We start from the raw sequence: 576,716 nt of genomic DNA on the forward strand, positions 1-576,716 counted from the left end.
CTGCTGGTGGAAAAATAAGTTGATATAGCCACTGTGGAAAACAGTATGGAGGTTCCTCAAAAAATTAAAAATCAAACTATAATAGGATCCAGCAACCTCACTTCTGGGTATAGAGCCAAAGGAAACACAAATAGGATATTAAAAATATATCTGCACTCCCATGTTCACTGAAGCATTATCTGCAATAGCAAAGATACAGAAACAACCTAAGAGTCTGTAAATGAATGAAGGGATAAAGACTGGTGTACATATACACACCACAAAATTATTCAGCCATGAAAAAGCAGGAAATCTGCATTTGCAACATCATGGATAAAACATAAGGCAATGTGCTAAGTCAGAGAGAGAAAGACAAATAATGTATGGTGTCCTTTATATGGGGAATCTAAAAAAGCCAAACTCATAGAAAGAGTAGAATGTTAGTTTCCAGGGGCCGGGGGTTGGGGGAATCAAAGAAATGTTATTAAGGGGTACATATCTGCAACTAGAAGATGAATGAGTTCTGGAGATATAATGCTCAGTAATGTGATTATAGTCAATGATAACGTGTTATTAACTTTAAAGTTGCATGTAAAGTTGCAAAGAGACTAAATCTTAACTGTTCTCACAACAGCAAAAAAGAAGTGATAATTATGTGAAACGATGGAGGTGTTAAAGCCACAGTGGTAATCATATTTCAATATATAAATGTATCAAATTAACACACAATTTTATATGTCATTTATATCTCAATTAAAAATCAATTGTGGGGAGATCACATGTGGCTCAGAATGTAAAGCAATAATGTAGACTAAAGGTTTTTTGAATAGTGATTTCTTTGTGATTTTGATAGAATCTATGGCACTTGCTCTTGAAAACAGATTCATGTAAAACATTCTATATATTGACCTTGGTACTTCATCCAATGCAAGTCATCTGGGAGGTAAACCTCTAAGGCAGAAAGAGTTCAAGTGACATGGCTGGTGAGTGGAAAAACCAGGACTAGTATTGCGGATTCTTAATTTCTCGACCAGCCTTGTCACTTTTACTAACTGGATGGTCTTTGGCAGATCACTTAACCTCTGCTGGCTTTAGTTTTCAATTCTCTACAACACCTACTTTGGGAAGGTCATAAAAATTAGAAATAGAATGTACAGTGCCTGGTACCTAAAAGGGGCTCAGTAAGTGGAAGATGCTATTACTACATTGTTTTGGAGCACAGAAAGTTCAGGATGCCACACGCCTTGTGAAGAGGAAAGGGCCAGAATGCTACCACGTCCTTACGCAAAAGCATCTCTGGATCCTATTCCGTTACAGCCTAGAGCTCGCTGATGAAGACACTGAAGACAGAGACAGGGAGCGAATTGATCAGGGTCACACTGCAAATTCGTGACAGAATCAGGACAAAATTCTAGGTAAGTCTGTAAAGGCTCAGCTTAAGCTCCTTCTGCATTCAGCAGTCACTCAGAGGCCTTGGTTCTGCTCTGACCTGCCGTTATTGCACTCCGCTGTGACAATTTACACTCCTCTTTTGCACCCGGGGTATCCCCTCATGATGAGCAAGAGAAAGAGCAGGTGAGATGTGTTTTTAGTGGTGACCAGGCCTGCACCTGGATTCCCGTCGCCATGGCAACCCATTTTGGTCGGGGAGGACCCGCTCCTCCGGCGCCCCCTCCCATTCACGTAGCGGACGTGACACGTGCGGCGGGGTCACGTGTTGTTGTTGGGCCGGGAAAGCTGCTTCCGGGTCAATGCAGGACACTGGGCTCTGGCGGCTGGAGTTGGGGACCAGGTGAAGCGGAGCCGGTCCAGGGCTGGCCGGGAGCAGGCCGGAGGCTGAGCGGCGGCCACGGCAGCGGCAGCCGGGAGGGGGGAGGAGAGGCGCAGCCCGAGGAGCCGCCGCTGCGGCTCCCCCGCCTCCCGGGCTGAGGGGTGAGTGGAGCCCGGGCCTGCCGGCTCCGCCGGCTTCTCAATCCCCAAGGGTCTCCCCTCCGGAACCGGGGCGCCATGCGAGGAAACAGCGGGAAGAACTCGGAGCGGGACGCGGCCTGCCTGGGCGAAGGGGGGGATGGGACACCTGCCCGGGCCGGAGGGAGGATGGGGCCGGGCCTGGGCCGGGGCGGAGCGGGGAGGGCCTGAGCTGAGAGAGGGAGACGCGGCCCGGGTTGGAGGCGGCCACCTGGGTGGTGGTGGGGTGCTGCCTGAGTTCCTGGGGGAATCTGGGATTCTCACTGTGCCCGGGGCGTGGGGGTGGGGAAACGCCTCCTGGCTGGTAGGAGACGAGTCTGGGGCTGCTGGGGAAATAGGAAACTTGCCTCTGAACCACTGAATCAAAAAAGGGAAAGAAAAAAAAAAAAAAAAAAGAGGGAGGTTTGGTGAGTCAAGGAGCGGGGCGGGCATTCCCAGGGACACCAGGCCTGCTCAATCCACGGGCTGGTAAAGGCTGTTAAAAGGCTGTGAAAGTTGAATAAGGGCTTTTGGAAGAATCGTTTTGCCCCCAAGATACTGACTGAGGCGATTGGGGTAAGATAGGGCTAGGGAGGAGGGTGCTTGTCCTGGGAACTGGAAGCGGGGGAGGGGAAGGATCTGTGAGGAGCTGCTTTCTCTGCTGAGAATGGGGAGTGCTGAGTTTGAGGTCCGCTTCTAGGAAGACCTTTTGGGAATTGGTGAAGCAAGAAGGAGATTTCATGCTGTCTTCTCTTGGGGCACAGTGATTTTAGAAGTTGTAGTTGAGGAAAGTTGGTTGGAAGAGTAGAACTGTTTAGTCAGTGGGGGGAGGAGGAGCTCTACTCCGAAGGTTGCTAAGCTACCAGAAGCGTGGAGGCACCACCTAGGGCTGCGGTTTGGAGAAGTTAGCAATTCTTTGAAGTCCAAATACAGGCTTAGTTGAGGCTTGTCCCCATTCTTTTTATGCTGCCCTGGAGCTCTTAAATTGGTTTCCAAGAGTCCATCTGGGTAGAAGATCTTTGGGTCCTGAGGTATTTGACCTAGACCTCTAGGGTAGGCGCTTCCAACATTTTTTATTTTTTTTAATCTTGTTCAATAGTAAGAAGTACGTTTTACATCATGATCTAGTACTTACCCACCTAGGATTTACCCTTATTGCTAATGATGCATACTGATCATTGCTGTTATATTTCATTCATTTTCATTAAAAAACCTGTTGACTGCAATCCACTAAATTGATTTATAAGTCACAGTTGCTGTTTGAAAAACACTTGTTTCCAAGGCAGATTTCTTTGGCATTAGTGTCCTCATGTTGTATGTTTCTAGAGAGCAAAGATGATTATAAGGAGCGGAATGAGGGCCAAGGAGGAAAGTAGGACCAAGCTGGTGCAATTGATTGCTTCATTTGTTTACGTATTTATAATGTGTAGCATATTGTACCCCAGTCTTAATCTTTGGTATCTTAATATTGCCTGATCATTTGATGAAATTTTTGAAATAAGCGTGTACTTTAATTTTCTCTTTTACTGTTCTGAGAAATGAGAGGCTTATTAGTTCCATATAGTTGATTTATCCCTACAACATCTTTAAGGTAATTTTATTTTAATGTGACAATGTTATAAATACACAATATACTGATTTGTTTTTCTGCTGTTTAAAAAAAATCCCATGTTGAAACCCATACTCTTATTACTCCAGTTATTAATGTACAGTATACCTTTTCTGTATGATTAAAGGTGGAGGTTCATGACTTAAGTAATTTAATCATAAGCTTAAGTATAACTTTGAGTCTGTTAACGTCTTAATTACCCCCATGAAAATGATGTTTTCGTCTGTTTATAAAATAGGTGAGGTCCTTTTTGCGAAGTGTTATTATAAACGTTAATTGAGTGTTAAGGAACAAGGTGAGAGGCCTTCATGTGTTTCCATGTTTAAAGTCCATTTAAAAGTTGTCACACAGCCAGTTGTTCCAGGGTGGTGAATGTCAAATACTGTTGCCTGATTTATAGGGTATATGTTTAAGACCAGTTACTGGTCTGGTTATTAACTATTAAGTGTAAATTTTTGTTGAAGATACCTTCATATTAATTGGAACATGAAGTTCAAAGGCACATTCATGAGGAAAAGTCGCCCAGGTTAAAGTTCACCACTGGGGCCACATTCTTTTTTTTTTTTGCTTTTTAGGGCTGCACACAAGGCATCCTTTAAACATAGCCCCTCTCTCATGAGTAATCAAGACATGGTCAACAAATAGTTAAAGGTAAGAAAGATATATTTTATAACACACAAAGTTTGAAGATAATAAGAATGCTTTCATATGATATCTAATCAAGAATGTAGCCTCAGGGTTCCCATCGTGCTCAGTGATCAACGAATCCTACTAGGAACCATGAGGTTGCAGGTTCTATCCCTGGGCTCGCTCAGTAGGTTAAGGATCTGGCATTGCCATGAGCTGTGGTGTAGGTTGCAGACACAGCTCGGATCCTGCATTGCTGTGGTTGTGGTGTAGGCCGGCAGCTGTAGCTCAGATTCGATGCCTAGCCTAGGAACCTCCATAGACCTTGGGTGCAGCCCTAAAAAAACCCCAAAAAACAAAGGCAAAAAAAATTATCTTTTAATTAACTAAATATTTGTTTTAAAATATTTAGCTTTAAAGAATGTTTAAAGGTTTTCTTTTTGTGGTAGGTATTTGGGACTTTAAGGAAGATTCTCATTAATTTTGTTTTTCTGGGACTCGTGTGTATTTTTCAATAAACAGTTGTGGAGAATTTACCCTGAGTGATTGTGTGTGCTTTTTTTTATGGTTTTCATTTCTTGAACCTGAGACCCTTAAATATTTCCATTTAGAGCAGGCTCTTTTTCCCTTCTCATTTTTGCTTCCAAACTGCTGTGGATTTGGAAATTAGATGCTTTCCATTGTTAGAATTTTGTGTAAGATAAGATTGTGTAGCTCTGAATAATGTTCTTTCATTTATATATATTAAATATTAAATGTTTTATATATATCAATACTTTTTTTTTTTAGTATAAGAACTGTGTGACATGTATTTTGGCTGCTCAGAGGCCTGTTTCATGACCTCTTAGCTCTGTTATTTTTAAGCAAGTGAATTCTACATATTTTGCGCCTAGTTAGCTATATAAGAAAAAGTAAAAAGTAACATGGAACTCGCAGTAATACAATTTAGACTTAAGGGATGAAGAAATCATTTAGCTGTGATTGTTGCCTTTGCCCTACATGCAATTGTTAAGAGATACCATTCTTTTTTAGCTTTTCCACTACTGTATTCTAGCTTTTATTTCTTTGAGATTGGAATGCTGACAGCCTTGGCTATTTCCGTTGTTCTCAATCTGCTTGATCCTGCATAGCTTCATCAGAGTACCCTTCCAAAGAATATTTCTGTAAGTTACCATTTCCCTCCTCAAAAACCATTAGCCATTTCCCACCTTCCCACTGAATAAAGCCCATAGTATTTAGGTTGGCCCTGAGCACATTCTATAGCCTCTGCTATTGACTGACATTATTTTCCATCCCTAAATGCAGATCCCCTGTTCCTGCCATGTTGTCTACTCACCATACCTTCCTTTGTATGTAACATTATTCCTGAAAGTGCAGGAAATGTGTTCCCTTTCTTCATGAAATCCTTGTCATCTTCATTTCATTACAGATGACCCTTCTTCCTTGAAGTCTTCCTGTATTGCTTTGTATACGCTGTTTGTGTATCTTGTTTTTACCCCTTTTAGATTGTAAACTCATGGAGATAGGAGGCTCAAATATACTTGAATCTCTAGGACACCTAGCTCAGGGTTTACCAGAGTATATATAGTTCATGGACCAAGTGAATCAGAATTGATTGGACTTATAGTTAAATTTGCAGATCTCTGGAAATTCCACCCTAGACTTACCAGAATGTAGGAATTTGCCTAGGTAGTTCTAATATACAGTAAAATTTGAGACTCACTGACCTAGCATGATGCTTTAAAGTACAGTAGGTACACACACAGTTTTTGAGCAAATGATGTAAATGAACAGAGTGGTGTCAGTTCAGCAGATTGGTTTAATTTTAGGCCCTTGGAGTCAAGCAGCTGCAATATGAATCTTTTACTCACTGACTAAACGTTCTTTTTGCTTTAGTTTTTCCATCTGTAAGCGGGAGTAAATTAAGTAGTATTTCTTATAAAGGTGTTGTGAGAATTGAACGATAACACATATAAAACAACATAGTACAAGGCACATAGTGAACGTAGATGTTATCTGCTCTTGTCACAGTGGTCAGTGTGATTGGTAACAAGGGTCATTGAAGTAATGAAACGAGAATAGGTTCCATTGTCAGTCATTGTTGATAGGCAAATTGCTCATGTTTTTAAGAATTCGGGCTTAAAATTTATTTTCCATTTTAGATGTAACAGATGGTGGATCTTTATAGGATTTAAAGTCATAAAGGTGTTTTGCCTTTTCTAGAAGGATTGGTATCAAATTAACGTGTTAGATTCCCCCCACTGCCCTTCATCTCCCTGAAGGGTGAAGTACAGACTTTTAAACAGAGGCCCTTGGTCCCTTGCCATCTGGTCTGGCCAGCCCATCTTCATCTTCCAGCCGTCCTCCCTCTCACTCCACACCAGTCACACTGCATCTCTCACTTTTACTTTGCTTTTCCTCCTTATTTTTCACCTAGGAATTCCTGGGGCTCTCTTTTAAGACTCAGGTTTATATGTGACTGACCTCCTTGAAGAGAGTCAATTCCTTGGTATTCACAAAATGCTTTGTCCATATATATGTATTACCTTTGCCCACGCTGGTCTTATTTTGGAGGGAAAAGGATTTAGTCCTGTATATGTTCCCAATACATCATATATAATTAGTCTCTCTGTTTAGAGGCAGAAGATGCTTGGGGGTTATTTGACTCATAAGCTCTCCCATTTGTCTGGACTTTCCCACTCTCAGCTTTCATCATAATAACTATGATTTTTTGACTACTTACTACAAGCCAGGCACAACTAGATACTTTAAAAACTTTTTTTTTTTTCATTTAAACTTCACAATGACTGAAATAGCTGTTAATAGTTCTGTTTTACAAAGAAGAAATCAGGCATAAAGATACCAATAACTTGCTCACATTTCAGTGCATATTCATGATTGAACTCAGATCGAACAGGAGGGTTAAACAGATGACACACTTCCAAAACTCAGAACTGTGGCTACGTGAGATGACCACTAATTATTCATTAATGGTCCTTAGGAGTGTGATCTACTGTTAGTACTGTTAGGAAAAGGATTAAACTAAAATCCTTCGATTAATGCTTTTATGGTGATTCTCAATATTTCCTAGCATCTGTCACTCTTCTCATTGGTGTTCTTGATTTTCATCTGCCAGAAGATACTACTTCATGTTTATTCAAAATAAAAATTGCTTTTTTAATTTATCCAATAAATATTTGTTGCTGTGTGTGCAGACACTGCTCTCCTTTCAGCACTGGACTGGACTGACACATCCCTGCTGTTGTGGGACTTTGGTTCTGGTGAAGTTTATCACTAAGCCAACCGATAGTGATAAGTGCTGTAAAGAATGAAAGAGTGAAGTGATTAAGTGATGGCTGGTGGCACTGGTGCCATTTTTAGTAGGTTGGTCAGAGAAGGTAACATTTGTGTTTAAATTTATTTGAAGCTTAAATCCTGAGTTGAAGCCTGCTAAACCAAGAGCCAGGGAAAAGGCATTCCTGTGAAAGCCTTAAGAGGGGGAATCAGCTTGGCAGGTTTGAGGAGTAGAAAAGAAGTCTCTCTGGTTGAAATGCAGTGGGCTAGGAAAAGTGTGGGGAGTGCTAAGGTTAGAGAGGTAAGCACTGAACAGATGGAATGAAGCCCTGAAGACGATGATAAAGATTGGATTTTATTCTGAGTGGAGAGTTTAAAGGATGTGAGTTGACTTAAATTTTTTTTTTTTTTTTTGGTCTTTTTAGGGCCATACCTGCGGCGCATGAAAGTTCCCAGGCTAGGCGTGGAATCAGAGCTGTAGCCACCAGCCCAGCCACAGCTACAGTAACGTCAGGTCCAAGCCACGCCTGTGACCTGCACTGCAGCTCATGGCAGTGTCGGGTCGGCAACACCAGATCATTTAACCCACTGAGCGAGGCCATGGATCGGACCTGCGTCCTCATGGATACTAGTCAGGTTCAGTACCGCTGTGCCATGATGGCAACTCCATGACTTAAATTTTGAAGAGATCACTTGTATGATCTTGGAGAATGAATTACACAGTTATGAGAGACCAAGGAAGGAAGCTCTCACAGGAGTGCTAGCAAGGGGTTGATTGGGAGCTCAAACCAGAGAAAAGTAAAGGAAATGGAAAAACTTGGGCAGAATTAGGGTCTTTTGGAGGTTAATTACAGGAAGTGTGAGAGGAAGAGAACAATCAAATATAACCCTTGGAATAGGGACTGGTGGAGGAGGAGCATGTTTGAGGAAGGAATGAACAATTGTGTTTTTGCCTCCTGTGTGCTTGATTTACACCCCCACCCTCCAAGATTCCACAATTCTGAACCTTGTGTTTATTACTTTCTGTCTTTTTTTTACATTTACCGTCTTCACATGTAACCCTAAATATATGAGGATTAATTTTGTGTTTTTAAATTTTAAGTGGGATTGTACTGTATATATTCTTGTGATTAGTTGTTTTGTCCATTTAGCAGTGTTTTAAAAATTCGTTCATATGATAAGGAAGTAGTCATAGCAAACAATCAGTTATTGATTTCCATTGCTGTGTAAACATTTCAACTTAGTGAATGTAGTGTACTTTATCCAATTGCTTATTCTTGAATGTAAGGGCATTTTTTTTTTCACCAAGATTTTTGTAATTTCCATCAATACTTTTGTTGTGGACATTCTTATACTTTTCTCCTGAGGCATATTTCAAGTTCCTGTAGTGTTGATACTGAGAAGTAGAAAGGCTATGTCACAGGGAATGTGCATTTTTAATTTCACTAGCCAAGGATGGATTGTTTTCAAAGGTATTTGTACTCCCACTAGCAGTGGAAGAGTTCCTATTCTTCCACATTTTCTCCAACACTTGGTATTGTAAGTGGTTTTAAGTTTTGTTGATTTGTATAAAATGGTAGTTCATTGAGATTTTAATGTCTTTTTCTGAATATTATTGAATCTTTTACTTACATTTATTAGTCTTTTGAATTTTATCTTCTGTTAAATACTTGTTCACGTCTTTGTCTATTTTTCTGTTGGGTTGTTTGCCTTTTTCTTACTGTTTTTAGTTACACATGTGGCAAGTATCTTTTTCCAGTTCCTGGCTTGTCTTTTTACATGTTCAGTGTCCTTTGATGATCAAAAGTTTTTCATTTTCCTTTATGGATCTTTTTGTGTTTTGATAATGAAATAGCTACCTAAATCAAAATGTTAGAGCTCTTTCCTAATTAAAAAAATTAACTGTTTTCTTTTCATAGGCATAAACTTTGCTGTCCATGTTTTATCTGGATTAAGTTTTTCTATGTTGTGAGATGAGGGTTCCTTTCCATTTTACCCAGATTTATATTCATTTGTCCCAGAACAGTTCTTGTATAGGTCAGCTTTTTTCTACTGATCTCTATGCTGCTCATAGCCATGTTTACATGGGCCTATTTCCAGACTCTCTTTTCAGTTCCATTGCTCTATTTTTTTTCTTACAGAATTTTCTTTAACGAAGTACAGCCGATTCTTGTTATTCGTGGTACTTCTGTAAAGTTGCTGTGAACACCAAATTAGTGGATATGGACATTGCTCTCAGGGGAAATAAGGTTAGGGTCCTGCCGGCCTCTGCTCACAGAATTTTTGTCAAGTGATCAACACATAATCTTGTTTTATATGTGTTTCTGTCTAAAGACACCTTATTGAATATATATTGTTGCTTCATTAACTTTGGAGTCATAGTGAACAGCACTATAGTTCATGCCTGAGTGAATCCTAAGATCTGTTTTCTCCATAAGGCATATCACATCCTTCTTGTGCTTAGGGTCATAACATTGCACCGAGAGCCCTTTTTCAATTAAAAAAAAAAAAAAAGCATAATAATATGAAAAACCTGGCACTGAATAGTTGGTGAAAAGAATTCTTGTTTTCATTATGAGAGCTGAAACAGGAAGGCAGAGTGATGCCTTGTTCTAGCTCACCTGGAGACATACACATCTACCTGGTGACTTGAATTTTTTCTTGTTCTGAGAGTATCTGCAGATGACTGAAAAATGTTGTACGTATTGATTTGGGGGTTACAAATGAATTTGAGTGAGTAGGTGAATTTGCAAGTAAGGTATTTGCTAATAATGAGGCTCAACTGCATTATGAAGCCTGGGGAGACAGTTTTTCAGGAAACCATTAACTTTAGCACTTTCACTTCCTGTTTATGCTTACACTTATAATATTTTATTTTAAAAGAAAGATTTACTGCAGTGAATCTCAAATACTAAGTTCTGATCGATAGATGCCATTACCTCAAGGAAGAGCCTTCATTTTTGAGAATATTTTTATTTATAATCATGGTATTACTATTTGGTTCATAGGTAAATGAATAAAGACGTTTAGGAAAGGATTGTGATTCTTAAAATGTTGGAAACAAGTCTAGATTATTAAACCTTTATTATTGTGACTTATATGAGCATGACATATTTTCTCATAGATACTATCAGGTACCTTCAGGCATACATTTTATAAAGGCAAGTCCCTTTGGAGAGTGTAATTTAAATGTTAACTCTATTAATCTCTCATCTATTAGTGACATTTTCCCTCATGAACATTGGTAGAAGAGTCCAAGTAAAAGATAAGGTTGTATACATTATAAATCAAATCTCCCACAAAATGCATTTATTGAGACTTGGCTGATTTATCCTTCATTCATTGTTTAAGATCCTTAAGTGAATTGTTGACATTCATTTGGTTAAGTGTGCTAAGAGAGTAAGAATCAGACATTTTAGACTTGACCTATATTCTTTATATATATATATTTTTTAGCATAGCATGTATTTTATTTATTCTCTAATTTTTTGAAGTGGTTTTTTGTTTGTTTGTTTTTGTTTTTTGTTTTTGTTTTTTTTAAAGGCCACATACAAGGCATATGGAAGTTCTCAGACAAGGGGCTGAATCTAAGCTGCAGCTGTGACCTTTGCCACAGCTGCAGCAAAGTTGGATCTTTTAACCCGTTGCGCTGGGTCAAGGACTGAACCTGTGACCATACAGTGACCTGAGCCACTGCAGTTGTATTCTTAACCCACTGCACCACAGTGGGAACTCCAAAATATATTTTTATTTTAGTAAAATACATATAAAATGTACCATTTTAAGCATTTTTAAGTGTACAGAGCAGTGGCATTAAGTATATTCACCTTGTCGTACACCTGTCACCACCATCCATCCCCAGAACTTTTCCATGCTCCCAAGCTGAAACTCTGTACCCAGTAATCAATAGTAACTCCCCATCCCCTGCTGTCCCCACACCCTAGCAATCATCCTTCTGCTTTCTGTCTCTGAATGTGACTACTCTAGATACCTCGTGTAAGTAGAATCATATAGTATATGTCCATCTGTATTTGGCTTATTTCACTTAGCATTATGTCTTCCAGGTTTATCTATGCTGTATCGTTTGTAATAATTGCCTTCCTTTTCAAAGCTGAATAATATTCCATTGTACATACATACTACATTTGCTTATCCATGCAGCTATGGATGTTTGGATTGTTTCCATCTTTTGACTATTGTGAATTATGCTGCTGTGAATACTGGTGTACAAATATCTACTCCAATCTCTGCTTTCAGATCTTTTGTATATACCCAGAAAAGGGATTGCTGGGTCATAAGGTAATTCTGTGTTTCATTTTTTGTTACACTGTTTTCTTTTTTTTAGTGTTTTATTTTTTAAAATTTTTAATGGTTTATTTAAAAAATTTTTTTAATTTATTTTTTTTACAGAATAAAATACATATATTTAAACACAATTACATTATTATATCATAATTACATTATTATATCATGGATCTTAAGAAACAGATTAAGTGACTCCCTCTGGAGAAGTGGAATGGAAAATATGCTGAGACAAATAGGAAATTTATTCTATACTTTATCCCATTTTGTATGGCTTTCATCTTTACTATTTAGTATTATCTATTACATTTCAATTTTCTTTAAATATTAGCATTATATTAAAGAAAGCCTTATATACCATTAAATATTTTATATAGCATAATAAAAAGAATAACTTAACTGGTAAGAATAACAAAAATAATACACCCTCTGAAAATAAGTAAAATATAAAATGCATAAATTGGTTTAAAAACAGTGTAACTATATAAATGTTCTCACAATTTGTTACATCTTATTGATTCTTCAATATAGGCATTACACCATTCTAGGTGATGTGATAAACAAGACATTATAGACCTTACATTGTGCCATGGAGAGAAATGGTTATTAATAATACAATTGTAGAAGTATATTATTTAATTGTACAGTTGCATTATTTAATTATAGTTACCATAAATTCTTTGATGGAGAGGAAATCAGAATCACATCTAAGAAGACTTCAGCATTCCAAGAATGATGTCAAATGACCCTCTTCATGGTGGATTATGCACTTATTTACTATGAGATATATTTCTTCTCCAGAGATTCCTTGTTTGTGTATCAATTGTAGATTTTTGGTTTGCAGTTACTCTGAAGTTTTGATATGAGTCTATATGTATATGAGATTGTTTTAAGTTGTTGTTCTCTTAATTACAAGTTCATCTCCAGTGTCCTGCATTTGTACCCACCTCTTCTCATGATTTCTGATTTTGGTGGTATAATTGTGCATGGATGATTTCATGTCTTTGCTGTATATATACCATTACTGGTGAGCCTTGTCATTTGTGGAATTTTTGTTTCCTGTTGCTGTGTTTTCTTTTCTGCATAGAGAAGTTCCTTTAGTATTTGTTGTAAGGCTGGTTTAGTGTTGCTGAATTCCCTCAGTTTTTGCTTATCTGTGAAGGTTTTGCTTTCTCCTTCAAATCTGACCGAGAGCCTTGCTGGGTAAAGTAGTCTTGGTTGGAGGTTTTTTCCTTTCATCACGTTAAGTGTATGGTGCCCCTCCTTTCTGGCCTGCAGAGTTTCTGCTGAAAAATCTGTGGATAACCTTATTGGGGTTCCCTTGTATGTTACTTGTTTCTTTTTCCTAGCTGCTTTTAAAAAGATATTCTCTTTGTCTTTCATTTTGGTCAGTTTGATTCCTTTGTGTCTCAGTGTATTCCTCCTTGGGTTTATTTTATATGGTACTCGTTGTGCTTGCTGGATTTGAGTGAGTGGCTCGTTTCCCATGTTAGGGAAATTTTCGGCTGTTATCTCTCGGAATACTTCTTCTGTCCCCCTCTCTCTCTCTTCTCCCTCTGGCACCCTTATAATGTGGATGTTGGTGTGTTTAACGTTGTCCCAGCGTTCTCTGAGACTCTTCATTTCTTTTCAATCTTTTTTCTCTTTTCTGTTCTGCATCTGTAATTTCCACTAATCTGTCCTCCACCTCGCTTATTCGTTCTTCTGCCTCCTGTATTCCGCTGTTAGCTGCTTCTAACAGTGAATTTTTTATTCCAGTTATTGTATTTTGCATCTCTTCTTGTTTAAGTTTTATATCTTGTATCTCTTTGGTCAGTGTTTCCTGTAAGTTATCCATCTTTGCCTCCAGTTTATTTCCAGTGTTTTGCGTCATCTTCAGCATCAACAGTCTAACTAAAGTCTTTTTCCTGGAGGCTGGGACTCTCCTCATCGCTTAGCTGATCTTCTGGGATTTTTCCTTTCTCCTGCATCTGAGTTATAGTTGTCTGTCTTTTCCTTGTTATAGGTTTTTGGTGTGGTGACCTTTTTGCAGATAATAGAGTTGTAGCCTCTGTTGCTTCTGGTGTCTGCCCCCCTTGTGGCTGAAGTTGGTAGGGGTGGAGCTTGCTGTAGGCTTCCTGATGAGAGGGGCTGATGCCTGCCCACTGGTAGGTGGAGCTGATTCTCATCCCTCTCTGGATGGGATTAGAGGCAGCTGTGTGCCTGAGGGGTCTTTAGGCAGCCTGTCTCCTGAGGGGTGGGGCTGTGATCCCCCCTGGATTGTTGTTTGCCCTGGGGCTTCTCAGGGCTGAGTGAGGGGTGGGGCCAGATTTTCCCAGAATGGCCACCTCCAGAGAAAGGCAGCTGCTGGAATATTCCCGAGAGCTTTGCCTTCAATGTCCTTCCCTCACAACAAGCCACATTCACCTCTGTTTTCCCAGGATGTCCTCTAAGAACTGCAGTCGGGTCTGACCCAGATTCCTATGGAGACCTCGCTCTGCCCTGGGACCCAGTGCACGTGAGAGTCTGTGTGCACCTTTTAAGAATGGGGTCTCTGTTTCCCCCAGTCCCGTGGAGCTCCTGCGCACAAGCCCCACTGGCCTTCAATGCCAGAAGCTCCAGGGTCTCTTTCTCCCAGTGCCGGATCCCTGCACGTGGGATTTTGATGTGGGGCTCAGAACTCTCCCTCCTGTAGGTGAGTCTCTGTGAACCAGTTATTTTCCAGTCTGTGGGGCCTCCCACCCAGGAGGTATGGGGTTGTGTATATCACGAAATTGCCCCTCCTACCTCTTGATGTGGCCTCCTCTTTTTCTTCTGGAGTAGGGTATCTTTTTTAAGGTTTCCGGTCCATTTGGTTGGAGAATGCTCAGGCTTTAGTTGTGAATTTTGTTATTTTTAGGGGAGAAGTTGAGCTCCAGTCCTTCTCTTCCTGCCATCTTAATTCGGAATGTTATACTGTTTTCTACAGCAACTATACCATTTTACATTCCCAGCAGAGCACATATATTCATCTTCAGTTACTAAACTGTGCCTGTTGTTCTGAAGTATGGCATAAATTATTAACTCTTACATGTGAAATGTATAGTATAGTATGGATCCCCAAATCACATATTCAGTGTTGAATCTATTGTGACTAGCTTATGCTAGGAAGCAAGTTTTTCTGACTCTGCTACTGATTCATTGCTCTATCAGGTGATCTCTTATTTTTGAAAACCCCATGGAGAAGTAGATGCAATTATGTATTTCAGTGGTAGCTATGAAGAATTTCTGTTCATTTCTTCTCTGATCTGAGCTTGTTAATACAGCTGCTTTTCATATTTTCTAAAATACATTAGATGTGCATAATCAGAAGTGATTGGAAAATTCATTGATTAGAATATTTACCAGGTGCCAATTATGTACACAGTCTAGTCCATGATAGAAAGAAGCATTATGATATGGTTCTTACCCTCACGAGCTATGTAGTTATAGGGTATAAGACATAAACACATGAAAATCCCAGCACTATGCATGAGTTAATAATGGGACAAAAATGAATCCATGCAAATATGGGGTTAATTGCCCACTGAATATTCTAGGCAATAGATACCATGAGCTTAGCTCAAAGGAAACAGCTCATTATGGCAGGAGGTATCTGAAAAGACTTCATCTCCAAAGTATATTCTGAGTAAGGCCTTGAAGGATACATAAAATTTAGACAGGTGGAGAGAAGGGAAGATCTCTTTGAGGAGGAATGACATTATAAATGTCAGACATTTTACTGCCTGAATCATTAATTGACATTAATTATCATGGGCCTAGGGCCAAAAAAATGAGATCAAATCGATATAACAAAAACTGTAAGTCCCCTAGCCCAACATTAATGCTGCCATGCTCACTGGGTGGTGATGGGAGTAGTAATAGGGGTAGCAGTTGCAATAGAAGCAGTAGTGAGCCAATACTTACTGAGTGCTCTCCATGTGCCAGGCACTGTGCTAAATACCCGTATTTATTCATTCAGCAACCCTGTGAGCTAGGAGTGAGGGGCTATCTGTTACCAATTTTATGAATGAGGCAATGGAGACCTAGAAACCAAAACAGCTTACCTACAGTCAGAGTCATAGAGTCAGTCATGATTTATATCCAGGCAGTTTGGTTCTGGAACCAGCTGTTATTACCACTAGGCAATATCACAATAGGGCAATACTACTGCAGCATGAAATGTGGAAGGGGCTAGTGATTTTTTTTTTTTTTTAAATAGTACCTGTAAACTTTAACGACCTCTCTACTCGTGGCTGATGTTTACTCTTCATTATAAGCCAGAATGGTTTGTAAGCTCTAGAGGGCTGCAGAGTGATGAACTAGTGTAGCCTCTGTAGGTGCTCACAAGCAGTGATGATGGGATAATTGGATCTATAACCATCTGAGTCCTGACCTTAAACTTGTGTATTCACAGCTGAAAGACAGCATGCATACACAATTTTCTTCTGATGAAGGCTAAGCCGTTCAAGAAACTAATACTCACTGCTTTTTGGCAGGAAGAGAAAGCTGAAAATCTTTTTTCCCTTCTTTGGTGACTAGATCAATCAGTACTGCTACAGAGTTTTGTGGTTTGGTTACTTTGATGTAGTTAGAAGAGGTATCTTGGCTGTAATGATTTTCAGTCATTTTAATAAGTTGTATTTCTGTGATTTGTGCATGATGCCATTACTGTTGACACGAATTATTTATTTATTTATTTATTTTGGTGAAGACAGCGTGGCTCAACAGATTAGAGATACAGGAAGTATGACTTAGCATGCTGGTTGGGCCGCAGAAACCTGCTCAAGTCACCTCAGTGTTGTGTCCTGTAAATAGAGATAAGTGTCAGTTTGTCTGTTTTAGATGGTGGTTGTGGAAAATTACTGGGCTTTAAAAGTGATTTTTAATCTCAGTGTGGCACACTCGGCTTTAAGGGAGCATGAACGCAAGAGTCAATGTTTCTACTACTGAATTTTGAGTAAGTACAGCATAAAAGCCATGAGATTGTCCCAGATTGAATGTGGACCATATGGAAAGGTAGCGGAGGATGCAAGGTTTGTTTGCGAAGAAGTGGGGAAGGGGGATAAGGGTGGAACTCTCCTTGGAATTTGTTGAAGTAAGGGGTATGGGGAATGTTAAACTTTTATGTTGTTCTTGTCATTGCTGGAGGTTTATGGCAAGTTCTCTTAGGGATTTCAAAATACCTAATTTAGTAGGGGTATAGACAATTGGCGTAAACCAACATTTCTGGACAGTTAGAAGCAATGGGAGTCAAGAAAGAAGTTCTTAGAAACATTTTCATGCAAAGAAGTACTTAAAGCTTAAATAGCAGTATTTTCTTAAATTTTTTCCTTTCAAATTCTTATCAAAATAATAAAATTCTTGGCCTTCTGCATTTGGATCAGAAATTTTCAGTACTTCACTTATATAGAGTAGACCACTTATATAGAGTAGCATGAGAGTCAGTCCTGTTAGCTAATATGTATGCAATTGTAGGTGAGAAAACTTTGTTTTTTGTTCAAAATCAAATATGCTTTGTATATAGTATAGTTCTTATAGTAAAAATATAGTCAGCGCTGAGGCTCTACGCAACTGATAATATAGTCACAGTTTTAGATGTCTTTGGTGTCCCTGATAGAATGAAATAAAGAATTTGGGCTAGATATTTTAATATCTGTGGCACTTTTAAGGAGAAGCATAATGCAGTGATAAGTGAAGAGGGTAGCAGTGCCCTACTAATAGCCTGACTCAAGGACTGAGCAGGAGTCTGAATTCACATTTCATTTGGCAGTGTTGGATTTTTTTTTTTTTTTTTTAAATCTACCAAGAAAAGTTGATGGACCACAGTATTACACTTGAAAGTAGTTTAGCACACAGTTGAGGAGGAGACTTTGAGAAACAGGGTGGTTCATCACAGGGTGTGAAGTCATGATAATGGACTTATCAGCCATGCTCAAGTTTTGCACTTGGTGTGCTCAGAGTCAATTTGTGAATTGGTAAACTGTAATTCTACAGAAGAGTTCTGAAAGGTTATTAGAATTAGTTTGTTTTCCTTACTTTTCATCCCAAGAACTCATTTATTTTGGTATATGACTTAACAGGGGAGGTAAGCGAGATAGAATTGAAGGCATATGTATTTTATGATAAATGAAAGTGGAAGTGCCATACAGAATGAGACTGTCTAACCTGATTATGCTGACTTGGACAGGGTCTCTAATGTGTTTTTATGGGAGATATAGCTGTCATTCATGAGTTCAGCTGCAAGAACTTGTTAATGGAATACCTCCCCGACCTTAAAAATTATTCTATAGATAAATATTTATGAATATGGAACTTTTCATGAGCTATTAAGTGAAAAGGAAGCTTTCAGAGCTAATCTTTTTGTAAAAGCATATGTCTGCATAGCACGGAAAAAAAATGGTCTGGAGAAACATACACCTAAGATGCAGCCTCAGGTTTAATCTACTTGCTAAATCTGTCAACCAAAGCTTCCTGGTATGGCTGGAGCTCTAAATATGCTTCAGATTAGAAGAGCTTTGGGAAACACTTATTTTCATGTTTAGCTTAGCTAATAAAAAGTAAAACTACATCTACATGGGGCTATAGGTTTTTGTTTATTTTCAATCAATAATTTTTAAAAGTTCAGAATGTTTGTCACTAATACTTTTTAAGCAATTATTTAGGAAAAAGTTTATTAACAGACCTTTCTATGTTCATTATTTTATCTTTTCTAGAGGTAAAAATATATAACATACTCATATACTTTGCCAGAGTAATTATTTTTGATTGGGGTGCACTTATGTTGAGGATCAGAAAGATTCAGAAAACAAAACAACAAATTAAAGTCCCAGTTATGTAAACTATCTAAGAATCTGGCAGGGATTGTGTATTGTGGGGCTCTTGCAGAAAAGGAAGCTTTCCGAGGATGAGGTTAGGAGTCCACAAAGTAAAAGTTAAATGAGCTTTAAAAAGCAAAAACAAAAATAACCCCTCTGAACAAAACACAACAAAAAAACTTGCAAAACTTGAGCAAGCTAGTCATCCTAAGAAATTCTTTGATGCTATCCAGATTTTGCTCCTTAGCTTTGTTTTCGTAGTTATTTTGACCTCCTCTGTGTCCCTACCCTCCCAGACTTAGCCTATAAATTCCTCTTTTGTTCTTTTCAAAAGAGAACTAGATATAACAGCTTTTTCTCTCCCTTTCTGAACACTTGCTTTTTTTCTTCATTAACTGCCCCGTCTCATCTATTTTCGTCTAAGCGTCTCAAAGGCATGCTCTATACTTATTGTTTTCACTTACTTATTTCCTGTGGTTTCTACTCCTTGTCTGTGCTGGAAAGCGCTTCCATTACAGTGAACAAGCTCCTAATCCCAGGACTTTAGGAATTTAAAATTTATCATCATTTTTGACTGCTTGGTATTCTACATAAAGTCAGTAACCGCCGTCCTTGCACTCTAGTCACAAGGATCTACCAGACGTTTTCTTTTCTGTCTATACGATAAAGTCAAACCTGAGCAAGGGCAGCCATGAGCTGACCACTGTCCACCTTTCAGTGGACTCTCCTGCTCCCCTACTCCCCCACATGTATTTTATGTTGCGGCAATGCTCCTTAATGCCTTTTGTGCCTGTTAATGGAGGTATTTTCTGTGCCTGGAATGCTCCTGTCCATCTGTTCCCAATCTTCAGCATCTTTCAAAATGGCTCAGGATTCACTTCCTACTTCCTTGATCCTACTTCCAAAAGTGAATTGCTATTTGTGTTTGAATTCGCTATTTCTGGGTGGCTTATTTCAGGAAGGTCTCTGGGTCTTTTCCTTCTAGGCTGTGGATGCGCTGAGAGCAGAGTCTGGATTTTATTCATTCTCACTGTCTTTAGTATTTAGCACTGTGCCGGGCACAGATTCAGTGTCTGCCTCGTGTGTGTTGAATGGAACTACACGAGACTGTAAGCTCTGTGAGGATACACATTTTATGCATAAATGGATGGGCAAATAAGCCTAATTGGAACCACATGATAAGGTACTAAAAAGAACAGAGAAAACTAGACATACTTGGTTGTCTCTATTTTTACTAAACAAGTGGTAAAGAGATTTTTATTCTTAGACTGTCTGGTAAAATAAGCACCTGAGAGGAAAAAAATGCCTGGAATGAAATGTCATTTGACCAGAGGAACCTAAAGGAGAAAATGTGGAGCCTTTGACCAAAATGTTTATACTAAGTTTTGTTTTTGCATATTTGGTAGCAAAATATTGGCAGGTATCTTCTAGAGTGTTTTTTTCTGCCTTTCCCTGATGAATAGATAAGATTGGCTAGTCGTATATAAATAGGTCCATGTCAAATGACTAAAAATTTTAAGCTACTTAGGAGTGTTTCCCTCTTCTCCATTATTATTTTATTATTTTTGTCTTTTTTGTGGGGGCTACATCCGTGGCGTGTGGAGGTTCCCAGGCTAGGGGTTGAATCGGAGCTGCAGCTGCCGGCCTGCACCACAGTCACAGCAACACCAGATTCAAGCTGCATCTGCAACTTAAGACCTACGCTGCAGCTCATGGCAACGCTGGATCCTTTAATCCACTGTCTCATCTCCACTATTTTTAAGCTATGAAAACTCTTCTTGGATGTTTAGCCTCATCATACACTAAGGCATATATTCAGTTATTGCAGTTTAGTTTTTAGAACTGTAAATCAGTTTCCAACTTTATTATTCCAGTAATTTGAATCCTGCAGACTTAGCTTCCTGCTGTAGGAAGCCCCACAGTTTTGTTAGTCTGCACAGCAGAGGTAACTATGAGGCCTGAAGTTCTGAAGGTCCTTAGGCTATGGCTTTGTAACCTCTGCCTCCTGGAGCTTGTGTGGTTCTCAAGTCACAATAGTTTGGATACCCTTTGTGTGATTTGAATGAAATATTTGGGTAACTTATTATTAACACATTTAACTTGGCTAGCAAATAAAATGACCCTGCAGACCTGGGGGTGTTCTTCCCACCCCTCTGTACACTTCACAGTGAGTGGAGCTTTGACCTTGTTAAAGCCATGGCAAGAGCTGCAAGAGTACCATGATGTGCATGGTCATTTTACCCCCTTCTCAGTCTTGCCTCTCATTTTGATTGCAGTTTAGTTCTGAGGCTCAGATGTGTTTTGTTCTGCTTTCTTTTTCTTTCCTGGTGCTCATTTATGAAAGTATCTATTTCTTTTTTACCACCCATTTTATTTCTCTTTCTTCCTCATTTCCTAATCCCTTGAAAAATTATTAGTAATATTATATATTGTGTGTGGTCCTTTTGGATTTTTTTTCGTAGATAATTGATAATAATGACTAAAAAACACTTTGACACATTATTAGATCTCTCCCAGATATATCACTTAAAATGTTTTATGTTTTAAAAAGATTATGGGAAAAAATGTCATGTGTGCTTGTGGTGAGTTCAGGCGGTTCGCATGGGTGAACAGTGTAAAGCAAATCTCCTTGTCACTGTATTCCTCCTTTCCTCTCTTTGGAGTCAACCACAGGTGTTAATTTTACTAATTTCTATTTTATCCTTCTGGAGGGGTAGTTTATACATATACAAACAAATACATATGTATCTGTTTATATATACATATATAGGCAGATAAAACCTATTTTTATAAGATTTAAAATGTGTATTTGGGGACTCCATGGGGTAATATTTATATTTTTTGCAAGTTGTAAGTGAGACTGGTGGTATTCCCACTTAATGAAGTGTGGTAACCTACCGTAAAGTTTTTTGGTGGAGTAAATATTGATCTTGCATATCAGCATAAGGCTATAGCTTGCATATCTTCCATTCTTAGTGCTCAGACATGGCCTCTTTTCTGTAACAAGTTATGTTAAGTTTCATACTAACTTCAACCTGACCCTCTGGGAACATAAAGTACAAATTGTTTGACAGCGATTGAGGATACTTAGGTGACTGGGTGTTCTGTTCTGATACTAATCTTTTTGGCAGAAGTGTACTGAGCATCTTATCCTCCAACTTGCCCTTTCACCAAGCACTTTATAAGAGCATATTATAGTCAGGATTTGCGGCACAAAGGAGTTGAGATTGTCACAGGCACACTCCATGATTTGGTAAGGAAACCAAGCAGCATCACTCCAGATTCCTGGCTCCCTGGCTTTATTCACCAATTCTGAACATTTGTACAAATGTATTAGAACTCAGCCAACTGTAGAAGGTAGTCATATGTAATTTGACACCTGTTCTTTCCAGAAAGTCATAGATTACCCCCACCACCCCCAAAAAAACCTTTTTTTAAAAGGCTCCAGTTAAAGATCTTTTTCCATCCTGTATTTCCTCATTTTTCAATGTGTTTGGTTTTTAGTTTTCCTTTCCCACCTACTTACTATTCTTCCTCCAACTGCCCCAGCAGATTTTGAGTAGATTTATGTTACTGATCCATTCTGCAGTCTCAAAGTTTTTATTCAAAGCCCATGTATTAATATGTATACTATCTGCATTCCTGGAAAGCTGTTCCAATAGAGTATCTTGGAAAATGACCAATGAAGGGGCCTGTCATTGCTTTTTACGTCTTTAGAAAGAGAAAAAAGAAAAATTTTAGAAAGACTAGACTATTTGGAAGAATTGTTAAAGCATTGGACCAAGTGAAATAACTTTAGGTTCCCATGATTGTTCGCTTACTAGCATTTACTTTAACTTGTGTTATGTTTCTAACCTTACGTCTCTTATATCAATTTTAATGATATGATAGCCAGTTATTTAACCAGCAAAAGCCGGTTTATTTGGGACTAGCCAGAGGATTTGTAACTTGAGATACGCAAACTATGGCAGAACATAAGGCAAATCCAGAGAACAAAGAAGGGAAACTTGCTTTTATAGGGAAAGGGTGGGGGTGGGGGGTGGCATTCCATTGAAGGAAGCTGGAAGTCCCAAGTATGGAAGTTGGTTGGGCTGCTACAGTCTCTGATTGGCTGGGCTGCCCTTGGGCAGAGAGAAGTTTTCTTCTTCCTGCTAGATAGTAAAGTAGACAATATCTTCCTGTCAGAGATGTAGGCCTGCATTTTTTTCCTGTTTGGAGTAATTAATGTTTCATGTTAGAATTGAGAGCTCTGCCTATAGGCCTGTCCAGACTCCATTTGTAGCAAGCTTTCTTTAATTCCCCTCTCAATCTGTCTCATTTAAATTGTGTATAAGATTATTGCCCTTGAATCGAAGAGGTTTGAGTTTGAGTGATTCTGAAACTTCCAGTTAAAAGATGCTTGGTGACTATTATTTTGACACTGACAGTTCAGCACCCTCCCATATACTTTTTATTATTTTAAACTGCCAATTGTATAGATGATAGCAGTGTGACTTCTTTGACTTTTTGTTAGATGTTGCTGAAAATTCTGTTGGCATTCTGCTTGAAACAGGTCTTTGATAACTGTGGTGCCTGTCACTGATGGCATAGCACTTGCTCTGTTGGTGATGAGTTTACATTGAAAAAGAACCTTTCCACCTGAGGGTTCCTGGAGGCCTAGCGGAACACCCACAGTCCAGTTTTGACACAGTCAGGGCTGGGATAGATGACAGTAGCATATACTTCTCACTCTGTGTGGACAGAACAGACTGTCTTGTACTAAAACAGGCTCTGTCCTTAAAATCATAATGACAGTCCTGACCGTAGGCAGCCCCGTATTTTCCAGGTGACTTGTGATGGACTCATCATGAAGCATATTCCATAGTCTCAACTTTGGTAAATTGTATAGGTAAAACTTTTGAACATGTGCTTGGTGAGTGTATAGTAGACACAGTCCTGGTAGTAATTTAGAAAATGGGCCAAATTTTAAAGGCCACTTTTATATTCATGTCTTCTCCAAATTCTTATTACAAATCCAAGATAACTAGCTTATGTTTTATGCAGCCAGTAAATGTCAGAGCCTGTTTTCTATGTTTATGTGCTTTCTACCATACTGCAGATTCCTCTTATAATTACTAACCTTTGTGTAATTTAGAGCTTTACAACAGCCCTATAATTTTGATAGTGCACTCGTATATTTTAGAGGTCCACAGTAACCCAGAAACCCAAATAGTAAGGATATTAATATCTTATTTACAGGACAAGACATTCAAGTCCTAGAGAAACACAGTGTCTTCCCTGATGGCACAAAACTAGAACTGGGAGGGACCTAGCCTACTCGCACTTCTGAATCCTCTGCTCCTTCAACTCAGCATGCTGGAGCCTAGTGATTTTAGTACTTAGCAACACTTATTGAACCCTTACTATGTGTAGTGTCCTGTGCCAGATGCTATGAATCAATACTGAAGAAATAGAATTGCATGCATTGCTCCCCTTTGTAATGTAATGATGGAGTTAGGACAATCACATGAGAAAAATACCTAACACTCAGTGTAATTAAACTGTATAAGCAGAAGTAAACCAGTGCAGCATAGTGAAGTAAATATGTCACCACTGATGGTAAACGATTTGGAGTATTAATGTGGCTAGTACCAGTCAGCCCTCTAGAAGTTTGTCCATGCTCATTCCTGCTGATTTCTTCTAGGGCCATGTACCAGTAGTCATTTTCAGCTTTTCTAGCTCAACCTGCTGCTTCTCCATAATCTATAACCACATTCAGTTCTCTCATATTTTAAGAGGAAAAAACCTTGGCAACTGCCCCCAATTCCTGCTCTCTCCTGCTCCTGCCTGACTTAGGAGCCCGTCTTCCTCTTCCCCTTCTCATCAAAACTTCTCAAACTGTGGGTATGCACGCCACTCCTCCTTTCGTTTCCTTCCTGACTCTGCTACCTCTGCCTGTACCTTAAATATCAGTGACCCCTAGAGTTCTGTTGCCCTCTGTTCTCAATCATGATATTTCCTGATGACATCCCAATCTTCACCTCCAGTTCACATTTCTCACCCAACTTCAGACTGTTTCCCTGGATATTCCACAGATGCCTCCGATTGAAAATGTATAAAACAGAATTCATCATTTTCCTCCTTAAAACTAGATTTCTCCATATTTTCTTTTTATTTAGTGGTATCACCAGTCTTCTAGTCACCTGTGCTAGAAATATGTGGCTCAGACTTGACTCCACCTTCCTCTCAGCCCCTATAACTCCTGGAAAGTTGGCTTTCTAATTTGATCTTGAATCTCTTTGTACCACCACTGTATCACTATGGGCCCGCATCATCTCTCCCCTGTATTCTTGCAGCTTCTAACTCTTCTCTCTGCCATCAGTCTTGTTTCCCTCATATTCATAAGCTACTTAATTGCCAGGGTGAGTTTTTGAAAAAATTCTGATTTTCGCATTCTTTTCTTTAAAGGCTTTTAGTTTCTTCCTATTTTGTTCAGAATAAAGTCCAGCCTCTTCAGGCAATGTGCACGATCTCCTCTGAGCTTCCTATTTAGATACTCCTGATGCTTCTTGCCATGAGATCCCTTGCAGATAGTCATTCCTCTACCTTTTTAATAATACCCCCCTTCTTTGAGGATGCTTTATCTTCCTTCATTTTTCTGATTATTTAATAAAAAGCCTTATATGTAACTAGTTAGAGCTATAGAAGACAAGTAGTTGCCTGTATTTTGATTTATATTTAATATAGATCAAAGGCCAGTTTCTTAAGAAAATATGTTAGCAGGCTGCTAGAAGTTACCATGTTGTTTAATATCACTTTTTTCTTATTAAATTTATTTTATTTTTTTATTACTCAAATGAATTTATCATATCTGTAGTTGTATAATGGTAATAACAATCTGGTTTCACAGGATTTCCATCCCATAGCCCAAGCATATCCCCCCATCTCCCAAACTGTCTCCTCCAGAGACCATAAGTTTTTCAGTGTCTGTGAGTCAGCATCTGTTCTGCAAAGAAGTTCAGTCTGTCCTTTTTTCAGATTCCACATGTCAGTGAAAGCATTTGATGTTGGTGTCTCATTGTATGGCTGACTTCACTTAACATGATAACTTCTAGGTCTATCCATGTTGCTAAAAATGCTAGTATTTCGTTCTTTTTCATGGCTGAGTAACATTCCATTGTGTATATGTACCACATCTTCTTGATCCACTCCTCTGTGGATGGACATTTAGGTTGTTTCCATGTCTTGGGTATTGAAAAGAGTGCTGCGATGAACATTGGACTACATGTGTCTTTGCGAGTCGTGGTTTTCTCTGGATAGATGCCCAGGAGTGGGATTGCTGGACCAGATGGTAGTTCTATTTTTAGTTTTCTGAGGAATCTCCATACTGTTTTCCACAGTGGTTGCCCCGATTTACATTCTCACCAACAGTGTACTAGGGTTCCTTTTTCTCCACACCCTCTCCAACACTTATTGTTGGTAGACGTTTGAATGATGGCCATTCTGGCTGGTATAAGGTGGTACCTCAGAGTGGTTTTGATTTGCATTTCTCTAATGATGAGCAATGTTGAACATTTTTTCATGTATTTTCTGGCCATCTGCATGTCTTCTTTGGAGAACTGTCTGTCTAGATCTTCTGCCCATTTTTTGATGGGGTTGTTTGTTTTTTTGGTATGGAGCTGCAGAAGTTGTTTCTAAATTTTGGAGATTAATCCCTTGTCAGTTGATTCACTTGCAAAGATTTTCTCCTATTCTGTGGGTTGTCTTTTCGTTTTGTTTAGGGTTTCCTTGCTGTGCAGAAACATTGAAGTTTGATTAGGTCCCATGTGTTTGTTTTTGTTTTTATCGTCAGTACTCTAAGAGGTGGATCTGAGAAGATGTTGCTGTCATTTATGTCAGAGAGTGTTTGGTCTATGTTTTCCTCTAAGAGTTTTATAGTGTCTGGTCTTATATCTAGGTCTTTAATCCATTTGGAGTTTCTTTTTGTGTATGGTGTTAGGGAGTGTTCTAATTTGATTCTTTTCCATGTGGCTGTCCAGTTTTCTCAGCACCATTTACTGAACAAGCTGTCCTTTCTCCATTGTATATTCTTGCCTCCTTTGTCATAGATGAGTTGGCTGTAGGTGCATGGGTTGAATTCTGGGCTTTCTGTCCTGTTCCACTGATCTATATTTCTGTCTTTGTGCCAGTACCATACGGTTTTGATGACTCTTGCTTTGTAGTATAGTCTGAAGTCCGGGAGCCTGATTCCTCCCGCTCCATTTTTCTTTCTCAGGATGCCTTTGGCTATTCTGGGTCTTTTGTGCTTCCAAGCAAACTTTAAAATATTTCGTTTGAGGTCTGTGAAAAATGTCCTTGGTAATTTGATAGGGATTGCACTGAATCTGTAGATTGCCTTAGGTAGTGTAGTCGTTTTGATAATATTAACGCTTCCAATCCATGGGCATGGTATATCTTTCCATCTATTTGTGTCCTCTTTGATTTCTTTCACCAGTGTCTTATAGTTTTCAGAGTACAGGTCTTTTGTCTCTTGAGGTAGGTTTACTCCTAGGTATTTTATTCTTTTGGATGCAATGGTAAAAGGGGATTGCTTCCTTAATTTCTCTTTCTGCTCTTTGATTGTTAGTGTATAGAAATGCCATCGATCTCTGTGTATTAATTTTGTATCCTGCGACTTTGCCAAATTCACGGATGAGCTCTAACAGTTTTCTGGTATAGTATCATGTCATCTGCAAACAGTGATGGTTTTACTTCTTCCTTTCCAATTTGGATTCTGTTTATTTCTGTTACTTCTCTGATTGCCGTGGCTAGGACTTCCAAAACTATGTTCAAGCATAGTGGCGAGAGCGGACATCCTTGTCTTGTTTCTGATCTCAGCGGGAATTCTGTCAGCTTTTCACCATTGAGACTGATGTTCGCTGTGGGTTTGTCATATATGGCCTTTATCATGTTGAGGAAGGTTCCCTCTATGCCCACTTTCTGAAGGGTTTTTATCAGAAATGGGTGTTGGATTTTGTCAAAGGCTTTTTCTTCATCTATTGAGAGGACCATATGGTTTGTATTCTTCAGTTTGTTCATGTGGTGTATCACACTGATGGATTTGCAGATATTGAAGAACCCTTGCATCCCTGGGATAAATCCCACTTGATCATGATGTACAATCCTTTCAATGTATTGTTGGATGCAGTTTGCTAGTATTTTGTTGAGGATTTTTGCATCAGTGTTCATCAGTGAAATAGGCCCGTAGTTTTCTTTTTTTGTGGTATCTTTGTCTGATTTTGGTATCAGGGTGATGGTAGCCTCATAGCCTGAGTTTGGGAGTATCCCTTCCTCTGCAATTTTTTGAAATAGTTTCAGAAGGAGAGGTGTTAGCTCTCCTCTAAAGGTTTGATAGAATTCGCCTGTGACGCCATCTGGTCCTGGACTTTTGTTTGTTGGAAGTTTTGTAATCACAGTTTCCATTTCAGTTCTTGTGATTGGTCCGTTCGTCTTTTCTATTTCATCTTGGTTCTGTCTTGGAAGATCATACTTTTCTAAGAATTTGTCCATTTCTTCTAAGTTTTCCGTTTTATTGGCGTATAGTTGCATATGGTGGTCTCTTATGATCCTTTGTATTTCTCTGATGTCCGTTGTTACTTCTCCTTTTTCATTTCTAATTTTATTGATTTGAGTCCTCTCTCTTTTTTTCTTGATAAGTATGGCTAGGGGTTTATCAATTTTGTTGATCTTTCCAAAGAACCGGCTTTTTGTTTCATCGATCTTCTCTATGGTTTTCTGTGTTTCTATTTCATTGATTTCTGCTCTGATCTTTATGATTTCTTTCCTTCTACGAACTTTAGGTCTTGTCTGTTCTTCTCTCTCGAGCTGCTTTAGATGTAAAGTTAGCTTGTTTATTTGAGCTTTTTCTTGTGTCCTGAGGTGGGCTTGTATTGCTATAAACTTTCCTCTTAGAACGGCTTTTGCTGCATCCCATAGGTTTTGGAGTGTCGTGTCTTTGTTGTCATTTGCTTCTAGGTATTTTTTAATTTCCTCTTTGATTTCTTCAGTGATCCATTGGCTGTTTAGTAGCACGTTGTTGAGTCTCCACGTGTTTGTGTTTTTTTGCAGTTTTTTTCTTGTTGTTGATTTCCAGTTGTATAGCGTTGTGGTCGGAAAAGATGCTTGGTATGATTTCAGTTTTCTTAAAGTTACCGAGGTTGGATTTGTAGCCCAGGATGCAGTCAGTCTTAGAGAATGTTCCATGTGCACTTGAGAAGCATGTGTATTCTGTTGCTTTTGGATGGAATGTCCTATAAATATCTATTAAGTCCATCTGGTTTAATGCATCATTCAGGGCCTGTGTTTCCTTATTGATTTTTCTGTCTGGTTGATCTGTCCGTTGCTGTAAGTGGGGTGTTAAAGTCCCCCCACTATTATTGTGTATTGTCGATTTGTCCTTTTAAGGTTGTAAGCAGTTGCTTTGTATGTCGTGGTGAACCTGTGTTGGGTGTGTAGGTATTGAAAATTGTTACATCTTCTTCTTGGATTGATCCTTTGATCATTATGTAATGACCTTCTTGTCCCTTAAAATATTCTTCATTTTAAAGTCTATTTTGTCTGATACGAGTATTGCTACTCCAGCTTCCTTTTGATCCCCGTTTGCATGAAATATTTTCTTCCATCCTCTCACTTTCAATTTGGATGTGTCCCTAGAAATGAAGTGGGTCTCTTGAAGACAGCATAGATGTGGGTCTTGTTTTTGTATCCATTCGGCCAGTCTATGTCTTTTGGTTGGGGCGTTTAGTCCATTCACATTTAAGGTAATTATTTATATGTATGTTCTTACTGCCATTTTATTAATTGTTTTGGATTTGTTTTTGTTGCTCATTTTTCTTTCCTTCTTCTCTTGTTCTTTTCTGCATAGAGAATTTCCTTTAGTATTTGTTGTAAGGCTGGTTTAGTAATGCTGAATTCCCTCAGTTTTTGCTTATCTGTGAAGGTTTTGCTTTCTCCTTCAAATCTGACCGAGAGCCTTGCTGGGTAAAGTAGTCTTGTTTGGAGGTTTTTTCCTTTCATCACGTTAAGTGTATGGTGCCCCTCCCTTCTGGCCTGCAGAGTTTCTGCTGAAAAATCTGCGGATAACCTTATTGGGGTTCCCTTGTATGTTACTTGTTTCTTTTTCCTAGCTGCTTTTAAAGATATTCTCTTTGTCTTTCATTTTGGTCAGTTTGATTCCTTTGTGTCTCAGTGTATTCCTCCTTGGGTTTATTTTATATGGTACTCGTTGTGCTTGCTGGATTTGAGTGAGTGGCTCGTTTCCCATGTTAGGGAAATTTTCGGCTGTTATCTCTCGGAATACTTTTTCTGTCCCCTTCTCTCTCTCTTCTCCTTCTGGCACCCCTATAATGTGGATGTTGGTGTGTTTAACGTTGTCCCAGCGTTCTCTGAGACTCTTCATTTCTTTTCAATCTTTTTTCTCTTTTCTGTTCTGCATCTGTAATTTCCACTAATCTGTCCTCCACCTCGCTTATTCATTCTTCTGCCTCCTGTATTCCGCTGTTAGCTGCTTCTAACAGTGAATTTTTTATTCCAGTTATTGTATTTTGCATCTCTTCTTGTTTAAGTTTTATATCTTGTATCTCTTTGGTCAGTGTTTCCTGTAAGTTATCCATCTTTGCCTCCAGTTTATTTCCAGTGTTTTGCGTCATCTTCAGCATCAACAGTCTAACTAAAGTCTTTTTCCTGGAGGCTGGGACTCTCCTCATCGCTTAGCTGATCTTCTGGGATTTTTCCTTTCTCCTGCATCTGAGTTATAGTTGTCTGTCTTTTCCTTGTTATAGGTTTTTGGTGTGGTGACCTTTTTGCAGATAATAGAGTTGTAGCCTCTGTTGCTTCTGGTGTCTGCCCCCCTTGTGGCTGAAGTTGGTAGGGGTGGAGCTTGCTGTAGGCTTCCTGATGAGAGGGGCTGATGCCTGCCCACTGGTAGGTGGAGCTGATTCTCATCCCTCTCTGGATGGGATTAGAGGCAGCTGTGTGCCTGAGGGGTCTTTAGGCAGCCTGTCTCCTGAGGGGTGGGGCTGTGATCCCCCCTGGATTGTTGTTTGCCCTGGGGCTTCTCAGGGCTGAGTGAGGGGTGGGGCCAGATTTTCCCAGAATGGCCACCTCCAGAGAAAGGCAGCTGCTGGAATATTCCCGAGAGCTTTGCCTTCAATGTCCTTCCCTCACAACAAGCCACATTCACCTCTGTTTTCCCAGGATGTCCTCTAAGAACTGCAGTCGGGTCTGACCCAGATTCCTATGGAGACCTCGCTCTGCCCTGGGACCCAGTGCACGTGAGAGTCTGTGTGCACCTTTTAAGAATGGGGTCTCTGTTTCCCCCAGTCCCGTGGAGCTCCTGCGCACAAGCCCCACTGGCCTTCAATGCCAGAAGCTCCAGGGTCTCTTTCTCCCAGTGCCGGATCCCTGCACGTGGGATTTTGATGTGGGGCTCAGAACTCTCCCTCCTGTAGGTGGGTCTCTGTGAACCAGTTATTTTCCAGTCTGTGGGGCCTCCCACCCAGGAGGTATGGGGTTGTGTATATCACGAAATTGCCCCTCCTACCTCTTGATGTGGCCTCCTCTTTTTCTTCTGGAGTAGGGTATCTTTTTTAAGGTTTCTGGTCCATTTGGTTGGAGAATGCTCAGGCTTTAGTTGTGAATTTTGTTATTTTTAGGAGAGAAGTTGAGCTCCAGTCCTTCTCTTCCCCCGTCTTGATCCTGTCCCAGTATCACTTTTTTTAACGTGTGCCGAAGTACTGAGAAGATGTTGGGGTTAACTATATGTTTGGACTCTTGGTTAGGGTCCATGCAAACTCAAAACCAAAAGAAATGGCATTCTGTTTTAGGATTAGGCTCACTTAGAAAATCTGAGAAGAACCATTGCGTAAATAAAACAGAAGGTCATTTTTCTTTCACTGAAATTTCTAGAGATACGTAGTCGGTACCAGGATGGGAGCTCAATTCCATGAAATCCTCGGGAACCCATGTCCTTTTCACCCTCACCTACCTTAGAATGTGTTTCTTGGCCTCGTAGTGTGAGGTGGTATCTGTTTTCTAGGCAGTGGAATTGAGGAAGGGACAAGGAAGGAGAGCAAAGAGAACATGGTAGCTGTCTTCTAAGGTTTATACCCAGAAGCCACCATAAATTTCTTTATTTTTATCCTATGAACTAGAAATGATATATGCATTCCTAAATAGAAGTAGCTCTGCCTTCAGTTATAAATTATTTTGTTATGGAAGAAAAAGAGAGAATTTTAAGGGACAAATATCAAAGGATTCACCTAAACTCTTTCATCTGATATTTAATCTATACCTTCCTTTTTAGTCTTTTTCCTATTACCATGTGAACCCTGTGCACTAGCGAAAGGTCTTCCTGTTACCCTTGGTTGAATATTGTTGCCTCCTCTTCTAAATCTTGTAGCACTTTTAATCTGTACTGTAAGTATCAGATACTGAACTGTATGGCTGTCATTTGTCTACATATGAAGCTTCCTTAAATCATAAGGCCTTGCCACAGTGTAAGTTCCTGGAGGCAGTGACTGTATCTTATATGTCTGCAGTGCCTAGCTCAGTACTTTATACATAATTGATTCTCAATAAATATTTCTTGTACGAGTAAATAAGTAATTTTGATGATTTCTTGGTTTCTTGTAGAGTTTTAGGAAAGGAAGATGGATCAACCTAGTGGAAGGAGTTTTATGCAAGTTTTATGTGAAAAATATAGTCCTGAAAACTTTCCTTACCGCCGTGGTCCTGGGATGGGAGTCCATGTCCCAGCCACACCTCAGGGCTCTCCTATGAAAGGTAAGAAAGATGAGACCTAAAACATTTATTTACTGGAGCTTATATAGGACATAAACCAGAATATTGCCTTATTTGCAAAGGATTCCCTTTATTTTGAATTGAGTCTTTTTTTTTGTCTTTTTATTTATTTTTATTTATTTTTTTTTGCCATTTTCTTGGGCTGCTCCCCCGGCACATGGAGGTTCCCAGGCTAGGGGTTGAATTGGAGCTGTAGCCACCGGCCTACACCACAGCCACAGCACCGAGGGCTCTGAGCTGCGTCTGCAACTTACACCACAGCTCAGGGCAACGCCGGATCCTTAACTCACTGAGCAAGGTCAGCGATTGAACCCGCAACCTCAAGGTTCCTAGTTGGATTCATTAACTGGGCCGCACCTGTAGCATATGGAGGTTCCCAGGCCAGGGGTCTAATTGGAGCTTTTGCTGCCAGCCTGCACTACAGCCACAGCAATGCCACATGCGAGCCACATCTGTGACCTATGCCATAACTCATGGCAATGCCAGATCCTTAACCCACTGAGCGAGGCCAGAGATTGAACCTGCAACCTCATGGTTCCTAGTCGGATTCATTTCCACTGCGTCACGATGGGAACTCCTGAATTATGAGTCTTTCTAATAGTCTTTCTCTCTTGCTATGATGTCAGTTTTTGAAAAATCGGAAAGGATTTGTTTTTTTTCCAGATTAGCCAAAAGGCATTTTAGGTGCACTCATAGGGCAAGAGCAATATTTGAGTGGTAACATTTCAGGGAACTTGGAGGGTGCAGAATAGTACAAGACCTGCCTGTGCCCTCAGTGACCTTACAGTCTCAGATGACAAGATATTCACATGTACAAAGATAAATAATAACATAGTGTTTATGTTGAGTCAAATGAACGGCACAGTGACTGGGAAAGAAATTTAGAGGAGTTAATATGATCAAGAAAGGGCTCAAAGATGTGAGATTTGAACTAACCCTTGAAGAACACAGAATTCGGGGAGTTCCTGTTTTGGCTCAGTGGGTTACCAACTCGACCAATATCCCTGAGGATGCAGGTTCAGTCCCTGGCCTCGCTTGATGGGTTAAGGATCCAGTGTTGCTGCAAGCCCCGCATAGGTCATAGGTCACAGATATGCTCGAATCTGGTGTTGCTGTGGCTGAAAGCTGCAGCTCCAGTTCAACCCCTAGCCTGGGAACTTCCATATGCCACAGGTGCAGCCCTAAACACCAAAAAAAAAAAAAAAAAGAAAAAAGAGAGAGAATGCAGAATTTGGTTAGGAGATAAAGACATTCTAAGAGGGGGATTATTATATGAGCAAAGATCTACAACTGGAAATGTGCGGTGTGTTTTTTTGGTTTTCATTTTAGCCTAATGTTGTAATTAACTGTTCTTGGAAGTAGTTCTTTCTAATTATGGGAGATTAATATTGAATAGAGTTCCTATGTCCAAATGTTACTGAGTGTTTATTGTTTCTCAATAAGACTATTATAATATCCACATGAGCTGGAATAGCAGAAGGAAGTGGACTTTTTACTTGGTTATTTTTGTTTTTAGGACTCGCTCCCATACCAAAAAATTTGTTTGTTTGTTTATTTATTCTTTTTACAGCTATACCTGGGGCATATGGAAGTTCCGGGCCAAGGGTTGAATCAGAGCTACAGCAGAGGCCTATGCTACAGCCACAGCAACACCATATCCTTAACCCACTGAGTGAGGCCAGAGATTGAACATGGATCCTCATGGAGACAACGTTGGGTCCTTAACCTGCTGAGCCACAATGGGAACTCTGTACTGAGAAATTTGATTCTTCAAAGTACTAAGTTGAAAAATCGTATTATTTGAGGCCTCTTTTAATAAAATATAATTTTGTGAGCCTTTTGTTTTATACTACCATAGGAAAAGAGTGGTTGAATTCTCATACTAATCCTTTTTATTAGAGATGAGAGTGATTTTATTGACATATTTTTGAACAAGCAATAGTTTGAATTCATTGAATAGTTTAAGACTGAAACATTTTCTCTCATTACAGTTATATATTTTTAAAAGTCTGATTTTTGTAAGGGACAAATTCTACATGGATATCAAAGGGAAATGATTGATGGACAAGTATGGGAGAAAAAGACACAGATTTTTAAATAGATCCATGTAAGCGAGACAGATTTCTCAAGTGATATGAACTTGAAGAATGGAAGTGGTTTACCTGAGAGACAAGCTAATGGGTTGAGATAATTTCCAAAGGCAACAAAAGTTGAAAATACATATCAGAGAGAAAAGAGCTATTCTGAGTGATACTTTTGAACTAGATTAAAAAAAGAAACAATCGAGGCCAGTGAGAAGACCGTGGTAGACCAGACTAATCACCTGAATCTAGTGCCACATGATGAGGCAGCAGCATGGACAATGGCTTTGTTGTGGTTGCTGAGATAAACCATCCTGCCAGGAAGTAAAGCCTCCAAGACTTTTTGGTGGTACTTACTGGTCCAATACTTCTGATCTCCTCCGGGGCCAAATTGGACTATCTCCTCTTAGAATTGAGTACCCTTGGATCCCATCATATCCTGTATTCTCCAGATCCTTGTGTAATTTCACACAATTTGAGTTTGGCTCCTGAAAGCTAAATGCATGCAGACAAGAATTAGGCTGACATAGAAAGTGCTTTGTTTCCCCCGTGATTCAGATCGCCTCAATCTCCCAAGTGTACTGGTGTTGAACAGCTGTGGAATAACCTGTGCAGGAGACGAAAAAGAAATTGCTGCCTTCTGTGCTCATGTGTCGGAACTAGATCTTTCTGACAACAAACTGGAAGACTGGCACGAGGTAAAGTTTTTATGTTGCTGCATTTTGGTGAAGTGCAGCAATAACTCTTCGTATCATTGTTCATGCTGTTTTGTATGCGGCTGATTTTGGGTTCTCACTTGAGATTCTTGCCTGTATGTCTCAAGATAACTAAATGGCTGCTTCAACTATTTCTATGGTGTTTTTTAAATTAACTTTGTTATTGCTTATTTGTTTTTCATTAATGTGAAATACCCTGAGGAACTTTATTGCAGGCATCAAGAGGTTAATAAGACCACAGAGGTTTAGACTGTGAACGATAAATTAAACTCTCTACTATTTGAATACTTTACACATCCTATATTCTTCGCTACTACCTCAACATTTATTTTACTATAAATTGTCATAAACATTGCTTGAGCTCAAAACTAAGATTATAAAAATATTTATTCTTGGTACTGAAATTTATTCCAAAAGTCTCTTTGGTGATTTGACATAACTGATGCCTTTGACTTCAGGGTAACTTTAAACCAAGTTGCACAAATAAAAGTATTATGACATCTCTCATACTATTCCATATTACATTAGTACCTACCTGATTATAGCATACCTGATTAAAACTTCTGTTAAGAATAGGGAAAAATAGTTCTTTTTTTTTTGCTTTTCAGTTCCTCACCTTTGGCATATGGAAGTTCCCAGGGTGGGGGTTAAATCAGAGCTACAGCTGCTGGCCCATGTCATAGTCATAGCCACAGCAAGGCGGGCTCCTTAACCCAATGAGCAGGGCGGGGGATCAAACCTGCATCCTTATGGATACTAGTCGTGCTCATAACCCGATGAGCCATAATAGGAACTCTGAAAAATAGGTCTTCATACTTGATTTCCTGCCTTAACTTAGGCTCTTATTTCTTGCTTGGACTGTTGGAAAAGTGTCCTAATGGGTTTTCCTGCCTCCGGTGTTACTCTGCTTCCTCTAAGCTATCTTCTACAGTGCTACCAGATGCCTTTTAATAAATGAAATGTGATTATGAAACTCTTCCGTTTCAAGTCCTTTAGCTGCTTTTCATTGCCTACAAACTAGGGTCTGAGCTCTCGAAGTGTGACCCTCCCTTATATAGACTTTTGCTATTTTTAGAGTTTTATCTCCATCTTTTTCCGTGTGCTTTTCTTGGAGCTCATGATAAATCTCGACATGAAAAGCGTCCTTGCTTTTGTTCATTCTGAATCTACTGCTCTCTTTCCCCCCTTGTCTACACAGTCACTTCCTATGTAGCTTTCAAGACTTGGCCCAAATTACCTTTCCTCTCTGAAACTTTCCCTGATTATCCCAACACCTGTATCATGCTGCTGTGAAAGGATTTATCACAGTGTAGTGCAATCACTTGTTTACTTGACAGTTTTCCTACTAGACTGTTCAAAGCTTTTTTTTAAAATCATCATCACTAACATTCTAGGCATTCAAATGTTTGCTGAATGCATTAGTGAATAAGTGATTGTATCTTAAGGTTTGCTCAAACCTACTTGCTCTAACGTTTCTTATGATCTTAAGAAACTCAATCCTTTAGTGCTTCAGTGTGCTCATCCATAAGACAAGGCTGCTGATAAAATTAATCATGAGGCACTTGGTAGATATTAAATACAATACAAATTCCAAGACAGCTTTCTTGTGTAAGAAACATCTATCTATAACCTAGTTTTCTTTAGCTTGTCTTATAGTCGTCTATTTTATAGTCTTGTTTAATCTAGAAACTGTGCTCCCAGTTATAGTTCCTATTTTTATTAAGATGTTTACCAAAATTCTTTGAGATGCATTTCTAAGTCATGTGTTATGATATGCAGATTTACTTGGGTGTTCCAAGAAACAGTCTTTATTTGTCCATGTATTATTTATTGATTTACTTATCCAAACAACTATTACAGGTCACTGTTCAACAAATTACACTCTGTGCTTTCTGGGTCCTTTGAGATGCTTAATTGACATGCATGGTCTGTCCACACTGCAGAGATGCAGGAAGAACTACCTTGTTAATCCTTCTTCTCCACAGATCCCTCAGTGGTTCTACTGCTGAACCTCTGGTGAGGTTTCTCATCTGCATGGGTGACAGGTCAGACCACATCTTCCCTTCAGTCATTTCATCTCCTATGTTCACAGCCTAATTCCCCTGAATGTGTTTCTTTGGGAATTAAAATTTCACAAAGGTTTTGTGCTTTAACCTAAACTTTGACCAGGTATCTAAGCTTTTGCTAACTGGTGGAAACAGTTAAATAGGGATGTAGTTGCTACCTCAGAAGAATGATTTATGTCAGCAGGAATTAGAACACAGAGTTTACACTGGGCAATTTAGCCTTTTCCCTGCTTAGACAAAGGTCTGCACTGAATATTTCCAGCCCACATTGACAGATACAGCCAGTCACTTGTTTATTTTCACTCTATTTGTGCTCAGTTTGTATATGCCTATAAATACTCTACAGTCTGTTTTCAGGCAGTTTTCAAATGAACATTTGTTGCTGCTACCCTCCAGGTTTTCATTTTTCAGTTTATTTTTGTTTCTATCATTCCTTTATATTTTGCCCTTTGCCTTAACCTTAGTTGATCCCAATCTTCCAGAGTATGTATCAGAACACTAAGAGATGGGAGAAATACTGAGAGTGAAAAAATATTGATTTTTAGGATTGATTAAACTCTTTGCCAAGCTGAAAAGTGCCTCACAGGTCGCAGTTTTAAGACATTACATTTCAACCCATTCCAACCATGTATTTGATTACCGAAAAGATCATTTGTCCCTGGCCATTAACTAAGTTTATTTCAGCCAGTGTTCGATACAGCAGTGTGGAATAAAATACTATAGTTCATTCTTTCTAGTGTTTTTGAATGATCACTAATGGTAAGAGTAACTTCTTTTGTAGTTTAAACCTCTGGCTGCTATATGTAGAAACTAATATAAATATGAGTGAGACGTGTAATACTTTGGGAGGAGGTAAAAATTTGTCTGTATCCTTCTAAAATTGGGCGTCTATGTGTAAGAAAAAAAATGCATTTAAAAAAAATTTTTTTTTTAGCTTTTGACTTGAATTTTTTGGCTAGGTAGATTGTTGTCTGACCTTTCCCAAGGTATCTCTTTTTTCCTCCTTTCCTTATCAAAACCATTTTATAAAAGAAATTAAACTAAGCACTTGAGAGGAGGGAGGAATTTGCCACTGTGGTAAGGTACAGAATAGCTGGGGTATAAATTACAGATTGTTATCTTCTGTCCCTTTCCCCATTTTTCTTAAAACTTTAGTTTCTTCCTTTTTAAAAGTCGGAGTAGAGGGTCCCCTATTAAATCATGGAGTTGTGTGGAGACCTGGGAGGTGATCTGAGTTCATCTCCATGTTTCTATACATGCGTGTCCTCAACTCACCCCAGCTAGAGGCGTCTTTTTTTTTATTTTTTAAATTAAAAAAAGAGGAGAAGTCAGTATTTTGCCCTAGACACTCACTGAATGTCAGCCTTTACTTATAAGGCATTTTTTGTCATAAATAAATTTACCTGTGTAATGAATAGAACATTTTCCAGAAGCTTATTGTTAATTTCAGGTTAGCCCCAAATCTTGTTTAATTTTAACCTTCTAAAGAAAATATTTTTCATAACAGATTGTTTTTCTTGCTTGCATCATTAAACTATTGTCCAATTTTATCTCTTTTAGGCTCTTCTAAGGCTAACAAGTCATTATTTTAAATCTTTATTCTCACTGAGCAGTAGTGTAGATGCAGACTATGAAGAAAATCACATCGCACGTCTGCTAGCCCTGCAAATTCTCTCAGAAATTGCTTTAAAAACTCTGATAATCCATTTTTGGGGGCGTTTTCTTCTTTACTATAAAAATAAGAGAGGTGGTGGTAAGCAAAGGGTTTGTGCTTTGTGTTTATTTATTGGGGGTTGTACTATAATTAGCAGTCATTCTTCATGCTACAGTTGGAGCACAATTCCTTTTCATCTTTTCCTGCCCTTAAAAGAGGTCAAGCATACTATCATCATCTTCTGTGTGAAAGTCCTTCCTATCGTCAGTATCCAGGTGGCAGGATGTAGTAAAGGATTGGTCCCTGGATGGACAGTCGAGGTGTGTTGTGGCCACACACTAAACTCCAAATCCTAGCCATAGATTTCACAAACGCTTGGTACCCTTTAATCACCAAAAGGATCAAATAGGAGAATATACGCAGACTGGTATGAGTCCCTTAAATTTTAAACTGAAGTCTAGTGTATTTTCTCTAAAAGATAGCTTAGTTATTCATTTATAAAGTGAAAATAAATATGGTACTACTTCAAAAGGTTGGTGTAAGAATAGATGAAATAGTGTGTCTCATGAAGACCATTCCCTCTGACAGACTTTTCCAAAACCTTGGAATTAATCTACTTCTCACTGATTTTAGAACTCCTGAACTATACAATACGCAGTACACAGATCTAATGTAAAGTGCAGGCTACCTTTTCTTTCTCCCCATAGTCCTTAACAGTAGATACCTTTTTGTCATTACCTGTGGAGCTCTGAAAAGAAAGAAGTATCCAGGAAGCTTGTCCCAACCATGAAGCTTATCCCACGTATGAAACTTCTGATTCAATAGTTGATGGTGGATCCTGAGAATTAGTATGCTTTTTTAAAATTCTACCAATGATTTTAAATATGGCCTATTTAAATAAATATGATATGACATAGCCAAGATTGAGATACTGGTTCATGCTGTAATATCCCATTAGTCATATTAGTACATTTCTTAAGTGGTTCTGTGCCATTAATTTAATCAACATTAAGTGCCCACTTTTCAGTAGTGAACTAGGTACGTACTGTACTATCTATCCCTGTTTTCATAGAGTTTACTTTCTCTTGGGGGGTAGGTAAGAAAATAAGCTTCTAAAAGATGTATCAGTCACTTGTAAGTGCTTTTACACATGTATCTCATTTAATCCTTCCAGTAACACTGTAAAATAGATGAGTACTGTTTTCTCTAGTTTACAAATAAGGAAATTGATATTTGGAAGAAAGGTTAAGTAACTTGTCAGACCATACAGCTAGGAAGTGTTGGAACGTGGTTTGAAACCTGGGTTTTCTGACTCTAAAACCAATCCTAACTAGTTTGTTCTTCTCTTTCTCATAACCTTTAGTTACCACATTGCCTGACTGTTTGATGCTTAATACATTTACTGGGTTCTAGCATTGATTTCATACTTGTTTAAACTAGCTCTTTTTTTTTTCGGTTATATTTATGAGTTTACTAGCTGTGGTATATTGGAAAGAACTATGGCTTTGTGGGGTTTTTTGTTTTTGTTTTTTGTTTTTTTTGGCTGTGCCCACAGCATGTGGAAATTCTCAAGCCAGGGATCAAACCCATACCACAAGCTGTAACCAGAGCCATACCAGTGACAATGCCAGATCCTTAACCCCCATACCACAAGGGAACTCCTGATTTTTAAATCCTAAATTTGGGTTTTGTGACTCTGAAACCTGACTCAAATTATTTAACATCTCCGAACCTCAGTTTCCACAATTATTAGAATAACATATTAGTTATCTTGCATGTTGTTTTGAGAATTTAGTGACATATCAAAGAAAATGGTCCCATGCAGAGCAAATAGTTAAGATGAGTAATCAGTAAGGCTCTTTTCTGTCTGCCAAGTTGCTAGCTAATCATTAAATTGATGATCACATTTGTAATACAATTACAGATGCTTTTTGTTTTTGAGTAAATATATTGCAAAGTTTGGTTCATCTTTGAACCAAGCTGGAACTGTTTTTTCAGTTATGTAATCAGTTTTGAATCAGTTTTGGTTTCCTGAGTTGTTACCATGTGGTCTTCAATAAGCCTTTGATTATCCTTAATATTGTACTGAGGATGGAAGGAAGGAGATATTCGAAGAGAATTACTGTACGTGACCCAATCTCAGCTCTTTAGAACTTGTAACCTAAAATGTCATCAAAATGATCTTTTCTCCAAAATATCATGTAGAGATAACAAAGAGAATATCATTTAGAGCAGAATCAAAAGTCTTGCCAAAGGCAACATGGAAAAATCTTTCTTTTATACCGTTAATTTTCAGTTATTCCACTATTTCATAGAAGGAAATTACATTATTTGCAAAGTTTTGTTCAAATTATTTATGCTCCTCTGTAAGTCCCATCACTTAATAGGACTTCTTAATGTATGGCCCTTTGCCTGGTGACCCATTCACTTAGGTTTTCTTGAGTAGGATTGCTATGTAAAAGCTCTGAATACTGCCTAACATGCTTTTCTTTTCTTTCTTTCTTTTTTTTTTTTCTTTCCTCCATAGGTCAGTAAAATTGTGTCAAATGTTCCCCAGTTGGAGTTTCTAAACCTGAGTTCCAACCCTCTGAATTTATCGGTTTTAGAAAGAACATGTGCTGGGTCCTTCTCTGGGGTTCGAAAACTTGTCCTCAACAACAGCAAAGCTTCCTGGGAGACAGTCCACACGATACTGCAGGAGTTACCAGAGTAAGCCCAGAGAGCATGATGGAGAGGGAGCTATGTGGCCATCTGTGTTAGTACATAGAGTTACTGCCGATCTCCCATCTCAGAAATACTAGAACTGCAGATTGAATGGAGAATGAGGTTAGAAAAATGAAGTAATTAAATGAGGGCGTGAGGGTAATCTAGTAGCATTTTCAGTGGAATACTTGTTCAGTGTTGAGTAGCACCAAGACATAGGATATGTCATCCTTTGGCTAGAAAATATCCCTGAGAAGCACTTATCATTTCAAGATCAACCTATTCTTTCTCCATTTTAATCTTCTGATTACGTGATTCCAGAATTTTGCCTTAGCCCTTTTCTTTGGGAGGAAAAAAAAAAAATCATAGTATCTCTAAAATATATTAATGTTCAGATGATTAAGTGCCTAGCTGGCGTGATGGGAAAATGGGTCTAGTATTCTTTTCAGTAATTTAAGCAGAAAATTATACTTTTGTTTGTCAGTTTAGAAATGCTCTGTTATGTTTTGTTTGTATCTATCTGTGTGTATTGCACATAAATATTCAAAGGAAGCAGTTTAAAGAAATATATGAAGCTGTAGTCTCCTTGAATGTCTAAATAAGGAAATTTCAGAATCTGGTCTCAACCCACTTATTCCATCTTAGTTTCTCACTCTCCCTCTAATGAGATTGGTTTTTTCACTGCATGCAACATCTAGCATGGCATAACATGAACGTTTATTTATTTTTTTATTTATGTCCTTTTAGGGCTGCTCCCATGGCATATGGAGGTTCCCAGCTGGGGTCAAATTGGAGCTACAGCTGCTGGCCTGTGCCGCAGACACAGCAACACAGGACCCGAGCTATGTCTGCGACCTACACCACAGTTCATGGCAGTGCCAGATCCTTAACCCTCTGAGTGAGGCTAGGGATTGAACCTGAGTCCTTATGGTTACAAGTCAGGTTCATTACCACTGAGCCACAGTGGAAACTCCAAAATGGGCTTTTAAATCCCAGTTCCACTTACTAACCATATGACCTTTGATAAGCGAGTTAATCTCTTTGAGCTGTTTCCTTATCTATAAAATGGGCATAATTGTCTATAAAATTGCAGAAATAGAAGTACAGTCTGTAAAGCACTGCATGGGCCTGACACAAGGTAGAGGTTCAATAAGTGATAGTTATTGTTTCTATTTCTAAACACTTGTTCGTGTTGTTTCTAGAATGTTCTTCTATCTCCTCTCACTTTACACAAGTCTACCCCTTCTTCAAGGCCATGCATCCTTTCCTGATCATTCCAACTACAATTTCAATTCCATTTCTAGATGAAGTACTGTTGTACAGCAGTTAGTGCTGCTTCATTTAGCACTTAGTTATTTAGGCACAAAATTAATTTAGTACTAGGTTATATCATTGTCTGCTGTTTTATGTATTTTAGATTTTCTCTTTTCAGCTATATTTTAAGCTATAGGAAAACATCTATATGTTTTCTCTACAACACCTAGCAGAGTCTCATACATGGTGGTCACTTATTTATTGAATGAATGAAAATAGGCACAAAATAGAAACTTAACTGCTTTAAACAATGAAATATTTCCTTTTTTTCTCCGCAGTTTGGAAGAGCTCTTCCTGTGCCTTAATGACTATGAAACAGTGTCTTGTCCTTCTATTCGCTGTCATTCTCTCAAGCTACTACATATAACAGACAATAACCTCCAAGACTGGACTGAAATACGCAAGTTAGGAGTTATGTTCCCTTCACTGGACACCCTCGTCCTGGCCAACAATCATTTGAATTCTATTGAGGAGCCCAATGATTCATTGGCCAGATTGTTTCCTAATCTGCGATCCATCAGCCTCCACAAGTCAGGTGAGGTACAGGCTTGTTCTCATTCTACATGCAAATTGATCTGAGCTTATGCATGAAATACAGTGAAAGTGTGTTTCTTTCCATCATAGCTCTTCCTCTTTACAGGAAGAATTTCAAGAGTTACATGCAGATGCCTATTGATTAGCTAAATTTAAGCCATTCATTTTCATAAATGCTCTGATAAATATCAGTACTTATCATATATTCATTTTGCATAACATCATTTTAGCTATTAATATTTTATATACTAAAGGCATGCTATGGAAGGAGTGAAATGAAATTGATGAATTGGATAGTAAAAGGCAGAATAAAGAGAGTGCAAAGAATTACAGACTAGACCATCTTGCCCTAGGTTTAGGTTAAGGCATCCCCAACCTGCAATCCCTTTCAAGTGCCCACTTTTCTTTCCTAGTAATTACATATTAATGGTTGCCAGGTTGTTGCCATCTGATTCTATATATCACAGGAATGAATATTTTACATATTCAAGCCTATTTTTACAAATTAATGAACTTTATTTTTTAGGGCAGTTTTAGATTCAGAGTAAAATCAAACAGAAAGTACACAGAGTTCCTGCATGCCTTCTGCCCTTACACACGCACACCCTCCCCCACTGTCAACATTCCCGCACCAAAGCGGCACACTTCAGTTGAACCTGCATTGACACATCATCACCCAAAGTCCATAGTTTACATTAGGGTTCACTCTTGGTGCTGTACATTCTGCGGGTTTAGACAAATGTGTGATGACACATATCTACCATTGCAGTATTGTACATAGTGATTTCTTGCCCTACCCATCCTCTGGGCCCTGCCTGTCCAAACTTCCCTATCCTCTAATTCCTGACAAGCACTTATCTTATGTCATACAGTTGGAATCATACAGTGTGTAGCTTTCTCAGACTGACGTCTTTCACTTAGTAGTATGCATTTGACTTTTCCTTCATTTTTTTTCTGTTTTTTTTTTGTTTTGTTTTCACGGCTTGATAGCTCATTTCTTTTTTTAGCACTAAATAATATTCATTGTCTGGATGTACCACAGTTTATTTGTCCACTCACAAACTGAAGGACTTCCTGGTTGCTTCCAAGTTTTGGCTTAATTAGTAAAGCTGCTATAAACCTCCATGTGCGGGTTTTTGTGTGGACATAAGTCTTCAGTTCATTTGGATGAATAATAGAGTGCGGTTGCTAGATCTTACTACACATACTTCTAAGAGTATGTGTAGTTTTGTAAGCAGCTGCCAAACCGTCTTCCAGTGTGGCTGTACCATTTCCCATTGTGCCAGCAATGAATGAGAGTTCCTGTTGCTCCATATCTTTATCAGCATTTGGTGCTGTGAGTGTTTTGGCTTTTGGCCATTCTTTTGGTGTGTAGTGGTATCTCATCTTAATTTGCATTTTCCTGATGCCCTATCATGTAGAACACATTTTCTATGCTTACTTGCCATCTATATATCTTCTTTGGCCAAGATATCTGTGCAGATTTTCTGCCCATATTTTAATTGGATTGTTCATTTTCTTATTGTTGAGTTTTAAGGGTTTTTTGTATATTTTGTTTAACAGTCCTTTATCACTTCACCTTTAGCAAATGTATTCTCCCAGTCTGTGACTTTTCTTCTCATTCTCTTGGCGCATTGTCTTTTAGCCTCTGTTTACAATAACTACACAAGTAAAAATAACTCTAACTGATAACTGAGAAAACCCAAGCAGTTTATTTCACCATAGAGGTTATAAGGGTGGGAATTAAGTTTTAAAAAACAATGATTTGCATAAGAAGGTGTTTATTTCACAACTTGATACCCCTCGAGCTAACTGTTCTTCCTTCTAGATGGCAATGCCATTCTGAAGGGAAAGGGACCGTAATGACTTGGGGTAGTCATGTACCAGAGTCCTCATAAATTGCTCCTCTGCCTTTACCTTTGCTGAAGGTTGACAGAAATAGGAAGAGACCACATCATTCTCTGCAGTGGATTTAATGTGTGTAAAACTGACCAGCTTCATTATTACAGGAATATTTTTCCTACCAGTGCCAGGTATTGACTTGGATGATACATCTGTTCATGCCATAAGAGGAGTTTCCTTTGAGGATTGAACAATCTTAACTTGTTACAGATTTTCCTACCCAAGTGTTCCGTTTTTTTGCTTTCTCTTTTGTTGTTTTAAATTTCGAATCTATTTTCCCTGTTGCCAGAACGAGGACAGTATGAAAGATACTTAGCTTCTCGTTCTACTGACCTTGCCCATTTTAGTATTTGTTAGGTAAAAATATAGTCTGGCTGCATCAACTCTGATCAATAGTTGTTTTCTATGAGTCTGTATTTGATGAAAGAGTTCGTCCCATCACTTTTTAAATTATGTAATCATGGCATCCATCATGCTTATTCAGCCACCAGTGGCCCCCTTCACCAGCCATTCAGGTGGAGAATCAGTAGATAAGTGGATATTGGAGGATAAAGAGAACCCCTGGCACAGGGACCACAGGGATAGGAGAAGCTATAGGGAAGTTTTCCTAGTGTTTTATTCCATTTGTTCCTTGGGTAAAGAAAAATTCCAGGATCTCTAACTAGCTTATGATCATTTTAACGTCTCAGAACCTATTGAAATAATTTTTTGGCTATGTTTATTTTCTCATCTGTGTGCTTTTCTGGATTTATTTAAACAATATATTTCTCTAAATTAGGTTTGCAGTCCTGGGAAGACATTGACAAACTAAACTCATTCCCTAAACTTGAAGAAGTGAGGTTGCTAGGAATTCCTCTTCTGCAGCCATATACCACCGAGGAGCGAAGAAAGTTGGTAATAGCCAGGTCTGTTGTCCTTATTATTCTGGCTTCTTTTCCTGGGGCTTTGTTGTTTCATTAAAGGGATAATGCACTATTTGGAGGTGGGGGGAATGCATCGTATGCTTATCCATCTCTAGAACAGACTGCTTAAAGGAGCTGCTTCTGTAGCTCCAAATTCTAAAAGAAAAGGAATGCAATAAGAAAAATGTGAAATGCAGTTGATTTGCCGAGACCACTGAAAAATTTCCTCACAAATCTGTTCTGTTTTTATACTTTGCCGTATTTACAATGCTTGACATCCTGCTTTGGATCATGAAGGAAAAGTAGGTATGATAGGAAATCAGTTCTGTTTTTGTTATCCTTATTTTCTATGCTAACAGTAGTCATTTAAAGTATAAATACCTGGAAATTGGGCTGTTTCATTAGTGTAAAACTTAAGAGAGCGGCATCTGTATTTTCATCTTCAGTTTAGATTGGCTTAAATGTTGACCCCCATGTTGTTATCTCTTTCTCCATCTTCCCTGCCTTTTGTATCTCAGCCTCTGCCTCTCCCTGACTACTGAAGCGTCCCATGAGTTTTTATTTCTGTATGTGCCTTTAGCAGCAATAACGTTTGACTAAGATGGGAAGGGTCACAGCTTTGATTTGTCCTCTTATGTACCCTACGTAGTTCCATAGCAGAGGAACAGTGGGCTTTAAGATTCCCTAAAGAGTTTTCTTGTGATGATGTAGGTTAAGAATCTGGTGTTGTCACTACCGTGGCTTGGGTGGTTGCTGTGGCACATGAGATCCCTGGCTCGGGGTGGGAGCAGCAAAACAAAGAAAAGATTCATGGCCCGGCAGAAACGAATCCGACTAGTAACTCTGTGGATGCAGGTTTGATCCCTGGCCTCGCTCAGTGGGTTAAGGATCGGTGTTGCCATGAGCTGTGGTGTAGGTTGTAGACGTGGCTTGGACCCTGTGTTGCTGTGGCATAGGCTGGCAGCTATAGCTCTGATTAGACTTCTAGCCTGGGAACTTCCATATGCCACAGGTGCGGATCTAAAAAAAAGAAAAAAAAATCCCTAGAAAAGAGTGGTTTTGATCTCTCTGACAGTTAATACCTGACAGATGGTTACTGCTTTCCGATTGTTAACATATACACTAGTGTATCACTGAAGAAACACAATTCGGCATGCTTTTCTTCTAAAAAGACTGAGTCCAGTGGTAATTCTTATACTTTATTTTCTTTACATAGTTCTTCAGTTAATATAATAAATGAATTCCTGAACTATGTGACCAGATTGTACTGACTGCTCTGTAGACCTGTCAGTCCAATATGGTACCATCAGCCATGTGTGACTTGTGAGTGCTTGAAATTATGGCTAGTCTGAATTAAAATGTGCTGTATGGGACTTCCCGTCGTGGCGCAGTGGTTAACGAATCCGACTAGGAACCATGAGGTTGCGGGTTCGGTCCCTGCCCTTGCTCAGTGGGTTAATGATCCGGCGTTGCCGTGAGCTGTGGTGTAAGTTGCAGATGCGGCTCGGATCCCGTGTTGCTGTGGCTCTGGCGTAGGCCGGTGGCTACAGCTCCGATTCGACCCCTGGCCTGGGAACCTCCATATGCCGCGGGAGCGGCCCAAAGAAATAGCAAAAAGACAAAAAAAAAAAAAAAGTGCTGTATGAAAAAAAAGCCACACTGGATCTCCAACACTTTATGTGAAAAAAAAAAAACATAAAGTATCTTAGTTATTTGCCCATATTGATTATATGTTGAAATGATTGTATCCTAGATATAATGGGTTAAATATATTATCAAAATTAGTCTCATCTGTTTAATTTTTACTTTTTAAAATATGGCTACCAGCGAATTTAAAATTACATGTATAGTTGCATTCTGTTTAAATCAGACAATGGGAATTCCCGTTGTGGCACAGCGGAAATGAATCTGACTAGGAACCATGAGGTTGCGGGTTCAATCCCTGGCCTCGCTCAGTGGGTTAAGGATCCGGTGTTGCCATGAGCTGTGGTGTAGGTCGCAGACAAAGCTGGGATCCTGTGTTGCTGTGGCTGTGATGTAGGCCGGCAGCTACAGCTCCAATTTGACCCCTAGCCTGGGAACCCCTCCATGTGCTGGGGGTGTGGCCCTAGAAAAGACAAAAAAAAAAAAAAATTGGACAACACTGCCTAGAATCTTTTTTTAAAAGGTGAAGTATGATTGTAAAAGGCCAATGTCCCATCCAAAAATAAAGTTTTAGATATTTTTGGTCCTTATGTTTTATACCATGTTCATGTCAGTCGCTGTACACGAGCAGGACTGTGTCAAATGTGCCCTTTCAAGAGCATAAGACTGGGTCTCAGCAATAATTTTATTCTAAAGCTAAATGTTTTTAAGTATCTTAAAATATCGCTATTTGTTTTTATTTATAGATTACCATCAGTTTCCAAACTTAATGGCAGTGTTGTCACTGATGGCGAGCGAGAGGATTCTGAGAGATTTTTTATCCGTTACTATGTGGATGTTCCACAGGAAGAAGTGCCATTCAGGTAAAAATCCCTCATTGGCTTTCTACACGTTAGCAAGTATCGAGACAACCTAAGATACATTGTTTGAGAGCAAAATTTAGTAAGTTGTTATTGGACCATCTTAGAGGATTTTGGTGATAGGTTAAAAAGTAAAGGAAGGAACACAAAAAGCAAACCTGTTTTATCTCATTTTCCACAGTGTATTTCTTCTAGCCTTGCACATGTATTAAGAATGGCTGGGTAAGTAAGTATTTGACTGCTTCCAGTAGTTCCCACTCCATATTCCATATCATAGATTCTGTTTCGATCCCCTTCTCCAGGAGCACATTGTCACCTATCCCCAAACTGGTCTCTTCTCTCCCATTGCATCTGTGCCTAGGATATACTACGTTCTGCACTTTGGAAGATTTAGCAAATGTGTACTAGCTTTAGGGAATATGGAACAAAAAATAGAAAATAGACTCCTGAGAAAATATTAAAGGAATTAAGCTGGTTGAGTATGAAGAGAACTGCTGAGGCCTAAATTAGCATCTTTAAGAATATGAAGAATTAATATATATTGTTTGGTGAGAAACTGCCTTTCATACTCTGTAAAGTCTAATACTCTGGAAATGTTATAGGTAAATATAAAAGAAAGAAAGAACTTCAAACAAGTTTCTGGGTGTTGGAAACTAGAATCAGTTACCCAAAAAGTTATATTATTTTCTTAATGACTTTATGAATAATATAAACTTTCACTTGACAAAAAGAGTTTCAGACTAACAAGATGCAGGTTAGAACTGAATGTGAGTCACATTGCATCCAGTTACAATTTTTTTTGTTCTTCTGGTTGTGAATTTCTGTGATTTGAATTCATTCTTACCGAATGTTATTTTTTTCCCAAAGTTCTCTTTTATTTACACACTTTAAGGGGTGTCGACATTATGTAAGGTTCAACCAGTGCTGTATGAAAAGATTTTGCGGTATTATCAGAAAAAGTTTAAGGTTTAAATATTTAAAAAGTAATAGGCAAATTAAGTAAGATTTTTGAAGCTAGTCTTTTAAAATTAGCTTGAAGCTAGGTAAGGAGAAATACTATTATGCCTTTTAACATAACCCAGAAATACTAGGTTAAAACACATGAAAATTTTTTTCTGTTAAAAAAAATGGTCAGGTAGCTATTGTTTCATTTGATTCAATCTAACTTATTAATAGAAGACATAAATATTCTTGCTTTGAGCATAATTCTGTTATTATGGTTTACTTAACTTCTAGTCTGCTGCAAGAAGCAGCACATATATAGGCAGTAAATTGTTTTCCGTCCCTGATGGCATAATTGTCCTAAGGCGCATTTATGCCTCTGTAGTAGTCCGTGTGCTTGAAAGCGTGTCATAGAAGTCATCTTTAATTGGGAGGAATTTATTGGAAGGATGTTGAGAAACTAAAAGAGTTGTTAGATGTGCTGGAGAACCTGGTTTAGACAGGAACTAAGGGAGGTGAGGATAGCCAAGGTTTCAACTTAGAGTCTGCTTTATATATTTCTCTTGGCACTGCAGTGCTGGACTCTGAGCACTGAACACTTGTACTCATGGCATGGACTTTTGATTTCACCATACAAGTTGAAAATAATCTCTCACTAACCTTTGCTTCATTTCCTAAGGGTCAAAATTGTCCATCTGACCAATTGATTGGCTATATTTAAGGCATGTGCCTACACTCTGCCTCCCAAGAGATAGGAAATTATCAGTTCCAGTGTGGCTTCTGCAACAAGAGGTTGCATTTTGCTTCCCCTGGTCTTGGGACTCCCCCCCGCCCCCATAGGAACAATTCAGCAAAGAAGAGCATCTACTATAGTTTGACACTTTAACTACTTAACTCCCCCCATATATATATATAAATGATTCTTACCTACCCTAATAGACTCCTTGAATAAATGAAAACACGCATTTCTCTCTCCATGAAATGAGATAACCTATTTTAATCCTACATAGACAGTGATCAATTAGCTACTGCAAAATATTTATATAGGGAGTTCTCATTGTGGCTCAGCAGAAATGAATCCGACTAGTATCCATGAGGACACAGGTTTGATCCCTGGCCTCCCTCAGTGGGTTAAGGATCCATTGTTGCTGTGAGCTGTGATGTAGGTCTCAGAGGTAGCTTGGATCTGGTGGTGATGTTACTGTGGCTGTGGTGTAGGCCAGTGGCTACAGCTCTGATTTGACCCCCAGCCTGGGAACCTCCATATGCCGCAGGTACGGCCCTAAAAAGACCAAAAAAAAAAAAAATTTTATATGATCAAGCCATTCTAATTACCACTCTGGTGTTGCTACCTATTTATGTACTTATGCCTGCTTTCTTACTTACTAGTAGTAATATGCCACTGCTTGGTCTCTTCCTTCTTTCCCGTTATTGAAATGGGCAACCTGATTTCAGTGTCTCCTACCAGCATCCCTGGCCTATAATGTTTTCCAAAGATGCGAGTGCTCTCCTCACTAATGTATTTTTCAAGGCCTTGGAGAGGGATGTGTCTCTGGGTCCTACTAGTGTTGATAGATGGAGTATGGGTGAAGGGATCATGTGGTGGCAGTCATTTCCATCATTCCTCTGTCCTAAAGTTTTTTAATTCCTCCTTCCACGTTATCCCAAAGAATTTGTGACAGCTCAGCTTCCTTTGGGCATAGACCACCATTGAGTCCAATTTCTAATCAGCCCAGTAGACAAAAATTTAGAACCACTTTCAATTGGTTCCAAACCACTGAAGCTAGCCACTGAGGCTAGGTTTTTGAATTCAGAACCTCTGGTAATAAGCCTACACAAAATCAGCTGGATGTAGAATTACTTTTCTTTGCTTGGTGAACACTCGTTTTCTGTATTTCCTGTATTTTTTTTTCTATGTTTGTCCATGTAATTGACCAGTCTTGTAAATATTTTGATGTTTTTGTAATTCACCCTTCAGACCATGTGATGCTCTGATGGTAGTGGACTAGAGTGGTTATGTGGAAGGATGAGACAATGGAGGATTACTTTACACTTGCAAGGTAATCCCCTGAGGCATTACCTTTTCGAGCAACAGAAGAACAATCTCCTGGACTCAGCTAGCAAGGGAGGGTGAGGGGTGGGGGGGTGGAGGTGGGGCTAAGTGAGGATTTAGGGATTCAGGATATTCCCAGATCCTCAGAATCCTCCTTTATACACCCAATCCAGTTTATTCTCTCTGTCTCTGTCCAACCAATCATAGCTTCAACTTCCATAGAACATTCCCAACATGGATGCAAAGTTAACTGACCTGTATTCAGCAACCTAGAGCATCAAATCTTGTGTATTTGTTTTTATAGCTACTGCAGTTGCTTTAAGGGAGAGAAAAGATTTTTTTTTTTTCTTTCAGTGCGTGCCTGAAGTCTAGTATATAGGAATCCAACCTTAATATTCTCTTTATGTAAGCTATCTTGTGCCCTTAGAATAGCAGATCTCTTACTTTGTAGTGTTGAATTCTTCATGCCCTTCATATTGTTGTATTTGTGGTAGCTCTCTCTCAATCTCCTAGAGCATCTCATGTGAACTCAAGTGAAAATTAGTTATTTCACCACTCCATGTCAAGGACTTGAGAATCCCTTCTATGAACACTAATATGATATTCACTGGCCTCTACTAGACCAGAAACTAATCCCAAAGTGCCCTTAATTACCTGAGGCACTATTGTCAGTAATCTACTCCCTGGAAGCAGGCTCTTAGTATACACAACAGAAATCAGCTCTGGCCAACTTATGTAGGATAGGAATTTAGTAAAATAGTAATAATAATAATAATAACAGTAATAATAAAAACCATGTAGCCCCCAGAATTGACAAAATTAGAGAATTAGGCTTGGGCAGGATTGGTGGGAAGCAAGGCACAGCCAAGATTTCTGTAGACCCCACTATTCAAGCATTATGCTTCTTACACTGGGTGCTGGACAGTCATCAGCAAGCAGCTAGACTTCATTGCCTTCAAATTTTTGGAACAGTGCCTTTGAATTCTTGACCCTTCTCTGTCTGCTGTGAATAATCTCTGTTATTTGTGTCCTTGAATCACATCTTAAGTAAAATTCCAGCTATAGTTGGACAGGTTTATGTTACCTTCCTATGTTCTAGCTTTTGGGAGGTGAAGAAAGAGGATATCTACTCCCCTTTAGCTTCTGTAGTGGGAAGTGGCTGCTGCTTCTCATCTGTTTTGGGTTTCCCTCAAATCAGAAGTGCATTCAGATGCTGGACAGCCAAAGTCGACATACATCCACTATTGTAAATGTTCTCTGGTAGTTTTCTTGTAAGACCCCTGGTGGAATGGTTTTTGAGCCACTCTGGTGTGCCAGGAAGTATGTAGACACTTTAAAAAGAACTGTAATAGTGTTCATACTGATGTAAGATGAAATGGCAAATAGGCACAGAGGAATTTATATTAAAATGCATTCACTATGAATTAAGAGTTATATATAAACAAGGGGTTAGTACTATACTTATCATCTCTTTAATTGTCTTACAAGTTATATGAGTAATTTCTCCCTCAAATGCCAATGAATAATGAATAGCACAGTGCATAGTTAGTAAAAGGTGAAGATTTGACTTGCTGGATAATTCAGTGTTTCATACAGAATCACATTGAGCTTTAGTTTCCTGGTAGGATTGAGGTATCCATTCATCTTGAAGAAAACATTCCTTTTTACTTGACTGTGGTTTTTTAAGATCAGTGTCTAACTTGATTTTCCTGTAATTTTAACTTCTGCAGCATCTTTCACCTGTTGTTAGGTTCCCTGAGCTTCTCCTCCTCCTATTTTTCTGTTTTGTGTCATTAAACACCAAATACCTCTGTTAAACTTAAGACACAAGTAAGAAAAGTTGGCCGAAATGTCCTTTGAGGGCATGAATAAAAAGTCATTATGATGGGTTCAGTATCCTTTATGGTAGCAAAGTTACTTTGTGAGTCAGTTGGATTATTCACACACATCTGTTTCCATGTGATTAGTCATTTTGGCAAGAGAAGACTTTACAGATGATCTCGAAATTTACATATTCTGTGTTCCTATCTCAGAATAAAATACAAGCTCCAGTTACGTGAATCATTTCAACTTGTTTATGATGAACAGAATAAAATGTTTAGAGGACAGAAGGGAGACATACTTTTTCAGAGTGTTATAATTTCTTACCAGTGCTCAGTTATCCTTTTTATTGCCTTCTACTGGTAGGTGGAGCTGGAAGTTCTGCCTCTCTGCTATAGCTGTTTATGGTGATAATGGACTAACACCAAAAGAAACCTTAAGAATCGCCCATATGTTTCATGTTTATTTACTTTGTGAAACAATAGAAAATGAAAAATCTCTGTTTTGTGATTTTTTGGCCTTTAAACATCACAGTGTTTGCTTTTCCAGTCAATAGACCCCTTCTTTTAGAGCCTTCATCTGTGCCTTGTCTCCTCAGGTCTTGTGTAGCAGTGGTGTGTGATTTCAAAATAAGTGCAGTGTGTGCTGCAGGTGGTTGAAAAGATGTCCTCACTGGGCTGATCATATTTCAATTATTGGCCTCTCATATTTGACCAGGAGAACTTCTAGGAAATAACTCTAGATTCTAGCTGGGTTTCAAAGGACAGTTTAATTTATTTACTGAATACCTGTGATGAACTAAGAGGCACTAAGCCAGAAGTTGAAGATAAAACAAAAAAAGTAGTGTCTTCTCTCAAGAAGCTTGCCATCTGGGCTAAGCTAGAGATATATTTCCTCTGCTGGAGCCTCCTCAGGTTCCCAACCTCTGAAAATCTATTTACCCAAGGATTTGATCCTTGTACCTCTTCATCCTCAGATTCTTGTATCCAGTCCTGTGGCTTTTGATACCTTTTATATTCAAATAATTGCCAAATTTATACCTTCAGCTCTGATCTGCCCCTCAGTTCCAGACTAGTATTTCTAGATACCCACATGACATCTCTACCTGAATGTTTAAATCTAATGTGTCCCAAAGTGAACTTTGGTCTCTCCTTAACCTTTGCCTGGCCCCTGGCCCCTGCCTCCCCTGCCTTATCTTCTGCTTTGCACATTTTTCTCTACCTCTCCAATTTCCCAGTTGCTCACAGTTACTAGTTGGGCATCATCCCTGATTTCCTTCTCCCATACCCCATGTCTAGTCATTTGGCTTTGTCTTGCTTTTTCAGTCTGCTTTCAAAAATGTATAGAATTTTACTATTTCTTACCATCATTTTAGTTCAAGCCTTCCTCATCTCTTACCTGTATTATTATAGTAGTCTTCTAATTGTGTTACCAAGTCCAAGCTTATACTGCTTGCCACACAACAGGCCAGTAAATCGAGAGATGAGTTGTTGGGGCAAGGAATAGAGACTTTATTTAGAAGCCAGCCTATGGAGAAGATGGTGGACTGGTGTCCCAAATAACCATCCTACTGGAGTTAGAATTCAGACTTCTTTTATACTAGTAAAAGGGGAGGTGGTGTGGTTGGTTTTTGCAAACTTCTTAGTGTCAGAATCCTTTGTTCTTGCAGCTATCCCATAAGTCAGGTCAAATGTTCCTGTAAACCTCCAACAAGACAGATGTTATTCTCTCTTCTGCAACTTTTTATCTCTCTGTGAATGAAAAGTATTGTACCTTTACAAGTCAGAGCCTTGAGAATGGGCCCTCCTGTGCATTTCGGGTTATCAGCAACATTCTTAACTTGTAGCAAGAGCAATACAATGGTTACAGTAAAAGTAACAAATTTAATATGATGTCAGATTTGTCCTTCCCTGGTACAATTGGCCTAGCTATACCCACCCTTGTCCCCATAGCTTTTTTTCCACAAGGCAGCCAGTTTATAGGAACTCAAGTATGTTTTTAGCTCCCCCCCCCACCACACACACACACTTACTTCCTTGCTGTTCCTCAAACATACCAAGCACACTTCCACCTCAGACCTCTGCTCTTTTTTTCTGATTGGAATCCCGAGTTAACTGCATGGCTCTCCCTCAGTGGTGCCTCATCTGAGATTCCCTCCCTGATCAACCTGTCTAAAATAGTACATCTCTGTCTGCTGTCAGTCTCTTAAGCCACTGTTATGTTTCTTATTCATCAACAGCAAACTTAGCATTTGTTATGTACTGTGGTCTCCCCTGCATCGTACTGTAAGCTCTGTAAAAGCAGGGACTTCTGATTTGTACTTTGCTCAAGCTTCAATCCCCAGAATAGTACCTAGCAATATAGCAACTCTTGAAGAAAAGGACTTAATCTTCAAATGTTGCCCTGGGAGCACAAAGGAGGGGTACTTAGCTCTGCTGGAAGCAGTGTGACTTCCTAGAAAATTACTGAGTTAATCTGGTGACAGTGAGGGGAGAATATTCCAGACAGAAGGGAGTACTTGGGGAGTTCAGGCACAGGGGTACCAGACTCTTTATATGTGGTGAGTGAACTACAGCAGTTTCGTTATGACTTAGTGAAAAGCAGTTAAGTGGAAAGTAGTGGCAGATAATGGTGGGGAGGAAGGTAAGAACCAGGGAGGCCATCCAAGACATTGGTATGTCATGCCGGAGACTAAGCCTGCAGCAGAAAATCACTGAAAGGCTTCAAGTGGGAAAGTTATGTGGGTAGATTTTGGATTATATCCAGAAGGAGAAGCTGAGAGAGACAAAGGGACCTCGTTAATAAGTGAGCCTTGAGTAAAGCAGGGTGTGTATACTGGAGGCCCTTTATGTCTTTTTACAAAGGTACACGTGTTAGGACTGAATTTCACTGCAGAGTAGTCCTAGGAAAACACTTTATGAAGTTCTACATGTTTACTGGTATTTATAGCCCTTACTTTTCTAGGGGTATAAACATTCTTTCCAGAGGAAGAAACCTCCAAGTTTATGTAGCCTGTACATGTTACAGTGTACATGCTTATTGTTTTTGCCTTGCCATTTACCAGCTGTCTGTCCACGTTGCCTATATTCATCACTTTTCCCTTTATTTTGTGTTTGGAATTTATCTCTTAATTTCCTCTTGAGAGAGTGAATCTAAATTCTTTATTTAGTACTCAACTAATACACAGTCCTCTTCTGTTTAGTTTTAAAGAGAAACAAAGAGAAAAAGAAAAACCGTGTAACTTTTCATTTTGAAATCAACATATCTTGTATCTTTCAGATTCCAACGGTTTCCTTTTGTTTTTGAGGACAGTCAAGGGAGATAAATTCATTGATCTGAGATGTCTCTTTTTTGCAGACTTTAAAGTTTTGTTTTTTTTTAAAGAGTTATGAGAGGCATATCGCCAGTGAATTTGATAGCAAGAAATTCTGTTGTCAGAGACAGAGCGGCAAAGCCAGAAATAAGTTTCCTTAAAGGCTTTTCTTTGCTTTTATTCTTTTAGTACCTCACTTTATCTTTGTCCCAAGGAGTCCCTAAACTATGCCCTGGGCAATCCTTGTTTATGATGTCAGGGATTAGAGTAGGCATTCCTCAAGTGCTTACTAGATTGTCATTAGTAGTAACTAGCTTTTTAAAATATGGAGAGTATGTTTTCTCCTGCTTCAGACTAATGTCTCTTCTAAATAGAGCTGATTGTATCTTCATGTTATTATGAGAGTAGGGTAGTGGCCTGTATTTGGACACCACCTTAATGAAGGCTTATTTTGTCTTGGATGCTGGAGAAATCCTAGTGTGCTGTGTCCGTTACCTCATATTCCTTCTAGACAGAGGACCTGCTGTTGTGAAGGAACATTCCTCCGTTGGACACGAGTCTCCTGGGGTTCCATACTGCCAGGCTCCATCATCCTCTGACAAGGGCCGTGACACAGCACTCCTCACATTCAGCTGAGAGTCTGATGAGAAACAAAAGGGGCTTTCTCCTTGGGCACCATGGAGAGCCTTGGAAATATTAGCTCTCCCTACTGCGTACAGCCTTTGTCATTCCAATTACCCTGGACTTGATTTTGACTTCTTGCCACTTTCCCAGACCAGCAGAAGATAGGCTACCTTCCTAATCTTGATTGGAGTTATGTATGAGAATTTGAATACAGCTGCAAAGGAGAGAAAGAATAAGAACCAGCCCTCCCAAATCATGGTCTTGGTAGAAATCATCTTTTGGAGTCTAAATTATTGTTTTGGCCGGGTTGGGGGGGGGGTGCAGTTTTATCTTTTTTGGTTTTATTTTTTAGAATTAAAAAAATATTGAGAATAATAAAACACTCATGTTCACAACTGTTTGTTGTTAATATTTTACTCTTACCTTCATTTGTATATCTTAATTGAAAGAAATAACATTACAGGTAAAATTAGAGTACCATTTTGCCTTTATTCTTAGTCCTGTTCCCTTACAAGAAGTAGCTAAGAATTTGATGTGTATCCTTGAGGTCTACTTACTATATTTTGCATAATCATTAAAATATAAAGTAGAATTTTATAATTCTTTGTCAATATCTATTGCAGTTTCTTCTCTGTAGCTTTTCAGTCTGATCTTTTCGCTTTGTATTGTGTTGAAAAGAAGTTTAAAAATTTAATATTACACATATTAATCCTTTTGGTTTTTTCTTATTCCATTTTATTTTAAGAAATCATTTCCAAAGATGACTGACGATCATCTCCTGGGTTTTTTTCTAAAAGTGTTTTCACATTTATGTCTTTGATCCACCTGGAATCTTTTTGTGTGTGTGTGTATAGTGTCAAATAGAGATCTAAGGGTTTGTTTTTTCTCCCATATGGATAATTGGTATTCACCATTATCTGTGCCACCTCTGTTATTTATCCAGTTTTTATATGTGTGCATGCATAGTTCTCTGACAGGGTGCTGTTCTGTTCCACTGTGTATTTGTCTGTTCCTATACTGTTAAGAAATTGCACAATTACATTGTTAAAATACAGTTGTCTGAATTCCCACAAAGGGTACATTTCCCCACCTAATTGTTCTTTTTCAGATTAATATTAGATTAGATTCAGATGAGACACTTCAGGTCCTTTTCCCTGTGGATTTTAGGACTGGCTTATCAAGTTTCTAATTCTCTCACAATGGCCCTGCATATCTGTTAAATTTATTTCTAGGCATCTTATACATTTTGTTGCTATTTTAAATGAAATCCTTTTTTTTGTCATTGCTCTTTTTTGCAATTGGTTGTTGCTGGTGCGTAAGAATACTATTTAGTTTTGTATGTTGATCAGGTATCTATTAGTCTTGCTGATGCATGATAGTTAATCTTTACTTTCTTTTAGATTTCTATGTAAACAGTCATATCTGCAAATATTTTTGTATCTTTTTTTGTTTCTTGGATATGACCTCCTCCAGTATAATTTTTTTTTGTCTTTTGTCTTTCGTCTTTTTTGTTGTTGTTGTTGTTGTTGTTGCTATTTCTTGGGCCGCTCCCGCGGCATATGGAGGTTCCCAGGCCAGGGGTTGAATCGGAGCTGTAGCCACCGGCCTACGCCAGAGCCACAGCAACTCGGGATCCGAGGCGTGTCTGCAACCTACACCACAGCTCACAGCAACGCCAGATCGTTAACCCACTGAGCAAGGGCAGGGACCGAACCCGCAACCTCATGGTTCCTAGTCGGATTCGTTAACCACTGCGCCACGACGGGAACTCCCAGTATAATATTTTAAATGAACTGTAAAAGAGATCCTTTTTCTCTATCTTTTTACTCACTTTAAAAAGACTACTTCCAAAGTTTCAATGTGAAGTGTTTTGATATGAAATAGGACTTACACTGTGGGTTTTTGATAGGTTCCCTTCATCAGATCAAGGTAGTTACTGTCTCTGTTTTTTAAGAACTTTTTTATGAATGAATATTGATTTTTTTTATAGACTGTTCCTTCTCTGTGAGATGAGCATATTATTTTCTGTTAATCTGAATTTTGTTTTATTTTCTGTTAATATAAATTTTAATGATAACTTTTCAGATATTGAACCATTTTTGCATTTCTGGAATTTTGAACTTGGTTGTAAAATATTAAGTGTTCTTTTTCAGCACTGCAGAATTTAATTTTATAATTTCATTTGGGATGTTTCCATCTATTTTCATAATTAAAATTAACCTGTCATTTTCTTTCCTACTGTTCTTTTCTGGGGTTTTTCTGTAAAGGCTATATTAGCTGCATAATATGAATTGTGTTGGTAATTTTCTTTTTTTCTTTTTTTATAATGATTTTTATTTTTTCTATTATAGTTGGTTAACAGTGTTCTGTCAATTTACTACTGTACAGCAAAGCGACCCAGTCACGTGTATATGTATACATTCTTTTTCTCACATTATCCTCCATCATGCTCCATCACAAGTGACTAGATATAATTCGAGTTCTATACAGCAGGATCTCATTGCTTGTCCACTCCAAATGCAATAGTTTACTTCTCTATTAACCCCAGATTTCCAATCCATCCCACTCCCTCCACCTCCCCCTTGGCAACCACAAGTCTGTTCTCCAAGTCCATGAATTTCTTTTCTGTGTCAAGGTTCATTTGTGCCATATATTAGGTTCCAGATATAAGTGATATCATAGGTTTTTTGGCTTTCTCTTTCTGACTTACTTCACTTAGTATGAGAGTCTCTAGTTCCACCCATGTTGCTGCAAATGGCATTATTTTGTTCTTTTTTATGGCTGAGTATTATTCCATTGTGTATATATACCACATCTTCTTAATCCATTTATCTGTGGATAGACATTTAGGTTGCTTCCATGTCTTGGCTATTGTGAATAGTGCTGCAGTCAATGTGTGGGTGCATGTGTCTTTTGCAAGGAAAGTTTTGTCTGGATATATGCCAAAGAGTAGGATTGTTGGGTCATATGGTAGTTCTATATTTAGTTTTCTGAGGTACCTCCATACTGTTTTCCATAGTGGTTGTACCAACTTACATTCCCACCAACAGAGTAGGAGGGTTTCCTTTTCTCCACACCCTCTCTGGAATTTGTTATTTGTGGACTTATTAATGATGGCCATTCTGATTGGTGTGAGGTGGTATCTCCTAGTAGTTTTGACTTGCATTTCTCTAATAATCAGTGATGTTGAGCATTTTTTCATGTGCTTGTTGGAGAAATGTTCATTCAGGTTTTTTGCCCATTTTTCAGTTGGGTTGTATAAATTGTTTGTATATTTTAGAGATTAAGCCCTTGTCAGTTGCATCGTTTGAAACTATTTTCTCCCTTTCTGTAGTCTGTCTTTTTTTTTTTTTTTTTTTTATGGTTTCCTTTGTTGTGCAAAAGCTCATCAGTTTGATTAGGTCCCATTGGTTTATTTTTGCTTTGGTTTCTGTTGCCTTTGGAGACTGACCTGAGAAAATATTTGTAAGGTTGATGTCACATGGGTTAGTAATTTTATATTTTATTAGATTAATTGTTTCATTTAAGTTTAAAAGTTTATAGTCATTCATAATGTTCTTATGATTTGTGGGTAGGTGTTTAAGCTTTAAATTATTTTCTTCTTTTTAATTCTCATTTGGACTAGGTAATAACTTCCATATAATACCTAATTGAAAAAAATTTAAGGGTATAGACAAAAGATCACATCTTCCCACTTTTATCCGTAGTAACCACTCTTGTGCTTGTCCCTAGGCAACTACTGATACTAGTTTCTTGATATAGTTCCCATTGCTATTCAGTACATATTTTTGTACATAAACTATCCAAAGCAATACACATACTGCCTTTTTTACTTATCAATAGATCTTCAGTATCATTCCATAATTAAATCACCATATTTGTGATTTAAAAATGTACTATATCAACATTCATCTCCTTTTTCATCCCTACTAATATTTATTTCCTCCTCTTTCTTCTTGATTTGTCCTGCTAAATGATAATCTTTTAGTAGTGTCCTTTGTTTAAAGTCAGGTTTACTGAGGTACAGTTGTCATAGACTTAGTGTTTACCCTTTTAGTATATATTTCTGAGTTTTGACAAACACTGCAGATATGTAGCCACCAACACAATTAGAATATGCAACAGTTCTATTATTCTCCGTCCCCTCCCCCAGATCTTGAATTCCACAGATCTTCCTCTGACTCCCAGTTTTTGGCAACCACTATCTGATTTCTATCCCCATAGTTTTGACTTTTCTGGAATGTCGTATAAATGGAATCATATAGTATGTAGCCTTTTTTATTTCAATTGAAGTTTCTGTTGAGATCAATTATAGATTCACATACAGTTGTAAGAAATAATACAGCCTGATCCTATATGGTCTTTACCCATTCCCCCAGTAGTAAAATTTTATAGAATGTAGTACAGTATCACAACTAGAATTTTAATATTAATAGAGTCCACTGATCGTATTCAGATTTCTCCAGTTTCCTTGTATATATTTGTGTATGTGTATGTGTGTTTAATTCTATACATTTTATTGCATGTGTAGGTTTATGTGTCTACCACCATTGTCAAGATACTGAACATGGCCATCGCCACAAGGATCTCTTAGGTTGCCCTTTTATAACCTTATATGCTCAACTCCCTGCCCACTCCCTCACTCCCATCCCTGTCTCCTAGCAACCACTAATCTTCTAAAATTTTACTGGCTCAAAAATGTTATTTAAAAGGAGGAGTTCCCTGGTGGTCTAGTGGTTAGGACTTGGCGCTTCCACTGCTGCAGCCCAGGTTCAATCCCTGGTCTGGGAATCAAGATCCCACATCAAGCCGCTGCACACCATGGCAGGCAGGCAGGCAGGAAGGAAGGGAAATGTTACATAAATGGAATCATATAATCTGTAACCTATGGAGATTTTTTTCCACTTAGCATAATTCCATAGTGATTCATCCAAATTGTTGTATATATCAATAGTTTGTGCCTTTTTATTGCTGAAGAATAATACAATTTTAAAACAAACACTAAAAAACTCCGTGGTGTGTGTGTACCACAGTTTATTTAACCATTCACCTGTTGAAGGACATCTAGATTGATTCCAGTTTGGGGTTATTACAAATAAAGTAATCTATGAATATTCTTTTGATAGTTTTCATTCCTCTGGGATAAATGCTCAGGAGTAGAATTGCTGAGTAGTATGGTAATTGCATGTTTAGTTGTATAAGAAACTGCTATACTGTTTTCTAGAAAGGCTGTATCGTTTTACATTCCCACCAGCAATAAATGAGTGATAAAGTTTCTCTGAATTCTTGCCAGCACTTAGTGTTGTCACTATTTTTATGTTAACCATTCTTATCGGTATATATCTCATAATTTTAATTTTCGTTTCCCTGATAGCCAAAGCTATTGAAAAGCTTTTCATGAACTTATTTGCCATTTGTAAAGGCTCTTCAGTGAGGTATCTCTTCATGATTTTTTGCTCATTTTTTGGCTGGATTGTTTCTTTCTTTACTTTTGAGTTTGAGAGCTCTTTGTATATTCTAGTTCTATGGTTTGTAAATATCTTCTGTTAGCCTGTAGCTTGTCTTTACATTTTCTTTACATGAGCTTTACAGCACAAAATTTTTAATTTTAATGAGGACCAATTGATCAATTTTTCCTTTTATCTACTGTGTTTTTAGTGTCAAGAACTCTTTGCCTAGCCGTAGATATTGAAGATTTTCTCTTTTGTTCCTTAAAGTTTTATAATTTTACATTGTACATTTAAATCCATGATCCATTTTGAGTTAATTTTTGTGCAAGGTTAGAGGTTTAGGTTGAAGTTCATTGTTTTTGGCCTGTGATTGTCCAGTTTTTCCAGCAGCATTTGTTGAAAAGACTGTCTTCCCCCATTGCATTGCTTTTGCAACTTTTTAACAAATTGAAAGAATGTATTTGTGTGGGTATATTTCTGGGTTTTCTGCTCTATTCCACTGATCTATGTCTCTGATCTATGTCCCACCAGTACCAATTACAGTAGCTATCTAAGTTTTGATATCACATTCTTCCCACTTTGTTCTTTAAGATTGTTTTAGCTATTCTAGGGCCTTAGCCTTTCTATGTAAATTTTATACTAAACTTGTATCCATTTACTAGTAATCTTGCTTGGATTTTGATAGGAATTTTATTAAACTTACAGGTCAATTTGGAGAAGATTGATATATTTAATATATTAGATCTTCCAGTGCATGAACACAGTATGTCTCTTCATTTATTTAGGCTTTTAAAAAAAATTTCTTTCATAAGCATTTTATAATTGTTAACATAGAAGTCGTGTAAATGTTTTGTTAGATTTACACTATTTCATGTCATTTGCAAGTATGAAAAATTTTATTTCTGATTTTCCAATCTGTATGACTATTTCTTTGTCTTGCCTAATTGCAGCGGCTAGAACTTCTAGTACTATGTTGCATCAGAGTGCTTTTCTCCCAATATTAGGGGAAAACATTCAGTCTTTTACCACTAAGTATAATGCTTTACAACTAAGGATAATGTTAGCTATAGGTTTTTTTGTAGATGTTATCAAGTAGTCCCCCTTTGATTCTAACATACTGAGAGTTTTTACCAAAAATGGATTTTTTTCAAGTGCTTTTCTGTATCATAAATATTATATGATTTTTCTTCTCTAGCCAATTGATGTGTGACCTATATTGATTGAGTTTTAAATGTTGAACCAGCCTTGCATACCTAGAATAAATTCTACTTGTGATAATGTATATTTCTTTCTATACATTGTTGTATTCAGTTTGCTGATATTTTGCTGAGGATTTTTGTGTTTAAGTTCTACTACTAATATGAGAGATACTAGTATGTAGTATTCTTTTTTTTTTTTTTTTTTGGTCCTTTTAGGGCCACACCTGCAGCATATAGAAGTTCCCGACTAGGGGTCAAATCAGAGCTACAGCTGCCAGCTGATGCCACAGACACAGAAACACTGGATCCGAGCCATGTCTGTGACCTACATCACAGCTCATGGTAACTCTGGATCCTTAACCCACTGAGCAAGGCTAGGGATCTAACGCACATCCTCATGGATACTAGTTGGGAGCCATGATGGGAACTCCTGTGTAGTAGTCTTCAAAACAAACAAACAAACAAACAAAAACTGTATTCCATGTGCTTTTGGCATCAGAGTAACCCTGGCTTAATAAAATGAGTTGGTAAATTTATCCTCCCTTCCTGGACAAGATTGTGTAAAATTGGCATTAATTCCCTTTTTTATCATTTAAAATAATTTAAAACTTTTTAATTACACTAAAATACATGACAAAATTTACCACCTTAACCATTAACTGTAATTCAGTAGTGTTAAGTACCTTTATACTGTTGTGCAACAAATCTCCAAAACATTTTTTTATCTTGCAAAACTGAAACTCTGTATCCATAAAGCATCAACGCTCCATCACCCTCTCCTTCCAGCTCCCTGCAACCACCAGACAACCATCATTCTATTTCTATCTCTATGAATTTGACTACTCTAGATTCTATATATATAAAAATAATCATAGAGTCTTTCTGTGACTAACTTATTTCATTTAGCATTAGCATAATATCTGTAAGGTTCATCCAAGTGTAGCATGTGGCAGGATTTCCTTCCCTTTTATGACTGAATATTATTACATTGAATCCATATAGCACATTTTGTTCACCCATTCATCCATCAGTGGACGTTTGGTTTGCCTCCACCTTTTGGCTATTAGGAATAATGCTGCCATGAAACATAGGTGTGCAGCTATCTCTTCAAGACCCAGCTTCAATTCTTTTGAATCCCAAAAGTAGAATTGTTGAATCATATAGTAATTCTCTGTTTAAATTTTAGAGAACCACCATATTGTTTTCCATAGTAGTTGTATCATTTTACAATTTCACAAGGAGTAACAAGGGTTCTAATTTCTCCACCAACCACCACTTATTTTGTGGTTTGATAATAGTATCCATCCTAATGGATGTGAAGTGGTATATCTCGTAATGGTTTTGATTTATATTTCTTTGATGACTTGTAATGTTGAACATCTTTTCATGTGCTTAGTGACCATTTGTATGTCATCTTTGGAGAAATGTCTGTTCAAGTCCTCTGCCCACTCTTAAACCTGACTTTTGTTGTTATTATTGAGTTGTATATGTATTTATTTATTTTATATTATGAATATTAACCCCTTAACAGATATATGATTTGCAAATATTTTCTCCTGTTCTGTAAGTTGCCTTTTAGCTCTGTTCTTTGTATCCTTTGATGTGCAAAAGTTTAAGTTTTATATAGTACCATATATCTATTTTTGCTTTTGTTATCTGTGTTTTTGGTGCGATGTCTAAGAAATCATTGCCAAATCCAATATCATGAAGTTTTGCCCCTATATTTTCTTCTAGGAGTTTTATAGTTTGGGATCTTACATTTGGATCTTTAATGCATTTTTAGTTAATTTTTGTATGTGGTATAAAATGAGAGCACAATTTCTTTTCTTTTTTGCATGTGGATATTCAGTTTTCCCAGAACCATTTGTTGAAGAAACTGTCTTTTCCCTATTAGTTGTCTTGGCACCTTTATTGAAGATCATTTGACCATGAATATGAGGTTTTATTGCTGCCCTCTCTAGTCCATTGGTCTGGAATATGTCAGTCTTATGTCCATATGTCTGTCTGTATGCCAGTTTCACACCGTTTTGATTACTGTAGCTTTGTAATATGTTTTGAAGTAAGTGAATGTGAATCCTCTGGTTATATTCTTCCTTTTCAAAATTGTTTTGACTAATTAGGATCATTTGAGATTCAGTATGAATTTGAGGGTGATTTTTTTTTTCTATTTTGGCAAAAACAATGCTATTGGGATTTTGATAGGGATTGCATTGAATCTGTATATTGCTTTGAGTACTATAATGTAGACATCTTAATAATATGACATATTCCAGTCCATGAACATGGAATGTCTTTCCATTTATTTGTGTCTTCATTAATTTCTTTTAGCAATGTTTTGTAATTTTTAGTGTTGTTTTCCTTTAAAAAAAAAAACACCACCATTGATTTCTGCTTATCCCCTTCCTTTTGCTTTTATTTGCTCTTCTTTTTTTAGTTTTTGAGGTAGGAAAATAGATTCTTAATTTGAGGATTTTACTAATAAACATTTCGTGCTATAAATTTTACTCTCAATACTGCTGGCACCCCATGTTTTGATGTGTTATATTTTAACTTTTATTCAATTCTATGGTATTTTTTATTTAAGTATAATTCATTTACTGCATTTCAGGAGTACAGCAAAGTAATTTGGTTTTATATATATATATACATATACACACATACACACATACATATATACCTTTTTTCAGGTTCTTTTATAAGTTATTACACAATATTGCGTATAGTTCGCTGTACAATGCAGTAGGTCTTTGTTGGTTATCTCTTTTATATGTAATAGTGCATATATGTTTATCTCAAACTCCTAATTTATCTCTCTCCCCCTTTACCATTTAGTAACCATATGTTTGTTTTCTGTGTCTGTGGTTCCATTTCTGGTTTGTATATAAGTTCTTCTGTATGATTTTTTTAAGATTCCACATATAAGCAATATCATATAATATTTGTCTTTCTCTGTCTAGCTTACATATCTCACATCTTCTTTATCCATTCATCTGTTGATGGACACTTAGGTTGCTTCCATGTCTTGGCTATTGTAAAGAATGCTGCTATGAACATTGGGTGCTTTTCTAATTAGAGTTTTCTCTGGATATAGGTCTAGGAGTGGGATCACAGGATCATATGGTAACCCTGTTTTTATTAGTCTTTTAAGGAACCTCCATACTGTTCTCCATCATGGCTGTCCCAAATTACATTCCCACCAACAGTGTAGGAGGGCTCCTCTTTCTCCACATCCTTTCCAGCATTTATTGTTGGTAGATATTTTATTTTATTTTATTTTTATTTTTATTTTATTTATTTTGTCTTTTCTAGGGCCGCATCTGTGGCATATGGAGGTTCCCAGGCCAGGGGTTGAATCGGAGCTGTAGCTGCTGGCCTATGCCATAGCCACAGTGACGCGGGATCCGAGCCGCGTCTGCAACCTACACCACAGCTCACGGCAACGCTGGATCCTTAACCCACCGAGCAAGGCCAGGGATCTAACGCACAACCTCTTGGTTCCTGGTCAGATTTGTTAACCATTGAGCCACAACAGGAACTCCAATTGTTGGTAGACATTTTAATAATGGCCGTTCTGACTGCTATGAGGTCATACCTCATTGTAGTTTTGATTTGCATTTCTCTAATAATTAGTGATATTGAGCATCTTTTGCCATCTGTATGTCTTCTTTAGAGAAATGACTATTTAGGTCTTCTACCCCTTTCCGATTGTTTTGTTTTCCTCTAGTAGTTTTAAGGTATCTGATCTTACATTTAGGCCTTTGATCCATTTTGGGTTTATTTTTGTATATGGTATTAGAGAGTGGTCTAATTTCTTTCTCTTACATGTAGCTGTCCAATTTTCTCATCACTGCTTATTGAAGAGACAGTTTTTTTCTCCATTATATATTCTTGCCTCCTTTGTCATAGATTGATTGACCATACTTCTGGGCTTTCTATCCTATTACATTTATCTGTATGCCTGCTTTTGTGCACATACCACCATACTGTTTTGATTACCATAGCTTTATAGTGTCTGAAATCAGGAAGCATGATTCCTCCAGCTCCATTTTTCTTTCTCAGGATTGGCTATTTGGGGTCTTTTGTGTTTCCATTCGAATTTAAAAATTTTTTGTTCTAGGGAGTTCCTGTTGTGGCTCAGTGGTAACAAAACCAACTAGTAACCATGAAGATGCAGATTCGATCTCTGGCCTCACTCAGTGGGTTAAGGATCTGGTGTTGCTGTGAGCTGTGGTGTAGGTTGCAGATGTGGCGCAGACCTGGCATTGCTGTGGCTGTGGCATAGGCCAGCAGCTGAAGCTCCAATTCGACCCCTAGCCTGGGAACTTTCATATGCCATGGGTGTGCCCCCCAAAAAAAGTTTTTTTTCTAGTTCTGTAAAAAATACCATTGGTAATTTAATAGAGATTGTATTGAATCTGTAGATTGCCTTGGGTAGTATGGTCATTTAACAGTATTAATTCTTCCATTCCAAGAATATAGTATATCTTTCCATCAGTATTGTGTTCAATTTCTTTCCTAAGTGTCTTAGAGTTTTTAAGCATAGGTCTTTTGCCTCCTTAGGAAGGCTTATTCCTAGGTATTTTATTCATTTTGATGTGATGATAAATGAGATCATTTCCTTGGTTTCCCTTTCTTGTATTTTGTTGTTAGTGCATAGAAATACAATGGATTTTGTATATTAATATATATAGCAATTTTATCAAATTCATTGATGAGCTCTAGTAGTTTTCTGATAGCATCTATGATTTTCTATGTATAGTATGTCATCTGTAAACAATGACAGTTTTACTTGTCTTCCAATTTGGATTTCTTTAATTTATTTTTCCTCTCTGATTTTTGTTACTAAGACTTCCAAAACTATGTTGAATAAAAGTGGCTAGAGTGGGCATCTGTCTTGTTCCTGATCTTAGAGGAAATGCTTTCAGCTTTTCACCATTGAGTGTGATGTTAACTGTGGATTTATCATAAATGGCCTTTTATGCTGAGGTATGTTCCCTCTGTGCCCACTTTTTGAAGAGTTTTTTTTTACTACAGATGGATGTTGAGTTTTATCAAAAGCTTTTTTTTTCTGCGTCTAATGAGGTATTCACATGTTTTTTATTCTTCAATTTATTAATGTCGTGTATTACATTGATTGATTTGCAGATATTTTAAAATCCTTGCATCCCTGGGATAAATTCCAGTTGATCACAGTGTATGATCCTTTTAATATCTTGTTAGATTCCATTTGCTAGTTCTTTGTTGAGGAGTTTTGCATCTATGTTCACTAGTGATATTTGCCTATAATTTTCCTTTTTGTAATAGCTTTGTTTCAGGATGATATCTTGGTATCAGGGTGATAGTGGCCTCATAGAATGAGTTTGGGGAGTATTCTTTTGGCTTAAGCTAAGTAAGAGAATGAGCTCTGTGATGAAAGATTCTAAAAAGAAAAGGGAAGAGAAGCTGGGAGTGAACTTTGAGGACAACCCAAGTGTAGATGACAAAAATAGGAATGGGAACCTGTAAAAAGTGATTGAAAGGGAGCATTTGAAATGTAGAAAGGGGAATGGAATTTCTTGAGCAGTATTCATTATAGCAGCAAACCATTAAGATGATGAGAATGAAGAAAGTGATGGCCTGAGAACTAGACCTGAGTTCTAATTTCTACCCTTCCATTCACTAGCTATTAGGCATGGGGCTAACAAGCTGGCCCTAAGTACTATATTTGTAAAATAAGTAATAGATGATTTCTATAGTCCTTTCTGCCTCTGAAATGTGATGTTTATATGTTTTAATAAATAAAATATTGGTGACCTTGAAGAAACTGTTTTAATAGAGTGTAAAATCCCAACTGTAGAATGCTAGGGAGATTTCTTTGATATGCCATGATACATACTATATCAAAATGAGAGAAATCTTACTGTACAAGAGAGGTTACATAACAGCAATCAGATGCTTGGAATATTTTTTGACTCCTCCTTAATGCCTTGTAAACAGAGTAAATTACATGAATGTTTTTCTTCTAGTTATATTTAATGATTTGGTTCAACTAAGTGAAACATGAGATTTTTCATGTTTTATTTGTTGCTTTCCTTAAAGAAAGAAATGTTTGTATTGGGGATTTATTTTGAAGTAAAATAGCTTTATTTAGAATGAAGACTCTAGTTGATTCAGTATGGGTCTGCATTTGAGAATCAGTAGATTGACAAAATTGTTAGCTTAAGACTGCTGTATAGCCCACCTAGGAGTACACCTCTACGTCGTTGTAAGAGATAAATAGAGCCTTTCTGGGGTACCCATAATCCCATTGTGGTATATGCACCTGCATAAAATGTAAATCCCATCATTTTTCTTAGGGTGCTCCTTGAGATTGTGAGCTACTGATTTTATGGATTTGGAGACATGAGGTCCAATGTGGAAGCTTTCTGCCACCTAAAAGCCTGTGGTTCTAGGCCTACTTTAGTTTTCGAGCTCCTTAAAAATTATGTAAAATATGATGTTCCCACTGTTGCGCAGTGCATTAATGATCTGGTTTGTCTCTGTAGCATTGATGGTTTGATCCCTGGCCTCAGAAGTTCTAGAATGCTGCAGGTGCGACCAAAAAAGGGAAACAAATTATGTGAAAATATTTAATGTTTGTATTATTTAGTTAGAATAGTTTATAAGACTACTCAGAGCTGAGAATGAGCTAACCTTTGTCTCCCTCCGTCTTTGGGTTATACGTTTTGTCATAAATGCATCCTCAGACTAAGGTTCATGGTAGGAACCTGCAGTTTTTTTCAAGTAGTGAGCCAGGTCTTTATTTATTCTAGAGTCATGGACCTGTGACTGAATTATGATTGAGGAGATGTTCCCATCTATCTTAGGAGTCAAGTGGGAAAATGGGCAATAAGGAGAAAGAGCATACCTCTTTCCACTTGACCATCATGCTACTAAAATCTGCTCGTGTGTCTGTCACATTAGGCAGGTGTGCTGTGGACCTGGAACCCCTGTGTGTGAAGGCTTGCTTCTGTGCACTGCGAGTGGAGCTGCCCTTCCCTAGCTCCACCAAGGATGGCTTCATTCTCTAGTTCCCTCTTTGTTAGTGCCACCTTCAACCCCACTTTACCAGTAGCCTGATTTCTAACTGCTTACTATTCAAAGACCCTTAAAGTTGAAAGAAGCTTTTCTCTTGGTGGGGTTTTTTACTTAATAGGAAGAAAAAAAAAACAAAGCACAGTGCCAGCTTGCCTGTGGGTAGTGTTCTTCACAAGGTTGCAGCTAGCATTTGGTTTCCATTTATCATTTTCGGTTGCCCATGTGGTCATGCTTGTCTTTATACTGTGTGTAGTAAATTTTGTTTCTCCTGTGATTGGTCATTTTCTGTTAGGAGATCATGGCAGAATGGTATTCAGAAATTATGAACACAGAACAAACACAACATGTATTACATTTTAGCATTTGTCTATTACAGTGCATCCTTGTCAGTGATATCTCCCAAGGTAGGCTTGTAGCATTTTGCCCACTTCAGAAATGAGATTTATAAATATTAAATACTTTTTGATAAACCAATAGAAATACTGACTGGTGGGCTATAAATTGATATCATTAGTTCGGAAGAATATTTGGTCATCAGAAATCATTTACCACTTAAAACTATAGCTTTGGGAAGAAAAAAGCCATTTACCTCTTAAGACTATAGCTTTGGGGCTGATGCTAAGAAGAGCTCATATAATACAGAATATGCCAATATAGTTCAGACATAGTTTAGATGGGCTTTTGAATAATGAATAAAATATCTAAGCTGGAAGACAGGAAAGAAATTGACTTTTTAAATTTACTGGGCATTTTATAAAATCATGATTTCTTATATCTACTGATTTGCCCTGCTTAAAGGTAATCCAAAATAGGATACTTGGGAGTAAACATATTATCTTGAAATCGTGGTTTTTACTTATGTAACTTTTGGGGGAACGTATTCAGTGTATGCAGTGAGTTATAGTGAGTCACAACTCTACTGCTTTATTTTTATAGAATAAGGAGTGAATATTTGTTATAGCCTGTGTCCAAATATTTATCCATATATAAAATCTTCTGGCTTTACCTGCAAATTAATAAAACAAACATTGATTTTAAGATTAAATGAGTGGCAAGCAGGTACAGGAAGTGGTAATGTTGATGGTACAAAATGCGTTTGCAGAGTTATGCAGGAACCCAGTCATGAAGGGACCTTTATAGTCAATGTATTGTTTTTCTACTACTACTGTAACTAATTCCCATAAACTGAGTGGCTTAAAACAGTTTCTGCTTATTAATGTTACAGTTTCTGTGTGTCAAAAGTGAGGGTACAGGATGGCTTAACTGTGTTTTCTGCTTAGGGTCTCAAAAGGCCAAAATCAAGTGGTCAGCAGGGCCATGTTCCTTATTGGAGGCTCTGGAGAAGAATCACCTTGCAGGCTCATTCAGGATAGTGGCAAAATTCTGTTCCTTCTTATGCTTTTCAAGTATCCCTCCTTATCTTCAAGCCAGCAGTAGTATGTTAGTCCATCTCTCTGAAGTCCTCTTCTACTGCTAGCTAGAAGAGTTTCCCTGCTTTCAGGGGCTCCTAGGATTAGATTAGACCCATCCAGTTAATCTCCCTATCTTAAGATGAACTGTGCCATATACCATGATATAATCTTGAGAATAACACCAGTGGATTGAGATAATTGGGTTAGCTGAAATTCTGCCCACCGTAGTCATATTAAAGAATTGGGTCTTTATTCTAATGAGTTTTATGTGATTTTAAGTAGAGAAGTCACGTGGTCAAATTTGTGTTGTAGAGCAATTGCTTTGGCTATAATACAGACAAGGGTTCTTTGGGGGCCCCCCCAAAAGTCATGGGAAACCATTTGAAGGAGTATCATTTGAGATTCAGTTACAGATAACAGAAGCTACACTAGTTATTTTAAGAAAGGGCTTTAATACAGTGAATGAGGTGCTTGCGAAATATTTAGAAGTGTTGCCTCCCTAAGATTACCTCTAGAGTGGTACCACAGAACTAGCCTTCCAAGGGCACATCTCCCTCTGCTCCCATTAGCTAAGCAGAGACTCAAAAAGTCGCTGTCCCTGGTGCTGGACCACACCACCATCGCTATGATCTGAGATGAGCAAGCTGCTACCAGGGGTGTTGACTCTAAGAACACGCTGGTGATTTGGAAGCCTCTACCCGAGGTGTTCCCTCCCCGTGTCTGTTTCATCCACTAGCAGAAAGTGAATGTGACTGATAGAAGTTAAATGTGATAAATGGAGCTTTCCCCTATGTAGTGCCGAAAGCATTCTAGAAGGTTGGAACAAATACTGAGGAAACTCATCCAGCTTATGCATCCAAATAAAGCTTTATCAGTCCAGGATATTAATGATAGTAGCTTGACTGTATAAGACAAGTGGACAAGAGAGATGCAGGTAGATTTATGAAATATTTAGAAATGGAATTAATAGGTCATGGCAGTTGATTTGAGTGGGAGAAGTGGAGAGGAGTGATGGAAAGGAATCAGGGTGACTCTTCATTTTATGGCTGGGATAATTAGATAGTTTCTGGTGCCCCCTTTACTGGATAAGAAAGATGAGATGAGAAGATGGTTGGGTAGTGGCAATGAATTATTTCTAGACATGCTGATTTTGAGAAAAGTGAAAGACTTTAGCTTGTCCTAATTTATACGTCATTGTAGATAGACTTGACCAGTCTATCTACTAGCAAATAGACTAGTTTCTGCACATTGATCATAATTTTGTATACAAATATGCTTATGCTTGAGATAAATTTAGTTGATATAGTGTCAAGAGTAAATAAGTCTAGGGTTATAGAATTATTATTTAAGTTTTAGTTTTATGTTTAAATAGATTCAGAGTTTACCACTAGTTCTTTAATTCCATTGTTGAGTAGTGTTTTTCTTTTTTCAGAAAGACTCATGGGTACCCTATTCCCTACATTTTTGTTTCAGAATATTTGCTTGTTAAATTTATTTCTGAAAACAAAACAAAACAAAACAAAAAAACAACCACCAAACTTGGTAAGGTATAATATTTCTGGGTCATGCTTTCAAATTTATTTGGTTGATAATGTGTTGTTTTGCTCCTCAATTTCTCTCACTGGTGCCGAAATCTCCCATTTCATCTCATTCTGTTTATCATTTGCCTTTGAGCTCTTGTTTTATTATATTCATGCAGTTATTAATTTCTAGGCCTTAAATGAGTCTAAGGGCATTTTCTTTTCATTCAGTTATGTTTTCTTTCGGATCGAGTTCTACCTCTGCAGACCTGTTCCTTTCTTTTATTCCTCTTGCTGTGGTATGTCCTTAGTTGCCACTTTGTCTTCTCTTCTTGCTTGTGCTGAAAAGTGGGCACCTCTCTCTAGATAGTCTCTTTTCTGAAACAGTACAAGTAAACTCCCTGACCTCTGCACCATTGTTTCTTTTGTTCCTCCTGGGCAGAGTTGGAGAGCCTGGGCTATTACAATTCTGTCTACTTTTCTGCAGTCTGAAGGGAAAACATCTCTAGACCTGGGTTCAGCTTTTATTTGACCCCTGGTTCTGCTGTCTTTTCCAAGGTTTTTTTTTTTTTTTTAGGTTATAACCTAGTTTCACTTACTGGAAGCCATATTCAGGGACTGGGTGCAGAAACCCTTGGACTTTGAATCCTTTTTTCAGTTCGAAGCCCTGGAGAATTTCAAGTCCTGGTGGTTTTGTTTTTTGTTTGTGTGGGTGGTCTTGTTTGCCATTGCTGAGACCCTGGCATCCCCATAGTGGGATGTCGATTCTGATAATCCCTGAGATGTTTCCTCAGCCTTCCTCCCAGCCAACTCCTTACGCCCTTGGCCCATTTGCTATAAGTTGGGAAGTATTGGTCAAGACATTCAGGATTTTGTTTCCTTACCTTCTTTCGCCACGATGGCTTCTGGGAGTTGAGTTAGGATCTCACAGAACCGCATAGTACAGGCTTTTGGTTCCTTTTCAAAGGTTTTGGCAATAAAGTTGTTCCCTCTTTTCCTGTGTCAGTTGCTGCTGGTAATATTTTACCCTTCTTAAAAAATTGCTATCTGGGGTTCAAGTCTTGGGAGAAGATTCTGTGATCTGTTTCATCCTATCACCACCTTTCCCAAGAAGTTCTTCCTAAATTGATTTCAATCATACATTTTCTAAGAGGAGGGGCCGCGTGTTCCAATAATGTAAGTTCCAGACAGCAGGGATATAATGTTAATGCTTTTTATTTGTCTGCAAACTTAGAATTTACAAAGTGCTTACTCATCTGTTATTTTAGGTAATTCTTATGACTGTCCTATGAGATAGGAAGGGCAGACTACTGTCCCAAACTTGCTAGTAAGGGATCGGAGATCTTAAAGGATTGAGTTGCCGAGTCACACAGATTATTCTAAGATGGATTCAAGATTGTGAAGTCAGATCTTCTGACTACAAGCCCAGTGCTATTTTACCATATCTTCTGCTCCTCTTTTTTTTTTTTTTTTTTTTTCTCTTGGGCCATATCTGCTGCATGCCGAAGTTTCTGGGCCAGGGATCGAATCCCCTCCACTGCAATGGCCCAAGCCACAACCTGCTACTCTTCTTGATGGAAATGACTACCTCTACCTGTGACCACAAACGTCTTCCTACATCTTCAGTGTTCCTGCCAACCTTATTATTATAACACTGATGAAACTGAGTTAAAGCCAAAAGTAAGATGGGGGATGTGGAGGAGTTATTTACAACCACTGTATCCTGATCCTGAATTAACCTCAGTGTGTCTTGTTTATAGTAAAGCTAATATCAGACCTCATCAGCATTTTTCCCTCTCTGGTTGGAGGGAAACCCCTCAGCTTTCTCAACAAAATCAGACCTAGGTCCTCCAAGGCTGGCAGTGGAGACAAGATTTTCCACATGGGATACCTGTCCTCATGGGCCCTACTCTCACCTCTGTCATCCACTTTCCTCTTGGTGTTTGGCTCTTTAATCCTGCCTTGATCAAGGAACTTGTGTTCCTCACTTACCACTTTTTTACAAGAATATATTCTATATACTCTTCCACAAACTCCTTTGTATTACAGTCAACTAGACTGGGCTGGAACATTCACACAAAGCATCACTGAAAATGCTGTTAAAAGTTAACGTACAACTGGATGCTTTTGTTTGCAAGTTCTGGCTTTTCCAGGCATCAGAAACTGCTGGCCTACATTCATGTTCCCATCTGTTACCAAGAACTGTGAGCTTAGATACCTGCTCTCCTTGATGATGACACCCAGGAAAGCAAGTTGTACAGAGTGGTTAGACTTCTCTCTATAACCTTTATAGTGTCTCCTTCTCCAGGTTCTCCTTGCCTCTCTAAGCCTGTTCATACACAAGGCTTTTAGCAGCAGGCATGACGGCCATCTTTAGGAGAATCACTTCCCCTGTCCACAAGGATGTGGACAACCATATAAGATCGCAGATGCTACAACAGTCACCCAAGAGGTACTTAGGGAAGTAGATAGAATATTGGACAAAAGTTGAGAGTAACAGTGTATTTACCTATAGTGCTGAAGAAGTCAATAGTTATGCACCAGTGGCTTAAGCTGTCACTGTTTTGTGTTTTGTTTTGTTTTGTTTTTTTTAATCCTTCTAGGTATCACGAGCTAATCACAAAATATGGGAAGTTGGAGCCTTTGGCAGAAGTGGACCTGAGACCCCAGAGCAGTGCGAAAGTAGAAGTCCACTATAACGACCAGGTGGAAGAAATGAGCATTCGTCTGGACCAAACAGTTGCAGAACTAAAGAAGCAATTAAAAGCTCTAGTGCAATTACCCACTAGCAACATGCTTCTCTACTATTTTGACCATGAAGCACCCTTTGGCCCAGAGGAAATGAAGTACAGCTCCCGGGCCTTGCATTCTTTTGGCATTAGGGATGGAGACAAAATTTTTGTGGAATCCAAGACGAAATAACCTCTGCCAGCCTTGTGAGAACACACACAGTAGGACTTGCAGGGCCTTTGTTCCCATGAGGTTTTCTTCAGGAGGGAGAAGCTTGGTTTGGTTTGGTTTGGTTTGGTTTGGTTTGTTTGTTTTCTTTAGATTTCAGGGGGGTTTTGTATATTTCCCCCTAGAATGGGTAGGGGGCTGTTTTCGGTATTTTCTACCACAGATTTCTTCGGCTCCGCCACCAGAATTGGCCACATCTTCTGTCCCCGTGCCCTCCCTCACGAGAGATGACTAAGCAACCACTGGCTTCTTACTGTGTCCACTGGAATCTGCCTACCACTTGGTCATCATGACCACTTAGGTGTACGTGTGACAATGGCATGAACAGTATATCCTCCCAAGAAGGGTATCTTGCACTTGAATCAGGAAACAAGGAGTCTTTCCAGGAAGAGCGAGCATTCTCTCTCCCAGTTCCTCCTTTTTCCCTCCCTCTCTCTCCTTTCCTTCTTTGGTCCAATTTTTCATTTTGACTGGTGTCTGCACATGTTTACCTAATGGTTTTATTCTGTCCACAATTAACTTCTTATTTCTCAACTTGGGTAATTTTTTTTCCTTCATTTCTCCGTTTTGAAATAATTTAATGTGTTCCGAACCTTTGTCAACCTGATTCTGATCTCAGGTACTCAGTTAGAACTAGTAGCTCCGTTAGGGTCTGGAAGAAGGGCCGATGAAGTGTTCAGACTCCGGGAAAACTGGCTCTTCTAGAAGCCCAGGCACAGCAGTCTGATCCCTTTGTATGTAACAATCTCAATTTTAATGTTCCTCACACAATATATCAACCATTACTGACATGAGATACGTCCAGTTCTTTGCTTTTGGCTTTTTGAATGTGTTTCTTCATACCTATCTATCTTTTTCATTACTTTAAAACTGTTGGGAATGGAGGCCTAACTTTATGAAGAATCCAATAGTGTGATGGATATACATGCCAGGAGAGCTAAGCGTTAGCTAGTAAACTATCTGGAGTGTGTGCGAGGGAGTCCAGTGGGGGGAGTGTGGGAGAAAGTATTGTGACTCTCCTGCCTGTCAGTGTTGGAAGCCTTTGCTCTTGCACTTTGGGTTAGAAGTGGGAAATTTTAGTCAAAGTGAGCTTTGACTCTGGTTCTTCCCTGGGACTTTGCAGTGTCATCACTGAACAATTCTTTTTGTTTTGCATTTCAGTTTAGTTGCTCCTACAGAAGAACAACTCTGACTAATCTATGAGTAAAGTCTAAGTGTCAAAACTTCAGATTTGCCTCCAAGTCATGTTTTTGGGTTTTTTTTTTTTTTTTTTCCAGAAACCTATATAAACACTTTCCTTTAAAAGGTAGTCCTTATCTGCTCTGAAATCTTTTAAATTATTCTTCTAGTCCTTTGTCAATCAATGTAATCTCCTTCTTTAATGTATGTCTTTCTGGATCCACCGTGTTTACAGATGGGAGACTTGAGAAAGACTTAGTGCAACTGGGGCAGAAAATGTGCGCATGAAGTATTTTTCAAAGAATGTAATTGTTACCTGCTTGTGTTTGACCTTTTGACCTTTGTTATATGATTCCGTCCCTCCTACAGCTTCTTTCATTTCTTATGAAATTTTTAGATGACTCTTGTAAACGCTTCACAGATGCGGAGTTGTGTTTATTATCGCTGCTCTTTAAATTGTCCTGTGCCCTGAGAGCAGATGATTATTCTCTTAATGCACTTCAGGTTCAGTATCTGTAAAGCCTTTGACCCAGGCCTCCGAGTCAAATCTACATTGACTGTAACACTGAAGGTGAAAACCAAAGGGTTTAAGGAAGATGAATGAGGCCTGTTCTTCTGCTGCAGGCTTTGTCTTTCAAAATCATAAAAATGAGCAATGGAGAGCCAGGCTGGGTATAGACAAGAATAATTATTTTGCAATCACATTTTCCTGACAGATTTTTGGAAGTGGGGAAAAAAGTGTGGCAACAGTGTCATGAAGATGAAAACTGTGGGTGTTCTGTGTACGTGCGCATGTGCAGATGAGTCTGAGAGAAGAAAAAGTGTCATTGAGCCCGTTGCTTTTGTCAGCCTGGAAAACAGATGCACTCTTATTTTTTTGAGGTTGTGTGACCCCTGAGTGTCCCACAGCAGAAAGCAGAGCGAACGCTTGTGTTACACTTTCTTCACCAGTGGAGTGGTCACAATTAATAAGATATTTTATATATGACAAAGTTTTATGAAATGCTTTTTTACTATTAAGAGACCCGTCCCTTCTGTTATTACAGGACACAGTGTCCGTCAACTGCAGGCATAATTCTTCAGTTACATAGTCGCACATCAGGGGAACTTCTCATTTAATTCAGTGGACGTGGGTGTTTTAGCCATTGTAATTGATTACTCATTGCTGGATAATTTTTGATTGAGACCAGATCTAATGCAATTACCCCTCTTTTAGAGATACAGAACACAAGTAAATGAGAAAAGCTACTTGAGCATGTGTACACGTAGATTTATTTCAGTGGCTGAGTAAAGATGCTGCTTTTGAAATAAAATTGGTGCTGTGTAGACACTTGTAACCAAATTATTTTTATAATAAGCCAAAAAGAAGGAGAGGAGAGACCATGGACTTTTGAGTCTACAAGTTATGCATAATTGATTGTAGCTTATCTCTATGTTCATACTGACTTCATCCAGACTCAGCGAGAGTGTATTGTTGACATTGATGAGGTAAAAGTCTGTCATAGCTGGTATTACAGATAAGCTGCTACAGGCACAGTGTATAGAACATCTCTTTTCTAAAATAGAATTTCTCTTCGGTTATGAAAAACGAAAGGAGTAATAAAAGAACGCCAAGTCAAAACCAAGGCATTCTTTTCACGTGGACATGTAGCTGCTGAAGCCACAGTGGAAATCAGTTTTTGAATTTGATTTGTTGAAACAGTCCAGATTGCTTTAAGGAAAAAAAAAAAAAAAGTTCAGGGTCATATGTCTTCTTTTATTATTGATAGTTTCTGTTGTTTCTACACCCTATTGCCATCATGGCCACAAAATATATAAGAAAGCAGCAGATCTTATATATAACCCTTGTTCTTTTAAGACCTTTGGGTGAAAAGAAGCCCAAAACATGAGCTGTGTGTAACAGAGCCGAATGTTATGATGCTAGGTTTTAAAAGTTTGTTTATTTAAAACAAGAAGTTCCGTTCTAACTAGATGTTTCAGCGACGTTGCCAAATCAGCAGTGTGGTGAACAGGCAACACTTGTCACACCATTTGAGGCTCAGCCTCCACCAGTGCAGGTGTGAGGGTGGCTTGTTCCATGGGAGGTGCTAAGCTCCAGGGTAAACAGACTGCAGAATGGTAGATTGTCTTCAGCAGTGTCATTTCTGTTTATGAATATGATTTTCCCCTCATTTCATGTTAGATTGAAAATGCAAACAAACTGCTTTCAAGAACACCCAGACGCTGTCTGTGTTACGGGGTGTGTTGTAAACACGAATTTTCATAGGTGCTTCCTTCAAATATACGTCCATCGTGGTGATGAAGAGGTACTGGACTCTCTCAGGCTCTTTCCTTGCCAGTTGTCTCCTGCAGTTAATGGAAATATATATTTTATTTTAGAATATAATTTAAACATGAAGGTCTATTCTTTGCACTTTTTATTAATATATATATATAGATAATCTTTAAAAAAAATTAAAAATTCAAGTCCACTTTCTCTTTGTGTTCTGATTTTTTTTTTCCTGGTGTTGTGGGATCAAGATACATGTCCATTTTTGTATAGCAAAAAATTGACAAGAGTGCTCTGGGTGAGTCCCCTGGGGAACTGGCCTAAGCTGGTAAGAGTTTGACTACTTTAACAAACTTAGTTGGAATTTTGCCACAGTTAGAAATTAAAACTGCAAAACAAAGATTCATAGGAAATAAAGCATTTGTGTTAGTAAAGTTTTATACTTCTAACATGTTCTTTTAAGGATAAAAACCTACCTTTGAGATATTTGCCATCTCCTTTTTTAGGTAAGAATCTCATTTTGATGAATTAAATATTTGAGACACTCAAGCAGACACTTCTTTCCTTTGAAGAAGAATATTCTATAAGAATTACGGTTTTGAACACAAACCATATCTGCTTATCAATAATTTCTTGGCAATCTGTTATGAATTAACCTTGTACCAAGAATTAATGTCTTAAGAAGTATGCTTTGTTTCTGTATTTAGAAGACAGGATTTATTAACTTCTTTCTCAATTCTTCAGAAGTGCGTAAATGGAGTTCCTCTTGTGGTTCAGTGGGTTACGAACCCAACTAGTATCCATGGGGATGTGGGTTTGATCCCTGGCTTCATTCCATGGCTTAAGGATCTGGCGTTGCCTCAAGCTGCAGCGTAGGTCACCTGTGCAGCTCGGATCCATCATTACTGCAGCTACAGCTCCAATTTGACCCCTAATCTGGGACCCTCCATTGTGCCCCAGGTGCAGCCCTAAAAAGACAAAAAAAAAAAAAGTGTTTAAGTATCGTGATCTGTTTACATTTAAGAATATTTGTACCTCTTATTCAGATTTCAAAAGAATTAGCATTTTAACCTCTGTGCTAAGTTCTATTTAGTACTTATTATGGACTTCTCTGAGTTCCTGCAAAGTAGACATTTGTCAATACCAATTGGACTGAAAAATTCTATAACTTTCACTAGTTATTAGAATGCATATAAAATAAGGCTAACCTTTGCAGTCACATTTCTCTTTCCAGCTCTTCTCTGGAAAAGAAGTTACCTGTGTTCTCCAACTTAAGACTTGAGGATTCAAATTTAGCTACATAACCTTAAAAACATATAGAGGTCATGATAGATATTAACATAAGTCAACTACTTTTAAGTTTTAAATGTAACTAAGATGTAGGAATTGAGTTAATCCGTGAAAGGAATAGCATACCATATTATATCTGCTTAAAGTGAATTTCTGAATCCTTTCCTTCAAAAATTTGAGAGTTAACACTAAAAATGTTTAGCTCTTTTTTTTTTTTCCCTTGTCTTTTTGGGGCCGCACCCACGGCCTATGAAAGTTCCTAGGCTAGGGGTCGAATTGGAGCCTTAGCCGCTGGCCTATGCCACAGCTCATAGCAACACTGGATCCTTAACCCACTGAGCAAGGCCAGGGATTGAACCTTCATCCTCATGGATACCAGTCGGGTTCGTTACCACTGAGCCACAATGGGAACTCCCGCTTTTTTGTATTTTTAAACATATATACTGACCTATGAAAATGTTCAAATAGATGTGTTTACCTAGATATGTGAATATAATACACGTGAAAATCTTATGCTTTTCTTCGGTGTGATTTAGGCACCTGAGCAGTTTGCTTGCATTCTCTAAGGCACACCTGTTAAGAGAGGAGTAACAAACTCAGAATCCAGGAGGGAGATGAGCCAGAAGCAGATGGAGTTGCTGATTGTGTGAATCAGTGCCAGAGATCCAGGCTTACAATTTTTATTCTCCAATTTCTTCTAAACACTGAGTACTAACAATGAGCATTTATTATCAGCCAGGACCCAATCTAGATGCTCTAACTGTATTAAACCCACTTGGTGTTCACGACATCCCTATGATCCAGCACTGTTCATTAGCCCCATCTTCTTACTTGTGAGGACATCTAGGCTAATTAACTTGCCAAAAGTCACACTGCTGGTAAACGACAGCAGAGTCAGGATTCAAGCCCAAGCAATTTAGCTACAGTTGACGGCTATGCTGTAGTACTTGCTGCTGAAATTCTCCTTCATAACCCTCCACCTCCACATATACTGTTAGTCTTTATTTTTTACTAAAACACCAAAATGCAGTGTTTCTCAATATTCATTTACTGAATTGATTCGCTCTATAGCAATCACTGGTATGACTGGTGGCTCTAAATCCAAATTGGAACTTGTCCTCATTGCCACTTCCAGAATGGTGACATTGTGGTTGGTATCTATTGCCCTCCCAGATCCTCTGAAATGCCATATAAGACACCTCTGATGGTGCTATTGACAAAAACAAATGAACCTGTAACGTGATGCTAAACACAGGTGATTTGCGTTTTCAACCTGAGGACATTCTGGAGCCTTAACACTTTGTTTCAGTGAACAACCAAAGATGAGACAGCTCACTCAGTTTTAACTCAGACTTTTATCGAGGAGGCATCCATGTTCAAGTGAACTTAAATTTGGTGTTTATAGAGGGAAAAAAAATAAGTTGATAATGTAATGGAGCCCATATCAAAGGTTTGGTTATGGGAGAGGACCTGCCTTTGTTCCTTTGTAAAATTCAAGAGAGAGCCTTGTGAAAAATAGAAATATTGCTTACAGGATGGAGGAGGCAGATTATCTATCATGGTCTGCGAGATTTAGATTGGCCCAAAAATCACAATTTCAATTTGCCGAGTCCACAGACTCTTTATACTTGAATGACTCTTTGTCACTGTAAGTCCACAATTAAAGGGGTTAAATAAATAAGAATGAGAATAAGGGGCAGACATTAAAGAATACAGACTAAAGAGAAAAAAATGCTTTCTGAACTACCTGATATATTTGAGGGCAAGTGTAAACTATTCCACTATTAGCGAATACAACTAGGACCTTGGGAATTGCTTTGGTTGTGTTAAAATTTCATTTGGTGTATGTTTCAGTTTGTTTGTAAAAAGACGTCTTTTAAAAACCATTTACATTTAATTTGAAATAGAATTCACATGATTAAAAAATCAAACAATCTAAAGAAGGTATACATTGGAAAATGCCACTCTAAGCCCTCCGCTCCATCTTTTATTGTTTCTTGTGTGTCTTTCCAGAATAAACACAAATAATAACAAATGAGGACACATATTCTTATCCCTTTTATAAAGCAAAGGTGACATATATCACACGCCTTGCTTTCTTCACTTATAATATATCTTGTAGATCTCTTTATAGCAATGCATACAAAATCACCTTACCCTTTGTTTATAGTATAATTATAGTATTCCATTTATGGATGCAATTTATGATTTATTTGACCAATACCTTACTGATAGACCTTTGAGGTTTTCTTCTCTCTCCCAATCTCTCTTTATTTTATTTTTTTTATTTTTTTCAGTTTGCTGTAGTAAAAAAGCATTTGTTCTTTTACATGTTTGAAATAAGTCTGTAGAATACATTCCCGAAAGTGGGATTGCTAGATCAAAAGGTCAGAGTGTTTGTAATTTTGGTAGATATTGCCAAATTTTTCTCCACTGGAGTTACATAAAAAGAACTTTTTTTTTTTAATCGTCATTTTATTTTTTCTTTTTGTCTTTTTTAGGGCATATGGAGGTTCCCAGGCTAGGGGTCCAATTGGAGCTGTAGCTGCTGGTCTACAGCACAGCTCACGGCAACACCAAATCCTTAACCCACTGCAAGGCCAGGGATTGAACCTGCAACCTCATGGTTCCTAGTTGGATTCGTTAACCACTGAGCCACAATGGGAACTCCTTTTTCTGGTTTTATTACTTGTCACAGCCCTGCAAAGTCAAAGACTTGACTGATCTTGGGCTTGATATGTAATTCCTGGTTAGTGCAACCGAGATGGCATTCTTCCCAATTAGGCATACAAATCTAGGCCCTTGAATTCAACACATAAAAGATTTGCATAAGCCTTGCATATCATCTAGCTCATAAGATCTTCCCTTGGAATTTGCAATTTTTAATTGTTGGTGAGTGAGATTTCACTTCTGCAGAGAAAATATGTGTATTATTTATCGTTAACAATGCATGAGCATTTGTTTCAGCTGAGTGCCCTTGAAAAGTGATAGACAAATTTGCCCTAAAACCTTTTGTTTATTGTTTTCCGTAGGCTTTAATCAGAGCTGCTTCTTGCCGTTCAGTGAAATTCTCCTAGAAGAAGTACTTGCTGCTTCTTGGTGAATAGGGAATATAGTGTATTTCCCCCCACCCTACCCCCCGCCCCTTTTCAACTTCATTGCTAATGTGCAAGGACTCACAGATATTTTCTGAAACATTAGATCTGGCATTGCTGTGGCTGCGGTGTAGGCCAGCAGCTGGAGCTCCAATTCGACCCCTAGCCTGGGAACTTCCATGTGCCTCAGGTGCGGCCCTAAAAAGCGAAAAAAAAAAAGAGTCCAAGTCCAGTGTCTACAATGAGTAAGATCAGCACAAAAAGAAATATTACTTAGAGACAAATATATTAATTCCTTGATAAGTTAGGTTCTAGAGCATTTGTGCTACAATATAAACTAATGCTTGCAGTTTGCCATTAAATGATTATTACCATGATACTAGTAAGTATGAAACATTTTAGAAATAATACATCAGGTTTTTAAAATGAGTGCTCTTAAGAATGAAAAACTAACAGACTGCACGATAACCCATTTTATAAATGTTAACCTGGGTTCCCAAGAATGAAAATTCCAAGGCAGTGAGAGAAGCGAACTTCCAGGTACTCTTGAGAACCTTTTCCTTGGGAACGTCTTTACTGTTTAGGAGGAGTCTTCAGGAGCATAATGGTGTTTTCTACATCGGTTCATCTACTTCAAGGCTTCTGCTATGCATAACTACTATTTTCAGGGAGAATGTAAGCATAACCTTAGATATACTCACCTTATCGAGCCAGATCTATCAGGGTGAACATCATTCAATCAGTGGATAAGTGGTAGAAACAACTGTATTACAGACAGAAGTATCTGGAATCTCCGTGGCAGATTAGACAACGAAGCAAAATGATCAGTTGTAAAGGGCTTGTATATTTATCCAAGACACCAATGTTGCAGATTCAGATGTCTGGGAAGCAGATGCTAAGGTGGAGCTAGGAGTGCAAAAGCTTTGTTGAAGAATAAGACCTGTGAAAGAAAAGAACAAGAAGGAGGATGGGGTGGGGGTGTGGAGGGTGGGCATCGTACCCTGCCGCAGAGCTGACAAGTCTGCAAGCCCAGGAAGATGCTCTGGAGCAAAGATTTCCTACTAGAGGAGTCCCATCTATTAGAGTAGTCCTTTCACCAAAGCTTTTCTCCGTCATTGATTGAGGAACCCAAGAAGAACATGACCTCAGGCTTGAACACTGATGCAGATAGCAAGGGAATCAACTTTTGTCAGATCTTGGCTAACTATACTCCTTGTAACTGGAAAGCAGTCTTTTCTTGCAAGTGGATCTGAGTGATGACCTTTGTATCTGCCACAGTCCAGCCCAAGCAATGTGTAGGTGGAAATTCTCCAACCCTGATCAGGGCCAGCTCCTCTGGGGCCCTGGCGGGCCTTACTTCCTGAGGGGAGTCTTAGAACAGGGAGGTTAGGGCGATGAACCACAACCCCGTCACTGCCGTTCTTCTATCACCTCTGCTGGTCTTGGTGGTTTACCTAGTGGTTTCTCCTGAGTGCAAACTCCTGGGGAGTGTGGTAATTCTCGAGGAGGCTGCTTAGACTTGGGTTGCTGCACTTGTCCATCACAGTCACAGTTGGGCAAGGGAGTATCAAGAGCCACCAAAATGGGTCATCTGAGTTCCACACATCTCAACACCTTGAACCTGTGGTACAGCTCTGCCTCTTCCTGCTCCTAAAGAGTCAGGGACTCCTGAAGAGATGGTGACTCAGTTTTCCTGATCAGGAGCCCAAGGGACCCGGGTGGCATCACAGCCATACCTTGTAGTGGAGTAAGACCTTGCCGTGTCCCCAGGTGAGAGTGTGCCTTCTTGAGAACCCGAATGTCAGACTCGGTGCAACCTAGAGACTAGGGGTTGGGAAGCCAAAGTCCCTCAGTCATCACTGGGAGTGATGGCAGGTGGGGCCACCCTTGCTTCCTCACCTCAGTCCCTGAACCCATGTTTACTTCCTACTGGAAATCTTCCATAGTCTTGGGCCTACACTCATATCCCCTTTGTTTGTAAAGTGGGTTCTTTAATCAGATGATCTTATGCGTAGAATTCTATGCCTGTGGATCAGGCCTTCTGCAAGCCTCTTACTAGCAGTGCTGGCTGAAACCCTGTGGGCAGGAACGACATACATGTATCCAGAATATAAGTCTATTCCTGTGATAAGGAACCAGTGGCCCTCTCAGGGTGAAAGTGGTCCGGTGTAGCCATTTTGCCACCAAGTGGCCAGTTGGCTTCCCTGAGAAACAGTGACAGATTTGGGGCTTGGCTTTGATCTCTCTTATCAGCAGGTTGAACCTTGAGAAGCCAGGGTAGCCAAGCCAGGCTTGCTAAGTGGGCATTCATGCTCTTGGGCCCCTGCCTAAGCTCCATCCTTGCTGCTGTGGCTACTTCATACATGTGCCTGTGGTGACAACACTGACAAAGGCTGCCTCACCTCCACTGGCCAAGCCAGGTTGTCTCCTCAGTTATTTCGTCCCTCTCCTGTGGTGAATGCTTTCTGGTGGGTGTTAGCAGAGGACACAAAGGTCTTCATAATTTGAGTCCATTCCTGTCTGTCTATCCACATGTCTCTACCTCGGGGCCTCCTTGCCACTGATTTTCCAAGCCTTTTCTTTCCAGGACCTTGTCCAGCAGGCTCTGTGATTCTCCACTGCCTACGAGTTTGTACATGTTCAGACCACTTCTCCTTTGACACAAAGTATAAGATATAATGTCCGCAATTCCATACATTGGGAAAATATCCTTCCATCATTTTCTTTCAGGGCCACACCTGAGTGAGGCTGTGACGTAGACGCTATATGCTTTAGGCTTGCATTCACGTACCAAGCCAATCCATCTGTACACCAGGCTTCAGCTTTCTCATCCTCCTTTAGCTTGTCGTGTGCAACGCCCACCTTGCCCTTCACTTATGACTGTATATGTGATCTTGGTTTGGGGGGACAGGGTAACTAATGCATTTCTGGAAGATGACATGGAGACTGGGCTACCTAGTCAGGCAGCTTGCCCACTGCCAGTCCAAGATATACCATCTCCATCTTAGGCTAGATTGCTACTGGGCCCCTGTGACTTTATGACTTGATGGATCCAACAGGGCCTGGTTCATAAAGGGAATTACTGGATACATGTATCTTGGTCAAATGTTCTATCACAGGGTTCATTTGCATACCAGGAGCTGATTTTCAGGAGGTGTGTGATTTTTTTTTTTTTTTTTTTTTTTTGCTGCTGATACCATGACCTGGTTCCAGAACTTCAGGGACCTGCATTGTGGTTCTCTCACTGGGGTTCGTCATGAACAGCACTTCCCATCTTTTTCTGCTGCTGACACCGCCAAGAGCAAAGCATCTCCTGAACATGTGACCCAAGTGGCAAGGTTGCTTGCATGACACTCTGGAGCTGCTGCAAAGTTCTTTTCATGCTCTCAATCCAAGGCAAAGCTGGCTGAATCCCATGTTCCCTGGGGGGAGGCGGGGGTTGCCCCAAGAAGAGTGCGCCTGAAGGAGCCCATAGCTGGAGGTTGTCGGCCAACTGCACTTTACACTGCATCATTTCAAGCTAGCCCAGACCTGACTGTCTCTTTCACAAAGATGTAAGAATCCTAAGAAAACAAAACCGACCAGCATATAAAGTTCATTTGACTTGTTTTTAGGGCTTCTATTTTTTTGTTTTGTCTCTGTTGCCTGAGCTGTCTTTCCTTCTGCCTAAAAAGCAGCATCGATTTATGCCATCTTTACAAAACACAAATTGTCTTGGGTTACTACCTTTAAGCCACACCTACTCCACTTTGGTCTAAATCTTGTCAAATCTTGGCTCGCTTTCTCCCTTCCACAAAATAAGCCTGCCAGCTGACATGGCAGAGAAAAAGAGCTCATGTCATATATTTTTTTCCCTCTGTGATTCCTGAATGTACACCCAGAATGCACACTTACTGACTGGATTCCCAGGCCGGCCAGCCATAAGCCAGACCAGTCTCCCCTGAAGCTCCTGGGCCTTGCTCACACCCAGATTCCCAAAGTCATTCTGACTCATTTATGCTGCCATCTTGTGCATCTGGCTATGCCCAGGTGGCTTTATCCCAGGAGCAGCCCCACACCAAGGAGGATGAAGCATTTCCTAGGGGTCAGAAGGCTGAGATATAAATTCTGTGAGCGCATTGAAGAAAGAAGACCAAAGCAATTATTATGCCACTAGCAGTTTTTAAAATAGAACCAACTGTTTTGCTTCACGACATTTAGGTTGACTACTGGGCTAAAACGGTAATAAAGACTGGGCACACAGAATGCTTTGTGAGGTGAGTCTTAGGATTTGAGTTTAATTTTATTTTGAACAGGCACCCCCTCAAAATCAGATTTTGTATTACATAAACATTGCCTTTTGGAGGAAGACAGTCATTTGACATTTGTAAGGCAGTGTATGTGGAGAATTCACAATACTGGTGAGAGAGTAATCTTAACGAGTAAAGCCTACCACAGGCTTTTGGAAAAATATTGACTAATTTAGACAAAAAAGTGAGTTCTCTGAACCTCTCATCTGTTTTAGGACAACTTACCCTAAACTTGAATTATGGTTTTTGATGCAATTGGTATTTAAATGTCTGATCAGATCAGAGAGCAATTTGGGGCAATCTTTAAATTCCCATGGATTTACAGAGGTTTTTTTTCCTGCTATGTTCAAATGCTTTCTTTTTTCTTTTCATTCTTTCTTTCTTTCTTTTTTTTTTTTTCTTTTAGCAAATCTTACTTTAAAATATTTTGGACAGTATACCTGGTTTCTGCTTTAGCCAATGTTTCTCATTCTGCATTGAACCCAACACGTTTTTACCTTGTTTGAAATTCTTACTGCACATTTTTTTCAGGAGGGGTCCATCTAACCCCCCACCGCCACCCCCCAGGACCCTCACTGGGCCTCTGTGGAGATTTCCAGAGCCCAGTTTGGTTTTTCCCTTGTGAAAATTCATGCCTCACTCTGGTTACCTCGGTCCCTGGCGCAGCCCCCTGCCCTGCGGTGTGTCAGAGGGAAAGGGCAGGCATAAAACCTAGGAAAGTCTGAGAAAGTTCCTTTAAATACTTCACGCTTACCTGTGAAAAAACAGAGTAGGGCCTATCTGTGGCAACTGTTCAAAACCAGAGAAACAAAAAAAAGACTTTAGTAGAAAACCAACTTCATTTAAATGTTGGAGGCAGCAGCTTTGTTTGGCGTTTGAATCCCATGCTGGTGGATGCTAATTCTGTAACACTATACAGTTGGCTTTTTTTTAGGCACAAAGGTAGAAGGGGGGTTTCTTTTGTGTTTTTCAGTGCAAAGTGATTCCGATCAGAAAGGCCCAAGGTTTCAGCTCCAAGTAACTGACATTTCCATCTGAATCTACTTTTTTTTTTGAAGGGGGTGGGGGCAAGGTCTAGTTTTTCAGGAAAAGAACCTCTCTACGCAATCCTGAAACTGATCTTTAGATTTACTTTTCCTTAATCAATAGAAAAAACTTGATTGCAACTCAACACTTATCTGACTCTAGCGCAAGACTAACTGAATTTTTGGTTTTAAGAGTAGGGGATTCAGACATCATTTCAGGAATCAGAAATAATTGGCAGCAAGTGGGGGAGAACTGACATGAATTCTTGTTTTACCTAATTTTTTCCTGGTTTACCAAGATTTGGCTTAATATTTCCGACTCAATTCCTCCAGTCTCTACAGAACAGGTTAGTGATATTTTTCATAAATACAAATATTTAAATGAATCCTCCTTCCTTGCTCTCTGAACTGTTTCCCTAAGGACTCCAATCTTAACCTTGCCTGGCATCTCCTTCTGCTAAAAGCTGTGTGTGAGCTCTGCTAAAGTCTCCGTCCCATTTTCAGCAAAACTGACTAATATTTATTATGTGCTTGAGATTTCAATGTGGATGCTTGACAACCGAAGATTTACAATAAAACTCACAGAGGCGGTTCACTGATTTTCCGTGGAAGTTTGGCTGGAGAATTGTGATAGCTTCAAAGAATAAGAAAAGGGTTTTTCTTTTTAAGAATACTGTGGGGAGCAAACTTCACGATCTATACTGGGTTCGGAGGCAGGTGTATGTATAACTTGGAGCTTGCATTTCGGCCTTACAGAGCAGCACAGACCGTCCAAGGATAAAGCCACCAATCGAACTAATTATAACTAAAATTAATGAGTAAAACAAGTTCACTTATGTGATGTTCTTTCTCTAGTGAATTTGCTGCAACTACGAACTTGCTTGTGTACTGGATTCTATTTTTATTGTCATTCCAAGGGACAAGTTTCTTTTTTAAAAAAAATTACATGTCTATTACTCATTTCACCTACGGAAAGTCAGTGGACGACAGTCTTATACTGCCATGGCTCTGGTCAGTTCTTCTAAATGATAGATCGGCTCCATACTTTAGAGAAGGTGATGGCTGACTCTAAATCTTCCTATCTGTAGGACCACATTGGGTTTTAATCGATTTTATTTGATCCTGAATGAGAACTGCTGTGAAAATTGGGAGGGCCTGTGGCGTTCCTGTTGTGGCTCAGTGGGTTAAGAACCCGACTATTATCCATGAGGATGCAGGTTCAACCCCTGGCCTCGCTCAGTGGGTTAGGGATCCTTCGTTGCCGCAAGCTGCGGTGTAGGTCACAGATGCCGCTCAGATCTGGTGTTGCCGTAGCTGTGGCGTAGGCCGGCAGCTGCAGCTCTGATTCTACCCCTAGCTCAAACCTCCGTATGCCCAGGGAAGGCCCTTAAAAAAAAGTAAAGAAAAAGAAGAAAGAAAGAAAAAGAATTTAAAAAAAGAAAATCAGGAGAGCCTGGTTTCATAGAGGATGGATGTCTGTTCTAGGGTCAGAACAGGCATCTTTAGATTCGGGTCCTGTTTTCCAGTGCTTTAGTAGCTCGAGAGTAGTTGCCTTTCCTTTTACTCATTGCCAAGCTTATTGATTTTATATAATTTCCTGACAATTTGAATAATCCTCCTACACCTCCAAGCGGCTTCTCATGGGGGAGTCTAATTTGTTCGTGAAGTGTTGAACTTAGGAGGCCCTGCCAGCAACCAGGACATTTCAGCCTGACTCAGAACTGTTGATGTTGTTATGTGAATGTTCCATGGCGGTTGTGATGTGTCTTGGGATTTGCTACCAAACACATCTGGTGTTCTGTTTACTCTGGCAAGCTAGGGATTTTTTTTTTCCTTTTTCTTTTTAAAATTCCAGGATGAATTATTCATCTTTACTTAAAATTTGGGTCTCTTTCATCTTCGCACTTGTACGGCACCAAGGTGAGTACTACAAAATTTCATAAAACTCTTGATTAGCATACTGTTGAATTTATACTGAGACATTTTTGTTGGAACTGTAATTTTCAGGGCAGGTGTACATGTGTCTACAGTTACAACAAGAAAAATGTAAATTAAATTCTGTTGTCAAGGGCAAAATACATTAACTTTGAATGATGTTCACTTGTGTTCCTACTTTTTCTTATTTAACTTCCAACACAATTTGTATATACCAGGTTAACAGAGTAGGTCTTTAAGATAATGCAGATTATTTTCATTAAAATTATACGTATAGGTGTTCATGCATCTCAGTTCTGATGATTGATTCCAATGAAGGCATTTCACTTAAGGCACAGTGAATACACTGTGCCATAATAATACACTTGTTTAAACCCAAATCAGGACATTCCAAAGGCATTGATGTCAGGAACTTAAATATCAGTGGCCATTTACAATGGCCCCAAATCTAAAACTGCAAGTGGAATAAGAACATTTTTTTTTTTTCTTCAGTGACTCTTTCTTTTTCTCTGTGTAGCATTCACCCCCGGTCAGTGCATTGTCATATACATTTCTTTCTGCTGTTTTTGAATTTTCAACAAGAAAGGTGGGAGCTCCATATGGATTTGAAATTTTTATGGCTAAAATTCTAAAGCCTCTTTCTTCGTTTTTTTGTTTGTTTGTTCAGTTCAGCTGACGCATGATTACAAGTCCGAGTAAACAGATCTATAAAGTATGGGGTCCCTCCCCTTTTCCTAGGGCTGGATACTTTTAAGCAGTTGCAGCATGCAAGCTATAGTGCAAAACCCGGCAATAATGATCCCACTGCCTCTAACCTCTTACTCCTGCTCTAAGAAAATATGTCTGGGAGTTCCCCTTGTGTCTCAGTGGTAATAGAGCCAACTAGTATCCATGAGGATGTGGGTTCAATCCCTGGCCTCGCTCAGTGGGTTAAGGATCCGGTGTTGCCGTGAGCTGTGGTGTAGGTCGCAGACACGGCTCAGGTCTGGCATTGCTGTGGGCTGTGGTGTAGGCCAGTAGCTGCAACTCTGATTTGACCCCTAGCCTGGGAACCTCCATGTACCTCAGGTACAGCCTTGAAAAGCGCAAAAAAAAAAAAAAAAAAAGTATATATGTGTGTATATATATATATATATATATATCTTATCTGATAGGGAAAGGTAAAGTTCTAGGAACATAGTTATGTTTATTGAGAAATCCCTGATCTCAACTCGGCATGGGTAAGGAGATTCTTTCTTTTATGAGCTCTGATTCTATAGACCTGACATGCTGTTGACAAGTTATAGTTCTGTAAGAGTAATGGCGTCTAAGGTAGAATTTACTACAGTTGAAACCCACTCCCTTTTATTAAGCGCCTTTTTTTTTTCATTCAACAAGTATTTGTTAAATATTTACAATATCAGATATCTTGATTATTTGTATTCTTAAAATTGAAAAAAAAAATGTCCATTCTTTCCTGTTCAAAAATCATAAACTAGTTAGAGTCATTCATGAAGAAATGAATCTTGCAAATTTGCATTACCTTCGGAGCAAAAGGAGAAGTTAGGGACAGCTCTTTGACCATGGTTTTCTGTCTTCTCCAGAAGGGGTATGGATTTTCCATTTCCTAGGCAGATTGGCCAGCACTGCTCCAAATACCAATTAATCCTTTCCATTAAAATGATTGTAATTCAGCTTGAATTTTGAGGCCTGATTTACACTTGGGCATCACTCCTATAAATTTCCCCCTGAAGGATAAATAAATCCATAACAAGATTTGATTTATTATTATTAATTTGAAAAACTCGATTACCCTTCAAGTTTAATAAGTACCTGTGTACAATATTGTGATAAGGATTATAAAGAGTTTTTTTTTTTTTAAGTTTTCTTCCTTTTAGGAATTTGGAATTAGTTACTCCTATGTAATTATGAATGTTAGAGAATCCTTTTTTGTCCACTGGTTGTGACATTAAATAAAGCATGCGGGCGGAGTGCTCCTGTGATTAAACTAACAGCACCTCCTAAAGGTTCACTTTGGGAGTTCCTTAATGATGGCATAGCGGGTTAAGGATCCGGTATTGTCTGGATCCCCTGACCATAGGAACTTCCACATGATGCAGATGCGACAAAAAAAAAAAAAAAAAAAGTTCACTTTGATGGGATTCCCAGAGACATCTGCAGGTTGGGGAACAATGCTATGCTATAAGCAATGACAGCTAGGCTAGTTTTCCCCCACTTTCCTCTAATTTTAGCCGTTGGAAACAGATGAGCTTTGCATCCAGGCAGACCTCCTCTCGTTCCCTGCTCCAGGAGGAGAGAAGCTGGCACTTGGCTGGGCACAGCTGAGCTGCTATCTGCTCACTAAAGGCTCCCAGAGGAGCAGGGCAGCCCTTGGCCAGTTGCTCACTGCCTATCGGTTCCATCAGCACAGAGCAGGGACTTTCCCAAGGAGAGGCCCGACCGGAGGATGGGGCATCTGTACCCGGGTTGCAGGTGCCTCCAGAACTGTCAGCAGAAGCCCCAGATGGATTTGCCACTGTCCCTGAAAACTAATAGTTTTTAAATTGGAAGAAAAGATGGTGTTCTTTTTCCACCCAAGAAACAAAAGGATCTGTCCTGGCAGAGAAAAATTCCATCGTAAGTGTAGATTATTTCATAGCTGCCATTGGGCCTGATCATCAGTAATGGGGGAACTGTGTCATTGCTCTCACTGGACTGGGCCAACCTGTGCAAGAGTGTGGATAAGAAACTTCTGAGAGACAAGCCAGGTGGCCAGGAGAGGTGGTGACTCGGTCACAGGAAGGGAGCTGTGTGGCTGTGTGATGATGCTCACCCATGACTAGGATGATAAGTGCGAGCCCAGAGTCTCCTTCCCAGGGAGTTCACAGAGGCCCACCCTCCCCTGCCGCGGGGGACCCCACGTTTGTCTTTGTGAACAGGAGCCGCGTAGAGAGACTTCTCCTAGGGCCGGAGCTCAGTCAAGGTTATTCACAGGCCAGTTACTACAAACCCTCTCCTCCCCTTCTTGTCCCAGATCCAACTATTGTTTGTCTCCTCCGGGATCTGGTATCTTCTCTTCTTGTGTAGCAAGAGGAAGGGGACTCCTTTCAGGAAAAAGCTTTGACAGTAGAGTTCTTGAGCTCGAGGGAGTTTCATAGCCACTGCCGTTAACACTCTCTGTATGTTGCCTTCTGATCAGGGACCCAGCCAGCCACGCCCAGCCAGACCCAGAGGCACCTCTCAGGGCTCTGAGAGCTCCAGGCAGGGCTGACTTCACAACCTTCCAGCCAGTTTTAACCACTGCTCTCGCCTAAGTGTATGGAAACATTGAAAGGAAGCATGATGGGATTTCCCGTGACTGTCATTCCACGCTCCCCTTTCCAGAGGCAGGAGAGGACGCACTGTGTCCAGCTGAGGTTTAGGGAAGATGAAAAGGCAGCCTGGCTAGCATTTCATTTGTAAGACTTACTGAAAGGAGCTGGCTTTTGTGGGTGGGAGGGGAGCCGCTTGCCGAACGAAAGAGGGACCTGCCATCCATCTAACCATCATCTCTCTTGACAGTTCAGCCCAGGGAGCTCATGTATCCATTTTGGCAGAATGACACCAAAACCCCTAAAGTAGACGATGGAAGCTCATCTGAGATTAAGTTGGCCATGCCCATTTTCTTCTTTGGCGTTCCTTACCGCACTGTCTATGTAAGTGGAGAAGCGGCCCGGCTGTTGCTCTATGGCTCCCCTTTGTTTGTCATTAAGGAAAATGATGTTAAATACCTTCTTCCAGGGCCCCGGGAATGGAGGATTTACTGACAGCCCAAAAGAGGAGTTCTGAGATTTCATGAGCTGATAGGCTTTATGATTAAGAAAGTCAAAGGTATACTTAATGGCTAATGTTCACAGCAGAGGAGTATACAGGGCAATAAATTGCTTCTGTGGGTGACTAAACACAGGAGTGAAACAGAGGCCCCAATGCCACAAACATTATTTCTGCCACTAGACAAGATAAAAAGATACAGTGAACCACAACAGGAGCAGTATCATTTTTCTCTCCCTTCTGGAGTTATGAAAACTTTAGGCGTCTGCCGTTCTTAGGCTCCCTACCAATCTGGAGCAGAGTCAGAGGAGAGTGGGGGGGGTGTTAATCAGCTATTATATAAAAGTCATTTGCTGCATGGGCCACCCTCATTGGGTCTGAGATATAGCTCACGGTCTCATTGTCACAGCTGCAGGAAGAAATGGTACCATTTGCCATCAGAGCTTTTCTGGGCACCTGTGTTCTCAGGTGATTTTTCATTTTTTGATTGTTGGGTTTATTACTAGTGAGATTACTGCACACTGGCAAGAAGGCTCAGAGCTACTGAATCTTGTCTTGATCTTTGGCCTTAAAGAATTAGGAGAAGCAATGGTAGGTAATATCACATCCCATTCTATGTTCTGCCCTGGAGGAAGAAATGGAACTCCAAGCACCTCCTTCCCTGGCCTGCATCTGGGACCTCTGTCTTCCCCCCAGCTTCTGATTTATAGCTCAGGGCTGACTCCTGTTAGAAAAGAGTTCCTTCTTCCATGATGTAACCCATGGTCCTTGAACCAGCAGCTTCAGTTGCACCTGGGCACTTGCTAAAAATGTCACTTCTCAGGCCCCACCCAAGACCAGAAACTCAGAGAGGGGGCCCAGCAATCTGTGTTCTAACAAGCCCTCTGGAGGATTCTGATGCCGGCAAAAGTTTGAGCACCACTGCTCTTAACCATAGAATATAATCAAAACACGTCTGAGTCATCACTACTTCAGCCAGTCTGTGTGTTTTAATGACACCATTATTCCCTAGAAAACACATTGCTCTGGCATCCTGATGTGTCTTTTAAGCTCTACTTGCAGTAGAGCCTCCTCAGCCTGTGACAGCTGATTGTAAGTTTCAGAATGTGTTGACCTGATTTTGGAAACACTGAGGGATGTACAGATTTGCATCTGGAAGCCTCGGTCTCCCAGATGGCTAGAACATGTGTATTTAGTAAAGCTCCTCTTTCTCCTCCGTTGTCCTATATGACATGGAGTCTGAATAATTCTTACCTTTGCGGAAGGAGGGTCCCTAATTTGGAGCAGGCTTATTTGAGGACACGTTGTTCCCTGGGTGTCCAGCACTTAGAGTTGTACAGTCCTATTCAAGCTTCTGGATTGTTTGCTGTTACTTTTAGACAATAGACTCTTAATGTCCTTGTAGGTGGGTCTCCAGCTTCCTTTCTAAACCCCACACCCTTGCTTCTAAAATAGGTTGACATACCAGGTACTGATAACTTACCTCTGGGATCTAGGTCCCTGTTAATGTCCATAATATAATGAATTAATATGAACCTAACAATTGAATATTTCTGTATCGAGGAATTTCAAGTATTCCCATTACAGACATTCCTGCTGTTGAAGCCGTATAAGTCCTAGGATTAAAACAGCTTTATCTACAAACATACAGAAATGCAGACACAGGCAGAGGCAAATTGTTTACAGGTCCTGTATTTGAATGTACGTATCGGCTTATTATTTACAATAAGATTTAGACATTTAATGAGTTTACTAAGCCATTTGCAAATCATGAGGAAATCACCATAAGATAGTCATTTACATTATACAATGGAAAGTATTCATGTCTCCATTTTCGTGCAGAGATTGTACAAAGAAACCATCAGACTACAAGAGCTGTCATGGAATTAGGCATCTGTAGGTTGTAACCTTGTTCTGGGCAGAGTGATTGTGACATCAGTGGAAATCCCCTAGATGTTTCATCCAGAGAGGAATATGGGTCATCCTGCAATCTGAGTTTGATGATGGTGTATTTGTTTTATCTTTTACTGACCCTCCTTTCATCATGTAATAGGAATCAAGGTCTCATATAGAGCACCTCAGCTTTTTAATTTAACTTTTTGCTTTCATGCTTTTTTGGTTTGTTTGTTTTCCTAGTTTGCGTCTGTAACTCTGGATTTTATTTATTGCCCACAGAAGCCACTGCTTAGCCCCCCCACACACACACAATCCAGTAGCGTTTGATAAGTGTAAATAAAAACAGGAACGAGAACATGAAAATGAGACTGATTATTAATAAGAAATGAATCTGACTACAAATTGAAAGTGAAAGGAAACCAATGAGTTTGTCTGGAAGTAAACAAACCTCCTGGTTGAGTAGTGGAAGCGCTGTCAGCAGGTTCTCACCCAGTGGCTTAAAAGTTGTTCCCATTCATGTGATTAGGCGAACGTCTGTCTTGGTTATGACTCTGACATTGTCGTGGCCTCAGATCCACTGTGCAAAACCTCTCTCCTTTTTGTAGGTCAATAACAACGGCGTTGTTTCCTTCAACGTGCTGGTGAGCCAGTTCACGCCCGAGTCCTTTCCCCTGACGGATGGGAGGGCCTTCATTGCCCCATTTTGGGCAGATGTGCACAATGGAATTCGAGGCGAGATCTATTACAGAGAGACCATGGACCCTGTCATCTTGAAAAGAGCCACCAAGGACATCAGGAAGTACTTCAAAGACATGGCAACCTTCTCTGCCACTTGGGTTTTCATTGTGACATGGGAGGAAGTCACGTTTTATGGAGGGAGCAGCACCACCCCTGTAATCATTCACATTTTCCGTTTTCCACTTCATACCCTGACACCTAATTCTTGTCCGTCTTCACTACTGTGAAGGAGTCTAATTGTTAGAGCTGAAGAATGTCAGTTTCCTTGAGTTAAACTGATGAGTCTTGCCACCCACTTCCCAGGAACCAGAGGCAGCTATCACACCTAAGCTGTCCAGTCAGCTGTAATATTTCAGAAGATCTGTCTTCCCCATCACGAATCATTACAAATGTCTAAAAAGAAGCCCTCCACAATTTCCTTACAATAGGTAACATCCCTATTTTGCAGGAGAGTGATTGAGGCACTGAGACCCATAGGATTAGTTACCCATCAGCAACCCAAAACTCCCCTTTTCTTGCCAAAGGCACAACTGCCTCTCTTCATCAACTCATTTCCTTTTTTTTTTTTTGGTCTTTTTTTGCTCAAAACTTGATAGGAAAGGAAAATAGGGTGCCAGTTTGGGGCCAAATGATCTGGCTCACTTTATTATGTTATGACCTTTTTGAAAATTGTGACCAGGGCTAGAATTATTCATCTTTGATGCTAATTGGAGTGGGCAGTTAAAGCGTTTCATGAATAAAGTTTCAACATCTGCTCAGAAATCCCAAATGAGCAATCAAATAAAAGTAAAATAAGAAAGATTATCACCAGCATTATGACAGAGATAATCAACTTTCCACATAAAGGGACAGAACAGAGTTTTTACGAAAGCTTGCAGTTTGTTTGGGTGACTTTAGCAAGGGAGAGTTTTGAAGCAGCAGATGCGTCTTCGATGTATAATTTCCAGTAGACAAAGACACTCAAAAATCTGCCCTCTGCTTTCTTAGGATTATTTCCAATCCCATCTGTTTTCCAATTTCCTTGGCAATGAGTCAGTTGTTTAAGGGTGGAACAGAAACTACCGATTTAGAGATAGAGGTGGAAAAGTGCTGGGCTTGCAACTCACTGAAAACACGGCCTCTTTGCATCTCCTGTCCAGAGCATCAAGCTGTACTTTATCGCTGAGAGGTTCTGGAGAGCAGAAAGACACAAGTTTAAACAGTGGATGCACTGGCTAGAAATAACCTCTAAAGAAGCATACATTTCCCTCTGTCATGTTATGGATTGCTAACGACTCCTCGGGTGATGTTTTATGTCCTTTACGCCTCATACCTTACAGCGTTAGAATGCAGGATGCCAGCGATCAATAAATTTTAGTGTCAGCAGGGAAAAAAAAGAGAAGAAATGCCCATCAAATGCTGACCGCCATTTTTTTCAAAAAAAACTTCCACGCGCCATAAAAATGGCAAGATAATTTAGATACTTTCTGGTTTGTACTTTGGAGTACATTTCTGGAGTAGGTGAGGGCTCTTTCCATGAGGATGAATGAGGTAACATCTAAGTGCTTTGAGCTCCTTGGAGAAAAACATGATAAAGTCCTCCAAGGCTATAGAAGTGTCCATCCACCCCTGTCTTTGAAATTGACCCCGTCTTTCATCTCCTGTTATCCCAGACCTTCCTCCCCTTCTCTAGGGGAACACATATGGACAGGCCGGCGAAACACTGAGCATGAGAGCTCTTTTAGAAGCAGGAGCCCAATCGAAAAGCATGGGGATGGGGGCATGTTTCCTTTAAGGAAGGAAAACTGCTATTTATTGAGGCAGACTGTGAGCCCAGTGCTGTGATAGGCTATCTTTACGAATCATTTAGTCCTTCCACAGATGTTCCCAAGTAAGCTCTCTCTCCACTTGAAAGGTGAGGGCATGCGCCCAGAGAGGTTAAATCACTTGCCCAAGTGGATAGAAAAAGGATATGACCTCATGTGTGGCAAAGCAGGATGCAAACCAAAGTGTCCTCTGAACCCTAAATGTTCTCCTCAGCTGCCTCCTCCAGGTAGGGTTGGAACTCCTCTGAAGCATAAAAGGGCTTTTCAAGAGCTGAAAATATGGTTTTAGGAAAAAAAGTCCAGAAGAGTCTTAAACTCACATTGAAGTGATATGTGTTTCTGGGTGGGGCGGCGGGGGGGCGGTGAGTGTAGGAGAATGTGCACGGGAGCGAGCCAGCTTCTGGAGTGTTCTTAGGACGGCTGGTTGGGTTTGAGGTGGCTTCTGGGATCAGGCATGGGTTGCTTTTAAGATCTGTTCGGACCAAAGAGACTTCGGACTTCATCTCAGAAGGAATTCACTTCCCGCTGGAGCATCCTGGACTGCAAGAGGCTTTAGCTTTGGTCCTTGGGTGACCTTGACTTTCTGCCTGTCTCTTGAACCTGACCCTGCATAGCTGACAGCTCAGTCCTCCCTGTGTCCCTCTTTGCACTTTTGTTGAGCAGGATAGCTGGGCGGCTCTATCATAAACACCATCAGCTGTGGCAAGCGCAGAGCTTGAGGAGAAAGTTGTCGTTTACAAAAAGGGCTTTTCTTCCCTTGTAGCTCACCCCCCTCCCTGGGACTGTCTAGGCTGGGAGATTTGGGGCTTCCAAGATCCTCTACCCCAGTTTGATTACACAGGATAAGGATGTGGGTCTTCCTTTGCTTCTGACAGAATGTTAATTGGGATGGTATCAGGCAGCTGGGGAAAATGCTAGGCTTGAATGGGGAAAGGTCAAAGCAGCCTCTCCCTTAACTATTTTTATTTGAATTTCCTGAAAACACTTATCAAGGGGTAGGGATTACCAAAGGGAAATAGTGAAGGACAAAATTTGCTACAGCTTATTTCTGGAAACTGTTTGTAAGACTGTTTTGAATTTATATAACATCTCTGTCCTGAAAAGCTTAAAATTAAGATGGTGTGTAATGACAGTGCACTGAGAGATTAAATTGGGAGCTCTGGTTCAAACCCCATTTTCTGTTGCTGGGTCATTGAAGAATTTCCAGCAATTCCTCTTCCTTAGCCCTCAGTTTTCTTAGCTCTAAGATGGGACTGGGCCAAAAAGTTGCCCATCTTAGCATTGCTCTGAGGCACAGATGGGGGTTGAGAATTTTGCAGATGTAAAGTGATGCACGACTGCTCCATTAGAGGAACAATTTCTCCCCACAAAGTGCTTTTAAAAAATCACTTTCCAACCTGCATTTAAGAGGGGGAGATATCTCACCAAGATTAGCGATGTTTTCCGGGAAGCGAGAGAGCATAGCTGGTGCCACCACTGGAGTCACACCGAGTGGCATTTGCGTGCTCTGCTCCCTAATCCCCACGCCCCACCCCCCACCCAGCCTGCTTGGGCGAACAGGTGCTTGAAGCTCTCTCTCTGCTTGACTGTCTCCTCTAGCTTATTCTCATGCTGCCATCTATAGGTACTCACATATTATCACACGCCGAGCTGAGACTGACTTTTCCTGTCTGGTACCAGTCAGAGATGTATGAGGGGCGCTGAGTCAGCCTCCAGGGTATTCTTGGGCAATTTCTCTTCTAGATGCACAGCCCTGCATGTCTGGCTTTTCCCACTGGAGGTGAGAACACATTTGGAAAGAAGGCAGAGCATGAGGGCTGCATCATGGAAGCAGCTCGGAGCCACTTGGGGGTGGGGAGGGGGCAGGGTAGAGGGAGCTGCTATTGGGGAGGGAGGGGTGTGAGTCATGAGACCACCCACCCATTCCCATCCTGTAGGTGAACACCTTCCAGGCCGTCCTGGTGTCTGATGGCTCCTATACATTCACGCTCTTCAATTATTATGAAATCAACTGGACCACTGGGACCGCGAGTGGTGGCGACCCCCTGACAGGTCTTGGGGGAGTGATGGCACAGGTCGGTGATTCTTGTGGGGTTATCCTCCTGCGTGTTTCTGAAGCACTCTGCTCTCTGCTTGTGCTCTCAGCATCTTGGGATGGGGGTGGGGGGTGGATCCTGCCTTGAACTGGAGACGTGTGTCTGTTCTTGCACGTGGCGTGAGAGGCTGGTCTTGCCCATCTCCGACACTTTGATCTGGGTGTGGCATGAACTGGCAGGCCTTTGTCACCTGGAATGGTGACCCCAGGGACATCAGGAAAAGGGGGGTCTCTTGATTTCAGGTGTGCTGGGTTCTGAAAATAAGATATTGGCGCTCTCCTGTGGCGCAGCAGGTTAAAGATCCAGTGTTGTCACTGCAATGGTTTGGGTTGCTGCTGTGGCATGGGTTCGATCCATGACTGGGGAATTTCCACACTCAGTGGTGCAGCCAAAAAAAAAAAAAAAAAACGATATTGGATAAGTAAGATAAAGGGGTCGGTGTGTGCTCAGAAGTCTGGTCTTCCTTTTGTTCTCTAGGCAGGATTTAATGGTGGAAACCTCACCAATTTCTTCAGCCTTCCGGGGTCAAGAACCCCTGATATTGTGAATATCCAAGAGACCACAAACGTCAACGTTCCAGGCCGCTGGGCATTTAAAATTGACGGGAAGGAAATTGACCCAGCCAATGGCTGCACCTCCAGAGGTAAAGGCATTTCCTCTTCTCTGAGGCAAAGCAGGGTTTGTTTAGTTTAGATTGACAGGCAGGCTTTTAAGCCACGGGGGTGGATTCATTGCCATTGCCTTACTCTTTTGACATCTCTCGGCTGGGTAATGGAGATCAAGGTAATTTTAGCATGCACATTCATCACTCCAGGAGCTGAAACCCTGCGCTTGCCACACTGCAGTCTCTGAAGTTCTTGCCTGGGGTGTGAACACCTCTTCGCTGTTCAGAACAGCTCCAGAGTGGACGAGGCTCTTGAATGATGTCTCAGCCAGAGGGACAGAAGGGAGCCCTCCTGTTTAACATTATTTTTGTTGTTGTTGTTGTTGCCATTTCATCCTTTAAATTTTCCTTCTCATCTTTGCTCCTGCCTTGCCATCTGCACTTTGTAGATCCACAGGAGTGGGCGAACTTGGAGCACTGCCAAGCCTCTATGAGAGTGAACCAGAACTTCCGAGCATGATTAGAAAGAAAGGAAAAAAAAAGTGTCATAGTCTTTAGGGTAGCTTCTCTTAAAATCCTCCAAGCACCAGCAAAACATGCAGGAATTTAGGGAGAATCAAAGCTGGCTTTCGGTCTGTATGAACAAGCTTTGGTGAACCTCGGTGGGTTTCCTTTACACTGGCATCCAAAGTTTGGAGCCTTCTCTGAAATATCAAAACCTCTTTGGATGTGCAAAACAGCCCAGGACTCTCACAGGAACATCCTGGTTTGTAGAGTTCTGCTTCTTATGTGTCTGAAAGTATTCAGAATATAGGATTCGTGTTCATATATCTGCTTCTAGGAGTGGAGCCCATAGCAACTAGAATTAGTCAATCATCCATCCATCTGCCCATCCATCCACCCACCCACCTACTATCTCCTATCAGCCATCCAGCCATTGCATCTTTCCAAGTGAGGCACTAGTCACTCTCTTAGGTGCCGAAGATGAGGGCTCTCTGGACTCCGTGATTCTCTCATGGCAGAGAAGACAGCCACAGAAACAGTGATGATACACTATATGATGAAATATGATAGACGCAAGTGAAGGGTGCTGTGTAAGCACAGAAGATGCTCCTGGGGAAAATGGATTCAGATGCCTAAGAAAGTGATGGGTGGGGATGAACATGTTTGGGGAGGCCTCTTGCCCTCCTCCCATTGAAAGCACAGCCTGGTGACCTGCATGTCTTGACAGGCCTGAGGGCTTCTATTTGTGCCATATCCACCTGGTCTGAAGTGCTCACCCCCTTTGCCCGCATCCCCTGTGCTGTGGTCACGCTTATCAAACCTCTGCCTTTGCTCCGAGGAAAGGTCATTTGTGATGATGACCTGCCTGGGCATCCCTGCCTCTGCGGACTCTGTAAAGTCCTCCACGTTCAGAATAGCAAATAAATGTTTTAGAGCCAAGTCAGTATTAAACTGGATAGAAAAGAATCTATCTCCAAAGCTCACCAGGATTTCAGAGACTGCTCCCTCCTCCCTCACAGAGTGTAGACACAGCTTCACCTAAGGTCTGCAAAAGATACCAACCAAACCAATACTCCGTTATCGCTCTCTCTCCTTTACAGTCTGGGCTGGGGACCTACCCAGTGCCTCTCCCCTTTGTCCAAGCGTCACGAAGCTGACTGGCTGTGGCCGAGCTGCCTAAGTGCCGGGTAACAGCCTCTCTCCGAGTCCCAGGAATGAAAAGCTGTGATAATGGAAAGCATTGGCTTGCAGAGCTGCGGGGTTGGTCAGATGCCAGCCGGGTACAAAGTCCTCACTTTGACTTCATTCTTTTCCTCCTGAGTTATGGCTTTGGGTTTCACATACAAGACAAATTCAATATCCTCATCCAGACTGCTGTGCATTTTAAATGTGCTACTGGACATATATCAATCTAATGAGATTGGGATTTGGCCCGGATGATAGCTGGGGAAGTGCTGCATAGAGCTGGTTTATTATATCATCATTTCGCAAACAAAATTATCTCAGAGAGTCCACCTTTTGGTCCAAACCTCCTCTATTCAAAGGCATTTTCCTCTCATTTATTGGAAGCCTGAAAACACAGAGACTGGAAATTATACCAAGTAGAGGCTGTTATAATATATGCAACCTGGGCTAATGCCAAAGAGTGTTGAGGTTCAAAGGGCCTATTTTCAGGGCTGACGCATATGACCTACTGGGTATGTGAAAAAAATCTATTATCTCATTCAAGGGCCCCGTCCTTAACAAGTCTGAAACATCACTGCCCCTTGAGATATAATTGTTCCTGTTGGACAGATATAGAAAGGAATGTCACTAAGGCAGCCGTGCCTTCCGCCTCGGTTAACCTTGTACCCTTGTGCCATTCATTAGGTATTCAGTTTTATAAAAACTTAAGACATCTTTTCAAACTACAGTTTCAAACTATAGCTGTTCCCTGTATGTGATATTGTTCACACTTCTTAATGTTGGAGCTTTGATACTCTCCTTTTCAGACATTCTCCATTTACAAATGCTTCTACCTATCCACCTGTGCCAAATTTTTATGGTGTCACTATTCCCAGAATGCAGGGATGGGAGAATAGCCTTGTCCACATTCTATAGGTTAGAACCGGGAGACCGATGGAAGTTAAGTTGGGAGTCTGGGAGGCCGATTGCAGAGTTGTGAGCGTCGCCCAGTTCTCTTGACTCTGACCCCCAACCCAGGCCTTGATCACAGCCTCCAGCCTAGGGATGCTCCCATTTCACTTGAAGGTTAATATGAAGAACTGGCAGATTGCAAAGGTTTTGGTGGGGAAAACCTTTCATTTAGGGAAATGGTTGTAAAGACCGAATGCCTACCAAATACATAGTAGTATTTTTAAAATTAGCAGTCCCTTAAAACCACTCCCCTGGCCACCTCATTCTCCTCCTGACCTAGATTCTACAAGAAGCTCTGTCCAGTGGATAAAGAGAGGGGAGTGTGGGACCTGGAGGCCTAGAGTGAGAGAGAAGACAACTTGTAAGGGTGTAAGTTCTGCCTCAGCAGCATTTACCAGATTTATGTGCCCGGGAAGGTGCCATGCCAGAAGTCAGCTCTTTCCAGAATTTTCCCAGGGAACCTGGGATGTAAATTTGTGCATTGGTTTCCTGATTCTTTTCTGGCACATACTGAGCACCCAATAACTGTTTGTTGGATGAGTGGAAGAGTGAAGGAAGGGGTGGGTGAACAGTGTTGCCAAGTTACCTGGGTGAGCTGGGCCTTTTTTCAGAACATGCTTCCTCTTACTGCCGAATGGAAGGGAATGACTTCCATGTGTCCTGGCCTCTCCCAGGGATGAAAACAATGCGTCTTTCCTTGAATGACAGTGTGCTCACCAGCAGTGGAGTCAGTAATGCCAAAGGCTTAGAGATTTCCCTGGGGGCCTTGCAGTTAAGCACTCGGTGTTGTCACTGCTGTGCCTCCGGTTTGATTCCTGGCCTGGGACCTTCAGCATGCCATGGGCACAGCTAAAAATAAAATAATTAAAAAAAAAAAAATAATGCCAGGGGCTTAGACTGTATTCAGACAGACCCAGCTTGGAATTCCTGGCTTCACCATTGAGTTGCTGAGTGATCTTGGAGGAATTACCCAACTTCCTTTAAGCCTCAGTTTCCTCACTTGACAAGGGAGGGGAGTATGTCATACCTAATAGGGTTCTTTTGTGGATGAAATGGGCTAAGGCCAGCCAAGTCTTTAGCCTGATGCCCAGCACAGAGGGTAAGCGTTCAATAAACATTGCCTCTACTGTTTTGACTCCCCAGGGCAGTTCCTTCGGCGAGGAGAGGTGTTCTGGGATGACCTGAACTGCACCATCAAGTGCCGCTGTCTGGATTTCAACAACGAGATCTACTGCCAGGAGGCCCTCTGCAGCCCCTATGAGGTGTGCGAGCCCAAAGGCAAATTCTTCTACTGTAGCCCGGTGGAGACCAGCACGTGCGTGGTGTTTGGAGAGCCGCACTACCACACGTTTGATGGCTTCCTCTTCCACTTCCAAGGCTCCTGTGCCTACCTGTTGGCCCGACAGTGTTTGCAGACTTCCAGCCTCCCCTTCTTCAGCGTGGAGGCCAAGAACGAGCACCGGGGGGGCTCAGCTGTCTCCTGGGTAAAGGAGCTCTTAGTGGAGGTGAATGGCTACAAGATCCTCATCCCCAAAGGAAGCTACGGAAAAGTCAAGGTAAGCCCCCCTCCCTCCTTCACAGGGAGAAGGAGAAGCTGGAGATTCTGCAGCCTGGGAAAGACTTTCCCAGATCTACTGATTCTGCTGTTTGCTATTGGTACCAAAGGGATGCGAGGTTCTTCCTGCCTTGCAAATGTCTTGTAAAATTCTTTACTAGGCTAAATTTTGTTTGTGCAAGAGCCAACCTAAGCTTTCTCTTTGACATGTCTATCTGCTGTTTATCTCAAAGTACATTTAAGTTCTTAGCGCGCGCACACACACACACACACACACACACACACACACACACACACACACACACCCCAGACGTCCGAGCTCAGAAGTAACTGGGAAGAGATCTAAATTCAGTTTCTCATGGACCTGGCATGCAGCAATGGTAGCCATATGGCCGTGCCCTGGAGACAGTGTAAACACAAAGTACAAACCCATAATTCAGTACAGTCTTTGATTAACAATCCTCACCCCCCCCAACCCCCCGCCCCACATACACACACAGTTCCTGTTTGCCCAAGAGCTGAGGCTTCATTCTCAGAGGAACCTCCACATTGTTTAGAATGTCCACAGAGGCTGCTTGTCCAGGCCCCTGGAGGAGCTTGGACACTTTTTAGGGAAGTCTTGGTGGGAAGTTCCCATGAAACCATGAAACCTTTGCCCAAACACCCCTTGAACCAAATCCACCCGCCTCCCCTCTGCCCCCTGCCCCCCTGCAACTCCTGCCTGGAATATGAGAGAACACAGGTCTCCGGTGGTCCGTTTAGCATATGCAAATGACTCCTGTCCCTGTCCACCTGGATTCCAGGCAGGGGCATCGACTAGAGGGAAAACAAAAAGCCACTAGCAATTACTCAATTTGCAGAGGCTCCAATTTTCATGATGTTAATGAAGACCTTGTGGCAACCGTGTATTTATTCAGGCAATAATAACCAAGACCGCAAGGGGTCGATTGCTGCAACCCCATGCAATCCTTAATCCCCAGCCCGGAGGTCATCACAGAGATTACAAACCAGAACTGGTGCCAATGCAGGGATCTCTTTCTTTCTTTCTTTCTTCTTTTTTTTTTAAAATACGTGTTTTGATTTTAATTGATGTAACATGTCCAACAAAAAGGCAGGACCAAGGAACTAATTCCACTTTTTCTGGCTCTGCCCTTCCTAGGTCTGTGCAGCTTATCAGTGTCCTAATTAGAAAAGTGGGCTATTACTGTGGCTGAAATGCCAATTTGCTTGTTATTGGGTTAGTCTCCCTAGAGACAGCTCTGTAAATCAAATAAAAGGTAAGCGTCTTCTGGGTGCAGAAGTTTGGAGGTTTTCCCTTTTACATCTATCTTGTGCTGTTGAGCACTACACTTGTCCTTGTAGATAGAAGCTAATATTTCAAGCTAGAAAAATGTTCGCAAGCTTGCCCCCACTTCCTGTGTTGTGGGGATGATGTGCATAATATCGGTTGTTGAAAAAAAGAAAGCTTCATGCTTTATTCCTACTTCCCATTTTGATTAAAATTCTTTTTCCCTCACAGTCAGACTCTTTTTTTTTTCTTTCTTTTTTTTTTTTTTTAGAAGGAAAGGGGCACCGTCATTGCTTTCAGGCCCAGCAGTTCTGCTAATTTTGCGTGGCTCTTTTCCATCGTCCAAGCATAGGGCATGGATTCCTCAATTTTCTGTAGCGACAGGGAGATGTGGATGTGAATGTAAATGTTTCAGAAAGAAAAGGTTATGTGATTCCAACTGCAAGCTAACAATGGCTCCCTTTTCCTTTTGCCAAATGGCTTCCAAGTGTCTCTGAATACACCTGCTCTGCTGGGGAGGGCGGCTCGATGGATGGCAGGGCACCCACCCAGGGTGAAGTGGGGACAGGCAAGGAGGGGGTGGGAGGCAAGAAGGAGCCCGATTTGCCTGCGAGGCAGCCGACTTCCAGACATGCTGGGCCAGGCCTTGCAAACAGATCTTATGAACAGATCGCCTTTCTCCATATGCCGGGGTTAGGCACTCGGTTCTGAATATGCATTTTCCCCCTTTGAAATGTTCTCTAAGTAACAAAATAAACAATTTAAGATGGTATATGCTAATAAGGGCCAAAGAAAGCCAGCTAAAATCCATATATAGTCAACGTCTCCTTCTAGCTAATACTTATCAGTTTCCACATTCCTTACCCGGTTAAACCTGAGTAGATCAGGGTGAGCCAGAGAAGAGTGCCAAGACCAAATTGCTTATGGTGACACAGAGCTCAGATGCTGGGGTCAGATCTGCTCAAGCCCCTGCCAGCTTCACTTCCTCCATCTGTAAGATGGGGTGATTGTGTTTAGGAGGCGAGGCTCTTGAATGTAGTTTGGGCCTGGCTACCTCTACTCAGCACTGGGCAGAGGCAGCAGGGAGCAGGGAGGGTCAGGACCTGTCATCCCCAAGTTCTGCAAGCCTTCATCTGAACCTCAGTGTCCTCATCTGCAAAAGGGGGAGATGATGAGGACCTTCTTTGTTTGTCACGAGGATAAAATCGGATGGCCACATGTGTGAGAGTACCAAGCCTGGCACCCAGTAGGCACTCAGTATATGCTCATTCCCACAAGGCCGTTGCCACTGACACCTCTTCTCATCCTCAGACCTGTGCTTCTCGGATGCTACTTCTCTCTCCTAACCTGGCCCCTGCCCGCTCCTGGGAGAGACACAGTCGAAGGGGGACCTGGCTTGGATATAGGGAGAAGGAAAGTGAATAGTGAACCCCATCAGTCATTGGCTACTCAGGAGTCGAGGACTAGGGCAGTAGGAAGGAAATAAGAAGTCATGCGCTGGGGGAGAGGCCCGGGAGCTCCCACTCCAAGCACAGTGGGGTACAAACACAGGACTCTGTAATGTGTGGTTTCAACTGAGACACGTGTGAGAGGGAAGGGGTGAAATGGCCACTTAAGCCAAGGAAAAAAGGGGTCCCCTGGGCAACGCCAGTGGTCAGCATAGGGACACAGTTGATCTGAGTGGGACAAAATTGGATGCAGAGAAACCGGGGGAATGGTTGCAACATCCTGAGACAGTCTCCCCCAGGGCTTCTGCTCGAGACGCAGTGACTGTCCTTTGTCAGCAGGAGCTGAGTGACAGGAGAGGTGAATACTCAGCAGTGGAGGTGTTTGGTCTTTACAGTTACACCACCTTGGAGAGGGTTTCACGTCCTACATCTCAGTGCAGAATGATGCATAATAATCACCCAGCGTGCCTACCAGCCATACTTCCCTAGAGCATGGCTTTTCTCCACCTTGTTGGCCAACCTACCACCTGGGAGATAAGTGACTCCGGGGTGTTTTTTCTATTTCTAACTCTTGTAGGACAGCTTACTTCTCACACCTGTTCTTTTGTCCTCTCTGCCTTAAGTTTTACTAATCTCTAAAGACAGAGAATTGCACATGGCTTTGGCCATGGTGAGCGTTGGCGGGGGAGGGAGTTGGGGAGGGTGATGCTTGGACAGTCTGTTATCTAAATTCCTGGACAACCCTACAGAGAGTAGCAGCAAGACAGGTAAAAAGACCCTTGATCTTTCCATGTGACAGAGATCAGTACAGGTCTAGGGCAGCCCGAATGCACACTTATGTCCGTCCACCTATGACTGTTCTGGGACCAGCTGTTCCATCCCACCCACAAAAGTGATGTCTGTAGGTGCTGGGCAAATTCAGTGTGAAAAAGAAGGAAACTAACTCTTGAAGGCTTATCAAGCCACATAAGTCAGCTAGATGCTTGGGACTCACTCTTGATGCTTCCCCCCCCCCCCGCCCCCGCCTGTCAATCCCCTCTGCCAAAAGCACCTGGCCCTGCTGAGTGTCCCCCACCCTGCCGAGTGTCCCTCATCCACGACTGTGTGCAGGTTAGACCCTCCTCCCTGTCGCCCCTGAACTCAAGCACCAGTTGCCAGATGGATTTCTCTGCTTCTAGTCACCACCTTCTTCAATAAGTCCTTCATGCTGGCCAGAACAGACCTTCCCAAGTGCTTAACACTTTTCGGAGCTCTTCCTATAGAAGGCAAATCCAAGGTGTTTTTGTTTGTATGGGGTTTTGTTTTAAAAACACGCTTCGGAAGCTCTCCAAGTCCTGTTCCCAGCACAGAAGCCAGAGTGGTGCTTTCAAAACGGAAGTCAGATCGTGTCGATCTTCTGCTCCAGACGCCCTCTTGGCTCTCGTTTCTCTCAGAGTCACGGCCAAAGTCTCCACTGTGGCTGACAAGGCCCTGCCTGTTCTGGTAGCTCTTATCTCTCTGACCTCACCATGGCCCTCTCCTTGCTCTCTGCTCCTACTACCTGGCCCGTGCCTTCCCCGAGCACCCGGCCAGTCCCTCTGCGGGAGCCACTCTCACCCCGGTGACGGCATGTCTCATCTCAAACGTCCCTTCCCACTGGGGTCATCCTCCACCATCCTGTCTTAAAATTAGAGACCCCTTCCCTAGCGCTTTTGCCCCATATTCCCTGCTTTATTTTTCTACAGATCACTTTTCTGACATTGTTACATATTTTATTTATTGCTTTGGTTAGTTGTGGTCTCCTCGGGGGAAACACAAATTCCATGAGACCAGCTTCCCCACCCCATGCTTTCTTGGGCCACTTCTGTTTATCTTTAAAGACCCAGGTCAGATACACTAGCCTCTAAAAAGCCAATATGACCCCCACTCCAGGCTGGACCAGAGCATCACCGCATCACCTATGAATGCATATTGAAAACCATATATTGTGAATGTCAACTTCTGTCCCTCTCCCTCAGTGGATCTAGAGCTCCTGAGAGGCAGGGACAGCTACTTTTTAGATCCTTTGCTCCTTAGCACCTAACATAGTGTGTGGTACCCAGTAGGTGTTCAAATTCTTTGGGTTAAATGGTGATGTGACACAGTGCTGGTGTTAGGAAGGGAGAGGCTGAAACACTCAAGAGATTAACACCGGGTCAGCCTCAAAGCCAGACTGTGGGGAAGAGTTTAGAGTCCACGTGCCAGCTGGGAGGAGGGGTCAGGGCAGTGAGGGATCATGGAAAGTATGTAACTTGAGCTGAGACTTTAAGAACGATTTCAAGGAGAAAAGAGGAAAAGCCAGGAAACTAGTCTTTCAAGAAAAGATGTGAAGTTGGCCGGAGAGCCAGCCAGGAAGGGTGGACAACCAACCATTTGGTCCCCAGAGGGGTCTAGAGTGGCACTGGCCATGCACGTTGGTCACAACCCGCCAGCCTGCTCTTGAGGGCTCTGGGGCCTCTGCCTTCTTGGGAGGCAAGCCCACCAGCACCTGAGCAGTTTGGGGGCCACTCTCTCTGGGGCACTGAGCTGCTCTTCCTCCCTTTCCTTACCCGGGTTGGACCCACTGCCCAGGCCCCCTGCTTACCTGCCTTTTTACTGTTACTGTTGTTGGCAGGTTAATGACCTAGTGGCTTCTTTGCCCATCACCTTAGACTTGGGGGCAGTGAAAATCTACCAGAGTGGCATGTCTACTGCCGTGGAGACGGATTTTGGGCTCTTAGTGACATTTGACGGCCAGCACTACGCCTCCATCTCCATCCCAGGCTCCTATATCAACTCCACGTGCGGGCTCTGTGGCAACTACAACAAAAACCCGCTGGATGACTTCCTCCGCCCTGACGGCAGGCCGGCCATGTCGGTCCTGGATCTGGGAGAGAGCTGGCGGGTCTACCACGCTGACTGGAAATGTGACTCAGGCTGCGTGGACAACTGCACCCAGTGTGACCCTGCCACCGAAGCCCTCTACTTTGGCTCCGACTACTGCGGCTTCCTCAACAAAACCGATGGCCCCCTGGGGGAATGTGGCACTGTCGTGGACCCCACGGCCTTTGTGCACAGCTGTGTGTATGATCTGTGCAGCGTGAGGGACAACGGGACACTCCTGTGTCAAGCCATCCAGGCCTACGCCCTCGTGTGCCAGGCCCTGGGCATTCCCATCGGAGACTGGCGAATCCAGACAGGGTGTGGTAAGCTGGCATCCTGTCCACCACGCGGAAGGCCGCTCTTGTGCAGGGGGGCAGGGAGAAGGGTTTCAGGGCTCCACAAAGAGCTCCTTGTTAAGACAAACTTCCCCAAAGTGATGGTAAGGTTGAAATATAGCACATTATAAAGAATCAACTATAGATGGATCTTGCCCTTTCTCCCCACCCAGCACTGTGGCCAGAAAACAGGAAGCCACTGATGGGCATATGTGGTCTGGAGACATGGACTGCATGACTAGAGGAAGGACCTTACCAGGGGTGGCTGGGCAGAGTTGAGTGGGGAGGTAGGGTTTTCTGAGCTGAAGGTGGCTGTCTCTGTGGCTGTTGGGGAAAGGCGGATGCGGGCCTGGGGAATCCAGACCAGCCTCTGGGAAGAGAATACACCTCCCAGATGGAGCCCACAGCGTTTCTGTCCTCGGCTCTTTCTTCTCCACCTTCGGTGCCTTCAGGTTCTATGACTCCTGCTCTGGAGCATTTCCAGTGGTCGGAGAAGGGGCTGCAGACAGGGCAGACAGCCAACCCCAAAAAAGGCCTTCTTCTAAAATGCTGGGTGGTGAGAAGAAGCCCAGAGAGCGTGGGAAATCCACTGCTGTGGAATGACACTTTTGGATCAAGCGTTTGGAACCATTTAGCTGTCTTGTTATGTTTTCCTTCTAGCCCACTTACATATCTCTTACTTCTCCTAGTTCTGTAAATGTTAAGAACAAGCAAACAAAAAACCAAGTTGCTTCTTGGAATTTTGTTCTTTCCTGGCCCTTGGTTTTCTCCATATGAGGAAACAGAAAATTGTATTCTATGCATGTGAGGGTGCTATGGAGGTGAGAGATTTGAAAGTTTCTTTCAGTTTCAAGGCCAAAGGGCAATGTTTTTCCTATTAGTATAGGTGGGAATAATGGATGTCATCATGGATCAGAATCAATTCTTAGGTAATTAATCAGACTGCTAAGTGACATTATATTTTTCGTATTTATTTATTATTTACTTTATTATTTGCTGTGCGACTGACCAGCCTCTATCGTGCCTGGAGTCTCCAAATCCTTGTTTGAGCTGAGGTTGAATATAATTTCCCTTTGGTCTTTGTAAAATCCAAGAGCATCCAATTGCCTCATTTTTTGCCTATGATGGCAATTTTGTTTTCTAGTCATACCACTTTCCTATCCTCCACATTCCCTCTCTCTGTCTCTCAGTTTAGCAGGATGATGTAGATGTAATTCAGAGAGCTAGTCTACCAGGCTCTTGAATCCCTGCCTGTTGGACTCAGGCAGACTTGAACCAGACTCAGATGTTCTTAAAATAAGAATTGAAGGTTTCTAAGGCAAGAAGGGCCTTCAGAAGGCTTCTAGTTCCAATCCTGTCTCCTGGAAGAACAGACAGTAGGTTCTTTTCAGAGAGCCAAGCTTCTTTCTTATTTTTAATATCCCAGAGAATACATTTTCATTTCTTTGGTCACTTTTAGGTATTTTAAGTACCTCCCTGTTTGAAAATTCACCTTTTCAAATTCCTAATCTAAGATACATTTTTCATTTCCCCTGCAAGTTGGATTGGATTTATTTCCTCCTAAGGCTGGGCCATGCTCTTTATAATCAGACCAATTTATATGCTCATCAGTTGAAGATCTTAAACCACCATCTTGATGCTTGAAGATGACCAAAAACTAAACCCATACTGAATAATCAGCTGAGTATAGTTAGAATAGTGACCTGAAGTTTAATTTCAGTTGGGATGATCAAATGAGAGTCAAACTTCCCATTCCATCACGTGGCTCAGTAGTTAATACCAAAGCAGTTGAGCTCCTTGCTACAGACCCAACCTCAAGTCTCCCCTCCCACAATGAGTGGCCGCTCTCAGCGCTCCCTCTAGGAGCTCACTGGTCCAGGAGGAGAGCTCTTCCTCCCCACCCCATGCCTGGTGGATCTGGCAGGTTAGCCCCCAGGTCATTTACCTGTTGTCACGCTCTCTCCTCTCCCCCACGTCAGTGTCCACCGTGCAGTGCCCAAACTTCAGCCACTACTCCGTGTGCACCAGCAGCTGCCCAGACACATGCTCGGACCTGACGGCCTCCCAGAACTGCGCCGTGCCGTGCACAGAGGGCTGCGAGTGCAACGAAGGCTTTGTCCTCAGCACCAGCCAGTGCGTCCCGCTGCACAAGTGCGGCTGTGACTTTGACGGCCACTACTACGCCATGGGCGAGTTCTTCTGGGCCACGGCCAACTGCACGGTGCAGTGCCTGTGCGAGGAGGGCGGCGACGTGTACTGCTTCAACAAGACCTGCCGCGGCGGGGAGGTGTGCGCTGTGGAGGACGGCTACCAGGGCTGCTTCCCCAAGCGGGAAACGGTGTGTCTGCTCAGCCAGAACCAGGTGCTGCACACTTTCGATGGCGCCGCCTACGCCTTCCCGGCTGAGTTCTCCTACACGCTCCTAAAGACCTGCCCCGAGGGGCCGGAGTACTTGGAAATCGACATCAACAAGAAGAAGCCTGACGCAGGGCCTGCTTGGCTGCGGGGTGTCCGGATCTTGGTGGCCGATCAGGAGGTCAAGATAGGAGGCCTCCGGGCTGCGGAGGTCAAGGTAAGGTCAAGCCGCCCTGGAGCGTTTTCCAAAGATTTCCGCCAAGCCAAGGAGCCTTATTCTTCAGGTTTGCCTGGCCGCCTCTGACCGTGAGCGGATTCTAGGGAGGCAATGACTCTGGAATGGGAAGCATTTTCTGTCAGCACCAAATAAAAATCTATCAGGTGGAGACATGGAGTAAAGCTGGAATTTCTAGAATTAGATAAAATAGAACTAGCTCGACAAAATAGCAAATATTTATAGGATGCTTACAACGTGCCAAGCACTATCCAAGCAGTATTGCATTCATCCTAGAAGGTAGATAATATCATTATTCTCCTTTCACAGATGAGAAAACTGAGACACAGAGAGGTTAAGTAACTTCCCCAAGGACACACAGCCATAAAGTGGGATTCAAGCCAGCTGGCTCCAAAGTCTGTACTCTTTACCCTGTACTACACTGTATCTCCTATGGTGGATGGGAATCCATGTGGAGCAGCACAACAGGTGCCTGCCCTGGGTGGGGCCTCCCACCCCTCTGACCTGGTCGAATGGCCGAGGGGTGACAGAGCTGGGGTGATGGAGGGTGGGGGAGGGGCAGATTCTCCCACCTCCCAGGACCACATGTATTGCATGATATCACATGATGTCTAATTTAGAAAACAAAAGTTAATAGAGTGAACGAAACACACTGCAAAGGGAAAGGGCTGTGTTTTCATTCCCATTGACACTCTGGCAGAAACGAATTCATTAAATAGTAAGAGATAAATGGATGGATAGCTAGATAGTTAGATGTACACTGTGTGCCCCTAAAGGGCTGGGACACAGGAAAAGTAAGTTTGAAGGGAGAGGAAGGAGGCAGAAAAGTGGGGAAGAAGGAAAGGAGATGTAGAATATGTAGCAGGAAGCCACTGATCCAAGGTCAGGGGCAGCAGGAAGCCACACTCTGCAATGACTGTTGCTCACACTTCAGTTGGTTTGGAGCTCTCTTAGGGTCTCACATACAAACAGCAAATATGTTGGATCAGAGGAGCCTGGAAAGAAAGAGCAAAGATGCCCATGAAAAAACAGTTGGTGTCTATGTGGTTTGCAGAGACTGTCAGCTTCTTGACATTTCTCCAAGGCTAGTTGTGGGGCAGAACCACGTCTTTATTCATAGCCTAGGAAATTGTGGGCACTTTGTGTCTATCTGGAATTGATGATAGTGATTTGATTTTTCAGTTGAATGGTCAGGAAGTGGAATTACCTTTTTTCCATCCTTCGGGGAGGCTGGAAATTTATCGAAACAAAAACAGCACGACGGTTGAATCCAAGGGTATTGTGACGGTGCAGTACTCAGACGTCGGTCTGCTGTACATCCGGCTCTCCACCGCCTATTTCAACTGCACAGGGGGCTTGTGCGGCTTCTTCAATGCAAATGCCAGTGATGAGTTCTGTCTCCCCAATGGCAAGTGCACAGACAACCTGGCCGTCTTCCTGGAAAGCTGGACCACTTTCGAGGAGATCTGCAACGGGGAGTGCGGGGACCTGCTGAAGGCCTGCAACAACGACTCGGAGCTGCTCAAGTTTTACCGCAGCCGCTCCAGGTGCGGCCTCATCAACGACCCCTCCAATAGCTCCTTCCTGGAGTGCCACAGCGTGGTCAATGTCACCGCCTACTACCGCACCTGCCTCTTCCGCCTGTGCCAGAGCGGGGGCAACGAGTCCGAGCTCTGTGACTCGGTGGCACGATACGCGAGCGCCTGCAAGAACGCCGACGTGGAGGTGGGGCCCTGGAGGACCCATGACTTCTGCCGTAAGTTGGGGTGACCTTATGGGGGAGACCAGCAGGGTTAGAGAAGGGGGCAATAGCTGAGACACTGGATCTTCTCTTCCTGGTGGAATTGTGCTCAAGGACAAGGGAATGACCGTGGGTCCCTTCCCTAGTCTGACGTGTCCTCTGGAAGGCCCATCACCCGAAACCAGACTATTTGTCACCTTTATTCTTATTTCTAATTACACAGTACCTCTTTGCTGTAGAGCAATCAGCCATCCTATTGATTGGTGGTTTTATCTAGCAGAACATACAAGTCATGTCAAAGGACCAGAAATCTTTGTGATGGCTCAGCAAGGGCCTTCTCTCTTGACAAGGTGGAACCCCCATGATTTCAGCAGGAGATGATCAGTCGGGGGGCCTTTCCCAGAGAAGAGGTGAGCCCTACTCCCCAGGGCAAACCTAACCATGATTATGAAGAGAGTTCCGTGTGGCTGGTTTTTCATTTTGTCCCCAAAGTATCTGACCATTCTCAGAAGGACTGGTAGTAATTAAAATAATTGCCCTCTTGGTTATGGAGGAGCCCAGAGGAAGGAGTAACTGGAAAGGTAGAAGGAGGAGTGGCTGAGGGGGTGGGACCCAGGCCTGGAGGCCCCATCTGGACCGCAGCTCCCATCCCTTCCCCACCAAGAAGCTAGGCCCTAACCAAGACCAGCGCCACCGCTGGGATTCCATCCTTTGTATCTGGTTAGCTCTCTTCCATTATATGAAATGTGGCACATAGAAGTTCCCAGGCTAGGGGTCGAATAGGAGCTACACCACAGCCGCAGCAACACCAGATCCGAGTGGTGTCTGTGACCTACACCACAGCTCACAGCAAAGCTGGATCCTTAACCCGCTGAGCGAGGCTGGAAATCAAACCCATGTCCTCATGGATACTAGTTGGGTTCATTACCACTGAGCCACAATGGGAACTCCCTCTTCCGTTATATTTTTTTAAAGCTTTTTACTTTGAAATAACTTTAAAGTTACAGAAAAGTGGCAAGAATATCTACATAACTTTTACCCAGATTAACCTGTCATTAGCATTTTGCCCCATTTGCTACGTCATTCTCTCTGCCTCTTGATTTGGAAGGAGGCTGCAGGCATGCCCCTTTGCCCTGAAATACTTAAATGTGTATTTCCTTAGAATCAGGACACTCATTTACACTACAGGGCGGTTATTGACCTTAAGAATTTAACATTGAGGCAATAACTTAACATTTGTATTTCAGTTTTGCCAGTGGACCTAGGAATATCCTTTATGGTTCCTCCCCCTCCCCACGACTGCCAAGACAGATCTAGTCTAGGACCACATGTGGCATTCAGTTGTTGTGTCTCTTTAGTCTCCCTTAATCTGGAATAATTCCTTAGCTTTCTTTGTCTTCTATGATATAGTCATTTTTAAAGAAAATAGTCTCGCCCCTTTTAAAATCGAATGACCCTCTGTTTGGGTTTGATGTGTCCCTGAGATGGTACATCCCCACCCAGCCTCCTGCATGGGCAATGTATGTTTTCCTCATGGTAATCACGTCGTGTGCTGGGACACGCTCTGTCCAGCCTCCTCTCAGTGGCGATGGGCACGTTGGTCCCCGGTGTTGTCAAATGTCTCCACTCTGTAGTCACTGTTTTTTCTCTGGTGACCAGTGAGCAACCTGTGGGGAGATTCTCGCCGACCATGCAGTATCCTGCCCGTTATCACAGTGCCCTGCTTGATGCAGTGCCCACTGATGGTGTTTGCCTGTATCAGTCTTCAGCCCGATGATGACAGGCTGACAGTTTGCAGCCCCTGTACTTTCTCCACTTGTACCCGACAGCAGGTGTGATTTTACTGTAAGCAAGAGCCCTCCCTTCTAATTTTTGTCTGCCTGTCACCTGCCTGTCATCTTTTCCATCCATCCATCTGTCCATCCATCTGTTTATCCATCCCAGCCATCTATCTATCTTATCAATATGGACACATGGAGTCCTACTTTTTTCAATGATCTATGTTTCATATTACATTTGTTAATTATTTTCATGTTGAAATTGTTCCACATTTGGCAGGTGGGAGCCCCTTCAAGTTGCCTCCCATGTCCTTTTGAAAAGGCTCTATCATTTTCTTACTTCCTGGATTAACAAGATACTCCATATCAACTCTTAAACCTCCCCTGCCCCAGACTGGAATTAGCCATTACTCCAAAAAGCCCTGATTCCTCTTGGCAGGGAATATTATTTGAATCTAGGTCTGGGAGTTCCCGCTGTGGCTCAGCAGTAACCCAACTAGTATCCATAAGGATTCAGGTTTGATCCCAGGCCCTGCTCAGTGGGTTAAGGATCCGGTGTTACTGTGAACTGTGGTATAGGTCTCAGACACAGCTCATATCCTGCATTGCTGTGGTGTAGTCTGGCAACTATAGCTCCGATTCAGCTCCTAGCCTAGGAACTTCCATATGCCATGGGTGCAGCCTAAAAAGCAAAAAAAAAAAAAAAAAAAAAAAAAAGTCAAGGTCTAGGTAAGGCTTATCTATTGCTATGGGAGTATCTTGACTTTTCCTCTAAGCCCTTTCAATTGAAACATCTTAGAGCTAAGAGCACACACACTTGTCTTTAAAGTAATACTCTGGTTTCTGAGCATTAGAAGTCCAAGGAACATGCATTGTCCTCTCAGAGATGGGCAGTTTTATCCCTGGTGACCTTATCTGTACTAGGGAGGGATTAATAGCAGATGCTGTGAATTCTGGGAGCATGCTCTTTTCATAAGGTCACCTTCAGGGTAGGAGGCTCCAGGATTTCTAGGGGCCACCACATCTAGTGGGACCTTAGAACCCTTTTCCAAAGCCTTCACTTTAGCTTACCCCCACATCTGCTTTTGTCCTCGCTCCGGCTTATCTAATAAGATCTCTGTCCCTTCTCCTGCCTCAGCTTTCCAGTTATAGTTCATTCATGTTATAGGATTTTGAAGTCTGCCCCATACCAAATTCACTCCATTGCTGGGCCATGTCTGTGCCATCGTTTTAGACTATGACCTCCTATAGGGCGGGAAGTGTTTCTGGATTATGCACGGAGCACGGTTTGGTGACATTGTTCACACAAAGTCAGTGCGGCGGGATGGTGACGATTCCCTCTCTTCCTGGGTGAGACAGCTGCAGAGAATAGCTTCTTCCCAACCCTGAGCTGGGCCTGCAGAGCTGGAGGAGCACTTGTCAGTGCCTTCCTTAGGTAGAGAGAGACACATGAACAGAAGCAGCCCCATGGGACTTGGCTTCCCCGGGTGGAGGACCAAGGCTCACACGTGAGAATGCCCCAGGATGTCTGCACCTGACCTTGCATAGGTGGGTCTGGCAAGAAGAACCGGAGTGGGCACACTTGATTAAGTCTCCAGGTAATAAGGGGTTAATCTGGCCAGGGTCCTGCAGAGTGGGGATCGGATTGGGCGACAGCTGCAAATCAGGAACACAATCTTCTTTGGACCTGAAGAGAGACAACCACTGCTGCTGTGTTCAGTTATTTTTAACCAGCTCTCTTTGGCAGAGCCAGGCTGCCCAATTAAGTAATTTCAGAGGCATTTCAGAGGCCAGGGGAAGTTTTATTACTTCATGTCTGTGTGATCCAGACATTCAGACAAATTCAGACAACACAATAAGTCATAAAACGAGAGCCATTTAAATAAGTCATGTTATTTGCTATCACCATAAACCTGCAGTCAGTGTTATAACATTCATAATTTAGGGACAAAATGTGAGAATCCCTCTATACAGACATATTTAATCAGTGCTGAACTAGCCTTCAACTAGTCAACAGAAGTGGAGACAGTCCTTTAGCCCAGAGGGGGGAAAAATTGGCTTTCAGCACACAGTGCCGAGCTGTTGAGTTGGTACTTATGGGCAGAGCTGTTATTGCCATGCAATTTATTTCTCTATAGTGTCCTTTGTGTCCTTGGATTATGAAACCCTCTTAAGGACTGATAGTATGTGTAAGAACTAAAGAAAGCCTTAAAGGCAAGAGCTTGAACTCCCAGGAGATGGCGGGGACCATCACAGATCTTCAGACGCCACAGACCTGTAGGTACATTTCTTCTGCGCACTTGGATTCGTCCCTGCTCATGTCAAATTTTGACAAACTAAAATCATAAAGAAAAATGGGACAGTCACATGGTAAGCAGCACGTGCTGTCGTTTTATGTGTTGTGCTTAGTGACTCACAGACTATCAAGGAAGGCTTCAGGGCGGAAGTGTGACTTGAAATGAAGCTTGGAGGGTGGGTAGGCTTGGCTTTGTGGGGGCTGCGCAGGGGGGTGGGGAGACCATGTACAGGAGTCACTGAGGAGGTGGGCGAGGTCAGAGGGCACCAGGGACAGAAGGATGAAAGACACAGGGAAAAGTCCAATCCATAGAGTTATAACACCTACATAAACTTACTGTAATGGAAGGAAGTGTAAGAGGGGATAAGGCATAGTATTTACTGAATCTCTAGTGTGGACTGGATGTATTAGGTTATTAATTCTTGGAACAGCAGTGCTAGCTAGGTAAGTATTGTCCTTATTTAATAAAAGGAGAAACTGAAGCCCAAAGATGGTACCTACAGATCTCTGCAGCCTCAAAGCCCTTGTTTTTTCCAGGACTCTCTCTCTCCAGAATTTTCAAGTCAGGAGCCTTAGAATTGGGAGATCCTGATTCTGATCCCCCTCTACTATCAGCTGAGTTAAGTCACTAAACTTCCATTTCATCACCTGTAAGACAGGCATGTTACAACTTTTCTTACTATCCAGGTTGTTGAGAAAATTACACTAAAACGCCTAGAACAGCGCCTGCTGTGTCTTAGGTGCTCAGTACAGGCTCACGGTCCGGAATCTGCATGAAAAGCGAAGTGCACTAGAGGAACCCTTGAGGGAGGGGCTCACGGAGCCTTGGATGTTTCCCAAAGTGAATGGTGGTACTGATCATGTGGCAGCCACTGAGCTCACTGTGCTAGAGAAATAAGTGTTAAGTGAAGCATGCGCACGCACACATGCACTCACATGCATGCACGGGCATACGCACCCACACACATGCATGCCCACGCACTCATGCACAGGAAGGAGTGCACACACACTGTCCCTGACCTCTGTCCCTTTCTCAAGCCTGTCTTCTTCTTGCCCACCCTCAGCTCTGGAGTGCCCAGAGAACAGCCATTTCGAGGAGTGCATGACGTGTACGGAGACATGTGAGACCCTGGCCCTGGGCCCCATCTGTGTGGACAGCTGCTCCGAGGGGTGTCAGTGTGATGAGGGCTATGCCCTGCAAGGCAGCCAGTGTGTCGCCCGGAGCGAGTGTGGCTGCAACTTTGAGGGGCACCAACTTGCCACCAATGAGACCTTCTGGGTGGACCTGGACTGCCAGATCTTCTGTTACTGCAACGGCACAGACAACAGCGTCCACTGTGAGACCATCCCCTGCAAGAGTGACGAGTACTGCCTGGAGGAAGGCGGCCTGTACTACTGCCAGACCCGCACTGATGCCTCCTGCATCGTCTCGGGCTACGGCCACTACCTGACCTTTGACGGCTACCCCTTTGACTTCCAGACCAGCTGCCCACTCATCCTGTGCACCACTGGAAGCAGGCCGAGCTCAGACACGTTCCCCAAGTTCATCGTCACGGCCAAGAACGAGGACCGGGACCCGTCGCTGGCCTTGTGGGTCAAGCAGGTGGACGTGACTGTGTTTGGCTACAGCATCGTGATTCACAGAGCCTACAAGCACACTGTGCTGGTGAGTGGTCATGGGCCGGACCCCAGGAGGGGAGTCGTGGGGATGTGTGGACAGGGGTCCTGGGTCAGCATGCTGGGCTGCAGCTGAATCAGGCAGGTTCAGAATCCAAGGACAAACAGAGGCTGTTGGAGCCGAGAGGGGCCCCGGAGACGTCCCGTTACTGTATCTTACAGATAAGGAAACTGAGCCCTCAGAGAGAAAAATGCTCAAGACATAGGCAGCAAATTAGGAACAGAGCCAGCTCTGGAAAGGGCGGCTTTCATGTTGTAGCAGAGTGTGTTGGATACACAGACCTAGATAGAGTCCCGGCTTGGCTGCCACCGAGCGACCTCAGACTGTCGCCCTCCCTGTGTAATGAGAAGGGGCTTAGCACGGACCAGGTGTCTCTAAGTGGCATTGTTGTCTAAGCCACCTCCCCTCCTCCTTTGAGATCAAAATATTTGCCCCTTTGGACCTCCTTCCGCCTCTTCCAGTCTCCCTTTGGCTCCCAGGGGACCCAGCGTTCAGGAGTCTGGTCCCATCTGGAGCACGTGGGGCCCTCCTGCAGTCTTCTCACCTTTCCCCACCTCTTCACACCCCTGAGCATGAAGACAGGAGCCAGCAGGGGTTGGGGAGTTCCAAAAACTCCAGGTCCTGCCCAAGTTCTTCAGCCCCAGTAGCAGGCCGCCCCCCACTTCCCGCCACCTCCACCGGCGTGGCCCCCAGCAGAACCTGGAATGGTAACAAGCCACCGACAGCTTCTGCTCTGGCATTTTGGAGGAGTTGACTTAAGACGTCAGCCTTGTAACACCATCCTCCCTGGTCTGTTGCATAATTCATCTCCACGGAGGCCCCTCCTCATCGTGTGTACCTTCCCTTTCAAATTCTGACGTGTTAAACAGTTCCTTGGGCAGCTCTGCTGATCCCTTTCCTTTCTTCAGATTCCCTTACCCCCTTCTCTGACCCACGTTTCTCTGAGAGGTTTCTGAGCTTCTGAAACTTTTCTTCCCATCTACCAGAAAAGGTGCTTCTTAGCCTCAAAGATGGGTGTGTCGCTGTGCCCATTCTTCTTCCCTTTTTTGGATATTTTATCCACACCCCCTATTTTTTTTCCCCTCTGTGCTTCTCGTAGCAGTTGGGCCCTCTGTCACTTGTGACATGAATCATATTGCATTTTTCCACGATGGTCACGTCTCGCTCATTCAGTTGTCGCCGTGGGCTTCTTGAAGGCAGGGACCACACCTAATCCATCTTTACGTTAAATGAATCACTGAGCGTCATGACACCCCAAAAATTTGTCAAGTGAATGAAGGAGCTGACACATAAGCCCTTTCTTCCAAGTCCCTGTGGCTTTCCTTTTGCTGTTGGTCCCCTCTTTAGCGATCTGGGAGATGAAATTGCCTCCAAGGGCAAGTGAGGAGCATATCAGATGCGTTGCTTTCAGCCACATAAGGTTCCCAACAGATGCTTGGATAGTCAGGGCCCCTCATTACAATAACATCCCTCTCCTCCATTTTCACCGCCTGTGTTAAAACAAACACATCAATCATGTTGTCCACAGGGCTGCATCCTATTTGTCCTTTTCTCCTTTGCTCCTCATCTGATACAGTTCTACCCTTCGATTTATAAATCTGGATGTTGTTCCTTATCTCTGTGACATTCAACATGCTTCCTTCTTTCTACCTTTCTGTTTTTTTTTTTTTTTTTCCTTTTAAAGTACAACCTGTTCATAGGCCCTGTCCCATCTAGTGTACCATGAAGTTGTATTTTCTGCCTTGTGTTACACCCTCGGTGTTTAGGGATAAAGACATCTGAGGCTACTCATGTTTTCTGACCCAGTTATTTTCAGTAGAGACACTGGATCCTCAGGAACATGTGTCCTGCTCTCCCTTCTCTCCTCCGTGGTAGCTGATTCCCCCCTCTCATTGGGTGTTTGCCTCCCTTCCCTCTGCTCTGGGGCTAAGGCCCTAATGGGTCAGCTCAGCTTCCAGGCGCGGTGTCCCACCCTTGTCTTGTGAGATGCTCTCATGCCTAAAGTCAAGAGCCATGAGAACCACCCCACTGGTTTCTTCCTCCCACAAGGAGATGTGGCGGGAAGGGTGAATTAGTTCCTAGGGCTGCCTCGCAAAGCATCACAGACCAGGTGGCTTAAAACAGCAGAGATGTTTTCTCTCACCATTCTGGGGGCAAGGAGTCTGAAGTCAGGGTGTCAGCAGGGCTGTGCTCCCTCGGAGGCCCTAGGAAGCATCTCTTCCAGGCGTTCTCTAGCTTCTGGTGGTCGTCGGAGACCCTTGGCTTGCAGCAGCTCACCTCCAGCCCTTGCATCCATCTTTCCAAGACCTCCTTCCTTCTGTGTCCTGTTTCTCTGGGCCACATCTCTAGTCAGTAGATTGAGGGCCACCCCTTTCTAGTGACCTCATCTTAACTTGATTACATCTGCACAGACCCTATTTCCAAAGAAGGTCACATTCATGAGTGCTGGGAGTCAAGACTTCAATACAAATTTTGTAGAGACACAAATTCCACCTACAATAGGGGGCAACAAGAGAGTAATGGGTGCAGGGGAGGAATGGATTTCCAGGGCCCGTCTTTCTAAGTTACCAGACGTCCTAGTGCCCAAGCTGGGAATAGAGTAGCTAGCTTTCAAATCTCTGACAGGAAGACCAAGTTCGGGATGCTTGAAGGTGCTTTTCTTTGGGGTTCTGGGGGATAGGTTTAGCATTTACTTTGAATTATTAATATGCATTACAGGATCTGCTTGTTCAATGATTTGCATTTGTTTTTCCCATGGTGTTATTATTAGTCACTCTCTCTCCCTGAGAGAAGAATAAAGGCCATTATAATGACAGCGTGCAGTGAAGTGACGGGCAAAACACAGCACAGGGCCTGGGTCACTGCCGGTGCTTGCAAAAATAGAGGTGACATGGAAGTGACTCCTTGGGACACTGACCTTTCCCTGCATTAAGGATGTAGGGGAATCCACTAAACCAAGGGAATCTAGAAATAAACATGCAATCTGTGTGCCAGGCGGGGTTGTGGGGGTGAGCAGCAGAAGGCGGACCACCCCCAGGCACTGCACAGCCCACACCTCAGCCATCCAGCACAAGCTCCGCAGAGATGGCCTCTCCGGCCCTCTCCCTGGGTGTCGGCACAGCCGGGTCCTGCTTGGTCCAGGCCAAGGCGAAGGCTTTCAGGACCCTCACAGTTGGTGTCTTTACCACTTATCTCCAGCCCCGTGGCCATCAGAGAAGAGGAAGGCTTTGAGCATCACTCTGGCTCAGTGGCGTTTGACAGGCTTGTATTGATGCCTATTCTGTGCCAAGCCCCAAGGGTAGAAACATGAAACATGGCATCTGTCCTAAGAGAAGTCAGGGTCTAGTGGCAGAGACAGATGTATTCTCAGGTAACGTGGTTGTGATGTGAAGTCCTACAAAAATGTGTGACCTGATGGGGGTGGGGGTGAGGCGGTCATGAGAGAACAGGCTGCCTGAACTGCCTGGGGGTGCGGAGGGAAGGCTTTCTGGAAGAAATGATCTGGAGCTGAGCCCCAAAGGCATCCATGAGCAAGGAGGGGGACGCAGCAAGAGCATCCTGGGAAAAGGAAAGTCAGACCCAGGCTGAGTCTGGTGCCTGTGCGTCTATTCACCTCTGTTGTTGGTTTTATCAGACCCCGTTATTACTACCCATTTAGGTACTTGTCTCTGCCACTTTCTCGTGAGTTCCTAGGCAAAGGGCCCTGTGCTTTAGTCCAGCATTTGGCATGGTGCCTGGTGCACAGTAGTGCCAAGTTGATGACAACTGGATGAATGAGTGAATTCTGCCTGGACAAACATTCATAGGAAAGGAGATAGCTGAGTTGAAATTTGCAGGGTGAATATTGCTCCATAGGCTGGGAGGATGGGGAAAGGGCAATATTGCTGTCTTGGGTCAGTTTCCCCAGAGGCAGAGTCCCATATGGGGATTCCTGAAAGTGAAGGCGGTGCCAGGGGCAGAGATCTCAGCAAGGATGTGGTCTGGCTATGACCTGTACACAGAGTTGGCCACCTGTGTTGGTCAGTCCTTGGCCAAGGGCTGCCCTTCGGGTGGAGCTGGGGCTGGAGTGGGGACTCATAACCTCCTGGGCCAAATGGCTCCTCTTTGGCCAAGACCAGTTGTGAGTTTTCATTAACCCACAATCACAGTTGCTGAGGATGGGGGCCCCAGAGGGACACAGAAAGCACCGCCACACTCGCAGCCAAGGAAATGACATATGGAGTGGGGCAAAGTGTCGGGTATTGCTGGGGTGGAGGAAGTATGTGGGTTGGGTCTGAGAGGTGCGTGCCGGCTCCTGGAGAGCCCGGTAGGAGCCCTGTATGATGTGCTTGGCGCATCCCACATTTGATTCAAGCTGTGGAGAGAGTTTTAAGTATTGAATTAGTTGCTTTCAATTGCACTGAAAAATATGGAGAGGCAGTAAGTGGGTGGAGGAGGGGGGCAGTACTGGGGCAGGAGACCAGGTGGGAGGGTATTCAAGAGTCAAGGAGGAAGGCGATGAGAGTCTGAACTAAGGCGGTACCAGTGGGGCTGGGACAGGAGACAGGTGGGAAAGAGATTAAGAAGGTCAGGGCACAGTCTTAGACCATCCCGTTGGCAGCCGCCTTCTTCTCTTGTGAGCAAGACCAGCTCTCCTCTCAGCCCTCACGACACTCTGTTCTCCATCACCGAAGCAGCCAGCCAGGGGCTCTAGGATTTGGCTCAATCAAAACAAAATGGTACAAGGGCCGCGAGCTCTAGAGGCTGATGTTAAGGGATTTCCTTGTTTTCGGAATTAAAATCTATGGGAGGAAACAGGTCGAGTGCCCCCTCTGTGTGAGGCACCCGGCTGGGTACCCCACGGGGAGTGGGCGAAAGTGGCTCTGTAGGTCGTTAAGAGTGGTGCCTGCCCCCAAGTTGCTCCTAATCTGTGGTGAGACGGAAGTGCAGACGACCATAAGGCAGATGGGTTTCGGGCTTCAGCAGCAGCGTTCATGTGCCTGATCTTGGCCAAAGGTGCAGAAGAACAGGCGAGAGGCGTAAATAACATGTTCTGGTTGCCCAGACGAAGAGGCGGTTCATTCTGACCACAGGCTCCGGAAATCTTGCTTTATACCAGAGGCAACGTTTGAGCTGGGTCTAGGGGGTGAGAAGAATGCTGGTGGGTGAAGGATGGCATCCTAGGCAGAGGGACCCTCAAAGTCAAGTCATTCTTCAGGAAAAAGCAAATCTTGAAGAATTAGCAAATGGGGGCTTGTCTACCATAAATCCACAGTAGAGCTGGAAATAGAAACACAAGCATTCTAGGTTTGGGTCTTTTAGCCTAAACTTTAATTGAATTCTTATTACCCTCTCATTACCTTGGAGAAAACAATTTGAACTCCTGGGGGGAGTAATGCTATAAACAGAAGGCCCCGAAACAAATAGGTATATTAGCGTACAAAGGATAGTCATTTAAGTCTGTTCCAATCCTAATAATAATCGTTGACTGACAGACACAACAGCTAAATGCAAAGATTCCCTGCAACCTGCTGCAACCCCGCCCTGGGGCTGCCTCTCCGAGGCCAGTCGTGACAAGAGCAGGGCTGGGGGTGGGGGTGGGGGTCCCTGAGCCCACTGTACTTAGACCAACCCTCTTTCACTTGCAGGTCAACAGTGAACGGCTCTATCTGCCCCTGAAGTTGGGACAAGGGAAGATAAACATCTTTTCTTTTGGCTTCCACGTGGTGGTGGAGACGGACTTTGGCCTGAAGGTCGTGTATGACTGGAAGACCTTCCTGTCCGTCACGGTCCCTCGGAGCCTACAGAACAGCACGTCCGGCCTCTGTGGCCGCTATAACGGCAACCCCGACGACGACCTGGAGCTGCCCATGGGTGTGCTTGCCTCCAGCGTCAATGAGTTTGGACAGAGCTGGGTGAAGAGGGACACCTTCTGCCAGGTTGGCTGTGGTGACCGCTGCCCTTCCTGCGCCAAGGTGGAAGGCTTCTCCAAGGTCCACCAGCTGTGCAGCCTGATCCCCAGCCAGAACTCGGGCTTCACCAAGTGTCACAGCAAGGTCAACCCCACCTTCTTCTACAAGAACTGCCTGTTCGACTCCTGCGTCGATGGGGGCGCTGTGCAGACCGCCTGCAGCTGGCTGCAGAACTACGCCAGCACCTGCCAGACCCAGGGCATCGCGGTGACCGGCTGGAGGAATTACACATCCTGCTGTGAGTCCTGGCCCTTGTCTCTCCTGGCCCTTTGATTGGTTGTGGGCAGCCCAGTCATCCTGCTCTGCAGAAGTCAGAGCACACTGAGTGGGGCAATTTCAGGATAGGCTCCCTGGAATCGAGTTGTAATCCAAAACAAGATAGCGAACCTCCCAGAGCCTCCGTTTTCTTATCTGTAAAATGGGGGTAATACAGTTTATTTCATGTATTCCTCTGAGGATGAAATAAGATCACGTACCTAAAGCCCAGAGCGCTGCACATGACATTTGGATGTGGTAAGGGCACAATAAGCTGCTAACAAAGGATGAATGGGGGAGGAGTGAGTTAGTAGGTTGCTTAGTTCTAGAACCTCATGAACCCATCATTATACTGATGATTTATACATTTTCTCTTAGTGTGTTATTCTATTTGATTCGTATATGTGGTGTGTCAGTCTTTGCATTTATGAAATACAGCAGAATGCTGGAGTTCCCATTAGAGCGCAGCGGGGTCGGCGGCGTCTCTGTAGCCCCAAAACGCAGGTTCTATACCTGGCCCAGTACAGTGGGCTAAAGGATCCAGGTAGATTGCAGCTGCAGCTCAGATCTGATCCCTGGCCTGGAAGCTCCATGTGCCGTGGGGTGGCGAAAAAATAATAAAGTTTTGTTTGAAAAATGAAATATAGCCAAATGCTAAAAGCATTGGAAAAAGAATTAGATGCCCCTGAAATTAACGTTAATATTGTACATCAACTAGAGTCCAGTGAAAAAGAAAAGAAAGAAAGAAGGGAAAGAACTAGAGCTCCTGGATTCTACCCTTGCTCTATCCTTAAGGATGAGCGTGACCTGAAGCCCTTTGCTTTTCCTCCCTGGTTCTTAGTTTCCCCTGATAATGCTGCTGCCCACACCCTTTATGCTCCAGAAATGTCAGGAGGATCAAATTAGGTAATTGAAAGCCTAGCACATTCCATGCATGTTAAGTGGCAGTGTTGTTATCCTGTGTGGCTTTCTCTGAGCCAAGCCCAGTGCGAAACACTCCATCAACATTATCTCCTCAATAACCCAATTAGACAGGGAGAAGGCGAGCCTCAGAGGAGTTAAGTAACTTCCCTAAGGTCATACGATCTCAATGGCAAAGTCAAGGTTTGACCTTCCAGCCTCCAAGCTCCTGCTCTCAACCCGTACACTATATGGGTGTGCTAAGTACTGGAATCATTTGTCTGCATTTAGCAAAGCACAATAGGAACAATGGGGAAGAGAACTGCTGTTGGTCTTTGGCCAATCCTCCTTGGTCTGTTTTCCCATCTCAATCTCATTAGCTATAGCAAATTTCTGTTAGGCCTAACTGTATGAAAAAGGCTACAAATGGAAGCTGAAAGCAAAGACTGCTAAATAAGTGATACAGCAGGGGTCCCGGAGAACAAACACCCTTTTCATCCTGGAAAAGGGAGATTTGGATGAAAAGCCAGAAACAGTGTTGTCGTTTAATGCTCACACAGTTAGTTTACATCCCACATAATTGGATTCGTGTAGATTGGGGGGGAAGGGTGGGAGGAAGTGAGGCAGGGGAAGGGAAAAGATGCCATTTCAGCCAGGTCCTGTCCCTGAGTGAGGGGTTGTGGGGAGCCATGCCATTAGGGGTGACTGTCCAGGCTAATGGGCCACTGATGACTTCAATAAAAATAAATATGCCTATAAAAAAAGTCAGGGTCTGGGAGTTCCCATTGTGGCTCAGCAGTAACAAACCCGACTAGTATCCATGAGGATTTGGGTTCAATCCCTGGCCTTGCTCAGTGGCTCAGGGATCAGGTGTGGCCATGAGCTGTGATGTTGGTCGTAGATGTGGCTTGGAGCCTGTGTTGCTATGGCTATAGCTGTAGCTCCGATCTGACTCCTAGCCTGGGAACTTCCAATATGCTGCAGGTGCGGCCCTAAAAAAAAGCAAAAAATAAAAATTAAATAAATAAATAAAAACGGCAGGGTCTGGATGAATCCCCAGAGCTACTACTCTGCATTCACTGGGGTGAGCACAGTGGGGCGAGAGAGTTTGCCTTCCTTGAAATTGGAAAACCAGATTCTGGACCCAGGGGCCTACAAATGATGCAGGATGGGGAGAGAGTTTTAGGAAGGAGACCCTGCCTGCTGCCTCTTGAGACCCACTCCAGGGATTTCCTCCTTTCCTGTAGCCATGCCACGGTATCTGGCATTGCTGGGATGGGGACAGGGAACAGCGTATACCCAAATCCATTGCCTCGAGCTGCAACGGGCAGGGAACCCATAGAGAAGAATTGCTTTTAGAGCAATGCCAGGAACTCTCACCTTAAATGATGGGTACCAATTTTTGTCCTTCAGGGAAAGGAAGAGGAATCAAGTCAGTAAGCCCTCACGGCCAAACCTTTGAGCAAGAAGTTCCCCTATGTCTGTGGCGTTTGGACCCATAGGGCTGAAACTGGTGCAGGACCAGGAAAGACTTGGGGAAAGGGAGAGCCTTCTCAAAGGATACAAAGATGATTTTTCTTGTCCTCCCATCCTTCCGTCAGCAGATTTTCCTCTTCCCTCCTCCAAGTTCTGTCCAGACATTGGCTGCCTCCTGTATGCACAGTCACAGAGAGCTCCATCCAGGGTACTCAGGGCAGAGTCTGCCCTGCCTCACCCTTGACCATAGGCCCCATCCCTGCCTAGACCAACAGGGTAGGCCAAGCATCAGGGCCAATGGTCCCACCTCCAGAGGGATAGGGCTTCCTCTACCTCGGTGTTTCAGGACAGGGGCAAACATCTAAAAGAGAGCGCCTGAAGAGGTGGTGCTGGTGACTGGCAGAAAGAGAAGCTAAAATAAGAGAAAAAATTATACTTTAAAGACGGCATGTGGGTGGAGGTGGGGGGGCGGACACAGTTGGAGGCAGCTCAGTTTTCCATTTTGAATTTCAGAAGCAGAGAAAAGCTGCGGGAGACGGAGCCCTAACTCAGCCAATCAGTGAGAGGGCTCGGTGACCACAAAGAGGCTGTCTTGACTATGGTTGCATGTGACCATATTTGACAGGACATTAACCTCTGAGGAGTGAGGGCCTTTCCCCCTGCACCGCCCCCCACCCCCAACTTCTACTGAGAATTTGTTCAACTCTCATGTTGAGATATGAGAAGGTTGTTTTCAGGAGAATAAGGGTTAAATCGGAATTGCCCCGTTAAACACACGCTTTATTGGTAACAAGGTTTTGCTGTTGGTTTTCAATGATATTGGCTGTTCCTATCAAATGGGATAATTTATTACTTAATTATCTTATTTGCAAATGCATTGGCAAACACCTTCACCCGAGTTGAACAAATAGCCTCGAGGGGGCAGGGGCGGCTGATTGTTTTAATTACTAAGCCCTCGGTAAAATTCTTTCAGCTTCATCTGTCATTCTTCTAGTCCCTAATTGGGGGGCTTAAATTAGAGCACTAGATGGTGAAGATACCATAAGAAAAGAAAATAATAAATGCATAGCAGGTCCTGAGCTCTGACCACGTGCCAGGCACTATTCGGGGTGCTATGTGAGTCCTCGCCCATATACTCCTGTGACTTGACAGCCACCCTGTTAAACAGGCATTACAAATGGTCACATTTTCTAGTGGAGGAAACAGAAGCTCTGAGTAATTGAATAACTTTCCTAAGGAAAATAGCTGGGGTAGGTTGGAAAATGACTCCAGAGACAGTGCCCTCCCCACTGTGCTGTGCTGCCCCTCTGATCCTGGCTGGGCCAGGGGGCTCTGGGGCTTTGGGGAGCTGGGGAGCCCCTGGGTACTGCAGAGAGCGTACAACTCTGTAGGGTCATGTCTGGGAGGCCTCTTGGGCCTTGGGCCAGTGGGCCATTGTGAGAATTAAATGGGATGATGTCTCATAAACCAGGCCACCCAGTGCCTGATACCTGGTAAGTGATTGGCCGAGGCTGAGTGTCATTATCACTCTCTCTTTTATCAGAGGCAGTTTTGCTGCATCGGAGTCCTGGGTCCAAAGTCTAGTAATTAGGGGTTTTCTTAGGTATTTCTCTACAAATCCAATAAACTCTAGTTGAGGGACTTAATAGAACCCTATTTCTACTACCACAACTGCTCCTGCTGTTAATAACAGAAGTATTTTGTTGATGTACCAGGCACTGTACTAGAAGCTTTGCAAAATTGTACTTCATTTTATCTTAACTGTTTCTGGGAGGGGGGTATTATTATCCCCATTTTACAGATGTGGAAGCAGAGGTTTAGAGGGAGTAAGTAACCTGCTCGAGGTGACTCTGCTAGTTGGTCGCAGAGCCAGGGCTCAAGGGAGATGAATCTGATTCAAAGCCGTTATCAGTTCTGTCATACTGCTGCATTGCTCTTCAGGGGCACCTGTGCATCCTGCCCACCTGGGGCACAAAGGTGACCTCAGTCCACTGGCTACGGCAAGAGACACGTTCATGATCACAACAGAAATCCAGGAGTAGATTCATCATCACTCACAGCTCTTAGTACTTCATTTGGGTGAAAAAAAAATCAGAATTAGGAATTTGGAAGCTTGTTGTCAAGAATCAGTTATTTATTAACCACCTGTCACATCTCAGCACTGTTTGGGGGGCCATGGAAGAATCAGAAGTATGATATATAGGGAGTTCCCGTTGTGGCTCAGCGGAAACGAACCCGACTAGTACCCATGAGGATGTGGGTTTGATCCCTGGCCATCTCAGTGGGTTAAGGATCCAGTATTGCCGTGGCTGTGCTGTAGGCTGGCAGCGTAGCTCCGATTTGACCCCTAGCCTGGGAACCTCCATATGCAGCAAGTGTGGCCCCTAAAAAGCAAAAAAGTAAAAAAAAAGGTGATACATGGAGCTCATTGTACTGGGGAAATGGGACCAGCATACTTGAAACAACAGTGGACATCTCCAAATTGGTAGTAAATCTTCCCAGATATTAAAATGTATTATAGAGCTTCAGTAATTAAAGAAAGTCAATAACCAGCACATGCACAGAAAGGCCAACCAGTAGACAATGAGAAAGTCTAGAAATGGGCCCAAATACTAAAGACACTGGTATATAGGTAAAGCCAGCATTTCAAATCACAGGGGACAAACTAGCAGGAAGAAAAATAGGTAAATCCCTCCTTCATTTCCTCACTCAAAAATAAAGTCCAGACAGAACCCAAGATTAAACATAAAAATTCAAGTTATAAAATGACTAGAAGGAAACAAAGGCATATTTTTGATAATCTTGAAGTAGAGAGGGCCTTTCTAAGCGAAACTCCCAAAGCCATAAGGGAAAACATGATAAATTTGACCACTTTAAATTTTTCAATTTCTTCACGGCAAAAACAGAATCAAAACCACAAATAAATGTACCAAACAACAACAACAACAAGCAAAGTCAAAAGACAAATGATAAACATTTTTAACACTACAGACAAAAGTCTATTTTTAATTTCTGAAGAGCTTTTACAATTTAATAAGAAAAAGGAGTTCCCGTCGTGGCGCAGTGGTTAACGAATCCGACTAGGAACCACGAGGTTGCAGGTTCGGTCCCTGCCCTTGCTCAGTGGGTTAACGATCCGGTGTTGCTGTGAGCTGTAGTGTAGGTCGCAGACGCGGCTCGGATCCCGCGTTGCTGTGGCTCTGGCGTAGGCCAGTGGCTACAGCTCCGATAAGACCCCTAGCCTGGGAACCTCCATGTGTCGTGGGAGCAGCCCAAAAAAATAGCAAAAGGACAAAAAAAAAAAAGAAAGAAAGAAAAAGACCAACAAACACAAAATATGCAAAGGACTTGAAAAGGCAATTCATAGAAGCAGTCATGCAAATGGATTATAAAAAAAAGATAATCAACCTCACAAAAATGCTAATGAAATAAGGATACAGCAGATACAGCTTGAATTTTTTTATTGTGTTAAAATCCACATAACAACATGTGCTACTGTAACCATTTTTAAAGGTACATTTTTCAGTGGCATTAAGTACATTCATATTATTGCATGACCCCCACCACTATCCATCTCCAGAACTCTTTTCATCTTGCAAAACTGGAACTCTGTACCCAGTAAATAATAACTCTCCATTCCATAATATTCCAATAAGTCTCCACATCCCCCTGCACCTGCAACCCCTGGCAACAAGTGTTCTACTTTCTGTCTTTATGAACCTAACTACTTTAGATAACTCATGTAGTGGAATCATACAGTCTTTGTCTTTTTGTGCGTGACTTATTTCACTTAGCATCATGTCCTCAAGGTTTTCCCATGTTGTAGTTCATTGCAGAATGTCCTTTCTTTTTAAGACTGAATAATATTCCATTGCATGTGTAGACCACATTTTGCTTACCCATTCATCCACTGATGGATACTTATATTGCTTCCACGGTTTAGCTATTGTGACTAATGCTGCTATGAAAACAAGTGTATAAATACCTCTTCGAGATACTTCTTTCAAGTCTTTTGAATATATACCCAGGAGTAGAGTTACTGGATAACATGGTAATTCCATTTTTAATTTTTTGAGGACCCACCCTACTATTTTCTAAGGCAGCTGTACCATCTTATGTTCCCACCAACAGTGCACAGGGTTCCAATTTCTCCACATCTTTGCCAACACTTGTTATTTTCTGTTGTTGTTATTGTTGTTGTTTTGATAGTAGCCATCCTAATGGGTATGAGGCAGTATCACAGTGATGTTGATTTTCGTGTGCTTATCAGCTATTTGTGTGTCTTCCTTGAAGAAGTGTCTATTTAAATCCTTTCTTCATTTTTGAATCAGGTTGTTTGGGTTTTTTGCTGTTGAGTTTTAGAAGTTCTCTATATATTCTGCATAGTGATCCCTTGTCAATATAGCCTGTAACCATTCATATTTCCAAGGACCAGAAAGTTTGATGATAAAAAAAATCAGTGAGGAGGTGGGAGAGTAAACCTGCTCATTTAGCCTTGGTAGGAGGATAAACTGACACAGCCTCTTTAGGGGGCAATTCAGTTGCATCTATCAAAAACTTAAATGCACATACGGTTTGACCCTGTAATTCTGCTTCCAGGAATTTATTGTACAGATTCACTTACTTATGAGGACAAAAATGTACATGGATGTTCACTGTAGCATCATCATAAACACATAAAATACACACTACACAGCAGAGCAAAAACAATGATTCAAGACTAAAGGGTATAGAGTAGAAATTCCCACATAATAGTAGTTGTGCTTTTCTGTATACATTGATGAAAATAATGGTTTCCGTAAAACATATGAGCAAACCTGTCTTTAGTGACTAGCTAATGCTGACTAAACACAGGTCCTTGGTACTATTCTAAGTTCACAAGCTCACTCAGTCCCTCCCAACAAGCCATGAAGCAGGTGCCGGGGGGGTCTGCATTGTACAGATAAAGAGCTGAGGGCCAGAGCAGCTAGGTCATGGCTCTAGTCCTTGTGGCTCCGGAGCCCTTACCCTTCACCCGAACTCCACCTGCCTTCCAGAAAAGCACCTACCTGCATTTGAAAACCATAGAACATAGTTGACATGGGTTTCTCTGCACACACACGCACGCGCACACACACACACACACACACTGCACATTTCAGAAATCAGGGGGCTCAGGGACCTACTATTTGTAAACTACTGCTTCAGAAAAAGTTCTCTAATAGACCCACAGACACAGAAAATCAAACTTATGGTTACCAAAGGGGAAGGTGGAGGGGAATAAACAGGAGTTTGAGATTAATATACATACACTGCTATATATAAAATAGATAACCAACAAGGACCTGCTGTATAACTATACTCGATATTTTGTCATAACCTATAAGGGAAAAGAATCTGAAAAAGAATATGTGTGTGTGTGTGTGCATGTTCTCTGAATCGCTTTGCTATACCCCTGACACTAACACAACGTTGTAAAACAACTATACTTCAATTTAAAAAAAACTCTCTGGGATCTGCAAATGTATCCAGCAGTGCCTTTATCACTATGGTAATCCTGAAATAAAATTTCCTAAAGCCTTAAAAAAAAACGAAAAAGGAGAGAAAAAGTTTCTATGGAGGTTCTGAGTTGGTGCTGGTGTAAGAGTAGGGGGCTTTCTGGAATCCTGTGGTGGCATGCAGTGGGCACTGATTTAAAAAAAAAAGGTAGGGAGCTTTACGAATAAGTTTAGACTCTGTGTAGGGCTTGAATGACTGATTTGGACAGGCTGAGAGGATGAGGAAGGGGATGGGGAAAGGAGATCAACCTGAATGAGGACCTCAAGGCGGGGGTGGGGGTGGAGTGAGGAATCAAGGGGCTCACGGAATTTGAGATCCCTGTTGGGAGGTGAGTTTAAGGCAACAGATTCAAGAGGACCTCAGAAAACGAGGCTGAGGAGAGGACAAAGGCGATGTGAGGAGCCTTGTCGCTTCCATCTGCCCTTTGGTCCATTATTTTCACAGCGATAAGCAGAGAGGGTGGTTAAGAGGGGAGGGGGCTCTGCTTCCTCCCCCAGTAGGTGAGCGGTGGCCTGGGGGAAACCCTTGACAGTCCTCCTGATTGTCGATCTTGACTGTGTCCCCGGTTCTAGCCGTCACCTGCCCCCCCAATAGCCACTATGAGAGCTGCGTGAGCGTGTGCCAGCCACGCTGCGCCGCCATCCGCCTGAAGAGCGACTGCAACCACTACTGCGTGGAGGGCTGCCAGTGCGACGCGGGCTACGTCCTCAACGGCAAGAGCTGCATCCTGCCCCACAGCTGCGGCTGCTACTCCGACGGCAAGTACTACGAGGTAGGCACAGGCGCACTGCCCCTGGCGCCCCCGCCAGACATCAGATTTCTTTCCAGCTCCAAGGGGGGCTGGTCAGGGTGGACCGACCTGTCCACTTGATTCCGAAGATCGTGGCATGGATTCGCAGGGAGGCTGCTCGGGGGCAGAGAGGTCAACGACAGGTCGGGTGGGGCTCTTGCTCACAAAGTACTGAGATTTGGAACCGTGTTTGGACCTCGCTCTCTACCCCTCCTTGCCAGCATTTGGGTCTCTCTCACCTCCATGCCCTTCTCTAGGCCCTTCTGATTTCCTCTGCTGTGAATTGAAAGCTTCTGATGGGGCTACTCTTTGGAGATATGATGGCTGTGAATGTGACATTTGTAGCTGTCTCGGCTAAGGACACTTTTAACTGGAAAATATGGATCTTGAGGCCAGGAGGAGTGGCTTTCCTCTTCTCTGGTTGTTGAAGCAGAAGGAGTGAGGGCTGCCATCTCCACATGTGTCATTTGTCACTAATGCAGTCCCCAGAGAGATCTGTCTGCTTAATGCTGTGTGCCCCCATCCTGCCCTCTGCTTCTCTCTCTTTGGGGCCCTGACATAGAGCTGATGAAGATGCCCTTCTTAGACGCCACTGCGTAAAACACAATAGCTCATGAAATATTTTACTTTTCCACCCTGTAATCTTTCTGTGCTGTAATACTAAGCTAGAAAAGATCTTGCCTGGAGAGGGTATTTAGCCCTTGGTTCTGCCTCCAGCCCATTCTCTGTTTAAACGCCATCAGTACCTTGCACTGGCGAGCAGATAGTTAACAACTTCAACCACAGAATAGCTGCTATTTGCAGATCCCTGTGCTAGTGGTAGTGTCGGGGATGATAAAGCATGTGCCCTGCCTTAAGGAACTTTAAAATATATTCAGGAGAGGGGGAAAAAAAATGCACTTTAAAGAAACAAGAGGACAATTACAAAATAACGTATCAACAAGTGAAAAATAATACCCTACAGAGCTAATCAATTTTAAAATGAAAAAGAATCACAGGATTAAAAAAATCTAATTGAAATGTCTGAATCGAAAATAAACTAGGCAGAAAATAAATAATGCCTCCTTTTGGTAAAGATGCATTTTTCTTGTTTAAAAACAACTAAGTTGGCTTTACTTGAAGAAATAAAAGGAAAAGAATGTGGAAGTTACCCCAAGTCTTGTTTTTGGTGGGAAACTTGTTTAAATGTTATATTAGAAAGACGAGGACAAGTAAAGTGAAATGGTAAAGTTGATCAAAGAAGGCTTCTTGGGAGAGGTGAGTTTTGAAGTTAGCTCTTAGAAATACTGATTATTTGAAAGGGAAAGGCAGAACATGTAGAGAAAATAATCATGGATTCCATTTTCCCACAGTCTGGGAGAAGAGATAACCAGGCTCAAAACTGAAAAAGTGCTATTCTAATCTTGGCTCCCCTGTCCGGAGACTTTACTGAAATGCATCAATCTATCAAGTGTGTCGTGCATCCCTCAACAGAGACCCTGAGTGTCTGTGACATAATGGAATGAGCTTGGGGTTTCATCCTAGCTGAGCCACCACTGGTGATGTGACAGTGAGCAAACTGTGTTATTTCTCTGAGCTTCTGTTGCCTTATCTAGGAAATGTCACTGATAATACCAACTCAGTATGGTTGTTGTATAAATAATCCATGCCAGGTGCCTTAGTACCTGGCACGGAGTCGTTCAATAATTGGAAGCTGCTCTTGTTTTTGTTCTCCTCTTAAGAAGCATTTTATAAATTAAAAAATCCAAATGTGTTATAACATGAAATGATGCATATAAAAGCCCTCAGAGCTCTCAGGAAAGGCACAGTACTGCCCTTGGCAGCTATTAGTACTATAAACATTATTATCCGCTTTTCATCAGAAAGTCAGTGGGTTTTGACAACAGCTTATATCTGGGAAGTAACAAACTCACAGGACAATCCACATCTACTTGCTACAATTCAAACAAGCTTGGAGGCTTGTTTATACAACAAATTTCTTTGGAAATAAAGAGAGAACACACCCATTTGCATGTAGGGTAATCACCCAGCTGTCGTTGTCAGGTCTAATTAAGGCAGAGAAGCAGCAATGGGCCAGTCACTTTGCTGTGATGCTAGTTTCATGATCATGTTCTCCTGTGGGAAGAGTTATTTGCCCTTGATCATATCCACATATGTCAGGTTATTTTTCTCTTTCCATCCATGTAATGTCTCACTTCTTATCAGAGAGGGGCCAGACCATCCACTCAGTTATTCTGCACATCTGATGAGAGAAAAGGAGTCAGTTTGTGAGACTGCTGGCACCCAGAATACTTGACAGGTCTGGAAGGAGGGAAGAGTTGGTTCCAGGAACGACTTCACTCTGAGGATGAAAGAATCAGCAGTGGCATCTTGAAGTGCACTGGATGGATAAAATTTTTCCTGAAAGATCTCATCTCCTCTCTGCTTACTCTTGGACCCGAGTCATCTCTGATTTATAGCCAGAGTTTTGATCAATGTAAAGCAGAAAATGGTGACCAGACGGTAGCCTGGGCCCTCTTTGTGCTGCTCAAGCATCTTCTCTGGACAGCACTGTTTTAGAAAATCAAATGAATGCCCTGAGTGCCCACATCTCTGTGATGTAGTCACCTTGTTGGGACCACACTCCACCTAGGCGATCACGACCAAACTCCATCAGTTCCCTAGAATTCTTAGTCTAGAACAAGCACAAGATCAAGAGCACAAACTCTACCCAGTAGAGTTGTGTCTACAGATTGTAGAAAGGATGGAAAATAACAGCTGCCACCAACGGAGGATACTCTTTGTTGTAGGTATTTTATGTAACTTTATACCATTCCTCACCATCTCAAAGAGGATGAGTGGTTCTTTTCTGGTAACAATAGCAGCTATTATTTATTAACTACCTACTCTCAGCTAGGAAATGTGCTTCCCACATCTTATTTAATCTTCATAACTGCCTTGCAAGATGTTATTGTTATCTCCAGTTTAGAGAGAGGAAACGGACACTCTGGGAGGTTGGCAGCACCCCTCAGGGTGGCAGGGCTGGGATGGAAACCCAGGTGGCCTGATCCCAAAGCTTTCCTTTCAGGAAACCTCATTGTTAACCTAGATCTCTCACATCAGGACATAGAAATGGGGGTATCTGCAACAGAAGTAAATTTGAAGTAGACTAGATACAAGGGGAAAGCTGGGAACAGTAAGAACTGTGAAATGTTGAAATGGTTCCTGGTAAGAGTCGGTTATCACTTTCTTTTAACCTATTTAAGATTAAAGGGCAGGCTTTATCAGTTTGGAGTGAATTGAAATTTCTTCCTTGAAGTGGAGCCGGTACTTATTAATTTTCTACCAAATAGTTTTCCTGTTCACCTGGTTCCTCTAACAGCTGCCCATTCCGGTTGGTTGTGATTCATTCTACAGTCCAGCCCTAAAGATTCCCCAATTCTTGATTGAAACCAGTAAAGGCTAAATGGCATTTTGTTTGGCATCTGAGTTACATGGAACGGATGTGACGTTTGAATTGAAGCCACCGCTCCACTGTTCCCCCTTGCAAACTCCAGCCCCATTAATGACAGGACAGCCCACCCCGCAAAGGGTCCCGATGGACTGGGTTTGGGGTCCCCAACCCTGACCGCAGCCTGAGTTGCGCGCACATGGCCCCTCTCTTCCAGCCCAAGCAGCTGTTCTGGAACAGCGACTGCACGCGGCGCTGCCGCTGTTTCCGGCGCAACCTGATCCAGTGCGACCCGCGCCAGTGCAAGTCAGACGAGGAGTGCGCGCTGCGCAATGGGGTGCGCGGCTGCTTCAGCACCAAGACCTCCTACTGCCTGGCGGCCGGTGGCGGCGTTTTCCGCACCTTTGACGGCGCCTTCCTCCGCTTCCCTGCCAGCTGCGCCTTCGTGCTCTCCACCATCTGCCAGAAGCTCCCCGACATCTCCTTCCAGCTCATCATCAACTTCGACAAGTGGTCGTCCCCCAACCTCACCATCATTTCGCCCATCTATTTCTACATTAACGAAGAGCAGATCCTCATCAACGACCGGAACACGGTCAAGGTGAGGAGTCTGTCCTTGATTCTTAAGAAACGTGCCCAGAACGAGGGCGAGGCTGGGGGACTGTTAGTTGCGGGTTTTCCTGGAGAATCCGGTTTGAGGATAATAAGCTGTTGCTTCCAAAGTAACGTCCACAGATGACCAGATTTTAAAGAATGAAAGTATGAAGTATCTACAGGCATCAGCCTGGGCCCTATTAAGTTCTCGGCTGACAATTCCAAAGGCCTTGCAGGACGGGTACAGTGTTTCAAGGTCATAAAGGCCTTTTGGGTCTAACAGAGTTTCAGGTCATAAAATGGTAGATAAGTCAACTTTTACTCTGAATTAACTTTCAAAAAGCATCTCATTTGTTTTTAAGAGCCTTTAAAACTATTCTTGGCTCTACCACCTGCACCAAGACTCACTCACTCATCTTTGCCATCCTTTCTAGAAGCTAGGAGAAGGCCGGCATTTGCCCTTAAGCACAACTACCTAAGTAAAAAGGGGATAGATGGTCCCTCACTGTGAGAGCTCCCCCTGATGATATGCCAAGGGAAGAAAACAGGATGGATAAGGTGGATTTCTCTTAGGTTGGCTTTTCTTTAAGCCTGCTGCCTGGTTTCTTGTGAATCTTAGACCCACTTATAAATAGATGTGTGGGAGTTCCCGTCGTGGCTCAATGGTTAACAAATCCCACTAGGAACCATGAGGTTTCGGATTCGATCCCTGGCCTCGCTCAGTGGGTTAAGGATCCCGCTTTGCCATAAGACGTGTCATAGTTCACCAATGTGACTCAGGTCCAGTATTGCTGTGGCTGTGGCATAGGCTGCCCAGGAATCTCTTTATGCTGCAGGTGCGGCCATAAAAAGAAAAAAGAAAATAAAAAGAGATAATCTGCCCAAAACTAGTGACAGTGACCCCCAGCCTCTTAGCTAAACCAGGCTGCTCACAGTGTGGGGGGGGGGGAGTCAGGCCCCCGTGTTGCGGTTGCAGCTATGGCAGCCAGGGAGAGAGCCAGCACACGTGCCCTTATATCTGCTTTCTACCATTAGCTCAGATAATCACGCACTGGGAGTAACTTTATTTGAAGAGCCATCAAATAACCTAGTATCTAGCATTAGGCAAAAGACGGGCAGTATTTTGCAGGCTTGCAAGGAGGAATCTGGATTTCAATACTGGTTTTTAACTTCAATGAAAACTGCCACTGGTTTTGACACCCCAGTTCCTTTTAGCCCACACAGACATCATTGCATCGGCCCAGAATATAGCAGTTCAGAAGCACAAAGAACCACCTGAGAGCACAACTGACATTGTGCTCAGTAAAATACCCCCAGCCACAGAACAGTAAAGAATCATATTTTTTAAAAGGCTTCTGATTTTTTTTTGTTTTGTTTTGTTTTTAAGAAATGAAAGTTACTAACAACCTGGGGGGGGGGAAGGAACAATTTATTTTGTAAGTGCAGGAAAGGCATGTTATGTTCTGTCCTAAGGGCTAAGGAAAGAAACTGTTATAAAGCAGGAAAATGACGAATGGAGAAAATACTGTGCCTACGGGACCTCTGGAAGGGCACCTCCTAGTTGAACATTATAAACAAGGAAACGATAAACATAGCAATGATCCCCAGATTCATTTTAACCGTGTTAGACTCTTCTTAGGGCAGGATTGGGATTTCATTTTCAGTAATTGGTTTATTCTGGGGAAAGTTTTATACAAATATTCAGCCATTTGTTTTAAGTTATACTTTTCCATCATTTAAAAAAATTCTCTCTGCCTCCATATTTTGCTTCTTTTGGAGGGGGACTGTGGGCAGTAAGATGAGTGAGTACTTAAATTCTAGGGCAAGCAAAATAGAAAATTCAGCCAAATCTACCTGCTGCCTGCTTTTGTAAATAAAGCTTTGGTGGAAAACAGCCTCGATCATTGAATTACGGTTGTTGATGGCTGCTCTCCTGCCACAAGAACAGAGTTGACAGAGAGCATCTGGGACATGAAACTTAAAATATTTACTCAGCCCTTTATAGGAAATGTTTGCCAGCCCCTGCTTTGAGGGTAATTTACTTTTTCTTTATCCGTTAACAGGTGAATGGCACGCAAGTGAATGTCCCCTTTATAACCGGGTTGGCAACCAAAATCTACAGCCGCGAGGGGTTCCTGGTGATTGACACCAGCCCTGACATCCAGATATTCTACAATGGTTACAACGTCATAAAAATCAGCATCAGTGAGAGGCTGCAAAACAAAGTGTGTGGCCTTTGTGGCAACTTCAATGGGGACTTAACCGATGACTATGTGACCTTGCGGGGGAAGCCGGTGGTGAGCAGCGTGGTGCTGGCTCAGAGCTGGAAAACCAATGGCATGCAGAAGAGGTGAGAGTGCAGGCCACTGGCTGCAGTGGCCCCAGGCCTCCCATGTCCCTGACAGGTGTTGATGAGGAAGGGACTCTGCCCACCGTCACCCTTCCTCTCCCGCAAAGAGCTGGCCTGAAGGTCTTTGGAGTTTTCATCATACAAGTAGGTGTGGTAATTTCTTGGCTAGCAGAGACAGGAGCTGGGCTTAGATGATCAGAGTCTAAATTTTTCTGTCATCCAGGCTGATGCAGCCCGGGATTAGCACTCTGAAGCCTTGGCAAGCTGCCCTGTTGGGACTGGGCACCGCTGCAGGGGGTGGGATTAAGAGTTGACCCAGGAAAAGAGGACTGTCCCTTGCTGCCCAGGGCTGGGACTGTGTGTCTATGACTCTTACCAGAAGCTTGGTTGTGCAGGTGGAAGTTGGTGGGAATCAAGGAAGCCATTTCTTTTTTTTTTTTTTAGCCGAGTCCACGGTGTGAGGAAATTCCCAGGCCAGGGATTGAACCTATGTCACAGCAGCAACCCGAGCCACAGCAGTGACAATGCCAGACCCTTAATCTGCTAGGCCATCAGGGAACTCCAAGAAAGCCTTTTAAAAGAAGAAGTGACCGAGGTTGTTATCAGACCCCTCTCTGGGCCCGCTGAGATAGAGTGTGCTAAACGAGTTATTTCAAGGTATTTAATTTAGGGCCCCTCGGGCTGCTGAATTATGTTAATTCCTGTCTGGATCTATAGATAGGCCTCTCTTTCCTGGCATTTCACTGCCTGTACAATTGCTCCGTCTCCTTGTGCTTTAACACACGCAACATCAGCTAAATTACCTGATGTGGAAATGAAGCTCCAAACCCTCTTTGACCCTCCTGCAGGTGTAAACTGAATAATGTGTCGTAAATTAGACTATAAACTATGGGACCCAGAGCTAGAAAGAACCTTGGGTAAGATCTGGTCTGGCCTCTTCCTTTTCTAGGTGAAATGGAGGCTACAGTGGAATGATTTAGATGAGGGGGTCCTGGAAGAGGCAAAGCCAGGACTAGATGGAATTCCTAATGTGATGCTTTCTCTAAAATGTCACTTAGGGGGCCCACAGTTAGAAAAATGACTAATTTGCACATTTAAGCTATTCTTGGGCTTCCAAAGATGAACGAGTTCTGGTTCCTCCTGAGGAATTATGATTCTGTTCAAGCTTCCTTTCCCTGCCTTTCTTCTTTTTCTTCCCTTATAAATGATTTTAGCCTGACACCAATTTTCTTGTGAAGATTTTACTCTTGGTCTCTGGAATCTAAACTTCCAAAAGGTTTAGAAGCTCCTGGACTTCCTTTCAAATTCTTTAGTTCTACCGTCGTTACTATTATGTATTGAGTAACTATCATTATTGTTGTATTTATTATATCAACGCCTGTTATTAGTTGTGGCATCCATGATATCAGTCATTTACATCAAAGGTAAGATGGTTATTACATCAACATCTGCCTTCTGTCTGACACTTTGGCTACCAGTCCATTATTTTAGTTTACCCTCACTCATCCCAGGGGTGTTAAAATAGAAATGACCTGACTTTCCTAAGGTCCCATAGCCTGTTAGTGTTGGGATCAGCACCCCTCACTAACTTCTAGGTTAGCTAAAGAGGTAAGCGCCTTAGTCTACCCGCCCACGGGCCATCTGTGTCTAACTAGACCTCTTGCCCCCAGCTGCAATGAGCTGCAGTTCTCCCAGTATGCGGCCATGTGTGACAACGTACATATCCAGATGATGCAGGGTGACGGCTACTGCCTGAAGCTCACGGACATGAAGGGCTTCTTCCAGCCCTGCTACGGGCTCCTTGACCCCCTCCCCTTCTACGAGTCCTGCTACCTGGACGGCTGCTACAACCAAAAGAAGTTCCAGCTGTGCGGCTCCCTGGCTGCCTACGGAGAGTCCTGCCGCTCCTTCGGGATCCTTAGCACCGAGTGGATCGAGAAGGAGAATTGCTGTAAGAGAATCCTTTTATTTCTGAGGCCTCTTTTCTAAGTTAAAAGAATAGCCTTGCCTGGAGCATCGATTTGTCCAGGGCTGGCTGGCTCGCTGGTCTCCGTCTCGACCTGTAGATCTGCTCCCAGGGCTGGCAGGTGGCTGTGAGCTGCCGCAGATTCCATGCGGGGCACTTTCAGTGGGGGCCCCCTCCCCTCTAGGGCGCGTCCAGTTATGGAATTTGGCACAGCAGCTGGGGAGGACGAGGCTCTCTGGGTTGCAGGAGCACCAGTGTAGTCACAGAGCCTGGGACTCCTGATCGATTTCACTGCCCGAACTCAGCTCTGCACTGGCTCTTTTCCCATGGGTCAGAGCCCAAATCAGAAAGAGAAGGCACATAGCAAGTGGCAAGCTGAGTCAGAACTAAGCTAGCTATACCGGCCTGGGTTGAAAGGAAGCCAGATTTATAAAGGGTTAGATTTTAAAGGGATTATACCTACATTAAATTATTAATAAAGATCTGTAGATTTTCACTTTTTTTTCCCTGTGGTAAGAAAATGATTTTGATGTGCATTAGTCATCATCCTCTTTGTTATGGAGCAAATAAATATGCACATAAACACAAATTTGTCATGTCCAAATGTATGTATCCATATGCATAAATGGCCACTCTGTCCCATGGATGCAGTATGACACTGGGGCCAACGAAATGGTGCATGTACCTCAACATACACCTAGTGTGCTTGCAGGTACCGCTGTGAAAACTGGCCCCGTTCCAAGACTGAGTGTGCACATCAGTAAATTTGTGAACTAAACCTGCCCAAGGGTAGGAATGCACTTAATTCAGAACCTGAAAACAATGCAGTTAATTACAATATGCATTCAGTGATACTCTTAACAAGCAAACTACTAGTCTCTGTTGACAATCAACAGAAATGTTTTTTAATTTTATTGTGGTGTAGTTAATTTACAATGTTGTATTAAACAGAAGTGTTTTGTTTGATAACTTTCATATTGTACCCTGTTCTCTTCATATGGAATATGTTAAAGAATATTAACTGTTTGAACTTTAAAGATTGTCTGCAATTTTAAGAAACTATCAGTTTTTGTTTTTAACCTCAGAACGTCCCTCTGTATTGGGCATGTCTTATTTGCTAAGTGGTAGATTGACCTCCATGTTTGTAAGGGAGGCTTTTTCCTTCCTGGGGGTTGTAACCTCCACACTTTCTTCCTGTTGTTCTTTTGGGTTGTTTTCACATTGTGTTAATCAACCATCACATTCACTGAGTGGCTGTTGTATGCTTAGCACAGTGCCAGGTGCTAAACACATTGGGAAACTATAACGGTCATTAGAAAAGGAAGCTTTTAAAAGATAAATATATTCAACTGATGCTGACGGCCTTCCTTCAGTTGTCTTTCTAGGAATTAAGACAGGCTGGTGCTCGGCCATCACTGTCCTCCCCCCGTTCCAATACATTGCTTAGCAGAGGGTTAGGAGAGGTGTCTAGAGTTATGGGACAGGTTGAGGTTTTGTGGGTTTTTTTTTTTTTTTTTTTTAATCTTTTTAGGGCCGAATCCATTGTTCCCAGGCTAGGGGTCGAATCAGAGCTGCAGTTGCTGGCCTACACCACAGCCACAGCAATGCTGGATCCGAACCTCCTCTGTGACCTACATCACAGTTCATGGCAAATGAGCAAGGCCAGGGATCGAACCCGAGGAGTCCTCATGGATACTAGTTGGGTTCGTTACCACTGAGCCACGACAGGAACTCCTTTTAAAAAAAAAAAAAATTCTTGAAGCTAACCTGGCTCATGCTGGAGTTGAACTGTTGCTATTTCTTTAACACTTACATCATATGCCATGAGGAGTGGAGGATCGTTATACCTGGGTGTTAAATAAAGAAGTGAATGTCTAAAAGAAAAAGAAAATGCTCTCAGTTAGTGGTTCCCAAACTGAGGTTCTAGAGATCTTACGGATGGCCTTGGGCTTATCTGTTACAGAAATGTTGTTTATAATCTGAAGGTGATGACACTTCACATACGTTTGTATTTTACTTAGAGTTTTATCCTTTTTGGCAAAACAATACCATTAATCTAAGTTAGTGCTGGTGAGTTGTGTGTAGATTTTGGTCTGTTTTTATAAAATTAAGGAGATGTTTATGGAGGAGATGGACCATGAATGAAAAAAGACTAAGAAATCCTGGTTTGAGGGACCTCTCTGGGACTTCACTGGTCCTAAAGTTTCCCTTCTTGGCAAGTATCTGTTGAGCACCAGCTACAAGTTGGCTGGCTGCTGGGAATAGAGAGGTAAATGGCTTGGACTCTACTCGTTATATAAAGACACCAATGCACGTGGTACAGAGCAGTAAGTGCAGTGACCTCGGGATGCCCTGGCGGTCGGGGTGTCTGTCCAGTCCATCCTCTCTACTTACCTTCACCTGTGTGTGACCTTGGGTGCAAGTTCAGTGGCGATGCTGTGCGATACTTAGCTGGCAGAGTTTGGGCGAGGGTTGGAGGGGACAGTGCCACCAAAGCCTGAAGCACATGGCATGGGCCCAATTACTAGCCGTTGTGGTTATTTCCTGGAAGGTTGCCCTGTCTGTTCATTTGCATCTGGCCCCTGACCATCACCAGGGCCTCTGAAGTGACAAACCCACAGGGTGACCACGGGCTGCCATGCGTTGGTGTGAAAATCAAGTTGTGTGTGTTTCTGTTTGTTTTCCTTTTTAGCAGGAGTGGTTGAAGACCCCTGTGTGGGGGCAGACTGTCCCAATCGAACCTGTGAGCTGGAAAACGGAGGGGAGCTGTGTGGCTGCATCGAGCCGCCTCCCTACGGAAACAGTGAGTGACACCTGCCCCCCTCCCCTCCCAGACAGGCCCCACGGGAGACGCCAGGCAACTGTGTCAGAAGACTCCATGTGTCCCACACTGTGGGTTAGAAACCTGAATAACGAAGCTTTCACGAGTCTTTAAGCAGAACAAGGAAGCAATCTGACCTCTTCAAAGTAGGCTGAAGTGCATTTCCTCATAGCTACAGCTTTTTCTTCAATAAATGATAACATACATCTATACATGCATGGAATCAGCCAGGTCCATCTGAGGCCATCACGTTCAACATTAGAGATCCAAATTGATCTTTTAGACTCACAGGGAGGCAAGGTGGTTTGACGAAAACGTAAAAGGATCAGAATGAGAGTGCCAGGTGCTAAGATGTGTGTAAAGCCAGCTTTACCTGGCCTGAAGCTTTTTGGTGAATCCTGAGAAAACAACTGAAATGTTGATGCAAAGAATAAACAAGGACTCTAGGTCCTGCTCCACATCGCAGTCCCTCTGAGAAAAGAATGCCCTAGAGCTCTGCACCCTTGCCTGAATCAAGAAATGCCAAAGGCATCACTGGAGAATAAAAGCCTAGTTGACCAGAAGGCTCCGCAGGAGGGGACCACACATGCTGTTCAAAGGCTTCACCTAAGCAGATAAAAATGTTCCTGTTTCTTTAGTACCCAAGCCTATATGTACTCTTGGAAAATGTCAGTCGTTACATCCCATGTTAAAAAGCAAGAGCTCCTAGTGTGGGCCTGGGTACCAGCTGGGCTGAGGGCTGCCCTCACCTGGGGTGTGTTCTTTAGCCAGGTCACAGCAAGGCGGGGGTGTAGCTTACAGAAAGTAACAGGAGGAAACGCAGGAGGAAATCCTGCGTTTATAAAGACAAAAGAAGCATTATATAGCGTTTTCATCTTTTTTTTTCTTTTTCTTTTTTTTTTTTTGCTTTTTAGGGCTGCACTGGTGGCATATGGAAGTTCCCAGGCTAGGAGTTGAATCAGAGCTGCAGCCACCAGCCCATGCCACAGCCACAGCAACACCAGATCTGAGCCACGTCTGCGACTTACACTGCAGCTCATAGCAATACTGGATCCTTAACCCACTGAGAGAGGCCAGAGATCAAACCCACGTCCTCATGGATACTAGTTGGGCTCATTATTGCTGAGCCAAAACAGGAACTCCCAGCATTTTCATCTTTTAAAAAAAGGCTCTAGCGTTGCCGAGTTATTGCCTTGAATGAGTTCATATACTCATTTAGTTTGATCAGAGCTGCATTAGAAAAGCCGCAGCCTCTGTGTGAAGAGCATTAGCCACTTCTAAAGCGAATGGGGTGTCTTGCCACACCCCCGCAGCCAAGACCAGCTCCCACTGACTTGCCTTTTGGAATAACTCTTCCTACAGACTCCCATGACATCATCGACGCCGAGGTGACCTGCAAGGCGGCCCAGATGGAGGTGTCCATATCCAAGTGCAAACTCTTCCAGCTCGGCTTCGAGAGGGAGGGCGTTCGGATCAATGACAGGCAGTGCACTGGCATCGAGGGGGAAGACTTTATCTCCTTCCAGATCAACAACACCAAAGGGAATTGCGGAAACATCGTGCAGGTGAGGAACGGGGGCGGAAAGAGCACCTGGGCAGAGCAGGTGACAGCTCCGGGTGTTTGCACATTGACTGTCCTTAAACCAACCTCAGGCTGTTCTACTTAGAAAAATGCTCCTGGAAAACAGCAAAAGGCATGTGCAAAATACAGGACAGTGGCGGGAGAATAATCACTGTGTGCTAAGTGGTTGATTGAACTGAAAACAAGATAAGTGACACACTTCCTGCCCTGGTTTGCACTGTCTACTGTCACCTTACCCTCGTATTGACACATTTTTGCTACCTCTCTCATGCTTCTATTGTTCTTCCAGATAAAGACAGCTGGGTTCTGCTATTTCAGGGGCTAAGGGGTCCCAGACATTATTTAAGAGTTGGCTGCAAAAATACAAGGTTCTAACTTTTGGTGTCAGGTTATCTGATTGATAGTTTAGCAAAGCATCTTGCTTCTCTTCTTCCTGTACCTTCCTGCTTTTTTTTTTTTTTTTTATTAACTGTGCTCATTAACACTTTTATCAGGGAGTGAAAGGAGGAAGACAGAGACATGTGCATGTGTTCATTTTGGTTCTTGTGGGCATGTCTGGTACAAGATCTGGCGGAGGAGGGATTCTGAATTAAGAACTGAGAGAGAAGATTGTATTACCTTGGGATGGCAATACTTCATGCTGTCCCCAGCCAGGGTTCCCACAGATAACTGGGGGCTGGTTGTACTTAGAATTCAGTGGTACATGAAATCACCTTCCATGGGCATTCAGGGTTATCAGACCGAAGGGTACTGGTGACATCTATTATAATACTTTTTTTTCCTACTAAATGCTGAGGCTAGCTCCATCCTGATTTATACTGGCCTCTGGGTTATATATGGAATGAAGCCATTTCTCCACTTTCAGGCCCACAGATTTGAAATGCAGGCCACATACTCACACCCAGGTTTAATGATTTCTGACCTCCCTTTGCTCTGCAGTCCAATGGCACTCATATCATGTATAAAAACACAATTTGGATCGAAAGTGCCAACAATACTGGCAACATCATCACAAGGGACAGGACGATCAATGTGGAGTTTTCGTGTGCTTATGAACTGGATATCAAGATCTCCTTGGATTCTGTCGTGAAGCCAATGCTAAGGTAAGAAGCTCACAGGCTGCAGGTGTCGCTCTGTCTTCTCCTTGACAGTTAAAGTTCACATAATCAAAATTGCTAGCATCTGTCTTTGATGCTCTAGGAAAAGAATAATTCGTATTTTCTGAACTTAAATGCCTTGTGACCAGCACTGTTCGACAGAACTTTCTTCAGTGATGGAAATGTTCTGTATCTGTACTGTCCCTTACAGCTGCTCTCCATGGCCACTGAGCATTTGAAATGCGCTGGGGGAGAGGGATGCTGAAGAATTGAGTTTTTAAATTTCATTAGATTTTAATTGCCACATGTACCCGATTAGGCTTCACTGCTCCCTGCTTGGCCTTCCTTCTGCATTTGCAGCTTAGAAAACGGTAGGTAATTGAATGGATGCCTTTGCTTGGGCTTTTCCGACTCATGAGTGTTTCCCTTGTAGCGTCATTAACCTGACAGTTCCAACCCAAGAAGGCAGCTTCACCACCAAGATGGCACTGTACAAAAACGCCTCCTACAAGCACCCCTACCGCCAGGGTGAGGTAGTGCTGACCACCCGGGACGTGCTGTATGTCGGGGTCTTTGTGGTCGGAGCCGACTCAACACATCTGATCCTGACGCTGAACAAGTGCTATGCCACCCCCTCCCGAGACAGCAATGACAAGCTCCGATACTTCATCATCGAAGGAGGGTGAGTAGCCTCTCCTCCTCTTGGAGGACGGTCGTGGAGCCTCTAGTATTGGATTTGTCCTCATCCTCTTTAGAGGAGGGGGAATGGGATCTAATATTGGGCCAGCACTTTGTACCCAAGAACTGTCTAATCCTCAGGACAATGTATGAGGCAGATCTTACAAGCTCCATTTTATAGACCAGAAAACTGAGTCTTAGTGAGATCAAGCCATGCTTAAAGTCCTGGGGCAGCAGTAGATCCCCAGTTCCAGGTGTCAAAGTGCTTTATTCTCAATGGGATCAAAGAGGGCATTCTGTTCTGCCTGCTTTGAATTTCAGTCTGAGGGGAATGTAGATTATCTGCAAATGAAAGGATGTAATGAGAATAACGGAAGGTTGGTGAATAGGACACCTATCAACATTTAAAAGGACTTACAACAAAAGTCTGTAAACATGTCTTTTTACTCACCAGTATATGCCCAGCACCTAGTATATTTCCTGAAACATGGTGGTTATGCAACAAAGTTATCAAATGAATGAATGGGTGAATGAAAAAAATAAGAAAAGACTATGGACCAAACAATAATCATAATAATTTATTTTTAAAAAACACTCATTGGTTTTGTTAAGCAACAATAATTTCTTTTTTTTTTTTGGTCTATTGTCTTTTTAGGGCTGCACCCAAGGCTTATGGAAGTTCCCAGGCTAGGGGTCTAACCAAGGCTGTTGCCACCTGCCTATCCACAGCCACAGCAATGCCAGATCCGAGTGTCTGCGACCCACACCACGGCTCACAGCAACGCCAGATCCTTATACCCACTGAGCAGGGCCAGGGATTGAACCTGCAACCTCATGTTCCTAGTCAGATTTGTTTCTGCTGCACCACGACAGAAACTCCCAACAATAATTTTTAAAATAAGTTTATCACATACATAGTTTAAATACAAAAAAAACCATAACTTGCTTTAGGTGTAAAAGTCAATGATTTTTAGTAAATCTACAGAGGAGCACAGCCATCACCAAAATCTAATTTTGGACCATTTCCATCACCCCAATACAATAATGCTTAAAGCAGATGCCTGCATTCATCAAAATTCTTCGTCTTATGAGTAGTAGAGACCATTTCACACTAGTTTATGCAAAAACAAGGCAGCTAATGGTTACAGAACCAAACCACATCAGTAGATGTGGCTGTGGGGATGACTGGGTCCAGGGAGCGAGATGCTGTCAAGACCCCCTTGCTCTCTCTGTCCCTGTCCCTCTGTCTCTGTCTCTGCCCTCACAATGACCTCATTAGACACTGGCATTCTTTCAGCACTGGAACCTCCAGGAGTGAGCATTCCTTCCAACCCGGATTCGAAGGAGTATGATTAGCCTTTCTGGAATCGGTTTCTTCTGTATTTGGAAGAGATGCAGCATTAAATTTCCTGGCCTTTGAGGAGTTTTTCTTGACCCTCTGAGGGTTCCTGGATGGGTCCAAAAATAAAATGGACCAAGGCAGATTAACAGGAGAAAAGAGTATACGTGTATTTAAGTTCTGTGTGACACGGGAGCCTTCTTCAGACTGGAAGAAACAGTTCAGGCTGCATGTTGTGATGCTCAGTTTGATGAAGCACAGACAGTTGCAGAGAAGTGCAATGGGTGGAAGAGTAACTGAGGAATCTTAGCTGGCCATTCAGATTCCTCTCAGCACCCCTTAGTCTTGGGAAGCAAGGATGCTGTGTTCCTCCAGGTTAGGGTAGTGCCTCTCATATGCGGGTTTAATGGGAGGAGAATGACCTTCCTGCCTCTGCCATTTTCTCAAACTCCTTCAGCTTAAAATAGTCAACACGCCAAGGTGCCAGATTTGGGGGTAGAGAAATCAAAACCTTCACAGATACAAAAGCTGAGAGAATTCAGCAACACTAAACCAGCCTTACAACAAATACCAAAGGAACTTCTCTAGGCAGAAAAGAAAAGACAGCATCAGGAAACAAAAATTCCACAAATGACAAGGCTCACCAGTAAAGGTATATATATAGTAAAGATATGAAATCATCCATACACAATTATAACACCAAAATCAGAAATCATGGGAAGAGGTGGGTACAAATGCAGGACACTGGAGATGAACTTGCAATTAAGAAAACAACTTCAAACAATCTCATATACATGTAGACTCTTATACCAAAACTTCAGAATAACTGCAAACCAAAAATCTACAATTGATACACAAATAAGAAAAATCAACTCAAATACAACATTAAGGACAGTCATCAAACCAGAAGAAGAGAGAACAAGAGAAGGAAAGAAAAAAGAGCAACAAAACCAAATCCAAAGCAATTAATAAAATGGCAGTAAGAACATACATATAAATAATTACCTTAAATGTGAATGGACTAAATGCCCCAACCAAAAGACATAGACTGGCTGAATGGATACAAAAACAAGACCCACATCTATGCTGTCTTCAAGAGACCCACTTCATTTCTAGGGACACATCCAAATTGAAAGTGAGAGGATGGAAGAAAATATTTCATGCAAACGGGGATCAAAAGAAAGCTGGAGTAGCAATACTCGTATCAGACAAAATAGACTTTAAAATGAAGAATATTTTAAGGGACAAGAAGGTCATTACATAATGATCAAAGGATCAATCCAAGAAGAAGATGTAACAATTTTCAATACCTACACACCCAACACAGGTTCACCACGACATACAAGGCAACTGCTTACAACCTTAAAAGGACAAATCGACAATAACACAATAATAGTGGGGGACTTTAACACCCCACTTACAGCAACGGACAGATCAACCAGACAGAAAATCAATAAGGAAACACAGGCCCTGAATGATGCATTAAACCAGATGGACTTAATAGATATTTATAGGACATTCCATCCAAAAGCAACAGAATACACATGCTTCTCAAGTGCACATGGAACATTCTCTAAGACTGACTGCATCCTGGGCTACAAATCCAACCTCGGTAACTTTAAGAAAACTGAAATCATACCAAGCATCTTTTCCGACCACAACGCTATACAACTGGAAATCAACAACAAGAAAAAAACTGCAAAAAAACACAAACACGTGGAGACTCAACAACATGCTACTAAACAGCCAATGGATCACTGAAGAAATCAAAGAGGAAATTAAAAAATACCTAGAAGCAAATGACAACAAAGACACGACACTCCAAAACCTATGGGATGCAGCAAAAGCCGTTCTAAGAGGAAAGTTTATAGCAATACAAGCCCACCTCAGGACACAAGAAAAAGCTCAAATAAACAAGCTAACTTTACATCTAAAGCAGCTCGAGAGAGAAGAACAGACAAGACCTAAAGTTCGTAGAAGGAAAGAAATCATAAAGATCAGAGCAGAAATCAATGAAATAGAAACAAAGAAAACCATAGAGAAGATCGATGAAACAAAAAGCCGGTTCTTTGGAAAGATCAACAAAATTGATAAACCCCTAGCCAGACTTATCAAGAAAAAAAGAGAGAGGACTCAAATCAATAAAATTAGAAATGAAAAAGGAGAAGTAACAACGGACATCAGAGAAATACAAAGGATCATAAGAGACCACCATATGCAACTATAGGCCAATAAAACGGAAAACTTAGAAGAAATGGACAAATTCTTAGAAAAGTATGATCTTCCAAGACAGAACCAAGATGAAATAGAAAAGACGAACGGACCAATCACAAGAACTGAAATTGAACCTGTGATTACAAAACTTCCAACAAACAAAAGTCCAGGACCAGATGGCATCACAGGCGAATTCTATCAAACCTTTAGAGGAGAGCTAACACCTCTCCTTCTGAAACTATTTCAAAAAATTGCAGAGGAAGGGATACTCCCAAACTCAGGCTATGAGGCTACCATCACCCTGATACCAAAATCAGACAAAGATACCACAAAAAAAGAAAACTACAGGCCTATTTCACTGATGAACACTGATGCAAAAATCCTCAACAAAATACTAGCAAACTGCATCCAACAATACATTGAAAGGATTGTACATCATGATCAAGTGGGATTTATCCCAGGGATGCAAGGGTTCTTCAATATCTGCAAATCCATCAGTGTGATACACCACATGAACAAACTGAAGAATACAAACCATATGGTCCTCTCAATAGATGAAGAAAAAGCCTTTGACAAAATCCAACACCCATTTCTGATAAAAACCCTTCAGAAAGTGGGCATAGAGGGAACCTTCCTCAACATGATAAAGGCCATATATGACAAACCCACAGCGAACATCAGTCTCAATGGTGAAAAGCTGACAGAATTCCCGCTGAGATCAGGAACAAGACAAGGATGTCCGCTCTCGCCACTATGCTTGAACATAGTTTTGGAAGTCCTAGCCACGGCAATCAGAGAAGTAACAGAAATAAACAGAATCCAAATTGGAAAGGAAGAAGTAAAACCATCACTGTTTGCAGATGACATGATACTATACCTAGAGAATCCTAAAGACTCTACCAGAAAACTGTTAGAGCTCATCCATGAATTTGGCAAAGTCGCAGGATACAAAATTAATACACAGAGATCGATGGCATTTCTATACACTAACAATCAAAGAGCAGAAAGAGAAATTAAGGAAGCAATCCCCTTTTACCATTGCATCCAAAAGAATAAAATACCTAGGAGTAAACCTACCTCAAGAGACAAAAGACCTGTACTCTGAAAACTATAAGACACTGGTGAAAGAAATCAAAGAGGACACAAATAGATGGAAAGATATACCATGCCCATGGATTGGAAGCGTTAATATTATCAAAACGACTACACTACCTAAGGCAATCTATAGATTCAGTGCAATCCCTATCAAATTACCAAGGACATTTTTCACAGAACTCAAACGAAATATTTTAAAGTTTGCTTGGAAGCACAAAAGACCCAGAATAGCCAAAGGCATCCTGAGAAAGAAAAATGGAGCGGGAGGAATCAGGCTCCCGGACTTCAGACTATACTACAAAGCAAGAGTCATCAAAACCGTATGGTACTGGCACAAAGACAGAAATATAGATCAGTGGAACAGGACAGAAAGCCCAGAATTCAACCCATGCACCTACAGCCAACTCATCTATGACAAAGGAGGCAAGAATATACAATGGAGAAAGGACAGCTTGTTCAGTAAATGGTGCTGGGAAAACTGGACAGCCACCTGGAAAAGAATCAAATTAGAACACTCCCTAACACCATACACAAAAAGAAACTCCAAATGGATTAAAGACCTAGATATAAGACCAGACACTATAAAACTCTTAGAGGAAAACATAGGCCAAACACTCTCTGACATAAATGACAGCAACATCTTCTCAGATCCACCTCTTAGAGTAATGACAATAAAAACAAAAATAAACAAATGGGACCTAATCAAACTTCAAAGTTTCTGCACAGCTAAGGAAACCCTAAACAAAACGAAAGGACAACACAAACAGAGAGGAGAAAATCTTTGCAAGTGAATCAACTGACAAGGGATTAATCTCCAAAATTTATAAACACCTTCTGCAGCTCCATACCAAAAAAAACCAAACAACCCCATCAAAAAATGGGCAGAAGATCTAGACAGACAGTTCTCCAAAGAAGACATGCAGATGGCCAAAAAAACACATGAAAAGATGTTCAGCATCACTCATTATTAGGGAAATGCAAATCAAAACCACTCTGAGGTACCACCTTATACCAGCCAGAGTGGCTATCATCCAAATGTCTACAAACAATAAGTGCTGGAGAGGGTGTGGAGAAAAAGGAACCCTAGTACACTGTGGGTGGGATTATAAATTGGTGCAACCATTGTGGAAAATAGTATGGAGATTCCTCAGAAAACTAAAAATAGAACTACCATTTGATCCAGCAATCCCACTCCTGGGCATCTATCCAGAGAAAACCACGACTCGCAAAGACACATATACTCCAATGTTCATTGCAGCACTATTTACAATAGCCAAAACATGGAAACAACCTAAATGTCCATCCACAGGGGAGTGGATCAAGAAGATGTGGTACATATACACAATGGAATATTACTCAGCCATGAAAAAGAACGAAATCCCAGCATTTTTAGCAACATGGATGGACCTAGAAACTATCATGCTAAGTGAAGTCAGCCATACAATGACACACCAACATCAAATGCTTTCACTGACATGTGGAATCTGAAAAAAAGGACAGACTGAACTTCTTTGCAGAATAGATGCTTCCTCACAGACATTGAAAAACTTACGGTCTCCGGAGGAGACAGTTTGGGGGGTGGGGGGATGTGCTTGGGCTGTGGGATGGAAATCTTGTGAAATCAGATTGTTATGATCATTATACCACTATAGATGTGATAAATTCATTTGAGTAATAAGAAAATAAAAAACATGAATAGAACAACAACAACAACAACAAAAAACCTACCAGGAGACCAAAGCAAGTCACACAGCCAAGCCCTGAATCAGTGCGACTGGCAGGTATACTCCTCCCCTGGAGCTGTGGGTGAGAACAGAAGTATTTTTGCATAAAAATCCAATCTTTTATAGGCTCCATTCTTGGTTTTTCCACTTGTCAGCTATGTGGCCTTAGAAAAATATCTTAACTGCTCTATTCCTCAGTTTCATCTTCTGTAAACTAGGGATAAAATAGTGCTGACATTAAAGGGTTGTTGTACCTAGACAGGAAAAAAAGAATGGAGATATATATATATATATACATAAAACTGATTAATTTTGCTGTACACCTGAAACTAACGAACATTTTAAGTCAAATATACTCCAATAAAATTTTTTAAAAATTAAAAAAAAGAGACTATTGCCTTCAAGACTAATTAAAAAATTTAATAGTTGTGGGAATGCTGACAGATAACTTCAATTTTTCATTTTTCTTCTCTCTAAGCTATTTCATCCTGTGGGCCAGGGGAAGGCCATCTTGATCATTCTAAAACACTTCTCGGCTGTGATGGACCAGCCTTGGCCGTGGCAGCATTCACTCACTCATTGATTCATTCACTCATTGATTCATCCAACAAAGATTTTTAAATACTTACTACGTTCTACTCAGTGTGTTGCAGACCCCATCAGGATTACACCTTGGTTCCTGCACTCCAGGGGCTCAGCTGGGTGCTATGGGCAAATCCAGGAAAAGCCACGGCTCCTGTCTGGTCAGGGCATGTTTATACAGGAAGGAGAGCCAGAGACTGGTGCTGGAGAAAGAGCAAGCATTAGTTGGTGTGGGAAGAAGTGCAGAGAGGCTTCCTGATGGGGGAAAGGGTAAAAAGACCCTGGGGCATAAGAGACTGGGGCCCACTGGGGGAGCGCCAACTAGTGGAGGCCAGATGGCTGTGCCCTTACCTACTGGCTCAGAACCACAAGGAGGTGGGAGAAGAGGTGCCCAAAACAAGCCTTCAGCTCACCCGTGACTGCTCTGTTGTCCGCTCCAGCTCCCACCTGTTTTTACTTGGGGGAAGATTTCCCAGTAGGGCTTGAAAAGGGGGCCCCTCCCCAAATTGATAATTAACAGGAGAAAGTACAGAAAACACAAGGACTCATCTTATGTTTGTTAAATTGATATCAGTAAAACACAGCAGTACCAGGGGGAGGAATGAGACACTGACGCGTGGGGAAATTGAGTGCAGGCGCTACAGTCATTTTGGTTTTAGGTGCCGTTAAGATGCTAATTTGAGGCACTGTTTGATGCTTTCCAAACAAACTAGGAAACTCTAAGGGAATCATGACAAATGACAAACCCACGCACTCCCGAGGTCACTTCCGCATGCAAAGGCCTTTTGGCCGTTTGTGATGGTTTTGTATGAAACATGAAAGAGGGTGGCTTTTTTCTTGAACAGGTGTCAGAACATTAAAGACAACACCATCGGCATCGAGGAGAACGGTGTCTCCCTCACCTGTCGCTTTCACGTCACGGTCTTCAAGTTCATTGGGGATTATGACGAAGTCCACCTTCACTGCGCAGTGTCCCTCTGTGATTCAGAAAAGTACTCCTGTAAAATAGTAAGTGATGGTGCGAAAATTCAACGCTTAGCTCTATTTCTCACAGCTCCAGTTTTCCCTGAGTGGGGATCGCGAATGCCAGGCTCTGTGGCTCTTTAGGGTCCTTTAGGACTCATGGCACCGGGCAGTGGCTGAATTGGAGCCATCCTCAGATGCCAGGGAGAGGCAGTCCAACAAGAGAGAGAGCGCGGTAGAATGATGACCATATACTCCTCTGTCTCTGAGATGCCCATCTGTGGTTGGCATGATGCTAGACCAGGGTTTCTCAAACCTCAGCACTACTGACATTTTGGATGGAATGATTCTTTGTTGTGGGGCTGCCCCGTGCTCTGCAGGATGTTTAGCAGGATCCCTGGCCTTTACCCTGATGCCAGAAGTACCTCCTCCCCACTTATAGCACCCAAAATACTTGCTGCCATTTGCAAGGAGTGGGGAACTGGCTCTGTTTGAGAGCCACTCTGCCAGAGTCTCAAGGAGTCAGGCCACCTGCATCTGAAGTGAATGATGGGGCCAAGCTCCACTCCCCGACAGAAGCAAACTCCTGGGCTCAGGCTACGCTTCAGACAGAGGTCATCCCCCCGCCCACCCCAAACCACTCCAGGGCCTGGGGCTTGGAAGGGCTGGGAGGACGTGGTGACACACCAGTCATCTGGTCCATGCCAGGCTTACATCCCCACCATATATGACTGTGTCCCTGGGGTTTATTGCACTGGTACCCGGTCCCTAACATTTAACACTGCAGTTTTATACTTGTCCCATGTTTACAGGATCGAGATGTCAGTGTGTCAGTTATGGTCGGAGCTGCTTACGGATGCTGGTGCTTACATTACTGTCTGATCTGATACAAGATCCTCCTTCCTGGGACAGGAGCCTCTTTGAATCTAATTCTAGTGTGGAGAATATATTTAATTCTGTTCAACATAAAGCCCCGAGTCCCAGTGGGCTCAGTGATCAAGAATGCATTGGTTCTAATTAATCTGAGCCACCGTAGTGCTCGAGGCTGAGCCACTGCCTCTTTTGGAGGTGGAAACGTGGTGAAGAATAAGTTATCAGCTTAATTGTGTGAAATTTTCCCTCCGGTGTTCTGTCTTTCAGAACTGCCCTCAAAATTCCAGGATTGCCACAGATTATACCAAGGAACCTAAAGAGCAGATCATTTCAGTGGGACCTATTAGGAGAAAAAGTATGTATGTATGTTCCCTCAAACAGCCTATAAATGATTAAAGCAGTGGGATTTGAAGGCTTGGGCCAACTCTGGGATGTGTTTGGCTTATGGTATGAATGTGGTGAACAGGGAAGTTGAGGATTCCAGTTTGAGGACCCCAGTCTGAGAAGCCTGCCCGCTTCCCTAATAGCATCTTTTCATGGACTATTAAAGGCTGAGGACAGTACCAGGCTTTTTTTCCTTCCTCTCCTTTCTTTAAAGCTTGGCCCTTAGATACCAGTTGGAGAGTTGGATTGTCTGCAGGTAACTTGTCCATCGGCTCTTTCTTCAGGGCTGGACTGGTGTGAGGACAACGGAGGGTGTGAGCAGATTTGCACAAGCCGGGTGGATGGGCCTCTGTGTAGCTGTGTGACAGGAACCCTGCAGGCGGATGGCAAGAGCTGCAGAGGTGAGCATGCACCCTCCCAACCCTGAACCCCAACTCCCCTCCAGGGTGGACGGCTGGGGACACAGGAAGTTCTTGACCCTGAGAAAGAGGAGTTCTTGTATGAGGCCCCCTTGGTCAGCAGCTGACTCTAGGACTTCAAGAAATTAAGAAGGAAGGATGACGAAAATGCCCGAGGAATTCTAGCATCATCTTTTTTTTTTTTAAAAAAAAAAAAAAACAAAAACTTTTGGAGTTCCCGTTGTGGCGCAGTGGTTAACGAATCCGACTAGGAACCATGAGGTTGCAGGTTCGGTCCCTGCCCTTGCTCAGTGGGTTAAGGATCCAGCGTTGCCGTGAGCTGTGGTGTAGGTTGCAGACACGGCTCGGATCCTGCGTTGCTGTGGCTCTGGCGTAGGCCGGTGGCTACAGCTCCGATTCGACCCCTAGCCTGGGAACCTCCACATGCTGCGAGAGCAGCCCAAGAAATGGCAAAAAGACAAAAAACAAAACAAAACAAAACAAAAACAAAACAAACAAAAAAAAAACTTTGGGTCTTTGCTCTTTTATCTAAAAGATGAAGGTGATTTTGTTTCGTTTTTTAAGGCCACACCCATGGCACATGGAGGTTCCCGGGCTAGGGTTTGAATCAGAGCTGCAGCTGCTGGCCTGTGCCACCGCCACAGCAATGTGGGACGTGAGCCATGACTGTGCTACACCAGAGCTGGGCCACGCCTGATCCTTAACTGACGTCTGAGCGAGGCCAGACGTCAAACCCACGTCCTCATGGATACTAGTCAGGTTCCTTACCACTAAACCACAATGGGAACTCCAAGATGAAGGTGATTTAAAAAACAAAAACAAAAACAAAAAAAAACCCCAAAAATGTATCCAGCCATTTAGGAACCAAATATTGGCCTTTAATCTGGCCACCAAGTCTCCCCAGGTTGTGCCTGGGCCTTGGTGTGAGATCAAGCAAACAAGATTTCCTGCAGTAGCCTTGGCCCATGGTTTCCCTGAGTTAGCAGGACTCTTCCAAGGGTGGGGTTCATTCTGCCTCCTTGCTGCCTCAGTCAACGCCATATGGATAAAGTGGGTTCTTGGCAATGAAGAAAGTCGGTTCCTGTATTTGAATACTGCAGAGATGTCCGACCCACATCAAACAGGTATATATTTTTTTCCATAGGACTTAACCACGTCTCTCTCTGTTCACAGCCTCTAATTCTTCCATTGAACTTCAAATTTGGACGCTGCTGCTCCTCATGACCCAGATTTCATTATGGCGTTTTGTCTATAAATCAGGCATGACCTCATAATTAACTCCAGGTTGCTAAATATGAAGTGCTGTCATTTACTCACTTCACCTCCCTGTAGGATAAAAGGTGTGTGCCCTTAAGTCAAAACCTGTTTGAAATTGTCCACTATCTCAAAGTGATGCCACCTGCCCCCAATGGTCAGCGTTCCAGAAAAGAGGGAGACGCTACGCTCCTCTTTCAAAGTAAGCCACGGGGCTTCTAAAGGCAGATTTCCTGCCTCCTCTTTCCAAACAGTTGTCACTAGAAACTGGTTCACAAGAAAAACGGAGGAAATGGAAGGAAGAGATTCTGGTTAGACAAGTCTGTCCTGAAATCTGACCAGAGACATCTGTCCAACAAATGCTGTTTCTGGATCAGTTTATACAGAGACAGGGCCTATTGGGACGATATTAAACATTGAGAAGCAGTGATTGGAGGTTTTGCCTCTGAGGAAGTTCTCCGATGTTTGGAAGCATCTGACCTCTGAGACGTCTGTGCTACCCTCCCCACCGCCCATTCATACAGAACCCCTTCCCTGCCCTCGTGTCCTCCAGCCTCGCCATGGCCGCGTGGCCACTGCGTATACTGTTTTGGGACCTGGGGAACCCCCCCTCACCCGTCCCCTCAGACCCCAACTCTTCTCTTTTACAAATCAACCAAGTAATTTTTCATGTGTTTTATGCTTAAATAAACTTTGTGTTCAATTATTTCATTACTTGGTGGCTAGAATCATTCTTATCGATGTTAAGCTTTGCACATGAAATAGCATGCTCTGATTTGGAAAAAAAAAAAAAAAAAAGCAACAGCAGCAGCAATGGGGCAGGTAAGTGCTGCTGGCCAGAGCTTTAATGCGTTTTGTTATGAGTCTGTTTATACGGACAGCGCATTGGTGGGGTGTTGGTTAAGGGGCTTTTTGGAGTTTGAGAAGCAGTACCTGGTACAAAACCCCACATAACTACAAAATGGAGGGTCTGGTAAATATATCCTGGGTGCCGCCCTTTTGAAAGTTAAAAACAAAGTCAACTCCACTTCAAGTTTATGTTGAAGTTGTTTCGGATTTCAGCTGATGGCATTTTTGTCCTTGTCTGGGAACTCTGGGAAACGCCTCGCAGCAATCCCAGCATCCTTGATGGGTGGGTGTGGGTACGATTCCTACCCTCTTATGTATAAAAGGCATCTCATCACACCGTCCCTGGGCTGGGGAAGCAGGGTGTAGACTGAGTTTGCAGCGAACAGCTTTGATCTCCCGCTGCAGGAAGGGCCCACAGGCTCTAGCTGGGCAGTCGGAGCTGCTGTGCAGCCAGGAGAACAGGCGGTATTGATAGAGGAAAACATGCATCTGTTTCAACTTGGACGTCTTAGGAGCTCTGGGGGAAATGCTGAACATTGAGATGGATTAAGCACTTAAGCCATCTATTCCAGATGAGACACAGTACCTCCCCGTGATGGAAATTCATGTTAGGCACGTGTTCTTTTCTCATCTGAAAACCTCAACTCCAAGCTCCCCCACTTCACAATCAGCAGATTCAGAGCTAAGGCTCCATTTTCCTTTCCACGGTCTAAGGTGTTCACAGTCAGATTCGGAATTTATTTCTTTTACTTGATTTCCCTAGATGAATTTTAACTGAAGACATATAAGGAAGAGAAGTTTTCATATTTAGTAACTTCTCTTTATTGATTTCTCATTTCAAAGTCACTCAAAGTTTCTAAATTGAAGACTATAATCGTTTTTTAGATTTTTAATTAAATCCCTTCTTGTTGAACTTGTATTCTTGGACCCAAGTTCTCTCACTTGGTTGACATCCTTGTCTGTCATCAGGATAACATGGTGTGGAGCCAAAGTAGAAAACCTCAGAACCTCAGTGGCATAAACAGCAAAGGTTTCCCACTTGCTCACTCCAGGGGTGCTGATCCTGACTCCCACCCTGGGCGGGGGGTTGGGGGAGACGTCATCATCATCTTTTTTCCTCTCAGCAGAATTTACTGAACAATGTATCCTTTGTCCTGAAGTACCACTTTTATCCTACATCCAATTCAGTCTCTGCAGTTCTGTTTGTGAGCTCCGGATTCCCTTCCATTGTTTCTGTTACTGTGTCAGAATCACATTTTATCCAGATATAACTGAATATAACATGATGTTGCAGGTGTACAACATAATGATGCGATAGATGTATATACTAGGAAACAATCATCACAGTAAGTCTAGTTTACACCCATAGCCATACATACATTTTTTTCCCCTGTGATGAGAACTTTTAAGATCTGTGGCAACTTTCACATATGCAGTACCATATTGTTAACTTAGTCACCATGCTGTAATTACACCCCCAGAATGTATTCATTTTATAACTGGAAGTTTGTATCTTTTGACTCTCTTCATCCATTTCACCCTGCCTCTAGCAACCACCAGTCTGTTCTATGTATCCATGAATTCATTTTTCTGTTTTGTTATTTTTAGATTCCACATATAAATGAGATCATATAGTATTTGTCTTTCTCTGTCTTGACTTCACTTAGTATACTATCTTCAAGGTCCATCCATGTTGTTGCAAACGACAGGGTTTCCTTTTTATGGCCAAATAATATTCCATTGTATATATGTTCATAGCACATCTTCTTTATCCATTCATCCATCGATGGACACTTAGGTTGTTTCCATACGTTGACTATTGTAAATAATGCTGCAATGAGCATGGGAGTGCAGATACCATTTCGAGTTAGTGTTTTCATCTCCTTTGGATAAATGCCCAGAAGTGGAATTGCTGGACATATGGTATTTCTAGCTTTAGATTTTTTGAGGAACTTCCATATTGTTTTCCATAGTGGCTGCACCAACTTAAATTCCCACCAATCAAGGGTTCCCCTTTCCTCACACCCTCTCCAACACTTGTTATTTCTTGATACTTCACTAGCTTTTGATGCTGCCAGCTCAGCATGAGGCTTCAGGGCTCACCTCAGCAAGGGGGAGAGAATCACATCCCAGAAGGGACACAGGACACTTATGTTACCATGTCACTGGCCAAAGAAAGGTACGTGCCTGCAACTAACTTTCAGAGAGCAGGGAACTGCAAACTTCCGGGGAGCCTGGGAGAGAGAAGAACTGGAAACCTGTGCTGATGGCTGCCAAGCGGTCCTTGAATCAATCACGCCTATCTTTGTTAAAGAGAAATAACAAAGACCCAGAAAAGCTATGGAACGAAAAGCAAACGCCCCTTAGCTGACTGTCTGCAAGGCAGAAGAACTGGAAGGTAATTCTGACCCTTTTACTAACTGAATTCTCTGCTTGAAATAAATCGTTTGATATCATAATACCTTAACTTTCTTTTCTATAAAATGAGAACTTTAAGCTTCTTTTAAACTATTCTTGGGTTAGAAAATGACACTATACAAACATAAACCACATGATAGCATATATTTGGATAACTCTAGAACCTTGCCTTCTCCTGCCACTCAAAAAGATTTGCCCCAAGAAAGAGGGGCGGGAGGAAGCCTGTGTTCAGCAAAGGTTAAAAAGGAAGTTAATTGGGAATCTTATTAACTTGGTATTTCTCTGATATCAAAAGAAACAACATCTTGGGGTCTGGCATTTCTGACAAATGGGAATTCTATAATTAGCTTCTTAACCAGTAGTATGTGCTCTATTCAAAATCCTAGTGCCAAAACTTGAGAGCACGAATTGTTTCACATTGTCTAATATTCTAGCTATTTTTGGAACCATGTGACATTTAGTGAGAGCTTGAAATCTAATAAAACTTATTTCAACCAAAGAAATTAAGTAATTGTCAAAAAATGACTATCAGGAAAAAAGAATGGCTATACAGATAGGTACAACTGATTCACTTTGATATACACCTGAAACTAACACAACATTGTAAATCAACTCTACTCCAACAGAATTTTTTAAAAAGACAATCATACAAACTTAAGAGTAATAAAGAATTATGTCTTGTCTTTACTAATTCTGAATTAATTTAGCATCAACCCCATTCTGAACCTTCCAGCCTCTCTCCTTAAATTCAGAGGATTTTTACACCCCATATTGCATTGCGGTTTGGTCCTGGTTAGGGGAACCGTTTTCCATGCCCTGACTGGCATCTGCAACACAACTCAGTGAAAAGGAAAATCAAACAGCACCCTCTAGTGTTCATTTTTATTTTTGCATGAAACCCAAATGTATATTGAACCACACCAATCAAAATACGATTTCTCCTCCTCCTTGAAACCTTAGATGCAGAACATTACCAGAATATAGCTTTGGAAAACACGTCAAATGCCAAGGACATTTCTGGAGAACAGTGTGAGATTTATTCTTATGCACACAGTAAGCATCATTCCAGGGAAATACCAGTTCTTGGCATCCCATGCAAATTTTGCCCTTAATATCCATTTCTCTATCGTGTTAACGAAAATAGCTGTCGAGAAAAATTAAGTATCTCTTTAAAATGTTGAGAAATAAACAATCTGATAAAAAAAAAGCCATGAAATATTTAGCGGTCTTTCTTTTCCCCCAGCAGAATGTGAAATACTTTCTTATGCATCTAAAGCATGACAACCATAACTCTGGTCTGACTAATGGAAGGCTCTGTTTGTGATGGTTTAATTATGTTTGCTGAAATATGACTCTCATATAAGACAACATCTCCATGGCAGAGGGACAGATCTCTGGGTCTATAGATAGAAATAAAACACAAAAGACTCATCGTTCCATGAAGAACTCGGCAATCAAATTCTATTTGCTAAGGAAACAAATGAAGGGAGAATGATGTTCACTGCATGTTTTGCTGTGTTTCTGTTTGCATGTGGCCTCTGGGCTAGTTACTATTTTATTCATTAGCGTAAAATATTGATGATGAAATAGTTTTGAAATCCAGCCATTCTCTCATCAGATGAAATAACAATACCTTATGCTCATGGGCATCTTTCATAATGAATGTTTTCCTACCTGTATTTACTATTGTTCAATCATAAATCATGCCAAGTTTTGACAGAGCAATCAGAGGGAAAGCGTTAGGTTGAAGTTATAATAGCACAAAGTACTAACTAAAGAAAAACGCAAACCCACACATATATGTGTGCTTGTGCTTATGGGTTTACTTAGTAATTTCCAACTGCTAATGAGACATATGAGAATGACAGCAGTCTTTTCAGCCTTTTGTGCCTTTTAAGAACAAGGAAACTGTGACATATAAGTTTTGACTCTGCCCCCCACCCAACTCCTGAGTGTCTTTGGGGAATAGTAGATAAAAATCTACTGCAATGACCCTATTTTAGTTGGGCAATATATATATAATTTTACTGAAAGGTATAACATATTTAATCAATTTCGGTCTTGAAAGCCTTTGCACTGGATCTATCTAGAACTCATATCATTTCTCTGATTTAAACACTCGATTCACACAGAAATATGCTCTTAAGCTAATTAGATGTTAATCAAAGACAAAAAAATGCATGGTTCCTAGCATTTTCCTCTTATCTGCCACTTTCTCAGTGCAATTAGCTATCCTGGGCCTTAAACGTAGTTTACACATCTCGGTGAATCATTGAAATCAAGGAGTTACAAGTGCCTGTTCAATGATGCTCTCCAGGAGTCTCTGAGTCAATGACTGCAAAATGCTATTAAGGGGCATCGACATCTCTACAAAGGAGGGCACCAGCTTTTCTCAAGAGTCCTGATCAGAAAGCAATTTGGCAAACTAATTCGACAAGGGAAAATGATTGGAACATATAATGTGAAAGTGTCTAGGTGTTGTACCAGACTATTGAAGGCATAAAATGAAAAGAAGATCGGAGGATAGCGCCAAACACATTTTTTTTTTTTGCCCTAAAAAAGCCACAGATTCTAAATGCTTACTTTGAAACTCTAAGATGGGAGTGGAAACATTCTAAATATTAATTCAAGATCTGCAGAATCTAGAGATGTTTGGACCCTGTAAAATTTTTAATGATTTTTATTTTTTCCTTTATAGTTGGTTTACAGTGCCTGTCAATTTTCTACTATACAGCAAAGTGACCCAGTCACACATACATATATACATTCTTTTTTTTTTTTTTTGTCTTTTTAGGGCCGCACCCGCGGCATATGGAGGTTCCCAGGCTAGGGGTCTAATCAGAGCTGTAGTTGATGGCCTACACCAGAGCCACAGCAACACGGGATCCGAGCCACGTCTGCAACCTACACCACAGCTCACAGCAACGCTGGATCCTTAACCCACTGAGCGAACCCAGGGATCAAACCCGCAACCTCATGGTTTTTAGTCGGATTAGTTTCTGCTGTGTCACAACAGTAACTCCATATACATTCTTTTTCTCACATTATCTTCCATCATGTTCCATCACAAGTGACTAGATATAGTTCCCAGTGCTACACAGCAGGATCTCATTGCTTATCCATTCCAAAGGCAATAGGGTCCCTATGGATTTTTTTCACATCTCCATGTGTTAACATTTTCTAATTGTACTTCTGACCTTTTGGTATTTCTCATAAATAATTACATTCATTATTTAGTTAGTTCCATCTAGTTCTTTACATGGAAATCATGAAGTAAGTCAACAGAGGGAGATAAATAAATCTTACCACCTTTATATCTCAACCCCCACCCCCAACCCCGGACCACAGTGAACAGTTTAAGCCAATGACTACAATCTGTTTAAATGCACACAATTTAGCCAAATTGGCCAGAAAGCACAGGCTGCCTAATCCCAGGGAAACACATCTCCACATAAAACTCTAAATATTTTTTATTTTAGAAAAGCCAGTTTATGACAAGCACAACAAATGAGGACTTTGTTTTATTTCTTGGTGTTTTACTCTGGAAACACAAATTCACCAAATGTCTACTTTCTGGGGAGGCCCCCAAAGAGGCAACTGTGAGTTCTACAGCTACATCAGTCTGAACATTTTATATTTCCTCTGCCTTAGAATTTTCCACACTGGGCTGGCAGGATGAAACTATAAAATTTAAAACTGGATGGTGATTTGAAAATTTTCAAAATAAAATGTTGTAAAATGTATGGGCGTCTTTCTAAGCCTTCTATCAAAAAGTGTCATTCTAAGGTGTTCAAACATTACAGAACCAACAACAAAATGTCCTATCTTTCAGTCTAATCTTAGAAGCGAGTTCTTTAAATGTCACATTCAAAACATATATGGATCACTGGCAAAGCACAACCCTATGGCAGTTTTATTCTTATAAACAACAGAAAATGCACACCAATTCCTACATTATTTATTCCAATCCTATTCTGGATTTTTCCCTCTCAACAGAAGAATACAATGCATACAGGTTAGAAAAATGAGAGTGGCATGACCTTTCAGTTTTGTGAAGGACAAGAAGCCTTCACTCCAACATGTAAGAAAGTGCAGCTGAGGACAGTAGAGAGAAGAAGGCACATGGGTCAGGCTTGACCCTTGCTTCTCATGGACCTCAAGAGACCCAGGTTGGAGTTCCAGTTATGGCTCAGTGGATTAAGAACCCAACTGGTATGTCTGAGGATTTGGGTTTGACTCATGGCCTTAAGGATACGGCATTGCTGCAAGCTGTGGTGTAGGTGGCGGATGTGGCTTGTCGGATCAGATGTTGTGTGGTTGTGGCGTAGGCTGGTGGCTATGGCTTTGATTCAACCCTTAGCCTGGGAACTTCCATATTCCATGGGTGAGGCCAGAAAGAGAGACAGACAGACAGACCAGACCGACTGACCCAGGTCGACCAGATGCCATCAAAGGTAACTTCCCCTTCCAAAAATGTCAAGAAAAGGAAGTTTTACAAAAATTCCTAAGCAGATTTCATCAAAAGGTAGGAGAAAATGGTCTTAATTCTCATTCTGAGATCCTTGGAAATACTCTAAGGAGAACCATGACTCCCTCAGATTTAATTCAGTGGGTAAAAATCTAATGGAACCTTGAACCAAGAAATGAAATATAAAGAGAGGATTACCCTGAGGAAGAAAGTTTGGCTTTAATAAACTATTCCTTGTAGACACTGAGCAATGTATAGGAAAGAACAAAGTGTCTTGATGCAATTACCTTCAGAAGAAATGCATGATTTCATTTTTAAAAAACTCACTAAACTGTTACCTTGAACAAGTAAATAAATATTAAACCCAATCCATAAGATACATAAGAAATACCAATAATCTTCCCATAGGATATTGTAAAACGGTTTTCTTGGCCATTCTCTTCTGCCTAAGTCCCAGTCAAGGGTAGCTAAGATCCTGTTTATTCTACAGTTGTGTGTATGTGTGTGTGTGTGTGTGTGCATACAATTTCAGAGTTGTAAGAGAAGAATCTCATTATGATGACTTTTAAAATCTGTAATATTATCTCTGAGCCTTTCGTCTCCAAAACATGTAAATATTTAGCAAAAGGTCTATTTAATTTCTCCTGAGTTAGATGAGGAATCTGTTGTTCAAAATCTATTCAACTCCATTTGCTACGCTTTCAGATTTTCAACAACAACAAAAATTCTGTGGTTCCCTCTGCCAGTTTGTCTAGTTTGTCACGATAGCATCCAAAACCTGAGAGACAGAAAAGAGATTCTGAGGTTTTTCTTATGAGAGAAATATGGTCCTCTCAAACTGATCTCAAAGAAAAACGGGACCCAAGACTTTCACTAAACCATGTGAAATAGAGCCCTTGACAAATCCTGGGAAGCAAAGTCCTCAGAGGCAAAAAAAAAAAAAAAAAAAGGGAAATTTTCTACCCCTAAATATCAGTATATGTTTGTTTTACTTGGTTATTGTTATCGTAGACAGAATGAATGAGTTGAACTACTTCTCTTTAAAAGTAATTTGGAAAAAAAATGTATATTGACCTATTTCTCTTGTATATTCCTCAAAGCTTCTTGGGATATGTAAACTCAGGAGATAAACAAATTCCAAGAAGGGAACTGACTTTACACTGGGACTGCAGCTGTCCTTGGCAAAAACACATAAACTCGATGAAAATTAGGAAACCGGTTCATCAAGACTTAGGGGCTGCCTGTGGATTCCCAGGATGCCCCTGCAGAGGCAACTCTCTTGCCTAGTTCCAGCCTCTACCTTTAGTCTTTGATGACGTGGCGTGTCAATCCAGCTCACCCAAACCATATCAGAATTTAGACATAGTTTAATAATAATTAAAAAAAAGAACCCTGGTTAGTTAACCCTGAAGATTAGAGGTTTTGGTTAACTGAAGAATTAAGTTGTTGCTTTTTTTTTTTAAGAACCGTGGTTATTATTTACTCACTATCTACCAACCCTGTGGTGAGGGCTTCTCATCTATTTCCTTTATTCCTCCTAAATAACCCTAAGAAATCATTCTTTTCCTGTTTTATAGAGGGTGGTCTAAAGAGGTTAAGTAACTTGCCCAAAGTCATTATATTTGATTTCACAGAACAGTTGATAAAATTGAGAGAATTATTCTAAGGGATCTTGTCTAGGCATCTTAGGAAACAAAATACCAAACATGGCAGGTGTCCTTTTTACCGAATATCACTAGGATAGGGGTCAATCAAGTACTCTGTTGTCCTTGGAGGGTTATCACTATGGATTGTAAGGTTTTAAAAGAATTTTAGACTTTCAAACTAAAATTAATTTTACACTAAAACTCCACTAAACATCAACTGATTTTACTCCTAGCCCCATTGCTCAGAACACAGATTCTGCAGTCAGACAGATTTAGGTTTGGGTCCTAGCTTCACCACTAACTAGTAAGACATACTTCATTCATTCTTTCATAGCTCAAACATTTATTGATTGCTTGCCTTGTATCAGGCATTGGTCTATCACTCTAGATGAAAACTGATAAAGAAGTAATTTCCAAAGGAGAAAAGTCCTATGAGAAAAGGCAAGTAGGGCATTATGGGGTGGGGGAATGGGGGTAGAAGATTCATTTAGGTACAGTGGTCAAGCAGGCCTTCTGAGGGGTGTCATGTCAGCTGAGATTTGTGGGAAAAGAAGGAACCAGGTAAGCACGAAGGAGGAAGTGTCAGGAGAGGCATTTCAGACAGAGGCCAGAGCAAAGGCACCGTCCTGAGCTTGAGAGGAGCATTTCAGGGATGAGGAGGGGCTGGTGTTCACATTAGGGTTCACTCTTGGGGGCGTACATTCTATCACAAATATATGATGACAGATACCCACCTTTACAGTATTATACAGGACAGTCTCATTGCCCTAAAACTCTCTGTGCTCTGCCTATTTACCCCACCAATTTACATGACAAATAATCACTCCAAATACTCTAGGGAGAGTGTATCTGCAAAGAGAAAGAGAGGCAGCAGCAAGATCAAGTGATGGTTCTACAGGGCTGGATGGTTGGCCAAAGCCCAGGAACAGAAGCTCTGGGAAGAAACAGATAACTCTGAGCTCTATTTTGGTAGAAGAGGCTAGGGGACTAAGTCATACATTGGACTTGGAGACAGAGAAAAGATAGAAATCAAAACTGTTTCTGATTTGTACAACGGGGTGGATGATGATATCATTTACTGAAATGGAAAAAAAGCGAGAAATAGTTTCAGGCAAAAAATCGACTGTTCAGTTTGGTGCATGTTGAGCATGGGATATCTGTAAGAGATCCAAGTAGAGGTGTCACGTAGGCAGGAAGATATGACAGGAGCTTGTCAGACTAGTCTGGGATGGTGATAAACCAAATATAGGAATCCTATATATTTAGATGGCATTTAAGCAGAGGACAGAATTTGAGAGAGCAAGAGAGAGAGAATAGAAGGGACCTCACTCTCAATGGGCCTGAAAATCTTCAGGATCAAAATTTAGAGGTTAAGGGAGTTACATGGTGGCCTAGCGGTTGAGGATCATGGCTTCTTACTGCTGTGGCTCAGGTCACTGCTGTGGGTGGCATGGACTCCATCCCTGGCCTGGGAATTTCTGCATGCCGTGGGTTCAATGCCCCCCCTCCAATTCTATTTTATGACTTCTTAATTTATTTATTTATTTTTTTGTCTTTTTAGGGCCATATCCATGGCATATGCAAGTTCCCAGGCTAAAGGTCGAATTGGAGCCATGGCTGCCAGTCTATACCACAGCCACAGCAATACCAGATCCGAGCTGCATCTGAGATCTGTGCCACAGCTTGCAGCAACACTGGATCCTTAACCCAATGAGTAAGGCCAGGGATCGAACCTGCATCCTCATGGATACTAGTCAGGTTCTTAACTTACTGAGCCACAATGGGAACTCCCTTCCCCCAACCCCAAATTTTAGAGGTTAGGAAGAGAGGGAGAAATGACCAGAGGAAAAAGAAAAAATAGCCAGAAAAAAGTCAAGGAAAACTCAAGACGAAGTGTAGCTGATACCAAGGAAAGAGAATATTTCAAACAGGATGGAGTGGCCAACCATATTGAGGGCAAAAAAGATATTAGGCAAGTTATTCACCCTTTCTGAGAATCTGCAAAATCTATAAAATAATAATAATACCACTCATGCCCTATGCTTGTTCAAAGTACTTAGCAAAACGACAAATCTAAGGTACTTAACATGGGGCTCTGTACATAATAAGTATACAGCAGAGTTTTTTCTTCAATCTTCATTATCTCAGTGTCTTCTATTATCACTGTACTGTGCAGACGAGAAGTTAGCAGAGGATTGTGTTTATAAGAATGATAATCAAACTGGATTTTAGTATTTCTCTTTCCTTACTGACATTACCTATCATTAAAAAGACGCGAGAATAAATTTCTGCTTGTAGTGAAACATTGCTTTTCAGAGTCAATGAGAGCATGTACCATTAATTACTTTGAAACCTGTTTTACTTCCCTAATGCCCTTTGGCTGTCCTATAAAGTATATGAGTGGCTTCTTTCCCCCCCAATTAATTTTAACTGCAACCTGTGGAGGGACAAAATCAGCCAAGTGATTAACATCTTAAGAATACTAGCCCACTTACTGTAAAAGCTTTGATATAGATACCTCTTATGGGAATATTCTCCAAAAAGCTTGCTGCTGTTTCTGAATGCTGAAGTACTGTCTAAAGGGAAAAGAATTGAGCATGCAAGCTTTCCAAAAAGGCATGAGACATTAAAAGCTATTAAAAACAGCGAAGCATTAATGAAAAGAAAATGAGCAGCTTTCATTTATTAAAAATTATGTAAACACACTCATTTCAGACCCATTATTACTGCACTTGGATAATTTTGCTAAATGTTATCAGCAGGTAGAACTATAAGACGAGAAATTGCTCTTAACGGCACTTAAAAATAGAAAAATAGAAACTTCTTTTCAAAATCGTGATCCTCACAAAATTCTATCAAGACTAGTTGGACTTGCTGCACGTGTGGTCCTAAAAAAAAAAAAAAAACACTTGCTGGACTGATGACAATCAAATCAATAATCACTTTACCTATGAAAATTCAACCAATGAAAATTTAAAGATTAAAATAAATTTTCTAAGAATTCAAGAGAAATTGAAGAAAGATTGCTCCTCTATCATTCTTCAGACTGAATACTTGGAAAATTTCCCCAAATAATTAAAAAGATGCATCTCAATCCTTGTATGATGCCACAGAAACCACTATATAAGCAAAAATAACAGGTAAGTCTCCATAAAAAAGCTTTTTAATTTGTTAGTATTTACCCAGTGAATATGGAATGAGTGGATAAGTACCCATGAAAGAGAAAGAGAAATAGCCATGTAATATGAATTGGATACTTGAAACCTAATTCTGATTATTGGGGCATGAATGAGCTTAAGCTTAAGCTGACCTTTGGTCCTTTTGGTCCCTTTGACCTTTTGGTCCCTTCTAGCTACTCACATTCTTTTCTCCTCTCATCCATGTATCTATTCGCTCACACCCTCTTCTTTTCTTTCCTCTCATCATATTCCAACAACTCTTTAAGGAAATAACAGAAATAGAGAAATAACCTCCAAATAGCATTATTTAGAAGTAGGTGAGGAAAAAACGGGGAAGAATATAAAATAGTGTGAAAAATTATATGCTTTTTTGCATGTCATGAAATTCTACATAGGTGCTAAGGAAGTGCCACTAATTTGGTTCTAAGTTGCCTGGCAAACAATGCAAAGTCACTCAACTGAGTGTCTATTAAAGAAACAGAATGCCTAGGATAAGTGTTGAGAGAGAAAAAGAGGTATAATCTAATCACTTAGGGAGTCCAACTGATGACTCACTTCTTCTGTTGGGATCTACATATTCGTGGGAGGTATCTTTTGTCAGTTGTGACAGCCATTTAAACCCAGTATCAAAATAAATTGAATTAGAAGCCGACCGTCAAACCATGGTATTATAAAAAATAGCATAATTATTCCTTATATTTGGAGCAGAAAGAACTCTCTCCTAAGTGCTCTCACAAGGAGAAGTAACACACGGTACAGAATTACAGCCTAAGAAGTCACCATTTATTGAGTGTGCCCTTTGTCCGGGGCTTTATGATCTGCCCTCTCCATAGATTGTATCATTAATGACAGCATCATCCCAGTTGCTGGCACGAATTTCAAAGGGCCGTTTCTTTCTGGCAGGGCCCCTTAATGGCATCATGCCCAAGTCCAATTCAGTCAAAGCCCTTCTGCACAGTCTGGGGACACAGCTCGCTGAAGAGGTGGCTTGATTGTTGTCTACACTTAGAGCCAAATGGTGGCAGGTGAACTACTTTTACCAGAATAGCCTGGAGTGTGTATTAAAAATGCATGTTCTGGGGCCCTTTCCACACTAACTCGACAGAAGCCTGGGGGTATGTCCAGAAGACAGCATGTGCTGTCTTTTAAACATGGGTTTGGGTGAGCCTCAGTCACCCTTGGTTACAGAAGTGCTGCCAAATGGGTTCTTCAGCAGAGTCCTCCAAATGTTTTGGTTGCCCACTCATTCTGAGCAGGCCTCCTCAATGTACAAGGTAGATAGCAGTGCTGGTTTATTAATATATTATGTATATTATAAAGCGTATATTTCTGAAGATGAGGTTTTCTTTTCTTTTTTTTTTTTTAACTGCTCCTCCTGTGTCATATGGAAATTCCCAGGCTAGAGGTTGAATCCACAGCTACAGGCCTACACTACAGCCACAGCCACTTGGGATCTGAGCTGCAGCTTCAACCTATCTGGAGGCTGGTGGCAACATAGGATCCTCAACCTACTGAGTGAGGCCAGGGACTGAACCCACATACTCACCGACACAGTGTCAGGTTCTTAACCCACTGAGCCACAACGGGAATTCCTAAGATGAGGTTTTAAATAATTATTGTGTAGTAATATCTTAGTAAGTACAAAGTGATAGAATAAACTTTGCTATTTTTGAAACATTTAGATATTTTCCCAGAATTCTATAATCTTCAGGCAAATGCCAGCAAATTAATGGGTTTTCTAGCGTTAATGTTATTTTTTGCTTATGAATATGATTTCTAATTTATTTAAGAACTTTGAGACACATGTTTGTAAATAATCAAAGAAAGTGTCCAAATACTTGCAGAGCTGTGAATGTTTAATGAAAATTTTTGTTGTGAAATAGATTATATACACGAGAGTGTATAAAGATAAATAAACAATCATAATAACTGCACACTCATATACTAACCACAGGTCACAAAATAGAATATTACCAGTACACAGGCTGAAACCTCCTTGTACGGCTCTCCTCAGTCAAATCTATGCACATAACCCTCCTCAAGTAACCATTATCTTTTAAATCATACATCTTTTTCTCCTTTCAGTTTTACCACCTATATATGTAACCCCGAACAATATATTACTTCCCTTTTCCTTGTTTAAATTGATTACAAAATAGATCATACTGTATGTATTTATCAGCTTGCTTTTTTCACTCAACACCATCATTTTGAGATTTATCTATACTAATGTATGTAGCTCTAGTTCCTTATTTTTTACTTCTGTATATAATCATCCTTGGTATCCTTGGGGAATTGGTTTCAGGACCCCCCCTCAGATATCCAAATCCACACATGCTCAAGTCCCTTAGGTAAAATAGTGTAGTATAATGGTGTAGTATTTGCAGATAACCTACCTATTCACATCCTTTCCGGTACATCTAGATTACTTAAAATAACTACTACAATGTAAATGCTATGTAAATAGTTGTAAATACAATGTAAATGCAGTGTAAATAGTTGCAAATATGTAAATACTGTGTAAATAATTGCCAACTGGCAGCAAATTCAAGTTTTGCATTTTGAAACTTTCTGGAATTTTTTTCGGAATATTTTCAATCCATGATTGATTGAATCTGCAAATGTAGAAGCCACCAAGGATACAGAGGGCCAATGGTAATACTCCATTACAGGAAAAAAAATACAATTTATTTACTATTCTATTACAGAAGGGCATTTGAATTGCATCACACTATTTTTTTTTTGTCTTTTTTTTTAGGGCCACACACACAGCATATGGAGGTTCCCAGACAAGGGGTTGAATCACAGCTGTAGCCTACATCACAGCCTATACCACAGACACACCACATCTGTGACCCACATCACAGCTCACGACATCAACACTTAACCCACTGAGCGAGGCTAGGGATTGAGCCTGCACCCTCATGGATGCTAGTCAGAATCGTTTCCACAGAGCCACTACGGGAACTCCCACATCACACTATTTTTTTTTTACTATTGTTACCAACAGTGCTGCCAAGCACATTTTTGCTTCTCAAGGTACATATCCTGGAGTGAATATGCTGAGTCAAGGGGGTTGTTCAATTTTACAAGGTAATGCCAACCAACGGTTTCCCAAAGTGATTGCATCCATTCCTTCTGTGAACCACCTGTGAGAGCTGCCTTTGCTTGGCTTCCTTGCTCCAACTTGGTTTTGTACTCTTTTTACTGCTACTTTTTACTTTTACTCTTTTTACTATTGAATGTGAAGCAGTATATTGTATTTTTGATATGTTTTCTATACTATTAAGGTTAAGTATCTTCACATGCATCTATGAGTCATTTTTGTTTCTTCTTCTGTGCCATCTGTTTATGTCGTTTGCTCATTTTTTTCTGATAAATTCTCATTCTTACTGATTTGTAGAATTCTTTTATATCCTGGATTCTAATCTTTAATATTACATATGTCAAAAATATCTTCTCCCAATTTGTGACCTGTTTTTATTCTATTTCCTTGTAAAGAATACACATTCTTTTTTTAATTTTTAAAAATTTCGTTGTGTTCCTTTTATTACTCAATGAATTTTATTACATTTATAGTTGTACAACAATCATCACAACCCAATTTTATAGCATTTCCATCCCAAACCCCCAGTGCATCCCCCTACAGCACAACCTACCTTATTTGGAAACCATAAATTTTCAAAGTCTGTGAGTCAGTATCTGTTCTGCAAAGAAGTTCATTGTGTCCTTTTTTATGATTCCACATGTAAGTGATAGCATATGATGTTGCTGTCTCACTGTCTGACTGACTTCACTTAGCATGATAATTTCTAGGTCCATCCATGTTGCTACAAATGCTGTTACTTCTTTCCTTTTAATGGCTGAGTATTATTCCATTGTGTAGATGTACCACATCTTCCTTATCCACTCCTCTGTCAACAGACATTTATGTTGTTTCCATGTCTTAGCTATTGTATATACTGCTGCAATGAACACTGGCGTACATGTACCTTTTTGAGTCATGGTTTTTTCCCTGGATAGATGCCCAGGAGTGGGACTTCTGGACCAAATGGTTGTAGTTGGTTAGTGGCATCTGTGTGTGTATGTCTTAAGAAATCCTTTCTTACCTCAAGTTTATAAAGCTTTTCTCCTAAAAGTTTTAAAATTTCAAGTTTTATATTTAAGTCTTTAAGCTACTAGGATTGATTTTTATGCAAGATTGGGATATACTTTTCATTTGCTAGCACATAGCCCAAGCACCATTCATTTGTAGAATCATCCTCTCTCCATTGTTGTGCAATGCCTGCTTTATGTATATGGACTTTTTTTTTTCTTTTCTGGCTGCCCTGTGGCATATGGAGTTCCTGGGCCAGGGATCAGAGCCAAGCCACAGTTTCAACCTAAACCACAGCTACAGCAATGTAGGATCCTTAACCCACTATGCCAGGCCAGGGATCGAATCTGCATCCCGGTGCTCCTAAGATACTGCTGATCCTGTTGTGCCACAGTGGGAACTCCTGCATGAATTATTTTTTAGCTATTTTAGCTGTTGGCCTGTTTATTTATCCCTGCCCTAAACCCACAATGTCTTGATTACTTATAGCTTTATCCTAAATCTTTATTTTTTGGCCACACCCAGGGCAGTTCCCAGGCCAAGGATCCAACACGTGCCACAGCAGCAACCAGAGCCAGAGCAGTGACAATGCCAGATCCGTAACCCGCTGAGTCACCAGGGAACTCCTATAATAAATCTTGATACCCAGAAGAATATATCCTTCTATTTCATTCTTTCTATCAAGAGTGGCTTGAATATTCTTAGGTATTTACTCTTCCATATAAATTTCAGCATATATATTTGCTCTTCCATATAAATCTATATAAGCAAAAGTAATAAATTTCTCCAAACAAAACAACACAAAAAAAAACCTGTTGGGATTCTGACTGGGATTGCACTGAATCCAAAGATCCATCTGAGAACTGACATGTTTATAATATTGAGATTTCCTACTCATGAAGATAGTATTCTGTTTGTTTAGATTTTTGATAATTTTCCAAGTATTCGCAATTTTTTTTCTCAAGGTTTCACGTCTTTAAAAAATTCCTAGGTATTTTATTGTTGTTGTTATACAAATGATATTTGTTTCTGAATACATTACTTAATTGCTTCTGATATGCTGAAATACAATTGCCTTTCGAATGTTGAATTTTTCTCTAGTAACTTCTACAAGCTTCCTAAATAACTCTAATAATTTATTTGTAGAGGCTTTGGGTGTTCCATATATATATATATCATATAATCTGAAAATAATAATTTTGTTTTTTCCATTGCCATTCTTATACATTTTACTTCTGTTCTTACTGTTTTGGGTAAGATACCAGGGATATTCTTTAATTTGAGTGATGGCAGGTGCTTTTGTCTTATTCCTGAACACAAATGAAAACTTAACTATAATTTTTGCTTTTATATTTTTTGTGAATGCCCTTTATCAGTTTATGATAGTTGTCTTATATTTTGTTTTGTTAATAGTTTTCATTATGACTGGGTGCTGAATTTTCTCAAATGCTTTTCCAGAATCTTTAGAGTTGATCAGTTGATGATATGATTCTTTTTTTTTCTTAATACTCAAATGAATTTATCACATCTATAGTGGTATAATGATCATAACAATCTGATTTCACAAGATTTCCATCCCACAGCCCAAGCACATCCCCCCACCCCCCAAACTGTCTCCTCCGGAGACCATAAGTTTTTCAATGTCTGTGAGGAAGCATCTATTCTGCAAAGAAGTTCAGTCTGTCCTTTTTTTCAGATTCCACATGTCAGTGAAAGCATTTGATGTTGGTGTGTCATTGTATGGCTGACTTCACTTAGCATGATAGTTTCTAGGTCCATCCATGTTGCTAAAAATGCTGGGATTTCGTTCTTTTTCATGGCTGAGTAATATTCCATTGTGTATATGTACCACATCTTCTTGATCCACTCCCCTGCGGATGGACATTTAGGTTGTTTCCATGTTTTGGCTATTGTAAATAGTGCTGCAATGAACATTGGAGTACATGTGTCTTTGCGAGTCGTGGTTTTCTCTGGATAGATGCCCAGGAGTGGGATTGCTGGATCAAATGGTAGTTCTAAAACTCTTAGAGGAAAACATAGGCCAAACACTCTCTGACATAAACGACAGCAACATCTTCTCAGATCCACCTCTTAGAGTATTGACAATAAAAACAAAAATAAACACATGGGACCTAATCAAACTTCAAAGTTTCTGCATAGCAAAGGAAACCCTAAACAAAACGAAAAGACAGCCCACAGAATAGGAGAAAATCTTTGCAAATGAATCAACTGACAAGGGATTAATCTCCAAAATTTAGAAACAACTTCTGCAGCTCCATACCAAAAAAACAAACAACCCCATTAAAAAATGGGCAGAAGATCTAAACAGACAGTTCTCCAAAGAAGACATACAGATGGCCAAGAAACACATGAAAAGATGTTCAACATCACTCATTATTAGAGAAATGCACATCAAAACTACTATAAGGTACCACCTTACACCAGCCAGAATGGCCATCATCCAAACGTCTACAAACAGTAAGTGCTGGAGAGGGTGTGGAGAAAAAGGAACCCTAGTGCACTGTGGGTGGGATTGTAAATTGGTGCAACCACTGTGGAAAGCAGTATGGAGATTCCTCAGAAAACTAAAAATAGATGATATGATTCTTAAGCTAACCTGAATTGCTTAATTGATTTTCTAATATTATGACAACCTTGCATTCCTAGGATAAATACTACTTGCTTGTGAAATAGCAACACTTAGAGCATTACTGGATTGCTAATAATTAGTTTATATTGACTTATAGTTTTTTTTCCTTATGGTCTCCTCACTGAAATTTTGTACCAAAATTATGCTATATTCATAAAATTAGTTCCAGATTATTTCATATTTTTAAAGATTCTCTGCAATTGTGTTTGGAAGATCGAATTGTTTGGGTTTTTTTTTTTTGATATTTTGTAAGACCCATGTAGCCCTAGAGTTTTCTCTGTGGAACAATATTTAATCACTGACTTAATTCCCTTAATAGTTACGCAACTATTGTGGTTCTTTGTTTCTTTGAGTCAGTTTTATTAAAAATAAAACTGAGTTTTAGCAGTTATATTTTCTTGAGATTTTCTGTTCTGTTTAAATTTAAATGTTGTTGGCATTAAGCTTCATTATATCTATTTATTATCTTTTTAATGCCTTAACATTTCCAATCATCTTCCCTCCTTTCTTCCATTCCTAGTATTATTTGGGCCTTTCTATTATGTTCTTAATCGATCTCAGCAAAGATTTGTGAGTTAGTGTTTCAAACAATCAACCTCTGGTTTTGCTCATCTTTGTAATTGTGTCTGTGTGTCCTATTTTATTAGTTTCTGCTTTTTGTTTCTATCACATTCTTTCTTTGAGCTAATTTTGCTATTTTTAACTCCTCAAAATGTAGAATTAGCTAATTAATTTTGCATAATTTTTTCTAACCTAAGCATTTAAGGCTATAAATTTCTTTTTTTTTTTTTCTTTTTAGGATCACACCCATGGCATATGGAAGTTTCCAGGCTAGGGGTCAAATGGAGCTACTGCTGCCAGCCTACACCACATTCATAGCAAAGCGGGATCCAAACCGCATCTGAGACCTACACCAGAGCTCTTGGCAATGCCAGGTCACCAATCCAGTAAGCAAGGCCAGGAATTGAACCTACATTCTCATGGATACTAGTCAGATTCATTTCTGCTGTGCCACAATGAGAACTCTTACAAATTTCTTTCTAAGAACTACTTTAGCTTGATAATAAAATTTTTTATATGTATTTTTAATGGGGACCATTCATTACTCCTTTTAAATATTTTCTAATTTGTACTGCAAAATTTCACATTATGTTTAGTCAAAGTTTATAAGCTGTACACGATATTGCATAACTCTGAAAATTGTACAGGGGTTTTCACAATATGGATGCTTGATTTTAATCTAATTATCATGTGTGCTTACGCTTATAATTTTGTTATTGTATTTTATCTATGATCTCTTTGTAGGGGTCTTTTTAGCCATGTCATTTGGAAACCATAAATGCTGCTTAAAGTTAGCATACATTGCCTGAGTCGTGATATGATGAAAGGTAACCAGTGAATGAAAGTAGCACTGTGAAGCTCTCTACAATGTGACGGTCCCACTCTTTCCTCAGATGACTCATGTAACTTACAAATCAAGTGAGGGTATCAGTGGCATCAATGTTAACAAATTTATTAATCAGTAGTAAGTTTCAGTTTGTTCACCTTGTTAGCTAAACATACATGTATTTTTTTCTTTCTTTTTACAGCCACTCCTGCAGCATAGCAGTTCCCAGGCTAGGCGTCCAATCAGAGCTCAGCTGCCAGCCTCTGCCATGGCCACAGCAACACCAGATATGAGCCACATCTGAGACCTATGCCACAGATCCTTACCTCACTGAGCAAGGCCAGGGATCAAACCTGCATCCTCATGGATACCATTTGGATTCTTAAACTGCTGAGCCACAAAGGGAACTCCATAAAAATATTAATGTTAAGTAAACCTTAATGTTTTCTTCCCACCCTCTCCCCCCCCCCCGCCCAGTATATCTGGAGACCACTCATTCATTTGGGGCCATAATTCTCATCCATGGAGGATAAGAACAGGACTTCCTCTCCCAGTGGGGACATATCAGTCTCTTAGGGGAAGGGACAATATGTTTGTACAATTTAAAAAAGCATATTTGGAATTCCCATCATGGCTCAGCAGTAATAAATCCAACTAGTATCCATGGGGATGCGGGTTCGATCCCAGGCCTTGCTCAATGTGTTAGGGATCCGGTGTTGCCGTGAACTGTGGTGTAGGTCACAAATGCAGCTCAGATCCCTTGTTACTGTGGCCTCGTAGTATTGTAGGCTGGCAGCTGTAGCTCCGATTCACCCCCTAGCCTGGGAACTTCCATATGTCATGAGTGTGGCCCTATAAAACCAATAAATAAATAAATAAAAATAATAAAAATAAAATAAATTTAAAAGCATATTTAAAATTGTATTACAGGAATTCCCGTCGTGGCACAGTGGTTAACGAATCCGACTAGGAACCATGAGGTTGCGGGTTCGGTCCCTGCCCTTGCTCAGTGGGTTAACGATCCGGCGTTGCCGTGAGCTGTGGTGTAGGTTGCAGACGTGGCTTGGATCCTGCGTTGCTGTGGCTCCGGCGTAGGCCAGTGGCTACAGCTCCGATTCAACCCCTAGCCTGGGAATCTCCATATGCCGCGGGGGCGGCCCAAAGAAATAGCAAAAAAAGACAAAAAAAATTGTATTACACTTACATATTTAGAAAACAACAAAAGTAACTACTTTTTTTATAATACAAACCACACAAATGATTGACATTTTGGCTGGTGGAAATTTGCAAGGGATGCAATGATTCTCAAGGGGAGCGAGCATCACAATCTCTGGGAGCAGGAGAGAGATTTCGTATTTATCACAGGAGGCCTTGGTATCGAAAAGATTAAAAAATACTGATCTACACTGAAGAATGACTGGATTGCATATTGTTCATCTTTGCTCTCCAAAAAGGCTTTCTCCCTACAGAACTGTCAATAGATATTGTATAGACACCTGGAGGTCAGTAGGCTCTCTTGCCAAGTGGAAAGAGAACAATCACTTTTACACACATTTGAGCTAAGAATAAGTCCTCTAAAATACATCCTCATTACACACTGGCCATTATAATTCTCTTCTCCACTACAATTCCCAAACCTCCCCACCTGCCATTCTTTTTTCTATCTAAATTAAAAATTGGAACAAGTGAGAGGAAGCCAAGGACACAATGACACACCAACAGCCATGAGGCACTCATCAAGAAATGGCTTTTATTTTTCAATAGCTCATCCTCAAAATGAACGTTATGTAAAATAATTTAACTTACTGGTGTTTGCACATATTTATGAGGTATGGGGGAAAAAATCCTCTTATGAAAAAATACCATATAAAATACTTAAGCATATATTTAAGTTATGCAAGCGCTCACTTTTCTAACTCAGTGCCTACCCTTTAAAAATGATGCTTGAATGACTGATTTCAGAAAACACAGTCTCATGCATCTTAATCACTCCTATCAAGTGCTGAGACGAAAGATATCACTAAGTTGTCTAGCAACAAATATGGTAACCTGCACGAAAGATTGGTCATTCCAATTTCTCTTTAAAAGGAACAGAAATGAAAACCACTTACAGGAACTTCTCTTATTACTGTTCTTGTTACTCAAGCATAGAAAACAAGAATTTCCCTTTCCGCATCTGCTTGTACAAAGGGTCGTACTTCCATAGCTTGCCAGAAACTTGTCTTAGTTCTTGGAATAGTAAATAACAAAGAACTGAATTTTAGACTCAATGACAAGATTATTTTGAAATACAAAAGTTAACCATAAGCAAATACAACCTAAAACCTACCAAATAGTCCTTTGGTTGTCTTCTAGGTGAAAGTGTTTTTTATCTTAAGAGTAGGTGTCATCTTCTTGAGAAAGTCTCCTCTGACCCCAAAGATGGGGTCAGTGCCCATGTAGGTGTCCCTAGCATCTCCTACTTAGTTCTGTTAGAGTATTTATCACTCTGCATTGTAATTGCCTGTTTACTGGTCTGTCCCACACTAAAATATAGTCCTTCTCAAGAAGACACCATATAGTTAATCTATTTTACTCTCAGTATTTAGCACAGTGTTTGGCCAATAGTCGAAATTTAATAAATACCTGTTAAATTAAACCTCAAAAATTTCCCAAGATCGAAGGTTAATATAGATTGTTTTATCAGAAGTAAATCCCTGATGTTACGGACTAGCCAACCACTCTACTTGCTCTCATCTCCAATAACAGTGGTTTTCAAAGTGGTCCCAGACCAGCAGCATCAGTGTCATCTGGAACTTGTCAGAAATGCACAGTCTCACACCTCCCCGCCCCCCCAGACCTAGTGAATCAGAAACTATGGAGGTGGGGCCCAGCAATCTGTGGTTTTACAAGCTCTCAAGGTGATACTAATTTTTTTTTTTAAGTTTGAAAGCCACTACCCTATATGGTTTTACTCCTCAAAAAGTTGTACTGCACTCCCAGTGTACTGCACTGACAGATAATTTCCTAAAGACATATATTGATGAAAGTACTAATGGTGCTCACAGCCTTGCATGATGCAAAAAAGGTTCATATTCTAGTCTCTATGTTGATTTTGCCCAAGACAGATGAGCTGGGTGGACATTAGACGTAATTTTACATGCTCAGAGGTTGCCAAGAAAGAGAATGTTGGGATTGAAAGAGCGTGGCCAAAGAGACTACAGGCTTTCAAACTGTCTTCCTAGGATCCTGGAATTACCTACGACTCTGCAAGTGCTACTGCAGACAGATAGAGGGGACTGCAGACTTCCCACTCTTCACTGCAAAGGGAGCATCTGTTGGTTTCTGTTTTCTACACTGGGGTTCTCCATATGATTTCAAGTGAATAAAGATTCAATCCAAAAGCAAAAGAGTTTTGAGATCACTGACACAGTGACCTGAATGGAAAAACTTACTCAACCCTTAGTAGTTTTATCAGGTTAACTCTGATGCCTTTTAAGCAATCAAGTGCAAGGTGAATCATAGTGACCTGTTCCAGACCAAAGAGTGTCCACTAAGAGAAGCAGATTTTAGTTCTTTATATATGTGATCTCAGGTGTCTTCACAACGGCCTTATGACACAGGCACTATTATTTCTACTTGATAGATGAGGATGCTGAAAGACAGAGGTTAAGTAACTTGCCAGAGGACACACAGCTAGTACATGGTGAAGTCAGATTCTATGCTGCACAACCTGGCTGCACAGACTATGAACCAAAAGCAATAGGTTAACCTGTTTTTAGTCAGAGTGTTGAAATTTACAAAAGATTTGCTTTATATATGTAAGTTTGCTTTATATTTGCTTTATATATGTAATTTTATATGTGTATGAAATTTACAAAAGATTTGCTTTATATATGTAAGTTTGCTTTATATTTGCTTTATATATGTAATTTTATATGTATATGAAATTTACAAAAGATTTGCTGTGTGTGTGTGTGTGTGATTTCTGGGAGACAAGGAAGTAGCATTATAGCCAGAATGCTGAGAATATCCTGCCACACAGCCCGAATTTACCTCTGCACTAGATCACAAAGAGCCACCACTACAGATGGGCAGTTAACTCTTCTGATGATTACAAATGATCACAGTGCATGACTTCCAAGTTTGGGAGATGTTTGTTATGAATGTGCCCTTGAGAGTGTTTCCCATGTAAGAGAAAATCATTTATCAAGCATGTCATGGCAGCAAAAAGGCTGAGAACTGACCATTGCTTTAGAGGGTACATACTGCAGTTATGTGCTGATTTTAATTATCTACCAGCCAGAGGATGGTGTGACTGATTATACCTTTTTAAGAGTCTAAAATGTCTGAAAGCTGGTAGTCCCACAAAGAGACAACAATGTTTAAGAGATTTCGTTGTATTAGTTGTGAAGTCATTTGCTGGAAAAGAAAGAAAAGGGAAAAATTTAAAGGTAAAAGACGGGCTTCGAATGATCAGGGGAGCTGGGAGCTGAATTTTCCAGGACAAAATATTCCTCAATATCTTTAATGTAGGAGTTCCCATCGTGGCGTAGTGGTTAACGAATCCGACTAGAAACCATGAGGTTGTGGGTTCGGTTCCTGCCCTTGCTCAGTGGGTGAACGATCCAGTGTTTCAGTGAGCTGTGGTGTAGGTTGCAGATGCGGCTCGGATCCAGCATTGCTGTGGCTCTGGCGTAGGCCAGTGGCTGCAGCTCTGATTCGACCCCTAGCCTGGGAACCTCCATGTGCCACAGGAGCGGCCCAAGAAATAGCAAAAAAAAAAATCTTTAATGTAGCCATCCAGGCCACCTTAATATCTAATAACATTCCCAATGTTTTATTAGTATATCTTGAGGAACATGGATTATTTATTTCTAGTTTTAATTCACTTAATATGTAAATAAAACTTTCGGGAGTTGTGGCTCAGTGGGTTATGATCCCAACTAGTATACGTGAGGATGCGGGTTCAATCCCCAGCCTCATTCAGTGCATTAAGTATCTGGCATTGCTGTGAGCTATGGTGTTGGCTGCAGACAAGGCTTGGATCCCATGTTGCTGTGGCTGTGGTATAGGCTGTGAGCTGTAGCTCCGATTCAATCCCTAGTCTGGAAACTTCCATATGCTGCAGGTATGGTCCTAAAGAGAAAAAAAAAAACAAAAGAAACCCCTCTCTCCAAGCTGACATTTACATGCAGCTCCCAGCCATATAGGTCACATACAGAATCAGAAACAGCAAATGCAAGCTCACCCTAACCTCATTGCCTTTCTTCAACATCTCACTGCACAATAAAATATCTGGCTATTGGAAGATCTCCATCAACATTCTTTATATACATTCTTTATATTGTTTAAATCAGACCACTTTCTCACTGCTTAAAACACACTTGACAATATATTTTCAGGTTTTTTTTTTTTTTTTTTTTAACGGCTCTGCCCATGGTATTTGGAAATTTCTAGGCCAGGGATAGAATCCAACCAATGCCACAGCTGTGGTAATGATAGATCCTTAACCCACTGCACCACAGCAGAAACTCTTATTTTCAGTTTTAAAAATCTAATCCTTTGAAAACTATAAGGGTGATATTCATGAAAATGACAGAGTAAGGACGTCTCAAAATTCTTTTTTTTTTTTTTCTTTTTGCCATTTCTTGGGCCGCTCCTGCAGCATATGGAGATTCCCAGGCTAGGGATCGAATCGGAGCTGTAGCCACCGGCCTACCCCAGAGCCACAGCAACACCGGATCCGAGCCACATCTGCAACCTACACCACAGCTCATGGCAACGCCGGATCCCCAACCCACTGAGCAAGGCCAGGGATCAAACCCGCAACCCCATGGTTCCTAGTCGGATTCGTTAGTGACTGAGCCACGACGGGAACTCCCAGGACCTCTCAAAATTCTTTACTCTATAAAAGCAATGAAAGCCCTAGCAAAAAACTGTCATGATCAATTTTTTAGAGTTCAGGAAATTAATCAAAGGCTTTAAGAAGTTGGAGAATTTTTTTTTTTTTTTTTCCGAGAAAAGGGCCTGAATCTCAGTAAGAATGATGAGCCTTGTGGCATTTTAACTTGTTCTGGTCACAGCCCCTTCTCACTCTATGGCAGCCATGAAAACCAATAGCCCACAATCACAGTTAAAACCAGCAGCCTGGCAGCCACTGAAAGTAGCAAAAAGAGGATGGTGTTCATTCAAAGCACAATAGGATAACCAAAAAGCTGGGGGCAAAAGAAAAAATTGAGGAATAAGATATTTATGTGGGTCTTTGAAATTATCTACATATTCCTGGGAATCTAGAGGACCATGTGGATGTATGAAACTGTCCACATGTTCTCACCACTTCCACTTAACACTGTACTGAAGATTCAAGCCAGTGAAATATGGCAAGAAAAAAAAGAAAGAAAAGCATCCAGCTTAGAAAGGATGAAGCAAAAACATTTCTATCTGCAGATATCATGATTTTATGCTTATAAAATCTTAAGAAATCCATATATACAAAAAACCTATTGGAGCTAATAATCACGTTCCACAAAGTTGAAGACATAAGATCAATATACCAAAAATAAGTGTTATTTCTATACTCTAGCCAGGGACAATCCAAGAATAAAAATTTTTTAAATCCATTTACAATAGCATCAATAAGAACAAAATCTTCAGGAATAAATTTAACAAAAGAAGAGAAAGACAAGTACACTGAAAACTGCAAGATATCATAGAAATGAAAGAAAGGCTAAATACATGGAAACACATACCATGTTCATGGGTTGGAAGATTTAATGCTGTTCAGATTATGCATTCATTTTTTAGAGCTGCTGTAACAAAGTACTACAAAGTGGGCAGCCTAAAAAATTTATCCTCTCTTACAGTTTGTGGAGGTCAGAGGTCTGAACTAAGGTGTTATCAGGGGTGTGTTCCCTCTCAATCCGTCCTTGTCTGTTCTAGCTTCTGGTGGCTCCAGGCATTTGTATGATTTCAGTCTCTGCCTTGAGATTGAAATCATACAAATGATTGATTTCAATCTCTGCCTCCACCTTCACATGGGATTCTCCCCTGTGTGTCTGAGTCTTAAATCGCCCTCTTACGAGAACAACTGTCATTGGATTTAGGGCCCACTGTAAATCCAGAAAGATCTCATTTTGAAGCCCTTAATTACATCTGTAAAGAGTCAGAATTTTATTGTTATTATTATTATTGTTATTATTATTTGCTTTTTAAGGCCACAACTGCAGCATATGCAGTTTCCCAGGTGAGGGTCTAATTGGAGCTACAGCTGCCGGCCTACACCACAGCAACAGCAACACCAGATCCGAGCTGCGTCTGCGACCTAAACCACAGCTCACCGCAACGCCAGATCCTTAATCCACTGAGTGAGGCCAGGGATTAAACCCACAACCTCATGGTTCCTAGTCAGATTCGTTTCCACTACTCCAGGACAGGAATTCCAAAGAGTCAGAATTTTTAAATAAATTTTTTAATAAGAATGATCATTTTTGTTCTGGTCTTTTTTTGCTGAACAACACTTCATCCTTATGACATACAACTATATCATTTTTAATGGCTACTGACTATTTTATTACTGTTATTTATTTAAGCAAACCCCCTAATGTATACATTTAGGTTGTTTTGAATTTTATTAAATACTTTTGATGAATATTCTAATAGATAAATTACTGTAATCACTCATAATTACTTACTCTGGATTAAGTCCTAGAAAGGGAGGTGCTGGACACTAAGTATGTGTATTTCCTCCAGAAAGACTTTCAGTCCCACCAATTATGAATGTGACTGCCTGTTTCTTCACATTATTCCCCAAACTCCTCAGCTTACTATCATTTTTGAATCTTTGCCATTTGGTAGGTATAATACAATATCTTCTTCTAACTTAATTTACATGATTATTAATGAGGCTAAACTAACTTCCACCCTCCTTTCCTTTTCTTTCCTTCCTTCCTCCCTTTCTTCCTTCCTTCAGCCATATGTATGTTTCCTTTTGAGAATTGCCTGTCTTTAACCATTTTCATAATTGGGAGTTCACCTTTTACCACTGATTTGTAAGATATTAGGAATATATCTTTTCCAGAGCCCCTTGGGTTCTCAGCAGCCCAGCTAGCCACTCCAATCCTCGGGGCATGCTGCACTCCCGTGGCTCAGCTGACCAGCACTGCCAGCCCCCTAGAAGAGCCCCACAGCCCAGTAACACCAGAGCAAGCTCTGCCCAGCCGCATGAAATCTGCTTCCATCACAGTGCGGACCTCCCAATCCTGTCTGCCCTCAGAAAGTCCTCCTTTGCTTCAGAGAGACCCTGTCAGCCCCGCCCACCCCCAAGAAAAGCCATGCTGCCTCAAAGAAGACCCACCAACAACACCAGCCCTCTGGAAACATTCCACAGCAGTGCCAAGGCAAACCTTGTCCGGCCACAGGGAGTACAACTCCACCAAGAAAAAGAAAACAACAAGCAAGATGAAGAAGCTGAGAAACCACCCCCCGTTAAACCAACAGGAGATCTCACCTAAAGCAGTCAACAATGAAACAGACCTCTGCAGTCTGACAGACTTGGAGTTCAAACGGGAAATAGTGAAAATACTGAAGGAATTAAGAGAACAGTAATACAGATGCCCTCAGAAAGGAACTAGAAAATATAAGGAGGAGCCAAGAAAAACTAGAAAATTCATTTGTAGAGATACAAACTGAGCTAAGGGCAGTAAAAACCAGAATGAATAATGCAGAAGAACGAATTAGTGATGTGGAAGATAGAATAATGGAAATCACCCAAACAGGACAGCAGACAGAAAACCAAATGAAAAACCATGAAAGCAATATAAGAGACCTATGGGATAATATAAAGCAGGCCAATCTACACATAATAGGAATTCCAGAAGGAGTAGAAAAAGATAAGGGGATGGAAAATATATTTGAAGAAATTATCACTGGAAACTTCCCAAATCTAAAGGATACTGATTTCAAGATACAGGAAGCACAGAGGGCCCCAAACAAATTGAACCCAAATAGACCCACACCAGGACACATTATAATAAAAATGGCAAAAGTGAATGATAAAGAGAGGATCCTAAAGGCAGCAAGAGAAAAGCAAAATGTTAACTATAAGGGAACCCCCACAAGATTACCAGCTGATTTCTCTACAGAAACTCTACAAGCCAGGAGGGAATGGCAGGAGATATTTAAAGTGCTAAAAGGAAAAAAATATGCAACCTAGAATACTCTATCCAGCAAGAATATCACTTAAAATAGAAGGGGAAATAAAAATTTTTTCCAACAAACAAAAGCTAAAAGAATATAGCAATACAAAACCCAGGCTAAAAGAAATATTGAAAGGGTTTCTCTAAACCAGAAAGAAAGGATTGAGGAAGCCACAATCAGGGAGCAGTCACTCAGATAAGCCAGCATACAGATTTAATCATGAACATGTTTAAAACAAAATAAAATTAAAAAGAAAAAAAAGTGATCAAAATCATAAAATGTGGGCAAGGGATGTGAGGAAACAAATACTCTTTTTTAAAATTTTTTTCTTTTTTTCTTTTTTTTTGTTTCTCTCTTTTTTCTTTCTTTCTTTCTTTCTTTCTTTCTTTTTTTTTTGTCTGTTTCTCTCTCTTTTTCTTTTTTTTTTTTGTCTTTTTGCCACTTCTTGGGCCGCTCTCACGGTATATGGAGGTTCCCAGGCTAGGGGTCTAATTGGAGCTATAGCCACCAGCCTATGCCAGAGCCACAGCAACTCAGGATCTGAGCCACGTCTGTGACCTACACCACAGCTCACGGCAACTCTGGATCCTTAACCCACTGAGCAAGGCCAGGGATTGAACCCGCAACCTCATGGTTCCTAGTCGGATTCGTTAACCACTGTGCCATGACAGGAACTCCTGTTTCTCTTCTTAATTTTAGTATAGTAATGAAGTGTTTGAACCTATAGGACCATCAGGCTAGAACACATAATTATAGGAAGGGGTTAGCATACTTTAAAAACAGGGCAACCACAAATCAAAACCAAACATTGCATTTGCAAAAAATTAAAAGAAAAACACTCAAGCAGAAAATAATTGGAGACCATCCAACCAAAAAAAGAAAGGAAGAATGGAGAATCATAGAATCAACTGGAACACGAGGTTTAAAATGGCAATAAATAATCATCTATCAATTATCACCTTAAATGTCAATGGACTGAATGCTCCAAACAAAAGACACAGAGTGGCTGAGTGGATAAAAAAGCAAAAACCTTCAATATGCTGCCTACAAGAAACTCACCTTAGGACAAAAGATACATATAGATTGAAAGTGAACGTGTGGGAAAAAATATTTCATGCCAATAGACATGACAGGAAAGCAGGAGCTGCAATACTCATATCAGACAAAATTGACTTTAAAACAAAAGACATACAGAAAGGACACTATTTAATGATTAAGGGATCCATCCAAGAAGAGGATATTACTATCGTCAACATATATGCCCCAAACACAGGAGCACCCCGATACATACAACAAATATTAACAGACATAAAGGGAGAAATTGGTGGGAATACAATCATAGTAGGAGACTTTAATACCCCGCTCACATTAATGGACAGATCCTCTAGACAGAAAACCAATAAAGCAACAGAGATCCTAAAGGAAACAATAGAAAAGTTAGACTTAATTGACATCTTTAGGACACTACATCCAAAAAAACGGAATACACATTCTTCTCAAGCGCACATGGAACATTCTCAAGAATCGACCACATATTGGGACACAAAGCTAACCTCAACAAATTTAGAAGCATAGAAATTACTTCAAGTATCTTCTCTGACCACAATGGCGTGAAACTAGAAATCAACCACAGGAAAAGAAATGAGAAAAAACCTACTACATGGAGACTAAACAACATGCTACTAAAAAACCAATGGGTCAATGAGGAAATCAAGAAGGAAATTAAAAAATACCTGGAGACAAATGATAATGAAGACACAACCTCTCAAAATCTATGGGACACTGCAAAAGCAGTGCTCAGAGGGAAATTCATAGCGATGCAGGCCTTTCTCGAAAAAGAAGAAAGATCTCAAACTGACAACTTAACCCTCCACCTAAACGAATTAGAAAAAGAACAAAAAAGACCTAAAGTCAGCAGAAGGAAGGAAATTATAAAGATCAAAGAGGAAACCAATAAAATAGAGATTCAAAAAACAATAGAGAAAATTAATAAAACCAAGAGCTGGTTCTTTGAAAAGGTGAACAAAATTGACAAACCTCTGGCTAGACTCACTAAGAAGAGGAAAGAACCCAAATAAACAAAATTAGAAATGAAAAAGGAGAAATCACAATGGATACTGCAGAAATACAAAATACCATAAGAGAATACTATGAACAACTATATGCCAACAAATTTGACAGTCTGGAAGAAATGGACAGATTTCTAGAATCTTACAGCCTGCCAAAACTGAATCATGAAGAAACAGACCAACTGAACAGACCGATCACTAGAAATGAAATTGAAGAAGTCATAAAAACACTCCCTACAAATAAAAGTCCAGGACCAGATGGCTTCAAAGGCGAATTCTATCAAACATATAAAGAGGATCTGGTGCCCATCCTCCATAAACTTTTTCAAAAGGTTGAAGAAGAAGGAACACTCCCAAAGACAGTCTATGATGCCACCATCACCCTAATTCCAAAACCAGACTAAGATACCACCAAAAAAGAAAATTATTGGCCAATATCTTTGATGAATATAGACGCAAAAATTCTCAACAAAATTTTAGCCAACCGAATCCAACAATATATCAAAAAGATCATACACCATGACCAGGTAGGGTTCATCCCAGGTTCATAAGGATGGTTCAACATATGCAAATCAATCAACGTCATAACCACATTAACAAAAGAAAAGTCAAAAACCATATGATCATCTCAATAGATGCAGAAAAAGCATCTGGCAAAGTCCAACATCCATTCATGATCAAAACTCTCACCAAAGTGCATAAAGAGGGAACATTCCTGAACATAATCAAAGCCATTTATGACAAACCCACAGCAAATATAATACTCAGTGGAGAAAAACTGAAAGCCTTCTCACTCAAATCTGGAACAAGACAGGGATGCCCACTCTCACCACTGCTCTTCAACATAGTTTTGGAAGTCCTAGCCACACCAATCAGACAAACAAAAGAAATAAAAGGTATCCATATAGGAAGAGAAGAGATTAAAACTGTCACTGTATGCAGATGACATGATACTATACATAGAATACCCTAAGGATTCAACCCAAAAACTACTTGAACTGATTCATAAATTCATCAATGTAGCAGGAAATGACATTAACATTCAGAAATCAGTCGCATTTCTATATATCAACAATGAAATATTAGAAAAGGAATACAAAAATACAATACCTTTTAAAATTGCACCTCAAAAAATCAAATACCTTGGAACACACCTGACCAAGGAGGTAAAGGACTTATATGCCAAGAAACATAAAACTTTAATCAAAGAAATTAAAGAAGATGTAAAGAAATGGAAAGATACTCCATGTTCATGGATTGGAAAAATCAATATTGTAAAAATGGCCATACTACCCAAAGCAATCTACAGATTCAATGCAATCCCTATCAAATTACCCAGGACATTTTTCACAGAACTACAACAAACAATCCAAACATTTATATGGAACCACAAAAGACCCAGAATTGCCAAAGCAATCCTGAGGAACACAAACCAAGCAGGAGGCATCACTCTCCCAGACTTCAGGCAATATTACAAAGCCACAATCATCAAGACAGTGTTGTACTGGTACCAAAACAGACATAGAGACCAATGGAACAGAGTAGAGAACACAGAAATAAACACAGACACCCACGGTGAATTAATCTTCAACAAAGGAGGCAAGAATATTAAATGGGGAAAAGACAATCTTTTCAGCAAGTGGTGCTAGGAAAACTGGACAGCCACACGTAAATCAATGAAATTAGAACACACCCTCATATCACCCTCATACCTCATGAACAAAAATAAACTCGAAATGGTTTAAAGACTTAAATATAAGACAGGACACCATCAAACTCCTAGAAGAAAACATAGGCAAAACACTCTCTGACATCAACATCATGAATATTTTCTCAGGTCAGTCTCCTGAAGCAACAGAAATAAGAGCAAAAATAAACCAATGGGACCTAATCAAACTGAAAAGCTTTTGCACAGCAAAGGAAACCCAAAAGAAAACAAAAAGACAACTTTCAGAATGGGAGAAAATAGTTTCAAACGATGCAACGGACAAGGGTTTAATCTCTAGGATATACAAGCAACTTATACGACTCAACAGCAAAAAAGCCAATCACCCAATGGAGAAATGGGCAAAACACCTGAATAGACTGTTCTCCAAGGAAGATATACAGATGGCCAACAAACACATGAAAAAATGCTCAACATCGCTGATTATAAGAGAAATGCAAATCAAAACTACCATGAGACACCACCTCACACCAGTCAGAATGGCCATCATTAATAAATCCACAAATAACAAGTGCTGGAGGGGCTGTGGAGAAAAGGGAACCCTCCTGCACTGCTGGTGGGAATGTAAACTGGTACAGCCACTATGGACAACAGTTTGGAGATACCTTAGAAATCTATACATAGAACTTCCATGTGACCCCCGCAATCCCACTCTTGGGCATATATCGGGACAACAGTTTCCTTGAAAAAGACACATGCACCCGCATGTTCATTGCAGCACTATTCACAATAGCCAAGACATAGAAACAACCCAAATGTCCATTGACAGATGATTGGATTAGGAAGATGTACTATATATACACAATGAAATACTACTCAGCCGTAAAAAAGAATGACATAATACCATTTATAGCAACATAATGGAACTAGACACTCTCACACTGAGTGAAATAAGTCAGAAAGAGAAAGACAAATACCATGTGATATCACTTATAACTGGAATCTAATATACAGCACAAATGAACATTTCCACAGAAAAGAAAATCATGGATCTGGAGAATAGACTTGTGGCCGCCGGGGGGGAGAGGGAGGGAGTGGGAGGGATTGGGAGTTTGGGATTATCAGATACAACCTGGAATGGATTTACAATGAGATCCTGCTGAGTAGCATTGAGAACTATGTCTAGATACTTATACTGTAACAGAACAAAGGGTGGGAAAAAAATGTATACATGTAAGTGTATCTTGGCCCCCATGTTGTACAGCAGAAAAATAAATAAATAAAAATTTAAAAAAATAAAACACACACACACACACACACACAAAGAATATATCTTTCCCAGAGTTCCCGTCGTTGCTCAGCAGTAATGCACTTGACTAGCATCCATGAGGACATAGCCTTGCTCAGTGGGTTAAGGATTGGTATTGCTGTGAGCTACCATGTAGGTTGCAAACACAGCTCTGATCCCACACTGCTGTGGCTGTGGCATTGGCCAGCAGCTGTAGCTCTGATTTGACCCCAGGTCTGGGAACTTCCATATGCCACGGGTGTGGCCCTAAAAAGACACACACACACACACACACACACACACACACACAAAAGAATATACCTTTTTTTTTTTTCTTTTTCTTTTTAGGGCTGCACCTGCAGCATATAAAGTTCCCAGGTTAGGGGTTGAATCAGAGCTATAGCTGCTGGCCACAGCCACAGCCACAGCAACACCAGATCTGAACCGCATCTGTGACCTACACCGCAGCCTGTGGCATTGCCAGATCCTTAACTCACTGAACGTGGCCAGGGATCAAACCCCATGGATACTAGTTAGGTTCTTAACCTGATGAGCCACAATGGGACTGCCGAGAATACATCTTAAATAGATAGATAAATATATGTTGCAAAGTTTATTCACTTACTTTTTCATTGGTGTTGGGAGGTTTAAAAAATCCATACAATTTGAAATTCTATAGTCCAAGTTTCCTCTCTTTGAAGTCATATTTAGAAATCCCCTCAATACATAAATATCTACCTATCTTATGATTTCATTCATACCTATCTTATGATTTTTATTCATACCTTTTTCCCCCTCATAAAACTGTTCTACTTTTTCTCTGGCATTATTTACAATGTTCTATAGCTAGTTCTCTATGTTTGTATATCTCCAAACACTATCTCCCATTTCCATTAATGGTATCACCAGCAGTAGCTAAATTTGCCCATTCTTCCTTTAAAATTTAGCTCACATTTCTCCTTTCCTTTTCCATTATCCTTATTAAGTCTCCCCGGAGTCACTCCCTTCCAAACTGTCCTCTACGTAGAGTTCTTTTTCTACATAATATTACTCCACTGTTCAAAACCTCCAATGACCTGTTGATATAAAATAACATAAAAATACCTAGACCCAGAGCTCAATATCCTCCCCAGTCAGGTCGTTATAACTGCACATCCCTTGAAACACCTTGGGTTAGGCTGGCTCGTCAAGGTACCTGTGCCAAGTCAAGTGCAGAGCAGTGGGAGTGACTTGCCCTGAGGAATGTGAAACTTACAGGCCCATCCCCAAAGCCATGCTAAAAACACTCTATTTTATTTTACTTTTTTATTCTGGTTAAAAAAAAAAAACACATAGCACAAAATTTGCTAAACATTTATTTTGGAACAATTTCAGACTTATAAAAAGATTTAAAGATAGCTCGAAGAATTCTCTGATACCTTAGAAAATAAATTTTGTGCCTCTTCCCAGATTCCCCAAATGTTAACATACTTAACAAAGAAGCCATGCTTGTTCTATCATTCTCTCCCTTTCTCTCTCTCTCTGTGTTTGGACACAATGCTCCTTGTACTGTGGTTAAACAGAAGAATGTGCCCCCACCCTCCCACCTTCTTACCACCACAGTAGGCTACAACTCATTTTTCAAGGGTCTATACCAAACCCAATGACACCCATCAAAGTCCCAAATCAGGATGTTGGCACTAAAACTGAGGGAGAATCTGGCCTGGTTCTTGAGTTGTTAGAAATAATTTCATGAAGAATGGTTATTAAAAGCTGAGTGCAGATATTTGGATGCAATAATACAAGAGCAGTTGAGCAAGTACAGAAGTGTTTTAAGAAGATGACCTCCAGCAGCGATTTTCAGAATGGTATGGGAGGAAGTCCTGGTGACAGGAGCCCAGCATCTAGGAGGCTGATATTGTGGCTGGGCAACTAGTCAGTCTGCTAAATGCTGAATATTTTTCCTTCAACATGGCTCTTGAGCTCACCACTTATTACCTACTACCCTAATTCGAACCCTCCTCCTAGCACCATCTTGTGTCTATCTGTTGAGAGGTCTACCTCCCTCCAATGGGCAATACCATTCAGGAGAACCATTCACTTCTGCATGTAGGTTAGATTAGGGTCATTGTAAGGGACAATAGGACATAGTGTTTATGCAGAAATCTCAGAGTCAGCTTCAGACTTTAGCCCCATCTGTACTCAGTTTTAATAACTATGAGATCCTAAGCAAGCATTTTTTGAACCATAATATCTTTACCTTATCCTTAACCCTTCACCAGGCTACTGTGAAGAATACATTAGATGATGTAGTCAAAGCATAGATGCCTGGAACATAATAAGATTCAATTAATATTAATGTATTAGTATTATAGCTAGCAAAGTGTCTGGCACGTGGTAGATATTCAACATGGTAGGTAATTTTTAAAATATATTTATTAATAATAGTTTTTTGGGGGGTGTTTGTTTTTTTTTGCTTTTTAGGGCCACACCTGCATCATATGGAAGTTCCCAGGCTAGGGGTCGAATAGGAGCTGCAGCTGCCAACCTATGCCATGACCACAGCGATGCGGGATCTGAGCTGCGCCTGTGATCTACACGGCAGTTCAGGGCAAATCCAGATCCTTAACCCACTGAGCAAGACCAAGGATTGAACTCATATCCTCATGGATACTACTCGGGTTCCTTACCACTGAGCCACAACAGGAACTCCAACAGTTTTTTTTTTTTATTTGAATGATACCACAAATAAAAATGAGGGTGCCAGGTATATGAGGTGCTGGCATAACTCCAGATAAAAATAGTTGGATCTTTGAGCTACATATAAGATGGTTAACAAAGTGCAGCTGTTATTGTAATCCCTTCAGTGGCAATTTCATTCACAGTGCTGTAAATAGCTGCTTGTATCAGGCAATTGTCAAGAAAATACTTCCAAATTTTTCTAATCCCATCAGCAGAGAGCTTTCTCAGACTTCACTCATCCAGCAAAATATGATTAGGTAGACTTGAAATCAATAAAATATAGAGAGGAAAAATTGATACATTAAGAACAGATAAAATCTGTTTTGTGCCTTCCCTCTCCCAACTTCAAAAACCATATTAAGGGGGGATCAGTATTTAGTGGTTAGGAATAAGAACAAGCCAGCCACTGGACTTTAAAATTGCTCTCATTCCTTGTGGTTATCACCTGCTGTGTCCCACCTGGACTCACTCTCATTTACTTATGCCTCTAGTCCTGGCTCAATGCTCTCCTTTCTATCTCTACTCTTGTCACCATGCTTGGTGATTTCAAATGCCTGAGATGACCTGTCCAAAGCCTTGGACTTGTCAGTCTCTGACCTCCATCTTCCCTCAGCCATCATTTTCATTGCCATAGTCAACCCTTTATCATCCAAAGAATTGAACCCAATCTCAAAGCATGATTTCAAGCTTTATACTCCTGGACTACCATCTCGGGCGTAGCCTTCCAGCTTACTTACTGCCATTCCAGCAGTTCTCTGATCCTGGCAGAGCCTGCGAGCTACTGACTTAACTACTTCTCCCCTACCCATTATACCCCTCCCGCCATCATTCCCTTGTTACCTAATTTGGATTCTATGGTCCATTATATTAACCACTCCCTTGCTGCCACACTAAAACCTTTGCCCAGCTTTCTTGCATAGTCACCTGGAAAATGTCAAAGTACAAGATTCATATTCATATGCCTGTGGTCCGGAAGCTGAGCATTGCTATTTCCTATTGGTTTCCCTTTGAAAGAATGACCCGAAAAAACCTCCAGTGGGCACTCATCTCAACCTGCTATGCTTTATTTTCTAGTGAATTCACTCTCTCTCTCCAGAGACTGTTTACCAACTTAATTTCTCTCCTTAGGCTTCTGCCTTCTACTTCACCCATTCTTAATTCACTAAGAAAAACCAGCCATCAAATGAGCAATCCTTCACTCTCCCACCACCAAGTCTACCAATCTCCATGCATCTATACCCACTTAATCTGCCTCCTCTCCTGTTAAAGTAGACAAGGCACACCAGCTCCTAAGAGAGGTAGATATCTCCTGTGGTTAACATTCCATACACTCTTGCCTTTCCAACAACTTTCTCCTGCAATACTTTCCTTTTCTCTTGCATCATCAATTTTACTTTCTTTATTGCATTAGTTCCATCAGCATGCAGATATATGCAGCATACAGCACACTTAATAACACCAATTTTTTTAAAAAAGGCCCCTGCCTTCCACATGCCTATCAAGTACCACCCCATTTCTCTGTTCATATAGCAAAAGTTCTTGAAAGAATTACACATAGATGTAGTTCAACAATCATTGTTTCAACAATCATTCTCTCTTCAACCCACTTCAGTCAGGTTTTGGTCTTCATCCTTCATTGTAACTATTCTTAATGAAATCACCCATGACCTTTAATGCTGCCATTCTAAATGGTCCCTTCCCTGTCCTTAACTAACCTAACTTGTCAACAGCAATGACACAATTTTAAAAATCAAATGTATTGATGTATATTTACAAATAATAAAAGACACACGTCAAACACATAGTTTGATGAATTTTGACAAATATATACATTTAACAACCACAATCAAGATACAGAACATGTCCTCCACCCTAAAAGATACACGTGTACCCCTCAATCATTCTAATTCTAGACACCACTGATATACTGTTTCTGTTAATATATTTTAAATTTTTCCTAGAGTTTTATACTAATAGAAAACAGAATCATATATTATATTTTATTTTTTCTGACTTATTTTTCTCAGCATGTTTCTGAGACTTATCTGTGTTACTGCCACCACTCATAAAGGAAGACAGCAAGAGATGGAGAGAGGGACAAGAGAACTAGAAAACAGCTAGAAAACAATTAACAAGATGGTAGTAATAACTCCTTGCCTACCAATAATTAATTTAAATGTAAATAGATTAAATTTTCCAATCAAAAGACCTGAGGTGGCTGAATGGATTTTTTAAAAAAGACTCAATTACATGCTGCCTACCAGAGACTGGCTTTGCCTTTACAGACACACACAGGGTCAAAGTGAAGGAATGAAAAAGGATATATGATATAAATGGAAACCAAAAGAGAGCAGGGGTAGCTACACTTATATCAGAATTTAAGCCAAAAACTCTAACAAGAGATAAAGAAGTGCATTTTAAAATGATAAAGAGGTCAATGTATCAAGTGGTTATAACAACTATAAATATATATGTGTGCAACGCTGGTGCTCCTGAGTATATTAAGCATATACCTACAGATATAAGAGAAAAGAAATAGACAGCAATACAATTATAGTAGGGAACTTAAATATACCATCTTTAACAGAGGATATATCATCCAGGCTGAAAATCAACAAGGAAGCTCTAGAAGTTGAAGCATATTTTAGACCAAGAATCTAACAGAAATATACAGAGCATGCTATCAAAAAGCAGCAGAATACATATTCCTCTCAAGTATACCTGGAAGATTCTCTAGAATAGATCGTGTGTTAGGTCGCAAAACAAGACTTAGCAATTTTAAAAAGGCTGAAATAACACCAAGTACCTTTTCCAACCAAAATGTTATGAAACTAGAAATTAATAAAAAGAGGAAAACCTGATAATCCACAAAAAGGTGAAAATTGAACACACTCCTGAACAACCAATGAGTCAAAGAAGAAATCAATCAAAAGAGAAATCAAAAAATATCTTCAAACAAATGAAAATGGAAACAATATATCAAAATATATGAGATATGGTAGCCTAGTGTTTGCCACTGCTGTGGCTCAGGCTGGATCCCTAGCTCAGGAATTTCTGCATGCTGTGGGCATGGCCTACAAAAGGAAAAACCCACCACAATGAGATATTACCTCACACCTGTTAGAATGGTTGTTATCAAGAATACAAGAACTAAAATATTGGCAAAAATGTGAAGAATAGGAAACCCTTGTGCATTGTTGATGGAAATGTAAATTGGTGCAACCACTACGGAAAGTAGAATGGAGGTTCCTCAAAAAATCAAAAACAGAGCTACCATGCGATCCAGCAATTCCAATTTTGCATATATATCCAAAGGAAATGAAATCACTAATCCTACGTTACAGCAGCCTAATTCACAATAGCTAAGACATGGAAACAACCTAAGTGTCTTTCAGTGGACAAACCTAGATCTAGATATACACACGGGACATTATTCAGCCTTTAAAAATAAGAACTTCTTAACCACTTTTGACAATTAAATGGACTTGAGAACATTATGCCAGGTGAAATAAGTCAGACAGAGAAAGACAAATATTATATGATCTCACTTATATGTAGACTCTAAAAATGCTGAACTCAGAAGCAAAGAGTAGAACTATGTTTACCAGGAGCTGAGGATGGGGAAGAGGGGAGTTGGTCAAATAGTACAAACTTCAAATTATACGAGGAATGAGCTTGGAGGGGGCAGTCTAATGTATAGCATGGTGACTACAGTTAACAGCACATGTTATATACATGAAAATTGCTCTAAGGGTAGATTTTAAGTGTTTTCACAATAACAATCATAATTATGTGAGGTGAATGATGTGCTATTTAACCTTATTGTGGTAAACATTTTGCAATATACATGTATACCAAATCATCACATTGTACACCTTAAACTTACATAATGTTATATGTCGATTATATCTCAATAAAGCTGAATAAGGCAATAATAATTCAGTTGTACATTTCAGATTACAAAGTTTGAATCTTGTGATTTCGTTTATTTCTAGTTCTGAGCTCAGTGTTTCATAAATGATAAACATAGGAGATGAAAAAATAAAACTTTATGGGATCTCAAACAGTTCATAAAAAGCAAAATTTCTAAACTTAAAGAACTATTCCCAGAGTTCCCGTCTTGGTTCAGTGGCTAACAAATCCGACTAGGAACCATGAGGTTGTGGGTTCGATCCCTGGCCCTGCTCAGTGGGTTAAGGATCTGGCGTTGCCATGAGCTGTGGTGTAGACTGCAGACGCGGTTCGGATCCCCTGTTGCTGTGGCTCTGGTGTAGGCCGGCAGCTACAGCTCTGATTGGACCCCTAGCCTGGGAACTTCCATATGCCATGAATGCGGCCCTAGAAAAGGCAAAAAAAGACCAAAAAAAAAAGAAAGAAAAAAAAGAACTATTCCCTAGGGTCATACAAATTAAAACACCCATGTCTGGTTCAAACCAATGTAAACTGCTGGGCATACTTTTTATCAAATCATGCTTTAAAAATATTTTTTTAATTTCTCTGCTTGGGATAATAGGGAGTAAATGAACAAGAGAATATTTTGAGATGTTCTGATCATTGAGGATAAATACTCTTCTTATGTAAATACAAATTGCTATTATTATTTTCCACCTCACTCTCAAGGCCTGAGCCAGATTTTAAAATTTTTATATATAAATTTGCTCACAAACTGGTAGCCAAGTGGATAAAGCAAAGGCATTGAGCCAGGAAAATTTGCATCTGGATTCTCTGTAGGACTCTGGGAAAGTGTTGTCTTGCAGTTTCAGAGGCAAATTTATTTGTATAGTACAGATGGTTGCCTCAAGAACAGTTTGTAACACAAATTATTATTATACTATGTCATTCTCATTAATTTAGAACCAGATCAGTTTTGTCCCTGTTACAAATGGATAAAAAGACTGTCAATTTCAGACTTTCAATTATATATATATGAAATTAATATTAAAAACACATATATGTATGCAGGTATCTTAAAATCTATCTACTTTAACTTAAGAGCTAAGCTAAGGACATGTGGATCATTATAACCCAAATGTCTGCCTCCCTTTCTCTAGCATACTTAGGGGTTGGTATTACGTTGGTTCCTAAATCAGTCCTTGTAACATCTGCTACTTATCTTTCCTTCTGTTTTCTACTCACTTCATATCTAATTACTTTCCAGGCTAACTTCTCCTGATATACAGCTGTTACCTAGCCAACATGGTCTCCATGGAGTTGTGCTCATGTGGATTCAGTCTGATGGAGAATATCATGGAAAGCTTAGAGGAAGATTCTTTTGAGTCAAGTCTTGTAGGATGCCAGGGAATAAGCTAGACAAGTAGAAATCCTTGCCAGAGAGGGGATAGGATGATGCATACTTCTTAGTTCAGGCAAAAGGGTGGATTTGGAGCTGAGAGGCGACATTGAAAACCAGCATAGTGTACGTGTAGACACAGTTGTTTGGCTTAGTTAGAGTTAAGAGATGAGCTCACGGAAGTGACAAGGTCATGAAGGACTAAGTTACATAATCAACTTGATTTTACAGATACAGGCACTGTTTGCAGAACTTAGTGTGCTCAACAGCCGTTTCCCTTCACTACATAGCTTGATGATTTTTTTTCTGCCTGAGTTGACCCACCTCAGTCTTTATGGCACCAGTGATCTAGCAGAGTCTAGTTCTGTCTGACAGGTTAGCAGTGCTCTTGAGAGCACTGCTAAATGCCCTCTAGCTTTGTCTCACATTCTCCTAGTTTCTTTTCCCAACCACAGCCTGATTTGTTCACTATTTCTAAAATCAAACAAATAAGAATGAGGATTTAGAGAAGTCATCTCTTCTCTAGCAGATCATTCCACGACAGACCATATCATGTGCTCCTAACCTGACCTTAGATTGGCTGCCCTTAGGTGAGTCGCCAGTGCTGGTGGTGGTAGAGCGGCATTTGGGGTGAAGACACAGAAATTGCATGGTACAGAATGTGCTACCAAAGGCTGTTCCTTCACCAGGAACTGTGAGCAGGGCCTATCCTCTTTGATCAGGCCATGCGTGTGGCAGCCACTGCATTGTTATGGGATCAAGGCCCACCTCCATCACTTACAGCTATACTGCCTTAAATAAGTGATTTTATCTCAGAGCAACCAGACCTAGATTCTTTGAACTGAGAATGAAAGGTACTTTAACTTGCAGAGTGATTACGTGATTTAGAGAAAAACATATATAGAGTATTTGCTTCATAGCCAGTGCTCAATAAATGGTGATACACGCACATCAAATTTTACTTTTTTAATTTTTAAGAAGCACATCATGTTTAACACAGTTTATAGATGATGCTTTTCCTAACCACAGCCTCTGTTGTTGAACATTTTATTTTTTTCCAATTTCAATTTTATAATTAATGTTGTGGTAAATATCATCATGAATATAGTTTCATTTTTGGAATTATTTTAAGATATATCCTTGCGCTATGCTTCATTAGAACAAAGGATATGAATTTCTATGGATTTTAATGCATATTGTCAAAGGGATCCAAAATGAATTAAGGAATAGTTCTTAAAGATGTTGAGTTTACAAATTATCTTGGAGACATACCTAAATAAATATTGCACTTGCTTTTTTTCTTATTTGGTATAATAATAAATAAAATAATAATACAATTAATGATATAATGTAATAGTATATAATTATTAATAAGACAAACTATTAAAAACTATAAAATAATATAGCAATTAATAATATGACATAATAAATAATATAATGTAATATAATGTAATATTGCTGTTTAGATTTGTGTGTTACTACGTATGTTACTATGATGAACAATATTAGGTTTTAAAATATTTATTGGTTGATTTTTGTGTAACTGGACTGCTCATGTACTTTATTGATGAGGTTTACAAAGTGTATATATTATATACATATACACACACACATATATGTACACACACATATTGATCTCTTATGATATCTCATTGTAGATTAAATTTTTATGTGTAATTTCACGTATTTATAGATTTTCCATTTTGTCATACTATTTGAAATTTCTGCTTTTATATCAGTGCTATATTTTAAATGCATTTTAATGTATGGAATGAATAGCCCCTTTATTTTTTCTTTTTTTCTCTCTCTCTCTTTTTTTTTTTGGTTATTTTACTATCAAGATGGTTGCTTAGAAAAACTAGTAAAATGAGACAAAATAAAATCACTAACATAATGGATAAGGAAAAAGCTCAGGGAAAATAGAAAATTATTGGAATCAAAAAAGGGATATAACAAGTGCAATAGGGATTTTTTAAATAAAATAATATTGTGGACAACTTTCTGCCATTAAGTTAGAAACTTAGACAACAACTGACAAGTTCCTGCAAATACAAATGTTACTAAAGTTGACTCAAGGAAAAGTAGGAAAATTCAGTGTTTGTAAAACCATGAAAGAAACTGAACTAGGAGTTTACAATCCACCATCAAAAGAGAAGACAGATAGATAAACAGAAGAAAAGCCAACCAATTTATATGTAGCTTGTGAATCACAGGAGTAGTTTTTAAATAAAAGATCAGGAGAACATAATGAAGTTCTAAATCTTTTTTTTTTTTTTTTTGGTCCTTTTAGTGCCCACCTGTAGCATCGGGAGGTTCCCAGGCTAGGGGTCAAATAGGAGCTGCAGCTGCCCACAGCCACAGCAACGCAGGATCTGAGCCGCGTCTGCGACCTACATCATAGCTCACGTTGAGCAACGCTGGATTCTTAACCCTCTGAGCAAGGCCAGGTATCGAACCCACATTCTCATGGATACTAATCGGGTTCCTTAACCACTGAGCTACTATGGGAACTCCAATGTCTAAATCTTGATCTAAGACTGATTTTATTAGAATTTGAAAGAGTCCTCTGATGCTCCTCTTTCTCTAGTGCCTTAATGCTAGAGACTGAATATCTGAGCCCTCCCAAATTCATATGGCAAACTCTAATGTGATGATTTAAAAGGAGAGGCTTGGGGGAGGTGATTAGGTCATGAGGGTGGAAGCTCATGAATGGAATTAGTGTCTTTATATAAGGGGCCCCAGAGAGATCCATCCCTTACCTCTTTTTCTGTGTGATGGTTCTGTGAACAAACAAGAGGGTACTCACCCAACAATGAATCTGCCATCGCCTTGATCCTGGACTTCTCAGCCTCGAGAACTGTGAGAAATAAATGTTTACTGTTTATAAGCCACTCAGTTTATGGTATTTTTTGCTACAGCAGCCTAAATGAACTAAAATACCTAAGTATACACTTATTTTGCTTACCGGTAATCCAGGGTTCTTTCTCTGTCTCTAATAGTAGAAGGTTTATTTAGATTAGGGTTTAATATTATTCATGTTATACCCAGTGCTCTCCCAAATTCCTATGTTGAAGCTCTAATCCCCACTGTGATGCCATTTGGGGTTAGGCCTGTAGGAAGTGATTGGGTCATGAAGATGAAGCTCTCATGAATGAGATTAGTGCTCTTATAAAAAGAAGCATGAGAGAGATGACCTCTCCCTCTGCCATGAGGAGATACAGCAAAAAGGTGGCCATTGTGAACGAGGAAGAGGGCTCTCCCCAGAACTTGATCATGCTGGCACCAGGATCTTGGACTTCCAGCCTCCAGAACTACAAACCAATAAATGTTTGTTTGAATGACTCAGTCTAAAGTATTCTGTGACAGCAGCCTGAACAGATGAAGACCACAGTCCTACTAATACGTGTATGTGAAACACAACCCTTTTTATAAAGTGTTAAGTATACATGCTCTGAAATATATTTACACTTTTCTTTTTTGGCTGCGCCTGTGGCATGAGGTAGTTTCGGGGCTAGGGACAGAACCCAATCCACAGCAGTAATAACGCTAGATCCTTAACCCACTGAACCACCAGGGGATGCCTATTATTGTTTAATAATTTAAATATTCAAGAAACTCATAAGGAGAAGGGCACTCAAGATCTAGTGTATAATTTATAATATTGAGGGTTTTTATTACTTTTCTATTAAAATATACATTACAAGGCTTCCAATTGGAAGTAACAGAAAAACCAACCAAACCAATTTGATTCAAACAATAAAAAACTGGCCAGCTGGCATTTACACAAAATCCAGAGGTAGGGCAGGCTTGAGGTTTGGTTGACCTGCTCACCTGCATCATCAGGAACACAGGTTCTTTCTATTTCTTTTTTCTGTAACCACAGGATCTGTATCATTCCATATCTGGTTGCCCTCTGGATTGTAGGACAGCTGCCAGTTAAAGTAAGACCTGCTGACTTCTTTATTGGCACCCAGCAGATGAGAGAAATTTCCTCTCCCTAAACCATCAAATGGAAAGTCTTTATCTTCTGCCTTTGGGGGCCAATTTGCATCCCCCATACAATGGTAGGGCTAGGTCCCTGAAGCACGCACTGGCTTCCTAACTAGGGCCCATCAATGGAGCTCAGGTCAGTTCCTAAAAGCTCATCACTGCCACACAATGGGAACAGAGAGTGAATACTGAGGAAACGAGCATTCCATACACTACAAAATATCTGCTTGGAAACCACTCATGTTTTCGCTGAAGTGATACTTGATTATATGTTCATTTGGGAGTCTGCTGTATAAAAGGAAGGACAGTATTTCTTCCAATTTTAGGTCAAGTGCCAGTCTGAAATCACTGTTAGAGTTTAGACAATATATAAAGCATCAAGGCTCAAACATCAATAAAAAGTGCAAAGTGATTTTTTTCAACCTAATTGGAAATAAATGTCAGTTATCAGATAAATCATTTAAAGCTAAAAGTTGTAGCTAAATATTAAGGACAATGAGTATGTCCAAAGATACTCAGGAGAGATTCATTCCAATTCAAGCAAGACCATTCTCCAGACAATCTAAGATTACCTGACACAACAGCGTTGATGCATAACGACTAGGACATAACATCTATTAGAAAGCATCAGTGCTCTTTACCTGTAGGAATTTTATTTATCAGTATGAGAGCATCTACATATATAGACTACACACTATTCCCTCTTTAAAATTTGTACGAGGAACTCATACATGTAACAAAACTCAACCAGCATCAATAAATAGACAGTAAAACTCAAACGTCAGTGTCTTTCTCACTTAATTTCCCGAATCCCTCTCCCTAAAGGCTTACATGTATTAGTTTCTTAGGTGTCCTTTCCCAAATAGCCTATATATACATGAAAACATACACATCCTTTGTTAAAAAATCCAAATGGGGACATACATATGTTACATGCAGTTCTGTACCTCCCCATTTTCACTTAATGATATATTCATACATCCAGAGGGAACTAAATCTTGAATAGCTGCCTAAGTAGACCTCGTGACCTTGTGGCACAGGCGGGGGAGCATTTGAGGTCATATGAAGAATGGGATAAGAGGAATCATCCACTGAGCAGGCAGGGAAGACTCAGTAAAGGAAAGGAGGTCTGGAGGAAGGCACCCCAGCCCCTGACATGAGGGGGAAACCTGCCGAGGGGTAAACATGCAGATAAAGGAGGATTTAATCTTTCAACAAGTTAGAGATAAACTGAAGAAGTTTACCACACTTCTGAAGACAAAGAGTTCCTTACTTAAGAAAAAAAATTTTTTTCCTATTTTTGTATGTGGTTTTTGAACAAGCTGTTTTTGAGTAAAAGCCTTAAGTCCCAGGGTATTCCTTCAATTAGAGGATCCCTGTATTTACAATTCTCTAATTCACCACTAGATGGACCTATTTGATATTTTGTTTTCCAGGAAAGAAAATGGTTTTACATTCAGTGAGGTCTTCCTAGCAAGGATTTTAGACTGCTGATCCTAAAACAAGATTTAATTGACTTTTTTGGGTTTTGGGGTTTTTTTAGGGGGATGGGGAGGGCTCACTCACTGCACTCGTTAATTCCCGGGCTACAGATCAAACCTGTGGAAAGTAACATAATATCTTTTCTATCAAAGGAAATCTTGGTTACTCCATTTTGCTCTGGCTCCAGCTTCGGCTGAATCAACCCTGCGACCCCCTTCCTCGTCACCTCTTTTCCCAGTAACAATTTGTTTCAAATTAGCCAAATGGGAAGAATGTGCGCCCTGACCCAACCAGTGGGAAGGGAACAGGTAAATCACCTGCTCTGAGGGTCCTTTGGCGCACGCACTTTTCGGAGTACCCACGCCCTTCTGCAGAAGTAAAGAGCCTTGTCGAGTTCTCCCCGTGTGCATGTGTCTCATTTTTCGACACTGACGATCTGAGCCATGTCCCCAACAAACCTGAGCCACAGCAATAACCAGAGCCACAGCTGTGCCATCAGGGAACTCTCTATTTGATTTTTTTTTAATAATTCATTCATACAAAATAATGAATAAACTGTACTCAAATACTTAAATAATTTTTTTTCTTTTTTGTCTTTTTGCCATTTCTTGGGCCGCTCCCGCGGCATATGGAGGTTCCCAGGCTAGGGGTCCAATCGGACCTGTAGCCTCTGACCTACGCCAGAGCCACAGCAATGCGGGATCCAAGCCATGTCTGCGACCTACACCACAGCTCAAGGCAACACCACAGCTCAAGGCAACGCCAAATCGTCAACCCACTGAGCAAGGGCAGGGATTGAACCCGCAACCTCATGGTTCCCAGTTGGATTCATTAACCACTGTGCCATGACGGGAACTCCCTTAAATAATGTTAATAAACACCTGTATATTAAACCTCCTGGCTCAAGAAATAAAATACAACCCTGGAGTTCCCATTGTGGCCAACAGGATCAGTAGTGTCTCTGAAGCATTGGGACACAGGTTCAATCCCCAGTCTGGCACAGGGGGTTAAGGCTCTGACGTCATAGCTGTGGCATAGGATGCAACTGCAGCTCGGATCTGACCCCTGGCCTGGAAATTCCATATGACGTGGGGCAGCCAAAAGAGAAAAAAAGAAAGAAAACACAACCCAACAAATTTTTTCAGCTCACCATGCCCCCTCTTTCCCTCTCCTTCTCATCCATATGAAACCACTATCCTGTATTATAAACTACCAGCTACTTTAAAAAATAGTTTTATAATATATGCTATATTCCTAAACAATAGAATATTTAATTTTCCCAGGTCTTGAAACTTACATAAAAGAGCTCATATCATATGTATTTATTAATGCCCTTCTCACTCATCATTCTATTTCTGAGATTCTTCCATCCTGGTATGCATAGCTCTAGTACATTTTTTAAACTGCTCTGTGATATGTGTTGTATAAATAGACTAAAACTCATTTCTCCATTTTATTGATTTGGGATTTGCTTCTTTTTGCCCAACACTATGATTTTATTTATTTATTTATTTATTTTTGTCTTTTTTTTTTTTGCTATTTCTTGGGCCGCTCCCGCAGCATATGGAGGTTCCCAGGCTAGGGGTTGAATCGGAGCTGTAGCCACTGGCCTACGCCAGAGCCACAGCAACGAGGGATCCGAGCCGCGTCTGCAACCTACACCACAGCTCACGGCAACGCCGGATCATTAACCCACTGAGCAAGGGCAGGGATTGAACCCGCAATCTCATGGTTCCTAGTCGGATTCGTTAACCACTGCGCCACCACGGGAACCCCCCAACACTATGATTTTAAAATTCTCATTTTCATTCATGCAGCTAAAATTTAGGTAGATCAACATCCTTGCTATATAATCTGTATCTAATAATTTCAATATCAATTTTGGGAGTCTGACATTTCAGTTTATATATATTTTTTCCTGCTGCCTTTTGTTTATTTGGGCTTGTTTCTTCTCGTGTTTTAGTTATTTAAAATTTTTTTTTTTTACTTTTTAGGGCCACACCCACAACATATCCAAGTTCCCAGGCTAAGGGTTGAATCAGAGCTACAACTGCTGGCCTAGACCACAGCCGCAGCCACAACAATGTGGGGTCCGAACCACGTCTGTGACCTACACCACAGCTCACGGCAACGCCAGATCCTTAACCCACTGAGCAAGGTCAGGGATCAAACCCACATCCTCATGGATACTAGTCTGATTCGTTTCCGCTGTGCTATGAGAAATCCAATAATGTTTGGTTTTTGCTTTTTCCTCCATACTAATACATCCTTAATTAGCCACAAGGAGCTCTCCACTTCTCTCCTCTGGAAATCATTTCACCCATTGGTCTGTTTGGCTAAAGGTCTCTGTCTTCAGCAATGATGAGGCAAGTACTCTTTCTCTGGAGTGGGGAAATCCATGGTTTGCTGTCTTCTCCAATGATGAATATGTTGGGAAAGCCTGGTAGCAAAGCTACTGCCATTGGTTTCTTACATGTGAGCCATGTCAAGAATCAAGCTGTGTGTGTGTGTGTGTGTGTGTGTGTGTGTGTGTGTGTGTGTATTGGTGATTACATCAGTCTATCCTAGGTCAGAACTTTCAGTCAACATACATAGGTTAGCAGAACTCAAGGAAATGACTAACTGACTTGGCTAAGCTCCAAATCAATTTAGAAGATGTCCATTCTGGATGGTGCCCACAAAGATCTTCCTTGCTTCACAGGACTTATACCAGGCTTCCTCAGACACAATTTGATAAACAACAAATTGACCCCTGGGTCACAGATAAGATGGAAATTCACTCTGGTCAATGTCGATGACATCCATGAAATAGCCAGGGTGGCTTACATCAGTGTGTAGCCTGCCATCAATCACTGTGTGCAGATCTTCTTAACTTTCTCTCCTGCTCTGACATATTTGTCTTTTTCTTGGTAAAATAAGGAGAAGGAGCAGCCTGCTGGGTCCAGTGGATGAACAAAGGGCAACAACATCAGTTAGGATGTCCAGCATCCAGTGATCTAGAGCTGCTCTGTACTTCAGGACCATGAGTTGTGACTATTCTAGGCACAGAAAAGGCTGAAATCAATGTTTTATATAAATTACACAGGAAATATTTGCTTTGCTGCTGCCAGACATCTAGTACGATGACAGCCTATGGCTACTTGAAAATGAATCTTGGGGAGTTCCTGCTATGGTGTAGTGAAAACGAATCTGACTAGTAACCATGAGGTTGTGGATTTGACCCCTGGCCTCTCTCGGTGGGTTAAGGATCTGGTGTTGCTATGGCAATAGGCTGGCAGCTATAGTTCTAATTCGATGCCTAGCCTGGGAACCTTCATGCGCCTTGAGTGTGGCCCTAAAAAGAAAAAAAAATTTTTTTAATTTGAAAATAAAATAAAATGAATTTTGGTTTGATGATATTCAGACAATGTAGGTAGCATGAATTATGTCCCTAAAACAGCATGAGTGTTGGCTTCTGGTTCAAAATTCTCAGAGGATATTCCTTCTCTCTTTCTCTTTCTCACCTTCTTTCCTTTCCTCTTCCCTCCTCCCTTCTCTTTTACCTCTTTTTCTTGCTCCTTCTCTTTCTTTTCCTGCTCATCTTAGGGCCATGCCCCAACAGACAAGTCTTCCTTTGAATGGTTATTTTCTGTGTCACCCCTTTGTAGAGTTCAGGTTTATACTAGAAGCTTGGATTCTACTTCCCACCTTTCTTTGGTCCCAGACTTTGTCTCCTGTTCATTAGAGGCCATTAAAATCCAAGGCCTTCTAACTTCAAATCACAGCAGTAGTTGCTCCTACCCCAACAATAACCATAAACCAGATAAGCAACAAAAGCATGGTTTTTTAAATCCACCAGAGATCTGAGGACAGAAATAATCTAACTAAATGAAAAGCCAGAAGGTGCAGAAGCCTCCTTTTTTTAACAGTAGAGATCTGTAGCTGTTTGCATTCTAGCAGAGCAGCTGAAAGAGGAAAGAATATATCATAGCAGGTGATGAGGAAAAACCAGCCATATTTTAATGAATTTGTAAAGACTGCATGTGAGCTGGCATGAAGCATTAGAATCCCAAGAAACCTCAACCACAGAAAGAGAATGCACCTAACTGCCAACCATTCCCCATAGGCCTTAAGCAAGTGTACATGAATAGTACTCTGAAGGCTGGGAGGAGGGCAGGGTAGCTTAGAGACACCCCATATAAGGTGCTCAGACCTTTCCCAAGTTAAGACAATGGCTCATGGCAGGGTAGGAGCAAGGCAGAGAGAGGAGAAATCTCTCTGCAGCACTTGGGCTTTCACAGGGTGCAAAGTAGTAACTGCCAAGACTGAAGGTAGGATAGTAGTGCATGGAGAGATTGCCTTAGGTCTATAAAGACAGGGATGGAGCTGAAAAACAAAAAGATGTTTCCAGCGATTCAACAAGCTAAAATCAAGACTGGGAAAAGTCTCCCATGGTTCAGAAAGCTGCCAATTAACAAAGATACTTCTGCCATCTTATTGGTACTTATTTGGTGCTTCTGCAGGGCAAGGGATTCTTAGCATCCCAGCAGAGGAAGGACTGAGTGATTTTTCTGGGGGAAATATCATTTCCTTGAGCCTCTACTGTTCTCTTATATACTATGCCCGATGTAGAACAAAAACTGTGAGGCACACAAAGAAGTGAGAGAATGGAACCCACGATCATGGGAAGAAAGAAGCAGACTGGGGAGATGAATCAGACACTGGAATTATGAGACAGGCAGTTTAAAATGTATTAAAGGACCTAGTGGAAAAGCTGGAGAATATGCACAAACATATGGAGAATGTCAGCAGAGAGATAGAAAAGATAAAAATGGATCACATGGAAGCGCTAGAAATGAAAAACATGATATCATAAGTGAAGAATTTAGTTGACAGGATTAGAAGGCTCCTGGACACAAAGAAAGAAAAAGATCTACAAACTTAAAGATAGTAAAAACTATACAAACTGAAACACAAAAATAAAATTGACAGAAAACAGAATAAAGGATCTTAGATCTATAAGACACATATAAAATAGAGGACCAGAGGAAAACGAAGGAGAATGGGATAGAAGAAATGGTTGAAGAGACAATGACTGAAAATTTTCCAAAATTTTGAAAGATATCATTTAGCAGACTCTGAGCAAGATAAGCACACACACACACACACATACACACGAACACAGTACACTTAGGCACAACAGATTCAAACTGTAAAAGCCAAGATAAAGATGAAATCTTTAAAGCAGCCATTATATATTGGATATAGGGAAACAACAATAAGATCCTTGCTGACTTCTCATTAGAAACCAGGTGGGCCAGGAGACAATGAAAAGACAAATTTTAAGTGCCTGAAGAAAAAAAAAGATAACCTAGAATTCTATATACAGCAAAATCTACCCTGCAAAAGCAAAGGCAAAATAAGGACATTTTCAAATCAAAAAAAGTGAAGAGACTTTCTCACCAGAAAAGCTGCATTACAAGAAATGCTATACAAGGGAGGGAGTGGGATGGATGGGGAGTTTGGGTTTGGTAGATGCAAACTATTACATTTAGAATGGATAAGCAATGAGGTCCTACTGTATATAGCACAGGGAACTATATCCAATGACTTGGGCTAGAACATGATGGAGGATAATATGAGAAAAAGAATGTATTTATATGTACGACTGGGTCACTATGCTGCACAGCAGAAATAGACACAATAGTGTAGATCAACTATACTCTAATAAAGAGAGAGAGCAAGAGGAAGGAAGGAGGGAAGGAAGGAAGGAAGGAGGAAAAAAGAAAGAATGAAGGAAGGAAACAAATGCCGGAAAAGTTATTCAGTCTGAAGGCGAATGATGCCAGATGGAAATTTACAGCTGAAGGAAAGAATGAAGAATGCAAGAAAAGTATGTGGATACATTTTTTAAAAAAGACCAATTTCATGGTGTTTAAGAGATAGACAAATACACCTAAATTTCTTGAAAAGTCTATGGGCTATTTAAAGCAAAAACAGTAAAAATGTTTTGTGGTGTTTATAGCATATATAGAAGTAAAATACTTGACAGGGCACAAAGGAAGAGGGGATAAATAGAACCATATTGTTGTAAGATTCTTATATTGCCCACAAAGTTGTATAATACTATTTGAAAATAAACTATGATAAGTTAAAGATTTATACTGTAATCTTTAAAACACCACTAAAAGTTCCTCAAATAGGAATAGCTAGAGGAGGTAAAATGAATTCCAAAAAAATATCCAATTCATTTAAAAGAAGGCAGAAAGTCTGGACCAGATGCAGAGGAATGAGTGGGTCAGCAGATGACAAGTGGTGGTTACTGAAGTGGCCAGGGTTGTTCAGGGGCTTGGGGTAGGCAGACTTCCCCCTCTACACCTGAGATCTTCAGAATACTGTTCAACTCGTCATCAGGTGGCAGTGTATCTGGGGACTGGTAGCATCTGGAAGGACTGTATGTGTAGAAGGTGAGTAGCCAGGACAAGCTGAGGGTCCTTAATTGGGAAGAGCAGCCTCCAGAACATCTGGCTTTGAAAGGCTGCATATAGAAGAGCTAGAGAGCTGAAAGAGAGAGAGAGAGAGAGAGATTCCACTTTTAAAAGGCTCATGCAAAAATTTATAGGCTCTGTGACCCAGTACAGAGGAAGTAATTTGAAAGAAGCCTAGCCCACTTGCTGATCTTAGAGAGCTTCCTGGATAAACAGGAGGTAACTGGGACTCCGGGGGACACAATGCTGGCGGTAGCCATGTAGGGAAGGTCATTTCACTACTAAGACACTGGTACTGGCAAGTGCCATTCTGGAGTCCCCCCTCTAGCCGTAACACCAGGGGATTACCTTCCCACCAGCCAGGCAGCACCAGTACCAGGTCCCCTACCCCAGGCTGCACGACCAGCTACCTCAAGACCTATCCACCAGAGGCTGATAGGCCCCAAACCAGGCAGGGCCGGGCAGCCAACTGGGCAAGGGACCAGCCCTACCTACTAGTGTGTCCACAGTAGTTGGCTCCATCATAACAGATAGGCACATGCAGCCCATAAAGGGGGTACCCCTAAAGCATATAGATCAAGTGACCAGATGGGAGTGACCATAGGACACCTCCTACATAAAGCCACTTCTCCAAGATCAGAAAATGTAATCAAGCTACCTCATATATACAAATAAATATAAAGAATTAGGTCAAATGAAGCAATATAGGAATATGTTGCAACAAAGGAACAAGATAAAATCCCAGAGGAACAAAGCAAAGTGAAGATAAGCAATCTACCCAATAAAGACTTCAAGATAATGATTATAAAGATGTTAACAAACTCAGAAGAATAGATGTACACAGTGAGGAGTTTTACAAAGGCTTAGAAAATATAAACAAGAACCAAACAGAGGTGAAGAATATAATGACTGAAAAATTACACTAGAAGGAATCAACAGATGAGATGACACAGAGGAATAAATCAGCAAACTGGAAGATAGAAAAGTTGAAATTACCCAAGCTAAACAGAAAAAAAAAAATGTTTTATTTTATTTTAATGGCCACACCTGGGGCATATAGAAGTTCTCAGGCCAGGGGTCAAATCAGAGCTTCAGCTGTGACCTATGCACAGCCACAGCAACACCAGATCCAAGTCACAGCTGTGACCTCTGCTGCAGCATATAGCAACGTCAAGAAAAATTGTTTTAAATGAGAATAGTTCAAGAGACCTATAAGAACATCAAGCAAATTAACATTCGTATCATAGGGGTCCAAGAAGCAGAAGAGAGAGAGAAAGGGGTAGATAATTTATTTAAAGAGATAATAGCTAAAACCTTCACTATCCTGGGAAAGGAAACAGACATCTAGGTTCGGGGATCACAAAAAGTTCCAAACGAGAGCAATACAGAAAGGATGCACCAAGACACACTGAAATTAAAATCATAAAACTTAAAGAGAAAAAAGAATTTTAAAACCAGTAAGGGAAAAGCAACTAGTTACATACAAGGGAGCCCCCACAAGACTATCAATTGACTGTTCAGTAGAAACTTCAGATCAGAAGAGAGTGGCATGGTATAATTAAATTGATAAAAGGAAAAACCTACAACCAAGACTACCTGCAAGGCTATCATTCAGACGAAAGAAAGATAAAGAGTTAATTAGGCAAGCAAAAAGCTAAAAGTCCAGCATCACTACACTGGTTTTACAAGAAATGTTAAAGTGAATTCTCTAAGTGGAAAAGACAAGACCACAACTAGAAATACGAAAATTACAAAAAAACAAAACAAAACAAAAAACTCATTGGTAAAGGCAAACATACAGTGAAGGTCATAGAGTAGCCACTTTTAAAGCTTAGGGGTTAAAATAAAGGCTAAATGACAAAAGTAGTAAAATCATCTATATCCACAATAAGTACTTGAGATACACAAAACAAAAAGATGTAAAATATTAAGTAAAAAAATTTAACATTGGGGAGAGAGTAAATATGAATTTTTTCCAATACATTTGAATTTAAGAGATCATCAAAAATTATTCTTGTATATAACCTCATGGTAATGACAAACCAAAAATTTATAATAGATACATACAAAAAATAATACAAACATAATACTAAAGATAGTCATAGATCACAAGAGAAAAGAAAAAAAAGAAAAAAGGAATAAAGAACTACAAAACAACCAGAAAACAATGAACAAAATGGCAATAAGTACAACATACATATCAATAATTACTTCAAATGTAAATGGACTTTATGCTCCAATCAAAAAACAAAGAGACTGAATGGATACAAAAACAACACCCAGGAGCTCCCACTGCGGCTCAGCAGAAACGAATCTGACTAGTATCCATGAGGACACAGGTTCGATCCCTGGCTTCACTCAGTAAGTTAAGGATCCAGCATTGCTATGAACTGTGGTGTAGGTCACAGACATGGCTTGAAACCCGAGTTGCTGTGGCTATGGTGTAGGCCAGCAGCTACAGCTCCAATGTGACCACTAGCCTGGGAACCTCCATATGCTGTGAGTGCGGCCCTAAAAAGACAAAAAACAAAAACAAAAGCAAAACGAACAAAAAAAACTCCACCTATATATATGCTGCCTATAAGAACTCACTGGAGCTGTAGAAACACACACATACTGCAAGTGAGGAGATAGAAAAAGGTATCCATGCAAATGCAAAAAAAAGAAAGCCAGGGTAGCAACACTTACATCAGACAAAAATAGACTTTCAAACTAAGACTGTAACAAAAGACAAAGAAGGATGTTACATGATAACAAAGGGTTCAATCTGACAAGAATATGTAACAATTGTAAATATATATACGCCCAACCTAGGAGCACCTAAATCCATACAGCAAATATTAACAAACATAAAGAGAGAAATCGACAGAAACATAACAAAGCCAGCACCTAGATGCCACACCCAGACAAAGGCACTACAAAAGAGGAAAATTTCAGATCAATATCATTGATGAACAATTGGTGTAAAAATCCTCAACTGTTAACAGAAATAAATGTTGAGTTCCTAATATGGCACGCTTCCTTTGTGGGAATAGTCACCCACTGGGCAACAGGTTGATTTCCTTAGAAATCAGCATGGAAAGGGCAGCAATTTGTTTTCACTGGATTATATATTATACTGGATAGATATATGCTTTCCCTGGCCACAGCACTTCTGCCAGCAACACCATGTACAAACTTTGAGATGACAACTTACCATTATGGTATCTCACGCAACAGTTTCTGACAAAGGAATTCATTTTACAGTAAAATCCATACTCACAGGATTTACTTATTTTACCATGCACCCCATTACAACAAAGCAAGTGTGTAGAACAGCAAAATGGCCTGTTGAAGATTCAATTATAGCTGAATAGATTCACCTCAGTTCAGATTCAGTGACAACATCTTGAAGGGCTGAGGTACCCTCATACAAAATGTGCTGTGTTCTAAACCAGTAACAATCTACAATACTATTTCTCTCATAGCCAGAATATAATTTTTTCTCTTTTTCTACTCTTCTACATGAGTCATAATGGCGGATATTCAAATTTTAATTTTAGGTTACATGATATGAAAGGATGACTGTGATTACATTAGAAAAAGAATGATTATTACCCAGCTATAGCTAGTGACTCATGGAATGCTGAGTCTCCACTTTTTGGGGGAGAAGGAAGATGTTTTTCTTTGAAGAATTGATGGCTCATTACATTAGGCAGAACTAGGATGTTTTGCTACTACTTTTGTATGGAAGATAAATATGGGCAGAAGAGATTGTAAGAATGTTGAGTAACCCAATGGCTGAGTGGTGCCATATTGTCTGCTGTTAACTCAGACTATCCCCACTCTTTTCTGTCCTTTCCTCTTTAAGAGGCTGGAAGGATAACTACATGGCCAAGAATTGCTTGCCAATAAGCTTCCAATTTATAGGCAATGAGACTGATTTCTGAATGTTAATCTTTTATCCTGCTACTTTGCTGACTTTGTTGATCAGTTCCAGTAGTTTCTGGATTGAGTCTTTAGGGTTTTCTATATATAGTATCATGTCATCTGCATACAGTGACAATTTTACCTCTTCTTTTCCAGTTTGGATACATTTTATTTCTTTTGTTTGTCTGACTGCTGTGGCCAGGACTTCCAATACTATGTTGAAAAAAAGTAGTGAGATTGGGCATCCTTGTTTTGTTCCAGATTTTAGTGGAAAGGCTTTCAGCTTTTCTCCATTGAGTATTATATTTGCTGTGGGTTTGTTGTAAATGGCTTTTATTATGTTATGCTATGTTCCCTCTGTACCCACTTTGGTAAGAGTTTTTATCATGAATGGATGTTGGACTTTGTCAAATGCTTTTTCTGCATCTATTGAGATGATCATGTGGTTTTTGACTTTTCTTTTGTTAATGTAATGTAAAGTTGCACCCCAAAAAATCAAATACCTGGGAATAAACCTGACCAAGGAAGCGAAAGACTTATATGCTGAGAACTATAAAACATTAATCAAGGAAATTAAAGAATATGCAAAGAAATGGAAAGATATTCCATGATCCTGGGTTGGAAAAATTAATATTATAAAAATGGCCATACTGGAGTTCCTGTCATGGCTCAGTGGTTAATGAATCTGACTAGGAACCATGAGGTTGCGGGCTCTATCCCTGGCCTTGATCAGTGGGTTAAGGATCCAGCGTTGCCTTGAGCTGTGGTATAGGTTGCAGACATGGCTCGGATCCCACGTTGCTGTGGCTCTGGTGTAGGCCAGAGGCTACAGCTCCAATTCAACCCCTAGCCTGGGAATCTCCATATGCTGCAGAAGCAGCCCTAGAAATGGCAAAAAGACCAAAAAAAAAAAAAAAATGGCCATACTACCCAAAGCAATCTACAGATTCAATGCAATCCCTATCAAATTACCCATGACATTTTTCACAGAGCTAGAACAAACAATCCAAACATTTATATGGAACCACAAAAGACCCAGAATTGCCAAAGCAATCCTGAGGAACACAAACCAAGCAGGAGGCATCACTCTCCCAGACTTCAGGCAATATTACAAAGCCACAATCATCAAGACAGTGTTGTACTGGTACCAAAACAGACATACAGACCAATGGAACAGAATAGAGAACACAGAAATAAACACAGACACCCACGGTGAATTAATCTTCAACAAAGGAGGCAAGAATATTAAATGGGGAAAAGACAATCTTTTCAGCAAGTGGTGCTAGGAAAACTGGACAGCCACACGTAAATCAATGAAATTAGAACACACCCTCATACCTCATGAACAAAAATAAACTCAAAATGGCTTAAAGACTTATATGTAAGACAAGACAACATCAAACTCCTAGAAGAGAACATAGGCAAAACATTCTCTGATATCAACCATACAAATGTTTTCTCAGGTCAGTCTCCCAAAGCATCAGAAATAAAAGCAAAAATAAACCAATGGGACCTAACCAATTTATAGGCAATTAGGAAGATGGAAGAGAAATATAAACCATCGTTTCTCCTCTCAAGAAGGTAGATGTATTGGCAAAAGGCAAATGCTAAGTTTGTAACATCTTTTGGATGAACTTCTGCATATAACCCAATTCAGTGCTACAGGCAGCTGAGATGTGGCAAGTGTTACCATGATTCTCTGCTTCTTGTGTTTCCGTAAGGCAGTGCCAGTTCTCCCTTGACTCTCACGTCCCCTCCCCTTTCAATGACTTTATAAGCATCAATTCCTGTATTAAAGTGCTTGTACTAAAATTCCTTAACTTGAGCTATTTCATTTTCTTTTATTAACAGTAACCTTTTGTTCTTACTACCTGCCCTTTGTTGCAAAACTCCTACATATCCCAGCTCTCACTCTTCCTATATTTTCTCTGAGCAGTCTCTTAGAATTATCTGAGATGCTGTGTCCCAGTCTTAAGTCCTCGGTTGTGTCCACCGAATAAAACCTAACCTTTTAGGTCGTGAATATTTTTTTGACAACATGTTATTACATTTTTATTTGATTTTCCCCCATCAATATGTCTTCTATCAATAAAATTCTTAGACCAGCTAGAAGCTACAAGAATCTTCCTCGTGAAGGAAGAAATGTCTTCCTTTCAGACAGTCTCCTTCTATCACCTAGTTCTGAAGAAGGATTGCTTTTATTCTAGGTAATTCACAGGGGTCTTTATGAATATGCTCCTTCAGTTACTGTCTTGTTAGGGAAAAAAGGTTTAGTCTGATAAATTTGAAGACCTAATTGGCTTATTAAACAATTCATGGTTTGGGCAGCATCTCATCTGGCTAGCTGAGAGATACTCAGAGGAAATGCACAAAATGGAAGGTTTTTATAGGCAGAAAAAGGATGTAAAAAGAGTGGGTTATTTCAGGCAAGGTAACCTTCCCTTAGGGGAAGGCAGGGGATCTTGGGCAGATGGCCTCACTAGTGCTGACCAGGAATTCCAGATTGACTTGTTTAAAATTCCAGTCCTGGGAGGGACTGAAACAGCAAATACATCTTGGTTTGCAGTTGTGTGGCAAGTGACTCTATCTAGTGCCTATTGCTTCTTTCATGAAGAAGGAACAAAGAGCATTACTCATCTCTCCCATGGTAAGAAACCAATTTCTCCAACAATGGCCAAAGAGGACCTTATTATGGCCAACAGCTATGTGGGTAAGCTTTGAAGTGGCATTTCTGAGGCTGCTGACAGTCAAATGAGTGAGGCTGGAAAGGATCCTCCCCAAATACATCCTTGAGATGACTCCAGTCCTGGTCTGTCAGGTTACCTTGGCCCAGAGCCAATGGATCCTGCTAAGCTGCATCCAGATTCCTGACCCAGAGAAACTGAAGCAAATGTTTCTCATTCTAAGCGCTACGGTTTGGGGATAATTTGTTACAAGGCAATAGATATTTATTACAGTCATAGAAGTTCTGATATAGCTGAACAAACAGACTACCAGGATAAAGACTACATCTCTCAGCCTCTAATAGTTAGATATGTCATGTGACTGGGTTGTAGCCAACAGAATGTGAGAGGTGATGCATGGAGTGTTCAGCCCAAGTCTTTGAAAAAAGTAGCTCTGCATGCTTTATACCCTCTTAGCCATGTCTCTAGTTAATACACAGAAAGTGAATTAATGATAGAGTTACAAGATGGAAAAGCCTGGTTCCCTGAATCATGCGGAGGAGGGCTACCCACTGACCAGAAGCATCCATTTGACCTGTTCTGTGAGGGAGAAATAAACCCATTGTGTCTCTGTTGTTACAATTTGAGGTGTATTTGTTACCACAGGCAATTATTCTAATTAACACTTTTATGTGAAAGGAAAATAAACTTTTCTCTGGAGTAAACCACTAATATTTTGGGTGTCTGTCACAGAAAGCCTGACTTACATCCTCCTCAATAAGTATACCTTAAGAATTTTATTTTTAACCTAAATATTTATTCTCCAGTCACTAAGGCCTTTCTTTTGAGTATGGTTCTTCTGACTGGAATTCTGGGTAGTCTTTCTTGTATAAACTTTACCTCTAGTGCCTTTGTATTGAATTTCCAGTTTCATTTTGTTAAAAGTGGAGACAAATAAAGACTCTTGCAAAGCAGATTGAATACAGACCCCTACTAGATTTGGGGGACTTAAAAAACTTCTCTAGTCTGTTCATCAATGAATTAAATAAAATTGCAGGATATGAAATTTAAAAAAAACAAAATTAATACACAGAAATCTTTTGCATCCCCATATATTAAATGATGAACTATCAGAAAGAGAAATTAAGGAAACAATCCCACTTACAATCACATGAAAGAAAAAAATCTAGGAATAAATCTAACTAAAGAGGTTAAAAAAAAAAACCTGTACTCAAACACTATAAGACACCAATTAAAGAAAATGAGAATAAAACAAACTGATGGAGAGATATACCATGTTTATGGATTCAAAGAATCAATATTGTTAAAATGACCACACTTCTTAAGGCAATCTACAGATTCAATGCAATCTCTATTAAAATACCAAAACATTTTTCAAAGAACTAGAACAAATAATTTAAAAATGTGTGTGGAAACACAAAAGACCCTGAATAGCCACAACAATCTTGAGAAAGAGGAACAGAGCTGGAAGTATCATGCTCTCTGACTTCAGGCTAAACTACAAAGCTATAGTAATCAAAAGTATGGCACTGGGACAAAAACAGACATATAGATCAATGGAACAGAATAGAGAAATAAACCCATATGCCAATGGTCAATTAATACATGACAAAGGAGGAAAGAACATACAATGGAGAAAAGACAGTCTCTTCAATAAGTGGTTCTGGGAAAACTGGAACCACTGTATGTAAAAGTATGAAATAGAGAGCATTCTCTAATACCATATATAAACATAAACTCAAAATGGATTAAAGCCCTAAATGTAAGGCTGGAAACCATAAAACTCCTAAAAGAAAACATCATTAGAACACTCTTTGATATAAACTGTAGCAGTATTATTTTTTTTAAGGCAAAGGAAACAAAAGCAAAAAAAAAAAAAAAATCCCAAATGGGACCTAATTAAACTTGAAAGCTTTTGCACAGCAAAGGAAACCATCAACGAAATGAAAGACAACCTACTGAATAAGGGAAAATATTTGCAAATGATTCAACTAACTAGGGGTTAATATCCAAAATGTATATACAGCTCATATAACTCAATATCAAAAAACAACCAACCAGGAGTTCCCACTGTGGTGCAAGGGGAGATTGGTGGCATCTCTGGAGCACTGGGGCGCAGGTTTGATTCCAGCCAGGCACAATGATTAAGGATCGGCATTGCCACAACTACAGAACTGCAGCTCCAATCTGATCCCTGGCCCAGGAACTCCAAGTGCTGCAGGGTGGCCAAAAAAGGAAAAAAAAGAAAAAAAATTAAAAATAGGCAGAAAACCTGAATAGATGTTTTTCCAAAAAGGTATACAGATGGCCAATAGGCATATGAAAAGATGCTTAACACCACTAATCATCGGAGAAATGCAAATCAAAACCACAGTTGTTGGGAGACATGTTTCGTCAATCTTTTCTTAGCCTCTCTGCTTCTATTTTCTATGCTGAAAACTCCATCTTGTCCTGCTTTACTTTACCCTATATTCCTGCTTGAAATACAGTTGCAGTACTAGTAAATAGCTTAAGCTTAAGAACAAGGACCAAAAGGCATGTTATTCATATGGTCAGCTGAATGAGGACATAATGCGTTGGTCTAGGCATGCTGGACCTGTGCAGATAGGCACACTGTTTGCACAGCATGATGTGTCCTGTTAAAATAAGAGAAAAAGGAGCTGCAAGGCCCCAGCGGGTTTATGAGAGGTCGTTAGCAAGATATGCACCAGCAAGGAGAATGAGGTGCAAACCTAGGCACGCAGGGAAGCACTGATGGTGATTCTCCAGGTGCTATGCATCGACAGCTGGCACTGGGCTTCCTCAGTGCTAATGATTGTTAAATGCCTAAAGGTCAGAGTAAAAGCTTAACCAGCTACCAGCTACGTGACTTTTAAAATAACAACAACAAAAAAACTATGTCCTGCACCTATAGCCCCCTCCTCACTTGACATAATCCTACAGAGCACAATAAAAGCAGTGTGGTTTCTTGAGGTGGGGCTCTTGGCCCCTGAAACCTTGAGTCCCCCGGTTCCCACCTTTAATTAAGATAAATGTCTCTGTGACTTGTTTTATGTTAACTTTTTCTTAAGTTTCACAGCACGCATTCTTCAGCCCTCACCTGCTGGTCTCGGCACACAGTGAGATATTACCTCATATCTGTCAGAATGGCACGTCAAAAAGATCACAAATAACAAATATTAGCAAGGATGTGGAGAAAGGGGAACCCTCGTGCACTATTAGAGGGAATGTAAATTGGTGCAGCCACTTGCAAAACAGTATAGAGTTTCCTCAAAAAACTAAATATAGAACTGCCATACAATCCAGCAGTTCCACTGCTAGGTATATATCTGAAGAAAATGAAAACACTAATCCAAAAAACCATATGCATCCGAGTGTTCACAGCGGCATTATTTACAACAGTCAAGATATGGAAGCATTTTAAGTGTTCACCACACACACACACACACACACACACACACACACACGAATACTACTCAACCATTAAAAGAATGAAATTTTGCCATATACAAGAACATGGATGTACCTATTATGCGTAATGAAATAAGTCAGAAAAAGACAAATACTGTATGTTTCACTTATACGTGGAATCTAAAAAATAAAACAAACTACTGGATATAACAAAAAAGAAACAAACACAGTTATAAGGAACAAACTAATGATTATCAGTGGGGAGAAGAAAGGAAGAATGGTTAAGATAGAGATATAAGATTCAAAGCTCAGAGTGCTAACCATTACACCATGGGGCCCACGAGAGATGAAATTAAGAAGTACAAACTACTACATATAAAATAAAGAGGCTGGAGTTCCCGTCATGGCGCAGTGGTTAATGAATCCGACTAGGAACCATGAGGTTGTGGGTTCGGTCCCTGCCCTTGCTCAGTGGGTTAAGGATCCGGCGTTGCCGTGAGCTGTGGTGTAGGTTACAGACACAGCTCGGATCCTGCGTTGCTGTGGCTCTGGCGTAGGCTGGCGTCAACAGCTCCAATTAGACCCCTAGCCTGGGAACCTTCATATGCTGCGGGAGTGGCCCAACAAATGGCAAAAGACAAAAAATAAATAAATAAATAAATAAATAAAGAGGCTACAAGGATATATTGTACAGCACAGGGTATACAGCCAATATTTCATGATAAGTTTAACTGGAATATAATCTATAAAAATACTGAATCATCATGTTGTACACCTGAAGCTAACATAACACTGGGGATCTTGCTTGTTGCCACTACACCAGCAGTAGTGATATAAACTACTATAATACTATAACTCAACTATACCTCAATTTAAAAATAAAAGAATTATTGCACCTCACAAAATCAAATACCTCGGAATACACCTGACCAAGGAGGTAAAGGACCTATATGCCGAGAACTATAAAACTTTAATCAAAGAAATCAAAGAAGATGTAAAGAAATGGAAAGATATTCCATGTTCCTGGATTGGGAAAATCAATATTGTAAAAATGGCCATACTACCCAAAGCAATCTACAGATTCAATGCAATCCCTATCAAATTACCCATGACATTTTTCACAGAGCTAGAACAAACAATCCAAACATTTATATGGAACCACAAAAGACCCAGAATTGCCAAAGCAATCCTGAGGAACACAAACCAAGCAGGAGGCATCACTCTCCCAGACTTCAGGCAATATTACAAAGCCACAATCATCAAGACAGTGTTGTACTGGTACCAAAACAGACATACAGACCAATGGAACAGAATAGAGAACACAGAAATAAACACAGACACCCACGGTGAATTAATCTTCAACAAAGGAGGCAAGAATATTAAATGGGGAAAAGACAATCTTTTCAGCAAGTGGTGCTAGGAAAACTGGACAGCCACACGTAAATCAATGAAATTAGAACACACCCTCATACCTCATGAACAAAAATAAACTCAAAATGGCTTAAAGACTTATATGTAAGACAAGACAACATCAAACTCCTAGAAGAGAACATAGGCAAAACATTCTCTGATATCAACCATACAAATGTTTTCTCAGGTCAGTCTCCCAAAGCAATAGAAATTAGAGCAAAAATAAACCCAGGGGACCTCATCAAACTAGGAAAGGAAACCCAAAAGAAAACAAAAAGACAACTTACAGAATGGGAGAAAATAGTTTCAAATGATGCAACCGACAAGGGCTTAATCTCTAGAATATATAAACAACTTATACAACCCAACAGCAAAAAAGCCAATCAATCAATGGAAAAATGGGCAAAAGACCTGAATAGACATTTCTCCAAAGAAGATATACAGATGGCCAACAAACACATGAAAAAATGCTCAACATTGCTGGTTATAAGAGAAATGCAAATCAAAACTACCATGAGATATCACCTCACACCAGTCAGAATGGCCATCATTAATAAATCCACAAATAACAAGTGCTGGAGGGGCTGTGGAGAAAAGGGAACCCTCCTACACTGTTGGTGGGAATGGAAACTGGTACAGCCACTATGGAGAACAGTTTGGAGATACCTTAGAAATCTATACATAAAACTTCCATATGACCCCGCAATCCCACTCTTGGGCATCTATCCGGACAAAACTCTACTTAAAAGAGACACGTGCACCTGCATGTTCATTGCAGCACTATTCACAATAGCCAGGACATGGAAACAAATGTCCATCGACAGAGGATTGGATTCGGAAGATGTGGTATATATACACAATGAAATACTACTCAGCCATAAAAAAGAATGACATCATGCCATTTGCAGCAACATGGATGGAGCTAGAGAATCTCATACTAAGTGAAATGAGCCAGAAAGACAAAGACAAATACCATAGGATATCACTTATAACTGGACTCTAATATCCAGCACAAATGAACATCTCCTTAGAAAAGAAAATCATGGACTTGGAGAAGAGACTTGTGGCTGCCTGATGGGAGGGGGAGGGAGTGGGAGGGATCGGGAGCTTGGGCTTATCAGACACAACTTAGAATAGATTTACAAGGAGATCCTGCTGAATAGCATTGAGAACTTTGTCTAGATACTCATGTTGCAACAGAAGAAAGGCTGGGGGAAAAATGTAATTGTAATGTATACATGTAAGGATAACCTGACTCCCTTGCTGTACAGTGGGAAAAAAATTTAAAAAAATAAAAAAATAAAAGAATTGACACAGGGTTAGAATTAGACAAGAACATTAAAGTAGTCATTTTAACTGTATCACACACACCCACACACAAGAAAGGCTAAGTAGACACATGGGAGATAAACAGTGCTGCCCAATAGAATTTCCTCTGCTGGTGGAAATGTTTGCTCTCTACAGGATCCCATATGACAGCCACGAGAAACAAGTGCTACTGAGCACTCAGAGTCTGCCTAGTGCAACTGAGAAACAGAATTATTTATTTTTTAGTTTATTTAAATTTAACCACATGTAGCTCACAATGCTAGAAGGTCTAGGAAAAACATCATCATAGCGAGATTTCATAGGAATAATGATTCATTTTCCTAATGGTTCATTAGGATGATTAAATCCTATCAAAACTAAGCCTACACAACCAAAAGCAAACTTAACCTCACAGACTTGACTTCATTACCCATCAATCATTTTATCAATCCTTTTCATTAAACAATTTTATACCTATGCTTACTTTACTGATATTACTGTTATTGTTGTTGCTGCTGTTCTTCTTCCTTCACAGCTTCCTCTTGGGCCTAAGGGATATCATAGTGGAGAAATATGAGAAGCCACAGTGTTCTCAATATACTCCGCAGTAGTACTTCACAGAGCACTGCGTACAAAGGTCTATGCCTAGCAGGCATGAAAGAAATGCTTTTGGTGATTTAAAAAAAAAAAATTGAGAAAAGGAAGTTCCCTTGAGATGCAAAGGCTTAAGGATCTATGTTACAGCACTTGTGGTGCAAGCTGCAACAGTGGTGTGGGTCCGATCCTTGGCGGAGGAATTGCCTCATGCCTTGGTGTGGCAAAAAAAAAAAAAAAAAAAAACCTGAGACGATAACATCTGAGAAAAAGATCTATTTAATAAGGTTTACTTATTAACTTTAGTTTCACTTAGGCAAAAACATTTAAGTAAAAAAACAAAATTGAAGTATACGCTCCACTGCAAACAGAAAAGTTGGAGGAAAAAAAACATTAAAGAAATGTCTTGCTAATATGAAAAGATATTTCAGATACATGGAAGATATATGTTTTGTGTATCTGATGCTAAAAAATTAGGTAGCAATTCCTGTTGGGGAGATAATTTTTTAAGGTCTAAATTTAGTTAATTTTAATATTAATTTCTCATCAACACTTCTGGGTTACTTATAATTTATGATTCTATGCATATACTGTATTTATTTTTTAACTGAAGTAGAGTTGATGTACAATATTTCATGTTAGGGTGCACAACATTGTGATTCACAATTTTTAAAGGTTGTACTTGATTTATAGTTATAAATACTGGCTATATTCCCTGTGTTTTATAGTATATCCTTGTAGCTTATTTTATACATAATAGTTTATACCTCTTAATGCCCCACATGAGAGGTAATTTTTAAATGTTTCAGCAATAAACTCCCTGGAATGGTTACCTATGAGTAAAAGAAAGAGCAGTAGTATGATCAGAAAACCAACAAATATTTTATCGAGAGGGGGAGGTAAATAAACTTTACATAGAATTTAAACATGCCTGGATAATGTGAAGAAGACAGTTCCAAAATTGAGATGGAAATGAATAAAGTGTCCCTTTTTTTTTTTGGTCTTTTTTTCTTTTCTAGGGCTGCTCCCCTGGCATATGGAGGTTCCCTGGCCAGGGGGTCTCATCAGAGCTGTAGCCGCCGACCTACGCCAGAGCCACAACAAAGCAGGATCTGAGCCGCGTCTGCAACCTACCCCACAGCTCATGGCAACGCCAGGTCCTTAACCCACTGAGCAAGGCCAGGGATCAAACCCTCAACCTCATAGATCCTAGTCGGATTCGTTAACCACTGAGCCATGACGGGAACTCCCAAGTGTACAGATTAAAAAAAAAAAAAAAAAAAAAAATTCTCCAGTCTTTTATAACCTCCTGGCCTAAACCCAATTCAATGTATATTTTATCTGCATACATCCTTATCTGGTCTTTCCAAAGCATTTGTCTTGGTTTTCATAGAAACAACAATTCTTTTTCTTTGCAGACTCGAATTTTATCAGCTTATGTAATTTAATTACATAACTCTAAGGAATACAGGGAATAAACACATGCAGAATGAACCCAACTACCTTCGGTAAGCGTTCCATTCAAGCGGTGGAAACAGATATGCAGGGGTAAACCAAAGAGAAGGCTACTAGCTATGAGGCTTCAGTATTGTCCAGGGATCAGCTGGCATTTCAGAAAGGGAATTGAGAATGTCAGTTAAGTGGACAGTGATTCGAAAGAGCCTCTTCTACTGTACGCACAGGTTGACGTTTCTGAGAACAGAGGCCATAGCTTTCATCTAATTTTCAGAGGTCATCCCGACACATGTATTGGAAGTTAAAAATCTAGTCCATGGGGCCAGGTTGAGGAATGAACATTTTCGCTCCCTATGATGTACTTAGACACTTAGACCTAACTTTTTGAAAACTCCTTTCCCCCTAAAAATTAACTTTATGTAAATAGATGTTTGTGAGCCAGTGGCCTCATCAGTTCATCAACAATCAGAGTCCACATCTCAGTTGAGAATCTTCCAAGTGAATGAGGCCCTTAACTCCACTCAGGGCAAATGTCCCCACCTAGAAAAGCTGACTCTGATCATGCTAAGAACAGTCCTTTTAGTTCTGGCCCCCTTACTCTTTTGTTTTGTCGTCTTCATAGCTGTTATCACTACCTGACACTAGCATCCCTCCATTTATTTATTTATTATTTATTTTGTCTCCTCACTGGTATATTATATTAGTTGCATGAGGAGGACAGAGAATTTTTCGCTCGACCACCAACAGATCTCATGTGGATAGAGCTGGCTGGCACTTATCAAGGCATTCCATAACAATTTATTGAATAAATGCTTGAATGGTTTGTTTATATTTTTATGTCCCAACCAGAAATATAGGTAGGAATTGTAGCTTATCTCTGAATTCCTTGGCACCAGCTGGCTGGTATAGAACTTTTCAAATAATGAATAAACAAACTATCCTGAACATTGTTTCTGGACAGAGAAAACAGATGGGAAAGTTGCATCCTAGGATGTACTATTAACATATTTTAAACATTTTTTTTAGAATTTTTTTAATTTTTATTTTTTTTCTTTTTAGGGCCACACATGTGGCATATGGAAGTTCCCAGGCTAGGGGTCAAATTGAAGCTGCTGCTGCAGGCCTACACCACAGCAACAGGAGATCCAAGCTGTGTCTGGGACCTACAGTGCAGCTCATTGCAACACTGGACCCTTAACCCACTGAGTGAGGTCAGGGATCCAACCCACATCTTCATGAATACAAGTTGGGTTCTTAACCCACTGAGCCACAAGGGGAACTCCCATATTTAAAATTTTAAAGACTGTTTTCCTGGGGTTAACTTATTACTACTTTTGGTTGCCAAGAGAGCAGGCTGCACAATTTCACATTTGGGAACTTTTAAGCCTGAAGAATAAAAGGCTACTAATACATATTCAATGATAAAATTTGAGCTATTTACGATATCCCATTTGAGGTGTGCTTATTAGTTTCAATGTCAGGTTTCCCAATATTTGAAGAGAAGTCTGGTTTTGTTTTTTAATTTGAAATTAATTCATTCAAATAAAGGGGATAAATATACTTGTTTACTAACCAATCGCATAGGCAAACTTTATCCTACAGCAACCACACATTTAGAAACCCTGACTAGGCAAATACCTTTAAACCACATTGTAATATTCCCCATAAATGAACATAAAAATCTTAACATCAAAAAACTCAAAGGATGACAGTGTTCCCATCGTGGCTCAGGGAAACAAATCTGACTAGCATCCATGAGGACACAGGTTTGATCCCTGGCCTCCCTCAGTGGGCTAAGGATCTGGTGTTTCCATGAGTTGTGGTGTAGGTCGCAGATGCCGCTGCTCAGATCCCACGTTGCTGTGGCCATGGCGGAGGCCAGCAGCTTCAGCTCCAATTTGACCCCTAGCCTGCAAATCTCCATATGCCATGCCCTGGGTGCAGCCCTAAAAAGACAAAAGAAAGAAAAGAAGGAAGGAAGAAAGAAAGGAAGCAAGGAAGGAAGAAATATGAACAATAACAAAGGAAATAAAGGGGAAGAAATATGATTTAGAAAGTACGAGGTAATTTCACATATATACCAATATCAGGACATTATGTTATACACCTGAAATTTATATATATTGATTTAAAAAAAAAAGGTAGGAGGCAAGCCACAGGTATTTAGAACAATGCTCATATAAAAGGTTTTCGTGATTGCAGTCTGATAATTTCTTTGCTTATACCACTGCACTCCTGGTGGTCCTATAAGGAAACAGAACTGTTCTTTCCTAAAGTTAGACATCTCCCACTTTCCAGTATTTTCTTCTATTCATTGCTCTGGAGGGAGCAAAATCAAAGGACTAGTCAGTCAGATTTTCTTCTAATGGTCAAATTCAATAGTGCAGTGGTTCTCAAACTTTATCAAACATTAGAATCATGCCAGAGTTTGGCATTTTCCTGGGGTCCTCCCAGAGTTTGTGATCTAGCAGGGCTGGGGTAACTACTAAGAATGTGTATTTCCAGGAAACTCCCAGTTGGCTGCACACACTAAAGTGTCCAGCCAACACCAAAGTTGGTTGAACTTTCAGAACCACTACAGTGAGGCTTCCAGGAAGGCCTATTTACAAGTATGACCACTGCAATTCATGTTTAGAAAAGCTAACAAGCACAAAAATAAAAATTACACTACAAATAGCAAATGCTGGAGAGGGTGTGGGGAAAAGGGAACCCTCCTACACTGTTGGTGGGAATGTAAACTGTACAACCACTAGGGAAAACAGTATGCTGGAACCTCAGAAAACTAAATATAGAACTACCATATGATCCAGCAATCCCACTCTTGGACATATATCTGGACAAAACTTTCAGTCAAAAAGATACATGCACCCCCATGTTCACTGACAAGACATGGAATGTCTGTTGACGGATGGATTAAGAAGATATGATATATATATATATACAATGGAATACTACTCAGCCTTTTTTAAGGACAAAATAATGCCATTTGCAGCAATGTGGATGGAACTAGAGATTCTCATACTACATGAAATAAGTCCGAAAGAGAAAGACAAATCCCATATATCACTTATATCTGGAATCTAAAATACCGCACAGGTGTTCCCACTGTGGCGCAGCAGAAATGAACCTGATTAGTATCCATGAGGATGTGGGTTCAATCCCTGGCCTCAATCTACGTGGGTTAAGGATCCAGCCTTGCTGTGAGCTGTGGTGTACGTTGCTGACACTGCTCAGATCCTACGTTGCTGTGGCTGTGGCAAAGGCCAGCAGCTGTAGCTCCAATTCATCCCCTAGCCTGGGAATTTCCATATGCTGCAGGTGCAACCCTTAAAAAAAATAAAAAAGTAAAATATGGCACAACTGAACCTATCTACAGAACAGAAACAAACTCATGGACATAGAGAACAGACCTGTGGATGCCAAGGGGGAGAGGGAGGGCGTGGGATGGACTGGGCGTTTGGGCTTAATAAATGCAAACTATTGCATTTGGAGTGGATAAGCAATGAGGTCCTGCTGCATAGCATAGGTAACTATATCCAATCATTTGTGCTGGAACATGATGGAAGGTATTATAAGAATATATATATATATATATATATATGCATAACTGGGTCACTTTGCTGTACAGCAGAAATTGATAGAACATTGTGAATCAAGTATAATTTTTAAAAATTACACTATTCGGCACAATAACAAACTCTAGTAATCTACAAATATTCCCATTTGGTCTACCTAGATTTTCTTCACCTGTACTATGGAAAGGTTTCTGGTACTTCAACACAAGTAAACTGGTTCCGCCAAACTCCAGCCATTCAATGCCCTAGGAAAGAGCAGGCTGCGTGTTCAGAAACACGTAATACCAAGTTGTCTGACAAGTACTTGGCGACTCCTTCTTTTTAGTAAAAAAAAAGCCTCTGACAAGGAGGAAATGTTACCTGCTTCCGGTCAGGTAGAGTGTAAATGTCGTAAAACTACTTCATACAAGATCCTGAGCTACATTCGTCAGCTCCATTGAAAAAGCAAACAAAAACGACCTAAATTCCCAGCCTCTGCGGCCTTAGCACCTACTTCAGGTTCCGCCTCCACTCCCTTCACTCCCAGGGCCGAAGAGGGCGTGTCCAACCGCGGCGCCCACGTGACCGCCGGCAGCCCCACTAGGCCAAGTCGCGCGATCTGCCGTCATATCAGCTTATGTTGACGGTCCCTGATTGGCTGGCAGCGCCCACCTCCCTGAGCGTGGGGTCAGGCTACGTCCTCCCAGACCTTGCTGGCTCGCTCACCGCAGAGGTCGGCTAGCGGAGCAGCCGAGACCCCGGAGTAACCGAGGTGGCGGTGGCGGCGGACCCTCTCTAGGTAGGGATACCTGGGGCTCGAGGAAAGGAGGCGGAATACACCTGAGCGGGACGGGAGAGGCGAAGAGGAAAAGAAGGTGGAGAGACTTCTATCCAAGGCGGTCTAGGCGGGGAAATTGAGAGTGCAGCTGCTCCCTTCTTTAACAGCATCCATCGGGCGTTGTTTGACTGCCTCCTAGACGAAAGGCACTGGGCAGGCGCTGGAGCTTTATCTGCGAAACTTGGCCCCAGAACTCCTGCGCTGACCATTAGCAGAGAGGAGCAGGTAGCCAAGTGTCCTGAAAACAGCTTGGAAGGACTGTGATGGAGCGAGTGCGGGGCGTAGGGGATGCGGTCGGGCCAAGTCTAAAGTGAGACAGGGCGCGGCCAAAGGGTATACATGTATGATATGTGTCATCTTGCTGTGTAGTAGAAAATTGACAGAACACTTTAAACCAGCTATGACGGAAAAAATAAAAATCATTATACAAATAAAAAGAGGGTTTTCTGGGCGCAGAGGTGAAAGAAACAGACCGGCATGAAGAAAATGAGAAGTTTGTGTTAGCTATTGCGAATCTCTTATCAAAGGCAGTCTGTTCACCGAACACTAACGCTTTGCTTTGCGAGAGATTTCCCTCTATTCTTGAAGGGTCGACTTCTTCTCCTTCTTAGCTAAGGAATTAGGCTGGAAGAACTAGTCATTATCTGTGCAAGCCCAGGTTACTTCATTGTAATTAGGATGGAGGGACAACAATCCATGGTCTGAGAAGAAGGGAAGTGGGATCATCTATTACTTTAGCATCCTAATAGGAAGAATCATGTCTGCTAGCATCCCTGTGTAATAGCAGAATATTTGGAGGTGGAATAGGAGAGAACGTTTCCAAACTGGGAAGTTTGTGGTAGCCAGGTATTTTTAGACAAACGTTTTAGTAGGTAACCTGTCTTTATATCACCATCGACTTTTTTCTCTTTAAGTTTCCAGTGATAAACACCTAAAAATAATATATATGTGAACCTTGCTTATTTACAGAGTACTTTCCTATTCATTATGTAATATAATATAATTAACATGAGATGCTCAGAATTCCCCACCTGCATCCCTACACCTTGAAAGAGGATATGATGTAGTTGCTAAGAGACCAGGCTCTGGAATATACATCCTTGCTGTTACTTATTATTTATTACTGTTCCATTACTTATATGAATATTCCTGCCTTCAGTTTCCCTATCATAAAATGAAGGTTAAAGAAGTACCCACCTTATAGGGTTGTGAGAATCAAGCAAGGTAATACATAAAAAGTGCTTTTCAAATAATACCTGGTTCTCAATAAATGTTAGTTATTATTATCTGTGCCTTTGAAGTAAAGGAAAATGACTCAAGTTGTTTTTGAAGCCTAATTGTGTTGTACTGACAACTGTGTTTTAAGAAAAGGTTTATTTGTTTCAGTGGGTATAAGCCCCTTAAAGTTATATGCAAAAGTATGTGAGCTTGTAGAATCACTGAGAACTTAAAAATTTAAGGAGATGAAGTGGCGTTAGAACTTGGTTAAAGTCCATGGATTTTGCAACCAGCCTTGATGACTCTGGGAAATTTCTGTGCCCGCTTTCTTTTCTTTTTCTTTTGGCTGCTCCCTCGACATATGAAAGTTCCTGGGCCAGGGATCAAACCCGCACCACAGCAGTGACCCAAGCTGCTGTAGTGACAACATCAGATCTTTAACCTGCTGTGCCACAAGAGAACTCCCTGTGCCCAGCTTTCTTATCTGATAAGAATAATACCAGTACCTAACTCTCGGGTTATATTTTGAAAGGGTTAAATGAGTTAATATTTGCAGTAGCTTATATATAGTAAATATTGACATTAGACATTCTCAATTATTTTTCAAATCAAAAAAAATCACATGGGAGTTCCCGTCGTGGCACAGTGGTTAACGAATCCGACTAGGAACCATGAGGGTGCGGGTTCGGTCCCTGCCCTTGCTCAGTGGGTTAACGATCCGGCGTTGCCGTGAGCTGTGGTGTAGGTTGCAGATTCGGCTCGGATCCAGCGTTGCTGTGGCTCTGGCATAGGCCGGCGGCTACAGCTCTGATTCGACCCCTAGCCTGGGAACCTCCATATGCCGCGGGAGCGGCCCAAAGAAATAGCAAAAAGACAAAACAAAAACAAAACAAAACAAACAAACAAAAATCACATGACATCTTTTTCTGCCTTAGGTTAAAGTAATTTTGCCTCTGCTTTGGTTCCCATAACAGTAGTAATGGTAGCTCCTATGTGTTGGCAAGCTTTCCAAATGTCAGATAGTGCCAAACCACTACCTGAAATCTTAGAACAGTTCAATAAAGTAAGCTATGTTATCTCCATTTCAGAGATGTGGTTTTGAGTATAAATTTACAAATTGAATCGCAGAGTTGGTTGGTTGGTTGGTCTTTTTAGGGCTGCACCCGCAGCATATGGAAGTTCCCAGGCTAGGTGTCGAATCAGAGCTATAGCCACCAGCCTAAGGCACAGCCACAGCAACACCAACACCAGATCTCAGTCACATCTGTAACCCACTGAGCAAGGCCAGGGATCGATCCTGCTTTCTCATGGGTACTAGTTGGGTTTGTTACCACTGAGCAACAATGGGAACTCCCTTTATTTTTCACTTTATTTTTAAATTTTTTGCAGTTTTGGGATCATAATAGTGATTTCAAATACTTTTATATTAGATGTCAGAAATTGCAACAATTTTGAATTGTTGCATAATTACTTACATTCAAAAAATTGAATTAAATGAAACCAAAATTCTGAAAAACACTTAAAAACAGGGTTAATTTCACAGGATCTCAGCTGCCTCCAGGTTGACGAAAGTACCTTTCCTCCTTCCTTTTAGGTGCGGGTTTACTTCACAGCAGTTATGAACAGGGAATCGATAAATTAATGCAGTTATCATGGTCTTCATTTAAAAGCAAAATTAAAGAGCTTTTTTTTATCATTAAGGACTGAGATCTTATTAAAGTTTACTTATGTCGGATATTAAAGATTGAGTCAAGGAGATTCTTGGTTAAGGTTTGAGTTATTTCGGGCTGCACAGCCATGTTGTAAATACTATACAGACTTAAATACAGCTATTTGGTGCTACAGATAACATGCAAGACTAGTTCATCAACTCTTAGCAACCTTTAATCAGGTAGCAATATTATTTTCAGTTGTTAGGTCGTTCTTCTGTGTTTATGTTTCTGGTATACTTACTGTATTGCTGCTGCTGCTCTGTCCTCTCTGGTTTCACCTTCAGTTACTACTAGGCTTCCTTTTGAACTTCAGATTCATATTTGTATGAAGTCTACTGCTTTTGTCTAGGAACCCAGATGAGCCACAGCAATTAGGTTTAAGACCCAAACTGAACCCATCATTCCTCACACACCCCCCCGCCCCCCGAGTCCCTGGTTACACTCAAATTTACTAGTGCTCACAATATTCCCTATTTTGATTGTAATAACATTACCATCCATTCAGACAAGGTAAAATCTCACAGTCATCCTACATTTCTTCCTCTTTACACTTGAAATCGCCATCCCTAATCTTTTCTTTCTGGAAATGTCCTTCAAAGCCCAAAACAAAGGATTTCACTATGAAGCCTTCTACTATAAGTTGAGGTAGTTGTGTTGTCTTTTGTGATTTCACAGAATTTGTGTGTGTGTGTGTATACATATATACATACACCTTTATAATAGCACTTGTCATATTGATATAACTATTTGTTTTTATAGTTGCCTTACCTTTAAGATAGATTTAGACTATGTCTTTTTAATCTTTGTGTGCTCATTACCTAGTCCAGTGCTTGATACTTAATTGCTGTTTGAGTGGATTAACAATATACGATGAAGGATATTTGTCAGTATCTGGCATTTGGCATTAGTAGATTAAAAATTTCTTTCCGGAGTTCCCATCGTGGCGCAGTGGTTAACGAATCCGACTAGGAACCATGAGGGTGCGGGTTCGGTCCCTGCCCTTGCTCAGTGGGTTAAGGATCCGGCATTGCCGTGAGCTGTGGTGTAGGCTGCAGACGTGGCTCGGAGCCCGCGTTGCTGTGGCTCTGGCGTAGGCCGGTGGCTACAGCTCCGATTCAACCCCTAGCCTGGGAACCTCCATATGCCTCTGGAGCGGCCCAAAGAAATAGCAAAAAGACAAAAAAAAAAAAAATTTCTTTCCATGTCAACAGAAGAAGAAATGCTTACAACTCATATCACCAGCAAGGGCCTAAATGCCCTAATAAAAGTTTCTAGAATTTGATTTTGAGAGACTAAAAACCTAGTGGCAATTTTGAGGCTGGTTTTTTGCTGTTGCTCTTGTTGTTCAAAAGTTTTCATTATAGGTGACAGGTGTTTTAGAATACTGGACACATTTTCACTACAAACAGTGCAATAAAGAATGAGGAAGTAGGAGTTCCTGTCGTGGCGCAGTGGTTAACGAATCCGACTAGGTACCATGAGGTTGCGGGTTGGATCCCTGGCCTTGCTCAGTGGGTTAAGGATCCGGCGTTGCTGTGAGCTGTGGTGTAGGTTGCAGACGCGGCTCGGATCCCGCGTTGCTGTGGCTCTGGTGTAGGCCGGCGGCTACAGCTCCAATTCGACCCCTAGCCTGGGAACCTCCATATGCCGCGGGAGCGGCTCAAGAATGGCAAAACAAAACAAAAAAAAAAGAATGAGGAAGTAGATAGCAAATAACAGAGTCAATGGTCAGCTCCCAAAAGCTGACTGTGGCGTTGCTAAACTATATTTGTGCAGGATCATGAATATAGAACCAGCTCAAATTATTCAAGTTTAAGCATCTGGAAAAGGAGTTGGCAAACCTTTAAAGGGCTAGATAACATTTTAGGTTTTGTAAGCTATGCTGTCTCTATTGCAGTGACTCAACCTTGACTTTGTAATACAGAGAAGCAGCCATAGACAATATATAATCTGGACCTAGTTGTGTTCCAACAAAGCTTCTTTGCAGAAACAGGCCCTGTGTTTGGCCTGTGGGTCACAGTTTGCCAGCCCCGGATTGGCAGGGGGGTGGGAATAAATGTGTTCTGGTTTTCAATGCCAGGAATACATTTCCCTTTGTTTTGTCATTGGGAGTGGCCTTTTCTGTTACAAGAACAGATAGTCCCTGACTTTTGTGCTTGTGGTCACAGCATAGATACCTTTTAGGGAATCCATCTTAAGTCTTGGCACAGAAGCAAAAACCTCTGAAATATGAGACCTTTTAGGAGAAAGATACCTCTGAAATTTGTAGCTGAAGGAATTGACCATTAGCCTGAGTGCCTAGTACCCTGTATTCCACATCTTTTCTACTTATCATGTTGCCGAAGGACATGATGGAAAAGAACACTAAGACGCAACTAGACCTGGACTTACGCTCCCCATTAGCTTGACCTTAGAGGAGAAACTCCGTGGGGTCCAGTTTCTCTAACTGAGCTTTGGTGTCCCTATGTGTGATATGAAGAGGTTGGACTAGAGATGACATTAAAGATCCCTTCTGACTCTAAAGGTGGCACTTAGGGGATTCTCATAGCAGCAGGCTAGTAGTACATACGCTTATGAAAGCAGGAACTTCATATATAATTTTTCTGAAAAATATTAGCTTTGAGAAATGTCAACATGGGAAAATAATTGTTGTACGTGTTTATCTTTTAGGAGCAAAGATGGATCTTGTACTCAACATAGCAGATTATTATTTTTTTACACCATATATATATCCAGCCACATGGCCAGAGGATGACATCTTCCGACAAACTATCAGTCTCCTGATTATAACAAATCTTGGTGCTTATAACCTGTATTTCTTCTTTGCAACACTGAGTTATTATTTTGTCTATGATCATTCATTAATGAAACACCCACAGTTTTTAAAGGTAAGTTATCTTCTTAATCTATTTTTTAACTTCTTTTACAATAAAAATAACAATATGATGTATTTGTGATATTTTCAGATTAAACTAGTTATAAACTGTTAGCATTTCTGAAATCAGCCCCAGGTGGTTACATGTTTTTGGAGGGGCTAATCCATTCTCATCTTTCTTTAATTTAAACAATAAACTATTTTTCTTTTTAACTTTAAACCTAGTCTTTGGTCTTGGTAGATACATAGGCAAGAATTTATTTGCTAATAGTGATGAATAAACAAATGTATACATTTGTATAATTGTTTTAATATTTGACTTTCACAAACTGAAACATGCTTTTACTGTGTTTTTATTTTTTGACCCGATAGTCCAAACTCTGTAGATGTAGACTTGTTAACAGTCATTTTTCTAATTCAATTACATGTATTTGTCAGTCACTGTAAGGACTGAAAAAAAAAATTGGAGCGGGTTGGGGATGGAACTAAACTATGAAAGAAATGATTATTCTGTAAATAGAAATTTGGAATAGAGATTTTATGGGAAGGAAAAGAAGTTTCAGAATTTAAAAAATTTGTTGCATTTGCTTAGGACAAAGGAATGTTTTTCTTACACACCCTTGCCCACATATTAATATTTCAGTAGAAGCAATTTGGAGGTAAGCTCCTTCATATAAAAGACATTTTTTAAATCCAATCCAGAACAATTTTATGCTAGTTTTGTTTAACCTATATTTTGTGATTGGTAAGTGTAGGAAACTTCATTTTCAGAATCAAGTCTATCGCGAGATTATGCATTCTGTCAAATCAATGCCATGGATAAGCCTTCCCACTGTTTCACTGTTTCTGCTAGAAGTGAGAGGTTACAGCAGATTATATGATGGCGTAGGAGAGTTTCCATTCGGTGAGTACGTTATATAAATGTCAGGCACAGGTTGGTTTCTCTACAGAAACCAAATTTGCCTTTTTTTTCCTTTGGAAATAACTAGGAACTGTTCAGTTGTTTTCACTGTTCTGCTTTTACACATTCATGTCTTGACACGTGCATTTCTTTCATTTCATTTGTCAATTTTACAGTCTTTTGTTGTGGATGAAATTATGCTTGGGGAAGATTGATATAATCAGAGCCAGACCCTTGAATTTGTTTCCTGTTATCTTCATTGAATTCAAACATGAAAAAAAATTATCAAGTAGTACATGATATTTATAGAAAATTGGCAGACACAGATTTTAAAAAATCCATCATCCTGCTACCTAGAAACTCTTAACTTGTTTGGTGTATCTCCTTCCATTTTTCTCTGCCTGTGTACTTCATTATTTACATAACAAAAAATGAAACTCTACTATGCATGCTGGTTTGGACTCGGATTCTTTTTTCCTCTTAATAGTGTATATGCCAATATACACTATTGTATATTGTATATTGTACAATGTCAGCAAATACTGACATTGTATAGGATCACTTAGTATAGAAATCCATAGTTTTGTTTGTTTGTTTGTTTTTGGGTTTTGGGTTTTTTTTGTCTTTTTTGCCTTTTCTAGGGCCTCTCCCACGACATATGGAGGTTCCCAGGCTAGGGGTCGAATTGGAGCTGTAGTCACTGGCCTACGCCACAGCCACAGCAATGTGGGATCTGAGCCTCATCTGCGACCTACACCACAGCTCACGGCAACACCAGATCCTTGACTCACTGAACAAGGCCAGGGATCGAACCCACAACCTCATGGTTCCTAGTCGAATTTGTTAACCACCGAGCCACGATGGGAACTCCTATCTATAGTTTATTTAAATGATCCACCATTTTCAAACCTTTAGATTTTTCCTCATTTTTCTGCTACAAACAGTACTGCAATGACTAAACTAATTTTTGTGAAATTCTGGAGTTATTTCATCCAGATACATTTCAAGTATCTAGTATTAGGAAGTAAGAATAATAGTTAACATTTATTGAGTGTTAATATGTACCAGCTCCAGTTCTAAGTTTTTCACATGTATCAATCAGTTTTATTCTACATTAATTCTCTGAGGTAGGTACTACTGTTCTGCTCCATTCATAGGTGAGTAACTTAAGTGTATGGAGAGCTTCAGTAACTCGCCATGCTCACTTAACAAATAAGTGGTAGATCTGAGCCTGGAACCTAAGCTTGCTGGCGTCAGCACCCATGCTCTCTCAGTAAGAGGTTAGTTATTTAAAGGAGGGAATAAAAATTATATACCAGGGTGATGAATTGACTCAACCTTGAAAAGTGGGTCAAATTATGAATAAAAATAAAAGGAACGAGGGCATTCTAGATAGATGTAAGGCTTTGAAGATATTGGGAGGACACTGAGTGATCCAGCCTGGTTAGTTCATGAACAGATGAGGTTGGGAAGATCAGAACAGGTTGGGTTATGGAGTAAATGCTGGGCTTAAGGTGTTTCATGGAAAATAAAACTCAAAGCAGGGGAGGTAATATGTAAAGATATGGGTTTTTTTGGTTTGTTTTTTGTTTTTTGTTTTTGTCTTTTTGCCTTTTCTAGGGCCGCTCCTGTGGCATATGGAGGTTCCCAGGCTAGGGGGTCTCATCAGAGCTGTAGTCGCCAGCCTATGCCAGAGCCACAGCAACGCGGGATCTGAGCCATGTCTGTGACCTACACCACAGCTCACGGCAACACCGGATCCTCAACCCACTGAGCAAGGCCAGGGATCCAACCCACAACCTCATGATTCCTAGTTGGATTCATTAACCACTGAGCCATGACAGGAACTCCTAAAGATATATTTTATGAAGATTAATGTGAAGGAAAAATAAAGAGCATTATTCTCAAACATTTCAATCATAAAGATGCCACAGGAGTATACTTTTTCTGTTTCGTAAATAGCTTTTCTTTTCTTTTTTTTTAGGGCCCTACCCAAGGCATATGGAGGTTCCCAGGCTAGAGGTCGAATCAGAACTGCAGGCCTACACCACAGTCACAGCAACGCCAGATCCAAGGCACATCTACACAGCTCACGGCAACGCCAGATCCTTAACCCACTGAGCAAGGCCAAGGATCAAACCTGCATCCTCATGGATACTAGTCAGATTCGTTTCTGCTGAGTCATGACGGGAACTCCCCATAAATAACTTCATAGTTTAATTAAGAAATATTTTGGGTGGGACCCTTCAAGTTTTTATGAGAGGGAAGTAAGCAGAGCCCAGGGAGCCAAGGGAGGTGGAGATTGTAACATACTGGATTAACCAAAGCAGATAGTTTACAGTGTTTGGGTCTAGGATCATCTTTTGTCTCCTTAGATGGACATATAAAAAGTAAACGCTGATCCTGGGAGCCAAATCTTGATTGTGCCATATCCTGTTGTCTCTTGCAGGCTGGTTTCGACTCCTTGTTAGTGTATTGTCCTTTCTCTTTTTCACTGACATGCTGATCTACTGGATTCACAGAGGCCTTCATCATAGACTTTTATATAAGGTAGAGTCATTTGTAGGGGAAAGACAGAAAATACTCATTTCAGGTACTACTACTACTATTACTGTTATTATCATCATCATTCCTATTATAAGAGGTATTATTAAAATACTCAAGTAGCCATAGTCATGACAGGTACAAGGTACATTTTGTGTGTGTCCTTCTTTATGGGTCTGGAGGGGCTGGGTTAAAATTTTGCTGTTTGGGGGTAAAGAAGAGGGGCATTTTATAAAGTAATTTGCTACATTCAAAGAGATGGGTAGCCAGGTCGTTTCCCACAACATGAGCAGGAAAAGTGCAGTGGAGTGTTTCGCAGGGGAAAGTCTGCGACATTAACTTGGTGTCCTTTTCTTCTCTAGCGCTTACACAAACCTCATCACATCTGGAAGATCCCTACTCCATTTGCAAGTCATGCTTTTCACCCTCTGGATGGCTTCCTTCAGAGTCTCCCTTACCACATATACCCTTTCGTTTTTCCCCTACACAAGGTAGTTTATTTAGGTTTGTACATTTTGGTCAATATCTGGACAATTTCCATTCATGACGGTGACTTCCGTGTTCCCCAGAGCTTAAGGCCATTTATTAATGGCTCAGCCCATCATACAGACCACCACATGCTCTTTGACTATAACTATGGACAGTACTTCACGTTGTGGGACAGAATTGGAGGCTCATTCAAAAACCCCTCCTCCTTTGAAGGGAATGGACCGCTTGATTATGTGAAGAAGATGACAGAAGAAAAGTTCAGCAACCATGCAGGAAATGGTTGTAAAAATGAAAAATTATTCAATGGCGAGGGTAAAAAGGCTGAGTAGATCATTGCCGAATTACTGAATATTTTTAATCAAGAAAAATAATCTACGTATGTACAGCCAAGAGGCCTAGCACGTGAACAGTATCATTTGAAAATCAGAATGGTGGGTCCTGCTGAGGAATGATCATGCTGGTAGGTCGAAAGAACATGCTGTGAACACCAAGGGACTAATGGTGTCTTTCTAGCCAGCAGATCTGCAATTTGTATAGCCTCAACAACAGTTTTTTAAAAGATAGAGGATAAGTTTTTAAGGGGACCAGGTAATGTCCTTTTGCCTTAATTCATCATTATTCATTAAGTAAAATTCATTGTGCTTAATGATATCACGACTAAACACCGTAACAACAAAATACTAATGTAAAGATGGTTCCTTGTTTCAGGAATGAGTTCAGTACATAATAACAGCTACTTGTAGCATGTTGTTCAAGTGGAAACATCAGTATGGGGAAAAAATTGTGATATAATAGCAGCTGAGTGACGTGATAGCAGGTGTAATGCGATTATCGTCTTCCTACACACAGAGAACTTAATCTCTGGGGTCATTGTCAAATATTACATTTTACTGATGAACAAATAAATTGGGAATTTTAAAAAATATTAATATTACCATGATTTAATCCAGAACTGGGATTATTTAAAGATTTTGGTAATTATTATTTTAAACCATTATTTAATAAGTATAAAATTATGCGACTCTGAATATATGTAGAAAGGGAAATTTGATACCCAAATAATACATTTGACTCTACTGGGGTTTAGGGGTCTTTTTGGCCAGGCCCAAGGCATGTCAAAGTTCCCAGGCCAGAGATGAACCCATGCCACAACAGCGACCTGAGCCACAGCAGTAACACCACCAGATCCTTAATCTGCTGTACCACAGGGGAACTCCTAATGGTCCTGGTTTTTTAGTTTAATTGATGCACTGCACTTTTGATGTCTCAAAGTTACAATCCTGTGATTTTCTATGAAAGGAAATTGTTGTCAGATATTTAGGCCTATCACTTAAGATTAGCTTTAAAATCTTTTCTCTCTTTCTTCACTTTTACCCACTTCTTCTGCAAAATTATTTAACAAATATTTTCATAGAGAAATGTCATGTGTTGTAACATAAACGTGAAAACATGGTTTGCAAAGGCATTCTGTAAAGTATGTAAAATAAAAGTTGATTATGACTGTTACTCACGTGTATCAGTTGAATATTTTAACAGCACAGAGTCTTCTTTGGACAAATTTTATGTCAGCCTGAAACCACAGAAATGATGTGGATTGTCAAAACTTTTAGCATCCCTGCAAATGCTTGATGTCAAAGGGAGAAAGAGAGAAGTCAGTATCACTTTCTTTGTTTATTTCACATCTTTTATTAGATTTGAGTGTTTTGGCAAGAAACCAGTCATAAAATTTAATGCTTGGGATCCAAAAGAAAAAAAAATTATTTTTTCTGTTGGAGGTACTGTTCCAGTGTTACTTTACTTAAACATACCAGTATACCAGTTAGTGTTTGTAATGGGTCGGTGCAGCTGTGTGGTTTTCACTAATCCCCACCGCCAACCCCCTCCCTGCCCCTGTGCTCCACTACCTAAGAAAAGAAAGGAAATTAAGGGGAAGTAAACAGTGTTCCGTCATAATGAAGGCTCTCATTTGTTGGCTTTTACTCTTGATCTGTCACAGTTAAAAGTCCTTGATGTAAGGACATTGGGACCTAGTTGTGTACCTTTTCCGAGGTTATTTCTGTCAAGCCCAGTGTGGAAGTTGCTAGTCAATGGACAGTTTTCCACAGTCATTTGAGACCCAGGCTCCGTCTGTTTCAGGGCTTCGCTCTTCTCCCAGTTTAGAGTCTTCTCTGTTGAAGGAGCCTGTGGGGAAAGTGCACACAGAAAATGTGTACGGGTCATGCCCAGAAATTAGCTGTATGCATCCTTTGCCCAACTTCCTTTGGACAAGACCTAGTCATTGGGCCCATCTAGATGGAGGAGATTCTGAGAAATGTGTCTGTTTGCCTGGGAGGCAAGGTGACAAGTTACCTGAACAGCTAGCCATTTTGTCAGACCCATATAATTTATTCTCTTTTTGAGGATTCCAATAAAGGTGTTGAAGGGATGAATGAGCTCAAAAGTGTTTCAAGTTATCCATGCACTGGATGTCTTAGTGCCCTTAATTCTGTAACTTAAAATTTTGAGACCATGAAATTGCCAAGGAGAACATGAAAAATGATACCCAAAGAAACAAGTTTAAGGAAAAAGGAGCTTCCTTACCTTGTCTTCCTAACTTCTTTAAACTCAAAACACTTGACTGGAAGTCATATCAGCATTCACTGCTTTCTATTATCTGTCATTGTTATTTGTACCCTGTTTATTCTAGACCCCACCTAGATTCTTTTAGAGACCATGTGTCCTTACAGAATGCTCAAGACAGGGTTGAGGCTTGATAGTACTTTACTGAATGAATTAATAAAATGATGGAAATGTCATTCTCTTTAATATAATGAACCCCTCTTAAGTGCAGATATTTAATCTGCGGAATGTTAAATGCCATCTTTAGCCAACTCATTTCTCAATTCTCCATTTGCTGACGTTTGCTGAGTGCCTCGGGGGAGTTAAAAGGGAAGTAAAGAGGAGTTCCCTTCGTGGCTCAGCGGTTAACGAACCTGAGTAGGATCCATGAGGATGCGGGTGTGATACCTGACCTTGCTCGGTGGGTTAAGGATCCTGCATTGCCATATGCTATGAGTGTGCCCCTAAAAAGCAAAAAAAAAGAAAAGAAAAGGAAGTAAAGAGGAATTGAAGACGGTTCCCACATCAAGGAGAGAGGCTCTCCTTTCTTCTTTCTCAGAGTTGTACTCGCACTGGAAACAAAACCCTCTGGTACTGGACTCTGACCATACATGGGTCAGTAATACAAGTACTGATTAGGGGGTTGAATGAATCAGTGTGGAGTTATTACATAATGCACTGCTCTACATACAAAAAAAGATCCTCAAAATTATTCATTGATTACACCAAGAAATGACAACCCTAGTAGCATATTAACTTCAGCTGGAGGGTAATTTGTCTCAGAGGCATTATAGACACTCAGAGCTTTAAACAGTTTAGAGTCTCATCTCTGCCATTTGCAGATTGTATGACCTTAGTTTCTCCATCTGTAAATTGATGAAAATACTGCCTACCTAATAAGATTAAATAAGTTAGGAACATTCAATTAAATGTTAACAGAGCCTATTATTCATGTAAATTGTGCTTAATGCCTCTTCTTTCTAGGTTCAGTGATTATTGTCATTATACCTAGGATAAGCTCTTGATAGAAATCAGTTTCAGGGAGAAGAAAGCCTAGATGTTTAGGCCTTAAAATTGGAGGATAATTTACAAAACAGAAATAGACTGACAGACATAGAGAACAGACTTGTGGTTGCTAAGGGGGAGGGAGGGAGGAGTGGGATGGACTGGAAGTTTGGGGCTAATAGATGAAAACTGTTACAGTTAGAATGAATAAGCAATGAGGTCCTACTCTATAGCACAGGGAACTACATCCAGTCTCTTGGGATAGATCATGATGGATGATAATATAAGAAAGGGTGTGTGTGTGCGTGTATTTATATATGACAGGGTGCCTTTGCTATATAGCAGAAATAGGCACAACATTCAAAAAAAAAATTGGAGAATGGAGTTCCCCCTTTGGTGCAGCAGGAGCAGCAGAGTCTCTGGAGCTCTGGGACTCAGGTTCAGTCCCCAGCCCAGCACAGTGGGTTAAGGATCTGGCATTGCCGAAGCTTGGATCTGATTCCTGGCCCAGGAACTCCATATGCCACAGGGTGGGAATAGCCTAAAATAAGTTATTAATTAATTTAAAAATTTAAAAGTTGGAGAGTAAAAGACATGAGGTGAACTAGAGATAGGGGATACAGGGGAAAATCATAAGTAAAGCTATGATTTCCCATCGTGGCGCAGTGGAAACGAATCCAACTAGGAGCCATGAGGTTCCGAGTTCGATCCCTGGCCTCACTCAGTGGGTTAACGATCCGGCGTTGCCATGAGATGTGGTGTAGTTCGCAGATGCGGCTCGTATCTGGTGCTGCTGTGGCTCTGGCATAGGCCAGCAGCAAAAGCTCCGATTGGATCCCTTGCCTGGCAACCTCCATATGCTGCCGGTGTGGCCCTAAAAAAAAAAACAAGACAAAAAAAAAAGTAAAACTAAAATCACTGACTGTAAATTTTCTTTATAAGTGTTGTAAAATAACTAAATTATTTGTTGCTAAATAATTTTAAAAGTGCATTGCCATAAACTATAAAACCAGTCTATAAGATTTTCATATAAAGTAGGGGAAACTTGATTTCCCTAAGAAGTAACTTTGTTAAGAAAGATAAGAAGAGGAGTTCCCATTGTGGCTCAGCAGCAATGAATATGAAAATTTGAACATTAGGACAAGTATCAAAAGACTGAAATCATACAAAGTGTATTCTCTGAGCACACGGAAAATCAAAAACAGAAAGAGATAGGGTATTAAAAAAATACATTGGTTCAAGTACTGGTTCCTTCTTTTGTAAGGATTAAACCTTTCCAGTATCCTAAACAGCTCCCAATATTGAGTTTGCGTAAGACATTGTGCAGAGCCCTTTACATGAATTATCTCGCTTAATTTTCAACAGATTGGCACCAGTCCTGGCATGCCCGCAGCCTAGGCATGCCACCACCTACCAGCAGGCCAGCTGCCTTAGAAACTCCTGAGCCCCCAGCCCACCACATGGCCCGGCCCTACCCCCTGGTGGACTGACACTAACCCTAGGCCCAGTGAGGCTCTGCTAACTTTGTCGGTACCCAGGGTGCTCAAAAGCAGGCTCTCACCAGCCCCAGGCCTCCTTGGGCCCCAGCCCCACCCATCTGCAGCCAACTCCAACCCTGGGACCACCAGGGCCCTGCAGCCAGAGATTGTGGGATCTGGTTCCACCAGCTGGTAGGCCAGCTCTAACCCTGGGTCCTCTGGGGCCCTGATGGCTGGAAACAAACACCTGGGTCTTGGCTTGCGTCACTGTATAACCATGGTCAGCTAACTTACCTGTCCAGGTCTTTCTCACTTAAAGGAAGAGTCCTTTTCTCACAAAATGAACATATCTCTTATATATTAGGCGTTAAATACACAAATGAATATTGACAAGTGTGCAAAACACAGGCATGAAAGCTAGAGTTTCTTTGAAAGCCTAGACTAAAGGTAAATATAATTGGAGGAGAATATTCATTGTTATAGACCCTACAATTTTGTTCTTTCCGGTGGGTCTTTTCCTCCCCTATTATTTTGTTTTGTTTCGTTTTTTCCTGGCTGAGGCTGTGTAGTTTCTGAGATCTGACTGTAGGTGGCGCAGTTATACTTTTCGCATGTTTACAGCAGCAAAAGCAGAAGCGCCCACCCTTCATGTCTAGACACAGGACGTGCACGGAATCATAAAATCTTCGGACAAGAGGGCTCTAGAAAGGTCATCTACTCCCTCCTTGTCTTTAGAAAATCTTTCTCCTCAGCCAGGAGATGATGCACGCTCTCTGCTATATTCCTTTTAGCTGCATTTAAAGCTCTACTGTTCATTCCCAGCCATGCAGTTTAGGATCCACAACACCAAAATACGCCAAGAAACAGCCCCCAAATAAAATCCAGTGTGTGCTTGTGCACACTTCCTTTCCCTGTGGGATTATGTACCACTCTTTTTTTTTTTTTTTTTTTAATGGTGGCTCCTGAGGCAGTTCTGGGGGTGGAATTGGAGCTGGAGCTGCCAGCCTACACCACAGCCACGGCAACATTGGATCGAGCTGTATCTGTGACCTTTGCTGCAGTTTGCTGCAATACCAGATTCTTCACCCACTGAGCATGCCAGAGATTGAACCGTCATCCTCATGGAGACTATGTAGGGTTCTTAACTCACTGAGCCACCCTGGGAACTCCCTTTGGACAACTCTTGGTCCTACTGGAGATCAGGGTGGTTCTTGACATTCTGATGATTTAGTAAATGTCATCTCTGGATTCTCATGAAATATTTTGTCTTCGGTTGAGATTTCTCAGTATCTGGGGTTCTGATATAGAAGGGGAAAACATTAGGCAAATTTATTTTCAAAGTGGCAGGTCTGAAAATCATTAAGACGAGATCTGGACAGATGCAACCTCCTCACAGGCCCCCAGAAAACCCCATTCCTGTGACTTGCCTCTTACCCAGAAGCAGGTATATAAAAAGATGTGTTTCAATTACATGAAACTAGCATGCTCCTGAAAGTTTTCCTACGAAGTGAATGTCTACATAGCTAATCCTGTTTTTCCATCAGTAATCGCAGAGTTTTTCCCCTCCTTTGAAAAAATCTGGGAGTTAATAAAGCCACATTTAAGGGTATATGAAATATTTTTAAAATGTTTAAAGGGCAATATTTTCATGATCAGCTATTAATAATAATACTTCAAGAAGGTTACAGAGCACATGTGCAAACCACCCAGCAAGACTAAAGGGGGAAAAATGCCAGGAGTTATTTGAATCAGATGATGGACACATTCTGCATTAAACACTCACCCAGTTGTCTGCAGCTGGAGAATAGCACAGCTGTCTTTGGCGTTGCAGCCTTTTCCTTCCCAATTTTATTAAAGTGCTTAATTGTTTTGCAGGAATGGGTTGGTCTGGAAACAGCCGTTGATTCACAAATGGGAAAACACAGGGGCTATCTTCCTGAAGGAATGTGGAAATTCTCAAATATGTTCCAATGATGTTACTATCATTTAGGTAAATTTGTTCATTCAACTAGTACAGAGCTGTGAGCACCTAATATATACTGGGTATTGGGCTAGAGGATAGAGCAGTGAACAATTAAACATAAGTATCAAAAAGTATAGTGAATATTGTCATAGGAAACGTACAGAAGTCAACAGGACCTAACCTAGCCTGGAGGTGAGGCCAGGTCTCCGGAAAGGACGCTACACTTAACCAGAGATCTGAAGATGACAGGTGGGTGGGCCAGCAGAGGAGGGCTCCAAGTAGGAAGCATTGGATGGAGGAAGGTTGAGAGTTCAAAAGGCATGGGCCACTAGAGACAGTGACGCTGGTCTAGCATGGCCAGAATTGCATGAGGACACTGGAAGGAGACTGAAGCTGGAGTGCAAGGTCAGGCCAGATTCTAGGGAGATTCTTTTTGACCAGCAAAGGGGTTTGGTTCTATCCTAAAAGCAAGGGGACAATATTGATGAGTGTGTTCAGTGACATGATAGGTTAAGATCTGTGTATGACAGGTATGTTGCCAGCTGTGCGAATAGATGGGTGAAAAGAGAATAGGGATTTGAAAGCAACATATAAATTTTTTTTTGTCTTTTTAGGGCCACACCCGTGGCATATGGAGGTTCCCAGGCTAGGGGTCCAATCAGAGCTGTAGCCACTGGCCTACACCACAGCCACAGCAACGCCAGATCCAAGCCTTGCCTGCGACCTACACCCTAGCTCACAGCAATGCCAGATCCTCAACCCACTGAACAAGGCCAGGGATCAAACCCACCACCTCATGGTTCCTAGTCAGATTTGTTTCCACTGTACCACGGTGGCACCTCCAATTTTAATTTTTTTTTAAATGTTAATAAAAGCCATGGGAGAGATGGCCCAGAGAGTGGGTGCTGAGTGAGAAAAGGGCCAAGGTTAGAATCCTAGAGAATATTTGAAGGACAAGCGGAGAAGAAGGAGGTGGGGAAGAGAAGAGGGGAGGGGTTAGGAGAACCAATAAAGGAACTTGGAAGGAACCAGACACGAGATTATCCAGGATAATGTTGCTTTGCAGGAGTCAAGGTAAGAGATTGCTTCAAAAAGGAGGAATCTGTCAGTGGTGATAAATGCTGCCCAGTAGCCAAACTAAGTGAGGACCGAGGAGCATTTCACACTGTAGGTAAGGACCGAGGAGCATTTCACACTGCAGGTAAGGGAGGATGGTGGGAGAGGAGCTAGACTACCCTGGGTTCTAAGGACATGCACTTCATGAAGTAAAGCTCCAGAGTTCTCTTGTGGTGCATTGGGTTAAGGATCTGATGTTGTCACTGCAGTGGCTCAGGTTGCTGCTGTGGCTTGGGTTCGATCTCTGGCCAGGGATCTTCCACATGTGAGCACAGCTGAAAAATAGAAAAGAAGAAGAAGTAGAGCCCCCAAATGAGGGGAAAAGATAGAGCTAGTAGTGGATGGTGGGGGATAGGGTCAAGGTGGGGGATGTTTTATAAATATGAGTAATTTGGAGTATATTTAAGTACTAAAGGAAGTGACAGGTTGAATGGATGGGATTAAAGGGAATTCAGAGGGAGGTCTTTGAGAAGGCTGGAGAGGTTGAGGTTCCAACAACAGGTAAAGCCAACAGCTTTGGATGGGAGGAGAAAAGAGCTTCTGCTGTCACAGGAGGGATAGAGGGGAGAATGGACGTGAACCCTGGTACATCTGAATTTGGTGGCAAGAAGTTGAGAGTGTTCCTGTCTGGTGACTGTCATTTTCTCTGTGAGGGGGAAAAAAATAAGGGTAACTTTTTTGACATACCCAATGCAGCAGTTTAAAATCCTACCTGAAGAGGACATTTTTAAAAAGTATTCTCTTTTTATTCCAAATGTGTATTGACAGTATATAGAAATATATTTAATTTTTACCTTATTTCCAATCATACCCTTAAAAATTTCACTTGTAAGTTTGAATACTTGTAAAAAGTGTTCCTGAAGCTAAGAGAGAGATAAATTCTTACCATTGTATTTTTACTTTACTTATTTATTTTTGGCTGCACCCACACCATGTGAAAATTCCCAAGCCAGAGATTGAGACTGAGCCACAGCAGTGACAACGCTGGATCCTTAACCTGATGAGCCACTTGGGAACTCCTAGTATTGTGCTTTTTAAAAGCAAATTTAGACAAATGTAATTCATTGCAAAGACAGGGTATGAAGATAAGAAACATTGTGAAACTCTGCTTATAACAGTTGATGGTGGGTGCACTAAAGATATGAATTTGAACTAAAATTGTATATCTTACTTTAGTAAACATTTTATGATCAAATCTAACAGATGAATTCAAGCAATTCAACTTACACATCTGGATTTAATGTTTTTTTTTTTTCCCTGAGCAGTTGAATGAATACATAACCAATAATGGCAGTAGGATTATATTAAAATCAGAGAGCTTAATAAACTTTATAGAACTGGATGATAATTAACACAGGAACCTGAACTTAATTAGATACTCATATAAAATGCTGGCAATAAGCAATGCCGTCTTTAATATCCACTAAAATGCACTTTAACTGCTTACTAAATGGCACAGCATGGTCCAAGAAGAATATAACACAAATAGAGTCAATGAAGTTTGAAGGAATTAGAGCAAATACATCACACTTTTATTCATATGGAGCCCGCCTTGGGGGAGGGGAAAGGCCTTAGGGAGGCAGTGCAAATTTGTTGCTTCCTTGTCTTATCATTGTGCAGAATATGATGTTTCAAAGCTTTTTTTTTTTTTTTTTGTGGCCGTGGCTTCAGCATGAGGAAGTTCCCTGGCCAGGGCCTGAACCCATGCCACAGGAGTGGCAATGCCAGATCCTTAACCACTAGGCCACAAGAGAACTCCCTTTTACTTGTTTTTTGGCCAATGTTCCAAGACATTAAAGGGTTAATCCTCCTAATTGAAGCTGAGATCTTTTTTTGTGGCATCATTTTTGACAAGAGAAAGTCCTCTAAAAAGGACTTGTTGAGCGTTAGGAGGTCTCCTCCTCAACAGCGGTAACAAATGTTCCCTTTGTTATAACTCGACCTCCAATTTTCTCTATTTTCAACCCTGCTATATAGACAGGAAAATTCCCCCAAGTAATCATCATGATGCTCTCTCAGATCCAAACTCCTTGGACCTCTTCTCCGCAAAAAGTAACCTGGTATGAATTGTCCTCTAGAACAAGGTTAGAAGGCTAACTTGAAACCCAGTTGTACAAGAGCATAGAAGCTCCATGCCCTTTCTTTCTTTTTTTTTTTTGTCTTTTGTCTTTTTTGTTGTTGTTGTTGCTATTTCTTGGACCGCTCCCGCGGCATATGGAGGTTCCCAGGCTAGGGGTTGAATCGGAGCTGTAGCCACCGGCCTACGCCAGAGCCACAGCCACGCGGGATCCGAGCCGCGTCTGCAACCTACACCACAGCTCACAGCAACGCCGGATCGTTGACCCACTGAGCAAGGGCAGGGACCGAACCCGCAACCTCATGGTTCCTAGTCGGATTCGTTAACCACTGCGCCACGCCGGGAACTCCTCCATGCCCTTTCTGAATAAAATTATAAAGACTTTAGATTTGGTGCAGCCATACTGGAAGCCCTACTCCCGTGGGTCCTACTCCAGCGAAAGTGCCAGGAACTACAGACGTCAGCCCCATGTCCCTTGGTTGCATTGCAGCTAATTATTCACAACAGCAAAGAGGAAACAAAGATTTACTCTTTTCCTGAAAGTCTCCACCCAGGTTCCTCAAGAATCTTGAAGCGCCTTGTAGGTGCCTTGAATCCCGAGGCCAACAGTGGCTATGCTGAGCTAAGTGATATCTTGGTCATCCTTCTGATCTTCCCTGGCTCTGTTTTAGTCCAGGACCCAAAGGCCATAGAGCTAGTGGTATTGAAAGAGCCAGGAATGACCACGAAGGATGCCCCACTCCTAGGCTGCCTTCCTCCTTCTCTCCCTCTTTCTTGTTAAAATCTAGTGAACTACATAGATATTCTTCTATGAATATCTTGAAGGCTATTCCAGATATTCTTGAAAGGTTTTCCAATCAGCCCTGCCTACCCCTCCAATCTCAGTCTCCTGTCCTCCAAGTATTTCATCACTCAGAAATGTCAGACTTCCCCTTTCTTGGTGCATTTTAGGGATTTTTCGGTATCCCAAGGGAGGGATTCTGCACAAATCTCTTCTTCTTTTCTTGATTCCTAGGATGCCTATTCCTGGTTCAGCATAGTACAGGCTCAGACAATGCTACTCACTGTTGGACTGTTTATTTATAGCAGGTTGAGTATGAGTTGAGACATTGGACAGACGTGGCATTGGATCCTACCTCTTGTGACTTGCTAAGTTTGGGAACTAGGGAAAGTTATTTAATTTCTATGGACCTCATTTTCATCATTAGTAAAATGAGAATCCTTATGGCAAGTACTACTTTAGGATTATTGTAGTACCCGACAGACAGCAGGTTTCAATCCAGCTGTTGTTAAGGGTCTGAAACTTGAAGTTCCCATCGTGGTGCAGCGGACATGAGGTTGTGGGTTCGATCCCTGGCCTCGCTCAGTGGGTTAAGGATCCAGCATTGCTGTGAGCTGCATTGTAGGTCACAGATGAGGCTCAGATCTGGGTGTTGCTGTGGCTGTGGGTAGGCCAGCAACTACAGCTTCTATTCGCCTTCAGCCTGGGAACTGCCATATGCTGCAAGTGCAGCCCTTTAAAAGAAAAAAAAAATTTTTAAATATATAACTCAAGTTAAACATTGATAATTATCAAAGCAAACTGGAAATTTCAATAGAGTGTCACAATATATGGAAAGACTTTTGGGGCTGTGTAACCTGAACTGATAACCAGAATTGCATTATTATTTTTAAATAGTCCATCTCTACCTTATAGTATAAAAAACAATGACACCTCTGATCTCTTTGTGTCTGGAATCATCTGGATATGCAGGGGCTAAGACACCTATTATATGCAGAAGGCTTTCTCTTTTATGATGATTTGAAATACAGTCATGTCTCCAAAATTTTCTCTGTTCAATTTTCTTTAATGTTTTTGAAACTAATCATTTTTTTAAACAATTTAAAAAAACCCTACAAGCTAAATGAAAATGATTTGGGAACACTTTGACAAGACTATTAATGCCATTGGTAAACTTCTTATTGGTTGGGTCAGTGTGATCTTCAGTGGGTTTTTTGCAGATTAAAAGCACATACCCCTCCCTCCCACTCCCACTTCCAGAGAGATGTGTTCTCAAAAACCGAAGAAAATGAGTGATTTTTTTTTTTTTCCTTTTCTAGGGCTGCTCCCGCTGCATATGGAGGTTCCCAGGCTAGGGGTCGAATCGGAGCTGTAGCCGCTGGCCTACGCCAGAGCCACAGCAACACGGGACCCTAGCTGTGTCTGTGACCTACACCACAGCTCACAGCAATGCCAGATCCTTAACCTGCTGAGCAAGGCCAGGGATTGAACCTGCAACCTCATGGTTCCTAGTCGGATTCGTTAACCACTGCGCCACGGCGGGAACTCCAAAAATGAGTGATATTACTCCAAAGTTGCACACTTCCCCTGTGGCCCCTCATGCCAGGCTCCACTGCCTTGGTGGGGGCCACCCGCTCTTCTCAGGCCTGAGCATGGAGACCACCAAAAATGCCCCCTCACACCCTGCTCTCCCATCCTCCCTCTGAGCCCACTTTTCCCTTCTCTTCAGCTGAGGGAACTTCAGCCACTCACAGTATCTTAGAAGTATCTTTCACAACAAATAGCAGTGCCTTTGAGAAGAGAGAACCCAAAACACTTTCCCTCATGGGTCTTTAAAACAGTCATTGTCTGTACCCACAGCAGGTGGAAGTTCCTGGGCTAGAGATCAAACCTTGGCCACAGCAGTGACCCAAGCCACTGAACTACAACCCTGGATCCTTAACCTGTTGAGCCACAGGAGAACTCCTAAAACACGATCATCTTCATGATCACGGAAGCAACATCCTCCACCATCATTTGCTATTGAGTGAACTAACATACATGAAGTAGTTCTTAGGGCCTGACACATATTCAATGGGCATATATAGTACATATTGGCTCTTACCACTATCATGGGATTAAGTACATACTAAGTTTCAGGGTGCTATGCTGAATCCTTTCTATACCAAATCTCCTTTAATTGCTGTAAGAACTCCATGGGTGGAAGATATTTTATACCCATTTGAATTATTTACTTACTTAAAAAAGTTTTTGGAGCATTTTATTTTACTTATTTTTATGGAAGTATAACTAATGTATAATATTATGTAAATTATAGGTGTACAATAGAGTCACAATTTTCAAAGGTCCTACTCCATTTTTAGTTATTATAAAATAACTATAATCCCCATGTTGTACAATTAGTCCTTTTAGCTTATTTTATTTTATTATTTTTTAACTGTGTCCATAGCATGCGAAAGTTCCCAGGAGGGAACCCTATCCACAGCAGTGACAATGCCAAAGCCTTAACCACTAGGCCACCAGGAAACTCCAATTATAGCTTATTTTACACCTAACAGTTTGTACTTCTTAATCCTCAACCCCTTTACTGTCTCCCCCTTTCCCTCTCCCCACTGGTAACCACTAGTTTGTTCCTTATATCTGTGAGTCTGCTGCTTTTTTGCTATATTCACTAGTTGGTTGTATTTTTTAGATTCCACATATAGGTGATATACAATATTTGTCTTTCTCCAACTTATTTCACTTAGCATAATGCCCTCCCAGTCTATCCATGTTGCTGCAAATGGGAAAGTTTCATTTTTTTTCTATGGCTAAAATATTACCTTGGAATACCCTTCATCTGTTGAGAGACACTTAGATTGCTTCCATGTCTTAGCGATTTTACACCCATTTTACAGATGAGGAAACAAAGATGGTAAGAAGTCAAGTGCCCAAATTCATAGTGTTGATTCGTTCTAGAACTGAATTCAAACCCAATCTCCATAGACTGTATTGTCTATCCCCTACGTCAACTGTGTTTGTGTTTAGGTGGGAATGACTTATGGGCAGTCTTTGAAAAAGACTGGGGAATCATCAAGCTGAAATGTTCTCTTGGATTTAAAAATTCTGTAATGAAGACTTAGATGGTTTACTAAAGATGAAATACATCTGGGTTGGGGGGAGAGGAATAGAAGCAAGGAAGGAGAGAAGAAACATTTATTAGGTCTCCCAGTTGGCTAGTGGTCAATTCAAACTTTATTTATTTGATTTTTTTTAGGGCCACACCTGCAGCACATGGACGTTCCCAGGCTAGGAGTCGAATCAGAGCTACAGCTGCTGGCCTATGCCACAGCAACACCGTATCCTTAACCCACTGAGTGAGGCCAGGGATCAAACCCACATCCCCATGGATACTAGTCGGGTTCATTTCCACTGTGCCACAATGGGAACTCCCCAATTCAAACTTTAAATCCAGGTTGGTCTCACCTCAGAGCCCAGCTTTCTGCCAAGGACTCCAGAGTCGTACACTTGTGCTCCAATTCTATAACTCCACTGCAAGTGATTTAACAATAATTTCATATTTTCCACTGAGACACTGAAACGTCTTATTGAAAGAGGTCAGGGAAGTCGCTTCCTCAGAGCAGAGTTGGAGAGACAGCTAGATAGCGGCACTGGGGGCGGGGGTGGCTTTCAGTGCAGAACTACGCAGAGGTGTGAAGACGAATGAGCTGGCCTTTTAGGTCTTTTCCAGTCCCCGAGCTCCAGGATTTATTTGGCCATGAAAATGTCAGGCTTTTTCTTCCATAAAATGATGTATGATGGTCTGAGTACATTCCCCAATCCCACCCCCACCTCCTCATATCTGATTAAAAAGCAAAGATTAAATCACTGAAAACAATGGAAAGGAAGGTTTTTCTCCAAGAGGGATGAGGTTTTCCTGAGACAAAGCAACAGGAGGAGTAGAGGGAGTACAAAGGAAAATGCAGGGGTCTGGGAGGGACAAGCTGAGCATGGAGCAGGTGGATGGATCCAGCAGAGAGTGGGGGCTGGGACAAAGGCCAGTTGCAGTTGGGTTATGAGGGCCATCAGCTTACATTAACCAACAGCGTGGAGTGGAAACCAGGGCTCTAGTTATGCAAACCAAATGAATGCATTTGAACAATTTGCGAACCATGTTTTTAATTTTTTTTTTGAAAATTTTTTCTTGATATAGGATCTCAGTTCCCAGAGAAAGGATTGAACCTGGGCTGCAGGGGTGAAAGCACTGCGTCATTATGACTAAACCACCAGGGAACTCTCTAGAACCATCCTTTTTTTGTTGAGTGTTTAGGGGTTTTTTTTTTTTTGGCCGGCTAGCAGCATGTGGAAGTTCCCAAGCCAGGGATCAAACCTGCAATCAATCGAAGTTCTCTTGCGGTGCAGACCTTTCACTTACTGCACTGCACGAGAACTCCTAGAACCATTCTCCCCCCACCTTTTTTCCCCCCCAGCACATGAAAGTTCCCTGGCCAGGGATCAAACCGGAGCTGGAGCTGCGACCTCCACCACAGGGGCAGCAACACCAGATCCCTAACCCACTGTGCCAGGCCGGGGGTTGAACTTGTGCCTCCACAGAGATAAACTGGATCATAATGCACTGTGCCTCAGCAGGAACTCCCTAGACCTATCCCTTTTTACCCAGGAGATATGAGGTCAGCCTTGAATCAGAACTCATTCATTCAACCAATACTCATCGCCGCCACTGTACCAGACAGAGTTCTGGGTTTGAAGGATACAGAAATGACCCAAGCAGTTCTAGTCCACTGCCTTTTGGGAGGGAGAAAATAAACACCACGATCAGTAGTAAAGCACGTGGTATTCTAGTTAGCATCAGGGACTAAGTAAAAAATAAAGCAGAGAGCCCGAGAGGAAACATCGGCACAAGAGTCGGAGGTGGTAACGTTTGGGGGATTTGGCCAGGCATGATGCCTGACTGAGGGGGTCAGAGCAGAGAACGGAAAGGACAGGGTGCTGATGACAGTGGGGCAGGAGGGTCCTAGGCAAGGGAGGGACAGTCCAGGTCCTGGGGTGGGAGAGGACCTGCTGCCTGAGAGTCAGTGAGGAAACCAAGTAGCTGGGTAGGAGGCGGAGTCACAGAGCTCACAGGGGCCAGATCCTGCAGGGCACTGAACATACCTGAAAAGATTTTCACTTTCAGATCCAGGGAGATGGGACTGCACCCTGGGAAAGGTAAAGCAGGGAGACCACCTAGGATGCTGTTGCAATAATCCAAGCAAGAGATGATGTTGGCGTAGACCAGCTGTAGTGGTAGCAGAGGTGGAAGAAAGTAGTTAATGTCTGGATATGTTAAAATGCTAGGCCTTCAGGGCTAAAAAGGAAGACAAGCCTCAGGAAAGGAGGGAGGCTCTTGCTAATGATCTGTCCCTTAATACATCTGCCACCGTTTGTCATCTCAGCAAAAAAAAAACCCTGGAGGCTGTATTCAGACTGACTGTGCGATGGGACTCATTCATGCGCTTAGCTGGTTTCCACTGAGAGTTGGGACAAGGGGTTGTATTTTCCATATTTGCAGGTGACTGACTTCTATTCGCATCAAGTGTTGTGCGGGGCACTTTGTATGGAGATTCAAAGAGACATAAGACCCAGTTCTTGGCTTCAAGGTGCTCTTTGTCTAGGGAGGGGCACAGGCAATAATTTCAAAGAGATGGATAACGGAAGAGCCAGGATACCCTTAAGAGTACAAAATAGAGCAATTGGGAGTTCCCGTCATGGCGCAGTAGTTAACAAATCCGACTAGGAACCATGAGGTTGGGGGTTCGATCCCTGCCCTTGCTCAGTGGGTTAAGGATCCGGCGTTGCCCTGAGCTGTGGTGTAGGTTGCAGATGCAGCTCGGATCCCGTGTTGCTGTGGCTCTGGCGTAGGCCAGTGGCTGCAGCTCCGATTCGACCCCTAGCCTGGGAACCTCCATATGCCGAGGGAGCGGTCCAAGAAATAGCAAAAAGACAAAAAAAAAAAAATAGGGCAATTGGATCAGCCCACCAGAAGACAGGTATTAGAGGGGGGCTTTGAATGACGTAGGACTTATCCAGGAGACAACCACAGGGAAGATATTTTAGGCAGAGGGGCAGCAGGTACAGCAGAATGGGTATGTAGCTTAAACTAGCTCAGGGCGTGCGTGCACCTCTGCAGCTGTGTGGGTTCATTAGCCCGGGAAAGCCAAGGCTCACCTCGATTAAGACATCATGTCAGTGAGCCCTCTGGCTGCCCTGTGCTTGGGGTCAGACGTAGAGAAGAAAAGATCCATTCTTCCTCCTAGAAAAATCAACTCAAGTCATGTATTTTATTCCTGACTTGGATCCTCAATGTCTTTTAATATCAAAGCCTATCTGTGTGAAGCCTGGAGACCAAATCTCTAGTTTGAAGTCCAGCCTTTTCTACTTGTCTGACCTTGAGTAAGTCACTATTTCTGTGCGTCTCGCTTCCTCTCTGGAGAGTAGAAAAATAATAACACATGTCTCAAAATGCTGCTATGAAAACAAATGAAACAGGTCTGCAAAAACTTTTCCCAAAAGGTAGAGAGCTGTTCAAATATTAGTTATTGTTTTAGAACCGAGTAACTGAAAAACGCCACTCTCTGCTGATGACCTCTTGTCTCTCATGCCCTCATCGCCACCTCTAACATCCCATGGACCATGGTCCTTGTTCTTTCAGTTTTCACCCAGTCTGCAGGATCTTCTGGTCACTCTCTCTCTCCTCTAACCAGGCCAACTCCAGGGTAGGTCGCCACTTCCATAGTTAGCCTCTCTTCTCCCACGCTGCCTGGCATTCATGCCAAAACTTCACTCCATTCTCATGCCCCAAGATTTTCTCAGCACCTAACCTTGCCTCCTATTTTATCAAGAAAACGAGATTTCCAGCATGAACTTCTGCTTCCTCCCTCCCCTCCAGCCTCCATCAAAAACATCAATACTTAAACAAGGCTTCTCATTTATAAACACCCTTCACTTTTTTTTTTCCAGGGTCTCAAGGTAAAAGGCATCTCTTCTGTTCAAGATAAGCCCCGTTCCCCCCCACCACTACACACACACTCCTTCTCTCCCTCTCCCTCCTACACACACACACACACACACACACACACACACACTCCCTCCCTCTCTCTCTCTCTCCCCCTCTCCCTCCTACCTACCCCCATCTCAGCCTTTTATTCATGATCTCCTTTATCCTTGGGGATGTTGTTCCATCCATACTCCCCTTTCTTCAATAAATTCACTCTCTTGCTTTCTATTAGCCCATTGCCCTTAGCCTATAAATACATCAAGATTCACCTTTGGAGGAGCAAGTCTCTCTTGACCTCCCCTTGACCTCTCAGCAAAGGATCATGAAAATAACTTGATAATTGGGGTCTTCACTTCCTCACTCCTCAACCCACTGCCACCTGGCTTATGAACAGACTACACAACTCTAACTTATTTCAAAAACTTCACCTCCAAATTGCCAAAGCCACTGGACACTCCCTGTCTAAGTCTATGGCCCTTTCTACTGTTGGACACTATTTCTCCTTCAAATCCTCCCGAAATTCCTACTTCTTTGACATCGCTCATGAGTCTTCTTCTACATTTTTGATGGTTACTTTTTGTCGTATTTCCCCCATTATTCTCTTCTGCCAACATCCTAAATGTTTGCATTCCTCAATGGGTTGCTTTCTGCCTCACCCTTTCATTTTCCTATATTCCCCAACAGTCATTATTTTAATGTTCCCCTCCTCTAAATGCAAATCTCCTGTACTGACAGCACTGCTGGACTCGAGACTCCTACCCCTCTCAGCTGGAGATCTCAGACATGAAAATCCACGTGGCCCAAACTAAATGCACCATTGCCTGACTTCCCCCAAGTTGGGTCGTTTTGCTGTGTTTTTCTCAGTAACTGACATTACAGTCCACTTGGTGACTGAAGTCAGGAAACTGGGACTCATCCCAGGTTATTCCTGCTAATTCATCCCACCACAACTGGCCAATCATTAAATCCTCTTTGTGTGGTCTTCTAGCCACTCGTTGCATCAGGCTCCCCTTTGCAGCTTTTTCCCTAAAGTCACCTGGGACTCACCTTCCCTAATAGATGACTGTGATCACTTCTATTTTTATTTTTATTTTGCTTTTAAGGGCTGCACCCGAGGCATATGGAGATTCCCAGGCTAGGGGTCTAATTGGAGCTATAGCTGCTGGCCTACACCACAGCCACAGCAATACCTGATCTGAGCTGTGTCTGCAACCTACACCACAGCTCACGGCAACACCAGATCCTTAACCCACTGAGTGAGGCCAAGGATCAAACTCACAACCTCATGGTTCCTAGTCGGATTTGTTTCCACTGTGCCACGATGGGAACTCCTGCAGTCACTTCCATATTGGCCTCCCCGCCTTTAGTCTTATTTCCATTATCCTCCCCCAAATCCATGCGCTCCCTCCATGTGGGGACAAACCACAGAACGGAGAAGGAACATCCCTTTCATGTCACCTCACACTGTGTGCTTTTTCTCACACTGCTTCGACTCCCCAGAATACCGACCCCCTTTTTCTACCTGCCTACCTTGTACTCCAAGACTCAGGTGAGATTTGACCTCCTTCAGAAACCCTCCGTGAGTTCCCGGATGTGCCTCCCTCTGGGCTCACGTGGCTCTCAGCTTAGTGCAGGTAACATCTAAGGAGTTGCCTGTTTTCCTTATAGGAAACGTCATGCCTTTTAACCTTGTGTTTCCAGTGCTCAGCACACTGACTGGTACGTAGTAAGTACTTAGCAAGTGCTCCATGGACTAGGCCAAGGTCAATGGGACAAACCTCTTTATTTGATGAATGACCTTTACAAGTTCCATGTTGTGGAGCTCCCTGGTATCACAGCGGGTGAAGGATCAAGGTTTGTCACTACTGAACTCGAGGTGCTGCTGTGGCACAGGGTTGATCTGGGCCTGGGAATTTCTGAATGCCATGGATGTGGCCAAAAATAGAATCTATTTTCACAACATTGTAAATCAACTATAATTTAAAAAAAAAAAAAAAAAGCTCCATGTTGTATATTTAAAAAGATAAGACTAAAGAGTCAGGGAGATTCAGTTTGTTTATTTATTTATTTATTTATTTATTTATTTTGTCTCTTTGCCTTTTCTAGGGCCAATCTCACGGCATATGGAGGCTCCCAGGCTAGGGGTCGAATCGGAACTGTAGCTATGGGCCTACGCCAAAGCCACAGCAGCGAGAGATCTGAGCCGCATCTGCGACCTACACCACAGCTCATGGCAACGCCGGATCCTTAACCCACTGAGCAAGGGCAGGGATCGAACCCGCAACCTCATCGTTCCTAGTCGGATTTGTTAACCACTGAGCCACGACAGGAACTCTAAGATTCAGTTTCTAATTCTAGATCTAACACTTATTAGCTCTGTGGCCTTGCACCAATTTTGTTGTCCTTTCTAAATCCCAATTTTCTAATCTGTAAATGAGAATATCACTATTTTCCTTACCAGTTTGGTGTGATAATTAAACAAGATAAGATAAATCAATTACTTATTTCACTAGTGCTTGGCATAGCTTACACACTAAATAAATAATAACTATTATTTTACTGCTGCTCTTATTAGTAAATTGTGTTTTCTTTGAAAAAAAAGTTGAATAAATTTAGCAATAAAGTTACAATTCCAAACTTCAAGGAGAGTCTAGAAAAAGAGCTCAAAATACAGATTCTATATTTCTACAGACCTCTTTATTTCTATAGGATTCTGCAGATGATTTTGTATTTCTGAATACGAGTCAGGGTTCTCCAGAGAAATAGAACAGATAGGATCTGGAATTCCCAATGTGAATCAGCAATAATGAACTAGACAAGTATCCATGAGGACGAGGGTTTGATCCCTGGCCTAGCTCAGTGGATTAAGGATCTGACATTGCCGTGAGCTATGGTGTGGGTTGCAGACATGGCTTGGCTCCGATCCCTCGTTGCTGTGGCTGTAGCATAGGCTGGCAATTATGAAGGCTGAGAAGTCTCACGTTCTGCCATCTGCAAGCTGGGGGCCCAGGAAACTGACGGTGTGATTCTAGCTGAACCTGAAGGTCCGGGAACCAGGAACACCCATGGCGTCCGTCCCAGTCCAAGGGCAGAAGACAGAAATTCAGGTAAGCAGTCAAGAAAAGAGAGAAGATTCTCCCTTCCTCCACTTTTTGCCCTGTTCAACTCTCAGGGATTGGAGGATGCCCATCCACACTGATTGGGGCAATCAGATCCAAACGCTTATCTCCCCAGAAATGCCTTCACAAACACATCCAGAAACAACATTTAACCAGATAGCTGGGCATCTCATGACCCAGTCAAATTGACACAAAAAAATTTACCATCATACTAGATAAACCTTTATATCTTTAAAAGATAAATGTTGTCACCTGAGAGAATCTAGGCTCTGTGTGGGCAAGGCCTTATCTCTCTCTATTGATTTACACCAAGTCTTTATCTAATCCATTATTAGGTTGCCCATGCATAGAATAGGGCCGGGCAGAGAAGAGCAATCCATTATCTAATGAATAAATAAACAAATGAAAAATGGGTCTTCACTAGCTACTTTTGAGACAGATTGATGCGCTTTTGATCATTATCTACACAGTGTAGACCAAGGACTCACCTCATTTCTAACTAGTTCTCATCCTCAAGCCCTTGTCCACTCTGTTCGACGCTGCCCTCTTGCCCTCCCTTATGCCAGCAGACTCCCACCCTCAGAGCCTCCAAACTCAGCTGTTCCCTATGCTTGGAATATTCTTCACCTCGAGTATAACTATGGATCACTCTGACATCTCTCCTGGACCTGTGCTGAAATGTCACTTTTTAAGGGAACCATTCCCAACTGTCCTATTTTATTTTATTTTATGCCTATATCATGTGAAAGTTCCTGGGCCAGGGATTGAACCTGAGCCGTAGCAGGGACCCAAGCTACAGCAATGACCACCCCAGATCCTTAATTATTGGGTCACTAGGGACCTCCCCAAAATCTTAGATTTGTTTGTTTTTTCTCAACTCTCCTATTTTTTTTTTTTTCTTTTTAGGGCCACACCTTAGGTATATGGAGGTTCCCAGGCTAGGGGTTGAATCGGAGCTATAGCTGCCAGCCTACACCAGAGCCACAGTAACACAGGATCTGAGCTGTGTCTGCGACCTGCACTACAGCTCAGGGCAATGCCAGATCCTTAATCCACTGAGCTAGGCCAGGGATCAAACCTGCATCCTCATGGATGCTAGTCAGATTCGTTTCCGCTGAGCCACGATGGGAACGCCCCCTCCCTACCCCGTCCTATTTAAATTGCAATTTCCACTCTTCACACTCCCTAAGCCCCCTACTCTGCCTTTGGTTTTTTTCTATCATGTGTGAGGCCGAAAAAAAAGTCTTAATACATTTAAGGATGAAGTTATATCAAGCATCTTTTCTAATCACAATGGTATGCAACTAGAAATCAGTGGCAGGAAGAAAACTGGAAAATTCACAGATATGTGGAGATTAAACAACATGCTACTGAAAAACCAATGGGTCAAAGAAGAAATCGAAAGAGAAATTAAGAAGATATTTTGAGAGAAATGAAAGTGAAAATACAACGTGTCAAAACATTTAGTAATGCAGCAAAAGCAGTTCTAAGAGGGAAGTTCATAGATACATGCCTATATTAAGAAAGATTTTAGAGTTCTCTTGCAGCATGTGGGTTAAGCATTGTCACTGCAGTAGCCCACGTCATTGCTGTGGCACAGTTCAGTCTTTGACCCAGGAGCTTCTCTATGAGGCCAAAAAGAAAACAACAAACAAACAAATAAAAAAAAAAAAAAACCCAGAGAGATATCAAGTATCTCAAGAACTAGAAAAAGAACTAAATAAACCCAAAGTTAGAAGGAAGGAAATTACAAAGATCAGAGTGGAAATAAATAAATAGGAGTTTCTGTTGTGGCCTAGTGGGTTAAGAACCCAACTAGTATTTATGAAGACGTGTGTTCAATCCCTGGCCTTGCACAGTGGGTCAAGGATCCAGCATTGTCACAAACTGCAGTGTAGATCGCAGATGCAGCTTGTATCTGGCATTGCCGTAGCTGTGACATAGGCCAGCAGCTGCAGTTCCCAGCGAGGAACTTCCATATGATGTGGGTGCAGCCTTAATAAATAAATATATAAAGACTGAAAAGACAATAGAAAAGACTAATAAAAATTAAGAGCTGGGATTTTTTGGTTTTTGCCCTTTTTTTTTTTGGTCTTTTAACCTCTATGAAAGTTCCCAGGCTAGGGGTCGAATCAAAGCTGTAGCCGCCGGCCTACACCACAGCCACAGCAATGCGGGATCTGAGCCGCCTCTGAGACCTACATCATAGCTCATGACATTGCCAGATCCTTAATCCACTGAGCAAGGCCCGGAATCAAACCTGCCACCTCATGGTTACTAGCTGGGCTTATTAACCACTGAGCCATGATGGGAACTCCTGGTTTTTGCCTTTTTTCTTTTTCTTTTTTTGGCCACCCCACAGCATATGGAGTTCCTGCTCTTGCAGCTGCAGCAATGCTGGATCCTTTAACCTACTATGCCAGGCTGGGGATTGAACCGGCATCCTGGTGCTGCAGAGACACTGCCCATCCTATTGCTCCACAGCGAGAACTGCAAGAGCCACTGTTTTAAAAGATAAACAAAATAGAAAAACAAAATAGAAAAAGCTACGTCCAGCCAAAAACTGCACATGAATATGTATAGCAGCTTTATTCATAATTGTCATGACTCGAAAGCTATGAAGATGTCCTTCGGGAGTTGAGAAGATACATCCAGACAATGGACAATTACTCGTGGCTAAAAAACATGAACAGACATGGAGAATACCTAAATGCCTATCATTAAGTGAAAAAAGCCAATCTGAAAAGGCTGAATACTAAAAAGTATGAGAGGCTAAGCACAGAAAAGTCCAACTATTTGACATGCCGGGAAAGGCAAAACAATGAGGACAGTAGAAGGATCAGTGGTTGTCAGGGGCTGGGGGATGGAACCAATGCGTAGAGCCCAGAGGATTTTTAGGTCAGTGCAACTGTTCTGCATGATTCCACAAAGGTGGATATAGCTCACTACGTATTTGTCCAAACCCAGAGAACATACACCACCTTGAGCGAACCCTAATGTCAACTGTGGTCATTGGTTGAAAATGATATGTCCATGTAGGTGCAGGTATTGTAACAAATGTATTCATCTGGCGCAGAAAGTTGAACTTGGCAAGTATGTGAACATCTGGGGAGGGGGATATGGGAGCTTTCTGTATTCTAATTAATACTGCTGTGAACATAAAATCACTCTAAAAATAAAGTTATTGATTGTTTAAAAAGATAAAACATAAAAATAGTTATGTGAATATGTGGTGGGGGGGGAGATTTTAAAAAAACCCAGATAAGCAGTTTGCTCTGGAGCTCTTCTCTCTCACTTTCCCACAAACTGAAATACAGGTGGGCTCACCTTGATCACGCAATGACATCACTCCCTTAGATGGCAGGTCGGCAAGTCTTGGGGACCCAAGGTGAGCCCTTGTGCACCTGCCAGCCTGGGCCACTCAGGTTGGGAGTGTGTATAAAAAAGAAGGGGGAGGAGTTCCCGTCATGGCGCAGTGGTTAACGAATCTGACTAGGAACCATGAGGTTGCGGGTTCAGTCCCTGCCCTTGCTCAGTGGGTTAAGGATCCGGCGTTGCTGTGAGCTGTGGTGTAGGTTGCAGACGCGGCTCAGATCTTGCGTTGCTGTGGCTCTGGTGTAGGCCGGCGGCTATAGCTCCTATTCGACCCCTAGCCTGGGAACCTCCATATGCCGCGGGAGCGGCCCAAGAAATAGCAAAAAGACCAAAAAAAGGGGGGGGGGATTTACTTTTTGTTACAGCAGTTTAGCTTTAACCAACCCATAGAATAAATGAATGAATGAATGAGTACATATCACACTTTAGTATAAAAGGGCATCTAAGGTGGATTAGAATAAGGTTTGAGGTTAATCACCATACAAATCCACAGAAATACGGACCAGGTAAATAAGACATGATACATCAGGAGCAGAGGTAGTGTGCGCAAGTATCAGATTCATCACTGTGCTGAAGCACTGCCTTTAATTCACAAATGCGGGGAATTAAGGCAAAAAGAGAAACACATGTTCTAATTCATGTTTGATGAAAAGAGTTATACATTTTCTTCTATATGATTTCAGAAAATTCAGGGATTATGTATTTCTAGCAACTATGTATTTATAGCCATAGGATCCTCCTGGGGATGCACAGTGGGGAGGTGGGAAGAGGGGAATTTTCAAGCAGTAAGAGACATATTAGAAGGATGATAAGCCCCTCAGGGTCAGAGGCTATGGTCCCACTCCCCTTTTTTGATGTTCCCTCCTGCCCTTCCTATCCCCCTGCCCCCCACCTCCCCTCCCGCACGTCCCCTTATACTGAGTCTCGCCCTGGAAACTCCCACTCTTGACTCTGCCCCTCTTCCCTGGGGACTGCGTTCTCCACGTGCTGGTCCCTGGAGGGGAGGGAGCAAGGAGGTCAGCACCTGGGGGAATAAGAACTGAAGCCTGTAAAGCTGTGAGGAAATTCTCCTAATCATCGAATTGTAACTTCTCAGGAGAGGAAGTCACTTGATCTTTTCAGCCAACTCTGGGAAAAGCAACACATCTATTGAATGCTGACCTGAGATCACCTCTTCATTCAGTAAGAAAACGCCTCACCTCCCCAAAGTGATTTGCTGGCTTGAAGAAAATCAGCCTCTAGATGGCTAGGAGCTTTGTTAAGTTTTTCCTTCTCTTTTCCACCCCGGTTCTTCAGGTTAAAATAAAAATTACAGCCCTGGGAAGAAAAGAGGGCACCTAAATAAGGCGGCTGCAACTGAGGAAAAGAGCTCCACAAAGAAGGTGACATTTGTCAGGTCACCATCATACTACACAGGTTTCAAAGTATTTGAGATCTGATAATAATTTCAATTAAAAAATATTTCCAATTCATGGACATCGTAAACATTTTGGAAAACATAAACATAAAAAGGAAAACCTTATCGCCAGCCTGTGATGACGGGGTTAATATATCAGGGCTTAGTCTTTCTCTGGGTCTCCCCACCCAATGGTCTCTACACCTCTTGTGTCTCCCTACCTCCTTCTCTGCCTTGACCATAATGCACACAGTGTGCTATAACTTGTTTTTTCGTTTAATTCTATTTTTTTTTTCCATTTTTAAACAGCCACACGAGGATGATTCAGCTCAGAGGTCTTAATTTAGGGCAGGCTGATGCACAGCCGCAGTCTCCCATTCACAAATACTCCCTGAGTGCGTGGTGTCAAGAACCAGGCTCTGGGCTGGACCTTCATGGGATGAAAGACAGCTGGCCTCATGGAGCTTACAGTCCAGCAGGGGGGGATGTATGATAAATAAGTCATCATGGGTGAGGTGAATGTTACGTAAAGGAAAGCACAAGGGTTCTCAGGGATGCATAACAAGGACCAGGCTAGGGCAGGACAGTGATAATGGGGAATTGTCTACTTGAAGAGGAAATCCCCAGATCTCATTGACATGACGTCAGGGCCAACTTGCCTTCTTGCTGAGTCCCTCCATGGGTGAGAAGCACATGGGCCCATTCAGGCTGTGTTTTAAATCAAACTCTGCTCACTAAAGTCAAACAATCACTCCAAGTTCAGTGTGAGAGGAAATGGACCCTCTCCTAAGGCTGGTAGAACTTAAACAGGGGTCCTCCTTCTAGGAAAGCAACTTGGCAATATGTATTGCAAATAACGAGCTCAAAATGGCTTAAGCTTCCATCCTAGAAAATTAATGAGAAACCTAGACACAATTTTAGATACAAAAAGCTCTTGTTACAATTGTTTATAATAGTGTGATGAATTTAATATCCTAAATTTTCCTCCAAAATCAAAAAGGTAGGAGTCCTCGTCGTGGCTCAGTGGTTAACAAACCGGACTAGTATCCATGAGGATGGGGGTTGGATCCCTGGCCTCACTCAGTGGGTTAAGGATCCGGCATTGCCCTGAGCTGTGGTGTAAGTTGCAGACGCAGCTCGGATCCTGCATTGCTGTGGCTGTGATGTAGGCCAGCAGCTGTAGCTCCAATTAGATCCCTAGCCTGGGAACCTCCGTGTGCCGTGGGTGTGGCCCTAAAAAGACAAAAGACAAAAAAAATCAAAAAGGTAAAATAAATTAGTCTTTTCATCCAGTGGAATAGATAATAGATAATAATAGCTACCATTTATTAAGCATTTACTATGTCCGAGAACCTGTTCAAAGATTTTGAAATATTATTTTCAAAGAGTACTTAATTTTATGGGACATTCTTATCACATAAGGTCAAGAGGGAAATGGGAATCAGCAAGGTTTTATTTATATTCCAATTTTGTCCTGCATTTATATGCACATACAATGAAAAAAGATCAGAATGCTAATGATGGTAGGATTAACCAATAACTAGTCATTTCCTGTCTTACTTTTCTATATTTCTAAATTTTTCATAAGGATATATAAAAGAACTGATATATTTTAAGACCTACTCTCTTTAAAAAGCACATTCAAATGTTAATTACTCCCTTGGACCAAATGCTTAAATACGAAAAAAAAAAAAAAAAAAATGGAGTTCCCGTCGTGGCACAGCAGAAGCGAATCCAACTAGGAACCATGAGGCTTCGGGTTCAATCCCTGCCCTCGCTCAGTAGCTTAAGGACATGGTATTGCCATAAGCTGTGGTGTAGGTCGCAGGCGCAGCTCGGATCTGGCGTTGCTGTGGCTCTGGTGTAGGCCCGCAGCAGCAACAGCTCCAATTGGATCCCTAGCCTGGGAACTTCCATATGCCATGGGTGCGGCCCTAAAGAAAAAAAAAAAAAAAAAAAGACAAAAAGACAAAAAAAAAATCAAAGGACAGATTCTATCAGATGGTTGTTTAAAAATCTATCAGTGGCCCTACCTGCTAATGAAGAGAGAGGCCGAAGTGTGGGCACTAGAGCCCCCTCCCCACAGCTCAGATCCTACCTGGGTCTCTCTGGGTAGTTTGGAGTTGCTTTGGAGAGAAGCTGGGTTTGAATCCTGGCCCTGTCACTTGGTGAGTAGATCCAAGGCCACAGCTCACTTCACCTCTCAAATCCTCAGTTTCCTCATCCGTAAAATAGGAATCATCATGGAGCTGCTGTGAGGGTGAAATGATGCCAGGACGGGTGGCTGCCTCAGCCGAGAGCCTGCACAGGCTGATCTAGGGTTGGCGCTGGATTAGAAGCTCAGGGGCTGCTCCCTTAAGTGCCCCACAGCTGAAATTTACTGGGATTGGTTGCAGGTGAAACACACGCACAGGGTCTGCCCCGCTGTCTTCTGCGGGCTGGGTCAGCGGAGGGTTCCATCTCATGGATGTCAGCTGCGCAGAAGCTGAGGCATGATTTTCAATCTCCTGCATTTCTGACGGGAGGCCTGATTCTGACAAATGGTCCTGTGTTCTCAGCGCCCATCACTCACGCCCTGTCCGAAGGAGCTGCTCTCTGTTCCAGGCACCAGCCTCAAAGAGGGGGAGAGGAATGCTTTTTAGGCTGCCCCGCCCTAGTGTTTTTTCTTTTGAAAGGGTCTCAGGGCAGTACCACACACAGCTAGGTATGTCAACAATCAAGCCTTTAGGAAGTAATTTTTAACTTCATTGTAAAGGAATTCCTGAGAAGTAAAGGTTCTGAGGCTTGCAGAGAGACTAAATAAAAATCTGCAACACTGGTGGCCAGAAGGGTTGTTGTATCGATATTCCCCAGGCTGGCTTTAAATAAAATCTCCTTAGAACTTTTGTAAGATGTACCGAGTTCCTATTTTGTCTGGTGGCTCTTCTTTGTTGGGGTGTGGGAGGGGTGTATCCAGGTAGAGCGTAAGGGACAGACACCCACATCCTATAATCATGGTCAGTCACTTGAGCGGAGTTCCACTGCTGAATGCTCTCGAGCTTGTGGTCCACCATAGCCCCTGATTCTTTTCTCTTAACACACCCAGCTCTCCAGCTTTCTCCCTCTGTTTGTGCAAAGAGTTGCCCTCCCCCCTGCATTTATCCCAACCCGGCATCCAAGTAGTGGCTTCTGATTTACTGCTTCTCCAATCCCACGGACCTGTTAAATCACAGAGAAGCCCAAATGGTGGCTGTCCTAGATTTATGGATGTGTGGGGGCGGGGGTGTGATCCCTAAAAATGAAAGCTCATGTCCGCGGGGGCTCTGCCGTCACAGCAATAATTTCAAAGCTGGATATTAGCAGAAAAACTAATGAGACCATTTAAAATGTGTGTTAATGTGATATGAGTGTAAAATGGACAATTCTTTGATCCCTGAGTTACAAACAGCCTCCCGAGGTCTATCTGGATATCACAGAGAAGACTCTCTCTCCGGGGCAGCGTGCCAGGCAGGAGCGGGAAGGCATCGGAGCCTGGGGGTGACCCAGCTGCATCTTAAAATTAATACTCTGTTAAATTAGCCCCCTGTGCAAGTGCTATTTTGTTAACAGCTGCCTGGACTGTGTGTCAGAGTAACGGCGTTTGGGCGTATGTGGAGTCCTGCCTGGGGACCATTCCTCCCCATTTGGTTAATAAGTGCCACACAATAAAGGCCAAAGTGCGGCCTTAATAATGACTGTATCTACCGCTTCTTGAGTGCTGACTGGACACTAAGCCCTGTGCTAAGCCCTTCATGTGCATTACATTGATTAGTTCCTCTAACATCACAGTGAGGTAAGCACTGCTGGTATCTTACCCAACAGATGTGGAGACATGCTGCTTGACTTGCCCAGTCTCACAGGCAAATGGGTGAGCTGGGATGTTTGCCTGTGTCAGTCTGATGCTAACAGATGGTCTCTTAAAAAATTTTGTTATTAAAATATAATAGGGGAGTTCCCAGCGTGGCTCAGTGGTTAACGAATCCGACTAGGAACCATGAGGTTGCAGGTTCCATCCCTGGCCTTGCTCAGTGGGTTAAGGATCCAGCATTGCCATGAGCTGTAGTGTAGGTTGCAGACGCTGCTCGGATCCAGATCCTGCGTTGCTGTGGCTCTGGCGTAGCCCGGCGGCTACAGCTCTGATTGGACCCCTAGCCTGGGAACCTCCATATGCTGCAGGAGCGGCCCTTGAAAAGGCAAAAAGACCCCCCCAAAAAAAAATTTTAATAAATAAATAAATAAAAATATATAATTGATTTGTACCATTGCGCTAGATTCAGGTGTCTAGCATGGTGATTTGGTTATTATTTTTTGCAGATTAGGTTCCACTAGGTTGTTACAAGATATTGAATATAAGTCCTTGAGCCATACAGTAAATTCTTGCTGCTTATCAACGTTCTGTATAGTAGTTTGTATCCGTTAACCCCGAACTCCTAATTTGTCCCTCCTCCCCTCGCTCTCCCCTTAGGTAATCATGAATTTGTTTGATATGTCTGTGAGTCTGTTTCTGTTTTGGATATAAGATTATTTGTATGATATTTTAGAGTCCACATGTGAGATCATATAGTATTTGTCTTTGCCTGACTTATTTCACTAAGCATAAAAATGTTTAGATCATCCATGTTGCTGCAAATGGCAATACTTTATTCTTTTTATGGCTGACTAATGTTCTATTATATATAATATATCATTATATATATTATATATCATTATATGTAATTATATATTTATATATTATATCATTATATATAATATAAATATATATAAATATAATACAATGCTTTATATATAATAATTTATATATTTAAATTATATATAAATTATAATAATTTATATATTATATATATACTATACCTTCTTAAGCCAATGTCTGTTGATAGACATTAGGATTGTTTTTGTGTCTCGGCTATTGTAAATAGTGCTGCTAAAAAGACTGGGGTGCATGTCTCTTCTTGAATTAGAGTTTTCATATTTTTCAGATATATACCCAGGAGTAGGGGTTGCTAGATTATGCGATAGCTCAATATTGTTTTTTGAGGAACCTCCATGCGATCTTCCATAACAGCTGCACCAATTTACATTCCTACCAACAGGGTAGGAGGCCTTCCTTTTCCCCATACCCTCTCCAGCATTTATTGTTTGAGGGCTTTTTGATGATGGCCATTCTGACTGGTGTGAGGTGATGCTTCATAATTTTTTTGATTTGCATTTCTCTAATAATTAGATATGTTGGTCATCTTTTCATGCACCTGGAGGCCATCTAACAAGATGCCCTCTTATCCCACAGTGGGTACTTCCTCCTTACGAAGGGGCAGGGGTGGGCTTCCTCGACATAGGTCACAGGGGCTGCTCTAGTATCCTGCAACCAAAGTCCAGAAATACTTCCGACTGACAAATCCATAGCTGGTCTTCTGATGGACTAAAATAGTAGCATCTACATCTGAGAGACCTTAGTAAGGTCTATTTCTAATTCCCCCCCCACCCGCCCCCGCCATAGAACATAAGAAAAAGCAGAAGAAGTCTATCATTGAAACGCAGCCCGGGAGTTGGAAAAAGTCTTACAGAAATGAATCTTCCCCATAGGACGTCTGGGCATCTGTTCATTGCCGGGCACTTTGTGAACCAATCTGGGTCAGAGAGCAGCCATCTGTGACCCCATCCTAGTGGCCTGCCATGACGGGGAGGGGAAAGCCACCCAATTTGGCTGCCCAGCCCCCCTCACATAGATGTCTTCTAACTGCCTCTCTTCTCCCCATTCCAGGAAACCTGAGTGAACAGCAGGACTGCCTCCCTGAGGTGTGTTTCCTGGGACACTCTGGGGCCAAGTCCTGCCATATCGTGTCGTGTTGCACAAGTCACCCTGAAGCCGGCTCTGTCAGCAGGGAATGCAAGGCCTTTCAGAAGCTATCAGAAATCCAGCCAAGAAACCCATTCCCTCCTTTTGAGAAGAGAAGAAAGGGAGGCAGTCAGTTGACAAGGAAGGAAGGATCCTGGCAAGAAGCGTAACCCAACTCCCAGTCCCAGGGTAGAAGGGAGAGACAAAAAGAAGAAAGAAACGGCCAGCAACTTATGCTCCTTTCTATTTTCACAAACGAGAGCCCCTGGCTGACCTTTCAGGCCAGCTGGGAAGTTGTCCCCCACACTGAGCATGCAAATAGGGCCTGCACTGCATCTCTCTGTCACTGCTCCAAGACCTTGCATGGCCCCCTGGGGCACCCTCGGTTACACCAGAGAATCCCAAAGAAGCTCAGACTGGCTGAAGGGCAAAGATGAAGCCAGGAATCAAGATTTAATATCAGGGTGGCCCCAGGGGCCTGTGTGCTGAAATCTGTTCTGGAGGCATGCGGTCTAGTTGCTAAAGTACAGACCCAGCCCCTCAGGCGGAGGTGGGAGAATACCCACTGCACCAAAGTGGGAAATGGACTTGCCGGGCTGCCACTCAAGAGCTCAGGCCCCTCTCTTGCTCTTTTTAAAGCATAGAAAATGCAAGTGGGCCTATAGACCACCAGACAAATACTGCTTGTCCTTTGGTTGTCCTGCTTTTTAGCGTGCGACACCTCCCCACCATCCCCCAAATCCGGTGCATTCGACACCGTCTAAAATCCAGCTAAAACCTAGTTTCAAAGTCTGTCTCCAGCTAGGACACTGCCAGTGGGCAAGTGCCCATTCTCAGAACTGTTATCAAACTTGCTGTGTGGTGTTTTTGTTTGTTTGTTTGTTTTTAGCTGTACCTGCCGCATGCAAAAGTTCCCAGGCCAGGGATCCAAACCAAGCCACAGCAGTGACAACACTGAATCCTTAACCACTAAGCCACCAGGGAATTCGTCACTTGCTGTGTCTTTGCTTGACCCCTTCACCTTGCCAGGTATGTCCCCTCCTCATCTCTCTCTTCGCCAGTAAAACCTTACCTATCTGTCAAGGGTCAATTCAAATGCCACCTCTATCATGATGCTGTTGCTCATTGTTCCAGCCACAATTTTCTGTGAAACATGGACAGGACACTGGCATATAGCTTTGATATTTGTGAGGTTCTTCTCTTTACTGCATTGCAAACTGTGTTTAGTGAACATTTCTCGTGTTGCTTTGTGTCACTTACATCAGTTAGTCCTATGCGGTATAGCCATTCTTTCTCATTGTTCTATCAAAATTCAGTCCCTGCCTTTTAAATGGAATATCTCAGGAGTTCCCACTGTGGCTCAGTGGTAACGAACTCAACTAGTGTCCATGAGGATGTGGGTTCGATCCTTGGCCTCGCTCAGTGGGTTAAGGATCTGGTGTGGCTGTGAGCTGTGGTGTAGGTCATCAATGTGGCTCGGATGCAGCATTGCCGTGGCTGTGGCGTAGGCTGGCAGCTACAGCTCCAATTCAACCCCTAGCCTGGGAACTTCAGTATGCCGCAGGTGCAACCCTAAAAATAAATAAATATGGTATCTCTCTGTCCTCTGTCAAGAATGACCTTTCTGACTTTCTTCCTGGTCTGGTGGCCTCTGTGGATGCTGGCACATTCAGAACTGTGCTTTGGAAGATTCTTCTGGGAGGAATGGGAGGGAGTGGAGATGGGAAGAGAGTCAAGTCCATGGAGTAGCACAGTATTTGCATATAGACCTTCATACAATTTGTGTGATATGCTGCTGAAACCAGAAGATGAGTTAAGAGCCCTCTTCTACTGTCTGGGAGAAAAATCTAAGATGAGCCAGCTCAAGACAAGTCAGAGGCAGTGGAGAGAGGAAAACAAATACAAGCAACACTGTAAAGGCAGACTCTGGGGAACACTGGTTATTTTGCACTTACCTAATATCCAATCTCTCTTGTCATAACAGAACACTGATTCATCTTCCCTTGAGGAACCGCCTTTTCCATTTCAGGCCATATGGCTTAGGCGGGGCATGTACCCCACACTTGGCCAAAGAGAACACCATATCTTGCTAAGGAATGATTTTTGCTGGTGTTATTAGAGAAGAGATTCTTTTTTCTTTTGCTGGGATGGCCAGGCTGAAGAGCCACCTAAGAATGAAAACAAATAGAAAAAACAAAGCAAAAAGACAGAGTCTTGTTAACATTCTAAAGGCTTTAGATCCTACGGGGGTGGAAATCACTTGAGACTTAAATCAGTGGAGACATATTTCTACTGCTTTCAACGAAGGGTCCTCACTAACATAAGGACTGGGTGCCAAATGTTGGATATAAGGAAAACTGAGGTGTCAAAATGCCCTGGAGATCTGGAGGGAAGTGATTACCACCATTAATGGTTATCAATACAAATCTAAAAGAGCCCATGGAACCACCAATATTTAGAAATCAATACACTATCTGAGCTAAAATTCATGTGAAAAATCGAACAAAGATTAGTATGTTCAAAGCAAAAAAAAAAAAAAAAGGTAGGGAAATGGTACAATTTTAACAACCAGTAGAAGGAAGACTCAGTTCAGTTGCTATTCTACTTATGCCTTTGCCATCAAATGATAGCTTCAAAATGGAAGAGAACAGCACAAACACTATACAAAGAGAAACAGCAGTGAAGATGTGCCACTGTCTAGTGAAGAAAAAAAAAAAATTTACTCACTGAAAATGCATTCCTGTCTCCAGGCTAATCTGTATTAGATCCTCGGATATTGGAGGAAGTTGCAGATGTGGACTCAGCATCACTCCATGTGATCTTCGAAAAATCATGGAAAATAGGAGATATGTCAAAAGGCAATGGCTTCACTTTCAACAGGGGAAAAGGGATGGCTTCTGAAGATTTCACATAGAAAAACCTAAACCTCGACCTCCAGCAAAAGTCCAGAGTTGATTATTAAACGAATGGATGTCGTTATCAGCAACAAGGGTGATTTCACATAGAAACAAGGCACAGAAGACTAACGTCATTTCATATATAAAATAGATAACCAACAAGATAAAGCATAGAGAACTAAGAGAACTATATTCAATATTTGGTAATAACCTAGAAGGGAAAAGAATCTGAATATACATGTATATATTCAGATTCTTAATATATATATAGGACTGAATATATATATATATATAGAGAGAGAGAGAGACTGAATCACTTTGCTGTACACCAGCAATTAACACAACATTGTAAATCAATTATACGTCAGTTAAAAAAAATCTCAGCAGCATTTTGTACTGACGGAGCTCTTAAAAGAAGAAAGACTAACGTCATTTCCAAAGTCTTTACAATGCCTACAAAGCCCACAAAGCCCTTCATGATCTGGCTCCTACTTGCCTCCCCTTCCTGGACCCTTACCAGCCCAGCCTTCCCACCCTCGCCTTCCCACCCTCGTCCCTCACCCACCCCACACAGATAAGCACACTCACTCTGCTCCAGCCACACTGACCTTGTTCTGCTCCCGGGATGCTCCAAATGTATTCGTACAGCAGGGCCTTTGGTCTCATTCTTCCTGTGACATGGAGTCCTCTTCCATTTCATTTTAGCATAGCACGGTCCTTCTCATCGATTAGAGCTCGTCTCAATTTTCTTTTCTGAAAACTCCTGCATTAGGAGTTTCCTTGTGGCTCAGCAAGTTAAGGATCTGGCATTGTCAGCGCTGTGGCTCAGGACGCTGCTGTGGCACAACTTTGATCCCTAGCCCAGGAACTTGCATGTGCTGGGGGTACAGCCAAAAAATAAAATAAAAAACCTTTATTAAAAAGACTTTATCTAAAATGATCAGATTTGTTTGTTCACATGTGTTATTGAGAACCTAAGCATAGTCTGTCCTCACTGATATTATGAAGTAGATAAAAACATACACTGGAGGGAGTTTCTGTTGTTGTGCAGTGGAAACGAATCTGACTGGTAACCATGAGGTTGCAGGTTCGATCTCTGGGCTAACATTGCCATGAGCTGCGGTGTAGGTCGAAGACGCAGCTGAGATCCTGTGTTGCTGTGGCTGTGATATAGGCCAGAAGCTGTAGCTCCGATTCAACCCCTAGCCTGGGAACTTCCATGTGCCACAGGTGAGGCCCTAAAAAGCAAAAAACAAAAAACAAACAAACAAAAAAAACCATCTGAATTTTGAAGACTCGGTATGAAGAAAAGGATATAAAATGCCTCATTAATAAAATGTTTTGCATAACTTGAGTTAAATACAACAAATTATTAAAATTAATTCATCCACTTCCTTTTACTTTTTGTAGTGTAGCTGGCTACTCCAAAAATATAACTATGGGAGTCCTGGCCTGGCTCAGCAGAAACGAAACTGTTAAATTTTTTTTTTTTTTTGGTCTTTTTTGCCTTTTCTAGGGCTGATCCTGTGGCATATGGAGGTTCCCAGGCCAGGGGTCTAATCGGAGCTATAGCTGCTGGCCCACACCACAGCCACAGCAATGCCAGATCCGAGCCGAGTCTGCCACCTACACCACAGCTCATGGCAACACCGGATCCTTAACCCACTGAGCAAGCCAGGAACTGAACTCTCAACCTCATGGTTCCTAGTCAGATTTGTTAACCACTGGGCCACGACAAGAACTCCTAAAATTTTTAAAAAATAAATAAAATTATTGGAGTTCCCGTCGTGGTGCAGTGGTTAATGAATCCGACTAGGAACCATGAGGTTGCAGGTTCAATCCCTGGCCTTGCTCAGTGGGTTAAGGATCCGGTGTTGCGGTGAGCTGTGGTGTAGGTTGCAGACAAGGCTCGGATCCCACGTTGCTGTGGCTCTGGTGTAGGCCGGCGGCTGCAGCTCCGATTAGACCCCTGGCCTGGGAACCTCCATATGCCGCAGGAGCAGCCCTCAAAAAGGCAAAAAGACAAAAAAAAAATTATGTATGTGCCCTTTGTTATACTTCTATTGAACAACAATGCTTTGGAGGAAAAAAAAAGCTTAAGAAGAAAGATGTTATCTGTGTTGTTTACTGGAAATATAGATCCACATTTAGAACCATAGTTGATATATAATAGGTGTTCAATAAAAACTTGTCTGTTGAGTTAATAATCTTTTATTAAAAAAAATAGGGTTGCTTGACTAGTAGCTCTTGGAAATGCTCTATCTCTTCTTTTATCAGAGTATTTGACAAAAACTGTCAATTGTTCACAACAGATTCAAAGTCAGTTGAAGAGTCATGCCCCAGGGATGTTGATTTGAGGTCACTGGGACAAACTACTTTCAGAAGGAAAGAGGGGAAGCAAGTTCAAATTATTGGATTTCACTGAATCTGTCACCATCTATTATAAATGCTGTGTTATTTTATATACAACTAGGAAAAAAATGCTACCAAATACACTAAAACACAGGATTGATTCTCAGCTGTCATCTCATTTCAGAAGTGGTAAAATGCATTAGAATCAATGAAATACAGTATAAAGTTCCCCCCAAAGGAAGACGATAATCCCAACAGTCCAGCCAGACCCCATCTGGACCATTATGTATGGAGGCTGAGGTTTTTGTCCCTCTCTGGTGGGAGGAGGGTTTTTGGTAAAACGGTTAGGAAAACAGTATTTTTGTCATAGTAACTCTTTGAAAATATGCTACGAGAGGAGTTCCCTTTGTGGCTCATTGGTTTAAGAACCTGACACTGTGTCCGCGAGGATGTGGATTCAATCCCTGGCCTTAGCTGCAACTCTGATTGGACCCCTACCCTGGCACCTTCCATGTGCTTCAGGTGAGGCCATTAAAAAAACAAAAAAAGAAAATGTGCTATGAGAGATGGTCCGAAGGTGGTGTTGGACTCGCCCTGTTCTAAAGGAGTTGGAACACTTAAATGGACTCTTAGGACAAAGTAGGGAACTTAACTACCCTTCGAGGGAGGATCAAGGCAATGCTGGGCATGGAGGGAAGAGGGAGGGACCCCTGAGACAGCAGGGAAGCCCTCAGGGTTGGCTGTAAACCTCTTCAGAAGAAAGCAATGCTCTGGAATGTCCTTTGAGCCTTGCGTGGTTGTGGCAAAGGGATAGTCCATTTTTTTTCCTTATGATAGATGAGGACTGCATCCCTCTGGAGGGTCCAGGTCGCATGAACTCTTTTGACTGAAATAGCTAAATAAAGATGCTAACAAATAGGGAGCTATCTAGACCAATAACTCTCAGGCAATGGTTTGCCAACTGTGAGCACTGGTGGGCTCTTTGTCACTGTGCGCACCTTAGGGTAGGGTAGGGGTTACAGAGCGGGGAGGTGGGTCAGTGGAACTTCACTTCAGCTCCTTATTTTTTGTCTCTATTCTGCTTCCACACAAGTTTTCTCATAGCCCAGTGATGCCTGGACCACTTTCGAATTTGAAGTCTTCTTACTCATAGGTTTATTTTTCAATTTTTAGAATTGCTTATCAGAGGTTGATAGGCTACAGTTAGAATTAACATTTATGATAAGACCATGGAGTTCCCACTGTGCTCAGCAGGTTAAGGACACAACATAGTCTCCATGAGGATGCAGGTTCAATTCCTGGCATCACTGAGTGAGTTAAGGATCCAGCATTGCCTCAAGCTGTGGCGAAGCTCTCAGCTACAGCTCTGGCTTGACCCCTAGTCTGGGAACTTCCATACGCCGCAGGTGCAACCATAAAAAGAAAACAAGAACATTTATAAGACTTCTCCTTTATCACTGGAAATAGCTTATATATGAGAATACCTTGCATTGAGAGCTCTAGTCTAATGGTCCTCTTGCTCACTACCTTCCCTTGAAAGTCCTGCTTCTGTATAAGATCTTGTTTGCTGTCCATACACCACTTGGCTAACATCATTTTGAAAACCACTAATCTGAAACAGTGGTTTTAACCATGGTCAAACATTGATAGGCTTTGCTATCACAACACCTTTGATGTTACAACACAGATTCTTGGGTCCCATCCCAGAACCACTAAGTCAGAATCTCAGGCGGTTGTCCAATAATAAAACCAATTGCTTGGCAAACAGGTGACCTCTTCATCACTGAATGTGTTCAAGTAGGGGGTAGATGATCAGATTTAAGTAAAGTCCATGTAATTTTTTGGAGGGGGGTGTTGAGAGTTACCTTGACTTAGAAAATTGAATGTTACCTCCAAAGCTATAAGTCTCTGACTTTATAACTAAAGGTCCCCCAGTTTCTCTGCCCTTGGCATTAGGGTACGGGTGGGCTCATGGACTGAAACAAGAGAGGTCCAGGCACTCAGTGGAGTGTTAACCCTCCCAGAAATACTCACTAGTACTTTAACAGGAATAAGTCTTCTTAATGGTAATTATGCATTGGTTCTGATACATTTCCCAGACAGAAGAAATCAATATAACCAATTATAGGACAGAGAGAGACAATGACAAGGGTACTTCAAATTCGTCTTTCAGTTAGGAGATAATAAATTTTTCCATTTGAATATTGAATACCTATTGATAGAATATAAACCTGAAAATACAACTTAATTAGCAAGCGCTGACTCAACAGGGGTTACAGTACTTTCCAGCTTCCTCTCTTCTCTCCACCTCATTTCCTCCTTCCTCTCCCCCATCCAGGGATAGGGAGCAAAAACTCTAGGCTGAGCATGTCAGTCTCTGCCTCTCTCTCTCTCTCTCTCAATCTAATCATGTAGGTTCAGCCCTGCCCTACTTCTGAGCCAGTCCTGAGTGAATTGGACATACATGTTTCCCTTCATTCAACAAATATTCATTGAGCCCTTGATTTGAAACATGCCCTATATTATGTGATGGGAATAAAGATATGAAGGACGTAATCTCTACTCCTTCAGGTAGAGAAGCAAATAGGGAATTCTAGTCATCAAGCTTCCATTAATCCAATGTCTAATTATGAGCACTCCTTTGTATCAGCCTTTTCTTATACCCACTCACACGTGCCCAAGCCATTCAAAGGGATTTTTGCCTCCACTTCTCAATCGCAATTCAGTTCTTATGTTGGAATTGTAGGCCTGCCTTGAGCCTTATCCCACTTGATTGAAATCCCACTAAGAGGTCTCTGTTTATTCTCCAGGGGCCAAAGTTGATACTATTGATACCAGGATCCAACTGAAGTGGCCCCTTGCTATCTCTTCCTTTCCACCCCCATGCTGCCACCTGCCTGATTTGGCTGTAAGGAGGGGTTCCTGGGTGTCATCAATCTGAAGGTATAGATGGAATCCTAGAAACCATAATGTTACTCATTTTGGGGACCACTGGCAGTCATGAGTATGGGTTCTATAATACGAGTGATGGAGTTATCAACACTTTCCTTTTTTCATTCCTGGATCCCTTCACTCCAATAATTGCTGGGGCCAGAGGCCCTCAAAGAAACTGACTAGATGCTGTCCTCAAAATTGCCCCTTTTCCTTTTTTGAGCCAGACTTTTCCCCAGAGTCACAAGCTTGGTGATTTCTTCTCTTAGGGTAAATTCTTGGGTCCTCATAAAATTTGTCTTCTGACAAGCTGCCCAATCAATTCAGCATTTCTGAGGCTCATCAGCTTAACAGACCAACTGCAACAAACCCCTTGGATATTTACATGGCCTCAAGTCAAGCTCAGATTTGCCAAATCCCAATGGAAGCTGCTATGGTTTGGATTGTTCTTCCTACCCCCAAAAGATACACTGAAGTCCTAACCCCCATATCTCAATGTGACCATGTTTGGAAATAGGCTCGTTGCAGATGTAATTAATTGAGATGAAATCGTGTTGGATTAGGGTGGCCCTTAATCCAGTATAACTAGTATCCTTATACAAAGAAGTAAAGTGGATACAAATGTGCACAGATGGAAGACAACGTGAAGACACATAGGAAAAATCCCCAGTGATGACAAAGGCAGAGATGGGAGTGGTGCTTCCAGAATCTGGAAGAGGCAAGGAAGGATCCCCCTCTACAGGTATGAGAGGGAATATGGTCCTGCCAAGATTTTGATTTCAGACTTCCAGCTTCCAGAACCATGAGACAGTAAGTTTCTCCTGGTGTAAGCCACCCAATTTGTGGTACTCTGTTGTGGCAGCTGAAGAAGACTAATATAGTTGCCACATTACACTCTTGGCTATCTCTCCAGGGGATTTGAAGAAAGAAGGGAGAATGCAGTTCTGCTCTGCCATAAAACCGTGTATCAGACTTGAGTGCTTTAGACCCTACAACTGACTTATTTATCCCCAGAGCCACTGGCCCTCACTCTTGCTCATTCCTTTTTCCGTCTCCAGCTACCAAGACCCTTGCTGGATTCCTGGTTTATCTATCTGATTTGTGACAAAAGCAAAGACTTTGTCTTCCTGCCCCACATCTTAGGGACATAAAGAAAAGCAAGTGGTTTTGTGTACAAGATTTGTTCTCCTAGCATCTTTGGGGATGCAGGCTACATGAAGAACAAAAAAAAAAAAAAAAGAGTTAATAAGCTGTCAATCATATTCCAAGATAATACATGCACACTAGCATTAGCAAAAGTATGTTTGCTTTTAAATTGTTTGCCTACCAGTGGTACTGATCCATTACCTTCTCCCTGACCTTGTGAGAACAGATAAAGAGATAAACTATTGCTTCAGGATTGAGTAAAATTAATTTACCTACAGGGAAAAAGACCTATCATCACAGTTTCAGTTAACAGATTATATGATGTACAAGCTCATAAAACTCAGAAAAGTTAGAATTCTTTGCAAGTTTAGAAAAGATCTCAAGCTTGTTTAAGAAAAAAATAGAATTTATTGTAAAAAACAAAAGCAAAACAAAAAACTAGGGTGTGTCCTAGGGCTGGAGGAAGGGGACTGGAAGTAAAGGCCAGAAAGCCACCCATATTTGTTCTCCACTTTGGCTCTGCTCTTCTCTCTATAACTCATTTGATTTTGCACTGTTAGGTGCACCCACCTACTTGGCGGAAAGGCTGGCAAGTTCACATGCTACAGTCCCTGCCTTTAGCCTTCTCTTGGCGCCAATTTCTAATTCTTGAGAGGAGACTCTGGCCCAGCTCCAATCAAGAGCCCACCACTGCACCAATCAGGTGTAGAAGGGGTGGGGCAAGGGAAGGAGTGGGCAGCGCCACCAAACTGGAGCGTGGCTGCCAGGAGACACCCGCAGTGGCTGTAAATGGCAGTGTCAGTGTCGAGGAAAATGGGCTCGCTGGTCGAAAAATAGCGAAGACATCTTTTACTATGTTGCTCTAAGAAGCTTCTCTAACCAGCCACACGGACGCAATAGTAATGTCCGGAGAGGGCTAGAACTAGACCAGCTAATTAGCTACTTCCTTGTTCTCAGTAGGACTCACAGATGAGATTACCGGTCAAGTCCTAGTGACTGACACCATGCTGTAGTTCGAATTGCCCCTCTGCTGGCAGCTCTTTCTCTCAGAATAAATTCTCTGGCAGGAGACGCCTCAGTCCTATAAGCAAATGAGTTCTGTCAACACCAAATAAGTCATAGTGCACAGACAGTGAAAGATCGCCTAGACCTCTGAGTGTGGGCTCCATATCTGGAGCTGAGAAAGGGTTAAAGAGAGGAAATGGGGAGTTCCCTTGTGGCCTAGGGGTTAAGAACTCAGTGTTGTCACTGCGGTGGCTTGGGTAACTGCTGTGGGGAGGGTTTGATTCCTGGCCTGGGAACTTCCAGCTGCCCAGGGCACAGCCAAAACAAAAACAAAAACAAAAACAAAAACAAAAACAAAAAAACAAAAAACGGTGACCGGGAAAATGTTTCTTACTCGGAGGATAATTTTCTTAAGAGGTTGAGTTCATTGCCAAAGCCTCCTCCTTCCTTCCTTCCTTCCAGAGAATACAGTGTTGTGTGTAGGAAGACACATTATGGTACAGAATAATCTGGGTTCAATCCTGTTCCCACTTTATCATTAAAACTCGGACTAAGACAGAGAAGGACAAATACAATACGGTATCATTTATATGTGGAATCAAAAAAAAAAAAAAAAGGTAGCACTCAGAAGCAGAGAATAGAATGGTGGTTGCCAGAGGCTGGGGGTGAAGGGAAATGGAAAGATACGGATCAAGGGTGCAAACTTTTAGTTACACAGTGAATGAGTTCTGATGACCTAATATACAGTATGGTAACGGTAGTTAATGTTACTATATTATATACCTGAAATTTGCGTGTTCTCACCATCCCCCCTTAAAAAAGGTAATAATGTGAGGTGACGGATGGGTTAGTTAACTTGGTGGTGGCAGTCATTTAACAGTGTACACGTACATTAATCATCATGTTGTACATTTTAAATGTACACCGTTTTGTCCATGATGCCTCAGTTTAAAAATTAGAATTAAAAAGAAGATGGGAAGGTACTTACCCTTTCTAAACTATCTGTGACATGGTCATAATAGCGCCTTCCTCACAGAGCTATTAAGGATGAAATGAGATAGTCTGCAACAAGTGGTCATCATGGTGACTGATTAATACTCGCCAGCAGCTCTCAGTTTTATTGACATATGGACACACACCTCTTACTGGCATCTCTGCGGCCCTAGCCCAGCACTCTCTTCTATGATTTTTGTTTTCTGTGGTAGAGAAAGCATCCGTGACAGAAATCCTCAAAACGTAGGTGCCATTCTGTTTTGTTTGGGGTCTTTTTTTAAAGGTAAAGTTCCAATATTTAGCCAAAAACGAGAGTAATTTTTAACCTTTTTTTTTTTTTTGTCTTTTAGGGCCACACCCTTGGCATATGGAGATTGAATCAGAGCTACAGCTGCTGGCCTACACCACAGCCACAGCAATGCCAGATCTGAGCCACGTCTGCAACCTACACCACTGCTCACGGTAACGCCAGATCCTTAACCCACGGAGTGAGGCCAGGGATCGCACCTGTGGCCTTGTGGATCCTAGTCAGATTCATTTCCACTGAGCCACGACAAGAACTCCTAATTTTTAACCATTTTTAAAGATGAGGAACAGTTAATTTACCATGCTGTGTTAGCTTCAGGGGTACAGCAAAGGCATTCGGTTTTTTATATAATCTTTTTCAGATTCTTTTCTATTATAGGTTATTACAAGACATTGAATATAGTCCCCTGTGCTATACAGTAGGTCCTTGTTGATTATCTTTTTTTTTTTTGACCACACTCTGGGCATGTGGAAGTTCTTGGGTCAGGGATCAAACCTGAGCCACACCAGCAACCCAAGTCCTTACAGTGACAATGCAAGATCCTTAACCTGCTGCCGTGCAGCAGAACCCCCTCATTGATTATCTATTTCATGTGTGGTAGTGTACATATGTTAATCCCAAACTCCTAATTTATCTGCCCCAGCCACTATCCCCTCTGGTAGCCATACATTTATTTTCTGCATCTGTGAGTCTCTTTGTACTTTGGGAATAAGTTAGTTCACATCATTTTTTTTAATATTACACATGTAGGTGATATCATATGACATCTGTCTTTCTCTGACTTACTTCACTTAATACAATAATCTCTAGGTCATGTTCTGCAAATGACATTATTTCATTCTTTTTTATGGCTGAGTAATAGTCCATTGCATATATATGTGCCACATCTTCTTTATTCACTCATCTGTCAATGGACACTTAGGTTGCTTCCGTGTCTTGGCTATTGAAAGTAGTGCTGCTATGAACAGTGGGGTGGGTACAATTCTGTTTTAAACAGAACATCCCTTGCCCAGCATTAGGGTCAGGAAAAAAACCCACCAATACATAAGTTAGTCTTCCCGTAAAACTGTAAATCCCACAGAGCCCTACAGCCTGTAATGCTGGCCTCTCTACAGCTAAACTGGGTATATGGGATTGGGGAAGAAGTTTGGGACGCTTTGGAGAGAAAGCGGAGGAAAACAAAATATTATTAGCACTCTAGTACAGATGGCTTTCAAAAATTTACCCAAAAGCAGAATGCTCATTTTCAGAAAGCGCCTGCCTTCTTAAAATAATCTGGAAAAATCCCAAGAACATCTCCTATATAAATGATCCAATATTCACTGCTTCAGCTGGAAATGTTGCGCGCGGGGGGGCGGGGGGGGGCAATGTCTTTGTTCTTTCAGTCTTTGCTCCTCCCATTTTTTCCTGACAACGGTAGACAGAGGAACAGCACCTGATGAGTCCAATGAACGTGGATAAGGAGGCCCATCTCCGGCCCTGGGGAGGGCTGGTCCACTAGGACATGAGCATCTCTGCAGGCAGGTGCAGAGGGGAGGATCTGCCTCACTGGGTCCAGGATGTGACTACCGCCCAAAGGACACCTGAACTGCCTTCTTTCTCCTGCCTCCTGTAGCCAGTGGCCCGTTTCACTGAAGAGTTGTTTATTGTGTAATTAATGAAAGGTAATGGCCCTTGCAGATGCTTTACCAGGGAGCCCAACATTCAGGCTCCTGCTACTGATTAAGATGGATTCTTCCCCCCACCCCTCCTCTTAATCACCCAGCTCTGGAAGACATTTTTAAAGCTCCCAGGGCCTTCCCAGAGGACCAAGGGTTGTTAATCTCAGCACCAGCACCCTCCTTGCTCAACCAAGATTCTTCCAAAAACCACAAAAGGGCCTACAAAGCAAAAGGGGAGCCATTACTTTTCCCCTTCAGGCCTATTACCTGCTTTATCCTCGGGGGAAAAATAGCTCAGTCAGTAGTTCTTGGTTGGCTGGCTAGGGCCCCAAGCTGTGCTTCTGCTCAGAACTTCCCAGTACATGGTTAAAAATCATAGTTAATGCTTCCCAGAAATAAATATTTCAAAGCCACTTGCTTTCTGGCCTGCCAGATGGCTGCATTTCACACTCCCAACTGTGTCAGACTCCCAAAAACTCAGCGATTCGAATTTTGCCATGGGGTGTATGATCCTGGAATAGGGGTGGGGTGGTGGATGGGTAACATAGAAAGGGTTTTTTGTTGTTGTTGTTTTTGTAATTCTTATAGGAATGAGTAACACTGGCTTCACTCTAGTTATCAGAGGAACATCATTCATGGGTAATTCCACAGCAAAAATGCCAGCGAGCCGTCAGAGTCGGTGAAAGTTCATGTCACATTTATTGATACCTGCCCACTGACTCCATCCTCACCTCAAAACCTGCCTCCATTTCATCACCCTTCTCTCTCTCCCTCCCTGAAAGATGGACTCAGGGAACACTAGTCCTTGAGGTGGGTTGATACACTTGGAATTCCTTGCACATCAAATCAGATGCACATACCCAAGAGCCCAAGTAGGACTGAGAGGCAGAGTCCTCTGAATGCTTTCTTTTACTTTTTAGGGCCTCACCTGCAGCATGTGCAGTTTCCCAGGCTAGAGATCGAATCAGAGCTACAGCTGCCAGCCCACGCCACAGCCACAGCAATGTCAGATCCGATCCACACCTGCGACCTACACCACAGCTCACGGCAACACCAGATTCCTCACCCACAGAACACGGCCAGGGATTGAACCCACATCCTCATGGATACTAATCCGATTCGTTACTGCTCCCTCAATCTTTTTAGATACAAGTTTTCCCCAGTCTGTTCAGGCTGTGATCACAGAATACTGTGGACTGGCTGGCTGGCCAACAACAGAAATGGATTTCTCACAGGTCTGGAGGCTGGGAAGTCCCAGATTCAGTGTTTGGGGAGTGTCTGCTTCCTGGTCCAGAGTTGTTGTCTTCTTTTTCCCTTTGCTACACAGTAGGACCTTGTTGATGCATTCATAGCTGTCTTCTTGCTGTGTCCTCATGTGGTAGAAGTGGGAGGGGGGCTCCATGGGTCTCTTTTGTAGGGACACTAATCCTCTATGTGATCCACCCTCATGCCCTGACTACCTCCCCAAAGTCACCCCTTCTAATACCATCCCTTTGGGGGCTAGGATTTCAGCATAGGAATGTGGGGAACATGATGATTCAGTCCATTGCAATGGTCCATCCTGACTGTTTTTCAGGCCTTGTGCTAAAAAAAAGGGATCACGTGGTTCCTGTGGTGGCTCAGCAGAAATTAATCCAGCTAGTATCCATGAGGATGCAGGTTCGATCCCTGGCCTCGCTCAGTGGGTCAGGGATCCAGTGTTGCTGTGAGCCATGGTGTAGGTCTCAGACTCAGCTCAGATCTAGTGTCGCTGTGGCTGTGGTGTAGGCCAGTGGCTACAGCTCCGAAATGACCCCTAGCCTGGAAACTTCCTTATGCCTTGGATACAGCCCTAAACAAAAGCAAAAAAATAAAAATAAAAATAAAAAATAAAAAAGGGACCAGATTATTAGGTCATTTAGGTCTCCTATTGCTTTATGTTTGGGAGTCGTGTTTTATTATCATATAAATAGTATATATTCATTATAGAAAAATTAGAAAAGAAGAATAAATCAAAGAAGACAAAATTCAAAATGTGCATACACACAAACCCCCAAGATCTTCTAATACAGATAAAATCTGTACTGACATTTTATTGTGTATTTTCCCAAACTTTCTCTGAATGTAATTATATATACACATACATACTTGTAACAGATTTTGTAACATGAGGTTCATACTCTATCTACTGTTTGATTTTTTTCTTTCCTTTCCCTTTTTTTTTTTCCTTTTCTTTTCTTTTCCTTTGGCTGCACCCATGGCATGCAGAATATCTTGGGCCAGGGACCAAACTCTTGCCACAGCTGTAACCAGAGCCATAGCAGCGACAATGCCGGATCCTTAAGCTACCAGAGAACTCTCTGTTTTGATTTTTCTTCATTTAGCCATGTACTGTGGACATCTTTCCGAGGCCATACAAAGCCTTCTGTACTCATGTGAACACCCTCCCACCCACACACCCACATACAGACAGCATCAGGATCCCTGCAAAGAGGAGCTTCCTGCCCAAAAGATGCCCACAGATTTCAAGAAGTTCAGTGTCAGGGGTGAATTTAACTAAGAAGAACAGGAGAATTATTCCCTACCCACACCCCCCCAACTCCCATGGGTGCTTCCAGTCCAGCTCTTCTCCAATCTAGGTATCAGAACAGGCTCAGAAGGGATCGATGTTGGCCCCTTTGGAGGCAGCATGAGACGAGGCTGAGGTCAGGCACTCCGTATCCATAGGAATACAGGACCATCGAGCAACACTAAAGCTCTGGGAGCATAAACCATGGGAGCGATTCCAAAGCAGAGGCTCATGGTCTCACCTGTCCTTAGATAAGGCTTGATATGCAGCATAAAAACATCAATCACTGAGCTATGGATGCCACCTCGCTTCCTAATTAGCATGAGAAATGTCATGTCCTTGGCAGCCCCCACTGCCTCTCAGTCCCTGAAGCCAGCTGAGGGTGTTAGCAGCTGGAAGCCTTCCATAGCCCTGCCAACCAGCCTTTCCCCAAACCCGAGGGGACGGCCACCATCCTCATGTTCTCTGCCAACACGCCTGGCAAGAAAACTGCTCTCCAGAAATCAGCATCTCCGAACAGGCTGCCCCAGGGCACCTCCCCACCTGGCTGACAACCTGAACTGCAAGGGGCCCTCTAGCGTCCAGGAGCCTTTGCACAGAAACTATGACGTGCTTGGGTTGCACGGGCATCCTGCACACAGCGCACTAACGGGTCCGCACAGGGCGTATGAGGCCAATGGGAGGAAGCTGAGCATCCTTCAGGCATGCATTCCGGCATCCTTCAAGCCTTCATGAAAGGCTTCCTCTTTTCTCTCTCTTCCTTTTCCCATTTCTTATCTGTCACCAAGTCTGGTTCATTCTAGCTCTTTAAAAAAGTTGCTTGTTAGGAGTTCCAGTTGTGTCTCAGTGGGTTAAGGAACCAACGTTGAGGATTCAGTTTCAATTCCTGGCCTTGCTCGGGGTTAAGGATCCAGTGTTGCTGCAAGCTGTGGCATGGGTCCCAGATGTGCTCAGATCTGGTGTTGCTGTGGCTGGGATGTAGGCCGGAGGTACAGCTCCAATTCAACCCTGAGCCTGGGAAATTCCATACCTGCTGCAAGTGTGGCCATAAAAACAAAAAGAAAAAAAAAGGAAAAAACATTTACTTTTTAAAAAAGTCATGGAGTCTATCCTTTCCTCCTCAAACCCAGTTCTTCACTGGTTTGTATCTCAATGAAGTTGATTGTGGCAGATGTAGTTTTATCTGTCCTACACATTCTCAGTTCCTTTTTTTTTTTTTTTTTTGGTAACTATACTTATCTTCCAGGGAAGTGTCCTTCACCCAATCCACAGGTGTGGGCATGCCACCAGGGCCCAGACATAGTGCCCAAGCTGGGGGGCAGGGGTGTTTGCTGTGACAGCAAATGCAAGGACATGAAATGCTTTGGACAGGGAGGCATCATAAAAAAACCACCTTCCATGGTCACTAAATTGAGGCATAATTAAAAAGTTTAGCTCCATGAAAAGATGAACCAGCCGCTGGTGTCTGAGGCATGGGAAAGAGCCGAGGCCCGCAGGGGTACAGGCGAGAAATAAAGCAGTAAGGTGGGTCCTGCCTGTTACCACCCAACTCACTCAGGCAACACCTCCTCAGAACCACCAGGCAGGGGGAAGGCAGGGCCACCAGGGCACCAAAGGAAGAAGAGGAGGAACTGGAGGTTCCTGTGCCCCTGTCCATAGGGCTGAGTCCAGAGACATTGTGCTGGTGAAAGAGCCGAGCCACCTACAAGGGTTTTGAAGGGGCCTGGGTGATGAGAGCCCTGGATAGAGTCACAGTGACTAGGCTTGTCTGGATGAGAACAGTTTTTTTTTTTGTTGTTGTTGTTGTTGTTTTATTTTTGTTTTTTGCCATTTCTTAGGCTGCTTCTGCAGCATATGGAGGTTCCCAGGCTAGGGGTCAAATCGGAGCTGTAGCCACCGGCCTACGCCAGAGATAGCAACGCAGAATCCGAGCCACGTCTGCAACCTACACCACAGCTCACGGCAACACCGGATCCTTAACCCACTGAGCAAGGCCAGGGATCGAACCCTCGACCTCATGGGGTTCCTAGTTGGATTTGTTAACCACTGAGCCACGATGGGAACTCCTGGATGAGAACAGTTTTTAAGAGTTCCCTGTTGGCTCAGCAGGTTAAGGATCGGGCATTGTCACTATTGCAGCTCGGGGTCGCTGCTGTGGCTTCTATCCCTTGCTCGGGAACTTCTGCATGCTGAGAGTGCAGCCAAAACAAAAACCAAACCAAACCAAAACAAAACAGCCTTTTACAAGGAGGAAGGGAGATGAGAAAAGCCTTCACAACTCTCTCACGCTGATAAAGGTTGAGTGTGGTCTCTTCCAGGGACTTCTTTTCGCATTGAGCAAGTTCATGATCTCTCTAAACTTGGACCTCCTCCTCATCCATAAAATGGCCAACATAGCACCTTCCTCACTGGCTTTTGGGGACTAAATGAGATGGTGCCTGGTAGGCACTGAGCCTGACAGATACTAGATTCCCAATATAATGCTCTTCATTTGCAAAACTGAGTTGGTCTTGGCATCGAGCAGACTCAATACATGAGCAGAGGCTGTAGCCAAAAGCAAGGAACAACTGTTCTTTGTTCATTAAACCTTTTTGAGCACCTTCCAGGCACTACTGCCAGGAACCTGAACACCTGGGGTGGCGGAACCGTTGGCCACACCCACTCACACCCTCCAGTGGGAACTGTCTCTAGGGGGCACGGTTGGGCATCCGATCTGGCACAATTGCGTACAAGAGCAATAGCCCACCTTTGCTGTGCACATGCCACATGAAAGCTAACCATCGGAGGGCACATGGAGAGACAGCCGACTGTACCGCTTCAGGGCAGGCACACCTGGTTTTATTGCATTTTGCAGATATTGAATTTTTTCTTTCTTTAAAAAAAAAAACCAACAAATTTAAGATTTGTGGCAACTCTTAGTTGAGCGAGTCTATTGATACCGTTTTTCCAACAGCATTTGCTCACTTTGTGTCTCTGTGTCACATTTTGGTATTTCTTGCAATATTTCAAACTTTTCATTATTATGTTTGCTACGGTGGTCACTGATCTTTGATGTTGCTGTTGTGACTGGGAGCGCTGTCAATAGCATACATATAAGGCAGTGAACGTGATTCCTAGATGTTTTGTGTTCTGACTTCTCCATCAACCAGCCGATGCCCCCTTGCCCTCTCCTCAAGTCTCCCTAGTCCCTGAGACACAATGATATTGAAATTAGGTCAACTGCAGTTCCCATCGTGGGCAGCAGAAATGAATCCACCTAGGAAGCATGAGGTTGAGGGTTTGATCCCTGGCCTCGCTCAGTGCATTAAGGATCCAGCATTGCTGTGAGCTGTGGTGTAGGTCATGGACGTGGCTCGGATCCCTCGTTGCTGTGGTTGTGGCATAGGTCAGCAGATGTAGCTCTAACTTGACCCCTAGTCTGGGGACTTCCATAGGCCAGGGATGTGTCCCTGAAAAGCAAAGAAAGAAAGAGAGAGGGGGAGAGAGAGAGAAAGAAAGAAGGAAAGAAAGAAAGGAAGAAAGGAAGGAAGGACCAAAGAAAGAAAAAGAAAGAAAGAAATTAGGCCAATTAATAACCCTATGATGGCCTCTAAGTATTTAAGTGAAAGGGAGAGTTACAGGTCTCTCACTTTTTGTTTTTTGTTTGTTTGTTTGTTTTGTCTTTTTGCCTTTTCTAGGGCTGCTCCTGTGGCATATGGAGGTTCCCAGGCTAGGGGTCCAATTGGAGCTGTAGCCACTGGCCTACGCCACAGCCACAGCAACGGGGGATCCGAGCCGCGTCTGCGACTTACACCTACACCATAGCTCATGGCGACGCTGGATTCTTAACCCACTAAGCAAGGGCAGGGATCGAACCTGCATCCTCATGGTTCCTAGTCGGATTCGTTAACCACTGCGCCACAACGGGAACTCCTGGTCTCTCACTTTTAATTGGAATGATTTAGAAATCACTTAGAAATGGTTGAGCTTAGCGAGGAAAGCATGTTGAAAGCCGAGACAGGCCAAAAGCTGGGCCTCTTGTGCCTAAGTCAGGCAAGGTGTAAATGCGAAGGCAAAGTTCTTGAAGGAAAGGTAAAGGGCGGCTCCCCTGGAGCCAAGAATGACAAGAAAGCGAAACGGCCCTCTTGCCTAAGAGCCAAGGAAGGGTCCAGAAGCAGAGACTGGATGTTTAGGAATAAATCTCTGTAGCTGACTCAAGAGAGAGAGACATGAGATCCTTGGATATTCCTTTTATTTATCTCTCCCTCTGTGGTAGGAAGTACATTTCTTTTGTAGATAATAAAAAGGGAGGCTCAGAGAAGTTCAGGAACCTGCTTAAGATCCCTCATCCAATGAGTCCAAGCCAAGAACACTTCCAGCCTCAAAGGCCACTTTGTTTCCACTCTACTACATGCCCATTCACTGGAAAAGCTGTGTCATCTGATGGTCAGGAGCACACGGTTTGGAACCAGACCACCTCAGCCTCCTCATCTTGAAAGTAAGGATAATGTCCTCACCTCAGAACACTATTATGAAGATTACACTGTTGGTAAGTGCAGGAGTTCCCACTGTGGCTCAGCAGGTTAAGGACCTAATGTTGTCTATATGAGGATGCAGGTTTGATGCCTGGCCTCACTCACTGGGTTAAGGATCCAGAGGTGCCACAAGCTGCGGTGTAGCTCACAGATGTGGCTCAGCTCCCACTATTGCTATGGCTGTGGTGCAGGCCGGCAGCTGCAGCTCCAGTGTGACCCCTAGCCTGGGAATTTCCATATGCTGCAGGTGCGGCCATGAAAAGGAAAAAAGAAAAAAAATATTAAGTGTGAAACAAATGTCAGCTGGAAGCAGTGGTGGTGGCAGCAGCAGTAGGCTGGGTTTTACTTTGTGCCTTTGTGTGTAACAGGAAGAGAGGGGTAGGTGGGGGTTAGGGTTGTGGATTTCAGTGCAAGTAAGTTTAATATATCATTTATTTAACCAAAATGGGGCACCTAGTGGGAAAAAGACTGTGTTGGGTGCCAGGTACAAAGCCTGAGCTCCCTTGACCAAGCCTGTCTTTCCCCAAGGGTGGATGGGGGATGGGGACAGAATGACATGCTGAGTGGGGCCCTTGGCTGCTGAAGCCAGAGACTCTCCACTGAGAGGGGGATCCCCCAACTTGGGGAGTCCAGGAAAGCTAACAAGAGCTACACTTGACCTGGACCTTCTTGTTCCCACACCACCCATATCCTCAAAGCATCTCTTGTCTCTCTCCCTCTTCAGAATTCTGTATACTTGTTCAATTTTATTTTTGGCCATGAGCACAGACATGCAGAAGTTCCTGAGCCTGGGATCAAACCTGCGCCACAGCTGTAACCAGAGCCACAGCAATGACAATGTAGGATCCTTAACCCACTGAGCCACAAGGGAACTCCCACTTGCTCCATTTGATCTTAAGTGCTAGGACTCTATGATTTCACATCAAGGCCCATGTGAATTTTTAAAGAGACTTGGTAATACGTCTGTCTGTCTGTGGGGTTCCACAACTGATGATCTCTGGCAGTGAGACATGGAGTGAGACCAAGAGTTTAGGCAGATAGGCCTTTGTGACCCCTTTTCTTTTTTTTTTCTTCTTTTTCTTTTTGCTTTTTAGGCTTGTACCTGCAACATATGGAGGGTCCCAGGCTAGGGGTGGAATTGGACCTACAGCTGCCGGTCACAACCACAGCCAGAGCCACACAGGATCCAAGCTGTGTCTGCAACCTACACCAAGGCTCACAGCAACACCAGATCCCTAACACACTGAGTGGGGCCAGGGATCGAACCTGCCACCTCATGGTCACTAGTCAGATTCATTTTCGTTGTGACCCCTTTTCAATGGAGGGAGCAGGGTGTTCTCCAACCTGTCTGTGCAGAGAAATCACCCAGAGGACTCTTTTAAAAAGGCTCCTTGGCTCCACCTCAATTTTCTTATTCAGAATCTCCAGGGATGATGAAGAGAACAAAGATCCAGGTGACAACTTTGCTTGCTCTTGAGGTTGAGCAGACCTGGGGCTCCAGGGGACCCAGAGCAGAGGGGTGCCCTTCTTCCCTATCAAGCAGAGGCTGCCAAGTCCCAGGAGCGTGGGCAGAGCCTGTCAGTGCCAGCCTGTGTCTTGGCCAATGCCTCTCCTTGCCGCCTCCTCCTCGGTGTCCTTGCCACTGCCCTGTTGTGGAGGAAGCCTCCCCACCTCCACCATCACCGCCTCTACTACAAGGGCCACTCCAACCAAACAAACATAGGCACCTTCTACTGAATGCTTTATGCTATATAATACATTCATTATCTCCTTGAATCATCACAACCATATGAGACAGTCATCAGTATTATTCTCACTTTATTTTATTTTTTGTCCATGCCCAACGCACGCTGAAGTTCCCTGGACCAGGAACAGAACCCGAGCCACAAAAGTTACAAAGCCAGTTCCTTAACTGCTAGGCCACCAGGGAACTCCTATTATCCTCCTATTATCCTCCTTTTAGAGGCAAGGGAACCAAAACTGAAAGAAATGAAGTATTATGCCTATGGGCGTGAAGCCCGGTACATGGTAGGACTTGAACTTAGGGTGGTCTAAATCCAGAATTTAATTCCTGACTCCTGAACTCCGTTGCCTTTACAGCTGGTTCTCAGCCGCTAGGCCTCCATAGATGCTGCATCTCCTTTGTACTGAGGAGAACAACTGCTCTGTAGTGTTTTGAAAGGTGTACACATCTGCCACACGAGGGCTGGAGATGGAGCAGCAGCTTGTAATCAGCAGCTGGGAGCCACTTGGCCTCTCAAGGGAATCACAGCTCCCCGATCCCCATAGGGAGCCTTCTAGACAGTGTTGTGAGAGCCACAGGTGCTGCCTTCCCAGGTTCTTGAAACATGGCTACGGAAGGGGTTCCCATCAGGCTGCCAGCCAGCGAGCCAGCCACCTACTTCCTCAGCATAATGCCTGGCTCTCTAGTCCTCCAACACAGCGATGGAATGGCAGCAAACTGTAGCAAACCATGCAAGTGGGCATTTCATATTCCCCTCCCTTGGTCCAGTCCACATATGGTTGTTTTTTTAAATTTATTTTTATGTTTATTTTTTCCGGCTGTACCTGCAGCATAGAAAAATTCCCAGGCAAGGGATAGAACCTGCACCACAACAGTGACAATACTGGATCGTTAACTTGCTGAGCCACCAGGGAACTCTCAAGGGCATATGTTTGAACTATGAAGAAAGATCTCAAAGAGGACACTGAATATCAAACATACTCCTTACGTGGTGCTTCTCAACCCTGGATGTGCGTTCCAGTCACCTGGTAGCTTTTAACCCACTGCCTGTGCCCTGCCAACCGGGCTTTCTGATGAATTACCCTGGGAGGGCACCCAAAGTCCCCAGCTTGGTTTGAGAAGCCCAACAATAGGATGGTGCTGCGGGGCTGGTGCTAAGAATGTCTTTTCTTTTTTTTTTTCTTTTTTTTTTTTTTGGCTTTTTGCTATTTCTTGGACCGCTCCCTCGGCATATGGAGGTTCCCAGGCTAGGGGTCGAATCGGAGCTGTAGCCACCGGCCTACGCCAGAGCCACAGCAACGAGGGATCCGAGCCGCGTCTGCAACCTACACCACAGCTCACGGCAACGCTGGATCGTTAACCCACTGAGCAAGGGCAGGGATTGAACCCGCAACCTCATGGTTCCTAGTCGGATTCGTTAACCACTGCGCCACGACGGGAACTCCAGAATGTCTTTTCAATGTTGGGAAGTGGTTTTCTGTCCCCTGGAGAAACTTAAGTAGCTTTTCTCCATTGAGAGGAGGAAGTTGCTCATTTTGGAAAAAAGTGGTCTCTTGTTCCCTTCCCCACATGAAACACAGAATCCCTGCACTGGGGTCTCCAGAGAGTGGAAACACTCCAGACAGAAGCTGTCTGCCTCACGGTCACGGTGGGGTGACCACGCAGAGGACCAGAATCGGGTCCTCCTGAGAGCCTGAAGAGTGAGGATAGAAATGGTAGGTTTGGGAGTTCCCCCACTGTGGCTCAGTGGAAACGAACACAACTAGTATCCACAAGGATGCGGGTTCCATCCCTGGCCTTGCTCACTGGGTTAAGGATCCGGCATGTCGTGAGCTGTGGTGTAGGTCGCAGACACAGCTAGGATCCCACATTGCTGTGGTTGTAGTGTAGGCCGGCAGCTATAGCTCCAGTTTGACCCTAGCCTGGGAACTTCCATGTGTGGCACCTGTGGCCCTGAAAAGCAAAAAAAAAAAAAGAAAAGAAAAGAATTGCTAGGCTTGAAGGCAGGATGCTGGTAGTTTGGCCTCCCGGAAGGCCTGTCTTCAACTACCCCACGAAAAGAGCTGTTTGTATATCTTTACAAAGAAGACCACGCCCCCCCCCCCGCCCCCCGAACCCATTCCTCCATCCTTCAACACACACATTCTAGCAATTCTTTCTTTTCTTTTCGCCTTTTTGTCTTTTTAGGGCCACACCCGCAGCATATGGAGGTTCCCAGGCAAGGGGTTGAATCAGAGCTGCAGCTGCCAGCCTACGCCACAGCCACAGCAACACAGGATCCGAGCCGCTTCTGTCACCTACACCACAGTTCACGGCAGTGCCAGATCCTTAACCCACTGAGCCAGGCCAGGGATTGAACCCGAGTCCTCAAGGATGCTAGTCAGGTTTGTTAACCGCTGAGCCACGACAGGAACTCCTAGCGATTCTTTCTCACATCAAATCCACATCCCTCCTGCTGCAAGGAAACTACTACCCTTTTCTTGTCAGTCCTTGTCTGAAACAGAGGACAGCTGTTCTCACTTGCGCAAAGCTCTTGAGGACTAATTGATCAAGAGGCTGGGGGTGGAGGGTAAAGGAAGAACTGTCTGACCTTGGTTCTGGATAAGCCCTCAGGGAAAATGCTTCTCTTCTTCCAGGACCCTAATGAGCTAAACAGAAGGACATTCAAGTGGCAGCTCCTAGACTTCACTCCTGGACTTGGAGTGTTACTGTTCAGACTGTTTCTTCACTTAAAAGTGAGTTTTGTGACACAAAAGGAAGGACAGGTAAAGCCAAGGTATGAACTGGCTGTTTTCTGTAACCTACCGCAACAAGAACGGCACGTGACATGCCTTTAAAATCTGTGGATTTGTTCCAAGGGACGAGTATGGGTTGATAAACTGAACAGAGGTTGTCATCTGAGTGTCTTAGGGGACTTAGCTCAAGTGTCATGTTCCTGTTTGTTTGGGGCTGTGAGGTTTGTGTTCACAGCTTCATGGTTATTCCCAGCACTTAAGGAGAAAAAAACGACCCTACCTGTTCAGTGACTAATGGGTGGAAAAGAAGTCTGCAATCCATCGGGCAGAGTGGCTCATTCTTTCCCCTCCTGCCCCGATGCCATGCTATTTAGTTATGAGTGTGTCTTTCCTGTTTTCCCCATTGGGATTGCTACGTTCTTACTGTTGTCTTGGGCAGATTACCAAAATAGAGTTTATGATTCATTGACCCAAATTATGTTCCCACTGACAATATCTGCAGAAATTCGGCTCAACAATGGCTTGCTGAGTTTACAGAAAACATACATCGCTCCCTGGAATTCACCCACCCCAATCAGGCCAACAGAAGAGCAAATTAAATCTTATCTCCTTGGATGTCCTTGAGGAGAACATCCTGGTCTTGGCAGTTCACCGCATATTTGCAAAAAGCTACGAGAAAGCAAGACCGTGAACAGGTCTTCTGTGAATTGCAGTTAAATCCCTAGGCCTATGTGAAAGACCTCTCGGTATGGACAACACCTATTTTCCTAAATCACAACCCTGAGATGAAGGTCCCATGCTCGTTTTTGTGTGTGTGTGTGCGCTAGAAGCACGGGCAGGCATTTTTCCCAGCAAGCATGTGAAGTACGTAGTAACCAGGCTCTATCTTTGATTTCTCTTGCCCTTGATCCGAGGGAGGAAGCAAAGTAATATAAAAGTTAAGAAAGCAAACATATATTGCTTTCCTGGATAGATCAACTTCTCCCATTGTGATTTTTGCCTTTGTACACTTTGTCTTTGAATGACATAAAGTAAAAGGTAAAATCCTAGTTCATTAGTTTATAACCTGTTGAGCAGAGGTGGGTGGCATCCTTGCAAAGCAAAATAGAAGCATGAGGATGGAGCGGGCATACTGTGTCCTGTCTTTCCCACTGAATTTCAGTTATAAAAACTGGAAAGAATTCATGAAGCAGCTATTTAAGGACTGAAAAATAAATGATAGCAGGTGGATTGGGAAAGAAGACCAGAATTTGAAGCACCACAGAACAAGCACTGAGTTCCCTCCTCCCACTTTTTTCCCCTTGGTGTCCCTTGGCTGGACTCAAAGCAGCCTAAAAACTGAAAGTGAGAATGAGACATGAATAGAGAGTTCCAGGGGAAGCCCTCCACTTCTAGCTCAACAAGCAGAAAGGAAACTCCTAATGCTTAGCAGGAGTGGAGAAAATGGTCCATTTTTCTTTTCTCTGTTTTATGGGCCCCTAGTCCCCAGACAATCCTGAGGTGGTGGGGACATGCCAGAAGTGGGATCCATGGCACTAAAACCATGAGAAAAGGGGAACTCCCACTCTGATTCGAGGAGCTGTGGTCTCCGGGCAGTGGGCTATTTCTCTCTGTTATGCTGCCACTTGGCCCCAGATGTAGATGCCCTCATGGAAGTAGGCGGCAGAGCAAGGAAACTACAGCCCCAGCTCTCAGATTAAAGGAATGAAAAATGGAGCCTCGGGGAGCCAGAAAGTACTGGGGAGTTTGTGGGTAGGGAGGATCTTGGAACATTGTTGATGAATTCCTGAGCTCATCCACAAGCTTCACATGCATGAACCTGACCCTAAACAACATACTACAGACTTTGAAGACTGAACTATGGGAGAGACCACAGCCCGCATCCAAGGCTGGCCACAGGGTCATTACATGGGGGACAGATCAGAGTCGCATTGCAAAGGCTTTGAAAACTGAATTGACATTGGAACCACTCATGCAGAAGTATATAGCTGGAACATATGTCCTCAACCCAGGTTAGCTGCCTACTAAACCAAAAGCATCAGCAATCTCCATGGGATTTAAACAAGACCCAGAGTCTCATAACATAATATTGAAAGTGTCCAAAATATAATTAAAAATTTCAAGGCATGCAATGAACCAAAAACATTTCAACTTGCATAGGAAAAGCTAGTCAACAGATGTCAACAGTAAGATGATACAGATGTTGGAATAATCAAAGACTTTAAAGCAACTATTATAAGATTCCTCGAGGAAGTAAGGTAGAACGTTCTTGACTGAAATAGAATGGTAGAAAGTCTCAGTAAAGAAATAGAATTATTTAAAAAAAGAAAAGAACAAAATGGTAATTTTAGAATTAGATAATACAGTAACTAAACTTCTAAGAATACATGGGCATTCTCGTCATGGCTCAGAGGAAACAAATCTGACTAGTATCCATGATGATGCAGGTTTGATCCCTGGCCTCGATCAGCGGGTCTGGGATCTGATGATGCTGAGAGCTGTAGTGTAGGTCACAGACTCGGCTTGGATCTTCGATGCTCTGGCTGTGGCATAGGCCAGCAGCTGTAACTCGATTTGACCTGGGAACTTCTATATGCCACAGGTGTGGCCCTAAAAAGCAAAATAAAATAAAATAAAAAATACATGGATGGATGTAAATCAACTATAATAAATTTTTTAAATAAACAGGAAAAGATATTAAAAATATATGGATGGGTCCATTTTATTTATTATATTTAAAAATGGCAAAATGGAGATGCTAGAGGAAAGAATCAATGAACTTGAAAATAAATCAATAGAAATCATCTAATCTCAACAACAGTAAAGAAAAAAATTGAAAACAAACAAAAAAGAGGAGTACCTCAGGGACATATGGGACATTGCCAAAGTCATTGGACATTTTTAGGTCTAATATTGATGTCATTGGCATCTTAGAAAGAGAACAGAAAGAATGCAGTGCAGAAGAATTATTAGAGGAAATAAACTTGAACTTTCCATATTTTGCGAAAGACATATTTTTTTAATGGCTGCGCTCATGGTATTTGGAAGTTTCTGGGTCGGGGATTGAATCCAACCCTCAGCTGTGGAAACGCTGGATCCTTTAACCCACTGCATCAGGCCAGGGAGTGAACCTGCACCTCTGCAGCCATCTGCGCCACTGCAGTCGGATTCTTAACCCACTGCACCACAGTGGGAACCCCCAACGATATTAATATTTAGATTCAAGCCGTTCAGTGAACTTGCAAAAGCAGAAATCCAAAGACATCCATATCAAGAGACACTGTAATTAAATTGTTGAAAACCAAAGGAAAAAAAAATCTGGAAGCAGCTATAGAGAGAGGACACAACAGGATATAATAAAGATAAGAGCAGAAATCAAGGATAATGAAAACAAAACAAAACAAAAAAAAACGAGAGAGAACAACCTAAAAGTTGGTTCTTTGAAAAGATAGATTAAACTGCTATCCTTACCTCTGTCTTTGTCTCTCACAACCTCAGCTTCTGGAAGCTCCATTCCCCTCTCCCTCCATTTCCCCACGTAGAGGGTCTCTTCTCTCTATGTTGCCTTTGTCTTTTTCTCCTTTCTCCTCTTTCCGCAAATCCCTTCCAGCCAGACGAAAACTTGCCCTTCATCAAAATCTTTACCACCAGTTCCTGCTCAGGCCCTTCATGGGCACCTCTGCCCATCAGAGCCCTGACACTGAAGCCCAGGCCACTGCAGAGTCAAAGTGCTTCCAGGTGACTTCGTTTAAACCCGGGACCGATACTCAGAGCAAGAGGGTTTGTTCTCTGAAGTACTTACCTAAAATTCCTTACTCCAGAAGGCTCCCTTATGGAGCAGCAGGTTAAGGGTCCAGTGTTGCCGCAGCTGTGATGCAGGTTCAGTCCCTGGCCTGGGAATTTCCATGTGCCTCAGATACAGCCAAGATAAAATAAAATGAAATAAAATTTTTAATCCATGAAGATATTTCCATGTGAACCCTTTATCCATTTATTCCTTCCCAAAGGTGGAATATTTTCAAAGCACAGAGGACGACTGCAAATCATTGTTGCCAAACGTTGTGGATTCAAGACATTAGAAAATACAAAAATATTACCGTGTCCTCACATCGTAGGAGAGCGTATCTTTTTATATCGAGCGCTCTCTTACTTTGAGGGTGATAATTGATCTTTTGTCATTAATTGGCCTCAGACTTATTGAGAAGCAACTACGTGCAGAGCACAATGAACATTTTGAGAAACTGCTCTTGACTTTTAAAAGATTTGTTTGCAGAGCTGCGTCCTGAAAGAGCAAGGCATTATTGCCTGCTTCTCCAGAATCCTGGCCGGAGCTTGGAGAGTAAACTCTTAGCATATGCAAGCAGCAGTACGAAGATCTGTCTCCCGTCCATGAAGGGGCAAGTAGGGGAGAATGGCCACCCCTGGCCATTCGGTCCCAGAGCCAGCAGCACCCTTTCCAGTGGAGACACAGGCCCACCCCTAGCATGGCCACACACATGCAGAGGAGGAGTTCCCCCTCAGCAAAACAGACTCTGGACGTTAAGAAAAACAGATTCTTAAATAGACTCTGGACTTTAAGATGAGGAGTTCCCGTCATGGCTCAGCAGAAACAATCTGACTAGTATCCATGAGGCCGGCAGGTTTGATCCCTGGGCTTGCTTAATGGGTTAAAGATCCATCATTTCTGTGAGCTGTGGTCTATGTCACAGATGCAGCTCGGAGCTGGTGTTGCTCTGGCTGTGGCGTAGGCCAGCAGCTACACTCTGATTCGACCCCTAGCCTGGGAACCTCCATGTGCCATGGGCGCGGCCCTAAAAAGGCAAAAAAAAAAAAAATTTAAGACAAGACAGTTCTCCTTGGTGTATGTGCAGGGGGCCACCTGAATCTCCTTCCCTCCCCTCCCCCTCACGACCTTAGTTTCCCTTCTCCCCTCCCCTCTCACCAGCTGAGTCTCCCCTCTCCCCTCCTCTGCCACCTGAGTCTCCCCTTCACCCACCACTATTACCCAATGGCCTAAGTCTTTCTTGAGATGGCAGCTGCTCTTCCATGGACAGAGCCACTTCAGGGCCGCGATCCCTGCCTGCACACTGTGCCAGCCTTATGTCTAGCCTCTCCAGACCAGCTTCCCTGCCAGCATGACGCATCCCAGCACCTGATCCAGACTCCCACCTCCCACCTCCCACCAAAGGGACCATTGCTCACTCTGAAGGGCTCGTGTCTCTTAATTCAAGGCAGAAGGGAGAGAATTGGATTGGTCCTTGGGTCAGCATTGCCTTACACCAGGCTCCTCTGCAAATCACCACTTCAGAGTCCTGTATGGGGTCTCTGGGAGGGGACCCTGAGGAGCCAGGAGGTGCCAGAGCTTCAATTTTATCCCCTGCGCTCACTTTTTCAGCTGCACCAGCAGCATATGGAAGTTCTCGGGCCAGGGATCAAATCTGAGCCGCAGCTTCGACCTTTGCTGAGGCATAGGATCCTTAACCCCCTGTGCTACAGCGGGAACTCCTCAGAGCTTCACATTTGATCCCTATGGGGCCAGGAAGAATGTTAGGCCTTGTCCATGCCTGAGCATGAGGCTGACAGAGTGCAGAACATTTGGTGTGTCCCCCATATGGAGTCTGTAAGGCCCGAGCATCCTGGTTTCTAAATGCAGTGATACGCATGCACACTGTTGCCTCGGTAGTATTCCCAGTCCTGACGATGCTTCCTAGTTACCTAGGGAGCTTGTTAGAGATTCTGGAGAGGCTGGTTCCACGGTCTGATGAGGTGGGGCCCAGGAATCTGTGTTTAAACAACACATCTGGGCTGATTCTATGACAGTGGGTGCACGGGCTGGCATCTGGAAACCGTTGACGTATGTCACGGCGCTGAAGAAAGAAATGAGTCGATTGGGCCTCCCTGAGTCTCCGATGGGGAGTGTGGCACTTAGACTACCCTGAGCTGTTCTGGGACCCCTAAGCATCCAGCTCTCATGGCCACCTTGTCGCTTTTTCAGGACACGAGTTCTGCACATCACCCCTTTCACCCTCTGGAATAGAAAGCGCTGACAGGAGCAAAGCGGGTCTGGCTAATGTGGAAAAGCTCTTAAGCACAAAGAGACGCTTGAACAAACTGCGTTTCCCCTAAACAGTTCTCAACAGCCCTTTAAAAATGCAACGGAGCCGGCTGTATTTTTAATCATATCATTCAGCTCACTCACCATCTCCCCACCATCCCCTACGGCTTCCTCTAGAGGTCACTTAGAACATCGAGTTCCAAAAATGCTGGGCGCAGGCCCAAACCAGCATCTTCAGGGAATTTTCTGTTTGTTTATAAAAGTTGCAAGGTTACAAACCAAGACAAAGACTCCAGTCAGAACGTAAGAGAGCAGTCATTGTCGTCTATCCATTTGCAAGGCCAAACTTTGGAATTCATCACTGTGCTAACACAATTCCTCTCAAGATTTAATCCTACAAGAGAAAAAGAATGGAAACAAATTAAGTGTCTGTCAATGGGGGGCTGATTACATGAGTACACCCACACAATGGAAAATTACTCAGCCCTGAAAAAGAAATGAAAGTTTTCAGTCCCTGATCTGATAAAATCTTTATGGATGTGATGTTAATTGAAAAATAAAAGCAGGAGTTCCCTTATGGTGCAGTGGGTTAAGGATCTGGCATGGGGTCCCTGCTTTGTGTGGGTTCAGTACACGGCCCAGGAGCACTTCCACATGCCTAGGGTGTGGTTAAAAAAAAAGAAAACAGAAAAGAAAAAGCAAAATACAGAATCAAGGAAATAACATATGCATGTATTTGCTTTTATGTGATTATATGTGCATTCCTGAAAGGATATATTTAAAGAATAACACTGCCTCTGAGAAGAACTAATTGGCAGCATGTGTGTATATATGTGAGTATGTGTAAGGTATGAGGGAGGAGTCACATATAGTCTTTTATACTTTAGTTAATGGACTAAGCTATTCAGAACATTAAATTAAAATATATACTTGCAATATATGCTTGCTTTTTGTGGCTCGGCAGAAAATGAATCTGACTAGTATCCGTGAGGATGCAACTTCGACCCCTGGCCTCACCCAGTGGCTTAAGGATCTGGTATTGCCATGAGCTGTGATGTAGGGGCAGATGTGGCTTGGATCTGGAATTTCTATGACTATTGCATGGGTAGGCAACTGCAGCTCCAATTTGACCCCTCGCCTGGGAACTTCCATATGCTGCAGATGTGGCTGTAAATAAATACATAGGTAAATAAATAAAATATATATGTACACTAACAATGTTTATGTATCTACATTGAGAGAACACAGGTAATCAAATGAAGCTAAACATTAAAGTTCGTTTTTTTTTTTGGTTTTTTTGCTTTTTGTGGCCACCCCCGAGATACATGGAAGTTCCCAGGCTAGGGGTCAAATTGGAGCTCAGCTGCCAGCCTACCACACCACAGCCACAGCAACGCCAGCTCCAAGCTGTGTCTGCTATCCACAGCTCACAGCAACACCAGATCCTTAACCCACTGAGCAAGGCCAGGGATCAAAACCAATTCCTCATGGATACTAGTCAGATTCTTAACCCACTGAGCCACAGTGGGAAATCCAAAATTATTTATATTACAGTTTGGGTGTGTTTTTTTTTTCTTTTTGCAGCAGATATGCCTCTCTAATTATGTTTTGCTCACCCTCATTTTCGGCCAAGTCTGAGTTACATGAACACACAGCAGCTGGACAGTAGAAGGAAGATGCTAAGAAGCCAGTCTGGGAAAGAACACTTGCCTCGAATGACTGATGTGCAAATCATGAAGAGTGGCTATGTTTGCAGCTCTATTGTCCCCTGAAGATGACAGAGGGAAAGTGAAGACCCACCGCTAGTGTGCCCTGGAATTTTCATGCTCTTAGTAACAGGCAGTCTAAATCAATCTAAAATTATGACAGTTGATTGTAAAAATGGCCCTAATTATTCCCCTCTGTGTATTCAAGCCATTGTTTCCTGACTTACAGCTCTTATCAAGCAGTAGCATATAATTCCCAACTTCTTGACTTTGGACTGGCCTTTTGACTTGCTTTGGCCAATAGGATGAAGCAGATGTAATCATGTCACATATCCAAGCATCAAGAGGTCTTGCATACTTTCTTCCCTCTCCTGGAGCTATGCCTTGGAGAAGAGCCCAAACTTTTAGCTGCAAGGGTGAGAGACCACACAGACCTGAGCTGAGGTCCCAGGGATGAGAGAGAGCCCAGCGAGATCAGCAGAGCCAATCTGCCAACCAAGTGCAGACACCTGAGCATCCACCTGGGATCAGAACTACCCAACAGATCCGTACACTCATAACTTAAATAAAGGCTTATTGTTTAAAGCCACTTTGTTTTGTGGTTGTTTCTTACAAAGCCTTATTGTGGCAACAAATAACTGGTACAGAAATCCTTTGCTGCCCTAGCTTTGTTTCCTCTCTCTCTCTACTGCTATACTGTTGCCTTCTCACTACTCTCCCCTGGTCTCCACTGTAGGCTCAAATTATTAAGGTGTATCCATTATGCATTAGAACTTTAATGTACAGTCCTTGACCTCCAGGGATGGACAACAGGGGAGGGGGGAGAAGATGGACAGGACTGAGTGTGGCTGATCATCCTGAATGAATGGGAGAGGGACACTAGCCTAGCATGGGGCTTCAGCAGAATTTTCTGGCAGTGACCTCTGAGCTGCCTTAAAGTATAAATAAAAGCCTGTCAGTGAAATTTGGCAAGGGATTTGCTGGCAAAGGGTACAACCCAGGGAAAGTCATGGGACAATATGAGATGTTCCCTGTACTTTTCTCCCATTTCTAATCCCTTCTGGCCTCTAATCTCCACCCTCCCACCCAGCTTCCTTTTTTTCCCCCGGTCCCCCCAGTTATAGTTTCCTAGAACAGTCTCTTAGAGCCTTGCTACTCAAAATGTGGCCAGCAGACCAGCAGCTAAAGCATCACTTGGTAGCTTGTTAGAAATGCAGATTCTTGGGTCCCACCCCCAATATGCATGAGCATCCTCTTTCTAACATGACCCTCAGATAGTTTATATGCACAGAGAATTATATCCATTATCCTGTAAAAACCTATAATGGAATATAATCTGCAAAAATACTGAATCACTAGGCTGTTCACCTGAAACGAACACAAATACTGTAAATCAACTATACTTCAATTTTTAAAAAAAGGTTGAGGGAGTTCCCTGGTGGTCTAGTGGTTAGGATTTGGCCCTTTCACCATTGTGACCTGGGTTAAATCCCTGGTCTGGGTTTTGAGATCCCACATGAAGCCGATTCATGCCTTGGCCAAAAAATAAGTAAATAAAAATAACTTTAAAAGCTTGAGGCATGCTTAATATACGTGTTAGGGGAAGGACTAACAGCTTGCCCTATAACTGAATCAGCCACACAAACCGTTTACTAGTAAGTTCTGTAGAATGCAAGTTCACCCGCAGAAGGTGGATTGCTTGTACCAACTGCACTTTTATTTTAGACCTCCTTCTATTAATATAGCCATTTTTCTTGAAGACACGTTTTTATCTCCCTAATTAGATTATAATCAAGGGCTCTGTTTCCTCGATTCATTATCCTTAAGCACTCCAGGCAGAAAGAAAATGCTGAGATGACCGAGATAGACTCTTCCCTTTAAGAGCCTGCAATCTAGTTCACCCTGAATTGCAACACAGCCTCAGGCCTGGCTCTGCTCCTTGGCAAGGAATATCCATGGGCAATTTTCTTGAGGTCACTGAGTCTCCATCTTCTCGTCTACAAAATGGGTATAACAAAGTGTGTTGCAAGTTCATTGTAAACACGGGCATAAAGTGCTCAGAATGAGACCTGGCACAGAACTTGCATTTCAGAAACAATGGTGACCTGAAAGAGAGAGAAACAAATAGGCTGACAATGTAGAAAAAGAAGTTACATTAAATCAAGGGACTCAGAACAGGCCTTGCAAAAGAACTCGTACTAGAAATGGCCAGCAAGCCACAGACGGGCAGCAAAAGTAGAGAGAGATTTCATAGGTGAAAGAAAATAAATAAATAAACATGTTCTCAGAAGGAGACTGTATAAGGCATATTTAGGAGATAAAGAATTCAATTGATTTTTCCCCCGGTCTTTGAAAAAGTAAAACAATTTGATTACTTGAAAAATATTTGTGCACTTCAAAAGTTGCCTTTACTGTAAAGATTAAAAGGATGAGAAATAAGATCTCCCAGAAAATCTGGGCCATATGGTTCCTGCACACTGTGGTCATACACGCAGATTCAGCCGTTGTGTTGGCTGTCTGCTGCCCAGACAGCGGGGTGAAGTCAGGACAGAGCCTCTGCTTCAGCATGAATGCTCTGCCTTCTCTCGCTAACACATTCGCTCCGCCACTTAAGAATGCACAGAGCATTTGCCAGATCGGGAATGCCTGGCTATGACAGCACCGTTTGCAAAGTAAAGAGTCTATTTATGAAGATAATGGCAATGCCCAGGCCAAGCCCACCGAGGGAGAACCTTGGCTCCTAATTAGCAAGAGCAGTGCATTTTAATGAGGGCACTCGGTAGGCAGCTGGGTCCTGCCTGGACTGCCAATGAATCTGGGGCAGAGGGAGGGCTGGCAGAGAGAACACGGAGCAGGTGAGGAGAGGGAAAAAAAAAAAACAACCCGCACAAAATGAAATGTGCTCATCTCTTGGAAACTTTAAGCCTTTGAGTTATTTGATTTCCCCATTGTCCTGGCTGTCATCCCACAGGTTGCTTCGCTGAAGGAGAATGGCTCTGAGAAGAAGCAGTGGATCTTGGGTGAGGCAAGGTAAGCAGATGCACCTGTTTTAGCAGCTCTGGAACTATTGCCTGAATGGGGAGCAGAGGCCTAAGGGGGTGGAAGCCCGGAAATGTGGGCATTTGATCTCCTTTCGAAAGCAGTTAAGCAATTGCGGAGAAACCTACGGAGCATTCGGAATCCTTTGCATTTTTCTGATGGGGCAAGAGACAGCAGCGAGGGCTCCGGCTCCTTCATAAACACTATGGAGGTGATCCAACATCATTAAAGGTAATTTAAACCAGAACTTCAAAGTCTTACTGAATGCTAAAGGTATACTGCTGATAGAAGACAGGGAAAGCAGAACTTCTCAGCATCTGTGTAGTTCCTGAATTCTATCTCAAGCAGGATGATGTCCCCACTGAGAGGGTGGATGACCATTCCCAGGTGGGGATAGATGCTCTAAGATGCATGAAAGAACAGTGGGAATATCCTAATGCTTTGATGGATTTCAAATCTTGAGCCCCTGCTACTGAAAGAATGAGTAACTTAAACTCTAGCTTATCAAGGCCAATAAGAGAAGGACTGGAAGATGGAATTATTTTCAGAAATAGAAAAGATTGCTAGAATTACAGGCCTATGAGTTGGACAATGAGCCCAAGCAAGATAAACAAGGGGCTTTTCAAAAGAATGTCTGTGGGCTCCTGTAAGAGAAAGCAGTGAATTTTAGGAATAGGCCTAAGATCACTACAAAAAAAGGCATGGTATAGTCTGCTAGTTATCCCCCCGTATCTATTCTTTTCTTTTTCCATAGTAACAGAAATTTTAGCAGAGCAAATGGATACTATATTAGTTTCCTGTTGCTACCATAAAAAGTTATGACAAATTTAGTGCCCTAAATCAATATAAATTTCTTTTCCTTTTTAGGGCCGCACCCACGGCACATGGAAGTTCCCAGGCTAGGTTTCCAATCAGAGCTGCAGCTGCTGGCCTACACCACAGCCACAGCAATGCGGGATCTGAGCCGAATCTTCGACCTATAGCACAGCTCACAGCAACAGCAGATCCTTAACCCACTGAGCAAGGCCAGGGATCGAACCCATGTCTTCATGGATACTAGTTGGGTTTGTTACCACTGAGCCATGACGGGAACTCCAAATGTATTATTTTATAGGTCTGGAGGCCAGAAGTTTATTCTTATTTTTTGGGCTGTGCCCGTGGCACACAGAGTTTCCCAGGACAGGGATTGATCCTGTACCACAGTGACTTAAGTCACAGCAGTGACAACTCCAGATCCTTTAACTGCTAGGCCACCAGGAACCAGACGTTTAAATGGGTCAGTAGGCCTGTGTTTCTTCTGGAGGCTCTAGGGGATGACGTTTCCATGCCTTTTCCAGCTTGTAGAGGCTGCTTGAATTCTTTGACGTGTCACCATCTTTTACCTTCAAAGCCACCAGCTCAGCATCTTTAGATTTCTCTCTCTCTCTTTCAGTGACCCCTGCTTCCATCCTCTACCATCTGCCTCTCCACCCTCACTCTTATAAGTAAGGATGACTTTTTTTTTTTTTCTTTTCTCTTTTTAGGACCACACCTGAGGCATATGGAGGTTCCCAGGCTAAGGGTCAAATTGGAGCTACAGCTGCCAGCCTATGCCATAGCCACAGCTACAGCAACGCCAGATCTGAGCCATGTCTGCGACCTACACCACAACTCACGGCAATGCCAGATCCTTAACCCACTGAGAGAGGCCAGAGATTGAACCTGCGTCCTCATGGATGCTAGTCAGATTCAAGCATGGGAACTCCAGGACACTTTTTATTATATTGGATTTACCTGGATAATCAATGATAATCTCCCTACCTCATGATCCTTAACTTAATCATATCTGCAGAGTCCTTTTGCTACATAAAGTAGCATATGCACAGGGTCCATGGATTAGGACATGGACATCTTGGCAGGGAAGGGACATTATTCAGCCTTCCTGAGCCACCCCAAACAAAAAGTAAATTTCCCAGCCTCACCTGCAGCCAGGTTTAGAGTATGTTTACCAAGTTCTGGCAATGGTTTACCAGCAAAAGTGAAGTATGTCTTTTCTGAGTCATGCCCCCAAACAAAGATGCATATTTTTTTGCTAAAATGTGAATGAGTGTGTTTTTTGATCACATAGATGAGGGCAGTCAGTGTGGTTCAGCAACAAGGGCCTAGGTCCCTGATAATTCCTTGGAGCAAAGCCCACATTCCAGCCTGGACTTTTACATGAGAGAGAAGGAAGTCTGATTGCTTTGCTGTATACACTTTGCTGTATAGCAGAAATTGGCACACATTGAAAATTAAGTCTACTTTAATTTTGTATATGTGTATAACCACACACACACACAGAAATAAACTGTCTTATTTAAGCTCGGCAGATAGAATTACATCCAACTTGATACATGATTCTAGAAGAATGGGGAGCTATAATCCACAGCGTTTTGGTAATTCAGCAACATTTATCAAGGGCTCCTATGATTTCAGTATACTCAGGATGGAGAAATGCAGATGAAACTCAACAGTCAGGTGGGTTTAGAACTACTTGAGTGACCATAAGGGTACAGATTAATGGGTCAGTATTAATCTTTACAGAGAGGTTCTAGTGTGTTGGTCTTGTTCCAGTCCATGCTTTGGACAGGACAGATCACAATTGAAATGCTTAATTTCCTTCCAAAGGTCTCACTTGAAGGGGGCTGAAGCTCTATGAGAATGTGTCAGGAATAGCGATAAAATGGTGGAGGGACTTGAATCCACATCATATCATAAAGAGTCGAAGAGGGGAGTTCCCATTGTGGCTCAGCAGAAAGGAACCCAAAGAGTACCCATGAGGATGTGGGTTGGATCCCTGGCCTCGATCAGTGGGTTAAGGATCCAGTGTTGCCATGAGCTGTGGTGTAGGCTGCAGATGCAGCTTTAGTGTAGGCCAGCAGCTGCAGCTCTGATTCGACCCCGGGCTGGAAACCTCCATTAAAAAAGGTTTTATATGCTTTCCTTAAAAAAAAAGGGGGGGGGGGAGTTCCCGTCGTGGCACAGTGGTTAACGAATCCGATTAGGAACCATGAGGTTGCGGGTTCAATCCCTGCCCTTGCTCAGTGGGTTAACGATCCGGCGTTGCCGTGAGCTGTAGTGTAGGTTGCAGACGCGGCTCGGATCCCGTGTTGCTGTGGCTCTGGCGTAGACTGGCGGCTACAGGTCCGATTGGACCCCTAGCCTGGGAACCTCCATATGCTGCGGGAGCGGTCCAAGAAATAGCAAAAAGACAAAAAAAAAAGGGTGGGGGAGGGGAATTCCCGTCATGGCTCAGTGGTTAACAAATCCGACTAAAAACCATGAAGTTGCATGAAGTTGCAGAGTCGATCCCTGGCCTTGCTCAGCAGGTTAAGCATCCAGCGTAGCTGTGAGCTGTGGTGTAGGTTGCAGACGAGGATCAGATCCGGCGTGGCTGTGGCTGTGGCGTAGGCCGGCGGCTACAGTTCCAATTAGACCCCTAGCCTGGGAACCTCAACATGCAGTAGGTGCAGCCCTAGAAAAGGCAAAAAGACCAAAAAAAAAAAAAAAGGAAAGAAAGAGAAAAGAAAAGAAAGCGTTGAAGAAGCAGCAATGAAGATATAAGAGGGGTCTTTATTAGATACAAAGCACAATGCCAAGGGACATGGGATAGAAAAAATGAGGACACACTCCTTATCCTCTCTTTTCACGGGGGCCAGGGGGCATTTACATAAATGTGTACAAGGTACCCCACCACTTTGCTTGCTGGATGGACTGTTGAAAACTTATTTTACGGGGGTTCTTTTGTTTGTTTCTATTTTGTTGCTCGAGCAAAAAGTCCTTTTGTCCACACGTGGTAGATGATTCATCAGAAAGGGGTGGAAACACTGTTTTACTCTGGAAAGAAATTAGCTTGGGTTTCTAGGAGCTGAGTTCTCTCCACCTCTCTGTTTGGGCGAACAAGTTTTAGGGTGTTACTCCCCCCTTGGACAAATTTTCTAGTTCACCATCAACCATCAAGCTCTTTAGAAGAACCATTAAGCCTTTTAATGGTTTTTTTTTTTTAAGTGAATTAGAAAAATAAGATCTTTTGAGATTGAGGCCAAAAAAGAAAATGGATGGAAAACTGAAGAGGAAGTAGGGAAAGGAGCCCTGATCTGGGGGCGTCTATTCCTGAGTTGGATCAGGTTGGACCCCAGCCCTAAAAGCACCAGGGGCAGTGGACCCAAGGAGAAGCATGGTGAGGGGGTACTCAGTGAGAGTCCTATGCGTGTCCAGGAGCTGTGACCTCCAGAACCTCAGCCTGGAAGCCCTTCATTGGAGCATGAGCAGGACTCTGGCCCTGTCTGTGCTTCACGTGCTTGCTTGCCAGCCCTCTACCCACAATTCTCGGGGCCCTCATGAACGCTAGGTGGGCATCGTAGTAATGGGTGGTGCTGGCCTAGGTCGTGTTAGTGCCCTCGGAGCTGGGGAGGCAAGGAGTGAGGTTCTCTGTTGGCCAGGTATTTACAACTTTGGGATAACATGGGTTCTCAGAAGCAAGGGCATTTGGTCCAGCTTTGACCTAGCCACAGCCCAGATAAGCTGAAATGTTGTTCGAGTTTCCCTCTATGGATAGGTTCTGGAGAAAGTTCTGGTTTCTTTTTCTTTCCTTGTCCAATACTTAGGAAAGTTCAGAACCATTTCCATTACACAAACCAACTGAATAGCAACTTCCTTTGCCCTCTAGCCCTTCCTGTGGCCTTTCTACCCTCTAGAACTCGTTTGCATATCTTCCTTCCTGGGGTGTCCTCAGCCTTCTTCCTGCCTCCTGGGTATGGTTTCCCCACCTACTCCATCAATAAGGGTGGGTCATAGCCTGTGTGAAAGATGGGGACCAGAGATGCTGTCTACCAATACACTTAGGATAAATACCAATGAGTGACAATCAAAAAATACTTCTTAGGCAGGCGTATGGACCACCTTTGGGTTCCCAGCTCATGGAAATGTTCGTTTGTTTAGTTGCTAGAACTCTGGGGATGGATGATAAATAGGACATGACCTCTTATTGGCAATGACGGCTCAGAGGCCCCTGCCAGAATCCTAACTGCATCTGCAAAGTCCTCGGAAGCAGGAGCTCACTGGAGTTAGGAAAATGATCATTTCTTCAGGAAAAAAAAGTCAAGTGATCTTTTGATGACATTTTTTCCAGCCTGCAAGTTTTATATTGAATCCTGCTGGTGTTCCGCAAACATAACTTTAATAGCTCCTGTTAATTGGATGCCTGCTGTGTTTCAGGAGCTTTCTACAAAACAAGTTCGGTGGATAGTGTCAGTCTCAAAGCAGGAGAGATGGCAGCTCAGAGCCTGGTAGGGATCTGTGTGGTCCTTTGGGGGTCAGGTGTGAAGCTGGGATCGGAACCCAGGTTTGTGTGGTTCTAAAACACGTGTTCTTGGAGTTCTCTCATGGTGCAGTGAGTTAAGGATCCAGTGTTGTCACTTCAGCGGCTCACATCACTGCTGTGGTGCAGGTTGGATCCCTGGCCCGGGAACCTCCACATGCCGTGGGCACGGCCAAAAAAAATATACCACGTGTTCTTTCCAGGTTGCTTCCTCAGTCATGTGGTCAAACTGCAGAGAGACAGACATGGGAACGGGCATTACTTTCAGTTCTCCACAGTATCCAGTGCATGATCGTGTCATCATTTTTCCTCCCTTGTGCCTCTCCACACCGAAATGTCTGGGCAAAATATGACATCAGGCAGTCGGCACCAGCCCATTGCGAGGCACGCTGTAAAGAGCTACAAAGTCCCCAAGACACAGCTTACCTTCCTGTGTTTGGTGCTTTATGCAAAACCCCACACCCCCCCACACACAACCCACAGCAACCCTGCTTTGAATAAGTGGGAGTTCATCTAGGGGACAATGGTCCATTGTTCTTCTGAAGAACTGCTGTCCTCCTCCCCAGGGGCTGGTGGGCAGGTACATTGCTGGGAACACTCGGTCTTTGCTTGGGCACGTGGAGTATTTGTACAACCTGTGAAGGGCAGCAAAAGATGAAAGAATCCCAGATACCCCTGTGTTCTCTTCCTCAGAAGGAAGACTTGGGCTCCCTGTTCAATCCACTCTCTTGCGTACATGAGAGAAGCCAAGAAAATATTTGCTGAGTAATGAATATTGACCAGGCACCCAAGGCATGAGGAGCACACCAAAGGACAGGATCCAGGCTCTCTTATCACCTGAGCCAAAACCCAAAGCAAAGAAATAGGAGAGGTAGTTAGAAAACGGGATCATTGAAAGAATTGGCTACTTCAGCATCATTATAAGACTGATATAATTCTGACCTTTCTTGTTGCCTCAATCTGTATACCTGAAAGAGTCTAGATTGGATGATCCCTAAGGTTTCTGTTTTATAATGTAATATATCATTTGTAGGGGGAAAAAATGACTAATTTTCTCACGAAGAAAAAAAAAATGTTCCCCCTCAGCTAAAACAATTCAGGGTATTGGACCTGAACTGCTTCTCATTCAAATTTTCTGATTTTGGGGGGAAGGAAACTGGCAGAAATGATGATTTTAAAACCTAGAACCGAAAGTACGTTATTTCACGAAATTAGAGCCTTACTCTGAGAGACACATTAATAATGGAACGAGAGTACTGAATAAATTGCATTAACTTTGTCACTTCGTAACAATAGGACACCAAGGGGTGATTAAATTTACCTCTCTGACATAAGCGATAACTCCATACCAAATGCAGTGTGATATTGTGTAGAAAATGACATCTTCCCCCTTCCTGTTCTAGAATGTTCGGTAATGACACACAACAAGTAATTAATAGATTCCTAAATGGGGGCTTATTAAACAGCTCAAATTAAACTGAGTTTCTTTTTTTAAAAAAAATAGTGTTTATTTTTAACACAGTAAAAAATGCACATAGTAAAACAATAAAATTCAAAAGATATTGATTGAACGAACAGAGAAAAGTGTGTTGCCCCTGCCTGCCTGTCTCCTAACCCTAGCCCCACTCCTCAGATGCATCTACTTTCCATTTTTTAAGCCATTTCTTCTGGCATTTATTTCTGTAATTGAAAACAGTTTGCTTACACTATCATATTTTGGTCCAACAATTTTACTTTATAATTTTTTTTGTTTGTTTTTTTAGGCATATGGAGGTTCCCAGGCTAGGAGTTGAATCAGAATTGTAGCTGCTGGCCTATACTACAGCCACAGCCACGCCAGATCTGAGCTATATCTGCAACCTATACCACAGCTCACAGCAATGCTGGATCTTTAAGCCACTGAGAGAGGCCAGGGATCAAACCTGCATCCTCATGGATACCAGTCAGATTCATTTCTGCTGATCCACGATGAGAACTCTTTGGTTCGGCAATTTTAGGTAATATCTATTCATCCTTGTATTTTAGGAGATGTGTTCATACTCTTATACTCCTCTTTTCATGTCTTTCTATATTGTTAATCTCAATTATTGTTAAATTCATATTCAATACCTACATTCTTACGGCTGTATAAATAGCATTCATTACTGTTCTTTCTAGCAGTATACAGAGAATTAAGATTGGTATGCTATTGTTTCCTTTGTAATTTTTTCTAGAGTTAGTAATTATTTTGTTTTTTTTACATAGCTTAAATTTTAAAAATCTATGCTGAAAGTTATAGGTAATAGCTGATGAAAGTCTATCGACATTCTGGAACCTTAGGCTAAAAGTAGGAAGATGAAAAGTAGTAGGGACAAATGTACTTGTAACACATTTAAGTTCATAAAATCATTTTCATAACTATATGAAGGAGGCTCAGGGTCTGATTGAAAGAGCGCTGTGTTCTTTCACGGATCTCAAACTCCACATGAGTCAATAATATAATGCCATTGTTAACATACACTCTTAGGCTATATGGATTGAAATACACTCTCCAGAACAAGAAAGGTCATAGTCCCCATCTATTCAGGTTACATACTGCAACCTATTCCAGTTCCACATTTTAAGAAAAGCAAAACTCCCAAGAGAGTACACAGAGTACATTGCCCAAGGTCATGAGAATCTGGAAAACATGTCTTATGAGAGAAATGGTTGAAGGAAGTTGAGATGTTTAGCCTGGAAATGTCTTAGGGCAAAGTTACAATTGTCTTCACATATTTGAAGGGCTATTGTATAGGAAACGAGATAGATTTATGCTGCCAGGGGCAGACGTAGGACCAAGGGGTGAAGGTCAAGGAGGCAGGCTCAGTTGAGTGATCCCAGAACTTTTTCACAACTGGATCTATTAACAGATGTGGGGGACACTGCCTTTTTCCCTGGGGCATCCATTTTCCTATTGTTTGTTTTTGTTTTTGTTTTTGCAATAGCCCTGTATGCTGGGCACTTAGCTGGCCAACGGAAGACGACCTTTTCTACTCCTCCTTGGTGTGGCTGTGATATTAGGTTCAGGCCCGTGACATGTAACAGAAATGATGCATACTACCATTTGCTCGTGCGCTTAATGGGAAAGAAGCATTCCCTCTTTCTCCAGTCCCCCCCACCCCACCCCACCCCCGTGATCTGGAATGTGGTCCTAAGAAACCTTTGATCCTATGGACAAACCAAGAAATTATAGAGCGACAAGATGGAAGGAGCTTGAGTTCCCAGGACCAATATCCAACACCCCTCTCTCAGCCTTGAACTGCTTGAACTGTTCGCTAAGAGAGAAACTTTCTATCCAGTTAAAACTTCTACCTGGTTAAGCCACACAGTTGGATCTTCGTAATAGTAGTTGTAATCTATATATTACATAATGGAGATGCCTTCCAAATAGAGGCCTTCAGGAGGTCATCACTGAGTCCTCCCTCCTCTTGTCCCACTTTTTTTTTATTCCAACACCAAGAAATTAGGTCATTTCTGACACTCCCTACCCGAAGGTAAGATCAGATCCCACAGGTTAGGAGCTCTGTCCTACAAGAATGTTCCCCTACCCCGTTTAGGGGCCAGTCACAAGTCCAGGTTGTTACCTGTGCTTCTGACCCATGGGCTAGAGATTAGAGATTCCCACAACCCCCTCCTTGGGTTCAATGAATTTGCTAGAGTGGCTTACAGAACTCAGAGAAACATTTATTTACAGTTACCAGTTTATTATAAAAGACAGCATAAAGGGCACAGATGAAAAGTCAGATGGAAGAGAAGCATAGGGCAAGGGATGGGGAAAGGGGTGTGCGGTTTCTGTGCTCTCTTCCACCCTTCCAGCACTTCCATGTGATCCTCAAGCTAGAAGCCTATCCTTTTGGGGGTTTGTGGAGGCTTCATTATAGAAGAATGATTGATTAAATCATTGGCCACAGCTGATTAAATTCAAACTCAGGGAGGACTGAAAGGGGCTTGTTTGAATAACAATACATTCCTATGACCCTTCTGGCCCTGGAACTATTTCAGGAACCAAGGACAAAAAATTCCAAACATTATAGCAAAAGGTGTTCCCATTCCTCCTCTGGCTTAGGAAGTTCCAAGGGTTTGGGGAGCTATGTGTTAGAAATAGGGGTGAAGACCAAATATACATTTCTTACTATAAATCACAATATCACATTCTTTGTGCTACCAGCCCAACCGGACAATCTTATACATACCGTTTTATACAGTTGCTTCTGAAATCAGTTAAGAGATGAAAGAACACAAAGGCATTTACATTGTCTTTTTTAATTATGTAATTATCTTTACTGGTGCTCTTTGTTTTTAATGTGCAGATTCGAATTACTTCTTGGGGTCATTGCTTTTATCCTGAAGAAATTCCATTATTATTTCTTGGGTTCAGAGAGTAAAGGAACCTGGGAGAAAAGTGATCTCCTTCAATAATGAACAGCAAAGAAAAAACAAGAGATAATCGAACAGGCAAATGACTAGCCAACTACTCTATCGTTGCTTTACTAGAAACTTGAATAGGCTTGCTTTACTGATTCACAGAATTTCAACTATTTGCTGGATTTGGGTCTTGGTGTTTTTAAGTGTATTCTAATGTAATGGCTAAGAACTTGGGTTTTTAACCAAATAGAAATGAATTCAGACCTAGAATATGCCACCTACAAAGTCTGTGACCTCAGGAAAGTTACTTAACCTTCGCAAGTCTCATTTACCCATCTACGAAATGTAGTATATGTCACAGCTGTGGCTTGGATTCAGTCCCCTGGCCTGGGAACTTCCATATGCCACAGGTGCAGCCATAAAAAAGAAAAAGAGAAAGAAACTCAGATGTTGGGAGTAGCAGATGAAGACTTTAAAAGAGTTATAAATATGTTAGAAAATTTAAATGAAAAAATGGATATAATGAGTATGATAGTCTGAAAAATAGCTTCTTCCAAAGATTTGTACATCCTAATCCTGAAACCTGTGAATACTACCAGATATGACAAAGTTTTTGTGGATGTGACTAAGAATCTTGAAATGGAGAGTTTCTATGATGGCGCAGCGGAAACAAATCTGACTAGGAACCATGAGGTTGTGGGTTTGATCCTTGGCCTCGCTCAGTGGGTTAAAGATCTGGCGTTGCCATGAGCTGTGTTATAGGTTGAAGGTGCGGTTCAGATTTGGCCGTTGCTATGGCTGTGGTGTAGGCTGGCAGCTGTAGTTCTGGTTAGATCCGTAGCCTGGGAAGCTCTGTATGCCGCAGGCAGGTGTGCTGCCCTAAAAAGAACAAAGAAAAACAACAACAACAAATCTTGAAATGGTAGATTATCCTAGGTTATCTGGGTGGGTCTCAAATGCAGATCACATGTATCTTTTTTTTTTTTTTTTTTTGGTCTTACATACACACACATAAGAGAAGACAGAGCAGAGAAGGATTTGAACGTGCAGGCCCTAGAGATTGAAGTGATATGGCCACAAGCCAAGAAATTCTGGCAGCCACCAGAAGCTGGAAGAGGCATGAAACCGATACTCCTCTAGAGTCTTAGAAAGGGTGTGACCCTATTGACACCTCGATTTGAGTTCAGTAATACTGATCTCAGAGCTCTGGCCTCCTGAACAGTGAAAGAAAACTTTTCTGTTGCTTTTAGCCACCCAGTGTGTTGTAACTTATAACAGCAGCTGCAGGAAACTAATACAATGAGGGACTACAGAGGGAGCTCAACAGAGAAATGAGAAGTATTCTTTAAAAGCACATGAAAATAATAGTGAAATAACAACGAAAAATATAATATTTGAAATGAAAAATAATCACACTGGATTTTATTTACTTACATACAGATTACTGGGACATCTAAGGTAGAAAAAAGATCTGTGGTCTAACGATGGGGCAATAAAAATTAAGCAAATTGGATGACAAAGAGAAAAAAGGTTCATTGGTGTCATATTTTAGATCCCACATATAAATGATATCATCTAGTATTTATCTTTCTTTTGCTGACTTAGTATGAGAATCTCTAGTAAACCATAATGGAAAAGAATGTATACGTATGTATAACTGAACTCTATATTTTGCTATACAGCAGAAATTAGTTCAACATTGTAAATCAACTATACTTCATTTAAAAGAGAGAAAAAAAGAGTGAAAATAAAATGAACAGAGCCTTGGTGTTTCATTATGAGACAATACCAAGTGGTCTAAAATTTAAGCAAGAAATAATACCCATTTTGCACATACATTTTTAGAAAAAAGAGAGAACCCTTACCAACTCATTCTATGAGGTCAGAACCTGATATCAAAATAAGACAAGGATGTTACAATGAGAGGAAACTACAGATAAGTAACCTTCACAGACATAAAACAAGTTAGCAAAATGTTAGCACACTGAGTCCAGCAGTCTAGCATAGTGCATCATGTTCAAGTAGGTTGTCAGTAGGAAGGTAAAATTAGTTCAGTAACAAAAATCAATCAATGTAGTTCACTACATTGAAAGACTAAACGAGAAAAATCATAAGATTACCTCGATGGATGCAGCAAAAAAATTTGACAGAATCTGACTAAACTCTCAGTGAACAAGGAAAAGAATGACTCTTCCTCCGTGTGACAAAGAACATCTACAAAAACCCACACTAACATCATACTTAATAGTAAAGGGCTGAAGACTTTCCCTTAAGACTGGAACCAAGGCAAGCATGTCTGTTCTAACAATTCTCTTAGTATTAGCCAGTGAAAATACACAGAAAAGAAGTAAGACTCACATATTATAAAGGAAGATATAAAAATACTTTATTCATAGACAACATGTTAATATACTTGGAAAATTATTCTGAAAATCCATCCCCAAGCCCAAACTTAATAGCAATAAATGAATTTAGCAAGATCACAGGGTACAATTTCAACATTAAAAAAAAGCTATATTTCTATACAACAGCAATAAACAATTGGAAATATTTTTAAAGTGGTATTTATATTATTATTAAGAAAAACCCCTGGGGATGGACTTAATGAACGATGATTGAAAAACTAATGAGAAATTGGAGTGCCCATCGTGGCTCAGTGGAAACGAATCTGACTAGCACCCATGAGGACGAAGTTTCGATCCCTGGCCTCATTCAGTGGTGGATCTGGCATTGCCGTGAGCTGTGGTGTAGGTCACAGACATAGCTTGGATCTGGGGTTGCTATGGCTGTGGCGTAGGCCAACAGCTGTAGCTCCGATTCAACCTCTAGCCTGGGAACTTCCATATGCCACAGGTGCGGCCCTAAAAAGACAGGGAAAACAAAACAAAACAAAACAAAACAAAAACCTAATGAGAAATTGAGAAAGACCTAAATAAGTAGAGAGAGGTACCATGATCATTGATAATTCACCATACTGGGGGAACTATTGGGAAATGGCATTGCTTTATATTGTTTGTGGTTACTTTTTCTAAATACAGACTGTTTAAACTATTATATAATAAGATCATAATAATTGTTAACCCTTATTAGTGCCAGGTATGACTGACGAATTCCTAAAAGGGCAGCTCCGATCTTGGCACTTCCTCAAAAATTCCTTCTTGTTCATAGAATCAATGGCAGACATCTCTGGTATTCTCAGAGCCTGCCCTATCGGTTCCAAACTTCTTTTCTATAGTCACCCCCACATACGTCCTACATTCCAGAAACACTGGATTCTTGGCCATTTAGAAATTTAAGGTTTTTTTATTTTTTAATTTTTTGCACCTTACAGGTGCATTTCCTCGTGCCATGAAGGAAACGGCACTTATACACAGGTACACTGGTGGTCTGTGTTTCCGTCTAATGTAGCTTCCCTAAATTTACAGCCAGATTGACATTCTATGTAATGTGCTCTCCAAGTAAAGCCGGTTAATGATAACCATGAGCAGACTCAGGATTCAAAATTTTCAAAGCCTTTCTTCTTTTACCAACACTTCTGATTTTATAAATTCCTCCCCAAATCACCTGTTAAAGTTAAATATAATAGGGCTTCCTAGGGATCCAAAACTTTTTATAAGGCTTTGAAGCATCTCTGTGCAGGATCAATGACTCAGGCTACTCCAAAGCCCCACAGCCAAGAGTTTGGAAAGGTCATCAAGTGATCAATTTAAATTCCAGGTTAAGAATTTGACCTTTATGTGTGGTTCATGATATTGTCTTTCTCTAGATAACTCTTCAGCTCCCTGCATCAGCCATCCTTATCTGTGGACATGTTTACAATATTTAGCACATTGAGGGACACGAAGTTCGGAGGGTGTAGTAAGCAGCTGCTGAATGAATAAGAGAAGAAAAATGGTTCATTGACACCAGTCCCAGAGGAAAGAATAAATGGATGTGCTTAATTCCAAGAAAGACAAACGGGGATAAAATGTATAAACAATGCAGGCAAATCCCCTTAATTGGCAGGCATCGTTGGAAACAGACTGTCATAATGAGCCAAACCTACAATCTTTCCAACTTTAGAGAATTCAGAAAAATTTAGGAATTTTTTCTTCTATTGTTTATTATAGAATTAACAAATTTTTTAGTATATGGATGATCAGTGAAGCTTTCAAATGATTTTTTTTTTCTTTTTTGGGGGGAGCTACACCCATGGCATATGGAAGTTTCTGGGCCAAGGGTCAAATTAGAGATGCAGCTGCTAGTCTATGCCACAGCCACGGCCATGTCAGATCCGAGGCACATCTTTAACCTACATGGCAGTTTGTGGCAACACCAGATCCTTTACCCACTGAGTGAGTCCAGGGATGGAACCCGCATCCTCATGGATACGAGTTGGGTTCTTAACTTGATGAGCCATGAGAGTGCCTCAATTTATTAATTGATTTATTAATTGAAATATTCCGTATTAAAGCCAAAGGAGAGTTGTGACATTATCTAGACAATAAAATTGGCCCAATTGATACAGATGAGTATCTACACCCAGGGCTGGCTTCATGGGCATATGATATGATCTGTGTGATTGCACTGGCCACACCCAGAAGGACCCTGAGCTTTGTTTAATATTCTACTTTTGCTGTCTTGAAATTGTGATTGATTTTAAACAAGGGGCTCTGAATTTTCTTTCTTTCTGTTTTTTTTTTTTTGTATTGTTTTTTTTAGGGCCACACCCCCGGCATTTGGAGGTTCCCAGGCTAGGGGTCTAATCGGAGCTGTTGCTGCTGGCCTACACGAGAGCCACAGCAACGCCAGATCCGAGACTCATCTGCGATCTACACCACAGCTCACAGCAACGCTGGATCCTTAACCCACTGAGCAAGGCCAGGGATTGAACCCATAACCTCATGGTTCCTAGTCAGGTTCGTTTCCGCTGCACCACGATGGGAACTCCAGGAAGTAGTTTCTCTTTATAAAGAATAGCAATCAGACCCTCTGCAAATTCCAACGAGAGGACTGATGCCTTTAGAGAAAGACAAGCAACAACTCTACTTCATTCTCTATGTAACAGCTTTTCAGATCACTGCAAGTAGCTTGACTTCCGCCACTCTTTCCCCAGAGGCTGTTCTTTGGTTTGTTTTTTGAGTGGAACACTCAATTGTCTGCAATGTTCCATGGGGATGCGGTCTCTAAACAACTTCTTATATTCATCTCTTCTCTCTTGTACTCTTAGAGCTTTTAGAGGATCCTTGGGGTATAAAAAAGAAATAGGATGAAGCAAAAGTATGATGGTATGTGTTTTGTTTTGTTTTAAATTGCTGACTACAAGGCCAGTGGTAAAGTTATACAACCCAAAAGACTGTGACCAAGACTAGAGGAAAGAAGTGGGTATCTAAGTCAAAGCTTTTGGGTACAAGTGACGGTATGCATCTGCGACTTGCTGAAGCAAATATAGGAATGTCTTGATCAGAGATCAAAGAGCCCTCTTCCCCTTCAGCTCAGTTGGAATAGTTCCAGGAAAGGGCTGTATTGGTTAAACTGGGTCATTGTTTATCCCTGGGTCAGCGAGTCAGAGTTGGGTAAGAAGAGGAAAGGTCTACTTAGATCCCTTGGCTAGAGGAGCAAAGTGAGTGGCGAGCACTCTTCAGAAGGGAGGGTGCTGGGCAAACAAAAATAGATCTACCATGGGTGGGCCAAATAGAGAAAGACATTAAGGATTAACCGTTAAAGGAAGAGGAGAGACAGTTACAGTATTATAGAGTTGGAGTTCCCCTGTGGCACAGCTGGTTAAGGATCTGGTATTGTCACTACTGCAGCTCAGGGTTGCTCCTGTAATGTGGGTTTGATCCCTGGCTTGGGAAATTTTGCATGCTGCGGATGTGGCCAAAAAGAAAAAAAAGAAAGACAGAGTTAATAAAACAGAAGAAGTGATGAAAAAAATTTTAATTAGCTAATAAGTAACATATATAGCTATTTTCTTCGAGTTTTATTGAGATATATTTGACATACAGCACTGTGTAATTTTAAATGTACAGTATAATGATATAATTTACATACATCATGAAATGATTATCACAATAGATTTAGTGAACATCTATCATTTTCAATAGATACAAAAGAAATAGTAAAAAAATATCTTTTTTTTTGTGACGAGAACTCAGGATTTATTCTTTCTCTCTCTCTCTCTTTTTTTTTGTGTGTGTGATGCCCACTGCATGTGACGTTCTGGGTCCAGGGATCAAACTTGCACCACAGCAGTGACCAGAAACACAGCAGTGACAACACTGGGTCCTTAACCTGCTGAGCCACCAGGGAACTCTGGGATTACTCTCTTAACAAGCTTCATATATAACATGCAGCAGTGTTAATTATATTTACCTTTTACATTATGTCCCTAGTACTTACTTATCTTATAACCAGGAGTTTGTGCATTTTGATAACCTTCATTGAATTCCTCCTCCCTCTACTCCCCACTTTTGATAACCACCAATCTGATCTCTTTTCCTATGAGTCTGTTTTTGAAGTGTACTTGACTTCCAACACTATGATAGTTCCATAGTGATTTGATATTCCTATACATTTCAAAAATGATCACCACAATAGGTCTAATTACCTCTGTCACCATACAAAAATCTTAGGTTATTGACTCTATTCCCCACACTATACATTTTATACCTGTCACTCATTTATTTTTACACCTGGAAGTTTGTACCTCTTAATCTTCCTTACATATGCGGGGCTTTTTTTGAAGAGAGGTGAAGAATAATGAGCAAAGAATAAAATGTTGAGTGTATTCAATTTTTAATTGATAGCCGCTAAAATGAAACTTGATGGCAAAAAATTATACTTATTTTAAAACATTTTATGGTAAGTTCTAAAATCTGAACTTAGGACATGAGTTAATACATGTGAAGGTGCTTTGAAAATTAAAACAGAGACAATGAAGTTCCCATTGTGACACAGTGAGTTAAGAATCTGACTGCAGAGGCTCAGGTCGCTGTGAAGGCACAGGTTTGATCCCCAGCCTGGCTCAGTGGGTTAAAGGATTCGGCATTGCCACAGCTTTGACCAGGCTTCAATCTTTGGCCCAGGAACTTCCATGTGCCACAAGTGCGGCCATTAATAATAATAATAATAATAATAAACAGAAACAACTTATGACCACATGAAGGTGGAAAAGAGTGGACTGTTAAGGTGACAGGACCTGGTGGCAAGAGCCTGATCTTCCTTGCCCTCGGCAGCACTGAGGCAACAGATCACATGCTGTGGGCAGACACTCACACTGCATTTCCAATACGCTGTTTTCTCGAACTCATTTGTCCAATAAAGATGGGTTTTCATTGAGTGCCACTCCCGAGCCCACAGACCGCAGACATACGTGCATTAGTGGGTCCCCAGAGTCAACCAGGCATCTAAAATGTCGATAAGCACAGCCCCAGAGCGGTGCTAATTTCCACCGAGTGGTTGGAGTCTGTTGAGTTAACAACACAAACCTGACCACACAGGCCTGGAACAGTGTACCAGGGAGCATGTAAGGGGGAGTTAGCCAGGATTGGATCAAGGCCAGTCAACCTTCTAAGAAAATGTGCCAGCAAGGGGCAGGGGAGACCCTTGCCAAGAGAAAGTTTGCCTCCTGTGACTGTTTCTCATGGAAACATAAAGCACTGGCCAACCAAATGCTCCCAACTGCCCGACGCAAATGCCTCCTGCCTCTCCAAGCCTACAGAGCAGTGCTTTGGCTGGGGTCTCTCGAGATGAAGGAAGATCAGTATGGCTGCCTGGTAGAGAAATGAGGCCTTGGGCTCTTTGGATGGCTTGTGCTGTTCTCTCAGGGGGCTTTGGCTGTTTACACCAAATGACGGGAAAAAACCATCAAGCACTGAAAAAAAAATTTTTTTTCTTTTTAAAGCTGCACCCACAGCATATGGAAATTCCCAAGCTAAGCGTCAAATTGGAGCTATAGCTGCAGGCTTAGGCCACAGCCACAGCAATGCCAGATCCGAGCTGTGACTATGACCTTCCCTGCAGTTCACGGCAACTCCAGATCCTTAACCCACTGAGCGGGACCGGGGATCGAGCCCACATCTTCATGGATAACTAGCTGTGCCACAACGGGAACTCCACATTAAAACTTTTGATATTTTACTTTCCAAGGGGAATCCTGTGCTCGTTTTAAAATCAATCAGCAAATACTCTCTGCAAGGTATAGTGCTAAACTGTTATAGACTTGCAGAAGTGGTGTAAATAAACTGTACCTACGAGATTAACTTTTATAATCCCTAGGTTTGTATATCAAGGCAATATCGTCTTCTTTGGTAATCACTTTTTAGTCCAACTGTGTAATATGTAGAAAGTATTTTTGGGGAGTTCCCACTGTGGCTTGGCTGGTTAGGAACCCGACTAGTATCCACGAGGATACAGGTTCGATCCCTGGCCCTGCTTGGTGGGTTAAGGATCCCATGTTGCCGTGAGCTGTGGTGTAGGGCACAGACGTGGCTTGGGTCCAGTGTTGCTGAGGCTGTGGTGTAGGCCAGCTGCTGTAGCTCCAATTCAACCCCTAGCCCTGGGAACTTCCATGTGCCATAGGTACAGCCCTGAAAAGAAAAAAAGTTAAATATTTTCAGAAAAGCTTTTCTTTGTGTATCACCTTAAGAGTCTGTGATGAATTCTTTTGAATAATATCAGTGTTGCAAAGCTGATGAGAATACAGTCAAGAAAAGATGGAGAAATACATTTTCTGATAAAAAAGGGAATGAGGTCCACCTAAAGACATATGTGAATGCTCAGAGCAGCTCTACTCATAACAGACAAAAACTGGAAACCCAAATATCCATCAACTGATAAGTGGATAAACAAATGTGGCAGATGCATGCAATGGAATATTATTTAGCCATAAAAAAGGAAAAATTTCAGTACAAGCTACAACATGGATGAACCTAAAAACAAAAAACACTAAGAGAAATAAGCCAGTAGCAAAAGCTCATATATAATCCTATTTATATGAAGTATCTAGAAATATCCAATCTGTAGAGACAGAAAGTAGATTAGTTCTGGAGTTCCCACTGTGGCACAGAGTTAATGATCTGGTTTGTCTCTGTGGAGGTGCCCATTTGATTCCCTGCCTGGGAACTTCCGTATGCTGCAGCAGAAAAAGAAAAAAAGCAGAAAGTAGATTAATTTTTGCCAGGACTATAAATGGGAACAGGTGATGGAGATGTTTTAAATTAGATTGTGGTGGAGTTCCCATCAGGGCTCAGCAGCTTAGGAAACGGACTAGTATCCATGAGGATTAGGGTTTGATCCCTGGCCCTGCCAGTGGGTTAGGAATCTGGTGTTGCCATGAGCTGTGGTATAGGTCACAGACATAGCTCGGATCTGGCATGGCTGTGGCTGTGGTGTAGGCAAGCAGCTGCAGCCCTGATTTGACTCCTAGCCTGGGAACCTCCATATGCCACGGGTGCAGCCCTAAATAAATTAAAAAATTAAATTAAATCAGGTTGTGGTAATTGTTGCACAACTCTGTAACTCTGCTAAAAATCATTGAAAGATACACTTAAAGTGGGTGAGTTTTATGACATGTAAATCACACCTCAATAATTCTTTAAAAAAAAAATGAAATGGAATGAGTATGAAATATCCAAACTGATTTTGGTGGTGACTTGTGAACCATTTCTAAAGCAAATGTGGCCAATGAAGACAGCAAGAAAATTCCACCCTCCCAAAGTCCCCAAACCAGCTGAGCCAATAACAGTACTTGGAAAATGAGTGTATATCACCCCCCAGAGTGACTGACAGCTAATTCTTGTTTGCATACAGTCTGATGGGCACCACACCTGCAGGGCTCTGATACTGAACTACTGCCTTTCCCCAAGCCTGCAGTCTGCTGGAGACTCTGTGTATACACACGTGTACTCTCTCTACACAGATGTACAAGGGCATCTATCAGTAACGCAAAACAAGTTAGTTAATATCAAACCAGTCAAGGCACTTTTTCTCTTTTAAATTGTGAGTTGATAGCAGCGTAAGAAACAGTGAGGCTTTCTTTATGATGGCCAGTTTGCAAGACCCCTTCATAGGAAAAAGAAGGAGCAGACATGGGAAAGAGAGAAATCGCCAAAGGAGGAACACCCCGTTCTTCTCCCTCCCTCCCTCCGATGTTGCTGGAGTAATGGGAACCTTCTACTCAAGTCCTTTTGCCCCAAGTCCAAGAGAAATAGCGCCGTGATGGGTACTGCATTGTCAGGGTCACAGATACATAGAAATAACTCCCAGCTATGGCTCAAATGAATGACTGCATTTTCCATTTCAGCTGACATGGGGTTGAAATCCTGGCATAGTCCCCGTTTCCCTGTAGAGCCAAAGTTGGCAGCCTGAGGTTTTTCTTTAGTGGAGACACAAAGACGTGTCTCCCCCCCACCTCTGTTTCTGGTCTTGAAACGTCTTCGCTGAAGCCCAGACTGATTTTCCTATGACACCTTAAAGAATAAACCCACACCAAGGGACAGACATGCAACTCTGTGCCAGGCTGTGGTCGTGGGATTAGGAATTTACAGGTTCAGTTTTGTATGAATTTGGAAACTTTAGCATAGCAGGGAATTGGGCTTGTTAATTACTGAGGTAAATGCTAGTTGACCTGTAAAACACAGGATTAAGTTGTTAAGATTTGCTCCAACGGGAGCTCCAAATTCTCCAGTTTCCCATCAGGGAAAGATGGAGAATTTCAGTTCTCCTGAGAGTAGGGAGAAAAATGCAGATTTGTGCTGCACAACCAGATGGATTTTTCCACAGCACTGAGAGGCTTCTTAAGGGATCCCAGGAGAATAAGATGAGGGTGCTCAATAAATGCACATCGTGGTGAATGGAGTTAACACATTCTAGCCAGTTAAAACCTAGTATCAAATCAAAACACCAAGTTACAGAGTGGTGCAACAATTACCACAAACACTACTGGAGTTCCCATGTGGCTAAGTGGATTAAGGACACAGTGTTGTCACTGTAGTGGCCCAGGTCACTGAGGTGGCATGGACTTGATCCCTGGCCCAGGAACTTCCCCAACCCAGGCATGGCCCAAACCAACCCAAAACAAAGAACACCCAAGCTACCAGTCACTCAAGAGGGAAATCCAGATTAAAAGCACTAAAAGCAGAAAATGAGCAGTGGGAGGAGCAAGCTCATTTTAAGCTTTTTTTGTGGAATGCTTAAAAGCTTTCAGTGAATGGTGTCCCCATTATCGGGATTGGTGTCTGAGCACCAGGAAAATCTAGTGTATCTCAGTAGGTCTGGTAGGAGGGGAGACTCAGCACTTAGCTTCTAAAACTTTAGCTAGGGCGCTGTTGTTCATGAATCATTGTAACCCGTGAACATATTTCACCGTATTGTGTTAAACTGTTTTGTGTTTGTGTCAGCTTGGGAATATAAATATTCAGAGGACACGGATCAGATCCACTTGAACTCAACTGCCAGTGTTTAGCATAGATTCTACAAAACGGCTTAAACAGTACGATTGGATTTTGCTGACTTAGAAAATGTCGGCGAGCTCAACTAAAGAGATAGAAAAACACAACGTCTCACCCCCATAAAATAAATTAATGCTAGCTAAGAGTGCCTCCCGGATTTGTCATATAAATTAGCAATAAAAAAAAATATCTCCCGGACAAACTAAGCCATCGAATCAAATCCCCATGTCGGTCACCTCTTTTCTAATTATCACAGAAGTGTGACTTAGCTGGAGGAACTGTAGTTCAAGAGGGAGCATTTAAGCAGGAACATTAACCAGGAAAAATTCTCAGAGGCTCTACGTGGGGTGGAAATGTATTTCTAGGACTGAACAGTGGCCTGGAGATATTCTAGATTTTTGTGGAGGACTCTAGGGGAGCAAGGAGAGTTGAAGCAGTGCCCAAAGGCAAATAAGAGAGGGCCATATTTTAGGCACAGCCAAGAGGAAATTCAGTAAGAAACAAAGGGAGGGAGTTCCCATTGTGGCTCAGCAGGTTAAGAACCTGACATAGTATCTGTGAGGATGTGGGTTTTATCCCTGGCCTTGCTCGGTGGGTTGAGGGTCCAGCATTGCCACGAGCTGAAATGCAGATCATAGATATGGCTTGGACCCGGTGTTGCCGTGGCTGGGGTGTAGACCTGCAGCTGCAGCTCCCATTCAACCCAGAACTTCTGTGTGACTGTAAAAAGAAACAAAGGGAAGGAAGAGATCTTTGACTCAGAGGAGAGGGAGAAGAAGGAAAGAAATTGTAAGGCGACTGGGTGAAGACAGAAAGAGATTAATGCCATTGAAAGATTTTTTTTTTTTTTTTTGGCTGCACCTGCAGCATGAGAAAGTTCCAGAGCCAAGGAACGAACTTGAGCCACAGCAGTGACAACACCAAACCCTTAACCCCTAGGCAACCAGAGAACTTGTGAAAGATGTTTTATGACTTAACAATTCCTGAGAGTGGCGGGGGATGGGGGGGAGGGCACTTGTGCCACACAGGGCCACATGGAAAAGCACCAGGGTTGGTGAGAAGGAAGAAGCAGGACTTAGGGGAAAGCACAGGCCACAGCCTTTACTGTGGTTTCTGTGAGAAAGACAAAGTTGAAGAAGGTAAACCGTTGAGGATAGGCTAGTTTGACTAATCGCTGTAAGCTTTGGGGCAGAGGAACTGCCCCTGGTTTTCTGGTACCTGGCCTTGGGTTGATTTATGGCAGGGGAAATATTGGTTTGATGTGTGAGAGTAAGATAAAGGAGGCAGTTGGGAGTATGGCCTCAAGATTGCTTGGTTGGTTCATAATGTGATTTTTGTGCAGTCACTTAAGCTGGATCACAGGGGAGAAGAAAATTACTTGGGCTATTAGGTTGACCCTGTGAATAGGTGCAAAAAGACAAACAGAGGCATTTCCACTCTGGTGCAACAGGATTGGTGTCTCTGCATCACCAGGACACAGGTTCCATCCCCAGCCAGGTACAGTGGGTTAAAGGATCCAGCATTGCTTGCAGCTTCTGTGTAGGTCGCATCTGTAGCTCAGATCTGATCCCTGGCCCAGGCACTCCATATGCCACAGGATAGCTCCCCCCAAAAGACAATCAGAATCTAGGAAAACACAGACTATGAAAGGCTTATCCATCTGTATGTATTCATAGTGCCTAGTTCACTGCTATACAGGTAGCAGAAGATCGATAAATATTGATTGGTTGGTTGGCTGGAGGAATGGATGGATGGATGAGATTTCTGGTATTTTGAAAAATTTTGAAAGATGTCTCATTCCTACGTTCCCTAAATCATGTCTCTCCTGTAGCAGAATTTGCAAGCCACAGGGATTATATCCCAAGGTGTTCAGTGATGAAACAGCCTGGGGTCAGAGAAATGCTGATGTGTCTTTGGTTTAGGTAATTTTTCTTAGAAGGTGCCTCCATACTCATTGTAATTCTTGATCTATTTTTTTATGCTTCACTACAAAATGGCCAGACATAAAAATCCTTTCCTCATTTCATAAGAACAAGGACTGCAAGGGGGAATCTTTAGTGTGTCCTCGGGAAAGGTAGCAATGCTGCAGTGGCTCCTCATGTGACTCGCAGTCAAGTCCAAATTTCTTAAAGTGGCCATGGAAACACCTGGCCCCCACCACGTCTCTGACCTCTTCTCTCACTGCACTTGCCCTCCATCGCTCTGCTCAGTCACCCAGGCCTTCTTGCAGCTCCTGGACCACAGCAAGCTGGGCCTTTTCATTTACCCTTCCCTTGCCCGAAATGCCCCTAGATATCCACTTCGCTTGCTTTCTCATCTTCGGCTTGCCCAGCTTTCCCATCAAATCTCACCTTCTCATAGAGGCTTTGCTCACCACCTCCTTACACACACACACTTAATTTTGTAATCCCTTACTGGTTCCCTTTTATTCATGGCACTAATCACTGCCTGTTATATTGTGTGCTTTTCTGGTACACCCACACATACCCACACACACCCACACACACCCATACTTCTCTTCCTAGTAGAATTTAAATTCCATGAGAGCCAGAGCTTTCGCAATCCCCAAATCTAAAGATGGTCTGGCATATGATATATATCTACTGAACGAATGAATGACTCTAATAAGAGTACACATTCACTTTTGTTCTCTCCCCCCCCCCAATTTCATTCCCAGACTTCTCATTGGATAGAAATGGCTACTGAATGACATACAAGCTTGTTTTACAAGAAAATCCGTCCCCCTCCACCCCCTCCCACCCCCCCGCCCTGCCACATACACACAATGTTTCTCGTCCTCTTAGCCCTCATCTGGGTAAGGGGCACCATCATCATCGAGAGTAGAGAGTTTGAGGAATTTCCACTGTGGCCAGGCAGGTTAAGGACCCAGCATTGCCACAGCTGTGGCATAGGTTGCAACTGCGGCTCAGATTTGATCCCTGGCCGGGGAACTTCCATACGCCATGGGTGTGGCCAATAAATAAATAAATAAATAAATAAATAAATAAATAAATAATTAATTGGAATATTTGAGTTCCCCTGTCACTTAAAATATCTGGTGGCCTAGTGGATTAAGGATCTGGCGTTGTCTCTGCTGTGGCTCAGGTCACTGCTCTGGTGCAGGTTTAATCCCTGGCCTGGAAGCTTCTTCATGCCATGGGTGCCACCAAAAAAAGAAAAAAAAAAAAAGAATGGGGAGCCAAGATTCCTCTTTTCTCCTGAACCCCCTTCTCCGTGCATGAGCAAGGCCTATTGTGTCGACCTCTCATACATAGATTCCTGCCCCTTCTCCAGGTAAATCTCCACCCTCTTTCACGCAGTCTCCTCACCGATCTCTTTCCTTCAATTCTTGACCCGTCTGCCCTTCCCACCAGTGGGTACACAGTAACCAGAGAAGGCTTTTTAAAACTAGCAGTGATCATGTAACTACATTCCAGCCTTTCACACTCTATTTGACCTTCCTGTGAGAGGCCCCGGAATTCTGTGCGACCCAGCCCTGCTCACCTTTATTCTCATCCTTTGTCACTTTCCCTTGCTCATTTTGTCCCACACCTCCTGGTTTTCATCCTTTTTGAGGAGCCCAAGATGATTCTGGCCTGAAACTTTCCTACTTGCTTCATCCTGCTCCTTGGTGCATGGCTGGTTCCTGAAGACCACTGTGGCCCGAATGTCACTTTCTTAGAGAGGCCCCCACATACCAGTTTGTCTTCAGCAGGACTCCTCACGATTTTCTGCCATATCACCCATCCAATATCTCATAATTCATCATTATTTTATTTAGTTGTCCATGGGACCATTCTTTCAAATGGACCCTGAGATATGTCTCTGTAGGTAACAGGAGCATCTTAGAAAATATATCAGGCCAGAGAACTTGTACTTTTTTTTTCCCTCTCCTGGAGCCTGTTCTCACCTCTATATCCAGTGATGAATTCTCCCTCATTCTCTTCCTCTCATCTTCCTCCAATCCTCTATTCAAGCCCTGCCCTTCTAAAAGCAGCCAGGTGTCAAGGATGTATGTTAGCAGGCGTGGGCAAGTCCCAGTTGACTGCTAGAGTCCTGTGTTGAGAATTCTCAAATGTATCACAGGCTGAGTGGGATACTTGGCTTTGACCAATGGACAGTGTCCATCCCTGGTTAGGGAAGGAGCAGTGATGAAGTATGTGGCCATAGATGTATCCTTACCTGGAAGAGTGAATATATTTGACTTCATTGTTCCTTGCCCCAAGATTAGTTACAATTTCAAGCTTATTTCTAATTTGGCATAAAAGCTTTTGTCTTCTGGAACAGAATTTCAAATGTTAACACAAAACGAGAAAGATACTTCATAGACGCAGTCCCTTCTACAATCATATCGCTAAGGAAACCAATGCTTTTTGAAGGATCAACAAGCATCCTTAAGCGCTTTTGAGCACGTGTCTCAATTATCACACAGACCCTCAGGAATTTATTGTCACATTTTCATGTAAGAAAATAAAGCTGTTAAAAAGGGATCCTTGCCCTGCCCCCGCCCCACACCCATACAGCTGTAAATCGTAGAGCTGGAATTTCACCTCTGCGATTTGCACAGCTCAGGATCTCTCACTACACCAGTAAATAAGATCCTCCTTTGTCTTTGCTGAAAGTGGTCCTGGGGATGCGGGGAGAGAAAAGAGACGGTTATACAGACACAAACGTGAAGATCCCCGCTCAAGAGTTGTCACTTGGGAAAACAGGAGACACAGGCCTGTCCCTGAAACTTTAAATCCACATACAAACCAGAGAAAATGAACTTAATTGAAACTATACCCACAATTATTATTTATATGATGAAAAAAAGAGTCATTAGGGAGTTCCTGTCGTGGCTCAGTGGTAATGAACCCGACCAGTATCCATGAAGATGTGGGTTTGATCCCTGGTCTTGCTCAGTGTGTTAAGAATCCAGCGGTGCTGTGAGCTGTGGTATAGGTCACAGATGTGGCTCAGATCCTGCGTTGCCGTGGCTGTGGTGTAGGCCAGCAGCTGCAGCTCTGATTCGATCCCAAGCCCGGGAACTTCCATATGCTACAGGAGTGGTCCTACAAAGCAAAAAAAAAAAAAAAAAAAAAAAAATTTCATTACATCTGGAAGAGATTAATCAAAAAAGACATCCTGGAGGGAGTAATTTCATACGTGGGTTTTGAAAGAGTGCCGATACAAGGAAGGGAGGAATTCTGAGAACAGGAACATGAGAAGCTCATTCATAAGTTCACTAGTTCTAGCTTTTCAGATGGACTATTGGAAGGTGAGAAGATGTATAAAGGAAACACCTTCGATTTCTTTGGAAAATTCTATTACGTTTTGTTTAAATGGCTGAAATTCCAGGGGGGCCTGGCAAAGTTAATTTTTAAAATCAGTCATTAAATTGAAACTACCAAATAGATGAATTCTAAAAGCCAGCTGTCAGAACAACCCCTCATGGACAAATAACTGGGGGAATAAGGAATTTATGACAGAAAAATGGTGACTGATATGGCCACAGTCTCTTTTCATTCTGTCTTTTCGACTTAACCCCAATGGACAGAAAATGCAGATTAGGGAACTGAGAGACAGAAAGAATAACCTGGGCTGTTGTTTGTGACCAGTCTGGGCCAAGACACTTTCTTTTTCTGTCTCACAGGTGTGTCTCTAGTTATTATCTGGGGAGATGGGAGGGTATGTTGGTGCAGTGACCTTTCCAGTTTTAAAAATCTAGATTGTGGAATTCCCGTCATGGCTCAGTGGTTAACAAACCCGATTAGGATCCATGAGGATGCGGGTTCAATCCCTGGCCTTTCTCTGTGGGTCAAGGATTCGGCGTTGCCGTGAGCTGTAGTGTAGGTCACAGACGTGGCTCGAATCTGGCGTTGCTGTGGCTCTGGCATAGGCCAGCAGGTGTAGCTCCAATTGTATTCCTAGCCTGGGAACCTCCATATGCCACGGGTGCTGCCCTAAAAAAAAAAAAAAAAAAAGGAAAGAAAAGAAAAAAAAAAGAGAAATATAGATTGTAATCACTACAGTATCATCATCAATCAGTGGTCCACCTGGAGATTCAAAGAGTTCTGAGGGTGACCGGGCAGAGAAGATGACCCCCGACCTGTCCTTGACACCGCCACACCCACAGTGTTCCTTTTTGCCAAGATGAATACCCACCAAACTCCCTGGGTGTGAAAACAGCTTTATATCAGAGAGTTTAGAAAAATGGTCAAGCCAAGTGGAGTTCGGGACTATAGCAGATAGCGGTCCTCCAAGGCTTCCGTCTGAGAAATGCCTTTCCCCACACCATGTGATCATTGTGGGCATAGGTCTCCAGCTAACGATGGGAATACCCCATCCTCCTGGATAAAGATGAGCATAAGACCTCACAGGGGTCCTGTTTAGGAACTGACATGGACTGACTGTTAGGCTAGGGAGAGAATGTTCTCTCCTGTACACACATGGATGATATAAGCCAAGGCCAACTCTCTAGCATCTTTGCTGTTGACTGGAGAAAATCTGCCTGAACTCAACGGAACCTGCTGCGTGTAGAACTCAGGGGTGGTGGGAACCATAGTTCTTCTGTTGTAATTTGAACCCCTGAGTCCAGCTGGACCCCAACTTAGACCATCTCTTGGACTTTTTGGTTATAGAAGTACAGTGTCATGATTTATAGTAAGACCTATGAAAACTAATCTTCATTTCCTCTTCTGGCACAGAACTCCTGAAATCCTTGGAATTGCCTAAATAATAGGAGAGAGAAAGATGTACTTTGTTATTCATAACAAGCTCCTTTCAACCATGCCTAAGTTTATGTTAATGAGGTGATTTTGGAAAGCCCCTAAGGCTGGGGGTTGGTTGCTAGGGGAACCAACCATGTGATTAGATGGTTGGAACTTTTAGCCCCAATCCCCTGACCTCTGGGGACAGGAGAGAGAGGATGGAGATTGAATTAATCACCAACAACTAATGATTTGACCAATCATGCCTATGTAATGAAGCCTCCATAAAAACCCAAAAGGATGGGGTTCAGAGAGCTTCTGGATTGGAAAAGAATGCTTTAGTGTTCTCTGAGGGGGGTTGATCCCAAACTCCACATGGGGACAGAAGCGTGTGTGCTCAGTACCCTTCCAGACGTTGCCCTATATAACTCGTCATCTTGCTATTTGTGTCTTTTGATATCCTTTGTCATAAACTGGTAGCAAACCTCCGACTTATACCCAGCCAGTTGGAAGCCCAGGTCACCACCACCTGGCTTCCAAGGGCACCTGAAAGGATGGGGGGGCAGTCTTGCGAGGTGAGCCTTTCACCAGAGGGAGCTAATGCTGTCTGCAGGCAGGGAGTTCAGAACTAAATGGAATTGTGGGACACCCAGCTGGTGTCACAGAATTGCTTGATATAGGAAAACCACCCCCTGCTTTTGGTGACCAGAAATGTGGTAGCAGGCGTGAATAGAGGAGGAAAACATTGAGCTTTTCCTTTGTAAGAAGCCAGTAAGTGGCTTCAACATTTAAGGTAGTTTTCTTTTCTAAGGCTTACAATCAAAAGGTTCCTGGAGTTTCTGTTGTGGCTCAGTGGGTTATGAACCTGACTATTATCCATGGGGATGTGGATTCAATCCCTGGCCTCGTTCAGTGGATAAAGGACCCAGTGTTGCTGTAAACTGTGGTGTAGGTCATGGATGTGGCTTGGATCTGGCGTGGCTATGGCTGTGGTGTTGGCCGGCAGCTGCAGCTCTGATTCAACCCCTAGCGCAGGGACTTCTATATGCTGCAGGTGCAGCCCTAAAAAGAAAAAAAAAAGGTTCCAGACTAATAAATACAAGGAGTGAGGGACAGTGAGAGAGCAGGTTTTGGGCTTCTATTTGTTCCTGTGTGCTGTTGTCTTAGTCTGTTTGGGCAACTATAACAGAATCTCATAGACTGAGTGGCTTACAAACAACTCAAATTATTTCTCACAGTTTCTGATTCTGGGAAGACCAAGATCAAGGCACTAGCAGATTCCAGATTCCGTGTCTGGTAAGCATCTTTTTGTCTTTTTCCTGGCTCTTCTGGCTCTGGGACACTGCCTTCCAGCTGTGCCCTCATGGGATGAAAGGGACAAGAGAGCTCTCTGAGACCTCTTATAAAGGTGCTAATCTCATCACAAGGGTTCTACCTTCATGACATAATCACCTCCTAAAGGGCTCACCTTCTAATACCAGCGCACAGGTCATGAATTCAAGAAATATTTCTTGATTAAAACCTTTGTGTGGTCTAACTAAGAAAGACGTATTCCCTTATCATCATTCCCTTTACTATCCTGAGTCACAACATTTTTTAAACAGCCGAACCTCCAGTATATGGAAGTTCCTGGTCGAATCAGAGCTGCAGCGGCAGCCTAAGCCACAGTCACAGCACCACTGGATCCCAGATGCATCTATGACCTACGCTACAACTGGAAACACCAGATCCTTAACCCACTGAGCGAGGCCAGGGCTTGAACTCATATCCTTGTAGAGAAAACTTCAGGTCCCTAATCCACCGAGCCACATTGGGAACTCCTATCCTGAGCTACATCTTAATTTAATGGACAAAAAGCCCAGAATAAACAGACATTAAACAGCTCTGGGCCCAGCAAACTCTTTCCTAACCACGTGTTATGTTGGTGGGGCAGGTACAGCAGAAAGCCTGGACTGAGGAAAAAAATGTCAGTTTCTCTACTACTGTGGCAAAAAGATATCTAAGATCTTCTTCAGAAATGTGAGGAATAATTCAAGAAAACTGACTTAGAATTGCTTTTGACCCTAAGCTGCTGTGAAACTTACGCATCAGAACTTAAAACAACCATGCATGAGCTCAGGAAGGTTTTTAATGCCAAGAAAAATGTCAGGATGAAGGTAAAAGATTCTTTTCTATTTAAGCCTGGCGGGAAATCCAAAAATAGTTTGAGAAGAGACTGAGAATAATTAAAAGGCACAGAGAAAGAAATCAGATTACACCTAGGTATTTACACTTAAATATTAGTTATGTGTTAATTAAAACCATATAACTCTGAGCTATGTGCCAGGTAGTGTTCTAAGCACTTTAAAAATATTCCATCATTAAACCTTCAAAACAACCTGATGAGATCATTTACTTTAAAGTTAGTCATTATATCATTTTAACAACATTTTACTAATGGTAATAATTATAATAGCAAGGATTTACTGTACTCATACCTTATACACATTATTTCATTTAACATCTACAATGATCATAAGAGGTAGGTACAGTTATTATAACTACTTCATGGATGAAAAGAACAAGGCAGAGAGGTTAAGTAACTTTCCAAAAGCTACACAGCTAATAGGTGACATATTTGAATCTCTCACTTTAGAGCCTGGGTTCTAAATGACTGCACTATACCTATTAATACCCAGTTACTCCACATTTTACTGTTTTCATACAGTTTTAGTTTCATATTCTCACGCAATTGAGTTTAAAAGAGCACACGTATCTAACACTACCACACATTTAACAAGATCATTACCAAGTGCAGCTTATTCAAATTGGAGGCATAGTACACAGATAATTTAAGAGCTTTTGAAAGTTCTCTTTGTAACAATCCTCCAAACTAGTCAGGTTAAAGGATTTAAAAAAAAAAGAAAAAGAAAAAAAGGTTAGTGGGTATATAAACTTGCCTTGGGGACAGTGATTCCGATCTTAGTTTCCATGGGGTCAGTTTGACAGATGTTGGTTAGACATCAGGCTGAACATCAGAAGTGTTCTGAGACGGCAACTTGATATTTTAAAGAGAGTTTAATAAAGCTGTGATTTACAAAGTATGGAAAATTTGCGGTATTACCGTGCAGTATTTTGAGCGAATAACAATCGGGAAACTCTTACCTCCCCTAGGCTTGTTTGGAAGAGAGCTGCCCAGCAGGGTCTGGGCCTCCAGTACAGGGACCTGAAGGGTAGGAAACTGGGGGAGTAGTTATGAAAACCACCTTTCTTGGCCATGCTATGATCTGTTGCCAGGGCTTCCAACTGGTCAATGCCAATTGCAAGCCAGAGGGTCAGGGATTCTGTTGACACGGTCCACACTGCCAGCCTCTGAATGCACAGAGCAGGGCAAAAAGGGAGGGAGACTGTCCTAAAGGTAAGTGGTCGATATGCAGGAAATTGATAATCGCCCCAATCAGCGCAGGTGCCTCGATAAGACTGAGCTTCCAAGCATGCCAAACGAAGAAGCAGCTCTTGTATCTAGGGAATCTCCATCAGTGTGAAAGCCTTGTACCCAGCCTAAGTCATTGGGTCAGTCTAACCATGCCCTCTCCCATCATTTAAATTCAAAAAGACCCCTGATCCAAATTGGACCAGCCCCCAGACTCGGTCCTCTTCATGCTCTTTCTTTCATTGCGGGCACAATGAGGTGCAGAGAGCTGAAGGTCTCTCCAATGAGCTCAAGTGCCAGCCCTGCATTTACACTCTGATCTGACCTCTAGGGTGGCCCTGTTTGTTGTTCTTGCCAAAGGCTTCCTGGGGAAATTTCACAATCCTGTCTGTTCAACAGATAATCTGCCCTGAAGTAAGCTTGGAAAGGTTACAAACTTTTCCAAGCAACAGCCAGAAAACCTGGCTCCTGTTTCCAGACTTATGCAAAGCACATGTGGTTGTTGCATAGGCAACCAGAAGAGATGCTGGAGCTGGTGTATTTATTCAAGCTCTCAGGTGAGAGAATATGTCAACATGTTGGCCCAGCTTCATTTCCTTTCTTTATCCTTCCTTAAAAAACCTCCTGAGACCAAAAAAAAAAAAAAAAAAAAAGGAGTTCCCGTCGTGGCGCAGTGGTTAACGAATCCGACTAGGAACCATGAGGTTGCGGGTTCAGTCCCTGCCCTTGCTCAGTGGGTTAACGATCCGGCGTTGCCGTGAGCTGTGGTGTAGGTCGCAGACGCGGCTCGGATCCCGCGTTGCTGTGGCTCTGGCGTAGGCCAGTGGCTACAGCTCCGATTCAACCCCTAGCCTGGGAACCTCCATATGCCGTGGGAGCGGCCCAAAGAAAATAGCAAAAAGACAAAAAAAAAAAACAAAAAAAAACCTCCTGAGGCAAATATTACACACAAATAGCTCATCCTTTTTTCCCCTTCGTGATACTTGATCTCATATGGCTCAGCCCCACCAGGATGTCCCACTCCACTCTCTGCTCAGCTTTGCTCCCCTCCTTTGGTTCTTCTTCTCCACCCTGGTCTCTATAAAAATGTACAGTTGACCCTTGAACAACATAGGTTTGAATGGCGCGGGTCCACTTAAAGGCAGATTTTTTTTTTCTATTCTTTTTTCCAAAAAATATTTTTTTCAAGTATAATTGATTTACAATGTTGCGTCGAAAAAGGCAGAATTTTTCAGCAACAAATACTATCATCACTGGTCCAATCAACATATGCAAAATGGGGCTTATGGAGGAACCATGGATATTGTCAGCTTGTGGAGCTGACTGTAAGTTACAGGAGGATTTTCAATTGCTCAGAGGGTTGAATAACCTAACCCGGTGTTATTCAAAGGTCAGCTGTACTTGCCTTGAGTCTCGTTTCTCACACTGCATTGAAGGGATAGATTAAAGGAAAAAAAGGAACCTACTGCATCTCTTGCTAAGTCCATGATGTAGTTCTTTTTTTCTTCCCCTTTTTTAAAAATTGAAATACAGTTGATTTACAACATTGCGTTAGTTTCAAGTCTACAGCAAAGTGATTCAGTTATACCCATGTCTCTTTTGTTCAGATTCTTTTCCCTTAGAGGCTATCCCAAAATACTGAGTGTAGTTCCCTGTGCTATACAGTAGGTCCTTGTTGATTACCTATTTTATACATGATAGTGTCTATATGTTAATCCCAAACTCCTAATTTATCCCTCCCAGTGATATAGTTCTTAATGTGTGCTCTGACTCTTACTAGATTTTGGATCACAGCTTTACAACCTCCCGCCCTCAGCTCAGTGGTTTGAGACATCTTGGGTAGCAACTCTGAGGACTGAAGTCAGGCTCTTGAGCAAGAAGGACCCACAACGCTTTTTTCTGAAAGCAAAGACTGACGTAATAGAGTCACATGCGCTAAAGGGAAGGAAGAGGAGAGGATGGAGAAATGAGTTCCCGTTAGGTGTTTAATATGCTTGACATGGTTTTTGTTTACTTAAACAGAGTGACCAAGGTGGAAAGACTGTTGCAAAATGTCAGCAAAACATTGCCACCATTTCCTGCTTCTGGTACCCAGGTCTGCTAGATTATCAGTTCCTTGCATTTCCCTTGGCTAGAACTTAACTTCTTGTTAACAATATACTCCACGGTCTATGGTGCTTCCACCTCGATGGAAATAAATCTCATTATTCTCAACCTTTTTAATGAATATCTGCTTCCTGACTCATCCTTCCCCTTATCAGTTTCCTTTTATATGTCTCCAGACGACGCTGCTATAGAAACCCAAGAAAACTCAGACAAATGGGATATAGAAAGAATAAAGTTCTTACTGCAGCAGTTTCTGTATCCTCCTGCTTCCACTGAAATTGTAAGTGTAGCGGAGCCTCAGGCTCATCTGTTAATGATGCAACAAGAGTAGAGAGGAACCACATTACACACAAGGAATCTGTGTCCTCTCTACTTCTGTTGCATCATTAGTGGATGCAGTGATGTGTGAGAGACACTGGGACAGGTTATTAAGAGATGTTTAGACTCCTTTTCCCAGATTCTAAAAATAATGGGGAAGAAGAGGGTCAGTTTGAGCTGGTTGAGGTACCTGGAACCAAGAGACAGGGCAAAATGATGTCGGCAATTCTTTTCCTGGGATGCAAGAGAGCCTAATGATTAAGAGTGTGGACTTTGGAGTCAGACCTGGAATGAGACCCAGTTCTACCATTTAGGAGCTCTGAAATTTTGGGCACACAACTTAACCTCTCCATAGAGACTTGTAATGAGGATTAAGTAAGATTAACGGATACAAAGTGTTTAGCGTAGAATCTGGCACCAGAGAAAGTAGTCCATAAACATTAGCTTCCGCATTTAGTCTTGCGTTTTATTCACCCTTTTCCTTCCAACCTCCATGCCCACGGCACTCACGTAGACCCATTCTCGGGTAACCACCAAGGTTAGTTCCTTCATATCCAGCCCCAAAGCTGCAAGCTCCAACCCTAAACAAGTTTGACAATCTCAGCCTGCTCTTATCAGTCAGCAGAGATTGTAGCTTCCGATCTAACTTTAGGTGAGGTTGTTCTCGCAGAAAAGTGTCCCCAGGTCATATTCTTTCATTCGTCTGCATCATGCAGAACCTCATGAAGAAAGATGCTACTGCTCATGGCCTGACTATTTCTCTTCATTCTTCAAATCTGGAATCACGTTCTAAAAGCAAGAATCTTTGAGCTGGGAGGAAATGGCACCATTTAACCTGGGGCAAATTGACATTACAGGTAAACCTAGGATGGGCAGAGAGCTCAAACCGTGGGGAGTGGTATTTGTGGGAAAGTCTTACTGGTGCAGTGACTTCTGCATAGAATCTCCAAGGAGGGGCAGAAGTTGAGGAGAAATTGGAGTGGGGAGAATGTTTAACAAATGAAATGTACAAACACCACATGTTCTAAGATATTGGAACCCAGAATGGCTAAGGGCTTGGAGAGAAGTCAAGGCTAGATAGGGGAAGAGTTTCATAAAAGAAAAAGAAATGAAACCATGTTAAAATGCTTTACGGTTTTTGGCAACATAAATTTCCTTATCAATGTCAAGTGCTCTAAAATAGAAGATGTACACCGATACCGCCGTTTCCAGAATACATGATTAGTATAATATCATATATACCGAAGTCTTAAAAATCTGAGGTTTTTTTTCTAATGACTTAATCTGAACCCTCCACAATAGCTCTTACAAACATTTAGTCTAGCTTGAATACTTCCAGTGCTGAGGAACATAGCATTGGGAGAGGCAACTCATTTCATCCTTTTATTTACTTAAATTCATTTTAAAGTGAGGTATAATTACATACAGTAAAAGGCAAAGACTTCAAGGGTACACTCTGATGAATTCTGACACATACACCTGAGTATCCAATAGCCTAATCACAATGTAGAAAATTACCATCACACAGGTTTCCCACGTTCCTTCTGGTAACCACCCTCCCTCCACCTTCCGAGAGGCAACCACAATTCTGATTTCTATTCCCATAGATCAGTTTTGCCTGTTCTGGACTTCACATAAATGGAGTCATTCAGTACATGTATTCTTTTGTGCCTGGCTTTTTCTCCATAACGTAATATTTTTGAAATTCCTCTCTGTTGCTCTATGTATTAATAATGTATTCCTTTTTATTGCTGGGCAATACCTCACTGCATGACTATACCTCCATTTGTATATCCACTCTCCTATACATCATCATTTGCATTGTTCCCAAGGTCTGGCTGTTAGACATTAAACCACAACGAACATTCTTACAACTAACATTCTTTTTGAGGGAGTGGAATGAAAGTGCTGTGGCATGTGAACGTTCCCGGGCCGGGGATCAAACCTGAGCCACAGCAGAGACCCAAGCTGCTACAGTGACAATGCCAGATCTTTAACCTGCTGCACCACAAGGGAACTCCATAAGTAACACTCTCATACACCAATTTTTGGTAGATGTATGATGTCTTTTCTTTTGGAATTCCTAGACCACAAGAGTGAATATTTACAAGAAAATGCCAGTTTTCCATAGTGGCTCTATCATGTTATCTTTTCATCAGCAATGCATAAGAGATTCAGTTGCTCCATAGCCTCTCTAACATTTGGTATTGTCAGAATTTTAAAACTTTAACTTTCTAGTGGGTATGCAGTAGTATCCTGTTGTGGTTTTAATTTGCATTTTCCTATTGACCAAAGATACTGAGCATCTTTTTTATGTATTAGTGGCCATAAATGCATTCTCATTTGCAAAGTATTTTGTCCATGTTCTGTGCCCACTTAAAAATATTGCCTTTTTATTATTGATATATAGGAGTTCTTTTATATTCGTTGATGAGTTCTTTGTCAGAGACACATATTTTTCCCAGTCTGTGGCTTGCCTATTCATTTTAGTATCAGTGGGTTTTGATTATTAGAAATTTACTAGAGGAGCTCCCATTGTGGCTAGTATCCATGAGGACACAGATTCAATCCCTGGCCTTACTCATTGTGTTAAGGATCTAGTGTTGCCGTGAGCTGTGGCGTAGCTCTTAGATGTGGCTCAGATCCTGCATTGCCGTGGGTGTGGTGTAGGTCGGCAGCTGTAGCTCTAATTCGACCCCTAGCCTGGGTTCCATGTGCCTTGGGTGCAGCCCTCAAAAAAAAAAAAAAAACTTTATAGAGTACATTGAATCAATTCTTTTTTTATGTTTTTTGTGGCCCAAGAAAATTTTGCCCACCCCAGTCCCTGCAACTATATTCTCCCATATTTTCTTCTAGAAGGTTTACAGTTTAGTTTTTATCCTTAGGTTTTATAATCCATCTCAAATTTTTGTATACGATGTGAAGAGAGGGTTGAGATTCATGGATTCTGTATAAATGTCCAATTTTTCAAGTACTACTTAAATATGATTTTTTCCCCTCTGTATTGCCTTTGTCAGAAAACATTTGATTTTATATATATGATTCCATTTTTAGACTATTTTTTCCCATCTGTTTATCTATTTATGTCAATCCTACACTCTCTTAATTACTACAGTTTTACAGAAAGTATTGAAGTCATGTAGTGTAAGTCCTTCAAAGGTGTTCTTTTTCAAGATTGCTTTGACTGTCCTAGGTCCTTTACATTTCTATACAAAATTTACTATCAGCTCACCAACACATTTCATTTTTTAATAACAACTGCTAGAAGTTCTTTGAACTTATCTTTTTGGCTCTCCTGTAATGTCTTAGTTCTGCTCTATAAAATAATGTGAATATGGCTACTTTCCCTTTCACAGAGGAGGCAGCTTGGCTCTGGGGAGAAAACTTCTCTTTTGGAGCTAGACATGCTGGGCTTTGAGTCTTGATCTGGTTGTATGTCTTCTGCAAGTAACTCAGTGTCTCTGGTCTTCAGTGCCTTTTTCAATGAAATGAAAATAATTCTCACGATACAGGATGGCTTTGAGAATTTGCGACAGTACATATACAGCACTGAGCACAGTGTAGGTCTTGACACATAATAGACACTTAAAAGAAAATTTAAAGGTAGTGATTATTATTTTATGTTTAGAGATGATGACTGAGCTGTTATCCCTGCCAGAGCTCCTCTACGTTAGGTTAAATATCCCTAGTTCTTCAACTTTTTCATAAAAAATGGTTCCCAGGGAGTTCCCATCGTGGTGCAGTGGTTAACGAATCCGACTAGGAACCATGAGGTCACGGGTTTGGTCCCTGCCCTTGCTCAGTGGGTTAAGGATCCGGTGAGCTGTGGTGTGGGTTGCAGAGGTGGCTCAGATCCCGAGTTGCTGTGGCTCTGGCATAGGCCGGAGGCTACAGCTCCGATTTGACCCCTAGCCTGGGAACCTCCATATGCCGCGGGAGCAGCCCAAGAAATAGCAAAAAGACAAATATATATATTTGGTTCCCAGATATTTGTCCCACAAGTTATATTCGAAATATTTAAAAGTCAGAAAGACAAGGGCACGGATCAGTCAGAATAGTCACAAGCCATCGGACAGAATCAGGGTCTAGGAGGCCCCTGTGGACCAGGCATTAATTAATCTTTTACTTGCTGGTTCTGAGTGAAGTTCATGGTGTCCTGGGGGAGGGGCAGGGTGACTGAGATGATGGGGGGTGTTGCTCAGTGGCTACAGCTCTGAACATTTACCAATGAATATACAAATATTTCTTCTCTCTTTTTTTTTCTTCTTTTTTACAGCCACACCTGTGGCATATGAAAGTTCCCAGACTAGGGGTTGAATCAGAGCTGCAGTTGCTGACCTACACCACAGCCACAGCAACACTAGATCCGAGAAACATCTGAAACCTAAGCCATGCTGGATCCTTAACCCATTGAGCAAGGCCAGAGATCAATCCGAATCTTCACATACACTATGTCGGGTTCATGATCTGCTGAGCCACAATGGGAACTCCCAAATATGCAAATATGTTGATGTTTTTAGAACTAGAGCATTCTCAGCCATGCTCTCTCCGTTACTACTCTCTCATTTTGGAAGTAACTGTTGGTTGTTCCCCAGTACTGTTTTCCCCTTGGGGGGAGAACATCAGATTTGTAAGAAGACACATGCATGCTCAGAATAGGGCCTCTACCTCCCAGCATCCCTTGCAGGTAGGTATGACCATATGACAATGTTCTGTCCACAAGGATGTGAGCAGAAGCCATGTGTGTACTTTGGGTTTGTGCCCTTACTCCTCCCTACCTTCTGGGAGGAGGATGTGCCTGGGAGTCATCATGGACAAAGCAGACAAAGCAGGCACCTGGGGGAGTTCCCTGGTGGTGTAGCAGTTAAGGATGAGGCATTGTCCCTGCTGTGGCTGGGGTTCGATTCCTGGCCCCAGGAACTTCCCCATGCCTCCAGTGAGGCCAAAAAAGAAAAAGATTTCAATCCTTTAAGATGAAAAGAACCTCTACACCTGGCGGTTTCAGAGCAAGGCTGAGACGCCAGTTTGTGAGAAAGAGACATACACTTCAGTCTTGTGTGAGCCACCACCATTTTGGGTCTGTGACAGGCAACTGAAGGTTTGCCACAACTCATGCACTGATTCTGAGAACCTTGGACCTGCCACCTCCAGCCTCAGCCTACTTTCCTAATAGGACTATTCTAGAGCCACATGTGAAAACTGACTTCAATCAGTTAACCTATGACTAGTCATTAGTTCTTTGGGGTTGATAACGGGAGCCACCAAGTTAGAGCTGGTACAGATTATCTGGAGGGCTGAAATGTGTCCCCTTGCAAATTTATGTATTGAAACCCTAATCCTCAGTATTTCAGAAGGGAACCATATTTGGAGATAAGCTTTTTAAAAGGGTGATTCAGTTAAAATGAGGCCACTAGGGTGAGCCCTTATCCGATATGACTGGTGTCCTTACAAGTACAGGAAGTAGAGTTTCCTGGTGGCTTAGTGGTTAAGGATCTGGCATTGTCCCTGCTGTGGTCTGGAATCACCGCCGTGGCCTGGGTTTGATCCCTGGCCCAGGAACTTCTTCATGCTACAGATATAGCCAAAAAGAAAAGAAGAGAAAGAGACTCTGGGGCAGATGTGTGCTGCACAGAGGATGACCAGATGAGGGTACAGCCAGAAGGCGCTCATCTGCCAGCCAAGGAGAGTGGCCAGAAGAAAGCCACCCTGCTGACACCTTGATGTTGGACTTTCAAGGCTTGAGAACGTGAGAAAATACATTTCTGTTGTTTCAGCCACCCCATCTGTGGCATTTTGTTATGGCAGCCTTAGCAAACGATTACACGCTCCCCCGTACTCCTATCACTGCCAGCTTTTAATGACAGCAAATCTCACAGCAGGTTCTGCCACACTCGCGGGCATTTATGACACATCCATTAGTAACAGGGCACGTCGATTCTCATCTCTTTTCTGGTACTCTCATCACACTTTACTTGAATGTGCTTTCCTAGCTGTTGGTAACAGGCAACCAGAATCCTCAGACCCAAGCCCACAGGGTGAGTCAGTGAACAAGACTCTGCCAGCCCCATGGCAGAATCGTTTGATTAATTTGCCGTGTGGCAGCTTAATCCCTACACCTGTTTATGCAACGAATGGGTGTGTCTGTAAAATCTTTTTCACGAGCCATATGTCTTAAATACTTCTGAATCCACTACCCAGAGCCCATTTCTGAGACTCATTATGCTAATGCACATGCCACTAATGAAAATCCATTATTAACATTTGTTATGCTAATGAGTTAAAAATCACTTGTATTGATTGAGAGGGGAATAACCAAAACACTTGTAATAGCTGCCACTGGAGTCTGGGCTTTCTAATGAGGACCTAGCTGACCCTTCCAGAGGCACGAATTCCTGATGAGGGCAAATGACTGTCCTAGGGTGCTGCCCTGGCTACACTCAGGATTCTACTCTCTAGGCTTGAGACTTTTAAATAAATGGCAGGTGTGACCATTCCCACTGAAGGAGAATCTGTGGTTCTGAAGGAAAAACACACTCGTGTGTGTTACTTTACACTTCACACTCCGCTGCAATACTCCCTCACTTCTGACACCAGATAGACAGATTTTCCACACATTGAGCAATTCTGGGACACCAGCTGGTGTCCTACAATTTAACCTGGTTCTGACGCCATCCCCAGGTTCAGAACACAGACTGTCCTCCTCCGCTTCAGATGCCAATCCCAAATCCAGGTTGTCACCTGTGCTTCTGGCCAATCAGTGATAGATTGTAGGTCCCCATGACCCCCTCCTCAAGTTTGATGAATCTGCCACACAGGAAATTAATCAAAATTGATTACTCAGCTCAGAACTCAGGAAAACATTTTACTTACTGGATTACTGGTTTATGACAAAAGGATATAATTTAGGAATAGCCAGCTGGGAGAGGTGCAGAGGACACTGCGTGGGCAAAAGTCATGGAGTGTCCCTGCCTTCTCTCCTTTCTTGCTTCTCCACATGTGCCCCAACTTAGAAGTTGCCTGAACCCCATCCTTCTGGGTTTTTATGGAGGCTTCATTACAGAAGCATGGTTGATTGAATCATTAGCCATCCATGGTTGGTTTAACCTCTAGCCCCCTCCCCTCCACAGAGGTGGGGGCAGGGAGGTAGGCTTGAAAGTTCCAACCCTCTAATCCGGGTTGGTTCCCATGGCAACCAGCCCCCCTCCTTAGGGGCTTTCCAAAAGTCACCTCCTTAACATAAACTCTGGCATGGTTGAAGGGGGCTTGTTATAAACGACAAGAGACGCCTTATTGAGACTATCACCTAGGAACAGGGCTCTAGGAGCTCTGTGTTAGAGATGCGATGAAGACAAAATATATATTTCCTATTGTAAATCACGATAATGTACATCTCTCTTCTCTGGATGCTTGTTTTATTCAGAGTTTCCATCTTGCCTATAATTGACTTTAAATACTTTAAAATAAACAGTGTCACGTATGTGTGTATGAGTTAATTGTAATACGAACCAGGGGCTTACAGTTAACATTTGAAGGGTCCTGGTCAGGCATCCAGGCTGCAGAGGTGGCTCTTGCAATATCATCATCTCACTCTCAGTCCAATGATGCAGGAATTACCAAAAGGGACACCAGGAATAATTTTTCCTTGAGGAAAAGGATGCTGCCTAGGAAATGTGGTTGTCTGGAATGAGCTTAAGTAGACAAGCAGTAAGACTCCAGCAAACGGCAGGCTAACACCTCCAAAGCTGTGCTTACTGGGGATCATTCATCTGGTCTCATGTCCCTCAGCATAAAGGGAGACTCTGTTGCCTGATTTGCCCTGGAATTTGGTGGATCCTGCAAGGGGTTTGGGGATTGAGGTAAGGCCCGAGAGCAGGGCCTGCCCAGAGCCTCCAAGAACAGGCTGCAGGAATGCCACAGTGCCTGTTTGCTAAGAAATGTTTGTGTGGTTTGAATCCCTTCATGGTTCAGTGGTTAATGAACCCAACTAGGATCCACGAGGATTCAGATTCGATCCCTAGCCTTGCTCAGTGGGTTAAGGATCTGTCATTGCCACCAGCTATGGTGTAGGTTGCAGACGCGGCTCAGATCTCATGTTACTGCGGCTGTGGCATAGGCGGGGCAGCTGAAGCCCCAATTTGACCTCTAGCCTGGGAAGTTCCATATGCTGCAGGTTTGGCCCTAAAAAGCAAAAAAAATTGAAAAAAATAAAAAAATGAAAAAGTGAAAAAATAAAAAAGAAATATTTGCATGCGTGGCTGAACCACACCCGGGACTTGCTTGTATGGCAACATGTCACTGGGTAGATGAGACACATACAAACCCGAATAAATCCTGACAGTTGTGGAATGGGCAAAATGATTTAGCAACAACCTCTAATCTGAATTTTCCATACTAACCATAGATATCATTACGTTTTATGTACCATGAAGCCTTGACATGTACAATCTTCAACCTTTAAACCTGCAGAGGAAGGCAGAACATTGACAGCTGAAGAGGATGAGGCTCTGAGAAGATGCCTAAGATGGCCCCGCAGGTTGACAGCAGAGCTGGTTTATATACATATATATATATTTTAAATTTTTTTTAGGGCCACCTGTGCAGCATATAGAATTTACCAGACTAGGGGTCGAATTGGAGCTAAAGCTGCCGGCCTATCCCGCAGGCACAGCAACTCGGGATCCATGCCACGTCTGTGACCTATACCACAGCTTACAGCAAAGCCGGATCCTTAACCCACAGAGCAGGGCCAGGAATTGTACCCTCGTCCTCATGGATACTAGTTGGGTTCGTTACTGCTCAGCCACAGTGGGGACTCCTAGAGCTGGTCTATAAACCCAGGTGAGCTGGATCCTTAATATCCAAACTGGGGCCTCCAGTCTCTCCATCCTGTTCCCATGTCAACCTCATGTTCTGTATATGTGATTAAATGACCATGGCAGGATTAAATCATGAGCAGGAAGAGGGGTGGAGGGTCAGAGCTGACTTTAGTGGGCAGAAGAAAAATGAGGCCACAGTGGGTGCCCCTCTGCTGGGAGGCGAATAAGGAACCACACACCGTGTTTGGCAGACTGTGAAGTATTCCATGGCGTCATTATCACAGAATAGCAGCCTTTTAGAATTAAGAATAGTCTTAATTTGCACTTCGTTGAGCTTTTCATTTACATAATGTTAGAATGCAAAGAAAATTCATACACAAAATCCACTGCTAATTTAGCACTGAAGTTCTTGTTGAAATAACCGTTGAGGTGGTTGGGCTAACTATGGCTTGGTGTCAAACCCCAGCTGAGAATGCACTGGCCTCTGAGTGGACTTGCTGGTAGAATCCAAACCCTAATCACAGTTTCAGTCATGTATTGGGTGTGGAGGAAGATTTTAATATAATTCGTTGAAGGGCTCTGAGAAAATGTCTTCCATTATCCAGGGCTTTGTTAAAAGCACTTGCAGTTTTGAGTCCGGTGGGGTGATCATTTAACAGGTGTCAACTCAAGCTGAGGACACCATGCAACATTTCCGGTGTAATGGATTTCAAGACGGCAGACAGGGAGTGGTGTGATCTGTGTGGTGCCCTGTGCAAAAGCCTACATGTGATAAACAGGTGCCTTCTGGTAGCAGGAGGTGAACAAAGGGGTGATGAGGTGCCCAGGCTATGGTCCTGGTGAAATGGCTGCTCTGGCTGTGCAGCATCCATAAATCCCCTGGACCACAGTCCTGACGCAGTTAAGACTCTCCTTGGTTTCTCTTGCCCTTTGCCTCCTTGGCCTCTGGCAATGGGCAGCGCCCCACATGTTTGCTCCCACACCCTACTGTGCCACCACCCTCTAACCTTGAAGCTGCTCTACATTCCCTTCAGACCCAGGAAGTAACTTCCTGATCCTCCTGGAAACAGCAAATCCAGCCCTCTCCCCCTCTACGCCCCACCCCCGACACACACTGGAGACCACAGCTCAAAAGGTCCTGTTCTCTAGAAATTTTTCCCCGCTTCACTCTCCCCAAATCCATTGATCATCTTTGTTTTCAAAACAGATCTCTTTCTGTTGTTAAATGATAAACTGGAGCATGAGACATATTTTGAGAGTTCCTTTCAGCAAAAATTGATTCAAATCAGGCAGCACCACACTGGAAACCATGAGGAGCCCTGGGTCACAGGAGCTGGGAAAGACGGATGGAGAAGGCGAGGAAGCAGAGAAAGGAAATTATTGATTGGCTATAGCTTAAAGCTTAGTCAGCTGCTTGTGATTGGTTGTCCTTAGGTTTCGATTTCTTAACCTTAAGAAAAGTATGGGCTTAGGTTTTAGTTTGCTTTACAAAGGCCACCAAAGCCTTAGAGCCCCTTCAGCCTAATGGCCTTCCTTGTTTAGTTAATGCTGTTTTCACCTATTTCTTTTTGGTTGGTTGGTTTTTAAATTTTATTTATTTATTTATTTAGCCCTTTTTTAAAAAAAATTTTTTTTTTAGGGCCACACCTGCAGCACACGGAAGTTCCCAGGCTAGGGGGTCAAATCAGAGCTACAGCTGCTAGCCTACTCCACAGCTCAGGGCAACACCGGATCCTTAACCCACTGAGCGAGGCCAGGGATTGAACCCTCAACCTCGTGGTTCCAAGTTGGATTCATTTCCGCTGCACCACAATGGGAACTCTTGTTTTCACGTATTCCCGCTATTTGCTTTCTTCAAATGTCTGTCTTAGCTTTCTTCAAGTTCTCTCTGGCGGTGGCTGGATATTTTTTAACAGACACGTGTACCCTATCATCTCCATCCTTGGGCAGTAGGTCAATACCTAAAATTGTGTGGCAAGGGAAGGACTCACTCCTCCGGGAGGCTGACTCACCTGGTCCTGGGAGAACTCTCAGCTGTCTTTCCAGCATCCTTTGACCTGGACACAAGAATGAGAAATTGTGTCTCTCAAGAGCAGTGATTCAAAACTGCCAGTGGGTGTGAGGCGTGGGGATGCGGGCAGGGTCGCCACTGCCCTCACCTCAGCTGTTCGTTTCAACCTACCTGGATAGATACCTAAGTACAAAGCTGGAGAATAGGTCCAAAGACCCAATCATAATTTAGAAAAAGAGGTAAGTACCAAGATAGCTGCTGTAATGGAACACAATTCTCAAGAGAGGCATCTATCAAGGTAGCAGGGGTTGGGGGGGTGGCTACTGGGGAATTTGGGCAGAATGAAGAAGTGACTTTTTATTTGAAGAGCTAACAATGCCTGGCATGGGGAATATTTTTTATCTAATTTCTTTCTTCCTTTTTTTAAGGCTGCACTTGCAGCATATGGAAGTTACCAGTCTAGGGGTCAAATTGAAGCTGCAGCTGCCAGCCAACACCACAGCCACAGCAGGGCCAGACCTGAGACACATCTTCAACCTACGCTGCAGATTGTAGCAATGCTGTATCCTTAACCCACTGAGCAAGACCAGGGTTCGAACCCCCATCCTCATGGATATTAGTCAGTTCTTAGCCTGCTGAGCCACAACGGGAACTCCTATTTTTATCTCATTCCAACTGGTGAAAGACAATGGAAGGAGGGTTTCTGGGGATCCTAGGTCCTTGTTAGAAAGAGAGGTGGGCCAAAAAGCAAGCCAGCCAGCCTATTTTCCAAGTCTGGGTAGCTCCCAGACCACTTAAGGGCATCTGTTGAGCTAAAGCCTCCCATGCTTTTGGAAATCCTTTCCTATAAGTTGGGTGGTGCCTCCCTGACTACCAGCTGCCTAAAGCTGTGCTCCCTGTTATTGTATTGCCAGGACTCCAAGGAAAGGATACACAAGCCTTTGATAAACAATTATTCAGAAGCTTTCAAAGTCTCCAGCTTTAACTCCTCCCATTCACTCCAAACTCCAGCAGGTGAGTCCCATTCTCTATTCCTGGGGAAGAAGATAATTCCCCATTGTCTACCAGCTGAAGGCTCAGTCCTTCTCTCTATATATCAGTAAGGAAATTTCCAGAGAGTTCCTGCCATGGCTCAGTGGTAATCAACCTGACTAGGATCCGTGAGGATGAGGGTTCGATCCCTGGCCTCGCTCAGTGGGTTAAGGATCTGGCATTTCTGTAAGCTGTGGTGTAGGGCACAGACACAGCTCGGCTCTCATGTTGCTGTGGCCGGCAGCTTCAACTCCAATTCAACCCCTAGTCTGGGAACTTCCATATGCCATGGGTGCAGCCCTAAAAGGACAAAAAAAAGAAATTTCCAGATCTTCACAGCCTTTGTGAGAAAGATCTAAACACGCTGTTGTTACCTAAACTCAAGAAGTTGAGTGTCTGAGAGACAGAGGCCAGACGCCCAGGGGATGCAGTGGAATCAAAACACGAGGGAAGTCTCTAAAACCTGCATTCCTTCACAGGTGTTCAACCCAAATCCCTTTTCTGAAAAATGGAAACCAAATCCCTCGTTCCATTTATCTTCAAGAAAATCAGAGAGAACAGGATCTGACCCGTGAGCCATGTAACATTACTCTCGGCTTGAGCATCTTGCCTTGGCTAGGTGCCCGGGGTTGGTTCATGGAGGGTTAGAGCAGGTCCTGAGAGGTGAGGACTTGGCACCTGTCTTCTCCTTTCTGTCCCATCTCGGTTCTCTCTGCAACCCCCCCACCCAGGACTTGAAACACCAGCTCTTCTCTCTTTCCGAGGGGGATATCGGACATAGAAAAAGTCAGAGAACCTCGGTTTGGGCCTAGACCTTCCCAACGACGTGACTTTGGCCAAGTCCTTCCTCCTGAGCCTTCATTCTCAAAAATCTGTAAAAATGGAGCGTTGATAATCCCAGCATTGGCCCCCCTAAAGCGTTGCTATGAGATGAAATCTGTTAGACAATGCTGTTATAATGCAAATATAAGTCACTGCTGTGCGAAAGTAAGTTACTACTATTTTCAGAACCTCCTCTTTGAATTTAATGTATTCAAGAGGGAGAATCTTAAGTTACTTGTTCTGTTCTGGGTGCATCTGTATTATAAACCTTGTCAGTTATCCTGGACTTTGCCTTAACTAGAGGCATTTTCAGCAGCAGCGGGGGGAGAAAATTATTTCCTTGGGGCTGGAGGGTATTTCTAGCTTACGCTGGCTGGTCAAGTAAACGGCAGTTACTTGACTAAAGTGATGTGGAAAGGGGGTAAAGTTTGCCACACCGAGCCGTGCAGGGTGGGCCCCTTTTCTGCTTCAGGGACTCAGAGGTCTGGTTGTGACTTGGCGGGGCAGCTTTGGGAGGAAGAAGTGGTGGAGGGCCGATGATGGTCAGGCTCTGAGGTTCAGCTATCTTTGTCCCATGACAACCCCCCAACCCTCACAAGGCCCCGGGGATGACTTCTCCCATCATTCGTATACATATTATGTCACTGAGCACTGAGCACTACACTCCAGGATCACTGGGAGTGTAGACTAGAGCAAGGAGAACCTGGTTTTGCCCTCCTGCTGCTTGTAGTTTTAAGAGGAAAATGAGATTAAATAAGTAATGGGATCAGAGAGAAGGTATCCAAGACTGCAGGGGACTTAAAGCCTTGCTCTAAGAAGCAAGGTGGTGTATCCTAGGCTAAGTGCAGAAGGAGGCCTCTTTCTCTTTTCTTTGGCCTTGGCTATGGCATGCTGAAGTTCCTGGACCAGGGACTGAACTGATAACACAGCAGCAACCAGGGCCACAGCAGGGACAATGGTGGATCCTTAACGGGCTGAGCCACCAGGGAACTCCATGGAGGGAGAACTTTTAGAAACTGAAGGATGCACAGACGTTGGTCAGGCCACACACTGGGCAGAGAGGGAGGGTGAGCAGAGAGATCTCAGCAGTAGGGAAGGCCATGGGGGGAGGGAGGGAAGTAGGGGGTGGGGGAGGGAGAGAGGGAGGGGGTCTTTGGGATTTTTCCTCCCTGCTTCATCTTCATGGTCCATGTTGCTATTTTACCTGTGACTCCATCTGGATAAAATGTGGGACACCGATGACCTCTCGGTGGTTTTTCCTTAGCCCCCTCTCCAGCTCTAGCTCAAGATGGCCTAGATGGGGGCAGAAGGACAGAGGAGGGTCATCTAAAGTCTGACCCTAGGCACAAGAGTTTTCATACACAGCAGTCTAGAATAAAATTCCCACACATGTTGATTTCCCTCCTGACCTTGGGCAGCATCAAGAACAAGGCCATGCAAGTAGGGGCGCAGGGGATGGGGATCCTGCTTTTCTTGGTCTACCTTCCCACCCAAGTCTGATGTTGTTTGGGAGGCTTGGGGGGAAGTGGTGGCTTGTTTACAAACCCAGATCCGGTTTTGAAGCTGGGAGGAACATCCTGCTCAATTGCACAATTCGGCTGCGATCCCTATCCTGGGTGCCCTGGCCTGTGGTTGCTCCCATCTCATGCCCAGGTGGGGGTCCTGAAGGGATGAAGACTGGTCAGGGCTACAAGGTCCTTATTCATTTTACATGTGAAGAAATCAATGCCCAGAGAGACCAGATGACCAGGACAAAAAGCACACAGTAACTTAGCTACAAAGCAGGACTAGAATCCATGTTTCTAACGCCACTTGTGTACAATACTTTTATGAGGGGCCTTCACAATTAAGGCGGAAATTTTGTTTTTATATACATTCTCTCCTCTGATACTCTCAGCAGTTCTGTGCGAGAGGCTGGGATCAAGACCCTTATTTTGCAGGTGACAAAACTGAAGCTCTGAGACTGAGCTCCCCAAAGTTAGAAAGTGGACCTTCTAACTCAAAATTCAGTGCATTTCCCACCATGCTCTGTGGTTATGACGATCATACAGTCTCAGGGTTTGCTGATTATCCACCTGTGAACGGCTTGGAGGGTAGATAATGATTACAGAGGAGGGCTTTCAAGGAGTAAATTAGCCATGTTTGAGCATTCTCTCCAGTTCTCCAGCATCCACAGTGCAAATCAAAATCAGCAAGTAGCTGGCCATGCCCTCCTAATTCCTCCCTGAGAATTGCTATCCGAACCTCAAGCCAGTGGCTTGTGTGGGAAAAGCAGCTCCCTGTCTTTAAATCCACACTTAGGGGGCACATGTTTTCTGCTGGGACTCTTGAGGCTTGCTTTTGTAGAGAAGGTTCTCATTAAATATATGTTGAAATAAACAATAATCGAACCATTTGCTGGGTGTTCTGCCTCCAGCCGTGTTCTTCTCATTTTCCCTTGGGGGTTAAATGGGGGCTGACAGGCTTTGCTGTTGGTCTTGGGGGTGGGCTGGGGGACAGGGTGGTCCACAACCTGGTAAGGTGCTACTGACAAGGCAGCTGGTCTAGAGGAGGAGTGAGGGCTGGCAGTGGCTCATTGGCTTTCCCAGAGGATAGGTGATTTGCTTGGCAGGGAGAACTGGGTGTTTCTGTGATTATGTTGAGACGGACAGAAAGGATGGGGGAGAAAGGCAGGGGTGCGAGGAGGTGGGGGACTTCGGGAGCTGAGGCCATGTCCCCAGCAAGTCTGGCATGGGGTGGGAGAGGGAGGGAGAAGGCTGGATTTAGGGAGTCAGCAAAGGCTATCTCTCCTTTGGCAGGTTGTCACCAAGTATGGTGCTACTTAGGGGAAGGTCTGTTAACTGGAGAGGCGGGGGTGGGGGGTGTGGGGGGTTGGGGGGTGTAGGATGAGGAGTATTGTGGGGAACTGAACTGACCATCTTCTCTTCCCTCTAAACCACAGGCTTTCATGAACTCTAGAAGTAGTCTCTCCTTCAGTCCTGTTTCCTCTGTCTCCTCAAAAACCAGGGTGTGAGTCCAGAGCACAGTGAACCATAAAAACAGAGGAGGCCAGAGTAGACAGGGCTTGGCTCTTCCCACAAACCTGCAGAAAAAATACTGACCTTGGGTTTGCCTCTGCAGTTCCAACCACAGTTTTATCTCCTTGTGGTTCAAAGAAGGTCTGGATCTTCAAGCTGCAAGCAGGGATAACTGAAAGTCTTATCCTCCTGACTTTTGAGATGTCTGCCCCTCCCGTTCCCAGTGGCGAGCCTTACCCACCTTGGACTTGCAGCAGGGTTGGCTGTGGGCTGAAGGGACTGGTGTGTGTGTGTCCATTTTAGGGTTGAGGTGGGGTGGCCCAGGGATCAGTCCCCCAGGAGTGGGTCACAAGTAAGCCACTGTGCTGGGAGCTGTGTGTCCTGTGCAGGTATTCCTGTAAGAAACCATTGTGCAACTGTGGGACCTTTCAGGTGTGGCGAGTCCCTTGACAGACGTGCCCTTGCTTTTACTGCCTCTGTGCAGGGTGTATATTTACTATGCTTGGGCAGGGGCAGTTTAGCTTGATCAAGGGCAGTTTTGGTGCCCAGAGTAATTCAAACTATGTGCGTTCCACCATGGGGGCGGGTTCATCTGAACTCTAATGCGCCTGCCGCGTCCTCTGAGCTAATTGTCTCCGGCTTCGGCGCTCCCCTGGAGGTGGGGATGCGGCAGGAGGCGGGGGAGGTGATCGTGTGGCGGGACAGGGCACTGTGCAGTTAGGAAAGCAGACTGGCCGCGGCTGAGGTCGACCTCGAAGCGACGGGGCAGAGGAGGTGAGAACTCCAGGAAGGACGGGCGAGCCCCGCGCGACCCTCGATTGCCGCACGGCTGACGGACAAGGAGGAGCGCCAGCCAGGGGACGCGGCCGCGTGCCGCTCGCTGCCTTGACTTCCCCATCCCCGCGTGGGGGAGGGGCCGCAGCGGAGAAAGTGCGCGAAGGGGCCGCGGCGGCGAGCCTCCCACGTGACGGCGCCGCGCCAGCGGAGCGGGACCCGGCGGCGGCGGGCGCAGCGGGGCGGCCTGGAGCCCCGGGAGCGGCGCGCGCGGCCCCGGCCCGGCCGGCGTCCCGGCCTCGCGCTACACATTCTCTCCTGGCGGCGGCGCCACCTGCGGTCGCGTTCGCCCGAACATGGCGACACGGAGCAGCAGGAGGGAGTCGCGACTCCCCTTCCTTTTCATCCTGATGGCGCTGCTGCTGCCCGGGGCTGTTGGCGAGGTCTGGCCGTACACGCTGCCCGGCAGCCGCGCGCCGGGGCCCCAGGACCGGGGCTTCCTCGTGGTGCGCGGCGACCCGCGCGAGCTGCGGCTGGGGGCGCACGGGGCGCCCCGGGGGGCGGACGAGAAGCCGCTCCGGAGGAAACGGAGCGCTGCCCTGCAGCCCGAGCCCATCCAGGTGTACGGACAGGTGAGCGGCCGCCCCCCCCCCCCCCCCCCCGGCTCCCCTCGGCTCTCTTCTCTCCCTGCGCTGCCGCACCCCCGCATCCATCCTTGGCTGTCGCCTCCCAGGTGCAGGCACCGCTGGGACTTCCCGGCTGGCGTTTGTTTTTTTCCCTTCCTCACTTGAGTACAACCATCAGCGCTTGAATCGCCTTGATCTTTCCTTCTTCCTGTCGATTTTAGCCAAGGATTCCAGGGCACTCGCGGGGTGCACTGCCTGTTTCCCCATGGTGTGTGCTCACCGGTGGAGTTTCTGGCAGGTATCGGAGGGGTGCAGCCTCATTTTACGTGTGGATAAAAACGGGCTTTCTTTAGTGTATCATCAGTTGGCTGCGGAGGCGGCGAGCACCCTGCAGTTGCAGTACATTTACCCAGAACAGTCAGAGGAGGGGGTTTCCACACTTAACATTTTTAACCACCATTAAGGTGGGCAAACCCAAAAGCTTGACTCTGTTGGTACAGTCAAAGCAAGAGGGGTGTGTGTGTGTGTGTGTGTGTGTAAGGGCTAATTTTTTGGGGGGGGGCAAGTAGGGATGGTGAGATTCTATCCATTCCATGCACCACCACCCCCTTCCCCCAAATACTGACTTTGTTTTTGGACAGTAACATCCCACGTGATACTTGGGGATTTGAAAGACTGTAAGAATTTGGTGGGCATTGTTATTCAGTAAGTGATTTATTTCTATCCAGGCAATGGGTTTATTAGATCATAAGTAATATGAATTTCACTTTTATGGCCGGACTTACTGCCGGCAATTGCAGACTGGTTTGTGGGTTAGTATCAGCATTGGCGAAATTAATTTGACTGTGTTATTGCCTCAGGAGACTGCCAGCTCTGTGGTTGAGATTGACATCAGCAAAACTAGAAAGTGGGGGCACCAGTGGAGGTGGTGAGTTACACATTTCTAGAATCAAAACGTTCCTTTTAGAGTAGAAAAAAAAAAAATTAGCCTGAGGTTCTGTGTCTGCTCACTGATTTTCCATTAGCCATTTCTTCAGGAAATATACAGAGTTAAATGTTCAACCCTTGGAGCCACGAAGAAGAACATTATAAACCATCTTAGCCTATTGTGTCATTTTGTTGATGAAGCCACCAAAGCTGGGAAAGGTGAAGTGGCCAGCCCAAGGTCATGTGGGGCAGAGTTGCTTGCTCTTTAGGTTTTGTCTGCATTGTCTCAGCGACCTTTAAGGGATCAAATAGTGGCTCTCCCTTTATACAGTGCTTTTTCAGTAACTCCTTTCTGAAATAAAATGTATATGGTAAGGGAGGGGGTAGGAATGGAGGCGAGGGGATGCGAGCTTTTGACTTCCATCTATCATCACCCCTTGGGCAAGTGTGTATGCTAGGGGGCATGCAACTGCTGGTGGGCATGGGCTGCTGGAGCCTGCCTGTTTGGCTCCCTCGTGGGTCCAGATCCTTGTTTCCCTCCCCACCCCCATCTGAAACTTCTTTTTTGTATTGTTGAAAGAAGTCAGCAAGGTCCTTGCTCTCCACAGGGACTCCAGCATCCTGATGGAGGCTGGGGGAGGGAGGAAGAGAGGCTCCCTTGTTTGTCGAGTCTCCCCAGTCAGCCCAGCTCTGCTTGGGTTTGAGTCAGCTTTCTGGGGGCTGGGGGTGGGGAGCAGCAGAGACGATCCCTTCCAGGGCTCAGGTCCGTCCCAACTATAGGCTGCTTGAAAATATGCAAGAAAAAATGCACACAGGTGTCATTTCTTCCTTGGGTCAGGTTTGCAAAAGGTCCTGGGGATTTGGGGCCAGTTGAAGATGAACTGTGTTCTCCGTGAAAAAACCCCTCAGCTTTTATATTTCTGGGACAGCCAGAAATTGGGTTGAATTGAGTTCGGTTCCTTGGAAGGTTAGAGTTGGACTCATAATGAGGAATTCCTACCACCGGTGAGGACACTGAGCAGTGGTTTTCTTCTGTAAGGCTGCCCCTCTGTGCCATTGTTCTCAGTTGCCCTGAGGTTAATGAAAGTGGGATTAACTTGAATCTGTAAGGATTTGAGATGGATAGAAGGAAGGACTTCCTGGTCCTGGGCTTTCTGCCACAAGCCCTGTCTGGTGCAGACCTTTCAGACTGCAAACACAGAAATCAGTGGCTGAAAGTGTTTGACTGGTCCTTCTTGGAGCTCTGGAGGGCCTCCCATCCTTTTGAAATGATCTTTCTAGCGAAGGTGACCATTTGCCTCTCTTTTCCTGGGGACAGACTTGTTGTATATGTTGTCCCTGTTGGTTATGAGAAGTACTGTGTTCACCTGCAATGATGTCAGGATGCAGACTCTAAATTATATGACCGTTCTGCTTCTAGCCCTAAGCCAGTTTCCCACTTTATATTCCCCTCAACCCCCACCCTTTAACTTTTAAATGCAAGGAATTGCAATGTTTTCCTTTAGTGTCCCTTGAATTCAGTGTGATTCTGTATAGAGATGGGGGTGCCGATAGTGGGGGAAGGTTTTCATCCCTGTTTTCAGAAAGCCTATAATCTGAGGAGGTGATGAAGCAGGTGCAAAGACAGGCATGTCAACGTATGGACAGGAAATGAGGAAACCCGCGCACTATAGAACCAGCCGCAGGTCTTCAGTGGGGTGGGAGTGGGTTGTCTGCCATGGGAGGCATGGGAGATGAAGGGATAAAGGGTCGGTGGGCTCAGACACTCTGCAGCTCCCCGCTCTCCGACTTTGAGTGAGGTTAAGAGGATGCCTGGCAGCACAGATTAGGGCTGGAAGCAGAAGCTGCCTGAAGGAAGAAGCCCCAGGGGTGATGTTCAGGCCACCAGCTTCAGGGAGGGGGAGCAGAAGGGCTTTTGCATCTGAGAAAGAGCCCTGGGTTGGAGTCAGTGCCGGTTCTTTTTCCCTGGCTCTGCTAACCTATGGAGTAGGCTAGACTTAGCTGCATCCCCTCTAAAAAAGGCCAGGTCCCAGAAAGGGGTTTTCATCATTTTTGCTACACCGAATTTCTTCTGGTTTTGTGTCAGCTCCGTGCCTCCGGGCCACCTGCTTTTTCCTCTGCCTCAAATGGTCTTCCCCTGCTTCTGCCTCTGCCTGCAAAACCCCCATTCCATTCCTCAGCATCCAAGGAATACCTCTCAGTATTTATTCCCTCTCAGTATTTATGCCTCAAATGGTCTTCCCCTGCTTCTGCCTCTGCCTGCAAAACCCCCATTCCATTCCTCAGCATCCAAGGAATACCTCTCAGTATTTATTCCCAGGCTCTGATGGGAAGAGTTCTCAAAAACTTGGTTATAGCCCTTACTGCCTTGTGTTCTAATTGCTTGTTTACCTGTTTCGTCTCCCTGTTTGCCTCTTGGATCAAGTCTCTTCTCTGTGTCCCTAGCACTTGGGAGGCCCTTAATGAATATTTGTGGCCTGACTGCTCATCTGGAAGAAGAGAGGCCTGAGGGGTAGGAAGTCCCTCCAAGTTATAGAAAAGGAATATATGAGGAGGACTGTGGCGAGCTCACAGACAGAGTGCAGATGAGTTGGTTCAGGATGTGGGTCGTGGAACCCTGATTTTCCTGTGCTGTTCTGAGGTTTATTTTGAACGAAGAGCTGGGATTCTTTTGTACAGAATGCTCCCTTTTAGGGCTGTGGTGGTATTGCTAATGGTTATTGTTTTGGGGAAAAATCCTTTGGAATGAAGCGCAAAGCCTAACAGGATTTACAGGTTTATTTTCCTTCCAATGAGATCTCTCTTCATAATTCCTGCTTTTTAGAGGCCAGGGAGTATTCAGTGTCCTGATTTGAAACTGAAAATAAAGTGTCTATTACAGCACAATCCCCCACACAAAGAGCGTCCTTTGGGGGTGGAAGACGGTTTAGCTTTAGATCTCTTTGGGGCAGATTCGCGTCCGATACACTTGCTTGGAAAAGAATTGGCTGGTTGATTCTGAAGTTAGGACATTTGACCTGTATGCTTCCAAAAGACGAGAAGGCAGAGCATTTGAGGTTTCAGGTAGACTTCTATGTAGGTGAAGGGTTGCTTGGCATGTTGGGTTGGCTTGATAAAGGTGTGACCTTGAAAAACTTCCTCCTCTTGCTTGGCCTCGGGCACAGTTCTTGGCTCTGTCTCTGGCCACTATTTAATAGCATCTTGGTGGGGTGTGGTGGGTGGAGCTTTGAGAAGTGGACAGGGTGGGAGGAGCAGGACACAGGGAAGAGGAGTGAGGAGATGGAGCATGAAAGGGAGGATATGAAAAGCCATCCAATCTGTTTATCTAGGTTTCAGTAAATAATACATGTTTATAAAACAATATTTGTACGAAAGATATGTACTGAGAAGTACATTTCCGTCCCTCATGGGTCCTCATTCATTCAGTGTCCCTTCCCAGATGACAGCCACGGTCATCAGGTTTTTGTATGTCCTTTCAAAAATGGTCCACACGTGTCTATGCCATGTGTGGGCATACATTTTGAAACTTGAAGTGGCTTTCTGTTATCATCGTCCCTGATATCATGAATAGTGAAATTAACTCTGGCTCCAAAATATCTGTATGGTGTTATGACTGTCAGTTGGAAGGGTGTTACCCGAAGTGTCACAGTATAAAATAGATTGCTACTTTTCCCAGACCAGGGGAGAAATATCATTTTCTTTGAGGGTTCCTGCAGGTTCTCTTGGTAGTTGGAAAGGTACCCCAAAGATGTAGAGCCCAGGTTTGTGAGAACATTAGAATATAGAGGTCACGGATCTTTGTTTGCACGCCTGTTCCTTTCGAGAATGTTTTCTTTATATTCTGTAAAATGGAGTGAATAGTACGCGTAAGAAATTGCTTTGAGACCTAATGGCAACTAACATCCTACAGCAAAAGGTGGATGTTGTAGGAACATATTGCATGGTCGTATGTTGGTCTTTTCCTCTTGAGGGATGACAGTCCTCTTTGTATTGTGGTTGTTTAATCCCAGGCTTTAGAGATCGATAGAGCCAGTCTTGCACTGTCCACTGTAATGAATAGGCATAGGAACATACAAATAACCTGGAGAGCAGGAAATCTAAAAACTAACCTATTTGCCTTTGTTATGTATTTATTTAGTCTTTTTATTTTTTGGCCACGCCTGCAGCACGTGGAAGTTCCAGGGCCAGGGATTGAATCCATGCCTTAGCCGTGACCCAAGCTGGCAGCGACAATGGGGGATCCTTAACACTGCTGAGCCACCAAGGAACGTCTAGCCTTTTTTTTTTTTAAAGCATCAGTTTACCTTCCTCATTAAATTTTGCTTAGGTGAATGTTAAAATGAGTTTGTATCCTTTGGGCAGCTGATATGCAAAATGGCTGGCATAAGTGTGTTAGCGAAAGCCAGTGTGGAGTTTAGAGTTTTTGACAATAATTCAGACCATTTGAGAGTTCACTGCATAGAAATATATTAAAGCAGAGGGGTCTGGGCTACGTGGCTGAGGCATTCATTTTCTTTGTTGAGCACAGAACCTTCTGTGCATTGTACACCCGAGTCCACTGGCACATGGCATATTCAGTCCAGCCACGTAGATGCAAAAATCAATTTCCCTCAGTTTAAAATGAGCCGCAGTTAATTTCGACCTAATTTATTGGTTTATCGACCTGTGAACCTTGGGCCTTGGAAGAGGCAGCCTTGGCAGCCTTCTGGCATCGAAGTGGATGATGATCCTATAAATCAGAGGAGGCAGATGGGCTGCTGCTCACCATCAAGATTTGGGTTCCATCCTATGTCACTGGGAGACCCTTAGTTGTTTTGTATTGTAGCACGAGGAATGCTTTGTGCATTTTGGGATGGGTTCCATATAAATAGGACTTTGTAACAATCATGACTCCAATAGGCAGTTAAAAGTAATTACAAAATTCTGTTATCTATTAGGCAATTTTGTTTGTTTGATTTTTTTTTTCCCCCTTTTTTGGCTGCCCCATGGCCTATGGAGTTCCTGGGCCAGGGATCTGATCCGAGCCACAGTCTCAACCTAAGCCAAAGCTGTGGCGACGCTGGATCCTTAACCCTCTGTGCTGGGCTAGGGATTGAACCTGCGTCCCAGTGTTCCTAAGACACCCCTGATCCTGCTGCAGCACAGTGGGAACTCCTGATTTTTTTTTTTTTGGTAATATCCATGTAGTAATGATAACATCCATGGTCATGTCATTGCTATTGGCCAGGAACCGGAAGAGCCTGTCTTCTTGGCCTCATGACAGGTCTCTGCTGGATCTTCCTGCGACAATGGGAATATTCTGTATCTGTGCCGGTCCATGGGTCCACTAGCCATCTGTGGCAGCTGAGCACTTGAAATGTGCCTGATATGGCCGAAGAACTGAATTTATTTCCTTTCATTGAATTTTAATCAACTTACATTTAAGTTTAAATGGCCACACGTGGCCCGTGGACATAGCTTTAAGGGGTTTGCCTGGCAGTGGCTGCTCCACCCAGGAGAGGAGCCCTGGCTACCGCAAGGCCTGCCTTTGTTTCTACCACAAACAGGGGAGGGAAAGCGAGGGTTTGAAGGCTGCTGTCTGAACCCCAGGTTTTGGCGGCTGCTGGCTGCGGGGTTGAGTGGCGGGAGTCCATGGCCTTTCTTTCCTGGGCACGGTTGCATCAGGGGGTTGGGGAGGAGGCCGGGGGTGCCCCGTTCATCTTAGTGGCCGTTTCTGCAGAGCTGTCCCCTCCCATCGGGGACTTGGGCCTAAAGACTGACCTCTGTGCCTTTGCTTTTGACCTGACCTTGTGCAGACAGCCCACCTGTCCGGGGCGTGTGGTGGGCAGATCCCTTACATCTGTTTAGTCAGGAAGGGCCATCTTCCTACCCTGCCCTTCGCTTCCCATTCATTGTCTTAGCTCGCCACAGTTGGGGCTGCCTTCCGTCCCTGTAGCCCTGCAGGCTGGCATGAAGACAGACAGTGGAGGGCGGGTGGTCTTCACCAGGGCCTGGGCACCCCCCCCCGCCCCCGCCTTCCTGCTGGCCCCCTGACCCTGCATGCCGCTGCTGTCTCTGCCGCTGCGGGTGCTCAGCTCGGCAGTCGGGACCCTTCATGATGATTTATCTCCAGCCCCCTGAATGAGATTAAAAACTCAGCTACGGATGCTCAGAAAGGCCGGCTGATGTGATTATGTCCCAAATCGGAGTGGCAGACAAGGGCAATAAAAAGATGTGCTTATATCATCCATGTTTTGTGCTGTGTGGGGGAACCGGTGGTTTATTATTCCCCTCCCTCCTTTTAAAATTTTTAAATGAGGAAGGTAGCCAATATTGCTTCTTTTATTTAGAGAAGAGGCTAGCCTGTTGCGTAGAAACCGTCTGCTCTCAAGTAACTGGATCCAAGGGGGGACGGTGGCTAGGGTGGTTCTTACATAAAATAAACGAGGGCGTGAGCCCATGGACAGGCCCAGAACAGGGATTTTGACATGTTAAATTGGTACTGAGGTGAGAGCTGTTCTACTTTGATGGGCTGGGAGCTGAATAGTGTCATGATGAGACTTTTCACAGGGTGAAACCTCTGTGCCCAGAAGCAATTGGGATTAGCCTAGACAAACTGCTGGCACTTGGAGGCCTGGGGTTAAAAACAACCTTGGGAAAAAGACTAATTTAATTTAGGGACTGTTTCAGTGGGGAGCCTCCGGTGGGTGTCTGTGAGATGAGCCATCTATGGGACAGGGGCCCGGATAGTAAAGGACCCTGTTCCTGTTACCCCAGAGGATTCAGGGAAGACAGTTCCACATGGGTCTACCCCAGGGATGTGGGGAGAAGGCCTGCCCCAGGATCCCTGTGGAGGAAGCGGATGATGGCGGCTGGGCGTGTGGACTGAGGATGGAGGTGGGTGAGTGGCCTGGGAAACTGGGGCAGTGTTTGGAAGAGACTTGAAATGTTTTAAGCCTCTGCTCAATTAATTGAGTAACATGAGACTGTGTACCTATAACTTAGCTCATCTGTATATATTTAGTTCCCTGGAGTTCTCTCACTGCGTAGTTCTTAAAAAAGCCATGTGCTAACTGAGCACGTGGTTTGCTGGATTTGGCCAGGGGTGCTGCTGCTGCAGGCGAGGCAGGGGTTACTGCAGAAACTAGGCCTCGGATCTTTAGAGGAGAAGTCAGGAGTGGAGGTGGAGTGCTGGATGGAGGTGAAGAGCTATCGTCACAGGCCTGGGGAGTTAAGCTGGCAGGGGGCGCCTGAGGGGCTTCCGCCGACCCCCCTAGTAGAAGAGGCATTGAACATCTTGTGGGTGGAGGTCAGCCCTGCAGTGGGGTTTGCGGTGCCCTCCAGTCCACTGGCTCCTCTCACAGGGTGGCACAGAACCCACTGGGAAGGGGAGGTCATGGAGGTCATGAGTGTTTGGTTCTGGGATGTCATGTAAATGCTTTCCCCTTGGGGCGGGGAATGTGCTAGAAATCGAAACCACATCTGTGTTGGAGCCTTGGGAACTGGAGCTTGGGTTTCTCCAGGTTTTGGATCCTGGGTGTGGAGGGAGGGGAAAGCTGCCTGAGCACAGGGTGTGGCCATGACCAACCTTAGAACTTGACCTGGATGTGCCATGTTTCGTCACTGTGAACCCATTGTTCCTTCCTGCTCTTGGGCCACAGTGGTCCAGTCCTGCTGATGTTCATGGTAGTTTTTTATGCACAGCCGTTTTGTGAAGGATGGTTTATTTTGGTATAAAGATGAGAGTGCTAACACGAGGCAAGTCTTTAGCCTTTTGAAGTTTATGAAATATACCCATGGATGACGTCTCATTTGATTTTAATCGTGGTCCTATAAAATTGGGTAGGTAGGACTTATTATTTTCATTTCACATTTGAATGTCTTGAGGTTCAGAAAGGTGAAGGGACGTACCTGCAGATTTGCAGCTAGTAAATCGAGGAGACCAAGACTCAAACCCACACCTCTGACTTGTTTGAAATTACTGTGGCACCTTTGCCTCTTGCAGGTATTCCAGTGAAAGCTTTGCTTTCGGCCAGGGGTCTGGTGGCTGGGATCACTGTTCCCCTTTCTAAACCTAGAGATTGATCTCCTATAATTTCACCCTTTCCTTGACTCTCCTGGCTACACGAGTTTTCTTTTTCTTTTTTGTTTGCTTTTTAGAGCTGCACCCTCGGCATGTGGAAGTTCCCAGGCTAGGGATCAAATGGGAGCTACAGTTGCCAGCCTACACCACAGCCATGGCAACTCAGGATCTGAGCTACATCTGCTACCTGCACCACAGCGAACGGCAATGCTGGATCTTTAACCCACTGATTGAAGCCTGGGATTGAACCCTCGTCCTCATAGGTACTGGTTGGGTTCATTACCGCTGAGCCACAACAGGAACTCTACTACTTTTAACTTTTTTTCCCTTGGTTGCTCTTGTGGTATGTGCAAGTTCCTGGGCCAGGGATCAAACTGGTGCCACAGCAGTGACAATGCCAGATCCTTGACTGGTAGGCCACCAGGGAACACATCTTTTTTTTTTTTCTCTTCTTTTAACTTTTCAGATTTGTCAAGTCCAGAGGGCCTTCTTGTTCCTGGCTTTCGCTCTGTTCTTGCTTTTGATCTCTCTTTTGTTTGTTCCCTGTCCCTGTTGCCCAGACCCCTCCCTCTTCATCTTGATGGTACCCGGGGGTCAGGTCTCCAGTGTAGCCCTGCATGTGGTTTCACCACCCTCTGCCCTTTTAACAAGTGTAAGCAGCATTCATGGCATCAGTTATTTGATGTTTGTTTCCCCTACTGATTTAAGAGCCATGAGGCAGGATCTGGAAGTCTGCTCTCTCCCCAACATCTAGTGCGGCATCTGATACATAGTAAATGCTTGATAAATATTTATTGAATGAATGCAGTGGGGGCTGTTGATGGAGAGCCAAAGTGGAGATTCTGGGCCCACCCTAAAGAGCTCACAGCAATAGCTTTGGGTTGAGAGGTGAATCCTCATTTCAGCGTGTTCAGCAGCCAGTAAACCCTGGTGAGCGGCTTGCTGTGCTCTTGGTGCTGTGTGCCCTGCTCTGGGGCCTGGGTTTCATAGCAGTGTGGAGACACCACCTCTAGATCTTTCTGCGGGTTTAACCTCATCTCCAAGGTGTGGAGGATGGTTAAATGTTCCCTGAGGTTCCTTCTTGTCAGCTGGTAAATGAGGGGGTGATTATTTTCACAACGAAGAGATTGTTCACAGGTTCTCTTTTATAGGCAGCCCTTCCGGAACAGCAAAGCATGCTATTTGCTAGATCACAAAGTGGCGTTCCCTAGGAGTGGGTGGCAGATCACGGTCAATGGTGGATGGATCCTACTTCCCAAAGATGAGTTAGAACTGATGTCTGTCTCCAGGGACCTAGAGATTATCATGCTAAGTGAAGTAAGTCAGAAAGATCAAGAAGAGAAAGACACATACTGTATGATAACACATATGTGGAATCTAAAATTCAACACGAACAGACCTATCTATGGAACAGAGACAGACTCACAGACATAGAGAACAGACTTGTGGTTGCCAAGGGGAAGGGGGTTGCGGGGAGGGAAGGATGGGGAGTTTGGGTTTAGCAGATGCAAATTAGTGTATAGGGTGGACAGACAATGAGGTCCTACTGTATAGCACAGGGAGCTATACAATAGTTCCTGTGAAAATGTAAAAGAATATGAAAAAGTATATATTTTATATATGTGCATACTTTAGGTATACACACACACACATAACGGAATCACTCTGCTGTATGGCAGAAATTAACACAACATTGTAAATCAAGTACACCTCAAAAATTTTAAGAAAAGAACTAAAGTCTCTGAATTGATACGGTAAGGCAGGAAGAGACATATAAATAAATCTAAAGAGAACTCTTGACTCTGATTAGGGAGATTTTAGTGAAATGCCAAGTTTTTCAGTCTGAGGTCATTCTCCCTTTGTTTTCTCATCTGTAAAATGGGCAGCCTGCATTTATCAGCCCAGTAGTTAACGAGTTCTGTGGGTGAAGCTGAAGCGTCATTGAGAAAAGTCAAATGAGAACAAAGCATCTCTACAGGGAGTTCGTAAACTAGATTTCAGTGCTCTTTCTGAGGTGGAGCATCCAGGGAAGAAAATGAGCTTACTAAATATAGTGGGAACACAGGCTTGAAAGGGGACACAGAGGGGCGATTTGCATAACCTGCATTTAGGTCGTGCAAAGGGATGGTTTGAGAAACCTTGTTGTTCTTGGACCTCGGGAGTCCGTCTTTGGTTTCCCCAGGCCCGTCCTGGCTTTCCGAGGACCTAGCAGCTGCCCCTGACCTTGCACTTGAAGGACAGGCTATTTGTTTTATACTTTGGTGCAGGATTTTGAAAATGCTTCTTTGTATTCCATGGCTAGGGAGGCAGAGGAAGGAACCAGGCTGCCTCATTTGTCCTCCTCGTCCTGGGTTCTGGAAGGAAGCTGTGTAGGCGTGGTGAGGACGACAAGCCGTGGGTGTCTGGGACATCCTGATCTTTGGGTTGGACTAATTCGAAGGAGAGAGTGGTGGAAGAAATGACTGCAGATGGCGTGTGACCCATCCCTTAATTAAGGGCCTCCATCCTGCTGAATAAGACTCAGTGACTGTATAGATTGTTGGTAGGTTTTATTGTCAGATTCTTATTACCAGTCAGGCTTGCCTCACTGATTTCCTCCAGGAGTGCCCTGTACTCTTGAGAGGTAAGAAGTGAGTAAATAGCCCCAGAGGGTGCCTAACCCCGAGTGGGCCTCAGCGCATAAGCCCTGAGTCCCTGCACACAACAAGCAGTTTAGGGAGTCCCTGGTGGCTCAGTGGGTTAAGGATCCAGTGTTGTCACTGCTGTGGCTCTGGTCGCTGCTGTGGCACGGGTTCTATTCCTGGCCCAGGAACATTGCATGCTGCAGGTGCGGCCAAAAAAGAAAAAACAAGAGCAAAAACACCCAAGCAGTTTGTTTGTCCTTCTATTTATAACAACCCAGGGCTTGAGGCTGGGTGGCAGCAGCTTCTTCCCTCCCTCTGAATAATGAGGAAAATCACTTAACCTCTTTGGAAGGCCGGGGCCTGCCAGAAGACCCAGGTGGGCAGTGGTGACAACTGGTATGAGCTGAAAGTGGTCGCCAGCCCCAAGCCTGTGGCCGTTTCTCCAGCCAGAGGCCAGGGACCAGGCCCGAGGGGATGCCATGACTCTGCAGATGCCACCAATAGCATTTTGAAGGAGTGCTTTGGCCAGAGACCCATTCCTCAGCCTGCCTCCTCTGTGACTCACTTGAGCTGCATATTTTGCTAGCAGGAAGGCTCGAAATGAGAGGCAAGAAGCACTTCTTCAGAGTGGGAGCTCCTGGGTCTTGGATCAGCACTTGAGAGAAATATAGCATTCTTTGCAGGTCATAGACAGAGGCTTTAAAAAAAAATTGAGATGAAATTCACATAACATGAAATTAACCTTTTTTAAAATTTTTTTTGGCTTTTTAGGGCCACACCCGTGGCATATGAAACTTCCTAGGCTAGGGGTCAAATTGGGGCTGTAGCAGCCAGCCTATGCCAGAGCCACAGCAATGCGGGATCCAAGCCATGTCTGTGACCTACACCACAGCTCATGGCAACGCCGGATCCTTAACCCACTGAGCGAGGCAAGGGATCGAACCTTCGTCCTCATGGGTACTAATCGGGCTTGTTGTCACTCAGCCACAACGGGAACTCTGAAATTAACCACTTTAAAGGGGGCAATTCCATTCAGTGGCATTTAGTACATACTGTCTCTATCTAGTTCCAAACCATTTTCATCACTTCCAAATAAAACTTCTTACCCATGAAACAGTTATTCCTACAACCCCAGCCCTTGGCAACCACCCTCTTTCTATCTGGATTTCCTTGTTCTGGGTGTTTCATGTAAATGGAATCATGACACAGGCGACCCCTCCGGCCTGGCTTCCTTCACTTAACAATGTGTTTTGAGATTGGTCCTGTTGTGCCATTTCTCAGCAGATCATAGGGTTTTACAGCTACTCAAGGTACCCAACGACAAAGCCCCATAGAAAGGGTGAGTCTTCCTGCCACTCTTACTTAAGCCTCAGGTTCTGCCAGTTGGAAAGGGAGTGGGCTAGGCTCACCGTTTCCCAAAGGCACCACAGTAGAGACACCAGGGATGTGTCTTAACCGATTTCTGGGCTCTAGTGAGAGGGTCCGTGGGTCTGGGGTGGGGCCTCTCCGGGGATGCTGATTGTTAGCTGGATTTGGGGCCCCAGAACCAGGTGACTTCTGGGGATGGGGGGGCTATCTTTTTTATTTTATTTTATGTGAAGATGAACTCCGGTCCCCCTACCAACCTACCTGTCTACCCACCCACCCACCCACTCACAGGTGCAATAAGGATTGCCCTCGCACACTCACACACTCAGTGTGTTCAAGTAAACCAAATTTGGGTGGGGGGGGGGCTACCTTGACTCTTAACTTGCCTGTGATCTTAGCCGAGGCCTGAAGTTACTACTCCCTACCGCGCCCCCAGATGCTGTTTGCTGTTTGTGATGCAGTTTCTGAGGCAGGGACTCCTGTCATCTTTCTGTTTGCCTTCTGAGGGGAGGTGCTGGGCCCCCTCCCTGCTGCTTTTTACAGCCCCAATTAATCGTGTCACATTTATCAAGCTCCAGCTACGCCCTGTGAGCTGGAGATGGGAGAGGAAGGTTGTTCACGCCCCGGGGTTGTAGTTACAACCCACTGCACATCAAGGTTACGTTCTGGAAAAGCTGCCCTCCCACCCGCTCCTACTCCTTCCCAGACCAGCGTCTCCGGGGTCTGCGTGTGCCCACCCCTCCCCGTGGCCGTTTGTGGGACCCCAGGGAGCAAGGCTGCTAGGCGTGATCTGGAAATCTGCACCAGGAGGGCTGGTGATGGGGGAGACTCGGGGCAGAGGCCAGAGGGACATCCCTGGGGATGGAAAAGGACCCAGACAGACCGGAAACCATGCACAGAGTGTGGGGGTCCAGCACAGGCACCTGTGGGTGTTGGGATTGCCGGGACCTCTGGGTTCCTGGTCACTTTCCACGGAGGGTCTGCTTTGACGTCCTCTTTCCCCTAAGGTGGGGAGGGTGGGGAGTGGGAGATGGAGAGGAGGAAAGTGAGGAGAGAGCAGAATGATGTCTTTGCCTTAATAAATGTGACAGCCTGCCAGCCTGCCTGTGCGTGGATTCCAAGGCTGCCTCCCTGCTGTGCTCTGGGGGAGGGGCCCCTGGGCTGCCTTGGGGATCAGCCTCAGCCCTGCAGGCGGCTCCCCCAGGACTTTCTCCCAGACTGACATCCGGCCAAGGAAGGAACTGAGCCGTTTGTCTGAGATACCTGGTGGCCCTTGGACAGGCCACTCTCTTTGCCAGGGACTTTTTTTTCCACTCCCTTTTTTACAGTCTGTTGTTAGGAATCAAAGGGATATCTAATACAATCTTTTTTTTAAAAAAAGGTGTTTCACTAAGCTTGCCTTTCTAGGCTTCCTTTGTGAAAAAGCCCTTGGATGTTCGCTGCATCCTTTTTCTGCTCTCACCTCTTCACCTCTCTTAGGATTGGTTGGGGGGACCCCATAAATCTCATGGCCTCTGAGTAGAAAGGCTTTAGCAAGTTGTGTTCAGGCCTCATACCCACTGTGATCACCAAAGGCTTTGTAACCTGTTCAGAGCCTTATTTGATTGTGAACCTGCCCGAGGGGCTGTTTCGAGGTTGCCCAAGTGCCACATTGATGGGCCTTTTTATCCCAGGCCCTGGATGAACTTAGGTGATGCTTCTAGGTTCCAAATCCTTTATTGTATTGACGTTTGCCTAAGGCCTCTGTTTACTTCCCTCTGGTTCTAAGGATGAGGGAAGGATGAGGGTGTATTGGAGGGAGAAGGCTGTTAACCTCAATTCCCAGGACACCTGTGCTGGTGGGCTTCTCTATAGATGCTTCCAGACTCCTCCTAGAGACCAGGGCTGGAAGGAGAGAGGGGCAGTGGGAAGGCTGCCGGAAGGCGTCCTCCCTCGGCCAGTGGGGAGTCTCTGAGCTGCTTTCTCCCTGTGGCATCCTGGGCTAGACAGTTTACTTGTTTCTGTTTTTTATTTGCCTGTCTCTGTCACTGCTTGCCTGGACTTAACCTCTCTGGGAATGAGAAGGGACATTTTGGAATGACATACTTTCCTAAAAAAATATCCAATGCCTTTTTTCTTTAAGGAGGCCTCATTTCAGATATCTTCCAAAGGAGTTTGGGTCCTGGGTCAAATTAGATGCAGGTGCTTAAGACCCAAAGCAAAGTAGTTAAGGATTAAGCTCCTTTGTCGCTCTGTCGGCCAGGTTTGGGGCCCAGGTGTTTCCCATCTCCTTTGGGACAGCTGAGAGCACCTCCAGGAGTGGGCGGGGAGAGTCAGGGGGCGGGAGGAGGAGGAGGGGAAGGAGAAAGCCGCTGTGGGAGGGGAGGGTTTTGTAGCCTTGGGAAGGCAGCTCCTTGGAAGGCCCATCAGCTCCTGGAGGTGAGGGTGAGGGTGAGGGTGAGGGTGGGGGTGGGGACGGGGACATGTCCAGGCTGGAGGGTGCACAGGCCCCTCGGAGTCCGGAAGCTTGGTTTCCTTCTCCACGTGCCCAGGAGACAGTCGTGGGTGAAGGGGTGATGGAATTGGCTTCCCCAGACGTTGCTCATGGTCCTGGTTTTTGGGGGCTTTGTCCTGATTCTGCATGTCAAGACCAGCTCTCGGAATCTCTTAGCTCAGTTGGCTCTTCCCACACGCAGGGGGTGACATGGATGACTCACCTGTGCCCAGGTGCACCCATGAACTGTCTATCAGTGATGGGTGGAAGAGGAAGAGGAACGGAGTTAGCTTTCCATAAAGCAGAGCCTCTCCAAAAGAACTGGTCTTTATTCTGAGATTCTCTCCTCAGTTTTCAGTGTTAAAATGTCCTTTCTTTGAAAAATGACAGTGATTATAGATGGTGGTCGTATTGTTTAGGAGGGGGGCGGCTACTTAACAGGTGAGTCCCAGGGGATCAGGTGTGAATGTATCGCCCCATTAGGAGAAGTTCTCTTTGGGGATGTGGGTGCCTTTCTGCCTTGGCCCTGCTCTCTCCTGGGACTCTGGAGACCTAAATGCAGCAGGAAGGGAAAGAAAACAGGACTGCATGGGGGCTGGGGCCACACCCCGTCGTAAGAGTCTGCTGTGTTCACAGAAAGCAGGGGGCACAGATTCAGAGAACAGCCAGCCAAGCTCTGATACGGCATCTCGGCATTTTGTTTGTTTGTTTTTTCTGCCTCGCTCGAGGCATACAGAATCCTGGGCCAAGAATTGAACCTGCACCACAGCAGTGACCCAGGCCACTTGCAGTGACAATGCCTGATACATTACCCACTGTGCCACAAGGGAACTCCTAGTGGCTGTGTTTATTAACTTCTTTACCTGGCAAAATAGAAGTGGCTGACCAAGGCTCTGCCGGCCTGCGTAAGGTACCTGCATTTTACTGGTTTACAGAAATCCAGAAGCCTGGGAGCTACTGTTCGCAGTAAGCCAAAGGCCATTTCTGTGAGGTCCTGGGAAATATTTCTTTCCTCGGGATACTTCAAAACTAGCTAAAGCTGATGTTTTTCTTTTGTTCCTCCCGGTTAGGAACTAAGGATAAGTGATGTCACCTGTAGGCTAGAGAGAGATGCAGTTTGAACAGAGGTTTGCAAGCGTGTGGTGCTTCTGGCCTGTGTCCCTTTTTTGAATGAGGACGATGCTTCAGTGTTTCGGTTTCAGATTTGACAAGTGCATGACCCATGTACAGAGTGAGGATGAGAGTAATCCGAGGTTGATTGCACAAAGGACAAAAATAAGCCAAGTAATTGGTTAGGCCAGTGAGAGCCTGAGAGGAAGATTTTTTTTTTGCAGTCCCATTAATCCCAAATAGCAGAGGACCTGTGTTTCTTCTCGTGAAGGTGGAGTCTGGTGGAATCTGCAGTGGAGGCAAATAGGCTGCCCTGGCCAGTGGTCCAGGTATAAAGAAGCATCTTGGTCATTTCTGAGTGATAGGAAGGGGGAGAGAGTCTTGCTTTAGAAAGTTGCTGGCCGTCCCTCCTCCTGGGTCCTAATTCTTGTGTTGGTTCGATCTCTTTCAGGTTAGTCTGAATGATTCCCACAACCAGATGGTGGTCCACTGGGCCGGAGAGAAGAGCAACGTCATCGTGGCCTTGGCCCGGGACAGCCTGTCGCTCGCGAGGCCCAGGAGCAGCGACGTGAGTATCGGTGTTGCTCTGGGCTTCCCTCTGTGCAGCCAGGACACCCTTTTCTCATCCGTTGGGGTTATGCCTGAGAAACTATTGGGCGCCTGGGGAATCTGGAAAAGAGTGCACACCCTTTACCTGCTGAACACAGGGTGGTGCAGTCGGTGTTGCAGAGAGAGCCACGTGATGTGCGTTGACCTCTGTGCAGCGATAAGGTACGATCCGGATTATCGCGTCCCTAAGTGCCTTCCTGGATTCCTGGGCAGAGCTGCCCATCGGCAGCAGAACCCAGTGGAATGATTTGGTTTTTCCCAGGTGCTGATTTCCTCTAACCCGGTAGAGTTGGATGTGTCCTTGACTCTGAATCATTCACATTCTTAATTCCCACAGTTGACTTTTTACGACGTTCAGTAGTTTAAGTGCTTTGGAGATAGTTGACCAAGGGTCACACTCAAAGACCTCTGATAGAGGCCAGGTAGGGAACGGGCAGGGGTGAAGCTGCCTGCAAGCTTATGCCACTCTTTACGGGAAGAATGGTCTCTTCCTTTTTCTTGAAATAGGTGGGCCTCTGGGACAATATGTCCTTTCCCACTTTTTTTATTTGGTTGCCTTTTTTTTTTTTTTTTTAGGGCTGCATCTGTGGCACATGGAAGTTCCCAAGCTTGGGGTTGAATCAGCTACAGCTTCTGGCCTACGCCACAGCCACAGCAACTCGGGGTCTGAGCAGTGTCTGCGACCAACACCACAGCTCATGGCAATGCCAGATCTCCAACCCACTGAGGGAAGCCAGGGATCGAACCTGCATCCTCATAGATACTAGTAGGATTTGTTTCTGCTGCGCTACAACAGGAACTCCTCATTTTGCCAATTTTGATAGAGAAACACGTTCCAGAAACATTCACCTGTGTCTTAATTGGAATGTGGTGACTGTTGCTTGGTCTCAGCGTATGAGAGGCTCTGGGAGGCAGGAGAGACTTTGAGCTTCTGGGCTCTTGTCATCGGCTCTCAGCTCTGGTTGACACGCAGGGCCCAGTGTGGCTGGATCTGATTTTTCGAGAGAAGCTCAGAGGCCTGTATGTGAAACCTTCTGAGTTTTACAAGTTGGCAGCTGATATGTTATTTTTACAAACTCCCTGTGGGCCAAGTTGAACCTAGATGAAGGCCAGAGTAAGCCTGTGGGTCCCAAGTCTGTGGTCCCTGCTCCAGACATCCCCTTGTGGGGAAGGGGAACAGCCCTGCCTTGGGTCAGGGTCTGACATGGTGAGGCTGTGGCGCTTCGGTCTCTTTGCCCTCTGTCCAGAGGAAACCTCCTGATGCATTTGCCAGCACTGTCCCATCAGCCTGGAGGACACACTTGTGATTCTGGAGGCTGGATTTGGTCTCCATGAGCCCCTCTCTGTGTATCTACCATCTGGGTTGGATGTGGATGTGCCCCCAGCTAGGGGACCAGAGGGGGCCCGGGGGCTGTTTTCCAGCGGGTTGAATGGGGCGGCCACAGATGGGGAGGGCAGACGAAGGCGAGGCCATGATGATGCGTGACTTTGCCCAGGGGGGTGCTGGGCGTGATGATGGGAAACCATTGCAGCTGACAGCCAGTTTGGAAGTGGTGATCTGGGGGCAGGGGTAGGCTTGTTTGGGACAGTGACTTTGGCCTGTTAATGAGTGTGGTCAGGGTTGGCAAGCACAGAAGGCAACGTGTGGACGACCAGCGGCTGGGAGAGTCCATAAGCCTGCCTTCACCACTGTCACTTTGTGAAGCTATCGCTGTGGAGCACAAGAGGCAGTTTTCTGCCCTCTGCCCTCCTGTGTTGAGAAATCTTCCTTAGGTTTTTGTTGCTCTTGTTGTTCATTTGTTTTTAAATGCATTTTAGAAGTTCTCTGTCCAGATAGTATTTTTGGCAAGAGAGGTGGAAAACCTAGCTTTTTACTGTTTTGCTGGACGAAGAGGAGCCCAGAGACATTCACTGATTTGCCTGGGGTCACTCAGCATGTCTGTGGGAGAGCTGGGGCTAAGGAACATGAAGGCCTGGTCACATACTCCATCTGTGAGGCCAGGGTGACAACTCACTTGGGTTTTAGCACTGCAAGTCCCACATCCTGGAACCCTCCTCAGTCCGGGAGAACCAGGAGCGTTGGTCCCCTACATGTAGTGCCAGTCTATCCAAAGCTAATTCTCACTCTGTCTAAATATTTGGGTGATTCTTAGCAAGGGCCCATCGAACATTCAAAAATGATAAACTCTTCTGGAATGAAGTATGTGCTAAGATTAAATGGAAAGAAAATTTCACGCTTGGAGATAATAAATAGGGGTGGCAGAGATTTCCCCCCATCTGTATGCAAGCTCCATTAAAGAATTGGCAGATGAAACTGAGATGTTCTGACGTGAAAAGTTAATGCAAAAATAAATTATGACTCAGAGGCAGGAGTTGGTGGTGCTGGTGTCGTAGCAATCTAGCTTTTCTTTAAAGACTGGAAGCACGGTTATCAGGCCCCGCCCGCAGTTCAGAAGGAAAAGAACCTCCACAAATATGGAACTGCATGCATGTTGGAGAATGGCCAGCTCCTACACATTCAGCCTATATAAAAAAAGGGATGGATCTGGAAGCTGGATCCTGGAAGATTTGCTCTTAAACAGAAAACAGAAGAATGAATCATGTCCTGATGAACTTGTAGCCCGTGCGATCCCCTGAAGCATGGCTCCTGCGGGACCCATCTTTTCTGTGACAAGTCTGGGAGATGAAGCAATAGGTGTTATTTATCTTGACTCTCCCCACCGCTTCCTCTCTGTACTCTCCTGACCTGTTTTACCAAGTACTCAGTTGCCACATAATTGGCCGAAGAGCTCAGCAGAGTGTCCTGCAGAAGAGGAGAATCCTCCAGGGGAGGCATCAGGAATGGTAGGACACTTGGATGCAGAGAGGTGTGACAGCGTGATTGTTGGCCCTGAGCATCGGCGGGGGAGCAGGGCCCACGTATGCCACCAGTGCAGAACTGGTGTCCCGCTAAGCCTCAGCCCCGAGAGCAGAATGTGGGGGTTTGAATCCTGGCTTTGTTGCTCACTAGTCTGACCTGAGCAGGTCATTAACCTCCTCTTGGTTTTCTCATCTCTCATTTGAGGCTGATCTGGTAAAATGTTGTTTCCCAAGCAGTGGTCTGAGGTTCAGGAGCGTGGGGATTTTTGGGGGGGATGGTGGAGCTTTTCTAGGGCTGCACCTGCAGCATATGGAAGTTCCCATGCAGCTCCTGGCTTACACCACAGCAATGCCGAATCACAGCCGTGTCTATGACTTACACCACAGCTCATGGCAATGCCAGGTCCTTAACCCGCTGAGTGAGTCCAGGGATTGAATCCACATCCTCATGGATACTCGTCATGGTTCTTAACCGGATGAGCCTCAACAGGAACTCCCGTGTGGGGATTTTCTGGGAGCTGGTTAGAAATGTAGAATCTCAGATCTCACCCCAGGCTTCCTGAGTCCAAGTGTGCATTTTGAGCCATGTCCTGCTGGGTGCTTTGGAGGCATGTGACAGTTTGAGAAACAGGAGTGTACTTATAAGAGCACAGGTCACGGAGATGTTTGCTGGACATTGCAATCCTTCTTTCCCACCCCTTCTCCTTTCCCCTGTCCTTTCTCCTCCTCCTCCCTGTTAGTGTGTGATTTTGAAGCACAGGGGAAATCATTTCAAACCATTCACTTAGGAGGACCTTCTTTGCAGAAGGTAAGACTGATCTAACCAGCAGTTTTTGGCAGCTTTGAAACTGGGTTTGGGATTAAGAGATACAAACTACTATGGAGAAAATAAATAAGCCCCGAGGATAGATTGTACAGCACAGGGAAATAGAGCCATTACCTTGTAATACCTTTACATGGAGTATAATCTATAAAAATTAAGATTGAATTGCTGTGTTGTCCACCGGAAGCTAATATTGTAAATCAACTCTGCTTCAATTAAAAAGGAAACTCCTTCCCTCTTTAGGGAGTAGTGTCCCATCGAGGTTGGAGAGGACTAATTAGTGCAGAAACCTGTGTCCAGATGCAAAGCAAATGGCAGCACAAGATGAGTGAGGAGAGGCGGGTGTTTGCCCCAGTTCACCTGGAGGTCATTGAGGGCAGTGAGTAAGGCAGCAGGAAAAGACACCTGAACCCGAATGTTCCAGAAGGATGCAGTGTGGAGGCCAGTGGGCCCTCAGCCCACTTGGCCTCGTCTGAACCCTGGCAGAGACCCCTTCTGGGCGGCTCATCGTAGAGGAAAGTGGATGGCTGTGCACAGCTCTGAGCTTGTCTTGGCCCCGTGGTAATGTAGGGTCTGTGCTAATGAAGTAGAGATGAGAAGAAATATGAGGCTAGAATAAAAATACCGTGTTGGAATTGTTCAGCCTGGAGGAGGGAAGGAAGGTTGATGAGCAATGGGAGAACCTTCATCAAGCATAGGAGGGACTCTCATATGGGGACCCACGTGTAACTTCTCCTTAGTACAAGACTCGGTGAGTTCCCTGGTGGTCTAGTGGTTAGGACTAGGTGCCTGCACTGCTGTGGCCCAGGTTCAATCCCTGGTCTAGGAACTGAGATTGCCACATCAAGCCACTGCACACCACGGCCAAAGAGGGAAAAAAAAAAAAAAAGACCCAAAGAGATGGGGTTTGCTTACAGATGAGAACTTTAAGGGAGAGCTTTTGGGTCGTGAAGGTGGAAGTACCCCCAAGCGGGAAAGGTGGAGGTGTGGCGGGGAGTCCGCGAAAGGCTCTGTGCTTTGCTCAAGGTGATGTCTTCCCCCTCTGTCCAGTGTGACTGCCACCGTCTGGCCCCTGGCTTTGGTGCACGAGCTTTCTCTTTATCAGAAAAGTATGTGGGCAGAAGAGAACACTCATCAGAAGGTTAATTTGCAACAGTGGAAGGACAGCTGGACTTGGACTTGGAGGAACCTGTCTTAGTTTTGTCACTTTCTAGCAGCGTGACCTTGGGCTCCTCCTTCATTTCCCTGAGTCTTAGTTTTTGTTATCTCTTAAACGGAAACAGTTGTTTGCTCATTCTCTTACTGCTGCATTCATGTCACTTCCCTTTAGTCATTTGTGGAACCCGTGCATTGACTCAGCCTGCGGCTTATAATGATTCATGCCAGACATCTTTCTGAGCACCTGCTATGTTCCAGGTCCACGGAAGGGGACAAAGGAGAGACTAACTCACAGGGTTTTTAAAAGATGAAGGGAGAATGCATACAAAAGCGTATTGACACTGAAAAACACTGCCCTGGCTGCGAGGTGATTGTCACACATGTGCCTCTGAGGAGGTCACTTGGAGAGGATTGTCCGTTTATGGGATGCTGGGCTGGAAGGGGCCTCAGTGCCCTTGTGGAGGAACCATTTGCTACATGTCACTTCTGAACATCACAGGGGGCCCTTCCCATCTGTTCTCAGCCTGGAGGATAGAAGTGAGAAAGTCCCGCTTGGTCTCTTTACCCCTCAAATGATTCAGCAGCTCTCAGCCAGCTGAATTCTGAAGCTGCTCTTGTGGCAGCCCCTTCTCGTGTGCTTGGTAGTCAGGAACACATTTTAAGCGTGCGTTTGTAGCAGGGATTCTTCTGCCGTGACCCAGATACTGGCAGAGGCTCTGTGCTCTTCTAACCTCAACATCTAATAAATATTAACGACCCGCACGTGCTCTCGGTTTTCTTTGCACGGACCTTGTGTAGTTCATTGTTCACGTGGGGCATCATTTACCAGCATTAACGTGTTTGCATGCTCATGGTGTGAAAGACCGTGTCTGTGTGCGACTGGGGTCTGTTGCAGAACTTGGCGCCTGTGAAGCCCCCAGAACATGTGTGCTGTTGGGTCAGTGGGCAGTGGTGGCCTTCATTTCTTCCCCCAATTCTGACTCAGTATTATTCGTATTCTATTCACCTGTCAGGCTTATTTTTAAGCCACTGATTTTATATATATGTGTGTGTGGATATATATCTATATGCATACTTTTCTTTTTTGGCTGCACCCATGGCAGGCAGAAGTTCCCAGGCCAGAACTCCAGCCCGCACCATAGCAGTGACAATACTAGGTCCTTTAACCACTAGGCACCAGGGAACTCCATCCCACTGATTATATTTATGCCATAGGGCCTACGTAGTAAAGTCTAGGGACAATCTATCTGACAACTTCCGTTCTAACTTCCGTTTTTTTGAGGGGTGATGGCTTTCAGATTTCTGGCTGTGGAGGCAGGCAGCCTGGGTCAGAACCCACGCTGCTACTTACTTTCTCTCTGACTTTGGCACATGAGTCATCTCATCAGCCCCTGTTGCCTCTTCTGTAAAATGGTTTTAATAATTGCATTTGCCACCTAGGGTGGTGGGGAGGCCTCCCTGAGCTCATTCAGGGGAAGAAGGTGTTCAGCCTCAGGCACCTGGCAGGCATTCATTGCATGAGTTATTTTTCTGTTTCATCCCTATGGTTACTGGGGAGCTGAAAACCCAGGAGCTGGTGAGAAATGAAGGCTGGTGGCACCCCGGAGCTGGTGTCCAGTACTCAGGATCAGAAAACACAAGTGCTGGAGGGGGTTTCTGGTACCCGTGTATGCAACCTCTGTGTGTATTTCATCACTTAGCGCTACTCTGTTTTGCATCTCTGGGGCTACTCTGTGCAAACCCATGAGGGTTTTTTTTTTTTTTTTTTTTTAACCTTCTGGGGTGCTGTAAGCTCAGAACTCCCCAGCAGAGGGACGAGGAATTCAGTTACCTTTGGAGGACATATCAGCAAATGGCAAAACAAATTCTCAATCCCTTCCCCTCAGACAACTCCATTCTCCCACCGTCTGGAGGTAACGTGTTCAGCACTTGACAGAGACGTGGTCAAGGAGGTTTTCATGGTTTCCGTGCGGGCCTCTCCCTCTCCAGGAGTTGTCGTGGCCTCTGAGAAGAGGTCACAGGCCTGGGGACAGACACAGAGGTGGCCTGCTTCTCCTCTGTGGGTTGTCTTCACACCTGTGATTTCATGGTGTCAGGGACCTGTTGGGAACCATGTTCTGGCTGCAGGTGGTGGTGGTGGGGGGTGCGGAGGGAGGCATGTGAAAGTGGAGGCGGAGGGAGTCATCTTTCTGCCACGCTTCTCACCATCCTTCTCTTTCCCGCCTCCATCTTCCAGGTGTACGTGTCTTACGACTACGGAAGATCATTCAAGAGAATCTCAGAGAAACTGAACTTCGGCACCGGGAACAGCAGTGAAGCCGTGATCGCCCAGTTCTACCACAGTCCTGCTGACAACAAGCGTGTAAGAAAGTCGCCCCTCCTGACTTCGTGGGGGCACTTTGGGGAAGGGGGCTGGGAGGTGGAACGCTTAGACATCTTGGCAGCGTGACTGTTAGCCAGGGACTGTTTTTCTGCTCACCTGGGAGTTGGTGCCAGAATGTCATTTTCGAGGTGGAACCGTGCATAATCAAGCAGGCCAGGTACTGGCCAGGCAGGATTGCTAGACAAACAATGGCAGGTTAAAGCACAGGAAAGCTGCCAGCTGCCAAATAAATTGCCCGACTCATAGATGGTAAAAATGGGACTTATATTGAGGTCTAATCCAGGTCTTCCAGGGTGGCTGCTGAACTCTTGGGCTCATGGGCATTGTGTGTGTGTGTGTGTGTGCGCACGCGTGTGCATGTGCGCATGTGCGTGCACGCACATGTGCGTGCACACAACCCTCCCTTCCCTCCCCTCCCCTCCCCTCCAACCTTTACCCTCTATAGAAAAGAAAACCAGGGCGGCTGATCCTGCTGTGGCTCCTGATTTGTTTTCCCAGCTGGCTGGCCCGAGGCTTTGTTTCTGCAGTAGAACCTGGGCAGAAACAAAGCTGTGACTTGAGATTGTCCGGGGCCCCAGGGAGGAAGAGGGGCGGGCAGCGGTCAGGCTTGCCTTACAAAGGCTTTCCTGCTGGTTAGGTAGCTTTAGGCTGGAGAATTACTGTGGTTGCTTTTCCCCCTACTCTGTTGATCCACAGCTCACTTCCAGGAGAGGACAGCTGCTTGTAAGGATGCTGAAGAACTAGCTCCTTAGCAGGGAAAGCTCTACTAAGCATGGCTGCTGCTCTTTGCTTATCTGGAAAGGAACTAGAGAGAAGAATCCACAGGGTCCTCTGCCCAGTTGCCCACCACCCCCATAGTCCCCCAGCTCCTACCAGTACTGGCTTCTCAGGTTGCTTGTACTCTGTTATCAGGGGTTGTATTCAAAATATTTAGCCACTGGAATGGCACTGACCAATCAGAACAGGCTTGATCTGGCGGAGCTGGGTGTTGAAGGCCACCCTGCTGAGCCAGGCATTAACCTTACAGTTGCTGGATTGTAGGCAGGTCCTTGGGAGGGGGCCAGGCTGCTCAAGGAAACGGCTATTTACTAGCAGAAACAGAAACAGGTTTTTTTTATTTTTATTTTTTATTTTATTTTTTTAAAACACAACTAGAATAGTTATTACTGGTACCTACCGGTAAATATCAGCCCTACCTGATGATCTCCAAGTAGAGGGACAGTTAGGACATGCTGCTGACTTCTTTAGCCTACCTCCAGGGTGACAGAGCAGTTTTTCCCTCTGTGGAAAAGCACAGAAAGGTGTTGGAGGGAATTGGCTGGGTTGTCAGGCTCTCTGCGCCCCATCCTCCCACTGCCCTGGGGCCAGGCAGGCTACAACTGGGGACTCCCAGTTCCTCCAGTGGGTGAGAAGCCCGACCCCGGGGTCCAGCTCTCTGGCTGTGTTGCATCTCCAGTGGATCGATCTGAATGCACCCTGCCTCTCAAGAATCACCCAGCACTTGTGTGAGTCTCTTTGTCAGGTTGTACTGCCCAACATCATCACCATATATTGTCCTAAAATTATCTGCTGCTGAAGGAGCAGCCTCGAAACCTCCCATTGTGCCTCTAGCCTCTCCCCTTTTGGCTCCATCTTGTCCGCTCCTCACCTCCGGCCATAGGACGCAGGTGTCTGGAGGTAGGCTCTGCCTCCTTTCCTGCTTGTCCCAGATCGTGGTGAGCAGCTGCTGAGCGCCCCCATCAGAAGAGTCAGAAAGCAGGAAAGATGATGTTAGGGTTTGTGGGGCAGGAGTTAGTGCAGGGAGAGGGGGTGGGGCTTTTGGAGCTGGAGGAGGAGCAGGGCCAGGGCCAGGGCGTGGGGGTAAGAAGGAAGGAAACCGGAGTGTGGTTACAGTCAGGGAGCTCTAGGTGCTGCAGGTACAATGGGAACAGTGGTCTCAGTGCTGTCACTGGAAGGGTGGGCAGCCCTGATTTCTCAGGGCTGAGTTGGGGAGATTTTGGAGTTGACGGGGAGGATGCATAGCGCTGGCTTCGTGGAGATCTTGGTGACAGTTGGACCTGGGGCCTGAGCAGGCTGAGTGAGGTTAGGGGTGCCGCCTTCTCTGTTGCATTTCCGATTCCCCAGGGGAGGCTGTTAAACGCCCCACCCCGACCCCGGAATTCTCAGGAAGGAAGTGACTCTCATTGGGCTGATTACTTTGGTTGCTGTTGTCTTTGTAACCCACCAGCAGGCAAATTGCCCCACCAGACCCACCACTTCCTGAGAAAAATCATCCAGGGCTGGGTGCTCTGCCCTTGACACCAAGGGGCTGGGCCAGGCCAATCACTTGGGTAAAAATGTTGTGGTGACTGCCAGGGAGGCGATTGGAAATGGTTAAAATGACTGTTAACAGCTCAAAAGGTTAAGAGGTCACGAAAGGGCCACTTGGAAGTCTAGGGGGCCGCGACCTGTAGAAGGTGCCACTTACGGCAGATGGAGCCACGTGGGGTCATGTGAGCATTTGGGTCTATTTTTGAATGAGCCAGACATCCCGCTTCCTTCCTCGTGGTCCCCTGTGTGCCACGTGGGCCTGCGTGTGGCTCTAGTCACCTGGCAGCTCCCCTAGCCCTGTAGAGCATCCAAGACCGGTCAGCAGTGTCCAGGCTCGGCCGGGCTCTCTGAAGGTCCCTGGATGTGCAGTCAGGCTTCACGGCCTCAGCAGAAGCAAGAGCTGGTCCTGCCTTTTTCCAGGCAGAGGTTGGTCCCTGTGGAATGGTAAACTGCTCTCTCTGCTTCCCTGAATTCCCACTCCTGGAGGCTGTCCCTTCACTGCCTCCTCTGCCCGTCCTCTCACTGTCCTCAAAAGTGGAAAGTCTGGTGCTAACAGGTGCTAATAGGGAGATGAATTAATTCCGGAGAGTCTTTTGTTGTTGTTTTGGAGGTCTTTGTATTTTAAGAGGAAACAGCTTTAAGCTGAAGGATGTGGCGCCCCTGGGATATTGCTTGATTTCAGAGAGGTGTGGGGGTGGGGCGAGGATGCTCCAGAAAGTGCCCAGGTTAGGGAGCACCTAGTAGGTCAGCTTTGCCAGCAGATCTGCAGGGTCACCTTGAGCAGACTTGACAGCTGGACAGCCTCGGGACTGCAAAGCAGAGGGTGACGTTCTTTGCTTCTTACTTGGCACCTGCGTATTGAGGTTCCCTGACAGCAGGAAGCCCGCTTGCCTAGCGCAGAGTGGAAGCTGTGGGTCCTTAGAGCTGGGCTGAGTGAGGTTGGATCAGTGATAGGGGAGGCTTCATGGGTGCTTGGGATTAGGGCTGGAGCTTTACAGTTGGGCGCGATTTCAGTAGCTCCAGCAGAGCTGGTGGGAACCCTCGGGGAGGAGAAAGGCGTGGGCCGAGGCTTCAAGGTGCCAAATGTGGCTTCTCTGCAGGGGAGGGGAGGAGTTGCACTGAATGGCTTCCTGGTGTCAGCCAGGAGGCCCCGTCTGCAGAGGGAGGGGCTTGTTCTGCCTTGAGGACCAAAGGGAGCTTCGGAGGAGTCAGAGTGGGGGTGTTACTTGTGAAGACCGGCTTTCAGGGCCGTGTGTCTGCTGGCCATGTGCAGGGTGGGCTGGAAGGGCAAGGTTAGAGTCAGACGGGGAGCCTGCACGCTAATTAACATAGGCATGAAGCTGCCCAGTCACTCCACCAAACCTAATGCCACCCTCTTAAGTATCTCACTTCCTGCTGGGTCCTAGGAGACGGGAGTAAACCCAGTGCCGACCCCTCAGTTTCCTTAATGCCTCTGGTACGGCCATGGGCCACCCTGGTAGAACTGGGAATAAAGAGGAAGGCACACTTGATGGTGGAAAACGTTTTAGAGGAAAACCTAACAGGGGAGGTGGCTGGTTGAACGTGGGGGCCCAAGGAAGGCAGCGGAGCAGAAACCCGCCCCTCAGGGTGAGCCGTGGGGCTGGGGGAAGGGGTCTTGTGAACTGGGCTTGAGACATGGGAGGGGAAACAGGGTCTGCGGGGAAGATGTCGAAGGGTTCGGTTCTGGACAGAGTGGAGTATCTGGGGCCATCCCACTGGCGGTGCCGAGACGGTAGAGAAGGTCATGAAATGAGACTCTTGGCAGAAGCCAGGATGGGAGGAGGTTGGAGAGTCCCGGAACGCTTGCTCTTGGAGGCAGTGGGGGAAGCTTTGTGGAAGGATGAGCCGTAAACCAAGGCAGCGACCAAGGGTGGGAGAGTTCAGAGGTCCCCTGAAGGCAAGGAGCTGGCAAGAGAGACTCAGAGACAGATGGCCAGGGGTGGGGTGCAGAGGACTGATGAGACGCTGTGGCAGAACGCCAGGGAGTTCCCGGGGAAGCTTGAGGAGTGGACTCGGAGAGGAGGCCTATCAATGAGCCTAGTCCAGTGCAGGACCTGTGGATTCAGTCAGCTGCCTTTGGGTTGGAAGAAGAGTAAGGATTGCTGAACCAGCCGGATGCTGCTGTGACTGCTCCCTTCTGGTCACCGTAGATGGCTGACCTCTTGAAGCGTCAGTGTCTCGTTAGTAAGAGAGGAGATAACAGTACCTTAGCAGAGTTGCTGTGGGCGCTGCATGGGTGAAAGGAGGTAAGGCGCGCCAGCTTGCAGCACAGTGCCTGACACATATGAAGTGCTCTTGAAAACTTGGAGCCGTGACCGTGAACATCATGCGTTCTGAAATCCAGTGCACGATTTCCAGCTTCTCGTACGTGAAAGTGCAGGCAGCTGTGGAATAGGTTTCTGGAGAAAACTTTTCACACGGAGAGAACCTTCCCTCCTGCTGTAACCAAGCCGGTTTCAGAGCAGAAAGATGAGCCCCATTATTTCTGGGGGACCCTTTCATGCCCTAGATGGTGATGGTCCTCTTAGGATCATAATTATTTTTATCACGTTGCTTCTGGTTCTGGTAGTTTCTGCTCTCACGGCATTTGCTAACCTCTCGAGTTAGATTGAATTAGGTGTCTCTGGAGTTTGGGGTTTTATATTAGTTGCTGTGGAGGAAGCAGAGAATACCTAATCCACATTCCCGGGAAGTTTACAGACTAGATGGGGGAGAGAGAGTGAGAAGGAAAGGAGCCAGAACATAGGAAGCAACATGCAGACAAGTGCAGAGTGTTCCTATGGGCCTGGCTGTTGGCGCTGAAAGGATTCAGAGCTGAAGCTGGATCTGGAACAGGTAGATTCAATTAGGGAAAGTGTCCTTGGCCGGAGTCCTTTGCATCATTGAGTTCTGGGATGACAGTGGCTGGGTGTTGGTGGTGCTGGGTCCCCTTTATTCTAGTTTTGGTTCCCAGGCATCCTCTGAGCCACCCTGTACTCCTGGGAGCAGGGGCTGTTCTCCAGCTCTCTGTGCATGAGGCCTGTGCATCTGGCCTTTCCAGCCTTCTTTTTTTGGCCACGCCCATGGCATGCAGAAGTTCCTGAGCCAAGGCTTGAACCCACACCATAGTAGTGGCAATGCCAGGCCCTTAACCACCAGGCCAGCAGGGTACTCCTTTATTTTTTTTGGCAGCCTTATTTTCTGATATTTCCCTCAGGCTCTCAAGACTGTCATCAAACCTGTGATGTATTGTTTTTTTTGTTTTTTTTTTCCCCATGCTGTATTTTTTTTTCCCCCTCCTCTTCTGGTCCCAAACTCAGACTGCCCTTGACTTGGCCTGTTCCTTCCCTGCGAAAGTCTTGCCTGCCCTTCAAGGCCCAAATCTCCCACGGAGTCATGTCTGATCTTCCAAACCGGAACTGACCTGCAGTCTGTGCTTTCCTAGGACTCTGTCCATGGTTTCTCAGTTAATCACATTTTCCTTGAACGATAGTTGTCTGGGGACATGTCCTTCTCCCATGTTAGGTGGAAGATGCATGAGAGGAAGGCTCCTGTGTTTTCTTTGGGCCCCGCCCCCCGCATCTGGTCCAGGGTGACCATTCTGTGCACATTTGTTCACTTGAATCGCTTCGTTCCTTTCCCCTTGAGGACTCTTCAGGCCAGCAGTCACTCCCTGGCCAGACTGGTTCAGGGTCACACACCTGTGTGGGTGAGGCACCTGCCGGCCTGGGGTGCCCCAGACTGTGTCTGCCAGCCCCAGGGGCAGCTGGGTCCTCAGAGCTGCCCATTCACCTGGCAGAGCGGCAGGAAGGAGAAGTCAGCTTTCCGGGTGGGCGTGAGGTCGTCAGCCTTTCTGGGAAGGCGGGGGAGAGTGCAGCAGGCCCGCCCGTGTGCAGCCGGCCTTCTCTGTCCAGCCTCCTGCAGCCACCTTCTGCTTCAGACCCCGGGAGCTCCTGGGGAGTGAGAAAGGCGAGGCCAGTGAAGGAAAAAATAGAGTCTTGACCAGCTTCATTGCCTGGTCAGATAGGAGCACCATCGGGCTTCACCCCAGCCTGTCTGCACCCAGCCCCGAGCCAGGCCTTGGGTGGTGCCACCAGCATCTCTTTGTTGCTGGGGAGATGGCAGGAAAGCCATGAGTCTGCTGGCTGGTCCCTGGCCCCTGCACGTGGGTGTGGCCAAACACCGTCGGGGTCGGGGTGTTGGGGGGTCCAGCCAGGCCCTGCTCTGAGCGCCTCCTTTCCCTTGCAGTACATCTTTGCAGACGCTTATGCCCAGTACCTCTGGACCACGTTTGACTTCTGCAACACCATCCAGGGCTTCTCCATCCCGTTCCGGGCAGCCGACCTCCTCCTGCATAGTAAGGCCTCCAACCTCCTCCTGGGCTTTGACAGGTCTCACCCCAACAAGCAGGTAAGAGAGCTTCCGGAACACGGTCAGGCGGGGCTCCTCGAGTGTGGCCTGCCTGGCTTTCCCGTGACCTCCCCTGGCCCCTCCTCCTCTTCTTTGGAGCTATTGTTGCGCTTCCCGTGGCTGAGGACGAATATCTCTCCCTGGCATGCTTGTTCTGCATCCCAGCCAGGAAGCAACACCTAGGCCTTGGCGGGCCCTGTTAGTTACACATCAGGCCCTTGCGGTGCAGGTGCACCTTTGTTAGTCCTGGGGGTCATCGGGGCTCTGGAATTGAACCCGAGAGCCGGGTAGAGAAGGCTGGCATCTGAGCTCTGCTGAGACCGCTTGTCACATTTCTACCCTTCCCACCCTCCACTCTAAACAGACTGCCTTTGCTTACCATTTATTTGAAATTACCATTAATTTTAAGTCTTGTGCGTGTGTGCGCACGCATGTGCATGTAATACAAATGTGTGTATTTGGATGCAAGGAAAGGTGATGGATGGGCAGAAAGCCTGAGTAAGATGTTTATCTCAAGGGTGAAACTTTTGCCAAGTCAAGAGTATTGATCTGGCGTAATCCCGTGAAACCTGTCGATCCTGTTGGGTTTGTGATGAGTTTCAAACAGCTTTGTCCAGAGGAACCTCGGAAGTTTCTTTTGCTTTGCAGGTTGTTTGATCAAAACATGATCTGTTTATCTTCACTTGCCTTAGGGAGTAACCTAAGTATGGGCTGGGTCGGTTTACCGGTGTAGGTGGATTAGTGTTATTTTTGGTCTCCTGTTTCTTACTCCCTGGCCCCTATGGTCGCAAGAATCTGCAGGTTTTGTGTCTGAAAGTTGAGGGGCTTTGTCAAAGATCGGCAGGTCAGCTACTCCCAGCCACACCCTGTGTATTCAGTGGATTCCCTTTGGTGCTCTTTTGAGCCTGTGTTTAGCCGGAGTCCTCTCCATTCAGCTTTGATCATCGTGGCCCATGATGGTTTTTTTTTTTTCCTCTTTCTCTTTTTTGGCCACCCTGCAGCATATGGAGTTCCCGGGCCAGGGATCAGATCTGAGTCATAGTTGCAACCTACACCACAGCTGCAGCAGGGGTGGATCTTTAACCCACTGTGCTGAGCCAGGGATGCAACCTGTGTTCCAGTCCTTCAGAGACACTGCCAATTCTGTTGTGCCATGGCGGGAACTCCATTTTCTCTCTCTCTCATTTTTTAAGGATACTGTTTCCCAGGCAAGAAGTACCGAGTCTAATCCTTTTGTTTTAACCATCATCTGAGGGCCGGTTTCTGGTAATTCATAAGTCAAGTCACAATCATTTTTCCTTTCTGTTGCTGTAGAGAACTTGGTAACTATGGAGAAGGCGGCACAGGTGATCTGTCCTACCTTCCCCAACCCTACCTTGGGATAACCAAGCTGGCCTACAGGATCTGAATGCCTGTCTTTATAGGCGGCATATCATCAGGGTGGGGTTTCTGTGGATGTTGGCTGGCGATGCCGTTTGGGCATCTTACATCATATCTCTGGCATCGTGACCACTTCTCGCTTTGGTCTTTGCAGCTATGGAAGTCAGATGATTTTGGCCAGACCTGGATCATGATTCAGGAACATGTGAAATCCTTTTCTTGGTAAGTCGTGCCATCTAAGAAACGAGTTACATAATTTCCTTGCTTCAGTTCTAGCTCCTGCATGGAGGGCAAACCTGCCCTCAGCTGAAATGTGAAGCAGCTGGTTCAGGAAATACACATTCCAGACCTGGAATTGGAGCTATAGGGATAGTAGACTCACCAGGGGGGATGAGAAAGGAAGGTTACTTGTGAGAGGAGTGATTTTTTTTTTTTTTTCAGTATATCAGGGAACCCAGGGGAATCTTGAAGCTCTTGTATATATTAGACTTTCTAAAAGAACTTCATTTTTGGAGCCATATAAAAAGTGAGGATCTTTCTCTGAAGTTCATTCGTTTGTGGTGTTCCCATCGTGGCTCAGTGGAAACCAATCCAGCAGTACCCATGAGGATGGGGGTTCAATCCCTGGCTTCGCTCAGTGGGTTAGGGAATCCGGCGTTGGTGTGGGCTGTGCTGTAGATCGCAGATGCAGCTGTGATTTGGTGCAGCTGTGGTGTAGGCTGGCATCTGTAGCTCCATTTTGACCTCTAGCCACGAGTGTGGCCCTAAAAAGCAAAAAGCAAAAACAAACCATTCATTTGTTCATTTATAACGTGTTTTTTTGAATGTCTGCTTAATATAAAGCATGCTGGGTTCTTTAGAGTGTAAGAAGTTGGATAATTGACGGATATAGTTATTAAGGCGATTGCAGTTATAGGAGATTAAAAAAAGACATTTTATGCATATAACACACCTGAAAGAAGCATAGGGAGTTCCTGCTGTTGTGTGGTGGGTTAAGAAACCAACTGCAGTGTCCTGGGTCATTGCGGAGGTGTGGGTTTGATCCCTGGCCCAGCACAGTTGTTTAAAGGATCCAGTGTTGCTGCAGCTGTGGCTTGGATTCAGTCCCTGGAACTACTATATGCTGAGAGTATGGCCATTAAAAAAGAAAGAAGAAAGCACAAGAGTTCCCTTGTGGCACAGTGGGTTAGGGATCTGGTGTTATCTGCTGCAGTGGCTCTGGTTTAATCCCTGGCCTGGGAATTTCCACATTCTGCGAGTGTGGCGGAAAGAAAGAGAAAGAAAGAAAGAAAAGCACAGAAGTCAGAGGAGGGAGCTACACCTTTCAGATAGGAGGATCATGGGAAGCTCCCCTGAGGAGGTGACCATTGATCCAGGATGTGCATGACAGGTAGGATGTGGCTGCGTGCAGGTGTGCAGGGTGGGAATTCTAGATGGGAACAGAATGGCCAGAAGCGGAGATGAGACACTGTGGTCCTTGGGTAGAGAACACTGAGTCTTATTTTTGGACAGTGTAGTGGGTGAGGTTTGGAAAGGGATATTGGTATCAGAATCTGCAGTGCTCGATAAAGGAATATGGGCTGAATTCTGAGAGCAGTGGGGAGCCATTGTAGGATTTTGAGAAGGAAAGTGAAATCAGCAGAGCTACCCTTTAAGAAGGAGAGTTGTTTCTGGTCTTAGTTGCTTCTGAGCTTTTACTGTTACAGGGATGAGGTATATAGTCTTGAATATGTGAATTGTACGTACGCTGATGAATGTGTAGGACGGATTTCCAGGAGTAGACGCGGTGAGTCAGTGAGTCAGTCACCCCATGCACACCTACCAGACTTGACACCTCTTGACCTTCACCGCCCTGAATCAGCTCGACCCCGTTTCCCTTTCTGGTTGCTCAGGTCAGAACCTCTGAGTCATCACTGATTCCATGTTTGTGTCATGCTTCACATCCAGCCTATCAGGAAATCCTGTTGGCTCTACCTTCAGTATATATCCAGCAGCCTCTACTCAGCTTCTGCTTAACTCCAACCACTGTTGCCACTCATTAGTCATCCACCTGGTCTTTCTGCTTCTGCTCTTGTCCTTCTGCCAGTGGTTCTCAGAACATGGCCATTTTGATCCTGTTAAAAACAGGTCAGATCATGTTCTTCTTTGAACGCTTCAGTGTGCATCATCATTGTTCTCAGCTACACTCCTATCACAGGGCTTTTGCACTTGTTATTTTCTCTGCCTAGAATGCTTTTACTAAAGACATACTTATGGCTTTCTCCTTTACCTCCCTCAAGTCTGCTTAAATAACACCTAAATGAGCCCTATCCTAAGGAACCTATTAAAATTGCAACTCTTCCCCTGTCATTTCCAATCCTCTGTAGTTTGATGTATTCTTTTTTTCTTTTTTTTTTTTTTTGCATAGCACCCATCACATCCTAATATACTCTTTTTTTTTTTTCCTTTTTACAGCCACACCTGCAGCGTATGGAAGTTCCCAGGGTAGGGGTCAAATTGTAGCTGCAGCTGCCAGCCTATACCACAGCCACAGTAACACCAGATCTGAGCTGCAGCTTGTGACCATTGCCACAGCTTGTGGCAACACCAGATCCTTACTCCACTGATGGAGGCCAGGGATTGAACCTGCATCCTCATGGACACTATGTCAGATTCTTAACCTGCCGAGCCACAGCAGGTATCCCTGATATACTCTTATTGTGGTTGTCTTTCTCCCTTTAATAGAATTAAAGCTCCATAAGGGCACAGTCTTTTGTTAGTTTTGTATTGATACATCCCCAGTGAATGAAGCGTTGAAATGATAACTTTGGCAGATTCTATGTAGAAAGTGCCAACTTTTGCACTCATTCTCAACATGGAATTGTACCTTTTTCCAGAGCTAATCTGTTAGACAAATAGTATCTCAGTATAGTTTTAATTTGCATTTTTCTTATTAGGAATGAGAACATCTTTTAACCTACTTAAGGGTCATTTTTTTTGGGGGAGGGGACATGTCTGTTCATGCTCTTTGCCCTTTTTCTGTTGGATTGTTAGTCTTTATTATTGATTTCCTGGAGCTCTTTATATATTTGAGATTAGTCCTTTGTGGTATGAGACAGCCTGTATCTGTGTTCATATTTATATTTCCCAGCTTGCCACTTGTCTTTTGACTTTTACATGTAGTTTGAGTCCTCACTAGGTGTAATAGCCCCGTAAGATGTAGATCCTGTCTGTGAATCGTTCAGTCTTCAGTTTGAAGAGGAATGTCTTTGAGTTCATATTGCTTCTATGAATAGGCAATAATTAAGGACAGTAAAGAAGAGTGGAGCAGAGAGGGGATTTACAGCTGAGTATCTTCAGGCTCCAGTGGACTTCTTTTTATAGAGGACAGTTGTTTCTGACCTTTTTGTTATTTTCTTTGGAGAGAGGTTGTAGATTCTTAAGTGAAATTAAAACCATAATCTCATCCAGTTGCAACCGCTACCCAAGAAATACCATTACAGACTTTTTTTGTGTGCTTTCTTTGAACTTTAAAGGGACAAATGGCTCTTCTACCTGTTTGGAGAATCATGTATTGAGAGGGCAAACCAGCAAGATGACTAAATAGAGGAACTTCACGTTTGGGAATTTGTGTGTTGTATTTTCTGTTTCTGTGCAGACAGGCAGATAGATATCTTAGAGGAAAGGGCTGGCCTGTCTTATTGTAGATAATTAGGGTGTCAGAGTATTTCAGGCTATGGGGGGGATTTTCCCTTAGGATTCCTTGTAATAGGTGGGAGTGTAATCTAACTTCTCAGAGAATTTGCTCAACAATGCTGGGTAGCCTGGGAGCTGCAGGAGCGAGGAAAACCAGGGATTTCTGTTATCAGAGCTGGAGATTGGCAAACAGGACAGAGGAAGAGGCATGGGGGGGGGGTCGGGGTGCTCAAGGATGCCCTGTGGAGCATCACTAAGCCAGGCAGGTGGGGCCAGGCAAGGACCCGTGGCTGTGCTCAGAAATGGAGCAAGACTTGAAAATTCCAAATGAGGGTAAAGAGAACAGGGCAAGTAGGTGTCACCGAGCATGGAAAGGGGGAGCAGCTCTCAGCAGCTAGAGATTCAAGTGCAGATGACGAAAGAGAACTGGAATGCGAGTCCCAGCTCTTGCCTTCTCTCCATGTTGGCTGCTGTTTTTGACTACGAAGGCATAATAGAGGTGAGCTCCATCTCAAAGTGTTCTGAATAAAGGTCCCTTCCTCTCTGCCTTTTCAAAAATATCCAGCGTGTTTTCATTTGCATATCCTCTAGCATCGAGGAAGTACTTTAATCTGTACTTCTAAATGTGGAAGAGAACACGTCCTCCTCCCCCTCCCACCCCGCCCCACCCCACCCTGCACACACGGCACCTGATGGTGACTGTGGCTTTCTCACAATGGGAGAGGCTGGTTTCTCCAGTGTCCAACTAAGACTCTAGATCATAGAGCCAAAGGCGAGCCTTCCCCCTTGCAAAAAGAGGCTCCTTTGTTTTTCTGTTCTTTCCCTCCCCTCCCCTGGAACATGCCTCTAGCTGTACATCTTTGAAGGAATTCCCCATCATTACCTTCATTACCCCCAGAGCCATTGTGCCTGCAGAACTGTACAAAGACAGTCCCCTTACTGAGTCCTTCCTCTTCTCCTTGGGTCCTCACTACTGTGACCCTCTCGTCCTGATTTTTTCCAGCTGTTTTTCCCGCTTGCTGAGTGGTCCCCCTGGCCGTGGTGTTCTTGGGTGTGTTAGGAAACCTCAGGCAGCTGAGTGGCTCCTCCTACCCCAGGCTGCTCTTGGTGGCCTTATTTGGGGTCACACCAGGGCAGAGATTCTCCTCGAGGTAGTTTGATCTAATCACTCTGCAGTTACCAGTTTGGAAGCACCTCTGTAACATGGTCCATGGATCATGCAGCGAAGGTCAACTCAGTTAGGGACTCCATAGGATGAAAAGAAATGCAAGACATGGCTTGAATCTGTACTCTGTCTGGGAGGCTCAGACGAACACATTATGGTGAGCAATATGATAGAGTGGGTATGAAGCACCACTGTATAAGGTAAGGAGACAGATTCCAGCATCTGCACAACCAAGGCGGTTTTCTGCCTTTGTTTGAAGCCCATAAGAAAGGCTTGGAATTGAGCACTGCTAGTGTTGGGAGAAGGGATCAGAGCAGGGAGGAAGGTTTCCTGAAAGAAGAGTATTTGCACTTGACCTAGAAGGTGAGTAGGATTTAGATGTGCAGATGAGAGTATTTGTGGAGGGCATCCTGGAGGAGGGGGGTGTAGGTAGTGTGGACAGAAGCACAGACAGGGAGGGGCGCCGTGTGTTTCCAAAGGACGCCTATGGGATCAGTCATATGAGGAAGAGTTTGGGAAGGAGCCTCGTGGGAGATGAGTTTGCACTGTCAGGATGAACGCTGGTCGCACAGACCAGTGGCAGTGGTGAGGGACAGACAAAGGGCAGGGTCTGTTAGGAAGAGGGCCTCTCTGGTCCTTCCTGTGCTTTCCTCTAGAGTTAGTTCTCAGAACACAGATCCTGGGGATAAGCTCTCTTTTGTTCCTCTGAGATTTGTGACTTGAGGCTGGAAACTTGCTGACAGCCTCATGCAAGCAGTCCATTGCTTACTGATTCTGAAGCCCTCGTCTGCCTTTTCCTTTATCTTCCCTTCCTTCTCCTCGAGCACAGCCCAAGCCTGCCTGGAGGGAAACCCAGGCCACCTTATGAACAGCAGTACCAGCAGAAAATGCCTTCCAAGTGGCAGTGGCTTTCCCTTTCTCCCGAGCCAAGGAGTAACCAAGGGGATGCTTATAGCGCACGGAGTGTCACTTGTAGATGCCACCATGGTGGTCCTGAGTTCTCATTGATTTCATGGTTAACCTCCAGGCCTTCAACATGATGGCAAACTTTTTTTTTTTTTTTTCCTTTCCTTCCAGGGGAGTTGATCCCTACGACAAGCCAAACACCATCTACGTTGAGCGGCACGAACCCTCTGGCTACTCCACGGTTTTCCGAAGTACAGACTTCTTCCAGTCCCGGGAGAACCTGGAGGTGATCCTGGAGGAAGTGAGGGACTTCCAGCTTCGGGACAAGTACATGTTTGCCACAAAGGTGGTGGTAAGTTGGAGGCACTAAGGGGTGAAGTGCTTTTGCGTTTCCCTTCGGTGGCGGGGCATTCTGTGGTCCAGTGGGTGAGCCTGTGCAAGCAGGGGCTGCATGCTTGTGCGGGGGACTGGACTGTAGATGCTGGACATAGATGGCCATTCCAAGGGACCTGGAAGGTTTTGGGAGGTGGAGGAGTGGAGAAGCTTAGACAAGCACCCAGAATGTCTCTGGGTGCTAGGAATTCAGTCCTGTCCTGGAAGCCAAGCATCTTTGGCAAAAACACATTTCTCTGAAATCCCAATTAGCACAGAAAGGAGGGGTGGGGCTAAGTGGCTCTTTTCTTGAATCTCACCGCCTGATTTCCCTTCGACACTGTCCGATTTCATTGCGACTTTTGGACATGTGTTAATTTACGTGGCTAATAGAATGTGTAGTCATTGGCTAGTGGGAGTTAATGGTCTAAGAAAAGCGGTAATGAAGCCTCCAGCTGTCAGTAAGTAGCTTAACTCCCAGCCTTTGGGAAAATCTTCTCGATTTGATGTGTTACAGCCACATGCTGACACGGAGGGCTTGCTCATTTAAAACCAGTTGATTATTTAACCAGCCTTGCCTCTCTGCTGTATCAGGTTGCAACCATACTACCCTTGGGGAAAGGAAAAAGCCTGGACCAGGCAAGAGTAGCTTGGTTGGCTCTTCCTGGGGGCTGTAAGCTTGCTTTCGTAACGCAGCCAGTGCCTCCTCGACCTTGGGCTCTGGCGAAGGTCCCTGGTGACCTTCTCTTTCCTGTCACTGTGAACCATGGGGACTAAAGCCAGATGGCATGTTTTCCTCCAGGTTCTCACTTATGTATACGGTTGGTAGCTGGCCAGGCAGGAGTAGGTCAATGCCCTGGGTAGGAATTCTAGGGTAGAGAGAGGATCCCCCCAATAGGGGAAGTAGGGAGTGAGGATGGAGAAGATGTGGAGGGGGGGTGGCTATAGGGAAGAGGGGTTCCCTGTTATACACCCAGCAAAATGTTTTTAAAAAGCGCTAAAATGCAGCATGTTTTCTTCTGTTGGGCTGTCTGCCTTGAGTCCTCCCTGGATCATTTCCTCCCTGCCTATCTGTCTCTTTCTCTCTCACACACACAGGACAGCCCAAGAACACACACATCCTTGGGTTGCCTCGGGCAGGGACATGGTAGGAATGTAGAGGTGACAAGTCAGGCCTGCGGACTGGTACCTTGTGACATCCAGTTGGGCGGCCTCAAGTTCGGTTGTGTTGAAGACTTTGTCTCCAGCCCTCTGGTGCTCATAGGTCTTTTTTGTTTTACTTCCCTGGGTCTGGCTATTTTGTATGATTTTAATTTCTTCATCTTAAGGCCCGGCGACTGATTCCCAGATTTATTCTACTGACCAAGTCGGGGCTGAAGTCGAGCGCTGTTGTACCTTTACCCTGTCACACTTATTTCTAGATCTCACACCTAAGAGTATGTTACATCCCATTTGGAGCTTTCTAGGCCCTTCGTTCCGACCTCAGAGCTGTGTCTGTTCTCTGGACAGAGCTGATTTGCGGAGTGCTGGTGGTAGTATCTTTTATTATTCCTGGCCAGTGGTAGGATCAGGGGCTGCGTCTGTTTGATCATCACTGATATGATAATTGGTATCGTGTACAATGGTTGATACATAGCAGGAGTTCAGTAGTGTTGAATGAATCTTTGCCTAATTTGGAAAGATTAGGCTACTAGGGTTTTTGGGTGGGGTGGGAAGTGGGGGTGTGAAATTACTGATTCTCAACTCTGTGTGTGGCTTGTTTATGTGGTTTTGTGGGCAGAATTGTAGTTGTGTTGGCTTCTTCCTTGAGCACGTGGACAGACCACCAGGTGCCAAGGTGTAGAGGCTCTAGGTAGGAGGAGCAGGGCCACCTCCTGGAAGTGTTGTCTTAGGATCACTTGTGGCAGCATCAGCAAAGGCCCTTGTTAAAATGCAGATGGCAGGGCCCAAATGCATTTCTCCCCCCCTTGAACCGTCTGTAGGAAGCCTAGGAATCTCTGCAATTTGAGAAATGCTTCCCTGGGATCTTTTACAAGCAGAAGGTTTCTATGATAGTTACATGATCAAAGGAACGTTTCTCAGTGGATAGGTTGATGAGAGAAGAAGCACAACTGGCAGTGGATGATAGAATGGGTACTTTCCTCCATATTGCATGAGTGTCCTAAGCTGTAAGGATAACCAGCCCTGGCCTTGGTTGGATAACTTTATCAGGTGGAGCGTGAAGCCTGCAAATATAACTTCTTGTCTGGGGTTTGGGGAATTCTGAGCAACTTAAATGTTAAATGGATTCACATCAGATTACGAAAGTCAAAGAACTAATTGCAAAACCATAGAAACTTGGTTTGGGGGCCGTTAACCCTTTTTTTTCCAGCCCAGTGAATGATTCTAGTTCTTTGCAAGTTAGTCTTTTAGAACATGTTGGGGCAGCCCTCTGAGTTCTGGACTGGAGCTGGTTCCCAAGTCTTTAGAATCCCCTATTGGCCTGGCTCTTGCTACTTCACAATACTTTGTGTCTGAAGCTCTTTGATTTTTTTTTTTTTTAAACTCGAGTTTAATGTTTTTGTCCTTGCTTTTTGACATAAAGCTCACTTAATAGTCTACATCAAAATGATAGAAGCAAGCAATGAAAGAAGCAGTGATACGTAACAAGCAACAGTGAGGTACCTCTGCAAAGCCACTGATACCAGTTTGTGAACTTGATAAGATACAGCGGTTAGTTTCTTCCTGGTAGGTGACCATAGTTGCCAGAAAGTTGGAGGGAGGTGAGGCTCAGCCCTTGCTCTGTAGCTTTACTCCCAGCTTCTCCTGAAAGCTAGACTCAGACATTTGTTGCACAAACAGTGCAGCAGTCAGCCAGCACCTGATGCAAAGGCTTGATGGAGGCCCCTGTGTGCATTAAAAAGGTGATGCAGCCTCCCCCTGCAGGATGCAGACATAGCGCGCCAGAGCAGGCTTGGCAAACCACGGTGGTCCACTTGATTTTGTCAGTAAAGTTTTATTGAAACACAGCTGGGCTCATTTGCTATGTGTTGTCTGTTGCTGCTCATCTGTTACAATGGCAGGAATGAATAGTTGCCTAGAGACAGGATGACCCACAAAGTATAAACTATATCTATACAGACCTGCATAGGAAAAGTTCCCTGATCGTTGTAGAGGCAGGATTCTGTTCCCCTTTCAGCTGGCCTCAGACAACCAGAATCTCTAATGGAAGAGCTTTGCAAGTCTGAGGCATCACCCTTCTTGGAGTTTAGGGGATCGGCCTCTCTAAATTGCTCTGCTGTGTTCATGCCAGAGTGTTCCCTTTGGGATTTTATGGCTACTTTGGATATCTTGTGTGCTGCTGATTTCTCCAGAGGACTCATTTGTGCTTTCACTCTTCTGACCAACGAACCACTAATGTCACTCTTGGACACCAACTTCTAACCATCATTATGCTAATTTAAAGTCTCTAATGCTGATAGTGGTAACAGAAAACCTTAGTAATTTGCTTCAGAATTGTGGGCTTCTTTGTGAGAAGTCAGCCAGTCATAGTTGGGGGGTGTGAATTGTAGGATAACTGACCAAAATGAGACTATTGACAAATTATTTGAATTATGTTACTTAAACGTATCCAAACAGAGACCTAGGTATAAACATTTGAATGCTTATAACTCATATACAGCAATAAAGCCCAAACAGGGAGCTCCCTGGTGGTCTAGTGGTTAGGATTAGGATCCAGTGCTTTCACTGTTGTGGCCTGGGTTCACACAGGAACTGAGTGGAACTGAGATCCCACAGCAAGCCACTGCACATTGCGGCCAAAAAAAAAAAAAAAAGCTTGAACATATTATGGATTAAAAATAAAACTGTAGTACCAAGAAATAAAATATGGCAACTCCTCATATCAGAGTAACCCCTTTTCAGGGTTTTTTGTTGTTGCCTTTTGTTAGTATTATTGTTGTTGCCTTGTTTTGTTTGGTGAGTTCATTAATTTTGTAAAGTTTGCATCCTTCGCTGTGTCTGCCTGTTGAAATACTGACCGTTAGCAGTCAGCTAATGATTGAGCAGAGATTTCCTTAAGTGCTTTGAACCATTCTTCTGGCAGCCTTTGCTGCGGGTGTGTTGGGGACATGCTTTCAGTGCCTTCTGCAGCTCTGCCTTAGCCTTCACTTCTTGTTTTTGTTAGACTCTCAAGGTTATCAGCTGGATGTGATGGACCAGGCTCTTTTACCTCTTTCCTGAGCATACGTACAGCCCTTACGTGTGTGACCTTATAGATTTCCTGGAATATTTCAGAGCTTATCAGAGCCTCTTCTGGACATTTTTCCATTTATGCTTTTTAGCTTGCCTCTTGTTATCGCCAAGTGAGATACTATTTCTCCAGCAGGTCTGGCGGGTTTTTTTTTTTTTTTTGGTCTTTTTAGGACCACACCTGTGGTATATGGAAGTTCCCAGACTAGGGGTTGAATCAGAGCTGTAGCTGCTGACCTACACCACAGCCACAGCAACTCGGGGTCCAAGCCTTATCTGCAACCTACACAACTGCTCACGACAATGCTGGATCCTTAACCCATTGAGTGAGGCCAGGGATTGAACCCGAGTCCTCCTGGATACTAGTCAGATTTGTTTTCACTGAGCTGCAGTGGGAACTCCACGCTCTGTGTTAAAATATTTGCCACTTGTCACTGTTTCCTATAAATGCCTGGTCTGTTTGTACAGTGAGCTGAGTCAGGTTATATAAAGAGAGGACCTGAGAATGCAGCTTTCAAGCCAGCCACCAGGCAGATCACATCTGACCATCTTCTGGCTGTGGGGCATCTGGGAAGCTCCAGATCTGTTCTGTCCTTGCTGGTGGCTGCTGGGCTGCTGGTTTTCACAGCTATTATAGCTGTGAGGCTGTGAGTTTCCCAGGCTACGGCATAGCTAGAGAAGAGGGATGGGGTTAGGACAAGTTAAAACATCACCAAGTTAGCTATTCTTACCAAGCTTCAGTCATTGTCTTGAATAAATAAAGGCTGCTTGGGTTTTTGTAAGCCTTTATTAAATTTTCAGGATTCTGAAAAAGTTGATTTTGAGAAATTTTTGTTAGTGTTCTTGTGGTTTTCATGGATGAATGGGTTTTTAGAATTCCTTACTCTGCCATTCTGGAAGTGCTTTCAATTAATATTAACTTTGCAAACGGTTTATTATGGACATTTTCAAATCTACGTAAAAGAACAGTTTGTACTGATATAACCCCCCCCCCCCCCCCCCCCGGTGCCCTCATTCAATCTCAATATTATTTACCTTTGCTAATCTCTTTTTGGCTGTCTCCACACTACTTCTTTTTTTCCTGGACTATTTTATTTTTTATTTTTTTGGCTACACCTGTGGCATGCAGAAATTCCCGGGCTAGGGATTGAACCTGGGCCACAGCAGCAGTCCGAGCCACAGCAGTGACAATACCAGATCCCTAAACCACTGAGCCACCAGGGAACTCCTGTCTGGCCTATTTTAAAGCAAATCCCAGATATATCATTTTATTTATAAATAATTAGGTATAAACAATATGAATGTAGATGGTACTTTACTGAAACTTTGTTAGTGCTTCAAGAGAAAAGGTGGCAGTGGATGTTTTAGCCAAGTGCCTCTGAACTGATGTCTTTGTCCACCATCAGGCTGTGGGGCCCCTCATTTTTTTTCCCCCACTAATTTTCTCTGTCAAACTTTCAGTTGAATGGCTCACTGTGACACCCTTTGGCCTTCTCTTGGCAGGAATATGTCATTTATTCAATTCCTTTCTGCTCTTTTCTCCTGCCTTCTCATTTCTTTTTGCTACGGACATAATCTCAAACATCAGTGTAAATACACTCTCTGAAATTCAGATTATTCACATTCTTGTATTTATTTTTTACTTATCAGAAATGAAAGCGTCCAATGAAAAAAACATGATAAATTCGCAGACCCTGTAATATTGGCATACATTAAAACATTTAAATAATTCCTAGTTGTTTGTGAAGGGTATGTGTGCTGGTTAGATATATTAACTGGAATAGCCTTTCAGGAAGGCCATTTATACTCTCTATCAAAAGTTTGACCTAGGAATTCTAAGAAGGCAACTATCCTTCAAATACTACAGATATTCTTGTGTAGCTGTGAAAAGGGTAATATATACACGTATATTCATTGAAGAATGCGTCTGAAGATAACCTAAATGGCCATCAATAGCTGTAAGTGAAAGATGTCTAAGATGCACTATTGATGGAAAAAGTTTAATTCTAGAATGATACTCTTTTTTGTTTGTTTTTTCTTTTTAGGGCCACACCCTTGGCATATGGAGGTTCCCAGGCTAGAGGTCGAATTGGAGCTGTAGCTGCCGGCCTATACCACAGCCAGAGCAATACCAGGTCCTCACCATACTGAGCGAGGCCAGGGATTGAACCCACATCCTTATGTGTACTAGTCGGGTTTGTTACTGCTGAGCCACAATGGGAACTCCATAGAATGATACCCTTGTTAATGAAAAAAGTTGAGTCGCACAACAGTATTTCTATCACGATCTAATCTGTACGTGAAAAAGAAATTTGCACGTGTCGGTTTGGCATTGTGTTCAGCTACCGGTATCAGACTAGACATAAAAGCAGCTTAGCCAGCACAGAAGTTTGCTTTTCTCTCATCAGTGCTGCCTGGAGGTAGGCTGTCTAGGGCTGGTATATTGTTACCCTGGTGTTATCGGGACCCAGGCCTCTATCTTTCTGTTCTACCAGCCAAATTAATGATTTCTATTCTCAGAGTTTCCTTGTGGTCTAAGATATTTGTTAGCCTTCCATTCTCTTGGCTGAATAAGGAGAGGCAGGCAGGCCAGCATAGGACCCCTTCCAGCCGATTTGGTGCCTTTAAGCAGCTTTCTTAGAAACTCAGCACAGCATCTGTTTGCATCTCCTTGTTTGGGACTCAGTCACATGACCACCCAGAGTTGCAGGAAAGGAAGAGAGCCTTAGACTTTTATTAGGGTGGCCATCCAGGTCCTGTTGCCTGGAAGAAAGGGATGATGGATATTGGCAGTTAAGTGGTGGTGTCATTGCTGTGGCTCCGATTTGCTCTCTGGCCGGGGAACTTATGTATACTGTGGGTGTGGCCAAAAAGAAAAGGAAATACAGCTTACAATCAACAGTGCGCCACAGTTTCATTGTTAATACTTTTCTTGGTGGTAGTGAAATATTAAAATAACTCTTTCATGAATGTATTAAGAGTAAACCTAATTATCGAGATTTAGGACTAACTCTCTCAGAAGGAAGTGGGATGGATGTGTTCAGAGGCTTTTCATGACCTTCGTATTCTGTGATTTTTTTGCATTTATGCCTTGGTTTCCATTCTCTGTTCTCAGGCCTCCTAGCAGCCGTCATTAAAAACATTTAATAATGGGCCTGAGTGTCACTGAGAAAAATGGCTCCTTTTCTAAGGTCTAACTGCAGTAGGGAGTAATGAAGAAACATAAAGCATAAAAAAAGTGTTTCATTGATATCTCTGTATTTACATAAATTCATAAGGATTTATATAGGTGATACATCAACTGACCTTTTTATTTTTTCTCAGCTGACCTTTTTACATAGCTATAAAACTTTATTGACTTAAGGAGGGCTTTGGGGATGTACACATAGCAGTTTTGCTGGGAACTCTTTTCTTATTCAGGGAATGCATTTTGTGTTTTCAATCCATTACTTCTTCAGCGCCATACCGAGGACAAGCTAAAGCTATTGTGTGGTTTTCAGGGTACCATTTTGGAAAGGCAGTCTTTTATGCTTCTCTACCTGGCCTATTTAAAAAACCTACTTTTGGAGTTCCCTGGTGGCTCAGTGGGTTAAGGATCCAGTGGTGTCACTGCTGTGGTGCAGGTTCAATCCCTGGCCCAGGAACTTCTGGATGCTGCAAGTGCGGCCTAAAACAACAACAGCATAAGAATTAACTACTTTTTTTTTTTTTTGCCTTTTTAGGGCTGCCCCGTGGCATATAGAGGTTGCCAGGCTAGGGGTCGAATCAGAGCTTATAGCCATTGGCCACAGCCACAACAACACCAGATCCAAGCAGTGTCTGTGGCCTACACCACAGCTCACAGCAACGCTGGATTCTTAACCCACTGAGCCAGGGATCAAATCATCATCCTCATGGATGCTAGTCAGATTCATTTCTGCTGAGCCATGACAGGAACTCCAGGAATTAACTGCTTTTAACCAGTGTTCAGTGGTGGCTTTTTATTTTATTTTTTGTCTTTTCTAGGGCCATTCCTGTGGTATATGGAGGTTCCCAGGCTTGGGGTCCAATTAGAGCTGTTGCCACTGGCCTACACCACAGCCACAGCAACGCAGGATCCTTAACCCACCGAGCAAGGCCAGGGACCGAACCCGCAACCTCATGGTTCCTAGTCGGATTTGTTAACCACTGCGCCACCACGGGAACTCCCTCTGTGGTGGCTTGGAAAAAAAAAAAAATATATATATATATATGTGTGTGTGTGTGTGTGTGTGTGTGTAAATATATACATATATAAAAATATATGCATAAATATATGTGTATACACTCACTGCTACTTTAATAAAAAATAAACTTCATGTTCATCCCCTTGTCCTTCACAGTATTTTTGGACAGACGTGAGCATAGGGTGTTTAATTGTTATAGTGCAGTTCAGAGAAATAAGTAGCTTCCATCCATGCTCTATAGGAATTTAAAATCTGCAGTAAATAGTAGCAACATAGCCACGATAAGTGCAGCCAAACACCTGCTGGTAAGTCTGATCATCATTCTTGTGATGATGTCCATGTGAGGATGGGCCTCCCTGTTTGTGTGTGACCTTGGCCCTGTCACAAGACTTTGGGCCTGAAAAAGCTATCTAGAGCCTTTACAGTGGTTCTTAATCCTTTTCTGAATCGTGTCCCTTTTGAGAATCCGGTAAAGTGTATGTAAAGTGTATATACCCTCCCAAGCAGAATGAGTGAGTGCATCTGTATAGAAAATTTGTGTTTATTTTGGGGTTCTTAGACCATTGAAACCCATATACCGAGTCCTGATTCAATCAGCTTCTCATTTTATGGATGAATAAACTGGGACCTAGAGAATTTTAATAATTTCCTTAGGTGGCACAGCTAGCTCTTGCTCTAGTGCTTTTATACACATTTTCAAGCTTCCACCTGTGGTTTAATATCTCCAGAATGCAGTGTGATGTAGTCAGTATCATGTGAAATATTCCATTTTCTACCAAACAAAACATATTCTAGCAAAAGACTTTAATCAATAAGTATTAAAAGTTTGAAAAATAGAATCAATCAAAATTTCTTCGATCTTGGAACGAATTAAGCTCAAGGGGATCCTTGTGTTCTGCAAATAGGAGAAGGGGGAGGAGGATATGTTACATATGCATACTGTGCATTCTGGGTGTGTGGTGGATCTCGGGGGGCTGGGGGGTTAGTTTGGGAGCCGGAGGCTCCTCCCTATCTGCTTCACCAGCCTCTCCCTTTCCCTCTCTGCTTCAGCTTCTGCATCCTCGGTCCTCCCTCCCAAGGTCAAGTGCTCCCACCTTACCATTGTCCTTCCTCTTCATATGCTAGCATGTCTCCTGCAGACCAGGTGTCTAGGATAAAGTGGGACAGCCCAAGCTGACCAGTGACAGCAAACACTGAAAAAATGTGCACATGTACTCACACTGTTTTGTGTCTTTAGTAGAACCGGGGTGGGTCTGACTTCTTTGTTTCCCTTCTTGCCGATTTCAAGTGGCTATAACATGACACAATTGATTTTTTTCCTCCTCTTCCTCAGCAGCATCTCTTCGGCAGTCAGCAGCCGTCTTCTGTCCAGCTCTGGGTCTCCTTTGGCCGGAAGCCCATGCGAGCAGCCCAATTTGTCACAAGACATCCTATCAATGTGAGTGGGGTCTGCGTGGGGGGTGGGGAAGGAGTGCCATGGTCCCCATGCTGAGGTCAGGGGAGGGCTGGGGAGTGGATATTTGATGGAGGGTCCCTGAAGTCCGTTTGTAGATTGGTCTCTATAGGGAACCGTTATGCTCTGGGCATCTCGGTCTGTTTTTTCCCCTCTTCACTTTTTGAAGTGGAGCTGAATGGGAGCCCTTAATTTGCTTTAAGTGGAGAGAGATTGGCAGAGAGGCTTGGAGCCAGCATCAATGGGCTCAGTGTGCCAGTGCTGAAGGAATGGGAGATTAATGACAGCCGTAGTTATTTATTAAGTACCTGCTGTGTTGCTCCCGGATGGCGAGGTTCCAAAAGGGGATAAGATTGGAGTCTGACCCTTTTAGAAACAGTCGGGTTGAAGAGCCTGAGAATAGAGCCAAGGAAGAAACCACGCACAGCTGATGGCTTGACCATGCGGTGTGTGTTAGAACATAGTGAGCGATGGAGAAGGTCAGGGTGGGCTGGGTCATCAGAGGAGGGACCACGGGGAGGAGGAGGTGGCATGTGAAGGCCTTGATGCCTGGAGTTGGTGCCATAGATGGTTCGTGGCTCAGAGGAGTATGTGATGGAAAACACACTTATCGATTCTCTGCTTTCTCTGGGCTCCACCTTCCATCAGTCACCTGCAAGAAGAGAGCAGGGAAGGCAGGCACATTGTCCATATTGTACTTTGCACTAATGATGGGGAGACATTCTTAACTAAGGGCGGTTTAAGCGTTGTTTATGGAGTTGGGACCCATTGTTATGTTGTGTCCCATCTACTGGGGGGGGGGTGCTGCTCCAGCAGGGCAGCTTCGGTTTCCCCAAAAAAGAGTTAGCCAAACTTCTTCCTCAAGATGGGGAGGCTTTCCATGGGCTTCAAGCCCCTACACCTCCTGGGACACTGTGGAATCATTGCTTTAGCAGAGGTAACGTCCACACGAGGCATGTGTGCTTTTTTGACTTGTGTCTTTTTTGACTTTTGACCCTGAAGGAATACTACATCGCGGATGCCTCCGAGGACCAAGTGTTTGTGTGTGTCAGTCATAGCAACAACCGCACCAACCTGTACATCTCGGAGGCAGAGGGGCTGAAGTTCTCCCTGTCCCTGGAGAATGTGCTCTATTACAGCCCGGGAGGGGCGGGCAGTGACACCCTGGTGAGGTAAGGAGACGGTGAGGCCGGCCCTGCTTTCTCAGCCCAGCATGACCTCTAGGTGGGCATTATCAGTTCAGCTTGACCCGGCTCACCTTCCCAGAAACTTCTGGTTTGGGGGGTGGCAGGTACTTAAGGCCTTTAAAAAAAAACTCCCCACGCGATGCTCATGTGATGGTACGGGACGCAGAGGCTGAGCACCGCTGCCCTCGGTGACACTTAGGTCACAGCCACTGTGTCAGCCACTCCTCTGGGCTTCTTTCATTCAGTCACCTGCTTTTGTGGTCTCAGAGCCAGTGGGAAAGAGTACTTATGGAACTTCATCAGCCTGGGCCAGTTGGCGTATGTGGCCACAAGGCCCTGCCTCCACGTGACTCTAGTTAATTGTCATCATTTTATGTTTTCAGTAATTGCAAGGTATTGTTCTGTGGTGTCTGTGGTAGGACACCAGCATCATTGATCCTTTATCAGCCATCCCATGCTCGGAGTCGTCCTGCAGGGGTGGGTGTTCTTGGGCCGTGGAGGAGCCCAGGGTTTGGGTGGGTGGATGCTGTGAATCCGTGGGTGGCACTGTGATCCATCAGTGCCACGAGGCCATTTACTCTCATTTGTCGTGTGACAGACTAGACTTTTGTGTGTCTGACTGTGATGAAGATGACTCTCTGCTCTTGGGAAGAGCCGTCTGAGGCGGGGCCGGGCGGGAGGGGTTGCAGACTGACTGGTCTGCGGTGAGGTCTGGCCCGCAGGCTATGACCACCAGGTCAAAGGGCATGTCCTGGCTACCCACTGCCCCTCTTCATGCTGTCAGTTCATTCCGTCATCAGTTCATTTGGCACGTGTGCTGCTGCTTGGCACTGGGAGTGTTCCATGTACAGCCGCAAAATAATGTGTACAGCCGGGAACACAGAACAAAGTCCTTGTTTTATGGAGCTTTTAATTGGAGGGAAGACAGAATATAAACAAATATGTGATCTGCTTACAATGGTGAGTGCTGAGCAGAAGAATAAATCGAGATAAGAGGACGGGGTTACGAGGATATTACTTTATATTGGCTGATCGTGGAAGGCTGTTCCAGGAGGGTGACATCTGAGCAGGTGCCTGAATTACATCAGGGAGGGAAGTGGGGATACCTGGGGAGGAACGTTGCAGACAAGAACCATCAGGCACAGGGACGCCGAGGGAAGATTTTGTTGGTTTATTTTGGGAGCAGTGAGGAGGCCAGGGTGGGTCAAACAGCTGATGGAGGGGAGCGATCGAAGATACAGGAACCAGGAGAGCAGGGCTCAGCTTGTATAGGGCCCTCAAGAGTGTAGACAGAACTTTTTTTTTGCTTCTGATCTTGATGGAGGGCTTTGGCCAGAACCTGGACGTCATTTGATTTAACCTGTTATGTTTTGGGGAAGCCATTTTAAAAAATGTGAATTGCATTATGTAAAGGAAAGTGCGTAACACATACATGGACAGTGTTATAAATAATTTTAAGTGAACCCTTGTGACTTGTCTTTATTTTTTAGTCCTTTTTTTTTTTTTTTTTTTTTTTAAGGAGTTGCACCCGTGGCATATGGAGTTCCCAGGCTAGAGATCAAATTGGAGCTGCAGCTGCTGGCCTATACCCCAGCCAGAGCAACGCCAAATTTGAGCCGCATCTGTGACCTACATTACAGCTCATGGTAACACCGGATCCTTAACCCATTGAGTGAGGCCAGGGTTTGAACCCACATCCTCATGGACACTGATCAGGTTCGTTACCTCTGAACCATGATGGGAACTCCTGACTTTATTTGAAGAAGCCATCCTAGATGTCGGGTGGAAAGAAGCAGACTTTGATGTGTCTGGCGGGGACAGCACTGGAAGCCGGGGGACTTGCTATGAGAAGATTTGCTGAAATCCAGGCCAGTGGAAATCAATGTTGGCTCGACCCAGAGCAGTAGCAGTGGAGGTGACAGAAATGGTCAAATTCTTACGATTTGCTGATGGATGGGACGAAGGGATGAGAGGAGCACGAGTCGGGGACCCAGCGCAGCTTGGACTGAGCAGCTGGCACAGTGATGGTTTCAGACTGTCAGGGAGGGCTGGGTGAGGTGTGTGGGGGCAGAGGTGGGGATCAGAGTTCCAGTTTGGACTTAGTGGGTTGAAGTGTGATGTAGACTCACAGGTTATTTATCATTCAGCATCTTATAATGTCTTATAAACCATTCCTGCCATGATTCATCCTCAGGTTGTTCTGGTTTGGTCAGTCACAGCCCCTTCGGGCTGATTCCCGTTGCTTTTTCTTTTTAATGAGTTATTGAGATGAAGTCTGCCTAACGTAAACTTGACCATTTTTGAAGTGAACAGTGCAGTGGCATTTAGCTCTTCCAACCCTGTTGTGCAACCACCCACTTTGTCTTAATTCCCAAACATTTACATTTTCATTTCCCCCCAAGAAAACCCCTTACTCATTCAGCAGTTTCTCACCACTCACTCCTCCTCCAGCTCCTGGCAATCACCATGCTACTTTCTGTCTCAACAGATTTGCTTCTTCTGGCTGTTTTTCTTTTTTCCTTTTTATGGCTGCACCTGTGGCACATGGAAGCTCCCAGGCTGGAGGCTGAGTTGGAGCTGCAGCTGTAGGCCGACACCACAGCTGCACGTGATCTGAGCTGCATCTACAACCTACACCACATCCTGCAGCAATGAGTGACGCCAGGGATTGAACAAACCCACATCCTCATGGAACCCTCATGTCGGGTTCTTACTGAGCCACGGTGGGAACTCCTCTGGCTCGTTTGTACAAATGGAGTCATACTGTGACACCTGACGTTTGTGCCTGGCTCCTTATCATGTGTGTAATGTGTTCAAGGTTCGTCCACGTGTAATACCTGTAAATACCTCATTCCTTTGCAAGGGTACTCTGCTCCTCCTTTATAATTAAAATCACGAATCACAGTCGGCCTTTTGCCAGCTCGTTGTTTGTCACCTTTGAGAGCCTCTGACTGTGGGGCTGATAAGTCACAGCTTGGCCAAGGTTTCCTTGACTTCTGCATTTGTCAGCTGTTCAGGATGGAGATGGTGACAGGGCAGAGTGCGAGCTCGAGGCTGCAGAGAGCGGCTCCCCAGGAGGTGGGAACCTCAGAGACACGGCCCTAGGGCCACCGCCCTTGCGGTGATGGCCCTTCACGTGGCTGTAGATGTCCCTCCCGCCCTGCCCGAGTATGCGGTCCAGTTAGGAAATTGAAGATGGATGTACGTCAGGACTCACAGGCTGACGTTCTCCTCAGCCTTCTTACTTTTTTTCTTCAGATTTTATCTCAGGGCCGGAGATGTTCAGATGTGCTCACCAGACTGACCTTTGTCATCTGCGTCTCCATCTCCGCGCCAGGAAATGGGAGAAGGGCACATGAGCAGATTACGTGGGCAGGCTGGCTTAACTTAAAACCGAACCGAACAAAATGAGCTATTCTTTGAGCTCAGTAGGGAAGTGTGGTGCCAAAGACCTGGATCTCATTACTTAGAGTCCTGGGGAAGGAACTCTTACCGGCTGACCCTGGCCTTGGTGAGAGGTGCCAAGTAGGGCTGTCATGGAGGCGGCATCTAGCTGGAGAGACAGATGTGACAGGAGAGGCAACAGGCCTGCGGGGCACCCTGACCTGCTGGATTCTGCGCTGAGAGGGGCTGGGGGGCCCAGCGAGCTGTCTCTCAAGGGGAGAAGCAGGTGGCGAGAACCAGTGGGAGAAGACAGAAGAAAACGGGAAGTGGCCTGGGGGAGTCACATCTCTACAGGATGTGAAGTGTTGGAGGCAGGTGACAGGATGGACGGGGGCCTGGAGTTGGAGGAGCTTGTGGGGGCTACCAAGCACAGGCTTCTGCTTGGATCTAGAAGATAAAACTCCAGGAGAAAAGACCTGGGAAAGAAATAGGGCTCCTCAAAATGAGAGGAACTCAGATCATGCAGAGATTTTGGAAGAAGCCAGGACACCTGAGGACGGCTGACCTCACTATGATGCAGGCCCGCTGAGCTGGACGGAGGGCAGGAGGGTAACAGACCTCGGCCCAATTCCTAAGGAAGCAATTGAAAAGTCACCAGAACAGCCCCTGAGGAAACCGTGTTTGGTCTCCTGGCAGGTGTTTTCTTGAGGATCTTGCTCTGCTTCTCTGGCTGGGGTGGGCCTGCCACTAATGTGCACGTCCTTCTGTCTCTGGTGGCCCAACAGTCATCCAGATGTGTATGACAGATAACGGAAAAGAGCAGTTTTGTGCTTCTTTGCAAAGCCCCGTGCCTCAGAACCCTCTAAAGAACCCACTTTCAGTTTTAAAGGCCAAGTGGGAACTGGGGGTGCCCTTTCTCAGAGATCTGCTGTATTTGTAATGCGTGTCGCATCTTGGCGTAAAATTGCTTTCCAGGGAAATTGCAGTTATCTGGGTACCGCTGTTAAGGCCAGGGAGGGTCTTGCTCTCTCCCTGCCTGTTAATAAGCATGACCTCAAGGTTTCCAGAACATCTTTGATACATCTGCTGTGTCTTGGAGAAGAGGTTCTACTCTGCTCCCTGACAGAAACCCTGTGGGCTTCTCTCTGATCAGTATGTTAGCTGGTAAGATGTACATATCTGGGCAGTGTAACCCCTTAGCTGTAGTCCTACCGATTGGGTTACATCGCAAGGCCCGGCACTGTTCTTAGTATCTGGCAGGTTTGGTTTGTTTCCTGTTTGTCCAGGTTCATTGGAGGGAGGATTTGGTGGAGAAATACATGAGGCTCTGACATCAGCTTTTCTGGCTTGTAGTTATCATTCTGAACCCCACATGAAGAATAATTGATCCAATGAGCATCTTGTCCCTCAAAGTTAAAAAAATGACTTTTTTTTTTTTTTTTTAAAAAGGGCAGGAGTTGTTGTCTTGGCTCAGTGGTAATGAACCCAACTAGTATCCACGAGGACCCGGGTTTGATCTCTGGCCTTGCCCAGTGGGTTAAGGATCTGGCATTGCTGTGAACTGTCGTGTAGGTTGCAGACTTGGCTCAGATCCCTGCATTGCTGTGGTTGTGGCATAAGCTGGCAGCTGCAGCTGTAGTTCGACCCCTATCCTGGGAACTTCCTATGCCTCAGGTGTGGCCCTAAAAAGCAATAAATAAATAAATGAAGGGCAGATTATTCATCCATTAAAAAGGAATGAAGGAGTTCCCATTTGTGGCTCAGCCGGTTAAGAACCTGACATAGTATTCATGAGGATGTGGGTTTGATCCCTGGCCTTGCTTAGTGGGCTAAGGATCTGGTGTTGCCATAGCTGTGGAGTAGGTTGAAGCTGCAATTCTGATTGAACCCTTAGCCTGGGAACCTCCATGTATTGCAGGTGCAGCCCTTTTTTAAAAAAGAAATATGTGTGGTACAGTATGGATAGACCCTGAAATTAGGCTGAGAGAAAATAACCAGATATAAGTACAAAAAGCCACATATTATATGATTCCATTTATATGAAATATCCAGGAGAGGCAACCTCCATAGAGACAGGAAACTGATGAGTGGTTGGCAGTGTCTGGGCTAGGAAGGGAAAGTGGGCTGGGGCTGTCAGCGGGTACGGGGTGTCCCTTTGAGGTGACGCAAATGCTCTGGAACTACATAGTGACAATGGTTGGGAAACCTTGGGAAGGTACTTAATGCACTGAACTGTCTACTTTAAAACGGTTCAATTTTATGTTATGTAAAATAGAAACATACCAAGCAAGCCATGAATTTAGGCTCCCAGCTGTTGTTTTTTCTCTTACTGCAGGTATTTTGCCAATGAACCATTTGCGGACTTCCACCGTGTGGAGGGGTTACAGGGAGTCTACATTGCTACTCTGATTAATGGTTCCATGAATGAGGAGAATATGAGATCAGTCATCACCTTTGACAAAGGAGGCACGTGGGAATTCCTTCAGGCTCCCGCCTTCACGGAATATGGAGAGAAGATCAATTGTGAGGTATAGATGCTTTACTCTTACTTGCATTCTTCATACACATGTTTAGCTATAGTTCTCCCCTTCTGGTTCGCAAACACTGCTCCAAGATAGCTTGGGGTGCCCTAGTGAACTCATGGGGGTGCCATGGGATATTTAATACTGTGATCCCTGACATTTCCTGGTCTCTATGTGAATTACTACTGTCTTGAGTTAGTTCAATGTTTCGACGCTAGCTCATGCTCTGTGTCTTTTGATGAAGTATCTGTTTTGGCAGTTGATGTGATTCAAAGCAAGTGAGAAAATCAGGGTGGGACAGGAAATGATGGGGGAAGTGTCTTATCAGATTCCAAAGTTTGAGAATCCGTGCAGGGCTCAACAGGTGTCCATATCCTATTAATAAGCAATTGTGGTTATTTAAGAATGAAATGAAAAATTTATGTGTTTAAAAAATTTTTATGCACACATAGAAGCATACGTACACACTGTTATTTCGAACTGCTATTAAGTTATTAGGATGTATACTTATTAAGTTGTTTCGACTTAACTCTAAAAAAAAAAACTAAGGTTGGTATTTCATCTGGCCTGAGGCTGCTATTAAAAATATTACTGAGGAGTTCCCTTGTGGCTCACTGAGTTAAGGATCTGGCATTTTCACTGCAGTGGCTTGGGTCACTGCTGTGGCACAGGTTCATCCCTGGCCCAGAAACTTATGTATGCCCTGGGTGCAGCCAAAGAAAAATATTACTGAGATACCAGTTGTGCTTTGAACCAGGACACTTTGGGAATCCGAGCCACAAATTATTATTTCTGGGGAACATCTTTTAAAATTCTACCCTGAATATGATTTATTATTCTGCAGTTCTCCTTACCTGTGGCTTCATCTGAAAAGCTCCTGCTACCAAAGTATGTTATTTGGTCCCGTTAAGTGTTCCCATCTGCCTAAGCAGCCTGTGATCATGATCCCAGCTTGATGTGACAACCCACAACTCTATTTTCCTTTCTTTAGAGGATCTAGGTGTTTAAAGTTTGTGGGCAGAAGGAACTCGGGGGGGGGAAAAAAAAGAAACAACTGTACCACTCATTTTTGGAGAAACGTTTTAGCTAGACAATTACCTGGTCTCTTGGATTTTTTTTTTTTTTTTCTTATTAGGGCTGCACATATGGAAGTTCCTGGGCTAGAGGTCAAATTGGAGCTGCACCTGCCAGGCTGTACCACAGCCACAGCAGCGCTGGATCCAAGCCGCATTTGCCACCTATGCCCCAGCTCATGGCAACACTGGATACTCAACTCACCGAGTAAGGCCAGGGATCAAACCTGCATCCTCAGAGAGACATAGGGTCTTTGACCCACTGAGCCACAACAGGAACTCTGTTGGATTTTTGAAGGTTTTGTTTGCAGAACTTAAAATCTGAACAAAATTGATGGAGCCCAGTTTGAGTAACTTGAAGTCTTACAGAGGACACCTGTAGATTTTTGTGCAAGTGCAGACTACTTAAACTTTAACATGGGTCTTTTGGTGTTTATATCTCATATATTATATATCTGAAAGCTTATCAATTAGACTTTCTGACTTTTCTTTTTTATTGAAGTATCATTGATTTATAACATGTTAGTTTCACGTGTATAGCACAGTGATTCAGTTATATATATGTATAGATATATGTCTCTACATGTAGATCTACACACATAGGTATATACATATTTACACACATACACACACATACATATATATATTCTTTTTCAGATTATAGGTTATTCCCTTACAGGTGATTACGAAATATTGGGTAGAGTTCCCTAGTTCTTGTGGGTCATCTATTTTATATGTAGTAGTGTGTATTTGTTGGTCCCAAACTCCCAATTTATCCCTCCCCCATGTTTTTCCTTTAGGTAACCATTAGTTTGTTTTTTTTTTGTCTGTGCGTCTATTTCTGTCTTGTAAATAAGTTCATTTGTGCATACACATACACATTATATATATGTACACACACACACAAATGTATGTATTTGATTCCACAGTATCATATTTGTCTTTGGCATACTTCATGTAGTATGATAATCTCTAGGTCTATCCATGTTGCTGCTAAATGACATCATTTGATTCTTTTTTATAGCTGAGTAATTTTCCATTATGTATATATACCATATCTTCTTTATCTATTCATCTGTCGATGGATACTTAGGTTGCCTCCATGTCTTGGCTATTATAAATAGTGCTGCTGTGAACAAAGGGGATGCATGTATCTTTTCAAATTGTGGTTTTCTCCTGATATATGCTGAAGAGTGGGATTGCAAGATCATATGACAACTCCGTTTTTAATTTTTTGAGGAACCTTCATACTACTCTCTGTGGTGGCTGTATCAATCTGCATTCCCACCACCAGGGTACAGGGGTTCCTTTTTCTTCACACCCTTGCCGGCCTTCATTATTTGTAGACTTAAAAACATTTTTTTTATTAGAGTATAGCTCATTTACAATATTGTTTCAGTTTCTGCTCTATAGTAGTATTTGTAGACAAAAAGTCTACAAAAAGTCGTCAAAAAGATGATGGACTTTCTAACTTCTGATTCTTAGTTTTTCTTCTGACAGAGTCACTTAAATCACATTTGAAGTACATCTCTACTGACTTAGAAAGTAAATACCATGAGATCATTTCATTTCTCTCGAGTTCTGAGGGCATGAGAGAACCTCTAGGTAACGTGGACAGAGAGAGAGCTTTCCAGTCTACGTGGCTTGGCACTGATCTCTGATTGCTATTCTGAGAGTCTCAGAAGGATTTTTTTCCTTAGGCTTTTCCTTTCCAACGAGAGGCATTTCCCTGGTTCAGGTGCTCATGTGCACCTGGGGGCTGTGGGGACAGCGGGGCCCTGGCTCTGGTTTCCTTTGGATCCGTACTCCATCCCCTGACCTGGCATGGCAGCACCTACTGACAGTGCCTGGAACTTGTGTCCGCAGCTCTCCAAGGGCTGTTCCCTGCACCTGGCCCAGCGGCTCAGCCAGCTGCTCAGCCTCCAGCTCCGGAGGACGCCTATCCTATCCAAAGAGTCGGCGCCTGGTCTCATCATTGCCACTGGTAAGTTGGCTTTGTCTTTGCTCTCTGCTGGGTTCTGTCATTTGCATGTATCTTTGCATTTGCAAAGATACATTCAAATGCGTAGTAACCTCTGCAGCCTGTGGCTGTAATGACCGTCTAGGCTTTGAGATGTCTTAGTTGCTAAATGACTTAGAATTCCTAGTTGGGCAAGGTGGGTATCTGACATATACTTCTATTATTATTTTTTAATGTTTTTTATTAAAGTATAGTTGATCTACAGTGTTCTGTCAATTTCTGCTGCATATATAGCAAAGTGACCCAGTCATGTACACACACACACACGTACGTTCGTTTTTCTCATATTATCTTCCATCATGTTCTATCCCAAGTGATTGGGTATAGTTCCCTGTGCTGTACAGCAGGACCTCATTGCTTATCCATTCTAAATGTAATAGCTTGCATCTACCAAGCCCAAACTTCCTGTCCACCCCACTCTCTCCACGTCCCCCTTGGCAACCACAAGCCTATTCTCCCTGTCTGTGAGCCTGTTTCTGTTTTAAAGATACATTCATTTGTGCCATATTTTAGATTCCACATGTGAGTGAGTCATATGGTATTTGTCTTTTTCTTTCTGACTTGCTTTATTTAGTATGAGAACCTTTAGTTCTGTCTATGTTGCTGCAAATGGCTTGCTTTCTTTTTTATGGCTGAGTAGTATTCCATTCTGTATCTTTACCACAGTTATCTGACAGAGTCTTGAAATTAAAAGTAATGATGCTCCTTGCATTGTAGGGTCGGTGGGAAAGAACTTGGCGAGCAAGACGAATGTGTACGTCTCCAGCAGTGCCGGAGCCCGGTGGCGAGAGGTCAGTCCCCTGCCCACCCCTGTTCCTGAGAACATGGTCTGTGCTTTGACATCACAGGGACACACATGGTCAGTGGTGGAGGTCAAGACACCAAGTATGATTGGAAAGTAGAGAGGTCTCCAGGGCCACCCGCAACAGTCAGCTTCACGGACCTGTCTATTCACGCCCTATCATGGGGGCTCATGATTTGGCCAAAAATGTTACTTTGAATCAAAACCACACTTTTGAAAACAACTATGAATTTGTATAAATATTCCAAGATTGTAAGTTCCGTGAGGATAGGGCAATATCTGTTTTGTCACTTCTTTACTCCTGAGACCTAGCAGCATCTGGCACAGTGCTCAGGAAGTGTTTGCTGAACCCATCAGCAAATTGGGATGCAGCTGGAGCGGTATCAGGTCTGAACCTGGCTACTGAATTTTGCGTATTAGTGAAGTCGACGTTGAGCACCTCCTCACAGGGCCATACTCATCTCTGCCAGGGTCGTCTTCTCAGTCTGTGCTGCGGAAGATTCTGTGCTATGGAAGAAGGCTGTTTTGCCTTAAGGTTGTGGAACTCATTTGGATCCTTAGGAACTGGTGACACCAATTCTGAAGGGAGGGCCAGTTCTCTAGTCCCAAAATGCTAACTCAACCTTGGATGTGAGAGAATTCCCAAACTTAAAAAAATAAAAAAGTTTTTCTCCAGCCTCCCGTGACTTACAGGCATCTGGTGTCAGTCTGTAGGGGGTCTCTGCTTTCAGTGACCCACTGATGTGTGTGCAGGGACCCACCAGGCTGCATGTCAGATCTTTTGCAGGCCAAGTGTGATGTCAGGAGTCCTGGGGGGTGGGGTGGGGGGGGGGTTCTCAGAAAAGCCCTCGGAGAGCTCCCATCCTCAGGGGTCTCTTCCTGGCAAAGCAATGCGTGCACTTTCAGAGTGAAATACGTAAGATGTGAAACAATGTTAATACCAATAATAGTAATAATTCGTTTGGGTCTTTGCAGTTTACAGAGACCTATCCCATACCCTTTCTCACTGAAGGTGGGCCTCATCATCCTGCTGCTGAGAGATCTAGGACCCAGATATGTGTGTGTGTGTGTGTGTAAGTTAAGGACTACAGAGAACACATTCATCTATTCAGATGAAGGAGATCGTTAAAGCCAGAGTAGTCAAAAAGCGAGAGAAGTTTGGAATTTTCGGGACATCCTTGTCCTGGTCCCAGAGGAAGGATGAAGCGGTGGCTTTCCTCTGCCCTGAAGCCTGACATTCCTTTGGAAATTGTGTGTTCTCTGCGGATAGGCTTGTGGTTTGTTTGTACCTTCTGATGTTGGTGTAATCTGGGATTCGAACATCTGCAAGTGATTTCCTTCTGGGGAGAAAGCAGGGTCTTGTTCCTGCCCCAGTGAAGTGGTGTCTGGCTGGTGCCGGGGCAGCTGTCAGTGCCTCCCGCCAGGCATGCCACACGCCTGCCAACAAGCAGCCGTTGCACAAGGGACCTTATTTTTGGAACTAGCCGGGAACTAATGAGGGGATGAAAAGCTGGAGATGGTCTGTGTGAGCAGGCCTCTGACTCCCCAGGGGCAGCCTTCTCTTTAGAGGGACAGTCATATCTGAGAGAGGGCGTGTGAGGGGGCAGATGGAGGCCGGGGAAGAGGAAGTGGGGCGCTGTTGACAGATGCTGCCTTGACACCTGATGACTGTAATTCTTGTTCCTCTTCTACTACTGATTAGTTGTGCAAATTCTCCAATCCTTCACATTCTATTTTTTTTTCTTATAAAAAACAACTTTATGAGGCGTATGGAAGTATAGTGAACTGCACATACTTCACATATGTAATTTGATCAGAGTTGATCACTGTCACTACAGCTTCACTCACACCACAATTAAGGCAGCAAACAGTGCCATCGCCCACGAAAATATCCCTGCGCCCCTTTGCAATTCATCCCTCTCTCTACCTTCATCCCTCCAAATTATTCGTTAGCATTTTCTAGAATGCTGTGCGAACAGACTCATAGAGTCTGCAGGCTTTCAGCCTGACCTCTGGCACTCCTTGTGATGATTTTGAGATTCATTTATGTTTCATTTATCAGCACCTCTTTCCTTTTTTATGGTTGATTAGCATCCCATGGTGGGGATAGTCCATGATTTCTTTATCCATTCATCTGTTGATGGACATTTGGGTTTTGCTGATTACAGATACAGTTGTTACAAGTATTTAATGACAGATTTTAGGTGGACATTTTTATTTCTCTGGGGTAGATACTGCAGAAAGGAATGGCAGGGCCACTTGGTGGGTATGTGTCCAGCTTTTAAAAGAATTACTGGATTGTTTTAAATAGCAAATTGTTGGAGTTCCCATCGTGGCGCAGCAGAAACAAACCCAACTAATGTCCATGAGGACATGGATTCGATCCCTGGACTTGCTCGGTGGATCGGGGATCCGGCGTTGCCATGAGCTGTGGTGTAAGTTAAAGACATGGCTCGGATCCCGAGTCGCTGTGGCTGTTGTGTAGGCCGGCAGCTGTAGCTCTGATTCGACCCCTAGCCTGGGAACTTCCATGTGCTGCAGGTGTGAACATTAAAAGCAAATAAAATAAAATAAAATAGCAAATTGTTTTCCAAAGTGGATGTATTGCTTGACATTTCCACCAGCATGTTGTGAGAGTTCTGATTGCTTTGGGTGCATTTCAACACTTGATTGTGGCCAGGCTTTTAAATTTTAGGCGTTTTAATAACTGCATGTGATTTGTGGTTTTAATTGGCATTTCTTCAATGACAGTGATGTTGAGCTTCTTTTCGTGTGCTCATTGGTCATTTAAAAAAATTTTTTGTGAAGTGTCTGTTCAGATCTTTTACTTTTTTTTTTTTTGCTCTTTAGGGTTGAATCTGTGGTATGTGGAAGTTCCCAGGCTAGGGGATGAATCGAAGCTACAGCCGCCATCCTATGCCACAGCCACAGCAACACAGGATCCGAGCTGCGTCTGTGATCTACACCACAGCTCATGGCAACACTGGATCCTTAACCCACTGATTGGCCAGGGATTGAACCCACATCCTCATGGATACTAGTTGGGTTCGTTACTGTTGAGCCACAATGGGAATTCCTCTTATACCTATTTTGTGAGGATTTTCCGTTTTTTTGGCCACACCTGCTATCTCTCTTATCCAATACTGAAAGTCACTTTAACCGTCTTATGTTTACTGTTTGGATAGTGTATTTTTACCATCCCTTTCTCCATGTGAGACTGTACATTGAAATGTTTCTTATAGGCAGCTTCTAGTGAGGTCTTTTTGATTTATTTTGATAAACTGTTTTGTTTTTTTTTTTGGTTGTGCCTGCAGCATGTAGAAATTCCTAAGCCAGACATCAAACATGAGCCACAACAGTGACAATGTTAAATCTTTAACCACTAGGCCACCAGGGAACTCCCTCTTTTATTTTAAGCTAAATGCTTAGGCCGTTGACATTTATTTATTTTTTTCCACCCTACACCTCCCACCCCATGCTTGCCCATTGGCATTTAATATCATTATTGATATGGTTGGATTTAGGTCTAATATTTATTTGTTTGTTTATATGTCCTTCCTTTTGTTCCTCCTCCAGTATTCCTCCTTTTGTGTTATTTAGGTATTTTTAATATTCTGTTTTTTATTATCTTTTTATTACACATCTTTATAGTATTAATACTTCTTAGTGGTTGCTGTAAGGATTACAGCATATATTTAAATCTTCCATAATTCTTTTTGAATTACTCTTACATTGTTACACTTGACATGAAATTTAGAAACCTTGCAACCACCTAAGTCCTTTTTCTCTCTTTCCAACTTTTTTGTTCTCATTTTTGTCACATCAGCATACATTGAAAACCCACCAGACACTGTTTTTGTTTTTGCTTTAAATCATAGAGATTTTAAAGAAATTAAGGGGGAAAGCAGTCCTTTCTATTCACTCAGATATTTACTATTTTGCTGGCTCTTCCTTCTTTCCTAAAGATTCCTGTTTCCGCTGGTAAATGTCCGTACAGCCTGGTGACATGCCTTGGGTAGTTGTGTAGAGAAGGTTTACTAGTTAGAGTACTAGTCTACTAGCTCCACATTCGCTAGGTTTTCCTTCATTTGAGAATCTCATTATTTCACCTTCATACCAGGAGGTTATGTTTCTTGGATGGGGTTTGCTGGGTGGATAGTGATTGTCTTTCTGTACAGGCAGACCTCGTTTTATTGTGCTTTGGTAGATAGTGCTGCTTTTTTTTCTTTCTTTCTTTCTTTTTTTTTTTTTTTTTTTAATGTATTGAAGATTTGTGGCCACTCTGCATTGAGCAAGTCCATCTGCGCCATTTTTTTCATCAGCATTTGCCCCCAAATGTCTTGGTCAGATTTGGTGATGCTCACATTATTTGAAACTTTTCCTTACTGCCATTATATTTGTTATGGTCATGTATGTTCAGTGATCTTTGATGTCACTACTGTGACTCACCAGAGACTCAGATGATGGTAGGCTGGTTAGCATTTTTTTTTTTTAAGCAATAAAGCATTTCTAAATTAAGGTATATGCATTCGTTTATTTAGATATAATTCTTTTGCACACTTCATGGACTACATTATAGTGCAAACAACTTTTGTAAGCACTGAGAAACCAAGACGTTCATGTGATTCCCTTCATTGCGGTATTTGCTTTATCATGGTCTGAAACTGAACCCACAATATCTCCAAGGTGGGCCTGTACTTTAAAGATGTGCTACTATCTTCAGATAAGAACTCTGTAATCATCTCAGGTACCATTTTCCTGTGTGGTGTCATTTTTCTTAAGTTTCAATATTTTTTTCTTTAGTTTTTATTTTTTCTATTTATTTATTTTTTTTGTCTTTTTGCCATTTCTTGGGCCGCTCCCGCGGCATATGGCGGTTCCCAGGCTAGGAGTCTAATCGGAGCTGCAGCCACCGGCCTATGCCAGAGCCACAGCAACGCGGGATCCGAGCCTCGTCCGCAACCTACACCACAGCTCACGGCAACGCCGGATCGTTAACCCACTGAGGAAGGGCAGGGATCGAACCGCAGCCTCATGGTTCCTAGTCGGATTCGTTAACCACTGCGCCACGACGGGAACTCCCTCAATATTTTTTCCTTTAGTTTTTAGCAGCTTTGTTGTGAGGTTGCTAGGTGTAGTTTTCTTGGTATGTATTGTTTTGGGGGCACTGATTTTAAATCTGTAAATTTATTTTTTTCACCAAAATTGGGAAATTTTCACCCATTAATTTTTCAGATATTTTCTCTGTTTCAGTCCCAAGTCCTGTTCATCTTGGCCTCCAGTTACACATGATACACCTTTTGTTATTATCCCACAGGTTTTGGGGGCTTTTTAAAGTCTTTTTCTATATGTTCCTTAGAATAGATAATTTCTACTGTTCCCTATTTATCTTTAAATTCACTAATGCCTTTGTCATTTCTGTTCTGTTGTCATTTCTGTTCACTCATTAGTGAATTCCTTATTTCGGATACTTCATTTTCTGGTTCTAAAATTCTTTTTATTTTTTTAAAAGTAGTTTTTACTGCTCTGGGAAGAGTTCCTGTCTTTTGCTCATTTCGGGTGTGTTTTCCTGCTTCTCATAGAAACACAGTTGTAATAGCTATTTTAAAGTCTTTGATAATTTCAGCATTTGGACCATCCTGGGATTGGCACCGATTGGTTGTCTTTTCTCCGGAGAACTGGAGACCTTTCACTGATAGGTTCGTATGTTGAGTAATTTTGGATTGCATCCTGGACATGAAATGAGGTCTTCTGGAGGATGTTGGTCTTTCTGTTTTAACCTATAATGAACCTGTTTAGATTCGGACCCTAAGTTCTGCCTTAACGTTCTGTTGGAAATCTTAGTTCAGGTTATGAAGCCTTTTCTGTGCTGGTTTGGGTCTGTTCCACCCAGTTGAGGGGTTAGGCTGAAACTTACATGAGTCCATACACACAGTTAGAAGATCCACCTCCTCACACTCTTCTCTCTGGGATCCTACCCACAGTCTCTCTGTGATGCAGGGGCTTCTTTTCCTGACTTCTCAGGCAGGAGGTTTCCACTGAAGGCTTAGCTTTTTGGCTGGGACTCTGGGGTATTCTAGGCTGAGGTCTTGTCTTGGGGCAAAGGCGTACCAGGAAGCCCCAATTGTTTGAGCACATTCTTCAGATTTTAAATCCCCTTTACCAGCTGCCTGACTTTGTTTATTTTCCAGCATCCCAGGTAGCTGTCCTTTTGTATTTTGTCCAGCATTTTCCGTTGTAATCAGCAGGAAGGATGGGCTGTAGTGGGCTTAGACCATCACAACGAACTCCAATTGGTTAATTTTTTTCCGTTTTGTTTTTTTAAATTAAAGTATAGCTGATTTAAAATGTGCCAGTTTCTGCTGTACCACAAAGTGACTTAGTCTCTCTCTCTCTCTCTCTCTCTGTGACACACACACATTCTCTTTCTTATATCATCTTCCATCATGGTCTATCCCAAGAGACTGGATATAGTTCCCAGTGCTGTACAGTAGGGCAGTTGGTTAATTTTTAATCACTGCTTGGTGAGGGTCAGAGATTTGAGTTTGACACCTGCCTCTGCCACTTGATAGGAACTGTAGTTTCTTCATTTGGGAAAAAAAATGATATGTGAGAACTTGGCCTATCCATCCACAGGGTTGTGTGGACCAGATGAACTAATAGATGTCAGGTGCTCCAGAAATGGGAAAATCGTATTCGGATGGGAGCATTCCTGCTGTGTGTGTGTGGGTGTGAGAGTGTGAGTGTGCGTGCGCGCATGTGCATTGGCATGCACGTGTGGTGTGTACCGTGTCTGCCGGGCCACCTCAGGGCAGTGGCGCGAGCACGGGCTCTCTCTCTCTTCAGGCTCTTCCCGGACCGCACTACTACACGTGGGGAGACCATGGCGGCATCATCGTGGCGATCGCCCAAGGCATGGAAACCAACGAGCTAAAGTAAGTGTCTGATGAAGCTTGTTAACGTCTCACTGTTCTCCCAGAAGTTTAACTCTGTAACTTTAAGTGGACCACTTCGATGTAGCACTAGATAATATTGACAGCACAGTTTGTGACTCGGGAAATCGCTTTAACGTTCTTTGTTTATAAAATGGGAATAATAGGAATTCCTGCAGTGGCACAGCAGGTTAAGGATTTGGCATTATCTCTGCAGCGACTTGGGTGGTTAAGGAGGTGTGGGTTTGATCCCTGGCCTGGCACAGTGGGTTAAGAATCCTGTGTTGCTGCAGCTGTGGTATAGGTCACAGTTGGGGCTCAGATTTGATCCCTGGCCTGGAGCTTCCATATGCCACAGGTATAGCTGAAAAAGAAAAAAAAAATGAAAATAGCAATCTGCCCTTCCTATCTCAGAGGGGAACAAATCATGTTATTTTATTGATTTGAAAAAGCACAGCTCTGTATAAGTATAAATATAAATTAAGAATGACTAAAAATTGACTAGACTCTTTGTTGTCTTTTTTTGCTTTGTATGTGATAGTTACTCATAGAATAATAATAAATGACACATGAAGGACAATTTCAGAATGCATGTTACTTGATGGCCAAGTGACTTTTACTGTGATACATTTGGTTTTGGGATTGCTACAGACAGACCTGGAAAGGACATTTGGGGTTAATGGTCTCATTTTACAGATGAGAGTACTGAGGCTCGGCAAGGTAAAACTTGCCCAAGATACTCACATTTGTCAGTAATCAGCACACAGGTCTTTAAATTATGTCCTGTACTCTTTTCAGTGTATTCCTCTGAAAAGCAAAAATGTCAAGACTTTAAGTCTGATTTCATCAGAACCAGTTCTTTCATTACTTCTGTCCAAATTAGAACAAAAGGTAAATCATTTAGCATTGGGTCAGGACTGACCAGCTCTCACTTCTTGCTTTTGAGAGGGCTTTTGTGATCATCTTGTTGAACGCAAGGAAGAAAGCTTGCTTTTCCTTTGCTCCTTTTAGAAACAGGGCCAGCAGCAAAAAGAGGCGGGTGGTTTGAAAAAGGGGATCTTAGCAGCTGGCTTCCTCCGTGGTTAATTGGACATGCGCTCAGTGGCCTGGCCTCTAGGAAGCAGAGTCCCGGTGTTCTGCGGTCCAGCTGGCTGCTCTCGGGTCTGTGTGGCTCTGGTCAGCGGCTGCTTTCGAGCCAGGAGTCAGAAGAAGCCCTGTGCGTTTGGAGCACTCTGCGCCCACGTTCGGATTGGTGTTTGGCCAGATGAGGAGAGTCCCAGAGCTCAGTGCTTCCCACATGCACGTCAGCATTTACTTATCCAGTAACTTATTAATTCCCAGCTCACACATTTCGCAAGCACTGATGGTGCCCAGTGAGGTGTATCTAAAGAGAAATCGGATGTTTTCCTCCACCCTCATGGAGTCCATTCTCTTGGGGTTAGATCCACAAGTAAACAGGTGATGTTTAGGACACTGCATGAGAATTCCGGTGGGGGACATAGTTTGGCTTCCTGGGGAGACATTTCATCCTGTGTTCAGCAGTCAGCCTGCAGAGACGGTTCCCAATTTTCCCTGTTCTAATGCTTCTCCAGTTTGCATTTGCATTCCAAGCTGGCTTCTCTGAAGTAGGCAGCGTGAGCCTGGTCCTCTTACACCATCTGTCGGTGCATATGTGCTCAGGGAACACAGCGTCATTGCTCGCTAGCTGAAGCAAAACATGAAAATACACCTGCTGCCAGAAAAATTACAGCACCCTCCCCAGATATTGGACAATGCCTTTGGGATTGTAGACCTGAGGGCTGTGGACACACCAGCATTCCTCTGCGTAGGTCGTTAAGAGGTGTATGGTTCAGATAAAGCTCTTGCACACATGAGACTCTGTTCAGGCCTTATGTTAACAGGTGCATATGTCCCAAAGGTCAGTCTGAGCTTGGTTGAAATCTAGGTAGCAAAGCCACCTGCCGTTTACTCAGTATGTTGCTCAGAGGCCCCTTTTTTGAAGAACACTTTTTTTTTTTTTGCTTTTCCTGCTGCTTTGCTTTTGACCTGTGGGCTGTCAGCTTCATCAGAAGAGAAGCAGGAAATAATATTGTAATTAGTTCAGATCCTTCCAGCCACACGAGAGGAGGCTGCTTCTGACCCAGCTGGATTTCTGTGGCTGGTCTAGGGCTGCAGGCCCTCCCAAGTCCAGTCTCTCCCAGTCCTAGCCACGGCTCCCTCCTTTGAGCTGCATAGCATTTTTCAGCGGCTGTCTTATTGATACAGCATTTATCACGTACTGCCTCCCTTTCTTAGTTACCTTTTCATATGCCTGAATTCCTCAACTCGTTAGCAGGGCCTTCATAGACAGGGATTTCTATTTTATGCGGGCCAGCAGGCACTTAGTAAACATTGGATTGTTTAGTAAATAGATCTTGCACAGTTAGTCTTCTGAGATTTTTCTTTTCCTGATTTATAAAACTGGAAGGCGTGGGGTAGTATGGCAGCTGCACAGCTCTGGGGGTGGGGGGCACACTCATTGTGCTCTATTGTAAGTGACCATCCCTTGGAGCTCAAATGTGATGGGGGGAGTCCTCAGAGGTGTGCAGCTTGGGGAGAATGTGCCTGTTGGGAGTTAGGACCCAGGCTGGATGGAACTTGAGCTTGTTTCTGTTAGGCATCATTTCAGGTCAATTACACAAACATATGTTGAATATCCACAATGAGCCAGATGTTGTTCTCGGAACCGAGGACACAGAGGTGAGGGTGACATCCTCTGGGAGCTGTCCAGCCCCACCGTGGCTGTGGGTCCGGGATGTTTCTGAGGCAGCTTTGGAGGGAGGGGCTTTCTGACCCAGAGCGCACCCAACCTGAGGGAGGAAGCAGTGACATCACTAAGCGTTTTAGTGGGGACAGAGGTTGGAACATTGCTTCAAGTCAGATTACGTTGTGGGGTTTGTTTTTTGGTTGTTCTTTGACATTATTCACGTCTTTCTTTTCCTGATGAGCACAGGGAACTACGGGTTCACTCTTGCTTGTTTCAGCTTCTGCCTTGATTCTCCGCTGAGGCCGTTTTCTTTGTTGCTGTTAATTGAAATTGAGAGTAAGAAGTGGAACGCTTTGTTTTGCTCCTACGTCTTCGTGTCTGAGATGAGTAAACACGGAGTCACCTACCCCTCCGTTCAGCATGCTGTCCCTGTGCACCTCCTGGGGGTGTGGGGGGACTGATGGTCTGTCGTGGGTGGAGTCGATGTTCTTCAGAAAAGGGGCCTTGCAGCTTTTGCCCTCTGACCAAAAACAGACCCAAACCCAAGTTTGTCGGCTTGATCCTTGCGCGTTAGGGGTGTAATCCAGTTCCGTCTCTTCCTGGCAGTTTGCCTGTCAGCATAATGGTAGTATTGCTGGTTACTAATAATAGCTTGGACTTTCCCCAAAGCATCTTTCCTCATGGGAGATTCCCGATATCACAGGGCTTGCCTCTGGGAGTCCTAAAAAGCCACTGCAAAGACTACGCCCAGCAGAGCAGCTGTCTTTTCTGGATCTGAGTTCTGGAAGCAGATTCCCAGTTCCAGAGTGTGGGATGTGGCAGTTAACCTATTCGCTTGATTGCAGAACCCACCCTCGTGGTAATTCACTTGGATGCTTGCAGAGAGCACCCCACTCCTCTCAACAATTGCATCCTAACCCCTTGTGGTGGTTTCTTCTGCCCCTTGAGTTATTCACAAGCAGGTGTTCTTGTCAACTTTTAACTGCTGAGAATCCGAGAGATGAGGTGAAAAAGAAAGAAAAAAGAAAAGAAAAAATACAGTTCTTTTGATTTCCTTTAGCAAATGTTAATTAATGCCCCTCTGTGTGCCAGGGGCCGAAAAGTGAGGAGGAGATCTTGTTCCTGATGAATGACAGTCTAGTAGAAGATGCTGGCGAAATCAGGTCCTTGAAATATGGTAGTTGCTGAACCAAAGTCACTGAACCAAAGTGAAGTCACTTTGCCCTGGCACAGTAAAGCCAGTCTGCTGACCCTGGGTTGTGGTAAAGGGAAAGGCAGTGCTTATTATAAGCTGCCAGACAAGGAATCTGGGACCGCTAGTGCTCAAAAAATCCCCCCCCCCAATGAGTTTCAGGGCTCATGAGGAAGGGACGTCTCAGGGTATGTGGTCAGCCTGTGGTCACTTCTGATTAGTTGATGTGGTAACAGGGCGGTGTCCCAGGGGTTAGTTAACCTTAGCAATCCTCAGGCGCCAGGAGCCAGGGGGCTGTGTGCTCCTGGCCATCAAGTAGTTTTTTTCTTCCATTCGGTGGTGGTTTAGCGTGAGTAAAACAACTCAGGAAATGAGCATTGGATACTTTTCTCTACGTACATCAGAGAGGAGCTAAAGCAGAGGACAAGGGGGCAGCCTCTGTCCCAGGAAGGCCCCATAGGGTCCTGCTCAGTTGCAGGTATGAGGGACAGGTGAGCCCAGGGTGCGTGGAGGGCCCTGCCGTGCTGTCTGGGAGACAGGAGAAGGCCGCCGGGAGGAGCGGACACTTGAGCCGAGACTGGAAGGATAAAAAGCAATGTTGGATGCCCTCCTGGGTTTAGAAAGAGCTTGAACAGAGACCGGCATGAAGCAGCGTGGAAGGGGCGCTCTTTAGTATTGATAGAATGCAGATCTGCGAGGCTTGGTGTAGGTGTGTGGGTAGGAGCCTGGACCCCCAAGGACCTCACACCCTGCCGTAGAGAGGTTGAACTTTGCTTTTGAAGTGATGGGGTCCCTTTGAGGGCTTGGAATGGGGGAACGACATGGCTGGTGTAGAAAAATGGCTCTGGCAAGTGGAGGAGCAGGAGTTTAAAGGGAGTAGGACTGGAGGTAAGAGATGCTGCTGAGGTAGGGACCAAGCATTGTGAGGCCTAAGTCTGCGGGACTTGCTTTTTGATACGCTGATGTGGGGGCGGAGGGAAAGCAGGTGGAAGAGTCAACCTGAAAGGCCTGAGAATGAGTGCAGATGAGGACATGTTGAACTGAAGTGGCCATGGGGTCCACGGGGAGCTACTCGGCAGGAAATCTGGTGCTGCTGGACCTGTTACATCATCTGGTTCCACCTTCTACCACCTGTGGCAAGTTTTCTGTGTCACCCGGGATGGATGACCACCGTCCATGTAGTCTTTGCCTGAATAGTTCTAGTGATGGGGAGTTGCTACATCAAAAGCAGCTTCTGTTTCACTTTGGGACAGCTTGTTTATTTTTTCATGCACTCATTTATTTATTCATCCATTCCTTTATGGGTTTTGTTGCTGCTGTTGTTTTTCAATGGCTGCACCCTCAGCGTTGGAAGTTCCTGGGCCAGGGATTGAATCCAAGCCATAGCTGTAATTTAGGCTGCAGCTGCAGCGACACCAGATTCTTTAACCTGGGCCAGGGACGGAGCCTGCGCTTCCCCAGTGACCTGAGCTGTTGCAGTTGGATTCTTAACCCACTGTAGCACAGCGGGAACTCTTCATCCATTCCTTTATGAATGAAAGTTCTCAGGTCGGAGAGAACCCAAATTCTCCTTACCCCCGTTTCTGTTCAGTGGGCTCAGCTCTGCTCCGAGGAAACACATCCAGCAGACAATTTTCTCCTGTGCCTGAAAGCTTTTCCCATACTGAGGACCCCTCCGTGTCCTCCTGTTCCATGGCAAATAGCCCCAGGTCCTTCCCTCCTGTGCTGCAGGGTTCTGAATCCACACCCTCCAGCTTCACCTTTCCTCCCCATGATTTCAGTTCTTTAGGACATGAGGCCTGGATCTGCCCCCGGCAGCCTGTGGTTTGCAGGCCCTACATGATCCTAGACACTCAATTTCTTTTTCTTTCCTTTCTTTCTTTCTTTCTTTCTTTCTTTCTTTTCTTTCTTTTCTTTCTTTCGTTCTGTTCGTTGCTTGTCTGTTCATGATTCCTTCCTTACACTGCCCCTTCCGTCATGACGGACCATCCTTTCCTGACTGCCTTACGTTCCCCTTACCTTCTTCATCCTTCCTTCCGTTTCCTTCCTTGCCTTCCTTCCGTTCCTGCTGCCTTCCGTATCGTCGACAGTTCCCGCACTCCACCGACCTCCCTCCCTCCCTCCCCTACCCTCACTCACTCTTAGAGTTACACCTGTGGCATGTGAAAGATCCCAGGCTAGGGGTCGAATCGGAGCTGCAGCTGCCGGCCTGGACCACAGTCACAGCAACACCAGATCTGAGCCGAGTCTATGAAATAGGCCACAGCTCACGCAATGCCAGATCCTTAACCCACTGAGTGAGGCCAGGGATCAAACCCACATCCTCATGGATACTAGTTGGGTTTGTAACCTGCTGAACCAGAATGGGAACTCCCTTGATTTCTGTTTATAAAAATTAAAGACTGTTTTTGACACTTTGACAACTGCCCCAAACTGGTAGCTTCTGCTAAGTTACTTTTCTAAATGGAGGTATCATTCACATACCATGAGAGGCTCTCATCTCCAACACACCATTTCATCAGTTCTGATGGTTGCATGTCAAGATGTAGAACATCTCAGTCACCCCAGAAAATACCTGTGTGCCCCCTTCCCAGTTAATCCTATTCCCCCCTGCCCCACTGCCACCCCAAAGTGAGGCAACAGATGATGTGATTGTGTTTTTATCACCGTAGGTTAATGCTGCCTATTCCATAATTTTCCGTGTTTGTATTTGGCTTCTTTTACTCAGCATAGTTGTGAGATTTATCTGTGTCGCACCCCGTGTTAGGGTTAAGTTCAGTCCAACTAAAAACCCCAGAGATTGTTTTTTCTTCTGGATTTTATTAAAGGCCAGATGTTCTCCATCCTGTATGTGAGCAGGTAGGTTTTTGAAACTGTGTGTGGGCCTTCGTTTTTATTCTCACCTTTGCTTCTCCTTCGGATGTTAGGAAAGCATTTTGAGCCCTGGTTTTGGTGTTCGTGGTAACTGTCTCTCCAATGAGCCGGCACCCTTCTGCAGATTGGCTGGGTTCGCCTTCCATACGGTCGTCCAGCACATGGGCACAGATCGTGAGCTCAGTGAGGACGAGAGGTCTCATCTGGAGTTGCTATCAAACTGTCTCCCAGCACACCTAGGATTTGCTGCTTCCCTGGCGGTGAATTTTATCAAACTGTGTGGTCCAGAGAGATCTTTGTGGAGAAGAGAACGCCCCTTATTGGCACCCTGTTCTCAGAGCAAGATTACTCTGAGAAAAGGAAACAGGATTCATTGGTTGGGACTTGGGTGTGAAACCGTTTGAGCTCCCAGCCCTGACTTCCTTCTTTTCTGAGGTCTCACGGCTGTTTTATAAGCCTTTCTTGGAACCACCACTTTTTCTTCTAAAGGGGAATAAAACTAATGTTCCTGGTCTAGTCTTGAGATCTTTGTCTGTTATCATGGTTCTTTCAGAGGTTATTAAAAGGAACTCTGCAGTCATACCTTGAAATCTTTCAGTTCCCAGAACATGCTTTATTTTGTACTCCTTTTCCTTTAACTTTCTAGTCCCCCCCCCCCCTCCCCCCCCGCTTGGTCCCAGTTGAAGATCATTCCCCTTAATCAAGATAAAACCAAATAGAAATTGACTAACTAGTTGCTACCTTTTTTCTATCACTGTTTATTTATACCATTAACCATCAGAAGAATGATCCTATTCCATTCTAATTTTTTATAGAACTTGTTGGGTAATCAACCCACTGCCCACTCATCTGCCAATTATTTTGGTACTTTGAAGCATAATCCTTGATTTATTTTGAGCTTGAATTGTGTGGCCACTGGTCCTACAGATGACTAGCTGTTGAGAATCACAGGATTAATTAGCAGATTACTACTGCTCCTTAAGTTTTTGCTCTTGGTTATATGACTGTTTTCTCACTTTGAATATGTTCTCTGAAAGTATGAGCTTATCAAGGACCCATTTGTCGCACATTTGTGTTTTAAGGTGGGTATCTACCACTGTTTCCTTTATTTAATGTATATTTGGTTATATTGTGTTATTGTTATCTTACTATTATGTAATATTCCCATCATCTTGAGAGTTTTGGCCGTGGGATTATGAGTGTACTTTTACCTGAACATTTTGAATGCTCTGTTCATAAGGGCTACGGCCTTAGTGCATCCTCTTTCATGTCTATTAGGACTATAAAGATCTTTTGGTTTGTTTTCTTGTAGGGTTCTTGTCACTTCCACTTCACCCATACAGGTTCTCCTTTACTGGTCAGAATTTGGTCCGGAACAGATGTTCCCTTAACTGTCACAGTTGATAATGTGACTGCCTTTTCTCCAAATTTCGGAAAACATGCCGTTTTCTCACTGCAGAGTTTATTCTCAGATACAGGATGTGCGTGACCATGCACCTGCTCTTTAGTTTCATTAGTGTGTTAGCATCAGAGTCTTCTGGGACCTTCTCGAGAAATGGGCTGATTCATTTCCTGAGCTCATCTTGGGTTCAAGGCGCTCTTGTATGAAATTAACTGGGCCATGTGCGAATAGACAGACTTTGGGGATTATTACCAAGCAGATGGATAGCTCTTATCATGTCTGGTTAATTGGCCACCTCTGCTGGTTCAGTTTGCTTTAAAGATGGTACCAAGGAGTTCCCGTCGTGGTGCAGTGGTTCACAAATCCGACTAGGAACCATGAGGTTGTGGGTTTGATCCCTGGCCTTGCTCAGTAGGTTAAGCATCTGGCCTTGCCGTGAGCTGCGGTGTAGGTTGCAGATGTGGCTTGGATCCCGCATTGCTGTAGCTCTGGCATAGGCTGGTGGCCACAGCTCCGATTCGATCCCTAGCCTGGGAACCTCCATATGCCATGGGAATGGCCCGAGAAATGGCAAAAAGACAAAAAAAAAAAAAAAGATGGTATCAAGTCTTTTGCTCATCACCCTGAAGGAGATTGAATGAGTTAGTTCATCCCCTTAACTGCATCGGTGTTAGCTTAGACCAAAAGCGTATCAGCCAGAAGAGAGTTTCTCTTCTCAGGAAGATCTATGGAGATCATCCGGTTCCCACTGACATATCTTAATTTGCTTTGTAGCCCACTCCACCCCCTCGACTTGGTTTAACCTTCAGCCTTCTTGCAGAAGTTTCGGTTTTAGTAATCCCAGTATGAGAAGTGGTGTTCGGATTGAATGATGTTGTGAAAAGATTCACATCAAGTATTAAGATCCTGAGTGAGTAAAACCAAAATCTCAGAAATGTGGGGAAAGGAAAGAAAAGACATTTTGTCTGTAATTTGGGTTTGAGAGAGACCCAGTAGTTCTGTGACCCTGACGACCTCCCTCTAATTGAGTGGTTTTCCAAGGTGAGCAGGTCACCAGTTTACTGGGTGAGGAAGCAAATATCAAGCACATTCCACCCACTTCTCTTCAATACAAAAGGTAATTTAAATTCAATACCGTTACTTCAGTGCTGCTGATTTTTTTTTTTTTTCCCTTTCCTAAGAGCTCGCCTGCTTATTCTGATGTAGTTCGCCTTGGCCACTTTTCTCAGGATACACTTTCCTCCAACTTTTGAATTTTTAAGACTAAGGGAAAAGTTGGAAAAACCGTATAGCCTTGACCTACACCTCCTGTAACAATCCCCAGTTGTTAACATTTTGCCACTGTGCTCTCCTTCTGCCATCTGTCTATCGTGGCCATCATCTTTCTATCCATCCATCTCTCCATTCTTTTTTTTTTCTTCCTAAATCATTTGGAAGAAAGTTGCAGATATTGTGCTCCTTCATGGCTAAATACTTAAACATATATATATCTCCCATAAGTAAGGATATTTTCCCACACAATCAGAATGCCATGATCACATCCAAGAAAATAATCATGAACTCTTTATTACTTGCAGAGCTCATTTATATTTTCTGAGTCATCCTATATGATTTATGGCTGCTTTCCCCCCCCTTAATCCAGGATTCAGTCAGGGTTTACACATTGCATTTGGTTATTACACCTCTGTATTCTCTTTTAATCTATAATAAGCCCTCTGTGTCTTTGGTTGGGTGGTTGGTTTTTCATGGCCTTGATGTTGAAGAATCCAGAACAATTGTCAGGTAGAATGTTCCACATTCTGAATTTGTCCAGTTACATAGAATGTTGTCTGTTACCTTCAGTGCTTTATCCTGATACTTAATGTCAGGTTAACTACTATAAGTAATGCTTAGTTTGGTGATAGTTGTAACTCAGATTTTCCACTGTAAAATTACGTTTCCCCCTTTGCAGTGAGTGTGGGTTGATATTTTTTGTTATATATAGAGTTGATATACAATATCGTGCCAATTTCTGCTGTACAGCATCGTGACCCAGTCATATATATATATATACTTAAACATATATATATTCTTTTTCTCATATTGTCTTTCATCATATTCTGTCCCAAGAGATTGGACATAGTTCCCTGTGCCATACAGCAGGCCTGCATTGCTTATCCATTCTAAATGTAATAGTTTGCATTTACCAACTCCAAACTTCCCATCCATCCCACTCCCTTCCCCCCGCCCCCCCTTGGCAACCACAAGTCTGTTCTCTATGTCTGTAAGTCTGTTTCTCTTTTGTAGGTAGGCACATTTGTGTTGAATTTTAGATTCCACATATAAGTGTTATCATAACAGTATTTGTCTTTCTCTTTCTGAGTTACTTCCCTTAGTATGAGAATCTCTCATTGCACCCATGTTGCTGCAAATGACATTCTTTCATTCTTTTTTATGACTGAGTAGTAGTCCATTATGTAAATATATGACATCTTCCTAATCCACTCCTCTGTCAATGGATATTTAGGTTGTTTCCATGTCTTGGCTCTCGTGAAGAGTGCTGTAATGAATGTAGGGGTACATATATCATTTTGAATTGTAGGTTTGTCTGGATATATGTCCAGGAGTGGGATTGTTGGATCGTATGGTAGTTCTACATTTAGTTTTGTGGGGTTACCTCCACACTGTTTTCCATAATGGTTGTATCAGTTTACATTCCCAGCAACAGTGTAGCAGAGTTTGGTTGATGTCTTTATACCACATGAATACTCTGGTCCCCGCCCCCTTTCCACCCAGTGGTTCTAGCATGCAGCGATGACATACTCTGACTCATTAGCAGTGGGGGTTACAGTAACGTCGCTTTTCTTGTTCTGTCATTGTTTTCAACATTTATTACGTAGCTTATAGTAAAATAAAAAAATTTCCCTCCCCCTGCTTCCCTTCCCTTGTTGTTTCATTGGAGACCCCTGCCCTATTTTCAGTCATTGTATTATCTGTTACTATCATTTTACTTTTTATTTTTTATTTTTTTGGCTGTGCCTGCAGCATATAAAATTTCCCAGGCCAGGGATTGAACCCAAGCCATAGCAGTGACAATGTTGAGTCCTTAACCACTAGACCAGCGGGGAACTCCCGTTTTTCTTTTTTAGGTGCAGATTTTCCCAGTTGCCCTGTTGGAGCCCTGTCAAGCTGGCTCCTGTGTCCTTGTACATTTTTTTTTGGTCTTTTTTTGTCTTTTTAGGGGTGTACCCATGGCATATGAAAGTTCCCAGGCTAGGGATCGAATCAGAGCTACTGCTACTGGCCTACGCCACAGCCATAGCAATGTGGGATGCAAGCCAAGTCTGCGACCTACACCACAGCTCATGGCAACGCTCGATCCTTGACCCACTGAGCAAGGCCAGGGATTGAACCTGCATCCTCATGGATACTAGTCAGGTTCATTATCCACTGAGCCGCGATAGGAACTTCTGTCCTTGCACATTGATTGCATCACACTCTGAGCGCTTCCTTGATTTCTGGCACAAACTTAAACTTTCTGGGCTTTAGCCCAGGATCAGCTGTTTCTCCAAGGAGCCCTGGTGCCTATTATGGGTGAATGTTATCTGGAAACCAAGCCCTTGCCCTGGAGACTTTAACTGCAAGGACCCTCTTACTTGCATTTGGGCAGGTACAGTACCAATGAAGGGGAGACCTGGAAAACATTTGTCTTCTCTGAGAAGCCGATGTTTGTGTACGGGCTCCTCACGGAGCCTGGCGAGAAGAGCACTGTCTTCACCATCTTTGGCTCCAACAAAGAGAACATCCACAGCTGGCTCATCCTCCAGGTCAATACTACAGATGCCTTGGGTAAGCTGCTGCTTCCTCTGCCCTTTGCATGGAAATACCTCTTGACCAGAGCATCAGCTTAGGTACGGTGTACTTGGCAGAGCTTATGATCCATTGAATATGGACACACATGCAGCAAATGAATGAGAGATAGAGAGGCAATTACTCGGGCAGTTCTTAAATGTTGTTTTTTTTTAATCTTCATTTCTTGTGTGGTCCCTGGTACGTGGTAGGTTTGGGTATATGTGTGTGGAACATGTGAATGAATAAATGCTTGAAAAGCCTTCTTCCATGTTAGCAGTTGCAGTTGGGCAAATTTGGGAAGGAACAACTAGTAATGGTGCAGGGTCCTCTCAGAGCTGTCTAGAAGGTCTCACCATGCTCTGCTAGTCCAGCAGGACCTGTCAGTAAGCAAGCAGGGGAAGCGAACCTCTTCAGCATCCTACCTGTCCCCAGGTAGCCCCCCCCCCCACTTCCTCTCTGCCTTGGCTGCCGTGATTCCAGCTGCCTGGCATGCCCACCCTGGGGTACCCACTCAACTTCCACCCATTGGAATCCTTTGTACCTCTCAGCATCCCAAGCACTTGCCTGTAAGATCCCAACTGAGAGACCTCTCTCCTCTTCTCTCTGTTCAGAGCTACTTGTACTCATCATACTTTTTTTTTACTTTCTTCTTCTTTTTTTTTTTAGGGCCGCACTTGCAGCGTATGGAGGTTCCCAGGCTAGGGGTTGAATCAGAACTGTAGCTGCTGGCCTATACCACAGCCCACGGCAATGCCAGATCCTTAACCCACTGAGTAAGGCCAGGGATTGAACCTACGTTCTCATGGATCCTAGTCAGATTTGTTTCTGCCGAGCCATGACGGGGAACTGTTCATCACACCTTGATTTACAAGTTTGTGTCCATCACTCTGTGTGTGTCGTCTCCCACCAACTAGGTCCCAGGTCATTAGACACCAGAACGTGCCCTGTGCATAGCTATGTTCTACAGCCCCCGCCAACAGCCAGCTAGCCTTACAGTCAGTAAGGGTTTAATAAATGCTTGCTGATTGGAATGGCATTGAGTTGACAGTAGTCCATCAGTTTTAGGCAGCATTTAATCTGACCAAAGACACACCATACAAAAGCCCTAAACTACCGGGATAGACCTCAATATACTTTGGAACTCTGGTGGAAACCACCTTGCTTAAATTTTGAGTGAATGTGGGGAGATGGAGTGATTGTCCAGGTTGTCTTGCTATTTCGCAGCCTCCTTCCATGAAGAGCCTGTGCCTTTCCAGCCGTGGCTGTGAATTCTCTTGCTCGTGGGCAATATTATCAGATGCGTCCACACAGCCTCAGGAAGCAGGCAGGGAACACCACTCCTGCGTGTTTCCATCTCTAAGGGATTCAGCCTTTACCTGTTCCCCAGAGATAAACACCTCTGGGTACCTGTTTCTAAAGAACAGTGTAGCATCTCTGAAATTGCTTCGTCCCAGCTTTCTCAGAGGGACGTCCATGTTTCCAGGGCACCGTTTTCATTTGCATGGGTGCCACCTGGCCTCCAAGCAAACTGATCGGGGGGTTGGGGCCGCTCCAGAGGTCTGCTGGGCAGCATCTGGAGGCGTAGGAAGTGGGTGTCAGGGCTGCAGGGTGGGGTGGGGCGGGTCAGAGACCCCACGTGGGCCACCTCTAATGCACCAGGCTGTGTTTTCTCTTCCTCAGGTGTCCCCTGCACGGAGAACGACTATAAGCTGTGGTCCCCATCGGATGAGCGGGGCAATGAGTGTCTGCTCGGGCACAAGACCGTTTTCAAACGGCGGACCCCCCACGCCACGTGCTTTAACGGAGAAGATTTCGACAGGCCAGTGGTTGTGTCCAACTGCTCCTGCACCCGAGAGGACTATGAATGGTCAGTCCTTCACCGAGGCCAGGGATTGAGTTCTGTTCTGGTCGCTTGGCTGTGTGGGAAACAGACTAGGGTGTGGCCCCTTCCCCTGAAGAAAGTTGGGGGAATCTTAGGAAACACATATTTATTAAGCTGAGCCAGGAACTGTGCTAATGCTTTCCATGTTGGTTATTCCATTTAGTTCTTACAGCTGTGTGGTGTGGCACAGGTCTTTACACCCAGGCAGGTGCAGGAGTTTCTGCAGGAATAGATCTCTCTGGGACATATATTTCTGTAAAGGCAGTCCAAAAAAGTAACATGCTGAAGGATCCATTGTAGATAGGAGCCTTTTTCTGGAGGGAATTTGTTTGTTTATCTGAAACAAGGGGGGTGTATATATGTATGTAGGTCTATGTATTTGTATATTCATAAGTCCTAGAGTAAAATATCCAAGGCACTGCTGGAGAATACTAAAAGCAGAAGAAATGACAAGCACACAAATAATTGCAACAGGTGATAGAATGATGTAGGTCCCTTGGAGGAGGAACAGGTGCTCTTACTGGGATTATTGATGGGAAAGAAGAGACTGATTTGCTGCTGGGAAATCAGGAAATTTCTGGAGAAAGCATGTTTGAGATGAGCTTTCAGGGAGAAGCATCTGGATCTGTGGACAGGAGCATTCTAAGGATGTAGTGTCCGTGTGAAGGGATGGAGACAGGAAAAGTGTGGTTGCTTTGTTGGGTGTATGAGTGGAGATGAGGCTGAGAAGAGAACCCAGTGGGGCAGAGACAAAGGGGCTTGGGCCTTGCTCTGTCGACAGGAGGGTGTCTTTGGAGGCTTTTAAGGAGAGTTGATGATTAGAGCAGAGCTTCGTGTCAGGAAGATGATGCTGGCAGTGGAGACACAGGGTCTCGGAGCTGGTAGACAGTCCCCAAGTCTGTGGTCCTGCATAAAGTCATCCAGGCTGTGCAGGGCTAGCAGTGGAGCAGGAGGCTTTGATCATAAGCACACAACTCCAATTTCAGTGGTTGCCGAAGCACAAAGAAACTAAGGCTTGCTTTGCAAAACCACAGTTATCTTGACTAAAGCTGGAAACCTCGGATGTGTTCTAGTCCTGAGGTTGGAATAGGACTGTAAAATAAATGTTTCAGGCGTTTCGGGTCTTGTGGTCTCTGTTGCGGGTACTCGCCTCTGCCTGTGGTATCCAGAGCCACTGTAGGTGAATGGGCTTGGCTGGGATCCCATGAGACTTTATTTACAAAGCAGCCACCCAGTCCCAGACCAGTGCTTCTGAAACTTGAATGTCCAGGTGAATCACCAGGGAGCTCGTTAAAATGCACGTCCTGGGGCCCTGCAGTCAGCTGGCTCTGGTGACCCCAAGCTTGCTTTATCTGCAAAGCCACCCTCAGAGCAGCAGGGCTTTAGACAGTCCAAGACAAGCATTCCTCCAAAAGCTGCAGGGTCCTAAGAAAGCAACGCAGGTACTTGGCGCCAGCCCAGAGCTGTTGGACGTTCCCAGCCATGTCAGTTCACTGCCCCTTTGCTGCCTTCTCCTCACCCTTAGGTAGCCCTAAATGATAATTCTAATGGGAGAGGTTTGGCTGGTATGAGGTGCCCCCCCCCCCACACTGGATAGAGACTGGAAGAGATGACAAGTCCTTTTTCCTCCCTCTTTTATCCCCATCAAGTCCTTAAAAGCAAAACAAAGTGAAAAATATGTAAGAAAATCTGATAGCTTATTTTTTTGATAACCATTATTATGCTTTTTCTCTAAAATCTGCACCCCCCCATCCCTAAACACTGCCAACAACACAAAACAAAAGCGGGGGTGCTGCCGTGCTTCCTGGTAACCTGACCTGCCTCCCAGGGGCCTACCTTCGCAGCTAAAGCCCACTGCGTGTTGGGTCTTATATCAAAGACCAGAAGCTGCATCCCTGCCCCTCTTGGTCTTGGATTTCGGGCTGAATGGAATCGTGGGGTGATGACCAGTGAAGATGGTGAAGGGTGTTTCAGGCCATCCTGTTGTTCCTCCGTTTGCGGTAGCTGCTAGAAAAGGGCCGGCCTGACTGCACGGCTCTTGGAAATGGTTGGTGGCACTGGGCTGTGGCAGTGAGGAGGGGGAGGGTCTGAGGGTGGACGTGAGGGAAGGCAGTGAGAGCCACTGAGCTTGGAGGGTCTGCCCATTCATCCCGCTGCTGAGTGACAGCTGTACCTGAAAGTCAGCTTACCTCTGACAGTCCTTTCAGGCCCCCCCCCCCGCCCCCAGGAAGCCCAGGTGTTGGCCCAGATGTTCCCTGATTTCAAGGGCAGTTTCCTTTACATTTTTCTATTCCCCCAGGTTGCCAAGCAGAGTGGTTTTCAGACTCTGGCTACAACCCCTAGTAAGCAGTGTATTTGATAGTATGACCCTGTGTGTATGTAGACACATACCTCTAATTTAAACAAGTTTTATGAGATAACATTTACTTTTTAAAAAAATTTTTGCAGTTAATATTTTGTTTTTTGGCTACATGTGTAAGTTCCTGGGCCAGGGATCGAACTTGCACCACAGCAGTATCAACACAGGATCTTTAACCTGATGGGCCACCAGGGAACTCCTGCTTGTTTTTTTTTTAATTATTATTATTGGAGTATAGTTGATTTACAGTGTTGTGTTAGTCTCAGGTGTATAGCCGAGTGATTCTGTTATATATGTGTGTGTGTGTGTATTCTTTTTCATGTTCTCTTCCCTTACAGGTTATTATAAAATATTGAGTATAGTTCTGTGCTACCCAGTAGGTCCTCGTTGTAACATTTGCTTTTAAGGGTGATGAGTTTCGCCATCTTTGTTTTTGTGCGGGGGTTGTGGGGGGTTGAAACGCTCCAGCGTGCTTTTAGGCCCACCAGGTCCTGCCCTACAGTTTGAAGAAACTGTCTAGGAAGGATACTTTGCCGTTGGAGGTACAGAAGTAGTTAGGGCTGCACCTAGTCCCGCAAAAGATTTAAAGCAGCCGTTCAGTGAAAATTTGCCTGGTTGAGTCAATGGGACCCTCTTGGTATAGTAATAAAACTGCTCTCTTCTGAGCACTTCTCTACCAAGTGCTGCATTTGTGCATCATGTACACACAAACCACTGTGCCCTGTACCTGTTAATGCTTTTCACAGGGTAGGTGTCGAACTTGACAGAGTACATACATGAAGCCTTTTGGGTAAAACATATCAACATGGAAACTCTCTCTGGATTATGAGTTGATGGTCTGGGCAGGGCCCTAGGAAGCCGACACACCTACCTCATTTTAGAGTCATTGGGCTTCACACAGGTAAGGGCAGAACCAAGACTAGACCTGAGGCCCCCACTTCCTGCCCCAGGGCTCTGCCCCTCGAGCTGGGTGGTTTGGCAGAGCTGTGGTCCCCATGTTGCAGAAGGTCTTGTGGACTAAAGGACTAGGTCCCGAAGTATAAGGAGAGGCAGCCAAGGTGATTTTAGGTGGGAGGTGAATGTGATCTTAAATAACACAGAATTCTCAGTTTTGAGAAACATTTGCTAATTGTTTTTAACTAAGAGAGGGTGGGTCCAGAGTCTTTGGGCAGGAAATTGGATCCAGCTAAAAATGTAGTATTTTTTTTTTTGTTTTGTTTTTTGGCACAATAATGTGTCTACCTATGACATCTAATAGTGGTTTGCCAATGATGGCTGTGATACAAAGTTTCTTTTGAAAATGTATTGGTGTAAAGAAGCCTCCTTTAAAGGGACATGTTTAGTCACTTATGATACAGGTGGCGGGCGGTGTGGTGGTCATTCCGAGGGAGGTGTGGAAATGCCTCAAGTGTGTGAACCCACAGACTTAACGAGCCCCCGTTGCTTTTTTCAGTGACTTCGGCTTCAAGATGAGTGAAGATTTGTTCTTAGAGGTTTGTGTTCCGGATCCTGAGTTTTCTGGAAAGTCATTCTCCCCTCCCGTGCCTTGTCCCGTGGGTTCTACTTACAGGAGAACCAGAGGGTACGTCTCACGGAGGCTGCCGTGTCCGCGATGCGAGGGGTCTGCCCTGGGCACAGAGTGCCTCGGGAACCTCCTGGCTTCCTTTCATACGCTCTGTGCCCGAATTCCAAGTGATCAGGTTTCAGGTGTCTTGGGCCATGTTTAAGACTGTGATGCTTGCAGACTCTTGTTCTCTGAGGGGAAAAAAAAATACAGGTCTGTAAGCTTCCCTGCAACTCCGTTTGTATCTCATGTCATAAACTGCAGCACGTGCCTGTCTGCAGAGCAGTGTGTGGAAGAGGCACTGTGGACCTTTGAACAGTACAGTTTGAAATGCACCGGTTCACTTATACACAGATTTTTTTCAAGTACAGTTACCTGTATTTTCTCTTTTTGGCCGCACCTGCAGCACGTGGAAGTTCCTGGGCCAGGGATTGAACCTGAGCCACAGCAGGGACAATGTCAAATCCTTGACCAATAGGCCACAGGAAACTCCATGTAGTACCTGTATTTTCATCTTATCAGATCGTTAAGTGTGGGGAAGAAGAGTTTGTGTTTGGTTAGAGATCACGATCTGTAGAAGCAAGAGAATCCCGGTTCTAGTCCTTATTCTGTTCAGACTGTTTCAGGTTCTTGCCCTTGGGTGAGTTGTCTGTCAGTTCTTTTTTTTTTCTTTTTTTCTTTTTTTTTTGCTTTTTAGGGCCGCACTTGTGGCATATGGAAGCTCCCAGGCTAGGGGTGGAATTGGAACTGTAGCTGCCAGCCTACACCACAGACATAGCAACACAGGATCCAAGGCACATCTTCAACCTACACCACAGCTCACGGCAACGCCGATCGCCAACCCACTGAGAGAGGCCAGGGATTGAGTCTGCATCCTCATGGATCCTAGTCAGATTTGTCTCCACTGCACCACAACAGGAACTCCCAATTCCTTTGTTTTCGAGACAGAGTGAGCAGTATTCGGATTTTCAGCTGTTTTCGGGGGGTGGGAGGTTCAGCACCCTTAACCCATGAGTTGTTTAAGGGTCAGTGGTATATGTGAAACTCTCACCGGGATTAGCACTCCACATTATCTGGACTGCCTAACTTATTCACAGCAGAAGGGATTTAGGGAGTGCCTGTTTGTGACTTGGCAGGTTAAGAACTTGACATAGTGTCTATGAGGATAGGTTTTCAGTTCCTGGCCTCATTCAGTGGGTTAAGGATTCAGTGTTGCCATGAGCTGTGGTGTAGGTCGCAAATGTGGCTTGGATCTGGTCTTACCATGGCTGTGGTGTAGGCTGGCAGCTGCATCTCTGATTTGACCCCTAGCCTGGGAACTTCATATGCCGTGGGTGTGGCCGTAAAATTCCAGAAAAAAAAAGAAGGGGTTCAGAATGATTTAGCACCCTTCTTGCTCTGCAGGGGAATGAATAGACAAGCTCTATTGTCCATGGATGGGAAAATGTTTCTTTGTACTATTCTCTGATGCCTCTGACCTCTTGCTCTTGGGGGGTGGGTGACAGCTATCGGAAGATTTCGGGGGACACTTGCAGTGGAGGAGATGTCGAAGTACGCCTGGAAGGAGAGCTGGTGCCGTGTCCTTTGGCAGGTGAGCTGGAGTTTGTTCCCTTTGTCTTGTTGAGACATCATTGAAGCAGGACGTCTTCTCGCTTCCTGGAGAGAAGGAATGGACGTTACAGGTGCCACAGAGCTCCCATTTCCCCCCAAGTTTGGTATCCAGATGACATTTATTCATAGCCTTATGCCTTTGTAGGAATGGAAGACATTTTTGTGGGGCGTCCCTTTTTTTTCATTGAAAGATGTTTATTTGGCATCTATTGTGTTCTAGGCGTGGGAGGGCGGGGGATGCCCGTGGCCTTCTGCATGTTCCATGGCGTGTTTGTCATATTAAGAGACTCATGGCTCTCTGGGAAGTAGCTAAGTGATCCATCTTAATTTTTATAATAATCATCATGACTAATGGTTTAATGGAATTTTCCACATTTTAATGTACTTTTCCATGTGTTGTCAATTTACTCCTTATAGCTACTCAGTGAAGCAGTTATTATTAGCTCCATTTTTTTCTTTAATGAGGAAGCCCATTCAGTGGAGAGGGTTAAACAATTTATTTAAGGTCACCCATGTGGGAAGTGACAAAGCTAAAGTTGAGACGAAGCACCATCCTCCTCCTTGGTCATTACTCAAGTGGCAGATAAGCGTCATTCCTATTCTTTGCAATGATCGCGACGCATATATCAGGAGATGCTTTTTTGGAGCAAGTGCACCTGCTGTAAGTCAGCATGTTCCAAAGGCTGCATGTTGGTTTGGTGGTGATGGCACACGCTGAGGTGTTTGTAATATAGATGTGAAATGAGGGTACCTAGTTAAGTAGCTAATCTCTTAGCATCTTTTCTTTCTTCACTCTGTTTCTAGTCTTTTTCACGGAGGGCTTCTAGTCCTCCTGAGCCCTCTCCCTCTTGCTCAGGCCTCTCAGGGAAGGTGCAGGATCAGAGCCGACGCCATGGGTGGGGGTAGCGTCTGATGGAACAGCCATTGGCGCCAAACGAATCATGAGAGATGCACGTCTTCCACTGCAGGCAGGAAAGAGCAGCCCTCTCCTTGGCTTGCTGCTTGCCAGCTCGCCCTGGTGTTTTTCCTGCTAAGCTCATTAGTCCCTTAATTTAATCTTCTATCATTACCAGAGTAATTAACATCCCTCACGGTGGAGACTTAAAAAGAACATGGCTTCAGCAGATTCCCACAAATGAGCAGATAATATTCAAAGAGTCCCCTCACGAGAGCTGTTATTGATGAGGGCTTGGGTGAGGAGGGTTTGAGTGATTGCTCTTAAGGGGCTGGAGTGTGTCCTTTGGTAATAAATATTTCTGAGGATAATTCAGCCAAGGACACGACAGTTTGTTTAAAACTGTCTAAACTGGTAGGAAAGCTATTTTCTCTTCTGAGAGGAGAAGATAGAACAGGGAATGAAATGGAAAAATCTCATTTGTAGTGTAGTCCACCACCTAATTTTTTTTTTTTTAACATGAAACAGAAGACAAGAATGTACTAAGAAAGTTTCATAGGACTAATGTGGAACCATAATATGTTTGCAAAGATGAGGTAATCGGGTCATCTGGAAAGATTTTTAAGAGTGAAGCAGTTTTTCTTCTTTTGAGATTAGGGTAATAATAGCACACATTTCTAGGCTGGGCTTATATGTGGCTGGGATTGGCCAAGAATTCTGTTGCATTTTTGAGTATTACGTATGAAATGCTGCCTGTTCCTTTACACCTAATCCTAAGGCAAATGTTTCTGCACCCAAGCTCTGCTCAAAAGGCCTTAGTTGTAGTTGGTTAGAAGGAAAAACCCCAAAAGCAACGGAATAAGGTTTTTAGATAGTAGAGAAATGTGGGGTAAAGGGCTAACACTGCCGTCCGTGTGTCTCCATGACTCCTTGTGGCAGCTGTGGCGAATCCTTGATTCCAACGTCATTGACAAGCTCGGCACATTGCTTCGTCACTGCCCCCGTTCCCTGGGGATTACAGTGCAAAGAGGGGTGGGGGTTAGTTATCACTTGGCGGTAGCTTAGGTACTTGTGAGATGAAATGAGACCAAAGGAAAAGAAGGCAAATGTACCTTTGGTAAGAATTACAGATAGATTTCTTTTGTTTGGTGTGTTGTCTATATTGAAGCCTTTATAAAGCAAAGGTGGCTCATATATGATAACTTATTGAATCAATGGGGGGAGGAGAGGGAGGGAGAGGGGAGATAGAGAGGAGAGGGAGTATTGTTACAATGGACCTTCAGATGCGGATGCAGGTGTGTTGCTCTGCTCTGTTCCTTTGGAAGAATCTGGGTGTTTTCCAGGCTGTTTCCTGAGTGGTGAGTTACTAGTAGTCTGACTTTAAGTCAGTCTCATGCACTTAAGCACTCTGGGTTTCTAGATCTTTGTCTTGAAAAATGACACATTCAGTGTCTGTGTCACAAGAGGTGGCATTGTTGGTTAAAAATAGACCCTGGATCCAGACCACCTGAGTTCAAGTCTTGGTTCTGCCACTTACTAGTTGTGTGACCTTGAGTGGGTTTCTCTCTGCTTTCCATTTTGCCATTTGTAAAATTGAGTTACTCGTAGTTCTTCATTATGTAGTTGTTATGCAGCTCAAACAGTGTGTGGTACAGAGTATGTACCTTGCGTAAGTATTTGTTAAGTGGAAATAGAGTCTTTGTGATGATTGTGTTGTACAACATTTTGTAAATGGTCAAGGAAAGACATTATTGTTGTGAAAATAGAGTAAGTCGATATAATTGCTCTATGCCATTGTGAACAATATCGAATGCGTGAGCCACTAGATTAGAAAATTTAGCTACAATTCAGTGAGCAGAAGTCTCTGGTCAATGACGGTGCCCAGACCTATGACAAGGTGGAACGTGCTGATGGGTGTAATTATTTTGTTAAGTGGGATGGAATCTTTTAGGCCCTTCTCCGGAAGAGAAGATAGGGGTGCATGCCTGGTGGGGGGGGGGGGGGCGGAATCTATATTTTAAAGAACATGTAACAAGTACACACTTTGCAAAGGAAACAGTCACAGGAATTGCTCAAGGCAGAAAGATGATTCCTTTACCAGCCTTCTAAGTCTTGATTCTTAGGTCCTCACTTGATCCACACCGTGTGCAGTGGCTCTGGGGTGTGTGTGGGTTAGCCAGTCATTGGTCAGATGTGTGCAGACCCCTTCAGTGTCCCCCGGGCCCACCCTCCCTGTTGCCTTGTGTGTCTGCAGAGGAGAACGAGTTCATCCTGTACGCCATGCGCAAGTCCATCCACCGCTACGACCTGGCCTCCGGAACCACAGAGCAGTTGCCTCTCACCGGGTTGCGGGCAGCAGTGGCCTTAGACTTTGACTATGAGCACAACTGCTTGTACTGGTCCGACCTGGCCTTGGACATCATCCAGGTGCGTCCCCTCCAGGTCTGGTTGTGGGGGCTAAGCCTTGTGACCGTGCACGGTCCTGGTCAGCGTCTTTTGAGGGTGGCCGAAGGAGGTGGGCTCTTGAGGTTCTAAGTCGTAACTCATCTCAGGTCCAGTGGATAAAAAGTCTTAGTTTTTGGTTTTAGTGGTTTTTTTTTTTCACCTGCCTTCCTATGGCCTTGGAGGAAGGGCAGAGGGACCCCACATCTTCAGCCTCGATTGTAAGTGAGGTCCTGCTTTTCCCTCTGGGAAGGTTTTAGGACTCGGTACCTAGGGTCATTAGGCCCTCCTTATTGTATCCACTGCCTCATTAGCATCCTTCTTTCCAAGTCACAATATGGTAGCACTTGACCTGTCCTTAGTTGACGTAATGATCCACTCCAGCTCTTCTGAGTACAGGCAGGGACCGGAAGTAGGCTGTAGAGATCACTGCACAGGCAGATAGCCAGCTGAGCTCTCAGACCCTTGCCTTTCAAAGGAGGGCTATGTGATCTTTATTCATTGCCTGTTAAATCCTTTTAGAAAAGCAATTCCAACAGGTTTCATCCAGACTTCCAACCCTACAGGAGTTTTACAGGGTATTCCAGGGGCGGGGGAGGGGGCCGTGATTGCTGCCTGTAGCTGTTGCAGCTATAGCGCCTGACGACTAAGAGCCTCGCAAGGGAGGAAGGAGTGTAAAAAGCAGACACAGGGTCTTAAAAATAACAGCAGTCTGGTTTCATTTATTTTAAAAGCAAACAGACGCATGCATTTCCGCGATCTCTACCTCGTTGTTGTGATAGAGCACAGCTCAGAGACCAGCCTTCACGATGATAATGCACGGTCATATAAATGATTCCGTGCTGCTTAGTTACTCTGCTTCACACAGGAAGCCACAGTCCATTTTAGAAGCGCTTTTCTTAAAAACCGCCTTCGTTCATCTGGAACACTTGCTAATAGAAAACATCTCCTCCCACGCCAGTGGACTCAGCTGAGTGAGGAGTACCACCGATGGCACTGATTTGGCTGGAGGTCACTGGAGCCTTTCACAGCGTTTCTTCTTCTTTTTCTCCCTTCAGCGCCTCTGTTTGAATGGGAATACGGGCCAAGAGGTGATCATCAATTCTGGCCTGGAGACAGTAGAAGCCTTGGCTTTTGAACCCCTCAGCCAGTTACTTTACTGGGTGGATTCTGGCTTCAAAAAGATTGAGGTATGTGTCTTCCATGCGGTCCTTTATTAAGCAAGCAGGGAGCACCCGGGCTGTGAGCCAGATTTGACACACAGGTGGGAGCCAGTGTGTCACGGTTCTCTGGAAATTCTTTGAGAATTCCGGAGAATGGCGGTCCCATGTGCGAACAGAATGCCTGAATCTGTCAAATGGAAGATTTCATTAAGACACCTGAATGCTTATATTTTGGCTGGCGGAAGCATAGAGCAGTAACAGTAATGATGATGATACCATAGCATTATTATAATGCCGTCACATCAAGACTCGGGTATTATTGCCTTCAATTAGCTTAATAAAGATAATACCATGATCGCGACACACATTGTTAATTAATGAGGAGGAGAAGCCCTGTTGGAACCACTTTGCATGAATTATTTGATCCACTTTCCACCACCCCCCTGTGAGGGGAGTGCTCTTGGTATCCTCACCTCCCATGTCTGCAGCTCAGCTTCCCAGGGCAACAAGAGGGTGAGAAATCCTGGTCTCCTCGGTGCACTCAACTCCTACACATACCCCTGGGGCCCTGGCTCGGCACCCCTTTAGACTGACTCCACAGGGAGGCATGACTCATGGGTTCCTGGAAGGCACAGTAGAAGTCCAGCGACTCAGCCAGGAGAAGTTGCAGGACACAAGCCACAAATGGGAGAGGCAGACCTGGGTTCAGTGTTGATTCTGGGTAGCTAACCTCTCTAAGCGTCAGTTTCTTCATCTCTAAGATGCAGATTCCTGGAGTTCCCATTGCAGCTCAGCAAGTTAAGAACCTGACTCGTATCCATGAGGATATGCGGGTTTGATCCCTGGCTTTGCTCAGTGCGTTAAGGATCTGGTGTTGCTGTGAGCTGTGGTACAGGTCAGAGATGCAACTCAGATCCCTCGTGACTCTGGTATAGGCTGGCAGCTGCAGCTCCGATTTGACCCCTAGCCTGGGAACTTCCATGTGCTATAGGTGCAGCTTTAAAAAGAGAGGGAGATTCCTTTATCCACTCAGTCATTTGACAAGTACTTATGTGCCAGGTCTGGTTTCAGGTCATGATGGTACAGCAGGAGGCAGGACACATAGGTCCCTGTGCTGAGAGAGATTAGGTTTTAGTGGAGGAAGCAAATGATGAAGACATGATTATGTCTGTCCTATGGGTGCCAAGTGCTGCACAGAACATCAAATGGGGCAGTGCAGCCGTGTGACTGGCGTGAGGAGGTTCTTGGCAATGGCATCTGAGCTGAGCTCTAACCAAAAGAAGGGGATGGTTCCCCTCACAGGGCGGCTGAGAGAAGGGAATGGAGAGCGGCACTGCATCGGGCAGGCACTGAGCAGTGTGTCGGTCCTGTTATTACTCCACCTCTCCTTTTTTTAATTGGGTGTGGTCAGCGCTTTACTAGAAGAATGCAGGTAAAGTTCAAGTGTCTTCCTGCTCGCGGCAAACAACTCAAACACAGTGCGTGAAAATGGTGTAAGAAGAATCTGTGATGAGAGCTGTGCCAGACCCTAGTGGAGGTGGGTCGGGAGGGCGTTTCGAAGGAAGGATAGGATTTGAGCCGAGGACAGGCCTCCGAGGGGCCTTGGCGAGGATGGACAGGAGTGGCTGTGTCAGGCTTGGAGAGCCATGGGAAGACCAGCTTCCTGGAAGGTGTAGGCGCTGTGACGTTGAGAATTCGGGGACAGAGCAGAGCCATTGGTGGCTTTGGAGCGTGGAGACATAGGCGGGAGGAGCAAATAAACACAGTCAATGCTTAGCTTCTGCAAATCATCAAGCCCCCAGAACACAGGGGGGCACAGGAGATGCTGGCTCTTCTTTCACAGGAGACGTGTCACCTGAGTGAGAGGAGGGAGCTGCTCACGGCTGGAGGCCAGAGCAGGTTTCCCAGATCCTGCTCCTGGAGAATCAGGCAGCCATAGAAGGATGTGTCTATAAAGCAGGAGCCAAGTGGAGACTTCACAGTGGGGTCTTTTAAGGAGCTCAGCTCCACCTTGGCCTTTCCCCCCCTTTGCTTGTCAGGTGGGCAATCCAGACGGCGACTTCCGACTCACGATCGTCAATTCCTCTGTGCTTGATCGGCCCAGGGCTCTGGTTCTCGTGCCCCAAGACGGGTAAGTGTGGCCCCAGAGGAAATCCGTGTATGTCTGTTGCTGCAACAGACAGATTTCTTGCTGGACAGAAACTTGTTTCTGATTATTTCTGTGGTTGAAGTAATCTATAAACTGTGTCTTGGAACCTTGGTCAGCTCGCTCCATCCACTTGCCTTAGCATCAGACTCTCTTTAGGCACCAGGATGCCTCAGAGCTGTGGGGTGTTTCTCTAACCCAGGTGGATTTAAAAGTCTCTCTGTGGACATAGCCAGGACTGGTTGGGTACTGTAAGGAATCTTTATCTTGAGTTTCGTGGATGATACAAACATTTAACACATATTCTATCTTTTCCCTGCCACCCCCTCGCCCAGCTTGTGTTTTCTCACTAGCAATTTGTATGCAAAGGTGCTTTTTATTAGTTTATTATTAACTTAAACATAAGAAAGTTCTGAATTAGGCTTTCTAGCATTTATGATTGAAAATTAAATCTAGTAAAAGAAAATTCTGAAAGTAGCGTATGTACTTGATTAAAAATATGAAAAGAGAGCAGAAGTTGATGAAATGAAAAATACCTGCTTTTTCTTTTTTCTTAACTCTTCACTCTCACACTTCCTAGGGGTGATCATGGTTAATAGTTTCTTGTGTATCATCCCGAAGTTATTTTTACCTATGTACAGGTGTACTCCCTTTAAACACATGCACCTGCCTATTCATCAAATAGAATCGTATATTTACTATTCAGCATGGTTCCCCCCGCCCCCTTTTTTTTTCTTTTTAAGGCCATAGCTGTGGCATATGGAAGTTCCTAAGCTAGGGGTTGAATTGGAGCTGCAGTTGCTGGTCTACACAGCCGCAGCAATGCCAGATCTGAGCCACATCTGTGATCTGCACCACAGCTCATGGCAATGCTGGATCCTTAACCCACTGAGCAAGGCCAGGGATTGAACCTGCATCTTCATGGATGCTAGTTAGGTTTGTTTCCACTGAGCCGCAATGGGAACTCCTTCTGCATGTTTTAAAAACATTTAATGTGGCTTGAAGATAGTTTTATGTGAGTACATGTGGATCTTTAGGCTTCATAATATTCTTTTGAGGCATCATAATATTCTTTTGTATGTACCATAATGTATCATTTTATAGATTAACATTTTGGTCTTTGAACACACACACACACACACACACACACACACACACACGCGCGTACCTCTAAATACATGTATGTGTTTTGCTAGTGTGAACACTGCTGTGATGAACAGCTTTGTCCATTATCTTTGCATAACTTGACTATATCCATAGATGAATCTCAGTAAAATTATTTCTGGGTCAAGTAATGAAGTGGCTTTAAGTATTACGACTACAGATTGTAGTAACCATGCTGCATTGTTGGCTGGATTGTTGTAGAGGGGCTTCTTTCCTCTTTGGAGGAGCTTTGAGCTCCCAGGCCCTGACTTCTGATGGGATGTATGTTCTTCTTCCCTGGTTTTGACCAGGGTGATGTTCTGGACCGACTGGGGTGACCTGAGGCCTGGCATTTACCGGAGCAACATGGATGGTTCTGCTGCCTTTCGGCTCGTGTCAGAAGATGTCAAATGGCCCAACGGCATTGCCGTGGACGCTCAGTGGGTCTACTGGACGGACGCCTACCTAGACTGTATCGAGCGGGTCACTTTCAGTGGCCAGCAGCGCTCCATCATCCTGGACAACCTCCCGCACCCCTATGCCATTGCCGTCTTTAAGGTGGGACCTTCATGTTCCCAGGATTATGTCACCTGTTAGTGTGGGCGAGGAGCAGATGGAGGTGACGAGTTCCTCACCTCCGGGTTTTTGTAGAGATGGTCACCTAACTTCTAGAAAATTAGCTCCTTTCTGACTTGGAGGCAGTTTCTCTCAGCCCCTAAGGAGGGATGTCAGACAGCTGCCAGGGGTCCCTCTTCATGTGCAAAAGGTTAGAGGTCAAGGTTGCATCCCATGAAAATTCCCAGCTTGCCTTTTGGGGTCCGTAGCCTCATTTTGGTTCTGCACTTTGGTCTTTTGCGAGCTTTCCTCACTTCATTCCCTGACGTCCTGCTCCACCCATGTGTCCTGGGTGCCTGTCACTTAGGCTCCGACTCTAGAGAGCAAAATGGTTCTTCCCAGCATTGGGAAGATTTGGAACTGAAGGACTGAGCTTGTGGTTGAACTTGAATGCTTCTCCTTTAGTTGCTTTGGGGCCGTTCCTTCCGTGTGGATACTGGGTGAGGGTTGGATAAAATCACAGGGTTAGATTTAAGTGGAATCTGGATCTGGCTGGTCAGTGAATGCTGGGTGTCCACTGCACCGTGGGGCGCTTGTTCTTAAGGAGGATCCAGAACAAAAGACTAAAGAGCTAACGAGCAAAGGTTCTCTTTTTAGAATGAGATCTACTGGGATGACTGGTCAGAGCTCAGCATATTCCGAGCTTCCAAACACAGCAAGTCCGACATGGCGATTCTGGCGAGCCAGCTCACGGGGCCCATGGACCTGAAGATTTTCTACCGGGGGAAGACGACGGGTAAGGCGGCTCCTCCTCTCTCTCCAGCTGATCTTTAGAAAGGGGCTGGGTGAGGGCAGTCTCTGTTCTTGCAGGATCTGGCAGGCTGCATCTTTGTTGTCACGACAACATGCGCATTATTTAATTTCTTCCTAATGACATCTTAATTTCTTTTCTAATGATACACAAACAGCTGGAAGACAGCATGTTTTTGCCTGCCTCAAATGCTGGCGCTGGGTGGGTAATTACACCCACCCCCTGCCTTTGGCCCCTGACTGATGGCTGGTGTGGCTTCTGTTGGTGCAGCTGGAGATCCCCAGCGTGTGCGTGACCCCTGTTTGGCGCCCCGATGAGGAGCACCGCTGGGCTGGGTGCACGGCCAGGGGCTGCTTTTTGACAGGAGTCCTGTCTTCTGTGGTGTTCAGATGACCCATTGCTCCTTGCGCCCTGTTTCCCTTGCAGTGCAGGGTGTAGTTGTGAGATGACTTAATTAGTTTGTCCCCACCATGAAACCCCATGAAGACGGAGATTCTGTCTTGGTTTTTGCTTCATAGTCTTTCCAACATTTAGCACTCAGCAGCTCAGTAGGTGCTTGATTCCTCCTTGTTGAAAGAAGAAGGGTGGGGAGGGAAGAGTTGCCGGTAGGTGTAGAGATGAGTATCTGAAAGATTGTGGGGAGTTCCCTGGTGGCTCAGGGGGTTAAGGATTACTACTTGTTGCTGCTGTCAAGCAGGTTTGATCCCTGGTCCAGGAACTTCCAGATGCTGTGGGCACAACTGAAAAAAGGGAAAGATTGTGGGCTGAGGCTTCAAGAACTGCTGTAAGGCTTTGGGCTGCTGGTCCTGCAATCTGAGATATCTGATAGAAACCTACTTCCTTTCCCCTTTTCTTTGTTTATTTCCCTACTATACTATTGATTCTAGAGAAGAGAGGTCAGGGTCCTCAGAGAAAGAATAGTCCCTTTAAGAAGAGCCGTCTTTATCTCAGCAGGATTAAATAGCATCCTGCGTCTGCTGACTCTCCTTTATTGACAAACTGCTAGGTTTCCTGTTTTGAACTGAAATGTTGATATTGTCTTGGGGTTTTTGGCTGGCCCTGCGCTGAGAGAAAATTGACAAAGGGAAATAATACGGTTGTAGATAACATTGTTGTCCTTTGGGGATTAATGAAGAGCGCATGCATGAGAAAACCCTTAGAAAACTAAAGTAGCTGAGAAATGTAAGCCCGTTGTATTGTTGTCTTTGTAGCTGACCTGTGAGGCAGGCAGGGCTGGAGTTATGATCCCTGATTTCTCAATTAGGCAATGAACACTCGGGTATAAATTAGCTTTCCCAGAGGCCCCTCAGTTGTGTAGGAGCTGGGCTCTTGTTCCACTTCTGCCACTAAATGAAGAAGTCACATTCTTTCTGAGAGGAGGTGTCTGTTTTGAAATCGGGTGAGAGAAAGCAAGCGTGCTCCCAGCTCTCCTGCCTGAGATCTCAGGGCCTTTGACAAGGACACCCACCCCTCTGGATCTGCCTACCAGCTAGCCAAGTGAATTGTCAGCATTTCTTTAAGTTACTACCCAGTCCAGAAGGGCAGGTCTTTGTCTTGACAGGTGCTTGTAAGCCCATGTTGGATGAGCACACAGCCCCAGCTGCTGCAACACTGTGTTCAGATGAACGGGTGAACCCCAGCTTTCCCACCCCTAGTCTAAGCTGGTCGCTTCATCCCAGCCACTGTGCGGTCACACCGGTGATCTGGGAGTTATTCAGTCTAAATGAAGGGGAGTCACGACCTGGAAAGGGTCCCTCCTGCCCATAGACACAGGACCAGAGAAGCAAGTTTCTCCTCTCTTGGGCTGGTTGGGTTCAGTCAAAGCATCTGCAATGGTATCTGGCTGCTAGCACTGCCTGGATGCAGTGGACGCCTCTTGACCTTGGCCTTGTTTGCTCTGTCCTGCCTGCTTTGTCGGACACTGAGAGAGTGTTGCAAATCTGTGATGGCTATTGGCAATCCCCAGTGCCAGTCACAACTTTGTTGTCTGCTCCTAACACAAACAGGACTTGTACCAGCCACATGTAAAATGGTAATATGATAACAATGATAACTACATTTATTAAGGGGTTTTACTGTGTCCTAAGTACCACACTGATTTGCTTAGTGGGCTTGTGTAAATAACCTCAGTTCATCTTCTTCAAGTCCATGTATACTGTTAATCTTTTTAAAAATTTTTGGCCATGCCCATGGCATATGGAAGTTCCTGGGCCAGGGATCAAACCCCTGCCGCTGCAGTGACCCAAGCCACAGCAGCGGCACCCACAAGGGAACTCCAGCTTTCCCATTTTATAGATGAGAACGTCAAAGTCAGTTTCAGTGACTTTTTCTCCGTCACACACTTAGTAAGTAGTGAGCACTTGAACCCTAGTTAACTTCAAAGCTTGAACTTCAATTGGACCCTCAGGCTCTGCTCCCCTTTCATCTGTCGCTGGATTAGCAGTGCCCTGGTATGCGGCAGTGATTTAGAAGGACTAGATTTTGGTAGATATTTGTTTAAGATAAAGATTTTGTACATTTGGAGCGTTTGTCAGTTTGGAGTATTTGGTTATGCACAGATGCGTGATTTGTCTTCATACCTGGCCGTGTTTTACACACTCTTCCTGGAATTTACTCTTCATAAAGAATGTTTTGTCTTTAAACAGCTTACTTTGCAAGGCTGTTACTGTATTCAGTTGGTGCTGCAATGGGTTAAAATATTTTGGAGCTCTTAGAATTCTTCAGAGCCTGTAGTAATAAGCCTGTACTGCCCCTGCTTTCAAATATCTGCAGTGACATGGCAACATTGTTTCAAAAGTAGCTGATTCAAGGACTAGGGTCATTACAGAAGCTAGTTAGGTGGGGTGAGTACACGTTGAAGTAGTGCCTTTTCATGTATTATTGTGAAGTGTTATTTCAAGTATTATATTTTCGTTTGAAAAGAAAGACATAGAATAGATTTAAAAATGTCTGTAATGAGGGCAAATATTTATTATGTGGGCTGGATTTGATTTTGATCGTTGTTGAGTGTGTAGATAGTTAAGCAGGTTAATGGCAGTTTTGGTTCCCACACTGATTCCGGAGCAATTTTGCCAAAGAGGAAATTTGAAAATGTTCTGAGTATGCCCAGTGAAGACATCAGGGAGCTAAGGGTTTAGTCTTGGAAAGGGAAATTTGGGGGGATGAAAGCTGTCAGTTGTCCATTTTTTCCACAACGCTCACCTCACCCACACAGGACCGTGACATCCTGACATCCTGTGGGGGGTTCTCGGTCTCGTGCGGGTGGAAACCCTGCTGGATTCTCCTTCTGCTCCCTCACCTTCTCTGTGACTCGTGCTCCTGTTGTCTGTACCTTGGCTTTGGACCAGCCTTACAGGGGCCTGCCCTTCCTACCTCTTGGGGTCAGTGACTTGGTTGGCTGTGTCTGGGTGAGTCCCTGATCCTGCCTCTTGGACGGCAGTTCCATTCGTGTTTGTCGAGACCAGTCTCCTGAAATACCGCATCTCATCTGGGGCTCCTTGGCTCTTCTTTGAGTGGGAACATCTGGCCCACAGGTGAAAACATCAGTCACATTATTTTACAGACACAGCCTGGGTGAAACTGCTCCTGTCGTTGAGTATTTTTCAAATGTTATTGTCCAGTTTCTTGGAATATCCAACAATACAGTATCCTTTAAATGCAAAGAACATATTCCAGACCTGTCTGGGTGGTTCTTGTGAGTGGCAGGTCAGCATTCCCTGCTGTGGCTGTGGGCAGGTGTATTTGAGATAAAGGGACAGTCTCTCTCTGTCCACAGAATAGATCCAGGGAACTGACTCCTGGCATTTCTGCTCCCATCAGCAGGTGATTCTCCTGTGGTAATTCAGCCTGTAGGTTTGGTGGAGTCATTTGCAGAATTTTTTTTTTTTTGCCTTTTTTTCGCTTTTTAGGGTTGCACCCGGCAGCATATGGAGGTTCCCAGGCTAGGGGTCTAATCAGAACTACAGTGGCCGGCCTACATCATAGCCATAGCAACATCAGATCTGAGCCGCGTCTGCGACCTACACCACAGCTCACAGCAACACCGGATCACTAACCCACTGAGCGAGGCCAGGATGAACCCGCAACCTCATAGTTCCTAGTCAGATTCATTTCCACTGCTGCCACAATGGGAATTCCGCAGAACACTTTTGTGTGTTTCATCAAGTGGATCTCCTTCTGTGGCTGTATTTTGTCTGCTTGGTAATGCCTTGTACTCTTGGATCCTTAGCATCAAAACAACACTGTTGCTGTACCATCAGGATTTTTATTTTGACATTTGTTGCTGCTGAAACACCAGTGAGGTGCCAGCACAGCCAAGACTTCTGAGTGTGTCATCACCCATCTCAGTAAGATCGTCATTCATGAACCCTGTTTCACACCCTGCAGGCCAGGATAGGTGGGGCATAGCTCAAACCTTGGCTGGATGGAAACAGATGACATGGATATGGTTCTGGTGGGGTTCTCTGGCCGTGAGATGGCACAATTGAAGAATCTTTATCAGTTGGTTTTTTTATCAAAGCATTTATGTTTCTTCTCAGTTTTGATGAAGAGAAGTCACAGGCCAAAGGAAAAGCATCCATTTCTTAATTTACGGCTTTTGTGTTGCTTGGTGGTTGTACCATGTTTTCAGTTGCTGTAAAATCGTTAATGCGTCCTCTCTCTCCTTCCCAGAAGGACGAGGGGGATAGAAAACACCATTTCCATTGCTGATCATCCACAAAGCTTCTCTCTTGACAGTGGCAGAGAGGGATTTTATGGACTAGCTGGCACGCTCTTTGGAAAGCTGAACCAGAGAAAAGACTGCAAATAGTGGATTCGATCAGCATTAACCAGTGCATCCTTATGTGGATTCACGACACGTGGATTTGTTGCCTAACGGGTGCTCTGCTTGGTTCCGCATTGAGCTCAGCAGCTGTGCTCTGGTGCAAAGGAATTGGGAAGGGCAGGCCTGGATTTTTGTTCTGTCCTTACTCCAGTGTATGTTCTAATATAACAATAGGCTTTTGGGGAGTTCCTGTCGTGGCTCAGAGGTAACAAACCCAACTAGAATCCATGAGGACTCAGGTTCGATCCCTGGCTTCACTTGGTGGGTTAAGGATCCGGCATTGCTGTGTGCTGTGGTGTAGGTCGCAGACGCAGCTCGGATCCCACTTGCTGTGGCTGTGGTGTAGCCCAGCAGCTCCTGCTCTGATTCAGCCGCTAGCCTGGGAACTTCCATATACTGCAGGTGCAGCCCTAAAAAGACCAAAAAAAAAAAAAAACGGGAGGGGGGCTTTTGGGCTCTAAGTATAGAAACCCACCCAAACTGACTCAAGTGAAAGTGTTGTAGACAGAATGAAGGGAGATGGTAAGGACAGGAGGTGCGTTGTGCGGATGGGGAAGGGCCTGGGCCTGGTAAAGCTGTTCCAGGTCCCAGGTGTTGTCCTTTCTTCTCTCCGTGTGAGTCAGCTTCATCCTCTCAACTCCGCAGACTGATCTTACCTACACAGCTCTGACTGGCCCAGGTTTGGGCTTGCCCTGCATCACCTGTGACACCCACACAGTGTGACTCGTCTCCCCACTCCAGCTCCCTGCCTATCTTGGTGTCTGAGCACCCCAACTCCAGATTCCCAGGAGGACCAGCGGGTACCTGGCTCACCCTCTCTGCTTCACTCTTCTCTCCCGAGCTTCCTGTGATCCGGTCTGTGCACCAGGAGCTTGCACTGGGTCTCAGGCCTGTGTCTGGCGCCCCCTGGTGTTTACTGACCAGAATGCCATGTGTCTCCTCTCCAGGAAGCAACGCCTGTGTGTCCAGGCCGTGCAGCCTGCTGTGCCTGCCCAAGGCCAACAACACTAGAACCTGCCGGTGTCCAGATGGTGTTTCTGGCAGCGTCCTCCCGTCCGGGGACCTGATGTGCGAGTGCCCTCAGGGCTATCAGCTGAAGAACCACACGTGTGTCAAAGAAGGTGCCTCCCCTTTCCTTTTCTGCCTGTCCTCCTTCCCTTCTGTGGCCCTCGACTCACGCACATTTGAGGTTATTAAAAATGCCCAACGTGGACATAAAACCCACTAGACACACCCCAGTTTGGTACCAAGGACTGTAGTCCCTCAGTCTTCATCCGCAACCGGCCCACGCTGTTCATTGAGACAAAAGAGCTGCGTTTGGGTTTAAGGTCAGGGCTGCGGGCCCGCCTCTGAGCCTACCTTTCTATTCTTTTGCCACCGCTCCCTCTCCTCATCCACCCCCACATCCACCTTCTCCAGCTTCTGTAAGCTGGACCGCCCGGACGTGGACAAAAGTCTTAGACTCCTTCACAGTTCACCTCGTCCCACCCCACACTCTCCTCCCCTCGCTCCTGCCAGCCTGGAAATGCCCAGACTTTCCAACCAGTTTGCAGAGGGCTCTCCCTTTCCCACTCCCGAGCTGTGGCTAAGAGGCTGCGGCAGCCTCAGTTCACCCCCTTTGAGTCTGAACAGGTGGATTCTAACATTTTCTTCATCTGAAAACCTGTGAAATCTTTCTTTCTTGTCTGGTTGTTCCCCATCACCCCTTTTGCAGCGTCTGGCCTCATATCTGGGAGGTGAGCCCCTTGGGCAAGGGCCTGGCCACGAAGTGCCCAGTTGGTGGCTGTGGCCCGAATTCCTGCTTTTCCTTATTATTCTCAAGGTTCCCTTTGTTTCGGAATTGTGACCCCACCCCCACAGCAGCCTCTCCGTCCAGGATGGTGAAATCCACAAAGTGGCCTTCTGGGCTCTCTTAAGAAATACAAATGGAAAAATGATGAGCCTTTTTTTTCCCTAAGACACAGGAGATTCTCTTCTAGGCTCTGGACATCACCATAAAGCTGTTTGGGAAGAAATGGAGTTACCCTAAATTCCAGGAGGGGGAGAAAGGGCTTTTCTAGATCCCCATCAGAATGCTTTTGGTTCAAGGAGGCCAGCCGTCGTTCTTAACCTAGTGTGTTAAACAGTGCCCTTCTTTCTATATTGAGGATTTAGCACTGCTTGCTTTGGAGAAGTCATAGGATAGGAAAAAAGTCTTCACAAACGTGGAAAGCAAATCTCCATAACCCACCTGGTGGGTAAATGGAGTCTGTGAATATATATGACCATAGTCTATGTACACTGTGTGGCTATAGATATACTGAATATTTGTGTTTGGATACTGTGTACACGGTCCTTAAGGAGTTTCCTGTGGAATTAGCATTTTGTAACGGTGCATCTCTACCCACTAGATCCACCTGGGCAGCATCACTGTCCTTTTTCATCATGGTTACTGCCCCCTCCCCAGCTGCCTCTTCTTTTAATTAGAAGAGGAGAGAAGGAGGCCCTGGCGGATGCTTCCTCTCCCTTGTGCACGGGTGCTTGCCATCCCCCTCCCCCTTTGCCATCTGAGGTGTGTTATTTGAGGAAGACACATGAAAACACAAAAGAGAAAGTCAGCAGGAAGAATGATGTTGGTTTCGTTTCCTCTTCTGCCTCCCCCCCTGGCGACCAGAGAATACCTGTCTCCGCAACCAGTATCGGTGCAGCAACGGGAACTGTATCAACAGCATCTGGTGGTGTGATTTTGACAACGACTGTGGAGACATGAGCGACGAGAGGAACTGCCGTGAGTCTGCGCCTGGCCGTGTTCTCAGGATGCCAGGCATTTCCCCGCTCCTGGGAAGGCTGGTCATGTTTCCTGGGCGGGGCCTGCAGTCTAGGGCCCCTTGTGATGGGTGACGCCCATCTAAGCTGATGGGACTTGGACAACAGAGGAAACCCCTCTCCATACCCTACTAGATACATATTATTATTTCAAAACAAGCCCACATACTAAGCTAGCTGCTCATTATAAGAGATGTACAGGTTAGCTTTGCATGGCTGAAACTGAGCTGATTCTGCAGTCAGGCAGCCTGAGCTCTGCCTGTGGCTCTTCCGCTATGGTAGAGCTGGTGACCTGGGGCATGTGGCCAGGTCACAGTCCTTGATGTGCAAATTCCGTGTTTAGCATTTTCAGAGATGGGCCACAGGCTTTACCTTGTTGCCTCCAGTCAGTTGATGCCAGCTGCCAGCCAGGCTCAGGAGAGAATGTTCTAATCCACTGGTGGTGCTGGTTTGGCCTGAACATGAGCACGTGGGCAAGTGGGCATATAGGTGTCATCTTTGGACTGTGTGATTCCTTACATCTGATGGCTAAAGTAAGTGTGTGCCTAGCAGGGTTTAGAGACAGACGAATCACTCCTTATAAGGGATAATCTGTTTGCCACAAATGTGGCCATCATTCTTCAGTTAATTTTTGGTAGCTCCACATCATCTCCAAGGAGGTGCTCTGCCTTTTGTTGGTCAGTAACACGTGGATACTCAACACGTGTTCACTGAGGACCCTGCGTTCCAGGCTCTGTGCTGGGTCTGGGGATGGACTGCTGATCAGCGTGGACGGACAGAGTTCACAGTCTGAAGGGGGAGTCAGGAAAGTAAAGAGCCCGTTACAGGATGGTGCTGTGACACGCAAGCACCGCGAGCTTACAGGGAGGCAGCCCCACCAGACGGGGGGACGTACTTAGGAAGGGTGCGTAGAGGTGAATCGAGCAGAGGTGAAGGGAGGTGAGTTCGAAGCAAGGGAGCAGCACGTATGGGAGCCCAGAGGTCCGTGTGTGCGGCACGGGCAGGACAGGGGATGGGTTATTGAGAACTTGAGTGGGAGCAGTGGGGTGCGGGGCCCAGAGCCGCAAGGACCTTTGGACGTTATCAGGAGAACCGTTTGGAACCACACTGACGTGACACAGTAAGATTTTCCCTTTGGAAAAGGAAGCTGTGGGCCGAATGACGGAGATGGGCGAAAGGCCAGAGTGGGAAAGCCAGAGCTCGGTCTGCAGGCTTCTCTTTGAGATATTTTGCCTTTGGAAATCCAGAAGCTCACTTACCGCCCTGTGCTGCGAGGGCAGATTCAGGGGGGAGGGGGGTTTCCTGGCTCTGTGGACTCATCTTGCCCCGGTGGAAGAATCTCGCCAGCCGTCTGTAGAGCCTGTGCCAGGCTCCCACGCCTCTGCACCCAGGGAGCAATCCACTTGTTCAGCTCATCTGGGCCCTGCCATCCTATGGACTGTCTTTTCTGGCTTGTAGGAGGTTATTACCTCACCTTTTCTGAGTCATTTTTCCTTGACTCTGGTGGCTGCCTTTGACTCCCAGGGAGAAGAGCTTAGGCAATGGCGGGTTTCAGAGAGCCCTGGCTCTGTGTGTTCCTTTTCTGCAAAAAAGAAAAAAAAAAAAGAGAGAGAGAAACAGATCACATCTCCTCTACCTGCCAGGGTCTCAGGAAGGTGTGATAGTTGTGAGGGAACAGCCAAAGCTCCTTAGAAACATTAAGAAATGTTAACATCATCGGAGCAGATTCTGGAAAAGAGTTTGGTACGTGACAGGATAACTAACATGCTGCCCAGATGTGATGAGGCGTAGTGGGAGCAGAGAGGCGTGAACTCCATGACCTTGTGTCTGATTGCTAGGGGTTCCTCCTTGGGGACCTGGGCTTTGCTTTCTACTAGGCGGACACGCTGGGGCCCCGTATTGGTTCAGTGTTCTGCGAGGAAGGCCTCCCTCCATCTCCAGGGAGTGTGTCCCCCGCCCCAGCCCCAGCTCTGCTGCGGCCTCGTAGGTTTCCGCCAGAGGTGAAGCTTCTCCTGCGGTGAAGCACGCAAGCTGGCTCTGACCACCTCCTGGTTTGGTGCAAATGTCAGCCAGGATTGACCTTCCCGAGACCTTGAGACCTGTTTCCTGCTCTGCTCTCTCATGACTCCAAGTGGTTCAGGTCCCGACTAGTCAGCTGTGACAGGGGTGAGGTGGTGAGGGATGTGGGGGAGAAGATGGGGAGCCTGGGAACCAGAAGTGGTGCTTATATGAGCCTTCTTGAGGGTCTTCCTTGTTTATCAAGGAGGAGGGGGCAGTGTGTACGTCAGTGCAGGCAGGGCTGCAAGAGAGGCCAGGCCATGACCGGGCACCACCGTCTGGGTCTGGGACATTAAACATGGCACCGTGTTGGCCACCAGGGGACCGGAAGGGTGTGTCGGCAAAGGCAGGTGTGGGAGGGATGCTGTCAGCAGATCTCCTTCCTCTTAAACAGACTCCTGTGGTGGGTGGTTGTCAGGTGCCAGGGGTTTTGACAGGAATCCCCTGAAGTCTTATCACTTTTACATTCAAGCCCTGCATCCCCCCACCAGCTGGATGACAGAGGAGAAATGCAGCCTCAAATAAGAGCTGCTGGGACATCTGACACAGGGTTGCCACCGGCTTCTCACTCCCCGGCACCCCCCATCCTCATCCCCGCTTTGGTTCTGTCATGTTGTTCCTTGTGGATCCTTCCCAGAGCCTTTCCCAGAGGGTTCTGGGGCTTATGCGTGAACCCCGATAGAGGGCGAAAGATGTAATTCTGTCCATATTCTGATGCAGAAGAGCGTGAGGAGGGAACGAGAAGAGAAGCCTCGTTGGAGCCCCTTATATTTACATCCTAATGACAAGCCCCTTATATTGGTTTGGAGCCGCTTATGTTTACATCCTAATGACAAGCTCTGGTCCCAAACCTGTTTCCTTATTTCCCTTTGTAGTAATTCCAGGAGGGTAGTGTTCTCTCCGTGTCACAGTAGTGGACACGGAGGGGCAGGTGCAGTAGGTGTGGATGGTAGAATTCTAACCAGCATCACCAGTGCTTGCTCACAGTACCTCTCTCTGGGAAGGCACTGGAGGCTCAGGGAGATGAAAATGACTTGCTTGAAGAAGAGGCAGAGCCAGAATTGGAAAGCCTGTCTTGACTGATTGCACGGCCCCTGGTCCTGCTGCAGAATGTTACCTCCACACACGCCCTCTCATCTGCAGGGCAAGGGGCCAGCTTTGTGTGTGTCATTGGGCTTCCTAATAGTGGTTTCCCAGAGAGAGGTATTTCTGCCACTTATTGAGGGAGACACTGTGACGTCTGAGGGGCTCTTAGGAGGTTACCAAACCCATCACGCTGTCTCCCAGCTGGACGATAGTTTCTCACTTTTCCAGCCCTGCTCCGATCTGGAAGCTGTCCATGGAAAGAGAGGTCCTTATCTCCCTTGGTTGTAAATTTCAGGCTCTGATGCAGTTTGTGTTTTTTCTGCAAGTCTGGGTTTCAGTTCTGTTGTGGGAATTCAAATGACAATTAAAAGCTGCTTTCTTCTTGTTTTAAATTGGCTCACCAGTGGGAGGTGGTGTACTGGGAGGAGTCAGTGGACCTACTGAGTGCGTTCTCTCTCTTTCCCATTGTAGCTACTACCGTCTGTGACCTGGACACCCAGTTCCGTTGCCAGGAGTCTGGGACCTGTATCCCGCTCTCCTACAAGTGTGACCTTGAGGATGACTGTGGTGACAATAGCGATGAGAGTCACTGTGGTAAGGGGACATGATGGCCAGGACTCCCCTTCCAGAGGGGCCAGCCCTTGCTCATGGGGCGGGTGGGAAATGGAGGATTTCTGATACCAGCAGCCTGGCTCCCTCCATCCACGTGGTGGGACGGATCCATAAAGTGGTGGACCCTGCTTTGCCTCGCAGAGATGCTGTACCTGCGAGTGCAGTAGTGAGGAGGGAAGGATGCTTTCTAAATGAATTCAGGTGGTTTTAACAGCTGTACAGCCTTGGCCTGCACCTCTGCTCAGCTGTGAGGTTAGCCTCCTGAAGACACAGCTATAGTTTGGCAAGTTGTTTTTTGTTTTTTTAAACAATCTAATTGAGTAAACTCTGTTACAAGTCAGCAGAGGGTACAATGTTTAAGCATCAGTTTTTGGAATGGAGTTTTTTTTGGTTTTTGTTTGTTTGTTTTTGCTGTGCCCATGGCATGTGAAAGTTCTCAGGCCAGGGGACTAAACCTGCACCACAGCAGCGACCCAAGCCTCTGCAGTGGCAGTGCTGGGTCTTCAACCTGCTGAGCCACCAGGGAACTCCCTGAATGGAAATTTTTGTTTTGAAAAATAGTATGCTGGAATTGAAGGACTGGTGGAAATTCTCTAGTTCAGTCCTTTTGGTTTCCAGATGAAATGACCAAGGTCCCTGGAAGTCAGTGGGTTTATTCAAGGTGACAATTAGTTTGTGTCAGAATAGGAAACTGGAGCCATGTTTCTCACGCTCTTCCTCTCGCCCGAGGCCTGAGATGAGGTCTGCCTCAGATGCTGGGCTCTGGTACCCAACCCGTAACTGCTGACCATCACGGGAGGGCCCCAGACTAGAGGGAAGCATGGGGGACAGATGCTGTGAGCGTGGCTGAGGCCCCGTGCACTCTCTGCCCATCCATGGGGCAGGTCCGGTCCCGCTGTGCCTGTGCTTCTGGATGGCGCCTGTGTTACTCCGAGCAGGTGGTTTAACTCAGGGGCATTGGAATAAGGGGAGCAGGGGAAATGCTCCCAGCCTGGCTCTCAGAGCAGTTTTTTTTTTTTTTTTTTGGAGGGGGGGTTGTTATGTAATTTTCCTTTGTGTGTGTAAAAATTTGAAGTTCTAACAAACAGTCCTTGGGCTTCATGCTGTTTTCCCTTCTTCCCTCCACTCCCCCTCCGCACTTTAGAGGGTTAACGTCTGTCATCAGTTTTGCTCTCGTAAGAAGGAAACGCCACGAGGTGACAATTTCTAAGGTGTCCTGTCCCTCACTCCTCACCGGGCACATGATTGACTGTTAGTGTCCGTCCCTCAGAGTCTCTGCTCGTGGCCCGTCCACGCTGGTGTGTCCCGAGTCCATCTCAAGGGCTCAGGTGGCCCCTCAGATCGAGGTCCTCTTCGCACGTCTCCAGACCGCTTCCTCGTGAATGTTCCCCAGTTCACCGTCACCCTCTTTCACGGAGGCAGCTACCCCAGCCCCCAGGCTTGGCTGCTCCTGTTTTCCTGGTATCTTTACAATCCATAGGAAGGTTGTGTTTTGTTGACGTCCCCAGGGCCTGCACAAGATGTTGCCGTTTGTAGGTGCCTTTCACGTCTTGGTCAGGCTGCCCGGGCTCATTTGCCCTCCCTCGCCCCCACCCTTCCAGAGGAGGTGTCCCCACCAACCAGCATCCCGGGAGCCCTGCCCACACAACATCCCCACCTTCTCCGTTTCAGAACCTCAGCGCGGATCTTGCTTTCCCAGAGCTGAGCATCCCATATTGATCAGCACAGTCGGCTGTTCTCAGACAGTTCTCACCACTCCTTTTCTGAAACCACAGGCTCTTTCTCTAGAGGTCTTCTGTTTCTTGAAAATTTGACTTTCTGGGCAACCAGAACATCACTTCCCAACATTCTTCCCAATGTAGGAAGCATAGAAAATAATATTTGTGAAGTGCAACCAAGATAAATGGATGAGGATGCTATTGCCTAAAGTCAACCAGTGGCCAAAGGGGGGAGGGGGGTAGGGGAGCGGGTGTCAGTATCTTGGCACACCTGTACCCCATTTGCAGTGCACTGCAGTCGTCCCTTGGTGTCTAGAGGGGATCGTTCTAGGACCCATCCTGGATTCCAAAGTCCACAGATGCCCAAGTCTCACATTCGGCCCTCCATATCCGTGGGTGGGCAACCCAGAGATACAGAAGGCCGACTGTCATTGGGCAGCATCCTCAATACCTTTCTGATTGAAGTCCCTGCCCACACGCTTCTGGATAACCAGCCATGATGAGAATACTGGGTGCCTCTCTAACCCTTAGGAGCTTTGACCTCAGAGGCAGAAATCTGAGCAGGCTTTGGTCCTTACATCCTTACGTGTGGTCTCCTCTGCAGAACTGCACCAGTGCAGGAGCAATGAATACAGCTGCAGCTCTGGCATGTGCATCCGCTCCTCCTGGGTGTGTGACGGGGACAACGACTGCAGGGACTGGTCTGATGAAGCCAACTGTACTGGTCAGTATTTCCTGGACTCCCTGAGCAACGCTTACCCATTCGCATGCTTGGTAGCATTGCAACTCTTAAGCGATTGCAGAATCTAGATTCCGAGAAATGGATCTTAGAAACCTGTGAGACCTGTGCTTCTCAAAGAGCTGGTCAGTGATAAGCTTGTGTTAAAATGTTAATCCACTCCCTGCCTTTCTTCATGGAGAAAATCTTGCTGTGAACAAATGTTAACCAAGCAGTTTCCTGAGTGATATCATTAGTTTACATTTTGGCTCAGGCTTCTTATTTCCTTAGGACTGGTAACAAACAGTTTACAGACTGGCTTCTGGTCTGGGGACCATACACTGAGTAGCAGTGAACTAGCTTATGTTTCAGAACGGAGCATCAGAGGGTTCCCCAAACAGTGAAAATTTAGATTGTGTTTGCATCTATTTTGGGTGAAATTTCATTGAAAATAAAGTTGGGATAAGATGAGAAAATGAGAGGAAGGCTAGGTGGTGTAAGGTGGAGGTAATATTCTTATTCTTCTGTTGGGTGGTAGGTTCACTCATGTTCATCTCACTGTGTTGTTTTATTTTTTTTTAGGGCCACACCTGTGGCATATGGAGGTTCCCAGGGTAGGGGCTGAATCAGAGCTGTAGCTGCTGGCCTACGCCACATCCAAGCTGCGCCTGCGAGCTACGCCACAGCTCACGGCAACACGGGATCCTTAACCCACTGAGCAAAGCCAGGGATCCAACCTGCGACCTCATGGATGCTAGTCAGATTCGTTTCCACTGAGCCATGACGGGAACTCCATCCCACTTCTTTTAAATGAATGAAGGAATGAGTGAATGAATGCGTGAACGAGGGCCATCTGCATTATTATGGATTCAGGAAGAGCAGGGAGTTGGGGAAATTGTGGAAGCAGGAAAATAAATTCCACTACCTGACAAGTAAATTTCCTCTGGATCTTTTTTTTTTGTCTTTTATCTTCATAGGGCCGCACTTGCAGCATATGGAGGTTCCCAGGCTAGGGGTCTAATCAGAGCTGTTGCTGCCGGCTTATGCCAGAGCGACAGCAATACCAGATCCAAGCCGAGTCTGTGACCTACACCACAGCTCAGGCTGTGCTGGATCCTTAACCCACTGAGCGAGGCCAGGGATTGAACCAGCAACCTCATGGTTCCTAGTCGGATTCGTTAACCACTGCGCCAGGACAGGAACTCCTAAATTTCCTCTGTAACCTTCTCTCAAAATTGTCATTCATTTCTTCCGTAAATCTCTCCAGTGATGGAGAGGAAAGATGTGTCCTTTAACCCTTTTATGGTGAGGCAGATCTGGTGATGTAGGCTTCATTTTGCCATCCACCATTTATAGATCTTCACTCTTGTAGTTAGATGACTTTTAAACCCCACGTGTTAATCTCCCTTGCCTCCACGTTACCCCAGCAGTTCCCATACTGCCCAGCATCTGGGAGCTTAAAGCCTGCCTACTAATTTGTAAAAGCAAATAAAAAGAAGGAAGATCTGTTTATCCTGTCCCACACATAAATAGAAATGTGTTCTGCTTTGGTTTAGATTTGCTTTGTAAAGGGCATAAATGACCTGTCTTTCACTCCGTTATATGCTCCCAGGGCCTGGCACCTGGTTCAGAGAACCTTTGTTGATTGGGTAATTTTACACAACTCTCCATTTTATTTTATTTTGTTTTTTATTTTTGTTTTTCTAGGGCCACTCCCACGGCATATGGAGGTTCCCAGGCTAGGGGTCTAATCGGAGCTGTAGCCCCCGGCTGCTGCGGGATCCGAGCTGCCTCTGTGACCCACACCACAGCTCACGGCAATGCCGGATCATCGGCCCACTGAGCAAGGCCAGGGATCAAACCCGAAATCTCATGGTTCCTAGTCGGATTCGTTAACCACTGCGCCATGACAGGAACTCCTCCATTCATTTTAGTTTAGAGATGACTTTACGTGGCTTTAAGGAAAAAAAGGAGCTCCTCAAATGCCAGATATATCACACAGGGTGACCTGTGATGTTACCAGACTCCATCCCCTTGTAAACGTCCCCCATATCCTTGCTGGCGCAGGCTTGGTGTCTGCACATCTGCTGCTGGAAGGGCTCCAGGTGATTGCTTCTCTCTGCAGCAGCGTGACCACAGAAGGAAGAATAACCAAAGTTCACTCAGGAACTGCCCTCAGCTCAGGGAGCACAAGTGCCGTTTGGAAGCTTTGGGTTTGGGTGGAAAATTGGTTAATAACATAGGGGGTGCACCAGGGCATTTCAGTTTGTAAACTGCAGGATGATTGAACCTCTTGTTAGCCCAATCATGTTAGTCCAACTTGTGTTGCAGCCACATGCACTGGTCCTGCAGAATGAATTAACAGCTTCATTTCTGTGAGTGGGCTTGTCACAGACCCCCGGTTTTATCCTTGGTTTTTTCTCAGGGTACCTGGGGGGAAAATGTAGAATGCTTGGACCACAGCTGCAGGCTTGTTCCAATGGCTGTGCTTCGAAACTTTTAAAAGATGATTCTTCTTTCAGAATAGTCACAGGTCAGATGCGAGCTCTTTAAGATGCATGGCAGGTCACTTCATTTCCGGGCCCAGTAAATTAAGTCACATGCAGAGCCAAAGAAAAACAGCTGACTTCCTGTTGGCCTGGGCTCTCACGCATGGTCTGCGCTGGGCATTTCTTAGCTCTCCCCCTCCCCACAGTTTTGCGTTCCATAGGACTGTGTTTCCTTTTATTCCCTCCTGCATTGATTTTGAACTTAAACATTTCATTTCTGTTCTTTTAGCTGTTGCCCTAATATCTCCTTCTCAGTATCTTTCCTCCCTGCCCCTAGATCTCCAGGGATTTCAGGATGCTTTGATTCCAGTCTGCACACAGTTTCAATACTGACATACTTAGTATATGTCTAGTATTTTCTTTTTCTGGCTGTGCCCACAGCATGCTGAATTTCCCAGTCCAGGGATGGAACCTGTGCCACAGCAGTGACCCAAGCCACAGCAGTGACAATGCCGGATCTTCAGCCTGCTAGGCCATCAGAGGACTCCTATTTTGATATTTAAAAACACAAAATAATTTGTATTATAGTTTCACATTTAAAAAATCCTAAAATTATTATTATTATCTTTGCTTTTTAGGGCTGCACCTGTGGCATATGGAGGTTCCCACGTTAGGGGTCAAATTAGAGCTGTAGCTGCTGGCCTACGACGCAGCCACAGCCACAACCACAGCCATGCTGGATCCGAGCTGCATCTCCAACCTACATCTCAACTCATGGCAACACTGGATCCTTAACCCATTGAGCAAGGCCAGAGACCGAACTCGCCATCTCATGGTTCCTGGTCGGATTTGTTTCCACTGTGCCAAGATGGGAACTCCCAGTATTATGTTTTAGTAACCAAACTTATTTATAGCTGCCTACCTATCTACTCCTTAACCTCTGCTTCTTACATCTAATGCTTCCTTTCCATGTATATCCTTCAGGGTTTCTAGCAGGGGTCTGTGAGTAGTAAACTCCTTCAAGGTTTTATTTATATAAACAGATCTTTATTTTGATCTCAAAATTGAATTCAGGTGGATCTAGGTTTCCAGATTTGTAGCAATTTTCCTTAAGTATTTTGATATTTATTATTCCATTTCCTTCTGGCCTCTTTTGCATTGATTTACATTTTCCTGTGAGATTGTCTCTTCAAACAACAATCTGCTATTCTTTTCCCTCTAGCTGTCTTTAGGTTTTTGCATTTTGTTTGTTATGCAGTTTCACCTACCTCATTGTATTGTATTGTATTTATCCTATTTATTTTCCCTCCAAAAGCTGAGGATTTGTGTTTTTCATCCATTCCGGGAAGTAACAACCATTATCTTTTCAGCTACATCTCTTGGATACTTTCTTTGGTCTTATATTCAGTGGCAGTCATCAGTCATTTGCCAGACAGTTGTATTCTGGTGTTCATGCCTCTGGTCTTATATTCGTTGTTTCCTTTTGAATCTGGGCTAGAATCCAAGTTACTTCCTCAGATTTCTCTTCCAGCTCCATAATTCTCTCCTCAGCTAAATCTAATCTGCTATTTCACACATCTGCTGAGCTATTTTTATTTCCATTACTATGTTTTATATCTATAATTTCTATTTGGTTCTTTTTCAAATTGTGCCTTTTCTTTTTTAGTGCCCTTTTCTTCATGCTTTATGTTAGTTTTTGTATTATTTATCATTCAAGTTGTGTTCACATGAGCATTTCTTTTTCTTCGTTCTTTTCTTAGTAGCCCAGTGCCTTGTAATAAGGCAGTGCTTTTCTTGTCACAGTAATTAATTCATCTCTTCTACACCACTTTTATTTGGCTAATGCTTTTGATCAAGTGTTATTGAGGGTCTTGCTGACTCAGGAGAGATCTAGCCAAGTCAGAAAGTAAGCTTTAGGATACTGGCTTCTATTAGAAACCTTGATATTCTAATTTTATGATCATTTGCCCCTTTGCCCTTCTGTTCTTATAGTCAGATTGAATCTTGCTATGCAAAGGATTCTTCTTTTTCTTCCCTAAATTCCTTAGTTTAAAGTCCATCTCTTCTATCCTTGTAATTTAAAGAGTATGATTGATTAAGCATGTATCATTCATCAGATACTCAATGTGAGAGCGCTAGTAAGTGACTCAGAAGATAGAAAAGTTTAGAAAAAGAGTATGTTAAACATTCCAGTCCTACCTGGCCGTTTGAATGAAACTGTGCAAATTAAGTAGTGTTTCTCAGTGCAGCCTCTCTGGTAGAATCTGGAGCTCTCAGATATACCTCCCAGAACTGTCTTTTGGAAACTGCATTAGCACTCTGAAATTGTTTCCAATTGAAAATGAGATGCATAGGCCATCTAATAACAAGCACATTAGTAGGGCAGTGAGTTTAGGCGACAGTATCTTTTATGGGCAAGGCTTTGGTGAGGAATTTTTTAAAGGGCCGTCAGATTTGTAAAAGCAGTAAATCAGAAGTGTTCCAGGCAATGACTGTTGCTGGGGCAAAGCTCATGTAACATGCATGATACAGTCATTCCTCTTTATCGGAGATAAATATACGTTAAAAAGACACGTGATGGATTCTGAGTGCCAAAGGCTGTAAAATATTGAAACTTCCTGTAGGCTTATTTGCATGCTACCAGATGTAGTCTTGGTCTTTGAGGAGTTAAGACAATAGATAATGGACCACCGTTTGTTTCAAAGTGGTTTGAAGTATCAAGTGCTTTGTATTTCAGACTTCCAAAAAAAAAAAAAAAAGCCCCCAATGCAGTAGAAATTCTAGAGGGCATTGAAAGCCCATTTTCCCAACACTTGAATCACTGGTTACCAGCCATCTCAATTGAATCAATAACTATGGTTTGCATTCAATAACCCACTTTTGTTTGTTTTGCCTCCTTCTGTTGCAAGGACGTCCTGTCCACACAGTTAAACCAATAGAGAGCCTGTCCATCTTGGTTATATTATTTTATGCCAGTTATAAACAAGGTCAGTCTTGGCTTTCAATCAGCAATGAACAGACACAAAGGACTTTCTGAGTCAGAGGAGGAAAGTGAACTCTGATGGGGAAGGCAGATTGTAGGGTGGGTTGGTTGGGTTTGAGGCAGATACTATATGTTTGAACTAGTCTTTGACCGAGGTTTTGTTTGGTTTTGGTTTTGGGGTTGTTTTTTTAATTTATTTTTAAATTTTTTTGAAGTTTTATGATTTACAGTGTTGTGTGCCCAAGGTTTTGAGGTGTTCTCTAAATGACTTCCAGGTGTCCTCAGCCCACAGATACAAATGAGCCTGTTCATTTATAACGGTGACTGTTTCACTTGCCCTTTTTTTTTTTTTTTCTTTAGTGATTGTAGTGGATGCCACATACAATTGGCTGATGAACACTGCTCTCAATAGCTAAGAGACAATTCTAGGTTCGGGGGGCCTGCTTTCTTTGTGATTTTTGGATCCATCTTTGATGCTCTTTGGATCTGAGGTTTTCCACATTTGAGATTGGGTAGTTTATTTAGAGGTATAAAGCCATGGCCTTTCAGAACTTACAAGGGTCCTTAGCTATCAGTATAGATGATGAAATTGGGGTGAGGCCCCTCAGTGTCTGGACTGGGTCTAGAACCCAGTCCCCTGAGTCCTTATCCTGTCTGTCCTTATCCTGCAGAATCGAGATCACTGAGAAGGTAGAGTAGCCAGGTCGAGTGGAGACAGCACAGGCTTTGGACTAGACAGTCCTGGTGCTGTTACCTAATTATCTTTGTGAACCTGGCCATTGGTCTTGGTCCTAAGCCTGTTTTCTGTCAAAGAGGAATAGTCCTTACTTCTTAGGTTGTGAAAGCGACTGATTTTTTTTTTTTTTTTTATCATGTACATCTGTGCTTGTGTAACATTTATAAACTCAAGAACTCAAGCCGCTGCCCATTCAGGGGGCCACACTCCACCTTAAGGGCAGTCCCAGGTGGCTGCCTGCTGGCCAAGGAGAAAGGGACACTCCAGCTCCCACGTTTGACTCAGTATAAGCCTTCTCTCCAGTTGGCCCCCGACAGCTGATGGTGGGGGGCAGAGGTGAGTGACAGTTTCTCTCTTCTCTTTCTCTGACAGCCATCTATCACACCTGTGAGGCCTCCAACTTCCAGTGTCACAACGGGCACTGCATCCCCCAGCGGTGGGCGTGTGATGGTGACATGGATTGCCAGGATGGTTCGGATGAGGATCCAGTCACCTGCGGTAAATGCAAATACTTTGGCTCCCACCCAGAGCATCTCCCGTGTCTGCTGTTCAGGAGAAGAGGCAGCAGATGGGCCAGGAGATGGAATCACGTCCTGCTGTGCCCAGTCCCCCCTCTGAGCACTAGCGAGCCCACACTTTGCGTGTGGCTTCACCGTGTGATGTTGGGGTCTGTGTTATGTGATCTTAATTCTTGCGCTAGCAGGTCGCCTCACTGCTTGTCTGTAACAACTTTGAAGAAAAGAAATAGAAGCCCGCTAACCACCCTCTCAGTGCTCACTGCAGTCACATTAGTGATCCAGTGATAACTACACTTATTAAGGGCATTTACTGTGTCCTAAGCACCACACTGATTTGCTCAGTGGGCTTGTATAACCTCCGTTCAATGGGCCATTGGTTCCTGCGTCGAAGACGTACGCTGTGGCCAAGAGGTCTCTGTTGTGGTCCCTTGGGAAAATGGCTTACCCTTCATAAGGTAGAACTTTTTCAGTATAGTTGATTTGAAAAAGGATTCTGAGATAGTCAGTCACCTTCCTAGAGAAATGAACCATAAAACAGCTGCCACACAAACACGATATAAAAAATGCTCTTTTGCACCAACTATATTTAAAGTTCTCTATCCTTACCCTTTTGCCCTATGTCTGTAGGAAAGACTTCCTGTGCCCTCCTGTAGCCTCAATGTTCACACGATATTCTGATACTTCTTGGCCACCCAACATGTGTTTTCCACACCAAGCAGTCCCCCGACATAGCCTGTCCTACACTTTAACTCAGTCCCGACGCTGTCTCTTCCTCAAGGTAGGGTCAGATGCCCCAGAGAAAGGCCTCAGCCCCATAAGACGTTCCCCACTTCAGATGCCAGTCACAGGTCCTGAGTGGTCGCATGTTTTCATGGACCAGCTGGAAATCTGGGTTCCTGCATCCTCGTCCTTGGGTTTGATGATGTGCTAGAATAGCGCCTGGAACTCAGGGACACGCTTGACAGTTCTCAGTTTATTATCCAAGGAAAGGGCTGGTAAAGGACAGAGGTGAGCAGCCAGATGGAAGAGATGCCCAGGACATGTATGGGGGAGAGGCCCGGGGCTTCTATGCCCTCCCCCGGCCCTGCAGCACCTCCATGTTTTCTGCGACCTGGAAGCCATCTGAGCTACACACTTCGGGGATTTTCAGGGGCTTCATCCCATAGGCAAGATCCATCATGAGCTCAGTTTCCAGCTGTCTCTTCTTCCTGGAGTGGGGGCAGGGGTGGAAAGCCTCAAGCCTCTGATCATGGCCCGGCTTTTCTGGTGCCCAGCCTCCATCCTCACACTGTCCAGGAGTTCCTTCATGAGAACAGAAGGCATTCACTCAGGAAAGGGTAAAGGTTTTAGGAGTTTTGTGCCGGTAACCAAGGGTAGAGGTCAATGTACTTATATTCCATTATTTCCTACCGCACATCCCCAGTTGTCATGGGCTTGTCATCATTGTCTGCATGTCATCATTTGGTCCACTCCTTTCGTGGCACCATGTTCAACGAAGATGTATCCATATATATTTTATTTTATTTATTTATTTATTTTTTGTCTTTTTGTTGTTGTTGTTGTTGCTATTTCTTGGGCCGCTCCCGCGGCATATGGAGGTTCCCAGGCTAGGGGTTGAATCGGAGCTGTAGCCACCGGCCTACGCCAGAGCCATAGCAACGCAGGATCCGAGCCGCGTCTGCAACCTACACCACAGCTCACGGCAACGCCGGATCGTTAACCCACTGAGCAAGGGCAGGGACCGAACCCGCAACCTCATGGTTCCTAGTCGGATTCGTTAACCACTGCGCCACGACAGGAACTCCATCCATATATATTTTTCTGCAGTTAATTAGCATGTTCACGGCAGATGCCTGTTCTCTTGGTGCTGTTAAAACGTAACTTACTTAGCCACGCCCCGGTTGGGCATTTGGGTAGTTTGAGTTTTACGATGCATGTCCTTGGAAATGAAGGCTTAGCTTTCCTTCAGGATCCATCCCGGGACATGGTCCTCAATGCAGAAGTGCTGGGTCAAAGGTTCTGATTGTTTCCCATGACTCATTTCCAGATTTCGTTTCCAAGTGATGATAGCAAAAGGATTTCCATCGGTAACATCGTGTCTGCTTCCCCAAGCCTCCCTTCATTCTGTCTTTTTAGTTGTCTTCCCTAATTTTAGTGAGTGGGAATTTGTCTCCTGCAATTTAAATTTTATATCTTAGAAAACCTTTTCATGCCGAGTGACGCCAACTATTTCCCCAACTCATGGCACTCATTTTCGGTTTCTGTTTGATGTCCTTTGAACACTCTCCTAGGAATGGTGGTGTTTTATAGGATTAAAACACACTTTCTTGGCTTTTCCCGGATCCTCCTGGACCTATTCTGCCAAGTGTGGGTTTGCAACTGAACCTGCTAGAAATGATTTTTTAAGCCTAATATTGGCCAGTAGCTCTCTGTTCAGAGGAAAGGGTGCCCTAGTGCTAAGAAGTCTATGCTTCATGCAAAACCTAAGATTCTTAACATTCCTGGGACAGATTTTTTTCAAAAGGGCTTGTGTTTAGAATTCCTGAAGAATTAAGATGGCTAATTGAGTGATTTCAGGGAGCTAAAACAACAAAAAAAAACCCTCAAAGTTTATATTCAGGATTCATATCCTCTTTTTTCCCATCCACTTGAAGCTTGGCTTTTACTTTTATTAAAAAAATAATTTTTTGAGTAGGTAACACATTCTTCTGCTTCAAAATGGGCAAAGTACTAAAGGCAAACAGTAAATGTTTTTTTCCCCATCGGCCCTTTGTCGTATATCCTTTCAGAGTATTTCTCTGCATGTATACACATTTAAATATACCGTGTATTCTTGTCCTGTTTTGTACAAGTAGTGTGCTATGCAGGTCGTTTGGAACCTTGGTGTTTCATAGAACTGTGTACTGAGGGCGTGTTTTTGCAGAGTACTTCCTGAGCCTCTTTGTAACAGTCTAGGGTTCCTGTCTGTGGTAATTTATATACGGTCCCCTCCTGATGGATACACAGGTGGTTTTCAATCTATTCCAAATAGTGTGGTGATGAATAACCTTGGCCTGCATTGTTTTTCACTTGTGTAGTTACGTCCCCTTCCTAGAGCTCCGTTGCTGGGTCCTAGCGTGTACGTTTTTAACTGTGCTAGCCCCCTATAGGGATGGTACAGTTTATACCCCTGCTGCATGGACGTGCGTGCCCCTCTCTTTCCTCATCCTTCTTTTCGGATTACATTTCAGAGAAGAAGTGCAATGGATTCCGCTGCCCCAATGGCACCTGCATCCCATCCAGCAAGCACTGCGACGGTCTGCACGACTGCGGGGACGGCTCCGACGAGCAGCACTGCGGTGAGTCCCGGCCAGGCTCAGGCAGTGCCTGGCGGTCTTGAGTCAGGAGCATACGTGGCACTGAGTCCCTGAGGTGCTTCAGTCCCCGCTTGTGCTTAGGTGGTAGCTGTGGCGCCCCTGAGGGCTTGACCGGGCTCTGAGGCTGCTGGTGGCAGGGACGGGGCTGCAGCAGGTGACTGTGGGATCTGGTCACGGTTGGTGACTGTCATTGTTCAACTGCTGTAGGTCCTGTGAACCAACTGATGGTTTTGAACTGGACACTTACTTCTGCTTTATTCGTTGCCGATTATCAGTGGGGTAACATTTTTAGGCCCATGGACCCTTTTTATCCCCAGTTTTCTTTGGACTGGAAGGGTTGTCCAGGGTCAGTGGTGCCCATCCTTGCAGATACAGCAAGCTAGAGACCCAGGGAGGTGCTGGTGCTGTCGTTTGGGTCCGAGGGCCGTCTTCTTGCCGTGTCGTCACACGGTCTTCTCTGTGCCAGTGTCTCTGGTGCTGCCTCTGACACGAACGCCAGGCCTCTTGACCTTCCATCCTTTTCATCTTCCTTAACCTGGGTTATGTCCATAGACCCCTACCTCCACGTACGGTCACACTGGGGCCGGGGGCGGGGGGTGGGGGGGCGAGTTAGGGCATCCACATCTAAACTGGGGGCAGGTGCAATTCAGTCCAGAACACTGGTCCTTCATAGAAGACGTTTGCCTCCATTAGAGAGTCAGTCTTACATGGATAGTGGTGAAGATCGTGGGCTCTGATGTCTGGCAGCTCTGGGTTTCAGTTTTGGCTCCACCCTCATCAGCCGTGTGCTCTCAGCAGACACTTAATGCTGCCACCACTTGTGCTTCATTTGGAAAACAGGACAGTAAAACTTCTCATAATATCATCCTGAGAGTTTAACCATGTGCTTCCATGTCCAGCACTTCAGCTCTTCAGGGTTGGGCACAAAGCAAGCTCTCAGGGTTGGTGCCTGTGCCCTCCCCTCCCCCACACCGTCTCTAGAACGTGCGTCTGGCTAGGGTGCATCCATCTGGGGCCCGCGGGCCCCCCAGCCCCAGGTGCTCATGGCCTCTTCCCCTCACCGGACCCTTTCAGAGCCCCTCTGTACTCGCTTCATGGACTTCGTGTGTAAGAACCGCCAGCAGTGCCTGTTCCAGTCCATGGTGTGTGACGGCATCGTCCAGTGCCGCGACGGCTCAGATGAGGATGCGGCGTTCGCAGGATGCTGTGAGTGGGGCCAGCGGGTGGAGGGGGTCACTTGTGGGCCCTGAAGAGACTGGGGGAGTGGGCTTCCCTGGGGATGAGCCTCCATCTAGGCTCCAGGTCTCCATGGGGTGTCCAGCCTTGCCTTTGTTAAGACTCGCCTTTGCCTTGGAAGCCTGCTTGTTGGTTGTATGTATAAAAGGGAGTTCAGAGGATGGCCGAGATCTTGGCTCAGGTGTCACCTTCGCCAAGAGGCCTTTCCTGCTCCCCACCCTCCCCCGAGTGTCCCCCTTTCCTTGCCACAGTGTCTCCATGGCACTCATCTCCATTTTGCACCTGTGCCCTCATTTTGCTGCCCCACCACCTGTCCCCGCTGTATGTGTGTCCACAAGATAGACCTGTGTCTCGTTCAGTGCTGGGGCTCTCCACCCCCCCAAACTGCGCTGTGCATGGGGGGACTTGTGTTAGTCAGCTAAGGCTGCTGTGACAGAGGACCCCAGACAACAGAGGCTGTGAACGGGGGTCAAGGTTCGGCAGGGCTGGTCTGCTCTGAGGCTTCGGTCCTTGGCTTGTAGACGGCTCTCCTCTTCCTGTGTCTTTACATGGCCTTCCTGCTGTACCTGTCTGTCCTCATTTACTCTTCTTTTTTTTTTTTTTTTTGGTCTTTTTAGGGCCTCATCCACGCATATGGAGGTTCACAGGCTAGGGGTCCAGTCGGAGGTGTAGCTGCCAGCCTGCACCACCGCCACAGCAATGCTGGTTCCGAGCCGCATCTGTGACTTACACAACAGCTCATGGCCACGCCGGATCCTTAACCCCCTGAGCAAGGCCAGGGATCAAACCTACTTCCTCACGGATGCTAGTCAGGTTCGCTAACCGCTGAGCCACGATGGGAACTCCTTCCTTTACTCTTCTTCTAAGGACACCAGTCCTGTTAAGTTAGGGCTTCACCCTAATGACTTCATTTTAACTTAATTACCCCTTTAAAGACCTTATCTCCAAACGCAGTTGCATTCTGAATTGCTGGGGCCAGGCCTGTCTTCCTGCTTTCGAGGAATCCTTCAGCTGGACAGTCTCAGTGGAGGACCTTTGCCGTTTCCTCTTGTTTTCAAACACCAGTACTGTGTGGAGCGCTTCCTCGATGTAATTTGCATTTTATGGATGTTTGCTCCCTCTCTAGCCCACGACCCCGAGTTCCACAAGGTGTGCGATGAGTTGAGTTTCCAGTGTCAGAACGGCGTGTGCATCAGTTTGATCTGGAAATGCGACGGGATGGATGACTGCGGGGATGACTCTGACGAAGCGAACTGTGGTAAGGAGACCTCAGATCTGCCTCCGCTCGTCCCTGACCTTTGGGGTGCCCGGCGCCTGCAGTGAAGAAGGGGCACTGGCCCACCCCCACACCAGCTTTGCCTTCTCCCTCCTCAGCTGGAGTTCCTGCCAGTTCTTGAATCTCTGCGTAAGGAACTGAGTGTAGAAGTGGAACCTGCCCCTAGCAGGTGTTGAGGGTGTTTATTCCATTTCCGTTTCTCTCCCTTTTTGGGAAGTGCACATGATATACAAGGAATACGGTAGCAGAATTGTGGTAAATATTTTGGAATGTGCTTCCTCCTCTCCCCAAAGGTTAAAGATGTCACAGTATAATAGAGACGTTGTCACAGTCAGGTTATCATTAGTCGTTAGGTCATTCCTTGGTAAAGTATCAGTATTGAAACTTGAGTATCATTTGCGAGATGTCAGAGCCTGGGTCAGAGAGCTGCAAGCTGGGACCCAGGAAGGTGGGCTTTTGCCAAGTTTGTGGATGTACTTCTGGTGGGCCCAGGAAGCTGCCCTAACTTTCTCTGGGAGGGTTGTGCCTGCTACCCTGGGGCTTGGGCGTGGAGCCTGTGTGTCCCTGGAGCTCTGTGTTTACCCCCTTGCAGGGCAGACAACCAACTGACCTATGGTTCATCCCCCAGAAAACCCCACGGAGGCCCCCAACTGCTCCCGCTACTTCCAGTTTCAGTGTGAGAACGGACACTGCATCCCCAACAGGTGGAAATGCGACAGGGAGAATGACTGCGGGGACTGGTCTGATGAGAAGGACTGTGGAGGTGAGGGTCCTGGGTCAGCACCCCCACCAGCACACGCCAGCATCCTCCCGCCTGTCCACACACAGCTCACCTGTGTCTCTGTGGTGCCTGGCGTAGCAGTGACCTTTGGGGGAGTGAGGGCGGATGGGGGGAACCCTCTAAGTTCTTTTCTCGCTCCCTCCCATTGTGAAATTGGTGTGGTTCGTTTCTCCCATTTCCAGGGTTACCCTTTCCAGGGCACGGTGAGCACCTTAGAGCCTGGCTCCCTGAGTGTGGGCTTCAGAGCCACAGCTTCTTAGAATAGCAGCCTCTGACCCCACCCGAGGGCTCCCTCCTTCGTCAGCAGCTTCATTTTAACCTGCTTTCTAGGTGCACACATTTATGTGTATGTGATACATGCCAGGGGCTTGCTGGTGTGGCTGAACGAACTGAAGCAATGATTAGTCTCGGCAGGAATTAATTCTCCCACCTGCCCTCTGCGCTCCGAGTCCCCCCCCCCCAACCCAAGTTGGCACGAGCCCCTGCAGACTCATCCGAACATTTGCTCAAATCAGATGTAATCGTTGCAGCGAATCTGCTCCAAAGAAGGGAGAGTAGACTTTTAGATGAGCCACTGTTCAGAGCTGTGCCTGACCCTGGCCTCCCTGGGCTGCTGCACCTGAGCCCAGGACATCATACTAGGTTTGCAACACGTTTTAGTCTGAGATCAAGCTTCTTGTAACTGGGTTTCCTTGCTTGGTGTTTCCTCAGACTTACACATTCTTCCCTCGCCTACTCCCGGGCCCTCCACGTGTCTGCCCAATTACTACCGCTGCAGCAGTGGGGCCTGTGTGATGGACAGCTGGGTGTGCGACGGGTACCGAGACTGTGCCGACGGCTCAGACGAGGAAGCCTGCCCCTCCCCTGGTGAGTGCTGACCCTGTCCAGGGGCACCAGAAGAGGACCCTTGAGGCTACACCCTGAGCCTGTACAGCCTGGCCGGGGCAGGGCTCTGCCCTCTGGGACTTGACTCTGGGGCCAGGAAGCTTCTCACCTCCAGAGCAAGAAGACCCCTGGGAACTCAGAAGTCACCTCTATAACTGCCCTCTAATCTTCCTGCAAGAAAAGGCCAGCCACCTTGCTTTCCTCCCTGGCTGTGGTTGGCTTTCCTCTACTTCCTCTCCACAGGAAGTTGCAGTGCAAATTATAGGGTCTGTCCATTTAGGGGACAGAGCCAAAGTCTCCTGCTTGCTAGTTGGTGGTCATCCTACTAAAAGAAGGGTAAACACTGCCATCTAGTGGCTGAACGCAGCAAGGCATCTGGAGGTTTGTGCAGTGACCATCTTGCTGGAGAGGCCGGGGGAACCATGAGACCCACACCTCCGTCCTGCCCTTAACTGCAGGCACAACTTTGTCCTTTCCAGAACAGGTTTCCATTTCAAACTCAGAGTAGGAAAATAAGTCATCACTTGCCATAGTTTACATCTTTTCAGCAAACTTCTAGGTCAGCAGTCTGGTTTTCCTCTTTTAAGATTGTTTTCATCTCATTTCCTCCCTGTTTAAAGATCATCACTGGTTTCCTGTTATCGTTTTGTCCAGAAAACAGACCCTAACCCTTGGATCCTGTTTTCCAAGCCCTGTTTCAGCTGACCCCTTCTTGCCTGCCTTTACTTCTCACTTCTGCAGGCTGGGCTCCTCGCCGCCCCAGCTTCTTCTCTGCTGAGGTTTCTCTGGCATCGTTTTTGCCGTTATCAGACCCCTCTGTGCTTCTCGACCTCATCCCCATCCTTTCCCTCTCTGTGCAACCCACCGTCCATCAGCACAGACAGAAGCACTGGTTTCGTCGTTAAGAAACCTCAGGTTGTCATCAGCGTTTCCCAAAATGAGGCAGAGAAACACCTGTCACGGAATCCCCTGGGGATGTTTAACATGGAATTCCTGCCTGGAGCCCAGGAACTCCCCACGTGAATCGTAGGTTGACTGAAGATTGGGGTTCCTCCTTCAGGCAGGAAGGGCGTTGTTTCCTCCTCTCAGGTCCCACTCCCCCTCAGTTAAAAGTTGAGTGTTTTAACTGAGATCACCCCCTTTTCCAGTGTCATTGAACGTTTGACCTATTGTCCTTTTTTTGCCTCTTAGCTGTGATCGGCCATGTTATTGCTTCCTGGTCATTCCATGTGTATAAATCTTTCCATAGTGATTATGGGGACCTTGCGTTTTAGTCTGAATCCCCCACTGTGCCTCCCACACGATAGACGATTAGTTGATGTCCTATAAGTGCTTCACAAATTAAAACAAGTTGTAAAAACAAACAAACAAAAAAAAACAAAAAACTTCTGTCGCTGCCCTTTCCCCCCAAGGCCCATCTCTCTGTATAGTAACTTGATTATCCTTCTTACAAAATTGATTTTTTGGTTGTTGAAACTCTGAGCAGACCATACAGCAGAAATTAATACAACATTGTAAATCAGCTATAGTTTAACAAAATTAAAAAAAAAAAAAAACAGTGTGCATTCTATGTAGAGTACTTTGCCTTAAAATGTCATAAAGCCTAGGCGCTAGTAAACTTGGTAACAGAAAGCTGTATATGCAGATTAGTGGAATAAGAGAAACTGATAATTTAAAAAAGAAACTCTAAGCAGGACATCAACAGACGCTAGCAAATTCTGACTGATTCAATGAGCAGATTCCATTCAGCCTCCATGATTTCTTTTTTATGTGCATTGTTCGTACAGAGTTAAATTGGCGCCTAGCTCTCAAATCTTATTTCTTCACTGGAAAAGTCTTCTTTTTCTTCTTCTTTTTTTTGGTCCTCTTTTGTCTTTTTAGGGCTACACCCATGGCGTATGGAGGTTCCCAGGCTAGGGGTCGAATTGGAGCTGTAGCCGCCAGCCTACGCCACAGCCACAGCAACGCCAGGTCCGAGCCACATCTGTGACCTACACCACAGCTCACGGCAACGCCAGATCCTTAACCCCCTGAGTGAGGCCAGGGATCCAACCAGCATCCTCATGGATTCTAGTTGGATTTGTTCATTACTGAGCCACAACGGGGAACTCCTGGAAAAGTCTTCTAACTGGATTCTTGGCCTCCTGTTCCCCTCCTTTTCAATGCATCTTCCAAGAAGCCACATGTTGATGCCTGATTATATCCTCCCTCAGCCCTGGACCCTCCTTTCTGTCCAGGCATAAGCGCCATGATGCGCCTGGCTCAGCCCCCAACCTCAGTTCCCCCCACTCATCTCCATGCACCTTGCTTTTGCAGAGTGGGAGGCCCTTTGAAAACCCAATTACTGACTGCCAAAGGCAAACAATATCCCAAAAGTTAATCATAGCTTTCTGTGGTGGTTTGTTGGCTCAGGTTCCTGTGTACCTTTTGCTTGTGCTTTCAGCAGCCTCTCAGTGTCATGTCCACAAAGTCAGGTGATTTCTCAGCTCCCGTATGTCCCTTGGAGGTGTCCCTGCCAAGAGCCCGACTTCTCCTGTCTGGCTGACTGCTTTCCAGGCCTGCTGCCTGCTCCTTCACCTGGGGCATCACTGGCGTGTCTGGAATTTGCTTTGCCTTTCTCCTCATTCAGGTTCCTGTTTCCTGGACCTTGTGTCTTGCTTTTTCTTGGTTTACTCCCTTGTCTTGGTGGAGCACACCTTCCGGAAGCCTTGTTGGGTGACGATGACGATGCCCTGTGGCCGAGGACACAGGAGTGACAGCCTCCATTGAACGCTTTTGTCCCCTGCGTTTCTCTGCCTTGGTTTGTGCAGGTTGCCTGGGATGCGCGTGTGTTCCAGGAGGGTTGCCCCTCCATCCTGAGGAATCGCTTTACTGCTCTCGCGTTGCATCTCCTTTTTCTCTCTTTGTTCTTAGTTTAATCTCACATCTTGGTAGAGCCCATTTTCTAGAAAATTCCTGCGAAAGGGTTCAGGGGAGGGATATTTGAGGTCTCACACATCTGAAAGTGTGGTTCTGTCGGGTTGATAGTTGGGCTGGGTTTGGAATTCTAGATTTTGGTTTGGTTCTTTCATATGCAGGAGTTTGTGCTTTTTGCTGTTTTTGTTTGTTTTTCTTATAGTTGATTTCTGTTCTCGTAGCATTGTGGCTGGAGAATATGCTTGAAATAATTTCAGCTTTTAAGAAATTTACCTAGGCTTGATCTGTGTCCCAAGATGTGATCTGTCCTGGATAATGTTGTGTGTGCACTTGGGAAGAGTGTATATTCTGCTGCTTTGGGATGGAATATTCTGTATATACCAGTTGACTCTGTCTGGTCTGTGGTGTCATTTAAGGTCTGTGTTTCCTTGTTTGTTTTCTGACTGGATGATCTGTCCACTGATGTAAGTGGGGTGTTAAAGTCACTGTGTTGCTGTCGATTTCTCCTTTTGTGGCTCTCAGCACTTGCTTGCTATATTGAGGTTCTTCTGTGTTAGGTGCATATATATTTACCATTGTTATATCTTCTTGGATAGCTCCTTTGATCATTATGTAGTGTCCTTCTTTGTCTCTGGTGACTTTATTTTAAAGTCTTATTTTGTCTGATATGAGTATTGCTACTCTCGATTTTGTTTGCTGCCATTTGCATGTAATATTTTCTTCCACCCCCTCACTTTTAGTCTGTATGTATCCTTAGGGCTGAAGTGGCTCTCTTGTAAACAGAATATAAATGGGTCTTGTTTTCATATCCATTCAGCCAGTCTGTGTCTTTTGCTTGGAGCATTTAATCCATTTACATTCAGTGTAATTATGGATAAGTATGTGTTTATTGCCATTTTGTTAGTTGTTTTGCATTGTTACTCTGCGTCTTTTTTTCTTCCCTTCCTCTTTTGTTGTTTTCTCTTGTGATTGCCAACTATCTTTGGTGTTGAATTTGGATTTCTTTTTCTTATTCTTCTTTTTTTAAATGTGTGGGTCCATTATAGTTCTTGGGTTTGTGGTTCCCACAGATTTGGATATAACCAACTATGTGTATAGAGACTTGCTTTAGGTTGTGGTTCTCTTATTTTCAGGTGCATTTTCAAGATTTTGCATTTGTTTTCTTATGTTTGCTAGTTTTGATATCATATTTGTCAGTGGGTGATTTTCTTTATATTATCTTTGTCTTTACCATTGAGTTTTTTCATTTGAAGTTTTCTTGTCTTTAATTGTGGCTTTTTCTTTTCTGCCTAGAGAAGTTCCTTTAATAGTTGTTGTGGAGCAGGTCCGGAGGTGCTGAGTTCTCTTAGCTTTTGCTTGTCTGAAAAGCTTTTGATCTCTCCACAGAATGTGAATGAGAGCTTTGCTGGGTATGGTATTTGTGGTTCTAGGTTCCTCCTCTTCATCACGTTAATTACATCTTGCCACTCCCTTCAGGCTTGTAGAGTTTCTGCTGAAAGATCAGTTGTTATCCTTATGGGGGTTCCCTTGTATGTTATTTGTTGCTTTTAATAGGTGGGAAATTAGCTCAAATGGTAGAGCTCTCACTTAACATGATAGAAGTAGTGGGATTGATGCCCATTGGTTTATTTTTGTTTTCATTTCTCTTGCCTGGGGAGCACCAGTGTTTTGAAATTTCCCAGTGTTATGCTTGGCTGTAGGCCCTATTCTATACAATGGGATGGATAATTATTTTTTCTTTTTTTTTCTTTTTTTTTGGCCAAGCTTTTAGCGTGTGAAAATTCCTAGACAGGGGATTGAACCTGTGCCACAGCAGTGACTGCACTAGATCCTTAACCTGCTAGGCCACCAGGGAACTCCTGGTGGGCTCTTTTGTTCTGAAAACTCATGTATTTTTGTTTTGAAAAATTTTCATCTATTTTCTTTTTCTTCCTGAAACTCTTTGTCATTAATATATTGACTCTCCTGATAAGGTCCTCTTACTTTTAAAATACTTTTTATAAAACTGCTTTAATCTTTTCTTTTTCTACTTTCTGCAAGATTTACTCAACTCTGTCTTCCAATTTTTCAACCAAATTCTCCATTTCATTAAAACCATTGTGGTTTTAAATGTAAACGATTTAGCATTTTTAGTACTGTTGCTTTTTACGGTACCTTGTTCTTTTTTTCCCGGATAATTATCTGTTCTCTCTTAAGGGTATTTATTTTGAAGTTCCCTTCTCACAAAATCTCTTTCCTCCAGATTTCTTTTTTGAGGTGAGAGGGGGTCTTCCTTGGTTTCTGTTTTACATATCAGAGGTTTCCCTTAGAATTCTGTTTTTTTTGTTTTTTGTGTTTTTTTTTTTTTGTCTTTTTGCTATTTCTTGGGCAGCTTCCACGGCATATGGAGGTTCCCAGGCTAGGGGTCGAATCGGAGCTGTAGCCACCGGCCTATGCCAGAGCCACAGCAACGTGGGATCCGAGCCACCTCTGCAACCCACACCACAGCTCACGGCAACGCCGGATCGTTAACCCACTGAGCAAGGGCAGGGACCAAACCCGCAACCTCATGGTTCCTAGTCGGATTCTTTAACCACTGTGCCATGACGGAAACTTCCCTTTAGAATTCTGAGTTGCTTCTTGTGTTTCAGGGACTAAAACACGAAGAACTTCTGTACATGTGGTTAGGTTTGTCAGCTTTAAGGTTCTTGGTTGGGCTGTTTGTTGGGGGAGCTCTTGGTCTGTGTTACTTTGGGGTTTGTCTCTGAGGCTGGTCAGTTTCCCTGCAGAAGATTTTTTACAACCTTCTGCCTGGAGAATAATGTTTTCACTGCCAGGGTTCCTGATGAAGATGGTAAGTACGTGCACACTGAGCAAGCTTTAGGTTTAAGATTGCTTTTTCAGTGCGAGTTTCTAGTTTTACCCTCTCCAAGTAATTGCCCTCCTGTCTTTTAGGGCGATGGACCACAGATTCTCGTGGTAGATTACAGGGGGAGGGAGGGAGCCTAGCTGCTGCTTTAGCATCTTTCAGTCAGCTTCTCATGTAACTTTCCCCTTCTTCTCTCCCAGGTAAGAGATGCTGTCTTGCATCTTCTTTAGGATTCTGGGATGTCGCTCTTGTTGGATCTTAGCTTTCTCTGACAGCTTAGGATAGGGTCCAGTCTCCTCTGAAATCTGGATTCACTCACCCCTGTTTCTGTCTGTTTTCCAGTTTCCAGAGTCTCGTCACTTTTGTCTCCTTCACCTGGGGTCCTGTGAGAGCAAAGTGAGATGCCTGTGTCTAGGCAACCTGCTAGCCTAGCTGGAGCTCACATTTCTCTTGAGGTCTCCATCGTAATTTCTAAAACAGCAAAACCTCTGACATGCCTAATAGGTCGCTATTAACACCAGCCCCTGAATACTAAAAAGTGAAATTTTTTTTTTTTAAATTTTATGGCCGCCCCTGCAGCATATGGAAGTTCCTGGGCCAAGGATAAAATCCAAGCCACGGCTACAACCTATGCTGCAGCTGCAGCCACACCGGATCCTTTAACCCACTGTGCTGGGCCAGGGATTGAACCTGAGCTGCTGTAGTTGGATTCTTAACCCCGTGTGCCATGGCAGGAACTCCTAAAAAGTGAATTGAAAAATCTTTTCTTCTAGCAAATGTCACTGCTGCCTCAACACCCACCCAGCTTGGGCGATGTGACCGATTTGAGTTCGAGTGCCATCAACCAAAGAAGTGTATCCCCAACTGGAGGCGCTGTGATGGCCACCAGGATTGCCAGGATGGCCAGGATGAGGCCAACTGTCGTGAGTAGTCTCGGCGGGTGGGGGGGCATCTCCCCAGCAGGGAGACTCCTGGGGAGCATGGTGTCTTGTTGCTTGTGCTTTGTTTCACCTGATACCAATTTTGATATTAATTATTTCCATTTTAGAGATAGGAAAATTAAGCTTCAAAGAGGGTCACCACGTCAGTAACAGAGTGGGACATTTATTTAGCGTTTTTTTTTTTTTTTTTGTATAAAATTGTAATCTTTTCATCATGCCATGTTGAAAGTTTTTCCAGGGTGGAATACTCCAAAATAACACAGGGAAATTATTAAATGGGGATTAGCATAAAATCCTGCACTTACATGACAAGAATGAGCAAAGTAGACCTTTGGGACATTAAAATAACAGGGCAGATGGAGCCAACACTCACCGAAGTAATAGTAGGAACATCTGAGCCAGATAAGTAACTACACAGTAAGAAGAACATTAAACATAATTAACAAAGAGGAAATGAAATAAGACCTTCCTCCTGGGTGAGATTAATTCATTAATGGTATTCCTTAAGTAGTTTCTTTAGCCTGTTTCTGATCTGCCTTATACATAAGGATGTTGCTTGGTTAAGGGCCTTAAAATCAAGATGTGCTCACGCTGCCATTTTCCTCAATCCATTAATTGAATAACCCTGTTGACAAAGAAAAAGAGATTAGTGTGACATATTCTTCTTGGAGAAGCTGGCCCCCAAAGGCCACTGCCTTCTGTTCTAAGTGTCCATTTATCATCTGTTTTAATAATCAGTTTAAGAATTTTCAGAGATGAATGACAACCTTACTCGCAGTTTCTTTAAAAACTATGTTTTCTTCCTTTTAAACTACTGAGACATGTTTCATAAAGGAACCTCAAACATCCTCCAGCTTTACTGCTCAGCTATTGTTTGATTATATTTTTACCGCATTCTTTCCAAGTGGAGAAATTTTGTAATGGAGATCCTGGGATTTTCCAAAATAATCCCCTTCCTCCGCTGTCCTGTATAAAATCCCCATCTCTCTCTTAACAGTTACTCACTTGGTTTCTTTGTAGTTCTTGTTACTCTCTGTTGGTTTATTTGTTTGCTGCTGTCTCAGTAGAAAGTAAACTCTATGAGGTATGTCCTTTGTCCGTTTCCTGAACAATACCCGATTCATGGAAGGACCTCTGTAAAAGTTCACTGGATGAGCGGGTGGATGGATGGATGGATGGATGGATGAGCAGGTGGACCAATGAGTGGACTGGCTGGTTGGCTAGATGAGTGAGTGAGTGGTTGGATGGGTGGAGGATGGGCAGATGAGTAAGTAGATGGATGGATGGTTCGGTGGGTGGGTGAGTGGGTGACTTGATACATTTCATCTTGAGCTTCTGAGACTTTCCACTAGTGGTTTTCAAACTTTCTCTAAATATTCTAATGCAGTTTTTATATGTAACCGAGTCCCCCGCCTTCCAAGCACCCCAAGGCAAACCAATTTCAGCTCAGAAAATAACAGAACTGTATGATACAATGATTTTCCAGAAGATAGGGGATTATACTTTGTAAAAAGCCTCCCAAGTGGTTTTGCTATTTCCCTTCTCCCATTGAGAATGACTATATTGGAGAATTCTTTTTAAAAACTGAATTTTGCCCCTCCATCCTAGAAACATGCACAGAAGTCTTAATTCTTCTTGTACAAGGAAACTCATCAGTTGAGAACCATTGTTAAAGCATTCTGCCCCGCCTCCCACTCCCAACCCCTCTGTATCTTTTCATGTCCAGAACAACCTCCAGGGTCCTTTACCTGTTCCCCTTGACCACCCTGGTTGCTCTCATGAGAACACGGTCCAGGTCCCCTGCATACATCTCAAAGTATGGTTTGTACAAGTGGATGCAATCCTTCAGAGAGAGAGAGCACGGGATCACCTTGTTCTAGAACAGAAGTTCTCAGCGCTGGCCAGTTCTCATGACTCCCTCTGGAGCACATGTCTGGTGTGAAGTATCTGCCTCCCTAGGTCTGGGGCAGGTCCTAGGAATCTGCATTTTAGTAGTTCCCCTGAAGACTACTGGGAAAAATCTGCTGTTATAGCTTCTCTATCGTGGGGTAACCACCATGCTTTAGGGGGTCTGTTTGGATTTCTTTTAGCGTGGATAGAGTCACTGTTGTACATTTATTTGCATGAGGCAGGGAACAAAAGCTAGGAGGAGTCCGATTCTTTTTTTTTTTTTTTTTTTTCAGGGCTGCAACTGTGGCATATGGAGGTTCCCAGGCTAGTGGTCACATCAGAGCTGTAGGTGGCCTACATCACAGCCACAGCAATGCCAGATCCAAGCCGCAATTGCAACCTACACCACAGCTCATGGCAACGGCGGATCCTTAACCCACTGAGCGAGGCCAGGGATCCAACCTGCGTCCTCATGGATCCTAGTCAGATTAGTTTCTGCTGCGTTACGACGGGAACTCCAGGAGTCTGATTCTTAGTTCCAGTGGAGAAATTACAGCTTGAACATAGGAAACCAAGGTAGAATGCCCAGTGTTAGGTCTGGGCAAATACCGTGTTCAAGGGTTTCTTAGTTTTCTGTAGCCATAGTAGCAAATCACCGCAAATTGAAAGCCCTAAAAGAACACATTTGTTACCTTGCAGTTCTGTAGGTCAGAAATCTGATGCCGGTCTCACTGCCTGAAGCCAAGATGGGGACAGGGATGGGTCCCCCAGAAGCTCAGGGCAAAATCCATTTCCTGGCTTTCCTCCTCTCTCCGTTTTCGAGGCCAGCACCATTCTGTCCCTCTGATCCTTCACATCCTCATCTTTGACCACACCTGGAAAGGGTCTCTGCTTTTAAGGACCCATGCGGTTGGATGGACCTGCCTGGGTAACCCAGGCTAAAGTCCTATGTCAGGGTCTGAAGTTCAGTCACATCTGCACAGTCCCTTTTGCCTTGTAAGGAGACTTTAACATGTCCCAGGGACTAGGGTGTGGACATCTTGATATGGAGAAGGAAGAGTAATTATAGAACCTCTTTATTGGTGGGGTTGGGTTCTGACATAACCCTTCCTTGTCCACGGTTGAGCAGGTATGTCTGAGTGTCTTTTATTTTGTTTTATTTATTTTATTTTATTTATTTTATTTTATTTTATTTTGTCCTTTTGCCATTTCTTGGGCTGCTCCCACGGCATACGGAGGTTCCCAGGCTAGGGGTCCAATCGGAGCTGTAGATGCCAGCTGACGCCAGAGACATAGCAACTCGGAATCCGAGCCATGTCTGCAACCTACACCACAGCTCATGGCAACACCAGATCCTCAACCCACTGAGCAAGGCCAGGGATCGAACCCGCAACCTCAGGGTTCCTAGTTGGGTTCGTTAACCACTGAGCCATGACAGGAACTCCATGAGTGTCTTTAATGAAGGCCCAACATGTCTGAACCTGGGCCCAGCCCAGACTTGCCTGGGGCAGCAAATTTGGTTTCTGTAGACATTCTCTTCTTTTTCAGATCATTTGCAATGACATTGCCTGGCTTCCTTTTCAGAGCCTCTCATGCAGTTTAAATCTACTTTCTGAACTGCGGAGAACGTCAGACGATGGTTTATAGCTCACGAGTTGCATTAACTCTTAATTAACTTACCAGTGCTCTTTATTTACATTATTTCATTATCCGTGGAAATACTGTGAGAAGCTCAACAATTAAAAGTACTCCGTAAAAGTAGACATGCCTCTTACTATCGTGATTCACCTTATTAGTCTCACTCAAAGAAGAAATCACAGTGTCATTCTGGACCACAGACTAACAGTGGGAGCAGGACAGGTGGGAGGAAGAGCTGCAGTCTGTAGATGCTTGCTGTCAGCCAGGCACTATTCCAGGTGCTTGATCTCACTGGATCCTTGTAGATACACCAGGGATGGAATTGAACTTGGATGCTGCAGACATAACCTCGGAAATTTTGTGGGTTCCCTTCCAGACCAGTGCAATAATATGCATATCGCAATAAAGGAAGCACCAATTTTTTTGGTTTCCCAGTGCACATTAAAGTTATGTTTACACTACATTGTAGTCTGGTAAGTGTGCAGTAGCATTATGTCTAAAAACCCATGTCCATACCCTAACTTAAAAATGCTCTATTGCTCAAAAATGCTATCCATCGTCTGAGCCCTCAGAAAGTTGTTGTCTTTTTTTCAGTATTACCATCACACCAATCACATAACAAATATAATGATGAGAAAGTTTGAAATGTGAGAATTACCAGACTGTGACACAGAGACATAAAATGAGCAGATACCATTGGAAAAATGGCACCCATAGACCCGCTCAGTGCAAGGTTGTCTCAACCTTCAGTCTGTTTAAAAAAAAAAAAATGCAATTACCTTTGAAGTGTAATGAAGCAGAGTGAAATAAAATGAAGTATGCCTGAATTACACAGTTTGCTCAAGCTTACATGAGGCAGGGTTCGAACCCCGGTTAGTTTGACTCCAAAGCTCTTACCCTTCCTGAAAGCGTGTTCCCATGGTCAGTGTCAGATGAGGAGGGGATGGCGAGCCAGAACGGGGTCCCCTCCCCTGCTTCCGAGGGTCTTGTGAAGCAGAAGCTGATGAGTTCGCTTCTAAACAGGAGAAACCTTTACTGACCATGGGCCCTCGTGTGTTGCAGCCACACGCAGCTCCCTGACCTGCACGAGCTGGGAGTTCAAGTGTGAGGACGGAGAGACCTGCATCGTGCTGTCCGAGCGCTGTGACGGCTTCCTGGACTGCTCGGATGAGAGCGATGAGCGCAACTGTAGTGGTGAGTGCTGCCCGGGCTCCCTCCCGCCTGGCCTGTGCGTCCAGGCGGGACCCTTTAAGCGGTTGCTTAGTCTGCAAATGAGAAGCTTTTTGCCCACTGCTGGAGCTCCAGGTCCTGCTTCTGACATGGGCTCCAGCTCACCTCACCCCTCGTTGGGAGATGCTGGTCTTAGGTGGGTTTTCATGCACCTTCCTCATCATGTTAACCCACACGTTGCTCCTGCAGAGCCTCAGGCTGTGGGGTTGACACCGTCCTTCTGTCTGGAAGGCACATTGTCATCGTTTTGAATCCCACACCCTGGGTGCTTAGACACAACGGAAACTGGCTTCTCACAATTCTGGGGTCTGGACAATCCAAGCTTAAAGGACCAGCAGTGTCTGCTGAGGGCTCTCCACCTGCCGTCTTTCCTGTCTTCCCACAGTGCAGAGGGCGAGGGAGCCCCGGGGTCTCTTTTATAAGGACACTGATCTCATTCACGAGGGCTCCATCCTTATGACGTAATCACCTCCCAAGGCCCCCACCTCCTAGTTCCATCACTGGGTCTGAGGTTTCAGTGTATGGATTTTGGGGGATGAAAACATTCAGTCTGTGGCAGTATTGGATCTTGCCATGACGTTGTCCTTGGATTTGTAGCATCCTCTGTTGAGAAACAGTCTTAAATCAGTGCAGATAAGGAGAGAAGATGCAAGGAAAGAAGTTCCTCTTGTGGCTCAGCAGGTTAAGAACCCCCGACTAGTATCCATGAGGATGTGAGTCTCATCTCTGGCCTCGATCAGTGGGTTAAGGAAGCAGTGTTGCTGCAAGCTACAGTGTAGGTCACAGATTTGGTTCAGATCTGGTGTTGCTGTGGCTGTGATGTAGGCCAGCAACTGCAGCTCCAATTCAGCCCTTAGCCTGGGAGCTGACGTATGCTGCAGGTGTGGCCCTGAGAGGCAGGAAAGAAAAGCAATGAAAAAAATCATGATGGGAAGTTTAGGAGACCCTAGGCAAGGATGTATAGGAAGGTTTGAACTTTTTTTCTGGGGTGTCTTAAGATGACGACTGTGGCCTGACAATCTAGATCACAGAAAGTCTACCTGACATCAAAGAACCTCTGGTAAAATATCATGTTCTTTTTTTCCCCATTCTCCCTCTAGAGGAATTGAATGTATACAAAATACAGAATCTTCAGTGGACAGCTGACTTCTCTGGGGATATAACTCTGACCTGGTTGAAGCCCAAGAAAATGCCCTCTGCTTCTTGTGTATATAATGTCTACTACAGGTGGGTCCCATCTTTGCCACAGGAGAAGAGAATGATGTTTGTATTGCCTCCAGAAGTTCCATAAATTCTGTGGCTTGCACAGAGTAGCTCTTTCTTGATGCTGTATTGATTTATTTATTCAGAGATCCCAGCCACCAAGTTCTAAAAGGTTATTGTGTTTTATTTATTTATTTATTTAGTCTTTTTGCCATTTCTTGGGTCGCTCCTGCGGCATATGGAGGTTCCGAGGCTAGGGGTCGAATCAGAGCTGTAGCTGCTGGCCTATGCCAGAGCCACAGCAACTCCGGATCCGAGCCGCGACTGCAACCTACACCACAGCTCACGGCAATGCTGGATCCCCAATCCACTGAGCAAGGCCAGGGATCAAACTCGCAACCTCATGGTTCCTAGTCTGATTTGCTAACCACTGAGCCATGATGGGAACTCCTTGTGTTTTATTTATTATGATTTTTTTTTTTAAGGCTGCAGCCATGGCATATGGAAGGGCCTGGCCCACGGGTCAAATCTGAGCTGCAGCTGTGACCAACGCCACACCAATGCCAGGTCCTTAACCCGCAGCGCTGGGCGAGGGATCGAACCCACACCGCCACAGAGACAACATCGGATCCTCAACCTGCTGCACCACAGCAGGAGCTACTATTTTTTTTTTTAAATTATAAAAATTACTATTTAATTTAAAATTTTTTACTCATTAATATTTAATCTTTTAATTATTGAACAGCAGCACATGCTGCTTTGATGTGATGGTCTCTTTGTTCTGTTTGGCCAGGGTGGTTGGAGAGAGCATGTGGAAGGTTCTGGAGACCCACAGCAATAAAACCAGCACAGTATTGAAAGTCTTGAAGCCAGATACCACGTATCAGGTCAAAGTCCAGGTCCAGTGTCTGAGCAAGGTGCACAGCACCAACGACTTTGTGACCCTGCGGACTCCAGAAGGATGTAAGTGCTATAGCTTATTTTCATGGCAGGCCCAAGATTTTGTGTGGGGTTTTCAGAGAGCTTCCCAGTGTACTGAGGAGTGTGGGAACATCACTGCACATGCCTCCTGTGTATAGAAATATGTAGCTAATTTTTTTTTTAAAGGACTGTACCTTTGGCATATGGAAGTTCCCAGGCTAGGGGTCAAATCAGAGCTGCAGCTGCTGGCCACCACCACAGCCACAGCAATGCGGGATCCAAGCTGCATTTGCAGCCTACACGGTAGCTCACAGCAACACCAGATCCTTTAACCCACTGAGTGAAGCCAGGAGTCAAACCCACATCCTCATGGATACTCATCGGGTTCTTAACCCGCTGAGCCACAACGGGAGCTTCTCAGATTATAGGTTATTATAAGATGTTGAATATAGTTCCCTGTGCTATACAGTGGGTCCTTATTGTTTGTGTATTATATATATAGTAGTACCTGTTAATCCAGACTCCTCATTTATCCCTTTCCCTTTGATAACCATAAGTTTGTTTTCTATGTCTTAATACAATTTTTCTTCTCCTTTCAACTTTATTTATTTATTTATTTCTTGTCTTTTTAGGGCCACACCCACAGCATATGGAGGTTCCCAGGCTAGGGGTCCAAACGGAGCTATAGCTGCCACCCTACACCAGAGCCACAGCAACCCAGGATCTGAGCCGCGCCTGTGACCTACACCACTGCTCACGGTCACGCCGGATCTTTAACCCACCCGGATCGAGGCCAGGGATTGAACCCACAACCTCATGGTTCCTAGTCGGATTCGTTTTTGCTGCGCCGCGACAGGAACTCCTCAACTTTATTTTTTAAACTGAAGTGTAGTTGATTTACAGCATTGTGTTTCAGGTGCACAGCACAGTGATTCAATTACACACACACACACACACACACACAGAACCTTTCCAGATTCTTTTCCCTTATAGATTATTATAAAATTTTGTGTATAGATCCCTGTGCTACACCATAGGTCCTTTTGTTTATTTTATATGTAATAGAGCCCATTTAAAAAAAAAATTGAAGTGTAATTGACGTACAACACCATTGTTCGTTCCAGGTGCCCAACACAGTGACTCAGTATAGTTGCAAAATGATGACCACACGTAATGCTTTTTTACCTCAGGAAGTTAATTTCAGCTGCTGCCCACCATTGTCCTCTCTCGCATTCCTCAACTAGTTTCTGCCTCTACCTTCCGTCTCTAGGTATTTCCCAGTATTTGGTACTTAGGAGATGATCTTTAACATACCAGGTGTGTCAGAAGTATTGTGGGTACGTTTTAAGGAGAGTTACCCAAACTCATGTGTCCTCGAGTTTCCTACTTCCTGCTCCCTCCACAGTAGTTGACATTGGGTGACCTTATTCCCATGATTTTTGCTCCCAAGGTTTTGTGATCTTTTCATTTGTAGCTGCCATCAGAGCCCTGTTTACATTTGGAGATGTTAATATGAACTCCTGTTTGTCTTAATGTGCAGGCAGATGGCTACACATAAAATATTTATATATACGCACAGGTTAGTATTCATGCATGCATTTCCTTGCTTTGTCAGCTGAAAAGACCTGGAAAAACTTCAGTAGCAATGAGCATACCTATTAGTCAGGTCCAGATTTCTAATGCCATTTTTTAATAAAAAGACACAGGACTCCTTGAAGAAATAAGTTGAGTCCAGGCTTGGGGCAGGAGATCTCTAAGATGAGCCTGGGGCACCTGCTAGTGCCAGAAAGTAAGGAAGTGCTTACTGAGTGAAGTCAGTCAGACGGGGAAAGACAGATATTATATGGTATCACTTATACGTGGACTCTAAAAAAAGGATACAAATGGGAGTTCCCATCGTGGCTCAGTGGTAATGAACCTGACTAGTATCCATGCAGACAGGGGTTTGATCCCTGGCCTTGCTCAGTGGGGATTGGTGTTGCCATGAGCTGTGGTGTAGGTCACAACTGCGGCTTGAATCTCACATAGCTGTGGTTGTGGTGTAGGCTGGCACTTGTAGCTCAGACTCAAACCCCTAGCCTGGGAATGTGCGTATCCCACACCTGCAGCCCTAAAAAGGTTAAAAAAAAATTTTTTTTTAAAGGCATTAAGGAAGTGCTAAATAAAACAAACCAAAAAGAACATATGCATTCTGACTTTGTTAAAGTAATATTTGTTTAGTAGAGCCCTGGGGTATCAGAGAAAAGCCCACCATGAAAATTGAAATAGAGAAGGTTACTGCCCCCAGATCCTGGACAAAGTGCATACGTGCCTCAAGGGCCCACACGGGAGGTCAGGTCCAGGTGCAGGCACAGAGAGCTGCAGGGCCTGGGGCACACGCCTTCTTTGGGGCACGTGGATGGGGTGAGCTAAGCGCTAAAAGAATCCATCTTTGAAGTAGCCCATTCCTTGGTGGTCTTCCCACAGAGAGTAGCTGAGCCCTTGCTGTTGCTCAGGAATTAGATTAGACGTTAGAGGTTTAGGGGTGAATACGACACAGCTCATGCCCTGGAAGGGCTTGCAAGGCCGTGGATTTTGGATGAATATTCATCATATTCACCTGTTGCGGCTGCCATCACCATGTACCCCAGACTGGGTGGCCTAAACCACAGACACTTTTCACAGTTCTGGAGGCTAGGAGCACAAGGTCAAGGTGTTGGCTGGTCTGGTTTTTTTTTTTTGTGTGTGTGTGTGTGTCTTTTTAGGACTGCACCCACAGCATATGGAGGTTCCCAGGCTAGGGGTCCAATCGGAGCTGTAGCCGCCAGCCTAGCCCAGAGCCACAGCAACACCAGATCCGGGCCGCGTCTTCGACCTACACCACAGCTCACGGCAACCCACTGAGTGAGGCCAGGGATCGAACCCACAACCTCTTGGTTCCTAGTCAGATTCGTTTCTGCTATGGCACGACAGGAACTACGGCAGGTCTGGTTTTACTCTGAGGCCTCTCTCCTTGGCTTGCTGATGGCCGTCTGCTCTCTGCGCCTCTACATGGCCTGCCCTCTGTGCCTGCCTGTGCCCTAACTTCCTCCTCTTATAGAGATACAAGTCATATTGGATTAAGGCTAATGACCTCTTTAACTTAATTACCTTTTTGCTGGGGGCGGGGTGGTGGCATATACCCACAGTATATGGAAGGTCCCAGGCCAGGGATTGAACCTGAGCCACAGCAGTGACCATGTCAGATCCTTAACCACTAAGCTACCAGGGAACTGCTAATTACCTTTTGAAAGACTGTATTTCCAAATACACATTCCGAGATACTGGTATTAGGACTTCAGCATAGAAATCTGGGGTTTGGGTGATACAGTTCAACCTTAATGTTCATCTTCTGTGGCTTATTAACATGAATAACTACTCTGCAGTTAAAATGAAGTTTGACTAGAAGGCATTATAGTTGGTTTCTGTGTGGCTTCCAACTGGGCCCTGAAGGCAGTCACAGAAGGGAAGATCCAGAAAAGTCTTAGAAATGCCAGCCCTAAAGTTATTAAGGATCCCATTCATTCGAAGACAGAAAGTTCTGTGCTCTTAGAAAGTGCGTCTTACCCCTTCGTAGCGGTGCCCACGGTTCTTGGGCTATATGAGATTCAAGGCAGCACACACCATCCTTGACAACTACGATCTTGGCATCGAAAGCCCAGGGCCGGTGGTGACTTTAGCCTGCCCAGGTCATTGTGTCCTGCAGGCTTTCTGAGCCCCAGACCTACAGCAGACCTGCAAAGCCATGGTCTGTTGTGTGGACTGCAGGCCTTGCATCCTGGGAGAGAGGAAAGGTGTCTTGTCCATGGGAAGACCGAGGTCACAGCCTTTTCTAGTGGAGAGGTCTCACTGCTTGATTCTTTCCCCCTTTGTTGGCATGCAGAAGTTCCCAGGCCAGGGCTCAAACTCAAGCCATAGCAGTCACAGCCCTGAATCCTTAACTGCTAGGCCACCAGGGAACTCCCTCTGGATTCTTTCTGGCCAGTGTTTTAAGCTCAGGGAGATTCCTCCAGTTGGCCCGTATGCAGATGGATTTTAACCTCGCGGTGTTTCTTTTCCAGTGCCAGATGCCCCTCAGAACCTCCAGCTGTCACTCCACAGGGAAGTGGAAGGGGTGATCGTGGGCCACTGGACCCCTCCCATCCACACCCACGGCCTCATCCGAGAGTACATCGTAAGTACTTTCCAGCAGCAGGCTGTCCCTGGGGTGAGCATGGGAGATCTCTGGGTCTGGCAGAAGCGTGTTCTGTGTGATAAGGACTTGGTGTCACCTTGTAAGGAATCCTCCATTGGTCAGAACCTTTTCTATCTTCCCCTCTCTGCCGGCCTCCTTGTAAGGTGTCCGGATGCCCAGCCCTTTGGTTACCTGTTACTAGCATGTCCTTCTTCTGACTGCAGGTAGAATACAGCAGGAGTGGTTCCAAGATGTGGGCCTCCCAGAGGTCTGCCGGCAACAGTACAGAAATAAGGAACCTACTCCTCAACGCCCCGTACACTGTCCGAGTGAGTGCTTACTCGTGTGTCCGCCATGTGGGTGGTCTGGGAAGATGGGGAGATGGTTGTTCTTTTGGGAGAAATCCGTGCCTACCTTTATGAGATACTTACTAGTGGTCTGCTCCATACCCAGCCCCTTGCTCTGGGAGCTCATCATTTTTTTTCAGTCTCATAAACCCGTGCCATAGAGAACTTGAAATCAGACTTTGCTCAGACAACCAAGAAATGATGGCAGTGCAGCGTTACCTGCTTTTAACCCAGTGACTCTGCCAGCATCTCAGCTCTGATGACTTTCGCACCCATTTCTTTTCTGCTTATCTTCAGCTGCAGGGAGCTGCCGAGCTATGCTAAGTGGCATTTATCAGCTGATATTGTGGGGTTCTTATGAAATATATTACCAATGTCTTTAGTAGAAAAGCGATCCTGTGCAGAACATGGTTTGAGACCATTAAGTGCATACACTCCCTTACACGAGCAGTATTGTAGCTGTATATGTTTATGCACAGGCACACACACACACACTCCCCACTCACACCCTGCCCTTTAGAAAAACCTTGACATCTGTCAATCAACAGAAATGTCGTAATTTCAGCGCTGTCACAGTTCCCTCTACCCAGATCCCCTCCTCTTGGCTCTTCTTGGGTCTTAATTTGAGTTGCTGGAGCCTCTGACTGTCCTGGATCCCTCCCTGTATAATTTCTTCCATCCTTATTGCCAAATCCTTACCCTGTTAGCTCACTTGGGATTCTGGCTTGACTGGGGGTATTGCTTTGACTTCATACTAACTCACACTCTTATTTGAAAGGTGGCGGCAGTCACTAGTCGTGGAATAGGAAACTGGAGCGATTCTAAATCCATTATCACCACCAACAAAGGAAAAGGTAAATGATTCCAGCACTTGCAGATTTAGAGAAGATAGAAGCCCTTTGGAAGTAACTTTTGGTGTGACAGGAAAATGGACAGGCATTGATTAAAAAGCTTCACACAGCCTCCTTCCCCCCAACACGGGCACATTTCTGGGTGGCTCCATAGTGCTTTAGACACGAAGTCTTTGGGGTGAGTGTTGGGCTATTCCTCCTTCTAGAACTGAGCATCATTATAATAAAAGCACACAAGGGACCATCATGCCCGGCCCTTGTGCTCATGCACAATCCTTCCAAAATAGAAGGATTCCTTCTCAGCTGAGAGAGATGATTTTATCCATGTTCATCTGTGGTGGTTTTGCCAGAGCGCCATGCTGACATGTGTTAGTGTCCTGTGGCACCAAGTGACCATGCATATGTGGTGATTTCTAGTGCCTGAGTCCTTCAGAGAGGGCTGGGCTGCCTGCTGCCCTGCATTTACCAGCTGGTGTCATTGAACCCTCAGAACGACTGCAAGAACAGATAAGGAACTAGAAGGAGGCTGTCACTTGCCACACAGTCAGTAAAGTGACAGAGCTGGATTTGGGACCCCATCTCCTGACTCGAGAGCCTGTGCTCTGAGCCACTCCACTGCCTGCTTGCTGGACAGCGGGATCTTTGTCTTGCTCATGTGCCTCACGAGGGCAGGGTCCAGTCCAGTTTCCTCCACCCCGTCAGTGGTGCTGAGGAGGAGCCCATGAAATCGTGGATGAGCCGGGGATGGAAGCAGCAGAAACAAGGCTCTGATGCACTGTGGGAGACAGACCAGCTCGTCTTCCCGGTCTGGGTCTCTGGGTCTCGGCACTAGGGCTCTTGTTTCTGGATTGGTGGGTGTGAAAGTTGGAAGTGTCTCGTGGAACGTGATTGGGGGATTTTATTTTAACCGGAGCTTGTGAGAAATAGGGTCTGGGTCTTGGAGGGTCACTGTCTGGTTGCCTTTAAAGTGTGGGGTCACTGAGATCAGGGTAGGGGGCAGCTGGACTTGGTGAAGCTGGCCAGTCCTTGCATCTGGAGGCACTGGTGGGTATCAGAAAAAGTGCCCTGAATTCATGCTCCCCTAGAGATTTGACTGTGGTAATTATTTTCCTCTACAAAATGAGGCAAAACGTACTGACCATACATACTGAAAAGGGCGGACACTTGGAAGGTCATCAAAAAACAGGTAGTACCTAGAATCCCTTACCACAAGTCACATCTGTATTTGAAAATCTCGGCGGGTAGTTGCTGCCCTTAGACTTCGTTTATGTGATTTTGAGGCTGAACCTCAACTCCTCATACGTGTGTTGGTTAGGCTGTGTGCAGAGGCAACTATGTACAAAGTCGGGAAGTCGTGTGTCATGATCTACCTGTGATCTCGTGTCATAGTAACTTAAGAAGGTGGGGGACAAAATCAGCCATGGCACACCGCCCCCCCCCCACCCCGAAGCACCACCTTCATTAGTAAATGCAGTGGATTAGTCATAACAACACTGAGAAAAGCCACTTCGGTCGTAAGTGCTGCGCTGGTTGTTTCACATGACTTGGTCTTTCTCAGTCCTCATCAACCCGGTCCGTATTCTGCTGCTTATGTTGTGGCCGAGGACACTGGGATTTGGAGAGACGGTGGTCTGTTCCCAGCCACCTCAGTGATAATGCAGGTCGCTTCGCAGCAACACCTAAACTAGTCTGCTCTGAGTTGACTGCCTGGAACTCCTGATAGCCTTTCTGCCTCTGGTGACTGGGTTTTTCTCAAGCCCACATTGATCGATCATTGGGAGAGACGCCTTCAGATTTCGATACATCTCTTTGCCACCGAATCGCATCTGCTCCTTTGCTCTCTCTTGCCTTGCCTGTGTGAGAGGCATGTGTGCTGAGAGTCCAGTGTACAAGGGGCTGCTTGAATATTATCTTCTGACAATGCCCATCCCGTCCAGCCCTCCTAGATGACACCTGGCAGGGCAGCATCAGGTTTCTGGTGGGTAGACCTTCAACCTGACCAGCATGTGCCCATCCCTTGAACCGAGAGTGGTCTTTTCTCTCTGCTGCCCTGTCCTGGCCCCTTCAGTGCTCAGCTGGAGCTCTGGTCTTTTTGAGGATGTCGATGGAGCATCAGTGCTGTCATCTGTCATGGGTGGGACTTTATTGGAAAGGGAGAGAAAGGGAACTTCAGTTGAGTGCCTGGCCCTTCACATGCATTATTGTAGAGCATTTCCCCACCTCTGTGTAGATGATTCTCTCCGGGCTCAGTGGGAGCAGGTAACTGGCCCCAGGTCTTCACAGAGTTGGCAGCATCTCAACAGGCATTTGAACTCCAGTTTGCCAGACCCCAGAGCCCACATTCTTTCCCGTTTGCCACATGTACATTTGCAAGTTATGACGGAAGGTTTTTCCTGCTGTCAGCCTTCCAAAAGGACTTGAGTCTGCCCAGATGTTGTTGGTGCCCATAAAGGTGGCTTTCAGTGTGATCCCTGCGCCTTTCAGAACCAGGCTGAAACAGGGCAGATTTGGGACATTGACATCATGGGACTTTTCGGCTCCACCCATTGGCCAGGAAAGCAGACGGAGCCAAGATAGTTCTGTATTCACCAGGCAACCGTGGACCCACCCTCAGCTTCAGGACAGCCATGGTAGAAGAGATAGAAGAGGAAAAACAGCCAAAGAAATGCCCTTTCTTCCCCAACTGAAAGATGGCTTTGTCTCTTGAGTTGAAAACGGTTAAGTGCGGCCTTCTTCACTTCTCATCACATGGTTTCTCTTTTTGAATCCCTTTTTGTTCTCAGTGATTCCACCACCAGACATCCACATAGACAGCTACGACGAAAACTCCCTGAGCTTTACCCTGTCCATGGACAGTGACATCAAGGTAATACTGAAATTTCAAACCCGCGGTTGGGTGGGGCTTTCCTTTGCCTGGGAACCCATAGGAAGATTAAGGAATGACTTGGTCCAGTGAAGCTAAAATACAACTAGGTTGGTTTCTTCCCCCACAAAGAGCAACTTGAGTCTTCATGTGTAATTATTCTGCCTCAGCCTGGTGCCTTTTTTTTTTTTTTAACAATATAATTAAATGGTTCACAGCTACAGTGCAAATAAGGAGTTGGTGTTAACAGAATATGTATGCCCTGTAATTTTCAGCTTTATTGGATTTCCTGGTGCTAAGCGCTAATGCAGAGGTTCCCACACTGGAAGAGAGTCTTGGGAGAGAGTCAGATATGTTGAAAGCATATCCGCTTATATCCACCCAGTATCTTCCCTTCCAGCACCTTCATCCCCTCCGTGTGGTCCATCTGTATAGCCAGCTTCACCATAATTATCTGTGTCCCCAGATTTCTCAAGTTTGGATCCACCTTCCATAGTGTTCTTTCTTGCCTGTTTCTCCCCCTGTCTCTCCCTGGCTGTGAAGTTTGTTGGAATCAATAGCCTTCAAAGTCCTTGTCCATTTACTGAACTACAGTTTGGTGTCACACTCTTGGTTTCAGAGACACTTGATGCCAGACATGGCCTCAGGTAGACCTTGTCTATATATAGTCTTTGGTCTTAAAAACATTTTAATTTGTGTGCTGTCCAGTATTTTTAGATCAAATCCTTCGATGAGCTCAGTACTTGGAAAAAGGTAGTCCTTCGTGACTCAAGGATGGGTGTATGTGCTCTTATTAGACAATGGATTGACCACTTAGCCTTGGCTACAAGGACCACCTGTGCTAAGATTGATCCTTACTTACCATAATCGAATTACTTTTTCAACTTTTTTTTCTTTCTACCTTTTTTCATTGGTTCTTGTCCTTTTATTTTGCATTCACTCTTCTTGTTTCATTGACTCTATATTTTACATTATAAATGGTCTCACATTTGTTTATAGAAGTAGGAGTCTAGCTAAATATTCAGTAATAGCACAAAAGGAACAGGTTTAAGGGTCAGAATGACCAGCCTGTCCATTGTAAGAAGGGAGACGCCTGACGAACAACAGAAAAGGGCTGCCTTTCGTGTCGGGTGATGTGAACGCTTCGTGTAATGTGCCCCTTCATCCTTGGCAGGTGAACGGCTATGTGGTGAACCTCTTCTGGGCATTTGATACCCATGCACAGGAGCAGAGAACCTTGAACTTCCAAGGGAGCATGTTATCGCACAGAGGTAGCACTCTGGAGCTGGTGGGTGTGTGAGCTGGGAGGATGAAAGCTAGAAAGGTGCTTTCCGGGAGGTCGAGCTTTTGTGGGGTGCTGGGAAAGGCAGGGTCTTCTCTGCAGCCGATCTGAGCAGGCAGGTTCTTGTCCACTGAGGATGCTGGTCCTGAGTCCAGGTGAGGGGTCCGTGAGTGGGTCCCTAAACCCCTTCCTAACCTGAGGGTTCTTCATCGGTCAGAGGCTTAAAAAGGAGGATACACTGAGAAGCCAGATTAACCCTTTGTAGATGATTTTTGCAGATGAGAGAGTTCCTGGGTCTACTTACCAGTCTCTCTTTTTCCTCCTTTGCTGGTACAGGGTAACGCAGGGCCTGGAGCATAATTGGCGTTTAATAAATATTTGTGGGATGAATGGACAAACTGAGGGGAGGGAAGGGGGTCCAGTTCTCCTCTCTGAAAATGAGCTAAAGGAAGGATTTTAATTTATTCCTAAGACAAAACCTTCAGTGGCCAAGGCTTCATGGGAATGTTGAGGAGGACATGGGAGCTCCTTTCTTTTCCCTTTTGTCCTGTTTGCACAGTCCTTTCAATCCTAGCAGGTGTTGTGTTTTATACATTAAGGGTCATGCCAAGCACTTTACAAGCATTTCCTTTTTTATTCCCTCCCACAGGCCGCTGCTGTAAGTCTCCTCCACCTTAGCAGCAAGGAAACGGACCTAGGGAGTTTGACTATGTCATTCTTTCTTATACAGCTGCAAAGCATAGTTGGGCCTTGAACCCGAGCCCTTCTGATTCCAAAGGCTGTCCTCTTAACATAGCCTTCTTTTCTTTATCATCTTTTCTTTTTTTTTTTTTTTTTTTTTTTGTGGCAACACCCGTGGCACATGGAAGTTCCTGGGTCAGGGATTGAATCCAAGCTGCAGCTGCAGCAATGCTGGATCTTTTCACCCATGGCAGCAGGCTGGAGATCAAAGCCATGCCTCTGAAGCCACCCAAGCCGCTGCAGTCAGGTTCTTAACCTACTGAGCTATAGTGGGAACTCCTAGCATATCCTTTTTTGTTCACTGCTCTTTTAGTTTTTAATAACATTTCTCCTAATTAGGAAGGGGGGGCACCTGTTTATTACAGAAAACAGAAAACAAAAAAGTTACAGTAAAAATTGTAATATGTCATGACACTTCCCAGGGAAACCACTTTTACATTTTGGATATCTCCTAAGTTAATATTTTTCCTCTTTACTGATTTCTCTCTACATTTTAAGTAAAATTTGAATCATACAATATATAGTTTGATATCCTGCCTTTTTCACTTAACCTAAATAAGATAATTTTTTAGTCTCATTATATATTCTTGGAAACAACTTTTCATGGCCATGTTAGCGGTTCATGAATGCACATTGCCTTGTCGCTGGTCAGTCAGATTACGTATAATTTTTTCTACCATAATAGCTACTGTGATGGACATCTTGGTTGCACAGATTTTGGGGTCCCTTTCATTTAACTGGATTGAAGCTTATGAAGGATTTCAACACTCACACAAGGCCAAATGGCTCTCCAGGAGGGTTGTACCAATTTATATCCCCAGATGGTCAGCTTTAAAAGGAATCCCCTGGTGTCCCTGCACGGTTACTTGAAGTAGCAATTAATACATAATGCTGAGGGGACTTGTTATAGGATTTTTATTACTTTACATGTGGGACTCACTTCAGCTCAGAGATGGCATTAAAAACATAGGGGGTGCACATAAAGGTATGCGTTCCTGACGGCTGCTGCCCACCCTTTGTCCCTGTTTCTGCAGTTGGCAACCTGACCGCTCATACGCCCTACGAGATTTCTGCCTGGGCCAAGACAGACTTGGGGGACAGTCCTCTGGCATTTGAGCATGTCACGACCAGAGGCGTCCGCCCACCCGCCCCAAGCCTCAAAGCCAAGGCCATCAATCAGACGGCGGTGGAATGCACCTGGACCGGCCCCAGGAATGTGGTAAGTCGGCCAGGATGACTGTGGCAGAGCAAGCATGGCTGTGCCCCTGGCGCTCGGCCACCGGACAGCCCCTGGGCTTTCCTCTCTGTTGCTCCTGCATTTTTCCCCCTCACCCCAAACACGAGCTACCCTCTTGGTCGGTTCTGGATTACCTTCTAGAGGCACCTGACATCCAGCGTCTCTTTCCACACCCTGGCCTGGCATCCAAGAGAGCGATCTTCTGCTGTGTGCTGTCCAATAGACCGAGTGTGAGGAGGGGGGGTATTCCTGAGCCCAGGACTCACCTTGGGATGGGGGAGAAGCCAGCTGCAGTGACAGTGACTACAGCACTGGGGACCATGCCCCCGGCTCCACGAGCCCCACCCCACCTGTGTGGCCCCCCACAAGTTACCTTCTCCATCCCACTAAATCTGCCCCCCATTCATTCCTGGGTCCTCACTGCACTTGCACATAGGTCTTTCTTTTCCTTTTGTTTTTGTACAGTTTGTTTCTCTATGATGAGATTTGTGCTCTTTTGGAGTTTTTACTGCCCACCTGCCCCCAGGGGGCGCCCTCTTTTGCTTTTACACACGCCCTCCCGAGGCTCTTTGCTTCTCCCTCCTGCCTCTGTGCCTGGGCTTCTGCCCTCTCTTCCTGGAGGCCTTCTTCCTCCCACCATGTAGTCAGATCCTACCCTCTTCTCCTCCATCTCTTTCCCTTACACACTCCTCATTTATAGTTGGTGCCACCCAGCATGGTGTGTCACTGGATGCTCCTTTGTCCTGGTTGTTATCTTCTGTCTACTCTTATCTCCCAACTCATTAGTAAGTTCTAAAGGGAAGGATCGTTTCCTGGATCTTCCAAATGGAAAATCATATGGACCTAAACCTGTAATTGAGCCTGAGGGAGGCCCCAGTGGCTGGTGAGGGAGGCACCAGCCCGTGTCTTCTGAGGCATCCCCAGTGGGCACTGGGTGCAGGACTTCTTCCTGGGGAAGGGACCAAGGTTTGCATATAATTGTGTGTGAGATCAGCCATGAAGAAGGAAGGAGAGAGAAGACTTAGCACCATGTGCCAGCATGATGCCAGCCCTTCAAACGCGTCTCCACTTAGCCCTCCCACCAGCTCTGGGGGGTAGATGTTGCTGCTCTCCCAGTGGGGAGACTGAGGCCCGGACAGGTGAGGTAACTGGCCAGAGTCGAGGCTGAGAAAGCAACAGACTGAGTCAGAGCTCAGGTTCATTAAGCTCGTTAGTAGCCTTGGCTCTTCTGTTGCTCCAGAACCTGATTCTGAAGCAGGAACAGAGAGGAAAATGCTCAGAGTCCACGTTCCCTTGAGGTAGACTCTGCTCACAGAGGGTCTTTTGTCTCTGTTTATGTATCAACTCAGGGCCCGCCCACCCATCACACCTAGCCATCTGCAGAGTAGGGTCTCAGGGACAGAACACTGGCCTGTGATTTGATTTTTGTTTTGTCCTGGTTTTTTTTTTGTTTTTTTTTTTTCTGGCCACACCTGCAGCAGGAAGAAATTCTCGGGCCAGGAAACGAACCCATGCCACAGCTCTAACCACAGCTGTAGCAGTGATAATGCTGGACCCATAACCCACTGAGCTACCAGGGAACTCCTGTGGCTTGATTTTAGTGTGAATGCAGAAAAGGAGCCTAGCTTGGGCTCCTTCTTGATGAGAGGCTGCTTATACTCCTTGTAGCTTTCAGAGGACGAAGCTGGATAAAACTCTCGCCTCCACCTGTCTTCAGCTTGCTGAGAATGCCTACATCTCACTCATCGTTGTCCTCTCCACTGTGAGAACGGCCACCATCACTGTCACATAGGGTGATATTTTTTATTTTAAATGATTTTTATTTTTTCCACTATAGTTGATTTACAGTGTTCTGTCAATTTCTACTGTACAGCAAAGTGACCCAGTCATACATATATATACATTCTTTTTCTTACATTATCCTCCATCATGTTCCATCATAAATGCCTAGATATAGTTCCCCGTGCTATACAGCAAGATCTCATTGCTTATCCACTCCACATGCAATAGTCTGCATCTGTTAACCCCAGACTCCCTGTCCATCCCGCTTCTTCCCTGTCCCCCTTGGCAACCACAAGTCTCTTCTCCAATTCCATGAGTTTCTTTTCTGTAAGTAGGTTCATTTGTGATGTATATTAAATTCCAGATATAAGTAATATCATATGGTGTTTGTCTTTCTCTTTCTGACTGACTTCACTCAGTATGAGAGTCTCTAGTTCCATACCTGGGGCCGTCTTACGCCCTGGATCTCTTGACTCCAAGGACCTCTTTCCTGGCTCCTGGCTGGAGCTTCCACCCAGTGGCTGCACGGGGCTTCCTCTCTGGAAGCAGGCCTGCCTCTGCAACCTCAGCCCCCTCTGCCATCCCATCTCATGCTCCGAGCTCTTGTTCCCCAATTCCTGCTCCAATCCCATGTGCTTGTCTAGGACACCAAAGTCCCTCTGCATGTCCCTGTTGGTTTCCCTCCATCCACACGGCTTCTCCAGATAGGTACGGTTTTCTTTACATCTTTTGTCTCGCCCACTCTTATGCTCTTGGAGAAAATGCCCTTTGCTTGTGCCTTACAAAGGAACCTCCATCGCCCGTAACCCCACTGTAAACGCTCTCAGCTCCCATCCTCCCCACTAGGAGGGCCATCCTAGTCCCGCCTCCTGCTTTAAAGTCTTTCCCATTTAGGGCTAAGAATGGCCTCTAAGAACAGGAATTTAGAATAGTGGCTTTTCATTAGCGTAGTTAAAAGATGTTGGCGTTGGAGTTCAGCCCTCCGGGGCTTCTATAGCTGCAGCTCGGTTTGATCTGGGCCCCAGGCCCTGCCACCTCCAGCCTGCGGTGTCACCTCACAGTGCAGGAGGCTTCCGGGAGCCACATCGCCCTCCATATTCCAGGCAGCAGGAGGGCAGGATCAAGGGCTCTCCCTGCAGGTTAAGGAGCCCTCCCTGCTGTCACTGACCAGCCTTGTCCTGGGGCCTCTCCTGCTTAGAGGGAGATGGAGCTGTAGGCATGTTTCCAGGTGGCGGTTCTCACGAAGAACCAGGATGCGTCTGAGGAATAAAGGGCAGATGGGTACCTGCTGGGCAGTCTGTGCACCTGCCCCCCCACCCCACCTCGAGCTTGCACACTTGCTCCCCCTCAGCACAACCGTTTGGCTTCCCACGCCCCCCTCACACGGGTAGAGTGTCCCCTTCCTTGGTCACCCCCTTTTCTCCAGCTTATTTGCAACTTGTAGTATAGCATCTAACTTTCTGTATTTACAACTCGTTAATAATTCCATTTTTCTCCTCTGCCTGGCTGGCCTCAAAAAAGCAAGCTCTAAGGACAGAGACAGTGCCATATTTATCTTTATAGGTGGGACCCCACTGCCTGGCCCAGTGTGCCTTCTCTGTAAATACTAGTGAAATAGATGTTGAATGAAGACCTCTCTGTAAGCTCTTTGGAAGCTGTTCCCAGGGTCTTAAACTAGGGCTTTTGAGAAGAGGAGGTCACTGGCCACTGAGTTGGTGTCCTTTTTCATTCTCTCCTTTTAACAGGTTTACGGTATTTTCTATGCTACGTCCTTTCTTGACCTCTATCGAAACCCCAAGAGTGTGACGACTTCACAGCACAACAAAACAGTCCTTGTCAGTAGAGATGAGCAGTATTTGTTTCTGGTAAGTTTCCTATGCCAGAGAGGACAGAGGAATGTTTTATTTGTTTGCGGTGTCTTAATTGCTGAGCTCCTAGCTCAGACCCAGGAACTGGAGAGCTGGTGATGTGGATTCTAGGATCTGTGTGTATGTGAGAGAGAGAGAGGGAGAGGGAGAGAGGGGGAGGGGGAGAGGAGACAGAAGGATAGTTCTTCACAAGCATCACGTTTTTACTCGAAACACAGAGTGGACGGCCACTGAATCTATGGCAGCTCCCTTGCAGGATTGAGAATTTGGCTCAGGGATAGATCGGAGTTTTTGTCACATTCCATGTCTAGGAATCTAGCCTACATGCTTTTACACGTGTACCAGGGTATATGGAAAAATGCGCTTGATATGCTATTGCTCATGATAACAAACGATGGGAAACAGATGTCTGTCGAGAGAAGACTGGTTAAAAAACGGTATGGCTTATCTTTGCCATGTAATACAGGGCAGCCATCCAGAACAAATACAGCAAACTAAATGTACTGATTTGGAACCATTCCCCAAGCTGTTATTAACTAAAAGAAGTGAGGAGCATAATAATATGTAATAATATGTGTGATGTTTTCCCACTTAGGTAAAAACAAGAAAAAAATAGGCCACGCATACATCCTCAAGTGTAAACATAGACATATTAAGTATGAACCCCCCTGCCCCCCGCACATATCTGCGCTTGTATTTGCATGCGACCTTTCTAGAAAGAAGGACATGAAATCATTACTAGTACTATCTCTGGGAAAATGGATTTGAGATCTGGGAAAGATGGGGAATTATTTTGTATCTCTTTGTGTGCATTGAGCTTTAATTGTGTACTGGTCACTGTTGTGAGGAAAAATGATTTGGTGACACGTGCGTGGGTTCACGTGGTGTCTGTTTCAGGTCCGGGTGGTGGTGCCCTACCAAGGGCCGTCCTCGGACTACGTCGTGGTGAGGATGATCCCAGACAGCAGGCTCCCTCCCCGTCACCTGCATGTGGTCCATACAGGCAAAACCTCCGCTGTCATCAAGTGGGAATCCCCATATGATTCTCCTGACCAGGACCTGGTGAGCAGGCCAGGCGTCCAGGCAGCTTATTCTCGATATGGTTTGGTTTGGGGGGTGGAGGAGGGGAGGTCCTGTAATGGCACCAGAAACCTAGGCCTGGTGGTTGGAGCTCAGGGGGACGTCTCTCCCCTGATTTCTGTCTGGCCAATGATGGGGTCCTTCAGGTGCTGCCACTTAGCTGTCACGTCACCATCCTTTCTGGCTACCATATTGATTTGTCCTTTTTTCTTCTCTGCTTTTTCAACCTTCACAAGCAAAGCCCTGCAGGCCAAATCTAGCCCATTGCCTGTTTTTCTAAATAAAGTTTTATTAGCACCAAGTTATACTTGTTCCTTTACACGTGGTCTGTGGCTGCTCTCGTGCTGTAGACAGCAGAGTTGAGTAGTTGTGGTGGAGGCCATCTAGCCCTTAAGGCCTAAAATATTTACTCTCTGAACCTTTCAGAAAACGTTACTGGCCCTTATTCTAAAAGAAGAGGCATTGATTCTAGAAGAATCTCCCATTTTCTTTTGCTCAGGCTGCTTTCTACCTCCGTCCCCTCTGCCTTCGGTGGGTGGTTTTAAATATTTGGTTGTGGAGTTCCCATCATGGCTCAGCGGTAACGAACCCAACTAGGATCCGTGAGGGATGTGGGTTTGATCCCTGGCCTCACTCAGTGGTTAAGCATCTGGCGTTGCCATGAGCTGTGGTCACAGATATGGCGTAGGCTGGCAGCTGCAGCTCCAATTGGACCCCTAGCCTGGGAACCTCCATATGCTGCACCAGCGGCTCTCAGAAGCAAATAAATAAATAAATGCTTGATTGTGAAGATTCTTCTAGATGCTAAACCTCTGCCTGATAATTGACTTTCCTGTCCTTGCTGCCTGTCCTTTTATTTTCCCCCTGTCCCCATATATGTAAGGAGCAATCTGAGAGAAAGTAAGTGGAATTTCTGTCCTTTAGGGCTGAGACCGAACACTTTCATTCATAGACCCCTCTGACAGCATCCCGACACTACTGGGGTGGCAGAGATACAAAAGTTGAACAATGAACTTGGCTTTTCTTGCCTGTTCCATCCTACTTGCTGATGTTACCATAAATGTGGCTTTCCCTTGAGTTTTTTTTTTTTTCTTTTTGGGTCAAATTGATAATTCGATACCCAAATTTGGGAGCCAATGCTTGTTAGAAGGTTGGATCTGATCACCCCAGAGGTTTTCCAAAGAATAAAGTCAGAGGTTGGGGCTCAAAATACTATTGCCGTGGGTCCCAACCATTGTTACATGGTCCACCATTGAAGAGCAAAGAGCAAAAAAAACCACCGAGTTTCTGATTACCATTAAGATGTCTTTGTTTTGTCCCAGTTATATGCAATTGCAGTTAAAGATCTAATAAGGAAGAGTGACAGGAGCTACAAGGTAAAATCTCGCAACAGTACCGTGGAATACACCCTCAATAAGCTGGAACCTGGAGGGAAATACCATGTCATTGTCCAGCTGGGGAACATGAGCAAAGATTCCAGCATCAAAATTACTACAGGTAAGCAGGCGAGTGACTGGAGGGCTCCTCCCAGCACAAGGCACCCCTGGTGCTCCTGGGATGCCTCTAGACATGGCCTTGCTTTCTTTCTTTCTTTTTTTTCCCGTTCTTTTTAATTTTAATTTAATTTTTTTGAGACATGGGATTTGCATCAGGATTTGGCACAGGAGGTGCAGGGACTACCCTTAGAATCCAGGCTGGGCCGCGGGGTGGTGGCCAGGGCACCCTGGGCCGGGGAGTGACTGTCATTTTCCACAGTCTCCATCTCCTCTGGTTTCCCCTCCTTTAGCTGGTTTTAACATTTTCAAGAGAGGTAGAAATAAAACTGAATATTTGCAACTTAAAGCCAAGCATTGCTTCTGGGCACCTGAACCGAAGCTGCCTTAGGTGCCTTGTGGCAGTATCGTGTGCAGAAATGGGTGAGGACCAGTACCCCGGTAGTATCTTAGCAAAGGATTTGCCACCAGCCCCAGGCTCGCTCAGCAGTCAGGCTCAAGTTCAGAGAGCAGGTAATAAGCCCAGTTATTCGGACAGCAGGAGGCAATATCAGAGTGTCAGTAACGGAACCTGGCAGTGTGAGCAGTGGGCCCGGGCCCTACTTTGTGGTTGTTCCAGGGCTGTGTCTTCAGGGTGAGCTCCCTAGCCCTTTCACTGAGCTTTAAGGCCCCTCTGGCACATGGGACAGGAGCAGAGATCCAGCAGGCTTTAAATGTGGGCCCATCCCACCCCTTTTGTTTTTGGGATCCTTGAGTCTAAGGGCTACCAAATGAGATACCATGCTGATTTCTTAGCCAGTGATATTATAACAACCAGATGCCATTAAAGAGTGTCTGCAGTGTGCTAGGCTCTATACGAGGCAGTATGTGTGTTCTCTTCCTCCTTTAAACTGTCCCTCCAGGGTTGGCCTTATTTAATCAATCTTTGATGGAGAAGAAAAGGGAGACTCAAATAGCCATTAATTGCATCCTACTTCTTTAATTTTCAGTTTCTTTATCAGCACCTGATGCCTTAAAAATCATAACAGAAAATGACCACGTCCTTCTATTTTGGAAAAGCCTAGCTTTGAAGGAAAAGCATTTTAATGAAAGCAGGGTAAGTTCCTCCCTCCTTCTCAATGACTTTGGAAATCTAATTGAAATGCTGTTTTCGAGATGAGCTTGTTAACAGCCTGCTGGCATAGATAGAGTAAAAAGAAAAAGCCAGGCAGGGGAGTGAACTTGAGAATTAAAGGACCGTTTTTCTGTAGGATTGCTAATTAGCGAGATGTTTATACTGCCCATTAAAGATGAGAATCTCTGCACTAAGCACTTTTCAATCCTGAACTCGTCGTCCCCTAAAAGACAGGGAAATGGGCTGGGGCTCTCACTGTGCTTCCCGAGGCTGGGATGAGGCTCAGCCTCAGAACCAAGGGCCCTGCCTCTCTGGTCTAAGGGCAGGGCTGTGGCTTTAGTCCTGGGGAACTGAGCTTCACTGTCACCCTGGCATCTCATCAGTGTCTTTCCAGGGAGCAGGAAGTAACTGAAGGTAGTCTGTGGACAGAGGAGAAACACCTAGTTTTCTTTGTTACGGACAAATGAGTAACTATATTCGTAGCAGGAGAGAGGAGGAGGAGAGGGGCCCCTGGGAACAGATTTGCCACCCAAGGGAGGACAGATTCTCGAAGGGAGCCGGGTTGGCCCCCTTGTCAGCAAAGCATGAGCCAGACGGAGACACAACAAATCAGCGGTGGGCACCTTGCAGTGTAGTGTCTGAAAAGAGCCCTGCGGGTCTAAATCATCACTGTGTGGTGCTGGAAGCAAAGCGAAATTAAAATTTGAAAATTCTCACAGCCGTGACATACAGATGGTTACTCTACTTAAATATAAAGAAAGCCTTCAGATCTATTCAAAACAGAAGCACGCTGACCCTTGAAAAATGCAGATTTGAATTGTGTGGGTCCCTCCTGTGCAGAACCAGCAAAACCACATGATCTCGGGTGGTTGAATCCTAGGGTATGGAACTGTGCCTATGGAGGGCCCACTCCAAATTTTTCTGGGTTTTTGGGTGTTTGTGGTTTTTGCTTTTTTTTGGTCTTTTTAGGGCCACGCTCTTGGCATATGGAGGTTCCCAGGCCAGGCGTCAAATCAGAGCTGCAGCTGCTAGCCTACACCACAGCCACAGCAATGCCAGATCCTTAACCCACTGAGCAAGGCCAAGGATCGAACCTGCATCCCCATGTTTCTAGTCAGATTCGTTTCTGCTGAGCCATGACAGGAATTCCTTTCTGGGGTTTTTGGCTGTTCAGAGGGTTGGCGTCCCAACCCCGGGGTGATTCAAGGGTCAACAGTGTTCTAATTTTGAACACGGCACAGGTAACAAAACATTTCCAGCAGCAGTGAGCAAAAGAAAATAACGTTTCAGCCTTGCTAGTCTTCTCCACAACAAAGAGAGCACTTTTCACGTTAAATTGGCAAGTGTTTGGGGGGGAAGGGAAGAGTACTACTAGTATGGGTAATAGTTGGGGAGAGGAACGCCCTGAGAGTATGAATCCTCTCAGCCTTCTGCAAGGCACTTGGGTAATGAGGGTTAGAAACTTTGAAAGTGCTGTATCCTCTGCTCCAGCAGTTCTTCTAGGATTTCACTCTAAGGAAACAACACGCATAAGGAATTTTATTTATGACAGCAACAAAGAGAAGTCACCCGAAGTAATTAAATTATGGGTGGTTGATGTGTCATTTAATTTTTTTTATCCTTACAGCTTTATGCATTTTGCTAATGCCCTGGACCACATATAAGTGAGATAGAAAATCATAAATGGTAGTTCCCAGTTTATAAAAGAGAATGCAGGAATGGGAGGGCAGACAAATGGTATTGGGAGGCCCAGTTTGGCAGTGAGGGCTTCTTCCCGAGTGGCAGATGCCCACCTTTATAAAGGTTGGGCTTGAGGTCATATTCCATTCCCAGTGGAGGGTTCTGGCATAAGCTTACTTAATGGATCCTTTTTCCTGACTTCGAGTTCAAAGAGGCAATTCAATGGAATGGGAACCAGGAGACCATGGTTATGCAATGGGGACCAATATGTGGATAGAGATAAGAGAGGTGGTCCTTTTTAGGGGGTGTGGGATTGCTGGGAGCTTTGACACTGGAATACTTGGAGATCAACGAGGAAGTCTGGTAGTCAGTCCTGACCCCGGCCTGCATGCTGGGTTAGGGCTGGTCCAAGAGGGACTTTTCCGGCACAGGAGTCCAGGGCTGTCCATGAGCCAGTCTACCTGGGAAGCTTATTACACACTCCTCCAATGAAGAGGAGCCTGAGCACTACAGTACTCTTCAGTTCAAGGCCAGGCTAGTCTGGGACTAGGATCGGCTTGGAAGAGCTAGAGAGCTGGAGATAGGAAGTGAGTTGCAAGCCAGCAGTGGAGTTAGCACATGGAGTTGGTCCTAAGGAGAAATGTCTTGCTTTTACTCTTGCAAGCTCTGTTTTTTTACCCCATGGCTGGAGTCCGCTGCCACTTGGATTTATCATTAGTCCAATCCCATTTCAGTGAACCGTTACTGAATTGTCCGGATTCTTTGTGGCATTTAGTATTCTCTGAGACAAAGCAGACTGCTGACCAGAACTTTGAATTGTGCACCGACATATTTTGTTGGGGCTCGGCTTTTCATTTCTACCACCCAGCTCAGAACTGGATGTGGTAGTGACTTGAGGCATTGAGGATAAGAAATTTCCCATTTCCTGAATCCAGTATCTCAGTGGTACTGTGAAAAGAACAGCAACGAAAACATAAAGTGCTTTAGCATCTGTAAAAGCCTACAATAAGGAGCTCACACAAAGTTGGAACCCATCATAAATAGAAGCTGTCAGATTCCTTAGGTAACTTCCTGCACAATCCCCCGTGTGTTTGTTTTCAGGGCTACGAGATACACATGTTTGACAGCGCCATGAACATCACAGCGTACCTTGGGAATACTACTGACAATTTCTTTAAAATTTCCAACCTGAAGCTGGGTCATAATTACACTTTCACCGTCCAAGCCCAATGCCTTTTTGGCAGCCAGATTTGTGGGGAGCCTGCTGTCCTGCTGTATGATGAGTTGGGGTCTGGTGAGTCGCTCTTGCTGCCTGTTTCTGTCTTTAGTTCTGGGGAAATATATCAAGAGCGTAGCACGGTTTGATGAACATGTGTTTTTCTAAAATGCATTTAAAAGATTCTTGCAGTTCAAAAGACAGTCATTTATGCATCAATTTAATTAAGCACCGACTTATTTAGTATTTCTGAGCCAGGTGTGGTGTGAGGAGCTGGGATCGCAAGGTGATCAGTTCTGAAAGTACAACACAAGAAAGGGAGATTTTGTTTAAAAATGAAATTCTGTTTGGGAAGCATGAGGTTAATGAGTTTCATTGTTTATTTTGGTGGTGGTGGGGGGGTTCTTTTCAGAGCCTCTGCTATGCTAATATTCCTTATTATTTTCCAAGCCAGTGGATTATCTCATCCCAGAGCAACTGATTTCACAGCCTTCCCCTTCATCTGAGCCATCAGCCTTAGATGAGAACTTGAAGTTGGTCTGGAATCTCTCTTCTGGACTCAGAGAGAACAGTGCTGGCCTTGCCAGTGGCAGGGGGAGAGGAGCCTCCCCTTTACACAGAAAGCCTGCTCAGGTTGTAGTAGCTTAGCCAGGATGCCAACAAACATCTTGCCACTGGACGTGGTTGTTCCATTTACTCCCAGCCAAGAAGTGACCAGTGCCTAAAACTCACAGGCTTATGTTAGAGCTATTGTATCGCTTCCCGGGGTGGCTCCTGGTGGGATATTTATCCCGGGCACCCCCCTAAAATAGGGAAGCCATGTGCACCACGTCCCTTTGGAGGACTGTAGTGAGTTAGAGGTTCTGAGAAGGTCTTGTATGAAACAAACCACCAGCCCTTTGTCCTAGTGTTTGCTAAATAGAGCCCCCTTTGTAAAACCAAGACTGTCAGGTGGGAGGATCACTTGGGTGGACCACTTGGGCCACATCCTGCCCCTTGATGTTCACCTGCCTTGGACGCGGGGTGGGGGCTAGAGGTCGAATTGGAGCTGCAGCTGCCAGCCTACGGCATGGTCATAGCTGCATCCGCGACCTACACCACAGCTTGCAGCAACACCGGATCCTTAACCCACTGAGCAAGGCCAGGGATCGAACCCACATCCTCATGGACACTAGTCGAGTTCTTAACCTGCGGAGCCATAATGGGAACTCCCCAGACTGCTTCCTTTTAACTGCTCCAGCCCAGAGCTTTCCCCTAGAGCTTTCCCCTGCGGTTTGGTTGGGACATATAAACTAAGATTTGGTGGCGTTTTTTCCAGTAAGGTAATAGCGAAGGAAATGGAAGACTCGGGTATTGAATTGTCAGGTCAGGCTTTGCAGGAAGGGGCTGCTCTCTGGCCTGTCTTTATGAGGACCTGTCGGCTTGAATCCCTGAGTGGCTGCTGAGCTTGCCCCCCTGGGCAGAAGCCCAGCCGGCACCACCTTGCCTTGCACCGGGGACAACCTCAAGCCTAACGAGGCTCCTCTAGAAGGTGGAGAAGGCCCGCTGTGCTTCCTTAGTCAAACTGACTCCCACAAGCTGTGTTCCTGCCTCAGGCTCAGACTTTCCTCAGGATTGCCGACATAAAAAGCCCACCCCTTCCAGGAAGACCGGCCCTAACCCAGCAGGAAGATGGCTTTGCCACCGAGCCCTGTCGCTACAAGTTTATTGACACATCATGATAAAGCTAGTATTTATTTGTGACAGTGGGAAGGGAGCATCTCTGTCAGGTTATAGACCCCAAGTGGCTTTGCAGAGAGCTTTTAAAAAATGTTAAATGTGTATGGAAAGGTTCTCTCTCTCTCTCTTATTTAAGTTAAAAAACCTCATAAAACGTCATGAGCTGTTAATTCAGTATTGCAGTAAAGAAATCTCGTTTGTATCACTTAATGGAGCTTCAGGTAATTGCAGTTCAGAGTGACTTTGGTGCCAAGTAGGGGGAAATAATTGCAATCTGGTTAATTAGTGGTCTGATTTCACATCCTCTTATGTAAGGCAGGCGAGTGGTCTTAAGTAATAATGCTAATGAAATCAATGTTGATACCCCAACAAAGGTCTCCCTTCCAAGAGATTATCTAAATAACCAACGAGGCAGTGATTAGGAGTCTAATGTAATTACCGTATTTGCATGCGCATGGCCTGAGCACCATCAGCTCCAGGGAAACATTCAGGCGTCACAGGGCAGGAACGTGCCACACCAGGCAGGCGGAGCAGGTAGCTCGGCATCTTTTTGATGGGTGGGGCATTGGGGGCGGGGGGCTGGTCTGTTCTCCTGCCCTTACATAGGAGGCTTATGGGTTGGCATCTTGCCTTGGCAGGTAGGGATGTGTCAGCCATCCAGGCCACCAGATCTACTGATGTTGCTGCCGTGGTGGTACCCATCTTGTTCCTGATACTGCTGAGCCTGGGCATCGGGTTTGCCATCCTCTACACAAAGCATCGGAGGCTACAGAACAGCTTCACGGCTTTCGCCAACAGCCACTACAGCTCCAGGCTGGGCTCAGCCATCTTCTCCTCGGGGGATGACCTGGGTAAGTAGGGCAGGGTGTGGGGGCCCCTCTTCCCAGGATGGACCCACAAAGCCAGGGACCTCCCCTGAGCTCATCTTTTGACACTGGTGGAGGTCTGCATTAACCAGCGATCCCACTGCTTTGGGCTGAATCAGTTGGAGCCCTTTGCTTTGAAATTGCTCATAAATTAAAATACCGGAACTCTCTTCAATGATGTGTGCTTCTGGCCCGACACAGGGAGTTTTGTGAAAGAACAGGTAGGAGCTTGCCTTGTGCAGGAAGGATGGATAGACCCTGGGCTTGGATAGTCCCAGAGTTTCAGCACATTCTCAGGAATTTCCACCCCCTGTCATCCTGCACAGACCTGGAGGTCTGGCATCTCTGGAGATTTTAGTCAAGACAAAAAGCCATGCCTTCCCTGTTGGCTTCTGTCCAAAGAAGCCCTCCCCATCTTCTGTTTCTCTTTCTGATTGATTAGTGCAACCTCACTGGCTACTCCTTTTTTTCTTATTCGTGTGTGTGCCATGAGGATGTTCCCCCCACCCCAGGGATCAAACCTGAGCCACAGCAGTGAACACTGGGTCCTTAATCCCCAAGCCACCAGGGAGGTCCTCGCTGGTGGTTATATATTTTTTTGGTTGTTTATAAAGACAAGTATTTCATTTTCACTGATCGTTTGATATTAGGTGTCCTCTCTTTTCTTCTCAGTTTCCTTTCTTGCTTTATTACAAGCACTTGGATTGCCTTGTGTAAATAGTGTGGGTTCTTTGCTTCTGTTACTGGGGGCAGTGGGGCTGTGCAGTGATCATGGAAGGAAGATCAGCACTTAGTGGTATCGGGGCCACAAGGGGACACCCATGACTCTGGGACGCTGTCCTCAAAATGCTTACACTCCTCTAAGGTCCTTTCCTTTATGAGCAGTGTGGGTGCAAAGGAGAAAGCAGGCAGTATGTTCCATGTTAGCTGCCCATTAGACCTTTGGAGCGGTAATAAGATCCTCCTCCTTCAAAGATTTACTTTCCTTATATGGTTAAGTTCAAGTTACCATGAAGGTAAGCTTGGCCACCCATTGGTGGGGAACACGTGAGCCAAGAGTGGCAGAGAGAAGCTGGGCAGGGATTTAACATCAGTTGTCCTGGCTCAGGCTCTGCTGCTGACTTTCCGGGCTGGGGCTTGCGATGGGGGAGAGGGGTCAGTGGTGGGAAGTGGGGTCAGGCGGAAGTGCGCTGGAACTCACCAAGGACCCACTGTCTTGCCTTTAGGGGAGGACGATGAAGATGCTCCGATGATAACTGGATTTTCAGACGACGTCCCCATGGTGATAGCCTGAAAGAGCTTTCCTCACTAGAAACCAAATGGTGTAAATATTTTATTTGATAAAGATAGTTGATGGTTTATTTTAAAAGATGCACTTTGAGTTGCAATATGTTATTTTTATACGGGCCAAAAATGAGACAAAACAAAACAAAAAAAAAAAGAAGGAAAGGAAACTTTGTCATAATCAACTGTGAACTTCAAACCAGGTTGATTTTAGTAACCAAACTGCTTTGATTTGATATTCATGTAGTCTTACAGGGCTATGCTTACTGGGCATGCTTTTACGTCTGTGAGATAACTTTGATTCAGTGAGTTGGCCATTCTTTTTATTTTTCTAAGACACAGAGTATTTAATAAAAACTTCAAGAGAAGAGTGATGGATGACATCCCTCCTCCTTGAAAGTATGCTCAGATTGAAAATTTTGTTTGCATTTAGTTTATATGAAAGTGTTTGGGTGTGTGCTGGGGGGAGGGTTCTTTTATGCTGTTTTGTTAATTTATTGGAACTCTGTGCAGGGCAAGGCTTTAGTGGTCATCGGACACCACATGTCAGGAGCCCCTCGCCTGTAGGGTCCAGGGGTGGAGAACAGAAGCAGTTTTGTTACCATGCCGGAAACAATCCATTTTTATTGACTCGTGTGTCACACGATGGCGTTTGGCAGGAGAGCATATTGAGTCATTGCTCCATTTCATTTCAACAGAGCTGCAACTTGGGAAGCCCTGCAAGCAACAGCTTCCTCTCTTAGACTCACCGACGGATTCTTACTGTACGTGCCTCTGTGCAAGACGTGGCTTTCAAAGCTACAAAGTGATAACACTGCTTTATTATACACTGGTGTCATTGTCATTGCAAAAAAAAAAAAAAATTGCTCCAGTTGTGGGAGAGAGTTCTAGATCTGTGCCATGATGGCTACACTGGCAGATATATAGTACCTAATTTTTCCTTCTGGGATTATTTTGTTTTTTACTTACCACTGCAGAATCTTGAATGTAAAGTTTTGTGTTTGCATTGAAGTGGCCGCTTACCGTCCTTAAAAATCCATACTGATATATGCAGTCCTTTTGAATTGGGTCAGTGCCTTGTCTTTTTTTTTTTTTTTTCCTCTCCTTCCATCTCGCTCGCCAGTACCCTGCCCGATTTAAAGGGAAAGTGCTATTCACTCTTAGAGAGATGGAGCAGATGTACGACTCAGCGCCCATTCAGTCCTGTTCACAGTGGCTGCAGCACTAGAGTTCTTGCTCTCTGTAAAAACGCCGGGCTGGTCCCTTCGGCCTTTCATGGCCACCCCAGTGTTCAGACCGTGGCCACTTGGTAGGTATGTGAAATCCACCGGGGACTGACTCCCGCACTTTAGACCTAGAGCTGTAAGCACCGATGTCCAGCATTGTGATACCGACTGAGTGCACCTCCCTGCAGAACTTCTTCCCAGCCAAGAAGGAGTGCGCGCTGGGACTCTTCCAAAGTCACGCTCCCTCCTGCGTGTGTGTCCTTGATCCGCAGGCTCTGTCAAAACCCCATCTCCTCTTAGATGCAGTGTGTCACCTTCTCACAAGTATTTGCTTTCTTTTAACCAAAAGTATCGTTCTTGGGTGATAGAGTTTTGTTCTACCTAGGGAGTGTTTGGGAAGCGAAGAGCCAATTAAAATGTTTGTAGCTTAAACCTTCTATTTCTGTATGTATCCATATAGGTTGAGGAGTATTTTCAACTGCAGACACTTACTGTGTCCGGTGGTAGGGCTCCATTTATTTCAACACGTGGTGGCGAGTCATGAGCCTCCTCCTAGCACGTTTTTTTCTTCTTTCCGCTCTCACTCCTTTTCTTAAAGATTGGAATTTCTTGGGCTTGATCTTGTCTTATCTGGGAGTTTTCTGCAAAACTCTGAGCCCTACCACAGCCCCTTTTAATAAGCACTTTAAGTAACTGAAAGATTAACAGTCTGGTGGGAGGCAAGTCATTTAATCAAACTGCTAGTAAGTATATTTTCTTCTTTTTCTGCCAACTTTTTGATGGCATTTGTGAAAGCTGATTTAAAAGGCTCCGAGACTCTTCCTCTTGCATTTTTCCTTAGGCAAAAGCCTTTCTTCAGAGCATGTCTCCAGTTGGCAACTTGAGATGTTTCTGAGCATCTGATTCTAGTTCCCAGTGCCTCCCAATGCTTAGTGCACCGTACTGTATAGACTGGCCATCACCCCTCTCCTTGGAAAATGCCACTGGGCTGTTTGAGAACAAGCAGCCTTGTAGGGCTAGAGTATTTTATATAGACAGAAGAGCTAAGTTCCTGAAGACTAAGCTAGATAGATGCAGCTATGTGTAAATTGTATATTTTTATGAACTTTTGAAGCACGCACTGTTCTTCTCTCTGCATACATTGCTTTGTGAGGTTTTGATGTATAGATAAGCCAGCTGCAAGAGTCCAGAGGTGGGAGTGACAAAAGGATATGAGAACAAAAGCTACATGGAGCCTTTGAAGGTGACCAAATAATTGTCTTCACTGTGACCAATTGGAGCCCCTGGTTCTTTGATGAAGAAGGGGTTTTTTTTGTACCTCGTTGGAGAGGCCACCTCCAAAGTTCACACTGTCAGGGAAAAGGTTTTCTTTTCTCCCAGGATGCATTAGAATGTCAGAAGCCCACATCTCCGTGGACCAGGACGGACCACGAGTAGACCACTTCAGTTTGGTGGCAGGGGGATTGTGTACACACTTTCTCTGGAAGCTAGTTTTGCCCCCTGAAGGATTGAGGGGCCCCCAAGCCTTATGAGATGTGGGTCCATGGGGGTAAAATAACAGAGCGTAGAGTTCTGTAGAGGAGTCCAGGGAGAGGCCATGGCTATGCAGTCCCTTTTCCCCACAGGTGAGAGGCTCCAGTGATTGCTGGCAAGCTGGGGAAATCGTTAGGAAGCTTGGTAACTGGTGAAACTTCCAACTTTGGGAAGAGGGTTCCTGGGATTCCATTTCTGGTAGTATCCTGGGGTACAGATATGCAACACAGCTGCACATTCTCTCTGCCCATTATGTGTGACCCACTAGTTCAAGCTGTACTTGGACAATTTAAGGAACAACATAACCCTTCACAAACCTGTGGGGCATTTGGGGGCAGGGGGAGTCCTGCCTTCAAATATTCAGTCAGTGGTCACTCTCCACCCAGTGAGACCATATTCTCAATACTTCCGTGAGGGCAGAAACCCCATCCTATCAGGTTTGATGGGCCACTTTCCCACTAAAAATGTCCTATTAAATCCCTGAGATGTTTCTCTTCCCCGCAGAGAGTTGGAAGGTCCCTCAAAGAAAGGATCTGGGGAAGTCAGCAAACCAAATATCACCTCCACATTGATTTTAGGAATTGACTCTCAAACTCTGTGCAGAATCTTCCCTCCTGTCGGGATTGTATCTTGACATTCCTACTGCATTGTTTTTCTTAAAGGAAGTGTGTGCTGCCTTTCAGGTACAATTTTTGTGTCCTAAAAGCCAATGCATTAAGTTTATATAGACTACTTTCTATGCAAGACTGAGGTATGGAACAGATAGCAAGAGGTTACATGTGCCGTTGGGTACATGAGCCAGAACATGTTTTCGGAAGGGGTACCGCCAGCGGACACGGGTTGAGGGAGAATAGTTGTATATACATTTCTGCCCGCGAATTTTGAGCAGCCATATTTAAATCATCAGAGCCAAGTCACCCAAGAATGGTATTAGTTTCATGTGTAAATATCCCCAAATGGAACCAGTATACATGCTGAAATGGAATGTAATGCTAGATATTCCATGTCTTTTCTCATTGAAAGACTCTTGTGAATTACTAGAAACTTTAGGCAAAGTCAAATGTATCTGCAGCAAAACAACGGCCTGCTCTGCTCTTATTTCAAGTGAAATCCGTGTTTCTCTCCAAAGTGAAATTGGATATTAATGATTTCCATTGCCTTGATACGTTTATATTATCACTGATGGATGCTGAAGACTTTACTATATTGTCGCACAATTTTAAAATAATTTTTGTCTCAACGTCAGTTTTTTCACCAAATAAAAACTTTAACTGGATCAAGAAAAACACCTCTTTGAAAATCCACTCTCTGCGTGTCTTGAGTTGTTCTTTTGAGCGCAATAACAATGGTTGATGCAGTCTCCGAACCCCATTTGTATGGTCTGTTTTAAAAGGAGGTTGATTTCGTAGAGGAGAGGACACGAAGACCTGTAATAATTTTGTCATTAACAAGCTGGTCTCTGAGGGCGGATCCTTTAAGAACACGATGTCTTTGTGTTGGCGGAGGGGTGGGGAGAAGTGGCGGTTGTCCTGAGGTAAATGAGATGATTTTGCAGGGCAGCGGCGGCAGTGGCTCTCTTAACATGGGCACTACATTTGCGAAGAGACAGTTTGCTAAGAAGTCAGTCTTCAAATCTGAGGGAAGAAAACACACCAGTGTGATGAGCAGTGTGTCAGAGAGCCCTTTGCAGAGGCTTCCGTAGGTGAGAAAGATGCCGGGCTTGCCGCCGATCAGTAAGCAGCGAAAGGCAAGTGGACCTACGGAGTCAGGATTGGAGAGTGTGGACCTGGGGGCGGGAATCTGTGTAACGTCTGCCAGGATGCTGCTTTTGTTTAAATATTGAGCCAAAATAAATTTGTGAAGTATTGTTGTCCCCTTTCATAGCTGAGGACAAAGAGGCTCAGACAGGTTAAGTAATTTGCTTTGGGGAAACCAGAAAGTCAACGGCAAAGCCAGCCTGCATTAGAACAGCCTTCCCGTTCTCTATCACCATGCCACACTGTCTCCTGTCACCCTTAGGGTCAGAAAGAACACCTCGGAGTTCCCTGGTGACTCAGCATGTCAAGGATCTGGCATTGTCACTGCTGTGGCATGGGTTCGATCCCTCCTGGCCCTGGAACTTCTGCACGCCGTGGGCACAGCCAAAGAAAGAAAAAAATATCCTCCCTCCAGTGCATTGTGCCCAGAGAAATCCCAAAAGGATCCCTACCACCTGGTCATGGTGAATATACCTGTTCATGGCCTCACCCTAAGGTTTCCAGGCTTAGGTAACTGGTGTTGCCAACCTATGATAGTGAGTTCTTTCTCCAGGGCAAACGCGCCTTCACCAAGCTCACGAGACTCATGCAACAAAATCACGCACACTTATTAACTCACCTTGGGAATAGTCCTGTCTTTTAGAAGATCGACATGGCTGATGCATTTTCCCCATGTCAGGGGGTCTCCCCAGAAGCCAATTACGATGAAAAGGTTGTTTGGTGGCCTTGAGCACAGAGTAAAGAAAGTGGGAGGGATGTGGGCATGAATCGTGGTTGCCCAATTAAAAACTGGATGACGAATGATTGACTTTCCACTACAGAAGTAATCTCCTCCCTATGGTCTTGGTACTTAGAACCATCAGGTTACAACTCCTGTATCCGTATCTTAAGAAGGTCCTGCCAGTGGGATCTTAATCCTTGAAATCCCTTTGCTAAGGTTTCCCCTGGACAGGGCTTGGGCAGTGCCCATGTTTGCCACTGTGACTCATTCTTTTCTGTTTTGTAGTTGAGTACACCTCTCCCCTCCCTATCCCTAAGCCATTCTGTAGCTCATGTTAATCATGCCTTCAGCCTGGGATGGGATACAGTCTTCCTGGCTTGAGAGCTGTTGTTTCTGCAACAATATTCTGCCTGTTATGTGTTGATTCTAAAGTTTAACTCTGGGAAGTCACTTTTTGAGTCCCTGGGGACACAATGGAACCCCCACTCTCTGCCTGCCTATGTATGTCCGCTGAGTCTCTGGTTCCCTAGCCCACAGCAGTTAAAGACCATGAAGGCAGAAGCCCTGACTACAACAAAAACAGAAAAACTATCCTAAAATCTCAACTAGGGATAAATTCAACAATAATTTGTTGGGGCCATTTAGTACAGTTAGACCCTATGGCCTTCCAAAGGTACAGGGTCCTTCCTACATGGTTTTTTGCTTGTGTTTTGGCCTTGCCTGTGGCATGTGGAAGTTCCCGGGCCGAGGATCAGACCCGAGCCACAGCTGCAGCCTGAGCCACTGCAGTGACAATGCCAGATCCTTAACCTGCTGCACCGCAAGGAAACTCCAAGTCCTACATGCTAAGTAGCCCACCTGATTAGAGTTGTAATGGCTCCCTTCTGTTTGGCCCCTATTCTTTGACAGTTGATGTGCTGAACTCTTTATAAACTTTATAAAAAAATTCTAAAAGTGGTCTTGTGATTTAGATAATTCATCTCTGTTTTACAAGATGAGGAAATTAGTCCTCAGTCTGAAAAACTCTAAGATTTCCCCTTAATAAGTCGCAGAGTCAAGACTCAAATCTAGATTTATTCCATCTGTAACTGTGTTCTTACTCACCAGGCTACCTTGCCCTTTTGATACAATATTAGAGGTCTGTGATAATACTGTCTAGGGATTTCGAGGGCAGATTTTTTCTACCAGAAAGATTAAAAATGACACTTGGAGATAGATGTATACTTAAATTCCTTTGCAAAATCATCTATGTGGAGCACTTTCCTACTAATGCTAGATCAACGAAGCCTTTTTTTTCCTGTTTTTTTTTTTTTTTCTTGGAGCCGCACCTGCGGCATGTGGAGGTTCCCAGCCTACACCACAACCACGGCAATGTCAGATCCTTAACCAGTGAGCGAGGCCAGGGGTCGAACCTGCATCCTCATGGGTCCTAGTCGGGTTCATTAACTGCTGAGCCCTGAAAGGAACACCAAGGCTTTTTTTCTTTTAATTGGAAAATTTTTTTTTTAAGAATTCAGTAATCAGGAACAGTAAAGATTCTTTTGCTTCGTGACCACCAAGGTAGATTTTATCCAAATCCTTTGCATCTTGGGGAAAGAATGTTCATCGCACATTTTTTTCACCTTTATTTATGCAGGTGGCGGGGCACGGCATGGCACCATGTTCCATTAGGGTGAGAGCTGAGCTAGCGCAAGACTATTAGGGTCTCAGTAAAACGAGGAGGCTGCCATCCTGTTCATCAAGCCCTAACGGGCTTTGATGTCAGTGCCCCATTAATTTTTTAAAAAAGATTATGTGTAGGGTAATTTGAGCCTGCAACAATTCAGGGAACAATGATGTTATGCTTTTAAAAATGCAAATGTTATCATTGTAATGCTGCAACCCTATTTAAAGCCAAATGACACCCGGTAGTGTTTGGGAATATTTGTGTGAAAACAATGACATATCATACGTAAAACTCAGCATCAGCAAACTTGGAGGAAGGAAAAAAGGCTCGAATTTAAATGTAAATCAGCCTTTTATGAAATTTGCCCTCGGGTTGTAAGCTAGTTCATAAAGCCTTCAAGATCGATTGAATGAGGAGGCTTCATAATTAAAACTTATTTTTCAGTCTCTCCCTGGCAGAAGCAGAACCTATTAGTTACACAGGGATTGTTCACACCCGAGGTGGTGCTGAATTATCTGGGGATGGGTGTGTGTACATCTGTTTTATGGAATTCATAGGCAGTAGATGAACAATGCAAGAGCATCAAGCCCTTGACTTCATAAACACGCCTGACTTCAAACCCCAAACAACGGACTGTTTCCAAGAATTGGCACATCTTTAAAGAAGGGAAGTTTACTCCCATTGAAGTGACTCAACAAAATGTGTTGAAGACCCTGAATACAATACTTCTTAAAGGTTGTCCGAAAACATTTTGAGCAATGGCAGTCCTGTGGCAACAGTGATAATGACAAATACGTAACTGTTTTATGCCAGGGATTGTTCTAGGACCTTCTTATATATTAACTCACCTAATCCTCACAACAATCCTAGAAGGAGGCTATTACTATCCTTATGTTATAGATAAGGAAACCGATGTACTGAAAGGTTAAGAAATTGGCTCAAGGACACAACAGTAAGAGGCAGAGCTGAGGTTTGAACCTTGGTTGTCTGGTTCCAGGGTCTGCTTTTAATTCTTTTGCACAGATGCTCCAAGTGACCCTTTGAGAGCCTGAGGTGCATGGTGTGGATGTATATATTTGGAAGTGATTTTAACCAGCCAGCTTACCTTTTAAAATAGTATTTAATGTTTTGGATTATAATAGGGGTCTGTATCCACTCTAGAAATTTGGGGAGAATGAAAGCACCAAGAAGAAAATTTCCACATAATCCAAGAAATAATCAATGTTAACAATTTGTGTACCGTTTTCACTTTATTTTGCACTAGCAGTTGTATCTCGTTACAGTTCTGTTGGGTCATGGTGAATATGACCAAATTCATGTGGGGCAGTTTCCCAAACCTCTGCTACTTCTGTTAGCTCCTGGTTCCAACCACAAGAACAAAGCTGAATGCAGATCTCAGAAGTAGGGTGATACCTCTTCCCCTTTGTCCCTGTTAGCGGTTTCGATGTAGACTTACTCTGTGGTCCAGCAGAACCAGAAGAGTGTCACCATGCCATCAACTGCATCATCATCAGTCAAGTGCTTTGACTCATCTTCTGCACTAAAGAAACTCATAGAAGGATTTATTCGAGTCACGTCATTACAACTCTGAGTTTTCCCTGTTGAGTATTTTGCTGCTCGGAATATGGGAGGAAAAGCTATCAATGCATCCCATCAAAGATGATAGCATACGCAGGCAGAGCGTAAGACACAGACATAGGAAAAAGACCCTTTGCAAACATGGTTGTCGTATTGAACATGTTTGGTGCACAGGTAACCTGACTAGCCAAGAGGAAGGTGTCTGAGTTCTAAGGAAAAGAAGGGAATGGTCTAAATTTGGGTGATGGGGTCAGTTTGCATGTTTCTTTTCTTTTCTTTTCTTTCTTTTTTTCTTTTTTTTTTTTTTTTTGTCTTTTTGCCATTTCTTGGGCCGCTCCCGCGGCATATGGAGGTTCCCAGGCTAGGGGTCGAATCGGAGCTGTAGCTGCCAGCCTACGCCAGAGCCACAGCAATGTGGGATCCGAGCCACGTCTGTGACCTGCACCACAGCTCACAGCAATGCCAGATCGCTAACCCACTGAGCAAGGGCAGGGATTGAACCTGCAACCTCATGGTTCCTAGTTGGATTCGTTAACCACTGCGCCATGACGGGAACTCCGAGTTTGCATGTTTCTGTGTGATGGGGCAGGAGGAAAAGAAGGAATTGGAACAAGCTTTGGAGGTATTTAAGTGTTTCTCCATTTCAACTGGGCAGGGAAGGTGTTATGTGGCAGAATAGTTTCCCTAAGTATTAAACTGCAGCACCTAGATACGCAAACACTGGAGAGCAGAACCTGCGGATTTTACGGGAATAGATACCGAGCCTCCTACTGGAATCTCTTATAAATGTCGGCAGGTCTCTAAGAGAGGTATCAGGTAGGAAGAAGAGAGAATTCTGAGGATGGGGCAGTTCCCCAAAGAAATTAAAAATTAATGTTAGGTCTCAAGCGCCAGGCTAGCAAGTCTCAAAACTCCCTGGTCAGTCAGGCACCTGGTTCATGGACCGCAGAGCAACATCCACTTAAGAAGAACCCTGAGCACTTCCTCTGTACCAGGTCCTGCATCAGCCACCGGGAGAAGGATGCAGACTAAGACAGATCTGATGCTTGCCCTCTAGAGCAGCAGGGAATAAAACCTCAGGGTCGGGAAGTCACTAAGGAGTGTTGTGTAGATGGTGTATGTGATTTCCTAAGAGAGGAAACTGAGGCGGGGGATGTTAAGGGACTTGCCTCAGAACTCAGGTCTTCGGTGAGCTAATCAGTCTAACTTCTAAAAGCCTGCAGCCAAGCCTGTGCTACAAGATGGGTGGTTTACATGGGGTGGAGGAACAAGGCTCCAGTTTGATTTTGAGCCTGAAGCAGAGGCTCCAGATCCGCTTCCAAGAGAAACCTTACTTGCGGGAGAAGAGTGTGTCATTGGCTGTTTACCGGCATCTTATTAATAATGTGATAATTTGTTTCCTTCAAGCTATTGCCCTTGATATGTAGACTTCCTCAGTGGAGGGAAGGATAAATGGAAGACTCCTAGCCCAGTTAGATAGGTCCAGCTCTGGGGAGGAGCAGGAAAAGAGCCTGGATCAAGGGGTGAGCCTGGTCTTGCAGTTTTGGCCATGTGACCTTGGAGTCTCTCTAGTGCCTTAGTTTTCTTGTCCATCACATGGAGCAATGCCAAAGCTGATGCCACAGGCTATTGCGAGGTCTAAAGAAACATGTGCAGGAGCTTTTAAGTGGGAAGGTGCTGTAGAAATATAGCTTCCATAGGTGACCCAAGAAAGGAGGCAGCATTCAGGTAATATCATTGCAGGCTCATTTCTCTTGTGACTGCTTTGACTACACTTGCCACCATTCGAATGATACATTTCATCGCCTCATCTCACTTCGTTCCTCAGTTGTTTCATCCTGAAAATGGTCTTCCCTTCCATTAGGCTGAGAAGTCAATTCACAGAAAACTCAAGGCAGCTTCTATAAGATGGGGCCAGAAGGGGAGGAACAAGTTTCAGGATGATTTTGCCATTTCCATCTTCTCAGATTGCCTGGCGGACTGATGCTTTTAACCAAGATAGGAAAGGCAGAGAGGAAACAGGGGCTGGGTGGGTCGGTGAATTTTCTTTTGGACACGTTGAGTTTGAAGGGTACATCCAAGCAGAGGCAACTGGTGGACAGCTGGCTTCTTTCATTGAGCAAACATTTATTGAGTGACTACTGTGTATCAGACACGGGCCAGGTGCCGGAGATACTGCAAAAGCCTGTCTTTGGGTGCAGTTGAGATTCAGAGGGAGACAAACAATGGGCACAAGAGGTTAGTAAGTGATGTCATAATTTGAAGGTGATAAGTGGGGAAAAATCAATCTCAGAAGGGAGCACCTGGCATGTAGGGTGTGGTTGAGACTGCAGTGCCTGGAGCTCAGAGACAGAGCTGGACTGGAGGTCTTTGCTGAAGAGTTACATCTAGAATGGTCGGACTGAGAGGGGTCGGTGGAGTTAGAAGCCCGGAGAGATGGATGTCAGGCGTGAGAGGAGATCTCAAAGTAACACCCAAAGTCGAGGAGTCTGAGACAAGCCGGAGGGGCATGTGGAGACCGGAGCCCTCAGGTGCCCTCTGTGGAGGGAAGGTTCAGTCCTGGCAAATACCGCAAGGGAGGAACCATGACTGGCGTCTGTGGGGTACTTCCTCTGTTCCAGGCAGCCTTTCACTCAGAATTTCAGGGCATCTTCCAGGCAGAGTTGCCTGTGGTCAAAAGGGTCTGGGCTCTGGGGTTGGATGAGCTGAGATGGAACCCTGCCTGGGGAGCTGGTGTGTCTGGGTGCCTTGAACCTTTTTTTTCCTTCCTTCCTTCCTTTCCACACCTGTGGCACATGGAGGTTCCTGGCCCAGGGGTTGAATCAGAGCTGCAGCTACGGCCCATGCCGAAGCTTGCAACAACTCTGGATCCTTAACCCACTCAATGAGGCCAGAGATTGAACCTTATCCTCACAGAGACAGCATTGGGTCCTTAACCCACAGAGCCACAATGGGAACTCCAATTTTTTTTTTTCTCCTGATGCAATTCCCTAACTTGTAAATAAGAATCCTCTAGCACCTACCTCCCAGGGTTGCTGTGAGGATGAACTCAGGTAATCAGCTGCATTAGATAACACCTATGAAATGCCAGGACTATGAACAGTGTCTAGGAGAGCGATCCTTTTGTCCATCCCACAGCCCTGAGAAGCAGACCCTGATTTTAGATGAGACCAGTGATGTCCTCAAAAAAGGGCTTTTGAGGCACAATGTGTGTAGACGCTAGGTTGAGCAAACATTTATTGAGTGACTACTGTGTATTAGACACGGGCCAGGTGCTGGGGATGGATGCTAGGTTGGAGTTGGATGAGCAGGATGTGGGGGGTGAGAAGGAGCCAACCTTATTCTCCTCTTTGTATACGTTGGAAGGAGACCTAGTGTGAGCTAGACCCAGCCTAGCACAGCATCTAGATACTTGTGAAACCAAGTCCCCTAAGACCAAGGTCTCCTGCCAAGTTTACCATTAAACTCTCTTTGCAAAGCTTATTCCCCCTTCTTGTCCCACCCCGGTTCCCCTCAAGATTGAGGGGAATCAAAGAAAAGGGGCGATTGATACAGCAGGAAGCTGCGGGGCCTTCTGTGACCCTCACTTCTTGTTCGTAGAAAAAAGCTTTAGTCTCCTAGGCCTTCCTTGAGTTCCAAAGCGCAGATTCAAGCGATTACTAATTAGGGAACTGAGGGAACACAGAAACAAAGGAAAAGCAGAATGGAGGAAAAGTAATGATAATAGTTTAGCCCTAAAAGAGACCTAGTTTGTCCTCAAGGAATATACATAGCAACCTGACCCATATCTTTGAGTTGTTCTGCAGCAACTAAGACCCCAGGGGCACGATGATGACAACACCCAGGCCACAAGCACAATGACCTCAGGCTGATTGAAACTAGAAGGTTGTTAATTAAGACTCCTGGAACACCACTCTGTTACCTCATCACCAACCAATCAGGAGAAAGTTATGCACCCTGCAGCCCTACCCTCTGTGTTGCCTTTAAAAACCCTTCCCTGAACGCCATTGGGGAGGTCGGGGCTTTTGAGCATGCAGTACTTGTTATATTATCCCTGTTTGGTGCCTGCAATAAACACTGTATTTTCCTTCTCCACAACCTGGTGTCAGCAAATTGGCTTTGTTGTGGAGCAGGTAAGTGGACCCAAGTTTGATTTGCTAACATGTGCTGTTCCATGTTTACTGCTGGTGCTGCTGGATGTACAAAGAAAGAACCCAGGTCACTGGAACACCAAGGGTGCCTGACCTGGAGGGAGGGGAGGGGAGGACACCCCTGCATCACCAGCACTCTGTACTGGGGAGGGGATCCCCACTCTGCCTCTCCAGCACCTGGTAATAGCCCAGGCGAGGGTGATGCTGGCCCCAACCACACACCTCCTCACTCCAGGTCCTCTCAGAAGTCCCCCCTACTTTAAGCACTGGGGATGCAAAGACAAAGGGGGAGCCATGCTACCCCCAGTCCACAGGCTGGAGGGCCCAGCACTACCAAGCACTGTGACAGAGGCAGCGGATTGATGCTGTGGAATCTGAAGGGGATGGAAGAGCCATACATTTGGGAAGTTGGGAAAGGCACCTGGGTAGTGTTGGCACTTGACTGGGGCTTTGCTGAATGAGTAGGAATTTGCCCAGTAGGAGGGTTGGGGTGAGGGCAGGTGTGTGAAGATTTTGGTCTGTGGCAGGAGGTAAGTTGGGTGTGCCTGCTGTGGGTCATGTGCTGGTTGAGGGGTGGTTTCCAGGTGAGGATCATATTGTTGAACCCAAGTCTATATGCTCAAAGCAGAATGAGGCTAAACACATTGAAATGTTGGGGTTTGAAGTGGAGAATGGTTTATTTCAGGACACCAAGCAAGAACAGGCAGCTTGTGTTCAAAAGACTAAAAGACTAAAAGCCCTGATGGCTATCAGGAAAGAGTTTTAAAGGCAGCATTTGGAGTGAGAGCTGCAGGGGGCATGAATTTCTTCTGATTGGTTGGTGACAAGGCCACAGGGATCTTAACCATCAACCCTCCAGTTCCAGTGAGTCTGGGGGGAGGGGGTCTGCGTGCTCCTAGTCAGCATAGAGTCAACGTCCTTCACCTGGGCCGGGGCTCTTAATTTCTGCAGAACAATTCAAAGGTTTACATCAGATTGTGGTGTATATCCTTTGAGAAGGAACCAGGGCTCTAATTTTATCATTGAACTATTGTTTTCTGACTACTTTTCCTTTGTTTCTGCATTCCCTTGCTTCCCTAATTAGTAATTGCTTGAATCTGCTCTTTGGAATTCAGGGAAGGCCTAGGAAACTAAAACCTTTTTTCTACAGACCAGAAACAGGTGTGTGCTGGGGGGGTTGGTCCTTGGAGAGCTTTTGTACCTGGAAGGTTGCTCAGTTTCAAGGGCATGCTAATTAATATGTGGCAGAGCATCTGGAAAATCTTCTGACTTCTTCTTCAGTAAAGCTTTTTGTTCCTTCTAAATTTCATTGAAGTAGAGTTGATTTACAATGTTTTAATTTCTGCTGTACAGCAAAGTGATCCAGCCATATATATGCACATTCCCATATCAGTTATCATAGACTATCAAGTAGATTTCCCCGTGCTGTGCAGCAGGTTGGAAATTTTTTTCTAGAACACCTGCAGTATCCTTCAAGTCCAGAGGAAGCATGTTGGAGCTCCCGCCTTTTCTTCTCCCAGTGCTCCAGAAAAAGACAGCTTTGAGCTTGGAGGAACTGGAACTGGAACTGAGCACGTGGATCTTACCATGGGCTCTGACCTCCACTTTTCTCCTGTGTCTCATGGTCAGGGTGCTTACAAGGTTTTCACAGGTAGAAATGTGGGTGAGGAGAGTTGGATAGTGAAAGCAAGTACAGACATACCATGTTTTATGCCACAGATTTAGTCTGGAAATTTGTGTCAATCTGTTTTCTGCAAATTCAATAGAATCTTCAAGAAATTAGAGGGAGCTGTCTTTTAATGGAGTTCAAACCTGCCTCTTTTTTTTTTTTTTTAAATCAAATGAAGGGTCCTTTTGTGATGCAAATGTATCCAATTCATGAGCTGTGATTCTTCTTGACTTTCTTTTAAGGAGACACACCTCTTTAGGGCAAAAACGTGGGGCTTATGGGCTTCATTTTCTAGGCGCCTTTGTTGTAACCACTTGGTTTGGTGGTCTTTGTTTATATCAGGTATTATTTTGGCCACTGGAGGGCCCTCCAGATAGAAAATGACTGGAGAATCCCAAATGTGTTCCGGAGCCCAGCCTCCAACTCACACTCTGATTTTTGAGCAGGCAGCACATCTTGCAAATCGGATTTAACTGGGGAGAGTAGCAGTAGCATTGATGTTTCTTTTATTTAGGAATTTAAGTATAAAAGAAACCGCTATTTAAAAGAGCAGCTTTTGGATTATAGTCTATTTGGAGCTGGAAAGGAGGTGCTAATCTTGTACGTGGAGAGTGATCTTGCAGAATTCAGCACAGCTTAGGAAAGCGGAGCTTTGAACAAAGGTTATTTCTCTGTGTGAAGAGAATCACACCAAGATGTGTGGAGTGAAGTGGGGCAATAGAATTTATTTTGATAACGAGGAAAAGAGAGTCTAGCTAGGACTGGGAAGATAGTTTGGAAGCCTGGCCTCTTATACCTGGTAAAGCACAAAATGACCACTGTTGATTTTCATGCCACGCCTTTTTGCCCGCAGATTTCTACTTTATTCTTTGAGTCTAGTTCAGAAATTTTATTTTGCTGCATGTTGCCCAAACACTCTAACTTCTGAGCTCAAAGATGTCAGTGCAGCATGACAAATTCCATATCGAGCTGCCCCCCTCCCCCCCATGGAACAAAAGACAGACCCGTTGCAAAACCAGGTAAAAATCAGAAGAATTCAAGGAAAAGAGTCCTGAAAAGAAATAGGGGCCCATTGTCAGGTTTCTTCAGTTTATAAAACAAAGAAAATTCATCAAAATTCTCCAGGGCAGATCAATATCCAACCAGACTAAAATAAAGCCTCATGTTCTAATCTCTTGTTGCAAAAACTAAAGTTGATTGTATTGCTTTGCATGGTTCCCCTGAACTAGAAACCTTCCCACCACCAGAGCAGGGGCAGCCTTGACTTGCAGGCAGCTTTGAGGATAAGTTTGAGTCCTAACAATTTAAGAACTTGGGTCCTACAGAAACAGATATGATTACCGGGATATAGCTAGTGCATGGCAAGGTCTGTGAGGACTGAGCTGGTTCTCGTTATTTGTCCAGCTGTGAAATGGGCATGAACCTTTTTCTGACTCATCCCTTAGATGGTAGTGTTGCTGAACTCGGGTCTACTCACCTACTGCACAGCCAAGCCGGTTTACTGACACCGGGTTGTGGTGAAGGAAAGTACAGTGTTTATTTGCAGGGCACAAGGCAAGGAGAATAGCTCATGCTCATAAGATTCCCAGACCCAGAGAGAGGGCAGCTCTTTCTGTATTTTTTTTTGGGGGGGTGGGGGATAAAACAGAAGAATGGGAAGGATTGAGCCCCAATGGAGAAACTTGGTTTCCCTCTGAACTAGGGAGTTTATAGGTAAGGTGGGAAAAAATGAAGCAGATAGATGGATTCCAGTCATATTATCAGACTTTCCTCTTTTGGGAACCTCCAAAGTAGGCAGCAGAGGGCTGAGGGTGTGTTCAGTAGATGCTTGTAAGGGAGGTAAAGAGACTTAGTGAGATCAGCAAGCCTGGATCTTTTCATTTGACGAAAGCTCTTTCTCCTGTAGGTTAAGCCCTCACAACCTGTATTTTGTTGGGAAGCTCTGTTCATATCTCAGAATTTTGCCTCTTGCTCAGGGATCATGCCTGGCTGTTGAGCTTAGGACCCACCTAATTCAGATTTGGGGTGATAGGATGCAGTTTGGATGGTCCCCTGGCAGTGTTTTCCTCTGGCAGTGATCTCCCCAGGAACTGGAGAGAAGGATTTAACTTTAAGACTATAGAAATGGAGGTCAAGGCTAAAGCAGGGTGACTGAAACCAGCCATTTAGGGAATTAGACTACACAAGGGATGATTGGGGGATTCAAACTTCTCAGAATTGCACCCAAACACTGAGAAAAGGTCAATTGAGGGTCTGGAATCCCCTCACTGTTTCTAAACTCACAGCTGTCATTATCACTTGACATTAAACATACATTTTCCTCTGACATATTTGTATTGTTTTTAAAACTTTATGACAAATAGTTGTGCTGAGTGAGTGCCGGGCACCTTGCAGGCAGGCAGTAAATATTTGCTGAACATTGAAAAAAGGCAGTGGCTTGGCTGTCAGGATGGCTCCTGTTCAGAACCCACCCCCAGCCCTCCATTCATAGGAGGCTGGGTGGATTTCACGTTCAAGGCTTAATCCACCCTGGCCTGTCGGGAATGATCTCTGTGACTATTGGAACATTCTCACACATGCAGAGTGAAAGCCACCATAGCAGGCAAGAAGGAAGGCTGGGAGAAGTGCAGCTGGGAATTTTCCGAGAGACACGGTGCTGTTTCTTTGTTCTGGTAGATTTCAGCCAGAAAGAACAGCAAATTTTACTGTCTGCAAACCACCAACGAGCTACTCTCCTCCCCCTTTACCTCCTTCCTTCTCAACCTGGGAATTCATTTGCTGCCTCCCTCTCCTCCTCCTCCTCTGCCCCAGAGCAGTCCCCAGGGACAAAGCTCTTTGTTGTGAACACTCCGAGGCAATACGGAATTGCACAGTCCCCAGGGCAAAATCAGGGCTATCCTCCAAGACGAGTGATCACCGGGGCAGAGACCCCCTCTCCCCCCACCTGTTGATCTCCCCTCCTCTTGGGGTGAGTGGCAACCTGCATTGTGCTTGGGACGCAGGCGCTTCTACACCAGGCTCAGCAGATGGCGCTGGTGAGCAAACCCAGCCCTTCCCTCCCTCGCCCCTCCCCACCGCCAGAGCCTTGCTGGTCTAAAGCGAAAACAGATGTTTTCATCATTTCTGGATCTGGCATGTGACTTGCAGTTCAGCAGTGTGCCGACATAACCCAGAGTTGTGCGTTCTCTTCATCCCCCACAAAATAAAAATTCTTCCTTGAACGAGCCTTTCTCCTAAGTGAGCCACTAACACATGATCTGTTTAATCCAAGGGCACATGTTTCATCCGGCTCCAAGTGCAACTGCCTTTGTAGCCAGCCTTGGCTCTGTAATTGGGAGGTTCTCTCTCTTTTTTTTTTTTTCCCCCAGAGCAAAGCTAGGGCGGCCAGACCAGCTATCTTTACACCGAGGGCTGGGGAGAGGTGCTAGCTTTTTAAAATAGCCCTGGTCTGGCTGGCTGCGGAACGTGTGTGCGTGGGAGCCAGTGCGTTCTGAACAAAACAGGAAGGCCGGGGCGGCGCGCCCTGTTCCCCGCGCCCACGGCAGGTGGCAGCATCGGCCTGGCCTGGCCTCTGCCGCTGGCCGCCCCAAAGCTGGGCCCTTTTACTTTCGGTGGCCTCAAAATTATTAGTTCCAGATGAGTTCTTGCAATTGTAATATTTGGTTTAACCCAATCTGCCCGATTGCGTCAGCACGCGTTCAAATACAGCCGTCTGAAGTCTAACCAGACATCAGAGGCATGTTTCAGGGGGTGTCAACATTCCTTACGCTTTGAAAGAATTAGGGGGAAAAAAAAAAACCCACACACAAAAAAACCCCCAGAGTTTGATTTATCCCCCAAACGAAAGAAGGGTTAGCTGCCTGGGGCTGAAGTGCTGAGAGGGATGGAACAGGGGAAATTCAGGGAAGGCGTAACAATAGAACTTGTGGGTCAGAGTCTGCTAGAATGGAACTGGATTTATTTGTTGAACTAGGAAAGGACCTCTGGGCTCTTTGAAGGTTAGAGCAAATAAGCAAAACTGGTGGGCATTTGGTTTTCTAAGAGAAGAGCCCTTCAAGTCACGTAGCTGCTATTGTGAGACACAAAACACATGCTATCTGCCTGTGGCTGGACCTCTGCTTGCACTTGGCCTGGTGGCTCAGGAAGGGGGCTGAGAGGAGGGGCCTGTATTTTAACACAAGGCTTTGACGGGTAGCCCCAGCCTCCATGCTAAGGACACAGATGGGGGTTTCCTAAAGCTACCAGCTGAAGGCCCCAGTTAGAAAACGCAGGACGTCCTGAAGGCTTCTGGCCAGGGGCCTCAAGTGTCTTGTAAACAGCCCTGCTGCAGTTGGTCACTGCCACACCCTGGTGCCTTGATAGCTGGGAAACCAGGCACCCGCTCTGGTGGTCTCAGGTTTTACAGCAGAGGCTGAAGGACTCTCAGATCTCAGGAGCAGAGTAGCCCCATGTGCTAAGGCAGCCAAGGAATCCTGCTCCAATCACTGGAACCGAAAAGGTGTCATGCTTTCCTTAGAGGAGAGGGAGTAACCTGGTATTAGGAGACAGCCGCCCTCATTCGCTCCCCCTCCCTCTGCCTGCACCCCACTTTTAAATCTGTTCAGATCCTTCAAGCCCCTCTCTCAAGGGGACGGAGAGATTCCAGCCGGCCGGCCCCGGGAGGCTGGCCGTTTCCCTGCAGGTCTCTGGCTCGACATGCTGCTGATCAAAAGCCGGCACCCGCCTGGCAGATGCTTCATGTCCTGCGTGTTGGGGGCTGGTGGCTAGTGCTGGCGTCAGGCAGGCAGGCTGATCGGCCATCTTGTTAGATGTGGTTGGGACCCTGCTCCCCTCCTGCCTGCTCCAGTGGCCTCTGCGCTGCCCGGATTAGACCCAGGAGGGGTGATGGGACCTCCATACAGGTGGCTGAACACTTCCAGAATATTTAGGGGTCCAAGCTGCTGGTCATTTTCCTCTCAGTTTGAAAAATGCACAGATTGCTGGGGAGATGCTGATTGTCAGTGGTCAGAGCCACACCTGGATCCCAGCAGTTGCTCAGCTTGGGGAAATCAGTCAGCCCAACAAGTGAGCATGATACTCAGGATATTTTTTTCTGTTTTTTCTTTCTTTTTTTGGCTACTTTCCCTGCATGTGGAAGTTTCGGGCCAGGGATCGAACCCAGGGCTGCCATTACAGTCTGCATTGCAGCTGTGGCAACCCCAGATCCCTTACCACAGGAGAACTTCTATGGCATGCTGCTTTACCAGGTTTTTGTATATTTAAGGGTGGTTGAGAAATTCTGGTATTCCTCTCTACTGCCACACTAACTTTATTCCCTTCTGAGAATCAGCTTTTGGAGATTCTATGATCCAGGGATTCTCAGCCCTGGCTACTTAAGAATTGTCTGGACACTACCCCACAGATGTTGAAATCAGAACGGAAATGGAGTGGGAGATGGACATCATAATTTGAATCCCTAGTCTCCCCCAGGTGATTGTACTATACATATGGAAATTAAAAAAAAAAATCATTGTGATTCTATCCCAACTTCCTCATGGTACAAAAAGTTAAGGAGTTCAGCCAAGGTCTGAACTGCAGTTCAAGTGCAAGCCTGGAATTTCTCTCTTAAGACCTCTGGCTCCTCAGTGATGATTGAAGCTCTTCCTTCAATCACTGAGCCAGCCACCTCATCTCCACCTGCCACTTCCCCTGTTCAGTGAAACTCTCCAAGGATCACAAATCTGTGGCATGGTTGCCTCCAAGAAATTTGGAAAGAACAATTACTTCCCAAGGAGTTTTGCTGGTTTAAATAAATGCATATACTCAGTTGAAAATGAGAATTGCCTCCACCCTGAGGGCCCTCATTTATTGTTTATATTTCCAAATGGGATTTGTGCCTGCCAATGGCCATCATGTGATAAGTGCTCTGCAGTGACCTGTTTTTATGTGTGAGGCAAGTGGGCCCTGGAAAAGTTCAGTGTCCAGTTTAGAATTAAGTAGATGGTAAAGTGAACATGGAGCCATCCTATGTCTTAGCAGAGTGAGGCCCAGGGCTTTGCTCTTGCCAGCCTCCCTGGGACTGTTTAAGGTGCTCTTTGCTTCAGTCTTTCCCCACTGGGGGCAACAAGCACCCTCTGAAATAACTCCATCCTGTGTGGGCAAGGAACAGTCACTGGCTCATCCTTTGAGGTGAGGTTTCAGAGACTAGGTTTGCCTTGAATACTTTGGGATCTGCAATGCCTGTAGGTTGAGTCAATGACCATAAGTCATGGGGAACAAGAGAGGCCAAGAGCCCAGATGTTGCTATAGCAGATAAGAATCAGGGTCAAAAGTTCACTGTGTGACCTTGAAGGAGAACTTGCATTTCTCTGAGCCTGAGTTCTCTCCCCTGGACATGACCTCCAAGGCCTCTTCTCATTCTGACATTCCATGAAAGGGCACGAGTCTCCACTCTTTGGGACCTCCCCATCCTCAGTTAAATGCAAGGGACCAGATTCTCCACTCTCCCTAAGTGAGTTATTCTAGAGCCATTTCCCCAGTGGCCCAAGGATTAGTTCAGGATGATGAAAGTGAAAGTGTGAAGATAAGCTGCCACAGGCAGACAATGACCTGGTCTCCTAACCAGTGCCTGGTGATTTTACTAAGCACACTTTAAAGTCCCTCTGGTAGAATTCTGTCTCTTCTTAGAGGAATTTCCCAGGGGTCTTGCATCACTGGGTTTCATTTGTCCATCCACCTGTTTCTTCCATCATTAAACATTTATTTCACTTTTTAAAGTTTTATTGAAGTATAGTTGATTTACAACGGTGTGATCATTTCTGCTGTACAACCAAGTGATTCAGTTATACACATACACATATCCATTCTTTTTCAGATTCTTTTCCCATAGAGGTTATCCCTATATAGGTTATCTCTGTGCTATACAGCAGGTCCCCACTGACCATCCATTCCATATACAGTAATGTGCACATGCCAATCCCAAACTCCTAGTCCATCCCTCCCCCTCATCACCTGTCCCCTTTGGTAACCATAAGTTTGTTTTTGAAGTCTGTGAGTCTGTTTCTGTTTTGTAAATAAGGTTATGGAGTTGCCGTCATGGCTCAGTGGAAATGAATCTGACTAGCATCCATGAGAATGCAAGTTCGATCCCTGACCTCGCTCAGTGGGTTGAGGATCTGGCATTGCCATGAACTGTGGTGTAGGTTGCAGACGTGGCTTGGATCTGGCGTTGTTGTGGCTGTGGTGTAGTTCTGATTTGACCCCTCACCTGGGAACTTCCATGTGCCTCAGGTGCGCCCTCCCCCCGCAAAAAAACAAAACAAAACAAAACAAAAGGTTACTTGTATCTTTTTTTTTTAAGATTCTATATATAGGAGTTCCTGTTGTGGTGCAGCGGAAATGAATCTGACTAGGAACCACGAGGTTGCGGGTTCAATCCCTGGCCTTGCTCAGTGGGTTAAGGATCTGGCATTGCTGTGAGCTGTGGTGTAGGTCACAAACGTGGCTCGGATCCTGCGTTGCTGTGGCTGTGGTGTAGGCCAGCAGCTGTAGCTCCAATTGGACCCCTAGCCTGGGAACCTCCATGTGCTGCAGAAGCAGCCCTAGAAAAGGCAAAAAAAAAAAGACAAAAAAAAGACTCTACATATAATATATATGTTTTTCTCTGACTTACTTCACTCAATATCTCTAGGTTCATCCATGTTGCTACAAATGGCATTATTTCATTCTTTTTTTATGGTTGAGTAACATTCCGTGGTATATATGTACCATATCTTCTTTATCCATTCCTCTGTCAGTGGACATTTAGGTTGCTTTCATGCCTTGGCTATTATAAATAATGCTGAAATGAACATTGGGGTGAATGTATATTTTCAAATTATGATTTTCTCTGAGATTGCTGGATCACATGATAGTTCCATTTTTAGTTTTTTTGTGGCATCTTCTTACTGTTTTCCATCATGGTTGTACTGTAAACATTTATTAAGTCCCTACCATGTTTAAAAAAAAAAAAAGATGAGACATGCTAATACCCAAGAGGAACTCTTCCAGATTAAAAGAGACTAAAAAAACATCTTAACTAACTGGAATGTGTAAACCTTGACTGGACCCTAGATCCAAGAGGGAAAAAGCTTATAAAAGACATTTTTAGACAATTAGAGAAATATGAGTGTAGACTGCATGATGGGATTACTGATAAGTTTTTAGATGTGGTAATAATATTGTGATTTTATAGGAGAAAGCTCTCATCAGAGGCATGCTGAAGTATTTAGGAATGAGTGTCATGATGTTTGCAATTTATTTTCAGATGATTTGGGGGAAAAAAGGCAAATGTACCAGAATATTAGCAATTGGTAAATCAAGAATAAAGTGTATTAGATGTTAATTGACTAGTTTATTAAATTTTTCTGTATATGAAAATTTTCCAAGATTAAAAAAGACCAGGAGTTCTTGTTGTGGTACAGCAGGATAAAAATCCAGTGTTTCTGTGGCTGTGGTGTAGGTCACAGCTGTAGCTCAGGTTCAATCCCTGGCTGAGGAACTTCCATATGTGGTGGCTGTGGCCAAAAAAGAAAGAAAAAAAAAAAAAAGCAAGACCAAAAAGAAGTTCCTGTGTCCTCAAGGATTTTATCATTTACTTACAATTTATTCTTCACCAGGGTTGAAAAGACAGGTGAATCACTATATTTATTTCAAAGCAGAATAGAATGGTGGCCAGTGGAGATGTAAGTAGTAAATCTTGGAAACCCAGAGTAAAGAATGGCTCATTTTCCCTAAGGTGTTGGTGGTGGTGAGGGAAGTCTTCCCAGATGGGGCAATGTTTGAGTTAGGTGTAGAAAGATATGTACAATTTCAGTAGGGAAAGGGCAAGGCAGGGGATTATCAGCTGAGGAGACAACAGAAACAAAGTTACAGAACTGGAAGTTGTCCAGTGTGTGTGAAGGGATGCACTAGGATTTAGATAGTGGTTGATGTTGGGTGATGGGTGGCCTTGAATGCATTGGAAAGAAAATTCAAACTCTGACCTTCTCAAGAAAAGATAAACCAAATGTATACTTCATCTTATATCCACAACTGTTTGCCATACAAGCATCAATGCTGTTATCTAATTAATGACTTTTCTATGGCAAACTTATGATTCTTCAAAATAAGCACATGTGACTCCACTCTAAAGTTTTCTGCAGGTAATGTTAGTCCCTCTTTCCTCTTCCATTCCTGTTCCTGACTCTCACCCACACTCCACACCCGTGTTGTGAGGCGTGTGGAAGACCGATCTTGACAACTGGTTCTTTCCCTAGAACTAACCCATTTCTCGTTGTCCTTCTTTTTGGATTTCCAGTCCTTAAGCTCCACAATTCAGGTCTCAATCCTTGCCTCAAGCTCTGCTTGCTACGGTAACCAGCCAGTATTCTCGTGGTTCATTGGTTTCTTCAGATTAGTTTGCTTTTCTGGCTCCATGAATCATGGCTGCAGGAAAGTGACCAGCTCATGCCAGAGACCCACATCATCTGGGTTAGATTCAGTGGGTAAGCTTCATCAGTACAGAAGATGAGCGCATTTCTGTTTTACAGTCTCAGCAAATCTGTGTCTTTATTGTGTATAGTATTTATCATCTTGTGCTGGGATTCCTTTCTTTGTCCATTTCCCCTACTAGGTCGTAAGTTCCTAAAGGGCAAGTACCATGTCTTAGCTTCAGATCTCTAGGACTTATCACACTGTCTGTTACATACTAGATACTCAATAAATCCTTACTGAAAGAGTGGATAAAGCAGTAGACAAAGAGGAATATCTTTTCATTGGCCTCCATTTAGATTTCTGCACCATTAGTCCCTTATTTGAGTGCATAATTGAGAATTGATTCTTTGTGTAAAAACGAACAGCCATAAATACGTCACAGAGAGTCTACCTTATTGAGGTTCCATCTCTGGGTTTATTTGTATTAGTGTGAGTTTTAAATATGGCTCCTAAGAGTTTCCAGTGGTGTTCTTCTGGGAAGCTGCTTTTCTAATGTATGGAAAAGGTATCAACTCTGCCTTTGGAATGGTTGTGGGATTTCAAAATGTATCAACACAGAGCTTGGGAAGGGAGTTGAGTCATAAACCATAATAATAATAGCACTTTGCTCTTACGTGTGGCCCTTTTCACTAGCAGATCTCCCTAATATACAGCAAACACTAATTAAAATTAAAAAATTTCCAGAGTTGTATTCCTGTCCAGTCTAAACGGGAAATGCATTGTCATTACATCTACAGAGGCATGGCCATTTCACCTCTCTTTCACACATCGGTAAATTATGTGCAGAGAGTCAAAAGAACCAACTTCAGAACCCAAAGTGGTTTCCATGAAGAGCCTAGGCCAGGAACCATGGGGTCTGTTCTGATCACTAAATAACCACCCTTAGTCCATGTAACAGATGGCGGGTAATTGTGTTGGCTTGTATGTTTTGTGCTGGCAATGTTTCCTTGATTACTGTTTTCAAAATTTTCTCTCTGTCCCTGCCCCCCACATCTAGGCTCTATCTCTGTAGGACAGGAAATGATTCTCTAGTGCTTTCTGAATTTAGGACCAAGCTGGCCACGTGTGCAGGATTCTCGAGAAAATAGCATTTTCATGATGTGTCATGTAGCAGCTTAAATCCCATGTAGGACAACTTGCAGTGGCTTTGGGGACTGATTCCACTGATCAAGAATGGAAACCTGACAACCTGATTGGGTTTAGGGACTCAACCCTGTGATAGAGAGGGCCTCTCATCTTTTTATCCACCTTCTGAAACTATTGGCACAAGAATCTTCTCCATACAAATGGCTAAGGAATGACATACCCTCTTCTGAGCACTACTCACAGAACCATTCAGGTTGACTTCAGTTTAATGAGATTCCCTGATTATTTATTGAGTAACTCTCATGAATAAGACACTGAACCAGGTGCTATGGGAGTGTGAAATTATATATTAGACAGCAATCCTTCTCCTCAAGGCCTTCTAGATCTACATACCATCTTTGCCTCCACTTCTTGTAGGACCACAGAACTGATCTCATCCTCAGATTCTGTCAGATAAATTGGTAGGGAGAGCCCAGGAAATAGGAATATGGGTGGGGTGGGGGAGAGTATATTCAGCCGAATGTCTTAAATGAAATTCGCTAATGCAAAAATCTGTTGTAAATTCATTTTCCTAAGACACATTCCCTTAGAAGTATTATCTCTAAGTTCTCTGGCTTCAGAAACAACCATCCTTCTGCCTGCCATTCAGAGGTCTGGTGATAAGAAGGCTATCAACAGTCTACTTTCATTATTTTGGGACATTTCCTATTCCTTGTCTTGGGTGCTAAAGGTCCACAGTCACAGGACAGAGAGCTAGAACTATAGGTACTAGGTAGAGATGCATTAAAAGATAGACAAGTAGGGTCTCAAAGTGGCTAAAGGAAAATGCTGGGTAAGCTTTGTGTGTGGGAGCTCAAGTGCCCCTAGCTGAAAGGGAATGATAAGTTTGGACTAAATTTTGCTCATTTCCCAGATTCCTTTCCTGCAGGGCACTCTCTTGAGATACTGTGATTCTCGAAGATTCTGTGTTCTAGGTCATGATGAAGTGGTTCTTCACAAGCCACCTCATCCCACTATCCATGAATCCCTAATTCAGGTTGAGTTTATTAAACATCTGCTAGATGTCTTGCATGGCACTCATTGCTGATGGTAAGGGGGCCAGCCCCATCCTTAAAGACTGGTTGTGTCCCTTCCTTGTTGTTTATCATCAAGTTATTCAACTCTTCTGAACCTCAGTTTCTGTATCTGTAAGTCAGGAATAGTCATCTTATATTGTGGCATTTCAGTGAAAGATAAATGAAATATGTTTGACAAACCCTGGTACTTGGTAGATGGTCAATAACCTGAGTTCCTTCTCTCTTCCTTTCTTTAAACCTGAATTTCTTCACTGCAAAATATGGATAGAATATAGCTCTTTCAGTGGGATGTTTTAAGGAGTAAGATAATGCCTGTTAAAATGTTTCGTAAGCCCTTAAGTACTGCAATAATAATAATTTATTATTAGAGTTATCCTCAAAGAGCTTACAGTCATTTAGGTGGCCATGGCAAACCTTTACCCAAAGTGTACAGCTAAGCTCTTCATTGCACCTGTGCCCTCTGTCTGAGTACACCAGTACTCCTACTACCCTCTAAGTATTTGTCCTAAACTATGTTTCTTCTTCAAACATGAAAATGGTGTAATAAAGGAGCCTGCTGGGCACCGTTCATGATTTAATGGTTTTTGAGTAGTGCCAAGTTCTCCTTTCTGCAGGCTTAGCCAAACAAAGGTATTGCTGAAAGTTGTTTGCACTGCTCTTTACCTCACAACTTTGCCTCCACCAGGCCCCTCCCTGTACAATCCCTCTGTTCCAGCCAGGCTGGCTACCCTTATTTTTTTTTTTTTTTGTCTTTTTGCCATTTCTTGGGCCGCTCCCGCGGCATATGGAGGTTCCCAGGCTAGGGGTCTAATCGGAGCTGTAGCTGCCAGCCTACACCAGAGCCACAGCAACGCAGGATCCGAGCCACCTCTGTGACCTACACCACAGCTCACGGCAACGCCGGATCCTTAACCCACTGAACAAGGGCAGGGATTGAACCCGCAACCTCATGGTTCCTAGTCGGATTCGTTAACCACTGCACCATGATGGGAACTCCTGGGTACCCTTATTTTTCAATAAATCTCTCTTGTCCTATTCTACCTCTGCATCTTTGCAAATGCTGGACCCTGAAGCTGGAACTGGTGTCCCCTTTCTGTCTATACCATTTGTTGTGTTGTTGACTCACTTTCTTTGTATGTTTTGTCTAAATCTTTGTAATCCCCATGACAACCAGCACAGGCCCTGCCCATGGTATGTGTTCAATAAACATTTATTGAATGAAGGGTTAATTTTCTTCTCCATATTATATTCAAAAAGACTTAATTAAGGGATTAGCTGAATGAGGCACTGTGCCAGGTGCCCTGCTGAGATAATTACATGAAGGATTCCTGTCCCTAAGTAGCTTAACATCTAAAACTGTTAAACAGATACAAACACTTATTTATAGCAGCAAATGACCTTGGTTCTTAACCTGGCATCTATTGATAAGCACCCCCCCCCAATGAAACCTCTGAAATTGTATGGTAAAAGTTGCATATGTGCATATTCTGTGGCTAGGTTCCACAACCACTATGAGAATTAGAGCAGAAGAGGTGGTGAGGAGCAGCAGACGTTGGTTTTTCAGTCTAGATTTATTTTGGACTGGAGAAAGAGTGAGAGTAGGGGTAGAAGCAGAGATAACTTTGGGGTTTTCTATTTGAGTAACTGAGTCTTGCCTTGTACTCATGAGAGTGATGGTTTGGTGATGGAGGTGGGAGCAGATTTGGGGGAGAGGGAAATCAGTGGGTAAATAATGAGGAAGCTTGAGATGTCTATTAGGCATCAAAGTACAGATGCCATGGAGCAACGGCATGTATGAAATAGAACTCACAGGGAGAAGTCTGGGCTGGAGACCTACATTTGGGAATTGTCAGTGTGTAGATGGTACTTAGAGCCACCAGGTCAGATATCACCCAGGGGAGGAGAAGGCAGGGAAAGAGCCCTGGGACTTTCTGAAATGTAGAGAGATGGGGGAGGAGGATCCAGAAGAGGAAACTGAGATGGAGAAGCCACTGATTGAGGAAGGAAACCAAGTCAGTGTGGGATCCTCAGAGCCAGAGAAGACAGTGTCTGGAGGAAATCAATGGTCAGCCATGCCGAGTTTCTCTCCTGGAAACTGTATCACCTTAATGTACCTGTTTACTTGTCTGTCTCTTACTAGGCTGAACTTCTTGAGTGCAGGAATCATGTCTTATTTATTTCAGAGTCACCAGTGTATAGCACAAAGCTGGACACATGATTGGTACTTGCTCATTATCTAATGAATGGGAAAAAAAATCTCAAAGATCAAGCAGGAGACTAAGATGCCCCCCAAGCAAAGACTTCTGGGGCTGAGACAGGCACTGCTTCTGACCCGCTTTGGGGAACGTGTAGGAGGTATGGGATGGCTTGTCTCCATACAGCAGGAGGCAGGACAAGTAGCATTGCTGAGATGAAGAGCTGAGCCTTGGTGGGACACTTAACCAACAATGTCATTTGTGCACAAGGGTACTTGGCTGGGGAGCAACTGCACTTCCACTGCCACCATCTGCTCAGTTAATTCCCAGCTCACTGGCCCCAGTGTCACTTACCTCTTAATTACCGGCCTTGGTTCCCACCTGGCTCAAGAGATGAGCTTTCCTTCCCTGCTACATTTTAAACAGTGACTTGATGAGCCCATCTCTCCTGGCTCAGATGGCTCACCTTCATCCAGTCCTTCCCCTCTGAGATGTCCTGAACTTGCCCCTTTAAGGGTTTAGAGCAGCCTGGCATCCTGGCAGCTCTGAGCTGGTTCTGTCCACTCAGGGGCAATGCCTCACAGGACAAAATGGCATTTAGAGGCTCTTAGAGGAGCTGGCACAGGGTAAAACCAATTAAGAGGATGGTTGAGAGATGCCTAGCACCCGAGGCATATTCCACTGTAGGTGTATTTTCCAAGTCAAGATGATGGTAATTACTGAATCTTGGATGCTCTGTATCAGGTTCTGATATTCCGGAAAGGAGCCTGATTTTGTTTATCTCACCTCAGGTGATATCTATTCTTGAACTATCCTCCATTTGAAGAAGTTTAGCCTTGGAGTTCCCATTGTGGCTCAGCAGTAATGAACCCGACTAATATCCATGAGGACTCAGGTTTGATCCCTGGCCTCAGTGGGTCAAGGATCTGGTTTTGCTGTGAGCTGTGGTATGGGTTGCAGAGGTGGCTTGAATCTGGCATGGCTGTGGCTGGCAGCTGCAGCTCTGATTAGACCCTTAGCCTGGGAACTTCCATATGCCATGGGTGCAGCCCAAAAAAGCAAAGAAAGAAGTTCAGCCTTTTTTTTTTTTTTTCCTTTTTCAAGTGGAAGAGGTGGCTCTGGGATTATGACATCTTGGTTTTATGGCCTGACCACAGAGTGGAAAGCTTTCCCCAGCTGAGTTGGCCAAATGTGCCCATCTTAATTAATGCTTTTTATTAAACCCTGGTCAATAAAGAAACCCCTTCTTCTGAATTGAGTTGCCTCTCTTCTAGTTTATTTTAGTCTTCCCTTGTGTGGGAAAATTTTCCAGAACCCTAACAGTGAAGAGGAGCATGATGCCTAGATTTATGAGTGTTGTCTTCTCATTAGGGGCCAAAACACATACTTGGGGTGTATGTGACAGCCCTAAAAGGTAGATTTGTCCCATATATTTATTTTTTAATTAAGAAACAAACAAGCAGGAAAACATATTTTCCCACCATATTCCTTGCTTTCCTAAGGGAGAGGGAAGGAAAGAAGATTCTTTATTCCCCTTTTTACAGATGGTAACTAAGACATAGAAGGAACTAGTTACCCACCACGTGGATCTGGGACTTGAACCTGACTCTTTAGATTCCACCAAAGGCAGAGTTTCCTTGAGGGCTCAGCTATATCTCTACATATCCAGTGCATATCAGAATCTTTAGAAAGTGAGTATTTACATTATGAATTGCTTAGTAGAGTTCCCTGGTGGCTCAGTGGGTTAAGGATCTGGCATTGTCACTGCTGTGGCTTGGGACCTTTTGTATGCTGCACGCACAGTGCCCCCCGCCAAAGATAAACTGCCTAGCAGAAGTCCTTATAAAATCTTGACTAATGAGGTATGGGTTAAAAAGTGTTGAAACCTAGTTTTATCTCTTTTGACCTCTCAATTGAAGAACAATGGTCTCTGCAGCTGGGACAACCACTGCATGGCTCAGCCATCATCCCACCAAACCCCAGCAGGGCACAGAATCAGAAGTAGCTCTGGAGGAATCTGCTCTTATTACCAAGCTGTGGGCTCAGATGGAGTGGATTTTCAGGAGCTGGTGAACAGAAGCTGACCCTGTATTAATCACCAGTTCTTACTACCCACATGTTCAGTGCTATGCCAGGTCCTTTGGCCAATAGAGAAAACCCACAAAGTGTGTGTGTTTTAAGTAAGGAGTCAAAATAAAATGCTTGAAGTTGTATTGAGCAACATTAAATGATATGTTTTCTTTTCTTTTTTTTTTTGTCTTTTTGTCTTTTTAGGGCTGTACCCACGGCCTATGGAGGTTCCCAGGCTAGGAGCCCAGTCGGAGCTGTAGCCTCCGGACTAAGCCACAGCCACAGCAACACCAGATCGAAGCCACGTCTGCAACCTACACCACAGCTCATGGCAACGCCAGATCTTTAACCCACTGAGCAAGGCGAGGGATCGCACCCATAACCTCATGGTTCCTAATCGGATTCGTTTCCTCTGTGCCATGACGGGAACTCCATAAATAACATATTTTCTTTAAAAAGGTCATTTTATAATCATTCATTCAGCATTCAAAGATTAAATGCCCTCTATGTGCTGAATTCCCCATGTCAAATTTTGAAAAGAGGAGTTCCCGTCATGGCACAGTGGTTAACGAATCCGACTAGGAACCATGAGGTTGTGGGTTCAGTCCCTGCCCTTGCTCAGTGGGTTAACGATCCGGCGTTGCCATGAGCTGTGGTGTAGGTTGCAGACGCGGCTCGGATCCCGCGTTGCTGTGGCTCTGGCGTAGGCCAGTGGCTACAGCTCCGATTCAACCCCTAGCCTGGGAAACTCCATATGCCGCGGGAGCGGCCCAAGAAATAGCAACAACAACAACAAATTTTGAAAAGAAAGGGCGGTATATTAGTCAGGATAACTTAGGCTATGCTGAAGTAACAACAGTCCCCACATTTCAGAGTTTTAAGACGTGAAGATTTATTTCTTGCTCAGGTAATATATCCAACAAAGGTTGTCAGGAATTGTTAGTTCCATGCAATCATTAAGGACCCCTATTGATGTAAGCTTGCCATCATGGAGTTAACTTTTGGGGATCATATGATTTCTAAGTTTTCCAAGGAAGGGAAGAGAAGAATGGATGAGGCCCATTAGCTTTCAATCACCAGTTGGAAGGTGACATCCACCACTTTTGCTTATAGCCTGTTGACCTAAGCTAGTCATATGACCCCCAAATCAGGCAAAAGATGCTAGAAAATACAGAACACCTGGTATGCTTGGTCACTAATAGTTTCTGCTCTAAGTGGAGAGTAGCTATAAAGGTAGATAGAGCTCTTACCTTCAATTACTCTGCAAAGCTGTAGTACAAGCTAAGCCTCATTAGAAAAATACAGATCATGTGCTGAGGATGTTTGGGCACTGGATAGATGAGTGGGACTGAATCCAGGACAGAATTTTGGAGAGCATGGTATTAGAGTGGGGCCTAGGCATCAGTAGATTTTGATAGACTTTATGAACAACAGGTGTTGTTGGAAAAGCCAAGTAAAATAGTGAACAGCCTGCTGGAGGGCAGGATTTGTGATGGGGAGAAATGATATTCATGATAATGATAATAAGAAATACATAGGCAGTGCCAAGAATATGCCAGGCCCTGTTCTAAGTGTTCACATATATTATCTCTGTAATCATCTCAATAATCCTTTGTCAAAATAGAGGCTCAAGGATGTGAAGTGATTGCCCATGTTTGTACCAGTTGCCACCAATGAATTTCTGGTCCAAATCACTGGTCCAAATCGCTTCACCTGTTAGAAGGAACATTATTCTGCCTTCGCATCTATGGGTCAATTCCAGACTGGTCTTTTGTCCCAGTGGCAAAACCATTTGATAGAGCATAGGGGATCTGACTGCCATGTGATCTTTCAGAGGCCAGTGTATACAAATCTGGGTTCTCACCCAGGTTTTCTGGCTCCGAAGTGAGTAAACTACCACTACCCACTAGTTGGAGGGATAGACTATGACCAGATTTCAGAGGGTCTAATATGCCTGAGCATCTCTTCTGAAGAGGGAGAGTGTAATTGTTACTGGCAGGGGTTCTTGGCCTCCTTAATCAACAGATATTAATAATGGCTAGACAAGAAATTCAGGCAAGGCTTTACTGGGGCTCCTGCCGCAGCAGGAGGGAGTGAAAACCAGTAACGGATTCTCTTGCTGAGGAGGGATGAATTAGTTTCTTCTATGGGATGAGGGTAGGGGTGGGTCTGGAGTTTAGGCTGAAGGTGGGGCTTGGGTAGTCTGCCTACCTCCTTGGTGCTGCTGTGTGCAGGATGCATGCACAGTACCCTGCTTTTGCACCTGACTCCTCAGAAGTGGCAGTTGGGTTTTTGGTCTTTTTGTATCTTGCTCATAATTTGCCCCAACTGCACGCAGTTATTTTTAGTCCTTTATAGTTTCTTTGCAGTTTGTTGCTGGAAGTAATAGTGATGTTTGCGCAGGTGCAAGCCCTATAGCAAAGAGTTCCAAGTCCCGAGTTCCAGCCTGTTTCACAATGTCAGGTTTTAAAGCAGAGAGGTGACACCATCAGATATGCCAGTAACTCCTAGACATCTCAGGTCCTGCGTGTGAGGATCTGGGAGAAGAAAGCAGGTGGCTTTGTGGAGAAGGGGACTTGAAGCTGGGTTCTGAGAGCTGGGCTGACTAGGGCAGATCAGAGAGAAATAAAGGACATTCCAGGCAGGGGACAAGCTTACTAGGAACTTAGGTGTAGGAGTGAATGTGCTTGGGAACAAGGTAGTGGGATTTGCCTGACTGACCTGGAGCAGGTCTCCTCGGGTTGGGACGGATGGGGAAACGCATCATAGCGAAGGATTTTAATGTCAGGCCAAGGAGTTCCGATTTGATTTAGTAGGAAGGAAGGAGACATTGACTGCTTTGAAGACACAGCCGGGGAATGTGTCAAGAGGTGCCTCTCTGCCCTTCACTGTCCCCAGTCTGACTCTAGTCACAGGCCCCAACACACCTGGCATTTCAAAGCCTGGGGGCATTTTTCAAAGTAAACCTGAAAGGCTGGTTGTCATTCTTTCAAAAGATCTCCTCTGCCCTACAAGCAATCAAATAATTGAAGTCAGGTTGTTGCTTTTTTTTTTTTTTTTTTTTACTTTTACAAGAACCATTACAAAGGTGTGCAATATTAGTCACTTACGCATATGTGAATAAGACTGTAGGCTAAAACATGCGAGTTCCTATCTCAGCTAATGAACTGGAATATGGTTTTAATTTTTGAACTGCAAGAATGTTCTGCCTTTTTCAGTCGTCCCTACAGAAGACTTCATATTTTAATAATTCAGTGTAGCCTAATTACTTTAATTAATCACCTTCTTTTCAGAGATGTCAGTGGGCTTCGTTATTTTCTTGATACTGTAGGTAATGTTGAGAGTTTTAAAGAATTTTTTTTAAAAAATGTAATAGTCCAGGTTAATTCGTGAAGTCTAAGATGTGTTTCCTTTCCCTGACAGTGATCTGTCATTCACAAATCATGGGTTTGTCCCCATAACTCCCATCTGTCATATTTCTTCCCTGTGACTGGTTAACACAACTATCTCTGGTCATTCTGTGCCTTAAAAACTGCTGTCTGGAGGCAAAAGTAAAATACCATTTTGAGCAAATCAATATTTTTGCATCTTTCTGAGTCATGATGAATAAACTGTGCATGACAATAGCTCTTATTATACAATCAATATAATTTGCTTCCCTTGCAAGAAAACATAACTAGCTCATGGTTGACACAGTGGCAATGAAAATGTGCTCATTTCTAAAGTTTGTGGGTGTAGGGTCCTTTCCTGCTCAGAATAGGGGTGTCTGTTCCCAGCTCCTGACCCAGGCAGACTGGGTGTCACTAAGCAGACCTCATAACTTTCAGGGCCTTTGGTAGTTCTTTTCAACAAGGAATGACAGTGCTTTTTTTTTTTTTCTTTTTTCTTTTTAGGGCTGCATCTGGGGCATATGAAGATTCCTAAGCTAGAGGTCGAATTGAAGCTACAGCTGCCAGTCACAGCCATTTGGGATCCGAGCCGTGTCTGTGACCTACACCACAGCTCACAGCAATGCTGATCCCTGACCTACTGAGCAACGCCAGGGATTGAACCCACATCCTCATGGATCCTAGTCAGGTTCGTTACCCACAGTGCCATGAAGGGAATGCTGATGATACTTTTATATAGAGTTAATAATATCTAAATTTGATATGTAGAGACTTGAAGTTAGAGGCTGGCCTTGAATACAATATGTATCATTTAAATGATAAAGCTCTAATATTGATTAACTGGCCCCATATTTTTTTCTCTCTCTTTTTCAATGAAAGAGCTCAGATCTTGGGATCTTTACCTATTTTGCCAATAAATATAAAAGGGCCCCTAATTAGTTAAGGCATTGGGAGGACAGAAGACATCATGTAACCTTCCTTCTTCTTTTCTGGGACCCTTTTGTTCCCCCATAGGAGGCTGCCTGGCCCCTCACTCCTCATTGTGGGCTGGCTATTTGCAACATCATTCCCATGCATTTTACACTCTGCGGCACTAGTCTCTGGAGCCCCTGCTTCGTTCAAGCCAGGCAGCTTTGTAAGCAATCTGAGGTTTTACTAGGACTGAGAACAAAGTGAGGTTTGAGTAGAGAACTTGACTGAGGTGCATCTCACAGGATTCCCTGTAAAAGGCTGCAAGGAGACCTCCTGTTTGGGGCTTAGGTTGAATGCTTTTATTTTGAAATGCTGACTGTCTGAAATCAGACTTACTCAACCTCAACTTTGGCTTTGAACTGAAGCACACATGCTACCTGTCACCTGAAAGGTGCAATTAGGGTCTGTACTTGGAGCTGTGTTCTCTATCAATGCTGAGGTTGTGGTTGTGAGTAGAGCCTGAGATTTATGTGGCTGAAAGGAAAAGAAAAACCTCTTCTAAAAATCATCTCCTTCTTGCTTTTATCTCCTCGCATTTTCTGCTCATCCTTCACACTCTTTTTCCCCAAATCTTGGGAAGTCAAAGAAATCTACAAGAAAGAAATTGATAATCAGATCAATTCCTGCCATGGATCCAGTAAAAGCTTATGGTTGAAAACGCTCCTGGTCCTTTCAAATCTCCTAAAATATTCTATTGCAATCAGAGATGTTAATTGGTTGAATCTGCCTGTGGTCTTAGGAAGTGCTCCGATTACAAGGAGAAATCCTTTTATGTTGCTGGATTTCAACCACAGAATCTCTGAAGTTAGGAATCTGGCAGAGGCAGAGCCCCCTCCAGGGTGTAAATAAACTGGCCAGGTCTATAACCCAATAAGAAGTCAGTTTATTGCATCTGTGTTTCAAGTCACCCAACACACACACCCTGCACGTTTTATTAAAGAAAAGGTGTGGATTACAGCCAGAGCCTGGACTGGAAAATGGCAGGGAGGTGGATGCTTGTCAAGTCTACACCATCTATGGAAGGAAAGATGGGGCCCAGCAGGGATCAAACTTCTCTTCCTGCCCAAGTTTGCAAGGAAGGATCAAGCTTCTGAGCATGACTGGCACACAAGACTACTAATACTTTGCTAGCTGGTGGAAGAAGGCTGAGACTCGAAAGGCTTAAGTGGATGAATGTTTTATAGCCCAGGTCTGGAAACCCAGTGACATTTTCCTGTGGCAACAGGAGGTTGTTTTCAGAACTGGAGCTTTCGCTGGACCAGATCTCACTAGTGACCCACTGAGAGGCAGAGGGAGCGAGTTGGGCGGCGGCTCCAAAACCTTGGGCAGGGAACACGATGAGCCCCTAGTTTAAATACAAAAACGTTTCACTTCCATTGCCAAAGGGTGTTTGGAGTTCACCTAATGGTGATCAAGACCAGAGGAAGAATCCAGCCCTGTTCCACTTACACTTCCACCTCCGGCGACTTCAGCCCTAGCTTAGTTGCACCCCACCCCTCCCCACAAAAGTGTAAGGGGGTGAAATGTGCCCAGCCTCGTTTGCATACTGCTCTAGACTTCTGGTGACAGTGAGCTATTAGTGAAACCAAGGATAATGTGAACAAAGCTGCCTCTTAATTCAGCATTAATCTCTCGGACAACACTACTCACCCACACTTTAAAAAAACAGACTACCCCCCCCCCCCAATAAATTTACAGTATCCCGCTTTAACATAGCAAATACAAAAGTCCAGCCAGAGAGTCTTTTTGTTGTTGTTGTTACTCCCCGCCCCCTCCACCTCCATCTCCTTCATTCCCATTGGCTCCTGAGAAGTCCCAGAGAACCAATGGGATTCCTCTCCTTCATTCATGTCCTAGCAACAAGCCCAATTCCAATCTTTCTCTGCCAAACTAACACCTGAAAAATTACATCATGAATAATGGCAAAAGCAGCAAGGGCCAGAGAAGGGCCTTTTTTTTTTTTTTTTCTTCATCTGTCTGCTGCAGAGTTCATTTAAGGTGTTTTAGTCTAGATTCTTAAAGCAACAATGTCCTAGATTTTTGCCTCTTTTTTCAGCTGGTCTTATTAACATAAACTATAAAATGAACAGTAACCTGAATGTAGCAAGAGGCCTTTAGGTGAAGTGAGGGGAAAACATTTTGTTGGGAGCGTTCTCTGAAGATTCCTTTTCACAGTCTTTTTTCAGGGAAGCCCTCAAAGTGGAGAAATAGATTGTTCATATAGTATATTTTTTAGGAGAGGGGTGACTAAAATACCCTAAACTACAGAAGTTGTCCACTCACTTTCCCCCACAAAAAGCCTTTCCGTGGTTTCTCTTGCTCCTGTTAACTATACCCAAGGACTTTTCTATTTCTGCTTTGGAATAAAGGGCTTATTCTGTTAAGGGGTTTGGAGCCAGGGAAGGGGTTGCTTTATGAATCTGTGAACGGCGTGGGGTGGTCATGGTTAGGGGGCCGCAGGGTGGGTGCTGGGGGCACGGGTGTGTCTGTGCACGTGCAGGGCTGGAAATGCAGACGGGCAGCTGGGAAAGTGCAAGGACAACGAGATCCAGATGACTGGGGAGGGGGGAGGCGAGGCGTTAGGGAGTGAACGTGGAGGAGGGAGGGGGCCTGGGAGGGGAGGGGATGGGAGCTGCACAGGCAGACTTGTTCTCTCCAAATGTGCAGGGGTTTCTCATGAAAATGTCCATCCTTGTAGGCATTTTTCAAGACCCAGACGCTGATTTGCTGCTTCCGGTTTTCCCCACCCCACCCAGTCTAGCGCACACAGCCAGCCAAGCCGCAGACACAAAGAGCTGTGCAGCCCTGCCTGCGCACCCGCGGGGAGAGGGAGCTGGGCGGTGGTTCGCACCTGCTCGCGTCCAAGTGCAGGCAGCCAGCAACTGCCCCCACCCGGTCCAATCCTGGCCACCGAGGCCCACGCCCCCTGGCATCCTGACCTCTTTGCAAGCATCTGTGGAGTGCCTGAGGCACGCACTGGAAAGAGACCCAGGGCCCCCAGGCTGCCTCGGGTGCCTTACTGGAGGAGCAGAAAATAGATATGTTTGGTGTCTGGCTCCAATGCGGAGTTTGAGACTCGCCTCAGCCATCGCCTTGGCAGCAGAGTGGTTGGATGTGTTGGCAGACAGTCTGCCTTGGGACTTGTGAAACCGCATGACTATATAAGGCCCGGGAAGGAAAGAGAAGGATGCCAACCTGAGGGATGGGATGGCAAGGGAGAGGAGGAAGTGCAGGGGATCCTGCTAGAGATGTTCCCACTTGTCCATCCCCTCAGGGATGCACAGATAACTCATTCTGCAGAAGTTTTGCCACCAGCTGTGGAATAATAACAGAATAATGGAGGGGGGCCTGGGAGGGGCGCTGCTCTGTGTCTGTAGGAATAGGTACTGTTTTCCTGGAGGCTACTTGGCCTCCTCCTCTTCTGGCTGGAAAATCCGCTGGCTTCAGGGTGGGCCAGGAAGGCAGAGGTCCAAAGTCTCAAATATCTTGGTGTATACCACGTTTTACAGTACAGAGAATTTGGGTCCCCTAGCCCGAGGGACACTTCGGAGAAATCAATGGCTAGACAGGCAGGCCAGGGAAAAGGCAGTAGGGGAAAGGAGCACTGGAGTGGGAGCCATTGGTGTCTTGCATTAGTTCAGTCTCTGGCAGGAGAGCTGGAGCAGTGCTGTTTCCGATCTTACCTATGGGGAGCTGCTGTAGCTCAAATCAGATGATTGGTGCCTAGAATGCAAAATAAGTACTCAATCAGGTGAGACATCAGTACCCTCCCACTGGCTTTCTGCATGAGTTGGAAGGGTACTGTCCCCAGTTGCATCCTCCTTGAAATTCTCTCTTCCCTTCCTGGGCTCTTATGGTATACAGCATTTGTCTGTTCTCCCATCTCTTGGTTGCTTCATTGTTCTCTATGGAAACTTCATCCTTTGGCAGGGCTTTGCATGTTGGTTCTCTTCTGGGCTCTGTCTTGGGCTCTACCCCCTCACGCCCCTGTTTTGTGATCTTGTCCTCCCAAAGGTTTTAAGGATTTGTTCTGTTGTGATAGCTGCTGGTGTACAGCTCCAGCCCAGCTCTCCCAAACTGCCAAGGGGAGGTGCCAGAAATCAGGACTTTCCATATCAGTGTCCTCCAGGTTCTTTAGATTTAGCATGTCTATCATCTCTTCCATCCACCACTCAATTTGCATCTTTCACCTTTGTATAGTTTTCTCAAGGGAAGAATGTTTCCACCCATATTAGTGTTCAAGAAAGACACTTGGCTTGCATCCTGGACACCTCCTTCTCCCTCTTTCCCCATGTCCAGCCTCCATCCAGAACTACCCATTTTACCACCTAATTGGCAAATACATTCATTCCTCTGCCTCCCCATTGCCATTGCCTGAGTATAAGCAGCCAGTCTTGTCACCTGGACTGTTGCATCAATGGTGGATCACTACCACAGGGTCTGACCCCATGGCTACTGCCCAGAACCCCTCCAGGGCTTTCATCATTTTCAGGACGTACTTGGACATGGCTCCCTATCTTTCGTGCTTCTTCTTGTTCTACTTTCTCCCTTGCTGTTAGGGTTCTGTGCACGAATTTTCCTTTAAGCTCTTCAAAATGCTTCCCTCCCCCACTCAGGGACTTCCTAATGCAAAACGCAACTCTCCATGTGATAAATTCTACCTACTCATATTTAGGCTCCCATCTAGCTTGGAGAGTCCTCTATGGCAGCTTTAGACTCAGCAGGTTCCTTTTTAGGAATCTGAAACCAGCTCTCATGGAGCTGTTCAACTTCTGTCAGCTTAAAATTGTACATTCCACCTCTATCTCACCCATGAGTCTGTACTGCCATGAAAACAGAGACCTCAGTTTTTTCTTCTTCACCATTACAGCCTTAAATACATAGCACACAGTAGAGCTGGAAGAATATTTATTGGCTGAACAAATAGAAGACACCCTTCCTAGTATGAGCCACCAGTGCATTTTATACACATTCTTGCTATATAAGAGTGCAGAAGCCAACTAGGTTGAGGACAAAGCTGGGTACTTTTAACCCAATTATGTAATCTTTTTTGATTAATTAAAATCAACATCGTTGGAGTTCTCACTGTGGCTCAGTGCATTAAGAACTGTATGTTGTCTCAGTGGGATGTGGGTTCAATCCCTGGCCTCATTCAGTGGGTTAAGGATTTTGTGTTGCCACAAGCTGTGGTGTAGGTTGTAGATGCAGCTCGGATCTGGAGTTGCTGTGGCTGTGGCATAGGCTTCAGCTGCAGCCCAGGAACTTCTATATGCTGCAGGTGTGGCCATAAAAAGAAAAAAAAATAAGGTAAGATTATTGGGATATAACTTACATATAAGTTACTTATGTTATAATGAACGCTTAAATGTATACTTTGAGTTTTGACAAATACATGGACCTATGTAAGTACCAACCACAATCAAGATCTAGAACAATTCCACTACTTAACGTGCCATTTTGCAGGAAATCTTCACCCCTCCTGGACTCAGGCCACCGCCCTGTGTTCTGTCACTACTGATTAGTACAATGTTGCCTGTTCTAGAATCTCATATAAGTGGAATCATCCAGTGTATACTGTTTGTGTCTGGCTATTTTAACTCAGTGTTCTACATTTGAGGGTTATTCATGGGGTAGCATATATTAATTGTTTGGTAATTTGTTCTTTTTATTGCTGAGGAATTTTCCATTATATGGATTTATCACAATTTTTTAATTCATTCATCTGTTGTTTTAGACATTTGAGTTATTTCCAGTTTGGAGTATTGTGGTTAAATCAGTCTGAAACATTCATACAAGTCTTTGCATGAACATATATTTCACTTCTCTTAGGTAAATGCCTAAGAGTGGAATTGTTAGGGCATGAGGTAAATGTGTGCTTAAGTTTATTTGAAACTGTTCAACAGTTTTCCAAAGAGTTGTCCTATTTTGTCCTCCCACCAGCCATGTATGAGCATTCCAGTTGCTCTGCATACTTACCAACACCAATTACTGTGTAGTGGTAGCTCATTGTTCAGTAGATTATATTTTGATGGTGACCAATGATATTGACCTTCTTTGCATATGCTTATTGGCCATTCATAAATATTGTCATTTGTGAGGTGTTCCAATCTTCTGTGTCCATTTTTGAATTGAGTTGTTTGTATTCATCTTTGAAATATCAAATTATAAACATTCTTTATTTTATAATAAAGAACATATATAAAGGCGAGAGAAAGATCCCTCCTTTCCTTCCTCCCTCTCTCTGCTTCTTTCCAGCTAGCTATCATCTTTATACCACCAAGTCCATGGCTTTACTTTTTATTTTCTCAACAATGACTTTCAAAGAACAGAAATTTTAAATTTTGGTGGGTTTAATTTTCATTTTTTCTTTTATGTTTAATACTTTATTTGCCCTAAGAAATCATTGCTACCTGAAGATTGATAAGATCTTTTTCTACTAGATTTCCTTCTAGAATTTTTGTAGTTGTAAATTTTAGGTTCAGTGTGATGATCCATTATGAGTTACTTTTTTGTGTGTGATGTGAAGTCAAGATTTGTTTTCCCCCACAAATTCCAGTTATTCTAACATCATTTTAAAAAAAAAAAAAACTTCCCGCACTGAATTACCTTGGTAATTTACTTGTTTGAATTAACTGACCGAAATGTTGAAAAACCACCTGAGCAAATACTGTGTAGGTCTATTTCTAGACCCTCTGTACTTTCCATTGACTTGTATGGCTACCCTCACACCAATCCTGTGCTATGTTGTTTAGTGTAGTTTTACAGAAAATCTGAAATCAGATTGTCTAAATCTTCCAACTTTGTTCTTTATCTAAAGTTTATACACATATATAAATTTTATACACATATATATTAAAACACTTGATATTTCCATGTACATTTTAAAATCTGCTTGTGAAATTCTACAAGAAATGTAGATGATTGTATAATTTTCTCCTTAATTTTGTTATTATGATAATTTTCAGTGGTTGAATTTAAAATATTAAACCAATATTGCATTTGTGGTATAAGCCCCATTTAGTTATGATGCACTGTTATTTTAAGACATCACTGAACTTAACTTGCTAATATTTTGCTAAGACTTCTATATCTATATTTTTGAAGAATGTTGGCTTAAAATTTTCTTGTAACTTCATTGTTTGGTTTTGATATCATAATATTGCCATCCTGTGAAATGAGTTGGCAATTGTTCCCTCTTCTGTTTTCTGAAAAAGTTTTTGCAAGATAGATATTATTTCTTCCGTATAGTTTTGTTAGAACTCACCAGGGAAATCATCTGAAGTTGGAGTTTATATGAGGGAACATTTTAATTTACAAATTCAATGTATTTAAATATATTTTGTATTTACTCATACATTTACTATTTCAGCATTCTTCGTTTCTTTATGTAGATCTGAGTTCCCATCTGGTGTCATTTTTCTTCAGCTTGAATTTCATTAACATTTTTTTGGAGTGTAGATATGTTGGCAACACATTCTTTTAGCTTAAAAAAATTATTATTTTTCTTCTATTTTGAAGGAGTATTCACAATAAATATAGAATTCTGGGTTGACTATTTTTCTTTAAAGGTATCACTCAATTGCCTTCTGGCTTGCATTATATCTAAGGGAAGTCTGCCGTCATTATTACTTTGCTTTTTTGGATATATCTTTTTCTTCTGGATACTTTTACAATTTTCCCTTTACCTATGATTTACAACAATTTCACTATGATATTTCTAATTTTTTTTTCCTTTATACCTGTTCTTTGTTGGGTGTTTTGGATCTGTGGGTTTATAATATTTACCAAGTTGGTTAGGTTTGATTTATTTATTTAAATATTCTTTTATGCTTCCCTTTCTGTGGCTCCAATTACACATATGTCAGACTGATTTATATTGTTTCTTTTTTCTTTTTCTCTTTCTTTTTATAGCCACACCTGCAGCATATGGAAGTTCTCAGGCTAAGGGTTGAATTAGAGCTGCAGCTTAGCCTAGTTTGTGTCAATTCTGGATCCTTAACCCACTGAGTGAGGCCAGAAATTAAACCTGCATCCTCACATACACTATGTCAGGTTCTTAATCTGCTGAGCCACAATGGGAACTCCTGAAGACTGATTGATATTGTCATGAAAGTTGATGATGTTATGAGCTTTTTTTTTTTTTAATCTATTTTTTTCTCTTTCTTTTGTCTAACAGCTCAACAGTGTCCACCTCCACCACTACTCCTGTGGTATTTAATCTGCTATTAAGTACACAGTAAATTTTCAATTTCATATATAATTTTTTCAGCTTTGGAAATTTCATTTTTTTTCTATATCTTTATCTCATTACTTTTATATTTTCCTTTAAATCTTCAAACATATGAATAGAAGCCATTTAAAAGTCTTTACCTGATACCTCCATTGTTTCTATCTGTCCTGTCATTTTTTTTATTGTTTTATTATTATTACTATTGCTTTTTTTTTCCCCTAGGGCCACACTGATTGTAACATTATTCAGTATCTAGATTGTGTTGTCTTCTCTTTTGGCAGGCCCTTAGGTGATTTTTTTTGAACAGCCTGATCCTTTTAAGACTTGTTTCAAAAATTTTAAGAGGCGGGTTTATTTATTTTAAAATAAGTTTACCCATGGGATAGTTTACCATATTTCTTAGTCTCTACTGAATGTGCCAAGGATCAACAAACTCTCTGTGCTAGCTGTGGTGGAAATTGACTATCTCCCAGCCTCACATGAGCTCTAAACATGTTTAGTTTACATCTCCTCAGTATTTGTTCTTTGCCTGTCCTCATAGTTTCTTCTTGAGCATGTGGTGCTTGGTACTTAATGAAAGACTCAGGAGGATTATTATGCACATTCTGAATCACTTTTCTTGTGTCTATTCCTTTTCTGTGGTATTCTGTCCCACAAATTGCAGCTGCCTCAGCCTACTCAAACTCTGATCTCTGCCTCCTCAATTCAGCAAGACTACTATACTTTGCTTGGACTGTTTCTCTCTGCACTGTGGTCTTGGAAATGCTTTCGGGCAGAATGCCTAGCCCACTACAGGGCTCATCTAATTTGCATCTCATTTCTTAGGGATCACAGTCAAGTGCTGCCTGTTTCCTAATGTTTGAAAATGATAGTTTTATTGTTTTTGTCTAGTTTTCTAGTTACCACAGGAGGGCAAACCTGATATCATGGCCCTTGATCTATTTCTAACCAGATTACCTAGTAAAATTCTCATTTTATATATATTCTTTTAAAGAAATTACAAAAGAGTATAAAACATTGTGAAAAATGAAGATGCACTACCTTCATTAGGTATAATCATGCTAATAATCCTTTTTAAATAGAAAATAAGATTGGTGGTTCATTAGTCATAATGAACACATGCTAACCTAAAGGGATCACTTCTTTCCCTTAGGTCATTATTGAATAATATTTTCTCTGATTCTGCCTATATCATGTTCACTATTAAGCTGTTTCCAGAATTTTTCTTTTTAAGTATGAAAACTTTTGTCTATTTTTGGTCTTATGGCACAATAAAATTTATAAATAACATCTATTATAGAATGCTTACTTTGTGCCAGGCAGCATGCTAGGTATTTTACATACGCTGTCTTTTTGATTCATCGCTATACCATCAGTTTCTTCTATTAGCCTCACGAGGTAGTCAAAGGAACTGAAAATAAGAGATATAAAATAATGCCCAAAGGCACTCAACAAGAAAAAGGTGGAACTGGAATTTGAATCAAGATAGTTTGGTTAGAAAATGCCAGTTTAACTAAATTTACATTTCCTTTCTCAATTTTCATGATTTCTCAGAATCTGTATTGTAATCAACCTTCTTAATTCTTCTTTGTTTCTAAATATCATTTACAATACCCAAGGAATGGCCAAAAAGAGCAATAATACGGGGATTGTCAGTGTGTATTGAGTATATCCTACTGATGAATTCACTCAACCTCTTTCTACTCTTTAGGGCATTGCAGGCAAGTGGAACAATATGTAAAACAACAACAGAGACACAAGACTGCAGAACTCATTAATTCCAATGCAATATGGGGATGCTTCCTAGCAACTTTGTGAGGGTAAAAAAGGAGGAAACACATTTTAGACGCATAAGGTACTAATAATGAGAATGTGCATTTAAAGTTCATAGATATATTTGGCAAAACAATGACTACAACACCTGCATGGATTTAATTAGTGCTTTTCTTGTGAAGAATGTAAAGTACTTAAATATATTATAGAATATTATTGTTAGTGGTTTTAGGAGGGGAAATCATTTACCAAACAAGACAGACAAGAAAACCACGAGAGCCAGACAAGAGCAATATGTTGGAGGCAGAGGAGACCAAGAAAGAGAGAGATCAGCCCAACCCCTCTATTTAAAGAAGAGGAAGAATTTGCCAGGCAGATGGGAACAATAAGAACTGGAGAGAGGGCATTCCAGGCTAATGGAACAATATGTGTAACAATACGGAGGCATAAAACAGGCCACATTCTTTTTGACATTTATATAAATATACATATTACATATTGTATGTGTACAATATATATTTTCATAGACCACTCAAACTTCGTTAAAATATTTTCTTCCCCAGAGATTTTATAACATAGACAAATAGATCAAATACATCAAGTGTTGGAGTTCCTGTCGTGGCTCAGTGGTTAACGAATCTGACTAGGAACCATGAGGTTGCGGGTTTGATCCCTGGCCTTGCTCAGTGGGTTAAGGATCCAGCATTGCTATGTGCTGTGGTATAGGTCACAGACGCAGCTCGGATCCCAAGTTGCTGTGGCTCTGGTGTAGGCCGGTGGCTACAGCTCCGATTAGACCCCTAGCCTGGGAACCTCCATATGCCATGGGAGCGGCCCTAGAAAAGGCAAAAAGACAAAAAATAAATAAATAAATAAATGAAAATAAATAAATGAAAATAAATAAATAAATAAATAAATGGAGTATGGAAAGAGAATATTTATGTGACAAAGGCCTGATGGGATAAATATCTGTTAAATGAATAAGTGAATGATAAATGATTATCAGGGTATGCTAAATGACTAAGGATAACAGTGAGACCTATGGGAAGACATAGCAAAGGAAGATCATTTTTGGATAGGGTGATTAGGAGAGTCCTGGAAGAGAAGTGGGGCTGGATCCAGACTTTGAAGTGTGGATAGCGTTTGGTAAATTGATGAGAGAAGGTATTCCAGGAGGGTGAAGAACAGTATGAGTAGAAGCAAGCAGGAGAAAGGCACATTTTGATTCAGGGAGGGATGTGTATAGAGAAGGGGCAGACCATGAAGTAGGCATCACAATCACCAGATCATGGTGGCCCATAAATTCCAAGTGGAGTTTGAACTTTGTCCTGTAGTTTGTGGTGGAATTCTTCTTTTTTTCCAATAAAACTTTTTTTAAATATAATGTTTATTTTTCATTATAGCTGGTTTATAGTATTCTGTCAATTTTCTACTGTACAGCATGGTGACCCAGTTACACATACATGTATAGATTCTTTTTTCTCACATTACCTTGCTCCATTGTAAGTGACTAGATATAGTTCCCAGTGCTATACAGCAGGATCTCATTGCTTATCCATTCCAAAGGCAATAGTTTGCATTTATTAGCCCCAAGTTCCCAATCCATCCCGCTCCCTTCCCCTTCCCCTTGGCAACCACAAGTCTATTCTTCAAGTCCATGATTTTCTTTTCTGTGGAAAAGTTCATTTGTGCCATATGTTAGATTCCAGATATAAGTGATATCATGTGGTATTTGTCTTTCTCTTTCTGACTTAACTTCACTTAGTATGATAGTCTCTAGTTTCATCCATGTTGCCGCAATGGCATTATTTTGTTATCTTTTAATGGCTGAGTAGTATTCCATTGTGCATATATACCACATCTTCCTAATCCAATCATCTGTTGTTGGGCATTTGGTTTGTTTCCATGTCTTGGCTATTGTGAATAATGCTGCAATAAACATGTGGGTACATGTGTCTTTTTAAGGAAAGTTTTGTCCGGATCTATGCCCAAGAGTGGGATTACTGGGTCATATGGTAGTTCGACGTATAGTTTTCTAAGGTACCTCCATACTATTTTCCATAGTGGTCATACCAACTTAGATTCCCACCAACAGTGCAGTAGGGTTCCCTTTTCTCCCCACCCCCTCCAGCATTCGTTATTTGTGGACTTATTAATGATGGCCATTCTGACTGGTGTGAGGTGGTATCTCATGGTAGTTTTAATTTGCATTTCTCTAATAATCAGTGATGTTGAGCATTTTTTTCATGTGCTTGTTGGCCATCTGTATATCTTCCTTGGAGAAATGTCTATTCAGGTCTTTTGACCGTTTTCCAATTAGGTTGTTGGCTTTTTTGATGTTGAGTTGTACAAGTTGTTTGTATATTTTAGAGATTAAGCCCTTGTCAGTTGCACTGTTTGAAATTATTTTCCCCATTCTGTATCCTTTTGGTTTTCTTTTTGGTTTACTTTACTGTGCAAAAACTTGTCAGTTTGATTAGGTCCCATTGGTTTATTTTTGCTTTTATTTCTGTTGCTTTGGGAGACTGACCTGAGAAAACATTTGTAAGGTTGATGTCAGAATATGTTTTGCCTATGTTCTCTTCCAGGAGTTTGATGGTGTCTTGTCTTACATTTAAGTTTTTAAACCATTTTGAGTTTATTTTTGTGTATTGTGTGAGTGTAGAATTCAAGAATAAAAGCAACCTTCACATTTGTGGACTTAGAAGAGTTATGAGTAATTTGACACATTAAAAAAATTTCTTACAATTCTTAATTAATTCTTACTTAGGTAATAGGTGTGTGGATACAGCAGTGAACAGAAACAAAGCTTCTAACTCTTTTGGAACTTATGTTCTAGTAGGAGAAGACAGGCTGTCAATGAACAAACGAATGCGAATATAACATGTCAAAAGGTGGTGGTGTAGGAGTTCCCGTCATGGCGCAGTGGTTAACAAATCTGACTAGGAACCATGAGGTTGCAGGTTTGATCCCTGGCCTTGCTCAGTGGGTTAAGGATCCGGTGTTGCCGTGAGCTGTGGTGTAGGTCACAGACGCAAGATGGATCTGGTGTTGCTGTGGCTCTGGCGTAGGCTGGTGGCTACAGCTTCAATTAGACCCCTAGCCTGGGAACCTCCACATGCCAGGAGTGCAGCCCTAGAAAAGGCAAAAAGACAAAAAAAACCAAACAAAAAAACGGTGGTGGTGTATAGGGGAGAATAAAGCCCAGTAGGGAATCAAAGAGTGATGGTGAGGTGTATATTATTTGCATAAAGTAATCAGTGGTGAACTCTCTGACCATCTGGCCTTTGAGAAGATAAGACAGGGAGGAGGCAAGCCATACAACTTTCTGGGGACCGAGCAGAGAGTGAGAACTGCAAATAGGATGGATCTGAGGTAGCAGTGAATATAGCATATGTGGCAAAGAGGTTGTAGAGTGGCAAGGGAATGCAATGATACCTGAGAGATGGGGCAGGGACCTTCCCAGAGATCATGTGGGCACTAGTAGGTCATGGAAAGGATCTTGAATTTTGCTCTGAGATGGGGAGCCATTGGAAGTTTTGAACAGAAGAGTGTTAAGATCTGACTTATTTTAACAGTATCACTCTGCCTCCTGGGCAGAGGACACACTTAGGGGGATCTTGTTAGAAGTTATTATATTTATGTGAAGACAGGAAGGTGGCTTGGATTAGGTTGATCATAGCAGAAATGGTGATGATTCTGAATATTTTCTGAAGGTAGAACTAATGATTTGGATTTGAAGTATAAGAGATAGAGAAGTATTAAGGTTGTCTCTAAGATTTTTGGCCTCAGATACTGAAACAGATATTTCAGGGAAAAGTAGGCTGGGGTGTGTGTGTGTGCATGTGTGTGCATGCGTGTTGGAAGCTGTGTCTAAAATGGACATACTAAATTTGAGTCTTGTTAGAATATCAAGCAGGGAGTTTGTGAAGTTTAGAGAGCACTCTGGCCTACAGATGTAATTTTTCCAAGTTTTCAGTGTCTAGATATTCTTTAAATCTGTGAGGCTAGGTGAGATCACCAGGGAAGTAAGAAGAGAAAAAGACCATATGTTCTAAGAGTTGGAGGTTGAGAAGATGATAAAGAGCCAGCAAAGGAGGCTGAGTAAGAATAGGCAGTGAGCTCGGGAGAGATCCAAGGGAGAGTCCCATTGTAAGGCCAGATGAAAAAAGTGTTTCAAGAAGGAGGAGTGAACTCTGTCAAGTGCTGATCTTAAGCGGAGTACTATG

At 43.8% G+C, this 576,716-nt stretch overlaps 3 protein-coding genes and 1 long non-coding RNA gene across 12 annotated transcripts; 3 read left to right on the forward strand and 1 right to left on the reverse strand.

The window, feature by feature from the left end:
- The first annotated feature begins 1,718 nt into the window (after positions 1 to 1,718).
- Positions 1,719 to 164,343, forward strand: TECTA (tectorin alpha). 3 transcript variants are annotated; one of them, XM_047753968.1, is made up of 30 exons: positions 1,719 to 1,911; positions 32,224 to 32,373; positions 35,031 to 35,170; positions 41,436 to 41,617; positions 43,204 to 43,460; positions 46,140 to 46,266; positions 48,654 to 48,770; positions 92,118 to 92,182; positions 95,738 to 95,871; positions 98,488 to 98,775; positions 102,363 to 102,500; positions 102,999 to 103,164; positions 106,909 to 107,321; positions 112,689 to 113,259; positions 115,251 to 115,843; positions 117,044 to 117,617; positions 122,741 to 123,342; positions 128,982 to 129,543; positions 138,047 to 138,246; positions 141,912 to 142,295; positions 144,352 to 144,638; positions 146,309 to 146,589; positions 149,297 to 149,407; positions 150,788 to 150,990; positions 151,947 to 152,110; positions 152,538 to 152,786; positions 160,582 to 160,744; positions 161,840 to 161,927; positions 162,241 to 162,357; positions 163,549 to 164,343. In XM_047753968.1, exons 2-30 carry the CDS (start codon positions 32,241 to 32,243, stop codon positions 163,647 to 163,649), a joined length of 7,410 nt encoding a protein of 2,469 aa, XP_047609924.1. In that variant the 5' UTR covers positions 1,719 to 1,911; positions 32,224 to 32,240; the 3' UTR covers positions 163,650 to 164,343. The 3 variants fall into 3 exon arrangements, with proteins under 3 accessions (XP_047609924.1, XP_047609923.1, XP_047609922.1); XM_047753967.1 differs by lacking the exons at positions 92,118 to 92,182; positions 95,738 to 95,871; positions 98,488 to 98,775; ... (18 more) ...; positions 162,241 to 162,357; positions 163,549 to 164,343 and adding exons at positions 4,111 to 4,186; positions 76,761 to 78,343; XM_047753966.1 differs by lacking the exons at positions 92,118 to 92,182; positions 95,738 to 95,871; positions 98,488 to 98,775; ... (18 more) ...; positions 162,241 to 162,357; positions 163,549 to 164,343 and adding an exon at positions 76,761 to 78,343.
- On the reverse strand, positions 153,711 to 237,363 carry LOC125111848 (uncharacterized). 4 transcript variants are annotated; one of them, XR_007130956.1, is made up of 7 exons: positions 237,179 to 237,363; positions 209,340 to 209,390; positions 162,187 to 162,329; positions 160,639 to 160,734; positions 159,784 to 159,939; positions 159,159 to 159,230; positions 153,711 to 154,230 (listed from the first exon to the last, which is right to left on the reverse strand). It is a non-coding gene; the product is annotated as an uncharacterized LOC125111848 (long non-coding RNA). The 4 variants fall into 4 exon arrangements; XR_007130955.1 differs by lacking the exon at positions 162,187 to 162,329 and having other exon boundaries at positions 237,179 to 237,361; XR_007130957.1 differs by lacking the exon at positions 162,187 to 162,329 and having other exon boundaries at positions 237,312 to 237,339.
- Positions 237,364 to 237,457: 94 nt separating this feature from the next.
- On the forward strand, positions 237,458 to 248,880 carry SC5D (sterol-C5-desaturase). Its single transcript, XM_047753969.1, has 5 exons — positions 237,458 to 237,596; positions 243,236 to 243,453; positions 244,212 to 244,344; positions 246,791 to 246,891; positions 247,248 to 248,880. The coding sequence occupies exons 2-5, from the start codon at positions 243,244 to 243,246 to the stop codon at positions 247,701 to 247,703; spliced, it is 900 nt and encodes a 299-aa protein (XP_047609925.1). The 5' UTR covers positions 237,458 to 237,596; positions 243,236 to 243,243; the 3' UTR covers positions 247,704 to 248,880.
- A 116,287-nt stretch (positions 248,881 to 365,167) lies between these two features.
- Positions 365,168 to 531,966, forward strand: SORL1 (sortilin related receptor 1). Of its 4 annotated transcripts, XM_047753215.1 has the most exons (49): positions 365,168 to 365,587; positions 382,597 to 382,713; positions 389,831 to 389,956; positions 396,536 to 396,697; positions 398,232 to 398,299; positions 403,995 to 404,175; positions 413,964 to 414,068; positions 415,086 to 415,255; positions 420,990 to 421,182; positions 424,116 to 424,233; positions 424,987 to 425,060; positions 431,918 to 432,006; positions 443,867 to 444,045; positions 445,729 to 445,915; positions 449,743 to 449,871; positions 451,359 to 451,444; positions 454,614 to 454,786; positions 455,860 to 455,991; positions 458,004 to 458,095; positions 459,565 to 459,811; positions 460,466 to 460,604; positions 466,392 to 466,565; positions 468,098 to 468,211; positions 471,865 to 471,987; positions 474,328 to 474,447; positions 481,022 to 481,147; positions 484,398 to 484,505; positions 485,598 to 485,729; positions 486,886 to 487,017; positions 487,664 to 487,798; positions 488,528 to 488,683; positions 495,239 to 495,388; positions 499,997 to 500,128; positions 501,265 to 501,391; positions 502,161 to 502,330; positions 506,368 to 506,480; positions 506,705 to 506,809; positions 507,606 to 507,681; positions 510,462 to 510,544; positions 511,716 to 511,812; positions 513,599 to 513,783; positions 517,329 to 517,448; positions 518,349 to 518,513; positions 519,854 to 520,028; positions 521,014 to 521,120; positions 523,920 to 524,112; positions 526,392 to 526,604; positions 527,846 to 527,943; positions 528,602 to 531,966. In XM_047753215.1, exons 1-48 carry the CDS (start codon positions 365,312 to 365,314, stop codon positions 527,911 to 527,913), a joined length of 6,642 nt encoding a protein of 2,213 aa, XP_047609171.1. In that variant the 5' UTR covers positions 365,168 to 365,311; the 3' UTR covers positions 527,914 to 527,943; positions 528,602 to 531,966. The 4 variants fall into 4 exon arrangements, with proteins under 4 accessions (XP_047609171.1, XP_047609170.1, XP_047609172.1 ...); XM_047753214.1 differs by having other exon boundaries at positions 527,846 to 531,966; XM_047753216.1 differs by having other exon boundaries at positions 413,967 to 414,068; positions 527,846 to 531,966.
- Positions 531,967 to 576,716: the final 44,750 nt, after the last annotated feature.

This window comes from Phacochoerus africanus, chromosome 11 (assembly GCF_016906955.1).
Source record: "Phacochoerus africanus isolate WHEZ1 chromosome 11, ROS_Pafr_v1, whole genome shotgun sequence".
NCBI classification, from domain to species: Eukaryota; Metazoa; Chordata; class Mammalia; order Artiodactyla; family Suidae; genus Phacochoerus; species Phacochoerus africanus.

Coding starts and splice junctions, on each gene's coding strand:
- TECTA (XM_047753968.1), top strand. CDS start 32,241: ATGGATCAACCTAGTGGAAGGAGTTTTATGCAAGTTTTATGTGAAAAA. Junction 43,461..46,139: donor CATCAGCCTCCACAAGTCAG/GTGAGGTACAGG, acceptor TCTCTAAATTAG/GTTTGCAGTCCTGGGAAGAC. Junction 152,787..160,581: donor TACTTCATCATCGAAGGAGG/GTGAGTAGCCTC, acceptor TTTCTTGAACAG/GTGTCAGAACATTAAAGACA.
- SC5D (XM_047753969.1), top strand. CDS start 243,244: ATGGATCTTGTACTCAACATAGCAGATTATTATTTTTTTACACCATAT. Junction 244,345..246,790: donor CGTAGGAGAGTTTCCATTCG/GTGAGTACGTTA, acceptor TGTCTCTTGCAG/GCTGGTTTCGACTCCTTGTT. Junction 246,892..247,247: donor ATCATAGACTTTTATATAAG/GTAGAGTCATTT, acceptor TTTCTTCTCTAG/CGCTTACACAAACCTCATCA.
- SORL1 (XM_047753214.1), top strand. CDS start 365,312: ATGGCGACACGGAGCAGCAGGAGGGAGTCGCGACTCCCCTTCCTTTTC. Junction 445,916..449,742: donor ACCCGAGAGGACTATGAATG/GTCAGTCCTTCA, acceptor TGCTTTTTTCAG/TGACTTCGGCTTCAAGATGA. Junction 506,481..506,704: donor GCCTCATCCGAGAGTACATC/GTAAGTACTTTC, acceptor TTCTGACTGCAG/GTAGAATACAGCAGGAGTGG.